Below are 576,716 nucleotides of genomic sequence, written 5' to 3'. Positions count from 1 at the left end.
ATTCACGAAGCTCTACTAGCACAAATTAGAATACAGTAAAAGACATCCACACCTGCTACACATCATAGTAAAACTTCCAAAATCTAATGTCAAAGAGAAAAAAAAAAACTTAAAAACAGTAGAAAGCATGACAACCTAAAAACAAGCCACAACCAGATAGCCAATTGATTTCTCAATAGAAAAAAATGAGATCATATTTTTTAAGTGATGAAAGAAAAAATATTTAAATAATTTTAAAGGGGATAAAAGTGTAAATATGTGGGTAAATTTGATTGATGGCATTAATTAATAATAATAATGTCTTGCAGGGTTTAAAACATAAAGATAAAATAAATGACAACAGTAGCATATAAGTTAAGGGGATAAATAGACTTAAGGTCTTCTGAATTCCTTGCATTATCTAAGAACAGGAGAAAATTATAAATAATTTTAGACTTTACAATCCAAAAATTGTATGCTGTAATTTCTAAGAAAACTAGTACAATAATAGTAAAGAATATATAACAGTAAAAGAAAATCCAACCAAATGGGAAGGGAATGGTGAATGAAGTAACAAAACATAAATAATCCAAAGGAATAAAGAAGAGAAACATAGTATGGGTAGAAAAGTAGAAATCACTAAATATGTTTATTTAAACTCAATTGTATCAGTAACTGTATTAAGTTACATGATCTAAATTCTCCAATTAAAGATAAAGAGAGTCATAGAGAATCAAAACCAAAACCCAACCATATGCTACTTACAGAGACACATCTGAAGTAAAAGAACAAAAAATGTTTGTAATCAAAAGATGGAAACAGTATGTGATGCAGAATTTAAATGAAAGCTGGAGTAGCTGTATTAATATCAGACAGCTAAGACTAATATTAATAGATATTAAAAGAAGACTTTAAAAAATTGATAATGATAAGGAGAGGCACTGCATAATGACAAAATATGAAAGTCACTAGGAAGACACAATACGTCTATATTTTTTATAAATCTAGTAACAGTTTCAAAGCTAAAATTAATAGAATGTAATGAGAAATAGAAAATCCAAAATTTGAGAGAATTTTAACAAAATTCTCTCAGTAACTGATTTATAATCACGTACATATCAACAAGGGTTTAGAAGCTTTAAACAATTTTAAAAAGTAGGATTAGTAAACCTGACCTAATGATATCTATAAAACCTTGCCTCCAACATCCGCAAATAATACATTCTTTTCAGAATATATGAAGTATATTTTATATATATATATGTATATATATATATATATATATATATATATATATAAATATGTGGAATTGTTTTTAAAATTGGTCATAATCTGTCAATAAAACAAATCTCAGCAAATATCCAATTTGTTCCCTGACCACAGTGAACATAATCTACAAATCAATTTTTTTAAAAAGTAACTAGAATATTTCATATGTTCAGAAATTAAGAAATATTCTTATAACAAATTCTATGAATTCAATAAGGAAATCACAACTGAATTATAAAATGAAAACAACATATCAAATCTTGGATGATATGACTAAAGTTTAGAAGGTTACTGACAGCTTTAAATGTATGTATAAGAAATAAATATAAGATCACAAGGTACTAAAAGCATAATAAAGAAACATGAACAACTTGGTGCTAGTAAAATTGAAAATATGATCAAAATGCACAAATTCCTAGAAAAACACAATTTACCAAGTGTAGCAAAAATATATTAGATATATGAAATATTAAATTTGTACATAAATCTGTGTCTTTAAGAAAACTCTAGGCCCAGATGGCTTCATGTTGAATACTACAAAATATTGAATGAAGAAATGATATCAATCATGCAAAACATTTTCCATAGGCTGGAAAAGAAGTCTGCAGAGTAGGTATTCACCAACTTTATATGAGAATAATATAATCTTGATCAAAAAGCCTGAAGACAACAAAAGTAGGGAGAATAGGGAGAATTACAGGAAAATCTCACTTAACATAAAAGCAAAACTGCTAAACAATATACAAACAAAACAAAGGCAGGAATATATAGAATATACATATATCATGACTAAGTTGTCTTTGTCTTGCCATGTTTATTCCTGGAATGCAATGTTGATTTGAAAATCAATCAATTTATTTCATTGTATTAACAGAATAAAGGGGAAAATCATTAGATTGTCTCAATAAATGTGGAACTACATCTGACAAAATTTGTGTTAAAAATTCATAGAAGAGTAAGAAACAGAGGGAATTTACTTAATTTACTTAGTAGAAGATACCTACAAAACCTTAGAGCAACACATTTAATAATCAAATATGGCAAAATTTCCCTTTGAAATTGGAATATTGGAGACAAAATTTAAATGTCTGCTATCACCATTCAGTGATATTCAACACTGTCCTAGAGATTTCCATCATGGAAACCAAGTCAGAAAAAAAATAAAACATAAATGGTATAGAGAGAAAGACATAAAACTGTCATTTTAATGTGATGAGTATATTTGTTGAATATCCAAAAGATTATAGAGATAAATTATTAGAATTAATAAGTGAGTTTAGCAAGACAAAGTCATATAAAAAATCAATTGCATTGCCATAAATCAACAACAAATGTAATCTAAAAATATAAAATACAGACATAATTTATAAACTTTCAAACACCTAGGAACAAAATACATGTAAGACCTTTATACAGAAAACTATAAACATTAAAGCTAGAAAAATTAAATGGAGAGATATACCTGGTGTGGACTCTTGCTACTTAAAGTGTGGTCTTGACCAGTGGCATCAGCAGTATCTGGGAGCTTGTAAAAAAATCAGAATCTGCGGCTCCATCCCAGACTTACTAAATCAGAAATTATATTTCAGCAAGATCCCCTTGTGAATGACATGCATAAATGAAAGTCTGGAAACCAATATGGCAGGATCTCAACCCTCTCGAAATTACCATATAGATTTGGGAAATCTGAATCAAAATTCCAATACATGTGCATGTAAATGTGAATGTGTGTGTGTGTATGTGTATGTGAAAGTTGATACTTTGGTTCTAAATTGTGTATAAAAATGCTAAGGGGGACTTCCCTGGTGGGCAGTGGTTGAGAGTCCGCCTGCCGATGCAGGGGACACGGGTTCGGGCCCCAGTCCAGGGGGATCCCACTTGAGGCAGAGCGGCTGGGCCCGTGAACCATGGCCGCTGGGCCTGCGCCTCTGGAGCCTGTGCTTCGCAACGGGAGAGACCACAACAGAGAGAGGCCCGCTTACCGCAAAAACAAAACAAAACAAAAAAAATGCTAAGGGACGAGAAGAGCTAACATATTCTTTAAGAACAAGATGGAGAACTTGCTATATTGAATTAAGACCATATTAATTAGGGTTCAATCAGAGAAGTGGAAACACTAAGACATAGATATATAACAGATATGGATATAGGTAGATGAGTGTGTGATTTCAAATTACACGATTGTGGGACCAGTTTATTGGCTTTGCACCTGATGCTGGAGCTTGAAGTCTGCAGGGGCTATAGTTGGACGGGAAAAGTGATGTAAGTTGTGTAGAGCAAGGCAAACCTGAACCCATTAGCATGAGCTGGAACACAATAAGCACAGAATGAAAACTGGGTCAGTTCTTACTGCTTCCCATCATTTTTTTTTGTTAACTGAAGAATTTTTGACTTACAATATTATATTGGTTTCAGGTGTACAACATAGTGATGTAATATTTTTATATATTACACACAAAACAAAGTTATTATAATATCATTGACTATATTCCCTGTGCTCTACATTACATCCTTGTGACTTATTTATTTTATAACTGGTAGTTTGTACCTCTTAATCCCTTCACCTATTTCACCCATCCGCCACTTCCCTCCCCTCTGGCAACCACTAACCTCTGTGAGTCTGTTTAATTTTGTAATATTTATTCTTTTGCTTTGTTTTTTTAGAGTCCACATATAAGTGAAAACATAAAGTATTTGTCTTTCTTTATCTGATCTATGTCACTAAGAATAATCCTTCCAGGTCCATCCATGTTGTGACAAGTGGCAAGATTTTATTTCTTTAATGGCTGAATAGTATTACATTTTATATCTGTATCTTCTTTATCCATTCATCTGGCAATGGACACTGAGATTGCTTCCATGTCTTGGCTATTGTAAATAATGCTGCAACAAACATAGGTGTGCATTTATCTTTTCAACTTCGTATTTTTATTTTCTTCAGATAAATACCCGGGAGGAAAATTGCTGGATCACATGGTAGTACTATATTTAATTTTTTGAGGAAACTGTATACTATTTTCCACAGTGGCTGTACCAATTTACATTCCCACCAACAGTGGATGAGGGTTGCCTCATATAGTATAATGTAAAATCCCATTCCCTCTTTGTTGGAGAAGGGAGAAATATTGGGAAGAGATCCAGTTGTCCTCTCATTGTTCTTACTAGACTTTGGGCTGGAAAAGTGAATTCCCCTTGTCTTGATGGCTACCACTTCGACCTGGGAATGACCACATCAGCCATCTATTCTGAAGGCAACTTTCAATTTTCCCAATGCAGAAACAGGTCAGAGCTTAAAATCCTAACCTTTATCTAAACAAGAGGGCAATAGATATTATTTTTATATCACTGTCTTTGAAAAGAGGATGATAGAATGAGTTATAACATCTCCTTAATATATGGATTTACAAGTACTGAAAGTCAAAACATATATTCTGAAGCTAATGAAGGGCCCTAAAGAGTGCCGGTACCTCAGTTACTTTAGTCCACTAAGCACAGCTTTATTGAGTGTTTTTGTTTTGTTTGTGTGGTACAGGTCACTTTATTACCATCCTTAAGATTCTCGCTGCTCTTATACTAATCTTTTCAATTTTCAAAATGCACTAGAATAAAACACTTAGCAGACAAACTAATTTTTTTTTTATCTGAACTCACACACCAGCCAGATGCATTCTGTTACATCTTGCTAGTATATGCTGTTTGATGTCGTGCATCACAGTATTTTTTAAAAATTATTCACATATTGAGTTTGAATTTATGCAATAATATAGAGGAAATGCTCTCTTCATTTGCTTTTTTGCCTCTATTTATCCACATCATTTTTTGATTCAAATGGCAAATCTCCAGTTTTGAAGTTTTATGCTAGGGCTTGAAATCCAAGGAGGGTGAGTATTGTTATTTTCATTGTTTGGGAAACAAAAATGTACCTCTGATAATTTTTGTCTTTGATTACTGCTTCTTCAAAGGATTTAAACCAGAATGAAAGCCTTTGAAATCTTCAGAGATAAGGAGACATGAGAGTTATTCTGTATGCACTGGATAAACAGATGTCTTAGCTTTTCAAACCAAACCTGAAAAATATAATCACAAGCTTCATCAGAAACAAAGAACAATTTTTGCAGGTGTATAGTGTTTTATACTTTACTAATGTGAAATGGAAGAAATAATGTCACTTTATTCCTTTTTCTTGTCTAAGAATTTAGTTCCAATTAACATTTCAGAAAACATTTTTTTTTTCATCTCAGGAAGCAGGATACATTCCACACGAGGGAAAAATAATATCTTTTCTTCTTGTCATTTTGGGCACGAAGAAGCACCATAAGAAACATATGTATAAACTGCTTGGGAAGTTGAGATCCTAATTGAGAAATGTCAAGTTGATAAAATCTAAATTTCATCCATTTACTCAGTGGACCAAACCTTATAATCAGATTTATTCTGAGATACCCATTGACTTCAGTGAGAGTGTCTCATATGGAATAATTGCAGAATTTAGTTCAATGTTACTAACAGAATAAAAACCCACTAATACACTTTGCATTGTGTGAACTGATGACTTAAACTGGATAACCTGTTCTTTGGATGTCGATGGCATTGTTGCCCACTGATTCACAGCAGTATGGAAATGGACCTAATGATGCAAAGAAACAATCTCTATCCATCATGCTTTCAGCCTTTCCAAGATAAAAGTACTTCTTACATACTATGAGGATAAAAGAGGAAAAGAGAATCATGCTGTCCATTGACTAGAATGTTTCTTTGTGCCAAACAAACATGGATAAAGTTTTGAAGTTTAAATCTAAAGTGAAGATTCAAGTAATAACACAACTTAAAATTCAAGCCCCTTATTAAGTATCCACTTCACTGTATTCAAGCCACTTTTGAAAACACTGCCACCAGCTATGTCATTGAATAAATTCTAATTCTTTCGGTGATGGAAAAGAAAACATAGAGCCAATATACTTAAATGCCTCCTCTCAGAGTCAGGGTTCAGTTTTGTTCAACACTGTGTCTTCAGGAACTTAATGCTTACTTGACTAGAACCTTAAAATAAACCTCAATATATTAATTTTGAAATTTAAAGATGATGAATGAGAAACCCTACATTGGCAAAAATGTGTTGTGGAGAACCAAATTGATCCTCAAAACTTATCTCGTTGGTGGTTAAAATTGAAATGCACATTAGAGATAACTTAGTATATTTTCTTTATTTTAACCAGTGAGGAAACTGATGCTTAACAAGGAGTTAAGTGACTCTTTAGGGGTGGAGTCTGGCTTTATTACAGCTCCTGTGATGTGCTACTAAGAGTTTACTCTTTGGCCCTTGTTACCTCCCACGGGGTGCCAATAAGAACAGTTGCTGCTAACTTGGCCGGCCATTGATTCGGACACTGCACAGGACCCATCTCTTCCATTCCCTCTCCAGTCCAACAACGAGGATGTCTTCTCTTTCAAGACACCTCCCTATGTGCAAGTGCTGATCAAAGCAGCTATCTTGTCTGAACTCATTGACGTGGCATTCTTGGGGAAAAAAACGTGTACGTGGATAGGTTGTGCTGACTAATATGAATTATTAAACATTTTAAGGCAAATTTGAAAGTCAGTGTTTAAGCCCAAATATACTCATTATTATTTCTACTTCCCTCCTGACATGGGTGAGATAATCATGACAAGTCTCTTTAACCAGATTGATTACTGTTTTCCTTTCCTTATCTCCTCAAGTGAAATGGCCAAAAGTAACATCGTGAGACATTTCATCTACAACCAGCAGAAAAGGACTTTAAAATTTGCTTTTTAGATAAAATTATTGATTTTATATTTTGTGTAACTATTAGTGTTAATAATAACTATTATTTTACCAGTATCATGTGAAGAGGGACTCTTGCATTAACTAGGCAAGAAATCTTTTCCTTTATTTTTCTTTATTTTTATCAATTCGGGGTCTGTTTCAAGCCCTGTTCTGCTCAGTGGTGGAAATATTAATTCAATCAACTCAAAGTAAACTCAGTTAATATAGGGATTTATTTGTTTGTTACTCTGTTTCACCTGCAACTGTGGAATTTTCTCGATCTTCACTTCCCTTAACACTTTGCGTTTTAATTTTATTATTTTTATTAATTTATTTTTATTTATTTATTTACTTTTGGCCGCATTGGGTCTTCGTTGCTGCATACGGGCTTTCTCTAGTTGCGGCGAGCAGGGAATACTCTTCACTGTGGTGAGCAGTCTTCTCATTGTAGTGGCATCTCTTGTTGCAGAGAATGAGATCTAGGCACACGGGCTTCAGCAATTGTGGCACACAAGGTCACTAACTGTGGCTCACGGGCTTAGCTGCTCCGTGGCATGTGGGATCTTCCCAGACCAGGGCTCAAACCCATGTCTCCTGCATTGGAAGGCAGATTCTTTTTTTTTTTTTTTTTTACCAGTTAAGTTTAATTTTATTTTTTTCTGCTTTATAACAAATTTAATCAGTTATACATATACATATGTTCCCATATCGCCTCCCTTTTGCATCTCCCTCCCACCCACCCTATACCACCCCTCCAGGTGGTCACAAAGCACAGAGCTGATCTCCCTGTGCTATGCGTCTGCTTCCCACTAGCTATCTACCTTACGTTTGGTACTGTATATATGTCCCTGTCTCTCTTTCGCTTTGTCACAGCTTACCCTTACCCTCCCCATATCCTCAAGTCCTTTCTCTAGTAGGTCTGTGTCTTTATTCCTGTCTTACCCCTATGTTCTTCATGACATTTTTTTCCCCTTAAATTCCATATATATGTGTCAGCATACAGTATTTATCTTTCTCTTTCTGACTTACTTCACTCTGTATGACAGACTCTAGGTCCATCCACCTCATTACAAATAGCTCAATTTCGTTTCTTTTTATGGCTGAGTAATATTCCATTGTATATATGTGCCACATCTTCTTTATCCATTCATCCGATGATGGACACTTAGGTTGTTTCCATCTCCGGGCTATTAAAAATAGGGCTGCTATGAATATTTTGGTACATGACTCTTTTTGAATTATGGTTTTCTCAGGGTATATGCCCAGTAGTGGGATTGCTGGGTCATATGGTAGTTCTATTTGTAGTTTTTTAAGGAACCTCCATACCGTTCTCCATAGTGGCTGTACCAATTCACATTCCCACCAGCAGTGCAAGAGTGTTCCCTTTTCTCCACACCCTCTCCAGCATTTATTGTTTCTAGATTTTTTGATGATGGCCATTCTGACTGGTGTGAGATGATATCTCATTGTAGTTTTGATTTGCATTTCTCTAAGGAGTAAAGATGTTGAGCATCCTTTCATGTGTTTGTTGGCAGTCTGTATATCTTCTGTGGAGAAATGTCTATTTAGGTCTTCTGCCCATTTTTGGATTAGGTTTTTTTTTTTTTTTTTTATTGAGCTGCATGAGCTGCTTATAAATTTGGGAGATTAATCCTTTCTCAGTTGCTTCATTTGCAAATATTTTCTCCCATTCTGAGGCTTGTCTTTTCGTCTTGTTTATGGTTTCCTTTGCTGTGCAAAAGCTTTTAAGTTTCATTAGGTCCCATGTGTTTACTTTTGTCTTTATTTCCATTTCTCTAGGAGGTGGGTCAAAAAGGATCTTGCTGTGATGTATGTCATAGAGTGTTCTGCCTATGTTTTCCTCTAAGAGTTTGATAGTGTCTGGCCTTACATTTAGGTCTTTAATCCATTTTGAGTTTATTTTTGAGTATGGTGTTAGGGAGTGATCTAATCTCATACTTTTACATGTCCCTGTCCAGTTTTCCCAGCACCACTTACTGAAGAGACTGTCTTTTCTCCACTGTACATTCCTGCCTCCTTTATCAAAGATAAGGTGACCATATGTCCGTGGGTTTATCTCTGGGCTCTCTATCCTGTTCCATTGATCTATCTTTCTGTTTTGGGGCCAGTACCATACTGTCTTGATTACTGTAGCTTTGTAGTATAGTCTGAAGTCAGGGAGCCTGATTCCTCCAGCTCCATTTTTCGTTCACAAGATTGCTTTGGTTATTCGGGGTCTTTTGTGTTTCCATACAAATTTTGAAATTTTTTGTTCTAGTTCTGTGAAAAATGCCAGTGGTAGTTTGATAGGGATTGCATTGAATCTGTAGATTGCTTTGGGTAGTAGAGTCATTTTCACAATGTTGATTCTTCCAATCCAAGAACATGGTACATCTCTCCATCTATTTGTATCATCTTTAATTTCTTTCATCAGTGTCTTATAATTTTCTGCATACAGGTCTTTTGTCTCCTTAGGTAGGTTTATTCCTAGATATTTTATTCTTTATGTTGAAATGGTAAATGGGAGTGTTTTCTTGATTTGATTTTCAGATTTTTCATCATTAGTATATAGGAATGCCAGAGATTTCTGTGCATTAATTTTATATCCTGCTACTTTACCAAATTCATTGATTAGCTCTAGTAGTTTTCTGGTAGCATCTTTAGGATTCTCTATGTATAGTATCATGTCATCTGCAAAAAGTGACAGCTTTACTTCTTCTTTTCCGATATGGATTCCTTTTATTTCCTATTCTCTGATTGCTGTGGCTGAAACTTCCAAAACTATGTTGAATAAGGGTGGTGACAGTGAGCAACCTTGTGTTGTTCCTGATCTTAGTGGAAATGGTTTCAGTTTTTCACCATTGAGGATGATGCTGGCTGTGGGTTTCTCATATATGGCCTTTATTATGTGGAGGTAAGTTCCCTCTATGCCTACTTTCTGCAGGGTTTTTATCATAAATGGGTGTTGAATTTTGTTGAAAGCTTTCTCTGCATCTATTGAGATGATCATATGGTTTTTCTCCTTCAATTTGTTAATATGGTGTATCACGTTGATTGATTTGCACATATTGAAGAATCCTTGCATTCCTGGAATAAACCCCACTTGATCATGGTGTATGATCCTTTTAATGTGCTGTTGGATTCTGTTTGCTAGTATTTTGTTGAGGATTTTTGCATCTATGTTCATCAGTGATATTGGCCTGTAGTTTTCTTTCTTTGTGACATCCTTGTCTGGTTTTGGTATCAAGGTGATGGTGGCCTCGTAGAATGAGTTTGGGAGTGTTCCTCCCTCTGCTATATTTTGGAAGAGTTTGAGAAGGATAGATGTTAGCTCTTCTCTAAATGCTGGATAGAATTCTCCTGTGAAGCTATCTGGTCCAGGGCTGTTGTTTGTTGGAAGATTTTTTATCACGGTTTCAATTTCAGTGCTTGTGATTGGTCTGTTCTTATTTTCTATTTCTTCCTGGTTCAGTCTTGGCAGGTTGTGCATTTCTAAGAATTTGTCCATTTCTTCCAGGTTGTCCATTTGATTGGCATAGAGTTGCTTGTAGTAATCTCTCATGATCTTTTGTATTTCTGCAGTGTCAGTTGTTACTTCTCCTTTTTCATTTCTAATTCTATTGATTTGAGTCTTCTCCCTTTTTTTCTTGATGAGTCTGGCTAATTGTTTTTCAATTTTGTTTATCTTCTCAAAGAACCAGCTTTTAGTTTTATTGATCTTTTCTATTGTTTCCTTCATTTCTTTTTCATTTGTTTCTGAACTGATTTTTATGATTTCTTTCCTTCTGCTAACTTTGGGATGTTTTTGTTCTTCTTTCTCTAATTGCTTTAGGTGCAAGGTTAGGTTGTTTATTCGAGATGTTTCCTGTTTCTTAAGGTGGGATTGTATTGCTATAAACTTCCCTCTTAGAACTGCTGTTGCTGCATCCCATAGGTTTTGGGTCATCGTGTCTCCATTGTCATTTGTTTCTAGGTATTTTTTAATTTCCTCTTTGATTTATTCAGTGATCACTTCATTATTAAGTAGTGTATTGTTTAGCCTCCATGTGTTTGTATTTTTTACATATCTTTTCCTGTAATTGATATCTAGTCTCATAGCATTGTGGTCGGAAAAGATACTTGATGCAATTTCAATTTTCTTAAATTTACCAAGGCTTGATTTGTGACCCAAGATATGATCTATCCTGGAGAATGTTCCATGAGCACTTGAGAAAAATGTGTATTCTGTTGTTTTTGGATGGAATGTCCTATAAATATCAATTAAGTCCATCTTGCTTAATGTATCATTTAAAGCTTGTGTTTCCTTATTTATTTTCATTTTGGATGATCTGTCCTTTGGTGAAAGTGGGGTGTTAAAGTCCCCTACTATGATTGTGTTACTGTCGATTTCTCCTTTTATGGCTGTTAGTATTTGCCTTATGTATTGAGGTGCTCCTATGTTGGGTGCATAAATATTTACAATTATTATATCTTCTTCTTGGATCGATCTCTTGATCATTATGTAGTGTCCTTCTTTGTCTCTTCTAGTAGTCTTTATTTTAAAGTCTATTTTGTCTGATATGAGAATTGCTACTCCAGCTTTGTTTTGGTTTCCATTTGCATGGAATACCTTTTTCCATCCCCTTACTTTCAGTCTGTATGTGTCTCTAGGTCTGAAGTGGGTCTCTTGTAGACAGCATATATATGGGTCTTGTTTTTGTATCCATTCAGCCAATCTGTGTCTTTTGGTGGGAGCATTTAGTCCACTTACATTTAAGATAATTATTGATATGTATGTTCGTATTCCCATTTTCTTAATTGTTTTGGGTTCGTTATTGTAGGTCTTTTCCTTCTGTTGTGTTTCTTGCCTAGAGAAGTTCCTTTAGCATTTGTTGTAAAGCTGGTTTGGTGGTGCTGAACTCTCTCAGCTTTTGCTTGTCTGTAAATGTTTTAATTTCTCCATCAAATCTGAATGAGATCCTTGCTGGTTAGAGTAATCTTGGTTGCAGGTTTTTCTCCTTCAACACTTTAATTATGTCCTGCCACTCCCTTCTGGCCTGTAGAGTTTCTGCTGAGAGATCAGCTGTTAACCTGATGGGGATTCCCTTGTGTGTTATTTGTTGTTTTTGCCTTGCTGCTTTTAATATGATTTCTTTGTGTTTAATTTTTGACAGTTTGATTAATATGTGTCTTGGCGTATTTCTCCTTGGATTTATTCTGTATGGGACTCTCTGTGCCTCCTGGACTTGATTAACTATTTCCTTTCCCATATTAGGGAAGTTTTCAACTATAATCTCTTCAAATATTTTCTCAGTCCCTCTCTTTTTCTCTTCTTCTTCTGGAACGCCTATAATTCGAATGTTGGTGCGTTTAATGTTGTCCCAGAGGTCTCTGAGACTGTCCTCTGTTCTTTTCATTCTTTTTTCTTTATTTTGCTCTGCAGCAGTTATTTCCACTATTTTATCTTCCACCTCACTTATCCGTTCTTCTGCCTCAGTTATTCTGCTATTGATCCCATCTAGAGTATTTTTTATTTCATGTATTGTGTTTTTAATCGATGCTTGATTCATCTTTAGTTCTTCTAGGTCCTTGTTAACTGTTTCTTGCATTTTGTCTATTCTATTTCCAAGACTTTGGATCTGGGAAATAGAATCTTGGATCATCTTTACCATCATTATTCTGAATTCTTTTTCAGGTAGACTGCCTATTACCTCTTCATTTGTTAGGTCTGGTGGGTTTTTATCTTGCTCCTTCTCCTGCTGTGTGTTTTTCTGTCTTCTCATTTTGCTTATGTTACTGTGTTTGGGGTCTCCTTTTTGCAGGCTGCAGGTTCGTAGTTCCCGTTGTTTTTGGTGTCTGTCCCCAGTGGCTAAGGTTGGTTTAGTAGGTTGTGTAGGCTTCCTGGTGGAGGGGACTAGTGCCTGTGTTCTGGTGGATGAGGCTGGATCTTGTCTTTCTGGTGGGCAGGTCCACGTCTGGTGGTGTGTTTTTGGGTGTCTGCGGACTTTTTATGATTTTAGGCCACCTCTCTGCTAATGGGTGGCGTTGTGTTCCTGTCTTGCTAGTTGTTTGGCATAGGGTGTCCAGCACTGTAGCTTGCTGGTCGTTGAGTGAAGCTGGGTGTTGGTGTTGAGATGGAGATCTCTGGAAGATTTTCGCCATTTGATATTATGTGGAGCTGGGAGGTCTCTTGTGGACCAGTGTCTTGAAGTTGGCTCTCCCACCTCAGAGGCATAGCACTGACTCCTGGCTCCTAAATTTGGGATGATTTGTTGTCTATTCATGTATTCCACAGATGCAGGGTACATCAAGTTGATTGTGGAGCTTTAATCCGCTGCTTCTGAGGCTGCTGGGAGAGATTTCCCTTTCTGTTCTTTGTTCTCACAGCTCCTGGGTCTCAGCTTGGGATTTGGCCCCGCCTCCTTGCACATTTTGTTTCCTTCTCAGGCCATGAAAATGTTTCCTTGAAGGCTTCTTACTCTCTTCTCCCTGGGTAGGGCAAAGCGGAGAGATTCCTGCCCAGAGGATCGGTGCCGACCAGCACTCACCAGCCCGAGAGGCTTGTCTGCTCACACGCCGGGGCGGGCGGGGCTGGGAGCTGAGGCTCGGGCTTCGGTTGGAGCGCAGGGAGAGGACTGGTGTTGGCAGCGTGAACACAGACTGAAGGGGGCTAGTGCACTATAGCTAGCCGGGATGGAGTCCGGGGAAATGTCTGGACCTGCCAAAGAGGCAAGAGACTTTTTCTTCCCTCTTTGTGAGGAGAGGGGATTCAGAGCGCTGCTTAAAGCAGCTCCAGAGATGGGCGCGAGCCTCGTCTAAAAGCGTGGACCTCAGAGACGGGCGTGGGACACTGGGGCTGCTGCCGCCAAGAGGCCTGTGTACGAGCGCAGGTCACTGTCCCTTCCGGGGAGCCTGTGCAGCCCGTCACTGCCAGGATCCCGAGACCCCGGAAGGCAGATTCTTAACCACTGTGCTAACAGTGAAGTACTTCCTTTAACACTTGCATCAAAGTTTCAAGGATCTCCTATAGAATCAAAGTTTAATATTCTGGGGATCTAATATACAGCATGGTGACTATAGTTAGCAATACTAAGTCATATACTTGAAAGTTGCTAGGAGGGTAGATCTTAAATGTTCTCACCACAACAACAAAAATGGTGATTATGTGAGGTGAAAGATGTATTAACTAACCTTCTTGTGGTAATCATTTCACAATATATACATGTATCAAATCATCACACTCTACACCTTAAAGTTACACACTGTTATTATGTCAGTTATAGCTCCATAGCCTGGACAAAAGAAAAAGCTTAATATAGTCATTACCTTTCTACAGTTGCATCTGCTGAATTCTCTGTATTAGTTTTCTAATGTTGTGTAACAAATTATCACAAACTTGGACACTTTAAACAATATCCATTTAATACCCCATAGTTCTGTAGATCAGAAGACCAGCTGTGTTCAATTGGATTCTGTTTATAAGGTCTTACCAGACCAAAATTAAGGTATCAGCTATATTGGGCACGTATCCAGAGCCTCATTCAGGTCTTTGGCAGAATCCAGTTCCTTGTAGTTGTAGGACTAAAGTCTCTGTTTCCTTGCTGGCATAAACCAGGGGTCACTCTCAGCTCCTAGAATCACTTTCCAGTCCTTCCATGTGACCTTATCCATCTTCAAGCATGGTAAGTGCTCACTGTCTGTGTCTTGAATCTCTCTGACTTTATCTTTCTGCTTCCAGCTGAAGAAAACAAATGATCATGTGATTAGATTAGGTCAGTTCATTTGTTATTGGTAAAACATACAAGAACCTGCTTGAAGGTGGCTATTGAGAACAAGTATTCCCAGTGAAAGGGTCAAACTTCCCTAGCTTTCAGAAACTCACAAGGAAGCCCTTAACATTAAGAATCTTCTTTTATCATTCTTAAAGTGTTTGTTTCCTTCTTAGTTCCTCCCAATTGTTTGGGAGATGTTAGTTATGACCCTATGTGCTTTCTAGGCGTATGTAGCAGTAACAACCTTCCTGAGCGCCTCCAGTGAGAATGGGTGAATCAAAGCTGAAAGTCCCAAGCCTGCTCTTTCTCTGTCTTCATGTCTAGTGATTTTCATTTAATACGGAACAGTACAGATAATATGATGTTTAGATTCTGGATTCTGCCATGTTCCATTGAAGAATCTTGATCTTGTTTCACCAGACAGTTCAATGACTGCCTGATCATCTTGAATTTGTATTGTCTTGGTTTTTAACTTTGATAGTGTGAATCTGTGTGTTGGAGGACAGAAGGAATGAAAAGTGCCTACCAAACTGAGAAAGTATCTTGAGACTGAAAAATGAGCCAGGCAGCTCCACATAATCAGTGGATCAGTTTATTATATGGTTACTTACTCACAGGTGGATCAGGATTGGGCAGACAATGATCTGAAAGCATCTGCAGCTTCATTCTTAACTGTGGAGAGCTATTGGGACAATTCTATACTTAACCTAGATTGCAGGAGTAGGTGCTTGGAAACAGGAAGTGCATTCTTAATTCAAAATTAATTAATGGGGGAACTAGTCTTGCAGTGCTAGGAGTATGTCAGTGAAGGTTTTCATCATTGTTTGGAGATTAACAGAGCATACTGGCCACCTGATCTTAATAATTATTAAACAATATATATTAACTACAAAGCTCTTTATGACAGAGAAGTGATTTACTACAAAGTATAGTTCTGGGTAGGGTTAGCAAAAGGACAGGAGAAACTGTAAGGGCCCAAGATGGTGTCAGTTATGTTATCAGCCATTCACTGTGGAAAGTCTAAATTTTTTCTCAAGCCTATCCATCTTGGGAGGACTCAATCTCTAGACTGCCTCCCCATGGAAATTGCTAGGGTGTGGCTTTAAGCTTTGCTAATGTGTGTTTAGAGTAGGTCTTCCTCTAAAATGTGGTCCTTACTTCTAAGGCAGAACATTTCTGGTATCTCCATTGGATGCCAGATTTGCTAATAAGGTGTTAACATTATCTCTCTGCTCTGGCAGGACTAGAAATCCAGCACTGCTGATATCTTTGTACTGCTCAACCTCTGATATTTTCTTCATTCCACTCTCAGTTTCATAGGAGCTACTTTCCAGTAATCCATGGGATGTTCTCCTTGCTCATATACAATCTAACCCTATAGACTCACAGGAAACTTCTATATGGACTCCTGCGCCTCTTTGCACATCTATCTCTTAAAAAGTATTCTTCCCTAAAGATTCTAGACACTTCATCTGCCCCAGACTCTGATCTCTAACTCCTGAGTTTAGCCGGACTGTTGTCTCTGCCCTGGCTGCAGTTGTCTTCCTGTAGTTGGATAATGGTCCCATAGCTGAGAACTGGATGATTGCAGAACTTTTCTTGTTTCTTTTCCTTCTGTTAGGGACCTAAGTTCTGTAATGCATGTGATCCAAACCTGAAAACTCTTATTTTATATCTTTTTCCATTTCTCTATGTGTTTACCAATAGAGTGCTAGTCCAGTACCAGTTACTCAGTCATGATTGAAAGTACAACTCAAATTGATGCATTCTTTAGCAAATAATTTAATCCCTAGGGACGCCATCATTCTTAGAAATAAAATGAAAGAACTTGCTTATAATGATCTTATTATTTTAAATGCCTTGTTGAAATGCAACAGATAGAAACTTCAGGATTTATTCAGATATGAAGATGTCAATTTGATATTTTAGTGAATCTCTCCAAATGCTGTGATTTTCAAATTCTTGCATGTCTCTGTGTGTGTTTTTTAATTTAAGTCCTCATTTGTGAGCTACTCAGTTATTGAGCTGTATTTACTTCAATATTAAAGAATACTGTGCTGTTATACATTAATTCAGCAAATATTTATTGACTGCAACTATGTTTCAAGAACCACAAGTTTTGGTGTGATACATAGCTTTTACTAATAGATTTTAATATTACCTTCTTTAATATCATTTTGTGTATTATAAATAAATCTGCCTCCTATATTCCTCAATGTTCACTTTTATTCTTTTTAGTAATTTGTTACTTAAAACATCATTTATCGTCCACTGAAGATGTACAGACTCTGTTGCCTGCTGGGTATATAAGGGATGACTGAGACTTAATACCTACCTCTAAGGAGCTGTATCTATTAAAAAAGACTTAGGCATATGAATAGGAAAAGTTAACTAATAAAACCCTGCCCCAAATATTTTGGGGATACATATGAGAGTGATTAATTCTGCCAGAGATTTCTGATGAAACTTCCTGGAAAGGGTCAACTTTGAGCTGGCAGCTATGTGAGAAAACTCAATGAAGGCTAAATATTTTAATTCAGATTCTAGTAGTTGTTGGCTATGAGGTCATTACATACTTTTGTCAGTTTCAGTTTGTACATTTTTCTCAGATTCAGTTTTCTCCACTCTAAAATGGGGATGATAATAGTGACTTTGTTGTTTTGTTGTAAGGATTAATTTTTTTTTTAAGTTGACAAGTTTAAGAATGTTTATATTTATATGCATAAAATGATATTCAGCATTATTTTATGTTATACACCATGACTATTTTACTGCTGGCACATGTGATTCCATTTATTTCCCTAAAATACGGGAATTTCCCTCTGTATATTCTTATTTTTTAAATGTTCAGTATAAACCATGCATAAATGATCAAGTCTCAGGAAATGAAAAAAAATCACCAAGAACAACATTGAGTTATACTTTTCTTTGTTAAGTCAGGAGTTACACTAGCATTTTGCAAGGTTCCAGGATACAACTGGATATTTTTATTCTCCTTATATATTGCTATAGGTAAAGTAGTTTGTGCTGAAATTTTTCAGAACCTTAGCATTTGTCTTATAGGTTATATAGTGACATATACTTTTTGTACTTTTTCAGAAAAACACAGCCTATTGTTAAGAATTTGTCACATTTTTTTCTGCCAAATCAAAGTTCCTGCCCCAAATTTCCTATTTCTGAATTTCTATAACCACTTTTTCTTTTTCTCTTTCATGCTTTATCGTTATTTTTCTTCAAAATTGGTTTTCAGTTAAGGACTGTTTTAGAGAGGTGGATTTTTTCATTGTTCTCCTTATTAGGTTATCAACATTATTAAGGAACAAATAAATACAATAAAAAGTACACATTTTAAGTGTATACTTTCAAGTTTTGACAAATTTATATATTCATGTAACTACTACCACAAGAAAATTAGAGATGATTCCCATTGACCTCAAAAAGAGAGTGCCTTGGATATTATCTAAAAGTTTAAATGTTTATGTAACTATCTGGACCTTGTGTGTCAATAAAACCTGGCTCAAATTTTGGCAAATGTGGCCATCTATGGTTTCAAGGACTTTCTTTAGCAATTCATGACAGAAGTACCACCGGGGTAGCTTTTCTTGTACCAGTGCCTACAGAACTTGGAGTTGAGAAGAATTAGAAAAATAAACAGAGAGGAGTGTGCACGTGTGAATGTGCAAGCAATGCTCATTGTTTTTATTCTTTCAGAGGTTTCCAGGATGGGATATGGAAGAGTCTGGAGACTCTTTCTTTTCTTCAGTCATTCCAAAGAGACTGAAGTGTGTGCTGCTTTTTTATTTGCTCCCCAGGACTTTCTGATTTGTTTGCTGCGCTCATAGTTGCTGGGTCTTCCCCAAACTAGTGCTTTTTCTGTGGATAATTCTGGTTTCAAAGATAACCATAAAATCTAAAACTGTATTCCAAATAGCTTTTCCCACTCTGGAAGCAAAGCACTAAAACTCTGTAGTATATTTGTATGCCCTGGGTGTTGACTTACGTGTATTTTGCTTGTATATGTGCATGTGCATGTGTGTGTGTGTGTGTGTATGTGTGTGTGTTTTTAAGAGCCAATCACTAGCTTTCATGTAGAGAGGAATGTTGTCAAATAAATATGCATATAAACTCCTATTTATTGAACATGTAACTATTATAGCAACATAAAAAATCAATGTTTGTCCAATTATTTTCTGTAGTCAGTGTCATGCATTGCAGCACAGTTTCTCATTAGATTAAATCAAACTCTTCTTAAATACCATTTTACCAGCTGTTACTGTATAAAGGGTGAACAGAACAGTTTGTAGCAGCAAATATGTAGCTCTCTGGCAAGTGTCTTTGCCAACATTGCTACCAGCTGCATATATTGTTTATAAGAAACAAATGCCCTTAGTGCTTTTTTAAAAATTTTATTGAAGTGTGGTTTTCTTCCCAGTACAATTTCATATGTTTCTTGGGGAAAAAATGTTGCCAAAGCCTTTAAAATAAATCACATTCAAATCGTAATTGCAAGTATTTTAGGCTTTAATTTAGAATAAAATGCAACAATTAGATCACTAAAAGGTAGATGTATCAAAATAGAGTCAAATAAATGTACCAAATCCCCCATGTAGATTTTATACAGCAGGTTAAAAAAAATACATTTCCAGTAGTCTAAACTGGGATCTAATCAAATAGTTAATAGCAAAAGCTTCTTAAACATTGTCCCAATATGCTATTAAAAGGACATACCGCCCAACTTTCAACCCTATTTCCGAGTTTAAAATAATGTTTCTTAGCTCCAGTCAATAATTTTCCTCTGGGTTTCCCTGGTGGTGCAGTGGTTGAGAATCTGCCTGCTAATGCAGGGGACAAGGGTTCAAGCCCTGGTCTGGGAGGATCCCACGTGCCGTGGAGCAGCTGGGCCCGTGAGCCACAACTACTGAGCCTGCGTGTCTGGAACCTGTGCTCCGCAACAAGAGAGGCCACGACAGTGAGAGGCCCGTGCACGACGATGAAGAGTGGCCCCTGCTTGCCACAACTAGAGAAAGCCCTTGCACAGAAACGAAGACCCAACACAGCCAAAAATAAAAAAATAAATAAATTAAAAGAAGTCTCAACATTAAAAAAAAAAAAAATTCCCCTAACACTGATGTGTATAAAATTGATGACTAATAAGAACTTGCTGTATAAAAAAATAAATTAAATTAAATTTTTAAAAAATTTTTCCTTAAAGATAAGAAACTGAGAGACCTAGATGCTTAAGAGTCTGACCAAGGTTATGTAACTTATTAGTAGGCAGGACCAACAACTCACATAAAGTCCAAGGATACCATTTATATTATTCCAACATAAGTTGAGTTTTATTACTAGAGGTATAGACTGCAGTATCTGATCCAATTTCTATTCACTTTTGACTATATCCTGCTGAACAACAAAGTTTTTATAAGTTATAAAGCACAAGGGATATACAAAGAGTTAACATTCTAAACTACAACAAAAATGAAATTTTAATGTTAATTTGTATGAAGGCTTTACAAAAAACATTAATGATTTCAAGCATCCAATTGTCATCCTAAGTATATAATTATCTACAAGATAATATAAGAGTAATTATTTCCTCATTATATCATTAGCATCTTTATAATTTTTTCTTATTCTCTGCTAACATTTTCACTTCTCTATGAACAAACACATGTCTATATATGTATATAATGCTTGTATGTATATATATATATATATATATATATATATTATGTGTATATATATATATATTGTATATATACACACAAACATACATTGATATGTAATATTATGTTGGAAAATAGAAGAAAGTGTTTGCTTAGCTAAATAGAAAGTTAGTTTATATTGCCCTTCCTCACATGCTTTATTCTCAGCTTAATACTTAGATATCTTTTCAACAAATTAAAATCACTGCTCCTTCTGTTCTTCACCATGAATTTCACTGCACACCTGAACTCTGAGTTAAACCATTCTGATTATTAAGATGAGGATTTTTGAAGAAAACAAAAATAAGGAAAATGACCAAAATTTCTGCCAAAGTGAATGTACATCAGTAGTCAGTTGGAACTGAGTAATGGCTGCCCTGGAGATGGGCATAGATGCCCTCCTTTGCCAGAGTCATCACCACTCCTTAATGTCTTATGCCGGTCCACTTCATGCACTTACCTGCCAGGCTATTACAAGCAATTACATTTGAAACCCCTGATAAATATTGAAAGTGGCTAGAAACTCTTCAAGAGGAATCATTTGTTAAAATTCAATTCCCTTTCATGATAAAAAAAATACCCCAAAACTCAACAAACTAAGAATAGAAGGAAAGTACCTCAACATAATAAAGGCATATATGAAAAATCCACAGCCAACATTATACTCAGTGGTGAAAGACAAGCTTCTCCTCTAAGATCAAGAACAAGGCAAGGATGCCTGCTCTCACACTTCTGTTCACATTGCACTAGAAGTCCTAGCCAGAGCAATTAGGTGAGAACAAAAGGCATCCAAACTGGAAAGGAAGAAGTAACATTATCTCTGTCCATAGATGACATGATCTTATGTGAGAAAACTCTGAAAGTTTTACCTAAAAAAACCTGTTGGAACTAATAAACAAACTCAGCAAAGATGGAAGGATACAAAATATACACAGAAAAAGCAGTTACATTTCTGTACACTAACAATAAAAAATCTGAAAAGGAAATTAAGAAAACAATGCCACTTACAGTGGCACAAAAAACAATAAAATACTTAGGTATAAACTTAACCAAGGAGACAGAAGACTTTTAAGTGAAAACTACATGACACTGCTGAAAGAAATTGAAGAAAAAAAACAATAAATGGAAAGACATCCCATGTTCATGCATTAGAACACTTAATCTTGTTAAGAAGTCAAAACTATCCGAAGTGATCTGAAGATTCAATGTAATCCTTATTAAAATCCCAATGTTATTTTTGTAGAAATAGAAAATTCCATCATAAAAGTTTTATGTCATCTCAAGGGACTTTCAATAGCCAAAACAATCTTGAAAAAGAAGAACAAAGTTAGAGGTCTTATACTTCCTGTTTCCAAAACTTACCACAAAGGTACAGTAATAAAAACAGTGTGATGCTGACATAAAGACAAACATAGCCCAATTGGTATAGAATAGAGAGCCCAGAAATAAACCCTTGTATGTATAGTCAAGTGATTTTCCACAAGAGAGCCATGGCCATTCAGTAGAAAAAGGACCATTTTCTCAACAAATAACATTGAGAAAACTAAATATCTAGATGCAAAATAATGAATTTGAATCCTTACCTTACACTATTTGGGAAAAATAGCAAAAAATAATCTAACTAAAAATAAAAAGCTATAAACATAAAAAAAAACTATAAAACTCTTAAAAAGAAACATGGAGGAAAAACTTCAAGGCATTGGATTTGGTGACAATTTCTTGGATATGGCACCAAAGAAGAAACAATTAAGGAAAAGATAGATAAGTTGGATTTCATCAAAACTAAAATCTTTTGTGCATCAAAGACCTCTATCAACAGAGTGAATAGTAAACCCAAATAATGACAGAAAATATTTGCAAATCTCATATATGGTAAGAAATTAATATCCGGAACCTATAAAGAATGCCTATAACTCAAGAACAAAAAAAAAAACCTAGATAACCCAATCAAAAAATAGGAAAAGGACATGAATGGATATCTACCTGTAGAAAATATAAAATAAGTACTTAAAAAGATGCTCAATGTCACTAGTCATTAAGGAAATGAAAATCAAAACCACAGTGAGACACTACTTCACACCCATTAGGATGACAATTATGAAAAACAAAACAAAACCCAGAAAATAGAAGATAACAAGTGCTGGTGAGGATGTGGAGAAATCAGAACCCTTGGGAATTGCTGATGGGAATGTAAAATGATTATAGCAGCTATGGAAAACAGTATGGAAGTTCCTCAAAACATTAAACATAGAATTACCATAATATATGGCAATTGCTTTTCTGGTTATATACCCCAAATAATTGAAAGTAGGGATTTAAACAAATAATTGTTCACCCATGTTTATAGTAGCATTAGCTGCAATAGCTAGATTATATGGCAAAGCTAAAAGAAACCCAAGTTTCCATTTACAGATGAGTAGACAAATGAAATGTGACATTTTATATATATATATATATATATATATATATATATATATATATATATATATACACAATGCAATATTACTCAGCCTTAAGGAGGAACGAAATTCTGACACATGCTACAACATGGATGAAGTTTGAAGACATTATACTAAATGAAATAAGCTAACCACAAAAGGGCAAATATTGTATGATTCCACATATTTTAGGTACCTAGAGAAGTCAAATTCATAGAGACAGAAAGGAGAATGGTGGTTGCCAGGGGCTGAGGGGAAGGAGAAATAGGCAGTTATTGTTTAATGAGTACAGAGATTCAGTTTGAAAAGATGAAAATATTCTGGAGATGGAGGATGAAGATGGTTGTGCAACATTGTGAATGTACTTAGAGCCACAGATCTGTACACTTAAGAATGGTTAAAGTGGCAATTTTTATGTTATATATATTTTACCACAATGAACAAAAAGAGGGCAACTGTTTGCAAAGAAGAATACAATAACAGAGGTAATGGAAGACAAGGAATGTAAAGAGATAGACTGTCTGGACTTGGGAGTAAATTTTAGACAGAGGGTGGAAAATGCAACAGAGAGACATTTTGAGGGAAGCATTTACTGTTTGTGTAGAAAATATGGAGAATAGTAAAGAACTGAGCAGAGATAATTTTTCAAAATCTTTTGTTTTATATTAAAAATTCATTTTCTTCTATTAATAGTCTCAGAGATATGTCAGTAATGAACTACATTGCTTGTAATTTATTTTGGTTGATGGACTCTTTTTTTTTTGAGAATCCACATGGATTTTCACACAAATCCCAGGTATGTTGAGGTTACACACTTGTTTGTTCAACACTTATTAAGAACCTACTATATCTCCTCTTAAGGTAATTTCAGATATTAGAGAACAGGAATTTAAGACATATATTAAAAGTGTTTATTCTTGCCTTCTGAAATAACATGAAGGAGACTTGTACATATCCTCCTTTGAGTTGACTTTATCCTAAATATCCCCAAAAATGTTTGTAGATTTTTTTTGAAGCATTAGATCTTTCCATATTTGATTTGCTCACTTAGGAAAACAAATTGAAACATTAAAAAAAACAAGGAATGACCTCTTTTGGTGGAGAAGTGCTAAATGTTCTATTTTTAAAATAACAGATGAACAGAGAAATGGAAAAGGGCAGAATAAACATTTCATTTGACAATCTGTCACATACAAAATCGAGCAGCGAGCCTGTGATGAACGGACCGCTACCACAGATGAACTGCTACATATGGAAGGGACAATAATTTCTCCTCGAATGCTCTTGCTTTTATTCTTCTTCCACAATTCCCTGTAAACTTCCAAACGCAGAGCATACAAGCATCAATAGAGGGGAAAATGAAGACATGGCAAATTCAAGAGCAAATGTGTAAATTTAATTTACCACTGAAGAATATGAGAAATGTGTATAGAGAGCCTGAAATTATGTTTTCATCCCTTTAAGACAACAAGAGTTTTCAGCCTTCTATTGAAATAAGTTCAATAGGAGAAGCTTCTTTTTTTTCAAAACACTTTGAAGTTAAAATTCAATTGGAATATCAAATTAGCTTTCTTCTCAGGGAAACCCCACAATTCATCTATTCTTCTTGAAAGATTGTTTGTTTTTTTAAGAAGAAAGAAAGTTCTGATGAATATCCTACAAATGTTTGGATTGATGCTATCCAAAAAATGCATGATGTCTTTAGTGTATCTGAGCCCCTTGTTCCACTCAGCAAAACTTTTCTTGGCCTTTGGATAGCTCTCATTCCCATTTGGTTTTATGACTCAACTTTTCAAGACCACTGCCTAATAACTTTGCACTCTCCTCTTTCTCCTGTAAAGGAACTCGTCAGCTTATGGCCTTAACTGAACTTATCAGAAACACACTGCTTTGCATTTTACCTTCTTACATATATCTGGAAACATCCTATTTTCTTTACAAAAAAGTGCTTAAACTCATTAAATGTCAGATTTTCACCTGTAAACTGGGGTAATATAGGATGGTGTATGAATTGATTAGAGTTAATCATAATAGGTGTATTACTCAAGATTCTCCAGAGAAACAGAATCAGTAAGAGAGAGAGAGAGAGAGAGAGAGAGGTTTATTTTGGGAATTATTGGCTTACACAGTTATGGAAGCTGAGAAGTCCCACAATCTGATGTCTGCAAGATGTTGGAAAGTCAGAAAATCCAGTGGTGTCACTTAGTCTAAGTCCAAAGGTGTTAGAATCCAGGACTGATGTTGCAAGTCCTGGTCTGAGTACAGAAGTCCAAGAACCAAGAGTTCTGACATAGAGGGCAGGAGAAGATGGATGTCTCAGCTCAAGTAGAGAGAGAGAGAGAGAATTCACCTTTTCTTTGCCTTTTTGTTCTGTTCAAGTCCTCAGTGGATTGGATGATGATGGGGAGGATGATCTTCTTTACCAATTCAAGTGCTAATCTCTTCCAGGAACAGCCTCACAGACATACCTCAAAATAATGTTTTACCAGCTATCTGGACATCCTGTCTAGTTGACAATCCCAATAGCTTAAACGTATTGAGTGCATTATGTGCCGAGCACTGTTTGCTGTCTAACCTTGGGACCTACACCATGGTCCAGAGGTTAAAGCCCTGGATTCTGGATTCAAACTGCCTGGTTTGAAATCTTGCCAATTATTTTCTGCCAATTATTACCACATCATCTTGGGCAGGTTACTTCACTTCAGTGTATTCATCTGTAAATTATAGTACCTACCTCATAGGGCTCTTATGAGGAATAAATGAGTTATTAATAGTAACTGTTGTTTATTAAATAAAAATATACTTACATAGAATGAATACATCACATTTTAAATATTTATGAAGTGCTTGAATATCATGAATACTTAATAAAAATTTAGTTATTATTCATCTGTGTTTAGGTATATTACTTTTTATAGTATTGATGGGGTTACTAACTGAAAAACAGAGTCATTAAAAGAAGAGTGAAAGACAACACCTAGAGGTCTGACTTAACAAGACCATCCTTCTCCCTGGCCAGTCACAGGATCAATGTTTCTGTAATAGCTGGAGAAAGTCGTGGGGGTGGGCAGGGTCTTCTGTGAGAATGAATACAGTCTTCTTAGGAATTTTTGCTGTTCTCCTTTTCCACATATCGGGACTTCCTCCAGCTCAGGCACTGTGGAGAAGAAATACAGCTGCAAATTCTCTGACCTCTGTAGTATCTTTTCCTAATAACCTTGCAGGGGCGGGGGAGGTGTCACAGTGCACAGTTGGAGACATACTGGTTTAAGTTATATTTTCTCTGATGGTTGATGAGTGTGTCATATGGGACAAAATCAAAGGCCATCCTGGGGTTGAGATGTATTGCGATTATTGCTTTTCTGTTATCTACAATGTGCCTTGCTCTGTCAGCAAAGGCTATTAGATTGGTCTTTGATAATTTGCTTTTCTAACTCCTGTTAGTTATTACTCTGCAATCTTAGTGTTTATGAATTGATTTTCTGATGATATGCTCCAATATTTTTCCATATACTAAAGCTAACATGTACTGGTCTATAATTTCTAGCATTTAGAAAAAAATTAAACAAATCTTTATAAAGATTTCTCATCTCCTTTAAGCATCTCTCCCATCACCTATACGTCCTCAGGATAACTCAGCCAATTTATTATTACACTGCAGGGTGGTTGTCATCAGTCCTGCTGAGAAAAGCACATACACGTATTCTAGATGATTAGACTTTACTGCTTGTATTTAATCTTGTTATCCTTCCTTTTTATCTCTCTCTTTTACTCCTTTTTCTCCCCACCTCTCTACCTTCTCTCTTCCTTCCTTTGTTATACAAGTAAAAATAAAGGCCATGTGAAAAAGTACTTGCTATGAACTTCTTTTAAGTTTCTATCCCTCCCATAATGAAATACTGGTAAGCACCTCCCATTCCAAGTACACTGCACAATGCTACTCTCAGAGCCACTTAAAAACCAAATTCAAAGTCCTGGGAAGATCTAGGAACAAGCTAGAGCTAAGGCTGTCTTGGATCTGTATAGCCATATAGATAGATAGATAGATAGATAGATAGATACCAGAAGACACACACACACAACTGAAACAAAAATTTTGCAAGCAGAATGTAACTTTATTGCATGTGATAAAGGCTATTTTCTAGTCTATTCTATTTCAATATTAAAAAAATCTACTAAATTCATTTAATTAGCTACCAACGATTTGTGATTTGCAGTTTGAAGAACCCTGCTCTAGAGGTGTCTGGACAAAAGGGTTAAGAATAAGCCTGCCTGAAAAACTCAAAGTAGTACACGACAGTAAAATAGAAGTCTTTCTCTTTTCATGCAGATTTTTGTGTGTGTGTCTGTGTATGTGGTATATGTGTGTGTGTACATGTATACAAGTGTCACGTGATAATACACTGCTTATTTATTTTAAAAAGCAAAATATTTTTCTCAAAAGTGTACAAGGCGGGCTTCCCTGGTGGCGCAGTGGTTGAGAGTCCACCTGCCGATGCAGGGGACACGGGTTTGTGCCCCGGTGTGGGAAGATCCCACATGCCGTGGAGTGGCTGGGCCCATGAGCCATGGCCGCTGAGCCTGCACATCCGGAGCCTGTGCTCTGCTAACGGGAGAGGCCACAGCAGTGAGAGGCCTGCGTGCCGCAAAAAAAACCAAAAACAAACAAACAAACAAAAAAAAAAACGGCAAATAAGAACCTAGGATTCAGCCATGTAGAAAGCAAACCCTGGCAAGCAAAAACATTAGAATCATGTACAAGATTCATTAGGTTGAACAGAAGCAGCAAAATCCCAGTGTGCGACTAGAGAAGATGCAGACATTAGATTTAGAAAATGAGAGTGATTTTAGTTGAAGAAGTGAATGTCTCTAGACTGGCACTAAGAGATATTTAAAGACATAGGACTAGCTCTGGGGACTGAGTCTGGGAGGAGCTGTCAGTGTTAGGACGAAAGGGAAACAGTGCCAGATCAGAAGAAACCTGTTTTGTAGCACAGGAAGGAGTAGATGGAAGAAAGTGGCTGCTCAGTTTGTAGGTTTCCTTTCACTCAAGTTTGTGTCCAATCAGGGTGCCTCTAGAATCAGCAAAATGTAGAATATGAGAAACTCCCCATATTCTCGCTCTTTCAACAAATGATTTACAAGGGGGAACACGTACAGTGAAAGAATTAGGAGATCTATCAACCAAAAGTAATGCATGGACCTTCCTTGCATCCTAATTTGAACAAATTAACTCAGAAAAAACTGTATGAGACTATTGGGGACATTTGATTTCCCCAACATTTGATGATATTAAGGAAATACCATGAATTTTTGGGTGTGATGGTATTGTGAATGTATTAAAAAAAACTGCTTATTTTTCAGCATTACATGTTAAAATACTTAGGGACGAAATTATATGATATCTGAGGTTTTCTTCAAAGTAAAGCCATATTACAGGCAGGTTCAGGCAGACAATAAATTTTCCAAGGCCCAGGAAAGGAGGGTTTGCTGAGAATTTTGTGTCTAAATGGGTGGGCCACAGAAGTTCTGATTCTGTGATTATGAAGAGAATCAATCATGCTCTATGTGTGACATTATGACAATATTTCAGAGGTCTTTATTAATATCCATTTATTAATTATTATTAATTATAACTTATCTAAGTGTGCTTAGGAAAAAAGCCCTTGATATGAGGATTTCCCACTATATCTTTGTTCCTGCTCTTTTTCTGCACCCTCCTTGTCACTGTCCCCACATACTTCACCATCATCTCTGTAAGTTCAAAGGCTGTGTTGTCTTCCAGCTCAAATGCCATCCCTACAAGAAGCCTCATATTGTTCCCTTCTATGGATGAGACTCTGTCTTGACCTCTTTTATGACACTTACACACTCTGCAACATTCTGTAGCCGTGTCTCTACATGTTCCTATCCTCAGCTGAACCAGGAGCTTCTTGAAGACAGGGTCCATTCCAATCTGCTATGTCTTTGTATCCAGTCACATTCAGTGCTTTGTTTGGCCTGAAGAGGGCCTCAGTGAATGTCTATTGACTGATTTAAATGAATAAATGGTGAGCAAAAATGTTTCCAGGAAACATCTGCAAGGAAAGGCGAAAGCAAAACAACAGCATCACTTTGGATTGCTGTAAAGTAGTCTTCAGAGGTGAAGAGATTCTTCGAGACTTAATTAACAATAAAAACTTCATCAACTCATAACAGCAGCTAATTTTAGTTGCAGCTTTGCCACAGAGCATCCTTCACTTTCAATAGCAGATCAATGGCCACATTTTGTAGAATGGTTTGCTCATAAACTGTCAAAATCCAAACAGCTCTTTGGGACATAAAGTAAGATAAACTGAAGTGGAATCAGCTATCCTGAAAGTTAAACTACTCCTCTAAGTACAGAATGCATGTTTACTGTTTTATGAGCCTGTTGGTAGTTTACCTAAAATGACCAATATTAGAACCATGGAAACATTTTGCAGATTACACCATAGCCATTCTTGTCTTTTCTCCTCTGTAACGATTCTATAATGTGCTCATTATGGGAAAGCACACCCTATCAATGCTTCATTGCATTTGAAGGGAGCAATGTTTGAAAGAATTGCTGTGAGTACAACCATCATTAAGAGATCATGATGTACAGACCAAAACTTATTTTCAGAGAAGTTAAGTTGCAGAAAGCCTCCAGGGCTGTATACATTTTGGGCTAGTTTATACCCTGCTGCTAAATACTTTAGTGGTTGGAATAAAAACTGCCAAAAATTTTTTAAGTTATTTGATGTTTTAAAAATTCTTATTTTAAAATAATTCAGAATAATAATATTGACACTCTTTAAGTTAAGGGATAATTGCAAAATATTTTTTTAAATGTACAAATCTAATGATTGCAGCATAATTGGAGAGAAAAAGAGAAGGGAATAATTTTTGATTCTATATGAGATAATGAAATAAGTAACCATCAGACAGTGAACATTTTATTTGTTTTCACAGTAGTCTTGACAGGTAGATAGATGTGGAGAGACTGGCTATTTTCTCCTCAAATTCTTTCCTTTGGGCCGGGACTCAGGACGGGCAAGTGAGACATCTAGGGATACAAAATATCAGGAGGCACCCATTCTCAGGTTCCTGCAAATACCAATCCTGCATTCACAAGACTCTGCCCTTGCCTGACCTTGAGAATGAGTGGCTCCTTAAGTTTTCATGCTAAGCACCTTTCTTGTTTCACCCTAGTTCCAGCATGTTTCTTGCTGGGTAATTAGACATTTCCCAGCCTCCCAAATTAGGAGTTTTCTTGTGACCAAATTCTGTCCCATGGAATAGTGATGGAAAAAGTGTTTGCCTCTTCCAGTTGTGATCTATGAAATCCTCTGAATTACCATCCTCTGTGGTATTTTTTTCTGTTTTTCAGCTGAATAGAGAGGACTTTAAGGACCTAGGGGAGGGCAGAGCCACAATTTGGAAGGAATCTGGGTTGCTGAGTTGCACCTCAGAGAAGAAATGCTCAAGAGAGTTCCCTCAGCAGGTATGCCTGTGGTAGGTGCTCAAGTGAGTGAAAAATAAGCTTTTGTTATCTTAAGACAGTAAAATTTGGAAGTTGTCAAACGTTTAGCCTCAGATTTATGGTAGGTATAATTCACGTTTTTCTGGAGGAAACTGAGACTCAGAAAGCTTAAGTTAGCTGCCTAAGGTCATATAGCCTGTGATGGTAAATCTAGGAGTTGGACTCTAGTCTATCCGACTCCAAAGTTCATGCTTGTTCATAATACTCCCATTATGTTCTAGACATTACTGGAAGTGACTACCAAGAATATACTCAATGAAGGCAGCAAATCTTTCCAAATATGTATGCAATGTGATAGTTTCTCCAACACATGAAACCATAGAGGTTTTAAGTTAAGATGAAATGCCACTGAATGCCACTAGAATGGCATTGTCCTTTTTCAGTAAGCCATTTTGGGTAGGTAAATTTTCTTGCAAAAGGCAGCCCTGTTGTTTGGAGTTAAGCAATTCCAGAAGGCTCCTCCCACCCCACCCCCCTCCTCACACACATTATAACCCCTGCTTTCCACTTTGGTTCACCAGACCCTTCCAGAAGCTGGCTCTGGTTTCCAGTAGGTTCAGCCCAAAGATGGTGGCATGCGAAAGTTGATGAAATAATAACATGTCATAGAGAAGAAATATTCCCCCTTCTTCTTTATTGATCCCCAAATTTTTCTGGGAGAAACTCCTATTCAAACAATGAAGCCATTATTATCTATTTGTTACCCTTGCAAAAGAGAGCTCATTTAGAGATCTATAATCTACAATATGAGCAGATATACAGGGTCTGTTTGCTTTTTTGTGGAGAGAGGGGGCAAGCCAATTACAGGGAGCAAAACAGAGACAAGGGTAGGAGCACAGCCTGTGAAAATCCACTTCTGAGTCATTTCTTAGCACATTAGCACTCCAAACAATGAGGTTACCATTTTTTCTATCCTCAGAGCAAATCAGCAAGGAGAGATGTGGGCTCAAAAATAAAACAATGAGATATCTTTTACTTCTCCATGGTTTTAATGAATCACTCTATGGCAGTTTCCCACCCAATGTTTCCTAACTGGGAAATGTGGAAACATCTACCTTTCTATATTGCTTCTTTTACAATTGGATAAATAAGGACTGAACATAATGTAAATGTTGGCTTCCTTAATTGAAATAGTGAAGTAATGTGGCCTGATGGAAGACCACAGTATTTGCTTTTGGAAGAGTGTGGTTATTTTTTCTGGTTCCTTTAAATACTAGGTAAATAATAGAAACATCATTGAATGTCTCTAAGATTCTATTTCCCATTTATAAATTGAACACATTAGTAATACCTGAATCACAAGGTAAAATGATATGGATATCCTTATAATAAAATTGATCATGGAGGATAAAATTAAACCATTTATATGATAGTGCTAATTACAGATATTCTTTATTATTTTTTATTTATCTGTTTTTCAGGTTTTGTGATGTCACAGTAAACTGAGGTATATACAGACATAGAGCTAACAAGAAATGAGCATCTTTTTTAAAGAGCACTGCTTACTTGGTTTGGCCAGCAAAAGCACCACAAGTTTGATTACAGTTTTCAGGTAGAATGACTTTTCTAGATATCCTTTCAACCATTTTTTCTCCACCTACCCTGGGAACTCCAATAGAGAAAAAAAACATGCCTGTACTGTTCTCTTTCATATCTTCAGCCTCTAGAACAGAACTTTCTAAAAATACAAACATTCCTAATATTCTGTTCTAGATACATTCCTCATCACACTAGCTAATTTTATCCACTCTCAAGATTTCAAACCATTTTTATGCTGAAGAATCTGAAGTATGTATCTCCTGATCTCTTGATGTCCTGATAGATATACATACACCCTTTCCCACACTCAGCCATCTGTGTACATATCCTATTGAATTTTCTGCAGATATATTTTTTAAATTTTTTATTTTTACACAATTTTTTTTTTTTTTTTTTTGCGGTATACGGGCCTCTCACTGTTATGGCCTCTCCCATTGCAGAGCACAGGCTCCAGACGCACAGGCTCAGCGGCCATGGCTCACGGGCTTAGTTGCTCCGCAGCAAGTGGGATCTTCCCGGACCAGGGCACGAACCCGTGTCCCCTGCATCGGCAGGGGGACTCTCAACCACCACGCCACCAGGGAAGCCCCCTATTTTTATACAATTTTTAGGGGTACTTTCCATTTACAGTTACTGCAAAATATTGGCTATATTCCCCGTGTTGTACAATACATCCTTGAGCCTATCTTACACTCAATAGTTTGTGCCTACCATTTCCCCCACTATATTATCCCCCACAATGGTAGCCACTAGTTTGTTCTCTATATGCACCTGCTTCTTTTTTGTTATATTTACTAGTTTGTTGTATATTTTTATTATTTTAAAAATAAATTTATTTATTTTATTTATTTATTTTTGGCTGCGTTGGGTCTTCGTTGCTGTGTGCGGGCTTTCTCTAGTTGTGGTGAGCAGGGGCTACTCTTCATTTTGGTGCATGGGCTTCTTGTTGCAGTGGCTTCTCTTGTTGCTGGGCATGGGCTGTAGGCATGCAGGCTCAGTAGTTGTGGCATGCAGGCTCAGTAGTTGTGGCTCATGGGCTCTAGAGCGCAGGCTCAGTAGTTGTGGCGCACAGGCTTGGTTGCTCCAAAGCATGTGAGATCTTCCCAGGCTAGGGCTCGAAACTGTGTCCCCTGCATTGGCAGGCGGATTCTTAACCACTGCTCCACCAGGGAAGTCCTGTTGTATTCTTTAGATTCTGCTTATGTGATATCATACAGTATTTGTCTTTCTCTGTCTGACTTATTTCACTTAGCATAACGCCCTTCAAGTCCATCCATGTTCTGCAGATATTCTTAAACTCAACAGCCAACAGGGATCTCTTGACCTTCTCCCAAATTCTTACTTTTTCTCCTTTTCTTTCACCAAATGATGGCACCATTCTTCATCTAAGACAGGAGTCAGCAAACTACAGCCAGAGGGTTAAATTTGGACCACTGTGAATTTGGCCTGCTTGAAAATAAAGTTGTATTGGGGCACTGCCATCCCATACATTCACACACTATTTCTGGCTGCTTTTGCACTTACAACCATAGAGTTAAGTAGTTGCAGCAGAGATCTTATGACCTACAACCTTAAAATATTAGCTGCTCCTACACAGAAAGAGTTTGCCAATCCCTGATCTAGGGCAACCAAGGAAGAAATCCAGGACAGATCATTGATGTCACCCCAAGCCCTGTCCCTCATTCCCTTATCCAATTAATTTCCATATCCAGTCATTTTTACCTCCTAACTAGTTCCTCAGTTCTCTCTCTCTGTCTCTGTTTTTACTATCATTGAGGCCTAGTTTGAGCCCTGATCAATTTTATCCAGACTATTACAGTATCCTCACTGCCCTCCTGCCATTATTCTTGATCATCCTATAGCCATCCTCCACACTTTAGTCAGAATCACTAATTAAAAAATAAATTTGATTCTGTCCTCCATTCCAAAAATTCCCTTTTGCTTCTCTAACAACCAAAGGATTAATTGTCATTGCCATGACATAGCCTACAAGAATCTGGCACCTTTAAATATCTGTGGCTTCATCATCCACCACTCCTTGCTCTATTTTAGTCTTTAGCATCATGAAACTACTTACCGTTCCCCTGCAGGCAATTTGCTATTCCTCACTGGAGTTTATGTCTTTGTTTGTGCTGCCCTTTCTTTCTGGAATGCCCTCCCATTCCCCACCTTACGGCACCTGACCAATGTGCACACATTTTTTCATTCTCACCTGTTATAGCCAAGGATGGATCTCACTTGAGAAAACAGAGTCCTCAACTGCTCCATCTTAGTGACATGGATTTATTTAATCCAGAATCCCTTTGTTTAAGCTAGTTTGGGTCTGCGATTTTGTTTTGCTTTTTCGCTTATAACCAAAAGAATTATACTACTAAATATCCTCAATAGCCTAAGAGTACCTTGAAGAGAGGAACTGTGCTTTACACATCTTTGTTTCTTCAGTGTCTCATGAAGTGCCTAACACATAAGAAGATCTGAAAAAATATTTCCTTAATTAATAAATATATTTGTAGCAAAGCCTTGAAATTATGATGTAAAGCCTATCTAAATCAATAAATTTACTCTAATTTAAAATGACTGAACTTACACTAGGGATTGACTAGGAATTGAAAGCCATATAAATTCACCAATATATAACCAGTTTACACAACCAATGATAAATAATATTCAATAGGATTTTTTTTTTTTTTTGCGGTACATGGGCCTCTCACTGTTGTGGCCTCTCCTGTTGTGGAGCACAGGCTCCGGACGCGCAGGCTCAGAGGCCATGGCTCACGGGCCCAGCCACTCCGCGGCATGTGGGATCTTCTCGGACCGGGGCACGAACCCGCGTCCCCTGCATCAGCAGGCGGACTCTCAACCACTGCGCCACCAGGGAAGCCCTTCAGTAGGATTTTGACAGCCACTTCTAATCTACTTTCACTAGGAAACTATCATAATTTCGTACCTATGGAAAATGTCCCTCCTTGTTTTTATCCAGTTGTTTAATTTGTTTTCACTGGGTCTGTGCCATCTTCTCATCTCCTGAATCTTACATTGTTCTAGGTTTTATTGAGATTTCTAGACAATACTGGTTTTCAATATGTTTAGCTTAAAACATTTGAAATATTTTTATTCTCCTCAAAATTCCATTTTAAGTCAGACTATTCATTCAGTGTATTTACTGAATTACTAATGCAATAATTCACAAGCCTGGGTAACCCTATTAATTCCAATGCTTACTTAGAACAATGTCTCCTGCCTGTTAGCCCAAGAAGAAATTCTCTTTTGGTAAACCTGTACTGGAAGAACTTCATTCTACTGCACTGCGGCTTTCTTTCTTTTTCTCATGGAAATGAGAAAAAATTTACAGTCACTTACAGTTTTCTTTTTTATTTCCATCAAAGTCACCATATGCATTTCTACCAATTTATGGCTCCGGCAGCTTCTGCTCCAGATCAGCAGATCTTAGTTGCTGTATCTTTCTGGACACATTTGTCTCTCTGTTTGCTCTGAAACCTCAGCTCCCTGAAGAGTCAATGAACAGTCCTTGATTTTCTGTTTGTCCAGTTTCTTCTTGCAAGGATAGAAGTGATGACTTCCAAGCTCTTTACATGTTGAGTCACAAGTCAGCCCATGCTTTTTAAAGGGTAAGAGAATTGTATCCGGAATTGAAGATAAACTTTCCCAATTCATGTAAACTGAAAATCCAACTATATTTTATTTTATTTTATTTATTATTTTTTTAAAAAGATGTTGGGGGTAGGAGTTTATTAATTTATTTATTTATTTTTGCTGTGTTGGGTCTTCGTTTCTGTGGGAGGGCTTTCTCCGGTTGTGGCGAGCGGGGGCCACTATTCATCGCCATACGTGGCCCTCTCACTGTCATGGCCTCTCTTGTGGCGGAGCACAGGCTCCAGATGCGCAGGCTCAGTAGTCGTGGCTCACGGGCCTAGTTGCTCCACGGCATGTGGGATCCTCCCAGACCAGGGCTGGAACCCATGTCCCCTGCATTAGCAGGCAGACTCTCAACCGCTGTGCCACCAGGGAAGCCCCAACTATATTTTAGATGTCACTAAACATATATGGCAGCTTTCAGAAATCATGATTTTAACATTTAAGTTTCATGCCTGCTTTAAGAGATCTAAATCACAATAGTATTCGAAAAAAATAAATAACTGGTCTTCCAATAGTTTTTCCACTCATGTGCTAGTCATGATATCTGCCTGATCAAAACTTGATCTAAGGGAAATGGCTCTGACCGTATGGTCACCTATTATGGATGACACTACCCAGAAAGAAATGGAGATTCTGACTTAAGAGATAGGAATTTGGAAAGGCAGAGGGAATTAATCACTAGTGGTGGGAGAAGTAACTAAAAGAATATACCACCAGGAACCATTATGCAGAGAAGAAACAAAGAGGGGTGAAGGTCTCAAGTGAGTCAAATATATAAGGAAGCAGGATACAAGTAGGCAGATGCTTTGAGGGAAGAGCAGAAGGTGTGGTGGTGAGAGAAAGCAGCACAAACCCAGAAGAGAGCAGACTGAGGGGAGTACCAAATCCCACCAGCTGTAGGTACTTGGGGGGAAGGGGGGGAGGGGGGAGGAGGTGTGGTCATGCTCTCCTACTGTTAGAATTCCAGAGAAGCCTGTGGAGTTTTGAAAGCTACCTTACACCACAAGCAGCACCAATTCTTACAACAGTGAAGATCAACCCTATTGTGGTTCCAGCTGTCATTGAGTTCTGCTTGGTTACTTTTCCTGGTTTGTTTTGTTTTGTTTTTCATTTTGGGTGTGTGTCTTTTTGTTTGTTTTTTTGTTGGTTTGTTTTTGGTAAAATCTATTTGGCTAAAGGTCTTAATTCTTTATTCTGAAATGTATCCAGATAATAAACATTCTTATCACTTAAAATAACTTGATCAACTCTGTTCCATAACCTTAGAGTTTATCCAGGGGAGGAAAAGTCAGACCAAATGTCAAATTTTAAGTAAAAGAAAAAAATTCCATACCAAACGTAAAATAGATAGCTAGTGGGAAGCAGCCACATAGCACAGGGAGATCAGCTCCGTGCTTTGTGACCACCTAGAGGGGTGGGATAGGGAGGGTGGGAGAGAGGGAGATGCAAGAGGGAAGAGATATGGGAACATATGTATATGTATAATTGATTCACTTTGTTATAAAGCAGAAACTAGCATGCCATTGTAAAGCAATTATACTCCAATAAAGATGTTAAAAAATAAAATAATCACATTAAAAAAATTTCCATAGTGTTTATCTTGAAACCTTTTCAACCTCTTTTCTATTCACGTGCTTCTTCATAGACACTTTACCATCCTCCAGCTTCCATGATGTTAATTAATAAGAAAGAACAAAATGTTAATGCATACGTGGATGTTAATGGTGGATTAATGTGTCAGTTTTTCTTAAGTAACATATTTGCTTTTGAAAGTTTTTCCACAGTAGAGATGGATACTGGAATCAGATAAAAAATTTTATTATGGTTATGATTAATGTCATTCCGTTTTTACCCAGGTGCTGCTTTGGAACTCATGCTGGTAGCCTTGGAAAAGAAGTTATATTTGTCCCACGTTGTTATACAACTGGATGCTCCAGCTGTCAGAATTAAGTAATTGTTGATTGAATACATTTCAATCAAATCAATATTTTGATATGAGTCTCTCTGTTTTGTGCATTTGTTTCACAATGCTTTTATTTATTTATTTATTTATTTTGCTATACAATAGGTCCTTGTTGGTTACCTGTTTTAAATATAGCAGTGTGTACATGTCAATCCCAAACTCCCACAATGTAAATTTATGAGGGCTTTAATATTCTCTTTCACATGACTCTCTACATTTCTTGTATAGGGCACCTTAAACACATTTACTTTTTGTAAGATTCTACCGTTGCATTTTCTACATATCCACATATCACAATTCATTCTTACACAACATAATAAAACACTTCAAAATTTCTCCTCCCTATTCTTCCCCTCTCTTTTTCTATTCCCTTGAGATTATCCAATTTCAAAGACTTAAGCTAATCCAAAGAATAAGAGAAAATTCAAGAATTTTTTCAAGATTCGTAAATAAGATTCAACTTAGAATTTAGAACACTCAACTTTCACTTAACTTTTGGAAGCTACACTAAATTTTTAAAAAAGGATTTCCTTCTTTCCTTTTGCAGCAGTGGATTTTTTTTTTTAAACTATGCTTGGAAAAACACTAGATATTCTGCAGAAAATCTCAAGTGCCTTCTCATGTAATAAGGTGCAGACCAGTAGACAGTGCCAAGACAGAAATCTCTTGAAGAAAGAATCTTACTACTAACAACTAAAAGTCTAAAATAGAATTTAATACAGTAGATTCCCATATACTTCCAGTCCTAAATATATCACACAATCAGTGAACAACTACTACTATTAGAAAATCAATAGAGCTGAATAAATAGTAGTATGATCTTATAATTCAAAAACTAAAAATAAATGCTACTATTTTTTGTTTAACCAGTTTTATTGCTCTGTGACCTAATGATGTAGAACACTTATTTTCCAAAGGAATTTAGGATCATTGTTATGTGGCAAGTAATTTCATGAGAAGGTTCGACCTCCACTCAGAGAGTTGATCAAACTTCCACAGTGCCAGACCATTAAGTCATTTTTGTTTCCTCCCTCAGTACCTGCCCTCCAAAGTGCATACTCTGCAGGTTAATCCACAGGACATAGTGAAAATGCCCAGATGTTCTCTGGAGTAATCCAACCCTGCATACTGATCAATCAGAGAATACATTGTCTTGCATACTGATCAGCCTTGAAAAATAAGGTTCACTAGCAGTAAAATGGAGAATGAAAGCAATCATCCACTTAAATTTGGATGTAAACATGATTTACCTCAAATACCCAGACAACTGCATAAAAGTAAGAGTTGTTACATTTTTGGTTTTGTTTTAATTTTCTGGGTAATTGCTTTGGATCTTTTCCTTTTGCTCACGTAGACCTTGGGAAGGTCATATGAGTCCTATAAACCTGTAAAGGAGTAATTTGAAATACCATAAATAACAGAATATATAGGCACATATTTATTTGTGTTCTTTAAAATAAAAATATAAATTATTCACATATTTGTATGCTCTCAGGTTATAGGTGATTATCACTGTGCAAAATATTGTACCATGGATTCAATTTCTTTTACATTTATTTTAGCACACTATGATTTATAATCCTGTGAAGACTCATGTATTGCAAAAACATTTAGAGAAGTATGTAATGTGTGCCAAATGGAAGAAAAATCTGCTTTTTTAAGGAATATATAAATGCATCCTAAGTGCATGCCATTTGATTCATATACAGCAACTTTCAAATGCTGCATGCAGTTCACAAGCTATTGGTAAGCATGCCTATTCAGAAAGTAGGGATAAATATGTGATGGAATATGGGAACATTTGATGAAGTATGATAGGTATCAAAAGTCAAGTTATAAAAATTATTTATTGCTTACTTAGCCAAGCTTCTATAACTCTGTTTTTGCTAACATTTAAAGAGACAAAATAAGAGCTAAGACTAATTTTAAATTTCTTTTATGTTTTCTATTATATTTCTAACTTGTATTCTAATTAGGAACTCCCAAAGATCAAGAATCCCCAGCTTCCTTGAGCAGCTGGACTCCCAGCTGGGCATGTTGTATGTGTAACAGCTTCAGTAATTTCCTTTCTTTTCATGTGTCTTTTCTCTAGGTTAGCTGCATTGTTTAGAATGAGATTTCCTTTGCAGTCAGTACTGTGTCTATTGTTTTGTTAAACAACCTGCTTTATAAACTCACATTTTATTTATTTTAGTCATTACTAAAATTTTTTTGGATCAAACTCTTCTTGCAAAAGCCATTTATTCTTACCATTATTCGAATATAAACTCAAATATATTTAAAATAATCATTAAATACTTTATATAATATGATATTTAACAAAGGGTTGATCATTATAAACACATTAAACTTTGTGATGCGTAATCACAATTTGAAATAGCTTTTATTATTTAGTTTCATAACAGAATACAGAAGACATATTGAGTAATGATAATTAAAGAATATTCATTTTAGAGCTTAGAGACCCTCCAATTTAAAGAAAATCATAGATGATTGAAGGGTTAAAATATAATCTGAATGAACAGAATTGGGATTTTTACTCTGGAGTAGAAGTGGTTAAAGTTTGACTTTATAACAGTGGAAAATAAGTCAATCACCCAGTGCACGGATACAAAATTTCAGTTTAAGCTTAAACAAGAAGATGCCACTTCAAATTTCTCTCCTCTCACTGCCCTTCCCTGGAGTTTTTCCTCCTTCGTATAGGCCATTCTAACTTAGGTATACAGATACAGCTGCATGATCACAAGAGGAATTCATAGAGAATACTGACTAACACAGCCATGCTGTGTTCCGTATTTGTATGACACAATCATATATAGTACCTAACTCTGAACAATAAATGCTATGTATCAGTCCCTCACGATATTCAAAGAACTTAAAATCATAGGCAAGAAGGCCTGAGTTTTAGGATTTTTTTTCTGCCCTAGAATAATATTTGTTGTTCAGAGTCTCATAACCCAATAAGCATATCTCAGTCGCTTAAAGAAAAATTTCCTAATTCATTCCCTAAATCAAATTGATTGAGAACCTAGAAGAGTGAAAGAGGGGATGATGTTTTATAAGATAAGAGCTGATTTCATATCTTTTCATATCTAGAATTAAATAGTTCATATAAGGAGGGATCATAGAGATCATTAGATTCAGAACATTCTTTTCACCTGCTAATTTGCTAGTTGGCTTTGGATAACTAAAAGATATGGCTTATGGCAGTGCCTTAAAAAAAAAAAAATTACATCCCTCCCTCCAACCCCTGAAAAGTGGTGATTTTTACTGTCTTCACAGATTTGCCTTTTCTAGAATATCATATACTTGGAATCATGCAGTATGTAGCCTTTTCAGATTGGCTTCTTTCATGCAATAATATGCATTTATGACTCCTCCTTGTTATTTCTTTTTATCACTGAATCATATTCCATTGTCTGGATGTACCACAGTTTATTTATCCATTCACCTACTGAAGGACATCTTTGTTGCTTCCAAATTTTGGTAATTATGAATAAATCTGCTATAAACATCTGTGTGCAGGTTTTTTTGTGGAGATAAGTTTTCAACTCTTTCAGGTGAATACCAAAGAGTATGTTTATTGCATCATACAGTAAGAGTATGTTGAGTTTTGTAAGAAATCACCAAACTGTCTTCCCAAGTGTCTGTACTATTTTGCATTCCCAACAGCAATGAATGAGAGTTCCTGTTGCTACACATCTTCACCACACTTGGTGTTTTCCCGACATTAGCCATTCTAACAGATATGTAATGGTATCTCATTGTTTTAATTTGCATTTCCTTAAACGATGTATGATGTGGAGCATCTTTTCATATGCTTATTTACCATCTATATATCTTCTTTGGCAAGCTGTTTATTAAGGTCACTAGCCCATTCTAAAATCTGGTTGTTTGTTTTCTCATTGTTGAATTGTAAGTGCTCTTTGTATATTTTTGGATAACAGTTCTTTATTAGATGTGTCCTTTGGAATATTTTATTCTTTTTATGGCTTCTTTTCTCATTCTCTTGACATTGTCTTTTGTGGAGCAAAAGTTTTTAATTTTAAGGAAGTCCATCTTATCAATTATTTTTTTCATGCACTATGTCTTTGATGTTGTACTTAAAAAGTCATTACCATACCCAAGGCCATTTAGGTATTTTCCTATGTTATCTTTTAGGAATTTTATAGGATTTTTTTTCCTGCACTTTACATTTAGGTCTATGACTCACTTTGAGTTAAGTCTGAGAAGGGTAGAAGGTCTGTTCTAGATTCATTTTTTTTACATTGGATGCCCAATTGTTCCAGCACCATTTGCTGAAATACAATCTTTGCTTCATTGTACTGGCTTTGCTTCTTTGTCAAAGGTCAGTTGACTATAATTATATGGATCTATTTCTGTGATCTCTATTCTCTTCCGTTGATCTATTTATCTGTTCTTTTGCCAATACCACACTGTCTTAATTACTGTAGCTTTATAGTAAGTCTTGAAGTTGGGCAACATGAGCTCTCTAACTTTGTTCTCTTTCAGTATTATGTCAGTTATTCTGTGTCTTTTGCCTCTCCATATACACTTTAGAATCAGTTTGTTGATATCCATAAAATAACTTGCTAGGATTTTGATTGAGACTGCACTGAATCTGTAGATCAAATTGGGAAGAACTGACATCTTGACAATATTGGGTCTTCCCTTCCATAGACATGAAATTTCTCTTCATTTATTTGGTTCTTCTTTGATTTTGTTCATCAGAGTTTTAGAGTTTTCTTCATATAGATCTTGTAAGTATTTTGTTAGATTTATACCTAAGTATTTAATTTTTTGGATGCTAATGTAGACGGTATTGTGTTTATAATTTCGAATTCCACTTTGTTGTTGGTATAGGAAAGCAATTGATTTTTGATATTAACCTTGTTATAACTGCTTATTAGTTCCAGGTTTTCTACTGATCCTTTCTAATTTTCTACATAGATGTGTTTCTTTTTTCACTTGTTTTAATAATTTTGTTGAGAGAGACTTCTTGTATACTACAAAAATGTAATAAAAATTGAGAAATGAAAATTTTAATATAATTCTCAGACAGTTAAAATTTTCTAATTTTAGGGAGTTTGTAGAGTTTTTCCCATATAGTAGAAATTCTCTCTTTCACTCAGGAGCCATATTTAGTAATTAAAAAAAAAATTAAGGGTATTAGGGCAAAGAGTTAAGTTAATGCAAAAACAACAAAAAGTCCAACAGAAGTTGCTTAAAGTGTTGTTTTCTTTTTTCATGTGGCAAGGCTTCCTTGCTTCATATGATTATTCAAAAACCTATGCTTCCTCCATTTTCTGCTATTCTCTAGGATGTATTTCTAATTTCTATGAAAGCTGTGTCTCATCTGCGTTCTTAAGGGGTATAAGTATGAAGAAGCAATAACACAGACACAAGTTGTGACACAGCTTTGACCCTGAAATGTTTTAAGAACTAGGTCTGGAATTGGCAGCCACCATTTATGGTCACATGCCATTGCCAAGAATTTAGTCACATGGTCACAACTAACTGCATGCCATGGGGTGAATAGGAAATGTATTCCTAGAGAGACATGCCAGCTACCACTCTATTACTATGCAAGAAGGTGACAACTTACTTGGCTAGACAATTAACAATCTTTGCCAGAGTAAGTTAAAGCAGAGAATGATGATGATGATGATGATGATGATGATAAACATACCAATCTTGACCATTTTATTTTAACTTAAGACCAAGTCTATATTTATTTAAAAATATTCCAATATAGGGCAAATACTCTCCTTTGAAAATGGACCTATCCCAATAAAACCCAACATAATCTTTCTTCCATTAATTATATTTATAATGCATTTCTGTGATATTATGTATTGATTTTCTTACAGTGAGTTAAACTCACAAAGCAATATGATTACAAAATAACTTTTAGATTTATATTTTCTGCATTTTTTGTAGCTCTCTTTTCCCCACCTGAATTGACACCTTTTTAATGACATTTTTAAATTTTATAATGTTTTACTTATATGAAAAATCTTTATGCAATATACTATTAAATTATATTATTACAATAATAAGAACAATTGCCAAAACAGATTCAGGAACAAGCAACTGACCCTGCATAAGTACTCAGCTCACCTGGCAGGAGCAGAAAGGGCCTGGAAGTTCTAGAAATTCACCAACGGTTTTGAGCATCCCCTGTGCCAGTAGCATCAGTTCCTGCATTGTATCAAGGGAATACTCAATGTCAGTTAATCTAAGGAGTTGTTTATAATACATTTTTTAAAGGGAACTTTATTATTTTAATTTATAAAACCAAAATTTTATATTTTTGCTGCGTTGGGTCTTCATTGCTGCATGCGGGCTTTCTCTAGTTGCGGTGAGTGGGGGCTACTCTTCATTGCGGTGCGTGGGCTTCTCATTGCAGTGGCTTTTCTCATTGCGGAGCACGGGCTCTAGGCACACAGGCTTCAGTAGTTGTGGCTCGTGGGCTCAGTAGTTGTGGCTCGTGGGCTCTAGAGCACAGGCTCAGTAGCTGTGGCACACGGGCTTGGCTGCTCCGTGGCATGTGGGATCTTCCCGGACCAAGGCTCGAACCCGTGTCTCCTGCATTGGCAGGCAGATTCTTAACCACTGTGTCATCAGATAAGCTCCTAGGAGTTGTTTAAATGGAGATTAATTCACAGAGGGTTTTTTTGTTTTTTGTTTTTTGTGTATTTTTTACTGCAATTAGAGATGTTTGTCTATGGTGGCATATGGTCCTACAAATAATTGGAGAATAAAGTATTTTCTTGTTGACTGTGGATAGGAGTGTACAGATTTAAGGCTGAACTAAAAATATGCTTACATTCATACACCTGCATGGTTTATCTAATTTGCATGTAAGAACTGCTATATTATGTCTATTTCAATTTCTTGTAACTATACGTTTGTCATTTAGAAGTATAAATATCCTGAGAATTTTTGCATGTGGTAGGTTATATCTAGTGATTGTATTCTCCTTTAAATGTGATATATAGCATCAAGAACAGGAAAACATTCACATTACAGTAACATGACTGTTCTTATTAACAGCCACAGATAAATGAGTTCCCCATCTGATAAGGGTGAAAATATTGTCGTATATACCAAACCTATTCAAAATACTATTGTATATACCAAGCCCATTCTTTAATTCAGTAGTTCTCAAACTGTGTGTCTTCAACAGCAGCATTAGTAATACCAGAGAACTTGCTAGAAAGGAAGATTCTTACATGCACTCCAGGCTCACAGAATTAGAAACCCTCAGATAAGGTGCAGTAATCAATTACACCAAATACTCAAAGACCTCTCAGAGGAGAGTTGAGTCTGTTCCCCCAGCACTCTGCACCTACGTCTGCATCTAAGCACCCATGAGTGTGTGCTTCTGCGTCTGTCTGTGCAGATTTTCTTCTGCAGTCTTCTTCCCCTCACTTCCATTTTTCGAATTTACCACCACATTGACAGCAACACCAAAGTCTAGCCCAAAGTGATTCTAGTAGAGCAGTATGGCTTCTGGATTGGTTACCTGTCTGGGTTCTAGAAACTCATCATTTTAGTAAAAAGTCCCTTTATTTTCTATTATTTGTTCCAGCAGAATTAACATTAGGATAATTATTTTTTGAAAAGGAAGAAAACAGGTATTCCTAAAGAACAATAAAGGGTTTGTCTGTTATTTGCATTTTAGTATTCAATTTATAAAGTATCTACTGAACATTCAATATGCGTCTGGCACGGTGACATACGTTAGGGGTAACAGAACATTTCCAACGTGTATTCAATATTTTTTATCTTACATTTGTGATGGGCACAAAGGTTATTATACAATTCTGCCAATCTTACACAAAGTAGCACTTACTAAGGCAGTTCCAAGATTTTGTAATAATGTAGGTTCTTCTATAAAATTTACCCAGTGTGATGCTATTATTTTTAGCTGACAAATTTTGAATGGGTTTCAAAGATTGGTAACATTTTCATATTTATTATCAAATCATTAATTTCTAGAATTATCTTTTAATAATATATTATTATATTAATTAACATTTAGATTAAAGATATCTAATTATATGTCTCATCTTAATTTTTTTCTTCAATATGGACCAGTAGTATTATTAGAGTTGTTCTTTATATAATAATTTTCTGACATTCCTAAAGGTATTGTTGGACCAACCAAACTTATTATCATTTATACTAGTCTATGTTACAGATTTTTCTCCATTAGCTTAAAAATGTTTGCTAGCATCTCATAAAGCTACTAAATCTGGAGATATGTTTTTTAAATGATATTATTTTCCAGGTGGGTTTTCCTGGTTATTGTCAAATCAAGTAATCATGACTCAGTTACTTTAAAAATTGAAACAAAACTGTTTATAATTCATTATTTCACAAAGGTATGCCTATTTCATGACAACTACACCTTTATTATTGGCATAACAGAAAAAAGGCTCTTGTGGTGAAAAATGAGAAGAAATTAAGTTGGCAGTTTAGAATGGGGAATGACACTTAAAGTGAGCTCTGTGATTCATGTCGAATAATCTATCCTTCTAACATATTCAGCAGCTAATTATAATGCTCCTCTAAATCAATCTGTTTTATAACCATATTTTTTAAGACTACTCTTCAAAAGCTAAATATAGCCCCAGACTCCTCAAAATTTGAGTGTTTCCAGGAAAATGGTGACTTTAAAAGAAATGTTCTAAATGTCAAATTTGGACAATTGAAACCCTAGAAGTGATAGCACTCAATGAGTCAAGAATTTATTCTACAATAAATTTTCATTTAAGGCTCTGAGCAAAATCACAACTACTTGTCCTAATTTTGGAGATCTCATTGCCTTTTTCTGCAGTGCTGGCTTACTGGTTGTGAATTTTAACTATAGTTCATTTCTGTGATGAAATGGCACATATATGTTTCTCTTAAAAATACCTTTTCACCTAGACAATTGAGATCTGCACTCTAAATTTCTACAAAAAAGCAGTTTGCCTCATTGACCCTTTACCTGTTAAGGTAAAACAAAGTAGAATAACTAGGACTAAGTATTTTCAATATACTGGCCTGAATTGCCTCTAAAATCTAGGGTTTTCTGAAGGTTGGAACTATATAGTAATAAATATAGAAATAATAATCCTACATAATATATCCTCAAAGCAAACTTATTACCTTACTAAAATCTTTTTTTTTAATGAAGTATAGTTGATTTACAATGTTGTGTTAGCTTCAGGTGTACAGCAAAGTTATTCAGTAATACACGTACATATATCCATTCTTTTCCAGATTCTTTTCCCGTATAGGTTATTACAGAATATTAAGTAGAGTTCACGGTGCAATCCAGTAGGTCCTTGTTGATCATCTATTTTATCTATAGTAGTGTGTATATGTTAATCCCAAACTCCTAATTTATCTCTCCCCTCCCACTTCCCCTTTGGTAACCATAAGTTTGTTTTCTATGTCTCTATCACTTCCATCTTTAAAATATATTAATTGTATTTGTTTCTTTAAACTGGCAATGGGAAGGTGACAAGAACCCAAAGAAAAATATTGTAAGTATTCAAGAACCTACCAAATTAACATAACTTAACATTTTACCAACTATTATAAATTGAGAATACTAAATTCTCTGAAATATCTCTAAACTCCAACTTTATGTTTGGATATGTAGGATACAGCATCATTCACTATTCCGTGTTAAAACATGCATTGAGTTGTTTCCATTTATACTGCATCAAAGCAGTTGAGATCCAATTGAAAAGTTTCTTTAGACAGCCATTGTGTGGGAACATGATGTCAATATTAATAAAGGCTGAATTTCCCCTTGGCTCACTTCTTACAGATAAGCTTTTCAATAATACACTGCTTGCACCAAAGGTCTGATGGGACTGGGAATAGTAAAAAACACTAATAAAAGAATGTTGAATGTTTTTATATTAAATTTCCCCACAGGCAAACTGAAAAGCCTACTTAGAGAACGCCAATCAACATGGCACTTATTAAATGTAACAAGAGTCCTGTTACAACAGATCTTTAAAGTCCTAAAAATGAATTAGGAAATAGGGACAAAAGACAAATGTGCATTCATTTTTAAGTGCAAGCCCTGGACATCTCACTTGATGTGCACTAAATTGGCCCTGGCTTATTTGATCTTCAAAAACTACCCATTTATGTGAGCTCACAACTTTTAAAATTCTTTTACTTGAAAGAAGTAGTGGACTCTTTTACCTAAAATGAATTCTAGATATTTGTCTTACTAACCTATCCAGCAGAAACAAAAGTTTTATACAGAAATTGTCATATTCTACTTATTTAAAAAATAATAAAAGAAATAAAACACCAGGACAGTGACTAAAGTAATAATTGGATAAACTGGAGATAAAGAAGCAGTTGTTTAAATTATTTAATGTGAACCTAGCAGATGTAGTGCAGCTTAGAGCAAAAATAAACACTTGGGGTTCTTGAATATTGTTTCAAAATAACAACTCAGGGTTTGTTGTTTATTCACAGACTCACCAACCATCACTTTTATCTGAAGTTAAGCAATATTAAGGTGATGACAAATATATTAAATCTGCCCATCTCTGAGAACTAGAACCCCAAGCTGAGACTAACTTGGGTTCAGCAGTGGAAAAAAAAAAAAAAACTCAGTTGCTAAACATTAGTTATGTCTCAAAGATTGAAGAGAAAATGGGAGACTTCAGGATAAAAAGTAATGGCTTAGGACCATTTTTTTTATTATTATGGATTCTAGAATTCTGTTAAATATCACGATGTTTTTATTTCCTTGGAAAACAAAGAACTTTCCACAAAGGAACTTCCCATAAAACCAATTAAATTTCCCAATGTCCAGGAAAATAAGATTTTAAAAAAATTTTTAAGTGGGCATTATTATGATAAATTCCAGAATAGCATAAATGGCATACATCTCCTATATTCTTCAACAAAAATGTATTGATTGTATACAGTGTATTTGACAATATATGTTTGTATATGTATATATGTATACAAAGCATGTATACGTTTTTAAAAATTGAATAAGTCTTTCAAATACCGTTAGTCATTCAACTTACTTGGATTTCTCTATAAAAATTAAGTAAAATTTTAGTTAAAACTTATAGAAGATGATAGAATCTTTGCATTTCAATTTATGGATTAAGAGGTAAAGCTACTTGCCTTTATGGAATATCTGAATAATTTATCAGCATGACTTTCACTGAATTTTATATTACTAGTGAAGTTTGCCAAGATGCAAAACATTGGTCAGGATATATAATATTTTTATTTAGAGTATTATGTATTTCTTTTCAAATTCAATTTGAGTCCTCAGTGTGGAGAGAATTTCAAGAGTGGCTCAACTTTTGGACACTTGCATAGCCATGACAAGCTCTGGATTTTTATTGATGCTTTGATCAGAATACAATTTATCCATTTTGAAACACAGTAAGGTTATTTTTTCACAAACGTCACTCACTCTATTTTTTTTACTGGCACTGTTTTATGTCAATTCATACAGTTTTGTAACTTTATGTTGATCACTAATAAGAATCTGTTGTGAATATAGAGCTTTTTCTCTGATCTACTGTTTGGACTTACAGGATTTATTTTTACTTTGGGTTGTGGAATTTATTACAACTACAGTGTAATTCTGTTATTTATAAGCTCCTATAAGAAAAGATTCATATCTGAATGCTCTTGGTATCTTACCTGGTGCCTATCATCAGACCTTACAATTTGTAGATACTTAATTAAAATATTTTCTTAGTAATAATAACAATGTGATTTTTTCCCAAGGAAGATACTGAAACATAATCTAAAAGTATCATGAACTGAATTTGTTTAAAATCTATACTTTTAAAATCATTTACATAATATTACAACCCTAATGTTCCAGTTTTGAACTCTGTCATTTTTGGTACAATTAAAATTACAATTAAGATAGGTTTAGTCTAGTTCAAAAAGCCTTTCTCTTTTTGTAAACACCAAAATTTCTTTCAACTACACATAAATACATTTTATTCTTTTCTTGAAAACAATGGTGACAAAGTGGCACCTCATTCTTACTCCTTCTTATACTTTGGGATTTTTTTCATGGCATTTATATCCTGGTGGCTGATTTTATAGTGCAGGCAGTTTGGTTGTTCCAAGTGAAGTGGAAAAATGGCATTTAATGGTGACTAAAGCTAAAAATCAGATTAGCATGACAACTAAAACAAACAAAAACAAACAAACAAAAAAACTCTAAGTTTTCTCTTCCCTTTTGATCTAAAATGAAACTTCACAAAAGCATATGTTTCCTCTATATGGAAGGGGGAACTTACTCTAATTATTTACACAAGTTCTCAGAGCATCTGCTCATACTCGTTTGTTAAACAGTTCTTACATTTGATTTCATTGGTAGACCTACACTAGCATCCCTGAAGATCACATAATTACGCAGTTTCTTCATAAACTGCAAACCTGAGTAATGTTACTTCTCTAGAGTTAACTGAGACCCTACTTCATTGCTCGTTGCCACAATTTTAATTACTCAGATACCAATGTAATTTGGGCTATGAAAAAGATGTCACATTTAGCCTTTAAGTGGCCATATATCTGTGTGTGTCTTTAAATTTATACTGAACTTTTCTATTTTCCCTAAACTTCTATTTCCTCTTAAGTATGAAAGATGAAACTAAATATTTAAAAGTAAGTAGCAGCTTAAATTTTTCTATTTTTTTTTTCTACTGGATTATCTTTTTTTTTTTTTTAATTCCTCAGTTTCCACAGATTCTAACAATTAACATTTTGGAAATGTAAGTCCAGACCTGATCTTGTACAGCTATAATATTGCTTTGTGTCCCTTGTATATAATACAACTTCCACTCCAGTTATATATATTTATATTTTACAAATCCTGCCATTGGTAACTTCTGATGCAATGTTGCCATAATATTTGGATTATGCGCCAAAGTGTGAACACTAACTTTTAAGAATATTCAAAATTAAAAAAAGGAAAAACATAACATTATTGTTGATGTTTAAAATATACTGTTCTTTTATTTAAACTTGGTTCAGTACATGGACAAAAATGTATGGAGACAAAAGTTTTATGTAAATACTTGATATGAGGTAAAGATTTTAAAAATCTAAGCATTGCAGTTAATTGTTTGTGATGGTTTCATGTAGTTCTTTATAAATAAGAAATAATATTTAAAAATGAATACCAGAACATGTCAAAGTGATCTATATATAATCAAATAAAAATCAGACAATTTGAAGGCAAATTATTCTAAAGTGCTTCTAAGTTTCACCCACTCATGTCTCTGACATTTCTTTTCCTGTTACTAAATTTGACAAAAAGATCCTTGGAAAAGGGAAGAAAAAAGATTTTTTTTTTTGACATTAAACTTCTGAGCCTCAGTATCTTCTGTCTGTAATTTGAGAATAGATATCCATCTTATCTGGTTATCATAGAAAATCAGATGATTAAAAACTAAGTAAAAACTGTGAAGACATAAATATGATGTTATATGTGGAAGGATAAATTTATTTGATCTTATATAAAACTAGCTATCAGTAAAAACATAACAGGGCTAACGTAGAAAACAATGTTCAATGCATTTACCTATCCCGACAATGAGGTTTAATTGGGGTATTTTACATATATGTTCAAATCTTCATTTGTATGGTAACATGGTCTAGTGATTAGTACACTGATTACAAGTGAAAAATTCAAGTCCGTTTTCAGTACCAATACTCACCATTTATACTCCGTGGGGTAATTTTTAAAACTGCATGTCCATATTTTTCTAACTACAAAATACTTGTCACAAAATTAAAGGATGTCTGAGAGTGAATAATGTTTGCTCTTACTTCTGTGGAGAGAAGCACCATAGAAATATAGTTCAAAATTTAAAACATCATCAATGTGATGTTCAAGTTGAAAGTTTCCCAAAGTAAAGAGACAAAGATGACATCCATTTCAGCTTTTTCTCTTTCCTTGAATTTCTGATTTATATGACTCAAAAGGTTAATCTTAGTAAAGCACAGGGAAAAGATAGTTATCCAAGTGATATTTTTAGCCATTTCTACAGGTATGATATGTTAAAGGGTGCATTTAGGAGGCCAAGAAATTTAGGAAAATAACACACATCGCAGTTATAACATTGCTGACTTCTTGTCCTAGATATAAAATGATCAACTTGGAAAGCCATCATTATAGTCAGAATTTGACTAGAATAGACAATAAGACCATAATTTCAATTCAGTTCTTTTTAACCCAAAGTTATTGGGCACCCATTCTGTAACTGGTAACCATTTTCCAAATCATAAGTAAGTACACAGGGATGGAAGAAATCCAGTGAGGTGAGGGGGAAAAAATGTTGATTAAGATGTCTTCAAGGATCTTAAAGTCTTGTGAGGCAGACATATTTAAACATGTAAATAGTGCAAGGCAGAATAAAGTAATTGCCATTTAGAGGTTCAAAGTGCTTTGAGAGCCCATAGGAAGAAGTAATTAATTCTGACTTGTACTGTGGGGAAAGCTCCACGGAAAAGAGCTTTTGATAAGGGCCTTGCAAGAGATGTAGTAATTTGGTGGGTCGAGGAGGAGAGGACATTCCATGCTGAGTCAGGAACATCAGCAAAGAGGTACAAGGTCTCTCTCAGGCCTCTACGAGCCAGACAGAAAAGCTTATATATTTTAATTGGAAATTTCTCTAACAATAAAGCAGCAATGCAAAGACTGATTTTTGTATTTTCTTTTTCTTTATATATTCTTATCAAACAATTTATCTAGGATTTTTGGCATTCTGACAAAACTCTTTACAACGCTTAGTGCAAAATAGTTTCCCTTGCACTTTAATGCTTGTGTGTTTCAAATTTAAGCAGTATTTACAGCAAGTTAATTTCTTTTTTTTTTTTAAATTAATTTATTTATTTATTTTTAAATTTTTTGCTTTATAACAAATTTAATCAGTTATACATATACATATGTTTCCATATCCCCTCCCTTTTGCGTCTCACTCCCACTCTCCCTATCCCACCCCTCCAGGCGGTCACAAAGCACCGAGCTGATCTCCCTGTGCTATGCGGCTGCTTCCCACTAGCTATCTACCTTACGTTTGGTAGTGTATATATGTCCATGTCGCTCTTTCACTTTGTCACAGCTTACCCTGCCCCCTCCCCATATCCTCAAGTCCATTCTCTAGTAGGTCTGTGTCTTTATTCCTGTCTTACCCCTATGTTCTTCATGACATTTTTTTTCTTAAATTCCATATATATGTGTTAGCATACAGTATTTGTCTTTCTCTTTCTGACTTACTTCACTCTGTATGACAGACTCTAGGTCTATCCACCTCATTACAAATAGCTCAATTTCATTTCTTTTTATGGCTGAGTAATATTCCATTGTATATATGTGCCACATCTTCTTTATCCATTCATCCGATGATGGACACTTAGGTTGTTTCCATCTCCAGGCTATTGTAAATAGGGCTGCTATGAACATTTTGCTACATGTCTCTTTTTGAATTATGGTTTTCTCAGGGTATATGCCCAGTAGTGGGATTGCTGGGTCATATGGTAGTTCTATTTGTAGTTTTTTAAGGAACCTCCATACTGTTCTCCATAGTGGCTGTACCAATTCACATTCCCACCAGCAGTGCAAGAGGGTTCCCTTTTTTCCACACCCTCTCCAGCATTTATTGTTTCTAGATTTTTTGATGCTGGCCATTCTGACTGGTGTGAGATGATATCTCATTGTAGTTTTGATTTGCATTTCTCTAATGAGTAAAGATGTTGAGCATCCTTTCATGTGTTTGTTGGCAGTCTGTATATCTTCTGTGGAGAAATGTCTATTTAGGTCTTCTGCCCATTTTTGGATTGGGTTGTTTGTTTTTTTGTTATTGAGCTGCATGAGCTGCTTCTAAATTTTGGAGATTAATCCTTTGTCAGTTGCTTCATTTGCAAATATTTTCTCCCATTCTGAGGGTTGTCTTTTGGTCTTGTTTATGGTTTCCTTTGCTGTGCAAAAGCTTTTAAGTCTCATTAGGTCCCATGTGTTTATTTTTGTCTTTATTTCCATTTCTCTAGGAGGTGGGTCAAAAAGGATCTTGCTGTGATTTATGTCATAGAGTGTTCTGCCTATATTTTCCTCTAAGAGTTTGATAGTGTCTGGCCTTACATTTAGGTCTTTAATCCATTTTGAGCTTATTTTTGTGTATGGTGTTAGGGAGTGATCTAATCTCATACTTTTACATGTCCCTATCCAGTTTTCCCAGCACCACTTATTGAAGAGACTGTCCTTTCTCCACTGTACATTCCTGCCTCCTTTATCAAAGATAAGGTGACCATATGTCCGTGGGTTTAACTCTGGGCTTTCTATCCTGTTCCATTGATCTATCTTTCTGTTTTTGTGCCAGTACCATACTGTCTTGATTACTGTAGCTTTGTAGTATAGTCTGAAGTCAGGGAGCCTGATTCCTCCAGCTCCGTTTTTCATTCTCAAGATTGCTTTGGCTATTCGGGGTCTTTTGTGTTTCCATACAAATTGTGAAATTTTTTGCTCTAGTTCTGTGAAAAATGCCAGTGGTAGTTTGATAGGGATTGCATTGAATCTGTAGATTGCTTTGGGTAGTAGAGTCATTTTCACAATGTTGATTCTTCCAATCCAAGAACATGGTACATCTCTCCATCTATTTGTATCATCTTTAATTTCTTTCATCAGTGTCTTATAATTTTCTGCATACAGGTCTTTTGTCTCCTTAGGGAGGTTTACTTCTAGATATTTTATTCTTTTTGTTGCAATGGTAAATGGGAGTGTTTCCTTGATTTCACTTTCAGATTTTTCATCATTAGTATATAGGAATGCCAGAGATTTCTGTGCATTAATTTTGTATCCTGCAACTTTACCAAATTCATTGATTAGCTCTAGTAGTTTTCTGGTAGCATCTTTAGGATTCTCTATGTATAGTATCATGTCATCTGCAAACAGTGACAGCTTTACTTCTTCTTTTCCAATTTGGATTCCTTTTATTTCCTTTTCTTCTCTGATTGCTGTGGCTAAAACTTCCAAAACTAGGTTGAATAAGAGTGGTGAGAGTGGGCAACCTTGTCTTGTTCCTGATCTTAGTGGAAATGGTTTCAGTTTTTCACCATTGAGGACGATGCTGGCTGTGGGTTTGTCATATATGGCCTTTATTATGTTGAGGAAAGTTCCCTCTATGCCTACTTTCTGCAGGGTTTTTATCATAACTGGGTGTTGAATTTTGTCGAAAGCTTTCTCTGCATCTATTGAGATGATCATATGGTTTTTCTACTTCAATTTGTTAATATGGTGTATCACGTTGATTGATTTGCGTATATTGAAGAATCCTTGCATTCTTGGAATAAACCCCACTTGATCATGGTGTATGATCCTTTTAATGTGCTGTTGGATTCTGTTTGCTAGTATTTTGTTGAGGATTTTTGCATCTATGTTCATCAGTGATATTGGCCTGTAGTTTTCTTTCTTTGTGACATCCTTGTCTGGTTTTGGTATCAAGGTGATGGTGGCCTCGTAGAATGAGTTTGGGAGTGTTCCTCCCTCTGCTATATTTTGGAAGAGTTTCAGAAGGATAGGTGTTAGCTCTTCTCTAAATGCTTGATAGAATTCGCCTGTGAAGCCATCTGGTCCTGGGCTTTTGTTTGTTGGAAGGTTTTTTATCACAGTTTCAATTTCAGTGCTTGTGATTGGTCTGTTCATATTTTCTATTTCTTCCTGAGTCAGTCTTGGCAGGTTGTGCATTTCTAAGAATTTCTCCATTTCTTCCAGGTTGTCCATTTTATTGGCATAGAGTTGCTTATAGTAATCTCTCATGATCTTTTGTATTTCTGCAGTGTCAGTTGTTACTTCTCCTTTTTCATTTCTAATTCTATTGATTTGAGTGTTCTCCCTTTTTTTCTTGATGAGTCTGGCTAATGGTTTATCAATTTTGTTTATCTTCTCAAAGAACCAGCTTTTAGTTTTATTGATCTTTGCTATCGTTTCCTTCATTTCTTTTTCATTTATTTCTGATCTGATTTTTATGATTTCTTTCCTTCTGCTAACTTTGGGATGTTTTTGTTCTTCTTTCTCTAATTGCTTTAGGTGCAAGGTTAGGTTGTTTATTCGAGATGTTTCCTGTTTCTTAAGGTGGGATTGTATTGCTATAAACTTCCCTCTTAGAACTGCTTTTGCTGCATCCCATAGGTTTTGGGTCGTCGTGTCTCCATTGTCATTTGTTTCTAGGTATTTTTTAATTTCCTCTTTGATTTCTTCAGTGATAACTTCGTTATTAAGTAGTGTATTGTTTAGCCTCCATGTGTTTGTATTTTTTACAGCTCTTTTCCTGTAATTGATATCTAGTCTCATAGCATTGTGGTCGGAAAAGATACTTGATACAATTTCAATTTTCTTAAATTTACCAAGGCTTGATTTGTGACCCAAGATATGATCTATCCTGGAGAATGTTCCATGAGCACTTGAGAAAAATGTGTATTCTGTTGTTTTTGGATGGAATGTCCTATAAATATCAATTAAGTTCATCTTGTTTAATGTATCATTTAAAGCTTGTGTTTCCTTATTTATTTTCATTTTGGATGATCTGTCCATTGGTGAAAGTGGGGTGTTAAAGTCCCCTACTATGATTGTGTTACTGTCGATTTCTCCTTTTATGGCTGTTAGTATTTGCCTTATGTATTGAGGTGCTCCTATGTTTGGTGCATAAATATTTACAATTGTTATATCTTCTTCTTGGATCGATCCCTTGATCATTAGGTAGTGTCCTTCTTTGTCTCTTCTAGTAGTCTTTATTTTAAAGTCTATTTTGTCTGATATGAGAATTGCTACTCCAGCTTTCTTTTGGTTTCCATTTGCATGGAATATCTTTTTCCATCCCCTTACTTTCAGTCTGTATGTGTCTCTAGGTCTGAAGTGGGTCTCTTGTAGACAGCATATATATGGGTCTTGTTTTTGTATCCATTCAGCCAATCTGTGTCTTTTGGTGGGAGCATTTAGTCCATTTACATTTAAGGTAATTATCGATATGTATGTTCCTATTCCCATTTTCTTAATTGTTTTGGGTTCGTTATTGTAGGTCTTTTCCTTCTGTTGTGTTTCTTGCCTAGAGAAGTTCCTTTAGCATTTGTTGTGAAGCTGGTTTGGTGGTGCTGAACTCTCTCAGCTTTTGCTTGTCTGTAAACGTTTTAATTTCTCCATCAAATCTGAATGTGATCCTTGCTGGGTAGAGTAATCTTGGTTGCAGGTTTTTCTCCTTCATCACTTTAATTATGTCCTGCCACTCCCTTCTGGCTTGTTGAGTTTCTGCTGAGAGATCAGCTGTTATCCTGATGGGGATTCCCTTGTGTGTTATTTGTTGTTTTTGCCTTGCTGCTTTTAATATGATTTCTTTGTGTTTAATTTTTGACAGTTTGATTAATATGTGTCTTGGCGTATTTCTCCTTGGATTTATTCTGTATGGGACTCTCTGTGCCTCCTGGACTTGATTAACTATTTCCTTTCCCATATTAGGGAAGTTTTCAACTATAATCTCTTCAAATATTTTCTCAGTCCCTTTCTTTTTCTCTTCTTCTTCTGGAACCCCTATAATTCGAATGTTGGTGCGTTTAATGTTGTCCCAGAGGTCTCTGAGACTGTCCTCTGTTCTTTTCATTCTTTTTTCTTTATTTTCCTCTGCAGCAGTTATTTCCACTATTTTATCTTCCACCTCACTTATCCGTTCTTCTGCCTCAGTTATTCTGCTATTGATCCCATCTAGAGTATTTTTTATTTCATTTATTGTGTTTTTAATCGATGCTTGATTCATCTTTAGTTCTTCTAGGTCCTTGTTAACTGTTTCTTGCATTTTGTCTATTCTATTTCCAAGATTTTGGATCTGGGAAATAGAATCTTGGATCATCTTTACCATCATTATTCTGAATTCTTTTTCAGGTAGACTGCCTATTACCTCTTCATTTGTTAGATCTGGTGGGTTTTTATCTTGCTCCTTCTCCTGCTGTGTGTTTTTCTGTCTTCTCATTTTGCTTATGTTACTGTGTTTGGGGTCTCCTTTTTGCAGGCTGCAGGTTCGTAGTTCCCGTTGTTTTTGGTGTCTGTCCCCAGTGGCTAAGGTTGGTTTAGTGGGTTGTGTAAGCTTCCTGGTGGAGGGGACTAGTGCCTGTGTTCTGGTGGATGAGGCTGGATCTTGTCTTTCTGGTGGGCAGGTCCACGTCTGGTGGTGTGTTTTGGGGTGTCTGCAGACTTTTTATGATTTTAGGCAGTGTCTCTGCTAATGGGTGGCGTTGTGTTCCTGTCTTGCTAGTTGTTTGGCATAGGGTGTCCAGCACTGTAGCTTGCTGGTCGTTGAGTGAAGCTGGGTGCTGGTGTTGAGATGGAGATCTCTGGAAGATTTTTGCCGTTTGATATTATGTGGAGCTGGGAGGTCTCTTGTGGACCAGTGTCCTGAAGTTGGCTCTCCCTCCTCAGAGGCACAGCACTGACTCGGGGCTCCTCAATTTGGGATGATGTGTTGTCTATTCATGTATTCCACAGATGCAGGGTACATCAAGTTGATTGTGGAGCTTTAATCCGCTGCTTCTGAGGCTGCTGGGAGAGGTTTCCCTTTCTCTTCTTTGTTCTCACAGCTCCTGGGTCTCAGCTTTGGATTTGGCCCCGCCTCTGCGTGTAGGTCGCCGGAGGGCGTCTGTTCTTCGCTCAGACAGGACAGGGTTAAAGGAGCAGCCTCTTCGGGGACTCTGGCTCACTCAGTCCGGGCGGGAGGAAGGGGCACGGAGTGCGGGGCGAGCCTGCAGCGGCAGAGGTCGGCGTGACGTTGCACCAGCCCGAGGCGTGCCGTGCGTTCTCCCAGGGAAGCCGCCCCTGGATCCCGGGACCCCGGCAGTGGCGGGCTGCACAGGCTCCCGGAAGGGCGGTGTGGGCAGTGACCTGCGCTCGCACACAGGCTTCTTGGCGGCGGCAGCAGCAGCCCCAGCGTCCCACGCCCGTCACTGGGCTCCGCGCTTTCAGTCGCGACTCGCGCCCGTCTGTGGAGCCCCTTTAAGCAGCGCTCTTAATCCCCTCTCCTCGCGCCCCAGGAAACCAAGAGGGAAGAAAAAGTCTCTTGCCTCTTCGGCAGCTCCAGAGTTTTCCCAGACTCCCTCCCGGCTAGCTGTGGCACATTAGCCCCCTTCAGGCTGAGTTCTCGCCGCCAGCCCCAGTCCTCTCCCTGCGCTCTGACCGAAGCCCAAGCCTCAGCTTCCAGCGCTGCGCGCCCTGGCAGGCGAGCAGACAAGCCTCTCGGGCTGGTGAGTGCCGCTCGGCACCGATCCTCTGTGTGGGGATCTCTCCGCTTTGCCCTACCCAGGTATGTGGGGGGTTTCTTGCCTTTTGGGAGGTCTGGGGTCTTCTGCCAGCGTTCAGTAGGTGTTCTGTAGGAGTTGTTCCACGTGTAGCTGTATTTCTGGTGTATCCGTGGGGAGGAAGGTGATCTCCGCGTCTTACTCTTGCGCCATCTTACCCGGAAGTCCAGCAAGTTAATTTCTAATCAATAATTATATGTATTTGAAGAAATGCATAACTTCATTTCCTATAAACAGATATTTTCTAGTTTAATTTATTAGATGAAACACATTTATATAAAGCAGGCCTTGTTTTCCTATGAAATTTGAGATGCATTTTACCGGATTGTTTGAGTTGAAACGTTTGCTAAGGAAGCAGCAAAATAAACATAAACATCATTGCATGCTGGATATTTAAATGAGCTATAAAATTAAACTTGAAGCCAAACTTCCAGCATCTTGTAACATTGTTCCTAACCACATGAAGTCCAGTACGTTAACCCTTTTACTTACCTTGCAGTAGGAGAAAGAGAAAGTTTTTTTTTTCTTTTTTAATCTTTAGAATCATTTTAAAGAATGTTTATACCAAATAAAAATTGGAATCATTATTTTAAATATTCCATGAATGTTTGGGAAACAAGGAGCCAATGCTTCATTAATTTACTTTATTATTAGTTATTTTAAATGGAAAACATTGTTTTAAGATATAGTTGGTAACAATAATAGATTTGTCCAAGGGAATGAAGGACCTCATTATTTTAAAATGTTTCTTCTTATAGCTACTACTAAAGCTACTCTGCCTACATTTTACTGGTCATTATTTTTAAAGAGAAATCCTAAAGTAAATTCATTTCTTTTTCTTTTTCTTTTTTTACCTACAAATTTTCAGTGTATTTTCCTAATATTACAATAAGCAAGGTTAATGTGATGACCAAGAACATATGAAAACATACCTATTATACCTATTATCCTTTATGCCTGCACAGTCCAAAGCACATCTCTGGACCCAGGTTGGAGTTGTAACAATGGATTGTTACATGTGCTGGCAATGGATTGGATCCTGTGGCTGATGAGCTGGCGGAAAACCGAGAAAACAGCTTTCTGGGCCAGCTGGGACTGAAAGACAAGCAGACAGGAAGCTAAAGGCTCTGCTGTGATGCATGATCATATCCGGCAGCCCAGGATGGAAACTGGAACTCCCAGACAAGAGCAAAGAGGTGATGGCCATCAGGAGACAGCTGTTCCCAAACTGTAACCCAAGAAGCACACGTATTTGATTAAGAAAGTATCCTTTAACCAAATATGTGTGAAAAACTCTGCATAGTGTGACCCTTTCCAGAGTAGTTGTGGAGTACATAATCAAACAAAACACATAAATAAATACTTCATTAAAGCAATCTGATTAACTTTCTTGAACCTGTGTTTTCTCACACTTAAGCATGGAACAATTTCTTGGAACACACTTCTTGTTATTCAGACCACCAATTGGAAAATGTTGCCTTATGACATTCAATTTGTACAATATTAACTCACTTTTTAAAATAAGATTCAAAAATAGAGTTTAGTTTTATAGTAAAAATAGATTATTTACAGACAAATTTATTTGATTTATACTTTAGCTCCACCCCTAAGGTTAGGTTAGGAGTATACTGTGTAGAAAAACTTCTGACTTTGTTTTTATATTTTTCACATCATACATGGTTGAAGAAATGAAATCTATCAGAGACAGAACCATATGAACTTCTAACAATCAACTGATCTTCAAAAATCGGCAGTTTTTCTTTTTTTTACTATTCAATGTAAATATGAGAATCCACACTTATTCAACGATATTTCACCTGTTTTACCCAACTTCCTCCTATTCATTTGATTTCCTTATTATATACTATCAAATTCAAGAAGACCCTGAGTAACCATACTAGTTTTGACTAAGAAGTTATCTCTGCATGTACTTTAGAAATGATGCTCCTGAAAGAACATCATTCTAATTTACTGCAATTCTTGATGCAACCAATAGAGCTTCTGCCACTCTACTGTTGATCTACTATGGACAACCTTAAACAGAGTTTTGAAAGTGTACACATTTTCTTTTTATATATCAAAAGGGACTCCATCTAATACAACTTTTAGATGTATTATTTATTTTATTTTTATTTATTACATCATTATATTATTTTGTTATTATTTAATACTTATTCAATAACTATCCTGAAAAAAATATTGCAGCTACTCAAAGATGCTTTGTAAATAAAGATCGCTTATATTTGCATTGTAATTATGAATGATCTTTCAGGAGGACTTGACTCATTTTGTTTCTTAGAGTTACAGTGAAATTTGAACCTCATTTTATTTTTATTTTTATTTTTTTTTGCGGTACGCAGTCCTCTCACTGTTGTGGCCTCTCCTGTTGCAAAGCACAGGCTCTGGACGTGCAGGCTCAGTGGTCATGGCTCACGGGCCCAGCCACTCCGCAGCATGTGGGATCTTCCCAGACCGGGGCACGAACCCATGTCCCCTGCATCAGCAGGCGGACTCTCAACCACTGCGCCACCAGGGAAGCCCTAAACCTCATTTTAAATCAGGTTGCCAAATGCTATATAATTAAATCATTTTCTCTATTCCTTCACAGAATTCTAGTTTACCATCATGTTCTTATCTCCTGTTAAGGTCAAATAAAGGAAATAGTCATGTAATGGACATCATTTCAGTTTCTGTAAAGACTTCCATTTTGAGCATTGGATGATATTATATTCAATGGTCTTTATTTTAAAAGATAACAAGCAAAAACTTGCACATTATAGGTTCAGAACCATGGAACAAGAAAAATCTGGTTTCTTCTAATCTACTGATATACTTGTTTCAAGAAAAAAAAAATTTGTATTCTGTGATATTTTCATTTTACTCGGGCTACTTGGAATCAGAGTTACATTTGTTGTTAATTACAATACCTTAGCATGATTTGTAAAACACTTTTTTGTCCTCTTGCTTTAATGCTCGATTTTATGCACTGTTAGGATCCTTGGTGTTATTTTTGTTGAAAGCCACTAAGTCCAGTTTATACATTTTTGAGTAGGTTGAATATAAATAAATACATAAAAATATACCAGATGAAGTTAGTATGCAAAATCATCATTATATTTATAGACAGACTGAGGAAAATAATAAAGCTTATATGGGCAAATGGATTTCAAAATATAATATTAGTTTCTAGTAGTTCGGCAAAAAAATAAATGATGGAAATGAAAACATTTTGAGAGGTTGTTCATACTATAAGTTCTCATAAACAACTACTAGAAACCAGTAAGAGTCTATGTAGTTTCTAGTATTCCCAGTTGAGATTTTTATCAAAAGGTCTGTTTCTAAGATTCAGTAAATAATATGTCACCACAGTGGATAGACAGATTCTACCAAATATTAACCCTGTTAGCATTATGTCTTCAGGGTTCAGCACTGACCATCACTTCAGGTTATGCAAAGTGTTCACATGCCAAATCGGGTAATGCCCATTTTCGCTGATAACCAACCATTGCAAACATCCCAGTCTTTTGTCAACACAGCTGGTTTGGAGCCATCCATCAGTGCTGGGAGTTCTGTCATATGCATTTAACTTCAGCATCAGCCAGCAGCTCCAAGTCTTTTTACTGAACACTGTCATTGCCACTGTGAGGGTGGGGGGAAAAGACAAAGCTAATGTGTTTTTTTTTTTGGTTTTGCTTTGTTTTTTAACTCATCATTATGAGCTGTTATTATGATGATTTTTTTCTTTGTTGAATCACTGACCCTGGTGCGGAGGTCAGGAAACCTTTATAGGTAATATGCCATACTGTTTCCTGAAATTTTATAAAGTCTTTGATTGGGAAGTAAAGGTCTGAGTTAGTTCATAACAATTGCTGCATTGCTTGTTTTAAATTCCAAAGTGGAACAATGTGCCTTCCCCAGGACAATATTCATACCATATGCTTCTTAATGTTTTGATTCTCTAGGGTACAACTGAGCAAACTGAACATCAGATAATGTGTTCTATCCTCCCCAGCACCCAGGTCATATTCTGGGAATAAATTAGGCTTAAAGAAGTTCATTGACTCTTTTAGGCCACTGGGGTACTATTTAAGGAATCACATGTCGAGGACAAAGGGTGTTGCTGTCTTTCCAATATCTGGAATAAAGATTTATTTCAAGCCTTGGCAGAGGAATGGACCAGCTAATTGTCCACAGTTTAGTCTTTGGCTACAATATGCATATACATACTTTTGGAGAAGGTGATCATATCCAGTGCATATTGAGATACGGTGAAGGGCAAAGGGGGATGTTTCAAGACATCATGAATCAATAATGAGATCAATTCATATATTAGCATATCATGCACTTGACGTGTTCAAATTTCTTGGTTTTATTATTTGTTTGAAGAGATAAAGTTTTAACAAAGAGGTTATTACTTCAGATGGACTCTAGCATATTCAGGGAGATGCAGTCAACCTAAGTGAAAACACATTTGATAGTTTAGGTCTATTTGAAAGAGAATTTCTTTTATGAGACAGAAAACTGCAAAGACAGAAAGAATGCCTTGAACATATAACTAATAAAAATATCTTTCCTTCAAAGGGCTCAAAGCATTTTAATAAGTTAACTTGCTCTTATAACTCCTTTGTCAGAATTTTGAAACCATAAAACAAACAGAAACTAAACCATCTTTATGTTTATTGGCTGATGAGAGGGGAAAATGTCTTTGCTAAAGAGAAGGATCATCTTTGAAAGATTTGCTGCTATGCAACTTGCCTTTTCAGTCCCTGACTCTGACTTTTCACATATGAAAAAGTAAATAAATGTACACATCTCTTTATTGCCTAAGCTCATCTTACGGAACTTTTTTTTTCTCTGCCCATTTAGCATGAGTTTCTGAGACCCATTGTGCACAAAGATTACTGTGTCATTGATTAAACCTGTGACTAAGGATGAGAAAATAGATTATCATTTTAGTTGTCTCTTAAAAGTTGATAATTAGAATGATATCTGTTTTTACCCTTGATGATATCCTAATTATCCTAGAGGTTGTAAAAGTATTTTCCAATTGTTTGCACGGTATGGAGAACCAAACTGGAAAAACAAATGAAACAACTGTCACAGGAGCAAAGTAACAAACTCAAAATAACATGAAACAAATTGGATATATAATTACTGAAGGAATGAGTACTGGGAGGGTGAAATATAACAGGCTTCACGGGGAAGGGAAAATGGAAGTCTTACTAGCAGGAAATGATAGTGAAATGCCAAAAAACACTGAGTATTAACTGTATTAACTGAGCTTTCAATGAAAAAAAAATTGACTGTAAAAAATAATGGGATTTTATTTATTAAAAAGCGGCAAAAAGAATAGAACAAAAGTACAAAAGCAGAGTCTAATTTAATATATTGGCATCAATCCATCAAACATAGATCAGTCCGGTTTCCCAATACTGATCTAAAACCCCATGGATCAGTAAAGAACTCAGACTTCTTTATACCACAACCGATGCTACCTTCATCTAAACCACCATTATTTCTCCCATGATATTCTCCCATCTGGTCTTTCTGCTCTCACTCTGGACTCTTCTATAACGTATTCTCAACATAACAGCTAAAGTGCTATTTTTTTTTTTTTTTTTTGGTGGTACGCGGGCCTCTTACTGTCGTGGCCTCTCCCGTTACGGAGCACAGGCTCCGGACGTGCAGGCTCTGCGGCCATGGCGCACAGGCCCAGCCGCTCCGCGGCACGTGGGATCTTCCCGGACCGGGGCACCAACCCATGTTCCCTGCATCGGCAGGCGGACTCTCAACCACTGCGCACCAGGGAAGCCCTAAAGTGCTATTTTTAAGTGTTAAGATTCATGTCACCTGCAGTTCCAAACCCTTCAATGGTTTTCTATCCCACTGAGAGTAACAGCCAAATTCCTAATAAGTCCATGTGAACTGCCCTCTTTATGCTCCCATTACCTTTGTTTTGGGGTTTTTATTTTTTGTTTTGTTTTGTTTTTAATTTTTATTTTATATTGAAGTATAGTTGATTTACAATGACAAGGTGATTACATGACCTAATCACTTCCCAAAGGCCCCAACCATCCAATAACATGACCTTGGAGTTTAGCTTTTAACACATGAATTTTAGGATGACACAGACATTCAGTCTATAGCACACACCAACAATATTCCCACCTTAGGGCCTTTGCACTGGTTGATCCCTCCCCCTGCAACACTCTTCCCCCAGGAAATGAAGGCCATCTCTTTTTCACCTCTTTCAAGTGTTTGCTTGAATGCTAATTCCTTGATGACTTCTATCTTCACCAACCTATTTAAATTTATAATCCGCTTACCACACCCACCTTCATCTATGTATTCTTGATTTCTCCCACCATGCTCCTTATTTTCCATTTTAGAGATCCCTTTCTAGAATTCCAACGTATTATAAAATTTGTTTAATTATGTCTATTTTATGCACACCACCCTCCATCATTAGAATGTAAGTTCCAAAAGGGCAGATTTTTTTTTTTTTTCTGCTGGTATAGGAGGTTGGTTATGAACACTGATATATTTCAATTACCTTGAAACATTCCAGGCTTTCAGTCTTATATTACTTGAAGACAGGTAATATAAGAGAAACAAGTATTACAAGAAAGAAAAGGGTTGTATTCTAGTCATTTTTGTAATCTCTCACTTTAATTCAGCATTTAGTTCATAATATTTATTCAATATAATTTTGCTGAACTGAACTAAATCTCTAAGAATTTTTTTTTAATTTCTAAGTTGATTTTTTAAGAAAATGTAACTAATATTCCAGGGATGAATGGCAGTTGAAATTTTTGCCAGAGACCGTGGGGAGTTTTATTTATTGCCTATGGTCTTTTAAACACTGTTATTCTCAGATTTTTTGTTCGCCTGTTTTTTTCTATGATCAAACTAGTACTCAAACTTATAAGCAAATGTTACATTTAATTTATATTTGATTATACTTAATCTATGCTGCAAGCCTAGATTTTTTTTTTTTTAATTTTTAACATTTATTTATTTATTTATTTTTGGCTGTGTTGGGTCTTCGTTTCTGTGCAAGGGCTTTGTCTAGTTGTGGCAAGTGGGGGCCACTCTTCATCGCGGTACGTGGGCTTCTCACTATCGCGGCCTCTCTTCTTGCGGAGCACAGGCTCCAGACGCGCAGGCTCAGTAATTGCGGTTCACAGGCCTAGTTGCTCTGCGGCATGTGGGATCTTTCCAGACCAGGGCTCGAACCTGTCTCCCCTGCATTGGCAGGCAGATTCTCAACCACTGCGCCACCAGGGAAGCCTGCATGCCTAGCTTTTTTTAAAGAATGTATGTTTGTTCCATTTGGTTGTTTGTGTTATTTTTTTGTCCCTTGTGGAACTGAACTCTTCAGAATTTTATCTGTGATTCTATTTGCCATTGTTTTCTCTGATCTGGAATTAGGTCACAAATAATGTCTTTTTGAGTCATCTTTTATTTTTATTTTTTTCACAAATAAATGGGAACATTTTTATTGTGTACTATTAATAATTTATAAATGGCTACCTTGAAAGTGTTAGAAGTATCTGAAAGCAGTTTATTAAAAGCTCTAAACTAATAACATTTATTGTTTTTCTCGTCTTATAAGCAATATAATTTTTTTTTGCTTTATAACAAATTTAATCACTTATACATACACATATGTTCCCATATCCGCTCCCTTTTGCGTCTCCCTCCCACCCTCCCTATCTCACCCCTCCAGGCGGTCACAAAGCACCGAGCTGATCTCCCTGTGCTATGCGGCTGCTTCCCACTAGCTATCTACCTTACAATTGGTAGTGTATATATGTCCATGCCGCTCTTTCACTTTGTCACAGCTTACCCTTCCCCCTCCCCATATCCTCAAGTCCATTCTCTAATAACTCTGTGTCTTTATTCCTGTCTTACCCCTATGTTCTTCATGACATTTTTTTTCTTAAATTCCATATATATGTGTCAGCATACAGTATTTGTCTTTCTCTTTCTGACTTACTTCACTCTGTATGACAGACTCTAGGTGCATCCACCTCATTACAAACAGCTCAATTTCATTTCTTTATATGGCTGAGTAATATTCCATTGTATATATATGCCACATCTTCTTTACCCATTCATCTGATGATGGACACTTAGGTTGTTTCCATCTCCGGGCTATTATAAATAGGGCTGCGATGAACATTTTGGTACATGTCTCTTTTTGAATTATGGTTTTCTCAGGGAATATGCCCAGTAGTGGGATTGCTGGGTCATATGGTAGTTCTATTTGTAGTTATTTAAGGAACCTCCATACTGTTCTCCATAGTGGCTGTACCAATTCACATTCCCACCAGCAGTGCAAGAGTGTTCGTTTTTTTCCACACCCTCTCCAGCATTTATTGTTTCTAGATTTTTTGATGATGGCCATTCTGACTGGTGTGAGATGATATCTCATTGTAGTTTTGATTTGCATTTCTCTAATGAGCAAAGATGTTGAGCATCCTTTCATGTGTTTGTTGGCAGTCTGTATATCTTCTATGGAGAAATGACTATTTAGGTCTTCTGCCCATTTTTGGATTGGGTTGTTTGTTTTTTTGTTATTGAGCTGCATGAGCTGCTTGTATATTTTGGAGATTAATCCTTTGTCAGTTGCTTCATTTACAAATATTTTCTCCCATTCTGAGGGTTGTCTTTTGGTCTTGTTTATGGTTTCCTTTGTTGTGCAAAAGCTTTTAAGTTTCATTAGGTCCCATGTGTTTACTTTTGTCTTTATTTCCATTTCTCTAGGAGGTGGGTCCAAAAGGATCTTGCTGTGATTTATGTCATAGAGTGTTCTGCCTATGTTTTCCTCTAAGAGTTTGATAGTGTCTGGCCTTACATTTAGATCTTTAATCCATTTTGAGCTTATTTTTGTGTATGGTGTTAGGGAGTGATCTAATCTCATACTTTTACATGTGCCTATCCAGTTTTCCCAGCACCACTTATTGAAGAGACTGTCCTTTCTCCACTGTACATTCCTGCCTCCTTTATCAAAGATAAGGTGACCATATGTCTGTGGGTTTATCTCTGGGCTTTCGATCCTGTTCCATTGATCTATCTTTCTGTTTTTGTGCCAGTACCATACTGTCTTGATTACTGTAGCTTTGTAGTATAGTCTGAAGTCAGGGAGCCTGATTCCTCCAGCTCCATTTTTCGTTCTCAAGATTGCTTTGGCTATTCGGGGTCTTTTGTGTTTCCATACAAATTGTGAAATTTTTTGCTCTAGTTCTGTGAAAAATGCCAGTGGTAGTTTGATAGGGATTGCATTGAATCTGTAGATTGCTTTGGGTAGTAGAGTCATTTTCACAATGTTGATTCTTCCAATCCAAGAACATGGTACATCTCTCCATCTATTTGTATCATCTTTAATTTCTTTCATCAGTGTCTTATAATTTTCTGCATACAGGTCTTTTGTCTCCTTAGGTAGGTTTATTCCTAGATATTTTATTCTTTATGTTGAAATGGTAAATGGGAGTGTTTTCTTGATTTGATTTTCAGATTTTTCATCATTAGTATATAGGAATGCCAGAGATTTCTGTGCATTAATTTTATATCCTGCTACTTTACCAAATTCATTGATTAGCTCTAGTAGTTTTCTGGTAGCATCTTTAGGATTCTCTATGTATAGTATCATGTCATCTGCAAACAGTGACAGCTTTACTTCTTCTTTTCCAATTTGGATTCCTTTTATTTCCTTTTCTTCTCTGATTGCTGTGGCTAAAACTTCCAAAAGTATGTTGAATAAGGGTGGTGACAGTGAGCAACCTTGTCTTGTTCCTGATCTTAGTGGAAATGGTTTCAGTTTTTCACCATTGAGGATGATGCTGGCTGTGGGTTTGTCATATATGGCCTTTATTATGTTGAGGAAAGTTCCCTCTATGCCTACTTTCTGCAGGGTTTTTATCATAAATGGGTGTTGAATTTTGTCAAAAGCTTTCTCTGCATCTATTGAGATGATCATATGGTTTTTCTACTTCAATTTGTTAATATGGTGTATCACGTTGATTGATTTGCATATATTGAAGAATCCTTGCATTCCTGGAATAAACCCCACTTGATCATGGTGTATGATCCTTTTAATGTGCTGTTGGATTCTGTTTGCTAGTATTTTGTTGAGGAGTTTTGCATCTATGTTCATCAGTGATATTGGCCTGTAGTTTTCTTTCTTTGTGACATCCTTGTCTGGTTTTGGTATCAAGGTGATGGTGGCCTCGTAGAATGAGTTTGGGAGTGTTCCTCCCTCTGCTATATTTTGGAAGAGTTTGAGAAGGATAGGTGTTAGCTCTTCTCTAAATGCTTGATAGAATTCACCTGTGAAGCCATCTGGTCCTGGGCTTTTGTTTCTTGGAAGATTTTTTATCACAGTTTCAATTTCAGTGCTTGTGATTGGTCTGTTCATATTTTCTATTTCTTCCTGATTCAGTCTTGGCAGGTTGTGCATGTCTAAGAATTTGTCCATTTCTTCCAGGTTGTCCATTTTATTGGCATAGAGTTGCTTGTAGTAATCTCTCATGATCTTTTGTATTTCTGCAGTGTCAGTTGTTACTTCTCCTTTTTCATTTCTAATTCTATTGATTTGAGTGTTCTCCCTTTTTTTCTTGATGAGTCTGGCTAATGGTTTATCATTTTTGTTTATCTTCTCAAAGAACCAGCTTTTAGTTTTATTGATCTTTGCTATCGTTTCCTTCATTTCTTTTTCATTTATTTCTGATCTGATTTTTATGATTTCTTTCCTTCTGCTAACTTTGGGATGTTTTTGTTCTTCTTTCTCTAATTGCTTTAGGTGCAAGGTTAGGTTGTTTATTCGAGATGTTTCCTGTTTCTTAAGGTGGGATTGTATTGCTATAAACTTCCCTCTTAGAACTGCTTTTGCTGCATCCCATAGGTTTTGGGTCGTCGTGTCTCCATTGTCATTTGTTTCTAGGTATTTTTTAATTTCCTCTTTGATTTCTTCAGTGATAACTTCGTTATTAAGTAGTGTATTGTTTAGCCTCCATGTGTTTGTATTTTTTACAGCTCTTTTCCTGTAATTGATATCTAGTCTCATAGCATTGTGGTCGGAAAAGATACTTGATACAATTTCAATTTTCTTAAATTTACCAAGGCTTGATTTGTGACCCAAGATATGATCTATCCTGGAGAATGTTCCATGAGCACTTGAGAAAAATGTGTATTCTGTTGTTTTTGGATGGAATGTCCTATAAATATCAATTAAGTCCATCTTGTTTAATGTATCATTTAAAGCTTGTGTTTCCTTATTTATTTTCATTTTGGATGATCTGTCCATTGGTGAAAGTGGGGTGTTAAAGTCCCCTACTATGATTGTGTTACTGTCGATTTCTCCTTTTATGGCTGTTAGTATTTGCCTTATGTATTGAGGTGCTCCTATGTTTGGTGCATAAATATTTACAATTGTTATATCTTCTTCTTGGATCGATCCCTTGATCATTAGGTAGTGTCCTTCTTTGTCTCTTCTAGTAGTCTTTATTTTAAAGTCTATTTTGTCTGATATGAGAATTGCTACTCCAGCTTTCTTTTGGTTTCCATTTGCATGGAATATCTTTTTCCATCCCCTTACTTTCAGTCTGTATGTGTCTCTAGGTCTGAAGTGGGTCTCTTGTAGACAGCATATATATGGGTCTTGTTTTTGTATCCATTCAGCCAATCTGTGTCTTTTGGTGGGAGCATTTAGTCCATTTACATTTAAGGTAATTATCGATATGTATGTTCCTATTCCCATTTTCTTAATTGTTTTGGGTTCGTTATTGTAGGTCTTTTCCTTCTGTTGTGTTTCTTGCCTAGAGAAGTTCCTTTAGCATTTGTTGTGAAGCTGGTTTGGTGGTGCTGAACTCTCTCAGCTTTTGCTTGTCTGTAAACGTTTTAATTTCTCCATCAAATCTGAATGTGATCCTTGCTGGGTAGAGTAATCTTGGTTGCAGGTTTTTCTCCTTCATCACTTTAATTATGTCCTGCCACTCCCTTCTGGCTTGTAGAGTTTCTGCTGAGAGATCAGCTGTTATCCTAATGGGGATTCCCTTGTGTGTTATTTGTTGTTTTTGCCTTGCTGCTTTCAATAGGATTTCTTTGTGTTTAATTTTTGACAGTTTGATTAATATGTGTCTTGGCGTATTTCTCCTTGGATTTATTCTGTATGGGACTCTCTGTGCCTCCTGGACTTGATTAACTATTTCCTTTCCCATATTAGGGAAGTTTTCAACTATAATCTCTTCAAATATTTTCTCAGTCCCTTTCTTTTTCTCTTCTTCTTCTGGAACCCCTATAATTCGAATGTTGGTGCGTTTAATGTTGTCCCAGAGGTCTCTGAGACTGTCCTCTGTTCTTTTCATTCTTTTTTCTTTATTTTCCTCTGCAGCAGTTATTTCCACTATTTTATCTTCCACCTCACTTATCCGTTCTTCTGCCTCAGTTATTCTGCTATTGATCCCATCTAGAGTATTTTTTATTTCATTTATTGTGTTTTTAATCGATGCTTGATTCATCTTTAGTTCTTCTAGGTCCTTGTTAACTGTTTCTTGCATTTTGTCTATTCTATTTCCAAGACTTTGGATATGGGAAATAGAATCTTGGATCATCTTTACCATCATTATTCTGAATTCTTTTTCAGGTAGACTGCCTATTAGCTCTTCATTTGTTAGGTCTGGTGGGTTTTTATCTTGCTCCTTCTGCTGTGTGTTTTTCTGTCTTCTCATTTTGCTTATGTTACTGTGTTTGGGGTCTCCTTTTTGCAGGCTGCAGGTTCGTAGTTCCCGTTGTTTTTGGTGTCTGTCCCCAGTGGCTAAGGTTGGTTTAGTAGGTTGTGTAGGCTTCCTGGTGGAGGGGACTAGTGCCTGTGTTCTGGTGGATGAGGCTGGATCTTGTCTTTCTGGTGGGCAGGTCCACGTCTGGTGGTGTGTTTTGGGGTGTCTGCGAACTTTTTATGATTTTAGGCCGCCTCTCTACTAATGGGTGGCGTTGTGTTCCTGTCTTGCTAGTTGTTTGGCATAGGGTGTCCAGCACTGTAGCTTGCTGGTCGTTGAGTGAAGCTGGGTGCTGGTGTTGAGATGGAGATCTCTGGAAGATTTTCTCCGTTTGATATTATGTGGAGCTGGGAGGTCTCTTGTGGACCAGTGTCCTGAAGTTGGCTCTCCCACCTCAGAGGCACAGCACTGACTCCTGGCTCCTCAATTTGGGATGATTTGTTGTCCATTCATGTATTCCACAGATGGAGGGTACATCAAGTTGAGTGTGGAGCTTTAATCCGCTGCTTCTGAGGCTGCTGGGAGAGGTTTCCCTTTCTCTTCTTTGTTCTCACAGCTCCTGGGTCTCAGCTTTGGATTTGGCCCCTCCTCTGTGTGTAGGTCACCGGATGGCGTCTGTTCTTCGCTCAGACAGGACAGGGTTAAAGGAGCAGCCTCTTCGGGGACTCTGGCTCACTCAGGCCGGGCAGGAGGGAGGGGCACGGAGTGCGGGGCGAGCCTGCAGCGGCAGAGGTCGGTGTGACGTTGTACCAGCCCGAGGCACGCCGTGCCTTCTCCCAGGGAAGCCGCCCCTGGATCCCGGGACCCCGGCAGTGGCGGGCTGCACAGGGTCATGGAAGGGCGGTGTGGACAGTGACCTGCGCTCACACACAGGCTTCTGGCGGCGGCAGCAGCAGCCCCAGTGTCCCACGCCCCTCGCTGGGCTCCGCACTTTCAGTCGTGACTCGCGCCCATCTGTGGAGCCCCTTTAAGCAGCGCTCTTAATCCCCTCTCCTCGCGCCCCAGGAAACCAAGAGGGAAGAAAAAGTCTCTTGCCTCTTCGGCAGCTCCAGAGTTCTCCCGGACTCCCTGTTGGCTAGCTGTGGCCCACTAGCCCCCTTCCGGCTGAGTTCTCGCCTCCAGCCCCAGTCCTCTCCCTGTGCTCTGACCGAGGCCCGAGCCTCAGCTTCCAGCGCCGCCGGGGCGAGCAGACAAGCCTCTCGGGCTGGTGAGTGCCGCTCGGCACCGATCCTCTGTGCGGGAATCTCTCCGCTTTGCCCTACCCAGGTATGTAGGGAGTTTCTTGCCTTCTGGGAGGTCTGGGGTCTTCTGCCAGCATTCAGTAGGTGTTCTGTAGGAGTTGTTCCACGTGTAGCTGTATTTCTGGTGTATCTGTGGGGAGGAAGGTGATCTCCGTGTCTTACTCTTCCGCCATCTTACCCGGAAGTCTTGAGTCATCTTTTAAATAGTAGAATTCATGTAAGAAAATTCTTCTCTCTGCATTGTACTAAGAGTTACAATAGAATATGTCAATCCTGAAGAAAATATACTACAAGCATCTGTGGAATTGAGAAAAATACTATGGCATACCTGTATTTTATGGAATTAAAATTACCAGTTGATAATAAGAATACAGATCATAATTAGTTTGGGAATCCTTTGGGTTTTGTGGATGAGTGTGTGTCTGTGTATATGTGTTTGCATGTGTGTGTGTGTGTGCATCTGTATATATATGTGTATGGGGGGCACAAACACTTGTTTTTGATGGTGGTAGTGGTGGCAGCAGTTGTGATGTCCTTATTTTTGTTTTTCAGAAAGAGACAAAGGGTTGGTAACATAAAGAAAGTAAAGGCAGTAAGTAATCACAAATTGGACTTCAAGCAGGAAGAGTCCTGAAGTGCTTTAGAAATTGAAAGGAAAGGTTGAAATAAGCTGAATTTATAGAATGCTCCTTTAAATAGCATTTCTTATAAATTATATTAAATGCCAAATTTAAGTCCGGTTTTCTAGTTTGTGTTTGAATTCTCATTGCTACACCCTTTTAGAAGAAAAGCAAAACATATTTTTATGAACACATCAATAAGTTGTCTAGTTGCAGTCTATTTTCTGGGTGGAAAATTCACTTTCTCTGGCTAGTCTAAGACCCTTCACTGAAATTTTCTATTAATTTCATTGGATTTTAAAAACCTTCTCTTCCACGGGGAATAATTTTTGACTCATTCACGGAAGAAATCAACTGAGAAAAATGTTATACTGCATTAGGATCTAGGCCTCTTGTGAAACTGAAGTGGTTTTGAGTGTGTAAAAGATTAGTGTACCCTAATGTTCTGTATTTGGGAAACCAGATGTAAAAATGAGAAGAAACCAAATCTAAACTGCTAATAAAAATGTATTATGTAACAAAGAGTAATATGAGTTTCAGGTTTTGATCCTAACTTTTGGAATCTTGCTATATCAATTTCCATGGGATTTCAAATCAGCTGAAAAATTACCTAATATGTGTGTGCTATGTGCTTCACACTTTTTAAATCTCATTTAAAGAGATGAAAATTAACCATTTGGAATGTCTACTGAATCTATGTGTAAATATTTAAAAGACAAAACAATAGTTTTGGAAGGTAGCATAATCTGCATCTTTCCCTGATGTTATGTCATAGGTATGAAGAAACAGGTTTTAACCAGCCTCATAAGCAGCAAGTTCAAATCAGAGTAATAGATCATTTTCTCCTCTTAATCATTTGACATTTTGGAATTTAGTAATAGTATCCTACAGTAATGCTTTTGAAGACAGACTGTTGATTTATAGCAATATGTTACAGAAATCATATTCTACAGTTTACAAAAAGAAATTTTTTGTTAATATATAATGGATATTAACTTATTAAGCAGAAATAATTTTCTTATTTACTAATCTACTTGAATGTCCATATCCATCTCTCCCCCTCAAAAAGTTAAAAAAACTCTGTCAGAATGGAAAATTTTGTTTTGAAAAATCTTTTAAATTTTTTTATATCAGTTGCCAATAAAAACCTAAAGCAATCCTTTGTTTTAGCAATAATTTCCTAATTATTTAGGTAACAATTCATAGTTTTTATAAATTTGTCTTCTTATTTATATTTATTGGTTAATATAATCTTTAATACAAAGTATTTCTTTTCATATTTTCAAGCGTCCTCGTTTGATCACTTTTCTCATGGCAGTATTTTCTTTTTTTTTTAATCTGAACTCACAAGTTGGTTCTGAAAATTGGAAAAGCTCTAGTGATTCTATGATGGGGTTCATAGATGCCACAGTTTGATATATGAATTATGCTACAACTCTAAAAATCATAACATTTACAATTCTGAAACAGTTACCAAGTCCATGATTTATTCCAAAATATAATGCTGCTTTAACGTCTTGCTTTCCTGATCTTCTGATTGTGATGGGTTGATGGGGTAGTCTTGTGATTCATGAGGATGGCTCATTCATTATTTTTGAGTGGGATAAAGATAGTAGAGCTTATTTATAACTCCCTTAATTGTCTGAAGCTAGAGATGGAGGTATAAAATTCTACAACTTAGTTTGCCCTATTCTTGCTTATGTTGTATCACAAGGACAAAGATTCATTAAAGAGACCTTTAAAATGTGTTAATCTAGGTACTTTAATGAAATTTGTTTGCAAGGCAACCTATCCCACTTATTATGCTTAGTAGTATTCATACATAATGGTAATGTGACTGCTCATCTCTAAACCATTAAGGAAAGAAATATGAGAAAAGGGGGCATGATGATTAATTTGGGGTGGGTGGCTTAGAAGTTTTTTGCCTTTTAAAGCAAACTATGCTTATCTTACTTAGGCTTTTTAAAAAACATTAAAAATTTGAATTAAAATATGCAGTAGACCAGGAACACTGTAAAACTGAGAATGTACATAGTATTTATCACCATGAATAAAGTAAGTGAAATAAAATTAATGCATAGTTTCTAAGAAGTTAAAGGTTTCAGTATTTCATAAACATTAAATTTGAAAAATAAATGTCTTTTAAGAATATTTTTCCTATAGTTTAACTACCTTTATATTGTCAACCCTCTTTCTCTCCTTTCTCAGGGAAAGAAATGTCCTAGATCTTTTATGATTAATCATCCCACTGTGCTTTAGATCTCATATTGTCCTTTGAATTATCATTTTTTCCCTTCTTTTGTCTTTACTCATTCCTCTATTCTAGCTAGTTCCACAAATACTAAATATATGCAACAAACCACGGCAATATGGCTATGAATCGAACCGCCCCAAAACGTAGTGGCTTAAAATCCATGAAGACTTAGATTTTGCTCATTAATCTGAAATTTGGACAGGTACCAGCATGATTAGCTCTCTTGTAGTCCTCTCAGTATCAGTGGTGATGGTTCAAAGGTTGAAGACTAGAATCATCTGAAACTTGCTGTCTCACAGGTTGGGAGGTTGATGTGGGCTGAAATGTAGCTCAAGCTGTCAGCCTGAACACCTCTCCATGTGGCCTGAGTTTCTTCACAACATCACGGCTGGATTAAGGGACAGCATGTCAGGAGAGAAGAATCCAGATAGAAATCAAATCACTTCAATGACCTTGCTTCCAAAATCTCAGACCAGCACTTCCATGGCATTATATTCATAGGGGCATCCAAGAAGACCTGCTCAATTTTCGTTTAATTTAATTTTTACTGTATATTTGGGTATAGTTGATTTACAATGTTGTGTTAGTTTCATGTGTACAGCAAAGTGGTTTAGTTATATATATATATATACATATATCCATTCTTTTTCATGTTCTTTTCCCGTATATGTTATTACAGAATATTGAGTAGAGTTCCCTGTGCTATACAGTAGGTCCTTGTTGATTATCTATTTTATATATAGTAATGTGTATATGTTAATCCCAAATTTCTAATTTATCCCTCTCCCACTATCTTTCCTCTTTGGTAACTGTAAGTTTGTTTTAAAAGCCTGTGAGTCTGTTTCTGATTTCCAAATAAGTTCATTTGTATTGTCTTTTTATATTTCAAATATAAGTAATATCATGTGATATTTCTTTGTCTGACTTACTTCACTTAGGATGATAATCTCTAGGTCCATCCATATTGCTGCAAATGGCATTATTTCACTCTTTTTTATGGATGAATAATATTCCATTATATATATGTACCACATCTTCCTTACCCATTCTTCTGCCAGTGAACATTTAGGTTTCTTCCATGGCTATTGTAAATAGTGCTGCAGTGAACATTGGGATACATGCATTTTTTTGAATTATGGTTTCCTCTGGATATATGCCCAGGAATGGGGTTGCTGGGTCATATGGTAGCTCTATCTTTAGTTTTTTAAAGAACCTCCATGCTGTTCTCCATAGTGGTTGTACCAATTTATATTCCCAGCAACAGTGTAGGAGGGTTCCCTTTTCTCCACACCCTTTCTAGCATTTATTGTTTGTAGATTTTTTGATGATGGCCATTCTGACCAGTGTGAGCTGATGCCTCATTGTAGTTTTGATTTGCATTTCTCTAATAATTAACAATGTTGAGCATTTTTCACGTGCCTCTTTGCCATCTTTGTGTCTTCTTTGGAGAAATGTCTATTTAGATCTTCTGCCCATTTTTTGATTGGGTTGTTTGTTTTTTTGTTATTGAGCTGCATGAGCTCTTTGTATATTTTGTAGATTAATCCCTTGTTTGTTGCATTGTTTGCAAATATTTTCTCCCATTCTGTGGGTTGTGTTTTTGTTTTGTTATGGTTTCCTCTGCTGTGCAAAAGCTTTTAAGTTTAATTCGGTTTAATTAAGTTTAATTAATAATTGTTTATTTTTGTTTTTATTTTCATTACTCTAGGAGGGGGTCCAAAAAGATATTGCTGCAATTTATGTCAAAGCATATTCTGTCTAGGTTTTCCTCTAAGAGTTTTAGAGTATCCAGTCTTACATTTAGGTCTTTCATCCATCTTGAGTTTATTTTTGTGTGTGGTGTTAGAGAATGTTCTAATTTCATTCTTTTACATGTAGTTGTCCAGTTTTCCCAGCACCACTTATTGAAGAGACTGTCTTTTCTCCATTGTATATTCTTGCCTCCTTTGTTGTAGATTAATTGACCATAGGTGTGTGGATTTATTTCTGGCCTTTCTATCCTGTTCCATTGATCTATATTTCTGTTTCTGTGCCAGTACCATACTGTTTTGATTACTGTGGCTTGGTAGTATAGTTTGAAATCAGGGAGCCTTATTCCTCCAGCTTTGTTTTTCTTTCTCAGGATTGCTTTGGTTATTCGGGATCTTTTGTGTTTCCATACAAATGTTAAAATTTTTTGTTCCAGTTCTGTGAAAACTGCCATTGGTAATTTAACAGGGATTGCATTGAATCTGTAGATTGCCTTCAGTTGCATAGTCACTTTGATAATATTGATTCTTCCAAACCAAGAACGTGGTTTATCTTTCCATATGTTTGTGTCATCTTTGATTTCTTTCATCAGTGTCTTATAGTTTTCGGAATACAGGTCTTTTGCCTCCTTACGTAGGTTTATTCCTAGGTATTTTATTTTTTTGATGTGCTGGTAAGTGGGATTAGTTCTTAATTTCTCTTGCTGCTCTTTCCTTGTTAGTGTATAGAAATGAAAGAGATTACTGTGTATTAATTTTATATCCTATAACTTTACAGAGCTCATAAATGAATTCAGTAAAGTTGCAAGACCTGCCCAATTGACAACTGCCATATGTGTTTTGGTAGCATTTCCATCTCTGTATGTTTAGTAGTGTTTGTGCAAAGATATGACTATTTTATTGTGGTGGTTTTCAAAGTGTGCTCCACGGAACCCCTCCATGGAGGAGCCTCAGTAGCTTCTCTGAGCAGGGGCTTGATTATGCAGAATCTAAGCACAGCCTTTCTTATCTGTCAACCCACCAGAACAATTTTACAGATGAGACTTTTGGACACATCTTTATTTTAGAAAGGTTTCTATTAATGAAATATTTTAAAGCACTGTTTATTGATTTTTGCCTTTATTCTTTTTGTTTTCTTAAAGAGTTAAACTGGACAAAAAAGACTAATAGTACTGAAAGGAATGGTTAGCCTCATAATTTATGGATAATTTGTTAGACATTAAAAAAAATCTCAGTTGGCTGTCCCAGGACTTAAAGCTGTTGAATACATGTGCAACTATGACAAAAGAGAACAGTATTTAAGAATATAAAATAAATTGCAGAGATTTTTCTGAAAAGCAAACTATATCAATAATTAGAGATTTTATAACATTTTATCACTGTGGAAAAGAAATCTGCACTTATAAATATAATACATTGTTGGATTATCACATCTCTGACTTTAACTTTTTGGGAATATATTTTTGTATAAGTATGGAAGACATCCTCCATTCATACATAAGTGATTGATTAGTTGAATTGAAATGATGAAAGTTCTGTTTCAAGATTATGTGTCTTCTATAATAACACATTAATATCACTTATAAAATCCATGGACTTTTAGGAATCTTATGAGAGGGTCTACCTTTCATTGTGCCTTAACCGACCCACCCATCGTCTATACTTTATTTCCCCAGGGACGGGAATGGGACTCTGCAAACCAAATTTCTCTTTTGTCAACTGGCCCTCCCTTAGGCTGCTACTCATGAGTGCCTGAGGGAACCTACAGGAGAAAAAGAGAAAGTAGGGCATCATTCTCCCCTGTTTGCTTTTAGCTACTCTCAACAACACCCAACAGAGCTTCTTTACCCTGACCGACAATCACAGAGTGCTCCAGTAGCAGTAATTGATTTCAGTTTGCAGTTGTTCCAACACTTCTAGAAATAACCTCATCAAACCCTCCAGAGACGGTGACATCAGTTGCCTGATACCCCCTCCTTGAATTGAATTGGGTACCAGCCTCACACAATCCCTCTTCCCAGCTCAGAGGCCGCACACCATCGAAGTAGATCCACCCCCATCAAAGATCCCACCCACAACCTCCTCAAGCGACTGAGTTATGGCTTCTCTAAGACTCAAGTTTAATAATACTAACCTCTTTCTTTTGTTCACCTAGTCCTAGGGGTGAAAGCTGCTTCTTATGGTTACCTCTTACCTCTTTGTTTTCTAAAAAGCAAGGAGGTAATGTTACTTTATTTTTCCTTTGTATATTATAGGCATTAATAGGAATATGTTGGATAAAACAAAATAGTATACTGTTTTGATATTATTTATATTTTCCTCCAAAGTTATCTACAGTAGTTTTGTTTAACACATTTATATATTCATACATTTTAACCTTGCCAATGTTAAAATTCCTAAAATTTTAACTCTAGTTCATAAAAATAACTTATTGTCCTCAAATAACCTCATTTTCTATGCTAATTCTTTCCTCTGTCTCTTTTGCGTAAGGAAAGTCAAATTTTCCCTGGGGCAATAGGGCATTTGTCCAGTGATGTATAGAGTAACCTGTACTTTCCAGTGTCTTAGAGATATTCCTGAGAAGAAGAGAGAATGATGACCTCCATTTTGTATAATGTTTCCAGAAACTTTGCTCATTTATTTCCATCTGTTTGTCAGAGCTAGGTCAACCCTAAAGACACTCCATCTCACCCCTTTTTTTCTTTTTTTTTTTTTTGTAAAAAGGAAGAAAGGGAGACAAATATTTAGTGAAACATAGACTGGGACGTTCAAGAAAAAGGTGATCCAATTGATAATAGGAAACTTAGCAACCATAACAGTTTCACTATCAAATACATAACAGTCACTCAAATAACAATTATATAAATGTTTTAAGTTTTCCTTGTAGAATGAACTTTTAATGTTGGCAGGTGCTTGAATCAGGCATGAATTTCCAAGGAAAATATTTAGAGTACCTTTGGATGCACTTCAATACAGAACCAAAGGCTGTTTTATTAACATATACACACTACTATATATAAAATAGATAACCAACAAGGACCTACTGTATAGCACAGGGAAGTATACTCAATATTTTGTAGTAACCTATAAGAAAAAAGAATCTGAAAAAGAATATATATATATTATATACATATATACACATATATATATATATATATGTATACTATGTATGTATAACCAATTATTGTGCTATACCCCTGAAACTAAGATAAAATTTGAAAAAAAATTGAAACAAATTGTAGAACTTCACTGTAATGTTTGAAATTACATAGAAATTGTAGGAATAGAAAGGTAAGTTGGATATTGAAAAGTGGAAAAAGTAGAACTTGAACATAAAATTATAGTCTGAAAAGTTGGAAGGGTATAAGGCAGCAGATAAGTTTTAACTTATCTATTGTAAATTTAACATGTGAATCTTATCTTTTTAGGAAGATACATTGCAAGAGAGTATAGACAGCATTTCTGAAACATGATAGTGAGTTACAGCCCAGGATGGTGAGGTAGCAGACAGGAAGAAGTAGAAGCAGATTTTCTGGTATGTTCCTCATAGTTTGATAATATGAGTGACAGTGGAGTAGAGAATAGCTGAACAGAGTAGATGTCTCACATCTTTCATTTCTGTAATATTTTCAGTATATATGCTTCTGATTTTTTAAAATACAAACCATCAAACACAGCTAGTGCCATGTACTCCAAATTTACTTTGGATATGACTTAAGGTTAACAATGACAAAGAATGGAGTTTGAGTTACTATTCTTTTGCATGTGATTTTAAGGTTATGAAAAATATGAGGTCAAAAAGTCCTTATCCATTAGTTCTGAAAATGCCCTCATTTGACCGTGATTGACAATTTTTGACAATGATTGACGGACTCTGATAAGCCATGATAAAAAATGACAGTCTTGAGTATTTTGAACAAGTTACATTTTAAAGGAATTAAGTTGCTAATGGATTAACAGTGGTCAATGAAGAAGGAGCGGGCCATTACTTTTTATGGATTACGGGATTATCATTCCTTATAGAACATTGACAGTCATTCTCACAAGTCCTTCCTGAGATTCCAGTGCAACAGAATTCTCTTTCAGAGAAGATTTTCCTTTATATGAAGCCCAAGTTAACCTGTTAGTTCACTCACTATGCTTTAGGATGTTGATAATTCACTGCAGAACACTGAGGTCCTCTTTTCATAGTCTAATATCATCTTTCTGAATACACACATAGTACTTTTTCTCAAATTCATGAAAAATGACAGGACAATTAAACCAAAATCATATCCAGATATCACACCCCCTCTGGACTCAGATTCACATTATTATTATAATTCTGACTAGTTTTCTAATGAGTTAACAAATTCTTTGGTCTTGTAGAATAAAGTTAATGTACACATTTTTAGTTCTTACAGAAAATCAAGCTTCTACTATGAGCTTCATTCATCTAGGCTCTTATCTAGGAAAAATGGATGATTTTTTGAAGTATCTAAGGCACGTAAGAGTCAAGCCAAGTATCCTTTCAACAAATCTCTCAGTAAAATTTTGTCCCCTAAGAAAATGCTTTTTCTTAAAATTCTCCATTTTTGTCAATAGTATAATATACTTTAAATAAATAATTATCAGAATTTATTCATCTTGTTTTTTCACTCTCTACACCCAGTTCCAGTTTGTTTCTAAATATTGCTGATTTTCTGTCTATAACATTTCTTGTATTCTTCATTTTCTTCTAATTTCCACAGTCATCACCTTTTCTGTTGTTCATATCATTAAGACTAGATAATACAATGGCCTCCATTAGGTCCAAAACCAAATTGTCACCAATGCAAAATGAGGAAATCATGCTTAACAGCAGTAACATGTATGGAAAAACACAGGAGTAGTGGTTGACAATACATTTACTGTTGAGCAAAAAGCTTATTATCCCGGGTTGCATATTAGAAAGACAAGCATTAAAAAATTGAGTTTAGGACAATATGCTATAAAGGGCTTTGGGATTTCATCATCTAGATTTGAATCTTGATTGTGTGATCTTAACTCACAGTTAGATTTCTCATCTGCAGAATGGAGATAATAACCATCATTTATTGTGTGTTTATCATGAGCTAGGCAATAAGTGCTTTATATGTCTCACTTAGTTTAACTTTCATAGTAACCCTGCTAAATAAATAACATTATTATCCTCACATTACAGAGGAAAATATTAAGTCCCAAGATGGCAAATTAATTTTTTCCAGTATCACACAAGTAATATGTGACAGAACATGAATTCTAAGCTCTGGTCTCTGATATCAGAGCCTGTGGTTTCATCATTGAGATTTGAGTGAGATTATGCATGTTCACAACTGACATGGGTCAGGTACATAGCAATTGTTTAGCAAATGTTGACTTCATTTCCTTGTAATTTTGTGACGGGGGAAAACGTTTTGTATTCTATTACAAGTTAATCACTAAAGGAATGTTGCCTATAAGCTTAAATTATACATAATGGCCAACTCTGGGAACCCTGCTTCCCAGGTAATGAGCATTAAGTTAAAATACTGTTTGTTTAGCTCACGGGAAACATCCTGACCAGTTCCACTGTAATGACTGCAGGGAGGAAGAAATTAACACATCCCCTCCAGAGGCTGATGGGAACTAGGAAGTGTTTGACTTTCCTTCCTCCCCTATTAGTATAAAAGGAGCCTGAATTCTAACTCAGGCAAGATGGTTTCTTGGGGCACAAGACCCCCATCTTCTTGGTTATCTGTCTTTCTGAATAAAGTTGTTATTCCTCACCCCAACAACTCGTCTCTTGATTATTGGCCTGTCATGTGGCGAGCTTAGATTCCGTAACAATTTCATTATATAGTGTGCTTGTTGGAACATACTTTAGCTACTAGATTCATTTCAAGCTTCCGCATTAAGAATGCGTTATCATCTGAAGTGAGCTAAACCCTTTGAAGAATGAGTAGGAAATTGAAGTGCATCATACGTAGCCACAGTGAAGTGTTGGGCATGTTCAGTCTGAAGAAAAAAGGACACTGAGGGCTTCCCTGGTGGCGCAGTGGTTGGGAGGCCGCTTGCCAATGCGGGAGATGCGGGTTCGTGCCCCGGTCCGAGAGGATCCCACGTGCTGCAGAGCGGCTGGGTCCCGTGAGCCATGGCCACTGAGCCTGCGCGTCCGGAGCCTGTGCTCCGCAATGGGAGAAAAGGAAACGGGCACTGAAAGCACATGATACCTGACTTCAAGGTAAAAAGAAAGAGAGACAGAGAGAGACAGAGAGAGACAGAGAGAGATAGAGAGAGAGAGAGAGTGTGTGTGTGTTGTATATGACCCCAACAGAATAGAACTTGATGGGTGAATCAAATATTTATCTTAAATCAATTTTAAATCAATGGGAATGTTCTTTCTAGTAAACAGAATTGCCCAAGGGTGGATGGACTGCCTCAGGAAAAAATAATCCGATTGTTTTCTGAAACACAAAAAAGCATACTACACCTGGTCTTGGTTACATTCAGAGTCTTTGGCTAGAATCATTTTTTAATGAGGTTGCTGGTTGAATACTTGAGCTCAATTATATCACCATGCTTTCCATGCTTTGTCAAGCTCTACCCAGGGCCCAAACGTGAGAGTCCCCAGCCACTTGTCTTACCGGTACCCTAGCATCCTCTCATCTTCACAGTTTTGGTGTCCTATCACTCTCCTAATTGTTTCTACACTGATACATCTTTTGTCAACACTTTCCATTTGTTTGCCAGAAACTCTGATCCATTATTAACAAACTACTGTATAGCATCATTCTCTTCACCCAGTGCCCTATTTGCCTACTTGTCTACAAAAATCTGACATTCCCATGAGTCAAACTTTCCCCCCGTTTCACCCTCCTGTGTCAGCAGCCCATTTTCCCCCATCTTTGTACCACAGCGTCAAGACATGGGTTTAGTTTCTTGACCTTCAGGGCCATTCCAAACAATTACTCTTTAATTCCCCACAAGCATGTTTTCAAGACTCCTGTCATGTAGTTATGTAGCCCTCTGTCTATCCTTGCTGTTTTCTTAAAATCTCCACATTTTCTGAGAATTTTGCTATTTTGCTCACTAGTTGACTAGACAAATTGTAATATATACTTTTTTTTTCTTTTCTTCGGTACGTGGGCCTCTCACTGTTGTGGTCTCTCCCGTTGTGGAGCACAGGCTCCGGATACGCAGGCTCAGCGTCCATGGATCACGGGCCCAGCCGCTCCACGGCATGTGGGATCTTCCCGGACTGGGACACGAACCCGTGTCCCCTGCATCGTCAGGTGGACTCTCAACCACTGCGCCATCAGGGAAGCCCTATACATTATTGAGTAATCCATGCATTGTGGACCAGCCCTTCAGTTCCTTGCTCTTCATAGTTCCAGGTTCCTTTTCTTCTGCTGTCTTTCAGAAATGTATTTCCAAGATTATCCTCTAGATAATTCTCACAGCTGTCATTGAGCCTGACATACACCAAAAAATGTATCTGGTTAATACATTATCCCTTTTTACCCTACCCAGATTCACTGTTGGAATTGAAACTTGAACATCTCACTTCAAACATCTCAATTTATCTGATTCAAATCTCCTATGCTTTTCCCTTACTCTTTACAACTTCTTTCTCTGATCCTCCTGGACAATTTCTGTCTCCCATGTGAACTTTACCTCCTTCCCTAAGTGCTTTAGATTCCATGACCCATCTTTTCAGTTGCTTAGTGCTTTTATTCTTTTGTTTCTTACTCTCATTCTTTCATCTTATGCTGAAAAAATTCAGCTTCTGGAAAGACTCAAGCACTTCCCATCTTAAAACAATGTCACCCTTGAACAAACATTCTCCTCTAGCCACCATTACTGGCTCCCTTTGTAAGTAAAAGTCTTGAAACTTCTTGAAAAAACGCTACAGTTGGTATTTCCACTTCCTTTCATCCCATTCATTCCTTATCCCACTCTAATCTGGCTTCTGGCTCACCCCCCCTTCACTGAATCTACTTGCACTGATATCTACATTGCCCTCAGTGTTACCAGATCCAGTGAAATATTTGCTGTGCTCATCTCACTTCATCTCTCTATGGCAATTATTATGTTGAACACACATTCCTTCCTGAAATCCTCTTCCCTCTGAGCTTCTGTGAACCTTCTCTCCTAGAGTCCCTCCTTTCTCTCTGTTTTTCCTCTTCTATCATCTTCCAGTACTCTTGTTTCTCCACCTAGATTTAATATATTATATACTCTCCCTAAAAGACCTTAGGCAAATTCAAAACATTCAGCTACCACACATGCACTGGTAATTCTCAATTTCCAGGCAAGGAATAGCAGAATCAGAGCACCACCCTTCTGTATCAGACTGCTTTGTAAACATTGCCACATGTCTGAACCACACGCTGCTGCCTAAACTCAACTTTTCAGCCTTCTACCAGAAACTTCTTCTCTTCCTTTGCTGCCCATCTCAGGGTCGTCCTGGTCAGAAATGTGAGTCATTTTGCATTTCTTTCTTTCTTCTCCCTGCATCTACTCTGTCACAAGGTATTATTTCATTTATTTAAAAACATTTTATCAAGAACTTGTTATATACTATGACAGAAGAAAGATGCATAGAAAGGGAATTAGACAATAATGCGGATGCGATGTTATGAAAATGCATGTAAGCTCAGAGAGTCAGATTGAGTAGGCTTTCTTCATATCTCCAAGCCCATCTTCGTCCTCTCCTTTCCTTTTCCACAGTCACTCCTGCTTTTCTTCTACTTTGCTGCAGTTCTATTCAGTCTGGACCCTTTAATCTGTCTTCCTCACTGTTGTCAGAGTGACCTTTACAAAATGCCATTTGATCACGTCACTGGCTGACTTTCAAACCTTAAGTGGTTCTCAAGGCTGTCATGCTGTAGTTCACAGTTCACGGCTGAACATCCATGTAGTTCAGCCCTTCACATTTAGGCCCCAGACTTGTTTCCAACCTCATCTTTGACCATTGCTTCACTTGTTTTCAGGTCTTCCTCACATGGTGTCTTTTACCTGGAGCGTGTGAGGTTGTTTCATATCTCTGTACCTTCTCACTTATTATTGCCTTTTCCTAGGATACACCTTCCCTTATTATGCTCATCCAGCTAATTTCCAGGATGTCTTTCCTGATGAGCACAACCTCAAGCCTTATCTATCCTTCCTTTGCTTCCATATCTCCTTTTGCATACAACTCTGATGGCAATTATCAATTCATTCACCAAGTATTTATTGAGCACCATATATCATGCTTTAATTTACCTGTCTTTTTTCTACACCACACTGTAAGTTCCCTGAGTGGAAAGATTATATCTGATTTTAGGGTGGAGTCCCAGAACCTAGTATAGGTATATAAAGAGATGGCATGCAATAAATATATGTTAAATGAGTGGGTTCCCATCACAAGAGTCACTGAAAGAAGTATATTGTATTAATGGAATTTATTGGGAGACCCATCCCTAGTTACTAGGATCTCTGGTCCTAAAACCAGGCTGTTTATATGAATCATAGGTTTAACACATTAGCTCTGTGTTCTTGGAGAGTTTAATCTCCACTCCTATAAATGTAGATAATAGTAGTCTCTACCTTACAGAATTGTTAGACGATTACATTAATTCATACACATATATATAATGCACTTAAAACAGGGTCTGGCCATAGTAAGAATTCAATAAATATCAGATATAGTTGTCCAGAGGTCCAACACCCACAAAGTGTCTACTTCATTATGAGACATTAGGCTTCAGAACCAGACATCTTGTTGATTTAGCTGATCTTCAACATTCCTTCAAACTCTAAGGTTCTAGGTATATATGATAATCGTCATGCATTTCATGCAGTATTTGAATAATGTCATACAGAGTGAAGTAAGTCAGAAAGAGAAAAACAAATACCAAATGCTAATGCACATATATGGAATGTTAAAAAGTGATACTGATGAACCTAGTGGCAGGGCAGGAATAAAGACGCAGACGTAGAGAACAGACTTGAGGGCATGAGTGGGGGGAAGCTGGGACGAAGTGAGAGAGTAGCACTGACATATATACACTACCAAATGTGAAATAGATGGCTAGTGGGAAGCGGCTGCATAGCACAGGGAGATCAGCTCGATGCTTTGTGATGGCCTAGAGGGGTGAGATAGGGAGGACGGAGGGAGGCTCAAGAGGGAGGGGATAAGGGGATATATGTATACATATGGCTGATTCACTTTGTTGTACAGCAGAAACTAACACAACATTGTAAAGCATTTATACTCTAATAAAAAGGTGAAAAAAATAAATTAAAAAATTAAAAACTATAACCTTCATTGTAAATAATACCAAATTCTTTTTGGTGGAACAGTGGGAGGACTGAAAGTAAGCTAGATCTGATACATGTCAATTACAATTAATTACAGAAATTAATTTAATATTTAGTCTGACCTCATTCCCTACTGACTTATCTCCTCATTCCCTGTTGAGCTTATGATTTATAGGAAAATTATAAAGTGATTTTTTCAAAGTCTGATAGCATGTGGAAAATTCAGGTATGATCCAGGTAGGTCTCTATGACCTAGGTATGACTCTAGAAGCAGGAAGAATCTTAAGACAGTGTTATAACTTGATGCCTGATAAACAGTTGAACACGTGTTCCTAATATTCTTTCTGCATTTCAAGAGTACTAAATAAATAATCATTAAAATTTGTGTTATCCCTTCATCTTTGCTTTCTCTTTCTCTCATCTTTGCTTTCTCTTTCTCTCATCTTTGCTTTCTCTCAAGAATTTAGTTTGTTCCCTTTACTACATTGACTGTTTGTGCTAAGCTTACCATTCCAAAGCATTCTACCAGCTCCAATAAACCAACTCAAATGCACCACAAAAATACCTAAAAACTTACAATATCTTGATTGATGATGAGTAGGCCTTGAATAGGGATGCGGAGCATGGAAATTCAACAGTTAAATATTATATATATTAGTATAAAATTTGAATATTCAGGACTTCCCTGGTGGCACAGTGGTTAGGAATCCACCTGCCAATGTAGGGGACACAGGTTCGAGCCCTGGTCCAGGAAGATCCCACATGCCCTGGAGCAACTAAGCCCGTGTACCACAACTACTGAGTCTGCGTTAGAGCCCATGAACCACAACTACTGAGCCCACGTGCCACCACTACTGAAGCCCGTGCGCCTGGAGCCCATGCTTCACAACAAAGAGAAGCCACTTCAATGAGAAGCCTGCGCACTGCAACGAAGAGTAGCCCCCGCTCACTGCAACTAGAGAAAACCCATGTGCAGCAACAAAGACCCATGCAGCCAAAAATAAATAAATATATATATATTTTTAAAAATTGAATATTCAAATATCCTAACCATCTACAAAAGGTTTTATCATTATTCTGGTTATAGAATTTTCTGTTTTTAGATTTATTAATTCATTCAATAATGGTTTTTGGGTTTTCAGTTACTACCTGATATATGCCAGACACCATTTTACTACTGGGGATACAACATAGTATGAAGGAGGCAGCAATTCTTACCTTCATGGTGCTTAAATACATAAGTATACAAACATATAAATATATAAATATATGTTCTTTATATATCCTATAATATATGACAAATTAGTAAGAGAAAAGATGAGCTAATAAAATATAGCATCAGGATTTAAACTGACAATTCACACAAAAACATAATAAGCATGTAGGAAATATTTCAGTAATCAAATGGAAATTTTTTAAAATGAAATACAAATTTCCACTTTCAAATCGGGAAAACATATATACATATATACATACATATATATGTTTTGCTGTAGTTTATGAGAAAAAAATTGACAATATGTAGAAAGACTTAAAAACATGCATATTCCTTGATTCAGAAATTCTTGAACTAAGAATATGACAAGAATTTTTATATTAAATTTGTTATTTTTATTTATTTATTTGCTTGTGCAGGGTCTTAGTTGCTGCGTGTGGACTCCTTAGTTGTGGCATGCGAACTCAGTTGCAGGTGCATATGGGATCTAATTCCTGGGCAGAGATCAAACCCAGGTCCCCTGCACTGGGAGTTTGGAGTCTTAGCCACTGTGCCACCAGGGAAGTCCCAAATTTGTTATTTTTAAATTCGCTTGTTACTACCTTTTTTATTTTTTTCTTCCAGTTTTATTGAGATATAGCTGACATACAGCACTGTATAAGTTTAATGTGCACAGCATAATGATTACATATGTCATGAAATGTTTATCACAATAAGTTTGGTGAACATCGATCATCTCACATAGATACAAAATTAAGCAAATAAAATTTTTTTCTTGTAGTGAGAACTCTTGGCTTTACTCTCCTAATAATTTTCATACATAACATACAGCAGTGACAGTTATATTTATCATATTGTACATTGCATCTCTTGTACTTATTTATCTTATAACTGAAAGTACATACATTTTCACTGCCTTCAGCCATTTCTCCCTACCCTCATGCCCCAACTCTGGTAACCACAAATCCGATCTCTTTTCTGTGAGTTTGTTTGTTTGTTTTTCAAGTATTAATATAACTGACCTATAACACTATGATAGTTCCTGTTATACAACATAGTGATTTACTATTTCTGTGTATTTCAAAATGATCACCACTGTAAGTCTAGTTATATGTCACCATACAAAGATATTACATAGTTATTGATTATATTGCCCACTCTGTATTTTTCATACCCACGATTCACTGATTTTGCAACTGGAAGTATGTACCTCTTAATCTCCCTCAACTATTTCTTTCCTCCCCTCATCCCTCTCCCCTTTGGCAATCACCTGTTTATTCTCTGGGCCTTGCAGTCTGTCTGTCACTAGATCCACCACTCTTAACCAGCCATTGTCCTAAGTTGCCTCTCCATGAAAGAATACAAGAATGCTCCTTGAAACATTGTAACAGCAAAAGAAAGCAGAAAGGAAATTGTATACTCAACAGTAGCAGATGAGTTAAATAAATTATGACTTATCCATACACAATGGAAGACTAGTCAGCTTTTAAAATGTTTTGTATTATATTTGCTGACAGGATATATTGTTGTATTTTTTTAAAGTGTACTCAAAAATATGTATTCAGTGGGATTCCATTATGAGGATAGTGAGAATTTAACCTTTTTGTTTTGTTTTATTTGCTTTTATTTATTTTTCCTCAATGAAAATAACTTGCTTTCATAATAATAATAATAATAATAATAATAATAATAATAATAATAATAATATATTATTATTATATACTTATAACCTGTAGTCCATGCCTGGCTTTTACAGTTAAGATTCTGGTGCCAAAATTGGGCAATAATACTACATTATATACAGAAGTCTGCCTTATTAAAGCTTTCAGACTAGAGGTGTTACACTTTTAACATGAATCAATTTAATGTAAATATCTTATATATATTTTAAAGGGTCTGAAAGAGAAGTACCTTTCTAAACATACCTATGTAGTTTGCTGGCAAAAATTCCTAAAATATCTTTTACCCATTAAAATCTCAAGAGGACTACACAAAGTAACTTAGTGGCTGGACTGCAAAAAGCCATAATGAACTTAATATTATTGCTTTCCAAAATATAGACCAATTCTTAATAGATTATTTTACAATAGGAAGTGCCTTTGGGGTCAGTATAACAAAATTAAGATCAGTTTATAAAGCCTTACAAAAGGTCTGGTGGCAGCATTAAAATGTCCAGTGTAATTATTTATAAGTTCTTTCACTGACACATCATTTTCCTTCCCAGGCTTGGTTTGTAATGAAGTGGACTGAGAGATCTCTGACTTTTCTTCCAGAAATTGCATTTGTATTGTGCTATTTTCCTAATATATATAAAGGCTACTTAAATTTATCTTAGTCAAAGTCAAACTTAAAGTAGTTAGAGCTAAGATGGGAGACTGCTCAAAGTTTGTCTTCAGTTATTTAATCTGAAATTAGTTATTGAGGCAAATTCAAAGATAGTCATCATGCTGTCAGCTCCAATGGGCAGGAGATCCTTCAGTGGCTTACTTTTCTTAATAACCTTCTCTACACAATCCAGATTGAGACCCCTGCTACCCAAGGAGGAGTCTGCCAGTCCATCTCTTTACATCTTCAGGAGTTTGGTTTCTGGTTGGTCTTTGTTCTCAAATCTAGCATCCTTCTTACCTTCCCCTTAATGTTCAAGGCTGGCTAAAGCAGATGCTACCTTTATCACATGGTGTAGTCTAATGCAGAGATTGGTCAAACAATTTTGAACATCTAAGGGCATATGTATAGCATCAAAAAATTGAAATTAAAATGACATTGAGATTTAATAACCAGGTCCTTTAGAAATACACCTCCATGACTTCCCTGGTGGAGCAGTGGTTAAGAATCCGCCTGCCAATGAAGGGGACACAGGTTTGAGCCCTGGTCTGGGAAGATCCCACATACCGTGGAGCAACTAAGCCCCGTGGGCCACAACTACCGAGCCTGCACTCTAGAGCCTGCAAGCCACAACTACTGAGCTTGTGTGCCACAACTACTGAAACCCATGAACCTAGAGCCCATGCTTCGCAACAAGAGAAGCCGCCGCAATGAGAAGCCAGTGCACTGCAACAAAGAGTAGCCCCCGCTCGCTGCAACTAGAGAAAGCCCATGTGCAGCAACAAAACCCAACACAGCCAAAAATAAATAAATAAATTTATTTTAAAAAGAAGAAAAGAAATACCCCTTAGGTTTTTTCTACAGTGAATTTTACTAAAGATAATAAACACCCCCTTCAGTGCTTTGTTTTTAAAAATAAATCATATTACAATGCCTCAGAATGATTTGTATCAATAAATATGTTTATAATTAAATACATAAATATTGTGAAAATGCATTTTATATTCTGAGTTGTTTCATATTTGTAAACAAAAAATCTTGAGGCTGTCTGGGCAGTCCCATATTCATTGTCATAGCACTGTTCACCAAGATTTGGAATTGATTTCTTGTTAAGAAAAGACTTTCTAAGAGAAAGCCTAAAAGAAAATTTATTCCTAAAGTAGGATAAGAAAGGCCTCTGATTTATAGGGAAACTACTGGAAGAGCTGACTTGAGTTATGTGAAGGTCTGAGGATGTGTGGAGGCTATTGATCAGAACTGATATCAGTTTTCAATATTAGACATCTTTTCTGCTGGCTCTCTAAGTGAAAATCTTTCCCTGGTCTTGAGATCTGCCTGTTGCTATGCTTGGGTAGAAGAAATAATTACTTTTGAGAACAGCTCTTTTACAATTTCTGACCAAATTTTTTGTTCCTTCTATGACTTCTATGTTGATTACTCTATTTTCCAACTCTTAAAAATAAAAGATCAATGATAATATTTCTCTTCTCTCCATTGGTGTGTGGCTAGCCTTCCAAAGAAAAAACTGGCTCCCATTAGTAAAAGATATATTTAGAGAGAAGTTGGATTCTTTCTTATTTTTACTTGAAAAAACTGTGTATCAAAAAAGTAAAAGTTATGGTCAACTTTCAGTGCTAAAACAGATATGGCTGGAAAAGAAAAGCATACATTTTAATATAGTCACAAGAACCCAGTCTGTCAAAAAATTCCTAAATTTCATCATCGGCTGTTTCTCACATGTCAATTCATGGATGAAGGGCATATTGTACATAAATAGTCCATGCTGAGTGAAGCAGTTAATTAACAATAGTAACCCACTTAATATTAGTCAAAGGAGTAACTTCCCACAGGAAGGATTGTACTGGACTTGAAGTCATCAGTCTAGTCATTTAAATTGACATTGGGTAAAGCATCAGAGGACAGACAGTAGAGAATACACCTTCACTGGCAGAAAGAAGGGGTGGAGAGAAGGCGTAAGAAAAAATAAAGACAGATTAAACTTACTGAGAGGTTTATGGTATGAAATTTATTTTTCTGATTCTTAAAGAAAATTTAAATGATATATAATTTTATGCTTCTGTACTTTTATTTTTGTCTAGTATTACCTAATTTTTCTTTAAATGAAATACATGAGGCAAATAACTTGTGGGAGAAATTTGTTATGGTCTGGCAGCTCAATCTGCTTGAATGTTTTGAGATCTTCTACCTGAGATGTGTACATAAAACTTAACTGTACATGTAAATATCATAAATAATGTTTTATCCAATTTACTGTTATTAAAGATTCCCTTAAGATTTAAGAGTTTAATCACTGTACTTCTCCTCCACCATTATGGTGTGCCTCACATCAATTACTTAATTCTAGGCATAGATTTCTATTCTTAGAAGCTGTATTGAAGTCTCCTAGTCAAAAAAAAAAAAATCCATATTGGAATGTTAGTGGTAAACCTCAGTTGCATAAATAATGGTGATCCTGTGTAATGAATAATTTAGTCACACTTTAAAAATAATTCATCAGCAACATGTGAGTAGGAAACAGGATGAAGTACTAGTATATGACTGCTATCCAGATATTACTACATGCAGAATGTTGCATTTTATGACATCACTTTGTTAAACTATGCTTCCTTGTCCTTATGGGCTCCATCAACAATCAATAGTTTTAGAAAGCCATAGCACTGTGATCTCACTCAAGCTTGAACAGGTGAAATTTGAGTAAGCGTAGTTCAATCAGTGATCTGTTACCAGCAACTAAATCTAGAACCTGGGTACATTGAGTGACAAGATTATAGCCAATTCCCAATCTGCTAGTTAACCATTATCTTTCTAGTATAAATCCGGCACCACCTTTGAGTTTATGTATCTGTCCTCCTCTAGTTTGATATCTAACTCAGTGGTTCTCAATTAGGGGTGATTATGCACACACACACACACACACACACACACCCCACCACCCACCTCATCCCTGGGTTACACTTGGCAATGCCTGGAGGCATTTTTAGTTGTCACTCTGGGTGGGAGAGTATCTAGTGGGTAGAGGTCACAGATGTTGCTCTATATTCTACAAAGCACAGGACAACCCTCACAGTGAAAGTCTTCTGACCCAAAATGCACATAAGTGCCTACAATGAGAGCCCCTTGTGACTTACTCAAGGGTCCTCATCCTTCATTAGAGACAAAACCCTGGATGGTTTTAGGGTTCCATCCGACTTGTTTTAAGCTATGAGAAAATCTTTAGGAAACAAAAGTGTGGCAAAAACCCTACCATTCTAGATTAGACCATATAAACTTGGAGTCTAAGAAGGACATGGCAGTTGATACATACAAGTTAGGCAGTCAGGGTCTTGTGTGTCATGTGCTGCCGGTTTTAAGGGAGCAGCCCCTGTCCACCTCCAGGAACTTGAAGCCAGGCAGGAGCAAAGGTTTACTGGTATCAGAGCTACTAATAAAAATTAATTCTCTTTTAAAAAGAGAAGCCAGAAATCTAGTTTTTTTTTTTTTTTTTAATGTGAAGTCCCCTATATTTTAAATGTTTTTGGTTCTATTTTTAACAGACCAGAAAGGCCAAACAAAATACACCTGGGGATCAAATTCAGTCTTCTCACCATCAGTTTTTTTACTTCTCTTCCCCGTTCTGATTTTCATGGGTGTATTCATTCATTCATTTCGTTCACTTAACAGACACTAATTGAGAATCTATTATGTTGATGGTGGGAAAATAACAAGGATTATACAGGAGCACACAGAATTCTTCACTTTTCTGAAGTGGTGAGTTTCTTGTTCACTGTCTATCTTTCACTGAGGATCAAGCTGACTCTTTTATGATTCTTAGTAATGTGTTTTGAATTAATTGATCAATTGATTGATTGACCTCATTTCATTCCCTTAACAACTCTTCCTATTACAATGGAAATATATACCTGGATCTCTTATTCCCCAATTAGCAACTCAGAGCAACTCAGGGACAGTGCTTTGAAAATTAAAAGAACTAAATTTAATGGCTTAGAGATGTTCTACTCAACAATTCATATCTTCCATCTCTTCTTCATTTTCTTCAACTCATTTTTTTTATTTTTAACTTACGGCCATCTCTATTTTATCACAACTAAATGACTTATGGACTTAGGACTAAATATTTTAAAACTATTTTACTTTGGTCCCATTCCAGGCACAGCACTCTTAAAACCCTTAGAAACCCCTAAACAATAAGAGTAATAAAGTGTCCTGATGTTCATAACAAACCCCTTTCCACTACACTTGAGTTTATGTTACTGAGGTGACTTTTGGAAAGAATCTAAGGAAGGGGTTTGGTTGCCAGGGGAACAAACCATGTGATTAGTGAGTTGGAACTTTCAGTCCCACCCCCTTGTCCTCCAGGAGGAGAGAGAGGCTGGAGGTTGAATTAATCGCCAATGGCCAAAGATTTAATCAATCATGCTTACATAATGAAACCTCCATAAAAACCTAAAAGGATGAACGTGGGCAAGCTTCTGGGTGAGTGAACACATGGGGATGGGGGGAGTACAGAGAAAGCATAGAAGCTCTGAGCCCCTACCCATATACCTTGACCTCTTCATCTCAATGTTCATCTGTATCTTTTATCATACTGTTTAAAATAAACTGGTAAACATAAATTTTTTTTTTAATGAAAGTATTTTAAAGAGTACAAACAGATTCTGGTAGAATGAGAATTTTGTCTCTAAAATCAGTGTCATTTGCATAGACCCTGTTATACTGATTTGTGTGTTTGGGGCTATGTCCTAAGAACCTCATACCTAGTAACTCATCTGATTCTTTCAACAATCCTGGGAGATTATTTTCATTTTGTAGATGAGGAAACTGAGTTATAGATAAGTTAAGGGACTTGATCATTATCACACAGCTGGTAAGTTTTGAAGCCAGAATCTGAATCCTGGCCATCTGTAAAAGCCGTTGCTCTTCATCATTATGCCATAAAGATCAACAGAATAAACATGTGGACTTAAAGTTGGGATAGGAGAGCAAAACTAGACGAAAGAACAAGTTCTGCACTTCACCCTTCCCAGCGAGTCTCTGTAGAGTTTAATTCTTGCTCTATCTTCAGGCTCTGACACACACACACACACACACACACACGCACACACACACAACATTCATATGGAGTCAGACGTCAGACCTCTAAAAAGCTTACATTCTGGATGACCCAGAGCCACAGCGCTGAGTCTGAGCCACATTTCTCCTCTCTGCGAGGCTGTGTTAACACTGGCTGTCTATCCTCACTCCGTGATGGTGAGAATTAGGTTAAGTAATTTTTGTCTTCCACACTCTCTTCCAAGTAATTAACCCAATTTATACACAATTTTATCTTTTAAAACTAACACCGTCATCAACGGCAATTGTTATTTAGCTCAAATCCAGACTACTGAATCTCTTGTATATTTGCAAATTTTTAACAATTAAATTTCTCTACTTGCAAGTTTCAATTTTAGATAAGAAAAAAATAACCTCAAAAAGAGGTTAAGAGTAGGATTCTTGTGTAAGATTATTTTTTACCTAATGTAGAAAACCCACTTAAATAATTATGCATTCTAAAAATATGAAAGAAACGACATTTTTTGTTTTGCTTTTTTTATAGTAGTGTGTATATGTTAATTCCAAACTCCTAATTTGTTCCGTCCCCACCCAAGACTTATTTTTGAATTAAAGCTTATTCTCAGGCAATTCAATGAAAGAATTTTCTTAAAAAAACCAAAAAACACTGTTTCTGTATAGTAAAGGGGACTCATTGCATTAGTTGCCTACAGTATTAAGAAACTAATGGTTGTTTTTTATGCTTTTCAAGCCTCTTAATTTGGTAAACATATAATTGAAAAGCAAAATTTCACCATAAAGTAATATAATTTAATTCATGTTGCTATGGGAAAGTAAAGGGTTTCCTCCTACTTTAGTTTATTAATTTTCAAATAATGTTTACAGGCTTGTAATAATAGTTCTTTACAAGGTAGTAAATATACAGTTACCCAGACTGTCTGGGTTGAAAACTAATTACCGTTAGAAACTGAAGCATTTAGCCTTGTTATTTCTGCAAATCAAACGACTCCAAATACAATATTCATTTTAAATCCAATGTGCAATGATCCAGGGATAGCCTCTCAATGCAAACCATAATCTAAAACATCTCTCTTTCTTATTATTGTTGGTAAGCAAGCTAACTGGAACTTTAAAATGTGGCTTGAAAAACAGAAGTTGGGGAGACAGGTAGTGAAAGCAACAATTTGACAGAACAAAAGAAAAAAATGAAGCTATTCAAAAAATTAAAAGTTTCTTTCAATGCAAATTTGCGGAAAGGGGGACAGGAAGAAAATATAGTATCTAAAGGAAAATATCAAACACTATACAAATTAGGAGGTATGTCCAAGACTAAGTGAACAGGGTTTTCTATAATTCTCATTGACACTGCTTGCTGTAAATCCTTTTCCAGTGTTTTTTTTAAATTTTATTTATTTATTTTTGGCTGTGTTGGGTTTTCGTTTCTGTGTGAGGGCTTTCTCTAGTTGCGACGAGCGGGGGCCACACTCCATCACGGTATGCGGGCCTCTCACTATCGCGGCCTCTCTTGTTGCAGAGCACAGGCTCCAGACGCGCAGGATCAGTAGTTGTGGTTCACAGACTAGTTGCTCCGCGGCATGTGGGATCTTCCCAGACCAGGTCTCAAACCTGTGTCCCCTGCATTAGCAGGCAGATTCTCAACCACTGCGCCACCAGGGAAGCCCTCCAGTGATTTTTTTAAACAGAGCCACAATTTTAAATTAGTGTTAACATAAGGTAAAGTAGTAAGAGTAGGAAAGGGGAGTTTTACTATTCAAAAGGAAAGTGAAATTATGAGAAACATAAGATATCCCATATTTTTATTCATATTTTTAAATGATCATATCATGTTAGATTTTCAAAGTTATTTCTAGACAAGCCCTTTAAAAAGACAAATGAGGGTTTTATTGCCACTGAATAGTTCCAAGACTTAGAAATTAAAAAGTTAAAAAACACTGAAGATATAAAAATAAAAACACTGCAAATGTATAGTAAAATTGTGTTGATGTTTATTACTGTTTTTTAAATGAATTAAGTGACCACTAGGATACATCTGTCAAGTGATAGTGAAGAAATTATTGAAAATGTTTGTGCTTGTGGGTTTGAGTCAGGATACGGGGAGATCAAAGGGGGGAAATTAACTTTGAAAAATTAAAATATTTGATTTAATAGCAAGCTGGCTGTGTTATTTTAGAAACATAAAAAAGTGACACTTGATGTATATTGTGTAATATCAAAAACAATTGCAATTGCATATGCACTGACTTCATGACTGTAGACAGGAAGAGATTCAAAGTCAACAGTAATCCTATGAAACAGTCTTTAAAAGTTTACATAAGATGATAATTTATACAATCGACATGTTCTTGAAAAGTTATGGGCAAACATAATTTTTACACTAACGCTTTTTATCATGCTAGGAGAGAAAACATTTTAAAAGAAATTCCCTTTAAAAAGGATTAAAATTTCTATTTTAATCCTTCTGTAAAATAATCTTATTTTAGTATTTATCATTTATTTGATAAACTGGTTCACATGGAGATACACTTTTTGGTAATGAATTCTTATTTGTCAAAAAGTAAATTTCTTTAGGGCTAACTCCAATTTGCATTTGTTTATTTTTGTACCATGTTTTAAACACTTTCTTTATTTCTGAATACTACTCAATGATGGCAATTACTGGTGAGTAGGAAATAAAGTAGAAGAATAAGAAACGTGGCTGGATGGATGAAAGTGGAATGAAATGTTCATTCCCTTGGGCAACTTCTTGACACTGTTGACATAAAGTGGTAGAGGAAAGAGACTGATTCCCCCACTATAATATGTATCTTTTCATTCCCAACTTTATCCCAACTCTCCATTATAATACTTAAGAAAGTGACATCACTGCTTAAGAGACAAGAAATTTGAATCTGCCATCTTTCCATTCCTCATTCAATAACAATAGCAGAAAACCACAATAATGACAACACTAATATTTATTGAACAATTACTGTGTCACTATGAAAAGCTGAACATACACCTCCACTCTCTCTCCCATCATTTTTCTCCATGAGACTACTACTATTTTGTATTATACTTATTTTACACATGTATTGTCTTTCTGTCTCCACTAAAATGTACATTCCAAGAATACCCTTAATGAGAAAGTTAAATAAGCAACACAAAATCCACCCCTTCAATATGTTTCTTTTTATGTGAGATAATTATTTTCCTGCAACATTTTAGTAGAAATATTTTGTTTCCTACAAACCTGGGGAAAAGGCAGGGGAATAGCTAATGTAAAGAACCTAATATAAGAGTAAAAGTGGAGTGTAAGAATAACAGAAAGAGAGTCTGTGTGGTTGAATTTTAGAGAATGAGATGTTAGGAAAGGTAGGAGGGGCCAGACTGCCTTCAGTGGTGCATCATGATGGAAAAGCTACATATAATGAGGACCCATCATCGATTTTAAGCATGGAAGAACCTGATTCAAGTTTTCAACAGCTCTTTCTGGGTAAATTGAAAATAGTAGACTTTGGCCAGATTGTGGCTGCAAAACAGAATCCTGGAGACAAGTTAGGAGAGGACTGCAGTAAGCCAGACAGAAGATGGTGATGCAGCAGAAATAGAAAGGTAGACAGAGTGGACACATACACATAATGATGGTAGAACCAACATGATTTTCTTTTTTCTTAAATTTTTATTGGAGTATAGTTGATTTACAATGTTGTGTTAGTTTCAGGTGTACAGCAAAGTGAATCTGTTATACATATACATATATTCACTCTTTTTTTTTTTATTCTTTTCCCATCTAGGCCATTACAGAGTATTGAGTAGAGTTCCCTGTGCTATGCAGTAGGTTCTTGTTAGTTATCTATTTAATATATAGTATTGTGTATATGTCAATCCCGATTTCCCAATTTGTCCGTTCCCCCCACTTATCCCCTGGTAATCATAAGTTTGTTTTCTACATCCGTGGCTCTACTTCTGTTTTGTAAATAAGTTCATTTGTACCCTTCTTTTTAGATTCCACATATAAGCGATATCATATGATATTTGTCTTTCTGTGTCTGACTTACTTCACTCAGTATGATAACCTCTAGGTCATCCATGTTGCTGCAAATGGCATTGTTTTATTCTTTTTTATGGCTGAGTAATATTCCATTGTGAATATGTACCACGTCTTCTTTATCCATTCCTCTGTTGATAGACATTTAGATTGTTTCCATGTCCTGGCTATTGTAAACAGTGCTGCAATGAACATCGGGGTACATGTATCTTTTCAAATTATAGAACCAACATGATTTTCTAATTGATCTCACTAAAATTAAGCTCCATGAAGGCAGGAATTTTCTCTCTCTTGTTCATCGTGAATCCCTGGTATCTGCAAAAGAGCCTGGCACATAAAGATGGTCTATTTGTAAATAGAATTTGTAAATAGAATATTTAATTTTTGTGTTTGGTTTGTTTTTTAGTGGCTTTAGTCAGCAAAATTAAAAGATGGCAACCTGATGTTAGTCCACAGAGTGTGTATATATAGGAGAGGGAGGGGGAAGAGGGATACTTTACTGAAAACCAAATGCCTGGGAACCATTGTTCTAAAATACACCCTCTTAAAAATCATCTCTTAGCATCCTAATTAAAGCTGAAAATAGTAGATGGAGGGCTCAGGAATTTTCACTGTATATATAGATAGATAGATAGATGTATATGAAGGGGTGCATATGTGGATAACTGGTACCACCTATATTCAGATTAACTCTGTTCTATCTTTCCTAAGCAAGTGTAAGGTAAGCATATGTCTTTTCAAGCACTGAAAAAAGTAATCCCCTTTTTTAATGAGGAAAGTAATATAACTCTAATATCCATACCAATGAGAGATCCTTTGCAATGAAAAAATACCTTGCTTTTTAACTTGTACTTATTGCTTTTAGAAACACAAAAGTTTTTTAGCCTTTATCTATAATTTCTCCTAAATTTGGCTAAGTTTAATTACTTTCCATAATAAACCTTCTAACTGTGAGACTGGTTTCTAAGTCACTACTGTAGTCACAGCAATGACCTCAATAATTGGAGTATCTCTCTTGTGGATATTTCTAAATAGAACTGATGCAATTTTCCAGTCTAATTTATATAAAAGGAACTGATATAGGCCAAATAATATTCTTCAGTGTTTGTATTGGAAGAAAATATGGAAACCTTCTTAACATTCAGCAACAGTTCTTACTCTATAGATTATGACATTCTATTTATATTGTACTGGAAATTCATAACATATTTTCTTTAGCTATCGACTTGCAAAATAAGGTCATATAATGTGAAATAGATTTTTTTACATAATCAAGTAGGTGAATATTATATATCCTCACAGATTATTCCTTTAGAATCAATTATATTCAAACATTGTATAACAAGATTTTAAATCTTTATAGGATTGTGAAGTAATTATTGTTATGTGGATGGCTAAACTGGAAATTGTGCAACTCACTTCACAACACATGTGGTTGCCTTGTCAAGGATAAACTTGGGCTACTCCAGTGTCTAACAGAAATGTGCACAAATATTGTGGAATAAAGCATGACAGTATTACTTGACCCATCCAGATTTGTTTCCTTTAGCTAAATAGACTCATTTTTTTCAAGGACTTTGACATTATTCATTCATTTGTTTTGCAGACATGAACCTCAAGTGACTGCAGCTCTTTGTGAATATCTAAAGACACCATGTCTCTCTGATAATGGCAAGTTAAGAAAAGAAACCTGTAAGTATGGATGTATTACTATTTTGAATTATTTCAAATGGAATTCAGGTGATTTCCCTAAAAAATTAAAGCAACATGGTAGCATGTCCTCTTTCTTGATCAAAATATATTGTTTCTTAGATATAAAGTATAATATTTATGCAAAGTTGCAGACAGTATATGAAAAGTTTTCAAAAATCGAAATTATGCAATGCAAAACTTAAACTCCTTTAAGTTGTCAAGTCAGAGTCTGTAATTTCTCCTTTAATGGCTGTTAATTGTTAAAATTCTATTTTTATCCTCTTAGTTTTTAAACAAAAGCCTGTGGTCCATGTCCTTAAGAAGTAAACAAACAGTCAATAAAGCTGAAAGAAAAAAAAGAAAAAGAGCAAAACTCATAGAGGCAGTGATGGAGCAGTGTTGAACAGCCCTGACTCTACCTTAGACTCCCCGCACTTGAGTTCTAGCTCAGCTATTTATAGAAATGTGGTGGTGACTTTGGGCAAGTGGCTTAACCTATTTTTGCCCATGTCTTTTCACCTGTAGAATGGGAATAGTAATAGTATCTATCTCACAGTGTTGTAAAACCTAAATGAGTTAATATTTACAAAGTTCTTACTAAGTGCCCAGCAAATTCTAAAAATGTTTATTGTCTAATATAGATAACATTATTTTATCAAAATAAAACTTTATCACACAAAGTATAATAATAGTAACTCTGATTTCCATTTACCAAAAAGGGAGTTTTGAAATAATGAGAAACCACTGAAACATGGCAATGATAATCCAATAAAAAGAGAGTTACCAAAACAAACAAACAAAAACAAGGTATGATACAAATTATCTTTAGTCTCTTCCTTATCATGAAAATTAGCATCAGGAACTTTGCTGAAGCACTTTAATTATCATTATGTCAAAACACAGATAAAACCTATAAAATATTGTATTATATTTTCTGTATTATGTATAATATTTTCTGTATAATATTTTCTGTATTATGCTGAAAATCATGATTTGAGTTGAGGTGTAACTGAAATATATTTTCTTCTTGGTATGAAATATTACTGACAGTTATCAAAATATTAAGGAACTCTTTAATAATTAGTTTTAATAAAGACCAAAAATCTTCTGGAAAATAACTTTTTGAATAGCAGGCCAGCCCCTAACAATTGTGGGCCTGTACAAGAGTATAACTGAAGCACAGAACATATGTTTAAATAGGTGAAGGCTGTAAAACAGGTTGACAAACTATTAAGTAAATACATCTTCCCACCTTGACAAATATACTTCATAACAACTGGAATGGCCAGTTACAAATTTAATAGACCCCTCAGACCCCTTGGAGATCCACAGCTGACTTCGATCTCTAGCACCTCTCCCTGATCACCTGCCCCTTCTCATCCTACCCGGCCAGCACTACAGGGTTGCCTTGGCATGCAGTTGGAAGCCCCAAGCGTCATACCAATACTCAATCCTCACCTTCCACAAATATTTGCCTTCTGGTCAACTTTCAGACCTAAAAGTGGCCCAGTTAGCCCTCAGAAATTCAGATCCCAAGAAAAGGCATGTGCCAGCTTCAAGAAACTTGAGTTGTCTTATTTGGGTAGGGATTTCCACGTTTTCATGTGTACTTGGTCCCCACGATCCCAAGAACTTCTCACCTTTTTGGAGAGATACACAGGACTAAGGCAGGGATTTCTCCTGCCTGGGAGTACTTATGAAGAGAATCAATCTAAGACTATTTTCATAAACTGCACATTAAATCAGCCTTATTACAGTCATACCTGGCAAGTAGGTGATTTAAGGGCATAATAAATATTTTTCTACTAAAATACACTGTTTAGACTGAGTGACTTACTGCTCCTGGATTATTTAGAATGATATGGTTTGTTTTGAGCAACATTGGTCTGGCCCATTTTCCTTAAATCTTCTTTATTCCCACAAGCTTCATCTAAAAAAGTGACCTCATTGACTTACTTATACAAGTTCAGTGTGGTCACTGATTCAGTTTGTCAACCATTCAATAAGTATTTACAAAGCATCTAGTACGTGTCAGGAACAAACACCAGCACTGGAACACAGTGTTACAAAAATAGACACCATTTCTGCCTTCCCCAGACTTAAAGTCTAAAGGAAGAAAATCACACAAACAAGAATAATGATGATACTGTGTAATAAGTGATACCTAGTGAGTTCTGAGAGCACATAGATGGATGCTTGAAAAACAAGACAAAACTTTCTTAGGGAAAGTGACTTTTGAGCTAACCCCTGAAGAAAAGGTAGAACTTAAATAAGCAAAGACTGCTTGCTTAGTAGTGGAGATGTAAAACAACCAGAGTGAAAGAATATATATATTCTTATGAAAGAACACATTAGAGAGAAAGAGAAAGGTATCTCACTCAATATCATTATGGTTAGTAAAATTTGAAAAGAGAAATAGCAAGTGATGATCATGATGTGGTCTTTAGGGGTCAGATCATGAAGGACCTTGAAACCCATGGCAAGGACAGGACTTGACTCTAATAGTGATTAGGCAGGTCGGGGGGCATGGAAGGGCTTTATGCAGGGTAGGCATGATCAGCTTATTGTCTTATGAAAGTCACCCTGACATCAGACCAGATAATTTTCGAAGTCCTATATCATCATACAGGAAGCAGATAATGATGGTTATTCCAAGAACATGGTAAGAGTATTAAGAGGAATCAAGCAATTGAAGAAATTGGAAATAGATTCTTAGCAAGCAGGAGTTGCGAGGTGTTTGAGTATAGAAGGTGAGGGAAATGAAGAAACAGAGGATGAGTTCTGGGTTTCTGTGTTGGGCATCTAGATGGTAAGTAATCACTACGAAGATGAGCAAGAAGAAAAAGAGGTTTAGGTTGCAGGAGAGAGAGGGTGAGTGAGTTTAAGATAATGGTGGGACATCCAAGTAGAGTGATTTCTATGGCCAGTAGAGACACTTAGGGAAGAGAGTCAAGTGTCGGAATAGATGTGGGTACTATTATTGCATAGAGAGTCAATGAATCCATGGTAGGGAGCAGAAGACTACCAGAGGGAGTATGTGGTGTGGGAATAAAAGTTAGAGGGTGGAACTCTGAGCATGGATTGGCAGAGAAAGAAGAAATTATGGAGAAATGGGAGAGAGACTAGAAAAGAACATGAAGGATGGTGAAGGGAATTCCAGAAATTTTAAATGCAGATGAGAATTTTTTTAATTAGAAAGAAGAAAAAAAAACTTAAGTGTCTACACAATGCACAACTTTATATTTATTCAGACACACCCTCATATGCACAAGTTTTTCCCACCGACTATATATACTTATAAGCATACCTACTCACACACTATATATACACCCGCACACATTCACAGACACCATGCATAGCTCCATAAACCCACAGGCACGGCAATACAACCTATAGAAATTTTCATTGATTAAATTTAACCTCAGGTCTCTGCTAGCATATTAATTATTAAGGAAGTCTACCGATTTAAAATGAGAAAGCTTTGGTGTGTGGTTTCACCAAGGACATGGTTCACATTTTCATCCATTAAATGGGCGCAGTAATACTAGCATAGGAAAGTTTTGAGATTTAATTGATGTTTACCAAGTGATTTGACAGCCTAAGATGAAAGATGTTAGGTAACGCTGTTACCGTTGCTGGGATTGATGGTGTTGACCTACCGTAGCATTTGAGTATTGCAATATCCTAAACCACAATGTAATCCAGGATGATAAAACACAAGATATCATTAGATGACTTAGAAGTGGTAAGGCTATCACTAAAATGTGCTGCTGGTTATTTATGTTCCTTATTTATTTATTTATTTATTTATTTATGTCTGCTCAGTTTTAGCCCTTATTTGTCATGTAGCTCTCTCATTCTCTACTTTGTCCTAACATTCTAGAACAGCTTGTCTGAGCTGAAAGGGACCTTGGGGATCTTCCAATTCAATTTTGAATTCAATTGAAGAAACTGAGTCCCAATCTTATATTATTTATCCCCATATCACCTAGTTAGAATTTAAAGTTGTCTCCTGCTTTCTGTGTTTTTCCACTAGAGAATATCTCACAAACAAGAAAATAATTCTGAAATTAGGATACCATACCAGATAAGAGATCTAAGAAAATGTCACCAGTTATAACAAATAAACAGATTAACAATAGCTATGAGAAAGATGAAATAGCACGTCTTTTTAAAATTATTACAAAGGATACTTTACATTTAATATTGCAAACAGAATGCCCATTACTGAAGAAAACAAATACACAATAGAGATATAAGAGCAAGAAGAAAGTAATTAAAATTCATGAATTACAATTGAGTTATATAGGTTCATCTATTGTTAGTCTTGGTGAAAGGAACAAGTGTGTTTTCTTTGGATTTCACAAGATGTGATTTATTTATTAATTCATTATTGTTTTTAATTTAAAAAATTTAACATCTTTATTGGAGAATAATTGCTTTACAATGGTGTGTTAGTTTCTGCTGTATAACAAAGTGAATCAGCTATATGTATACATATATCCCCAAATCCCCTCCCTCTTATGCACCCCTCTCACCCTCCCCATCCCACCCCTCTAGGTGGTCAAAAAGCACCGAGCTGATCTCCCTGTGTGATGCAGCTGCTTCCCACTAGCTATCTATTTTACATTTGGTAATGTATATATGTCAATGCTACTCTCTCACTTCGTCCCAGCTTACCCTTCCCCCTCCCCATGTCCTCAAGTCCATTCTCTCTGTCTGCCCCTATGTTCATCAGAACCTTTATTTTTTTTTTTTTAGATTCCATATATAAGTGTTAACATATGGTATTTGTTTTTCTCTTTCTGACTTACTTCACTCTGTATGACAGACTCTATGTCCATCCACCTCACTACAGATAACTCAATTTCATTTCTTTTTATGGCTGAGTAATATTCCATTGTATATATGTGCCACATCTTCTTTATCCATTCATCTGTCAGTGAACACTTAGGTTGCTTCCATGTCCTGGCTATTGTAAATACAGCTGCAATTAACATTGTGGTACGTGTCTCTTCTTGAATTATGGTTTTCTCAGGGTATATGTCCAGTAGTGGGATTGCTGGGTCATGATTTATTTTTTTGAACCAATAATTTTTTAACACAACCCATGTCCCAAGTACTCTGCTAAGTTCTCAGGATTAAGAGGAAGAAGAAAAAGAAAAAAACACAGTTAAGATATTTGTTTTCCTTTAGTTTTTAGTAAGAAGACGATAAACAAAATAATTACATATTTTAATCAGTGCTATAATGAAAATAAAAATGGTTGCTTATTTGAGCTTCTAATTAAGATTGAATGGTGTCTAGGACCAAGGTGATATTAGGTTAGAAACCTGAAAGATGATAAGGAATGAGACAAGTAAAGATTATGAGGAAGACTATTCGAAGCAGAGAGAATGACATTACTAGAGGAAACTTGGTTCTAAAGAAACAGAAAGAAAGCCAGTGTGAGTGGCAAGCAGTGAATAAGGGAGAGAATTGGGTGAGGATAAAGTTGTCATCACATTGCGATGCTGTAGAAATGAGGTTAGGGAGTTTGGACCTTTAGTGTTAGAAGAAACCATAGAAATGTTTTAATTATAGGAGTAAATGGTTAAATATATTTTTTCAATAGATTGTTCTGATTATTTTACTAGAATGGGTTGTGGAAGAAGCAAAGAATGAAATGAGGGTGAATTGCTAAGAAACGCGGTGGTGGCCCAGGTGAGAGCAGCTGGTCAACCTGGGCTGAGGGAGTGACAATGGAGATGGAGAGAAGGAGCAAGGGTAGACAGTTGATGAGGTGGATGTGATGGAGAAGAGGGGGAGAAGGATTAGTATGACTCCGTGTGTGTGCATGGGGGGGCTTGAACATACGTGCATAGCAGTGCCATTAATGGCCACTCTTCTCTGAGCTTTTCTGGCTATGAACCACTCAAAGTCTGGTCACACCTAAAGTCTCACTTCTTCGGAGAACCCTTCCCTGACACGTCCATCTGTGGTATAAGTCCCTATAGGTATTGTCTCATAACACCCATCATAATACTTACTATGTTTAGTCATTGTTTTTTTGTGATTTTTTTTTCTAATTCTCTTCACCCAGTAGACTTGTCTATTTGTCTATTTATTCATTGCATTATCCCTAACATTTAGCAGAAGTCTGGTACATGGTAAATGCTCAATAATTATGTACTGAATAAATAACTGAATAAATAAATTCCTAATTCTTTCTCAATTCTTACTCCACCATATATTTCCCATCTAGAATCTGCAAATTAGAGACAGAGAGAGAGAGGTACTGAACAGTACCAACAGTCCAAACAATTAAAATGCTAGAACATTTTAGGGTAGTATCTATACAATACTGTAATGGTGGAAACATGGCATTCTACATTCGTCAAAACACATAGAACTATACAACACAAAAACTGAACCCTAATGTAAACTCTAGACTTCAGTTAATAACAATGTATTAATATCCATTCTTCAGTTATAACAAATGTACCACAGTAATTCAAGATGTTAATAAATAGAAGAAACAAAAGGGGGCATAGGGGTATACATGGGAGCTCTTTGTACTTTCTATTTAATTTTTCTGTAAAGCTAAAACTACTCTTAAAAATAGTGCTTATTAATTTTTAAAGTGCTAGAGAAGGGAAGTGTCCTAAAAGAGTGGTTTATGGATCAGTTACAGGGGAAAATTCTTCTTCCTTCCTATGTCCAGTTCTCACCAAGGGTCTCATCTCATTTCCAGTTGTTTTCCCTATCCACTTACTTGTGAGTGATAAATGCAATGAAACAGTAGGTGTCTTGAACTTCATGCACAGGCAATTTCTAGTAAAATGGATTGTGTTCCATCAATTATTTCAAATTCAGTTGTAAGGAACTCTGATATACCTGCTTTTCAATATACGCAGTGTTGTCACGTGGGGCTTGGGTGCCAGGTTGGGTTGGTTTATTCCAAGAAGGAGAAAAAAAGAGAGAAGGAGAAGAAAAGCCACTAAATATTTCTAACCACTTGCTATGTGTCAATAACATATACGCCCATGTATTTTTAAATCTACTCAGCGCATTTGGAGCTAGTTATTATTATTGGTATTTTTTAGTTGAGGAAACAAAGATTTAAAGACGTTGAAAACTTGTCCTGAGTCACAAAACGTGGGAATGGCAAACTAGTCTTTCAGTGAAGGGAGTGGAGGTACTTAGATTGAGATAGGAAATAAAAGCAGACTACATGTATGTGCCCGGGATATTTGAATGTTAAATTTTAATAATTTCAGTAATATTTATATTCATATTACTGGTTTTAAAATTCCCAGAGAAGGTATTTTGTATAATTACTTGATATGATATATTTAAAGACTGAAATTTAAAAATCATCACTAAAGATTTTCAACCTCAGCTAAGATGTCTTTTCTGTCTACTCTCTTCTTTTAGATAGTTAATAGCAATCACTTCCTATCACACACAGAGTAATTCTCCATGTGCATAAATGCCTACCCTAGTGCCTCTTCCACAGGCTAAATATTTAGCCCAGTCTTACAAAAAAAATCTAGTCCTGAATATTGTGAAGTTTGTTCTATGAGAAGATAAACCAGAGATCATTGATATGACAGTGTGTAAAACAAAACTCTTACCAAAAAATCATCCTTTCATTGGATCATTTAGGAGAGGCGTGTGTAATGATGTGTAGTGTGAATTATGTTTTTGAAATATTGGGATATGCATTCTGTTTTAATTTCCTTGTACTGTCCTCTGTGTAATCTTCCCACAGGCCTCCATGTAGATACGGAGGTAGGGGTGGAATGGGGGGCCAGGGAGGAGAGAAGGATTAGAATTGTCAGAGAAGGGATGTAAAAATAAAGAGTCACTACTCAGTTTCTGAAGTTCATAATAGGGAGTTGCAGCAAGACATTAGTTTTGAGAGAGAAATTTTGTTTGGGGAAAATGAATTCTCTATATTCTTTAATGCTCATCAATACATTAGGACGAAGTCAAGAGGAATAACGTTGCATTTCTTCCAAAGTGAAGAGAGGATGTCTCTTCTTGCTATAATCTAAATGCATAGACCCACTGTCCTACAGAGAATGTGGTTATGATATAGGACAGTGACTTTAACATATTTTGACTAAAGCCCTCACAAAAAACGCATTGTGTCTCATGATTCAGTATACAAGAAGAGATGTAAAATGAATATATAACCATAGCTAAATAAATGTCTTAAAATGGAAATGAAAACTTCTTGAAATAATAATTTAAATTAATTTTGTCCTGATATTTTCTTTTTTTTTTTTTTTAATAAGCTGGAGGACACGATTTGCTAAGGTGTTTCAACCTGAAGTTTGAGAGACACTGACAGGTGGAGGGATGTCTTTAGAAACATCCACATGAAGGGAATTCTAATAGCAGAGAAGCTTCTGAGTTTCTTGTTCTTTTTCCCCCCATTTGATATTCCTAATGAAGGGCACTTGCCGGGCTGTCCAGCCCCATCCTGGTGGTACCTACATCATGGCGAGCCCAGTGGTCCAGCACGGTTAGGAAAAGGGAGAGCCTGGATTTTGTTCTCCAAAGCTGTCCTTGGACCACATGCAGCATGCAAGGCCTAAGCATTTTCATGCACACCCAGCAGGGACACATAGTATCAGAGATAAACTAGTGGGTGTGGGCAGGTTTGGCGGGGCTGAAGGGGGCCTCTGAGGTAGGACTACAGAGAGGATTGCTGAGGTTGCTGTCATATGGCTTCTGAGCCAGCATAGGTCATGGTGGCCAAGGCCTTCACCAGATCAAGGGAGAGCCCAGACCATGAGTTGTACCAACAGCAGACATTAACTTAACAACAAAGGACAGAATTCATCATACCTCAGAGGTCACACCGACCTTGTTTTTTAATAGAAATGGCCAAAATAGGCAGATCGTAGGGTCTGTTTCATACACACCTTCCAAGACTCCCGTGGGTACATTCCTTTAGGGAACGTAACTGACATCCAGAATGCTTGCGGGGAGAGAATCTGGGTAGTGTAGTTTTTAGCTTTCCATTACAGAAAGTGAGTGAAATGAAAGTCCTCCGCTTCTAGAATGCAGTTAAGAAATTAACTATACTAATAATATTAATAATGATATTAAAAACTCAGAAGTGTAAGAGATTAAATGTCCAGCAAAAGAGAAGTTATTGGATCAATCATAGTATTTCTGTCTAATAAAATAAAGTTATTGAAAAATAGTGGTGATTTATGGGTACAAGAATCATTCAATTCTTTCATCCAACAAATGTTTATTAAGTTTCACTCTATAAGATGCATTATTAAATGGAAAAGGCTTAAAGTCATGTTATATGACCCCATATGCAATTAAAAATCGTAATATATGTATGTATATGTCAGGCCAGGCTTTCCATGGATTATCTCATTTAATTATCCAGACAACTTATTATCCCCACTTCCCGGATCAGATAGATGGGGCATAAAGATATCAAGTAATTAGTCCAGTGTGAATTTCCTTGCCCCATGGGGAATAAAGCCAAGATTTAAACCCAGACACTCTAACCACAGAATGGGAAGTTATTATAATTTAGCCTAAAGTTATAGGTAATCTGTACTGTTTTGAGTTATTCAAAGACCATCTCACAGACATTAATTTGGATTTTCAATGTGCTGGTATAATTCTGTAGATAACCATTTTGAAGTTTTGGCTTTGTTCTCTTCATTAATAAGGACATATTTTTCAGTATTTTCTAATTAACAATTTCAAAGACAGTATTAAATCTGGATACAAGAAGTGAATTGTCAATTTGCAGGTAACTTTACTCACATCTTCCCTATTTAATCATTTGCTCAAAAAATGGTGTTAATGTGATCTATGTATAAATATACTATTTACATCACAGTGTTAGCTACACAACTCTCACATAACAAAACCACTCACATAGTTACCATATACTTTTTTAACTTTATTGAGTTATAATTGATATAAATATTTTATTTTTACTGTGGTTTTGAAAAAAGAGATAAAATTATTTCAGATAAGTTTAATGTAGTTGCTTTTTAAAATATTTAATAATTAATTATTATGAGACTTATAGAACCCTGAAATCAAATGTTTAGTTTTTCATATAATTGTATATGTTCTTTGGAAGTATCTATTACTTATTAACAATATTACCCAAATTACTACTTTTATTTGACACCTGTAAAAATGTTATGGAAAAAGCAACCTGTGGGGCTTCCCTGGTGGCGCAGTGGTTGAGAGTCCGCCTGCCAATGCAGGGGACACGGGTTCGTGCCCTGGTCCTGGAGGATCCCGCATGCCATGGAGCGGCTGGGCCTGTGAGCCGTGGCTGCTGAGCCTGCGCGTCCGGAGCCTGTGCTCCGCAGCAGGAGAGGCCACAACAGTGAGAGGCCCGTGTACCACCAAAAAAAAAAAAAAAAAGCAACCTGTATCCCTAACCATAAGCACTAGTTATGTCTTGGTCATCTTGTCCTTTTATACACTTTTTCTGGAAGCTCTTCTCTTTTCATGACAGTAACTGGTTTGATGCCTTGATTTCTCCCCAACCCATACATTTCTAACTTGTTTTTCACACGAGCCACATTCCTATATCTGTAGCTGCCATGTAGGATCCAGGAGACAGAAAGCTTCTTCTGTATTATTTTTTGATGCGTCCCCACTGTCATTATGTGTGTCTAATGCACAGCAAGAACTTAAATATTGGTTAAATAAAATGAATAAATGAATGCAGCTTCTGAGTAAATAATGCCACTTTATTCATTAAGGTAAAAACTATATTCAGTACCTGCTTTGTACCAGGTTTTATGCTAGACTCTAAAAACACAAATATGAGCAATACACAGCCTTTTCATAGAGGAGTTCAAGATCGATTTGAACTACTAAATATGTAAACAAAAATCTAATATGCTATTTTATATGCTAGGAAAATAATTTGGTTGAATATAACTTAAATATAACTCCCTCTTGCACTGCTGGTGGGAATGTGAATTGGTACAGCCACTATGGAGAACATTATGGAGGTTCCTTAAATAACTACAAATAGAACTACCATATGACCCAGCAATCCCACTACTGGGCATATACCCTGAGAAAACCATAATTCAAAAAGAGTCATGTACCAAAATGTTCATAGCAGCCCTATTTACAATAGCCCGGAGATGGAAACAACCTAAGTGTCCATCATCGGATGAATGGATAAAGAAGATGTGGCACATATATACAGTGGAATATTACTCAGCCATAAAAAGAAACGAAATTGAGCTATTTGTAATGAGGTGGATGGACCTAGAGTCTGTCATACAGAGTGAAGTAAGTCAGAAAGAGAAAGACAAATACTGTATGCTGACACATATATATGGAATTTAAGGGGAAAAAATGACATGAAGAACATAGGGGTAAGACAGGAATAAAGACACAGACCTACTAGAGAATGGACTTGAGGATATGGGGAGGGGGAAGGGTAAGCTGTGAGAAAGCGAAAGAGCGGCATGGACATATATACACTACCAAACGTAAGGTAGATAGCTCGTAGGAAGCAGCCGCATAGCACAGGGAGATCAGCTCGGTGCTTTGTGACCACCTGGAGAGGTGGGATAGGGAGGGTGGGAGGGAGACGCAAAAGGGAGGGGATATGGGAACATATGTATATGTATAACTGATTAAATTTGTTATAAAGCAAAAAAAAACAATTAATTGTGTCAAATATGACTTAATCAATCTAAAATGTGTGTCAAGAGTTTTCTTAAAACCTCCTTCGTAGAGAATAAGACTTGACGTCTTTCTTTATTATTTGTCTCACATGAACGATATATACAGATCTGAAAGACTAAGCTAAATTCAGTTCAGAGGCCCATCGGGAGTAGATGGAGGGGAAGTGTGTCGCCCCAAGCAGGGAGTAGACGATAGAGGGAAGGTAGAGGGTAGAGGGGTAGCACTTTGAAACTAACAGGGATGGTTGGTTGTCCATCTTGTTAGGGAGGGGGGTGGACTAGAAGAGGCGGCAAACAGCTTAGGAGAGCTGGATCAAGGAGATGCTGGGAACAAAGGAATCAAGATCAGAGGAAATGAAGAAAAGGGTCATATTTATCCTTGGCGTGTTTCTCCTTTCTTCAGGTCTCCATTTCCACATATCTGTTCTCTCCTTTCCTGAGCCTAAATGGACCTCTATTTCTCCCTCCTGCAATTCTTAGTCTCATCTCAAATTCTACAATATCTGAACTTAAGTATGCATATATTTGTTTGAAAGAAATATATAGCTATATTTCTTCGGTATTTTTGTTATTTAAATGAGTGAAATGTACTATATATTTGTCCTTAACAAAACTTGTCATTTTCTTTTTACTTCTATGTAGCTCTTAACTATTTTTCCTTAAACATTTACTTCCATTTAGCTCTAGATTTAAAACAAAAAGTTTTTCACTCCTGATACCCATAAACCTTAAATTATGTGATATCTAGTCAACTATGATGTAACTTTCTTTGCAAATATGAATATTTTAGCTCTTGAGACATTGCTTCCTGGAGTATATCATATTCCACCAAAGAGTATTTTAAGCTAGCATCTCAGGTAAACTTGCAGCAGAACCCAAGTTTTCTCTGCCCACCCCTTCTTGTTCCTCTTAACCTGCAACAACTTAATCCTTGCCCTGAGTGTTTACTCAATAATTATTTTGTGGGAGGCTGAAAAGATTGCCTGAGGCCCTTCCGCCTGCAAGTCTGGCCCTGATGCTAACCTGGGGTGTGGGGTAAGGGAGGGGTGAACTGAATCTGTTCTTGGTGATTCAGGTTTTTAGTTAGCTGGAAGTGTCAGATGTGTGAAACTATTTACAGGCAAGTATCGAAAAGAAACATTTCTGAATCAATTAGAGGCATGTGAAATGTACACCATCCTGTTCAGCCAATCACAGAAGATGAAAGGTATCCCAGCATTATTGAAGAATGATTTAGTTTTAGAAGGATGGTTCTCAGACAAACATGTATCCAAGCATCCACTTTTTGCCTTGAATGAGCCAGAGTTATTGTAATCGTTACCAGCTCTCTTCTTTTTTTCCAACATGTTCACATATCAGAAAGTTGAGTTCATGTAGTTTTTGATTTCTATGTCATGCAAAATGAGATGCATATTTAATGACATGAAAAATTATGCAGTGTTCAAAAATAGGAAATCCAGAAAATGAAGGCATAAAGGTAAAAAAAAAAATCACAGCTAAGTATACGTAAATTGAAAGAATGCTCAATTAGAAAAAAATGCCAATTCTGGCTTCTAAAACTAGGTTACTTCTTAAGTACAAGAGCTATATTAAATATTATGACAAGCAATCTAATTAGAAAACAACACTGGAGTTTAGAAAAACCAACATAAATCTCATTACAAAGGGATAAAAATATTTTGGATCCATACTATTTGGTGAGAATATTCTCAAGCAACTGTTTGGTGGTGAGCTTTTAGGAAAGAGAATAGCAAGAGAAAGGGTAAAAGATAAACAAGAAAAGTAAGGAGACTACAGAAAAAGTGGATAAAAAATGCGACATGTTTCAATAGGGCCAAAATATTAAATTGGTGACTAATGTGATAAAATTTTATAACACAGGTTCACGTGCTTAAAATAAAAGTAAATTTACTTGAATAGCTTTAGGAGATCAGTAAATGATTAAAAGAACAACAAATATAAGTCACTTTTTCCCTCCAACTCTGTTACATTTCTAGACTTGAATAAGTAAGTGCTCTGGACCCAAACTTAATATTACCTATTTAAAAGACTCTAACTTAACATTAGGAAATCCCAGACTCTACAATTAATGTCCATAAACCATTAGCATAAACTAGTTCTGAACTGGTTTATAAGAGATGAATATCTATGACACTGTCTATATCCTTCTGGTCCTATACATTTTTGTCTGGGACATAATTGCCTGACTCCCCAAAATTCTATCTCATACTTAATTATATGTATGTGTAAATTTCTGTGCTGTGTAATTGAATATAGCAAGTGCTGGACATTTATTCATTACGATATCTACAAATAAAGTGAAAAATTACTTAGCTCCAGAAAACTGAAAAATAGAAAAAAATAATTTAGACAAGGCATAAAATTAAGTGGTAACTAGGATGTCAAGACAGAAAGAATATAGCAAAATCTTCATCTTAAAAGCGCAAGGCTTTTTTTCCCCCATGTACATTTGTTTGCGTTAAAGTTTTTAGCATCATAAGTATGAAAGGAATGAATGCAGATATTTTCAATTTTTTGTCTACAATATCCTTTTTTAAAAGAAATTGAATCGGCTAGAGAGTCAAATTTTCTATGTGAGACACCACAGAGAGACTGAACAAGTATAGAAAGTGAAAACAGTGATGTGGCATAATTATGAAAACTTGGAGAAGAGTCACGGCAAGTACAAATTGATTATAGACTTTAGTCTTATTTGTCGTGACATTTGGGGAGCAAAGATTTAGAAATGCATGTCAGGGAAATGTTCACACACTATCCTATTCCTGTGGTCCTAGTTTCATTGGGGATTTGCGTATATTATTTAAATTATTTTACAGCTCTTTGACAATTTTCAAACAACTCTGGGACCTCAGCCTGCTTAGAATGAATGTAAAATAATGAAAGAGGAATGCACAGGATGGGAATGGCTTTTCCCAAGATCTCACCCTCAGAACTGCCACAGCCTACAGAATAGCCTGGGGCTAGTCACAACCTCAGCCTGTCAGTTTCCTCACCAGGGCAATGGGACAACAACATTTCTCTATCTGGTAGAAGTGTTAGGAGAACTAATTAATCTTTAGAAAGGGCTTTGAAACTCTTGGATGAAAGGTACTCAGTAAGTGCAAAGTGTTATTATGGTTATTTTAATGGTTATGATTACTGAGTTGTTAAATGTGCACTGGTCTACTGCCCTGCAAATTCTAGTCTGACTGGGCACTGTGGATAACATAGAAAATGGATTAAAATACATAACCTTAATGACTTTTAATTTGGTTTACACGGGCCCAGCTGCTCCGCGGCATGTGGGACCTTCCTGGACTGGGGCACAAACCCATGTCCCCTGCATCAGCAGGAAGACTCTCAACCACTGAGCCACCAGGGAAGCCCTGTTTTTAAATTCTAATGCTGAAGTCCTATTTAAAAGGTGAAAGGTACTAAATAGTGCCTTTTATCCCAAAGAGTCATGAAGTCATTCAGTGCTGAGTTCCACAAACTACCAGAACAGTACAAGTGCAGTCTGCACCAGTTACTCCTGGAAGAAGCAAACCCTGTTGCTTGGGGGACAACAAGAAAGAGGTTTGAAGGGTTTAGTGACCTGTATTCTCAGTAAGCCTTCCCTGCTTTATCCAGCTTTTAACCAAGACTCTGCTTGACATGATGGGGAGAAAGTCAGGCAGATTTAACAAAGCAGCACAGGGACTTCCCTGGTGGTGCAGTAGTCAAGAATCCGCCTGCCAATGCAGGGTACACGGGTTCGATCCCTGGTGCAGGAAGATCCCACATGTTGCAGAGCAATGAAGCCCGTGTGCCACAACTGCTGAGCCTGCGCTCTAGAGCCCATGAGCCACAACCACAACTCCTGAAGCCCACATGCCTAGAGACAGTGCTCTGCATCAAGAAAAGCCACAGCAATGAGAAGCCCCCGCACAGCAACGATGACTAACCCCCACTCGCCACAACTAGAGAAAGCCCACATGGAATAACAAAGACCCAACGCAGCCCAAAATAAATAAATAAATAAATAAATAAAATTTAAAAAATGGAATACATTTAAGAACAACAAAAAACAAAGCAGCGTGTTGGGGGGTTGCAGGTAATGGCATGGAGCCGAAAGTAAGAATTTCAAAGGAATATTATAACTATAGTAGAGAAAATCTGTATGGAATAATCAAAATGAGTCAAAAACTCACCTGTATGTTCATTTAGATTTTTAAAAATCCAGTGGTGAGGAATGGGGGAACATAAAGAAATACAAGGAAACTGGTGTCAACATAAAATATTTTAAATCAAGAGAACTCTCAGTGGTTATACCCCAGTTTAAAAAAAAAAGAAAGAGAGAGAGAGAACTCTCAGTGGTGGAACAAAGTATTTCAAGTTTTAATCATTTGGGTTTCTTGCACCTTCCATTTATCATAAGTGTTCCTCTCTCATGAATCCACATTACATAATAATATACAGAGGGATAAAGAATAAGTATATGCATGAAAAATATTTATAAATCAGAATCTGATTTTATCTTTGTGTTTTGTGTATCTGAGTCTGATGGAAAATAGAAAACTGTTTCCTCTAATCTAATTGTGTCTCATCTGTGTGCCACAGAACAAATGTAAAATCCAGGAATTTTTAGAAATCAGAAGAATTATAATATTGAGTCCCAATTAACTAATATATTGAACTAGTGGGAAATAATCATTACTGCAAGAAAGTTAGGAACTTTAGTCTAAATGTAGAAAACTGAGATCATTTGTCACAGATAAGCTGCCTATAATAAAATAAATACAATAGGAGATCTCAATAGTTTATTTAAATCCAAAAGAGAAAGTGAGCTCAATTTCCATGCATCTGGAGAGTCTATGCTGTGAACTCTGCAAGTGAGGTTCATTACATCATGTTAGGGGAGAGTGATCAAGGTTATGAATTTTCTTCACTCTTGTACCCTTCAAAGTCACCAGTTTACAGGATATTTGGAAGACGCTGAAGCAGAAAATGGAGATCTAGTTTGCTTTGATGCAAGCAGATGGTCAGGTCATGGAAACTCTTTGAGAAGATATCCTCAGCTGCCTTTTTTTTTTTTTTTACATAAAAGCTAACAAGTTTCTTAGAAAAATGGAAATATTTAGGACTAAAAACACAATTACCTCCTACAGCTGTTATGAGGACAGGACAAGATGTTACACTTAAAGCATTTAGCATGGTGCCTGCATGTAGTGAGAACTCAATAAATATAAAGTATTATTATCATACGAAAATTGAATTTGATGTATGGGAGGGATGAGGACTGTGGGCTTCTGCTCAATTTAAGGGGCATATTCCAGTGGTCCCAGCTGTGTGAAGGTAGAATATGCTGCCTCAAGAAGCAATAAAATCTCCATCTCAAGAGAATTCCCAGAGTAGGCTGGAATGTTACCTGGCAGTGCTTTAACGTAGAATTCACACTTTAAATGGGTAAATAGATGATTGTCTCCAGGTTGAAGGTAATATTTTCCTCCATCTGGAGATTCGTTGATGCCAAGTTCTCCATTATATTTTAAAATCTAGACATTGATGTCTAACATGTTTTAAATTGAAATATAGTTGATTTACAATGTTGTGTTAGTTTTTAGGTGTGCAGAAAAGTGAATATATATATATATTATTTTTCAGATTATTTTCCATTATAGGTTACTACAAGATATTGAATATAGTTCCCTGTGCTATACAGTAGGTCCTTGCTTATCTATTTTATATATAGTACTGTGTATCTGTTAATCCCAAACTCCTAATTTATCCCTCTCTCTCCCCTTTCTCCTTTGGTTACCATAGGTTTGTTTTCTATGTCTGTGAGTCTATTTCTGTTTTGTAAATACGTTCATTTGTATCATTTTTTTAGATTCTACATACAAGTGATATCAAAAAACATCTAGCGTTTTTTTTAAACTAAGTTGCTTTGAAGTCATATCAGTTAGTGACAATTTCTGCATAGTAAATGAAACAGTAAAACCTTTTTAAAAGAGAAAGAGAGAGAGAATCTATCCTGACCCAGGCACATGCTGCTTCTCCTGGCCCCTCCTGAACACGCACCAGGCTTCTGTTCATCCTGCCGGCCATCCCACATAGACTCTCATTGTTGGGGGAAAAAATTGAAGCATTTATAATTGAATTTATGCGTCATATTTTGTGTTATCAATGGTTATTGTGGTAAAATATAGATACCATAAAATTTACCATCTAACCATTGTTTAGTGACATTCAGTACATTCACAATATTGTGCAACAATTCATCCATCTCCAGAACTTCTTCGTCTTTCCAAACAGAGATGCCTTCCCCATTAAACAGTAACTCCCCAGTCTCCATTCCCCCCAGACCCTGGTAATCTCTACTCTACTTTATGTCTCTATGAATTTTCCTATTCTAGGTAACTCATATAAATGGGATAATACAATATTTGTCTTTTCTGCTGCTATTTTCATGTGAAGATTTTTTGTTAATAAAAAGACTGTCCTAATATCTCTGGCTATGTGGATAAAGGCTGGGCCCAGCTTAGATTCACCTTGTCTCTTAAAGTTCCTTGTCATCCACAAAATTGCTTACAGACACCTTTGGTATGGACTCAAAAAAGAATTGTGTCCTAACTGGATAGACCTTAAAACAAACAAGAAAATCTTAGACTTCTAAATGCAGTATTTGTGATGTGACCAGAGTATGTTAATGGCTGATACTAGGCTTTTAATTGTGCACTCCTGCAAGGGTAAATTTGCCTAAACCACTTTGGATCTGCCATTGTGTTGCTCCTTTTATGCATCTTTTTAAAAAGTTAGTAAGCTATCGCTATTCATTATTCATTTATGACCCAAAAAATCATAAAGCCTATTTACAAAAAGATTTCTTATCATTTGACCAACTTTTGCAAAGCATGGATACTCTTGTCCTAATTCTTATCTTTAGTCAGAGTCAAATTTTTCTCATGATTTATACCCTTTGTTGGTTTGGTTTCATTCCATTGTGCTTTTTTCTTTAATGTTGCTGTGATTTGGGACTCTTTTATGTTGTGAGGATCAAGAAAGCCCATACAACAAAGGGTTTATTAGCCCCAGTAGGTGGAAGTCCAGAGATAAGTAGGCTCCACTGTTGGTGGATTTAGTGGTGACTCCTTTTTCTTTCTGTTCTGCTCTCTGGGATATCTGCTTCAACTCAGGTCTCCTTTCCAACACGACTGCTGAACGTCTGCCAGAAGCAGACAGGACCACATTCCCCCACTGCAACCTGTAGAGACAGTGAGAATATGTACTTCTGTCTAAGCATCCCAACTGGGAACGCCAATATTCTTTGTACCCCTAAAGACCATGCCCACCACCCCTGGGCATATGACAGTGATCCAGAGACTAAAAGAATGTGCCTACTGGCTTAAGGCAACTGAGGACTATTGCTGGGGAGCAGTCAGCATTTTCCAAGGTACATGGGTTACCCTACTGAGTTAATTCTTGGAAGGGGAAAGAGGAACAGGAAGGAATGGGTGCAGGTCCATCACAGTATGACTTATTCTCACATCCCATGAATAAAATGCAGAAATATTTTTTAACTTATTTAAAATTACATTGGGAAGTATGAGACAATTATGGTCTCAGGTGGAATATTCCAACTAGATAGCTCTTTACTACTTACAAAGCTTGACCATACAACCTTTTAATTGCCTAATATATAAATCTGGGAAACTAGTGATAATATTTGGATAAAGGATGGCACACAGAACACAAAAAATGACTCTCATGTATTTTCTCGTTGTCGTAGGATAAGAAAATAAGATGGCTGAAAAGGCAGAGTTTGTCTCTACAAAGAAATATCTCATCTATTCAATCAGTGACTTCAATCTTTATTTCTAGCATAGGAACACTTTCTCCTAATAAAGTGGAATAAAGAAAAATAAAATGCAAATCCAAGAAAGTTACTCTGGTTCATTTGAGGTAGAAAATCCTGAATACCTTCTTACACTTATTCTCCTCCTTCTAGCAATTATATTGCTGTCTGCTTATTTTTGCAATTAAGATAGGAAGAGCACTAGTGGAAAGTCAGGACACATGCAAAAATCTGGACTCTCCTTTCAAAATTTTTAGTATATGCCTTTGGAAAAGTCACTTAGGATAGGATTTCCTTTCCCAATTTCAAGGAACCAGGCCCTTATACCAATTTCAAAATTCATTCATTTGGTTAAAATGTTAAAACCTCAGATATTACATTTAAATATATACCTCCAGCTCTGTCTCTGGCATTACAGAGAACCAAGTACCCAGGCCAACCTTTAAAAACAACTAAAAATTTTGATAAAGTAATTTTAGAAAATCTTCTTAAACACATCCATTAGTTGGTGAGAAAGTAAGATATTCTGAGACCAAGAAGTAAATGAAAAGGGGAAATTCAAGGCAGAAGCAGAACAGTAAAACCTGGTTTAGTCTTTGGGCATTAAATACATAGATAAATTCCATCTTTCAGTTTCTGGACCATGCTGTCTCCTCCCTCTTTGCCTTTCCTTTGCTGCTTGTGGAACGTGGTCAAAGCTGAAGAAAGCAGGGGAGTCAAGGAGGTGGTGGTATGTTGGGGGTTCAAAGACATATCAGAAACTGGTGGGGTTGAGGATGTAGTTTGCCTCAGGAGGTGGAGTGGGGCTGGGGGTGCTGACTGCTGAGCAGTCAGCAGAGGAGGAGGTGGCAAGACCATAGTCTGCAAACACAGCAGAAAGCCAAGGCCAAGGAGGTAGCTAGCATTTGGGGGATATTGATCACATACAAGACTGGACAAGTAAGTAAATACATTGAGCGTAATGGAAGTCAGATTTTTCATTATCAGAACACAGAGTGTGGGGAAACTAAGGTAGAATGAACACAGTGGTATTACTGAATTGGGAATGGAAATATATACACTCACAGGAGAGATAGATGCTAGCTAGCTAGCTACTTAGCTAGCTAGCTAGCTAGCTAGATGTTAGAGATAGATGGAAATAGATATAGGGACATAAATCTGTGTGTGACAAATGTTTTTTTCTGATTATTTGTTTATAAATATGTATTACACCCATACATTCCCTACCTTGTTTACTGAGAAAGCCTAGAAACAACGAGACATACATAACAATGAGCACTTTGAACATCCAGATCTTGGTTTCCTATATACGATCATCCACAAAGAACTGGGGTTCCTGGTAGAACTGGTAGAAATAGCTAATTCCAGGACTGGGACATGAAAAGCACAGGATGGACCTGGATCTTGTGCCAAAAATAAAGGAACCTCCAAAGAATGGTAGCGGCATGTCAATATGACAGCAGCCAGCTGGATAGGCTCTGCCTGTCAAATCTCGGCCAATTTTAACATGAAAATAATTATAATAAATGGATTACAATGATTTAAATAAAGTAATAAATAATTTGGGAAGAAGAAAAAGCCCCTTTTTACAATGGAATGACAACTTGTAAATATAGATGAGCATTATTTGGCAGCCACCACAGTGCTGGTTGATTCAGGTAAGTCATAAATAGATATTAAGAGGCAAGGGAAGAAAGTACAAAATTTAAAAGGTGGTACAAATAAAACCACAAAATACGATGATAGATATAAAACAAAAATATTAGTGACTACAGTACGTGTAATTGGACTAAATGACTCATTTAAAAGACAAAGAGTATCCAACTGGATTTAAAATAAAGGCAACTCCTCAAAAGGGATTAAAGACTTTAATGTAAGGGCTTCCCTGGTGGCGCAGTGGTTGGGAGTCCGCCTGCCGATGCAGGGGACATGGGTTCGTGCCCAGGTCCGGGAAGATCCCACGTGCCGCAGAGCGGTTGGGCCCATGAGCCATGGCCGCTGAGCCTGCGAGTCTGGAGCCTGTGCTCCACAGCGGGAGAGGCCACAAGAGTGAGAGGCCCACGTACCACAAAAAAAAAAAAAAAAAAAAAAAAAGACTTTAATGTGAGACCCAAAAATATAAAATTATAAAAGAAGAAAACATAGGGCAAAAGTTGCAGAACTCAGGATTTGGCAATGATTTCTTAGATATGACACCAAACGCACAACAGTAACAACAACAAAAATAGATAAATGGGACTACATCAAACTTAAAAACTTCTGTGCAGCAAAGGAAACAATAGAGTGAAAGCAATCTCCAAAATGGGAGAAAATATTTGCAAACCATACATGTTAATATCCAGAACATACAAAGAACCCATACAACTTAACAAGAAAGATATACTCCAGAGAAGATATACAAATGGCCAACCAGCATATGAAAAGATGCTCAGTATCACTAATTATCAGGAAAATGTAAATCAAACCCCCAATGAGAAATCACCTCACACCCTACAGGATAGCTACTATTTTTAAAAAAGGGGGAAATAAGTGCTGGTAGAAATTAGAAAATCAGAACTCTTGTGCACTACTGATGGGAATGTAAAATGATACAGCCACTATGGGAAACAGTGTGAAGATTCCTCAAAAAATTAAAAATAGATATACCATGTAATCTAGGAATCTCAGTCATTGGCATATATCCAAAAAGATTGAAAACAGGATCTCGAAGAGATAGTTACACATCCATGTTCACTGCAGCATTGTTAACTGTAACTAAGAGGTGGAAGCAACACAAATGTCCATTCAATGGATAAATGGATAAAGAAAATGTGGTAAAAAGAAAAAAAAACTCAGGCACAGTCCAATTCTAACTCTTCATAACACCACGTGACATGGGGCTCAACGGGAACAGAAGCTGAACTGCTCTGAAGATGGAGGGGAGATGAGAGTCTGGAGATAGGAATTGAGCAACTCTTTCAATGCTATCATGTTGAGTATGATTCTGTCTAATGGGAGAAATCTGTTCCCAGTGGAGACCTCAAGAGTTTTACAGCATTCTCAAGTAAAAACAAAACAAGCACCCAGAGAAGCCATACTAAGTTTATAAGTAAAGTAGACAACATTACCTACCATGCACTGGAATGTAGGCAACATTTTGTTTCTCTAGTTGATAAAATTGCAGAGAAAGTAATCGTCAAACAAGAAAGTAATCAAACTGGGTTTTGGGGACTAAATATAAGGAGGCAACTGCTCAGCCCAGTCTAGCAGGGGACCAGAAGAAAGTGATCCACAGGCCTAGGTTTATGCAAAGCAGAAATCAATCACTCAGGCACTCAAAAGTACTGCTGAGGTCCCCCTACCTGGGGGAAGATTTTCAATAGTTTTCCTTTAAAAGGGAAAGAACAAACATTTGCATTAGAATCTTATATATGGTGTTTCTGGTTTGCTGTGTTAACTTTTTTTTGCCTAAATCTAGTACAATTGTAGGTAATTCTCATTTCTTAAGAGGAACTTGATTATTCTTAAAGGAACTTTTATTTTTTGTTCTGTAAAGTATTAGAAAAATTCATTGGTCAAGACAAGTGAATATTATTAAGTATGACTTGGTTATCACATATAGGGAGAGGTGTTCCTTTATTTATTACAGAATCTGAATTTATGTTTTCCAAGTATGTTTCATTTCCATCTGTTTGAAACTATTTAACATCTCCCTCCATATGTAAGTGCTATTTGTATCAAAGTGCATACCAAAGATTTTGGGAAAAAATATTTAAAATAATAAATATATTCTCTCAGAAAAAAGAAAATGTAGAGTATACATACAATGGAATATTATTCAGCCTTAAAAAAGAAATAAATCCTGTCATATGCTACAACATAGATAAATCTTGAGGGCATTATGCTAAGTGGAATAAGCTAGTTGCAAAAATACAAACACCAAATGCTTCTACTCAGGTGAGGTATCTAAAGCAGTCAAACTCATAGAAACAGAAAGTACAATGTGGTTACCAGATGCTGGCAGGGAAGGGGAAATGGGGGTTGCTGTTTATGAGCACAGAGTTTCAGTTTTGCAAGATGAAGAGGTTCTAGAGATCTGATACATAACAATGTACATATAGTTAACATGACTGTACTGGGCACTTAAAAATGGTACAAATGCTAAATTTTATGGTATATGTATTTTATCACAATTTAAAAAACATACAAATTGGTAACAGAAAGAAAGAAAGAGTGAGAGGGAGAGTAAGGAAGGAAGGAAAGAAGGAAGGAAGGAAGGAAGAGAGGGAGGAAGGGGGCTCCATAGTGTTTACAGAGATACCCTAAAATAAAACAACACTGAAAAGATAAAATAAATTGATTGTAAGGATTATAACTGATGAATACTAAGCAAATTTTAAAAGCCAGATGTTTTTATAAAAATATATTAGACAAAATAGACTTAAGGAAAAATGTATTAGCAGAGAAAATGATAGTCACTTAAAAATAACATTTCAAATCACCAGAAAGACAGATGAGTTCTAATCTTGTTTCACCTAACAACAGACATCACAGAACTATAAGAACTAGACTACTTTACATAGTGGGAGATTGTAACAATGTTCTTAATAATGATAAATCATATAGTCAAAAACTCAGTAAAATTATGAAAGCTTGAACCACAAAATTAACAAGGTTAACTTAAAGAAGCACATAGAACACAGAACCCAAAATTATATACTTTCTTTTAAAGCACACATAAAGTATTTAAGAATACTGGTTAATGTTGTATTATATAAACCACTACTCTAAGAATTCCTCAATCTTGGCATTATTGACATTTTTGTCTGGATAATTCTTTGTTGTGCATTGTAGGATATTTATCAGCATTCCTGACCTCTACCCCACTAGATGCCAGTAGCACTCCCTTTGCCCACCTCTCCCCACCCACCTATCTCTGCTGTGAAAACCATCAGTTTCTACTGTATTAAAGACTTAAATGTATAGAGGAAAAATCAAAAATTTTTTAAAAAATAAAGAATAATTTTGTGCTCTTAGGGAAAATTTCTTATGTAAGACACAAAAAGAGAAATCTATAAAGAAAAGAATAATAATTAGACTACATTCAAATTAAGAATGTCTGCTCATCAAAAACTATCCCAAAGAAAATACAAGCCACAGAGTGGGGGAAATAAGTTTTCAACAAATATAACTGCCAAAGAATTATTATTCAGAATACATAAATAAATTCTATGCATCAAAAAGAAAAACATAAATGGTACAATTCTTAATGGGCAAAAGTGTGGACATTTGACAGAAGGAAATCCAAAAGGCCAAAAAGCATATGAGAAAATTCTCAAACTTTGTAATAAGGAAATGTTTTTTAAAACTGCAATTGGTTTCCATTTCATACCCACCTGGATGCCAAATTTCAAAAGTTTCAGATTATCAGGTATTATGATAGATGTAGAACAACTTTTGAAATGTAAATTGATATAATAATTTGGAAAACAGTTGACCTTATCTAATCAATTTGAAGATGTGTACACCTTACAATTATGCAAATCTGCTCCTAGGTATATACCTTAGTGTCTAAGTCTGCTCAGACTGCCATAAAAAATATCATAGACTGGGTGGCTCAAACAACAGAAAATTTGTTTCTCACAGTTCTGAAGGCTGGGAAGTCCAAGATCAAGATGCCAGCTGATTGGTCTCTAGCGAGAGCACCCTTCCTAGCTTGCAGACAGCTGCCTCCTTGCTGTGTTCTTACATGGCCTTCCTTTCTTTTCCTCTTCTCATAAATTGACCAATACTATCAGATTAAGACTACACCTTAATGACTTCATTTAATCTGTATTACCTACTAAATTCTCTATCTCCAAATATTGTCACATTGGGTGTTTAGACTTTAACATGTGAATTTGAATTTGGGGGACACAATTCAGTCCATAATACCTAGAGAATGTTTTGCATACGTCCACCAGTTAACATGTACAAGAATATTCACAGCTAACACAACTGCCTGGTGAAACTCCAGCTGAACTAATCTGCTAATCATCAGACACATAAAGAAGCCACTGTAAAACATACAACACAGCTGACCTGACCCAGACCGGAAGTACCATCCCAGCCTTCCCATAAAAGCACAAAATAAATGAACTAGTGGGTTGTTGTTTTTTTAAACCACAAAGTTCTGGGTTGTATTGTTATACAGAAAAAGTTAACTATAATAGTAGACAAGATATACTAAATGTCTCTGAATTTACACAGACTTCAAATCTATCCAAGTTGAATCTAATGAACATATGCCTGTTACATGCATGTGTGCCATTTTCTGGGATTATATAGGACAACCCCCATTCTCTAGCTGATGAGATGAAAAAATGAGATAAAACCCATTCAAAATTTAAACTTCCCAAGGTAAAAATAGTAGTTCAAGGCAATAATTTTAATAGATTTCACAAGACATTGAATTAGTAGCTAAATAGTATACAAAATAAATGATAAGAAAAACATTTAGGCTCAAATTATTAGGAAATTATTAAAGAAAAGGTATAGTGCAATATTTAATTCATTTATTCCTTAATATTTCATTCATTCAAAATTTGTTTTGTCATTCAAGTGGAGATTAATCTGTATCTTGAACAAAGCAAAGTTCAATTTGAGGATTGTTTTATGTTAAGCATCATGTTAAGAGATGATTAAGAAATGATTGAGACCCATTCCCTGTCATTAATGAAGACAGATAGATAAAGCATAATAAATAATAAATTAGAGCTATACACAGGATAATGTGATAGAATAGACATGAGATAGTTTGCTCTTTTGTGGGTTTGAAGAATCTTTCTTGGAGAGTTATCCTGAAAGGGGAGAAAGAGTTAGCTAAGCAAATAAATTCTGGAAGAGGTACTCATAAGCAAAAGCCAGATATGTGAAATAACATGGTATATACCTATTACTTGTAGTAGGCCATTTATCATTCAATGAATACTGTATACCTTCTATATGTAATCACTATACTGGACAGAGAATACAATAAGGAATAAAATAGAAATGTGCCAGAAGAACTTATTACCAATAGATAGAGTCACACAAGAAAAAAGTTAACAATCCAATGGAAAATTAAAAGTTATGAAAAACACTATCAAGAAAGAGAAGAGAGTGCTGTTAAAAGTCTAATAAGAAGCAATAGAAGTATTTTTACCACAGGAATAGCATGATTTAATTTACAAATTCAGCACTTTAGACCTTCTAAAATAAAAGTCACACATGAGAGTATTCAAATACAAAACAGAAAAGGAAAAGAAGGTTTTTAGGTCAGGCTCAGTACTATCTTGGACTTCATTCTGTCAGTTCTGAATGGTCAGTTTCACTGTAATCCTCAGACCCTTCCAATTACCAGATGCCTTGGCAATGTCATCACCAACTTTTTTTGGAGACAGACCCAGGGGGCCGATCTTGGGGGCCAGGGAAGACGTGGCCCCATTGAAGAGTATATGGACCACATGGGCAGATTTATATGGAAGATATATTCAAGTTCCAGTGTGGATCCAAAAATAGTGTAGATGGATGAAGGGCAAGATTGGAAAAGGGAGTCAGCTAGGGGGCTCTAGCAACATCCAAGCAAGAAAAGATGAAGACTTGACAATCATAAATTTCCTTTTGCACCAAAAGGAGTGTCATTAGAGAATATAGATCGAGTACATGAGGAGTGGGGTCTAGCATTAGAGGAAGATTTAGAATTATCACTGAAGGGAAGACAAGATGGAGCCGATCAAGGGCACATCAAAGGATTGTTGAATGGCCCTCTATTGGTACAGGAGATGATACATTTTCATAGTTGTAGAGCAGGCCTCTGATGATTTGTCTGTCTAGCACTTCTCAACCTTTCTTCTGGAAAAGTGTTCCCCTTCTAGAAAACTCCCCAGGCTCCACGTTCAGCATTTCCCTCAAGTGTGAGCTTCAATGCTCTTAAATTACTCTGTCTCTTTGGCTACAGTGAGTGAGCTGTGAGTGAATATTTGTCTCAATCCCAAGACCTGTACAATCAGTGATAACTAACGTATCCAGAACCAGGCACAAGTCAAAGTTTTTTATATTAACTTATTTAATCATCATAAAAATGCAATGAAGTAGGTACAATTATTATCTCCTTTTTTCAGACAAGGAAATTGAGGCACAAGATGGAAACTTGCCCTAGGTCACACACAGACCAGGTTTTGAATTCTAGGTGTGTTACTTCACATCCCATACATTATTATTATTATTATTATTATTTTTTTTTTTTTTGCGGTACGCAAGCCTCTCACTGTTGTGGCCTCTCCTGTTGCGGAGCACAGGCTCTGGACGTGCAGGCTCAGCAGCCATGGCTCACGGGCCCAGCCGCTCCACGGCATGTGGGATCTTCACGGACCGGGACACGAACCCATGTCCCCTGCATCGGCAGGCGGACTCTCAACCACTGCACCACCAGGGAAGCCCCCACATCCCATACATTCTTAACCACTATCTAATACTGCCCTTGACAAGTTTCTTCACCCAGAAATATATATCTGCCCCAAGGTGACTCAATCAAAGCCTTGTCTTGGATTTCTGAACTTAGGGATCAGGAGAGCTAAACTCAATCCATCTCTGGTGGTAGAGTTAGAAGCACCGGGCATGGTTGCCGCTAGGTACCATGAATTCAGCTGTGTGGGAAGAAGCCAGACTGAGAAACTGAGGAAGGCATCTAGAAAAATGTGTCTTTAGGGATCAGAAATGATACAAGGTAAGGTTTGAATCTCTGGCTGTAGTCATCTCTGAGACCAACTGGAGACCTGACAAACCTATTAACATGATGACATGAGCTCATTCATCACCCTTTCTGGATAAAGTAGCTTAAATTTAAAGCTGGCAACTAAGAGTCATGAGTAATTAAGAATACTAATCTGCATAGCTGTGGAAGCATCTTTAGCAATGCTCAGTCATCAGAGGGACAGCAGACTGCTGTGTGAGTCCTGGCTGGGGATTCACCAGGCAGTTGTGTTAGGAAGCCAGAGATGCAAATAAATTGAGCATGTGAAAGATAGTCAGGTGGGAAAATAGGAGATTCAGAAGGGAGTATATCATAGTGGGAAAGAAAGCAGGCCCTGGGGTAGACTGGGCAAGTAATTTAACCTCTCAAGCCTCAGTTTCCTCATATTTGTTTTGGGATAATAGTAATTACCTACCTTTCTCATGTGCTGTGAGGATTAAATGAGATAATTTATATAAAATATTTAACACAGTGCCAGGCTATAGTAATCTCTCCATAAATGTTATTGTTTTAGTTGAGGTATGTACCCAGTGCTATGGGAGCATAGATCCTGGGAGAAGGGGTTGCTTGAGGTGATATTGAAGGACAAATGAGGTCGGGTAGGTAAAAGGAGGCAGACATTCCCTACTTTTATGCTCCATGCCCATCTGTTCATCCCCTAATTTACAATACAGGTGATACTAGCCTCTCCTATACACATTCCATAGGGGCTAAAGTCATAGTCCAGAAAATGTAAATAGATGGCTTCAGTGATAAACTCTAAGTAATATGCAAAGTCAATAAAGACCAAAAATTAAATCCAAGTTGCTGTTCTGAATTTAAATTTTCGGTTTTTTTCTTTGTAACCAAAATGCATAATTCTTAAAGCATTAGTAGACATGTAATTGCTTCATCGCTGATGAAATCTCTCCTACCTGTACCAAAAGTGAGTTCAGCGTGTACTTTTGCAATGAGTGATGAAGAAACTTCCAGATGGAGAGGTTTAATTTGTGAGATTTTCCCTAGTCTATTCATATTGGCTTTAACTTCCATTTTAAATTACAGAGAGAATTCCCAAAATTTCAAAGAGCCCCAAGAGATCCAGTGAAACAGCTAATCTCTTTCTAGGAGCATGCTAACAAAAGCAATTTCTTACTGAGCTATATGCTACCCAGTGGGACTGATAATGAATCTGCATTATGGTAACCTTTATAAGAAGGGAATATAAGAAGACCTTTTGGGGAGGTGTATTTATTAAGTGGGGAATGTGTCTTTCCACATGTGGATTCTTCTGTTTAGATCCACTATTCACTCAACTATGCCAAGAAAGACCTTCTGTCTTTCTGCTTTCAGCAACTCCTCTGAGTTTATAGTATCCATTCTATTACATACCACAATGTCAGTAAATATCAAACACCAATGTGCTGTACAGCTTTCTTAGTGTTCAATTTCTCTCATTAAGAAAATGCACTAGATTTGCATAGCTGATTGCAGGCTTTATACTCATTTCCCTCTAAGAGTTCAAACTTGATAACACAGAATACTGTGTTTGTTTGTTTGTTTATAAATTGGAGAAGAGGGAAAAAACAACTTGTATGTCGTCAACCAAGTATAGAGAAGCGGCATTTACTGGGAGTCTCCTACAGAGGGCACCTTCACCTTATTGGAAACCCAACTGCAAGAGAAACTCAATGGTTACCAGAGAAATAACAAAATCTTAAAGTCAGAAGCACTCCCTTGTTTGTGCTAACCAGTTTTCTTCTCTATAGTATCTTTGTTACCTTATCTTTAATGGAAAAGAACTGGCACCCTGTATAATCATTCATAGATATGGGCCTGTAACACTAACTTATTATTATGTTCAGCTTGCCTGTGGGAGAGCTGGAGATAGCTGTTCATATTACCTCAGAGGCAACAGATCAATGAAAGGAAGGGAAGGACAAGTTTTGAGCTGCCTTTTTGCAAAAATGTCCTTTATACAACAGAAGATATTTTTAAAGCATTATATCAGAAAACAAAGGCTGATAATAAAGTGTTTACAAAACAAACTTTTGCCGTGTTATTATGATTGTTAAGTGCTTTTAGACTGAAATTACTTAAATGGAAGCGAAAAGTAAAAAACTTTTGGATACCAAAAGTACTATGAGTTATAGGCTATAAATCTAAAGAAGTAATTGCCATTTTGAAAACTCTGAAAATAGACATGTGGGAGAATGTGTGTGTGCTGTAAAGAAATTCCTTGAAACTGTTTCAGTGTATCTAAACAACTGTGAAAAGATATTTTATTGATCATGTTATAATAAGAGATTATCAAACTATAAAAATATAAGTACATTTTTAGAGAAAATATGATTTTTAAAAATGACCAGAGTAAGTGCCTTTCACATCTAGAGAACTTCAAATACAGCATTACTTTGTTGTTGATTTTGAATATCTTATGTCTCATGATGGCTAATCATATTAACATACATAAATCCAGCATGTATAAACATCACTTTGTATATTTACCTATGACAGTTCCTGATTGGGAGGCTTCTTTTGGGTATTCAATAAGTGGTAGTCAGATTTATGAGGACATTTGGCTAAGAAAACTTATCAAGAAACTGATGATGATTATTCCTAAATATTAAGATTAAAAGCAACATTGAAGACATGAGTTTATTTCTTTACATTTGTATATAAAATGCTGTTTGTTTAGTTACTGAATGCACCATCTAATACCTATTACATTTACAATGAAGCTTATCAATTATAATTATTAATTCCGTGTTTTCATATTCTGTGCCTAGAAGTAATTAAACTTCCAAATGCTACTCTTGGCATATAGTATTTAGGAACATTTTAGTTTTCCTTTAACTTAAGCTTGAAATAGATTACAAATAAGTGTAAATGAGTTTTAGCTATTAAAATTAATTTGATCTTATGTCTTTTTTAATGCCTTATCTGGTCAAGATCCAAAGCTTTCTGTTAGGATCAAAATTTAGACTATTGGAAATTTTAATTCTTCTTTAGTAATAATTAACAGTAATTTGTCAATCAAATCACTTACATAAAAGTATAACAAAGAATAACCTGGAAAGTATGTACTTAAATGTATGCACACACTGTTATCAAAGTGTTTCAAAAATCAGTTAAATTAGTTTCTGTGGGAAAAAGACCCATCTTCTTGTTCAGCTGAGTTGGTGGCCTTGTTCTAGAAAATACCTAAAGTAAGGCCCTAATCACCTGCCCAGGAGTTCCTGCCACGTTGTTGACACTTCCTGGTGTTCAGTGGTGTCTCCCATTCTGTTACATTCCAGAGCTCAAGGCGTTTCTTTGAAGACACAAGGCCATTCAAGTCTTCTTGACTTTGCAGCTTCACTCTAAAGGGAGAGTAAATGAAAAAGCCACGCAGTTCAGACAATTTAAATGGGGCAGCCGGAGGGCATGGTATTGCTCTGTTGGGAATTGTTTGTGAGTGATCCCTGAATCATCTCTTGGAAAAGAAGTAGAGAGTGAACTTTCTGAAACCAGGTTAAAAAAAGGATAGGAGAAAGAGGCTGTCTAATCCTCTGTGGAAAAGCAAACCAAGGCTAGTAAGGCACTACGGATAAGCAATGTGTTTACACGATCGCTTGCAGATTTGATGCCTGATTTTGCAAAACACTTCAACAGGTGACTTTTATTGGTGGATACTGCCATGTTCTAACCTAAAGAAACCAGGGGTAGTCACAAAAGTCAAGGAACCCCAGGGGTTTTTACAGTTTGACTAACTTTCTAACGTCACAAACTGGTTAAGTATTTCTCAAGATCTCAAAATCTTCTTCCTGAAATAACACTATTTCCCCAATTCTTGTTTTAGAATTCTCCCTTCTAATCATGATGCATTGTAGTACATAAGCACATACATCTAAGCAGTCACTGAGAACACATCTAGTGGCTCTATTAGACCTTGTAGAAATGCATTATACAGGGGTAGAAACAGGCAGAGAAACATGAGTCTAGATCCAAATCTGTCAGTCTATTATTTTCTCAGTTCCCTTACATATGAAATGAAAAAAAATATTTTCCTTTGCTGATGTCAAAATAGTCTCCTTCAAGGATAGCTAGGGGGAAGAAAATCAATGAGGACTTGAATCTAATACCTGTTTTAGGCCTCAACTCCTGCAAGTATAAAGAGAAGTTCTCATATTTTGCAAATTGTTAATTTCCTCTTTTACAAGATCAGAGATGAGTGCAACGGACTGGGAATGTTCTGAGCTTGCCTCTGAGCTCTGAGGGAAAAAGCAGAGAACCATTTGTGATTTCAAGCATGGTCATTGGAAGGGGAAATAGCAAATGAAATCAGCAATCCAAGGATTAGATGATCTGCAGACTCCCCTAATGCGAAATTTCAATGATGTTATGGTCAAAAGACTCAACTGAGATAATGTATATGAAATTCTGATCAGAATGGATATCTTTTTCTTCTTTACATCCTCAGCAACCAGTATACAATCAGTACACAAATAAATGAGCTTTGTTATGAATACTGAAGTGATGGCAGTGTTAAAAAAAACCATACAAATTCTTGCATACACACTCTGCTTACTCACATTTGGGAAGTAGAGTTTCTTTCACACACAAACTTAAATACTTTTCCTCATCATCTGTAGCAGCACTTCAGAGTATACTTTCACTTATATTTTCAGTCTTGATGAAGACTCCTCAATGGTTCCTTGAATGACTAACAAGATTCTTTCTTTATGGGTCCCAGATACAAGCCTTTGTTATAGGACTAAAATTCTCTTTTCCAACTCTTTGAAACCCAATTTATTCGTATCTCGAGATTTTTGCCTTGAGAATTTTCCTAAATTAGCTATGTATCAGAACAAAAATGAGCATAACTAAAATGTTGTTAGCCTTCAATATCCTGGTCTGAATCAAATGATATATTATTTGGGGAATGAGCAGTTTATACAATTTGGGGACAAAGGAAATGGGTGGAATAATGTAGAAGCAGTTTTAATTATCCAGCTAACTTTTGCTGAGCACCCAGCAAGTGCTAAGCATTCTCTATCTGAAAGGAATGGAAATGACTTGAGACCACCTGAAGAGAAACATATCAACAAGTGGAAAAGCCTAAGATAATTGCCTTACCCATCGGAATGTATGGTGACAGTTATTATCTGCAAAGATTCCTGGATGTGCTGAATCTTGAACAAATCAATAAATTATAAAATCTGACTTATACAGGAAATAGTTGGTTTCTTTATTTCTTTCTTTAAATACACAAGTGGGGCTATGCTGGACATGTGAATGAACTGAACTCTGGTTCAAAAACTAAAATGACTTTGCAACATATGGGGAAAGCATGAGGCTGAGGATGCCAGTAGTGCAACCCCTTCCCTGAGTACACTCAGTCTGTACTTTGATTATGTTAAACAAGAATAAAGAGGCCTGTGAAGAATTCTCAGAAAGTAGTTTCTTATATAACACCCTGCTAGTATCCCACAGTCCTGTCCTGAAAACTGGTGGAGTGAGGGGTTGATCTGGGATAATCTACTCAAGTAAAAAATTAATAACAATGACTTCAAACTTGGCGAAGACATTATCAGTAGAGCATTGTATTACTCTCTGTACTGGTAATTTTTTAAATGGTTAATTTCTAAGTCTTATTTTTACTAGTTGAAGTATAGTTAATTTACAGTGTGTGATAGTTTCAAGTGTACAGCAAAGTGATTCAGTTATACATACATATATATATGTGTGTGTGTGTGCTTTTTCAGATTATTTTCCATTATAGGTTATTACAAGATATTGAGTGTACTTCTCTGTGCTATACAGTAAGTCCTTGTTGGGTACCTATTTTATATATAGTCGTGTGTGTATGTTAATCCCAAACTCCTAATTTATCTCTCCCCCTGCACCCCACATCACATCCCCTTTGGTAACCATAATTTTGCTTCCTATGTCTGTAAGTCTATTTCTGTTTTGTAAATAAGTTCATTTGTGCTATTTTTTTAGATGGCCAGGTACATTCTCAGAGCAGTTGTGTTCATCATTTTCCATTCCGTTGTTCAAAAATGCATCTCCGACTCAGGATTTAACCTTTGCTAAAGCATAGGTCTGAGACAATCACAACAAAATACTTTCCCCTTAAAAACTAGGACTTCAGAGCCCTGTTAAATCAAAAGAAAAATTCTTTCTCTCCTCCCCAGTCTCACAGCCCTCAGGATTTTAAATGGTAATGACCAGTTCATTTGAGAAAATGGCATTTTAGTGCTTCCCCTCACGAGCTCTTAAGGCATATAAGGTGTCTCTTTCCCAGGGATGTGCACCTCCTTTTGTTTTCTGGCATTACTGGAACTGACCTGGCATGGATCACTGGGTGAGCAGGCAATCTTAAACACTTCTCATATAAATTACTGGTTCCTTTCTAAGTGCAATTGCTCACAGGGTAATACACTATTTCACAACTCTGATAGCAAAGTCTCTTCATTCTACTGGGTTCCACACACCCCCAGGAAATGAACAGACAAAAAGACTGATGGCCGTGTGAACCTCAGAAAGGTACAGTCTGGTTCAACCTCTAGTATGTACATCCTGAGCACTTTGGTATCTTTCAACTCTATTCCCTTCTTTGACTCCTCTCAAATCCTCTTTTCCTGCTTTAAAACTCATCAACAAAAGCAAAAATATCAACATGACACACCTATGTGAACACTATAAAAAGCAAAGCAGTAACGAATACTATTTTTCAAAGTAAATTCTATTTTTCAAATTTTCCAGAAAAGAAAATACTGCTCACATTTTATGCTCTACATTTATCAGGTAGAACTGACCCATCTAGCTCCCATGCAAAAGAGGCTTACCATTAATTGAGCACTCCAAGATTCACTGGTTGCTCATCATGGCCACATTTTCCAAACCAATGTCTTTTTCCCATGAACTCTAATGACAAGGTGTGTTTTTACTGACAGTTGACTTGGATCAGAGCTTGCAGGATTGTATTTCAGGTTGTAACTCTGTAAAACCCTGTAACTTTCTTTGAAGTTAAACAGTGTCAATCTGTTTCCATGTCTGAATAACTCTTAGAAGAGCTTGCCTGACCCAAGTCAACTCACTGAAACACACTATTTCCCCATAATTGATGTTCCAAATGAATGTCCTTTCATAATAAAATGTGCTGGAAAACAAAACAGCTTTGCATCCAGCACAAGTTGCATCATAATTAAATTTTATTTTATCCCATCGAGGCATGCTAAATGTTGAGCAAAATATAATTTTAAGTAATTTGTTTGTATGCTTATCTGTAGGAGTTGGAAATTAACAGCATTGCTAGTTCGCGTTTACTGTTAAGCCTGGAGAGCGGAGAGATTGCTTTGCAAACATTACAGTTATTATGTCTGCAGTTGGTACTCTTTGTATAAATTATTGATCAGCCAGCTTATTTTTCTTTCTGCTTAATGGATATTATAGCATAGTTGTTTACAACGCTATAGTTAAGGTTGTGTCAGCACTTCCATTATAATAAACCCCCTCTGTTACAGGGGGTTTATAACTTGTTGTAAAAATTTGCTCTGGGCTGAAACTTGACATACAAGATCTCGAGCTGGAAGGTGGCAATTGTTATTCTTTCAACTTAAAAAAAAATCTCTTTGTTCTGAAGGGCAATAAATAAATAAACAGTTTATTCTTTTGTAACAATCCTTGAAATTTCTGACTTCAAATAGAACAATTTTTATAGGCTATTTGTTGGACAATGACCTCTTCTTTTATTTAATAAAGCAAAGAGAAAGAAAAAGGACCAAGATAATAAGTTAAAACAAAAACAGAAAAGCAGACAGTGAATCAGTAGAAACTTTTATAATTAAGTTTAATACATTTCTCCTAACATTGCAAAATCACACCATAATTTATGTTTTAAATTAAACATGCATTTACACTACGTAAGACTTCTTTCCACCCCCGTTCCCAACTATGTATCCCTCGAGCAATTCATACATCTTAATACTGATATTCTTTAGAGAAAAATGAGCTTTTGGTTATTTAAAAAGAAAGGAGTATGACAATTAGAAAGTGCCATATATGAAAAGGTGCAATTGAAGGTACAATAGTTCCTAGAAAACTAGGGATTTAAATATCCGCCTGACTTTTTGACCTTCAATCCAGTCTGCCATCCCTCTTCCCATTTAAGAGATGAAGGGAATTAATCTCAATGTATATCATTATTTTTGTTGCTTCCTTTTATGATCCAACTCTATAATGATCTCGTTGTGGGTTTTTTTGCTTGTTTGATTGTTTTTTTAATCAAATATTTGCCTGTGCAACTCTTAATACCAACCCCCAGATGGAATTAGGACACTTAACACTGGAAGTAAGTAGTGATGAGAAAGTGTAACCCAGTTATCATGGAGAGTTGACTACTTGTCGTAGAAATGATGCAGTTTGGAGTAAGGAGAACCATTCCATGATGATTTTTTTTCTTTGTAACTGTTCTCCTCTTTGCTCCTCTAACTATTCTCCTTTCTCTCCCCCGACATGGGTTTAGAGATTTCTTACAATATGCTCCATAACCAGCAAAGTATTTTCGGCCAACATGTCACCTTCGCTTTGAACCAGGAGAAAACGGGGTGAGGATAGAAGATTAGGGAGGGAGGAACAGGAATGCCAAATTGTGCCATTTGGTTCTGACGTCTATGCAAATGTGAACATGAATAGGTAATTACTACATGTGTTCAGTAAGCATACATATATGGTCCATGCATTTCCATGCTGGAAAACAAGTCAGAGTTACTTATGACCATTTTGGCCACTCCTTTATTAAGAACAGCAATTTGTAATAAAAAGTTTGAGCGCTTCAAGTTATAGTGTGCTCGTCTCCCCACCTTCTGTCCTTTGGGTAATTTATCACCAAGCTCTCTGCACCTGATTAGAGAATGTATTCTTGAGATAAAAGTCATATTCCTTGTTTGAGGAGGGACAGGAACTGGAAAAGAGGGAGACTGTAGAAATGAGACACTAAGTCAGAAGTTGGAACCCCAGGTCGGGGCAGCAGAGACAGAAAGTGTAAAAGTAGGGAAGTCTTTGCTTAAGGTAGTCAGGGTTTATCTGCTGAGCTGATTGGTGAGGCCGTGTGTCTGAGTTAAAAAGGCTTGAGAGAGTTACTTGGCATAATTTCTCCATCTTCAATGATTTACTACTGAAGTGCAAACATCAATTTTGGACTCTCTCCTGAGAAACGTTTAACAAAGTCAGTCAACTACTGGTACCCTGTTATCTTTCTAGATTTGCCAAACTTGGAGAGCTCCTTTATAAACCTCCGCCTGAAGTTTGTCTTTTTTTTTTTTTTTTTTCTGTTAAGGAAACAGGTCCATTAGTAAATAAGGAGATGTAAAAATCATCTTCCTCTTTACTTTGCCGTTGTGATATACCTTAGAACTGTTCAGAAGTGCACCCTATTGTGAAAGCTATTTGTGCCGGGTGTGCTAATGCACTCTTTGATTGAGTGAATTAGCAGTCATAACAATCTGGCAGTCTGGCCATAGAAGTGTGCTCAAGTTGATTTGTATTATGGCTGGACTGGAAAATCTAGTGTTAGTTGTTTTTTTGCCCTGGGGCATTGTTTGTACCAAACTCCACTTTTCATTTAATTTTCCAATACATTTTGAAAGATTGAAATGCTTGTGATCAACATTTGATCCACTTGCATTATTTAAAAAAGAATTCTGAAAGTAATTTCAGATTCCAAAAAACCTTGCTTTCAATTAGAGTAAACATAATTAGAGTGACGTCGTGCTCGGAATGGTAAGTCTCCCTTTGAATCTATTAAGCATGTTATCTCCTTGTCCTGTCACTGAAAGGAATTCACTATATATCTGAGGTAATACATCTGTATTTTTCTGTTCATGCTTCTAATAGAACTTGGAGAAAAATTAAAAGAATAAAATTGCAAGGAACCTTTTCTTGTTGTCCTTTCTGCATATTCCCAAATCGTTTCTGCTTCATTTAGTGTTGCTATAAAAAGAGGATACTCAAAGCTTTCAGGAAATTTTGAGATATTCGAGAAACATTCAGATATGTATTGCCTTTAAGTTATTAGAACATTTTAGTTTTTTTTAAATATTCTATGAAATCCACATTTTCAATCTTAATTATATCAATTGCTATATTGAAACCTTAAAGATTTAAAGACATGACTTATCCTAGCTTTGTCAATAATTGTATCTTTCTTACAATCCTCTGCTTTGCAGTCATTTACCAGAATTATAATGCAGCATGGATATAACTTTAAAATGACTATTGATTACAGAGAAAGCTTTGTGAAATCATTTAGTCAGTTTCCCCACTTGAGAAATCAGTGAATAAAATAGGTCAATAGATAAGGATGGAATGGATGTAATACAGTGCGATGCCTCCCTGGGTTATCAAAAGGGTCAAAAATGAATCCCCATAGAATTCATGGTTTTATACTCATAATATAAAATGAAACTTACCAAATCCCAACTCTAAGTCCACCTTTCTACAGATTTATTCTTCGTTTTTAAAGCACAGCTTTTGAAAATATATTTTTATGTTTCCCTGTTTCAACAGAAGCATTTCCTTGTCACTGTCCCTTTTAACCAAATAGGATGCCCTCATCTTCAGGCTAAAGCGCCTGTTGTTATCCAGGTATTTATTCACCGGGACTTTTGCTGCAACAGCTAGTCTGTATTTTCTCACTGTCTCCTGCGACCTTACAGCTCTTCTCAAAACTGCATTTCCTACTGCACTGAACTCTGTCTCCTGTGCCGATTTTTGTTAAGTAATAGATGGTGAGCCCTGAGACCACTCTCTCTATTAGTTTCATTCACAGGGATGTCTTCGGGGGCACGGAAGGAGGGGGAAGGGGAAGGGAGGGGCCAGGAGGGGGCAGAGAGAGGGAAGAAAATACCCTCCCTGAACTGGTACAAGCTCAGCTTCAAACGATATCCTAGGAAAGAAATTAAAGACTTCTTAATTAGTGCAGCAATTAAGCTTTCTTGGTAGCATTTTAATCAGCATAGGCCCTATCAAAGGACAAACAGAACAATTTGCAGGTCTTTGAATTTTAAACAGTCTTATTGATTTTAGCACAATACGTCTTCACAACACACAGGGAGAATTTTCTAATATCAGTTACAGTACTCTGAGTTATGCTTATGCAAATTGAGTGCAGGCTGGAGAGGAGGAGATGGAAGGAGAGGACCTGAACCAAACAGAGATGTAAAACAATAAACAAACAAGACAAAAGCTTGGAAACCTAAAGAGATAGGAAGAGTGGGAATTTGAAATTTGTGCAGTTGATTTATCTGCTGTTATGAAATACCGTTTGCCTTAATCACTGGTAATATTTCTCAAAAAAAAAAAAAAGGAAAGAAGAAAAGAAATTTGAATTTTTCCAGGCTTTTCTTTCCTACATATTTTAATTTGCATTATGTGCCTTTTCTAATCCTATTGTTTGATCACCAGGGTGAGTGGTAGTTCTTAAAATACGGTTTAGAGACCTGAGATGGGAGGTGAGGGGAAGGAAGCTCCCATTCAGGTAGGGGCAGGCGCCCCAAGCCCTGCCTCTGAATGGAGCACGTGCTGGGAGACGCAGGGTTCCCTGCAGAAAATTTGGACTTTGCTTTGATGCTGGGTGGGATTATGGCTTGGTCAGCTATCATTACTTCCTGTCCATGGCTTCGGAGTGTAGCAGGTATTAGGTGAGTGACAGTTTAAGGTAATATGAGAAACGAGAATGCTTAGAGCAGATTTGGGGCATTTATTTCTGATTTTTTCCATTTGTGTGTCTAGAATTTAAAACGAAGAAACTAGTTTAGCATTTTAAAAACTAGAGCAGAGTTTATTAAAGTTGTGCATGCAATTCCAGAATAAAATCAGTAGGCATAAACACTTAAAGAAGTGTTCTGATGTATGTGATATAAATCCAATCCCTATTTTAAACTGAAGTCAGATAAGAGGAGTGAAAATTAATATAAATTATTTCTGGATATATCAAACTACATTGGCTAACTAGGTAAAACAACTGTATACACTTTAGCTATCTTATAGAAGTTAATCTACTTTTTGGCAACAATCAATTTTCTGAGTTCTTATGACCCAGGAAAGCCTCCTGATATAACTGCTATGCCCCAAAAAGTTTAGTATAAACTTAGACTAATTAGTCAACAGTGCCATATTTCTCTATAAATATTTCCTGCACCTTTTGACACTAAGCTTCAAAAAGGTTAAAGAAGTAAAATGATAAAAAGAAACATGATAATAATTTCAACACTACACTGTGAACCCGATGCTAATAGTTTACTTTTAAAATCTGTCAAATGCTAAAGCACTGTTTCTATCTTGTAAAGTTAATGAATATGTGCAGACAGGTTTAAAGCCTAATTATTTAAGATTCCTAGAGATATAAACAGAGAACAGACTTGACCTATGCTCAAATCACAGGTTGTTCAAAAATCCTTGAATAAATAGTACTTTCATTCAACAAGTTAGAAAAGGGAAGAAAAGCAGAGAGGAAGGCAAAGAGGAAGAGAGTCTTAAACTCAGCCTAGTATTTTTAAGCATAGCCTCCCTTTCTGCCTTTACAAGTCAACTAGTGAGCTTTGTTTTTGTTCTTTTCATTATTTACAAAACATATTTCTACAAACTGAGAAGGACTTTCCCAAGATACAGTGATACTTTTGAAATACAATATATGTGTGTGTAGATATGTGTGTGTGTGTGTGTGTATACACACACACACACACACATATAGTTACTCACCTAACACACTAGCAACCAGCCTTGGGTTTTAAACGATATGAGGATGGCTGGCGTCTGTGCAAGACAGGTGAATTAATTATAGAGTTTTAGGTAAGAAAAATTAGTGTGTTGTTTTCCCCTCACTTTCTAAGTCTTCAAGGGTGCCTTATCTCTTCAAATTCTCTCGGTATGATTGGCATTTCTGATCTGCCTTTGGGGTGAAAGTGAAGTTATTCTCAACCATCCACATCATGGCAAGCATTTCTTTCTTTCCACAATCTATTAGGAAATGAGGAATTGAATGCAGAGCATTCCATGATTCTTAAACGATTTCAGACTACTTTTTCCCTACAACTTGAAAACTCTCCTGGAATTTTTCACTATCTTTAAACAAATAAATAATTGAACCGACAGATAAAATAATCAGATGCAGAAAACATGCACTTTGCTTCCACATGGATTTTCCTCAGAATAATTTCTTAATTATCATGAAGGGAGAGGATGTGTTTTCATTTATATCTCATGGCAAAAAAAAAAAAAAAAAAACGAGCGGAGATACATCCTAAATCCTTGAAGGAGAGCTCGGAGCGCTATGGCTCCTCTTTAAGTTGGCAGACGATTGCTCAGAAGGTTTTGGAAAAAAATTACGAGTCTTCGCGGACGAAATGGAATATTAAGACATGCAGTCTAACGGTAGTAGAAGAGAAAGAAGTAGATGAGCCCTCTTTCCGATCGCCACTTCTGTGTCCGGGCTTTTCCTCTCCGTCCCTCCCATAGTTTCTTACTTATCCTCCCCCTCCCCTCCTCCTTTTCTCGCTCCCTCGCTTTCCCTGGGTCTCGCGCTCTCGGAGTCTCTGCTCCGAGTTCCTGGTTGGATAATTTGGGTTAATACTAGTGAGTGAGGTTTTTGCGGCTTCAAAGGGTATTTCAAGTTTCCGGAGCTCCTCCCCTCTGCACCGTGTGACAACAACAACTCGTCCAGCCGGCAGCCTGCACTTTTCAGCTCATTTTCTCTCTGTCATTCCCCGCTCAATCTTTGATCAATGTACTTGCCAGGGAGAACCCAAGTCCTTCAAACCTCCTCCTTTTCACCTTCATCCTTAACTCTGTGCTAGAGCGGGACCCACACAACAACAGCCGACCCTCCCCGCCCCCCCCCTCCAAACCAGCCCCCGATCCCAGCCCCCGGAGAGGACTCGCATTTCGACTTGCGGGACACTTTTGTGCGTTTCTCTCTAGAGCGCCTCTCGCGCTCGCCCCTACTGCGCTCGCTCTTTCTTACCCTCACCTCCTTTTTTCCCCCCTTCTCTCCCTTTCTCCTTGTCGTTCTCTCTCAGAGTTGTTGTTGTGGCCCACTAGCTCCTTCTCCCCCCCGCCCCCCTTTTTCCCCTTGCCCTCCCCGGGGTGTGTGGCAACTTTTTCCCTCGCTTCTCCTCCTTCTGTTTCCCCTTATATGTGACCATGGCAGTGCCGGCGGCTTTGATCCCTCCGACCCAGCTGGTCCCCACTCAGCCCCCGATCTCCACGTCTGCTTCCTCCTCCGGCACCACCACCTCCACCTCCTCGGCGACCTCGTCTCCGGCTCCGTCCATCGGGCCCCCGGCGTCCTCAGGGCCAACTCTGTTCCGGCCGGAGCCCATCGCTTCGGCGGCGGCGGCGGCGGCGGCGGCGGTGGCCACAGTCACCTCCACCGGCGGCGGCAGCGGAGGCGGCGGCGGCAGCGCTGGCAACGGAGGCGGCGGCGGCGGCGGCAGCAACTGCAACCCCAACCCCAGCCTGGCGACCGCCAGCGGCGGCGGCGGTGGCGGCGGCGGCGGCGGCGGCGGCGCCTCCAGCACCCCCATCAACGCGAGCGCGGGCAGCAGCGGCAGCAGCAGCAGTAGCAGCAGCAGCAGCAGCAGTAGCAGCAGCAGCAGCAGCAGCAGCAGTAGCAGCAGCTGCGGGCCCCTCCCCGGGAAACCCGTGTACTCGACCCCGTCCCCAGTGGAAAACACCCCCCAGAATAATGAGTGCAAAATGGTGGATCTGAGGGGGGCCAAAGTGGCTTCCTTCACGGTGGAGGGCTGCGAGCTGATCTGCCTGCCCCAGGCTTTCGACCTGTTCCTGAAGCACTTGGTGGGGGGCTTGCACACCGTCTACACCAAGCTGAAGCGGCTGGAGATCACGCCCGTGGTGTGCAATGTGGAACAGGTTCGCATCCTGAGGGGACTGGGCGCCATCCAGCCCGGAGTGAACCGCTGCAAACTCATCTCCAGGAAGGACTTCGAGACCCTCTACAATGACTGCACCAACGCAAGGTAAAGAGCGGGGGGCAGCCTCCGCCGCCCGTGGTCCCTTCCCACCGGTCTCCTCGCCCTTCCCTCGCTCCCTTCAGGGCGCCGCTCGCTCCGCGCGACCGCGAGCCGCGCGCTCCGCCGAGCGCGGCCCTCTCCTCTCTTTCCTCGGGGCTCGGCGGCCGCTCCCGACCCTCGGAGAAGTTGGCACCTCACCCTGCCCAGACCGCGCTCTTCCGGCCGGGTCCGCCCCTTGCTGGCCCGGGCGCGGGGGCGCAGCCGCTGTGGCACGGGAGAACCCCAAGCCTCCGGGCAGAGGGGGCGGGAAGGAGGAGGACGGTGCCTTTCCAGGGGCCACAGCGCCCTTCCTGGGCCGCGCCGGCGTCAGGGGACCCCTCTCAGCGCGGCCGCCCGTGTGCGCGCTCCCTCGGACCCGGGTTCCACCACAAGGCGCGGGGCACTGGCCTGGCTGCTCGGAGGCGCCAGGCGGCATCCCGGGGGCGGAGGGAGGTCGTGACCCTGCTCGGCAGGGTTCGAGGAGCGGGAAGACGCGCTCCGGGTGAGGGCCCCGCCAGGTAGCCTTTGGAGTGGGTCACTTGGAGGTCGGGAGGGGGACGGTCCCAGAGGCCGAGAGGCCGGCGCAATCCCGGGGGACCCAAAGCGAGTTCAGCTCGGAAGCCCCGAGGGCAAGCCTGCGGAGGGGAGGGGTCTGTATGTGCGCGCATCTGTGCGTGTGTCCGCGTGTTTGCGTGTGCGTGTGCAAAGAAGATGAAGGGGTACGTTTGCCCTGGGGCAGACGCGAGGGGACCGGCAGGGTTCCTTCCGTAGGGGGAGGTGTCCGGGTGCCTGAGACTCTTGGAAGCTGAACTGGAGAGATGGGGAAGGAAGACCACAGCTTGCTCTCTCGGTCTCTCTCCAAACTGTTCTTTTTTTCTTTTCCTTTTTTATCCCTTTTCTTTTCTTTTCTTTTTTTTTTTTTTTTGTTAAGGGCTTAGTAGCTCACGCAATGAGCAGGTGCAGGCTTTGCACTGGGATGCTCTGTGGACCTGAATACCGGTGCCATGGCTTCCCCAGCCCGGCAAAGCGCGGGAACTCTATAGAGGCCACGGGACCCGGAGCCGGCCCGACCAGTTTTATGCTAATGAACGCTCACTGGGGGAGGATCTACCGAGAGGGGGCGGGAGTAGGGTAACTTGTCAGTTTCGGGGTAGAAGTGATCATTCCACCCGCTCTCACGGTTCCGTCTTGTCCCTATCTATCGTTGGCTGCAGAGGGTAAAGTTCAGAGATGTCGGGTAAAAGCGAGTAGGGAAAGTTGGAGTCCAGAAGTGAGTGCTTGGGAACTGCGCGCAAAATGTGTGCAGCGACTTCGGTACCCTCCAAATAAGTTTAAAGATCGGGAGAAGAAGCGGAGTTTTACTCCTTTTGGGTGTGTGCCCCTAGTAGAGCTAGGGAAACAGAGGCGGCAAGGAAAGAGGCGCAGGACTAGACCAGAGGAAACCGGGGTAGAAAAGCCCCTAGCTATTTCTTCCTTGGGAGAAGACTTCTGGCTAGTGCCCCCGGAAGACTGTAAGACGAAAAAGACTCGAACTCCAACCCAGTAAATGTCTTACCCTGACCTAGCCAGAAACTCTTTTCCGTGTTTATTTGCCATTCTTTGCATCGGGCCATGGTTGTATATCTGGGTTTTGAACCTTCATTTCTACTATTTTTGGGTGAATGCTGAGCGCCCGCGTGTGTGTACGCGCACGCGTGCCCAAGAGTCTGGACAGGTGGCAGTAAAGATTGAGGGGGAATCTTGATCACTAAATGTCATTTACGGAGATAATTGGAGTCCTTGGGTGTACAGAAGATAACATATTTGCAAAAAATCTACTGTTAAAACAAGTTGAATCAGGGCAGACAATTGTTGCGGAGTTGTTATAAAGAATGCTAGTCGAAATTTGAAGCCAGTTCAGATATGACTGTGGTGAAATTGCCTACCTATCCAGTAGATTGGCGAAGCGCTGTTTTTCTTAGTAACCAAACCACTCTTCTCTTGAATCTTCTTTGTGTGTTTCTTACAGCACACACTGTACTAGATAATTAATGGCCATTTCACATAACACGCAAAAAAATTGGTGGAGAAAACTCCCTTCAGAGACTGCAACGTTATAATCAATTTAAAGCAGGTAGTGTTACACCTCTTACAATTATTCTCTTGATGTTTTGTGGTTTTTTTTTTTTTCAGAAATTTCTGAAATTTTGGAATTTTCAGGTTTTGGAATTGAAGTCCTCACTATATGGTTGGAGAATATTCTTAAAGTTATTAGGAAAGAATTTTAAAGTATTTTTTCCCTGAGATTAACAAAGGGTCTGGAGTTAAAACTTTCAGAGCCAAGATAAGTTAAATCCAGTAAAACTGCTTATCCCTTCAAAAATACCTCATCAGTACTCTAATTATATTTCACTCACCTCATTTTAATACTTTACAATTAAATGTGTTATTCCAAAACTCTATTTCAGGTTAAAGTTAAATGTGGTAAGTTTGTTGATTTACTATTGCATTTTGATCTTTTATCAACTACAAGACTTTCTCAAACCTAAACACATGTAAATACTGAAGAAGATGTGTAGTTGTAGATATCTGCCTAGGTTTTCCTAATTCTGCCACTGACTAAGAAAATAGAAAACTTATCACTGAACTCCCTCTCACCAAAATATACTGTTTGCATTGTGATGCATTATTTTTTAGTGATAATTACAAGTATTACTGTCTTACTTCTCAGCGTTGGAAACAATACCTACAATATTTTTATCTTGAATTTACAAAACTAAAATTACCCTTTTCATTCAAGTCCAGTTTATGCCCTTACTATTAAGATCCTTTTTCATTCATCTATATATATTGATTTCTTTCATTATGGTTTCTTTCTCCTCTGGCTACTTAAGAGACTATCTAAAGGAATAATTTATGCAAAAGATAAGAGGAACTGTGCAGAAAGGCAAACTATATAAAATGATATGTACATAGTGTGCAAGAAACATTAAATCTTAGCACTCTCAGCTTTTTACAGAACATGTATTTAATTATGTCTCTTAAGAGTATTTAGATACCAGAGAATCTGAGGAACCAAATTTTTGATGTTAAGGAAAAGAAGGGTTCATAAACTTGCTCAAAGTGGCTCAGTAAGTTAGTAACAAACCTCGGAGTGGATTTAATTTGCTTGGGGCTATTGCATCAGTGTGCTATCTATGAAAACTAGAATAAATGTTGAAGCCATCTGTCATTACCACAAGGAGATGAAACAGAGACTGTCACCTCCTTGATAGTAAAGCTAAATAAAATAGGGGTCTCAAAGCTTGAAAGAAAATATAAGGAAATATATTTAAAAGTTGTCAGAGGACAAAGTCTGACCTTGATCAGCTTCCTCTAATTATTATTTTTCAACTAAACATTAGTTGCATGAACTTGGCTGTTGCAACAGAGGTCACTTAATTAACTGGTAACCATTAAACAACAACAAAAAAAGAAAAGTAATTATGTACATGGTCAAGTCTCTGAGTCAGTTGCTTCTTTGTAGATTTGGGTTAGCATTCAATTTTCTGTGAATTCAGGTAATAAAAAGTGACTCTGTTCTATTTCGTCATCTAAAATATTTTTTTTTTTTTTGAGCATTGCCAGAAGTTGATTTTATCTCAGGATCTTCCAAATCAGCTTGTGATTTGGGTCCTACATAGCCCTAGATTTATGGTGTTTTTAACTTGAAAAGATTCCATTTAGTTTTATCAGACATTTTATATAATTATACATATATTTACAAACAGTATTCTTTTGTCTTAAAAGTCAGTACCATCTATTGACAGCAAATTGAGAGACTACATGTCTTTTTTCTGTCCAGTGGTAATATATGAATGCAGTTTTAGTATAAGAAGTATAAAATATTTTCCAATTCTTGGCTCTTTTTTTGTCAGAAGTTTTTTTTTTAATAAAAATAGCATATTTATTTAACATTTCCTCAATTACATGCTATTCAATGGCACGGACTTACGCATTTATGCCTCGATGTAGAAAGTTTCAACACAATACAGACTCCCTTCTCACAGATAATTATGATACTTGGCACAGAGAAATTCAAAACTTACTTCAAATGAAGAGAGACTATGCTTTTGAAGTTTTTGTATTACAGTCTATTAATGGCTCCTATAAAGCCTGATGTCTCGTCGTATAACATTTCAAGAAGAATATGGCATAATTAGAAAAGTAGGGCCTAAAATGTGAAAGTTTTTTGGTTCCATCACTTATCTCTGCACACTTTTTAAATGTTAGTAAATTGCAGTTTAATAACTAATACATAAATAAAATATAAGAATATGCTGATCTCAGATTTACCTTGTTTAATCACATTATATTCCAAGATACAAATTCTCAAGTTATTTGGATAATATCTTTCAAACCTGTTTTTTTTTCCCCCTTGGAGTTAGTCTCCAGTGATATCATAATCATTATTGTCACAAAGTGCACATAGTTATGAGGATGAAGATGGTTTACTTTCTGAACTCAACAGTTAATGCCCTGAGACACTTAATTTGATTTGCACATATAATTTTTATTTTGTGATGCTTCAAATACTATGTAGAATAAACTACAAGACAGGCTTATTTTTTTCTTGTCAGAGTTTTCTTGCATAAAATTTTTGTATTTGCATTTAAGGCAGAATTTTTAAACTTCATTTAGTCTAAATCTGCTGCTTTTTTTTTGTTTGTTTAATCTACCACATTTCACGGAAGTTGCATATAAATTATTGAGACCAATATTAGCCACTCTCTTTTTGCCTCACTACCTTCCCCAACCTCCTGAGATGTGACACCCAATATTGATTAAAGTCTTGGCTGGATTTGAGCATAAATCACTCTTCTCTTTGGTGATTTACCATGTGTGATTCACTAGCATACAAAAACATAATATGCTTTATTGTTTCTCATTTGCTGTTTTGTTTTTGGAATGTAAGTAGCATTTGTAGCTTAATGTGCTTAATGTGCAACGAAGTAGTTGTTATTTTAGGAACAATTTGTGCTTTGACTGTCAATTAGTATTATTTTATCTTTCCAAGTTATTTTACTAAATTGTTTCATACAGTTGCCTTTGTTAATCAAGTAAAATAATCATTTAAATTGCACTGTATTAGCAATATAGAACACACGTATTGCAAAATATAATAAGAAATGAAACTCTCACAGGTTGTAAGCTGTCTCCCTTTGAATCTTTGTCTGAAGAAATTAGTTTGAAATATGTCTTCTTAAATAGGTACAGGTGAGTTTTCTAGATTTCACTAAACATTTTGGTTTTAAGGTTTTCATTACTTGATTCTTTAGAAAAGTTCAACTTTGCCTGAATTTAATCTTTCCAGGATTTCATTTTCAGATTGTTCACCAAGGGAAAAAAAAAATCACATCAATTTATATACCTTTAAAATTACCAAAAAAATGTGAAAAAAAATGTTATTAACTATTTGGATATTTAACATGTATTTAAGATAAAGTTTTATCAATTTATGTTTGAATTGTTATGAGAATAGGATGACCTTAACATGTGCCAGCATGTGCCATTCTCTTTACTGAGTTACTGCACTGTGATTGGTCAGTCATGTGTGTGTGTGTGTGTGTGTGTGTGTGTGTGTGTGTGTGTGAATTCTGCAGCTAAAATTTCAGTTAAGAATACATTAAAAATACATTTATATTTATGTTTTCAGACTTAGAGAATGCATTAAGGAGCCTCTTTTCCATTATATTTGTTATGCTTAATAATTTATTTTTTAATGAAGAAAACCTGACTTAAAAGCCCACCAAATGGGGCTTAGATAAGTGGACTATCAAAGGCTCTGATCTGCACAGATACATATATCTCAGGCATACCAGTGGCTCTGTGTGCCCACATTGTCCTCAAATTCCTTTACTTTCCTTCTCTTCAATTTGTCAGAAGTATTTCTAATCAAAAGTAATTTTTTTTTTTACTACAGTAGCTGTCCTTTAAATAACTTTTAATTGCTGATATTTGCTTTTTAGAATACGTCCAGTATAGAAGTGACTCAATTAGAATAGTGAGGTTAGCTTACCAAATTATTTCTTTGGAGAGCCGGAACACCAAGGAGAGTATATTTATATTTGGTCTAGTAGTTAGTGATTATATTCAGTCTAGTAATTAGTTATTATTAGATTAAGTGGTGGATCATTTTATATTGATGCACCTATTTACTTTGGGAAGGTATTTGAGAATCTTTTAAGATGGGGTCTATTACAGATACCTGTCCAATTTAAATGTTCATATTTATTTTATAAGTATTATATCCATATAATCATATATAGAGAATGATGCAAATCGTTACATGATCCAAAATCAGAGACCTTGAGCCAGGTGCATTTTAAATTTCTTGTGTGTTCTGATTTGGAGTTATTTTATAAGATAAGAGGATCCTAATTCACTCATTTAAGAAAAAATTGCCTGTGGGTTTTCTAAATTGGATATAGAAATGTCCAATGACTGAACTTTGTTAAATGTGTGGCCCTGTTGCTTTCTGATTCATATTAGCTTGGAGTTGATCCAGGATATCAAGCTGGGCTTCTTTTGCACGTTTAAATGTACGTGACTTGAGTGAAAGCTGTCAAAGACAACTTACTAAACTGGAAAACTCACTGTGTATTTAATTTGTCTTATATTTTTGTGCTTAAAACATACTGAAGTGTCTAAAAGTCTGCAACATGGCAACACACTGAATAGCTGGCTGTTTTAAAAAAAGTTTTAGAGAGTAATGATTTAAAAAAAAAAGAACAGTTTAACTGAAGCATCTAAAGTATGTTATTATCTAAGATGAATACACTACCTAGAATATAGTGCATGTTTCTTGCAGGAAATAGGAATTGTTTACTATGATTTGAAGACTAAAACTAATTTAACTATAGGTAGATTAATAATAATCCTGCAGTGGATTTTGAAGGTAGTATATATTTTTGACAAAAAATTGGATATGCTTTTCAAGCATGATTTTCTCAAAGCAAATATTGAAATGGGCAACAAAGTAGATTGGTTACTTTTCCTTAGTTAACATTGAAGAATTGAGGAACGTTTTCCTTTCCTTAGAATAAATGAACGGAGGGGTAAACCAAGTATTAAAAGTCACAATGTAACTTATCTTTGAATTTATAAATGGTATCAAATGTTTCTAAATAATTAGATTACCCCTGTAGTCACAACAGGAAAAAACAATGCTTTTCTTCAAGGACAAGGAAAATATATCAAGAAAGAAAGAGTACTAGTCAAAAGGGAATTATTTTATAGAAGCACATACAATCATTTGCAGGAAATACTTGCTAGTTCAGTTTAAGGGATATGGTCATTTCTTAAGTAAAGGTAATGAAAATAAATCTCTAGAGTATATTAATCAAGAAATATTTCATTACATTCACATATCAAGCAGATGAAGTATTTTGTTAAAATCTTAAACTGATTGTATCCAGAAATTGTATTAATAGCAGCAGTAGGTCAGCTGTTTTATTCATAGCCTTATATTTTAAAAACATTTTGTTACAAAAACAAAACAAAACAAAACATTTTGTTTATGTATGAACAAATCACTGAAGCTGTAACGGATCTTTGAACCCATCACACCTCTGCTAAAATAGACTGATATATTCAACAGTATTAATTCTTATTTTATATTTAAAATATTGGTTTTGTAGCTTAATTTTTGGAAATGATATTTATGTCTTAAGTTAGGTAGTTTGTAGCTTAATAGTGCCTCTGGATTTTAAATGAATAACTTGGAGCGCTTTTCTTTGTAATATCACTGTTCACACATTTTATACTGGGATGGATGTTCTTGTGTATGCAACAAGTGTAAAATTTCTATCAGTATTCAAGAGATCTTTGTGGTGGATGTTTTTGTTTATGTTAAGCTTAGCCCATTTGTGGTCTATGTATTTATGCTTAAGTAACTATAATCCCTTTGTTAGAAAAGCTTTTACGTATACGTATTTGTGTTTGTACACACACACACACACACACACACACACACACACACACACACGAGAGGCATGTAGAACATAGGGCCAGAGGACCAACAAGTTACTTACAAAAATAGCTTAATTTTGCTTTCTGTAATTCATTTAATATAAAATAACACATAAAAAACCAATTCTACTTTAGTGAATGACCGTAGAAAACTATATTTAAAATTACTTTTAGGTTGAAAGATGTAGTTTATATTTAAATGTTTTAAAATATAATTATAAATTTAACATTATATGGTTATTAAGACAGTGATTAAACACTTATCTTGATTTTCCTAGACCTTTATTTTTATGATAACTAAGATATACTTTTAATTCTCTCTGAAAAATATTTATAACTGATAAGTATTTTATTGTATGAAACTGACATTAAACTATTAGGTATTAGAATCTGTATGTTACTGAAGAACATTTAAAGTGCTTGATGTCATTGCACCATTTCTTTTATTGGTTTATTTCATTGCTGCTTGCACTTTAGAGCAAGCATATCCTTTAAAATCAGTGGATAAATGATAGGAAAACAATATCATAATCTAAGAAAAAAGATTGCTCTTCTAAAAGCTTTGCCATCAATGAGATGAGTTAGGAATGGGGTCAATGGGTTAATCTGCAGGTCTACATAAGGAGATGTGTATTACCACTTCTTGCAGTGGACTGTAATTGTCTTTGAAAACACCTGGTAGAGGTCCAGTTAAATTGAAATCAATTACTTTCTCAATCATTCCATGGCATATGTCAAGTCATTACGTCATTGGTAAAAGTGCAAGCATGCATGCATTGTTTTGCAAAGTAGGAAGAAGCTTATAAAACAGTGATTGCTTAAAAGACTCTGCTTCATCTAAAGCTTGAGGAATTAAAAAAAAAACACTTGGACATAGTAACTTAAAATGACATTTGGTAAGAAGTTCATCTTTGCATTTAGTTATCTAAGTAAAAACAATATTTCACATTCCTTTCTGCATCATCTGGTATGTATATATACTTAAAAGTTAGTGAGGATGGTTTCAAAATATTTTATGACATGTGACCTCTGACACCTTTATTCTTACCTTCTAAGAACCCTCTGACAAGTATATATTATAATCAAAGATGAATATATGTCTGCTCTTCACTGATTTTTTTTTTTTCTTCACACCATTGACAGTACATGCAGATTTGAACTTATAGCCAGGAATAGTGCTTCCATGCTTCAAATTGCCAGAAGACCCCCAGGGATGGAAACTTGACCTGCTTTTATGAAACCATAGAATTACATTTATACAAGTTACCCCATGGGAAAGGAATGAACTGATCCCAATTCAAACCTTAATATTGGAGCCTCCTGGGTCAAGTTTGATTTTTCTTTCTGTTAACACCTGTTTAACTCCCAAATTTACTAACTATATATTCTTAGGAAATTTACAAAATACTATTCATGAATGGCATTTCACAGTTAAGCCAAAGTGCCATCAAAATTTGGCAGCTATTCAAGTTTTCACATGTGACTAAGATGCTACTTTTTAAAACAAAATATCTACCTTTCAAATATATATCCTAGATGTTAAAAGGTTAAATATAAATTTGTTTAATTGGACATGGGAACATTTATTTTGTACTTTTTAAATTAATTTCTCTCCACAGAAGAGTCAGCCCAAATAGGGGAAGAAACTTTTTTTCAGGGAGTTTTTCCCTGTGATAACATTTCAGAATACAGATTTTTATATGAGTATATTTAATTTTTCTTAGATTCACATTTTGAGAGGTTAAAGTTCTTATTGTGTTTTTAGTTGGATCACTTGAAAGTGTTTTCAGAAGGCTCCTTTGCCACTAGCAGTAACAAATGAAGATCACTGACAAATTTTATACGTAAAAGCCATTTTCATTTTAGTTATGTGGACTGGGGCTAAGTTGGAAAACTAAAATTAATCATAGGTACAAAATAAAGAGGTATTTAGGTATGTATAGTTTGCTTAATTTCTAGAATATCAAAATGCTATATCATATATATATATATATATATATATATATATATATATATATATATATATATATATATATAATGGATAACTGATATAAAATGGTAGGGTTATAATACCTCTACTTATAACGGGTGATATTAAATGACTACCATTAGATTTAGAACCTACTTCTTCATATAGAACGACTTTCTCTTGATCTTATATATACAGAAACATTTTATAAAAGGTAAAGCAACACATATACATATATATCCCCCACTCAAATATATGCAATACCAAAAAATAATTCCATGATTGGATTTTGGAATTGAGGTTAGCAAGTTCCTTTTCCAATAAAAATTGGAAAGAATTTCAAAGATCTTTCACTTCCTTTTTCACTTAACATTGGTAAAATCATTTGGATAATTGGCTATTTCCTTACAAGAACCAAACATAAAAATTGCTAATAAGAATGGTTATAACAAATCAATTCTTGGAGTGTGGAAGAAAAACATTGAGATTTCCAATGGAAGGTATACCACTTTTCTTACTATCATAAGTCATGATTATCAAGGAGAAAATATTTAGGGTTTTAAACATATGTTGCTTATTTTTTATTGGCTGTTCTGTGGTAAAAAAAAGAAAGCTCCTTAACTTTCACTGTAAGCTAACAGTTTTCTGCCTTGCCTCAAAACATCATTTGAATGAAGCTGAAAATTAAGTCAATCACTTGGATATTTCGTAAGATCACTCTGTTGCCATATTTATAAAATAGCAACATTGATTAAGTATTTCATTTAATTAAAAAGTTTGACCCAACTGCGCGTTCTCTGACTGTGAAGGAAGGAATGGAGGGAGGCAGATCATGTGACTCTACAACTTCATGCTGTTCTTAAAAGGAATGTAGTTAGGAAAGGCAGCTTATTCTGACTTTTGTAATGGCGATAATATGAAGTTTCTATGACCTTTGTCTTCCAGTGGCACTTTGCAGCTCTATTTCTAATAATGATTGATAGTATACCAAGTGAACTGCAAAACAAAAAACAAAAACCCAAACACGTTAAAATCTTGCTATAAAATGTGTGAAAGGAGAGGTGGAGTTTTTATATTTTAGGTAATTCTCTGTAAGTAGAGTGATCCTTAATTTTGCACAGACTTCTACATCGTACCTCATATAGGAAGCCTTTAGACGCCAAACTAAATTTCATCCTCTTAAATATCTTTATCATCTAAATTGTCCTCATAATAAATCCTCTTTATTTTTGGTAGACACTCTAGTGAAATTTTGCATGAAATATAAATCCATATTTACCCATAACTATCTATCCAAAAACAGAACAAGCTGGGTTTTTGAGCTGTTGATATTTAGATTGGATTCCTCTAATTCAACAGAGTGAAAATATGGTTTATTTTTATTTATTTTCTTCTAATTTAGGAAATGACATTAAAATGGTATATATTTGATCTGAAGTAAACTTTTTTGCTCTTGCTTTTGGGGAGTGGGTTAAATAAGGGCCCATGACAGGGATGCTGTTTGTTTTTCACAAAAGTTGTTTGTGATTTCAGGTACTCTTGGGAAATCTCTTGATCAGATTCACATCTGTTCCTGTCAAAGTGGGTGCTAAGATACCGGTCACCCAGCAACCATGTCCAAGAGGGAATTGGGCCGATAATAACTTCAAAAAGGAATGACAGATGCTAGATTAGGATGAAAGACAAAACGCATGAAAAATGAGCTTGTTAGAATCAAAAATTTGTTCAAGCACCTTTATGCAAATTAAATGAATATTGAATATTTGCATGCATTTCTACTTTTTCATTTGATTGAAAAGAAAAGAATAGCACATTTAAACTCACAAATGTGACTTTTTCTTTTGTACTAATCAGCATACAAAGCTGAATCTCTTTTTAAAAAAATCAGATTAGCCACCTGGGTTCTTATATCTCTACTAAGTATATTGCAATGTTTTTCGTATAACAATGGTACTCTTTGGGACAACTTAGTTTATCTAATTTTTTTCATAATAAGCAATCTCGTGTGAAGGTTATTTTAGATAAATATAAATCTATTTCTTGGGAAAGCATTTCAAAAGTAACCTTATCCTATTGTCCTTGAAATTGGTTAATGTACATTAATAAAAGATCACTCAAGATGAGTTCACACCAAAAGCACAGGCTTCTCATTGACAGGTTAAATAACAATGCATTAAAATAAAGCAAGGTAGTATTCCTGAAATGAAAATTAGACAGAAAGATCGCTTCAAAATTTAAGATGCTTTTTGATATATTACTAGGTTTTCTATTGAATTGTTTACATACTAATCAGAATTTAGAAGAGCCTGATAAAATGTAGTGATTGAGAGAGGTTTCTGAGTCTTGGTTTAGCGATGTATAATGTGGTCACGTAGAGAAATTGATTTTCTTCAGAAATTAATTAATTTTTCATATCGCCCTAAGCTGCAGTTAAAAAGAGTGCATACTTGTCTGTTTTTTCCAGAAATATTGCCTAATCATATTAATACCATTGCCCCAAGGATGAAAAGATAATTGTACAAATGCATTTGGAAATATGTATCACTGAGTATTTATGATTAAATTATGCAAATGACCTAGCTCTCATCCTTTCCAGACCCAGATTGTCTAATTAGGATTGATATGCTGAATAGATGTTCCAGAATTTGAATACAAGCATGTCCAAGGAGCAGAAAATTGGAAATGACAAGGCTGAAATCCAAAGAAAAGTGTCTTTCGTCTCTATACTTTGTTAATGTGCTGTTAGCAGTTGAGGGTTTTTTCCCTCCCTTTGGCTATTTTGTGACTCATATGTCCATATTAGAAGCAAGTATGCAAAATGAATTGAGCTTTAGCAAAAAGCATTTCATTTCTATTTGGTGCTTATATAAAGATAATAATTCCCTTGTCATTCAAAAAGAACATCACTATTAAGTTGCTTCAAACAATGTAAACTTAACTGAGTGAAGTTTTAAAAAACTTCCTTTGTATTGGTATCAAACCTTTATTTCAAAGCTAGCTATCCAAACTTCATGGCATACCAATACAGTATTTTCTAAGGACGTGCTTTCTTGAATCTACAGTTTATTCATTTATTCATTTACTTAAATACCTATCTCCTCATATTTGGAGAAAAGTTTTCCAGTAACAGTTCTGATTAGGGGGAGAAAAGCAGCACTTTAAATGTAACAATGTTTGAATTTGAGGTCCTCAGCAGGCTTTCTCCCTTACTGATTACACTCATTCATCTTAGATGGGGGGCGGGTAGTGAAGGGGTAGGAAGGGACTGAACTGTCAGGACTCCAGCCTTTGTTAAGCAGCGGGTAGTCACTGCCTCTGAACCCTCCGGGCTCCTGCTTTCCATCTGCAGGATGATGGATTGCTATGTTTAATACATTTCACCTTTTGTCTGTCATAGTGTGGACAGACAGTACTATCAGTGATTTCAACAGTGATTAGGGAACAGTTTCAAATCCCTCCTATTGGCCAGACAGCTTCCAGGAACATCTGATGAAACATATTCATTGGCACTCTCACCATGTAAGTGTGTAGTTTAACTAGGCAGAGGTTGTACATTCACTGTTTAAACCAATGCTGAAGCCCACTGAGAATTTTACTGGACCATATATCCACTTTAGGACAAAGTTACATGTGACAATATTGTAACAACATGGGGGTCTCAAACTAAAATATTTATCTCAAGTAGTCCCAAAGTAAGATAAATTTGTATTCTTTAAAGAGTAACAGCATATGTTTAACGGCAGAACTGTATTCCGTAGACTATGATGTCAGTTGTTGCTACTCATCAATATTGAGCTGTTCAGCTATATTGGGAGGGTAGAATGTGAGGACTATGTTAAAACAATAAGACATGACATGGCATGTGCTATTCTGGGATTTGCTGAGCTGTGAGTGCTTTGTGGCTCACAAGTCCAAAGAGTGAATGATTTCAATAACCAGAACACCACTATGTGCAGCTCAATATTTTCCCTGGAGTGTCTTATTCTATTTATAAAATTGGTGCTAAGAAAATACAATTACCTAAAGGAAACGAAAATATTCTTTTAAACCATTGGTAACTTAGGCAAAGTTTTATTTGGAAAATTGGACATATCTAAATCAATGGAATTTTACTAATACTATTACAATGGACCAAATGTAATGTAAATGACAAAGTAAATTTAAAAGTGTATTATGAGCGTGGAGTTGCAACTCTCTGAATAAACAGGTAATTATCAAAATACTTAATTCAGCCAAAGTTTTACAACAGAAATCTAAATCAGGAAGAGACACGTGTTTTCAACTAATCTCTATTAATAGGGAAGATTAAAGAAAAAGTTTAGATAACTTAGCCCCAAATATTCAATGAGAATAAGAACTCCAGGTACCCAGTTATATTTTCTCTTACTGGTATGGTTCTTACATTGCAAAATTTTCAACTGAGATCCTTTCAGTAAAGGTTTCTCATTTTGAATATGGTTACAAATACACAAATGCACAAATTCACGCATACACGGCATACCATGTTTCTTTTTAACCAGTTCAATAGCTAAACTTGTTGGCATTTTGAGAGTGCTGATTTAGTAGTAAGGACAGGTGGGGCTGTACCTTCTGTGAGAGTTATACAAACATTCATATATTTTGCAGCTTACCTTGTTCTTTGCTTTATTTTAAGGCTTGTCTTATTGAAACGGTGTTTAGCATAAAAATTGTGCCTTCATTCAGCCTATTCTAAAGGAGTCATTTGTCCGAGTAAATCGAAGGTATAGCACATAGTAGGCTTCTGTACAGAAATTGCATAACTGGGTTTAAGTAAATCTAGATTTTTAATCAAAGCTGTTCACAATTTATATAGCATATAGTAAAATAATGTACCACCCCTCAACAACTGCCTAATCATTCTAATGTGTGGTTGTCAAATCTTTAGTCGTAGAGTATTGCATATTCATTTATTGCCTTCATAGTGTAGGTGGGGACAGGTGGGGAAGTGGCAAAGCGTTTATTCTTTTAGAGAAAGATAAGGTATGAGGGGACAGCTATTAGCAGGTCACACCCCCTGAAATCACTGTGATGTGCGGAATTTCTACCAAGTCAAACGGAAATGCATGGATGAGGCAACTAGAGTTAAGGTTCTGAGCTTTGAGCTCTCAGCAGCAGATTGAATGGAAGAAAAGGCGATGTTGAGTCAATACTCTGTTCTAAAGCAGAACTATCTCATGGGATGGTTGTCCTTACCCTGCTATGTTCCTTCCCTTAACTATTTGTTAATAATTTTTAAGGAGATAATCAATAATCAGTAGAAATTTAGGATTAAGGATCTGGCTGGGGGATAAACCTTTAAGAGAGGGAAGGAGTTCTTATTCCATATAAAATCTATAGACACTTTCCCTCTAAATGTTATAGAAAATGTGTTTGGCAAATGCAAATGTGTATTTTGCCCATAGGTGAACTATTCAGAATCGTATCTCCTGTAACATTGGGAGTGTGTGTGTGTGTGTGTGTGTGTGTGTGTGAGTGTGTGTCTCTTTGTGTGTGCACGTGCACATGCATGCGTCCACATGTATACTGTAGGTTGCCAACCCCTGTAATACACATTGTTAGTCCTATGTTTAGTTAAACACCATAATTATCAAGTAATACAAGTCATTTGTCTTACTGTGGTTAAACAAAGAAAAAAATGTGTGCTAGAAACTAAATGAATGAGTTTCTCAGGAAGCTAAACAAACAAGTTTGTTGTCTGAAATGTTTCGGAGTGGAGGAAGCTTAGAACCCCCTTTAATCTATTCCATCCATCTCTGGCCACAGTGAGAGTGCACTGGCTTCTGCATGCGTGCACAGCAGCTCTGGGCTTAGCGTCCAGCTATTACTGTTTGGTGGATCCACAGTTTGGGGAGAAATAACGAGTCAGGCCGGCAGGTTCAACTTCTTATTTCTCAGGAGCTTCCTATAATGATTCCACCTCTAATGAGGTGAATTACTACTGCATGAAAAAGGAGAAAAAAGGGTTTTGGCCATCTTAGCTAATAAATCACATTGACTGCATGGCTGATCAGATCAATTGTGCATAAATCAGTGCCTTAAAGAGTCTTAAACTAAGATTCTACCAAAGACCAATCGATCCACCGGCTTGTGTAAAGGCATGGTCTCTTGCCCATAGCAAACTGAGCAGGAGTCCACAATATTGAAACAGTTAATATGCTGTCAAATGTTGAAGTGAATGTTTTCAGATCTCAAGGGCACGACTGTGATGAGTAGAGCAGTTGTGACTGGGTTGTGTCAACTAATATGTTTTTGTCTTTTCTAGTTCACTTTTAGCAAGAAAATGTAATTCTCAATACATATACGAAAACTAAGTTTTGAAAACTTTATCAACAAGTGTTAAGTTTGGGGAATTGTTTCCCACAAAAATATTATTATGTTATTTCAAAAAGAAATTATTATGGCTATCCAGGAGAAGTATTTCATTACGATAATAGCTGTAGATTTGAGATTTACTACTCTATAGACAACTTGGGGTCATGAGAACAATCTGGAAACTTGATTTCAAGTTCTGATTCTATCAGTTACTAACTGGGAGATGTTGGATTAGTCAGCTGGAGCTTTCATACTGTCAAATGTAAAATAGGGATAGTAAAGATAAATTTTCTATTTATTTTAAAAGAAGGTTGTGAGGATAAGAATGTGATAATAATTATTTGAAAGCACTTCAGAAATAGTAAGGTGTTTGATTCAAGAGTTGCTATCTGTTTAGAATTCCCATTACTTTAAAAAAATTGAGACATAATCTACATATTGTGTAAAATTTAAGGTTTACAATTATATACTTCAAAGTTGCTAAGAGACTAGATCTTAAATGTTCTCACCCAGCTATGTTCTGTTATCAGAACCATGCACAAAAGCATAAAGAAAAATCTATTTTGGTTTTTGCTGTCACACTCTTCTCCTCTTTCTAAGGAAGTAACAGTGAAATCACAATTAAAAGGAACTTGTGAATTCTGAAAAATTAGTCTTTTTATAAACATAATGTTTATTAAAGTTTTATTGGCATTAACTTTCAGACATTTTAAATAACAATTTAACATGACAAAATCTTTGAAAAGCAAGAAAAGATGAAATATAGCCATAGCATCTGCAAAGGAAATAACTTATTTTATTTCAGGGAGTATGACATCCAACAGCTACAGTAACTGCTATGCAATTCACTATAAAAGCGGGAGATTCTAATAAGTTTACATCAGGTTTTTCTTCCTTTTCTTTTTGCTAAATCAGGTATTATTGAATCTTTGATTTCTTTTTAAGTTGCCTAGAGCATTCTATTATAGTTAAGTCTGTGGGATTTTTTTAACCAAATACATAATTTATAATTATTCTCTACCAAGCATCTCAAAATCCTCCCAAATGATTATTTTCTGGAGTCTCCTGTTTTGAAAATAAATTTGGGATAGGCATTCAAGCATCTTAACATGAAATTTGGTGTCTGCCAAATATTTTGTGAACTCATCAATATAATATAATGTTCTCTATCTCAGAATACTACTTGTTCTGCCTTTGTCTGTAGATTTATGACAATGTCTTGACATTTTTGTAAATTATGTAACACACATAGTTTCTCCCTTGTTATATTGTGAAATTTAGTAGGTTGTTGAAATTGGATCTGATTGATTTTCTCCTTGGCATTTGTCTACAAAAGCATCTCATGTCTGAAATTCTCCAGAGGAGGGGAAATCCAGGGGGATTTCTTTTGCTGCATTCTTCCTTTATGTATCTAAAGTTTTGAAATATTTGTGATCTGCTGTTAACAGTTTTAAATGCAGTTATGAAGATGCTGATAGAAGATGGTCTGATTCTTTCTTGAGCTCATCAATTAATTTTAAAACTTGAAGAAATTTAATTTCTGGTGACTAATAATTACCTCCCTGTGATTTTTCTAGACTATTATCTTGCATATCTATCTTGTTAAAATTCTCAGGTACTTTCTGGCACATAGTAGTCACTCTTTACAAGTATAATTGACTTCCTTATAGAATTTTTGTCTGCATATTATTGGATCATATTAAAATACTTTTATAAGATTCTTAGTTTTAGGGAATTTTGGTTATAACCAAGAAATTAAAGCACAAATAGAAATATATATGTTTTAGATTTTTATGTAGAAATAAAAAATAAAATGAAAGTATATTTAACATTAGTTCTTAAGTATCATATAAGGTGTCAAATTCTGGAATGTATCCCATGTTCTTGTAGTAGTTTAGGCACAAATAGTTAAACTTTGTGTTTCTTCATATATGTATAATTTAATAAGATTGAGATTTTACCTTTATCTCTATTATTATTAAGGTTTATCAGATTAATTATGAAAGGTCACAAAACTTATAAGTTTTGAAGTGTGTACAAATTTGAATTGAATATATTCATATGCAGTTTAAAACATTACTATCGATAATAAAAATTACAGTTATGATTATTAGTGATTACTGTTTGCTAGATGTTATCTCTTTCATTCCCCATAGTAACCTAAGAAGTAGGTTCTACCTGCCTTTAAAGAAAGATAAAGGTACTAAGACTCAGAACAGTTAATTAACTTGACCAAGGGCACACAGCTAGTACATGGTGAGTAGAGGAAACAGAATCCAAGAAATTTCATTCTAGAACTTTTATTTTCTATTTTCCTATTCAAATAATACTTAATCCATGACTCTAATCTAGATTGAAGTTTGAAGATTATAAATTATTTGGAAATAATAGTAATAATATAATTTTCTTAAAAATATTCAAGATGTATGTGTGTATTCTGTGTGTCTGCAGCAATTTAGTAGTTTTATTGGAAAACTTTAGTATTGTTTACAGTTCTAAGATTTTTGGAAACACTTTTTTACATTAAGGATGTAGCGTAAGCCAGTTGTAATTTCTTTCTTTATGAGAAATACACAAGTGACATTAAATTTTATATCCATTAGCATTGTAGATTAATTTTCATTGTTTCTTTAACTAAGTGATAGAAACGTATGGTATGTTCTTCCAAGTGCAAAAGTATATTTTCTTACTCCCTTTTTATTCCTTAAATCTTGTTACAGTGTATTTTAGAAATTCTTCTCTTCATTATCATCAATGGGACACTTACAACAAAACAAACCATATAGATAAGGTCAAATTTTGCTAAGATAAAATTTGAAATAATTGCAATGTTAATTTATTAAATTAATTCATGCCTTTGGATCAGTGGTTATCTGTGGGGAGAAAATATATGAGTAACTGGGTTATGATCAGTTATAATTCCAGTCCTTTTTTGACAAATTCAAATTCACCTTTTGTGCCTGTTTTATAGTTCTATTTGAATACTACTGTCAGAGTAAGCCACTCCTGTTACTGAGAGGTTATCTTTCCCAACAGATATAAATAGGTTATTCTTGAAAGCTTGAAAACCACTCATCTGGGCATGTAATTGGGATTTAAACATCATTTGTATAGTAGATAAAGCCTACTATAGGCAGAGTTTGTGACAACATCCCAATTTTAAACTGGGAAGTAGCCATGGACAATTTGGGGTGGTGCCTGTTTTCCTTCACATGTTGTTCTTTAGAATAAGCTTCCTCATCCCATCTTAATCATCCACCTGGATGCAGTCTTCCATCCAAGTAGCTTGCCATTTTTTGTTTTTAATTTTTTTTTTTTTTTTTTTTTTTGTGGCACGCGGGCACCCCACCACCGCGGCCCCCCGCCGCCGCGGAGCACAGGCCCCGGACGCACAGGCTCAGCGGCCACGGCCCACGGGCCTAGCTGCTCCGCGGCATGCAGGATACCCCCAGACCGGGCCACGAACCCACGTCCCCCCATCAGCAGGCGGACCCCCAACCACCGCGCCACCAGGGAAGCCCAGCTTGCCATTCTTTTTGGTGTCTTTAGATCTTTTTTTTTTTGGTTTCTTTTTCACAGCAGAAAAAAGTACTTTGTTATTTTGTATCCTTATACTCCATATGAAGAACTTGTTTATCAGATTGGTACATTGCTGAGATTTGCAAGTTCCCCGGGGGGGGGTGTAGGTGCGTCATTTTGTTCATTTACATTTATTCACTAATCAAGTGTGGGAAATAATGTTTTTTCACCAGGTAAATATCATGTGCGAAGGGCTTCCCTGGTGGCGCAGTGGTTGAGAGTCTGCCTGCCGATGCAGGGCACACGGGTTCGTGTCCCGGTCCGGGAAGATCCCACATGCCACGGAGCGGCTGGGCCCGTGAGCCATGGCCGCGGAGCCTGCGCGTCCGGAGCCTGTGCTCCAGAACGGGAGAGGCCACAAGAGTGAGAGGCCCGTGTACCACAAAAAAAAAAAAATATATATATATATATATGTGGGAAAAGTGATGGAACTCTTGTTCCAGGATATCTATAGTTAAGATGAATTCATTCTGGTAAGAGCTGAATATTTTGAGTATTTCTGTTAATGTTTAGTGTCTCATCAAAGTATTGTATATGTGATATATGTCACAAATCAGGAACAAAAGGGTGTCATTTCTTACTTATTCAAGAGAGAAGGTATAGAGTTTATAAATAGTATTTAGCAATGACCGCTGTAATTTTGATGGTGGTTTGCTAAATTACATCAACTGTGTGTTGAAAAAGTGGCACGTGCCTTGATGTTTCTGTAGTTTTCTGCCCATTCCTCATTGACCTTCCTAGCGGACTCATTACAGTGCTTTTCCACTGCCACCCTTCTACTATTGCCCTGGTTGCCTGTCCAGGATGATTTGAACTATTTCCTCACATCCTTGTTATTTTAAACAATATTATGTGAAATAAAGTAAATTCATGGAAGTAAATTCATTCACTAGTTCTGCTATAAATTTTAAGTATATTGTTCAGTTTTAAATTCCATAGTTCATGCTCTTCGGATTCTCAAACCTTTACTTCTTGCTTTGTAACTTTCAGTGCTAAGATTCAGGGGAGAGCCTCTTCTATGGAAAGCCAAGAATGGGCTGGAGGAAGCAGCGCCATTTTCACTTCAGCTAGAAACCTTTGTCTTTTTTTTTTTTCCTTCGGTACGCGGGCCTCTCACTGTTGTGGCCTCTCCCGCTGCGGAGCCCAGGCTCCAGACGCGCAAGCTCAGCGGCCATGGCTCATGGGCCCAGCTGCTCCACGGTATGTGGGATATTCCTGGACCGGGGCACGAACCCGTGTCCCCTGCATCGGCAGGCGGACTCTCAACCACTGCGCCACCAGGGAAGCCCGAGACCTCTGTCTTAAAGATCTGACTTTGCAGTTTTCTCCAACAATCAAATCGAAATTTGATTCTTTACATTTATGACTGCCCTAAGGAGACAGTCACACTGTTTCACAAACAGTGTGCTCATTTAAATGCTTGTTAGAAGTACACATATCAGGTTTAAGCATTAGGCAAAGCTTCCTGTAACCTTAACAATAAATGTCTTTATAAATGATCCTAATGAGCATCGTCCATGTGCTTTTTCCTTGGCTCAACATACTGTTGCATCAAAGAGCACTTCAGTTGGGTCTTGATATATAGAATATTTGAACTGAACTTTTTCTTCACTTGTATGTGTCTAGTACACAAGAAAACTTCTTGGGGAAACAAATTTTATTATAGTGTAGCAAATTTGGAATTTAGAGTACTGTTGTTTTCAAAATTGAATAGAGTCCTAGAAGCATCAAGACTGTATTTTAAATTACTTTCAGGTAATACAGGACAGTAAAAAAGAAGCCATATACACTTTTCATAAAGTGGTGGTTTCAATATTGAATGCTAGAAGCACTTCTGGTCCACTGTGAAATGTTATTGAAAATTAAGATTCTTTTAAGTGAGCTATGTCTCACCTGAGCTCACTTTGTTTGCCAGTGTTCTAACAAGACATCCAGAAGACTTTGACAAGTCAGAAAAATAGATAGATACCTTTTGACTGGAAAATCATTTTTCAGTCTGTTATCAAGCTTGCTGAGTAAATTGCTGGAGAAATATTTTAAGATTTAGCTTTGAATAATAGGTGAGTATTTAAGTGTCTCTCTTTTTGTTTTTTTCTTATCTCCACTAACAATTCCCTATAATCCTTTGATTCTTTGCCATCTTATTTCCCAGTCTCCTTTGGGATTCATTCTCTTCCTGCACTCTTCACTTTACTCAGCTCTCAGTGTCCTTTACAAAGTTTGCACTATGATTTTTCCTGTCATCAACACAGTTTTTTGTGCACTTACGGTATGTCAGGCACAACCTAGGTATCTCACTTAATTCTCACAACAGTCCTATCTTCATTTGATAGAGGAGGGTACTGAGTTACAGAGAAGTTAAATAAAGCACCCAAGGCAACGAGTGTTAAATGAGAAGGTGACCTCAGGGCTTCTAATTCCAGATCCTACACTCCTAACTACTAAAAGACTCCTATCCTAAGGAAAGTTGCATACACCCATTTTGAGTTTTAGCTTTCTCAGTTGCCAGTCAGGGAGCATAAAACCTAACGAACAAGAAGAGGATTTACGAAAGGGAGGTCAAAAGTTAAATGCCATAGCAAACTACATAGAGGTTAGTAGGAATTCACAGAGGTTAGTAGGAATACATAAAGGGTATTAGGAATACATAGAGATTAGTAGGAATTCAATAAATATCCTTTGCCAGGCCCTATTTGGGAAAGAGAATTCAAGAATTAGCACTTACAGTCAGGCAGTGGAAAAGCCATGGTGTTGACTTCCTGTTGGCCGTTTTTCAGTGACCTTAGAAAGCCGTAGACTGGTTTTCCCCATTCCTAGACAGTCAGTCCTACTCAGTAAGCAATGCTTGTTTGTCTCCAGTGTCACAAACAGATATGTTTGTTTAGTGAGACATCCACCATCCAGAGCAGACTCAAGGCTGGCAGTTGTAACTAAATATAATTTTCACCTACATTTCACAGTTTATTCATGGTGAGAAGTGTTTCTATTCAAGCATCCTTCCAGTGGACTAAGAAAAATGGGCATATCCTGTCACTGACCAAGAGTTTCAACTTTGGGGTTTTAGGAAAGATGAAATTGAATAGAGAATTGCTTTCTCATTAGAAAATAGGTAGAGTTATTTTTAAAGTTCTATTTTGAGTTGCCGTACCACACACACACACACACACACACACATACACACACACACATATATAATTATTATATTAATGCTGTCAGAAATCTTGGGAGGAAAATATTGCAGTACATAGAACAGAATTTAGAAGACAATAAATAAATAATAAACAAACAAACAAATAAATAAATAAACAAGTAAATAAAATGGTTCAATATCTACAGAGTTTTTCTAGTTAAAATCTTGTGATTTTATGGTGCCACATATTTTGTGCTCCAGAAAATATTATGGCTATCAGGAAAATTAAAGTCCTCTTTATGAAAATTACCCTTGGAGCGTCCTAAAACATACTATAAAATACTCCCTTGGGCATGTAGAAAAATGGTGCCACCATAATGTAGATACAGGCTAGGAATATTTTGGTGTTCTTCCTTCATTTTTTACATGCTCTTTATCATTTTTTTAAGACAGAAAGAAAAGTGATAAAGTTTTCATCCAAGGTCATCAGTCATATCTCTCTTGAAGTCCAAGCTAAAAGACATGAATATGAAGAAAATTAAAATCAAATTTATCTGCTCAGATACTTGTGTGGCCTTTAGGACTTGACTGCATTCTTTTTACATATTTTATTGCCTTGCTCTATTTTCCTTTTATCACTCTCTTCTCCTTTTATTAATTTTGCATTTTTCATTGTTCTTTATCCTAATCTGTAGTATTAGCAAAGGATGTATCTACGTTTATGAATTTAGGTATTGTGAAATTAAAGCAAAATAAACAGACATAAATGTACAAATGCCTAGAATGATAACTTTAAAAAATGGCCCCTGTTATTTTCCAGGGATTGGTCGTTGGCCTGGCTGGAGATTGGAGATCGGGATATATCTGTTAATCAGGAGTCAGAGATTGGGTTGCAAATACAGATATTGGCAAGCTCAGGAAGGGCCCTATGTTCTAAGGTTAAAGAATTTTTTTTTTTTTTTTTGCGGTACGCGGGCCTCTCACTGTCGTAGCCTCTCCCATTGTGGAGCACAGGCTCCGGACACGCAAGCTCAGCAGTCATGGCTCATGGGCCCAGCCACTCCGTGGCATGTGGGATCTTCCCGGACCGGGGCACGAACCCGTGTCCCCTCTATTGGCAGGCGGACTCTCAACCACTGCGCCACCAGGGAAGCCCAAAGATTAAGGAATTTGAACACTATATGGTAGATGAAGAAAAATCATTGGTAGATCTTTTTCTTTTGGGAGATTTTTAATTGGAGGAATGATATGACTGGATTTGTGTTTTGGACAGATAACTGTGACCCTAGGAAGCGTGAATTAGTAGCATTTTAAACTCGAGACTATAACAATAATCCAGTTGGAAATAGCTAAGGCAGCAGTAGTGGGGATTGAGGGAGGAAAAAAGAAAGAAGAGAAATTAAATTAAAACGGATTTAGTAAGATGTTTGGGGAAGGAAGAATGAGTTGGGATTAACTTTTTAGTGTTTGACGAACAGGGCTGTCAGTCATAAGACCATGAAGGGAAGAAGCTTTTGGTGAATATAAGTAATTCCATTTCAAAGGCTTTAAGTTCGAGATGCTTGTAAATTATCCAGGTGATGTCAGAAACACATATCGGGGATTCATTTGAAAAATCGGAGTGAAGCCATTGATTTTGTTGTGAACTTTTGAAGAAATATTGAGGTAGAAGTTAGGAACTGTGGGTTGTGGCTGTCAAATAATGAATAAGATTTTCCGAAGGATTTGATAATTACTCTATGAATTGATAAAATTTTAATAATCTCTCTGATATTAAAAAACACTGCTGGTTGTCTCTTCTGGTTTAAATAACTTTTGAAACCACATACATGAAATTTTTACATTAAAAATTATTCGTTATTCCCAGAGGTCAGATATTATTTTTACATTATGAATTATTCAGAGTTAAATGGCAGTCAGAGGTAGAGACTTACAAAGAGCAGTCCCTTCTATGCTGCTGAGTCATGATTGTGACTCTAAGAAATAGCTTCATTGTGTCTGATTCTAAGCTTGTAATAATAATGAGTGTCAAAAGATGAGAACATTCTGTAGTGGAATTTGAAAAATACCACTGATTAAAAATGAAAGCTCTGTTAACAGAGCTCACCTGAAACTCTCAGCTGGCCTTTTGGTAAGAAAGCCGCTGCAAACCACTGAAAGAAAAGTGAAAAGTGAAAAGAAAAGTTCGGCTCCATGGAAGGCAGCAGCAGATCCAACTTGCAGAGTGAGTTTATGGGCTGACGCTGGGTGATTTAATCCAATGCTAGAAGACAGGACCAGTGCTAAGGATTGTGTTTTAAAATCAACATTACCAATTATAGGGCTTCCCCAGTGGCGCAGTGGTTGAGAGTCCGCCTGCCAATGCAGGGGACACGGGTTCGTGCCCTGGTCCGGGAGGATCCCACATGCCGCGGAGCAGCTAGGCCCGTGAGCCATGGCGGCTGGGCCTGCGCGTCCGGAGCCTGTGCTCCGCAACGGGAGAGGCCACAACAGTGAGAGGCCCGCGTACCGCAAAAAAAAAAAAAAAAAAGAGGGTATGATCTACTGTAAATCAATCTCGACATTGATAAAATAAGATTGCTTCAGAATTACTTTTAAACTCAATATTCTCGTACCAGATGCCTATAAACATCAATGCACTTTGTTTTTGGTGACATGTTTCTTTCAAGGAATTGATACCAGAATTTTATTTCCTATATCCTCATTTTATTAATAATTCTATTTATCTAATCATAGCTAGCCAATTTAATTCTTAGAGTCTGTATAAGAGGAAGTCTTCTGCACTAAATTATTGAGTTTTTTGTATGCACAAAGTGTCTTTTTTAAATAGGAGAATATATTTATAGTCAAAAATAATTTAGAGAGCTATTACAGTCATATTTATTGGGGAATAATGCACTGAGCTTACTGAACTCCTTTTTGCTAAGATTCCTCTATTAATGTGACTGTCTAGTGCAGCCCAAAAATTATATATTCAGCCACAAAGTTTTACCTGCAAACTTCAAAATATCTATCAGCTTTTGATTAACAAAAATTATCCCACTCAGCATGAGTCTACCAGTTTGCATTTAGCTTTGAGATATATATATATATATATATATATATATATATATATATATATTTGTCTTTATTGAATTTGTTACAATATTGCTTCTGTTTTATGTTTTGGGTTTTTTTGGCCATGAGGCATGTGGGATCTTAGTTCCTCGACCAGGGATCAAACCTGCACCCCCTGCATTGGAAGGCGAAGTCTTAACCACTGGACCACGAGGGAAATCCCTGAGTTTATATTTTTATTGTATCTGTTTACTAATAATTAAATGCGATATCATCATGATTTTGAAGTTTAAGTTTTTCTAGCCATTTGTAGGTAGGCACTGCTTAGAGTTTTCATACTGACAGGTCTGCTTGCCAGCCTTTATTCTTTTCCTCTAAAAAGGTCACTATTGATTTGATTGGTGAGGGAATATAAGTGGTGTTAACTTTTTCTGTTTTTTTGTGTGTTTATTTCATTTTAGGGTTTACCAATGTTGACCGTCTATACTTTATACCTACCTGGGAGAGAGCAGTGATAACTGGGAATCGTAATTACCCATATTTCCAGCTCAGATGTTGTTATATTCTCACCACTTAACTTCAGCAGAATGTTAAAAAGCATATTTTAGAAACACTACTTTCCAACTGAATAAATAATACCTCCCCTGAATGTGCATAAATATAGGATATCTTTACCACTGAAGTTGGTGAGTTACAGTTTCATAGTAAGTCTACCCAAAAGTGTTCAAGAAAAAACAGGTTCTATATATTATCATATGTGTAAAGTTACTCAATGCATAGAGATTTAATTTAAAGTAAATTCCTAATGAGGGAGTATATTTAGTAAATATTCTCTTACATTTGCTACTAGAATATGCTGCTTATGCATTTTGTCCTTAATCTTTCCTATTTCACATTGTTATTACTCTCCCTTTACTGCTCAGCAGAACTCAAAAAAATGTATGTGTGTATGTGTGTGTGTGCATGAAGTGATGGTAGTTTTCCATCTGTTTTATTCATCTATTCAATGCATATTTTTTACACACTAAATAGGTGGCAGACATTCTTCTAGGTGCTTTGAATACATCAGTGAGTGTAACAGACAAAAACTCTGCCTTCATGGGGCTTATATTCTAGCGGCCAGGGTTGGGGTGGACAGACAGCTGATAAATAATAAGCATAATAAGTAAGCAAATCACATAGTTTTAAGGTGATAAATACGATAAAAACAGATTGGGTGAGGGAAGGTTGAAGTGTGTGTGCAATGGGACGGTTGAAATTTTAAATAAAGTGGTCAGAGTAGGCCTCATTGAGAAAATGATATTTGAGTCAATATTTAAAGGAGATGTGAAGAGCCCAAAGGCATTTTAACAAAGCATATTTCTCTTGGCATTTTCTCTGGCTTTGATTTACAGCTTAGGAAAGGAGGGAAGTGTGGGTCAGAGTTACTGCAATGAGGCTTTTCCTTATATATAAGCAGGGAAAGATTAAAAATTTATCGCAATTCTAAGGTACAAGGACATAAATAAAATACATGTAAAACTGAGGTTTCTTTTTTTTTTTTTTTTTTTTTTTTGCAGTACACGGGCCTCTCACTGCTGTGGCCTCTCTCGTTGCGGAGCACAGGCTCCGGACGCGCAGGCTTAGCGGCCATGGCCCACGGGCCCAGCCCCACCGCGGCATGTGGAATCTTCCCGGACCGGGGCACGAACCCGTGTCCCCTGCATCGGCAGGCGGACTCTCAACCACTACGCCACCAGGGAAGCCCAAAACTTAGGTTTTTAAAATCTGGCTCTGCCTCTTGCTGGCTCTGTGATCTTAGGCAGTTTTTTAAACACTATAAGATTCAGCTTACTCATCTCTAAAAGTCAGATAATAATACTTATATTAAATAAAATCATTCCTATTAAACACTTAGTACAGTGACACATTAACTACTCAATAAAGGTTAAGTATTAATTTTTTAATTTAATATTTTAACCTTAGTTTTTGAAAATGCAGAATTTTTCGAAGTCTACCAAGTGGGGCTTTCTTTCTAAAGAGAAATTTTTGAGTATTAAGAATTTTCCATTGTGGTACATTGTTTTTCTTTATGGTCAAAGGAATATAATGTATGATTGGGAAGATTTGCATACATTATTATTAGGCAATATCTGATCAAAACAAAGTAAGACTGTTACCAATACCCCAAGCTGAGTACCCAGGATCAAGTCTGTATTTAAGGGTTCTGTCCTTACTTGGTGTTTCATAGAAATATTTTAATTTCTCAAGTTGGTAAATAGACTCAAGTGATTACTATTCATTTAGCTTGTGTTACGAGATATTAAAAGTCCTAAAGGCAATAGAGGATTTCCAGGTCTGGGTAACTTTAAAAGGCACTAGAACATTTCTAGTAGAATATTAGAAAGCCAGTCTATTACGCTTTAACGTAAACTTTCTTATTGTGATATTTCCTTTGCTATTGACTTTCATCACGCCCAGGATGGCATAGGTAGGGCAACCATAACATTTACTGGCAAAACTGGAACACTCTTAGAATAAACACACGCAGTATTAACAATTATGTTAGGACAACAGGTAAAATCTAGGACCATCCTGGGCAAATAGGTTGTAGGGTCATGGAGCTACAGAGCAGCTTTTTCACCAACACGTAGAAGTTCTAGCCAGTAGTTTAGGGAGGAGTAGTCTTAAAAAAGTATGAGATAATTGTTACCTCAGGGATAATTTGAGTAGACAAAACAAAATTACCTTCCTTGGAGGCAGGCCAGGAGAGCAGAATTCTTACCCTTGTTTTTTATTTTCATTTTAATAAGGGTTATAGAGTTTCTCATGAATGCCAGTGGTTACAAAATTGATTAAAAACTCATTTTAATTTATACTTCTTAAGACATCTTTTTTTAGTTGACTTCTTCAAGTCTTTTTGCTCCATTTCTTGTATTTCTACACATCTCAATAAACAAGGCCTGCATTTGCCTTGGCAAGCTCTAGGTATCTGATTTACCAAGAGTACAGACTGGTTTGTTTTTGAATAGACTGGTAGTTACTGTTTTCAAATAGCTGCCTTTCGTCTGTTTTGGTCTTCTGTGACCACATGGGACAACGTTCCCAATGTTTTAGCCACAGTCTTCACCAGCAAATATGTTAGAAGACTAATGACTTGGGTAGGAAGTTGGGGAGAAACAAGAAAATTTTTTCAGGCTTGCTTTTTCTGTCTCCTTGTGCTCTGTCTGACCAGCAAATTTCTGGACCAAGCCTCAACATTAAATTCCTCCACCATGCGTGGACAACCACTGAGAGAAAGAAGAGGTGGGATAAGGAAGGAGTCAAAAAAGTGAGGTAAAAACACAATGGAGCATTTTCAGAATGCTAATACATCAGTAACTATTTAGCTTCCAAAAGTTATGCTGTTTCTCTGATTCTCAAATCAAGAATATATGCATGGGCTTCCCTGGTGGCGCAGTGGTTGAGAGTCCACCTGCCGATGCAGGGGACACGGGTTCGTGCCCTGGTCCGGGAAGATCCCACATGCTGCAGAGCGGCTAGGCTCGTGAGCCATGGCCGCTGAACCTGCGCATCCAGAGCCTGTGCTCCGCAACGGCAGAGGCCACAGCAGTGAGAGGCCCGTGTACCGCCAAAAAAAAAAAAAAAAAAAAAGAATATATGCATAATAGAATATTACTCAGCCATAAAAAGAAACGAAATTGAGTTATTTGTAGTGAGGTGGATGGACCTAGAGTCTGTCATACAGAGTGAAGTAAGTCAGAAAGAGAAAAACAAATACCGTATGCTAACACATATATATGGAATTTAAGAAAAAAAAAAGTCATGAAGAACTTAGGGGTAAGACGAGAATAAAGACACAGACCTACTAGAGAATGGACTTGAGGATATGGGGAGGGGGAAGGGTAAGCTGGGACAAAGTGAGAGAGTGGCATGGACATATATACACTACCAAACATAAAATAGATAGCTAGTGAGAAGCAGCCGCATAGCACAGGGAGATCAGCTCGGTGCTTTGTGACCACCTAGAGGGGTGGGATAGGAAGGGTGGGAGGGAGGGAGACGCAAGAGGGAAGAGATATGAGGACATATGTATATGTATAACTGATTCAATTTGTTATAAAGCAGAAACTAACACACCATTGTAAAGCAATTATACTCCAATAAAGATGTCAAAAAAAAAAGAATATATGCACTATTTCTATAATCTCAAATGAGTATTATTGCCAATATCATATTACAGTCCCAGTTATTTTACAATGTCATGTTAGTTTCAGGTGTACAGCACAATGATTCAGTTTATATATGTATATATTCTTTTTTAGATTCTCTTTCATTGTAAGTTATTATAAAATATTGAGTATAGTTCCCTGTGCTATACAGTAGGGCCTTGCTGTTTATCTATTTTATACATAGTAGCGTGTATATGTTAATCCCAACCTCCTAATTTATCCCTCCTCCCACTTCCCCCCTGGTAACCACAAGTTTGTTTTCTATGTCTGTGAGTCTGTTTCTGTTTTGTAAATAAGTTCATTTGCATCTTTTTTTTTTTTTTAAGATTCCATATATAAGTGATATCATTTGATGTTTTTCTTTCTCTGTCTGGCTTACTTCACTTAGTATGATAATCACTAGCTCCATCCATCTTGCTGCAAATGGAGAGTCACAATTTTTAAAGATTATTTTTATTACTATTAGTATAGTATTTTTTTTATAACTTTATTATTTATTATTTTTGGCTGCTTTAGGTCTTCATTGCTGCGAGCAGGGGCTACTCTTTGTTATGGTGTGTGGGCTTCTCTTGTTGTGGAACACAGGCTCTAGAGCATGGGCTTCAGTATATGCGGTGCGTGGGCTCAGTAGTTGTGGCTCATGGGCTCTAGAGCACAGGCTCAATAGTTGTGGCACACGGGCTCAGTAGTTGTGGTACACAGGCTTAGTTGCTCCACGGCATGTGGGATCTTCCTGGAGCAGGGCTCGAACCCATGTCCCCTGCATTGGCAGGAAGATTCTTAACCACTGTGCCACCAGGGAAGCCCGAGAGTCACAATTTTTGAGATGGGAAAAACTAAACCAATTTTAATAGTGCATCAAAAAATACTATGTCATTGAAATGCTAAGATGGCTACACCTTTTATAAAGAGAGAGTGGGTCAAATGCAGGTTAGAGAGAGAGATGTTGTGAGAAAACAGAGGCATAAAAAAGTGTGTGGAATTATTTGCTGAATTCTTCAGGTTTTGACTTCATTCTTGGGACTACTTTCTATTATGTAGGTAGTGATTCCAGCAATGATGTCCCATTATAGTATTTTTAGAGGTGCTCTTGGGCACCATAGCTCTAGATAGTAGAGATTAGGTGGATATTCAGGGTCTTTGAGGCTGGTTTACTTCACTGACTTGTTATGTGAGAACCTTGCATCATCCATTTTGACTCTAATCACGTTTTCCATTTCTGGTGTGTACTTCGCTCATAACCCCAGTTTTATATCATAACACTTGCTGTGTCAGCACCCATTCTCTTTCCAGTGCTCAGTTTTAAACAGCCTCATTATGAAGAATATAGTACTTAAAAACACGGCATGTGGATTACTTCAGTACAAGATTGAAGAGATTATTGAGAAATGCAGTGGCTACTGATCTAACTTTATCCTAAAGGGCATTTCACTATTTTAATTGATATTTTTTCTGTCTATTTTATTAAAAGGGTCCTTGGAGAAGGTAAATGGTAGATTACTTCCGGAAACAAAGGAACACTTAACTTATCTGTTATGACTACCAATGTGTCCATACTTTCATAAAGTTAAACATTTTCTCATCATTTCAGAATAGCTTAAAATGATGAATAAAATGACGTGGACCAGTTAGTTCTAACTCTAGCTAGGGCCTACTTGATTTCTAAATATCATGTGCAATTTGGGAAAATTCACATAAGTTTTACTTATCTGTGGCAGCTTTTTGACAAGAATAGGGTTCACAATTTATTGTGTCAAATACAATCACTATTAAAATATTTTCTTATTTTAACTTCCGAAAGCCATACCTCGCCAAAATTACATGACACTATCAGAGGTCTTTACGATATCTCTAAGTTACAAAAGTTTAGACGACTAAATAGTCTTATAAATCTCAACGACTCAAAAGCTTATAAAGCCCTCAGGCTCTCTTGCCAAATCCCAAAGCTGGTGTGGACTCTGGATTGTGATGTTCATACAAGTTCAGATATAGTTAAGTTTAAAGGTCAAATATCATTACCCCCTCCCTAAATTGGCTGATGTAAAAAAAACAAAACAAAACATGATGTTACATGATATGTTTGTAAATCATTGTTTTAGTCTAGCCACACCTCTGTTCTCTACTAGTCCGCTTATACTTCAAGTGATGGTATGTGCAGATTAGGTTTATGACACTTTCAAATAAAATTCAGTTGACATATATTTTCCTCTCATACGTAGAAGGAAAACCTTGGGTCTTTGTCATTTAGACACAGGGAGACAAAGTAAAATGTGTGGAAGTGAAGGGTCTTCATGGCCTCTCAAAATACCACAGCTCTGTGTTTGAGTGGGTGGGATCCACATCCAAGAGACCACAGAACCCACAACTGAGTGAATTCCTGCTGCAGGCACCCCTCAGCTGATCTTCCCCAATCTTCCTGACACATCCCTACACATGGATCCAGTGCTCTGGGATTCTTTTACATCAGTGTTGCCTCTTCCTTACAAAATATTTTCTTTCCTTGTGGTCTTCAAAAGTTTTTTCTCAAATAGATCTAAGGAGGGAACATTTTGAAGGAGTGACAAATTCTCTGTTAATATCTTTCTGAAGCCATATGGGCTTCATTTTCTCAAAAAAAAAAAAAAGGAATTCAGTTCACTTTTCTTAATTGCCTTCTCTCAAAAAAAAAAGACAAAGAAAAAATGCAGAAACATTTATTTCTTTCCTTTTTAGAATCAGTAGGAGGTATTTAAGTATAAAAACAAAGTAATTCAGTGTTAGCTTTCCAAATACATTAAAATGAGAATAAATAAAATGAGAGAAGAAATGGATTCAATTGAACCTAACAGGATGGATACCACACCTTCTCTAACATTTTAATATTTTAATATTTCAGTTAGTGTAAAGGGTCACTTTGAGAAGCTAAATTGATCCAGATCTATCATTTGAAGAAGTTCCTCTTCTATCATAACAAAAAAAAATTTAGCTTGTTCTAAATCTAACTAGCGTCTACTTGATTTTTAAATATCATTTGCTATTTGGCAAACATGAATATAAGTTTTACTTATCTACAGCCACTTTTTGGTAAGAGTGGAGATTGCAACTTATTTTATCAGAACTTACTATTAAAACATTTTCTTAGCTTAACTTTTCCTCCTACTTCCCACATTAATGAAAAATAGCAAAGCACACTTCTTTTTTATGTTTATGTAAACCCCAGGCATTTCAACTAATGCTTACTTTTGACAATATCTAACATGTTGGAGTCAAATTATTTTTACTATTGGGGAGAACAATATGCCCATTTTAAAAATGAATTGTTGCCTTGTTGTTTGTATTCAAGAGGGATGGTATACATTTAGAAGAAATAAATATTCTCTCCTTTTGTCAATAAGAGATCCACTTCATTTATTCCTATTTAGTTGTCTTCTTTTTGTTAGGATTTAGACTAATGAGAAAATCTCCGAAAGATTCTTGACTGTCTAAACACCAAGCACGCAAAGGCTTCTCAATAGAAATAACACAAGAAATGCGTTCAAAGACAATACGTCGCCTGAGAAATTCTTGTGTGCTGACAGCTCTCCAACAGTGTTGTCACAGCAGGAAGACATCAGTTGAAGAAACAGATAGTGACCTCAAAAAAAGTCTGGTCAGCAGTGTGGACAGGGTTTCACAAGATTATAAATCACCCCAGGGTCACTCTGTTCCCACCATAAAGAGAGCATGGTCGTTTTATTGTAATCTAATAAGAGATGGGAGCAAAGGACAGCTCCAGTGTGTGTTTGCAAAAAAAAAAAAAAAAAAAAAAAAAATCTTGATTACAGTTTCAAAACTATACAGTTTCCCTGCTATTGAAGTGCAGATTATAGGGGTTAAGACCATGTTAGTATTGGATTACCTTTTATAGCTGTATGTTATCCTCCGCTTCATGAATCAGAAAGTACTTAAATTAAAGTGAACATTTGGGCGTAATCCCAGTATGGAGCATGGTGATAGAAAATTAATCATGATTTGGTGATAGATTATTAAGCCTTTCATTGGAAGGGGGTCTTTCACAGAATTAGAGAAGTAACTCTCGAGTGGGTATATATATGAATATGGAAAAATACCCATGTATACAACAAGTTACCTTAGGATTGGTTTCATGCGGAAATGATTTAATAGAAGAAAACATGCTTTTATATAAAACTGCGTAAAAGAGATACAAACATTAAGTCTGGAATGAATTACTAGCAGATTTGACTGTTTCTTGTATTCTTAATCTTTTCTATAATACTAACTTGTATTTGTTAGTTTACATATTTATTTTTATATGCTGTTTAACTAAGTGGGTACTAAATATTTTAAGTAACCTATTCTGACACGAATGAAGCTAACAAATATTTAGGAATCAGAAAATCACTCTAATTAGTTTAAGGGTTACTGAGGAAATGGTAGCCAAAAATTTGAAGTAAAACTCTAGCTTTGGTGACATTTAAAAATGAAACATCCCTCTTTGCCCTAACAACACTTCATGTGGTGGTGAAAAGAAGGCTTTAACTTTATTCAGTCATTTTATCATTGTACTTAAGCTTCGTCTTCAGCACTATTTGATCTATATACATTTCTGGGACCATAATCAGACGTCCTACCAGTTAAATGGATTTTATTCCCTAACTTATCGCCTTCGCTTTGTCAGTTTTTTCCTCTGGAACCATGCTGACATCTAGAGATAAGTCCTATCAGTCTTAGGCTATTGACTGAATTTTGATTGTGAAGAAACCATCACTTAGAGAAAAACAGAGTGAGGTGTTATTGCCGAGGATATATTTTATGTTACGGGTCCAAAACACAAAGGTAAATAAGATGGAGTCTGTAGCTCTTCATTTTTTTATTAGGCATGAGATGGACTTTGCAGGCTATGTTCATTGTCTGTTTTCCTTTTCCCTGTAGAAGTCACAGGCCCCATGGTTTTCCTGTCATTTACTTTCTTGAGCATAGATGAATGTGAAAGGGAATACAGACTCTCGAAGGATATTAGAGTGGTCGGTTAAACATAGTGGGTCTTTAATTCATCTCAGTTTATCTTCTAGTTGTCAGTTTCTCTTTGTTTCTTCCTCATTTATATATGCTTAAGTAGGTGAGGAGGCAGATTTCAACCGTGTCGCTTTGTCTAATAATGTCTCCAGTGCTGCTAAAACGTGTTATTCCATGAACTGGAAACTGGAAATGATCAATATCTAGACAGGTTTCTTTCCTTTTCAAATATAGAAAACACTACTTTTGTGACCTTCACAGCCTCCTTTGGCCCAAAGAATAAAAGCTCTGAATGTCATTGCAAATTCAAGCCAAACATCACCAGGACAATAGTAACCAAATCCTTATTCTAACTTATTCTAACTTTTACTCTGTCTCCCAATGACTGCAATAAGAATTTTGCATATGGAAATAAGATATATTTGATCTCAGTATCTCAGACCTCTTCTGAATCTGTAATGTTGCAGATGAGTTTCTTACTCTTATTTTCTTTTCAGTATTTATTATAGTAACAATGTAAATGAATATAACCAATTAAAATATATGGTGATTTTAGGGGGGTAAGCTATTTGATTTCCTATATGTAGAAGACATATCATTGATCATTCATAGCCGAAATACTTCTCTATTTCTGTACTCTCTCTAGCTAAAGCTTATAAATTAATTCACAGCAACCCCCATTGAACACTGAATCTTCTCATATAACTAAGACTTGCACATAGTCTTCTCTTTTACATATGTATTTTTTCTTGGTAATCTTTATTGCTGACGGGCTCGAATAGAATGTAAGTGCAAATGCCAACATGTATTTTTGTTAGTGGCACTGAATAGACTGCTTAAGGTTGAAAAACAAATGTACTTACTTTGATTTATCACTTGTGACATTAGCATGTACCATACTGCTCTCTGGGAAACAAAATGGTTGCACCTGAGGATAGTGATATAAACACTACTTTGATTATTTGAAACAAACCATTAGGCTTTGATGAAAGAACTATTACCATGGTGGATCCTGTACAGGGAGAGAGTGCTTGGATATAATGGATGACAAGTCTGCAATTACTTGTTTAGAATTTAAAGAAGTCAGAGCTTAGTTTTTAGGAGGGAATAGACATATAAAGTGAATTGAGTTTTATATGAATTTATATGGTAGAATTTTTACAGCTAGTACATCCTCAGTTGCAGTAACTCTAACTGTAAAATCAGATTCATTCAAATTAGATAAACTTATTCTAGTGCCAAATTAATTGTGATTTTAAATGAAGTCTAAAATTATTCTATTACATCTTTCAAAAAGAATTTCCCACATGGAATTTTGTTAATTTCCATCTAGAGACTGAAAGATGTTTTCTTTTACTTGCATTTTTAAATGCACATACACACACATCCACAAAATTAAACCTAGTTATGAATTGAATTTATCCTATATGATTTGTAGTGACTTTCCATAATTAAAACATATAGATAGATAGATAGATAGATAGATATAGATATATATACACCCCCAACTACCTATCTACTAAAATTCCCCACTACATGGAAATTTTATTTCAAAGTCATAAGTTAAGCTAAAATATTTAAGTTCCTGAGAAGAGTAACTCTTCAAACTTTCTAACATTAGTACATTAGTGTGGATTAAATGTCAGATTAGACAATTTTATCTAAAATTGAAAACAGAATTCAGGGAATAGGATTTAAGTAAGTTTATGTGGGAGGGGAGTATGGAAGATGAGAGGGTAGGATTGGACAAGTGGATAGAAGAACGTCAGCAATAGCTTTAATGAGTGGAGGGGTCGGGAACCCAGAGGCAAGTTGAAAGACTGCAGGCCTTAGATATTGGAGAGTGCAGGACAGAAGTGAGGGAGAATGGGCCATTCAAGGATGAGCCACCGCAAGCGAAGGACTGTCTGACTGAGAGGGCAGGACAGAACCCCAGGAGGACCACACAATGAAGAATAACCCAGGCTTTTCCCCAATCTTGCATAAGCCTGCTCTAAAACCTCATAACCTACTTCTGTGAACAGTGATGAGTATTTTCCACCGTGTGTCTGATTCAAATAATTTGCTTTTGTAGATGCACATTAGGCTGATGCTGATGTTTTATGGTTGAGTGTATGATTTGATGCTATACACCTTGGTTTGTAGTAGAAAAAGTACAAAAGTTTAAAAAAGATGTTTTAAAACATTATTTTGATTAATCTGCATTCCATTTGGAGGTAGATGGCACAGGTACGATTAGCTTCCTATACCCAGGAGGAAATGTGGGTTTCACAGGGAGCGAAAGAACTTGCTTAAGGTCAAGGACAGTAAGCTGCAGAGAGAGAAGCAGAAGCTGGATTTTATCTTTTGGTCTAGTGTGCCTTCTGTTAACTTGTGATGCAGCTTTCCACTTTTGAAAGATTGTGGTTTCCTGATTCAGAGGCCTTAAGTCTTCATCAGAAGAGTTTAGCACAGAAAACAATGCCAGAAAAATTTTCCCTATGTGATTTTATTTGCAGTGTATTTCTGTCTTCTTTATGAGTAAATTTTGTTTGCAGAGGGGTGGAAGGATGGCTTCTGCTTTACGACATTAAAGATAACCAACGTGTGTGGCAGTTATGGGCACAGCACCTGAATTTACATACCTATATTGCAGAATTCCTTTTTTCTCAACCCAGTTAAACAAAAGCTCTCAGAAGAATTATAAATTTACCAAATAAACTCAAGTGACTATTAAATGATTTTATGAGATTAATGGCACCGTTCTTTGTTGCTGTCCACTCCACAGTGCAATCGCTCTAAAATTCAGTTGCTAGTTTTCCAAAAAAGAAGCAGAGACAATTGCCATGAAAAAGGATTTGCTATTTAATTGGTGCCTTAAAATCAGGGAAGTTGGAAACCTTAATCAGCTATATATTTATGACTTTTTTCTCTATTCTTTTCCCTTGCTTCAACTGGCATGCAAGTCTGAAGTTTTATTATCAGTGACATAAATTAAATTGTAAATGTTAAAAGGGCACTGTCCCATTGAAGGTGAATCCAATGTTTTTATAAACTGAATAAGGAACATTCTATCAATGACCTTATTCTTCTGAAGTACGTTGACGATCCTTTGATGTAGTCATCACTCCTTTGCTCTCAGCTTCATTCTTTGCGCCTGCTGGCGCTTCTGCTATTATGGAATCATTTCCTGGTTGAATGAATGTTTTCTCAAGTTTGGAACTTGGTACACAACCCAAGGATGCCTTACCAATTAAGCCACACATTTATTTTGTTTTTAACTAGCCTGGCATTGAAGGCTGTATTCTCCAAATTAATGAAGCCCATGTTGTAATGATTCGTTTTAGGTTCCTGCAGCCAATGTGTTATAAGAGGAGGTGATCTAGTTTGTAAGGGCCCTGTAAGTCTATAGGCTCCAGATCCAGCCTTGCCTACATCCCTGATTCCGTGATTAGAACATAACCTCCATAGATACTGGTAAGTTGGAACTATTCAAGCTGTTTAGAGGGATAAAAGTAGATTTGTGCTCTGGAGTTTGGAGTCTAAGCCTGCACCAACTTTTTCCTCTTCTGCTCTATCTCTTTATTTTCAATCAGAAATCATTTCAAATTTAGATGATAAAAGTGGGCCTAGCGTATTAGAACCCATTATCAAGATGATAATAATCCCATTCTCTTGGATGTTCTTCATCACTGCCCTAGTGGAATTTGACTGTCCTATGGGAACTCTCTATAGATATAATTGGAAAGCATTCGGAAGACTTAGGTTCAGGGTTTGTGATGCTTCCCTATGCCAACCTATGGTTAATGAGAATCCAAGCAATCAGCCCTAGGTGAGTAGTCAACAGACATTCTATGAGGGTCTTCTTGGTTAGGCAGTCTTCTAGGTGCTGGAGATAAAATGATAAATAAAGCACTAGTTTCTGTCCTCAAGGGTCTAGCACAGAATATAGTTATAGATGTATAAACATGTAGGTAAACTAGGCATAATTATATATAATAAAGCATATTTTATTTTTGTTTTTAACAGCTTTATTGAGGTCAATATAAAATCTACAAATATGTAATGCACACAATTTGTTGTAAAGTTTCAATTATGCAAGATGAATGTGTTCTACAGATATGCCCTACAACATAGCCCCTATTGTTAATAATGTTCTATTGTGCTCTGAAAATTTGTTAAGAGAGTAGATCTCATGTTAAGTGTTCTAACCTTACTTTACTTGCACCTTCATGCACACACAATTACAGGTTGTTATGGTAGCAGAGGAAAGGTGCCCAAAGAAGTCTCTATGGGATGGCATGGACAAGTGTGGAAATGGGAGGGCAGGCAGGTTATATATGCTTCTGGCTGAAGTGATATCTCAGTTGAGTTTCAAAGGAGGACTAAAGGGAGGGAAAGCATCTGGGCACATGAGATGACATAGCACAAGCTTGCAGATAAGAAACAGTTTGTATAGCTTAGAAAGCTGCAAACATTTTCAGGAAGAGGAGAAGGAGAAAATTCTTGAAAGATAGGAAGGGTCCAGATTAAAGGAAGGTTCTTTCACTTTTTTCCCTGGACTGATTTAATTTAGAAACACTTAACAAAAAGCAAAACCAAACCTAAAACTAGTGTTTATCTAGAAAGGCAGTATACCATACACAATCAAGGTCAGGAAAGGAAATAATCAAGTTGACAAATATGCTTTGTATTGATATGTATATACTATATGCAACATTATTTTGTTGCTATAAAAAAGTTTCTTTTCATATTAAGCAGTCAAATTGACATTTCAATACACGTTTTAGCTTCTGGTTTTTAAGATGCAGAATGTGGGATCTAGATGGATATGCCAAAGGCAGTGGACTCAGGGTGTTAATTCCTTCCATCGCTTTAGTTTTACATGTGCATGGATACAGCTGTTTGTGCTGTTGCCAGATGTTAGACCTGGGGCTCCAAGAAGCTTTTCCATATATCAGCTGTTTCCCAGAGGTAAAGTATTATAACACATAATAACATTCTTGAAATATAAAGGCAAGTTGTCTCTATTTTTAGGTGTCAATCAGAAATATATTGAATAAATATGTGTCCACACAAAAACTTGTACACAAGTGTTCATAACAGTCCAAACAAAGAAACAACCCAAATGTTCATCATCTGATGAATAGCTAAATAAAATGTGGCATATCCATACAATGGAATATTATTCAGCATTAAAAGGAAATGAAGTGCACATGCATGCTACAACATGGATAAACCTTGAAAACATTATGCTAAATGAAAGAAGCCAGTCACAAAAGACTACATGCTATATGATTCCATTTGTAGAAATTGACCAGAATAGGCAAAATTACAGGGACTTAAAGTAGATTAGTGGTTGCCTATGGCTACAGGGTAGAGTGGAGAGTGACTGCTAACGGGTATGGGATTTCTTTTAGGGGGATAAACATATTCTAAAATTAGATTGTGGTGAGGCTGCACATCTCTGTAAATACACTAAAATCATTGAATTGCACACTTTGAATGGATGAATGTATAATATGTGAATTATTTCTCCATAAAGCTATGAAAAAAACAGTGATATATTGAAAGCTTGGATAAGGAGGTGAGATAAATAATGCAAAATTATCAACTATGCAAATCTTCTTTATTATGTTCTTAAATAAAATATAGAAACTAAATTAGTAAATAAAAGAACAAACTAAATGTGAAACACATAATTAATAACACTATTAAGGGCATCTTTTTCATTGTTTCATTTAAATTTTTTTAACCTTTAATCCATCAATTTGGGTGAGATATGAAAATTAATAAATTAATAGCTCTCTTACCTCCCAAGCCAATCAGTGATGCATTTCCCATTTCTCCTCCTGTGAGAGTCTCCTTAATTTAAGGCTTGATTATTTGGAACATTCTTTGAATTTAATAGTATGTTTTCCTTCAATTATTAAAATAAATTTTAAGCAACAGTGTTAAAATTCCCACGTTTACAAATGTATAAAATAGTGATAACTTCAGCCCTATATTGCTGGAGGAAATGAATGTTTTTGGACAGAGCTTCTACTTTATTGACTTTATGATAGGCAAAACACATGCACTTTAGGGCACATTCCCCCATTGTATAAACTACTCCCTGGGAGTAACTAAGAAATTATATTAACTCTTTTGATGAAGTAGTAATTGAAATAATACCCTAGTGACTTAGGGTCATCTAAAGTTGCTAAAGAAACTAAATGGAGAATTGTAGTTCAGCTGAAAGCTGAACTCTAGTTGCAGACCTAGAAAATACTAAATAAAAATCAAGTTGGCCATGGCTTAGCTTGCCCCATTGGTTCTTTTCTTCTCTCTCTCCTTCTCTCCCCATCCCCCATGATCCCTCACCCTCTCACTCTCCCATTTATTTATTTCTTATTCCTTATGAACATATTCACTGAGCCCCTGCCACATGCCGGGCACACATTACTCTTTCTACAGCAGGAGTTTCACTTCTCAGTACTTAGCCTATTTTTTTTTTTTTTTTTTTTTTTGCGGTACGCGGGCCTCTCACTGTTGTGGCCTCTCCCGTTGTGGAGTACAGGCTCCGGACGCGCAGACTCAGCGGCCATGGCTCACGGGCCCAGCTGCTCCGCGGCATGTGGGATCTTCCCGGACCGGGGCACGAACCCGTGTCCCCTGCATCGGCAGGCAGACTCTCAACCACTGCGCCACCAGGGAATCCTTTTTTTTTTTTTTCCACTTCTCCTTACTTAGTATATTTTTGTTGCTTTCCTGACATTCAGCTATCGATTGTCTGCTCAGAGTATTAGGAAAAGTTCCTCTCCTCTTTCCCAAATTGTAGTATGTCAACTTGTTATAGGAAATGGTTAGCATCATTTTACTCCTTCGCTTTCTAAGTAATTGTTTGATCTTAGGTATACCTTTCTGAGTCCCAGCTCTGACTCATCTTAGTAATATAGTAATAATAATAATAATATACAATGTTCATTGTTATTATGCAGATAAAGCTTAATGACCATGTGTCTTTATTTTTAAATCTTGGCTGATAGTAGACAGTAAATGACAACTCTTTTTTGAAGACTCTGTATACATAATACCACACTAGGTAATAACAGTTTCACAGAAGAAATGGACTACAGTCTTAGATCAATTTTTAGAAACTTACATTTCTTTTTCTTATTTAAAATAATATAATTTTATTACTTCTTTTATTACATGGTATGTGGCGACAGGTTGAAGGGATTTTGAGCTAACGGAAAAAAATTAGTGCTATTTCTCTTTGATATCCAATGAAAAATTGGAATTTACAAAGCAAATTTTGGCAAGTTTTGGTTATAATTCCTGTCAAATAATTATCCTTCTATTTTGAGTGGGGGAAATGTATTTCAATAATTGTACATAATTTTTTTTTTTTTTTGCAGAAAGCATCAGCCTTCAGATGAAAAACGTTTTAAACTAGTATCATTTACCCTCCATTTGTTGATGAATTTGAAACACTTTCATATGATTTGCACAGTGATTATCCTATAACTATGTTGGCATAGCAAGCATTTTGTTTTCTTCAAGTTTATAATAACTTGGCTTGAACGCCTTTTTAAAAACATTCAAGGTACAGATAAGTTTCATCTACAATTGCTTTCTTATAGCTTTAAGTTTAATGCTACGTTTGGCTACTTGTGATATAATACGTTAAATGACTTTCTCAGCTGTTCCATATTTTAGATACAAATTTAACATTCAGGAGTATTTCATTATATGACAGTTTTGATTATAATACCAAAATAAAAGAAAATGCATTTCTCAGCGCATCAGTGAAAAAGTTTAAATAAGTTAATCACATGCCTTTATGAGGCCTTTCATTTCATAGCTCGATAGCTTTCTAAAGTTCCATTGTCACTTTTTTAGTATCATTATATGTGTGCATCTAGAAATGGGAGGTTTAGCTAAGAGATGAGGCCCTTTTAATTTCTGATTTGAACACATTGACCCTTTCCTTTGTCTTAATAAGTAGAATATCTCTGATTGCTGGATTTTTTTAATGGAAACATGGGATTGAATAATTTTGCTGTCTTATCTTTATAGCCTGCAAAAAAGGGCATTTTGAAGCAAGTGATGCTTTTGTCTTTTATGTTTGTGTACAGAATAGGGAAAAAAAACATTTCTTGAATATTTTATTTTTCTTATTTATAAAGTTAATGATACTCTACAGAAAATTATGAGTCAAAACATGCCACCACCTTTGTGGAGGTAACTGTGTTATTATCTATGATATAGTCCTCCAAAGGTATATTTCTAGGTAGATTTTTTGTAACTATAAAACTGTAAGTTCAAATATGTAAAAATGTATTTATTCTTTATGCATAATATATTATTTTCTAATTATGATTTGGCTTCTTTTCTCTTTTATAGAAATATTAAATTATTAACAGTGGAAGTAAGTTTTTGTTTTGTTTAACTAATTAATTAATTATTTTTTCATTTAATTCTTTCCCTCTTTCCTTTGAAATCACAAAAGTGGACTATTAGACACTTATTCCATCATGGAGACTTCGAAAAAATAGTACATCCTAACCTTCCTCTTAAATTGTGGTTCTAAAGTGACAGGTTAATTTCGAATTCAGTTTTGATTGAGTATATGCCACTTTTTACATGCTTTACATAACTAAAATAGAGCTGTCTTTAGAAATCCTTGTATTAGGGAAATGAACTCTAACCAAGGTAGATTTTCTTCAATAAATGCCTTTTCAAATTCATTGCAACTTTTTGGAAACATGCAGTGTATTAGACATACTAAAGAGACACAAGGGGTATGAGAGAACAGTACCAAGTGCAAATAAGAGCACTTTTCCTTAATTTAAGCTTTGCATTAGAAGGGCCTTGAAGAAAACAAAGGAATTCTTAGTTTTACTTTTCCTGTTTCAAAGGTAGTTGTAGCAATATTAATCCATGTAACTTTCTGCAAGATGCAATTTTGATCTTTTGTGGATAGCACTGTTCATTACAAATAAAGTGGCATTCCCATTTCTTTTCCATGTATAGTATCATTTAATTTAACATAGGCTACTTTCATAAATGATACTGAAAGACTCCTAAGCACATTTAAGGTTGGATATCATTGAAATGTGTATGTGTGTGAGGATGTGTGTGTCTGGGCGCATGTGTGTGAGTGCGAGTGTATAATTTTACTGGTTTATATTTTAAGAGAGAGGAAAGGAAGTGGATGATATTCCACGTGTTTAACAGTTACCAAAAGGGATTTACTAAACAATATCATAGTAAGGATACTGTGAATATCTCAAATGCTTTAAACCACAGGGTGATGCTTGGATAGAAGAGCAAAAATTAAAATGATGTCTTACTGTAACTTAAAACAATAGTGATACTCATTATTCAAGTGCATAGGTCTAAAAAAAGAAGAGGTTTTCCTAAGCATTTCCATCTTATAGGAACCTTTCAAGTATAAGTTAGAGACTGAACGTTGTGTGGAAGGAGAATGCAGATGATTTAGAAAATAATATGTTAATGAACAAGCTACTTGTTATTTAGAATCTTAGAATAACAAGACTGAGAAGGGACCTCAGAATCATCTACTTAACTTCCTCAGTTTACAGATGAGGGACTGAGTCTCACAGACAGGCTTCATGGCCCAAAAGGAGAGGAAGACTCTATAATATTGGAGGAATGATGGACGTGGAGGACCATAGAGGAAGGATCTATTGTAATAAATAGACAATTTCATAATCATTGTGATGCACTCTTCTTTATTATAAGATTTCCATCAGAAAAGGGACTGGAAACTAATGATATGATTCATTTCACAATATATTTTGAGACTTTAAAAATAGATAGCAATTAAAAACTGCCAAATGTCCAGTGGGGGGAAAAAAGGCATAATTGTAGATGAAGTGTAACTTGCTATGGGAGATTTGAGAGCTGAAAGACTGACATGGTACTCCACCTTCAAAGACAGTTTTGCAGACAATGGTACCAATTATGGAGTTGGATAAAAGGTTGATGGAAAATCATTATTTAATCTTACATATGGTTTTCTGGTCATCCCTGACCATCTCTTTTGTTTCCTGTGTCACAGAGAAGTTTTGAGGCTATGCATAGGGAGTTTATTCAACTTTTAGAGCAAATAAAATTAGGTGAGTTCCAGGTGTAATGGTTATCATATCTTGCAAATTACATCATATCTCTACTCCTTGGAGGCTTCAAATGTAATCTTATTCCAGTTTCAGTATTGAAAAAAAAATCTTTTCTCTAAGGTATTCTTCTTTTTCTTTCTTTTGTCTCACATTTTTGTTGTTTTTTGTTTTGTTTTTGGCTTGTTGGGCTGTTGTTAAGGGGAGTGAAACCCTTTTTATTTCATCGTTTAGCATAAAAATTTAAAAAGTAGAATTTAAGTCTTAATATTAAGATAGGATTTTGATGGCGAAGTAGTGGACATTTTACTGAATTGAATTCTTAAAATTTCAAAATATGCCAATAACCTCATAGAAACTTACACATTATGTATGATATATGTACCTACCTATGTGGGAAAAAGCTGTTTGTTACTAGATAGGCACTGTTACATCTATAGTATGTGGATATAGAATAAGTTATTTTTCAATTCTAGTAAAATAGAAAAAAAATAAGACTAAATCAGTTAAAAGGAACTAAACTGCATAAAAGGATTAATCTACTGAAGTCTATGTTCACAAATTGGAGAAGTGGATGAACTGTCTTGAATGGGGCCATCACTTCAGGCAGTTTGATTAGTAGTCTGTAAAGATACATCTTTTACTGTGACCACTTATGAACTTTTCCAGAGTGGGTCCTGGCTTTCTCAGGCTGTGTCTTCATGAGCAGACAGATTTGGCCACTTTGAAGTACAGCTATCAGCTCTAAGGATATTATGGGCCTGTGTGCTGGTCTAGAATTCAGGTATTAGATTGGCAAGGTTCGTACTTTGGATATCTTTCATTTGAGACATGATTGATGGTGTGATGAGATCATCAGAAGAGAAGGCTGAAACACCTTTTCCCTTCCGATGTTTGTTTTCTCTTTTGCTTGTTCCATTTGAATATAATTGCCCTGCTACCACTGTCAAACAGTTTTTAGAGGACAATTGATAATTCTAGCTTTTCTTCATAGAAATCATACGAGGAAAATGATCAGTTAGAAAAGAACACTTCTAATGCTCTTTATACATTCGAGTATGGATTTATAACTGTATGTTACTCTACTTGTGATTTTAATTGATTTGCATTTCCAAAAAGGTATATTGATATTTTAATTTGACATATACTGAGTTCTTTTTTTTATCCCAGGTTTAATGCCTTTGTCCAAAGTGAAGTCATCAAGACAGTATTATATGAAACCTAAAAATTGAAACTTCAAAAATTCTAATGTATTCCTTAGCACTAGGAATAGAATCCAAGCATCCTACCACGACCTAGAAGCCCTACACAAAGCTTCAGCTAGATTGTGTCGCATCCTTGGGAATTAAAAAAAGTCATCTCATAAGCAACCAGATCCACTCAGTAGCAGGAGGGTATTGCCACTGACTGTGCGAAGCAAAGCTTGCCTCTTCTTGGCTGGATGTTAGGGTGAGGGCGTGGTGACAGGCACTGGGGCTTCCTTGAGACACCTTAGCAGGCCCACATACTTCCCTGGCAAGGTTGTAGATCCAGTTTCCTTCCACAGAAAGTCTGCCCCCTAATACCTTCCTGTGAGTAATCTCAGTCTTATCCATTGGGTGTCAATTCAATGAAACTGAGCCATTTCTGGTTCATCCTAACATTACCCACACCTTTTCACCCTAGACACCCTGTGTCATGCTATATTATTGTTGTTTCAGACCTTATCAATATCTAAAACTCTCTTATTTGTTTTCTTAGTTTTGTTTTCTCCTCATTAGTATGTAAATTCTTCTTTGTTTTTTCACTGTTGGATTCTTAGTGCTGAGAATAGCACCTGGTACTTCGTAAGGAATCAATTCATGTTTGTTAAACGAATAATGAAAGAGAACCTTTACACTCTCTAATTTGCTCTTATTCTCTCAGTAATAGAGAATGGAGTTTGTACATGCTTATTATTTTTGCTGGAGGATGGAAAGAAGGGTATAAAGAAAGGATCAGTTCTTAATGTATTTTTACATCTGCTAGAGAAGTACCCACTGATACCTATGACTCCGAAAAAGGCTTTTAGCTAGAGGCTGCCAATCTCAGTCCAGGACGACATAAAATAAAAAGACAGAGGGTGCCATGACACTCTGTCAGGTTCTGTGCTGGATATTTTCCATGTGCCCCTCAGATCCATACTACATCCTTTGCCACTTGGCCCTGCGCTCCAGGAGCCAGATTTTTATGGACTGTCTTATTGGTCTCTCTTGCCCTCTGGCTCCTGGATGTGTTCAGCCAATGGAAAGTGCCAGTCGAGATCAGCAGGAGAGAATGGGGTCAGGAAATTTATTCCCTTTCTCCCTTCTTGCTGCCTTAATGAAGGATGGCTTCACCCCTCCTCCAATATCCACAGTCCTTGCAGGGCAGCCCTCTCTGGTTGCAGTAACCATTCCACCTCCTTGCCCTTTTAGGCTTCTCACACCTGGCAGCCCCAGGGTACCACACTCTCCCTTATCGGTTTACTTCATCTCTGTTGATGCTTTCGAAAATAAGCTCTAGGCCATGTAACTCTTCTCTGTTACAACATTGGAATGGACCATACCTGTGCTGAGTCCCTGATAGATACACGTCCCTTCCAAGTGCTGTACTGGAAATATCACTCTTAGACAAATTATAATCCTGGGATGTAGTGTAGAGTCTGTGCATACCTCCATGACTTGGACCATGCCACGTATCTGGGTCATGGTTTGTCCGATCAACAGAGTAGAAAGTTTGGATTAGATGACCCTCAATGTTCTTTCCAGTTTTAGTATTATATATTTCCCTCTCCTCATCTTATTTTTCTTCACATACACAAACTTGCCTTTTCCCAAGAAGTACAATCCAGGCAAAAGTGGGACATGCCACTGAATTTTATGACATTATTGTTTAACTACGTCTGTCATTTATACAAAGATAGTGTCTTTTCCAAAGGAGTAGTATTCGTATTGTTATTACATTATTAACTTACTAATATAGATATGTAGTTTTTTTTTTGGCCTCTCCCGTTGCGGAGCACAGGCTCCGGACGCGCAGGCCCAGCGGCCATGGCTCACGGGCCCAGCCGCTCCGCGGCATGTGGGATCCTCCCAGACGGGGCACGAACCTGCGTCCCCTGCATCGGTAGGCGGACTCTCAACCACTGCGCCACCAGGGAAGCCCGATATGTAGATATTTTTATTCACATATTTTCCTCCTTGTTTTATCAGCTATTTTCTAAATTTTGTTAGTTTTAAGACAATCTTTTCTTTCTTTCTTTCTTTTCCTTTTTTTGGTTAATCTGAACTTACTTTAAAACCTGGTAGAAGGGTTTCCCTGGTGGTGCAGTGTTTGAGAGTCCGCCTGCCGATGCAAGAGGCACGGGTTCGTGCCCCGGTCCGGGAAGATCCCACATGCCACGGAGCGGCTGGGCCCGTGAGCCATGGCCGCTGAGCCTGAGCGTCTGGAGCCTGTGCTCCGCAATGGGAGGGGCCACAACAGTGAGAGGCCCGCGTACCACACACACAAAAAAAACCCTTGTAGAAATGTTAACTTTTTCTTATGTTGACAAAGCCTAAAATTCATGGTTATGCATGTTTAGCATTCAGTATTATACCTTTAATGTGAAATTTTGCTTATATCATTTATTAAGTTTTATTCACTTGGTGAAATGTCAAACCATTTCCCTAAAAACCACTTGAAACATCGCTCAAATCAGTGTTCCGAAAGGCAGTTAGTGTTTGTTGTTGTTTTTTTTTTTTATCACTCTACCCTTTAATACCTTTTCCAGTTATTTTAAATTCTGATATGCCTAGTTGCCTTTCCTTTTATAAATGGCTATGAATGCTATTACCATCTTGTTTAAAAATGTGTTATTTCACAGACTGAGTATGTGAGAAAAAGTGGTTCACCAAGTTAAGGAACAGTGTTATTTTAGGCAATGGTAATACTGAATAACATTGCACATCCAAGCCTGGCTCTCTCTCCGCTACTTCCCATTTTTTTAGAGGCGCATGAATACTTTCAAACCCACACCTAGAAAACAGTCTGTGGTCGTTTTTACTTGGACGGTATTGCTCCAAGGAATATTTGGACATTAGCATAAAGGTTGCACATGTTATACAAAGTGTAATTAAAGAAGCTTTGATCCCCAAATGTCAACTAGCTTGCTAAGTGTCATAACAAAGTGTCAAGCATCTGGTATACAGTTAATTTGTAGTCATTAACTCCATATTGTTGATGTGACAGTTTGTTAGCAAAGCAAGCTTGACAGTTGCATTTTGTTCTTGATTGACATCTACAGACCTCCACACCCGTTTAGTTTACATTCCTGTTGAGGTTTCCTCAGGTTGCATTTTTACTGCTTAATTTCCCCCAACTTATTAGTTGAAATGCTGGTAAACTCTTAAAAGCATATGCTATGTTAGCACAGAATTTCACATTTCTCCTCTAAAATGTTCTAAATTTATAATAATGCCGGAAATAAAGAAATGTTTGATGATTTTTATTTGGAACCTAAAGATTTGTTCAAGTAATATGACAACCCGTGCATTATTCTGATGCATAATTGTCACAAATAACATATTTATAATATGACAATTGCTATGGCAATTAATCTAGTCAGCACTAATTTCTTGTACAGTTCCATTAATAGTTCCACTTTTCAAAGGCTCAGAAAACAGATAACTGGATACTTCATCATATTCTTAATTGCATTGATTTAATCCAAAGAGTCCATTACAATCTAATTTCAGTCCTTTAATGTTTTAAAATTTTACTTGTATTGAATTATATGCAATTTGTTTGATGCCAGGTTTTTACCACTGTTATTAATAGAATCCCATTTTAAAATGTTTTATAAGATACTTCATTCCTTACTTTCATATATTCTCTTATTATATCAATCCTGCATTCATATATGTAGGGTATTATGTTAGTGAATTATGTGAAGTAAGAATCAAATATATTTTTATAATATACTAGAATATATAATTAATACAATCATAGTATGTGAATTGATGGAAATAACTTATACTTATTTAATTCCTGCAGTTTGGGTTGGTTGTGTAGCTAAGCTAAGCAAAATGTGTAATTCATAAACCAACAAAGTTGTGGCAACAATCAGAAAGTTTCGTTCACCAATGATCATTTTCTTTTACTGCTTTTTTTGGAGAACTTTGACTTTATGGACAAACACAATGAAATTGACAGATGAAAGTTTTAAAATTTATATCCACTTCATCTAGTTTATTTTCCCCTAGCAGATAAGGCCGTAGTTAATTCATTTGTTGACAAGATCATAATCCACTTATTTTACCACTTGTATTAATTCTATCCTTTGCCCTCAAATAATACAAGAATACATCACAGTACAGAGAGTCCCTGGCCTGGGGCCTGAATTCAGTCCTTCATTTTGTCCCCACTTTGCCATATCATCTTGGATAGATATTTTTATTTATTTAGACTTCATGTTTCTTGATCGGTAAAATGAAATCACTGGGCTAGATCATCTCATATGTTTCTTCTAACTCTAAAAATTATAAATTCACATGTTATTTTACATTATGATTAGGAGAGGGCTATCCATTTAAATATTGATATGATGTGCCTCTAGAACTTGTGCTTTAGAGTGTTATATGTTTTAGCCTACCTGACTTTTCCAGCACATCACTAGTCTGTTAGATGACTTGGATGAGAACTAGTCAAATGAAATTATGTTGCAATTTTGCTCTTTAACCTGTTCCATGGTATTGTTGCTTCCCTTTCCCAGTTGTACTGCTTTTGAGTTGGTGGAGGAGTGAATTCTCCTTTAGAATGAAGACAAGGAAACTCATTTATGGCAAAATGAGAAGATATCTGTGGGTGGAGATGAGAACAAGGGTCTGGAGAATTATGGGACTGCAGCTTGAGTGTGAGCTCTCGGCTCTGACACACTTGGGTTGATTGCTAGCTTGATCGCATGGTAAGACCTTAGGCAAGTAACTCAACTCATAGGATCCTTGTTTCTTTATCCTAAGTGTAGACTGATATATGCCTTGTAGAATTTTGTGATATTAAATGACGTTGATTGTGGGTAAAACATCTGATCCTTGGTAGGTGCTCTATAAATGGTAGTCATGTTTACTAACTTAGTAAACTTAGAATACTTTCAAGTTCAGTTCAGTCGCTCTTTCTCTCTGTGAAAGAAAAAAGGTAAAACCCATTTCGTAGGACTGGCATTCATGTGAGGACTGAGCGCTATGCCTAGAACATAGTAGGTACTTAATAAATATTTTAATGTATAAAGTCCATTATCATTGTTTGAAATTCTAAATATGTTTAAGGAACTAGGCATATCAGACAACGTTTTAGTAGAAGATAAGTGTAAAACCTATAGAGAGAAGTTTGACTTGGCAGTAATTGTATGAAAGAGTAGCTATGAGTTTTCACATCTAACAGAAGTGGGCATAGGACAGATCAAGAAATTTGAGGCTGCTGGACTGTGGTGTTATTTAGCAGTTATGTGGAATCGTGATTGGATCACCAAAGTGTGACTTCATTGGGTAATAACTCAGTGACAGTTTAGGTGATGTAAATAACTGAGTTATACATTCAGTCATGATAGAGGGAATAAGCATTTTCCAGATATCTTTTTGTGTGTGTGCGTTGCCCATGGCTTTAGCCTCTTCTTATTAAGAGAAATCCCAAATTACATGGTAGCACATATTTGATTGGTTACTATATAATAATATATAAAATACACATTGATAGGGCATATATATTAAATGCCTGAGTCAATTGGAAATAGACTTCAGGGAACTGTTACCTTATTTATTTTAATTTATGTACATGATGACACCATTCTGATGCCCCCTAACCATCACCGACTTGTCTTCTAATACTGATCAGAGTACGTAAGTTTGGAATAAAGATAATGTTTTTAATCTAAACTCATCAAGATAAGAATACACTTTTAAGAGTGGAAGTTGATTAAATACTATCAAAACCACCATAAGTGTGCAAAATTATTCTATAGCTCTAGGCTTTCTAAGAAAGACAACAAACAGACATGAAAATGTAACATCAGAATGTACTATGCTGATATATTCTGTGAGAGAGGCAAGTGGAAATCAAGGATCATGAACAGGTCACTTTATATCCTTAAGAGTGGAAACTCATTTTTTTAAATTACAGTGAGTATAAAATTAGAGCTGTATGCCTAATAGTTAAATATATATTCCTTGAGTTTAACCCATTGTGAAATATATCAATAAATCATAAATCCAGAGTTAAAATAAAATATGTGGAAGGCCACTGTGATCCTTGCAATTAGTACTGGGAGCACAATTTTAAACAGTTGTAGGACAACTTAATTTGTGAGTCGATTTCTAAAGATTTTAACCACATGGAAAGGCAGAAAAATGTGTAAACTTGTAGACAATGAGGAGAAATAAAGGAAAATGCTGTTCAGTTCATTCTGCTTTAACTTATAAACACTTAAGATCAACTTGTAATGAAAGTCAGTTTTAAAATCCCTTTTAACAGCTTATATAGACTTTCAGTTTCCAAAAATATTTTTAACAAATATTAACTAATTTGCTCTTCATATGAAGATATTATTAACCTTATCTTATAGAAGTAGAAACTGAGGCTCAGGGGACTATATCAAAAGATGCTTCGATTGCCTGCATGTTACTTGCTCTCTACAGCAAGATGGCAGGTAAAATAACAAAGAGATAACATGAGGGGAATATTGCTGGCTTCATGTGCTCAGAATCGAAGTACACTCATGATTTTTCCAAGACTTTTCTCTGTGGTTTCTTGGTGTTAAGTTAGATACTCTCAAAGATGTCAGAGGTTGAATAATTAAGTGGTAAACTAGTGGTCTGTGGAGGTAATGCAGCTCTCTGAGAGAGCTTTATTTCTGTTAGTCTATAGCTGTGATGAAAAAATCAGATGGTCCCTATCCAGGACTTGGAAACTGCTTTAATTTCAAGAAACATTTTACTTCTTAGGGATTTGTGTTTTATATTCAATCGTAGTGTAGTATATATTAGACATATGAAGCATTTCTGTTACAGGCTTCTTTGGTACAGTATCAATTATGCATTTTATAATTTCAAATTAATATTTAAAAATTATTTTATTACTTTACCCTCTGATAATTCTACCTAGGTCTTGTTGGAGAACTCTAGGACCAGTCTTGAAGAAAACCTTTCATGTGTATATATGTAATACAATATCAAAGAAAGTCATAATCCAAATTTTGATATAGTTAGTCAAAGTTAGTAAATTAATAATAAACTTTTTTGCTTGGCAAATGCAATCAGATAGCTCAGATTAGGTTAGATGTTGATGTAGCTGTAGCTATATAACTATAGCTATAGATACATATATATATCCATACATATATGTGAGATAGTATAGAAGGGAGGTGAACTAGTTCTTTTATTTCCTTCAAGCCAATATTATAAAGTATTCACAAGATGTTGTTGAAAAAACATTCTGATTCATTAGAATGCTTCTCCATACTGATTTTCTTGTTGAGCTGGGACATTGGTAATCTATACTAATGAGTAGAAGAGCCATCACAGATTATAGCATTTTGGGAATTAGCAACAAAGCAAAATACACAAATTGAAGAATCAAGGGCATCATAAAATGTACTGCATCATAAAACCTACTTGTTCATTTATTTTGACAAGTGTAGTTTAATTTAAATTATTTATGGTGCTTTGTACTCCACAAGTAACTGTAACGTAGTGAATTCTGTTAAAAATAATGAAGTTGAAGCTGTATGAGCTTTTAGTTATGATAATGCTAAAAGATTAAGGTGGTCAATTTATCTTTTCTCTGCAATTTCTACAGGCAAATTCATAGTATTCTTTCTTCTTATTCAAAATTTAAAAAGTCACCTGAGTCTATATCTTGTCAATGCTTTTATAACTTATGCCTTAATTAATGAATTCTTTGGGAATGAGTCTCTTTTATAAACAACTCATGCTAAACAAAATTCCCCACAAATCCAGTGATTTATTGTAGGTATTCACTAGTGTACTAAATCGCATTATCCCTGTTAAAGTTAACACATTGGTGGTTACGTATGATAAAAATATTTGCTTGACTGGACTTCTATTGTAAAGAATATTATGATAGAAAAGGACACTGATTTGGGCATTAGATAAACCTGAGTTCAAATCTTGATCTCTTCCACATTCTCTAACTTTTCTCATATCTGTAGGTAGATTAATTCTTTGTAAATGATAAGATTCTGTGAGTGTTCAATAACATAACCAAAGTATTTAGTACAGTCCCTGGTATTTAATAGGCTCTCAGTATGTATTAGTTGTTGTTATATTAAATATTGTTAACCTCTGCAAAATTGTGGAATTAGCAAAGTTGGTCTTCACATCACCTTCCCCTTTAAACATTTCTGTGTGTTATTTTTCTTTCAGTGATGGTGGCTTTGTTCTCTCTATACCTCCACCCCAACAAACACACACACACAGATTATTCTCTACCATGGTGTTCTTGAACACTAGAAAACTACCTAATCTTTACTACTCCCTCCTCAGCCTGTTTCTCTGAGGATTCTGAACACAAGGGATTGAGCATTCAAGAAGTAGGTGAATAAATCTGTCTTTTCTCTTTAGTTTCTTTTAACATTAGGATATGCATATTAGTTCATATTTAATTATAATATCATCATATAGTTGCTCTCCTTCCTGCTATATCTCGATACTTATATGTCCCATTAGTTTGCGTATTGAAGAATTATGTCATTTGAGGACATACATTTTGTTATAAAGTTGTTATTATATAAGACTGTGTCCCATGTAGAAGGCAGCACATCTTTGTTTGGAAAGAAGAAAAAATTGATATTACTGTATGTTTAGGAATAATAACATTTATTTTTTTCCTTCTTATAATATTTTCCTTATATATTGAGTGCACTGTCTTCTTGAGTTTTATTTATTAATTAGTGGCACCATTTTCAATGTAATCTTGAGTGCTCATATTAATATTAAGATTTCTAAGTACATGTTTCAAGATAAAGGATTTTTTTTCCTTTTCACCTGTTTGTTTCTGTTTGAGGTACATTATGAATATCTCATCAGAGTAAAGATTTTGATAGTCATGAAGTTATTACTAAGAACATAAATGACAAAACTTTATAAAAATATAGCAATCAATCATCCATTTTATTTCTCCCTTATGAAAACCTTTAAAGCATATAAATGGTCTATGCTTTACAGTATCCTTCAGAATTACAACTATGTTAAGAAATCTAATTTGTATGCATCATTGTTCATTCCCGTGTTTGTGCTGGCTTTAAGTAGCAGCACTGCTTTTAATTGTGAGGTTTTAAGTTCTGCAATTAAGATTTACCCTTTTTACTAAGAGGGTTGAGTGACAGTTTTTGATTTACTTTAGACAGTTTAGACAAATTATATTTAAAAGAGCATAAAGATGCACAGAACATTTCCTGATTCAGAGAAGGTCAAATTGTCTTAGTCACATTTTTGAAAGTTTTACCTTGAATAACTAATGATACTTCCTATTATATTGGCTCAGCCTTGCTTAAGACATACAAGCAGGATGTCAAACTGCTCCAAAACATCGACTCCTTTGAGCAGTGACCAAATGACCTTGACAGAATAGGGAGCATGATATTTAATATCTTATGATATTATATTAAAATTACCAGAAAGAGATTACATTAGTGCCTCCAAAGATGCTTCTGTTTCTCTTTTGATTACTTTTGTGTTTGTGATAATAATGAAAGTTCTTTGCAAACTACTAGAAAATTTGTTTAGAGCTTTGACCATAGCAAAAGTATCATAGAAATTTTGCAAACAGATGTTTAACTTAATCAAGGGAGACCATAACATGGATAATTGTGGTCAATAATGAAAGTAGAGGTCACAGAAACAGATTTGTGGAATACTAACAACAAAAAAATCTCTTGGAGACTTTCTAGAAGCAGCACATTAATGAGGGACTACAAATATGAAATATAATTTAAATTAATTCCTGAAAAATCTGAAGATACTGTGTAAAGCAGTGAGAAAAGCATTTCAAAAGTGTTGAAATACGAGCAAAAGCAGTTTGAGCTCTGCTTGTCATGGGTTGGTGTGGTGGGCCGTTTGGTCCAAGGTTGGAGGATATCAGAGGTAAGGTAATGGTCAGATCATGGAATATCTACGTGTCAGGATACTAAGCAGGTGAGATATATGATTCGGGTTGTGTTTTTAGACTAAATAAATTACTCGGGGACCATCATTTGATGGGGGAGATGTTACCACTAAGAAGAGCATTCAGGAGACAATGATCTTCAAGGCTTGAAATTATGAGGACATTTTAGGCTCAATTTACACAGGCAGTGTCAGTTGAGACATAGACAATATGATAGATCTAAGAAATCTTTGAGATTTGGACTGGGAGACATTGCCAACTTGTTTGGACAGGGGTAAAAATTGGGATGTGGATTAATTTCTTAGAAACATTTTTTAAATCTATATTTTCTCTGTTGATTTGTAGAAAATTAATCACCAAATGTTGATATTAGCATCCATGTGATGTAGTGACTGAAGAGAAACTATTAGATTCTTATTTTCAGTAATATTTATAAACAAAAGGAGTAATAGCTTAAAATAAAAACTTAAGTTATTTTTTGGCTTGAAGGCAATAAAATTTTACTTTGACCAATCTTAAAGCCACATGCTTCTGTTTTCTCTGTGAGTTTGTTAATGGCAGATAACAGCTGCTATTTTTACATATTCAGGGATTTTTTTTTTTTTCTGTTTTGCAATCTGTGATAAATACTGGCAGAGCATTATAAAATGACAGGGGTGCTGAAAGTGCGAATGAACTGGCAAACATGAGGTTCCACTATTTATTTTAATCTCACTGAAGCTACAGTTCTGAGCTATAAATATATTAGCAAATAATTTTATTGGCATGTTTTTGTGGGTTTTTGGGATATAAACCTATTATTTTAACAGCCAGTTGTTAATTTAACGTACATATTAAAAGTGCTGATATAAGGATACTGATTTAACTTGTTCATTCTGTTCTGCAAAAGCAGAGACCGCCTTCGGCAAAACTGCAAAATGCCATAAGTACCTCTTTTGTGCCTTCCTGCAGTTCCTTCCTGGAAAGTAACTCTGCCCTGGAGTTGTTATATTGCCACCATCTACTTCCCTTGTATCCTGGGCTCCCATGATGATTTTCTCTCCTTATTTCTTATACTACAACATAAACTCGTGTCTACTTTATCATGTTTAGATTCATAATCAACTGATGAAATAAATTAACTAGTTGTGGGTTGTTCATGAAAAGGGCATGACATTTTGGAAGGACTCTATCTTTTTGTATTTAATTCCCATAAACCACTCTCTCCATGGAGCTTTTAGACTCAGTACAGGAGGGTGATGGTATCATCATAGGTTAATAAAGGAAATATCTGGAGGCAAGTAGACCAAGAGTTGTTAATAATATTGTGAGATAATAGTGAGCTTTGAGAAATCTGATCAGGAAACTCTTCATAACATGTAATACTGCTTAGACTTAAATAATTTTATTTTGATTAGAATGACATTAACAAGTGCTGATATGTAATAGGTAATGCTTAAGTTTTTGTGCTTAAGTCTTTATACTAAGGGTAATTACCAATGGCTGACTGCTTATAAGGCAAAAACATTTAACAAATAGACCAAAATTTTTCCTAATTAAAAATAATGGAAAAAATTAAATTGTCAGACTATATTATTGTACATTCTAGGTGAATTCTGTGACAAGTAAGGTCTATTATTCCAGTGTGTAACATCAATGCCATAGATCAAAAGGAAACTTTATAATTCAGTGCTGTGATTCTAGAATGTCTCGTGAAAACTATGAAGTCTCAGCAAAACACTCTTGACCTTTATGGCTAGACACCTGGTCAATTTTAAATAATCTAGGATGACATTTCTTGGAATACCCTCAAAATTCCAATAAACTGAAGAATTGAAAAACATATCTCTTTAAAAAATTGTCCTCTATCATCATTGGATGAAAAGTCTCACAAAGAAAAGAATAGAAAAATAACGAAGTATTCAAATGCATTTTATTATCACATTTCCTGAGCAAATATGAGAACTGTGTGCTTTATGTCACTATACAAAGAAACAAAAATACCCCAAGAAAAATTACTAAAACGTCCATCTAATTAAAAACAAGAAACAAGCATTTTCAGAAGACGCTAATGGTAAACCAGGGTATTCGTTACATTTCAATTCTGTATTTCTGACATTTACAAGGACGACAGACAAAGCAGAAATAAAATGTTATGTGTTTTCCTCAAAAAACAAACCACAGCTGGTGGGTTTAATTTTATTCCTGCCAGCCGTGACAGCAGCCTTTTTAAATATTGAAAGTGTGAATTAAAGCTTCTGCAAAACAGTTGCCATATAAATTTCCTTAACCACTATTAATTATATATGAAGTATCAGAAAATTGTCCTGGCCTCGTTGGGGTGGTTTTTAATATGCTGAAGATGGCAAATGTTGGATGCTTTGAGCTTACCAAAACCTCCCTGAGAAGATAGTTGAGTGTACACATCAGCCTGTCCTACAAACCATCAAAAAATTCACCTTCAGGGTTCCCTCCTTGATTCCTATTCTCATGGCACTTTTTTTTTTTTTTTTTTTTGCTGTACGCGGGCCTCTCACTGTTGTGGCCTCTCCCTTGCGGAGCACAGGCTCCGGACGCGCAGGCTCAGCGGCCATGGCTCACGGACCTAGCCGTTCCGCGGCATGTGGGATCTTCCCGGACCAGGGCACGAACCCATGTCCCCTGCATCGGCAGGCGGACTCTCAACCACTGCGCCATCAGGGAAGCCCTTTTCATGGCGCTTTGATGGTAATTAAATATAAATTCGAATTGAACTTTTATTGAGTCTCTACAATGGTACTGTCTGATAGAACTTTCTCTAATGATGAAAATAAAATAGTCTATGCCTGCAGTGGTGAGTTCAGTAGTCACTGGCCGTATGTGGCTGCTGAGTGCTTGGTATGTGGCAAAAGCATAATTGAGGATCTGACTTTTACATTTTATTTAGTTTTAATTAATTTTGATTTAGATAAACACCTAGCTAGTGGCACCTATACTGAACAGTGAAGCTCCGTAACATGGAAAGTACTGTGTTCCAGAGAAGATAAAACCAACCAACAAATGAACAAACAAAAAAACTTCCCATGTCATAGGGAAAATAAGATAAATATGTATGTAAATGATTGGATATAATGCAAGTCAGAATGCTGTAACTAGATATACCAGAAAAACCAAAACAAGCAAAAAGTGGGGAGACACCAGTTCTAGTTTGTGATGGAAGAGAAGGGTTTATGAAATTAGTAAAAATTTAGACATGCTTTGGGTAGTACCTTGACAGTTGGACCTAATTTACAATGACATTCCAAGATGGAGGGAACTCTGTGAGTAAAGTCGGGGCATTGGAGAGTAGAGGGCATATCATGTATGTGATATCATGCTAGTGAGTGATAAGATTTAGCTGGAGGGTCAAAAAAGAGGAGCTTTGAATATTGGCTAGGGCCATCACATCAAGAACCTAAACAGGATCGGCAAAGATGCTGTTGACAGAAGGGAATCTCTAACGAGGTAGGGAGGCCAAATAGGAGGTGGTGAAATAGCCGAGGCAAGAGGTATGAGTCCAGAATTCGAGTGGTGACAGTGATAAAAGAATGAAGGTGTTGGGCTTCCCTGGTGGCGCAGTGGTTGAGAGTCTGCCTACCAATGCAGGGAACACGGATTCATGCCCCGGTCCAGGAGGATCCCACATGCCGCGGAGCGGCTAGACCCGTGAGCCATGGCCGCTGAGCCTGTGCGTCCGGAGCCTGTGCTCTGCAACGGGAGAGGCCACAGCAGTGAGAGAGGCCCGCGTACCGCAAAAAAAAAAAAAAAGAATGAAGGTGAAGGCCATGGATTTCTTGGGTGCCTTCTCCTACACCTGCTCATGGTAGCATATTAAACAAAAATGGGGGTATAACTCTATTCCTCCTTCACATGCTGTAGTCTTCTCAGCTTAGTACCTAATTATGTTTTATAGAAATGTATTATCAATTACCCAGTCCTAGGCACAAACAGGTAAAGTTACAAAATATCTAAGAATCTAGCAGGATCTAATGCTTTAAGGCTGGTTTTAAAGAGAGGGTGTTGAGATGTGAGGAAAGCTTTTCGCTATTAAATTACACTATTAGATATTGAATGGATGGGAGGAATAAAAAGGAAATATAGGCTTTCTCTTGAGAAAGCTGATTTGAGCCTTATTTCATCTTTACAGGTGGAGGAAAAACTTTAAAGCCCTCTCCATGAAATGAATGTCTAATGGGTTTGATGGTCTTTTGTTTATGATTTTTTTTTAATTTCTTTTTTTTTTTAATTGAAGTTGTGTTACTTTCAGGTATACAGCAAAATGATTCAGATATATATATATATATATATATATATATATATATATATATATATATATATATATATATATGTACTTTTCTAGATTCTTTTCCCTTATAAGTTATTACAAGATACTGAGTACAGTTCCCTGTGCTATACAATAGGCTATCTATTTTATATATAGTAGTATGTATATGTTAATCCCAAACTTCTAATTTATCCCATAATTTATGACTTATTTTTGAATAAGAATTTTAAGAGTACTTTAAGTAGAAACTTCAAAATATAAGGGTAAGTGGTATGTATAAGGAACCCTTAATCCTTATATATGGTAGTTACAATTTTTAAACTTGGGTAATTTGCCTATTTATACTCATGGGCAAATGCATGAACTTGGTGCCATGTAAAGATTTGTCATATAGGATGTCTTTCAGTTTAGAATCTATCAATATGAATATAAAATGTTCAAATAAAGAAATGAGAACCCCAAATCTTTAGTAATTATCCTAGTTAAAAAAACACCTAAAAAATATACATGAACACTTGTAAAATTTTGCCAAACTGTTAGACAGGGTGTTTGTTAAGAATCAGGTTGTGTAAGGACATTGCTAAACAGGATATGAAAGCACCACCAGGCATCTTACAAATACTCAGCATATCAGAAATCAGACAAATGTTCAACGTAAAGTTTCAGCTTGTTCAAAAATGCTTTCTGATGTTGAACTGGTGTTTTTTTCCCCATAAATACCTCTCATTGGTATGCCTAAGTTTAAGAGAGGTTTCAAAATCGTACATGAGAACTTACCCTGAAATGTGCTCATACACTTTGAACTTCTACTCTCAACTTATTATCACAAATATTTTTCATATAATTAGGAAAGTTTATTTTTCATATACCCCGGGTAGATTTTGGAGGCAGAAGGATTTTGTTTTTTGCCAGCTGTTTGTTTAAACACGCAATTAAATCTCAATTAATACTGCTTCTCTGCATATTTTTGAAATTTTTGCTTCATGTATCCCTTGGCTTGTAAATGTGTGTGTGAGTTTTTAATAAACCAAGCTCTTAGCAAATTTAAAATGATGGTAGCAGTTTTACATTTTGAGTGTGTGTGTGTCTCATATTCTGAACACAGTTATATAGTCTTCATTCCTAATTAATTTTTGTTTTCATTATTCGCAAAAGACTTCAGCTCTTTAGTTATTAGATCTTCCTGGTTTTGATTTAAATATATAGCCTCGCTAAAATTTTATATATTCACTAGTTTATGTTAAAGTAAAAAATAAAATATTTTTCTTTCTCTTGTCTGGATGAGAGAGTTACATGTTACATTTTCTGGTTGTCCTCTGTTTTTGCTAACTTTAATCTTAAAGCTGAAAAAATGTCCAACTCTTTGTCTTTCAGTAATTTAATTCCACCAGGACAGGTGAAATATGTCTTATTTATATTTGCATATAAATGAATAATGATTCAAACCATTATTTAACATAAAATAGAAAAAAAAAGGCATTAAATGAATTCACAAATCCAGTTGGCCACTGCTTGTAACTCACAGCCTGAGAGCTATATTTCTAAAGTTGTTTTTCCTCCCCTGTGCATAGGATAAATTTAAATCTATTCTAGAATATAAGAAAAATAAAGGATGGTGAATATTTGTTAAAAAAGCAGACAATCTGAAAGGATTAAAATGCTTTAATCAGACAGAAAAAAAAGGCTTTGGCCACTTGATTAGGGCTGATTTCCACCATCTGCTTATACTTACTGAGGATCTAGCCCTGACTGAACACTAATTTGTGCACTTCCTAGAAATTGAAATCTCTCAGCAAGCAAATTAACAAGAGCAGGGATTCAGCAATAATGGAGCTCCTCGGCTTTTGTTTCCATCTGACAGATGGACAGGGTGTGCTCAAATTGAATTCAGCTTTAATTGCATTGTGCCATTTAAAATTTTATCTGCTCCACAGATTTTGTTTACAGGTTTCAGGATTCCAAACCTTTGGAAGTTTTTGTCTTTTTTTTTTTTTTTTTTTTTTTTTTTTTTCAGTATTGGGGGAGATAAAGAACATTGTAATTCTGTGGGAGTGGGAGGTGTTCATTACAACTCCTTGCCCTGAAGGGTGGCACATTAAGAAAAGAAATTATGTTTTTTAAAATCTGGGGCAAATGGGAAACAATTCAAAGTTTGCATATGTTCAAATATTGGCAGCTCATAAATAAAAGTAATCAGAAATGCTCCCCTTCGTATCTAAATAAGAAGGTAATTTGCCTTGTTTCAATTAAAGCGTTTCAAAGTTTGCCTGTTATCAGTCCATCACTTGGAACCTTGCACTGCTGAATTCTAGAGATAAACTTTTTTGTAAATGAATCATGATATTTTAAAATTACTTTTAGTTTCTGCTTGATTGACAGTCTTCAGATAGAAGTGACTTATATGAACTGTTCTTTTGAGCAGAGGTATAAAATACTAAATCATTTAGGCATGTCCTAAGCATTCCTGTGAATCTAACGCTGAAGATGCATTTGTTACAAAATTGCTTGTCAATCTACAAGCATTTCCTCATAAATCTATGGCTTAGTAGGTACTAAACTCTGACATTTCTGGTGGCAAACAGAGATCCTGAAAGCTTGAATATACCATCATAAGATTTGATTTGCACCCTATTTATGGGAAGATTGAAGACTTTCAGCTCTTGAGCACCTTGCCAGGAATGACTGAATTCTCTTTACATAAGGCAGATAGTTCAGACTGAGGAAGTGGGGGAGGGTGGGCTGCCTGGGAGAGAAGGGTGGGCTTCTCCAGTGTCTAGAAGATGCTGTCCTGTGTTTATCCGTAAGTTATATGTGTATACTGTGCACTGAAAAGCATCTTAAAATATTTTATCTACTTTAAAATACATAGTTTCTATGTGTTTTATTTAGCTTTATCCCATCATTTCCTTCTACTTAAGACTAATGTGTAAATGGCATATTAGCCATGTGCAATGTCTCCTTGGAAATGGCATGGTATACATTTGTTTATTATTGCAGAGGTCTCCTCCAGGGGGCTTCTTAAATTATTAATAATAATTAAAATGATCAAAGAGCAGTATCTGAAGGACTTCACATTAGCCTCTAAACTGTAGTTTGTGGATCAAGCAACTCCATTCTAGAAAACTGGCTTACATTTTATCAGAATGGATTGTTTTAATATTTTTCCGAGGTCTCAGTTCAATGAGGATTTTGAATCCTGGTTAAGGAATCAAGTGTAGGCGTTTCAGAGAACATCTTAGTTTTATAAAGTTTAGAAAAATCTCTTCTGATAATTCTTCACTTGCTGTGCCTACTTTCTTCATAGACAGACAGTTGGGAAAAAAAGTGTCTATTATGAAACAGCAAATGTTATCATTGCTAAACAGAGAGCTTAACAATCTAGAAGGGACTCCATTCTAAAATTTTTAGCTTTTTAATGTCTTTTAAACAGGGCATCACTGAAACCGATAGAGAAAGCTGACCTATAAACTACGCTTGCTTCTTCTTATGTGTTCCCCTTGTGCTTTTCAAATTGTGTTTATCTATTTTACTCTTTTTAGCATTCTGGGTATGTCGAATTAGATCTTTCACCTTTTTATTCCCCTTTGCTTCCTAGCCGCCTTTGGAAGCATCTGTGCTTTATTTTAGTTTCTTTCTTGGATATAATTCATAAAAAGGATTGACTTTGTATATAATCATAGCAAGTGAGAGCAGAATGGAACCCTAGATATTATCTAGCCTAACTTACTCCTTTTACTGATGAGAAAACTGAGACCCAAGAGAGTTAAAATGAACTCACTTAAAGGCAACCCTGTGAGTTCTTGGAAAGGCCAGAATGAAGACCCAGGTCTCATGAATCCCTTATTAGTGAGATTTCTGGAAACACTAAAGACTTTATGACTCTGAACCCCCCAGCCTCAATAACTTTTAGTGCAGTCTTCACTGTAGATATAAATAGAAAATTATCCATAAGCTGAACATTTAATAAGGAAAGTTAGAATATACAGACATATAAAACATATGTACAATTGAGACTTTTTTCCATCAGAAAAGGCAGAAATCATTATTTCTCATTGACAGTAATGCCTGCTGCATTTATAACTCATAGCCATATTTTTCTTTTTGGGCCTTTGACATATTTTCCATACTACCTAGAGTATAAGCATATATGTGCAGATTCATATGCTTCGATTTTTGGCCGTTTTCAGCACCACGTGGCCAGAGTTCCGCCACGTTTACTTAATTGGGAATTCCATCAGGGAGGCGTCAGTCAGGGTGCTGCGTGCACCTCGTGCTCTGTTCCTGCCAACACGGTGGCTGAAAGCTGGTATGTGATATCTGTCTCGAGTTTATAGTCTGGTACAATAATGTCATTGCTCCATGTGGCAAATGGTGTAAGCTATTGTAAAACTGTTTGTCTATGTGATTAAGACATTGCTGCAGTGTGCAGCACCAGCCAATTACTTTTTTAATTTAATTATAGCCAAAAAAAGAGAATCGCAAAATAGAAATTCTTGTCGTAGGGAATATGTAAAATGTAAATTGAAGAGCCATGGAAATTTCATGCACTGGCAGCCTGATTTGTTTTTATTTTCAACGTGTTTTAAAGACGGCGTTTCTTCAATGCCCTAAAATAAGACATAGCAGCATTCAGTAATTACTTAGTTCTACATCAAAATAATTATATATAGTATGCACTTGTGATCCCCTCCGCTATATATGAATGTAAAAATAAACACTTCAGGGCCTGTATCAGTTTTTACTTTTAGACAGTGTAAATAAAGCTGAATCTTCAACTCTCAAATCAAAACTGATAACCTAGGGCATTCAAGGCTTTTCTAAAGGAAGGGGGGAAACTTTAGCTTGCCTCAAAACAGGTTGTGTCTCTGGAATGCTTCTGGGACTAAAGAGATCAATTAACTTTGTATAAACAAACAGTTGGAAAAAAGCTACTAAAACAACAGAGGAGAGAGCTCTCTATTGGGCTCCAGGGGCCTGGGGGAGCGAAGTTTCATTAACTGGATCTGAAGTCCTATGGCCTTCTATAAACAGGCATTAATTAAAGAATGTAAAAAATAAAGTTTCAGACCTTGCAATATGTTAATGATCATATGATTCAGGGCCCGGGTAGGGGAAGAGCAGCAGAGGTCATAAAATAAGCATGAAGCATTTAATATGAGTGCTTGGCAGGGATTTCTGCAAATTAGTTGGTTATTTGCTGGTCCAAAGCAAATTAAGGTGATTTTGCTTCACTTGCTAATTTTTTATGTGCATGCTTGGCAAAATGTTTTTCACAAATGGATGAAGGTTATTGTTAATGGCATAATGAGAAATATTAACATATTTAAATAAACCCGAAAATTCTGACACACAACACAAGCATGCAGTTTATATTTAACACAGACATTGAAATTCTATCAGGGACTGAAGATGATTTTCGATGAAATTATGGAACATGCCCAAGTCATAATGTTTAGCATTATGAATGCAACTTAAGAACTTATTTTCATAGTTTGCACCGGTGCTTTTGAATAAAGGTTACAGGCGGTCGTTGTGTATGTATAGCAACTTTCTTTCAAAAATCAACTTTGCAGTCATTATCTTGATAATGGAGAGGGGAGAAATAAAACAGGTAAAAGTCTACCCCCAGTGGAAGATACTTACATTTCGGGGTGGTTTTTCTGAGAGGTGGCATTTTGGAAATTTTGGGTTTGGTGACACGCAGCCTGCTGTCTTGACTGACTGACTTCTCTCCGCCTAGTGCTATTTTAATTTTGATTTTGATGGGGATAAATGATTCTGTGCTTAGGGATTCCTATTTGGTTCCCCTTAATGGTTTTACTTTATCTGAGTACTCCAAGTTGTGTTAAAAAATTGGAGCCACTTCTCTAGAAGACTCTTTTGAAATGAGAGTGAAGCTGTTCTGTCACTTTAATTACCACGAAGTTGCACAGACACACCGAATTTGGCAACAGAGCCTTCGATAGAAGGTGGGGTTGGAGTAGGATGCTTCTATTGACATTGTTCTGTTACAGCAATTTTAGATGGACAAATTGCAGTTGAGAAAATTTCATGACTCGGTAAAATGAGCAATGATGACATCTGTGGATGCGGGTCTGTTCATATCTTTGCAGAGCCTTTAGGGAAATAAATATCTTGGAACATTCGGTGAAGTGAAGCTCACTCAATAAATCAAGCTGACACAATAACACTTCTGGCACATGAGCCCTGCTTCTCCCCAGCAACACCTACCCCTCTGTGTTCCTGTGCTACCAAATGGTGTCTCCCCACAGGCCTCTAAATCAAATCAGAGCACACAAATACAGTGAGAATTTATTGGGAATTGGTTTTGTTCGGCAAAAACATTACTTATTAGATGAACTGAAATGCTAATAAATTTTGACCCTTTAAGGACTGAGGCAGTTCAGGTGATGTGCTGGTTGGTGGAAGGTGTCTAGAATGATCTTAAGAGGAACATCTTACCACGAGGTGCCCTAAGTTTTATGAGGATTAAATTTCTGATTTTCAGCTGGATATTTTCTTTTCGCATGACATGTATCATTTCAGAACACCACATTTTCTTTTTTAAATGCTTCAGGGTGAAATTAGGCTATTTGTGTTAGTAATCCTTAAAGTAAAATAAAACACAGAAGCTAAAGGGTTCTTAGGTGCCTGCATGCCTCTGTCTCCGTATGTATTAAAGCAGTTTTGAGTGAAAAAAGTATAGAGTAGTCCAATAATGACAATATGCAACTAAATATTTCTACCATAATTAGTAGACTGATTATATATCAGGTAAGAAAGTGAAAAAGGAGATCATTAACATGAATCATATTAGAACTATTAATACATGTGAGAGGATTATATTAGTTTAGATTTATCTGAGCTTTCTATATTTGAAATAAGAAATGTTCATTTTTCTTTCTAAGGGAAAAAGAATAGCTGGTTTCTGTTTTCATTATAAATTTCTTTTAATAGAGATAATGGTTGAAGAGGATCAATAGGAAAAAACAATTTCCTATTTGTAAATATCCTTAACTCTCCTTGGGAAAAAATATTCTACAAGGCAAAGTTTAATGGTAAATTTTCTAATTGAATATGTTTACATGAACTGTTCAGCATACAATATAGTCCTCTATACAAATGGTGTGATGTGTCTCTATGTGATTTTCTTTTTTTAGGTGGTTTGCTAATTAACTATAGCCTTTATAATTAGCTTGAAATATAATATTTCTAGTGTGTTTACCTGCTGAGTCACTTTTTCCAATAAATATGCCTTGGGAGATGTTGGAAATATTTCTGGAAGGAATGTTTGTATCCTTAAATTTAAGTTTAAGTTTCATTAAATTGAAACGTGTCATGGCCTTTCCAGTGGGAATTACTGATACTAAAAATTTGGTGGTGGGTCAAAACTCTGTCATCAGTCAGATTTGTAGAAGTGATTGTATAATATACTATGTGTTATTGAAAAGGAAAAAAAATAAATAAGACTTTTATAATAGCCATAGATAATTTTACCTGTTTATAGTTTTGATCTGTAAGGAATGATTCTACTCTCCATTTTTATTCAACTGAAAGAAAGCTTTTGTAGCATTATTTAATATTTTACTGTATTCTGGTATGAAAAGACAAGTAATGTTATTCTAACCCCTTTTGCATGAAGAAAGTGACAATACCCAAAGAATTGAAGCAATTTTTAAACTTGCAGCATTAGGAAGGTTAATGGTTATAAAATATGAAAAGCTAAAAGGGATTTCCTGAAATTGTCTTGTCCAATAATATAAGGAATTCCAGAAAGAGGGTTGCTTACTCCTGTATTAAAACTCCTGGGAAAACAAGTCTACAACCTTGCTTGGATGTTCACGTCTCATAATACCTTTCTTAAGAACTAATTTTTTAATGTTTAGCCTAATTTCTACTTGCAATAAATTAGTCATTCTAATAACTGTCCATCACATAAGCACCCGTTTACATGCTCCTTACCATGTGAAGCTAAGTACATGAGCTTTTTTATTTGATCCTTCTAACAGTCTTATAGGACAGATGTTATAGTCCTGATATTAGAGCTGCAAAACTGATGTCTGAAGAGGTTAAATATCTTGATCAAGTTTATATAAGTAATAGGAGGCTTGGGATGGATATTTGGTTGATTTCAAAATCTGATTTGTTTTGGTTTTTGATTTTTGTCAGTAACACAAATGCCTAGGACCATTTATTGCCCTATGTCAGGCAGAAAGCTAGGTGCACATAGAGCAGAATCATATGGTTTCTTTACTACCCTTTTTGGAGAAGCTCTGAATAAACGACTTCAGTGTAAAATGAGCATGCTGTGAGATTATGGACAGACAGTTACTAGTTATGCCTTGGAGAGAAAGAAGGCCTTGGAGAAGATCTGGGAGTTGAACTGAGTCATGATGTTTATATAAGTAAAAAGGCAAAAAAAGGGCAATGAGTCAAGAAAATAAGGTACGATGTGGGAATACAGGAAGTTTTGTCGTGAATTGTACAGGATTTGGGAGAACCATTAAGAAATGAGGTCTTTAAGCTAGACATGTGAACTCACTCCTGTCTTTACAGCATTCTTTAAGTACTTGAGTCCCATTAGTGTCATGTCTTTAGCTTAAAAGACCTTATTCCTTTATGTTCTGATCATTTTTCTTTGTAAGTGGAGAAGCCAATCTGGACATGTGCTCCTAAGTAAGAAATAGACTTCACTGGGAACAGTGATGTCTCATTTCATACTTTTTTTTTTTTTTTTTTTTTTTTGCGGTACGCTGGCCTCTCACTCTTGTGGCCTCTCCCGTTGCAGAGCACAGGCTCTGGACACGCAGGCTTAGTGGCCATGGCTCACGGGCCCAGCCGCTCTGCAGCATGTGGGATCTTCCCGGACCGGGGCACGAAACCGTGTCCCGTGCATCGGCAGGCGGATTCTCAACCACTGCGCCACCAGGGAAGCCCCATACTCATATTTATATTATTCAGTGAAATAAAAAAATTAGTATTAATTACCTGGGAATTCAAAGAATGTTTTGTTTGATTCAGTGAAATTTTCTTTTAACCGTTTATGGCTCCGGTTTAAAAACACTGTATTCTAGGGCTTCCCTGGTGGCGCAGTGGTTAAGAGTCTGCCTGCCGATGCAGGGGACTCGGGTTCGTGCCCCGGTCCGGGAAGATCCCACATGCCGCGGAGCGGCTGGGCCCGTGAGCCATGGTCACTGAGCCTGCGCGTCCGGAGTCTGTGCTCTGCAACGGGAGAGGCCACAACAGTGAGAGGCCCGCATACCACAAAACAAAAGAAAACAAAACACTGTATTCTAGATACATTATTTGCTGGCCAGGTTTGAAATATGGTTAGGATTACCTGGAAAAAGAAGACCTTGAATCCTACAAAATGAGGTTCCTCATTAAAGAGCGTTAAGTTTTTTTTTTTTTTTTTTTTTTTTTTTTACTTAAAATGATGGAAAACTTAAGTCATTTGCACTCGAATGTCAATTCAAAATTTTAAAAATTAATATAAGGAATTCTCTGTATATTCACCTTTTAAAAGTGGCTTTCATTTGTTCTAAAGGAGATTAGTAAGTAAACCTATGTGACGATGACAGAACATCTTGATATAGGGATACCATGTCAATGTGCTGTTGTTGATCGGCCCTGGCCCTTGCAAGACCCCTTTTTATGGAATAATGCATAGCTATGCACTTGAGAAAGTGGTAAAGGAACAGTGAGTTTGAAGTTATAGAGGAATCGGGGTCATTGAACATCTGGTCATGCAGGTCATCTTATTGAATCTCAGGTTTCTAACCTCTTAAGTGAGTTGACAGAGAGTGTGGGCTTGGATTGGCTGGACTAATATGCTGCCTTTGCCACTGATTAGCTCTGGGACTTCAAGAAAGTTACTAAACTTCTCTAACCCTTTCTTTATCTTTAGGATAATAATTTGACCTAATCTCACAGATTATGGCAAACACATTATGGTATTTAAAGTTCTTAGCAAAATGCTTGCCTCATAATTAGATCTCAAAAATATTTTTAAAAAATATCATTAGGGCTTCCCTGGTGGCGCAGTGGTTGAGAGTCCGCCTGCTGATGCAGGGGACACGGGTTCATGCCCTGGTCTGGGAAGATCCCACATGCCGCGGAGCGGCTGGGCCCGTGAGCCATGGCCGCTGGGCCTGTGCGTCCGCAGCCTGTGCTCTGCGACGGGAAAGGCCACAATGGTGAGAGGCCCACGTACCACACACACACACACACAAATATATATATATATATATATATATATATATATATATATATATATATATATATAATTAATGGAAATGAAAAGGTTTTAGGACCAAAAGAATGATGTGGGTTCCAGCTCCACCTCTCCTCCTCATTAACTGTATGTATTTGGTGTGACCTTGTCAAGTTACTTAAACTTTCTGAGTCTCAATGTTTTCACTTAAAGAGAGATCTCATGCATTGAGAAGTAAACTAAATAAAATAGATGCTCAGATGGCTAATTCAGATGATTTCCCTTTTACCTTAATAGTCAAGAGCAAGGGATCAGAAAGTTTGGATGGAGGGAGGCTGAGATGAGAAATCTCTCATCCCAGATGTGGGATGCAAGTTTAATTCAGATCCTTTCTCCACTTTGAAAAGCTTTGAAGAGTCTATCACTTTTTTCTTGACTCCTAAAGATTTAGTTAGCCAGCTTTGGAATGAAAGTAATGGAAGTTCAGTTCTTCAATAAACAGGTGTTCTAATGTTATCCTTCCTAAAAAAGTCAACCTGAAGATAGTTGAGAATTTCAGACATTTAAGTAAAACTGTTAACTAGTTTTACCCTTTATTCTATTTTCTGCTTAACCATAATACTACTCTTGGAACAAGTTTATGGATGTTTTCATGTGACCCTCACCATTTCAGTTAAACGTTAAAAAATGTATTTTTCTGAATTCATTTGGTATTTCTTCAACTGAAGGTGGCTACCACAAAGGCTAAAAAGATGTTCCAAGAGAGACGCCTTTAGCATTTTGTAGCTTTCAGATTATTCCATTTTGTTCTGCTTACCTTTCCCTGTCATTCCGTTGCCTCCATTTTCATGAAGAGTCAGGAAAAATTAATGCAAGTTCTCCCAGTTATCTGCTATTAATATTTCTTCCCAGTAGAACGTGGCCTATCAGAACTAAGACCTAAGAACTTAATGTCTCAAAAATAATATGAAGTCTAGGAGAAGCAGAATGGTGGCCAGCCACCACTAAGAGTAGATGGCTCTTTGTAACAGTATGCTCATGTATTATATTTCCATTTAACAGAGGGTAATATTGGGCATAAGATGATTGTGGGTTGAAATATGTTAACATTTTATTAGGCTGAATTCTCATTCTAACATCTTAAAATTTTCATAAAGTGGGTTCTATAATATTCTTTGTTGAACATGTATATAAAATATTTTCAGGATTTATTCTCTAATATCAAAACTAAACGTATCCTTCATCTTTATGGAAATAGGAGAGAATTAGTCACTATCTTCAGAATTAAGTAAAAGTTGATTGATAATCATCCCTATATTTTTTTTCCCTATTGCCTGGATTCCAGGTATGTGTGTTTCTGTTTGTGTATGTGTCTTGTGTGTGCGTGTGTTTGCCAAACGCTTATTTTAGAAGCTATGTTTCTTTTAAATCAACAACATTGTTCTGCTTTTATTTAATTATTCTATCTACATCAAGTTTTGGAAACCAGAATGGAACATAATATGTCCCTTATTCAGAGAAGTTTACTGGACGTAGAAGTTATAGTAAATTGTATTGTTCTGGATTTTATATGAAATGTGAAGAAATATTAAGGTGGTTCCACTTGTATAATCTCGTCAGGAAGCAAGATCTATAGGATAAGAAACTAAGAAGAAAAATAATTGAAAGGAAAAACAAAGGACGAGTTACAAAGACAGACACAATCACAGGTGCCACGTGAGAGATATAATCGAAGATTATTACTGGATGGAGGAGAAGGTGACCTTTCCATGACCTGAGGTGGTTTTGGAAGAAGGGGGTTCTAGCTCATGCTAGACTTTATGATCCTGACCCAGACTTGGTAGTTGGATATATGAAATGAGCAAACTGTACTGGAGCTATCTGCTTTTCTAACATACTTAAGTTTTGGCTGGACAATGCTAGTTTTGATGAAACTTTATGGCTCATCAAAATATTTATAAACCCATTTAAATTTGTATTTAATTATTTTTTTTACTTAAAATGATGGGAAACTAAGAATTCACTTGGAAGGTCATAACTTCAAGAATAGTTCTACACTGTTATTGTATAATAAATTATCAAGAAAATAGAGGTTCAGCATTAGCATAGGGAGATAACATGCATTCATCTAACGTAAACCTTTGTTAGGTATCCAAAGACAGCTGCTTGCACATGGCATGCTTTATCTATAAGCACTGAAAGTTAGCCCTGAAGAATAATCTAGATCAGACTAAAGGATGATCAGTATAATATGCTCGAGCTAATTTTGGCCCATTAGATATCAACACATACTCTATATGCTATGTTGGGAAGATCTGGAACTCATTGTCATGTCAGAGTTTCAGACAGCTATTTGGTTTTGGGTTATTTTTAGGCAACATAATGGGTCATTTGAAGACCTAATAATATGAGTTTTGTTTGGCAGATTCTATGTTCATATGTTGTTGATATGGATCATTTAGCCTATACTTCAATTACTAGGGGTTCTCTGAACTGTTTTGTAAATTTAGAGATAGTTGCTTTGATCCAGCCATAGAATAAAACAAGAACACCTAACTAAATAGCAACTAAATAGCCTTTCATCTTCCCTTCAAAGCAAGGAAAAAAAAAATCATTGCAAAGTCATGCTCTTCTTGATTCGTAGATTTTTGACTTCCCCGATCACCTGAGAGCTACTAACATTAGTTTGACTTGCAAAGCCAATACTTGTAGAAATTCTTCTACGTAAGAGAGACTGAATTGAATGAAATACTATTTTTCAATTATGCTTTTGGGTAGTTTTTATTGTAATCCTTCCATTCTCACAGTATTTAACTCAGAGTTTCTGCTTTTCACTTTACAAATGATGTAAAAGAAAAGAGATCTTCCTTAAATACAGCATTCCTAATCACCAAATATTTATTAAATCTCTCCATCCATGCATTATGTCAAGTGTCAAAGAGTAAAACGGTAAATCAAGTCAGCAAAAGAGTTATATGTTCATGCTTCAAAATTGTAATTTGTGATCTAAAGGAGGCATTTTAGAATTGGTCTCGTTGCGTATAGTGGAACATTTAGAGAAGTTTCAGTTCAAAACTTTCATGCATTAAGAAAACCTATGTAGTAAAATCACTGAAAGGTATATAGATTTGACTAGAGCATTCATTTGTTTTTCTTTTGCACTGTTAGGAAAAAAAAAGTCTGTTTCAAATCCTATTTGTCCCTTATCTCTGTTTGTTCAGTTGTTTTTAATATCACATACTGAAAGAATTTCAATAGCAGTTTCACCATGAAGTCATTTGTTATCCTTCAGCAGGCTTTTGCCTACTGAATTGTAAAGCAGTTCTGACTATTTGCATCCTCCAGATGGAGCGGCATATAAACACTCCCAGATATTTCTGGTACATATGAAAAAAATATCTTATTTGTCCTTTCTGTGAATAAATAAGAGAATGTCAAATTTTATAGACTAATAAATTTGTATGCCAGCAGTGACATTGAATCCCTCATGGCCTGCAATGCCACAGACCCTGAGAAACACCATTTTTTTTGTTTGTTTCAAATGAATACTAAATAGAAGCTCAATAAAAAGCCAGAATTTGATTGCATTGTTTATGTTTGCCCTATATTCTAATTCAGTTGCAATTTGCCATGAGGAAATGCAATTTACATGTTTCCCAGGCTTATTGCACAGCAGTCACTCACATATACATGCTAGTGTATGTCAGAGAGAACTCCACGAATGGGTTAAGATGCCCTTTAGCATGAGTCTGCAACAACTGCCCTCACCCCCACCCCATTTTAAGATTAATTTTTATGATATACTCTTAGAGCTGTGGAAACATGGGCTAGAAAAAGGGGCAACCTAAACATCTAAACTTTTACATAGAAAATCTTTTGATATGTGTATATATATTGACTTACTCCCAAACATGTGATTGACTCAGAAATGGTACTCTGCAAGGGATAATTTGGACTGCATCAGTTTAAGCAAATCTTTATGCACTTTTCTAACTTAGGAGTAAAGTTGTTTCTTATATTTAAATTAATATGCATAATGTAGGGTGTCTAATCTTCATATTCAGTGAAATAACTAGCCTCCGCAGCATCAGCAGTGATTGGTCGTTTAGTTCTGCTTTTGCACTTGCCAGGTTTTGTATTACACCATCTAATTTCTTCCTAAATTAAATGCATTGTGCTCAAAACAGAATAGTCATATATTTCACAAAGTAAACAAGATTAAATAATTTCACAGATAAATATGTATATGAAGCACTGAGAATTTAACTTTGCTTACTTTATCCATGTGCAAAAAAAGGAGTCTTGTGAACTGAATACAGCCTGATTGTTTTCCACTCTGATTTTTCTGAAAGAATTTTAATAAGTAATACATAATATTTCTTTTCTTTCATTGGGGCAATTAAAACAGAACTTAGTATCATATTTGTCAGTATTGATTTGATTTCTGGGGAATAAATTTCTCTAAGTGAATCTTAGTTGAATGAAAGTACATCTGAGATATAAATATTTAAAATCAATTTTAATAACACTTAAGAATGGAGGTTTATAAGGGTTTGAAAACACAGGCTATTTAAGTTATTACAAAAGCATGTCTTTATGCATTTTCTCATATTGTGATGTAACAAAGATGGGGTTCAACTTAGGTTTTTAATTCCTATTATGATGTATTAGCCAAACAAGTCTAACTGTCCTTGATTTCTTCAAAAGTAGCCTTTCTAAAATTAAAAGTACAGTGTACCTTACCTTCTATGAGCAGATATAGAGGTAGATGAGGAGATGTTTGTGTGTGTAGTAGAGGATGCTATGGCAGCAAGTACAAAGATATTTCTTTACACATTTGACTTTTTTATTTGGAAATTATCACTTTGATACTAAATCCTTTGATTCAAGTTATATGTCTGTGTATGAATGTATCTGTCTGTGTGTATATATATAAAAACACACACATACCCACACATGATGCCACAGGTGTGGCACAGCAGCTATATGGCTATAGGATTCTGGTAGACTTACAGTCTGTGCATACCCACAGAAAGTATGAATTGGAAAGAATTTTAGAGCAACTCTAATCCAATCTCCTTGTTTTATAGATTGATTATCAAATTGATTCCCAGAAAAGTTAAAATGGTAAAGACTGGATCAGATCTCACATCTATGGATTCTAAGTCCTGGCATCTCTCCTCCACACTGCCTCTTTGATTCTGGCATTATTGTATCAGTGAACTGCTTTGAAAAGCTTTAGTGGACTAACATTCAACCTGCTGCCCAACTACAACCTCAAATTCTATAAATACTATGAATACTATATATATATATATATATATATATATATATATATATACACACAAACATATAATACATTTATATACATCTATTATATATGTGTATAGTGTAATATACTCTATTATATATGAGTGTATGTGTACCATATACTAAATATATACACTATGCAAACTATATAAATACTGGTTTAAGTATTGCTAAATTCTAGACACCACTGTCTCACTTTTATTGCAAAAAAATAGTTCAAAAAAAGTCCTATTTGAAGGTCCTTTCAGTTATTAAGCCTCCCAAACATCTATCTTTTGTTTATTGACACGGGCCTCCCAGATTTCCGTTCTTTTTGTTCAACTGTAGTAAATTTGGCATTAAAGGATGATATTCGATCCTTGCTTCCTTTATAGAGTTGCACCAAAGTCAATGAGAATTTTACACGAAAATAAAGGATAAACTATGGCCCTGGAGTAGTCATTTAAGACTGCAGAACAGACCCACAAGACTAAGTTCAGTGCCTGGTAAAGGGTTTGTGCTAAATTTAACATTGCAGAAGAGTTTCCAGCTGTTGCCTTGCTATGAAGGAGGAGAGCTGCTTTTATGACTGATTACCGTCCTCAGGAGAAAGAGGGAAGTGGAGCGGCGCCACATCTCCAGTCCGTAGAGTGCTCGCATATTCTGTGGCACTGATTTGAGAAGGCTCATAACTTTAATGGCCCCCTTTATCAGTCGTCATGACTCTCGGCTGAAAATCCAAAGACCTGGGAAGGGAAGAACACGAATGGGTATAACTTTAGATGTCGAAAATACTATATTCAAATAAAATTACCTTTTCGTAAATTTCACACTGATGATAAGTCCCTTGTGGTTTGTCCCTCTCGCTAAAGTAACACAACTAGACTTTATTTGCCAGCTGTACTTAAAGATCTGGGTTTTATGTTTTTAAAAATGTCATCTATTCCTTCAATCACTTGTAAGTCCCCTCTAATCTCTTTTTAATGTAAGCACACTGGAGTTTTCCCTTTTGTTTGCTGCCCTTGCATTATTTACTTTGATCTGCTGTGAGAAAATCTGAAAGTGTGTTGTCCTAAATGCTAGCATCTCACCAACAAGATTTGAGGCCTTGTAGTTCGCATGGAAGAAAAGGCTCTTGTGTGAAGACACAGGTTTTGTTTAGTTCTCTCTCCCTGGTGGGAGCCTTAATTGCATTTTCTCTCTCTCACAGTGGCTGGCTAAGGAGTGCCTGCCTTCCCTGCTGATGCTGAAGTTTTCAAGCTCTATTACTCTATGACGGAGAAAATTCCTTAGTCCAGGAAGAAAAGGGTCAGATTAAAAAAAAAAAGTGTTCAAATAAGTACTGTCAATTTACCATGCACAATAAACAGAAAAGAAGAAACAAGAGAAAGGCTTAATGTTTTTCCACCTGAAATTCTTGTGGAAGTTTTATGTAACCCAGTTTATAAAATATCAGAGTCTAAATGTCATGAAGAGGCTCAGTCCTCAGAGCAAAGAGGTTATACTTAGTATAACCAGTAAACAAAAAAATACTAATTTGTGCCCTTTCTTAGGCATTCTAGGTGTCTTTCTAAGTCTACCTACCTATCTATGTATCTATCTGTCATCTATCTATGATTAAAATATATATTCTGAAGGATATTTCTGGAATTAAAGTTAATTATTGACATATATGCCATTTTCAGCTAAGTTATAAACATCTAGTTTTATTAACCTTTCACTTTCTATTTTGACTTTCTGAGTATACAAGTGATGTGCTTGAATTCGTACATCTGAAATGAATATTTCAATTTTCTTCCCATCTGACAAAGTATACTTTGCCTTCACTGGCTTTGAAGCTATAGCTGCCATGTCTGCTTCCACTTTCTGTATTTTTCATCCTGATAGGATGCAAGGCAATAATAGAATCTACTTAACATTTTCAATTTCAATGTATCTTAAATATGGAAGCTCTACTATTTGTAATGAGGTGTATGGACCTAGAGTCTGTCATACAGAGTGAAGTAAGTCAGAAAGAGAAGGATAAATACTGTATGCTAACACATATATATATGGAATTTAAGAAAAAAAATGTCATGAGGAACCTAGGGGCAAGACAGGAATAAAGACACAGACCTACTAGAGAATGGACTTGAGGATATGGGGAAGGGGAAAGGTAGGCTGTGACAAAGTGAGAGAGTGACATGGACATATACACACTACCAAACGTAAGGTAGATAGCTAGTGGGAAGCAGCCGCATAGCACAGGGAGATCAGCTCGGTGCTTTGTGACCACCTAGAGGGGTGGGATAGGGAGGTTGGGAGGGAGGGAGATGCAAGAGGGAAGAGATATGGGAACATATGTATATGTATAACTGATTCACTTTGTTATAAAGCAGAAACTAACACACCATTGTAAAGCAATTATACTCCAATAAAGATGTAAAAAAAAATTATTAATAATAAAGACAAAAGTTAGGAGGAGCCTCTACTAGATTAACAGAATAGAGAGGATGCTAAAAGGAAGTTTAAAAGTGACTTATTTTACCATTGGAAACTGGGTATAGATACAACTTTATGAATTAGATTACCTTTGTCCCCCAAAACATTTCAGAATATTGCTTTACGACAACTAAAGGACAATTCTGGAGGAAAAAAAAATATGGAAGCTCTATTGATCTTCATTCACAACAATGCTTATTGTTTGAGGCTTAAATGTCTTTATGTATATATACATAAACTAATTGTGTTTTTTAAAAACTATGTCTTGTTATTCTGACTGAAATGGATTACTCCAGCATATATTTTATTTTGCAAGGCTGTATTTTATTCTTGTTGTTTACTCTTAAGTCTTGGTATCTTAGGCTCTCTGCTGCCTTCTTTTTTTTTTTTTTTTTTTTTTTTTTTTTTTGCAGTACGCGGGCCTCTCACTGTTGTGGCCTCTCCCGTTGCAGAGCACAGGTTCCAGAGGCGCACAGGCTCAGTGGCCATGGCTCACGGGCCCAGCCGCTCCATGGCATGTGGGATCCTCCCGGACCGGGGCATGAACCCATGTCCCCTGCATCGGCAGGCGGGCTCTCAACCACTGCGCCACCGGGGAAGCCCACTGCTGCCTTCTTAACTTTTCCATTCATAAGCTATGTTCCTTTTCTTCTTGTTTTTTTCTTCTCCTGTAGCCTCCTTATACTCATACTTGCTCTGTTCCAAGCCTTTCTTCACCAGTGCCTGCACCTCATGGTACTTCCTGAATTGTCTGATCTTTGTTATTTGTCTGCAAGTGAGTTGAGAGAGGGATCATTTTAATCCAGAGATAACAGTGGCCTTTTTGATGGATAGGTGAGTAGACACCATGGAAAAATTCATGGTAGGAAATAGTATAGGATTTTTTGGTTGATTAGAGAGGAAAAGAGAAAAGAGATGTTAGGAGTTTGAGTATTTGAAGAGAAGGAAGATGCTGAATGGAAAATGTGAAGATACCTTTCTAGAGGTTGGGATTATGGATTTTAACTCTGACCATTCTCTCTCGTTAGTAATCACTGGGCCTTTCACGCTTTGTGCAATGAGCTGAACCCAGTCAACAGAGTCTTTTCAGCTATATTGAAAAGCAGTGATCCAATACATGAAGTGAAAACATCTCCTTGGTACAAGAGTATACAGGGCTTTAAGAACACATTAACATTATAAGGCAGATATGATTGTCATTAAAAACAGCATCAGGAAGCCTATTCTTGCTTTATTATCTTTAAACTGGTAGGTAATGTAAAGGGAACCTTCTAAAAACTATTTTAAATGCATAATATGTATCTGAACACTGGGTACTTTTTTGGGTTGGCTTTAGGATGGTGATTTTTAAATGTTTACAGCAATCACATTTGGGTCCTAACAGCGTTTTTTGTTTGTTTGTTTGTTTGTTTTTCATTGAATTATTAGCTAGCAGATAACATAGAGAAGCATACTTCCCTAATTTTGTTCTTCCTAGTTAGTGAAAAATAACATACAATTGAGGCAAATAAAGATATAACAGTATTTCTTAATTTTGAGGTGTATATGTGTTTAAGTTTGAGAATTCAAGAGCTAATTGGACCTTATTAATTTTGTGTTTCAAAACACTCATATTTTAGACTGTCAAAATTGAAAACAAGGAATGAATTGTATTTTAGGGAGTTCAAAGGACTCTATTAGCATATTTTATTTCCCTTGAATCCCATTATATGTTTTAGTAAATACTTCTTAAAGTTCCTCCTTTTTCTATTTACCATCACTTTACTTATTTATTTCAGAAGGAAGAAAGTTGTCAATTAGGATCCATATATTGCTGAAGTCTTAGAATAGATCTAGCTAATTCAGCAAATGGCTATTCTGTTTATCAGCCCCTTTTATTATGATAGAAATTCTTTATGATGAAGGCTAGGGAACCTGATTATTTTTTTAAATAGGTCAAGAAATGGATCAGAAAATCTTCAGGGGATTTATCTCTGTTTCTAGTACTTCATAATGACAAAACTTTCTTTGGCTAATGAGCATGTCTAGATGAATTCAAATATGTAGAGAAAGGGTAGGAGAGGACAGTGGATGTCTAAGAGAATTGGTATAATTGCAGTGATTGAATTCAAAAGATTGGAAGATTGGAGATAGTTTGAGAGAAGTAGAAAGTGACAGAGCCCAGTATGTTAACCCAAATATATTCTGTTTTCTTAGAGTGAGTGTAAATCTCATAAACATAAGGGAAAATAGACCATTTTGTGTACCAATTTAGAAATAAAATAAATTCCCGACAACTCTCTAGCCTTAAAATTTCCATTTTCTCTTTCTTACATGAGCACCATATTTGTTCCACTTTTATTTTAGTACTACATTTACCCAATTACCCATTTTCTAGGCATTGACTGAAACAGTTTCTTGAGCATATATATGGAACAGGCACTGTTTTGCCTACAAATTGAAGTTCTAGTAGTTAAAAAACATCTTAAACATAAGAGATTGGAAATCAGTGAAAATATACTTTTTGCATATATTATTTACTTATTTATTCATATACTTGATATCACCATTACAAATCCAAATATTATGCTCAGGTATATGTCACCTTCAAAAAAAAGTTAAATTTACTATATTGTTGCCCTTATGTTCTTACTTTTGTGCTAATACTTACTTTAACTTTGGGTTTTGTTCCTTTACCTTGGGGAATCTCTCCTCCATCTTCCAGGGTAAGAGCCAACCTTATGTTAGTCAGTAAGGACAGTAGGGTTAATATTATCTTGTTTCCATTTTTATGCCTCTCAAAAGGAAAACAAATCATCCTTAAATATAACCTAAATTACAGTTTGTGTCTTTCCTTGGTATTTTTTTTCCATTCATTGTTCAAATGCCAGCTCCAGTGACACTTTCTCTGTGAAACTTTTCCTGCCCAGTTACTCTGAGCAGGAATTAAGTATAGCATAGAAAGGTATTTAAATTTCAATTGCTCCTCTTATAATCTGTCCTAACCATTTATTCTCCTGTGCCCTTTTTATTAAATATTGTTCACCAGAGGGCAGGTACTGTCTGTTGTCACGTCTGTATTCTGGTTACCTGGAACAATATCTGAGCCAGAACAGCTCAGTAGATATTAAATTAATTCAATCCTTCTATAATGATTGTTTAAATTCTTTTATCTTACATTTGGGGATCTCTGTCTATCCTCTGATAGGAAAATATAAGTAAAGGTCTTGGTCTTGTTTTTATATAATACCAACTAAGTTTCAACGGTTTCTTGTCTGTAGGAAAATTTAAAAACCCATTTCTAAAACTTAATTTGAAAGTTTAGGCTGAGAATGAGAATGCAAATTGATAGTGATTAGCTAGTTTGCATTAGTTTTTCTGGTGTTGTTGCTTTTTATTTTTTCACGAGGGCATCATGAAGAATCAAATTTAGACATCTTTACCTTTGAGTGTTAGATCCAAGAATCTCTTACATGTTCTAATCTTTCTGGTGAAAATATCCTACCTCCTTTCTGTGTGCAAGTGCGTGTGTGTGTGTTTGTATGTATAGCCACTGACTGACCAGATATGAAGCAACACCTTTGTTATCTTTGATCCTGTCCTTTACTTGTCAACCAGTCTCTTGTTATTGATTCTTCTTGTAATAGGCTTGGGGGATTTTGAAGAAGTTGTGTTTTGTTCTTTTAAATGTTGGTCAAAGTAGTCCTCTTGGAGGCAATTAGATAAAATAATTTTGATTTTGGTTAACAGATTCATCCCCGCCCCCTACAATAGCACAGCCTGATAACACATATTTTTTACACTATCTAAATTTCAAACATGCACTAATAACTATCATAAATAAATATCTCACTCTTCCTAAGATTGTTAGATATGAGAGGGAAGCTAAGAAAGTCAATTCAGTTAACACACATGGGTTTAGTGCCTATCATGCCGTGAACTATGGGGGAAAAGGGATGTACATAGATGTCTAAGACAGTTCTTGACTCAACGATTCTTATGGAAGGTTCATAAGTATACTAATAACTTTAATACAAGGCAGTATTCGATATAAATTTTACCAATGATCTAAGATTTGCATAACAGGAAACACAAAAATAGGTGGTTGCAGTTGAGAAGAGGTGGCCAGAGATGGGAAGGAGGGAGACAGGGAGAAGGTTTTGCTGCGTTTTGAAGACTTCAGTAGTTATCTGGGAGTAAAGGGGAAAGGAGGAAAAGTAGAGAGAAAACAAGTAACTCTGTGGCTCCATGAAACAGAACTGGTTTTGTCTTGTTTTGTTATTTTCATCAATTGAGCTTCTAATAATGGTCTGAGTTGTATGCACTGCACTCTGCAAGGATTAATTCATTACAGACAAAGAGGCCCAAGGAAGTGCCTTAACCAAAGTATGCCTTACCATTTTCTGCATCCTATTATCTAAATTATGATATTAAAATATGAGTTGTTAAAATATAATTATGATGTTAAAATGTTAGTTGTTAACATATAGCTGTTCTTTTTCAAATATCTGTGAGTGGGTGAAGTCAAGTTTTCTTATAAAATTCAAAATCTAATTTTCAAAACTTATATTCTTGCTTGTTTTATATATTTAAGCATTTAGCTCACTCTTTATATGTTAAAGACTTGTATTTTCAGTGTACCTGTAGTTTAAGAAAATTTGTTAGATGGGACAAAAGAAAAGACATCAAAGCTAAATTTTGTAAAATGGCATCAAAATTTTCCTGAAAGATAGGAACAACTTCCTTTTCTAAATCTGTTCATTTGGAGTGCTAAAATTAAATACCACACAAAACTCCAACTTTCACCTATCCACCTTCCTTTAGTAATCATATGATAAATGAATGACATGTTAGACCAGTGTTCCTCCTAGGATAACAAGCTTATGGAGTATAACAGGGGAAATTTATTCCAAGTTATGTTTTTTGGAAACATTCTTTAAGTGAACTTGATAAATACATGCAGTTCTGGGAGGTTCTTTGTATCTTAAGAGAGATGATATCTATATAAATCAGTAGAGGAAAAGTTGTAGTTTACATTTTTAAATTTTTTTTTTTTTTTTTGCGGTACGCAGGCCTCTCACTGTTGTGGCCTCCCCCGTTGCAGAGAACAGGCTCCGGACGCGCAGGCTCAGTGGCCATGGCTCACGGGCCCAGCCGCTCCGTGGTATGTGGGATCCTCCTGAACTGGGGCACGAACTCGCGTCCCCTGCATCGGCAGGCGGACTCTCAACCACTGCACCACCAGGGAAGCCCTACATTTCTTTAATTTATTATAAAAATAAATTTTTGTCAGATACAAATAGACTTTATTATAAGAAAACAAATTATGTCTTTTGAAAGCTTGGGCTTTTACTAAATTTCTAAACTTAAAATTTTCTTAAAATTGGAGGCATTTGGTCAACATTATAGAGCTATAATCCACAGAATATTAATTAAAGAACTACTGAGTGTTCCCATTTATCACTGAGGGGAAATTTGAAAACCTAAATCACTCAGTTCATTCTTTTAACATTTGCTCTGTGGTCGAAGGTGAAGATGAGTAAAGTATGTATCTTTAAAATATAACTTCATTTGAGATGTATAAAAATCAAAGTATCAAAAATTAGAAAAAAGTGGATTAATTGTCAAAAATCTGGCTTCCAGTGCTATTAAGGCGGCACAGTATATTGGGATGAAGTGTCCTCAGTTGGAAACTGAGAGGATTACCTAGTTGATTTATAAAGTCCAGTTCAATTATAAATGTTTTATAACTCACTAATAATTTGCATATACACTAAACCAATGTTGAGACTAATGGGAATATTATACACAAACATTTAAAATTTTAAATGACTGGCAGAGGTCAACAAGCCTTTTATAGTTTGTCTAGTAAAAAAAAAAAAAAAAGAACTGGGCTTCCCTGGTGGCGCAGTGGTTGAGAGTCCGCCTGCTGATGCAGGGGACATGGGTTCGTGCCCCGGTCCAGGAGGATCCCGCATGCCGTGGAGCGGCTGGGCCCGTGAGCCATGGCCGCTGAGCCTGCGCGTCCGGAGCCTGTGCTCCGCAACGGGAGAGGCCACAGCAGTGCGGGACCCGCATAACGCAAAAAAAAGAAAAAAGAAAAAAGAAAGAAAAAAAAAAAAGAAGTTAGGGAAAAATATAGCCCCAATCTGCAAGTTTGGATTAATTTTTATTTTTTAAATAGTGGACAGGTATAGATGTCGTCATTCTGTTATATAATTACGTATAGATTCACACAGCTTGTTAAAAATCTAGAGTATTATAATTGAGCACAGTTCCTTTCTTACTCACATGATTTTCCTAGAACAGGGGAAATGATACCAAGTTTGGTCAATACCAACAACACACCATGAAAAATTTGAAAATTTTGTCCATTTAATCTTCCTAATAACGCTGTGACATATTATAGGTATCGTTAGTCCCATTTCACTAATGAGAAGACTGAGACTCATTGGTCAAGTTACAGACCAGATTGGTGGAGACAAGGCGCAAGCCCTGAATGTCACGATGCAGCTCTGTCTCCCAGAAGAAGGTGGAGATGCTCTCTGAGCTCCCCGTTACTCCATTTGAAGAAATGCACCTGAAAATAACAAGGGGGTGATTGCTGTAAATCGCGGAAGCAGGACAGTGAAATGCATTTGCTAATAGGAATTATGGGATGCTGAGAGAATAAACAGTAAAATTTTAGTTGATTATTAAGATAGAAAAAGACTGCGTAGGCCTGGAGAGCTTTGAGGATGCTTATCAGATGTTTGCATCATAGGCCAAAAGGCTTCTGAGATTTCTGAGACAGGGTGGGAGTGGGGAATAAGGAAGGCAGAACAAGTTGTACACATCAAGTCAGATGAGAAGCCATTTAGTGGAAGTGAACAATGAAGACTAAAAAAAAAAAAAAAAAAAATCACCAGTGAGTTGCAAAGTAAAAGTGACAGCAGGGTTTATTTGGGGGGTGAGGGCAGAAGAAATAGCAATTTTCATTGTGGGCAAGTAGGATTCAAACATACTTTTTATTTTTGTTCAGTAATGAAATGGAATGGTATGTTAAGAAGGTGCTCCCCCAAAAGTTCGAAGGCAGCAGTAAAGACAGTTTCATATAATTTTATGAATAATACATTTTTACCAAAGGCAACTGATCCAGGACTCCAGGAAATCAAAGATTGAGAGTCCCCCTTGCTTTATCATTTATAATAGCATCATCCAGACTAAAAACACTGGAATAACATTACACACTGGAATAGCATTACACAATCAAAATTTTATAAATCAATATGTTAACAAAATATTGCATTAAAATAACATCTAGGGCTGCCCTGGTGGCGCAGTGGTTGAGCGTCCACCTGCCGATGCAGGGGACATGGGTTCGTGCCCCGGTCTGGGAAGATCCCATGTGCCGCAGAGCGGCTGGGCCCGTGAGCCATGGCCACTGAGCCTGCGCGTCCGGAGCCTGTGCTCCACAACGGGAGAGGCCACAGCAGTGAGAGGCCCACGTACCGCAAGAAAAAAAAGAAAAAAGAAAGAAAAAAAATAACATCTAAAGTTATAATACTGCATTATTTATTTTTTCTTAAGTGTTATAATTAAATAAATATGTAAACTTAATTCTATATTGGGCTTGTATGTGAAAATTGGTCCTGTTGACTCTCACTCCTGTAATCTGACCATTCAAAAGCCTGAAAATCAAAGGTTTATCTGGAATACATCCTAAAAATAGCAGTAAAATGTGGTCTCACGATGGTGCTGCCAACTCTGATTGTGAAACATTTTACTGTGGACTATTTCCCTTATAGATTGTGCCCATTAAAAATGTTTCTGCTAAAATTTGTAGTGTAATAGTGACTTTGTGAAATACACAGGAAGGAAGGAAATGTTTGATCAAATTACTGCTTAATTATTCCAAAGCTAGAGTGACTGGCTTTGTTTTGCCCTCCTTTACTGAATAACTTCTGATGCAATCAAACTGAAAAGTCAGGAAATTAACTTTTATGGAAATTGAGTCATGCATTAAATGCATTTCCAAGTCTGATACTGCTTATTTAGCAACCAGTAACACTGAACTGAGCTGTACTATGAGTTGAAGGATCAGTACTTCAAATAAGCAATGCTGCTTCCTTCGTTATCCTTACAGTTGGCTGGCCAAAGAGTCTCTAGGAATTCTGTATTTTTATACTGTTATTTAAAAGAGAGAATATAATGTTTAAGCTATTATGGTTTAAGAGTTTTTAGTTATGTTTACCTGCAATGAAAAAAATTTAATGAAATTCTTTCTATATACTACCTATTGTTGCTTCATTTTTTTCTTCCTTGCCTTTTTATAGTGGCCTTCAGATAACCTTAACACCACAAAGGGAGGTCTGCCACAACTATATTCACTTCAGACTTTACATTTTACAACTAAGACCATGTTGCATATAAATAGAAAACAACTTCCTATAGGATAGTTAATGTATGTATGTCTTTGTATGTGTGAGTGTATGTTCATATCTATCTATTCATATCTATCCATACATCTAGCTAGCTAGCTACCTAGCTATATTTATAGAGAGAGACTCAAATAAATACAAAGATCTTAAAACTTTTCTTGATTATACTGAGACAGCAAACAGTGAAGTGGACATACCATTATCTTTTCAAAATTCATGTCACAAGCTTAATTACTTAGTTTGTCTATATGGCCATAGTCCCATGATAATTATTGTTGTCTGTCCATTTTCTGACGTTTGTCAGTTTGTTGTACCACATTTACACCATCTTTCAGTCATATCTTTTGGTGAGAGTAATGGTGCAGATTCCATATTGCTCTTGGTCTGGCAATATATTTGTAGAGACCTAGACACAGTGGTCTTCCTAATTGTGGTCTGTGTTGATGAATCATCAGTTTACTTTTGTAGAAAGTTGTAGTGACCCATTTTGTTCCTGGCTGTGGAATCATGCCTTACAGTTTTCTGAAGAAAAGTTGGATTTGTTAGACTGTAGTGTCTTTCAAGAGTATTTGAGGACACATACCTGGAAAGTTTGTTCTAGAATGGACAGCATCAAGTCTAATGCAAGAGCACATTGACTTGGAGTTAGATTAACCCAGGAACAGGTCAAAAGTTATTCAGCTTTTTAGCTTAACTTTCTACATCTGTAAACTGTGGATAGTAATGACTTCCTCAGAGATACGGTGTCAGAACAAAATGGAATAATGTACAAGGTTTCTGTCATATAATATGCAGTCAAGAGATGTTTGTTCCTTTTACTTCCCACATAAAAAAATTTTTTTTTTAATTGTAGTGAGAAAGAACATTATCACTTTCACTCTGACACCTGCAGAGTGCCTTACAGCCTGCAGATAAAGGGAGTCATTTCCTTCCAAAGAACACTTTATGTTATATTTTCAAGTCTATTTGCATATTGATGATAGAAAGCCTCCATTCTATGAAGTAGAGACAGGACCACATTACATTATTTGTAATGTGCAAAATATGGAATTAATTTTTACCATCTTAGAAGGTAATTGCTTGATTTTCTGACGTTTTTCATAGTAGACTATACGTGGTACACTTACAGTGTAAATTCTAGTTATCTATACCAATTTTTAGTTGAACAGTACTGCAATTCTCACTGATTAGCATGAACATCTGAAAATATGATTTTACTTCAGGGTACTGTTAACCCAGAGAGTCACACCACTGAATATCATTTTGAAAATGTGTTTATTAAAAACATTTGTTTGACATTAGAGCAGCTTGCTTTGTTTTCTTTTGTTTTGTTTTTTAGAGTCATAAGATTTATTACTTACAAAAATAGATAACTAATGAGAACCTACTGTATAGCCCAGGGGACTGTACTCAATCCTCTGTGGTGACCTAAATGGGAAGGAAATCTAAAAAGGAGGGGATATATGTATACGTATAACTGATTCACTTTGCTGTACAGCAGAAACCAACACAACATTGTAAAGCAGCTATACTCCAACAAAAATTAATTTTAAAAGATTTATTACTTACAGATTCCAGAAGCAAGGCGATACAGTGAGCCAGGGAAAGGGCAGCCCTCCACCCCAGGTCACAAGCCACCAGGAGATAGAGCAGGGTAGCAAGCACCTAGTACTTACAAGGTGATTGGGGTGGAGGCTACTGACTTTTCACAGGCTTAACTCTAAGTGGCTATTTTATTTTATATTTAATTTTTTTTTTTAAAAAAAACCCTCAACTCTACATTTTTAAATTTTTAAATTTTTATTTTTTTTATTGGGGTATAGTTGTTTTACAGTGTCGTGTTAGTTTCTACTGTACAGGGAAGTGAAATAGAGTTCCCTGTGCTATACAGCAAGTTCTTATTAGTTATCTATTTTATACACATTAGTGTATATATGTCAATCCCAATCTCCCAGTTCATCCCACCATCACCACCCCCATCACTCTTTGTTGTTGTGTTGTTGTCATTGTTCTTTTGTGGTCTTTTTTTTTGGACAGACAATAGAGTGACTGGACTGTGCTATAACTCTATTTATAGGAAGTAAAATTAAAGCCTTAAAGACAAATGTGCATAGTTTGTGAACAAATGCAAAACAACAACTTTAATGGAGATTATTTGTATGCCATTTCCATTGGTTTACTCCAAAGATATATCCTCAATGATAATAAAGTAATAAAAGATTGTTTTCACAGCTGTTTGTCTTTGATTACATATTTCTTTGAAGTACTGTAATAAGACAGACTTTGAACCTGGAAAGAGATCAAATAATGAATTGTTCTGCTTTGTGAAGCTTAAGAGGGGATTTTATTGTCGAAACATATAGTGCAACATATTTTTTTCTTCTAACGGTTAAATAATGGTTGAAAGTACTATGAGATCATTACAGATGGACTAGATTAAAGGGCTTGGGGCCAAGTGTGAGTGATCGTTACCAAAAAATTGGTGCTTTGGTCTTAAAAGTTGGATTTTATAATTACCAAATATTTCATTGGTTTACTTTTGAGTTAAAATAGGAGATTATATAGATGCTAGAATATATTCTCATATCTATAATATTTTTATCTACAGACAGTATAAAACTTAAAATTCCGGAATCCCAAGAGACTTGTTCCAAATTTCTTATCTACTACAGGTTTAGGCAGATTAAATTATGTGATTCTGTAAACTAAACTAAATGTCCTTAGATAAAAGAACATTAACAAGCATCATGTGGTTTTTCTTTTATCTAACATAACAATTTAGAAAGTGCAGCAAAAAGTTCAGTTGTAACACTTTAAATAGATTTTCAAATGTTGCATCTTAATATAGTTATAATTATTGTTATTTCCACCTAAATTTTCTCTTATGAATTGCTTACTATTTTGGGCTGAGCAGACATGTGGTGGGTATTACAAAATAGTAGAATTAGGCATAATCATTGTAGCATTTTGTTTTGGTTCAACCTAGGTTCTACGTATTACATAATGTGATTGTAAAGCAAATGGTAATAGAGTAGCCATTTCAATATTGTATATTATGTTACTAAAGTTATATTGAAACAAAAGACTGTTTTTGTAAATACTTAAAATTTCCTGACTATTTTAGAGTGAAAGAATAACATTTATGTGAGTATTTGGGGATCTAATTGACTCAGTTTAACATTTTTTCCAAACTAGTTTTTGTTGTATTTAGAAGAAACTTTTTTCTTTGTTTAAGACATAAACCTTTCAAATGATAATTTTCCTGGAATGCTAGACAAAGGAATATTGTAACTTTAGAGATTTTTATGATGAAGGTGTGTTTAAGAGATGTCACTTTGATATTTTTACATTATGTCCTACATTTGTCAGCTAAAACCAGGATATTGCCTCAATGAGAAAAAGCATGTTCTGCACTTGTCAAAAGGCAGTAAGTAATGATTAAAATAGCAGTGTGAAACGCTAGGAGATTAAAGTGATGCTAATGATAAGTGAGAGAAGAAAAGGGCAAGCTATATTTTAATCCCTGGGAGAATGGTTAATGACTTCTATTGCCTGAGATTAAACTAAACCTGTCTCATCAGCTTTTTCTGCCTGGTGAAAAAAAGCTCTCTGCACTTTAATTTATTAAAGTCTTTTAAGGAAGCACATTGATCTACAGAGGTTAAACTTTAAAAAATTGTGCAAAATACACACAAATGCTTTAACAAAAGTGTGATTTTGTTGCTTTTAGGCATGCTCACAGATTTATAAAGAATTCATTGTCTGTGCCTTAGTATGTTTAATTGAGGAATACTAATTACTTAAAGTAGAAAGTTTGTTCCTTTAAAAAACCAGAACATATTCATATCACTGTGTAGGCAAGGAGCAAGTACACTGTAGAGGATATCAGTCTATATGAAGAGATTAAATTACAGGAGTAATTATGGCATGGCTTGTTCAGGATAATACATGTACTGTTCAGAAAAATGAAATCCTTTTTTTTCAAAACGCTTGAACACTCTAGTAAATTATAATCTTTAAATGGACCAATTTTGTTAACTTTAGTCTATTTTTGCAAATTTCGACTTTTTTGATAATCTAATTGGTTGTCTAATTCTGGCATAGACTTTTTTTCATCCTTTACTCGCCCTCAGCCATGATGTTCACCTTTATTCAACTAACATTTATCTTTATGCAACTAATATTAACCTTATCCTAGTGGGATAAAACGTGTGTGTGAGTGTGTGTGTGTATGTGTGTGTGCGTGCATACTCTTGCATGTGTGCACTTAATGGTGTGGAGATAGGAATGTGGAAAATTACAACAAATTCACCCAAATCCTTTCTATAAATTTGCAGGCCATATACTTAACATTTACCAACACTATATCCTAATTGTTTTAGTTTATATATCATAAACATAATAATTTCCACCAGATGAGGTAACAGTAGTTTACTGATTCATTGTTATAAGGGGAAAAGTTATTTTGAATGGTACACTTCTACTTTCTAGAGAGTTCTGTAAGTACTATTGTGGTTCAAAAGTTACGGATATATTGCAAAAGTGGATTCTTATTTGTACTTAAAAACTCAAAGGACCTTTTAATTCAACTATTTCATGGCAGGATGTATCTCAACTTAGAAGAAATTTTTCATTCAATCATTCTGAAAATGTTTTTTGATTTTTTTTTTTTTTTTTTTTTGCTTTTGGTGATGATGTTCTTTGTCATCTCATTATTAATACTCCTCAACCTTAAGAGTATATTTCTTTCAACTGACTAAACCAAGAACCACAAGTAATATCTTTTCTAAAATTTCATTATCTAAAATATTTTTAAAACTTTATTTTGTATGTAACTTTTTAAGCTAGGGGGTTTAAACGCAATACATCCTTTGATGTTAATGAAACACCAATTTTTCTGAAGGCCATGTAGCCCTAATGAGCAGCTTCTTATAAAAGAACATTTAATCAAGGTTTATTTTTAACTTGTTTAAACAGATCTAATAGTTTGTGCTGATTTCATTTCAGTATAATAATTGCTAGCAATCCTATTAGTAAGTCCTGGTACAGGGAAGTTAACACAAATTCCAATCTAATGAGAGTAGTGTTACAGCAAAAACGTGTAGTCAAGGAAAGATCTGTATTATATTGGACAGAGGCACCTGGCTATTCTGTCCATAGTTTTACTTCATAAAATTCTCAGTCCTGAATTGCTAATATTTACATGGATTTTATCAGCTTTAGTTAACATAGATTCATATTGCCATTACAAAGGGGGAAAAGTTAATGAAAACAACACTTATTTTAGAGGGGCATTTTGAGAAAAGAAATTATATTTGCCAACCAAGCATATTTTGGTATAGCTCATTTTCTTATAATAAAGCTTATTATATAATTTAGTTATAATTTGTACCTAGAGCACATATAAAAATCAATCTTCTTTCCTTTTTGAGCTTCAGATTGGAGAAAATGAAATGTTACTGGATTATGGGACTTATAACTGTCATAATTGATGGAATTAAGGGACAATTTAGACTAGCAGAAGATAGTTTTTAAAATAAGTGACGAAAAAGTCTGGTTAAGAACCAAATGTTTTAAATGCCATTGACTTGCTATTAGAATTGACTTAAAACAACATTATGATACTTTAGGTTGTTCAATGAATGTGAAGATTTCATTACATTCAAGAATGAAACAACAAAAGCCAGAAGGAAGACTCTCTTTGATAGTGAAAATGGAAAAAGGCAAGGATTTCAGGCCTAGAAATGAAGTGAATATCTGCCAAGTTCAGGTTATAATCTTTTAAACTTTTTATTACTTAATATGACACAGTGACATTTAAAATATGGAGAAATTGAAGATGAATAATCTGGAGTGAATGGCAGAATTGATTTAAAATTTTAAAGCTGTACTAAAAGTATTCTAATGCACTGAAGGACATTTGTAACTTATACATTGTTTATAGGTTTCTGATTAGAATCCCAAAGCATAATGTATTATAGCTTGCTTTTCCCATGATGGAGAAAGAATATTGTCTGTAGAAAATAGTGGATAGTAAAATTTAGCCTCTTTTTCCATGTAAATCATCTGCTTTTTGTGAAAGGGCTTTATGCATAGGATCATGCTGCATGTTATTAATTTCAATCAATAACTGATATATTTGGTCTTCCTGGAAGATTTCTTTCTGAAGATTACCATTTATTGCTCCAAAAAAGTTAAAATTAGAGTAGTACTGTGAGAAGTGTGAGTTTTATACCTTTGATATAAAGAATAATTTTTCACAAGAGTACTAAAATCATGCTATTCTGATAATCTGATAATTTGTCTCACTTACTACATTTGGTAACAGAGCATCCAGGTTACATTCTGTTTTTCGGAAAAATGACCCTAACAAAGTAAACATCACAATCAACAAGGGTGGTTGATGACAGTGTAGATTCATTGGCCTCATCCTAGATCCACTGAATTTCACAATCTGGAGGTGGAGCTGAGAAATTCATATTTTTAAAGAAGTTCCACAGGTGTTTCTACTGCACACACAAGTTTGAGAATTACTATTTTTTAAAAAGTACCAACTATAGGCAAAATGGGAAGGGTCCATTTTTAGCACTTTGCACCTAAAATGAGCCTAGAAGACTAAGATATTCTGCGTGGAATGTTTGTATCAAATTTTAAAGCAGTTAGAAAAAAAAAATTAGAAAGACGTGTGGCTTTAAATATGATGAGTATATAGCACATAAATGTCAAATTTAGTACATCTTCCACTGACACTGTATACTCGGATGAATTATGTCATCTAGCTCAAGCCCCTATTCTATCTTAACTGCAAACAAATGCACACTATTTGTACTGAATGCTTATACATGTTGCATTCTGAATACTAAGTTGGAATGTATTTACAAATCTTAAAGAACAGCGATGTTTAATGCACAGGTCACCATAGAAACTAATTAACTTTTATTTCTGTCAAGCTAAAGTAGTCTAATACAAATGAAAATTGTGGCAAAGGAATCATAGTATCAAAACTAAGACAAAAAACACCAACAGTCCGCAAGTGTGCAATTGAAATACGTGGTGACAAGTAACTCAGTGGTGGCTTGTTCTTAATTTCACTAATTATGATGTTAAAAAGCTGTCCAGATAGAGTCCACATTTTCCTTGAGCTGTTTCAACAATTTAAATGGAATTTGGCAAACAATAGAAGTAGTATAACATCTATCAAACAATGCCAGGAAAGGTTTTCTGCTTAAAGATTATTCCATATTTTATTCCAGCTGCCTTATTTTGTTCTAAAATTACTTGTCTTTTTTGAATTAGGAAAGAAAAAAAGCAAAAAAAACAAAAAAACAAATGACATCTGCATAGCTCACTCATTGTGCTCAGGATCATGGAACTGTTCTTTATAAGACTTTAAAAACTGTATCAACTGTCAATATTTTACTTTCTTGAGGGCAAGTACTATACATTTTCTATTTTTTTTCCAATCGCATTATTGAATGTGTTTTCACCTTAAGAAAAGCAATATTTAAGTATGAAGAATGAAGTTTCACTACATCTTGGCATATTCCACTCCTTCCTACCTTCATGGAGCTTCTCCCTGGCCTGGTCATTAGAGAAATGACATCCCTTTTGGGGCCTTATACTCATTCTACAAAGAGAAGATAGACAATAGGTGATCTATAAGATCTTTATTTTGATTATGGAATGTTTTATTTCAAGGAGAGTGATGCTGTAAATATATCTAATGATTAGGAACATTGAAATAAAAGAAATATAATATCATTATTGACCTATTAGCATCATTAGGAGGGAATGCTGAGGCTTATATTATTGAAATAATTTTAATGAAAATATACTTATTCTGAAATTTTAATTATATGATAGCCCATAATAACACCAATAGTAATAATAGGAATTTCAAGACTTAAACACATAGAAAATAAACTATCACTAAAAAGGTTAAATTTTGCTTAGGAGACTAAATTACATGTTATTGGAGAATATTGCTTATTTGCTGCTTAAAATATCCTTAATTTTAAGAAATCACATTCTTCTCATCTCATTGAAACTTACACAGAAGAAAAAGTGTTAAAGGACTAGGAAAATATTATTTCATCATTTCTGTTCCATTAGAATTCACTTGGGTGGCTGAGAAAATGGTTTATGGATTAGAGAGAGAAGAACAAGCTAAAACATTTCATACCTTCATCTCTGATAAATTCCCCAAACTCATTCTTTGCATCTGAGCCATAAATAACAGCCATGCTTTTTGCTAAAAAGAGCTTTTTTCCTACACCAGGTCTTTTGTCTTGGAGATGAATGCTATAATAAATTTGAAGTCTTAGGGGGGCATTGTTTGAACTATAACATTATGGTTTACAACTGTTGCTTCTATTATGAGGAGGATAAAAAGCGACTATGAAGCTTGATCTCTGTCATAGAAATGGATTAATATTTCAGTCTTCAGTGTGGGTCAAGTGTATGATTCTCCCCAAAGCAATTCACCATGATTAATTTTTATTATGTGGGCATTCAGATTCTCTTTATATTCTTTTGTATTTTATCCACCCACGGAATCACTCCTTGAAATACTATAACTTAGATTTGTTTTTCACATAATAGCAGAGACACAGACTTTTTAGATTCTTACTAAAGTTTTAATAAAACCTTATGGAAAGAAGCGTCTAAAATTTCTTTTTTCTTAAAATTATATGAATAACTTAAACAGTAGTAGAAACTTAAATGATTGTATCTGTAACAATATTAAATTGGTTTACTGATAAACAGTTATAAATAGTATGATATTGCCAAGTAGTATGATATTTTAATTTTGCAGTGATTAAATAACTAATCATTAGGAAAATGTAGTGTCACTGGGGGAAAATAGTATAAAGGTGTGATGTTTAAGGTCTGCTTTATCTGAAGGGAGGACCTTATCTAGAAGATAAGATCTCTCTGTCGACTTCTATTACCTTACTCGATCAATCTAGCCTATGTTAATCACTACAAAACTTTGAAAACCAACTTTTTGGCTCTTATATAAGTAAGAGCTTTCTTTCCCTTTCTTAGGAGGAAACAGATTTTATGCATAAATAATTTCATGTATTAAAATTGTTCTTTTCAGGATTTTTATTCTTTTCTAGGTCCTGAGAAATTTAAGGAACTTCAAAATATTACCTTTTAGTACTTATATTAATAATTCCTACAAAGTGTTTGTAAGAGCAATTAACAAGTCTTATGTCTTTATGCTACAAGTTACTCTTGCGGGCCTACTGCCTGCCAGTCACATGTCAGTCATAAATTTAGGTGATTCATGACTTCCACCTGCAGGGAGCTTGGCATCCTGTATAGGCAGTTACATGGGGAGAAAAAATTACAGTCACTGAGATCAGAGATAATAGAGGTTACATGATGTTTGGTGCAAGTATATACAATTTAGTTTTGATAGGCAGTAGGTCTCAAACATGGCTGCACCTTAGAAAATCCTGGACTGCTTTTAAAAATACTGAGGCCTAGACGCCACCCACCACCAACTACGGAGGAATCTCAAGGGGTGAGTGAAGCCAGGCCATTGGAGCTTTTAAAGCCTTCCCAGGTGACTATAGATCTTAATGTGCTTCCAGGTTTGAAAGTTGCTAGACTAGAGCTGAGAGCAGAAAGAGAAAGAGTAGAGAAGAGAGGGCGTGGGGAGGGGTGAGAAGGGAATTTGGAGCAGAGAGTAGGATAGTGGTTATGACCAGGGACTTGAGAGTTAGTTGGAACCTGTTTTAGACCCTGACCCTGTCACTCTCTAATCCTGTGATTTTACATAAGTTAATTATCCCTGGGAACATTACTTATAAAAGCAGGGGTCTTAAAACCCACTTCCTAGGGTTGATAGGAAGAGTAAATAAGATAGCATATGACAGCATTTCAACAGTGCCAGGCACGTACAATGCCAAATATTATTATTACTGTTTAAAGATGGGCTGGAGTGATAGAGTAGAGATGATAGAGGCTCTCATTTACCGAGTTTGGATTATATCCTCAAAGTATGAGGAAATATTACTCATGAGGAAGATTTTTAAGACAGTGCATTACACAGCCAAATTTGCATGGTATAAGTATAACCCTAGCAGCCAAGTAGGGAACAAACTGGAAAGTGTAGTACAAATGGGGGCAAGAAGGCTAGTTAGGAGACTTTTTTAAACAAACCATGTAGAAAATAAATACGGGCTTTAGTGAGGCAGTGACTACAGGAATGGAACTGGATGTGACAGTTCCTTAAGGAGTAGAACTAGTGGAATTCAGTCACATTAGATGCTTGTTGGTGGGACAGGATGGAAGGAACATGTCTTATAAATGCCTGGTTTGTAGGACTTGATGGATGGTGCAGCAGGAAAGGAATACAAAAGGACGAACAGAACTGGGAAAAGTCGACAAATTCATGGAGCTGTTATATTTGTGATAACTATGGAAAAGCCAAGGGGTGGTATCCAGAGTTAGTTGAATGTGTTGATATCCGTGGGGGACCACTTATTACCTCACTTGAAATTTGGAATTTGGAATAAATGGAAACTCCTGGGTATGATGTTTTAGAGAGGGAAGACCTAAGAATGAAACTCTGAGTAATATTTACTTTTAAGGAAAAGCAGGAGAGGATTCAATGTAAAAGGGAAGCATGGTAAAAGATGTAGAGAGACAATCAATTACAGTGTTGTTGCAAAAATTAAAAAAGAAACCCAGTATATTTCATGATGTAAACGGTTGTCAAGATGCCTAAGAAATCAGTCTACTGAGAATTCTCCTAGTGGAGATGGAATAGTCAGATATTTACATCATTGGCATGTCTTTAAACCCTAAAAAGAAGAGAGCTTTCATGTGTTAAGCATATATTTAGTGAGCACCTATTATATGCACAGCACTAGATCAGGCAATTATTAGATACCTGGAGAGAAACAGATCAAACTGATACCCTGGTGAACCACATCCCAAGGAAAACAACATTTTCAGACTTCATCACTGCCTTCACTCTTATATTTAGTTTGAAACGTTTTGGGTCTTGTTAATATTTTTTTTTATGCTTTTATCGAACATTTTATTTAAGTAATGTTTACAGTTTTATACACTTAAGTGTATTGTAATTCTTTTGAGTAGGATGTGTGGATATGTGATAGTTTTTTGGTCTTTATAATTAATAAACATAATATAATAAAGGCATTGACTATTGTGGTGAGAGTAAAATTAGTTAAAAATTAAGTGCACACATAAAGGCAACTAATTATTGATATTACTTATAGTGGTAATGATATTCTTACTTAAATCCTGCATTTTTTTAATGTCCTAAATGCTGGTACAGTCTGCCCTCCACATCCAGATGCAGAACCCATGGACATGGAACCCATGGAATAGGAAGACCAACTGTACTACTCCACTTTATGTAAGGGACTTGAGCATTTGCAGATTTTGGTATCTGCAGTGTCCTGGAACAAAGCCCCAGTGGATACCAAAGGGTGACTGTATTTACTCTACAGCCATTCACCTTTATATCCTGGTGCCTAAATGTTTGCTAAATGAATGGATGAGTGAATAATAAATATTGTAATAAGGAAAAGAAGGGCATTTTTGCTCCTGAATATTAGGAAAAGGTTAATTTGTGTTTTAAATCCAACAACTGTATTAAATTCAAAAAACATGTAATTATTTTGACTAGCATTTTATGTTGAGCATGAGCCTTTATAAATGATATTCCAGTCACTTTTATTTTGATGATCAGTTATAGGCTTTATTATTTCTAAATGTAATCTTCTGTGCAAAGACACATAGAGGAAGGAATGTAGAATCTCCAATTAAGATTGGGATAACTTTTTTTTTTCTTTTTTTTTTTTGCGGTACACGGACCTCTCACTGTTGTGGCCTCTCCCGTTGCGGAGCACAGGCTCCGGACGCACAGGCTCAGTGGCTATGGCTCACGGGCCCAGCCTCTCCGCGGCATGTGGGATCTTCCCGGACCGGGGCACGAACCCGTGTCCCCTGCATCGGCAGGCGGACTCTCAACCACTGTGCCACCAGGGAAGCCCAAGATTGGGATAACTTTGATTAGAGGTCAGCATAATATTAAGCACTTAAATATTCCAACCAAACAAACAAATAAAAACAACCAAACAGGCTGAAACACAGCTTGACCACTCAGATTGTATATATTAATTCAGTATCGTAGGGTTTTAGCATTTATGAACAATAAGAGATCTTGGAAATAACTGTCATATTTTATAAACCAGAATGACAGGCTGCAGGGCCAGCTGTCCAGAGCACAGACTTTGGAACCCAGCTGCCTGGATTTCAATCTAGACTTTGACACTTACCAACCATATAAGTCTGGATTTATCAGCTAAATGGTCTGTGCCTCAGTTTTATAATCTGGAAAATGGGCACAATAACATTGTATTTAATAAAGCAGTCCTAATGATTAAATGAGTTAGTATATGTATGATGTTTCAAACAAACTCAACTAAATAAGATTCTATATGTGTTAATGTCTATGATGAAGATTTTGACACTGAGCTCAGAGACTGTGAAGTCAAAGCAACACATATGGGAGATGATCCCCCAAACAAGCAGTCTTTAAACATGTCTTTCCTTATCTGTGTTGTGAGCAGTTTTATATACCAGTGATAAGCCATTTTGTGCTTGTTTTATATGAACTGCAGGGATTAAAGAAAAATTATATTGTTAATGTGGTTCAATAAAGCCAAATTTAAAATCTTAATTTTGAAAATATACCTCTTCCTAAGATGCACATTCCTAAATCATTTTCTATCACATCATTTTTTAAACTATGTAAGTTTCAAGTGTACAGCATAATAGTTCAAAAACGTGTATACACTACGGAGTAATCAGCATCATAAGTCTAGTTACCATCCATCACCACACAGCTGAACCCTTTACCCATTTCACTCCCCTCCACCCCTCTTCTCCTCTGGTAACCACTAATCTGTTCCCTGTATCTTTGAGTTTATTTTTCTTAAATTTTGTTTTTGTTTGTTTTAGATTCCAAATACGAGTAAAATCATGTGGTATCTGTCTTTCTCTGTCTGACTTATCTTACATAGCATAATACCCTCAAGGTCCATCCAAGTTGTTGTAAGTGACAGGCTTTCATTCTTTTTTATGACTGAGCAGTATTCCATTGTAAATATACACCATATCTGCTATATTCATTCATCTGTTGATGGACACTTAGGTTGTTTCCATATCTTGGCTATTTTAAATAATGAGCTAATGAACATAGGGGGCATATATAGTGTTTACATGTTTTTCAGATAAATACTCAGAAACAGAAGAGCTGGGTCATATGGTAGTTCTATTCTTACTTTTTTGAGGAATCTCCATACTGTTTTCTATAGTGGCTGCACCAACTGACATTCCCACCAGCATATATGAGGGTTCTCTTTTCTCCATATCTTCTCCAGCATTTGTTATTTCTTAACTTTTTCGATAATAGCCATTTTGACAGGTGTGAGGTGATATCCCGTTGTGGTTTTGATTTGTATTTTCCTGATAATTGGTGAGGTTGAGCATCTTTTTATGTGCCTGTTGGCCATGTGTATGTTTTCTTTGGAAAAATGTCTATTCAGATCTTCTGCCTATTTTTTAATTGGGTTGTTTGTTTTTTTGTTGTTGAGTTGTATGAATTCTTTTTTTTTTTTTTTTTTTTTTTTTTGCGGTACGCGGGCCTCTCACTGTTGTGGCCTCTCCCATTGTGGAGCACAGGCTCTGGACGCGCAGGCTCAGTGGCTATGGCTCACGGGCCCAGCCGCTCTGCGGCATATGGGATCTTCCCGGACCAGGGCACGAACCCATGTCCCCTGCATCGGCAGGCGGACTCTCAACCACTATGCCACCAGGGAAGCCCTGTATGAATTCTTTTAATATTTTGGATGTTAACCCGTTACCAGATATATGATTTACAAATATCTTCTCCCTTTCAGTAGGTTGCCTTTTTGTTTTGACAGTGGTTTCCTTCCTTGTGCAGAAGCTTTTTAGTTTGATGTAGCCCCATTTGTTATTTTTGCTTTTGTTTCCCTTGCCTTCAGAGTCAAATTGACAAAAACATTGCTGAGACCAATGTCATTAAAGTTACGGCCTGTGTTTTCTTCTAGGAATTTTATGGTTTGAGGTCTTACGTTCAAGTCTTTAATACATTTTGAATTAATTTTTGTGTGGTGTGTGATAGTCACATCATTTCTGTCACTTCATTTCAATAACTTCACAGCACTTACCCATATCTGATACTTTCTTGCTCACTAGTTTTTGTTCAGTTGTTCAGCTGTAGTGTAAATCCGGCATGGCAGGACCTTTACTTGTCTTTTCACACCTGAACACAGAGAGCTCAGAAAAGTGCCTAGGATACAATAGGCCCTCAGTAAAATGTGTTGGGTGAATTAAGGTGTTGCCATAACCTAATCCAATGACGTGGGGGGAGTAAGTTTGATTTGAACTCTACTGAACTGATAGTGCATTTGTAGACAATATTTGATTAAAGTACCAGCCCCCGCCTTGTACCAGTTGTTTTACCTCACTGAGTCTCAGTTTTCTGGTCTGTATAATTAATATAGTTCATATAATAATATAGACCTTTAAGGTTGTAGTGAGGATAAAACAAGTTAATAATTAATGCACTTCACGGCCACTTAATTATCACTATTATTATCAATAGTAGTAGCAACATTCTTACTTAAAATCATATTTTAGAAAATTTATTAATATACACAATAGCTATTAAATCATCTATGCTTTAGATATTTTTATTAATGAAGTTAACCAAACAGTGTTGAAATGGTACATGTGGCTTGATTATTTTTCTTGATAATATTCTAACGATCCCCTACTCTTGATTTTATTATAAAAATTATAAATACCGTACTGTAGTTTAGGTCCTGGCTTCTCAGTATATGGCTTTGGAACCCACGGCATCAGCATTACCTATGACTTTATTAAGAATGCGGAATCCCAGATCCCACTTCCTATCTATTGAATCAGCATCTGCACTTTAGTAATTCCCACCGCGCCCCCCCGCCCCCCGCCCCGGGCGGTTTGTATGTATATTAATGTTGGGGAAGCATTAGTTTTAGGTGATTTTTTTTTTTTTTCCTGTACGCGGGCCTCTCACTGTTGTGGCCTCTCCCGTTGCGGAGCACAGGCTCCGGACGCACAGGCTCAGTGGCCATGGCTCATGGGCCCAGCCGCTCCGCGGCATGTGGGACCCTCCCGGACCAGGGCACGAGCCCGTGTCTCCTGCATCGGCAGGCGGACTCTCAACCACTGCGCCACCAGGGAAGCCCTTAGGTGATATTTTTAAAGGAGGATAAGTATTTCAGAAATCAGAGGAAAGGAAAAATATTTCCCACTAAGCCAAGACAATTCGTGTAACTTCCTGAGAAAAAATGATTGTAGGGTAGTTCAACTTAGAGTTTTTAAACTGAGAGTAAAGAGGGGTTTGTAGACACCATCTGCTAGAGGAGATTTGTGCCTATTGCATAACATGGGGCCCCTTTGAGCAGGCTGTAACAAGTCCAGGCAAAATTGTCCTCTTATACAACTTGTACCTTCCTCTGTCCTATACTGTGAATTATAAAAGTGTGAAAACATAATGAATTATCAGAATATTTAATAAGAAGGATAAAATAATAATTTAAGAAAAACAATTCCCCAAGGGACTAAAGATTAGGATTAAAATGAGAGTTAGTGTAGCATAGAGGTAATTCAACATTTGATTAAGGACTTAATCTACTTATCTCTATTCAATTCAAGTTTTTTTTAAATTATTAAGATTTGGTGAAATGAGAGCTATTTTTAGATGTTCTTGCCCCAGAGTATAAGAATAGATGAAACAAGATAAAAGGACATACAATCTGAAGGATTTAAGGTAACACTGATGTAGAGACAAAGGATTATGAACATGATCACATTATATTCTGTAAGTTTCCTGAATCTGAAGTGCCATGTCAGGATTCTCTGATGTTTATGAAAGAAGTTATAGTTGAATGCGCCAAGTGCATTGTGTATTGATGGTTGGACTGTGTGATGAAGATGAAGAGATTGGGGTGAAAAGTAAGAGAAATAAAGAAAGAAAAACAGATAGAATTCTGATAATTGAATTGTATTTGGAAAGATAAATTGGTCAACAGCACTAAGTGGGGAAAAAACCTTCACAAAACTACATCACGTCTTTGAGTTCATAAATATGCCAGTATCCATTTTTTCATTATTAGTAGACAAGGCTATGTCCTTTCCTTTGATGACGGTAACGAGTTCTATGACATTGCCACTTTGAGTTCTTGCTTCATTAGATTGGGTGACTGTTTATTTGAAATTGTAATGAAATATTTACTTTATAGAGCTATAAGGATTAACTGTGATAATTGAGTGAGGCTGATCTGGAGCTTTCAGTGTAATCGGCCCCCCTTGTTTGAATACAGAGCGCAGTGAGAATGAAGGAGCAAGTGAGTGTGTTTCTGCCTGTCACTTTCTTTCTACATGTTGCTTTTTCTTCTGGAGATAAGTGGCCCTAATGCTGAACAAATACTGGAAATCAGAAGCCACTGAGAATCATTCGCCTCTCGCTTTCCCATGGCAGCATGATAGACGCTCAATCAAAGAACCCCCTCCTCTCCGTAAAGCAACAATTTTGTCACCACGAGCAAATCCAATTGAAAAGTCCCTTGGCCTGAGAGGAGAACTCCAGTTGTCAGAATCAGCAAACAGAATGAAAAGAGCTAAGAGGAGTAAATTGGCACCTGGGGCCGCCGTGGTAGCCTGTGATAGGCTGTGGCATTGTGTTGGGTAGACATTCAGCCATTTTCAGATATAATGGGAGAAATTAATGCAAATGAGTCAATGGAATGAAATGCATTTTAATGCAGATTTGAGGGACTATCCCAAACTGCTTGATAACAAGTCTCTTTAAGAAAAGGCTTACATTGTGAGGACTCATTTTTTCCCCATTTCTTCTCACTAGTGCCTCATAAGGGCCCTTTGTTCTCTAAGTAAACTCTTTCTAAACTATTGACATTGCTCATTTATGTGAATTTCAGATTTTTTTTTTTTTTTTCCTGACAAAGTAGCCTTGGGTGATCTGGGAAAACGTTAATTGCGAGAGGACAAGGAAATGGGCTGAAACAAGAAATGCAATCATTAAGTGTAATGTTGCAGTTGTCTATGCCTCATTATAACATGCATACAAGGCAATAAAATGCATGTTTCACAAACAAATCTTTTGACAACTATAGTTCAAGAGCCTCCAGCTGTCCTGCTTTTTTACATCTATTTCTCTTGGTTTAGTAATCATTATTGAAGCTTAACTTTGGATTCCCAGAATAGTCCTTCTTATTATGCAAGAACTGGGGAGATTTTAGAGAGTAAAAAGTTTGTTTTAAAAATTTAAAAATATTTGTTTCCCAAAGTTAACCAGAATTTCTCACTAATGTTTTGTTTTGAAAATGACACTTAATAATGGTGGGAGGGTGGGAGGGATCAACTCAATGTCAACAAACAAACAGACACTCCTTTCACAAACCCATATTTAAAATATTTAGCTCCTTTAGTCTTTCTTTCCACGAAGAAAAAGCACTTGTTGAAAAATAAGGCTTCCTCTTCCACGTTTAGGTTCGTTATGGTTTCTCTGGGCTATAAATGCCATCTCGTAATTTTTTTAAGGGACAAAAATAGTTAATCAGATGAGAAAGTCATCAAGTGTAAGTACAGCTTGAAACTGGTGAACTGTCAGACTCCCGAGTAAAGCAGCCAGAATGGGGGTTAAAAAAAAAAAAAAGGTAACAGATTCAGCATTGTCCAAAAGTTCCAGACCAGTGATTAATGTGTAAGATAATGGACTTGGGAAATGAGTAAACACTCCCCATGCTCCCTGCTTTGTGCTTGAACGACTTGATGACAAGGGCAAAGCAAGGTGAGAATTTAAACAGGACCACAGGAAACAGAAAAAGACAAAGGCTAGCAACAACACATGCGAGGGAGGGGAGTTTGTTGGTTTGCAGTATGGAAGGTACATAATAACTTTCTTCAAAGCAGGCATTAACTGTGTAATAATTTCAACTTCAACGTGGCTGCAGAATTGCTTGTAGAAATGATATGCTACTCAGGCATTTTTTAATACTGCAGATATATATACTTACCTGTTTTCATTTATTTGTTCACTTCAACAGCCCCATTAAGAATTGAGTTACATATTCCATGCTCAGGAAGAGAAGATACTGCGTTTTGGTGTTGTTTGTTTGTTTTTGTTTTTTTAATTTTATTGGAGTATAGTTGATTTACAGTGTTGTGTTAATTTCTGCTGCACAGCAAAGTGATTCAGTTATACATATGTATATTCTTGTCCATGTTCTTTTCCATTATGGTTTACCACAGGATATTGAATATAGTTCCCTGTCCTATACAGTAGGACCTTGTTATTTATCCATCCTATATGTAATAGTTTGCATCTGCTAATTCCAAACTCCTAATGAAGATACTGCATTTTCATTAAGTGGTGCATTCCAAAGTATTTCAGGCTATTACTTAAAGAATTGTCTGGACACATTTGGGGGTATTTTTCTACAGAAAGATTTCAGGACCTAAATGCACGTCTGTTTGTTGCACCGCATTTCTTAGAAGTCTATCACTGGAACTAGAAACATAGATTAGTTTATACTTGTGTTTCTATGTATTTTGTACATTAAATCCTTTATTCAGGATTTGAGATTGCATCTTCCTAAATCTGCTTTATTTATTCAACCTTGAAAAGCCTGATGATAAAGAAGTTCTGTTGTGATGATCGACAACCGACTTGCTGCTTTCAAAGCACTTTAAAAAATCATTTTGGTTTCTCAACAATAGACCTGTGAGACTGGTATTATTACACCCATTTCAGTGACTAGGAAAAATATCAGAGAGTAAATGATTTGCTCAGGCTAGACAGCAAGGGCTCTACAGAGCTAGGACTTAGCCACTGATCCATGTTATTTTACAAAAGCCCCAAAGAAAATGCTTGTAAAAATCAAATAATATACTTTTATTGCTCCTGCTTTAGTGCTTTTGGCATTTGGGGCATTAAAATAGCTTTTCTTAATTTTGCTTTTGATCCTGAGACTTGAATTACTATGTATTGATTTAAGTGATATTTTAACATTTAATTGAATGCATGTTTATTATGAGTTACTGAGGCATAATATTAATTATTCAAGCTAAATAAACTATTTTTGCTTTATGTCAATAATGAGCCCTTTCAAAAATCTTCAAACGCGTGATACATTTTTACTGGAACTTTTAATACCTATTTCTCATGTTTTATGCATTGAATTTTATTAACAAGTAATCAGATAGTGGCAGTATATGAGTTTTTGGTTACAAATATATTATGTGGGCCGTTTTTTCTCCTGATCCTTCAAATTCACTATTGTCATTCTCAGAAGCAAAAGGCAGCCATGCAAGTATATCCCCAACTTGGCATTTCTATGATATTTCTATTTGGTCCTTCTTAGTTTAAAGCAAATTTTTAAAACGTGTTCTGAAAGTTATGATTATTTCTTTTAGAAAATCAATTATGAATTTCAGATCTTTCTATTAAATATACTGTGCTTCTGAAGTTCTTTATTTATATTTTTACCTTAAAGCTTATTGCTTTGTATTATAATTATCTCTTTTTATATCGGTCTTCCTTGTTAGACTGTGAGTTCATCCAGTTAGAAGGATCATTTTCTCTACCTTGATCTTTGTTTCTTTGATTCCTAATACAGTGTCTAGGACATAGTTGGCATTCAACATAGTATTTTTTACTAAACTAAAATATTTTTTCTGTTTTGAAAACCACCCCTAAACCGTAATCTAAGTTCTTTCATTATTCTGAGAAAGTTCAAAGCTAAGTTTTAAAATTCTTAAATGATAAAGGTGGATGTTCAACTCTCTGAACCCTGAAAGAGATATAAACCCAGTAAGTCAGATCCAAGTACACTGCTAAATATCTTGTTTAAGCACTTTAGGATTTTTGAATTGAAATAATGTAACATTTTTCTTTAACATTTCACACTTTGGTGTTTTTACCTTGTACTGACTTAACTAACAAATTACTGATCTGTAGTGAATAGTCATTCTGTTCTTTTGCCAGAGTATAATAACTTAAAAAGTAAGTATTTGCATATATTTGTTTCTAATGCCATGGTTAAAATAAATGCTTTTGAAATTTATGTGAAAAGAGGAGGGTAGCCAAGAGACAGACTCAATTGAATTTGAAGACTGAATATGCAAGTCATCTCTATTCTTAGACATTAATTTGTGGAATGTCATATCTCATATTTTTAAAGTTCCATGTGTAGAAATGGATGGCTGCATTATTTCCTCTTCATCTACCTAATTGAAAGTTAGAATACATGCATTCTAGCCCAGGTTATACTGCTTAGTAGCCTTGGGACATCTCTGAACCTCAGGTGTGCCATTTGTAAAAGGAGACAAATTGGATTTGACTTAGAGACCTTCCCAGACCTACCAGTAACAATGAGACCTTGAGCAAGTAATTCACGCTTCTGGGCCTCAGTTTTCCCCACTGCAAAAGGAGAAAGTTAAGATTAATTGCAAGCTTTGGTCAGAGTAATAAAATTAACACCCATTTGGTATGGCACATTGTTGTAGCAATTTAAACTTGAGGAATACAGTTCCTGTGATAGCCATTTTGATACGTTTTCATTAGCATTACTATTCTGATGAGGGTCCATGTTTAAGCATCTTAACTATATAACAGCTTTAGTGTTTGAAATATCTTTCTGTTTTCTCAGTTCATGTGGTCTGTTAATAAATGCCCATAAAATAAACAGATCTTTCTTTTTATGCCATATTTGACTGATGTCTGCTTTAAAGAAATAAGCTGCATGAACTGGTGAGATATTCGTGGTTACGCTATTGAACACGCTTATTCAATATTAGCCAAGTTGAGTGTTTCTAGGCAACATTTCAGTGTGTATAATTACCCTGAAGATGATAAAACAAAACTCATAGACAAAGTTAATCATTTTTCTTGCTAATTTTCAAAGAGAACATTGAGATACAGTATTTTATGATGATCATTTCCTTGTCTTTTTGTCCTTCTACTGGATACAAACAGAATTATATTAAATGTGATGTGAGCAAAGGACACAATGACATTTAATGATTGGTAATACATTGGTGTTATCCTTCCACCTCTTTGTTTTTATCTTGTTCATCAGACTTGCCTGCGATGCAGTGGATTACCAGAGAGTGGAGTTTTCCACGTCTTGCCAAGTTGTGATGTACTCTATATTTGTGACAATTTGCCTGGCTTGTCTCAAAGATATAATTTGGCCTATATTTGTCTTTAATTGAATATTTTTTGAGAATTTCATGAAACACTTTAGGACATGTGAGACACCCTGGGGTATTACAAAATCTGTGCTGGAAAGCACTGGCCCAGAGAATGGTTACTAAATTCTGACAGCTGTTGGGTCAACGGGCTAAGCCATTTAACCTCCATAAAGCTCATTTTCCTTATCTGTAAAACAAAACTCTTAGTGCTGACCTATTTCATGGTTCAGGTTGGCAGCCCTAGAAAATATTGGGAGTAATCATCCCCTGGTGAAGTATTAACTCCTATGTGTCACAAAGACGCATCTAACACAGTGCAAGATACTTCAGTGAGTGGCAGTGAAGGGGGCAAGTGGGAATAAACTGTTACTTGTAGTCTGGCAGGAGCTGCGAAGACAGTCTCAGATTTTAAGAGGTATGAATTGAGGATCTTCATGTTAGGGTCGCTGGGTGGTGCCAGAAGGGAAATGGGCATGATCAGAAAGGAAGCACTAATCAGGTGAGTTGGCTGTGAAATTCCTTTATGAAGCATTAATAGAACAGTTTTGAACTTTGTTTCAGAAAGTAATTACTTATTTCGTTGAAACAGGATATTAAAAAAAAAAAAGAGAAAATGAAGAAAAGAAAAGCATTCCAGTAGAAAATGAACAGTGTGATTAAAGAAGATGAAAATCATGAGTCCAGTGATGGCAGAATTAGGTGGTTTCTGATTTAGCATATTACATTATTCTGACTTCTTGTACCTGTGGCCTCAACAAATTAGAGTATTTTGAAACAATGAAACATTTAGTCGTATTTTCACTATGACATTAGAGTTAATTGTATTACTTTTGTATGATTTATACACATAGCAACCAATATTTCTTGAGTAGTAGGTAAGAACTCTTGACAGCTTGCTATTCTATGGGTCTTGCTAAGTGTGGGTAGCTGATCACAGTGACTTTTATTTTAAAAAGGAAATATGGAATAATCCGAAAAAAATAAACCATCGCAGATAATTGAGAATGGATTATACCTCACACACTCCAAAGGTGGAAAGTTCTAAAGCTCTCTTCCACTTGCAGAAGGAGTAAGGTAGCCTAGTAGTAAATATCGAGTACAATTTTCTCTATACTGATGCTAGAACAATGTCAGCAATCTATGAATGTTTGTGTTGTTTCAGATTTGGGATATATTTTGTTATTTCAGTATCTAGATAAAATGATAAAGAGAGACATTTAAAAAACTTGCATACTTATTGCTTTAAGCTATTACATCTTCCAGCAGATGTTGAAATAAAGATTAGCCTTTTTTTGCATGTGGTAGTGCACGAACCTTTTAAGGGACCTATGAATTATTGCTTTGGTTCAGCATGAGTGCAGTAAGAAGAAATGTACCTCATCTGTAATACACTGTGTAGACTAATATCAGCTCCTTTTTTCTTATATTGCAGCGAGATATTGATCTGGTAAAATGGTACCATATTGGAGCTGTCTGTTGTGGTATTCATCATGCTGTCACATCCCGAGTGCCTTGGAGTTATTGGAAAGTGGAATTGAGAGAGTTCTGTCATTTGGTGTGACAGTGCATTCACAGGACAGTCACTACGATATTTGCAGTGCTTTGCTTATTTTTCTAGCCGGGCTAGCTTTGGCCTTTGTAACAAGAAGGCCTTTCTATTGTCCTATGCATAGTGGTATTAATGGATCAGTTTTAACAGTTCTTTAGTTTGTCTTCCTAGTATAACATGACTCTTTTCTAGTCACTGCTCACACCTGCTGCCTGTCCCTAGGCTGATGCATTGGGCTTTTTCCTTTGGGACCAGTATGTCTGAGTGTGGCTTCAAGCCCCCTAGGCTTTTATCTGATGGTGGTGAGGAGGTAAAAGATGAACTTTTATATGTAGAAAGCATTTCTTTCTTCCCACACTAAAATATCAGTTAATGTTAAAAGAGCTTTCAAAAATATAAAAGATACTGTCAATCTTCGATGACTAGATTAGGCAGCTTGAATGAATTATTTTTGTTTTGGATTCTTGCTGGCAACCTGATGATTTTAATAGAATGTCATGTTTTCTAAAAAAGCAGGAATGAAAGATTTTGTTTGGGGAAATAATTATTATCTACTAAAGAGTGTTAATATAAAATATATAAAGTGTTGATCATCTTTAGAAAGATAACTTCCTGAAATTCTCAGTAACTGAAATTTCAGCTGTAGCTAAGTAACTGAGCGAGAAAAGATAGAGGCAGTTTCCTGGTTTGTAGGAGTTTAAATGTAATTTAAATAGTTGAATAATGTCAAAGGAGGTGACTATTTTGATAGACAGTAATGTAAAAATTATGGCTACTGGAAACCAAGACTATAGTACTTTGGAAAAAGTATACTTTAAAATTGGCAGTTGAACAGAACTAAATATGCGAATATATTAAGTATTTAACATATGATTGTGCACTATTGTTAGTACACATTCACAGCAAGCACCATAATAGCTCAGAAGGAGCCTTTAGAGCATTTATTGGCTATGACATGAATTTATATTCAGAGTTATCCATATGTTTTCTGTGCTATTCTTTAAAATGTTCAGTCATTTGCTATTTTGCTTTAGGGAGATTAAAACCTCTGAGAAGATGGCATTTCAGTGACTTGTCTGTTCTTTCTCCACCCAGTATTTTAATTTATTTCATATTTATTATAAAAGAAATGCTGAAGGAATCACAGAAACAAGAATGAGATTTTTGAAATCTCAATAAACAACACAGTAAATTTTATGTTATGTAATTGTGGAATTCACTTCTAAAGGCTTTAAAATATAAAGTAAGAAAATGGTGACAAATGTTTATCCACAGTGACTGTGTAATTTTGTGTAGAAATACTGATTTTTCATCTTAGTGACATATTTGGCTTAGTTTGCCTTATTGCTTGATATGAGATGAAGTGTACTATTGTAACAGGTGAGAAACCATAAAATTTAATATTTTGTTGACCTGTAATCTGTTTTTGTAAGATATTAGTGTTTGCCTTCTCACACTCACATTGACTCTTTTGGTTGCTACGTATTTTTTTTTTTTTAGATAATTTACATACACTACACCTTACATTAGGGCAAGCTAGAGGTGAATATTTATTTCAAGTGAATCAGCATGTTAGATACTTACCATTTGGTCAAGATTAGAAGGTACGGTCATTAAATAATTTTTGTATCCTATGGAAGATTTAGATCAACAAGCTCTTCCCTTATTGGAAAGGGCAGAATAGTAATGCTTTTGGCAAAGCCATTATTGTGCTATTGGTGTTCACCAGAATGGACAGAAATAGAACATCACTGTCCTCTGTAAACAGTTTCAATTTGATCTGCGTACATGATAAAAATCTTGGCTTCTCAGTGCATTTAGGTGCTGTCATAGCTGTTGTTGCCAAATAAGAATGCGGTGTGATGTTATTATAGTAAACAGCACTTAAGCACAGCTGGCAGAACTGATCAGGGCCACATTAGAGTGAACTTCAACAGATGACTGACGCAGCAGAAACAATAACTGAATATGCAAACAGTTTTTGCAGTGAAGGCTCTTGGGATCAGGCACCATTATTTTTGACTTTGAACAGGGAAAAGGGGCAGATTTGTAACCTCCTTCCATACAGAAGGGCTCTGGGTATTATGTAAACATCTGACTGCCATTTATAATGGTGGTTAGTTACAATGCAAAACTGTAGCCTCCCCTGACTATTTACATTCCATTAATTATTAAAGGAGAAAAACATAAACATCAGATAACTTTGTTTAATGTTTCACATAGGTTTTTTTTTTTGAGCCGTCTTTTTTCAATTAATGTTAGTCATCAAGAATTGCTGATTTAACTTGGACAGCAATGTGTGTGTTTCATTGATGATTCCCGCCCCTTCCGCTGATTATTACAAGAGGTAATTGTGTGAACTACATATTGCTGTTTTATTATTGTAATGATTGAATTCTTAAAAGCAAATAAGGTAGAAATATCAGACAACATTTATTCATGATATTTCTTTTATTCTTGGTTTTAAGGTCAATTTATATTTTGCTAATTACTAAAAATATGAAAAAGCCATGCAAGTAATAGAGAGAACAATCAAACTGCACTTTTATTTCCCACTTTAACATTGAATTATTGAATTCTAAATAAACAATTTGCATTTTAAAGAAAATTAAACAATTATTTTTATAATACACTCCACTTAAGACACAGGCTAAATAAAATAGTACATTAACTTGCCTTTAAGTGGTCCATTTCCTTGAAATACTAACTTTTCCCATATTTTTTGTTACATTATTAATTTCTCTCTCATTTATTCATCCATTCATATAAATGGATGCATTTATTAATTAAAAAGGAACAGGTGTGACATTGCAGCAATGTAAGGTACAGTTTCTCAGCCCAAGGATTAAGAAGACAGCCAAAAATAAATAATTATTACATGGCAGGGTCAATGATTGCTATTGCAATGCAGAGATAGGGTAACTCAAGAACCCCCAATATATCAGGGAAAGCTTCCTGGAGGAGATGATGTTTGAATGTAGACTCTAAGAGTGAGTCAAAAGTGGGAAAGAGAGGAAGGAAAAGAGTGCTGCTGGCAAAGGAAGAGTGCAAAAGAAAGCAAGGATGAAAGGGAATAAGACATAATTCATGAATTCTGTATGATATTCATGCCCAACAGAGAGCCTGACACATAGTTGTTTCCATAAATAGTTGTTTGAAATCATAAACCTTTGAGTTATTTGAGAAAGGTGTTATTTTTGTCTTCAAGTTGGCTATACTTACTACTGGTGCTCCCCTCTCTTTCATCATGCATCTACCCCTTGCTCTCTGTGAATTTCCTCCCTCTCCTCAGAAATGGGTCTGAAGAATTCAGATTTAGGAAAATAACGGTATTGTGGAAAGATGGGACCACCTATATAATGTGCAGACCCCAGTGCAAAATGAAAATATGGGGCTCCGTGCTCAAAGATTATTAAGAATTTCAAGATGGCGGCAGAAAACATTAAGCCAAGCCCTGGGGCCTTCTGAATGCGGGTTCCTGTGGATAGTATATGGTTTGGAAAGCCATGCAGTCTCCAAATCTTCAGCTTCCCACTTGTTTGCCTTTTATTTCCCACCCTCACAGTGCTTATTTTTAAAATTGGACTATAATGACTGTGGTGTTGAGTTGTTGTGAGGCTTAGAGATAATGTTGATGAAGGCTTTGGTCCCTAGTTGGTTTCAGAGAATGGTAAAAATGACTAACAGTTTTCCATGTGTTGTTCCTTTCAATAATATGTATATTTTATCAGTGTGATACATTTTAAATCGAAGAATGATTTAATCATGCATTTAAAAGACATTCTTGGACTGCTGTCATCTGAAAGGAGGACACAGGAAAATTTGTGAAAATATTAACAATAATAGTAGTACTACTAATAATAATAGTTTATATTTATTGAGAGCTTACTGTATGCTAAGTACTGTGCAAAGTGCTGGCATTTGCAGAATTTTCCATCATTCATTTGGTGTATTCACACAGCTCTTATCTGATGTGTTCAACTTTTCTTGACAGACTGAAATAAAATCTTAAAAAAGTATTCTAACATTATACATAAATAGAAGCTAGTCATTGTGCATTTTTAGGCAAATTGAAATCTTGATATTTTACACATTATGTAGGTGTTTGGATTTTGGATTGGTGAACAGGAAAAAAAAATAGAAAATATTTAAAGTACTTGGATATTCTAGTTGGTGTCATTTTCACATTTCTGGTAAAATAAAGAGAAATTAGTGAACTTCATGATGCTACGAAGAACTGCACATTAGTTAAGAAAATGCATTGTGTAGGTTTGAAGTGTTTGCATTACTATCCGAGCTAATAAAAAGGCACTGGTCTTTGAAAATATGAGAAGCATATTTCTTTCTAATCAGTTTGCACACGGCAGAGACAAAGATCTGAGAGTGACAGATGCTGTGGCGGTAGATGGAAAGGAACCCATTGATCTTTATCCATTGGTGCTCTCACGTTGATCCCAATGGTGCAGGGTGTTCTGGAGATGATACAGAAAGCAGCGCCAGGAACATCATCCTGATGGGGCAAGCAGTCCCTCCTCCTGGTTTCCCCTCAGTAGATTTCCCTGTTTAAAACTAAGAGGCTGGGGGCTTCCCTGGTGGCGAAGTGGTTGAGAGGCCGCCTGCCGATGCAGGGGACACGGGATCGTGCCCCGGTCCGCGAAAATCCCACATGCCGCGGAGCGGCTGGGCCCGTGAGCCATGGCCGCTGAGCCTGCACGTCCGGAGCCTGTGCTCCGCAACGGGAGAGGCCACAACAGTGAGAGGCTCGCGTACCGCAAAAACAAAAATCAAAAAAAAACCCTAAGAGGCTGAACTGCGCTTTCTTCATCTGTAAATGATCCTCAAGTGGCATTTTCTCTTGAAAATCTTTTAGCTGCTACTTACAGTGATCAGCTCTTGGGCTTTAGCATATGGTCTCAAGGTTGTCCTTCACGCTACTTTCTTTGTCTTAGGTAATGTCTCCCAACACTCTAGCTAAGCAATGACGTTGCTACCCTGCTTCAATGTGCACTTCATTTTCCTACCTCAATATTGTTTTATGGCTTTTTTTTTTGAGGTTCCATCAGCTGAATATGGTTCACTCATGTTTATCTGAACCAATGCATGTGTAAAGCTGGTCAGTCAGTAATAAATTTGAAGTTTAATTTGGATGGCAAAGGTATCCTAAATTTACTTAATCTTTTTATAGTGAAGAGTCATCAGGCTGTCCCCAAAATTTCTCCCTCTTGCTTTTCGCGTCTCCCCAGAATAGCTGGTTTGTTTACAGGGCAGGATCATGCATAGACTGGGTGAGCCCTTTCTAACACCTCAGGAATGTGAAAAGTGACCAGGGTGGTCTTGAAATTCTTACCTGAAATACTCCGGGCTTCTTGGCTCTGAGAAAGTTGCTACAGTGCCATACAAGGGCCCATTAGAACATAGTTCAATTAGAATCCCGAGGGAGATGAGGCTTGGAAGGCAGAACTAAAATTTCCCTGCTTCCTCCCATGAACCCAGGAGAGACACTGTGAAGGTAAATATAGCTCCTGAATTTATCTAAACCAAATATGTACTGAGGAAAGTCCTGGAATCCCCTAGGGCATCCCTGTATGCAGGCCAGCTTGGGCATAAGCACTTTTTCAGCAGGGAAACTTGATTTTAAGAATTCTTATTTATTAATTCTACACAGTGTGCTGATTAAAATCACACAATTTAGTTTTAAACCTCATGGCTGTAAGTATGTTGAACTGTAGGTAATGTTTTCCTATAAAAGCTAGTTACTGTATAAAACAGATATTATGTATCAAATAGCTATTCATACATACAAACATAATATAAAACAGATAAATGCAAAAATAGTGTTTACAGTTGCATATATAACTTCTCAATGCATGTCTGTTACAAGAGAAATGTGTGCTTCCAAAAGCTGAATCTTTTGGGGAGGAATTATTTGCTACCCTGTATTTACGATACGTCTTAAAATATACTTAAATAAGTAAATTGACTATAAATGGACATAGCTTTAGTTTGTAGTTAGTGAGACCATTAAAGGAGTCTTACTGCTTTTTGTGAAGGAACACAGAACCTTCTATAAAGTAAAATGGATCAAGATTGGTACCAGCCACTCAAAGGCTTGACCAGATAACAAAGCTCATCTGCAGATACCATGGGATTTCTTTTACCATTTCTTTTAACGGAGTTGCTAAAGATGGTCACAGCAAGGGATGGGTTGCTTGTTGCTACAGAGGCATAAGAGAGTTCCAAACACGTCCTTAGTGGTAAGGTTGTACAGTGTCTTGGGAATTTTTGCAGTGGATTTCATCTTACTGAAATCATTATGCCTTTTGGGGATATCACAGGTTAGTGACATCACTTCATAGGTGACAAATCAAAATCCAAAGGTAATTGATTTTCGTATTCTTCACCTCTAAGTTTCCACTTTCTCGTCCATAAAGGGAAGGACTTAATCTCTACATTCTTTTTTATCTCTATTTATGAGTTTCCTCTTCATTAACGTACATTTTGGAAGAATGTTCCTTGTCAATGATGTCACTTATGACATAATAATTACTCTTTAAGAGTATAAATAAAAGTTGTTAAGTTGTAAATATGAATGACCCTAACGTTTTGGGATGTGGTGGAGGAACATGGCAATTGCCTTATTTTTCCTGCAAGACACTAGAAAGCCCACCAGTTTTCTTGGGAGTGAGCACCCTGTTTTGTGTAGTTAATGGTAGTTTTCACTGTTGCTGTGCCCAGGTTGGTGAATTTTAAAACCACTCCTTTTGTAACATTGTCTTTGGGGCACAGAGTTGCACAGCTATGCAAGGTCGTTATATGATCTTGGCACTGCTTGATGATTGGTTCTCCAGCAAGATTCACACTGAATTATTTCTTAATCTGGGTGACACATTTGAATGACACAGATTTTGTTGGTGGAAACCTGAAATCTATAAAGCTATGTTTCATCCAGCTTTCTGTGCCATGCCATGGTGATTTAGACATCCATTAGGATTTATATATTATGACAGTATAATGAAACTTGTATATTCACCAAGTAGCAAGAAATGATTGCTTTTCTTCTCTTTGATACTGTGAGGTCAAATCTTCTGATGTGCATACTGAAGTTTGTATGAAAATTATCTTTTGGAGAAGTCACTACTAAAGAACATTCATTTTTCATAAACATTTATGTGGCTTTTACATATATTCTCATGATAATTAATCTCTAGAAGAACTTGAAGGAAAAAGAAGAGGTAAACTGAAGTGGGGACAGATGAATTCTTCAATAAATTGTGGAAATAAAAAGTGGACAGAGACTAGTTTTGAAAAACTATAAAGCTAATGAGAACAATCTGTCATAATATCAGGGCCATATAGTTCACAACCTAATTGGATAACAGCGACTTAATTTGACATTCACCTCAATCTGTAATGCAGATAGTATACTTACCACTTTATATATGTATATATGTATATACAGATTCAAAGATGTTGATTTGCCCAAAGTAAATGAAAAAGTAAAACAAAGCTTCTGATTCCAAGTCTAGTACTTGTTTTAACCAAACCTTGTTTGGTTGCTCATATAATTCATGGTTTACTCCAAGACAAAACTGGTGGAACATAAAAGAAAAATTCTGGGGTTTGCTTGGGCTTACCTACACTTTTAATTTATGCTGCTTCAATCATTTAAAACAGTCATAGAAGCCCCCTTCTTTTTTGTGTGGGTTCTCATAAAATTACATAAAAATTTTTTAATAGTTTTTGTAGAAGTTATTTAAACCTCAACCCTAGTGGTCACCAATGTGCAATATTCTTCAAAGATAGTTGTTAAATCTGTGCTTGAATATTCTTAGCAGCATATTCTTGTTGTTTGGCCATTTACTGTAAGGGTTCTTGCTTTCTTGAGGAAGGATCTATTTGTTCCTTGTTCCTATTTGGAAGGGCTACACTAATCTCTCATGAGCATGATGATCCTCTAGATATCTGAAGACTGACAAGTTGCTTCTTTTGATTCTCCTGCCCTCCAGGCATGAGACATCCAATGCAGAGGAAGGTGAGAGTTTTAGGTGCCTTGTTTCGGACCCTGTACTTCATTCTCTTGCAAGTTTCTAAACTTCATTGCTAAATAAAATATATAAGGTGGTGGTCAGTTTATCCAAAGATTATCATTTCCATATCATCAAAGTGTTCAACTTTTCATTGTTGCTTTTCCTACTGCTTAGGAGGGAATCTGTCAGCACAACAAATAAATGTATTAATTGCAATACTTTTAGTAAAGTGAGATTTTCACCACATGGCAGGATAATAAAATTTCCTTATTCACACCTTATCCATCCTCTGTGCTGTTGAGCTTCGGAAGTGAGAAGAAGGCAAAAAAGACATGTGGCTCCTTTGTTGTATTTTCTCTCTCTTTTTTTTTTTTTTTTTTTTTTTTTTTTTGCGGTACGCGGGCCTCTCACTGTTGTGGCCTCTCCTGTTGCGGAGCACAGGCTCCAGACACGCAGGCTCAGTGGCCATGGCTCACGGGCCCAGATGCTCCACGGCATGTGGGATCTTCCCGGACTGGGTCACGAACCCGTGTCCCTTGTATTGGCAGGTGGACTCTCAACCACTGTGCCACCAGGGAAGCCCTGTATTTTCTCTTTTACTTTCCAAGGTTTGGGGCTTCTATCAGCCTGATAAAATCTTTCTGTGAACCATTGACTCCTGATATAATTAGGAGAAGCTGAGATCACAGGGAAAGAAATATAACTATACAAGGATTGAATCATTTTATTTGAGACTCAAAAAGTTCCTTTTAAATATATCTTTTATCTTGTGCTAACATGAACATATTAGAAAACATTAAAAAATTTTTTTCAAACATCTATATTAATCTTCCTCAAATGATTTTATAAAATCGTAAGAACTGTTGAAAGATATTTAGGAAATGCAAATTGCCTAAGGAATTAAGTCCCACCTCTCTTCCCTGGCATAGAATATCTTCTAAATAAGTTTCATTCCTGAGCTTTGCCATTTACTAGCTCAGGAGACTTGGGCAAGATACTTAAATTCTCTTCCTATTCTTATCTGCAAGAAAGGGCATATCCACCTCATAGAGTTCTTGGAAGGATTATACAAAAAAGTAAATAGCAAAGTCTCTGGCTCCTTGCCTTAATCCGAACGGCAGCCCTTGACTTGAGACAGATCAGGCAGTCTTGTCACTGTTTCTCAAATATACTGTCATCATTTCTGTCTCCATGTCTTAACTCTATTGGTGTCTCCTGCCTTGGCTTTTCTCTCCAATCTGTTCCACATACCTAGAGCTTGCTCTGTTTTGGGTTCCATAAATACATTCCCTGATTATTCCTTCTTCTAGTGATCTGTCCTTCTTTTTTTACATTCACATGACACTAAGTTTGTCAATTATTTCAGAAATGAGTTGAGTGTATTGTATAGTCTTGTTTAACTTCTGTCTTAGGGACATGTATGTCTTGCTTTCCATGCGACTGGAAACTTATTCCTAAACTTTGTCAAGCATACCACTGTGCAAATACCAAGACCTCAATAATGGTTATTTAAAGAGCTCTCCAATCAAGAAGCCAGTATTTTGGCCCTTGTAATACATTTGTTATGTGACCTTAGGGGAAGAAACTTTGCCATAAGCTCCATAAATATCTTGGAGAAATGGCATATGGAGTAACAGGTATTAAAATACCTTTAGAGAGGAGATACTAAGTAAGAAAAAGAGAAAAAGTGAAGGCAAATTCTACTTATTTGAGAATTTTATATACTGATCCCTCTGCATACTGACCTTTGGAGAATCTTCTGGAATAAAGAAAAAGACTGAAATATTTCTAGCTTCTTAGGAAAAAAATACAAGATGAAGAAGGTAATGATAATGAGATATTCAAACCAAGGTGACATTTGCAAGAGTCTGCAATTCTGGAAAGGGAGTAGAAACAAACACCTTTACTAATAGTAAAGCATCTTTTTGATTTTCATTGTCAACTCTGTTTGGCTGAGAGAACCAAAAATAAAATATTTGTTTGTATTTTTCTTCTTTTTATTTTTATCCAAGGGAGTAAATTTTGTAACTATAGAGTTTCAATTTTAAAATCATGAATAGAGCTTCCCTGGTGGCACAGTGGTTGAGAATCTGCCTGCCAGTTCAGGGGACACGGGTTTGAGCCCTGGTCTGGGAAGATCCTACATGCCACGCAGAGCAACTCGGCCCATGAGCCACAGCTACTGAGCCTGCGCATCTGGAGCTTGTGCTCCGCAACAAGAGAGGCCGCGACAGTAAGAGGCCCGCGCACTGCTATGAAGAGTGGCCCCTGCTCGCCGCAACTAGAGAAAGCCCTCGCACAGAAAGGAAGACCCAACAGAGCCAAAAATAAATAAATAAATAAAATAGGATCATATAAAAAATCATGAATAAATTTTAGGAATATCTCGTGTTAAATAAACTAATCAAGTTTGTGTTAGAACATTTTGCATGTTACAGTTTCAACATTAGTTTGCTATTTGGAGAAATGAGAAGGAAGAATGAAAGGCTAGTAAAGACTATTGATACTTAGAAGCTGAACTGAGGAAAATACTGATTTTTTTAGTAGTTGAATTTCCATAGATTATTAGTAAAAACTCGGTTTCCATGAGCTATATTATCATTTGTTTTTTCAATTTTAAGTGATTATGTCTAGGTGTTGTTTCCTATAAGATGAGATTATTTTCTATATTATTCTTTGGCTAAGTGGCTTATTTTTTCCATATGTGCTATAATAGCCTAGAAAATAATGGAAGAAATGTTACTTGGCCAAAAAGATTTGGGAAGGGTAATTATTTGTTTTAATATCTTTACCCATTATGTCTGTTTAATAATTTTATTTTTTATAGATTTAAGTGTTAATAGAATTAACTCACATTTAAAAATTAGCCAACAGAATAATTTCTGATATATTTTAGATGAATCATTAATTTCATCAAGCATTTTGAAGGAACATTGTGTTATTTTTTTATTCTTTTCAACAGAAAATGAAAATTAAATATTAAATAAAATAAACAGGTAAATTGTGGGATTTTCTCCTAATAAAATGTCTCAATTTCTTTTCATTTAAAAACTTCCCCAATGGATTGGGAGTTTGTGATTAGCAGATGCAAACTATTATATATAGAATGGAAAAACAACAGGGTCCTATTATATAGCACAGGGAATTATATTCAACATCCTGTGATAAACCATAATAGAAAAGAATATGAAAAAGAATGTGCATATATATATGTATATATATATGGATATAAAACTGAATCACTTTGCTGCATAGCAGAAAGATCACATTATAAATCAACTATACTTTAATAAAATAAATTAAAAAAAATAAAAACTTCCCCTAATGATGAGACAGAGTTGAAGTTCTTTCCTAAAAAAACAATGAGATAAAATTCTTGTTTGGTCAATTTTTTTTTAATGCCAGTCTGTTGTTACTTAGCATCACCTGATAAGGCACTTACCTGTGGACATTTTGCCTTTCTTTTCTCCTTCCAATAAGCAAAACAAGAATCAATTATTGAATGCCTTCCATGTGTTTGGTACTCTGTACAGTAGAAGGATGTGTCAAATATGCCATAGGCATTGTTTCAAGGAACTAGTTTGAACTTAGGTTGGAAGATAATATATATATAGCAAGTCAACTCTGCAAGAAAATAGAATAATAAAAACAGCATTTGCATTAAGAGAGGAATATATATATTATAAATTCAAAAAAAGAAAAAAAAAGGGGGAAGATATGTTCCGTTTTTCCTCCGAGTTATAATAGTTAGTATTAGCTTTCTGCAAGAAAACTAATCCTCACAAATGTTTTATTTTGAGAATGTGTTACCACCGTTTTACTATGGGTCATTTCATGTCATGTTTAGTCATATGAAATAAGAAGTGATATACCTCACTTATGTATAAAGGACAAATGGCAGGTAGCAATGACTTTTATTTTTAAATAATTTTGAAAATATTGAATAGAATATTTAAATCAATGTTTGAATTTTTTTTCAATGTGAAAAATGACCACACATTATACATTGTATTGTCATGTGACTATATGATCACTATAAGGAGATTCCAGTAATCTTTCCCTTTGAGATTATTATGTACTGAGAAGTGACTGCTGGGAGATATTAAATGTATACATGAGGCAGTAGCTGTGTCTCATTCAGCTTCACTGTTGATGCTCTTACATATGTATCCTTTAACTCTTTGAGAGTTGGTCCACCAATTTGCATTGTCTTAGCAGAAGCACAGCTTTTCTTTCAAGCACACTCATGTGACTTTAAATAAATCAGAATTCTACTGAGGGATTTTTTTTTTTTTAAGTAGCCTGGAGTTTGCTTTCTCTGTATTTTTAAAATTTAAAACAATATCTCAGGGCTTCTCTGGTGGCGCAGTGGTTGAGAGTCCACCTGCCGATGCAGGGGACAAGGGTTCATGCCCCAGTCCGGGAGGATCTCACATGCCGCTGAGCAGCTGGGCCCGTGAGCCATGGCCGCTGAGCCTGCGCATCCGGAGCCTGCGTGTCCGGAGCCTGTGCTCCACAACGGGAGAGGCCACAACAGTGAGAGGCCCGCGTACCGCAAAAAAATAAAAAAAAAAAAAAAAATAAAACAATATCTCAGTCTAAAGTGTTTAGTTTTTCATTCAGTATGCTGTATTATTGCTTAATTTTAAATGTGAATAAAATGGTAGACGTACTTTGTAAAGAAAAATACTTGTTAAAGGTAAATACTCTTAAAATGATGCAGTTTTGTTTTACAGTAAAAGAGTGTAGTATTTGGAATTCATCTTATTTGATGTAGTAGTAGAAAATGGCATGAAGAAGATATGCCAGATGTGTGATTTGGCTGTCTTCATCAGTCTTGAGAAAATAAAGTGAGCAAAGGATAAATCCAATAGATGTTGAATTACTTTTGTGTGTGGGATTCCAGTTAATGAGACAATGTCTGGATGCAATTATTTGGAAAGTTCTTGACCTTTTATTTGTACAAGTTGATATAATTATCATTTCATGAGGAATGGTTTTGAAATTCTCAATCCAATTTTAGTCGTCTGTTTATAGTGTGTCTTTTACTTCAGGAATCCTGGAAGTGTTTCCTACTTTTAACTTTTATACTGTATCTTCAAAAGCTCATGTGATTACCTTCAAAGTGTCTTAGTTTAAGTTCTCATCTCAAACAATTATTTTTGCTTAGTTCCAAAGAGAAGTTTGAACAGTATTCTGTGATCCCCAATTCAAACACCCTCTTATTGTTTCTTTTTGTAATTAATGACAAAAAAGAAAAAAAAAAGAAAAGAGAGGGAAAAAAAATGTACTCATAATAGTTCTTATCTGCCAGCTAACCAAACTTAACAGTCAAGTGACAACTTCAAAAGCCATTCCTGGTTTGTAGCTCCCAATTTCTCGAGCTGTCCTTTTGAGCACAGTGGCCACTGTGGCTCTTGAGCTCTTGAAATGTTGACAGTCCAAATTGAGGTACACTGTAACTGTATTGTGCAAACCACATTTAGAAAAGATGGTAGGAAAAAAGAATGTGAAGTATCTCAATAATTTTCATATTAATTACATGTTAAAAGATAATGTCTTGGCTACCCTGAGTTAAGTAAAATACGTTACTAATTTAATTTCAATTTTTTAAAGATCATTACTGAAAAATACAAAATATCCTATGAGTTTTGCATTATATTTTTATTGGACAATGTTGTTCTAGACACATGTTCATCCTCCTTAAACACTGTTCACTCCTCAAGCCATGATGATTTCATCTTTTCTTTTCATGGACCAATTTCTCGTCATAGTCATTGATTCACCTTTCTCTTCCATCTTTACAACTTCTTGTATGTTGGCTTCCACAAAAATTCTACTGACTTTGTCAACTTCCTCTGAAAGTAACAAGCAACCTTCAAAGTTGCCAGTTGGTCTCAGTTTTTTTTTTTTTTTTTTTTTTTTGCGGTAGGCGGGCCTCTCACTGTTGTGGCCTCTCCCCTTGCAGAGCACAGGCTCCGGATGCGCAGGCCCAGCAGCCATGGCTCACGGGCCTAGCCGCTCTGCGGCATGTGGGATCTTCCCAGACCGGGGCACGAACCCGTGTCCCCTGCATCGGCAGGCGGACTCTCAACCACTGCGCCACCAGGGAAGCCCTGGTCTCAGTTTTTATCCTGTTAAACTTTCTGTTTTTATCTCCATCATTTGGCAGTTTTCTTTTAAAATTTTCATTATACTGGTTTTCATCCTATCATTCTGATCCCCTCTTCCCTGAATTTTGTTCCTCAACTAATATTGTAAATGGGTTTTCTTTGGCTAGGGAACAGTTTATAGTCCTTTTTATCAGACTGCTAACATTGGAAGTAGTGTGGGACAAAATCCATTCTCACCTCACTTACCCTGCCTTAATACCCCATTTTACCTACCTTTCACAAGGTTGAGGTTTACATCTCCCTGTTGGTGGAGAATCACTTCCATGGTGCCTGACTTTACTGATAAATATATATCAGACCCTTCAAGCACGTTGGAATAATCAAGAGCTATTCTTTCTTAAAATATCAAAAAATTCATGATTTGAATTATTATCTCTGGGCAGATGACTTCCAAATATATGTCCCTCTCTCTCCTGAGCACTAGTGGGACATGTCCAATTACTTGATGAACATCACATAAATTCCATGACCAAAATATATTCAAAATTGATCTTCACTTTCATCTTTGTTCCTCCTTCTGTTTCCAAGGGGATCATTTTTATTTCGGCCAAGGCTCTAATATTTTCAGTTATTATTAATAGAGAGTTTTCTTTCACTTGAAGTCTGCATTTTGTAAACTATTCTATCAAGAATTGTTAATTATAAGCTCTCTACCTTTATACCTCATATTCTCCCAACTTCACCATTCCTATTGTCTCTAGCCTATAATATTGCTGATACATTTGGGACATCTTAGATTTCAGGACAAATGATGCTTCTAAGTGATCTCCTTTCTCACAGTCTCTCCATTTATATTGAAAACAAACTAACAATGACAAAACAAATGAACCAAAAAGAAACCACAAAACCCTTCCATAGTTACTGATTGGTTATAAAAATAAAGATTATTCTTTTTAAAAAAATAATTAAGGATTTTTGTGAATTGTTTCCAAACTACTTCTAGATTTATCTCTTATTTCTCCAGTTTAAATGATGTCTTAGGGCTTCCCTGGTGGCGCAGTGGTTGAGAGTCCGCCTGCTGATGCAGGGGACACAGGTTCGTGCCCCGGCCCGGGAAGATCCCACGTGCCATGGAGCGGCTAGGCCCGTGAGCCATGGCCACTGAGCCTGCATGTCTGGAGTCTGTGCTCCACAATGGGAGAGGCCACAGCAGTGAAAGGCCCGTGTACCGCAAAAAAAAAAAAAAAAAAAAAAAAAAAAGTCTTAGCTAACCTAAGCGACTTGTTGTTGTTTATAAATATTCTACATTGTGTGGGTTTTATACCTTTGCTTTTTGTCCCTATACCAGGAATGCATCTTCTCTGCTCAAATCCTCCTTGCCAAGGTCTTCAATTCCAAGTCCCTCTCTGTTCCAGAGCTCTCTCAAATGCCACCTCATTCAAGCATACTTTGAAACTTTCTCTTCTGAACTTTCACACCTCTTTCTCCCAACTTTTAAAAATGTCATTTATCACCGTGTTTATGGTGTTATAGTTATCCATAAACAAGCTTTTTATTCTACTTCCTCTCAAGAAAACAGGACCCATGTCTGACTCAATTTTGTACACGGCACAATAGAGCACAGGTGATGTAATACATCATGTACTATAAAAGTTAAGGAAATATTGACTAAATGAATGAATGTACTCATGTACATCAGATCCGTTAAGAAAACTTACTGTCATTGATCTAATCTTATTGTTGTTTTTCTATTCTATGTATACTTGTATGCTAACTGCCGAAAAAAGAGCACGCATTTCTGTGGATTTGACTCCAACTTTCTCACAAAAAGTAACAATGTACTTTGAATGTGTTAGAATGCTCTTACGTCTTTCCTTCTGTCCTATTACCCTCTCAAAAATACCAGACAGTACTCCACTTGTTTTTCTGCAGTCATGAATTTCTTTGTTCATCTATTTTTTCAATTACGGTTTTTGGTCAAATGTGTTTTTTTTTTTTCTTAAATTCTTATTAAGCTTTTCCATGTGTCTTTCTGGTTTCATCAGTTATATTGCCCCTGTGTTCAAGGCCTTTGTCATTATAGTTCAGTGAGGGTCTACTGCCATATCCTGTATAAGTACCCAATGAAGTTTTGAATGAATTTTATGTGTAATTGGTCATAGTGATAATCTGTTCCTCTAAGGCAAGTCACAAAGAGCCTAGGCAATATTTTTTCTTATTCCTGTAAGCTTAATTTTCAATGATAATTATTATTGGGTCAGTGGAAACAGCCACAGCTCTTCTCTTAGACTCTGGTTCTTCAAAAGTGTTTGCTGATACTTGAGGTAGTTGTCCAGAAAATACATGCATACTTCTAACACTCTGTTGACATTTACTTTACTCTGTTGACGCAGCTCAGTGCTTTCTGGTGGATAGGACCATGAAGATAGAGTTTTAGAGCATTTTATATGACCTTTTAATAAAAAGTGAGATGTGAAATAACCAGCAATCATTCACAGCTGCCAAAAATGGCATGTAGGACGCCTTCACCTTCACTGACAGCCACAGTCGGTCTCAACTACTTGATATTATCTAAAACAAATTTCTATTCTGTTGTGTTATTAGAAAAAAAGATGGGTTGTATTATGAAAATATAGGTAAAATTTTGAAATGGATTACTTTCCTGGGAAGTAAAAATAGTTGGACTTTTTCCCCTCAGAGTTGAAACTACTTGTAGAATAAGGAAAATGTTGGGTGAAGAAAACTAGCCCTTTCAGGCCCCTGGGTCCCATCTGAGGAATGCCTTTAAACAGGTAAGAAGGGGTATATATTCAACAGTGTTTTATTTTATTTTTTTAAATTGATGGGTGTACTTTAATTGACTTACATAAAAAAAGGATTTTATGGACTCAGGTTATATATAAAATATTCATTTTGAGAATAATATGAATTCTTTATGATGATAGATGAATAATTTTGAAAAATACTGTCATTAATAAAATGTGACCCTTTGATGTAAAACTGTAAGGTGATCAGCTTACTTCTAGGAAGTAACCAACCCCTTGGGATACTCTGATTATTTGGTGATTTATTTATTTATTTATTTATTTTCGGTACGCAAGCCTGTCACTGCTGTGGCCTCTCCCGTTGTGGAGCACAGGCTCCGGATGTGCAGGCTCAGTGGCCATGGCTCACGGGCCCAGCCGCCCGGTGGCATGTGGGATCTTCCCGGACCAGGGCACGAACCCGCGTACCCTGCATCGGCAGGCGGACTCTCAACCACTGTGCCACCAGGGAAGCCCTTGGAGATATTTATATATTTAAGGAGCTCTTGCTCCCTAGTGCTGTCCAATTACTTTCTGGTGAAAAAATAATTTCAATAACTCATAATATTCATAATATGTACTAGTCCAGTGCTAATGTTATCATTGCCGGTCCAAAGAATGAATACATCAAATAGCAGTGACAATTTAAAGTAAAATAAAACATAGGCACATACGCTATATTGTTTTCCCTTTATCATTTCAGAACATCATTTATTTCTAAAGGACCTTGCTATATGTTTAGAATGTATTCTGGAAATGATATTGGGGAAATAGTTCCAGTTAGAGAAAATGATATGAATAAATATAGAGAAGTGGAGAATATTAGTGGGAATAAAGAGAAGGAATTGGTGAAAGAAAATGCTAGAATAGGTGTTAAGGATCAGACCATAATGAGATTTCAGCATCATGCTTAGGGGTTTGGAGATACCTTGTAGGAGAGGGAGTGGGTAAAATGTTTCTGGAAGGATCTAGATAGTAGATATTATAGGCTTTGCGAGCCATCTGGTCTCTGTTGCAACTACTCAACTTTGCCACTGTAGTGCCAGAGCAACCATGGAAAATCCGTGAACAAATGAACGTGGCTGTGTTCCAATAAAACTGCATTTAGGAAAACAGGTAGGCAAGATTTGCCCTGCAGACTGTAATTTGCTGACCTCTGCTCTAAAGAATAGGGGCCAACAGATGGCTTTTTAAGCAAAGAAGAGGGGTAATTAAACTAAAGGTCGAACTGGGGCAGGAGAAGAGAGAACGGAAGGGGAGGGATAGATTAGATAGAACCTTTGAAATAGAGCTGATACATTTTGTGAAAAATTCAAGGTAAATTCAAGAAGTGGGCTTTCCTATTCTTGAAACTTGATGAAACAGTAGATACCGATGGAATCAAGATCACTAAAATCTTGGCAGGCTGGAATGGTAGATCACATATAGGTAATATAAATTTAATAGAGGTGAATGTAAAATCCTGTATGGGAAGAGTTTGAAATGGTTTATTTAACAATATTATGTGTGAAAATGATTTGGAGATTGTAGTTGACTGCAAGCTCAATTGTGAGTTGACAGTTTAAGGAGGCAGCATGAAAAAGGAAAAGTGTTCTGAGATTACCTCAGAAGAATCCTTGGAATTACAAGAACTAAAAGCATTTATTCTACCTGATCTTCACAATAACTTCTGAACAATAAAGCCATGTATTTTTCTCTTTATAGAGAAGTGATTTTGAGAAATCCAGGGCTAAGTTTCTTACAAGAGGGCATCCAGTTGAATTGAGCATATTTTCTCTTAATTTCCCAATGTTTTACACTCAAGTGATTCTGACATAGAGTCTACTATTATTTGAGTGTTAATGCTACAGCCATGAGAATTAGCTAGGATGGCTAATAACATCTATAACAACCTTACATACATACAGGTATGTATAATATATACCCGCATAATATTTAAAGGAACAGATTTAAATTAGACAGCATTGTACAAAAGAAGTACACATCTCGTTTGAATGGATTTTTTGACTTTGCATGCATGACCCCTATGCTTATTACAAATATATTCAGAATTAGGCAACTTGTCCTTTATGTGATTGAAAACATATGTTTTACACAAATTTTTATTGCTTCTATGTACTTAGCTTTTAACCTAGGAAAAAGAAATGTGTAAATAGTTTAAATGATTCCTCTTGGAGAACAGGTTTGTACAGAGTAGAGTAGACTGGTAGCCCCAGGTGATAACTCTTGCCCTTTCTTGGAACTTTTTGTACCTTTTGGTTGCTTTATTTTTCTTGTTATAAAATTAATAAGGCTGATCAATGCTCATTGTACCATAAGGAAATGTCTTTGATCTTACATATTCTTTTATAGAAGTAATACACATATCCAGAATAATTTGGTACGACAGTTTTTGAGAAGACCAGTAATAAAATGTTTATTCCATATTTTTTGATTTACAGCGCTGAATACACAGCATTTTTACATGAAGGTGGAATTAGTAGTGTATGTTTCTGCAACCCAGATACCCATCAGGTTTAATCTGCTTTAAAGCCTTGTTGTAAACAATTCTGGGAAGTACTGTAATTTTTGTTGTATGTTGAATATTACTAATTACCTAATGTCGTTCTTCTAGTGTGATTGAAAACTTCATCACCTTACATATATACACTAACTATTGAATTTGCATGTGCCTATTTTATTGTTAACTGATGCTAAAGTTTGTCCCCAGGTCTCTCACTGTGCTTTGTTATCGTTTTGCATAGCTTCCATAAGCCCTGAGTAATATTTTAATAATATTAAGTGATGTAACATAAATAGCAGTGTGTTGGCACGGGAGTAGTTTTTTGATATCTTCATTTGATGGATATCAATCCTGATTACTCCTGATGGACCATTATCACCTAAGATTCTTGTCAAGGTTATTGCCATATTGATGCTTTCCTTCCAGAAAATATATTTGATTTTTTCAGGAGCAGTGTCCTCTTATTTAATCATTACTGTGTGTGGCTTTTGAAATAATTATCTCAAAATTATATGCTTGAAATGAAATTTTACCTAACCTAGATTTTTTCTGTTCCTCTTGACATTCTAATCTAGCAATATTTTCTGTCATGTGTGTGGCCGAGAATGTGAGGTTTGGCTCAGAAATGCCAGTTCAGACCTGATTATTAATCAAGACATGGGTATGAAAAATAAAAAGAAGCTCATCCATTTGGGGAATAATTAATTTTAACCAAGTTTGCACTCTGGGACTTGAAACAGTTTCACCTCATCTGTACAACTGTTTAATGCAAAATCTCCAATATAAGTGAAGTGCCCTAGGTGATCTGTTGAATTTTTCTCCCTTTTTTGTCCATCACTGCTAGATCTTTTGTGTTCTGTTGCTCAGAATTTCTCCATCAGTCTGAGGTGAATTATTTTATAGCACAAAGTCAATAAAGAAAATAAAGCCTACCATATGATTTTCATTCACTTTCTATGGAATGGAGTAAGGTCGCTAACTATCATAATTAATTTACATAGTTAAAAATTCTCAGTAACAAAACAGAACCCGAACAGGTGGTTTGTATTGAAGAAATAAAATAAGCTTTATTATTTTAGCCTAGGACAGTTCTTTTTCTATTACACATGACTTGGGTAGAATAAAGTAGACAGCTCATGCTGAGAAAACTGAAATGTAGAGAATTCAAGGGTTAAAACGCAGACAGTACACCCAGGAGGGTCACAGGCATGGATCTCTGAAAATATGATGAACCATCCAACTTGAATGAATAAAAAGCATTAGATGGTCTGTTGTTTGCTTTCAGTTTTGAAAGTCATTTTATAAGTTGAGCATGCTAATGATTTCATATCTTTGATCACATTTATAAAGGCATTTATTTCTCTTATGTTAAATAAGGGTTTAGTGACAATTACTTTTAAGTAAATTTTATTTACTGTCTAAGTTTAATTACTTAACGAGTATATATTTTTTTCTCTTTTGAAGCACAGTTTTTGTAAAGTGAAAATATTTATGATTATGCTGGTATAGTCCTTAAGGTCACCTACTCATTTCCTTAGACTCCTTGCAAATGACATCCAAATAAAGGCATTTCTCCTCATAATTTGACACTTAACCTGACATCTTTAGGTTTGAATTTGGGGAATTCCAATTTTGGGTTCTAAATATGGAAGCGTTTCCAAATAGATATGATCATAGTTTTGTCAAGTATAAAAAAGTAAGGTAAAATCCGTTGTATTACCAAATAAAATGTTCTGAATACTGAAATTAAATCAAATGCTTTCTTTTTGTACTGGAGTAGATGTACTCCATGGAAAATTAGTGTTTTATGAGAGGCACTTCTTCCTATTTTTTCATTTAATTGACATAAAAGAGACAGTATTCAGATGCAGTCATTTTTGAGAGTGCTGACACATTCGTATATTTTAATTGTAGAAGTGCTGGACATGAGCAGTGTTTTGCATTAAATTCCACACCTGATCACATGCCTGTTGGAAGATTTCCAGAGTATGCTCTGGAAGGGACTGTTGCTTCCAAGTTGTGCCACTGAAATTAAGATCTACTCTCCAGAGAAGACAAGTGAATTAACACAGTATGCTTTATGCACAATGAAAACAAACTGATCTGGGTTACTACTTTGCTTAGAACTGTGAAAAGTACAATAACATGTACTTACAGCTGATTGAGTGAATTCTATTTTTACCTTAAGCATAGAATCGATGATTTGCTAAGTGGCTTTGTTTTAGATTCTTCTGACATGTTAAGATTCTCTGAAAAGCTAGTTAGTTATACTAACTCTATTCCAGAGAAACATTCTCTGGCCATTTCATTTTCAACTTTTTATTACACATGAAATAGGCTAATTATTGATAGCAAGATATTAATGTTAAAAAACCAACAAAAGTGTATAGCCTACCTCTTTGTATTTTGCTTGCATGCATCAAACACATTTTAATAAAAAGAAATCATCAATGCCTTACCATTAGCAAACAAATAATAATCACTCAGACATGAAGAAGTATTCAAAGACTAGAAGATTTTGGTGGTGAAGACAGGAGAAATAATAGAAATATGCACCAGGGCTCTTGGACTCTCTTGTAGGGAATATCTAGAAAATTAGATTAATCAAGGAGCAGACATTTGGAAGAAAGTTTGTGTGAATGCCTGACAGTCTTGCTCTTTCCCTCATTTCAAATGTTGGCAGGGTAGCAGGCAGCTCCAAGGGAAATGTGCTCCTTTCATACTTGAGTAATTGATGAATTGTATGCAATATGCAAATGAGAATCCATAAATCTTATGAATGACAGCTTAATTTATGTGAGCCTTAATGAATGCAGGATTAGATTTTAATTAAATATCCTCAAAGGCACCCTGAGTAGTAGATTTTTTAGGCCTTGTTTTTGAAAACTTGTTTCTCAAGCAATACATTTTACAAAAGCAGAAAACGAGGCAAAGGACTTAACCTATATTTTAGTAATAAACATTGTTTCATTTCACATAAGAAACAGCAAATTCAACTGATAACTCCTTAAGAAAATACGTACATATCTCTTTATTTTGTACACATTTCACTAAATTCGATTACTTTTAATTACTGTTGGTCTCTGATATCGTATGCTATTTTTAATTATAAGAAAGTTATTAAAACTTTACCAAAAAATACACTAGAGCTGAAGAGTTGTTTAATAAAAGATTGTATTAGATAGATAAACATTCAAAGTATCAAATCTAATTTGACTAAAATAAAGTCTTCCTAACCATTTTTTCTTTTTCAAAATTGCCTCTCTAGACAATATCTAATGAGATAAGATGATAAATAAGACTATTTCATACATGATATTTAATAAGGAGAATTGCATACTAAAATTAGACTGAAATGATGTATACTCCTGTGGAATAGTTATTTCCTTAATTCACTTTAATACCTTGAACTTAAATATAGGTTTTCCGTTGAATGTATATAAGATGACAGACATCATTTTACTTTTCTGTTAGGCATCTACTTTTTGAATTAGAATTTTCCTAATTTAGTTAGGTTAAAATGCACATATGATTTGGTGTTTAGAAATCCTAAACATTTGTTTCTTTCACTTCAAGTATTTTCTTGTTAAATTACATTGGGCTTACTTTTTAGTCCCCATTAGTTGTCCCAGCTAAATCAGTTTTAAACTCTGATATAAAAGTATTACTTTGAGTTTTTTCTTGGTAATGCTACAAGTTCCTATGTGAATATAAGTAGAAAAAATTGCACATTTTTCTCTCTTAAGTGAAACTAACTTATATAGCTTCAAAATGTAGTTTATTAAACTTCCCAGTTACAGGATGAATAAATTCTGGGGATCTCACAGACATCATGTTGACTATAGTTAACAATACTGTAGTATATGTTTGAAAATTGCTGAGAGTAGGTCTTCAATGTTCTCACCACACGCACACAAGATGTGAGGTGGTGGATGTGTTAACTAACCTTATTGTGGTAATAATTTCACAATATACACATATATCAAGTCATTAAGTTGTACACCTCAAACATATACAATGTTATACATCAATAAAGCTGGGGAATAATGCAGTTTGTTCAACTAATATCTGTGTAGGTGTGTAGGTGTGAATTTCATTGAGAAGAATAGAAGTTTAAATATGGTAGTCAGTCAGAGGCTTTTACTAGAGCTGAGCTTCTGAGGTGGAGGTATCTGGAAAGGCCTTGAAATTACATGCACAAGTTTTGGTATATAACCATGTGTTCATTTTACTGACTTGATAAGTATATAACCTTCCACAGGTTTTCAAAGGGATTCATTATCTAAAAAAATAAGCTACTATAGTTGACTATAGTTAACAATACTGTAGTATATGTGTATATGTGTATATATATATATATATATATATATATATATATATATATATATATATATTTTTTTTTATGGACTTTAATGAAGATTCTTTCCCTTTGGTATAAGTGAGACCCGTGAAAACACCCAAACAAAAAGAAGAGAAAAAAAGGGAGGTGAGGATTTAGATAGTCCATGCTCCCTTATCCACAAGGCCTAATGACAGAGCAGGGCCGGCTCCTCTGTCGTTGCGGCAGGACCCGGCCTGGAGAAGGGATTCAATAACTGCAGGTTTTAAGTGTCCCCCAGCCCCCGCCTCCGCCCGCCCCGTGTGAAACTAACACTCATTCAACCAATACAGCCAATACATGAACAAAATAGCAGCAAATACATAACTTACTGAAGCAAAGTATATCTATGTAAAACCAGACAAAAACATGTAATCCATGCCTTATAAACCATATAACTTTCTAAAGGATCAATCGTGCGTAAACATGCTTTCCTTAACTCTTTCATTACTAATTTCTTTTTAAATACAGTATGATTTATTTTCAGAACAATATTTAAGTAAAATATCCTGCATTTTTGTTTTATTTTCCATGATTTTTGCCATCTTAAATATTGTGGTGAATTAAGGAGCCCATTTCTCTAATAATTATCATCAATTCTATCTAATCTATTTATGCAAAGAACATCTACTGACCAAATTTAAATTTATATGTGCAAATAAGATGACAAAATAGTTCTAGAGAAAATATTTAAAAGTATTTTAGAAAACAACAAAATTTAACTGACTTTAAATTTGCTGTAAAGTTATATTTTACATGTATAATTTAATGTAAATGTAGAGTTGCAAATTGTTACATGTTACTAAATTTGGATGTTCAGTTTTTATTTCAATCTGTCATTTTACGTATATATTATATATGTATTACATAGTTTATACAATTTGATCAACTATATTGTGATTGCGCTAGTCCCTTTCCTTAAAGTTAATAAGCAAAGGTAAGATAACACAGTGGACTAAAAGAAGGAACGAACTTACACTTGAATGAAATTAGGGTTTCTAAGATGAGTTTTAAAATTAGAATTTCATATTCAAGTCAGTTCACATTTATTTTCTCTCTCTTTCATCTTCTTTGTTGAAACTCAACTGAATCTGTGGCTTCATTTTCTTAAAGACTCCATTGCTCAAAACAGTTAAAGCTGTAGCAATAAAAATACGTTTTTTTTTTTTTTTTTTTTTGGAGATAACCCTCTTATTATGGTTTTGATGAGACGTTTTGCTGGAAAATTTTCAAACTTTTTTGCTATACTAATTTCATTTCCAAAGCAGTTATTTTCAAAATTTTGGTTTTTAAATACTTTTAACAGGTTTGGTTTGACTAAGAGATAAGTTATAACCCACACAGACTGCATAAATTTTTGTCTGTCATGGCATTCTTTGCCAATTATAATATCACTTGCTTAGAGATATTTGCATTTGCGGTTGGGATTGTTGGAGAGAATTGTTTTTTCGTAAATCCAGAAGTTATAGTTAGTTGTGATTGACCTTTATTATAACATTGAGATTCATTGATGAAGAAATATTTATCAGATGAGTAATTTAGACTGTCAATTTTTTTGAAACTTTTATTCCTCTAATGTGGTCTTTATTGAAGCTAATTGGAACTTTCTTTCAAAATGAAAATGGCCATAAATCATACAGAATTTTAGTTGCTAGTTCCTTTACTATTTTTTTCTCTGCTGAAAACTCTAGGCATAATATAGTTAGTTTCACTTATTATTAAAGCTAAGATAAATTTCCTATGCGTTGTCAGATATAAATAATTAATACTTGATTCAGCTGACTTTGAAATGATTCATCTACTTTGCTGTGTGTGAAAGTAGGAAAAATTTAGAAAAGGAAGTATATAATGTCTATGCAGCATTTCAAGAGAGCCTCCAACTCATTTTGAACAACAGGTTACAGAGGAGGTTTTGGGTAAATTTTGATTATTTCAAGCTTTTGTGTAGGTCATTTGGAGTAATTTAGTAATTTGAATTGCCATGCATCAAATATATTAATCACTGTAAATGCAATTATATTGGTTTATACATGAAAAGATCATTTAGCAGAGATTACTTGCCTAGTTGAGGATGACCAGCTGGAGCTGTCCAAGTATAGAAAACTTTTCAATACATTTTTGGAGAAGGTTTTCAAATTACTTTTCACTTGAACTAAAGGGGATAAATACAGTCATAAACCCCTTAGAAGTTCTTATGATATACATCTTTTTATACTTGCTGCCCTTACTTTGAAAATTAAAATGTTTGAAATAGTTCCCACTAGATAGGAGTTTATATTTCTGCTTTTCTTAGGTCCAAGTGAATGCCTGCAAATTGCTTTCAATACTGAAAAAACTATTCAGTCTATTTGAAGAATTTTTGCTCTACCCATCAAAATATTCTGAAAGGAAAGTGAAAACAAAAATGCAAAATGATAATCTGTCATTTAAATTGTTAATAGAAGAGGACTGATATGGGATTAGAAAATTAGTTATAAACAAATACACCTTAGTAAATCAGTCTGTCAGCCATATTTTAGGAGGTCTGAGGTCTTCTGCCAGCGTTCAGTAGGTTTCCTGTAGGAGTTGTTCCACGTGTAGATGTATTTCTGGTGTATCTGTGGGGAGGAAGGTGATCTCCATGTCTTACTCTTCCGCCATCTTCCTCTCGTCCCTCGGTCAGCCATATTTTAAAAAGAACAGTCAATATTTGAATCTTCTGTTTGGCAATGATTACAACCAAATTTAGTTATTGTGTCAAATGCAAGTGAACATCAAAAGAACTTTGCAAAATTACAGCTCAGATACCTATTTATCTGTGCTGTCTGAACTTGTAAAATATCTTAAAACATGACAGCCAATATTTGGGGTACCAAGTTTACTAAGATACATCTTAGTAGCTTTCATTTTGTTTCAGATAGATAAATGTACAGCTGTTCTCCAATTTTGACACCATAATCTATGGGAAAAGATGAAAACAAACCTGGAAACTCCTAGCACATTCTGCTCCTCCCATTTATAGGAGTATTCAGATGGTCCTGTGGCACTGCTTCACAAAATCTCCAAATAACCATTATTCCATCACCAACCCCGGCTCCCAAGTATTGAGGGAGGGACGATCAGAACTCTCCCACTTATCCTCTGCCCATACGCCCACATTCAACCTACTTACTTGGAGAAAACCAAGAATAGTAGATTTAAACCCCATTGTTTGGATGCAGATACTGAGTCCAGAAACTTTTGGATCATACTAACAAGCAAAAGCAGAAACCTGTAACTCTTGACTCAACATCCAAACCTCTTTCCTCATCTTGTGAAACAGACTGATATATTGGGACTGACTTTTTAGTTCTTCATCAACATATTTAGAGCTCTTATTACTAGGGAGGTGAAATAATAAATGAGAAAATGGTGTGTATCTGCTTTGGAATCATTTTAAATGAATAAAAACTTCTATGTCAATATAAGCCACACTCACTACAATGATATTTGTCATGTGTTATTATCTAGGAATACCCCTCTTTCAATTTTCAACCAAATTTCAACCCATTTCCTATCAAGAAAGCTATTAAATCATTTTTTTTCATGTTCAGTATGATTTAGTCACAAGAGACTGCAATTAGAAATCCACTGGAATTTCACATGTAAGGGACCCCATCTCACACTCATTGAAAGGAAATGCCATTTTATGAATTATTTTTTTTTAAATAAAGAAACAAGCAATCCTATGTTTCTATCCAAACATATGAAATCTCATAGGAAATCTACATTTGTTATCAGTCCCAGGAAGTTTCAAGGTGGGGCACTCTAGTGTTATGAGGAGGAAACAAAAATATACAGAACTTAAAATCATCAAGAATGTCACGAAGAAAAGCAAAAGGAAGATGGTTTCCTCATTTTATCCCGTGTTACTATATATAATATAGAAACTTATTTATAGCAAATGGCATATGCTGGCTGCATACTGCTAAGGAATATTCCCTTCTAATAAAATACATAAATTGTTCAGAATAATAACTTATATACTGGAATAAAAGTAACTTAAAGGTATAAACTTATCATAGCCTAAGAGCATAGTCTCTAACTTTATCCTTATAATAAATATCATTATAATAGACTATTCAAAGGAATTATTAAAGCATTCAGGCATATACTCACAACTTTGTCTATATTAGACCCCTTAAGAAGTAAAATGCTTTAAAACACTGTCAAGAATTTTCATCTAAAATCTTTTATATGGACATTATACATTTTTTCCAACAAAATTTTAGGGAATGAAAAATACTAATAGAATTTCTGAATTGTTTTATGATATTACAAAATAAATAACAAGATAAGTTTAAAAACATTCACTGGGACTTCCCTGGTGGTGCAGTGGTTAAGAATCCCCCTGCCAATGCAGAAGACACAGGTTCGATCCCCGGTCCAGGAGGATCCCACATGCCCCGGAGCAACTAAGCTTGTGTGCCACAGCTACTGAGCCTGCACTCTAGAGCTCTCGTGCCACAACGTCTGAGCCCATGCACCACAACTGCTGAAGCCTGCGTGCTCTAGGGCCTGTGCTCTGCAACAAGAGAAGCCACCACAATGAGAAGCCCGCACAATGCAATGAAGAGTAGCCCCTGCTTGCCACAACTAGAGAAAGCCCACGTGCAACTATGAAGACCCAACGCAGCCAAAAAATATATATATATATATATATATATATATATATATATATATATATATTTATATATATATATATATATAATAATTCATTGCACTGAAAATTTAGTGAAACAAAATTGGGAGAAAATAAGGACTATTTTTTTTTTAATCTTCAAAGGACTCGGTGATTATTTTTTTTCTTTTGAGATAGTGGCTGAAAATGAAAAATTGAGATTGACCCTTAATTGTAACATTGCTATCAAAAGCCTCTAACGCTAAGCTGATTTTAATGTATGCAAAGTCATATAATTATAAAATTTGGAATACCCCTAGTTACCAAATGAATAAAAGTGGCGTTTAAGTGTTTGGCCCTTTAATCCAGAGTCCTTAGTAGATGAAAATATGTTCATCTTTTACCTCCCCTAGTGATAAGTATAATTGTATTGTTGGCTCACATTTCTTGACTCTTGTGTAATTTAGCTCTGTCAGCATTAATCTCTTGGCTGTTCACATCAGTGGAACTAAATGTCTGCTTAATATTATGTAGGTTAGATGGTTGTCATCCTAGTTGGGGAAAGCAATGAAAGACTTTACCGTGGTATTAATCAAATGTATTATAAGGGCACCGGGCATAATATCTGAACATTTATACTACAGTGAAATCAGATGTTATCACTTGCATGTTTGGAAATAGATTTTACTTTCTTCATGTAGAGGATCAGTGATGGATTTGTTTCTTAAATATCCATAGGTTACTTTTCCTTATTCTTCCAACCAGTGTTATTATTGTTTACTGTACAGTATTTATAACAGGAAATAGTAGAGGATCATCAAAAGAAATGCTTTTTATAAAGCAGATTTACATTTTCCTTTCAGTGATCACAGTTATATTTATCTGGGGGTAGGAACATTCTGACAGGTACAGGGGGGAACTTCTTGATATAAAGGCACTACTGCAGGAAAATGAACCTTTTGGTAAAAACATCTTAGTTTGAAATGATAAGTAAAGTACAGAGAACATAACTATGTGCTATTATGTATCATTTTATTACCTTTATGTTGATCTTGATCTTTTATATGGATAGCAAAGCATTGGCAAAGGAAGACTAAATAGAGACATTTGTATAATACATCTTCGGCTGCAATGTAATCCTTACATCAAGGACTACTTAGCAAGCAAAGGATTCATATTTCATTAAAATACAAAAAGTATTCTTTATAGAATCTGAAAACTTAAACACTGTGGGGTGCTTTGGAATTTTAAATGAATGGTTTCCATTTATATTACATTTTAATTTACTTAGTCAAACACATTTGTTAAACATGATTATGAGCTGAGCCTTGAACCAGACATAATGGCTGAAAATAGGGCAGCAACGTGTGTCTTTTGCCTGAGAGACAGAACAGATCATATCTGGAGAATGGAAAAGGATGCTGTCCAGAGGAAAAGATTTAAGACTTAAGAAGAGATCAGGCAAATAAATATTATTGATAGGTTGGTAGAAACCCAAACTTCTTATACTGCCAAGCTCTCAGAGTTCATCTCTTTCCTTTCTCTCGCTTACAAGCTGAAATCCAGCCATACTGACTTTCCTTTGTTTTCCTGATCAGAACAAAGTTGTTAGGTTCTTTGTACTCTCTATCCATTTGCCTGGAACTCTTCCCTCCTTTATTGCATAGCTGGTAGCTTCTTAATACTTAAGCCTCACCTTCTTAGAGAAGTCTTCCTTGCCCTACTAATCTAAAGGCACCATTTTTGTAGTCTATTCATCTATTTATTTTTGTCTTTCTCCGCCCAGAACCTTTCCTGGTAGGTATTGGGTTGACCAAGACGTTCGTTCGGGTTTTTCCATAACATCTTACAGAAAAACCTGAATGAACTTTTTGGCCAACCCATAAACTTTCAGTAAATGTTGAATGAACGACAAAACAGCGAAGATAAATACAGGGATAAAGGTGGAAACAGTCACTGTATTTCAGTAAGGCACAGTTACTTTTTAAATCCAATTTTGATGGAAGGAAAGATGATAACTCCTCTCTCACCCAACAGGAAAAATATTGATAATGACATAATACATACAAAGCATGGAGGTTGTGAGGACAGTGTAGACAATATCAGGCAGTTTTGACTTCTGGGAGAGAATCTATGCATTTAACTCCAGCACAACAAATTTTAATGTGTCTGTTACATATGCATGAAACTGTAACATGAATACAAATGTAATTAGTTGGTGAGAATTTGGGCTAAGAAGTTGGTAAAGGAGCCAAAAGGCCAAAAGAAGAGGCTTGGAGATGCTACAGTAAGATAAAAGAGTTGTGGTATTCCTTGAGCAGCAAATCCTATGAATAAATAAGCCATTCTCATATTAGGTCAAAGGTAGCCTTTCAAAGGTGGCCTGCAAAGGTTTCTTTTATTTTTCTTCTTGAAAAGTAGCACCAGAGGTTGCACTTACACAGAAGAAGGAGTCTCTTTTAAATGTAAATAATCATAATTTAAGATTTTTAACCTTAATTATCAGTTACATTCTCGCAGGCTTTAGTTGGTTGTTGAAAGCAAGATACTAAAAACTGTGGATGACCCAGGTGATGGGTTTAAATATCAATGGGAGGAGTACGAGCAGTTAAGAAAGAAAGCTCAGGGCTTCCCTGGTGGTGCAGTGGTTGAGAGTCCGCCTGCTGATGCAGGGGACACAGGTTCGTGCCCCGGTCCTTGAAGATCCCACATGCCACGGAGCGGCTGGGCCCGTGAGCCATGGCCGCTGAGCCTGCATGTCCGGAGCCTGTGCTCCGCAACGGGATAGGCCACAACAGTGAGAGGCCCGTGTACCGCAAAGCACCACTAAAAGTGGAGACATGAGAACAGCCAAGTTGTAAATTTCTGGAAGCTTGCTTTGCTATTACTCAAAATAATCTTGCCCGATGACCTTTATTTGAAAAGTAGTGGGTAGGATAGATAGTACTTGGGAGATGTTGACAGAGGAAACAGTTATTTGGAAATAAGCACCTAATTAATGAAATAGCAAATTAAATGAAAAAGAAATGGTATCTTTGAATACATGACTAACTGGACTTGAGATGGAGAGTGTGTTGCAGTGATGAGAATCATTGAATTTCAGTTTAGAAAGAGGCCTCAGCAGTGAGTGAGCTAAAACCTGTACCAAACGCCAGTTGTCTGTTTTACAGTATCCCTGATAATTTGAATAAGTGGTCCAACTTCTGCTTGACGTCTGAAGGGACCAGGATCTCAGAAGAAGATAATTTTTGCCTCTATCTCTCAACAGGCCCTTCCTATGTTTGGCCGAAATACTCTTCCCTTTTATCTTTGAGCTCAGACATAAAAGGAATGAATTTAATCTGTCTTTTATTTGGTTACCTTATATTAAATATTGTAAGGTTCCTATTATGTTCTAATCTCCTTTCAAAGCTTTTATTTTTCATGTGGACCATACCATCTCTTTTTCTAAAAAAATATTTATTTAATTTATTTTTTATTTTTGGCTGCATCGGGTCTTTGTTGCTCCGTGTGGGCTTTCTCTAGTTGCAGCGAACAAGGGCTACTCTTTGTTTTGGTGCACAGGTTTCTCATTGTGGTGGCTTCTCTTGTTGCAGAGCATGGGCTCTAGGCACGTGGACTTTAGTAGTTGTGGTGCGGGGGCTCAGTACTTGTGGCTCATGGGTTCTAGAGCTCAGGCTCAGTAGTTGTGGCGCAAGGGCTTCGTTGCTCCATGGCATGTGGGATCTTCCTGGACCAGGGCTCGAACCCTTGTCCCCTGCATTGGCTGGTAGATTTTTAACCACTGCGCCACCAGGGAAGCCCCCATATCTTCTCTTTCCTCTTCTTTTGTTCTGGATTTTGAACCCTTCAAACCTGTATTTATTCTTTTCTGGTATATGTTAAGTGATCAACGATTCTTTTTCAAACATCAGGATTCAACAGCCCTGAATAGCATCAGATAAGGTCAGAATGGCTTACCCTCTCTAGTTCTGGTTCTCTAATTAACACTCATTGTCACACTTGATTTCTGGGAATTTTTTTTAAATTTCTTTGGATTAATAATTCCTGATATTTTTAGCTGAAGAAAGGAAAGGGATGTTAGTCTCATCTAACATCTGAGATTTGAGTGGAAATAATGAGCCTAATGATTCATATGGCAAGTCTCAAACGTAACTGTACATCCAATGGGATATATCAAAGAATAAGCTATCATTGAATTCAGAAATGGTAGGAATCTGAAAGAAACTAGATTTTTTTTCCTTTGACTTTATATTTATCTTCCCCTGAAAGTTGTCATGAAACGCACAGTTTACATTATGATAAAAAACTTACATACTATTTAATGTAAAAGCATTAAAAAGTATAAATGAGAAATAAATCTAAGAGATGGAGTTATACTTGAGTATGGACTAATAGAAATGAAATTTTATAATACTTGACCCTTTGTTTCTTACAAACTAAATGCCAGAGATAGAGGCATGGAGTGTGTGTGTGTGTGTGTGTGTGTGTGTGTGTGCACGTGCATGCGCGTGCGCATCATTACATACTCAGGTCCTTGCAATGTCTGAGAGACTGTATTTTCATTTCTGGTCATCACCTTAGCAAACTAATCAATGAGGCATGAACTGCTATCTGCAGTGAAAGAAATGAAAAATAAACCAGAGATAATCCCTCAGTTAAAAGGTTATTCTGTGTGATAAAAGCTATTTTGTTAATTTATTTACTTACTGGCACAGTGAGATAAAGTGAAAGTACAATTAGGGAATTCTCATTGAAAGGATTTTAAAGGGCAATGATGACTTAATATTTTGTATTATTTGATTGACACTTAGAGTATTTTTAAACTAAAATTTTTTGTAGCACATGAAGTTCTAAATTGTCTTGCTTTAGTTTATTGTGTATTTTAAATTTCATACATAATTACACAATATAATTGATTATTCAATAAAAATAATCCTTAGATGAATCCTAACATTTAATATTAGATCTCTTAATTTAATGAAGGATGGTTATTTTTCAGAAAGGTGGTTCCTGTATTTTAATGTATCCTGGTAATTTAATGTATAGTGTATAATTTTTTGAAATATTAATTTATTTCTTCTCCAGGTGATTTATCCCACAAACATAACTTTATTTTTCAGTTAGTTGCCAGACTGTGTTGAATTCTGGAGAAATATAAATAAGTAGAAGATAGTTATTGCATTTAAAGGCTTCATGTGCCTAGACAGAATTGATACATAAATTATTATACTGACTTGGTAAGTATTATGGATGTGGGTGGAAGCTGGTGAGCCACATGTACATGGGAGATTAGGGAAAGAATTGATGTAAACTGGCTCAGGGTTTCTCCCATGGACAATTGATGGAAAGGGCATTTTAGGCAAAAGGATTAGCATCTCCAAAGCAAGGATATATGAAAGTAATTAGGTACCAACTACAGACTGAGGGTGGGAAAGTTCTGAGAAATTATACTGGAAAGAAATTGAGATGTTAGATTTTAAAGTTAAAGGGTCTGGTATGCTATGATAAGAAATCTGGTGAGCTGTGGAAGATTTGCAGAATGCACTGAAGGTGCTAGAATGTTTTTTCTGTATAGATCACTTAGGTCAGTACACTACAGGGACACAAGGGAAAGGACTTGAGATAAGGCAGGAGCATGCCATGTGAATGAAGAAAAGGGTGAATTAAGAAATATCATAGGTAGAATCAATAGAATCTGGTGACCATCGAATTGAGAGGTAGAAATTACATTAAAGGAGATAGAGGAATTGGGATCCCCCCTGTGTCTGGCTTTGGAAATTGGATACATTGTGGTTTATTAACAGATATATGGAATACAATAGGTAATGTGATGCAGGTTCGGGGTGAAAAGTAAAAAGTTTACCTTTGACATATTGAATTTGAAGTGCTTGTGGCATCTTCAGATGTCCAGTACACCAATGGAAAGACAGCTTTGGAACTCAAGAGAAAAGGGATTCCATATATATGTGTTAGCATACGGTATTTGTTTTTCTCTTTCTGACTTACTTCACTCCGTATGACAGACTCTAGGTCCATCCACCTCACTTAAAAGCTTTTACACAGCAAAGGAAACCATAAACAAGATGAAAAGACAACCCTCAGAATGGGAGAAAATATTTGCAAATGAAGCAACTGACAAAGGATTAATCTCCAAAACTTACAAGCAGCTCATGCAGCTCAATATCAAAAAAACAAACAACCCAAGCCAAAAATGGGTAGAAGACCTAAATAGACATTTCTCCAAAGAAGATATACAGATTGCCAACAAACACATGAAAGCATGCTCAACATCATTAATCATTAGAGAAATGCAAATCAAAACTACAATGAGTTTTCACCTCACACCGGTCAGAATGGCCATCATCAAAAAATCTAGAAACGATAAATGCTGGAGAGGGTGTGGAGAAAAGGGAACCCTCTTGCACTGCTGGTGGGAATGTAACTTGATACAGCCACTATGGAGAACGGTATGGAGGTTCCTTAAAAAACTAAAAATAGAACTACCATACGACCAAGCAATCCCAGTACTGGGCATATACCCCGTGAAAACCATAATTCAAAAAGAGTCACATGCCACAATGTTCATTGTAGCTCTATTTACAATAGCCAGGACATGGAAGCAACCTAAGTGTCCATCGACAGATGAATGGATAAAGAAGATGTGGCACATATATATGGAATCTAAAAAAAAAAAAAAAAAAATCGTTCTGAAGAACCTAGGGGCAGGACAGGAATAAAGACACAGACGTAGAGAATGGATTTGAGGACATGGGGAGGGGGAAGGGTAAGCTGGGACAAAGTGAGAGAGTGGCATGGACATATACACTACCAAATGTAAAATAGATAGCTAGTGGGAAGCAGCGGCATTGTACAGGGAGATCAGCTTTGTGCTTTGTGACCACTTAGAGGGGCGGGATAGGGAGTGTGGGAGGGAGACACAAGAGGGAGGGGTTATGGGGATATATGTACACGTATACGTATAGCTGATTCCCTTTGTTGTACAGCAGAAACTAACACAACATTGTAAAGCAATTATACTCCAATAAATTTGTTAAAAAAAGGGAGAAAAGGGAAAACATTGTTTCTAATTTTTTAGAAGTTTGTTTTAATCATTGATGAATTAGACATCAATTTCATTTTTAAGCTGATGTAGAAATTATTGTGGGGTATAAACTTTTCCATCTAAGAACTAGAATTTTGGTTACTTTCTCAGAAACAAGGGCCAAAGAAAGTTAATATTTAGAGCCCATTAATTCTCCTACTAGACTGAAAGTTACCTTTTTACTTATCTGGTCTATTTGAGTTCCTTTTCTCACTGGAAAATACTCTTCATTTATATAATATGCACTGATAGGTATTGACAGCTATTAAAATTCCTCTTTGATGTCTTTACTCAGTGAAATCAGGCAGGGAAGGAGGAAGAACAGTAACATTAAAATAAAAATGGGATGAAGATAATGGCACAAATTGGAAACTACATTTTTAGATTGGAAAAATGTACCCTTGGAAATCAGAGAATACACTGAGTTAGCTTTTTCCTGTAATTTCACTGTTCACATTCTCCTTATTAGGCACTTTATGATAGTATTACCTTCTTTGACTATTTTATTTCAGATTTTAAAATTTTATCTGCCATGGCATCGCTTGAACTTGTTAGGGAAGGGAAGATGTGGCTTCCAAAAGTTTAAGTGACTTGCCAAGGTGACACATCTAATAAGTGACAGCTTCCTTCTCTGATCTATGGCCAAGTGACCTATTGTCACTATTATTCAGAGGCACCATGTTATGGCGGGGTAAGCGTAGGCTTTGAAATGAGAGATACATGGGTCTGACACAAAAATCTGAAATTCATGAGTCATGCTGTTGGACCAGTCAGCTCCAATTTCTTCATCTGAGAAGTAGAGATAATATGTGCCTTCTGGGACAGTTGGAATTTAAGTGAGATGAGATACCTTAGTCACCCTGGTACACAGTAGGTGTCCTGCCTATGTTAGCTTTCCTTCTTCATCAGTCAATTCAGTCTTAACTCCCTATGTTCTCAAACTGGGAGAAAAGAGGAGCAGTGAACCCACTATCAAGACCTTAAAAGTTAGGTCAGTTGTTAGGCCAGGAGTCCCCTTGCTTATTTCATTTTTTGGCTCCATGGTCTTCTTTCCATCCGTTCTATTTTACAGGACACTTTAAAATTTTTTTAATATGATTATTTATTTATTTATTTATTTATGGCTGTGTTGGGTCTTAGTTTCTGTGGGAGGGCTTTCTCTAGTTGCGGCAAGTGAGGGCCACTCTTCATCGCAGTGCACGGGCCTCTCACTCTCGCGGCCTCTTGTTGTGGAGCACAGGCTCCAGACGCACAGGCTCAGTAGTTGTGGGTCATGGGCCTAGTTGCTCCGTGGCATGTGGGATCTTCCCAGACCAGGGCTCAAACCATTCTCAACCACTGCCCCACCAGGGAAGCCCCTACTTTTAAAATTTTAATCTCCTTTATTGGTATCCTGTATATTTGTTACAAGTATTGATGACAGGCTTCTTAAAAACCAAGCTAGAATTAAACCTGATATTATTCGTATTACTATAAGGGGAATTGGGTGAAAATATTAAACCTGTATTTTCATAAGGAATCTTATATATATTTAATAAATTGCAACACATCTCTTTTGTCTGTATTTAGTCTGGCAGTCTCTACAATGTGTGTTACTATATGTAAACACATATACCTACACAACTGAATCTTGACTAATAATTGACTTACTTGAACCACTTAAAGTATGAAAAAACTTGCTCTTTTTTAACATTGTTTTACTTTTCAAAATGCTATTATTCTGGGAAGTTGCATTTTAAGGACAGCTGCTTTTACAGTGCCTAATGCCCTGGATTTTCTGGAGTTGTCCCTATTTCTTCATTCACTTAAAATTTTTTGAACTCCTCTTATATGTTGGGCACAATTCTGATTTCTTCTCATTGTTATGCTAAGACCTGTTGTTACTATAACCAAGATCTCATTCACATGATATACCACTAATATTGGACTCGCTGAAACTGTTTCTATCAAAGTGTACATAAAGCCCATAGAGGATAATATTCAGGAGGAAATAATATAACTGAGCATCTATTTAAACAATGCAGTTAGAATTTGAAAGTAATTAATAGTAGTTAATTTGTGATATATATGCTATTTATTTTAAGCATCTATAAGACAATTTGAAAGGGTGTCAAGTAATGATGGAATAACTTATTATTATATCATCCTTACTATAATATTAGTTTTGTAATATTGTAGTTGAACATTAGGAGTTGAAAAAAGGCTAAACCTAAACTACTTCCATAATGCTTATTTATGAATATTAGAAACTATATTTATCTCTTTATTTGTTCCTGGATATAGTCCCTTTTTTAAAAAGCTTTGTTATAAAAGTACAAATTTTTGAAAACTGGATTTAGAACAGAAATGCTAATACTCCTTTGACTAAAAGAGGTGAGAATGTTATTACTACAGTTTAATCCATTATTTATCATGCTGCAGTTACAGAAATAACATATCTCAATTAGTAAATTTAAATACCTTAATTGCCTATAGAAGAACATGAAAAAAATTTCTTAAGTGGCGTTACATTTTAAAACAGGTTACTACGAGAATTTAGTAACGTGAATTAGTTAAATGTAAGATCATCTAAATCTATGATCATTTAAATCATCAGCTCATTAATAATCGATCTAGGAGTTTTTATTTTTTATGGGATTGGACCTTATCTAGAAAAAACCTTTGGTATTGATATAATTATAAGACAACAATAATATATTTCTGTAGTTTACCATTTATTCCATGTTTTATGCACGTTCAGACTATTGAATTAATCTCCGAAACAATAAAAAGACATTCTTTACTAGAAATAGCCTGCTTTGCCTTGGCTTTGTGGCAAAATGACATTAGGGAACATACATGGTTGTTGAACCTGATTGCTTTAGCAGCCCTCGGGTTGATAGTATCAGGTTCCAGCTTGCCCTGCTGGGTCAACGTGGACCCAGGCCTTTAAAGAGAAAAGTTCAGGGAAAGTTCACTTCTATTGTTTTACCATGGTTACAAAACAGAGAGGGGGAAAAAAAAAAAAAAAGGAAAAAGAAAAGAAATCTTGGGTTTGTGACCTGTCGCTGCCTGAGTCCTTTTCTGTGTTCTTTCTGTTTTTGTCAATTAAATATTGCAACAGAGAAAATTAAAACTTAGAGAAATCTATAATGAATACAAGCCAAAATATACTCTGTTATCACTCGTAGCTAACCCCCAGATACATTCAATGACTGTTGGTGTCATTGCATCAAGTGTTTAGATTAGTTTAATTTCATTTAAAGCATTATTTCAATTTTTCCTAAGAAGTTTAAAATTTGTAAGGTTGTTATAGTAGGAAAGATTTGTTGATTTTTGAGGGCAAGGGGAATAACTTATTAAAAGTAATTGAACTTTGATTAAATTTGTTGAAATAAAGTGTTGTTTTAACTCGAAGAGGGAGATCATAATTTATTATTTTATTCTGGCTGTAAACTAAAGCAACATTTTCATTTAAAAGAATTTGTTTACCTTAAATGGTAAGGAGTTGTGATATGTAAGGGCCAGCATGACCTTGCTTGGAGCAAACTGAGTGTTTTTTGAATATAGGTAAAAATTCAAACAAATTCAAAATCCGAAGTTTAGGCTATCTTTGCAAATTGTGGAAATTTTGTTCTAAAAATATTTACTAAGTGTTAGTTGTGAGGAAGGTCAATGCCATCTAGTTTACTACACATTTTGTTCTGTGAGCCTATAAAATATTATGATTAAAGCAATACAGTTGGAGCAGTTATTTTATTTAAAAAATGATAATTTTAACAATACCCATATTGTAGGATGTTATCTGTATAACCCAGACAGAATCACGACTTGATGGTATTTCAATCTAATTTTTGTCCACATTTTATTTTTTACTATGAATTTATGTTTTTTAAAAAGTTTTCAAATGGAAGTTCTAATGAAAATGGCTTTTTTTCAGAAAGCATATGATTTATTTAAGAATACATTTTCAAATTATTAAATATATATACATTTACATAGATATATTAGATATTTCTTTAAGTAACAATAGTATGAGTCACTTTAGAATTTTTATAGTCATATTTTAAAATACTGTTTTACTTTTTATTTGTTGTGCATGGTAATGCTTAGTTTCCAGAGGTGAGAATTCAGAGCAGGAGGTACATAATATAGAATTAAGATAACAGAGTAAGATGAATCTTTGTAACTTTTTAGAATGACACTATCTCTGTTATGTGCTCATTTGTTTATTGATCCTTTGCAGTTTTGATTAGCATAATTTATTTTCCTTGAAGTTATCTGTGCCAGACATAGAACTGAGCTTTTTCATGATCTAGATGGATAGTAGTAAAGGAAAAGGGAGAGATTTAAGTATCTATTTAAATTAATCACAATGTAGAAAGCACCAAAAACATTTCTTCTGTAAATATATCATATCATCTATATTATTCAAAAATAACATTTCTGCAACTCTTTGTATAAATGCCTGAACATATTTCCAGTAACATCCAGATATAACAAATTTTTAAATGGTCTCCATACTGCTTATTTTAGCATCTAAAAGATAGTTTTAAAAAAACTAATTCTGACTGTATTTAGAAATGATCTTAATGTGTGATCCACACGTTTTCAATATGGTTTCTTCATATGTTAAAAGTGGAAAATATTTAATTTATAACATCTAGCATGTTTAACATTGCTGATTATCACTTCAGAATTAAAAAGACTGCTTGAATAACTACATCAGGCAGTTGGTTGCAAGTAACTTATGACTTTTGAATTCAGAGGTCATCTAGTCCTTCACCTACCGTCAGACAGGACTTACCTCAGCGAGTCAGGATAAATAGCTGCTCTCAGATGTTAAAAACCATCAAGAAGGGCTTCCCTGGTGGTGCAGTTGTTGGGAGTCCGACTGCCGATGCAGGGGACACGCTTTCATGCCCCGGTGCAGGAAGATCACACATGCTGCGGAGCGGCTGGGCCCCTGAGCCACGGCCGCTGGGCCTGCACGTCCGGAGCCTGTGCCCTGCAACGAGAGAGGCCACAACAGTGAGAGGCCCGCGTACCGCAAAAAAGTGAAAAAAAAAAATCAAGAACAGAGTCTACAGAGACTTTACCTGATAACCTATTCTAATGTTTAACTTCTCTAACGAGAGGAAGAAGTATTTTTTTTTTCATATCTCATCTACGTACATCCCTCCTGTTGCAGTTTAAGGGTTGGTACTTTTTTTTAATGTTATTTTCCTGCTCTTTATTACTGTGTGTTCTGAATTTATTATTGGACAGATTTTCCCAGTGCATGAACTGTTAGAAATAAATCTCATGAATTTTCAAGAATCCAGCCTAGTATGTGACCTAAACGTATTATGCTTAACTTCAGTGGCCTTGAAACCATGTTTTCTTGTTCTTTAGAACCATTTTCTTCATAAATAAAGAGATATAATTGTTTACTTTTATCTAGAATAACAGTTTAGGGGAATTGCTTGATCCATTCCTGCTCCAGTGCAATGAATAACTGTAATACAAATTGGTTAAAAAGCATTTAAGTTTTCTATAATTTACCTCAGAAGTCAACTTTAAAGTTTCTTTCAAAGAGAAATTCTCCAAAGACCCTCAAGACCCAATGCAATTTTTAAGTAAATTGTATGCTTTGCAGATATTCCACTTTATTCATTTATTCTATTTTTTCATATAAGAATCTATATGAAGAGTCAGGAAAGGAAACGTTGGATGTTTTTAAAGTATTCTGTCATGTGTTTTACTACCTGACAACCTTAAATTGATATTTATTCAAAACCACTTTTGTCTTTTTAAAAATTCTATATCTTTCAAATACGTGCAGTTCAAAAATTTAAATCCCTTAGTGTGGCTTAAAAGATACTTTTTGATTAGCTCTTGTTTACTTTAATATCCTTTTTTCTCATAACACTCCCATCCCACTCATCAGATATAGCTTCATGCTTGTAGTCCAGATACAGGGCCCACAGAAGTTCTAGCTCTCACTCATTTCTGGGACTTTCTGTGCTACTCTTCCAATCCCTTCCAATATTTCAATTTCCATGGCACTTTTTCTTTGAAATTTGGCAAAAATGGGAAGTCCTTGAGTTGGATACCATAAAGCAAAATGCAAGTTTCTAAGAGAAAATCAATTAATTAATTTATCTACACAAAATTATTGCAAGTTCAAGGATTATAGTCTTGTTGAAATCAAGGGTTGTCATTTTCTTTCTTTTCTATCCCCCTTTAGACACATATGGTCTTGGACTGTATTATATTATCACATTTAAATACTATGATCACATTTAAATGAAAGATTTTCATGCAATTAAAGTGCCTGTTCAAATCTTTTGCTCATTTTCTAAAATGGAATATTTTTGTCTTCTTATTATTGAGTTGCAAGAATTCTTTATGTATCCTGAATCCAAGTTCTATATCAGATACACATTTAGTAAATACATCTTTATAAATGTACTTGTATTTGTAAATACATATAATTTTCTCCCTGCTAAAAAGAAATAGATAAAATGTTTTATTACTCATAGGCAAACTTTATATATTTTGGTGATCAATCAATATTAAAAAACAATATCCATATAAGTAAAGTTTTGCTATGAATAAGTTTTAATCATTTAAAAAATATTCAAGTGGGGCTTCTCTGGTTGCACAGTGGTTGAGAGTCCGCCTGCCGATGAAAGGGACACGGGTTCGTGCCCCGGTCTGGGAAAATCTCACATGCCGCGGAGCAGCTAGGCCCATGAGCCTTGGCCGCCGAGCCTGAGCGTCCAGAGCCTGTGCTCCGCAACGGGAGAGGTCACAACAGTGAAAGGCCCGCATACCGAAAAAAAAAAAAGAAAAAATTCAAGAACCATTAGAAAAATGCTTGACAAGATAGCAATCGTAAGCAACATTTTAAGATTAGGTAGAAAAGAAGTTGACTAAAAGAAAACAATACTTGAAAGACATTAACTTGCTGATTTGAAGTCTTGCATAAGCGTTTTAGTCCAAAGTAAAATATTCAGTGTCTCTCTCCAGATCTGTATTTGGAAAAAGAGATTATTTAGACTAAAGGGTCATTTTCGTAATTAATATGATCATACTCCTGTTTCAAAGGAATACGTTGAGAAGTGAAAAACAATAAATCAACTGTTTTGACTCCACTGCATCAAGCTCATTTTTTAAAAACACAATGACAGTACTTCGACTGATGCCATTTACATTTCTTTTTTTTAAAATTAATTAATTTAATTTAATTTATTTATTTTTGGCTTTGTTGGGTATTCGTTGCTGCCCGTGGGCTTCTCATTGCAGTGGCTTCTCTTGTTGCAGAGCACTGGCGCTAGGCGCACGGGCTTCAGTAGTTGTGGCTCGCAGGCTCTAGAGCGCAGGCTCAGTAGCTGCAGCGCGTAGGTTTAGTTGCTCTGCTGCATATGGGATCTTCCGGACCAGGGCTCGAACCCACGTCTCCTGCATTGGCAGACGTATTCTTAACCACTGTTCCACCAGGGAAGCCCCGTCAAGCTCATTTTAATATTAGTTTTTAATTTGACTTTATGGCATGTCAGTTGATTGATTTGGTGTTATAGATAGAGGTATAGGAATAAACCATGCAGAAGAGATAGTTTGTATTTTGTATGCTTAATGAATCCTTGATCAGGATTTTGTTTCTGATGCTTCTTCATTTTTGGTTTTAGTGAAAATTGCTAATCCCTTGCTATAAAGCTTTAGCGGCCTCATTTATAGGTGATTAGTAACTTTTGAAAAAATATAATTTATATTACTCTCCAAGTATATTATCATTTTTTTCCATTTCAATGAGACTGGTGAAATTCTCTTATGTGCTCTCTTTCAAGATTAAAAGACAAATAGTGGGTTCTGTTTATAAAACACTATGTGCCCTTGAATATTTGTTTGCATACCCATCTCTTCTTCGCCACTTTCGTTGCCCTCTATAGCCCGTCATCATAGTTTATTTAGATTTCTTCATTATCTTCTAGCAAAGGTTCCACTTTCTCGTCTTTCTCCACAACTTCACATTTAGCACCAACTTACATTTCATTTCTTTGCTTCAAGTTGTCACTTTTTTATAAATAAAATTTAGCCTTCTAGCTAGGCCTTTAAGGCCCTTGGAAATCTAATTTCAAATTATTCTTTTAACTTCATATTGCTTAGAGATAAGAGCCTCATTATTATTCCTAAGCAAATTTTATGTCATGACTTTGTTCTACATATTTTCCCTGGAATTATTTGCCTCTCCTCACATCCTTTCCAGATTCCAATCCTTCCAGTGAATTCACCAAATCAAATATCAACTATTTTAGGAATTTTGTAGTTACTCTGTCTCCTCAGTGTTCAACATCTGCGCTTGGCTGCCATACATACAGGCTCATATTCAAGACCAGCCCAGTGCAAAGTGGAAATGTGGGACCCCTTATGATAAGAATTCAAGATGGTGACAGTAGAGCCTTAAATCCAGTGCAAGAATCTCTCTTAAGCACAGGCCCAGTTGCATGCTCTGTTGACGCTTTCTCAAGAAATGCTTCCATAGTGTACAGTTCACACCCTTACTGCCTATCACTTACCACATAATATTTGTGGCGTGTATGTGTATGTGTCTGTCACCCCTAGAGCTTGTGATTTCCATGAAGAAACACACCATGTATTAATCTTCTCTGAAGTTCTATAACCTTATAAATGTCCTCACAGGAAGAAGAGGCTCACTAAACTGTATTGAATTCAATGTGAAGAAAACTGTGGAGAGAAAAGCATTCAAAGGTGTATTTCTCCAAGACTTACATATTAAATAATTATGGGAAATAATAATCTCCCAAATATTTTGCAGAAAATAATTTTCAGAAATTAAAATGAAAATCATGGTTTATTAATAAGATCTTTAAAACAATTTCGATAATCAAAGCAAACCTTTAATACTGAAGCAGATTCATTGTAAACGTGAGAACTCAGTTTTAAATAGAGTGCAAAGAATCATTTTAGAATATACAGTTTTAAGTTGCTTCTAATATGAACATGGATGCATTTTAACATTATTCAACATTTTGTAGTACTTCAAGTAAGAATGCACATTTTATTCAGAAAAATAGAATAAAATTGTGTAGTGGAAGAAAATTACCATAAGCAAATAAAATTATTCTGAAAAAATATCTTGGCCAGTGAAATCATAAGGAAAACATCGTAGTTCATGTTTGTGAAGGAACTAATTTTATTTCTATATCAAACCAGCATGTTAAAAGCATGGAAGATGTCCAAGTAATCACATAACATGTTTTTGCTAAATTTCAGATACTAAAAAAAGAAATAGCGAGCAAATTGAGAAATTATGTCTCACTGTTTTGCTCATTTCAAGTTTGAATATTTTCAAATATGCTATCTTATTGGGATTTTAATTAAGGAGATGTTATTTTTTAAAATGCAGTTTTGTCATTTGTTATACAAATACAAAATGCAAATATTTTGTCCAATAGATTTCAATCAATATTAACTTCTTAAATTTAAGCAGAATTAATAATACATGTACAGCTAGTTTTTTGCCCCTTTCTGTTTTCCTTATCCTTTATAAAATCTCAACGAAGATATACATAATAAAATGCCATTTAAAAATTCTGAAACAGTATATGGTTCTGTTCTGAGAGCTGTAATATTTATATTAGAAGATGCTTCGAATATTTATATGTGTTGAAGCCGGATGGTAAGGCTAGGGGATACTTATGATGAGGTTATGGTCACTAAATTTTTAATTGATGAGGAAAAAATGGTTTGTCTCCAACAAGAAAAAAATTTAAAAAATAAATAAAAGATATTGTATGAGGGTAAAACAATAAAGGCATAAATTCAAGATTAGTTGTTGAGGGGGGTGGGTTATGGTGGCAGAGAAATGATGGAGATAATTGAAAAGCTCACTTAGAAAATTCTTATGAACTATATATAACAATTACTTACTGTTATAATGGAGACTTCAAAAGAGATGAGACAATATACTTGATTCTAAAAAAGAGCCTGGCTTCCCTGGTGGCACAGTGGTTGAGAGTCCACCTGCCAATGTAGGTGACGCGGGTTCGTGCCCCGGACCGGGAGGATCCCACATGCCACGGATCGGCTGGGCCCGTGAGCTGTGGCCACTGAGCCTGCGCGTCCGGAGCCTGTGCTCCGCAACAGGAGAGGCTACACAGTGAGAGGCCCGCGTACCACAAAAAAAATAAAAATAAAATTAAAAAGAGCCATTTGATCTATGGATGGAAATGGCAGGTCTGATGGGGACTTAACAGCAGAAATAACTTTTTCTTCTAAGTCCTAGCTAATGATGGGACTGGAGAAGTTTCTTTAGTAGCTAACAAATTACCCATCCACCTATGCATTCATTTATAGGCTTGGGTTGTGTGAATTTGGTGAAGAATTCAAATTCATAGAAACAGTTTTTGAATAAATTCACTTTTAATGATATTTAATGATATTTTAATGGTGATTTTTTAAACGTTGTTTAAACCATTGTCTCCCATAAACTTTAGCCGCCCTTGTCTACTCACTATAGGCAAATACTCATTTGCAAATAGGATAATTTCTTTAAATGAACCCCAGTGTCCCCAGAATTGTAGCCAATAACACTCTGGTCACTAAATAGTGCTGTAGAACCAATCTTTTTTTTTTTTTTTTTTTTTTTTCCTGGACATGGACTTTATTCTTATTTCCAATGAGGATTCTCTAGAATATAGGTTGTTAAACAGATATTTGAAAATCCAGTCATATATATTCTAAATTAGTTCCTGAATAAGAGTAGCAAGGCTCTTTAAAATGATTCTCATATAACCTCTTGGAATGTTATAGTCTAATAATTTTTTCTCTTGTGCAAAATTCGCCTGAATTGATTAAATTGACTTCAGAAGGGATCTATTTTTTTCTCACTAATTTTAAAGAAGTAATTTATGGTTTAGTCCTTAAAATTAACTCTCCATTTGGCAGCATCATTTATGCTGCTGTCAGCACCACCTTTTCCTAAGATAATTATTATCATGTGTTTCAGGAAAGATGTTAGGGTGTATTTCAATGCTTTTATTTTTTTAATCAGCATTGTTCCTTGTCTCAATAAATCTCTGCTCTTATACAAGTTCAATGCTAACTTTTGCATGACAGTATTTTCTGCTTCAGTGTGGAGGAAAAATAAATTTAGAGTAATTGCTTTCAGAGGTTTATTGTCTTATAGGACTGTTGTAAGAAAATAGGATGCAAAGCATTTGTTAATGTTTGCTTGCTAAGCTATTGAAGGTAGATGTTTATATATGCCCAGAATTATTTTCTTTCTTCCCTGGTTCATAGTACTCTAAGCTAATCAAGAATATAATTCATTGGTGGCAAACTTTTGGAAATGATTTTGCAAGAAATGTAGGTTTAAATACACTATATAATTTTCACTTCAATTTACTACCATAAAGTTGACATTTATATGAAAATGATGTGCAATTTAGAGTCCTTTTAAATTGAGAACTTATTTCATATTTTTGAAAGTAGTTTAAATGTGAATAATTTGAGTGTTGCAGATACATTCTTTGTACCTTGCTTGATTTTTAAAACAGAATGTTGTAGCGTGGGATAGAATGGGGAGAACATGGATATTTGCATAGCTTCATTCGTGCATATGTTGAAAATGTTCTTCTGGTAAGAAGCAAGAGGAGGAAAAGGTTAAGGCAGAAACCAAAGCTTGCCTACTGTGTGCACAGGTACATGAATGCGTGCGCATGTGTGTGTATGTGTGTGTATAAACATATATATTTATGTAATATGGAGTTGGCTGTGTTGCCAATGGCAGCTCTGAAGCCGGAGGGGTTAGACTGTGGAGCGGTGTCATGGCACTTGGTCATAACACAGAAGATTAAATATTTCTGCAGTGCTGTGGAGAGCAGTAAACCAGGAATTTAGACTTCCGTTCTCAAAACAACTATAAATTCAAACACTATGAAACAGCATGAAATTGAAAAAACATTCACACCTCATTACAAAATCCAGGTTTTTCCTTATACTTCCTTTCTTTGGATGAATATACCATTCTGTTTCCCTACATACACTTTATCATCTCACATAGGATCCATTCTGATTTTTATTTTCATCTTTCTACCTCACTGAAACCTTATTTCTTTTTATTTCTATTTCATTTTTGTAGTATGTGTTTTAAATTTCTTCTCCAAACCCTAGTTACTTCCTTAATTACCTCATATCAATTTGCCTTTCATTCTATCAGTATTTCTCATTTCCTCTTGTATTTGATCTTTCTGGGTTCTGTGCTTTGATGTTTAAGTGATTTCACATATATCTGAATCAAATAGAAAACCTTTTGTAATAGAATATGGAGTGATATACATCATTATATCCTGGGAAGACTAAGTGGTGAATAAAGTGGGATCACTTTGGGAAAACAACTGTGTCTAAAATTATAAATGTAATAATTATCTACTATTATACTGAATTATTAAATCTCAGATTTAAATATATGCCTACCTAAGAAAATATCTTGATCATGTAGTAATTTAAAAAGCATCATATTTATTGGTTTCATATACATTCCTATATATATATAACCATATGTGGAAAAAAAACTACTTAAATGAATCTGTGTTTCTGTGAAATAACACTGCTGTCTTGCATGCCAGTTAATAGCTTTTTGTGTGCACCCCATTTCTGCATGTATACATGTATCAGTCCTTCTTCAAGTTATTAATATCTCTTATGTGCTTAAAGATCAAGGAGAGACCTGGTAAAGGCTTATTAGCAAGTTTGATTTTAGATTTTAGGTCAAGGGCTGGTTTTGTATTTTTAATCTATAGTTTAGGAAAACTTACTAGAAAATAATTCACTAAGTGAAAGTTAAAATTTAGGAGCCTTTAAATTAACTCCACTTAATTTAAAATTAATGGATTTTGCTTTTAACTTATTAAAAGGTTAATTTTCTTTGAACTTCTCTTAACCAATTAAAAGGTAAGATGGGGAGAGAGATGTGAAAAGTTTGGAAACACCAACTTGCCTTAATTGTCATTTTCAAATATAAAGTTTGCATTATGTACTCTAGTTCCACAGAGGGGGAAAAAGGGGAGGGAATCTTCCTTTCCAGATATTAGAATATTAGTATATCCACGCATACAGGGCTAGTCCTGCTAGTCCCAGGGATCTAACCTACTCTATGGCACTTCCTTAAATGTAACTGTGTAAATTAAGGGTATTCATTTCCCATTATATGTTCCTGAACTTCCTCTCTGAACAGCAGGAATGCCTCCTAGTTTGCTGAGATCAATTTTTTTCTTTGTCTTTTCTGTTTCCCTTTTCTCGATCCATTTGCCATCCCCATTGGTCTCAGCATGTGTGGAGAATGCCAGCATGTGTCCAGACTGTGTGTGTGTGCATGCACACATACACATGTGTGCTTTTCACAGAATCTTGGAGTTCATTAGTCTAGAAGGGCAGGCAAACAGGGACTAGAAAACATAACAGAAAAGGTACAATTAAAACTAAGACCATGAAATCAACTGTTTTCAGCATTACAAATTCAAGAATATAGCAAAAAAAGAGAAGCATTGCTTTTAAGTTTTTGATGCTAATCAATGAACGTTTTGACATAAAGTGAGACTATAGCAATTTTATATATTTGACTGTAAAATTTGGTTGGGGGAGCTGATAAAACTTTTGGCATTCTCTTCAAATTTTTCTTCAAACCTCATGAAGAGTTTTGTGTGAAGGTTGAAAACAAGATAAATTCCTTGGTTGATTCAAAACATCCTCTATAGCAAAATTCTACCATTGTCTTTTTTCATCTTGTTCAGATTGATGTCTTACATACTAAGAGGCTCTCTGCTCATAAACTACTCACCAGACACCCCTCCATTCAGAAAGAGTAAATCCTGTCAATTAAGCCAAGAAAAAAGAATGTGAGGCATCTATACCAAAGAGGCCATGTCTTGCAGAAAGATGTGTTACTCATTCTTACCCAAACAGGGAGACCTTCAGATTTAATAAAATTTATTGTTGAGGTCTAACTTATTGTTGAGGTCTAGAAGCCCTGTGTTTCAAAAACTGAAAAGCTAGTTTTCAGAAAAGTCACGCTAAATGTGAATGAAAAATGAAATGCAATTCAAAAATTGACCACTTCAAGGTGTAATTAAAGGTGAGAGATATTTACGTAGTTAGCAATCCTCATATCTTCATTCGTTTTTTAAAATTTATTTTTGGCTGCATTGCGTCTTCGTTGCTGCATGTGGGCTTCCTCTAGTTGTGGTAAGCAGGGGATACTCTTCTTTGAGGTGCGCGGGCTTCTCATTGCAGTGGCTTCTTTTGTTGTAGAGCATGGGCTCTAGGTGCGCAGGCTTCAGTAGTCGTGTCACGCGGGCTCAGTAGCTGTGGCTTGAGGGCTCTAGGGCGCAGGCTCAGCAGTTGTGGTGCACAGGCTTAGTTGCTCTGTGGCATGTGGGGTCTTCCTGGACCAGGGATTGAACCCATGTCCCCTCCATTGGCAGGCGGATTCTTCACCACTGCACCACCAGGGAAGTCCCTATTTATTCATTTTTTATCATTTTTCTTTAAATATTTGATATAATATTTTGTGATAAAAATGTTTCTTTGTATTTGCAGCTCCCCTTAATATATAAGAGTTTTGGAAGCTGAACTTGTCCTAAGCTTTTCAACTTGTGGAAAGGAAATAGCCAAGTTATAAGTTCTAGGCAATAAAGTCTAGATGTTATGCTCCTAATATGCAAGCAGTTTAAAGACCTATTTTTAATTATTTATTTTTACTTCATACTAATGCTTCTAAAATAAAATATTCTTCTATATATATATATGCAATTTTCTACTAACATGTTCAGAGAAGTACATGTTTGTTTCTCCTGGTTTTTGAAAAGTAATTTTTCTTTTAATATCACTGAAGCCATCTCTGGATTCTCTATTTCAGTGTTTTTCTGATTTAAAAAAAATGTTCATTGCCAAATATTTAGAAAATTTCAAGAAACAAGTAAGAAAGCAAAGATACGATCACATATAAGAAGAAAACCACTGATAGCATGTATAAAACATGATCATACTGTAGTCTAATTTGTTATAAAACATAAAAATCTACCATGGACGTGTTTCTGTATCCTTTTATCTAGCTTTCTAATATATAATTTTAATGACCTGTTGCAATTTCAGTCTAGGATACACTGTAATTTATTCAACTCAACACATTTGTATAAACATTTAAGGTTTTATTCTTACATAGCTTCTGTCTCACATTACCTCAGAATGAATTCTTAGATTTGTCAGTTTGAAAGAATTGGGCTAAAAGTATTCAAATTTTAAATTTTGATACATTAGACAAAATGGGCCTTGAGAAATATTATGCAATATACATACTTCTACTAGTATAGTGTCAGTATGTTTTTAGCTTTCCCAACATGATGGACATAATTGATATTTTATATTTGATTTGATCTTTAATTCCTTATTTACTAGTGAGGTTGCATATTTTTATAGGTTAATTAATTATTATTTTTCCTGTTCATATTTTTTGCCATTTAATATCGGATTCTTCATTGTTTATAAATTAAGCTCAAGAATCTTTGCTTTTGATTTATATATCTTGTTACTTATCTTTCAACATTAGCTTTCCTAAATATGTTTTTAATTTCTGTACAGATAATTCAATCAATCTTTTTTTTTTAATACTTTCTAGCACTAATGCCATGCTTATAAAGTTCTGTCTTATCTCAAGGATAGTTTTTGTTTTTAGCTTTTTTTTTTGCTTTTTTTCCAATTTTTTCTGCAATTGTTAAGTATGTAATTACTTAATCTACTTCTTTAAATGCATAAAATGCAAATCTATCTGAACTTTTCAAATAACTGGCAAATTGTTCTGACACCATACTTTATGTAATATAGATTTCTAGTGGATTGAAATGTAATAATTTAGGACTTTTGTATATAACCATGTGTATGTAAGGTGGAATCTGTGAGAATAAAGTTTAATCCAAAGATGGTTTATTTTTGATGACGTAGAAGCATAGATTAAACCAAATGATTAGAAATGTACACTTTATTATGGAAGTGTGAAATAAATTTTCAAGTACATGTGTCTAGATTTTTTAAGCTAAATTCAGAAATGTGCATATTTAGAAGTGGGATACCTTGGTTGATGATTTCAAGAGCCACAGATTGCCATCAACTTAAAAATTTATGGAGTATTCTCTTTCCAACCACATCATTTTGAAGAGCAAAGACAGATTCAGAGCATTCAGTTAGAGGCAGGATAATGCAAAGAGGGCAATAACTCAGAAGCCTTCCACTTTATCATCATTATCAAATTGACACCATACAAAACACTCTGACATGCCATAGCCGCAGCCTCTCGGGCACTTAAATAGCTACTAAGGCAGTGTAGACTTCAATGGCCATAGATCAGCAATGAGCATCTGTTTTCTCCTCCATGCACTCATTCATTTATTTTTTTTTCATTTAATAGATATTTATTGAGTCCTTACTTTGTGCCAGACACTCTTCCTATATTCTGGGAATACAGCAGTGAACAAAACACATTCAAATATACTTGCCCACATAGAGCCTATCTGGACAGATATTACTAATAAATAAATAAGTATGTAGTATTCCTCAACAACACTCAGGCTAAAAAGACGTCAGAGTGTGGGAGGTGAACTATTAACTGAACCCAGTGCCATGTTGTATGGGGCTGGGGAAGGTGAGGCATCAAGACGTGTTACTGAAGAGTATTCTAGAAAGTAGCAATAGCAAGTGTAAAGGTATGGAGGCAAGCTTTCAAAATAGTAAATACATTTCAAAATAATAAATATATTTAGAGTTGTAGATGAGAAATACAGCCTTGAAAGTGAATTTCAAAAATCATGTACAAATACATATTTACTTCTGATGTAAATTTCTTCAGGGTAGAAACACTTTTATGATTAGCATCATGATTCAGAGTGGACTGTGGCTCAGTCAGATGTGGTTCTATTCATCTCAGTCCATGACCTAGTCAAGTTACTTTTTCTCCCTCCCATAATCATTCCATCCATCTGAAAAAGGGGCATAATGATAATATTTATCTGATAGAGTTATTGTGATTATGAAATCATATAATGCATGTCAGAGTGTTTAGCATAATGACAATCACATAGTAAATTCAGCTATTATTAGATATAAAAATTTGGGGGCATCATCAGAAAATCTACAAACAACAAGTGCTGGAGAGGGTGTGGAGAAAAAGGAATCTTCTTGCACTGTTGGTGGGAATGTAAATTGATACAGCCACTATGGAGAACAGTATGGAAGTTCCTTAAAAAACTAAAAATAGAATTACCATGTGACCCAGCAATCCCACTACTAGGCATACACCCAGAGAGAACCATAATTCAAAAAGACACATGCACCCCGATGTTCATTGTAACACTATTTACCATAGCCAGGTCATGGAAGCAACCTAAATGCCCATCGACGGATGAATGGATAAAGAAGATGTAGTACATATATACAATGGAATATTACGCAGCCATAAAAAGGAACAGAATTGGGTCATTTATAGAGACGTGGATAAACCTAGAGACTGTCATACAGAGTGAAGCAACTCAGAAATAGAAAAAAAAGTATCATATATTAACACATATATGTGAAATCTAGAAAAATTGTACAGATGAACTGTTTTGCAAGGCAGAAATAGAGACACAGATGTAGAGAACAAATGTATGGACACCAAGGAGGGAAAGTGAGGGGGGTGGTGGTGGGATGAATTGGGATACTGGGATTGACATATATACACTAATATGTATAAAATAGATAACTAATAAGAACCTGTTGTATATAAAATTTTTTTATCTCTTTCTTGAAAATAGCAGCAAACTTAATTTTCACTCTAATCTCATGAAAATCTGCAAAATTGTGAGCCATTATACTTCATGAACTATCACAAGTATGAATGTTATAATTAGATCATACATTTCCTTTCTTGAATGTCCCATTTAGACACTCAATACGTGCCTTGCCTCTTACAACATGATCTGCACTTACCAAGCTTACCCACTCCTTTCGGTTGAGTTAGTTATCACTATTGGACACACACTATTAGCTGCTCATTATATGGGAAATGGGGGGGGGACAGTGGTGCTCAAAGGTCTTACAATACACCTGGGACTGTAAAACACGTAAGAAACATAATAAATCCATCAAAATGGTCTAGAAATACTGTGCAGATGGAGCATTCATTGAGGCCTCAGCCCACCCACCATTCCCCACGCTCTGTGTACTTTTTTGCCTTGGAGCCCTTGACCTTGCCATTCGAAAACCTTCAATGCCTTCTTCTCACCTTATCTCCCTCAGTCAAAATCACACTCCTGTTTCAAGACTTACCACAAATGCCACTTCTTTCTTTATATTATCTGAAATTTTATCCTCTTTAAAAATAATCACTTGAGACTTCATGTCATAAAATAACTGCATATTTTACAAACAAGGAGCTTAATTTTGAGAAAGTATTGCACTTTTGTGTCCTTCTCTCTGTCACGGCATATACGATGGGTCTTACCACCCAGTGGCTACCCAGCACATGTCTGTGGGCTCTAATAATGTGGGAAGGGACACAATGGGGTAAATCATCAGATCTATAGTCATGGACTTTGAGAGACATTTTTCTGACCATGAAACAGAGGCAGAATTTTCAATATCAGAATGTCTTCTAACAAAGAGAAAGATAAAGAAATTGACTGAAATATGGAACTCTCTCTGTTCTGTTTTAAAAAGTCAAAGTTTAATAGACTGCTCTATAATAAAATGTCCAGCACAAGACTTAATCAAGAAAGTTTTTTCATTTGAACTAATGAATAAGAAAATCTATACTTGTATTCATAGTAACACTATATTGCAACATGTCTTTGCCTCAGTTTTCATATTTATAAAACGAAAATAATAATGTCTCCATCTCACAAAATTAGCCCTCAGAAGTGCTCAAAAGAATTCCTGTTGCACATAAATAGGCCAGCTTTAAATGTAAACTATTATTACTTAGTCAATTTAAACAACAATATTAGAGCAAAACTTTTTAGTATTTTAGATTATGATTTGGGAAAGAATAAATAAATTAGAGAATAGATGAATTATTAGCATAATGATTGGGATTTTAAAAGCAGCCTCTGCAGAGTATTGCAGGGGAAAGAATCCCATGATAAAACAATGTCTATTCAAGCTTGAAAGGACATTTGCCAAGGTCTTCTTCAACTCTGTGGTGCAGGCAGTTTACATCATAATTTTTTATAATATCAAACATTAGTATGAAAAGACCATTCATTAAAGAAAACATGTTCATAAAGTATTAAATAGAATTCAATTAATGTACATAATACTAATAGCAATGTTTGGTGCTTATGTAACATCTATGTCAGGTAATGTATTAAGCATGTTATTGAATCCCTGCAGGCTAGAAACAGCATAGCTTTGTCTTAATCTAAGCCTTTCATTAGTTCATAGGCCCAGTATCATCCTGGGAGCATCAGAAGGTTGTCAGGAGATCTCTGAATTCTGGGGCTGGTATCTGAATTTCTGTGCTTCATGACTACATTTCTTGACAGCTCCCCATGCGTTACACAGTGGAGGAGAATGGAGGATGCATTTTTTTTTTCTAACAGGTTTCTCAAATAAATTAGTTATGTACATTTTCTCCAGAGGTAGCAAACAAATAACTTGTCAGTGAAGGGTGAAAACACACATTTTAGTTTGAATCAGCCATCTTACCTCTGCATTCACAAGCAGGAAGACAAGATTTTCTGAGTTCTGGCTTAGTAGATTCTGCTTTTAACCCTCATTTGAAACTACATCTCAAAAGATCAAGAGTTTAAGATAAATATTGTTTCTACTTCTGTGACTTATGTGTGAAAATGCTTATACCAAATTGTTATTGTTGTGTGTGTGTAGATTTAGTTACTTTGCCGGAAATTTATGGTTGTGATTACTTTAGAACATAAAGACTGAAGCACACTTATTATAGTTTTTTCATTCCTTATTGTTGGTTAGCTATCCTTTCCTTACAAAATATGTTTTTCTCGTGTATTCAAAACATATAGTAGCAACTTTGGTTAAGATTGAGATTATGAATATTATAGAAAAATGAAATAAAACTCATTTGAGTCATTTATGAATTTCCTTTTATGGATACACACTCCTGTTAAAGTAAACTTTTGTAAGGGGGATAGATCGGCTACTGGTTGGAGTCAGATTTTATCTACAGAGTTAATTACATAACACCAACTTGGGCTCCTTTTTAATTCCTCTAAAATGTAACATCACAAAAAAGAGATACATTTAAAGTAATTAAATGAATCATAATGTCCTGAAGACATTTTACTAAAAATCAGAGCCTATTACATGTCTTAACATTTTTCTCAAGGTCAGAAGAATGGAGACAGTATGGAGAGATGAGATAATGACCTATGAAACTATTTGAAAATGATCATGTGCTAGACTGTGTGATACTAACTATTTTAAGGAAGGAAAGATGATCATGGGTTTGAGTAATTCAGCATGTCATTACAGAAGTGTGTGTGTGTGTGTGTGTGTGTGTGTGTGTGTAAGGCAGGGATGTGCCTCTGTGGTCTTTCCTTACTTAGCAACCTCTCCTCTTCTTCAGTTGACTAATTCCTGTTTGCTCACACCTCACTTTTCCTGAGGTATTTAGCAAGATTTATTGTAACTCTTTATATATGTATCTATTGAGCTGACCAAAAAGATCGTTCAGGTTTTTACTACGATGTTATGGAAAAACCCGAACTTTTTGGCCAATCCAGTAATTCCCCCAAATCGGTTGAAAGCTACTAAAAGTCAGGGGTTGTATCTTGTTAGTATTTTCAGCTCACATTGGAAGGTCAGGCACATTAACATTTGTTTGTTGACTAAATTAACCAACAAATATGGAACAGAGGCAGATTTCATGCTCAGGGCTTGGCTTCTAGACCAGATTGCCTTGGTTCACAAGTCTTACTTTATTTTAAGACTTAATTGTTTTTAGATCAGTTTTAGGTTTACAGCAAAACAGCAAAAGATACAGAGAATTTCCATACAGATCCTTTTCCTACACATGCGTAGCCTCCCACTTTATCAACATCCTCCACTAGAGGGGTACATTTGTTACGTTTGATGAACTTACATGGACACATCATAATCACTCAAAGTCCATCTTTTACAGTAGGGTTCATTCTTGGTGTTGTACACTCCATGGGTTTGGACAAATGTATACACCATGATAGTATCACACAGAGTATTTTTACTGTCATAAAAAGTCTATGTGCTGTGCCTATTTATCCTTCCCCCTACTCAGCTCCACTCTATTACTTTTTATGTGTGGCATATTGAGTAAGGCCTTTTACTTTCTTGTATTTCAGTTTCCTCATCAGTTAAATAAGGATAACAATAATACCTGTCTTAAAGGTGTGTTATGAATATTAAAAGAGTTAGATGACATAGTGAACTTAGCACAGGGCCTAGGGGTTAGACAACATAATACAACTGTGACTATTATTTAATGTACTATTCCAAAATAAAATGAAAACATTTGGGAAAAGGGCATTCAGAGTGTTGGAAATGGCATGTCCTACAGAGAAGAACTGGATATTATTTTGAGATTAGAGCAGTGAACATATATTGGGGCCAAATTCAAGATGATCTGCAAAAACAGAGCCATTGCACATATATGAACAGGGTTATGGCATGTCCCAGTGAGACAGAAGACTAAATACGTTGCTTTTGGTTCAAACAAAATATAACCAACATTAATTGCAGAGGAGACGTAGTCATTTGAAATTCAAATGGAAAAATTACAAGAAATGAAACTTTTTTCTTTGTGACTAGGAGTCCAGAGATTGAATAAAAGATTGGTTTAGATATTGAATGTCTTAGCTGGAATTTTTTTTTGTGTGTGTGGTACGCTGGCCTCTCACTGTTGTGGCCTCTCCCGCTGCAGAGCACAGGCTCCGGACGCTCAGGCTTAGCGGCCATGGCTCACGGGCCCAGCCGCTCCGTGGCATGTGGGATCTTCCCAGACCGGGGCACGAACCCGTGACCCCTGAATCGGCAGGCGGACTCTCAACCACTGCACCACCAGGGAAGCCCTGGAATATTTTTAAATACTAAATTTAAATTTTATAGAGTATGGTTTTGAAGTATGACAGAAACTGTGAGAAAGAGACCAATAAAGTACTAACTCATCCCAAAACTTTAAGAAAGCCATTTACAATTGTTTCTCATTATTTTAGGATTTTCCCCTTAGAGGATTTCAGTCATTCTTTGCAGATAATTTTGAAACAGATGTGCTGTGAGTAGATTTATCTGTAGCTTGGATGGCTTATGGGAAGTAGAGAAAATAGTAAGGTGATTAAAAGGTTAAAAATATTTGGCTCTCTCGACAAACATTAAATGCAATTTACAAACAGTATCCTCTTTGTAAGAAATATCATGTATGTTGATGTATAACGTATGCAATGGAAAGGTAAAAATAAATAGTATTAAATTTTTATATTCTTTAATTTAAACTTTAAATTACATTAAATTACTCTTAATTCCACAAAATATTTAAAAAATATGAATATACTTTTGTGATAAGTCACTAGATATACTTTATAAAGTGTCATTTACCATTGATGTGAATAAATAACTCAAATTGAGAGGAGAATATGAGACCTCTGATTTGATAAAAACTTAATATCAAAAAATATATTCATTAAGTTAAGAAATCCATGATTAATATATTAATTCTAAGATTAATATAACTAATGCATTTCATGGATTTTAAATAATCTTCTTAATGTGGCTATCACATATAGATCCTATGAAAGGGGAGTGGGGACTTAAAAACTTTAGGGGCTAGATTATCCTAAGTATGTAACCTGTCAAACAGAGACTCTCTTTAGGATATTGGACTGTAATTAATTGTTAACACAATATACAAATGCTTAAATATAGCTTAGTTACATTCCAGTATATTTTAACACTTATTTTGGAGTAATTCCTATTCAGTATTTAATAGCTCCAACAGAGCTGGAGACCTCAGAAATTTTGTCAATGACCTTTGAAACAGGATTCATATAAAATGAATTTCCTGTACTACTTGAGGTCTGGATAGTGTGAGTTTTGAAGTCAGAGTCAGCAATAATTCCTCCTCACAATAGTAGCTAATTTCAGCTCCTATTTGTTTTCTGTTTGTAATGATTTCAGTTTACTCATGTTAACCTTGTGTTTTAAGTAATTATCAACTCATATCAACTCTATAGAATATGTGAATTGCTGCTTTTCTTGTCCCTGGAGAATACTTCTCATGTGACAATTGTCATATGACCTATGACACAGAGCATGGCTTCGTAATGTTGAGAGATGAGGAAGTTTTATAATTTGAATATAATCATACTGTGAGCACGTCTCTAAACAGACTCCCTGGAAATAACAGGTTTCATGGTAAACTAAGTTTTAGTAAATGCCTATTTCACCATGTTCTTAGAGATTTATAGTACACTCTAGCATAGTGAAAGCTCTGAGAAATTGATCCACAAAACAAAAATATTAAAAGCTTTAAGAAGGGGACTTCCCTGGTGGCGCAGTGGTTAAGAATCTGCCTGCCAATGCAGGGGACACGGTTTGAGTCCTCGTCCAGGAAGATCCCACGTGCCGCGGAGCAACTAAGCCCGTGAGCCACAACTACTGAGCCTGCACTCTAGAGCCGGCAAGCCACAACTACTGAGCCCGCGTGCCACAACTACTGAAGCCCGCGCGCCTAGAGCCCGTGCTCTGCAACAAGAGAAGCCACCGCAATGAGAAGCCTACGCACCTCAATGAAGAGTAGCCCCCGCTCACCGCAACTAGAGAAAGACTGCATGCAGCAACGAAGACCCAATGCTGCCAAAAATAAACAAACAAACAAATAAACTTATTTAAAAAAAGGCTTTAGGAATTTGTGAAGTTTTTCCACAAAATATATGTATGATTAATAAGTTTAATGGGGCATTTGCCAAGTTTATTTGAGTGCAGAACCTTTTTTAAAATTTACTTTTAGCTCTTTTTTACAGGAAATTTTATTTTGTGTATTTGTATATGTATTTGTTCAGTTAATGTATAGAATTGCCTACTGTCTTAGTCTTGCTCAGGTTACCAAACAAAATAGCATAAACTGGGTTGCTTAAAGAACAGAAATTTATCTCATAGTTCTGGAGGCTGACAGTCTGAGATCAGGGTGCCAGCATGGTCAGTTTTGGGGAGGGCTCTCTTCATGTGTTGTAGACAGCTGCCTTGTCACTGTGTCCCCACAGGGCTGAGAGAGAACAAGCAAGCTCCCTGGCATCTCTGCTTATAAGAACACTAATCCTTTCGTGAGGGTCTTACTGATAGGTCCTCATCTACGCCTAATTCCCTACCAAAGGCCCAGTCTCCAAATACAATCACATTGGGGTTAGGGCTTCAACATAAGAATGTGGGGGAATATAATTCAGTCTATAACACCTGCCATGTAAAGAGTTGAGGGAATGTTGTGTGTTTCGTGCTCATGAGCCACTGATCTGTATGCTTTCCAAGTGTACAGCGGGTGATATTTCAAGTGCTTGCCCCATGGGACTCGGTATTTTGGTGATGGTGGAAAACATCTCTTTTATGAATTAGTTCATAACCTATTTGTACTGAGAAGTACACATGTCTGGGACACACACCTATACAGAAAATACAAAAATGTGTCCAAACAAATGTAGGATATGAGATTGAGAAAGTGCTCAAATTTGTCATCATTGCAAAAAGTATCTTTCAAAATTTTGCCAATGGTAGAAAAAAACTTCATGCAAAGGGAAAATAATGCTAATCATAAAAAAGGCTAATCAGCCTTTCAAAAAACTGAAAAAAAAAGATTCAACTAGCAAGTTAACAAGATCCTTCTAAGGGAAAACTATCCATTTATAACCTGAGTATTATAAATCTGCTGTGACTTTTGGTGAAATATATACGTACATTAATCTTGGGAAGTTCTTTGTGTTCTTTTATTTTGATGGATCTATTTCATGAGGTTGATTTGATCTGGAAGATATTAATGAATATTTGTACTTTTCATATTTTAGATTAATTTTATAGTTCTCACAAGGGTAATATTTTTACATATAATCATCTGCTTTTTATTAGATATTTTAGAACTGATATGGAAAGAAAAGAAAGATAAAGAGGATAAATTATATCTGGTTTCTGCTATGGCTAGAGGTAATCCTCAGGCACTGATCAAGTTTAGCCAGAATCGTGATTTGTCCACAATTTGAAATATATGGCCAGAGTACTGAAGTGTTAAACAAATTAATTTTAAAAGTTGTCTTTATATGTTAAATGTAGTACATGCTTTTGACAGAGAAACTAAAATCTTCAGATGCAGAAAAACTGTAATTCTCCATCCAGTGATAATCTCTCCTAATAGTCTACTATCTTTCCTTCTAGTCTTTCTTTTTTTATATGCATATTTATTGCATTTTTTACTTAATTTCTCTCTCTTGTGCTCTGGTATGCCATATGTGCAGGTTTGTATCTTGCTTTTTCACTTAGAACACAAGCATCTTTTTCTGTTAGCATAAATTACTCATAAACATCCCCACTTTTTCTGACTCCATAGTGTTCAAGTGGGTATATAAATCATTAAGCAAATTGTACATTTTCAATCAGAAATAATAATATATATATGGCTTATATATGTGAATATATATATATTTCTTGTATTTCTTGGCTTGGTTTTGTAGAAGAAGTTTACTAGAAAAAAATTATGCAAGATATAAACACACAATTGGCACTTTCCTGGGGTGAATAGATTGGAGAGGGCAAATGAACTCTTGTAGATTAATGGAGCAAGACTCCTTCACCCCTAAATGCTTGCTGTGTCCCAAGACTAAAATCACTGCTCACTTGCTGCCATGTATTTTTCTTCTTCATTGTTATCCCACAGGCTATTTAATTTTATCTTCCTCCTCAAAGAAAGGAGTGTCTCTATTTTAAAACTTTAATGTCTAGCTCATTGCTTGTTGTACAGTAGCTCCTTTCATTTAGACAGATGGTTGAAGGAATTGAATGATTGAATGGAACCCTTCTTTCGTTTCTCTAGACAGGTAGGACTTGGAACCCAAATTTCTGCTTAGCAGCTACTTTAGCATTTCCCAGTTTATAGCCATCACAATCTCTTTCCGGGTTTCATGGGCCTCTCTGCTCCAAATCTCAGGAGGAGAATGGAACTTAATTACTTCAAAAGTACTGAAGAGGTTAAAAGAAGATGGTGTTTCTGGAGGTGAGGAGTTGAAAAAAATGTACTGTACCTTCCTGGAGTATTTCAAATACCTCTCACTCTTTTGATGCACTTAGCCTCTTTAAGTTAGATTTTGACATCATTGTGAGTAAGCACACTAAATGGACTAGGCAGTGTTGGTAAACATCGTACAGTTGAGGGAGAGAGACAGAAATTAGCCTGAGACTGATTTAATGATGTAGAGTAAGGAGAGATGTCTACCCAGTGATCTATCTGAAAAAGAAACCTTTTTAAATCAGAACTGCAGGAAAGGATGTGCCAGAATGGATTCCTACCAAGTGTGAGAATCCACTGTGTCCACTGTGACATGCCAAGTGTGGCCATCTCTAAGGGATTGCTCTGCTCTTTTAATGCAAATGGTTGAAAATACTAAAGGGTGCACTATGGCTCATGTGTGAAGCTTGCCACAAACAATTACCAAAGTCATAAATTTTGATTTCAGTCAAGCTATTAAGAGTAATAATTTATTTAAGTGAGGTCTTCTGCTTTGATTAGAACTAGGAGAGTTCAGCTGCTCTGATCCTCTGGGGGTAAAGCTGGGTTACTGGTGTAGTAAGGAGGCTTGAAGGTGTCTGCTGTTGAGGCAACTGATCATTCCCCAAAGAAGTGCTTTTGCTAATTCTTTCACTTCCTCTTTTCAGTTAAATTATTCTTTTTCTTTCTAAGTACAACTTATTTCTAACAAAGCAAACAGGTCCATTTAAAAAAAAATCTTGATTTAATCAGTTATTCAGAGACATCAGGTGGCTTGATCAAGGCCACACCTTCTAGTAAAGAGGTGGAGCCAGTATTTAAAGCTAGATGTGTCAAGACAATACAACCCGTGCTTCTGACCACGGTACTACACAGCTTCTCCTGGAAGTTCCCTAAAGCTCTACTGAAAGTAATCTAAATATTCAAATATTTTACAATTAAGTTATCTTCCTAGATCTTCTGGAGTTAAACCCTCTAGCAGTTAGTGACCAAGACTGCAGGAAGGGGAAAACATCAAGGCTGTCAATAAGAGGACCTAACTTAGGTCGTGAAGGGATAGAGGAAGGTCTTGTTAATGAATAAACCGTCTAACTTCCTCTACACCAGGAAGTCTTGTATAACTCCGAGAAGAGCTTCCCTCTTGTTCTTAGGCAAAAGGATAAATGACTTGGCTTTTCTTCCAAATCTTTCTGGGGAGCGCCCCCTTGCCCCCATTCTCAATTCTTTGCATAGATATCTCAAGATTGTATTCTCCCCTAATAGTGAAGTAACCCCTAGTAGGGTGTGAGCAGATGGCTTTAGAGTGCAACCCCCACCAAGGGTATTTGCATTTTAATGGAAGGCTTTAAAAGATCTTAAAGCTTCAAGACTAAAAGCAGTAAATCTCTATTAGTGGAATTGGAGGCAATGTGATAGATAGGGCAGGAGCTATCTGGGGTAAAAAGAGCCCACTGGGTCTTTTCTAATCACAGTGTGAAATAAAGTGTTCCCACTTAGTAGCCTGAATTCTGCTTCCAGAGTGAGGGCTGTGAGGACAGCTCCTGTGGCCTCAATGATAAAGTGCTGATACACAGTTTCACCTTCTTTAAAAGCAAAACAAATTAAAGAACTAAATCTTCCAAATCTTAACTTACTTTTCCTTTCCCACTTTCTCCACAGCATCTTGCTTGAGATCTCTCAATACTTGTATTCTTTTTCTCTGAGCTTCATATGTGTATTTAGCTTCTTTAGACTCAGAATCCCAAACTTTTTTTGCATCTCACTTTTCATTTCCTGGAAACATGGAGACTACTGGAATTGATGAGGAATTTGAAGAATTGGGCTTAATAAATTGGGTGAAAATGTATTTAAATACATACAGTGAGCCAGGCACTGAGCTGTTTTAAGGAAAACAGACATATTTTATACACTTTCTGCCATACAGTCTTGGTAGTGAAACAAATAAGCAGATTAATAGAGTCAGGGCAGAAAGGGCTCTAATAGAGTTGCTCACCATGAGCTGTCATAGTGCATAGAAGGAATACTCACTAGAAGTGGTTAGTTAGAAGGACGATGGAGGTTTAGTCAGGTAAAATGGGGATGAGGATGGGATGTAGTAAAAGGCTTTGCTGGCAAAGGAGGCAGGTTGCAATAAAGTTAGTATAATAGGAGACCAAAAGTTGGTGTCATAGGAGACCAAATCAACATGGGACATTGTTAATAAATTCATTAGGGCCAAATATAAGCCATGAATTTAGGAATAAAAGGCAGAGATTGGAAAAGTAGACAGGGTCCAAGTATTGGAAGACCTTGGTACTGTGCTAAGGAGTGTCAATGCTCTAGGGAACTGTTGATATCTTTAAGCAGTTGGAAAACATGATTAAATTTGCATTAAAAAAATCATTCCAAAATCAGTATGGAAAGTTATCTAGACTTCACTCTAGGCTCTAGAGTGGGACGAAGCTGGAGGTAGGTCTTGGAAGAGCTGTGATAGTAGATCAAATAAGAAAGGAAGGAATTGATCTGAAATATAGGTGTGGGGATAGAAAGAATGGGTAGAGAGATATCTTCCATTGGGATGGTGTTTGAATCTACAAAGGAAGGGAAAGACAGCTGAGTGCTGGATTTTTGGCTTAGTCAATTATGTGACATTTTGCTGAACCAAGGAAAAATAGGTTTTAATGGAGAAGATGCTGAATTCAGATTTGGACAAGCTGAATCTTAGATCATTATAGAATATCCAAGCAGGGATTTCCAGTAGACAGGCATTAATCTGTCTGAACCCCAGGAGGAAGCTTTAGGCAGTAGATGATATATTTAGCTGTTATTTCTTAACATATTAGTAATGTTTATGAAAGTGATTACTCAGGGAGAATGGAGACCATCAGAGGGCTGTCGATGGTCTTATGGCAAATAACAGGAGTTAAGGAATCAGTTTAGAATGAAGAGTAATAATGAAGAATAAGAATAAGTAGACAGAGAGATGCTTCAGAATACACAGGGCCGTGTCCTTATTGGTTAGCAAAACAAATGCACAATCTACTTGCTCTTGGTTCAAAGTCCTCCAGGATCTGGCCCTGGGCAGTAAGTCTAACAATATGGATTTCTGCCCCTCATTTTATTTGACCTGTTTCAACTCACTGGAAAAAGTCTTATACATTCATACATTTTCATGTTTCACTTCCTTTCACCCATTCTCACTGGAGTGTGCTTTCTTCTGTTTTTTTTCTCTCCAAGTCCAACCCATCCTTCAGAATTTTCTTCTAACCTCCTAGGACCATGAAATCTTATGTCCAACAGGGAACGTATCATCATCCAGCCTAACTTCCCATTAGTGTTCAGATTGCACCTTGCTTAGGACACAGCACATTCTGGTTTGCACCCTAGTCCTTTCTGCACCACATTTGTCCCTTTGTCAAGAGTGTAAGTTCCTGAAGACTAAGAACCCATTCTCCCAAATTAGCCTCCATGGTGCACTGCTTTGAAAACAGAAAGAGCCTACTAACATTTGTTAAATGACTACATATTTTACTTACACTAAATAATAGAGGTAGGATCTTTGAATCTTCTGATGAGGCAAAGGATCTCAGCTGAAGCTGACATGGAGACGTTAACTTATGAAGGATGTATCTGGAGGTTTTGATATGTCCTGGCACATATTGGCCAGAAAAATGATGGAAAAGCCTTTCATAAATGTATATTCATGATACAGAGGCAGACAGTGGAAACAATGAGAATTATCTTTGTTTCAAAAATTGCTAATACTGTATTCTTCATGTTTTCCTTGTACAAGGATGGTGAATACTTGTATCCTTTTCACCTTCTGCTTTTATAATTTTAAAACTTATCATTGTACAATAGGCAAGCAAAGGAGAAGTACTGCTGGAACACAAAGTATTTTTATTTATCTCAAAGGCAGATATATGATGCTACACTGGCAGTTTCTAAATGATGTTCTACAAATAATCCTAAGCCTTTCCAATGTATTTTAGCAGATTTAAAGTAAGGCAACCTAGTGGGGCTATTCATTTAAATAGAATAAGGGTTAAATGATGACTTGACTTATCTTTTAAATGACAAAAAATAAAGAAATTGCAAGACCTTTTCACACATTAGATATGTATTGTCATCTATCATCTAGATATCAGGCTAGCAGTATGAAGTAATAAAACATATCATCGAAAAATGTGCTATAGGTCTGAATCACTCTTTCATTCCACCTCCCAGCTAACTGTAGTATTAAATCAAACAAGCAGAACATTTCCTTAGGCAGCCATTGCCTTTTAATTTCCTGAAGAACCTTAAAATATCATTCATTACAAGTACTACACATATTTGGTTTTTAAAATTCTCATAAATCAATAGCAGGCTGACTGTAATAATTATTACAAGTTAGTGCATAATTTTCGCGCTGAAGGCTGCATGCAGAACTTTAGCATATGCAAACGAGGCAATTCAAACTGTGTATAGATATTAATATGAAGAAGCAGGTAACGAGGTGCAGGCTATGAATTATGCATCAAGAGTGGCTGATCTTCAATGAGGAAAATGAATTCAGCATGTAATCTAATTAGTGATGGAAGTCTATTACATCTAACTGCAAAAGCAACTGTCCTTGAAACAAATTTATTTACAGTCCATGTTACCACTTGAAACAACTTTGAAATGATGTGTAAGACAACAGCTTAATTGTAAAAATTTTTTGTTTGTTTGTTTCAGTTCCAGACCTGGAAGGCCTCCTAAGAGGACTCAAAGTGTCACCTCCCCAGAGAACTCTCATATCATGCCACATTCTGTCCCAGGCCTTATGTCTCCTGGGATAATCCCACCAACAGGTAAGACTGCTACCTATTGATGTCGAAAATATTCAAAATCAGCCAGTGCCATAGATATTCACACTCATCAGTTATATTTTGTTCACACTAAGATAATGTTACTGATGAGAATTTATTTCAAAACTGCATTATTATTATCATCATTTCTTTATTTGAAATAAAATTAAAGAAGTTTAATTGAACACAGTACTAGGAGTTATTGTAATTAATCCTCTTGCTAATATCAAATGACAAATTCTTATCCCTACTTTCCTGTTAAGGAATTGAAGCTCAGAGAGAATCAGTAACTTTCCCAAGGTCAACCAGCTGGTCACTGGCAGTGGTTATTCAAACCCAGGTCTCTGGATTCTAAGTTTATAGTTCGTTCCACAAAAACTCACAAAATAGATTAACATGCATCCAAACAAAAGACTGTAACCATGTCAAATAGAAATATCTCCTGTTTCACCTAAACTATGTCTGTTAGAAGCATTTGAAGGATGTTTATCACTAGAATTTTGAAAATGTACAAGTAAAAGAATAGTCTTGACCACAAAAGCTCTATACCATAAACAACTTTCATAATGTGCTGCATGCAAAAACAGCTCATTTGATTTTCACCACCTGGATGTGTTCATTAATTCTTTTATATACTTACACACATCTGCCCACTTTCCATGTTTCATCCAGACTCAGAGCAAATTAAAATTATGATAATAATGATATTATTATTATATAACATATAGTATTTATTAATCTTTGCCATCATGAAAGTTTATTGAGGAGATAGATGTATAAAGAGGTAATTGTCATTTCACACGACTGAAACAGGAAAGATAATCTGGCAAGATAAGGAGAAAGTCTTAATTTTTTCTCTGAATTCCCATATAAATGTTTGCTTTTTCCTTTGTAACATTTGTATTTCTCTAGGCTGTAATATAATCATGGGTATCTTATTTCGCATTCCATACTTTGTTGAAAGCTCCTTGGAAGCAATGGCTCTTTTAACTCACCTTTATTTTTGTGGCAGCGTCTGAACAATTGATTCACTTTTGTGAACCTTTATCAAATACCCACTGAGTTGAATTTGAAGTTATTTATTTTATATATTTAACATTTTTTGTAAGGTACCAAAGGTTCTTAAAAGTAAATAATTCACATTCCAAAGAAGAGTTGTATCTTTATGCTAATGTTTGCAGATGAAAAATCGAGAAACAGAAAAGTAAAATCAATAGCTGAAAACAACCCAATTACAGAGCAGGTATCATCATTTCTATTCGTTTACTTTCATCATGATTCACAAGTAACTGAATCCTACTGCCTGAAATTCTAAGTCCAAATGTGATATTTCGAAAAGAAGTAGGTAGCGTTTTGTTAAGGCTTAACTGTTTTTATTTCACTAGATAGAATTTCCTGATTTGCAGATTTGGCCGGGGCGGGGGTGGGGGGTTGGTACCTCATAGTCAAGATGGAAAGAAGATCTTAACTTTTCATGTTTTATGACTGAAAGACTCAGGTGTGCTAGAAGAAAGACGGAAGAGTCTTTGACTTAACTTCTCAATGAATACGTTTTGGGGCTTTAAAAAAATAATCATTTTAACAATCATTATTTTATAATTTGATAAGTTTGTGATGATTCTCACTAATCACAGTTATATTTTGGATGAAAAGTATTCTAGATTGTTTTTGCATTAAAACAGAAAAGATCTGGTTCCAAATTGCCTGCCAACATTTTAAGGTGAAAACAATAAATACTTCACTACCTAAGCAATGGTGAGATAAGGTGATGTCATCAGAATCTAAGAATAGCAGCACCTCACATAATTAAGACCATAAAGTAACTTTGGGGTAAGTGAAGTTTCTAAACAACTGAAGATCATAAGCTGAAACTCAAAATCAGAATATTAAGTCACAATTTACAATAGCCAGGACGTGGAAGCAACCTAAGTGTCCATCCACAGATGAATGGATAAAGAAGATGTGGCACATATATACAATGGAATATTAGCCATAAAAAGAAACAAAACTGAGCTATTTGTAGTGAGGTGGATGGACCTAGAGTCTGTCATACAGAGTGAAGTAAGTCAGTAAAAGAAAAACAAATACTGTATGCTAACACATATATATGGAATCTAAAAAAAAAAAAAAAGGTTCTGATGAACCTAGGGGAAGGACAGGAATAAACATGCAGATGTAGAGAATGGACTTGAGGACATGGGGAGGGCGAAGGGTAAGCTGGGACGAGGTGAGAGAGTAGCATTGACATATATACACTTCCAAATGGAAACTAGATAGCTAGTGGGAAGCAGCTGCATTGCACAGGGAGATCAGCTTTGTGCTTTGTGAACACCTAGAGGGGTGGGATAGCGAGGGTGGGAGGGAGATGCAAGAGGGAGGGGATATGGGGATATATGTATAAGTATAGCTGATTCACTTTGTTATACAGCAGCAGCTAACACAACATTGTAAAGCAATTATACTCCAATAAAGATGTTAAAAAAATATTAAGTCATTTTTGATAGATCCCTTTCTGAAATATCTTACACACTTCCCTAGCTTGGTGAACAGAGATACTGAAGATAGTTTAAACTTGACACATTATTATGGACATTCATTTTTGAAGCAGGATCATTTCATGTATTTCAATTGCTGTGCTGTCTTCTCATAAATGCTTTTTAAACTTTTGTTCTTCCTGATATGTTGTGAGCCCAGAAACCAGGGTTTCTCTCAAGCTTATTAAGCATTACATTGAAACAGACCTTCATCAGTCATGTTCCAGCGAAAGATGAGGAAATGGAGACTCAACAGGAGAGTAGATTAGATTTGAAAAATGGCTTTTGGACAGTTTAATACTCTATAGAACCCAGGGAATGTCTTTAAAACAGGGCGTGTGAGCTCACTCTTGCCTATTTCACTTAATTCAATTTTTAGACATTTGTCCAAAGATTTGACGCTGCCATATGTTTGACTGTTGCACATGAATTGTGCTGTCTTTCTATATTCAATATGATTGCTCTTTTTACACAAAATTTTTCTAGATGGAGAAGTTTAGATTTTAGAGAATACAGAATAATATCTTCATCCCTTGGAGAATGTCATTCACTATCTTAAAACATTAACTGGAAGTTTGATCATCTTAAAGAAATCTTATAGTTCTCAAGAATGAGTAACACTTTCTCCCAAGGAGTACTTTTACTCAGGGAACATAATTCAATATGGACATATAGACTATTTTGTCCCAGGACTTTATTTATATTTGCTACTTTCTTTAAAACTAAAATGTTATTTTTTTTCCTCAAAATGGGAAAGATGAAATGTGTTATTTTTTTAAAACAATGAAAAACTTATATGTCAACATTTTTGACATTAAGCAAACTAGTTTGAGGACATTTCTACTATATTTTTGACCTGTGAGTTTGAGTTTAATATTTTTTTTCCAGGAGTCTATAGCTATATCAGTATCTTTTAAAGACTTGGAAATCATTTTTCTAAAACTAGCAAAACAAACAAACAAACATATAGATCTCAAAAAAAAAAAAAAAGAAAAACAAAGAAAGAAGAAAACAACCCACCCTCAAATCTCAAATCCTTTCTAAGATTTATATCATCGACTGCCTATAAACATTGAACTGTGATTTTGTACTCTAAGTATTACCATTGAAAAGCATAAAAGATGCAGATTTACCATCAAGGTTGCAAAAATTGATCCTGTGAAAAAATTTATTTGTTTTGACAATTTATAAAAATCTGTCAATTTGTTTCTAATCATTCCTTCATTTTTCTTTTCAACAATTGAACATTGGAGTTAAATAATAATCTTTCCTTGAGGAATCTGTTTTTCAGAAAAAATTCTGACTATTTTTATATTTTTAAAAAGTGTCTTTCCAGGACTAAGATTATGTATTTAGGTATCTATAATATGAAAAGAAAAAACTTTGAGATTGCTTAATGGAGTTTTTGTTTGCCACTTTGGTTGTTCAAGTGGGCTTGTGTGTAACCTTAGAAGGGGGCGTGGGCAGATGGTGATAATTTCCAAATTTATGGTTGTCACTGGATGCCATAGCAACCAGAAGTGGAAGTTAATGAAAGAAAGAAGGCTCTTTGTCGAGTCTCACAACACAACACCTCCTGTAGTGCTCCCTACATTTATTTGGACTGAGCACATGTCATAAATCATTTTTGAAAATAAATACCAGTTTGGAATAAATTCATCCTAGCAACAGAGTTCCAATAACATTCATACTTTTTTAGGATCATGTGTATTTTACAATTAAGGAAAGGGTTATTTAGGAATTCTAAATACTCTCCTCCTGTGCCAAGAATGCAACTTGGATAGCATATTTGGCCAACTTCCTGATTTTATCTTCAGGGTAGAATGCAAACTAGTTTTGAAATACAATTTTCATGTAAGTATTAAGAAGTAACTCAGTGAGTCTCAAATATTTGCATTTAACATTAAAAAAGTTATCCATTACCTAATTTTTTCAAATATATTCAAATTAAATGAATGAATGATTCATAGTTTTGCTTCTTAGATACATCTTTTCTCTCACTGTGACCTCGTAGGCACCTAATCAATATGCATTCAGGATACAAAAAAAAAGCAACTGTGAACACACATGCACTATGCTTAAAAGGTAAGAACTTATAAATGAAATTTTACCATTTTGAAAATAATACTAGACCAGGGCAATATTAACCAGAGTTCATCCCATTGAAACGTTCTTTTCTTAAAAAAAAAAAAAAAAAAAAAAAAAAAAGATGATAGGAAAGTATTCTCACGTGGATTTATAATTCAAAGACATATTTTCAAAGTTTATATTCTTTATTTTTCTTGCTAAGTATTACCAACTAACCAACAACAACATCCAAACTACCTATTTTTATAGTATCAACATTTGTAATATTTTAAATTCATTAAGCATTTCAACTTCTGAGGAAAAAATTAGTGTGTAGATATTTTTGCATATTGAGAAGTTTATCATAACAAATGCATTGTATTCCCTGGGGAGACTTACAAGTAAGAATAACAGAAAAATGCACAAGTAAAACAGTCACAAATGGATTGATCTTCTTCACTCACAAATTAAAACATAGCAATCTACTGAATGCCTCACTCAAAGAGTAAATAAGATACAAACTATTTAAACCGCTGAAGTTTATGTAGTATGTGTAAGTATGCATTTTCATAAATTTATATGTAGGGACTATTTGTGAAAGTTTAATCACTGGACATTTTGAGGGTAATGCATTTAGCTTATCAGTATTTCATGTGTGTTTCCCTTTAAATTTTTCTTGAAGAGAAGAATTAAGTAATATATCTTCTTTTACCCATTTTGGAAGGCCAGCCTAATACCAAACTTCATCATGTAATGTGTTTAGTCTTAAAACTTGTATTGAACACTCTATTAGTTTCCTGTGGCCGCCGTAACAAATTACCACGTACTTGGTGACTAAAGTAAATAAAAATTAATTCGGAATTCTGGAGAAGTTCAAAATCAGCTATCACTGGGCCAAACCAAGCTATCGGTAGGGCCACACTCCCTCTGGAGGCTCTTTGGGAGCATCTGTTTCTTTGCCTCTGAGTTTCTGGAGACTGCCAGCTTTCCTTGGTTTGTGGCTCTAATTTCCACCTTGTCGTGTGTGTATGTGTGTGTGTGTGTGTGTGTATTTGTGTGTCCATGTGTGTGTATAACTTCTTCCTCTGCCTCTCTTGAAAGGATACTCGTGATTGTATTTAGGGTCCATCAGATAATCCAGGATCATCTCTCCATTTCAAAATCGTCAACGTAATCACATCTGCAAAGACTCTTTTTCCATATAAAGTGGTATTCCCAGATTTAAGAGGTGGGCATAACTTTGGGGGTCATTATCAGCCTTGCACACCCAGAAAGTCCCTGGTTGAGATATTTTGAGGGGCCCAAGTGTGGTGTGGAAGACACGCATACCAACAGATTTTGGTGATTTTTTGTTTACTATAGTATCCCATTATGTATAATACGGCTTGCCACAAAGCAGATATTCAAAATAAATATTTGTTCAATGAATATGGCTAATATATGTTTAGCAAAGGATTTCTGAGAGACATGATTATGCCTCAGAGTTACAAATTTAAACACTGGTGTTATAATGCAGCTTATAAAATCCTATTAGGTACAGTTAGGCTCCAGATTAAAGATGCTGAGTCTAGTGCCTAAAGGAGGTTCACTCAGGAAATGGAGGGCATTATTTATTTGTTTGTTTGTGGGTTATGATGGCTACATTTAACCATTGTCATCATCCATTGATGAAATTTATACTTCTAGATGGATGCTCTAAAGAAGCAATATTTTCAGGAATAAAATGGTAACATAGAACATACTAGCCTTTAAAATTCCTGCATATATGTACTTGTACACACAGTATCTTGATATAGAACTAATTTAATCCATACCTGAATAAAATATAGCTCATATTATAACTAAATGTAAATATAGCTTTGGTATGAGGGATTAGATAATATATTTATTATATATACATTATATATGTATATATTATATACACATTATAATCACACATTTCAGTCAAATCATAATATGCCCTGCTTATTAGCATAGAAATTTATAAAAATCTTTATTTTCTAATCTCTTTGGGCAAAGATCTGTTATTTTAGATTTAATTACATAACCACATATCACTAGACTTCTGGACAGGCCTCTCATCTATTTAATTTAGAAGAAAATTACAGTCCTTTTTTCCCTAATTTGTTTCCCTCTTCCAAGTTTCTATTGAGTACTGTAGTCTCTTATGTCTGCACTGGACTGGGCTCAGTTATAATCTACTTAAACTTCTCTCTCAGTAGATTTGCAGTAACGAAGTTGCTAATATACTTAATTGACTAATTGCAAGGTATTTGCTTCTTTTTTAGTAATATGATGCATCCTTTGACAGAAGAGAAGTTTATTTACAGAAAAGCAAATCAGATTTTAAGAGTCAATTTTTGATTATGATGGTGAATGGTTTGTGGATTTAGCAGGAGCTTTGTGGATTATCCATTTATCTGTGGGATTCTCATATAGGGTTCTAGTCCCTTGGTTATACAAAATGTCACATGTTGTCTTTTATTGCTTGCTCTAATTTCTTGACCCATAGGAGGTGCTATTACTATCTTATTTCCTTCCCTAACCAAGAGAAGTGAGAAATACATTAAATAATGTTCATTCAGGAAAAACAAGCAACTCTGCTATAGATATATTTTGAGTATTCCTAAAGATGTTGTAGAACGAAAAGTCATAGAAGATAAACATAATTCTTTGTTTAGTCTCCTTCTCTGTCTTTGATAGGCTTTCCCCCCTTTGGCTAACTTCCAAGCTTCAGTTTCTTCCCTTAACGAAGTGATCCAACTTTGTTATTAAGGATTTAAAATGTCATGTTGAAATTTCTTTATATTTTCTCCATGCACATTGGAGATAAGTTTTACAACGTTATGCTCTTCTTTGTAAAGAAGTAGAGTTGCTAATTGCAAGTGTTGACAGGACCAGACATTTCAAATAAACTTGGCAAATGTCAGAAAAATAGTAGTATTAATAAAACTTGAACTCGATTTCCTAAAACATTCATTGCCCTAGTCATGAATGAACTTAAGACCTGATTTGAAAACATTCTACATAAAAAACACTGAAAGATTTTATTTGGTTATGCAGTCGTATACACCAATGTCATACAGAGTGAAGTCAGTCAGAAAGAGAAAAACAAATACCGTATGCTAACACATATATATGGAATCTAAAAAAAAAAAAAAAAAAATGGTTCTGAAGAACCCAGGGGTAGGACCGGAATAAAGACGCAGATGTAGAGAATGGACTTGAGGACCTGGGGAGGGGAAAGGGTAAGCTGGGATGAAGTGAGAGAGTGGCATGGACATATATACACTACCAAATGTAAAATAGATAGCTAGTGGGAAGCCGCCACATAGCACAGTGAGATCAGCTCGGTGCTTTGTGACCACCTAGAGAGGTGGGATAGGGAGGGTGGGAGGGAGACGCAAGAGGGAAGAGATATGGGGATATATGTATATGTATAGCTGATTCACTTTGTTATAAAGCAGAAACGAACACACCATTGTAAAGAAATTATACTCCAATAAAGAGGTTAAAAAAAAAAACATTTTGATAGAACTTCTGAAAGTGCTAATACACCTAAGCTTAATGGATAGGAATATAAAGTCCAGAGAAAGGGAGACAACAATACAACTTTACTCTGCACTTCAGATGACATCTGGAATATTATATTCAGTCACGGCATTGCAAGTTTTAGTAGGACATTGACAGACTGTGAGAATTAAGAGAATAGCCCAGAAAATAGGGTTTTGGAAATGATGGTGATGTTTAGTCTTAAGAAGACTTATAGAGGGTCTGAAGGTGGATGCTAGAGTAGATTCATACTGTGCTCTTCCAAGGACAGAAATTTAACTGATGAACAGTAATCACAGAGAGGTCTGCACTGGCTTCCATAAGAAAGAGCCTTGCTACAAGGAAAACGATCTAAAAGTGGAGTTTATTACTCATAAAACCTTAACTTTTCCTTCCGACAGAAGGGTTCAATAGGAAAGGGGGATAAAAAGTTGTTAGCCATAGTACTTATGTTTAATTACTTTTTATGGGCTATATTGTTCATGGTACAAAAGTGTAATAGTTAAAAAAAAAATCCTTCATTGCTGGACCATCAGCCAAATCTGAAGGTAATTTTGCATTGGAGGGAGGTAGATTGAATAAGGCAATCTTGTTCCCTTCTAGTTATAAAATTTGATGATTCTATTTTAATTCACTTTGAATTATTCTAAACTTGACATGGTGCCTTTCTGGTTAAAGGGCATCCATCCTTTCAGGGTTTTATACTCATATTCTTTCACAGTTTTTGAGTAATTTTTAAAAATTACTTTTGAGAAGAATGTTTCATATTTACAAGCTATCATACTGTTTGTTACACTGGTTTTCATGGATGGAATATTAACTCATAGGCAAGACTGTGACTATGGTAGGCTCACTAATATTTTTTTTCCAATTAAAAGAAATTTTAAAATGTTTTTCCCTCCTTTGTTTTCACGGACCTTCTTTTAAGAGTAGTCCGTGAAGGGGTCCATAGCTGTAAGATTGATAGGAGAAAATGACAATCATTTAATATTATATAACAGAATTGTTTTAGCTGTGGTAGGATTTGGAATGGTGGGTGGAAAAAATAGTATTATTTTAACCGGTAAAGATCATCAGAATTGACAGCAGAAAGACATGACTCTTAAAGGGATTTAAATGAAAGACCTTGAACTTTACTGTAAATTTCTTTGATTTGACTTTCCACTTTAAAAAATAAAGTCTCCAAGGAGGAGCCATTTCTCTTTTTCTTACTGGAGTATAGTTGATTTACAATGTTGTGTTAACTTCTGTTACATAGCAAAGTGATTCAGTTATACATATGTATATATTCTTTTTTATATTCTTTTCCATTATGGTTTATCTCAGGATATTGAATAGAGTTCCCTGTCAATTCTTGAAATTTATGGAAATCTTCCAAAGATATAACTTTTAAAAAGTGTATTAATTGAGCCAGTCGAATATTTTGATCCTTTATTTCCTTCATCTATAAAAAAAGAATCTTTTCATTATGTCAAAATTATTTTTTCTCATTAAATTTCCATGAATGTCAAATGACACAATTTATAACAGTATTCTGTAAATGATGAAGCTAGACAAAGATAAAGTGTTATTATTGTAATTAAACAGGCTGATCCAAGTGTTACTGATTATGATTGCTGACTCTCTATGCTCATTCCTTTGGATTTAAGAATAAAATTGATAACAAAAAAAAAAAAGTATAGCTTAGGCTTAAGAAGTCTTAGCTTGGCAAATTCAAATTCATATAAATGTGCATTCTATAGATATTCCTAGTAGAGGTAGTGAACACTAAAATCTGGTTATTACATGTTTACTTTTCAGGGCTTAATGACAATAAATTATTTTTATAAATTTTTATTTGTGGGCAGAATAAGACTTATGGATATGAAATATCATTGCTACTGTTATAATGTGTTCAAACTGTCATAGTCATATATTGCTTTTAGAAATATGCACACTACAAATGCTAGTGGACCTTAAAAATGAAGATTGCTTTCAATTGATTACAGCTGTATGCTGTGCTATTAATTATTGGAAATGAATTGACATATACTGTAAACAATAAGCCAGTTTTCAAAATGATAAAACTGTAACCTAATTCAATAAATTGAATCAGATTATGCAAACACTTTTGCACTTCATTAAGGAAGTAGTCAGTATAATTAATTTGAGAGCATTTTATCATGTTCACTTGTTGATATATGGCTAAGGATATATATACAGTAGTTTAAACTATTTCCAGATGTACTTTTTTGCCATTTCACATTTTAACTAAAGTTACCATAAGCTGAATTCCTAGAGAAGGCCAAAATGGATTTGATTCTTTTATCTTTGCTGCTTTTAGAATACAATGAGTAGGTTATGATTTTCTTCAAAGACATGTAATTTTTTTAAACAACATGACATGGTGATGTGGCTCCTAACTTGGAACTGAAGAGTCTGGCTTTCATTCTCTTCTTCATCACTTTTAGCAATGTGACTGTGGCTAACACTGGCCTCAGTCATCACAAGGTAGATACTAGTACCTAAAACATCATTTTAGAGAGGAGGAAAAAATGCTAGGAGACTTGTCCAAAATTTCACTATTATGTGCAAGACACAGTTTTCAATTCAAATTTTCTGACTCCAATTTATTGGTTATTTTCCTATATCAAGCTGCCTTCTGAAATACTTAACTTTATCATGTACAAACCAAACATCATAAGATCTGCCTTATCTCCTACTTGATATGACTTTGTGAAGAACAAATGAGCTAATGTATCACAAAACGTTTTGCAGAGTCTTATATATAGCAAGATGTCATCTGCTATTTAGTTTTATTACAATGATTCTCGAAACAGGACTTTTGTCTTGTTCCAAATAGAATACCAGTTATTTATCTCTCAGTTTGAACACATCAATTCTGGGAATGATGAGCCCTTCCCTATATTTATGGAATTGGATTGTAATCATTTTCTCAGTTTTTTAAAAAATTGCTTTTGTATCTTCCAATTAGCTCAAATAAAATATTTTTCTCCTGATACAATCTTCTCATGTCGACGGTTACTTTTTGATCTTCATGGTGTGTAGAATTTTATGATTCATATTTAATTCGCTGAAATGCCTCCTAATGTCAAATCCTTTGATGGAATATCATTCCATCAAACATATTCCCATTAGTTTTCATTTAAGAAATGCAAATATATGTGGAGAAACTATGTTTCTAAATACATATTTTCTAATGATTTGAGTTTGCCTCCTGAGATGTAAGGATATGACTTAAAGGAACAGTGTGGAGTTTTTAAGCATTAAAGGTGATGTAAGACTCTTTGTCTCTTCCAAAGGGCTATGAGCTCATAAGTTGCTATTTTGGGTTAGACTTAAAAATGCGATGCTATATCATCAAGATTCTCTTTAAACATGTATAGTATTTAATATTAAAGTCAATAAAATGTTTAATCCCTCTGATAACACGTTATTCCCTAGAAGTCAATTTTTGAGCGGTTCTTTTCCCTGTTAAAACATCTAGTTGAAAACTACTTTTTAAATGTGAAAATGTAGCATTGTGAAGGTTTTCAGAGTCTGTTCTTTTTGGATCCCTTCACTCACATATTAAAGCAGTAAATGCCTTTTGTATTATTTATTATCTTGTATTGCTTAATGAAATCCTTCTAGGGGATTATTATATTAGGGTAAAAACATTTCAGATGAGTTATACAGAACCATGTTAATTCAAAGGAATATAAATGCAAGTATCTCTAAATTCCAAGAAAATTAATCTCTTACTATTAGAATATAACAGTATTTTGAAGTTATTTGAGCAAGAGATCATCTCATCATACGTAACCTTTAAGTTACTTATTGAATAAATTACATTTAAGGATACCATTCCAAGGAGAACCTGTTACCATATGACCTGTCCATATGAGTTGTCTTTTTGATTTATAACTGCAATTGCTTTCTCGGCATGGATTTCATGACATAATAATATTCTATGAATTTTTGAAATTACAGTGAGCTTCACATCAATCATCTCTAATAAAATACTGTATGTATCAATGAGAGAGGACTACTGGAAGGTAGACATTTTAGAAATATGCACTTCTCCCAAATACCAATATTGTTATTTTAATGAAATGGCCAGATTGCTTTTTTTTTGATATTCTTTAAACTGATCGTAAAAATGGTCAGCATCATCACTCCCATCACCTCGTTATTCTATATTCTTAACAGTAATCTTTATTTTCCTTGAAAGTGTTAACTGTCCATCCAGTTAATTTTGCCTAGACCACTGTTGTTCTTGGCCTGAATTCAAGGAAATATACTGCTTCTGGGGTTCCTAGGCATTAATGTCTTAAATTTCAGGATTCTCGTTAAACACATGTGACATGGGCTACCATTATTTATCCATGTTTCTTTTATTTGTAAGAATCAGAGAGATTTAAAGTCAGATCTTAGCTATGTAAAGAATTGAGTGTGCAGCTGTTTTTTCCTCCACTTTCTCTTCACAAAATACTGTTGGAAATACCTTGAGTTATAGTCTTTCATGCGTAAATATTTATGCTATTCTATGTGAAAAAATCGGTACCTAGAATTTGCCATTAGCATGGATTTCTTAAAGACAACATGCATTTCTTAAGTAACATATTTGGAAAACCTATGAATACATTCAAAGACAGCTTTAAATTTTAGAAAACATTCTAAAAAACTTTTTTCAAATTTAGAGTCTTAATCATGTGGCTTAGAAAAGCCATGCCCATATTGCAGATGTAAAACACAAAAAGAGAATATTTTCACGAGTGAAAATATTTAAGATTTGCTTCAAAATTGTTGTTTGAGTTAATCTACAGGGTACTTCTTATATGTCTTCTTTATAGATATTCTTGCAGTTACTTTGTTTATTTACTATAAGACTTTGTCTATACCTACTATCCAATGGAAATAAATAAAACCAACTTATCAGATACATGTACATTTTACTGAAAAATTGCAAACACTTTTATACATAGAAACAGTAGCTATGTCTATACTTTTTTTTACCACTCTGTGTTCAGTTGCTAGCATGATACCTGGTCAAAGCATTGTTAACTTAAAATGATTTAATCAATCAATATAGTTAATTGGTTAAAATAAGGCGGGGTGCAAACATCTACTGGGTAACTATTACATGGTAGGAAATTTGTTAATATCTAAAGATTAATTTATTTTTCATGTCAAACTGTGAAGGAGGTCTTGCTTATCCCATTTTACATACACATAAACTAAGGCACGATAGCTTAAATAACTTGCTCAAGTTGAAGAAAAGACCTCACTTGGAGCTGAACACAGGAATGAGTAATTATAAACCCTGTTATCAGTGTATCATCCATTCCAAGGAATGCATTAATCTCCTTAGAGGCTATTTATATTTTGAATAGAATTGAAACAGGATGAATTGAAATAAAAGATTTTTTAAAAAGACAGAGTCAAATTCTTAAAGAATTAGTCAAATTTTTATTAACATGATTAATCTTAATTTGAAAAACTCACACCACAACTTCACGTATTGAACAGATGAATCATATTCTTGTATTGTAGGCATTCTAACCACTAGTTTAATATTGGGTGGAAGCTTAAATTATTTTAAAATAGTTTTATATTTTAAATAGTTGAGATGTTCAGTGCTTTGATTTGGAGGCTTAGTATAGAGGCAGTAAAAGAATAGAGTGAGTGATGTCAAAAATTATATTTCAGAATTTATAATCAAGCTTAATTGCTTAATAAGCCACTGTGTTTGAATTTTAATTCTAACCTGGCCATCCTTTTATTAAGCATTTGTGGAAAAGCCTATTAAGCCTTTTTTTATTTAAAATATTGCATTTTGTTTGCTAAATAATGTAATGCTAACAGACTGACAAGTGTTTCATGCTATTAGAGTTATTTCTGGGCTTTATGAATAGTCAAGGCTAGTGTAGTATTACTTGTTAAGTCCAAAGCTTACTATTCTATCCTAAATAATTGAAGAAAATTTCTTAACTTTTGTTAATCATTTACTCTTTGGGCTCTCATTTGCCCTATTCCTCATTAGTAGTAAACCTCTATGTTATTACGTATTTGTGCAATTGATATACTACCTGGTTGAGTCATTGTAACAACTGGCTTCCAAGGGCAGTTCAAGGTAGGCTCTTTGACTCCAAGAATTATAACAATACTTTTCACTATACTTTATCAAACACTATCCTGTTTGATATAATTGGCAAAATAGTTGAAGCTATATTTGAGATATTTAATTCTTAAGTTATTATCGTAACATTTTGGAAAATAGAAAATTACATTACTTGTAATTCTACTGTGTCATGTACCATATTTCCTTTTTGTTTATAAATGCTGAGTCCTTGCTCACTTATATACTAAATATGTACCAGAATACCCTATGTCTTTCTATTTTTCAATATGCGGTGAACCAGTTGTTATAAATATAGTACACTATCGAAGAGCAAATATGGTGGATTCACAGTTTCATCATTGGCATCATTACAGATTTTATATCAGTCTTCAGAACCTAGGTTTAGGATTCTCTTTTTCCCCTTTGTATTGTATCTGTAATAATTGTGAGTGCTTGAATTTTTACCAGTTTCACATTAAGATCTCAATGAACAGGAAATAGAAACAATTTAAATAATTTATGCCTATTAAGTATTTCAAATTCTACATTTATGTTGTTATGCTATTTCATCCTGTTTTTCAAAGGGGAAAAGAAGTTGTTTCTGAAATTCTTAAAAAGTTTAGTCTTGATAGAAAAATGAAACTATAGCATTTTTTTATTTTACATTAAATCTCAAAATCCAAATGAAAGATTTGAATATTAGGACCTTGCTTAATTTTGACAGTTGTCTTAAAGTGAATTTAGTGTTTAATGAAATTTTCTGGACTGATAACTCAAGACCTGAAGGGAACAATTCTAGTAGTGAGAAAGTAATTTTCTGGCCTAATTACACCTTCGACCTCACTACAAAGTCTGTCAACAAAAGTGCCAGGTTTGATCATGATTTTTTTTGACGTGTATTTCCCAATCTACTTCACACAGGAGATTTTTTTTTTTTTTTTTTTTTTTTTTTTTTTTTTATTTATTTAGGGCTGTGTTGGGTCCTCGTTTCTGCGTGAGGGCTTTCTCTAGTTGTGGCAAGCGGGGGCCACTCTTCATCACGGTGCGCGGGCCTCTCACCATCGCGGCCTCTCTTGTTGCGGAGCACAGGCTCCAGACGCGCAGGCTCAGTAGTTGTGGCTCACGGGCCTACTTGCTCCGCGGCATGTGGGATCCTCCCAGACCAGGGCTCGAACCCGTGTCCCCTGCATTGGCAGGCAGACTCTCAACCACTGCGCCACCAGGGAAGCCCCACACAGGAGATTTTTAACAGTAGCATTTGGTATTTGCAACCTAACTAAGATTTTACATCTGAGAATCAAACCTCAATGTACTGTTGCCAGTAGGTGAGTCCCTTAAATCCCTTTTAGAGTTGAAAAATTATATGAGTATTAGTGAACTTTACATATTGCGCTCTTTGGAAACCTGCATGGCTATATTGTTTGAGATGGCCATGAAAATTATATCAAGTATTAGCAAATGAATGATGAATTGGCTTTAAAAAAATTGAACAGCTGCAGTCTCTAGAATCTATTTCTTATCTGTATTCACTCTAAAGGCCTACAGAGTTCTAATATTTGGGAATCTATACAACTGGCCTCTTAAGGCGATGTGAGTCCCTGATTAGCCTCAACCACTAAATACATTTCCTTAAATTTCTGAATCTGGGTGTCCTTATATTTCAGTGATATAATAGTTTATGTTTAATTGTTTAGATGTTAACTCTTGAATACTTTCTCCAATAACTCCTTGACCGGAAGACATTTAACTGCTGCATTAAAGATCAGTCAATGTTTTTCATATGAACCCAAATTTTGCTCCCCAACCTGAATTACCTATCCTCTCAGCCTAGCCTTTTTTGTCTTCTCCTCCTCCTCTTTTCCCTTCCCTTGTTGAATTTTATTTAAAATAGTTTAAATGTCAAGGTTGTTAATGAAACCTTGCATTTAGCGGAGGCTACAGTCTGATTAGAGAAACAAAGTAGTGAAAGATAACTGATTGATGTTATTGAATTATTGTCTCGGCTCTTTCTGATTTTAATTCTTCCATCTACTTCTGATAAATATTTTTCTCAGAGTAGTTACACACACAAATACACACACTCACACACATTCCTAATTTATAAACAAGTAAGGGGTGTATAGTCATTAAACACAATATCTTAAACTTGCAGCTAATCAGAAATAAATATTTGTTATCATGAAACATACTCATAATTATATCAGAAGTCACTTTTGGAATACACACTTTAGAAATGGTTATTAATGTATTCAACAAATATTTATCCTGAGTTTTAGGAGTTACAAAGATAAATGACATTGCCACTCAATAAACTGTAATTGAGGGTACAAAGAGGCAATTACCAAGAGAGATATACAAAAGCACTATAGGTTTTGTAAAGAAGAAGAGGAAACGAGGGGTTAACAGGATAATCACTGTCATCACTGTGGAAAGTGGCATCTGATATTGGCTTAAAAGGGGTATGATTTGACAAAAAATTTTATCTGTATAACACAAGTATATGAAAAATAAATTTGATAACATTTTTGTGAAAAAAAAAAGATTGGGTTTTACATTGATCACGAGTATGATATGACTGAAGGTTCAAAGCAATTATTGGTTGATTAATGAATGTATAATTTTCAGATCATTAAAGTATTAGTAATTGTTACCATCTATTGGGATTTATTATATTTCAGTTAGTAAGTTCCTTTATGTGTATTAGCTCATTTAATCCCTGTAATATGTCTTTGGGTAGTTATTATGGTTTTCATTTTACAGATGAGTAAATTTTGGCACTGTTTTTCTTGCTCAAGACTGTTAACTTGACTGCCAAGCCTGTCTCCTAATTCACTGTGCAACAGCCTTGCATTCTTATCAGCAGCATTGTGTTCATTTATGGTTATTATATTTGATCATGATTTTTAAAAATATCTATTCACCAATAATCCATTTCACCATAGACTTCTTTTTTAACACTAACATTTGATGTTTTTAACCTAAGTATGATTTTTGCATCTAGGAATGAAACCTCGATGTACTATTGCCAATATGGTGATTCACTTAAGTCCATTTTAAATTTGATAAATTATGTGGGTGCTAATGAGCTCTATGTATTGTACTGTTTTGGCAGCAGCCTTGCTTGCTTAGACCATATCAACAGTATTGTGTCCATTTATGGTTATTATGTCTTGAGAGGCCACAATAGAAAACAGTTTGTCCAAACTGGGTAATCAGAACTGGAAGTTATTTTCTTAAGATTGGTTGAGGGAAATGAAGATTTTTAGAGAAGAAATGGGGCTTTAAGGAAAGGGCATGTTTGCTGTCTTTGGATATTTAATAAAGGATATAGATTAATTGTTCATTGTTCTAGAAGGTAGGACAAATAAGTGTCACTCATGAAAAAGAAAGACTTATGGGGCAAAAAAGAAAGTTCCAAATATTAGCCCACTGAGAAAATGTGTGGCCCACCAGGCTTTGATATCTCATTATAAATGTCTTGACTATTCTCTCCCGGGTGTATTACAGAGGATATTTTTACATTTAGGATAATTTCATAAACATTATTATTATTAGTAGTAGTAGTTCTAAGATTCAATATGCTGACAAAATAAAAATAAATAATGCCACGGAGTCATTTTATCTAACATTTTTTTGATATTTTATTTTGGAAACATATAATCTAGCAAGTTTCACAAGTTTATATTCCTTTCCAATATTACATAGAAACAATGTAATTGTTAAATTAGTTGTTTGAAATCTGAAGTACACACATTTGATTAAATCAAGTTTAGGTATATTAATTTGGGTAATTTTATAAATGATTGTCTATTTGAGTAACACTTCATTAATCATTCTATTGTGCAGAAATGGCCGTAACATTCCAGGGCACAGTTTAAACAATGTTCATTCTTCTTTCCTGATGTTTAAATTTATCCTTTGGCAGATCTAGGCAACAAAATAATAAAAAAAACATTATATTTTACCTAATGCATTAATTTTAAAAGATCCCAGGAAATTGATTTTGCTATGTACTAAGACATTTTCTAGTGATTAAGTTCATGTTTACTCAAAATGATGCAGAGTATTACTGTTATACATTATAATAACCAATTAGGAAAACTTATAGAGATATTTAAACATTTATCTTTTTTTTCTTCTCACTGTTTAGATTTTGTTCTATAGTGATCTTGTCTCCTTTTTCATTTTTATTATCACTTTTATCCATAATGCTTTCCAAACCATTGTACATCCATCACTAGATATTAGATATTTGTACTTGAATTTCCTATTGTCATTTCAAACTTGTCAATGACTAAAATTGAACCCATTATTATTTCTTCAAAACCAAACTCAGCTGATTTTTTCTGTTTTTCTTAAAGGTAGCTTATGTTTTAAATAATCACACAGGCTAAAGAGCTGAGAGAGTTCCTATAACTGCTAAGGCAATCTAACAAAACAAAAAGCAGCTTACACATAAAACAGAATATTATTTTACAGATTCCTTTAAAGTTCTAACTTATATTTTAAGCATTCATACCTTATGTCATATTATATCCCAACAGCTTTTTGTGATACATAATAAAACCCCAGTTCACAAATGAGGAAATTGGGACTCAGGTTTGCTGCTCAAAATTAGAAAAGCTAGAAAATGGCAGAGTGAAAATTTGAATCCATAACTACAGACCCCTGATCTTTCTATTGTACTCCTTTAAGGGACTATTATTGTCATACGACCCTGATATGTTTGCTTACCTTATCTCTAGTAAGAATAGAATGGTTTTGTTATTTATTATAACTGTAGATCAAATTATTACTAAAAATATTTCTAATAGTTAAACCTCAAGTGAATATACATATTTTGTGTCAGATCTGGAATACTGACATGCTATATAGTCAAAACCCTTGTATATAATTATAACCCTTCTAACATTAAACAGGTTACTGGACTACATATAAGTCAGGCATAAAATGCCCTGAATGTAGCAACATAGTGAATCAAGCAAATTATCAAACGGCAAAGCTCATTTTGTGCTCTGGGCAATTTCTGCTGCCAGCACTTATACATCAAAACTTCACTCAATGTACGATTGATTTTATTTTATTTTGTTTATTTTTAATTCCCTACAGCAAGCTATGTTAGATTTGTAGAATGCTGTCCGCATCATTAGGTTCCTAAGAAATTATAGTTGTTTCAGTCATGGTTGACCAAAATATTATTCTCTTCTTATAGACCATGGATATTGGTTCTTGGATTGGTACAACTGAGCTGAAATTGTGTAAGGCTAGTGACTCAAATACACAACACACAGAGGGAAAGCATCAATGTTATTAGAAATATGAGCATCCGAAGAATAATGCTGTAAAATCAGCCAGGCAGTGGTCATTAAAGATATTTTCCAGTTTAAGGAAAGAGGTTCAGATTAAAGTATGAAAGTCCGGTCTTAAGACAGGAATGAATTCCAGTGTAAAATGATACATGTCTTCCTTTCACAGTTGCTTTTTATGTTGCTTTAAAACATGTCAAAATAATCCCCAACAGAGGAGCCTAAAAGGAATGTCAGCTCTGTGGTTATGTAAATCGAATTGAGTGCTTTACAGCAGGTTTAAGATTTTTATAACTCAGAAGTTGTTAACAGCCAGCTGGTTTGTATCTGTTTTTTATGGTTATTCTTGTCATATGCAGCCTCCACAATTTTTAATTATATTTTATGGTATGTGTTTTCCTCCTTTTGAATCCCTTAGCCACTCTTTGCTTCACAAGATATTTTCCACTGGGAAGGAAACAAGCACAGTGGTGGGACTCCATCATTGGAAATACAGTTGTATAATTACTTACCACTAACAGCTCTGTAGTGTGAAATGCAAGTAACTTTCCATTGAAAACACATAACCTTCTATTAGAGCATTGAAATTGCTTTAATGTAATAAGAGCTGCTGGAAAGTTTGTGAGCTGCCCCTCCCTAGTAAGTCAGAAACATGATGATTGTGCCCCACTTTGTATTTCAAGTTTCTAAAAAATTATATATAGACCTTTCTTTTTTCCTTTCTTTTTTCCTTCCTTCCCTCCCTCCATCCCTCCCTTCCTCCTTCCCTCTATCTCTCCCTCTCTTCCTCTTTCTTTCTTTCTTTCCATTTCTCTCACTTTTTGGGTAATCATCGTGTAAATTGATACCTGCCTCATAGTTAAGTGTTAAGCACATACTTTGTTTCCTAATTTTGATTACACAGAACGGTAGTAACTTCCTTTGTATTATGGTTCTAAGAATCTCATACTCTGGTTACAAGGTATTGCTTATAGCCTCTAAGGTATTAATGAGTTTTCCTGAGATTTCAGATACCCTAACTAGAAAGTGGGGCTAATATTCAGATTTTTCTTTTAAGGAAAATGAAGTGAGTAGAGAAAAATGTTTGGAATCTGAAAAAATATTTAAAATAATTAAAAATATGCACATTTATCAAGGGAGTGTGTGTGCTTGTTTCACAGAGACAATTTTAGAGAAATCAAATCTTTGAAACAATACACACTATTTTTGTATTACTCCTTTGCAAAATGAAAATATGCCAACAAAATTTATTCTTCAGATCACAGAATTTCCAGATTTGAGAATACACTGATGTAAGTTTTAGGTATTTAAATAACTAAAAGAGAATATATTACTGATAATATTTCAGACATGGTAAGAATATTCAGACCAAGTGAAGGAGATTAAAAATAGGTAACTATGATTTGATATGCATTATATAAATATGTACTGAATCTAGATTATTCAAATTTTACATCAATTTTGACTGTGTCATAGGAAATCCATGATGAATAATGTGCAATGGAAACAATATATTTTACTATCTTATCCTAAGAAATGATTTATGTAATCCAATTTTATTACTTTGATCGGCTAAATCAATATGATTATTATCACCAAACAGTATGTTCAAGCATAACTTTTAGTGGCTTATATCATAGATATACCATTTTTAAGCTGCTAGAGTTAAGGTTCAGAAATGTTTATTTTGAGCCATTGAACACTTATATATTAGCATTAGAGTATTTAATAGAAGTTAGTATTTTTTTCTCCTTAGGACTAGGCATGTAAGTACATTTTTATTGACTTTGACGAGAACTATTTAGGTTCATAAATGTGCTTTTGAAACTAAATTAAGACCATGAGGTAGATTTGTATGTTAATTATTTTGAGATTTGGTGCATATTGTACTATATATGTGTGTGTCTGTGAATGCCAGAAAGTCAAATGAGCATCAGAGGAAATTGTGGAAAAGGACAAAGGAGAAGTGTTTTTTGAATGCCAGCCATGTACAAGGCACTGGACTAGGAGGCATATTATATCCTGTCTCTCATTTACTTTTCACAAAAATGCTATGCAGTGTGTGCAGTTAGCCTGGCTTTAACATGAAAAATCCAAGTCTCAAGTTAATTTGCTCAAAAGGCCATAGCTAAGACGCTAAGAAGTAGAGGAGGCAGCTTTCGATCCGAGATATCTATATTTATCTATCTATATATATCTATATCATCTTCTTTCCCAGAAATACAGAATGACTACTCAGAAATGTTTGGAGATAGGAAGATGTTTTGAATTTTTATAGGGAAGCTAATTTGTCAGCATTAAAGAGATATGATGACACTTTAGGTAAAATAACTAACATTTATAATTTAAAAACAATATTTGGGAAGGAGAAATAAAAGAGAAAAAATTGGGGAAAGAAAATAAAACAAGATTGGTTAGAGAAGAATCAGCAAAATGTGTTCAAATGTTTCGTAAGATAAACCAGACAGGGAAGATTTACACTAGACTTAGAGAGGGTGCCTTAAAAAGCAGTTCAATTAGCTATTTTTCCAGGACTAAGGAGTTATTTACTGACAAATAGAAGTTTTGGCCTGCTGCTCTATTCGGGAGGCAGAAGAAAAATTATAAACCAATGATCAGATTAAGGAAAATAAACAGTTGAACCGAAGTATAATTGGGTTGAACAGAAGTATAATTAGGGCATATGGAGAGGAAGAATACAGAAAGAAGAGGGAATGAGCAAAGTTTGACATAGCTGTAGGAGGTCTCACTCAAGACTGGCAAGATGTAGCCCACCAACGAGGTCAAAGGTAACATGAAACTGGACTGAATTGAATGAGAAGAAGAAAGAGGCGAGAACAGTTTGCTGTAAAGTCCCATATCTTAAATCCCAAATAGCTTAATTTAAAGAATTTGTTCCCCATACCCTGGGGCCTCTTGACTTCTGAGATGGCCCACACTCTGTCTATGGAGTGTGTTTTTCTCTAAATAAATCCACTTCTTACCCCACCCCAAAAAATAAAATAAATTGTTAATGGTAAACTTTGAAGCATGTCACAGAAGCGTCAAGCTCTTTAAATTATTGGCCAATTAAAATTTACCTTTTAATTTTCTTCCTTATTTATGTGCTTCTCAAAAATTGTGACCCTTCCAAAATTTTCCTTTAATGACTTTTTCTTCTTTGACTGATTAATTTAAACCAGGGTGACATTTAATAAAATCTTCTTGAGAATGTGAATGAAATTCAAACACCAACAAATTAAAGCAAATAAAAGAGAGAAGGAAAAGAATGAAATAGTATTGTTATTCAGAGCACTAAAGCGTTTAAATGTCAATTCTAACTTTTTTTTTTTTTTTTGGTTAAGAAAGAGGTATCACAAATATCAACCTGCTATACCTAAGTGAAGAGTTTACCAAATAATATCTTGATTTCTATATTCAAGGGATCAAATCTCACTGGGAGATAAATTTTACTCATAGAGTAATTAATAGTAATGATGATATAATAACATAGCATAGCATCATGATATATGTGCCATATGAGTCGGGCAAGCAATAAGGGCTTAGAAGTTCAGGGGCTATAATCCTCACAGCTGTAGCCATTACAGAAGGCTTCTTGCAGAAAGTAAAACACACTGTTTTCAACTGTTTCAAAGGAACAATCTGGAAAATTTCTAGTCTTGCATCTTTAACTTTTCTTTAAAGTTGACTAAGCTACAGTAGAGATCACATTCCACACACACACACACACACACACAAATCAATGCTGACATACGGACCCCAAGAAGAATCAGACATCTGTACACATGGCAAAGTAAGAGGTACTCTTTAACAGGAGATAAGCCTCCAGATTTTCCTCTAAGCCTGTCTTCCTTCATTCTTTCTTCGACTCCCTATCAAATAGCCATTTTATCATTTTATACTATGTTAGAAGGATTTTTGTTTCCTCAACCTTCCTATGTCTTCACTCTCTGTGTATTTGGAATCACTTTGTGAGCTAATGGCCAGAATGCTGGCATTTCAGACTTAAAGTGAATTTGACATTTGTGAAATTCATCATTTATGAAACTTTAAGTTCCCAAACATTTCTATGTACTTGTGCATTACAGTTGCACTTGGGGGTCAGTCTTTTAGTTCACTGAGGCCCATTTAGAGTGTAGAAGTTTAGGGTGTGAACTCTGGAGTGGACAACTCCAATTTGAATTCTGACTGCCCCATTTATTTGTTGTATAATTTTGGGCGGTTACTAATCCCTTTGAACTGCACTCTTCTCATCTCGAATAATTTGTGTGTGCGTGTATGTTTATGCATACACATGCCTACTACAGATACTATAGATATAGTACAATTATTAGTATAGTGCTTACCCTACAGTGCTTTCTAAATGGTGGTTTTGGTTTTTGAAAACTCATTGTAATTTGTCAGTTCTGAAATTTTTGTTTATAACTGAGAAAATAGTATTTAGAAGAAATGATAGTAAATACTTCAGAAATGTTTAATTTTAAAGACCGTGATCTCTTGGTATGTATAGTAGATAGATAAGTAGACAGAAAGTATACTTAGAGAGGGATATTCAACCTGAGGCTCTGTTTTTGTAGTCTTAATGTTCCAATATTTCAAGCATATCTGGAAAGAAAAGCACCGTAAGGCAAAGCTTTAAGAAGGCCATGCCGTCCTAAGGGTAAGATAACGCAGGTGTCAGGTGTACCCATTACCATAGATAAAGGGGCTCAGGGAGTGCTAGGCCCACCCTTGCTCTGTCTGCAAAGTGAGGTAGCTCCTGACATCAGAGGAAATGACAGATTAGGGAGCAGCGATGGTTCTGAATTTAATGACAATCTTACTTCACTCCGTCTTAGGTTATTTTTTTTGTTCTTTGGTTAGAATTTACTTTTAGTTCTTTGGTAAACACAGTGTTGACTTTAGGACCAGCTGATGTTTGGAGGTGCTGTGCTGGGGTGAGTGTATTTTCTTCTGAGTAAATTTGAAAGAGTATGTTTCTTTTGAGCATGAATTCGGGGGTGGGTTTATTGTGCTGTTTTCTCCAGAGACCTTGGAGGAGGACAATTTCTGTCACCAGGTGATAGGTGTTAAGTTGACCATGTGAAATTAACATTTTATAGGCTAAAATTGGTCAAATATCAGTGATTTCATACAGTTCAACCAAGCATGTGATTTTGCTAAGTTCAGAATCTAGACTTAGAATATGTAGCAAGATGAGTTTCATTTATTTTGAGTTGTGAGGATATTTGGATAAATTGCTGGAACTTTAAGCTGTCTTCTTCATTTATATATCATAATGACCATCTCCATCCACACTTCTACATTTTCTGGATTTTTCTTTTCTTGTAATGTTTTCATTTATTCATTCATTCAAAGCCAGAATGCTTACTCTGTAGAGGGCACGAGAGAGCAAAAAGAAAATTTAATGAGTCATGGCCTCTGCCTTCAATGAACTCAGTGTAGTTGGATAAACTGGTAATTAAATAATTACAACATAATTCAGTAATAGCCATAGTTTAGATTTCAGCCAAATCGAGAGGTTGAGGCAGAGGAAGACATAATCAACTCTGTCTCAGTGAAACAAGAAAACTTTTTCTAGAAGGTGATAAGTGATTTTGGTGTTCATGCATAAGAAGGAGAAAGGGTATTCCTGGCAAAGAAATGAAAGATTGTTCTTTGTGGTTTTACATAGAATATAAAGTGGGGTCAGAGCAGTGACATGTTGGTGATGTACCTGGAAAGGTAGGTGAAGGACAGATTATGAAAACATTAATATCGCCATGAATAAGGTATTTGGATCTTGTGGTATAGGCAACGGGCGATGTCAAAATGCTAAAGCAGAGAAATGGAATGATTTAATTTTGTGTTTAGAAAGACAAGATAGTCTGTGGTGGGGGAAGGGAATAAAAAAGAAAGAGCAACTATTTATCAGGGTGCTGATAGAGAAGGGAAATCCGTACTAGTATCCAGTATTGCTTTCTAACCATCTAGATGAAGAGGCAGTAGCCTCATTCTTCCATTTGTATGGCCTAGTGCCTTGCTGGTTCTAAAGGCAAATTAATGACACCATATATGATCTTTACAATCGTGTGCATTTATAAGATGTCTGTGTCATATGAAACATAAGTTGTAATACAGTGTAATATGACAAATACCAATTAAGCAGTTCCTCAGAACCTCAGGTGCAAATTCACCAAGGCTTCATTCATTTATTAAAAGCCTAGTATAGAGCTTCCGTGGTGATGCAGTGGTTAAGAGTCCGCCTGCCAATGCAGGGGACACGGGTTCGTGCCCCGGTCCGGGAGGATCCCACATGCCGCGGAGCGGCTGGGCCAGTGAGCCATGGCCGCTGAGCGTGCGCGTCCAGAGCCTGTGCTCCACAACGGGAGAGGCCACAGCAGTGAGAGGCCCGCGTACCGCAAAAAAAAAAAAAAAAAATGTCTAGTATATACCAGAGATAGTGCTAGAAGTTAGTAATAAAATATTGGATAAGACATGGTGCCTGCCTCATGAATATGCATTATAAATATAATCTTATGAACATATGAATATCTGGGTATATGTGTGTGCACATGTGTGTATATGATACTAGTACAAATACAGCTTTCAGTTACCTAAAATTATATTTCAAATGTTTTCATAATATATTCAGAATCTTATGATGCAAAAATGTCTCAAAACTAAAAAATGAATTGCTATATTCCAGTTTTTCATTTTCATTCTTAAAGATGTATTAAAGTAATGAAATCAACTTAGCCTGTTAATTTAGACCTTTGTTTAAATATCAATGGTTCCAAATAATCCCCAAAGCCATGCTTTTCCTTTTGAAGAGGCTATCTCCTTCACCTATTCCTCTGATGCTTTCTCGTCTTCCTCCATTAATTTCTCTCTCTCTCTCTCTTTTTTTTTTTTTTTTTGGTGTCTTCACTCTCCATTTGCAATTCACATCTTATCTCTTCCCACGAATACACTCAGTTCTTCATTACTTAAAAAAAAATGTATACCTCAGCAAAGTTGTCTTGCTGTCTTCATCAGGCTGCTTGAAAGAATAATGTACATTTGTTGCCTCTCTTCCCCTCGTTTTGTTTGTCCCTGAAATTTCCAGCTTTTGCACCTTCTTTCCTGTGGCCTGTTCTCTTAAAAGCTGCCTCTGATCCTGCCCTCTCACTCCCACCCCTTTTGTATGTAGGTAAGCCCAGGCAATGTTGGAGGATTTGCCATGTCCTCTCATTTTTCTTCTCTGGGAAATGTACTGACCCTTAACAGTTAACTAAAACATATACTGCTAAAATCTAATCTCAGGCAGTCGTTCCTCACCTCAAATGCAACGTGCTCAAAAGGTGAACTCCCAATCTTGCATTTTCCTCTGTTCTTGGCTATTTCTAATATTGGAGTTAGTTTGTAACATCGTCTTGCCCTCTGGACTGTAACAATCATCTTTAAGTTCTCCTCTTCAGACCTAAAGTCTACTTAGAGATCAAACTTTCTTTCTGAAATGATTCTGATACCTCCTCTGCACACTTGCCTTCTCTTCCTTTCCAGCTCTGGCAATCTTGAGCTTGGACCAGTACAATGTTTCCCTGCTATGCTTGTTTCTCTCTCTCTCTCAGTTTGCTCTAAATTTATCCTGAAGTTGCAAAAAATAAGTTTAGATAGGAAATATTATGGATCCATTAAGGATATCTATTATTTATTAATACCTACTCTACTCAAAGTGTAATGTGTGTGTGTGTAAAAATATATACATGTGTGTATAAAAGTATATTAGTTTCCTATTGCTGCTGTAACAAATTACCAGAAATTTAGTGGCTTGTAAGACAGCACAAATTTATTATATTATTCTGAAGGTCAGAAGTATGAAACGAGTTTTATGGACTAAAATCAAGGTGTTTGCATGGCTGTGTTCTTTCTGGAGGCTCTAGGGGTGAATGGTTTTCCTTGATTTCTCCAGGTTCTAGAGAACACCCACCTTTCTTGGTTTATTGGTCTCTTCCTTCATCATCCGAGCATATCCCTCCAACCTCTGCTTCCATCATCACGTCTTCTTTTTCTGACTTTGGCCCTCTTGCTTCCCTCTTATAAGAACTTTTGTGATTATAGTGGGCCTACGTGGATAATCCAGGACACACTTCCCATCTCAAGATCATTAACTTACTTAATCACATCTGCAAGGCTCCACTCACCCTGTAAGATAAAATGCCCACAGGTTCCAGGAATGAAACTTTGTGGGTGGATGGGGGAGCACATTATCCTCTTTCCAGTAATAAGTTAATCTTCACTACAACCCTAAGTATCATGTCCATATTACAGATGGTGGAACTGAAGCTCAGAGAAGTGAAGCCCAGCTAATAAGTTATACATTCAAGATCTGAACTGAGGTCCACCACATTATTTATTCTGTACAACTTCCAATTTAACTGTGCCATGTACTGTATTAGGTATTGGGGGATATCACTATCTCAAACAATGAAATTATGGAGGTACATGTCTAATTGGTAGGGTTGTAAGTAAAGCACATAGCCATAGTCGCCTTCGGTGCTCTGATGAGGTCCCCACAGCTTATGAAGGAAGCCTAGGGGATAAAGGGGGGTTATGGATCAACTCTAATCAAGATACTTCCCTTCTCAAATACCGTTGGTCCCAGAGCATAAAGTATTGGAGTGGCATGTAAGCACATTTATGAAGTGACGCCAGTCTTCATTTTCAGATCTACATCCTACTAGTTTCCCCACCCAATGTGTCTTACACCATAAACATTATACTGTCCATGCAAGCCCAGCATATTCTAAGCTTTGTCCCATTGCTCACTATTTCTTTTCTTTTCCTTTTTTTTACCTTGAAATAATTCTTTTCCTCAGTTCTATCAACCAAAATCTCTACCTATATTTCAAAAGTTATCTCAAATACTACATCCTACCTGAAGCTTTCCTGGACACCCTAGCCTTAATTAATTTTTATGATCTTGAATTACGATAGAAGCACTGTGTACTTCTAATACAACTCAAACATTCTCTCTTGTGTTATAGATAATTGTATATGTGTCTACCTAACTAAAATGTAAGTTTGTTCCTTCTTACCTTCCTCCCTTTCTTCTTTCCCTTCCCTCCTTTCTCTTTCATGTTTCTTCCTTATTTCCTTCTTTTCTGTCTTCATAATTTTCTTCAACATATATTATGCAACTCCTCCGTGTTGATCCCTGTTTTCAACACTGACAGTGTATCTGTGAACAAGCAGAGACATTGTCAGTATCAAAATCTCTACCCTCGTTGTGTTTACATTTTTAAGAGCAGGGATCATGTTGTACCCATTTTTTAATTCATTTTAGTCCCTGGGACATGGTACATATTTAATAAGTTATGATTTGAATTTAATATCTATGTGAATTAAAATTTAACTGAAAATTCCCACAGTCATAGCCTACTCATAGACTTTCAAAAGATCTATGATAATAGTTCTTTATTGAAATCAAGGAATATTTGATTGAGTGCCTATGTTTTCATTTACTTTTCCTCCTGAGATTGCATATTTTGTGTTACAATGATTACCAAAACTGTATTTTGCTTCGAGGAAAAAAATATAAAACAGATTATATAATAGTTCAAATGACCTTGTAAATTTTTAGTAGCAATAAAAAGCAGTAAGATACTTAAGTAATTGCCAGTAAAATTTACCTCATTTGTAACAAACTACTTTTCATAAGTGAATGTCAGAGCCATTCCTGTTTGTATGTATCCTACAAGTGGGTCTTAAAAGTCAAATTAAGTTAAAATAATTTATCTTAAGAGTTATTAATATCAAATAATTCTTACCAATTTATTATGATGAAGATGCACTGTCAGTTTTAGTTATGATGTGAATAAATGTGTGTGTTGAAAAATCATATGTAGTTGTCTACTTTTATCAGAATGCCTTGTTAACAATTAGAATTCAAGAAGACAGAGTTTAGGGTCTCTTAGAATTCTACAAGTTCCTGATTTCGTGTTTTAAAAATTGATTTGGTCTCCCATTATCACACAGAAAGGTAGGAATGTTTCTTGATTAAGAATATGTTTAAACTAGATCTATTTATCAAGTGCCCTGAAAACCCAAATATCTTGTTATCTATTTGAATAATATATTTATGATTTAATTTAAATCATGCTTAGAAGTTAACAGTTAAATCCTTTAACTTTTATTCAGTAAATGATATCTCTATGAAGGTGTTTGATGAAGCTTGATACTGAGACCAAATTATGTAAGGAAATGGGAAAAATATACTTTTCTGAGAACAGACATGCTTCTCTTTAGATAATAGAGACTCATCTAGCAAACTGCTGTTATAATATACCAAGTACTTCTTATATACTGTATTACTTGACAATTAAAAATTTCCCATGTAACAGAACTAGCCATTGACTGTGAAACCAATGCAATGGTAGATGTAACATTGCTGATGGGAATTTGGTATGCACTGATCTATATTTTCTTATGGAATAGTGGGGAAATAGCTATGGCATTTTTATCCATTTAGATCTTCTTTTATTTTTTATCCACTGTTCCTGGATATTTCACTTTGAATAAACAGTACATATAAAAAATAATAAATATATTTAAGGGGATCAAATATGTGTTTAAAGAACTTATGTGTGTCTGGTGGGGGGAGCTGAAAGTGCTTGACCTGTCAGTGGAGAAGGAGATATGCTAGCTTGATTCTATCTTCTATTCATAATGTGAGTCTGGGTTAGGAGATTCTTCTTCCTGAGACACTGCCAACTCTTATGTCTGAATCTGATAATTTGGTGACTATATATTTAAAATCTAAACTTATCCTTTGGGATTTTTGCTAGGTAATGTTGCTTGTGTCCATGCAACTGGATCTCTTTTTTGATGTGACTTTACCATAATATATTTCTTATCATAAAATATCTTTGGAGTCAAGATGTATGTATAATAATACTTTATAATGTAATGATAATGCAAATCCTTTTGTAGTTTTTGCAAAATATATATTCCCTTTGATTAGAACATATATTAAAATTGTTTCCATCATCTTAAAATCATTGTCTTTATGACATTGACTTGTGTGAATATTAGTGTCTTTTGATGTCAGAGGACAATAACAGTAGCCTACATATATGGAGTGCTTTTGTTGTGCTATGCACAATTGAAGTTCATTGGGTGTATTCACTCATTTGATTTTGATAACCAGTATAATATGTAGGTACTTTTATCCATCTTATTTCCAAGGCAGTTAAGTGAGTTGTCTAAGGTCGTTTAGTAAGTTGTGGATTCAAATTTTATATAATCTTGAAATTTGATCCAGATTTCATTCATGCAAGTACTTATAAAATAAAATTATTTATGAAGAATATGATTTTCTACCAAGTTCTCTTATTGATCCTGGGAAATACAGTTGAAGGAACATATTCATGGGAGTGATGCCATGGGCCTGGCTCTGCCATTTGTTTTCCACAAGTAGTCTCAGCTCTGTCAGTAGTGGGGATAGTAATGCAAAAAAAGGCAGCAAAGGACCATCTCTGATGGACTGATAGCAAGATGAAGGAACAAAACCGTCATTATGAAACACCTATGTCCATTTTTCACACATCCTATGTCATTTAATGTTTCACCAATTCTGTGAGACACAGGCAACACATGGTCGTCTCTATTATAGCTGGGGTAAGTTAATTGAAATTGTCAGAAATTAGGTCTTGCAAACAGAGGCCATCTACCCAATGACAGAGGGTGGACTGAAACTCAGATCTTAGACTGCAAAGCCTATATTCTTTGTCCGAAGCCATATTTCTGCTATTGCCCTCAATTTTTATACTTCATTAAACTTTTTCATTTTACTGTTGATGATAGCAAAGATGGAAGTGAGGAAGAGACCAAACAGCAATGACATGGCAATAGACGTGTGAATGCTTAAAGCTACTGTTGCCTCTCTCTCTCCCCTCAACCCTCTCTGTCAGTTTCTCTCTCTCTCATTCTCTTCCCTCTCTTCAGCTCTGCAGTTGCTGCTTCAAGTTTTCCTACACTGGTCTGCATCCTTAAGAAGAAACAACATGAATCCAATAGTTTTAGTACTGCATCAAAGCATTGAAAAATATCACTACCAGCTTTAGCCACTTCACTATCATGAGAAATATTTAAATGACTGTTTCATATAGCTCAAAAGTGACCAGTTCCTTGGTGTCACATTCCATAACAGGTGTATAAATTTGATTGTCCAGCAATCGAATGAAGGACAACATCTTATTATACATTCTATAGGCATGCCATCTTATTATTTATTTTATAGATATCTCCAGCTAGATGTGGAAAAGGAAACTCAAAGCAATTGAGTGCTGTTTCATGTTTCTGTTCCTGGTAGTTCTAAATATAAAACTCAAGGTCACTATTGTAATTTTATGGAACTTTTCTGTACAAGGACTTCATTATGAGAAGTAAAATAGTGCATTGAGAAAAACAATGATATTATCCTCTGAATCTAGGTACATGCTCACTGTTGAGCAAGCATGGGACAGATTTAAAATGATGGAAGATTTAGAATAACAATGTATTTGGGCTCCTATTTGAGGCTGTTGACAATTTTCTTCAATATTCCCCAATAAGCTTTTATTGCAGGTCTTGTTAGTTGCTACCCAATAACCCCTTATCAGTCTCTTCCTTTATAACAAAGCCCTGATTTTATTTAGAAATTCACATTTTTCTCCAACCGTAAACTGGCATGATCAGGTGATATACTTATGACGAATGAGTTCTGAGGGGTGATTCGTTAAGGTGTCTCTTAAGGAAGAATTCTTTGTGGGATAAAGAGAAATATATAGAATAAATAGCTCCTCACTTTTTTGCTTGGATGCCTAAAATTATTGTAGCCAACTTCCTAACATGGAGATATTTTCCAATATATTGAGGATAGCAGAAAGGAAGTATGGAAATAATTTGGACCCTCGACATGGTTGACCTACTGACTTAACCAACTCTAGCTGTGCTCCTGAATTTTTTTTTTAGAAGGACTGCTATGGTTTTAGGATTATATTATTATGTAATTTGGTGATTTTTTTCTTACTTGCTCTCTGCTTTCCCACCCAACTTCATAGCTCATGCCTTACAATGTAATGATAAAATATGTCAAGACTTCACATTTGTGACAGTGTGCAGATTGTTTCATTGTCATCCTAGTATCTTTTTCTTTTTTTCTTTTCTTTTTTTTTTTGCGGTACGTGGGCCTCTCACTGTTGTGGCCTCTCCCGTTGCAGAGCACAGGCTCTGGACACGCAGGCTCAGCGGCCATGGCTCACGGGCCCAGCCACTCTGAGGCATGTGGGATCTTCCCGGACCGGGGCACAAACCCGTGTCCCCTCCATCGGCAGGCGGACTCTCAACCACTGCGCCACCAGGGAAGCTCTCTAGTATCATTTTTATTATCATGTTTAAAAAGTGATATGATAGTGTCAGATGACAGACATGGAGTAAAAATCACTTTCATTACTTAATATGATAAGCATGGCATCCAAACAAAATCAAAATTTGGCCATAGCCTCAGGTATATTTAATGCTACCCATGACTTTCCTGTTTTTTGTTCATTTGCTTTTTGCTTAGCAGTTTCTACTAGATGCCAGGATATTGGTAAATAGTAATGATATATATTCTGTGTTTTGTGGAATTTATCAGGATACACAATGAAATGGAGATTTTATTGTTTTTTTCTTTCAGAGTTTAATCAGAGTGTACTTACTGCTGCAAGTGCAGACCTAGAAGTTACTTTTCTGTCACTAAAATGTTCAAGTGTGGCTTTCTTATCATTATTGCAAATTTTCGGGTACATTGAATAAAACAAAATAATATAGATCCTTTTCGCCACTATGTGATATACATAAATTCCTTTTGAGGTATTGTTAGTGTGTCTTTGAACACTTTGCAATTTTCCACATGACTAAAATTGACAAAAGATACGGATCTTTTGTAATAATGACTAAACTTGTACATACTGCTCAGATTTTCACACCAAAATGAAGAAAGCTGGTGGAATGTGTCACTTGTGAAATACTTAGCTTTTTAATGACATATATTAGACTCTCTGTGATTACCAATACTCTATTGTTGTCTTATTAGTCACTTTTTAGTGGCTGAAGCAAATTTGTTTTGACTGTCTCATTGTTTGGAAGAGAAGCTGTTGCAGAAGTTTTATGTCTGTTTTTGGTTCTGCTAAACTGGAAAGGGCATATTCCTGTCTCAAAGGCTTTTCTTCAAGGACTTACAAGCCAGAGCTCAGTGTCTGAGTTTGTTTCCAAACTTGAATTTCTCGAGTTTCAGAGAGATAGACTTCTATTAGGCCACCGGGCTAGCACAGCAATGTTTAGATATTATTTCAATCAAAGAACTGTGTTCCATTACTCTAGGATCTATGTCAAGCTGTGGATTAGGTTAAAAAACCAACAAAAGCTCCTGGTGGTTGAAAGATTATAAGTATTTTGCTACATTACTACATTGCAGGCATGAGCACGTTCTTTCAGCATTTTAGAGTTTCACAACGTTACAATTAATTAATTGTGTCTATCTAGCTAAAACACTAGTCAGAGTTACCGTCTGCACTTTTAATAAATCCTTTGAATTCCCTTGATCTTTCTTTTTTCTTATCCTCTCTGTGTACTGTAACAAAACTTTCCCAAACCCATAAAACTTTGATTAATGGAATAAAGAATTAGATTTGAGATACCTGTTTTTGTTACTCTCCCATGCTTCTCTGACCTTGGGGTCACTTTCTAAATGTACCTCAGCCTTTTTCAAAAACGGGTAAATTAAATGAACTGAAATTTATATAAAGCATGACCATCCTTGCTGTTACTAAGTTCTTTATCCACAAATGTACACAACTAGCCATTTACTATACACATTGAAATACAGTGTTCTGTTCTAGTAGTTTACGTTCCTTCATTTTCTTCACCTTTTCATTCTTTTGCTCCCCAACTACATGCATGCATACAAATTAGGTAGAAAATAGAGTGGGGCAAAAAAGTCGTTTATCATTGACAGTGTTTTTCACTGTAATCTTTGGGTAGCACTTCTTGGTTTCTTGCATGAAATCAAAAACTATTCATTGATTCTAAAACCCTCTACTAAGTAATAACAACGAATTGCCTCACTCTGCTTCAGTTTCTGGATATCCAGGTTTAACTATGTTTTTGGAAGACCTGTGTTTTTATCCTCAATTTTCTATGTAAAGAACGCAACACTTTTTTCCATTCGGAATTTACATTAAATCATCTTTAAATTCTAGGTTTTCCACTTTCTCCTTTGTCTCTCTCTCTCTCTCTCTCTCTCTCTCTCTCTCTCTCTCTCTCTCTCTCGGCAAATATAGAAAAGAAGCAAAGCTACTATCAACGTGCTTCATCCTCGACCCCGGGAGAACTCAGTGTCTCCCAGCTGTGTGAAGTGTATCTCTTAGTAGGAACCCTGGTCCTGCTTTCACCTGGTGATGCCAGTGTAAGCAGCTATCATGTTCGGATTCAAAGGTGGCCCGAGATAACATCCTGGGGACATGTCCCTGGAATGAAGTAGAGCCCGATTCTGTCCGTATGCTGCCAGGTGGGAAGAGGGTTGGGTGTCCTGCTGAGAGCGTTGTGATTTGTGGGTAGAATCTGGTAGGGGTGTCCAGTTCAGAGCATCAAGCCAAACCTCTTTCCTTTCTGTTTAAGAATATCTAAAGTAAGATGCAGAACATGGCTTCTTCCCTTTCTCACAGCTTGGGAGAACTCTGTTGGTGATGTGAGGATCTGTATCTTATTTATGCTTTGGTGTGGAGATTAAGATGTTGCCGTTGAGGCCATGATAACTTTTATACTCAATACAGTGCCTCCTGAAAAAAAAGAGGGTTTTTAAAATTTAATTCTTATTTTATGTTGGGGTATAGTTGATTTACAATGTTGTCTTAGTTTCCAGTGTACAGCAAAGAGATTCATGTATACATACACACTTCAGATCTAGGGATACATGCAGACTGAAAGTGAGGAGATGGAAAAAGGTATTCCATGAAAATGGAAATCAAAAGAAAGCTGGAGAAGCAATACTCATATCAGACAAAAAGGGAGATTTAGTTCAGAAGAACTCAGTTCATTTTCTTCTCTAGAAAATAATGAAAAAAAAAAAAAACCTCTTCACAGGCCATTGTTGGATGAGAGTATCAGCTAAAAACATAGACTTGTTCTTCAAAATTTTAATTGCATAACGATAAAATGAATTATTTCACTACTAGTGTTTTTGATTCTGAAAATAAAAGAAGGATTTTTTTGGTGTGTCTAAAACAGGGCAGACATTACATAGATAATGTATTTATTTACAATACATTTAATTAATTTTAAATCTACAGTGGACTTTGTGCACCAATGGTGAGATGACAAAGCATCATATTTTGCTAAGTTGGAGACCCAATTTAAGAGTTAGATTTGCAAAAACTACATGTCTTCTTCCTCCCTTTTGTAGTTTTACATTTAGCTAGAGAGGTTGTTCTCTAAGATTCAACACCTAAATAATGAATTTTTTTATATCGTTCAAAGCTGACCTCTGCTTTTAGAAAAGTTTATCTGCACTTTCTCATCTGTTTAGAAACATACATTTTTGGTTAAGAGATCGAAGACAATCTCTCTTTGTCTTTTTTTTTTTTCCCCTGAGCTAGGGAGGTTGAGATAAAAAAGAATGACTGCTTTAAAAGTCACACATGGCTGTAATTTAAGATTTTTTCCTCTCATTGTCCGAAACAGTTGAAAGAAACCTTCAATGAAAGTTTATTAACTAGGCCAATGCCCGAGGCAATAAAGGTTCATTTATTACCAGTTTCTTGGCTGTTTTTCTTCGTCTATTTTTCGGTTAAACTCATAGCGTAAGATAATACTTCACAAAATTAAACCTTTGACCTTCTGTAGAGTTAAGTCTCCTTTGATTAGATAAAGTAACAATTTATGGTCCAGCATGAGGTTGCACATGAAATGAATAATGCAATAGACTCCGTGTGGACTGAGAATCTATTGCTTTTGAAAAGATGAATGCTGTTTAAAGGGGGAAAAGTCCGCTTAAGTGTGTTGTCTTTATTCAGTATGCACTTTAGCAATATTTCAAAAGGCTTTACTTCCAAGATAAAGTTATGTTTGAATTTTCTAATTCTCAGAAGGAAGATGTATGGCAAAAATACTGCGAAAAGCTTTGTAACTCTTTGTGGGACTGTCTTATGAGTGATTACGCCATGCACCCCAGGTATTAACAAAAGCTGAATTATAAAATAGTCACATGAGAAAAATGACCATTGCTTTTACAAATGGAGTTCTATAATGATGGGACAATTAGCATAGCATAATTTGTGTTAACATGATGAGCTACTATTAACATGACTTAAATTGATATTTGATAAGTTTTACCAACAACAAGCAGAGTGACAAGAATAAAATATTATCATAATAATATTAAGCTAGGTTCTTAATTTTTAAACCAACCCATAGGAGTTCAGTTTCTGGTTATTGTGATATAGCAACTTTGGTGAATAACAGTAATGTTTTAAATTTTGTTTTGCTTAAGTCATGTTATAAGTTTGAAATTCCATAACGCATTGCCAGAAGAGTGATTGGATATGATTTTCCAGATATTCCTCTCATTTTTCCATGTGCTCTTTTCAAAATTATTTGGCAAAATTGAGAAAAGTCCCAAATCAATCAGTGCAAATATTTTATTGGAATTGTCTAATGACTCCAGAATAGATACACATGCTTTCAGACTCAGAGTTGACGTTTATTTCAATTTTCAGCTCCGTGGAGGTAGAGAAATGTGTACACAGCACAGGTTCGTGTTTCACACGAAGCTGTTGTGATTAGCTGGTTGTTTAAATTACTAATTGACATGCAGAAGTTGAATGCTTGAGAGAAGTGTTTTAGTTTTAGTTTGGGTCTTTTTCAATTAGCTTAAATTATTTAAGATGAATAAATCTACTGCAGTGATTTAGTTCCTTTTAATAGAATCTCATGGTACAACATAAATTAGGTCAAGAGAAGCCATTGGATCAGTGCAACTATAGACTATGCTCATAAATGAAGAGATGTAAGGAAAATGGAAGATTTGCTCTGACTTACTACTGTTTTGAAATAAAGTAAAAGGTTTTATCAGAATGTACAAAAGACTAGCATTTATTGCCATGTCAGAAATTAGATGTTTATTTCTGTTGTAATGTTTTTGCAGGAAAAAAAAAAAAAAAGAAAGAAATGAATAGTGCAATGCCAACCATTGGTAATTCTTCTTTGATATCCACCTGCTCTGTTTGTAGGTGAGCTGGGTTGAATATATGCATCAAACCTCAGAAGAGAAATAGTTTTGAACATAGACAGCATTTATTTCTTGAACAATAAAGTACAAGTTGCCTCAAAATCAGACAATTAAAGTAACGTCTAAATTACACTAAAAAAATTAAGTACCCTGACTATGATTACAAAAGCATGCCATGATTAAGGCTTCATGCCATCCTCTAGGAGATGACAACCACTTGAGGCTATGGACCGAGAGCTATATTTCTTTGTAATCTTCCTTGTCACATGGCAGTATCTGTTTTTCTCAATTAATCAGGATTATCCTTTTCCATAGTCCAACTTTAAAACTGCAACTAAAATCTTACGTTTCCAAGCACTACAACTGAGCTCTCACACTTCATATTTTTCTTGAAATCACATAGGGAAAATACATTTCTTGTCGGCTGATTATGGAGATTCAATGAGATAGTGATATAAATGTAAGAACCCAATGACAAAAGTGTGAAGAATATATTGCTTCAAATAGTCCTTCCATTCCTATCCTATTGTTATTCAGTGAATATGGCTATATATTTTTCTCAACCCAGACCCAGACTTCTCTTTAAAAAGTGTGTATGGGCTCCCCTGGTGGCGCAGTGGTTGAGAGTCTGCCTACCGTTGCACGGGACATGGGTTCGTGCCCCGGTCCGGGAAGATCCCACGTGCTGTGGAGCGGCTGGGCCCGTGAGCCATGACCGCTGAGCGTGCACGTCCAGAGCCTGTGCTCTGCAATGGGAGAGGCCACAACAGTGAGAGGCCCGCGTACCGCAAAAAAAAAAAAAAAAAAGTGTGAATGTGTGTGTATGTGTCATTATATATATATAATGATGTGTGTGTGTGTGTGTGTGTGTGTATTTCTTGAGTCTTTTCCTTTATATTACTATATCAGAAAAAAATTTTGGCTACGTCATCTCCAGCTATTTCTGGCTCCCCCCAAACAAAACTTGCATGTAAAAATGACCACCTCTATTATGATTTTTTTTCTCATCTCCTCTCCTAACCAACAAGCACACACTGACAGAGCCCTACATGCTACCAGGATTCTGGAAAAAGAAAAAAAAAAGAGACTTATTGAAGTATCAAAGGAGTTAGAAGAGCACTTACATGGTGTTGAGAAAAGTAGGAGAACATTTGGAAAGACTAATCTTAGGCTGAAATGCCAGTGAGGTGACTTTGGCAGGAAATTAAATTTATGACACTGTTTCCTCTTTTCACTTATTATACTGCCTGAACTGTCACCAATATATTGACAAGTAGCCTTTTTAAAAACATCCTTTCACAATGTCACATACTGTCAGCTACTCTCAGGTTGGTAAGAGCCACCTGCCTGGGGCCAATGCTTTGAGTAATTTGGGGTGATGAGTCATGTACGTAGTAAGAAGTATTGGGCCTTAGACAAATATGAGAACATCCAATGCCCAGTTTAGTGGAGAATGGAATAATAATAATGAGAAGAGCACATTAAAGAAAATTCAAGACAAATGTTACCTCTTTCAATTTGGTTCTATTTATAATTTTTTCTATATTCAAGATATAGAGAGGAAAATCATTATTTGCCTTTCTCCTTTTCCTTGTTGCTCTGTATTTAAAATATAGGACTCAGGATAATATTATAAACAATATATTTCACCAGTAGTACAGGTTTTGTGCACAAAGTTGAAAGACCATTGTTTCTGTGGCAGATATATTCGAAATTTTATAAAACAGAATCACAAATGAACATTTAGATCAGGTTTTTAAGTGGAGTCATCTTATACTCGTGACATCATCTGAGTGTCTGTAACCTTGGCTTCTTGTGCAATCCATAAGCTACTTGAGAAGAGAGGATTCACTTTCCTTCAATGATTCCATAGTTTACTGTATTCTGTACTTTTCTTTTTTCGCTTATTGATAGAGGCAGTGTGGCCAATGCTGAAGTGGGAGTTAGGGGAATTGGGATTAATCTATCATTATTTAATGGTGTGACTTTATAGAAATGATTAGCCTCGCTGCCCCTAAATCTCATCATCAGTAAAATAAAAGGGTCGCAGTAGATAAAGTCTTTCTCATCTCTATGTTTTATAAGTCCAGACTACAAGCGGCTGTTAAGAAATATTTTTCTAAAGGTGGTAATGTTAACAGATAGAGTCTAAGTGAAAGTTATATATTCAAGACCTTGTTGTGTCAAGTTAAACTTTTCATAAATTACCTATTTTCTTATTTTAAATCATAGTAATTTAAACATTTGAATTGATTCTGTTTCATCCTGATTCTATGAGTTAGCGATTAGAAGTTGAGTGTTTCAAAAACTTCCATGGAGATTTCTCAGTGATTTTACATGTGGCCAAATAACATCACCATGGGGTCCCCTCCCTCTGACTTCACTACTGCTATTTCTTCCTAAACTCTGGGAGACTGTAGATTTTAAGCTAATCAGAAAAGAATGCTAAACTTGATGTCTATTTGATTTATTAGTGATTAGCAATATTATAATAAACTCTTTCTGTATATTTCTCCAAATTAGTAGATTTTTTCTGTTAATTGACACATTTAAAAATCTAATTTAATCAATTGAAAAACTGGAAACTGGTATAGGGAGTGTTTCCATTAACAGCCTCTAAGATCAATTTTCCTTTTCTCTGCAGAATATAAATGTGTTTCAAAGGGCAAGAAAAAGCAGTCTAATGGACATTAGGAGACAAACTCACACTCAAAATCTTCAGTCTACCCTGCTTTACAATTAAGTTACTTATTCTAGTTGATTATCATTTCTGTTATTTCATCATTCAAGGGTGAAGACAGGCATAGTTGAATCACAATTTCTGTTTATTTAGAAAGTATTGAGAAATAAAATAACTGGGAAAATTAGTTTCAATTTTTTAGACAGCTGGTATTTAAGTAAGGATAGGAAGAAGACATGGTGGAAAAAAGGTACTGGTGTTTTCAAGTTGTTATATTGAGCCAAGAGTTCTTCTAAGACTTGGATTGATTTCAATTGAGTTGTAATTCAAACTCATGTAGAGCTTACAATGCACCTTCAACAGAGTTTTGCAAAGAGTCTATAGGATCTGTCAGGAGCAGAAAGATTACTTCACAGTAATGACTGTTGAATTGAACTATGCTTTTTGATGTTTTACTTTCTGAATTGAATTGTTGGACAAGATTAATTGCACACAGTGAGAGTTTTAAATGAATGACTATGTAAAACATTAAGTATCTCTGTATGCCACTTGGGGGAGAAAAAGCTAGAAGGTTTAAATGAATAAATGTATTTAATGCACAGAATGCCTGGACTAATTATAAAATTCCTTTACTAACATCCTTTATTGAAAATAGAAACCCACTTTATTCATCTGTCTTGGTTATATTGCTCTAGCTGAAGTAATTTAATATTCCTGCTTTCCACTAATCTTGTAGTTCAACAGAAGTAAACAATAGGTTTCATAAATTAAAAATACACTCTTCTGAACATGCTTATAAGATTAAAAAAACAAGGCTGTAAACATTTATGACTGAAACAAACTAGATTGTTCAAATACTGCCATGATGTATCATGTATATCAATATGGCACTGATATCAGTTAGAATGCAAACAAGGTTTTAAATGATGTGCCCCTTCATTTCAGCGGGAGAATCCGCTTCACACCATCTGCCTATCAGATGGTTAGGAACCAGGGCTGCGTATTAATGCCACATGTTCGATTTTCCTCCTTCTTGTAATGGTTAGATTCATATTGCTAATAGCTGTGCATGAGCACTGTCGATGAAATTTCTGTGACGGTGGAGTGATGAGATATTTATAAGCTGCCTGTCTCCCTGAATAAGCAGTAGGAAGAATGCCAGACATAAATAACTTATCAATTCCAGAATATTAATAATAACTACTATTGGCTATAAACGAGTGCATATTAGAGTACTTTTTTCTACATTTGGGTAAAGTGACATAGCCTAATAAAAAGTCTATCATATGGAAGCTTTGAATGCTTACTATCTCTTGCTTATAACTAATTTTATTTAGCCATTAGGTCTTGGGAAATGCATTTTATATGGAATGCGATGTAAAAGTAGACAACATATCAAACATTTGGAAGTCATCTTGATGTCTTTGAAACCAAAGATCAAAGATTAGACCTTTCAAGTTAATGAGCAAACAAACAGATCAGAGAAAGAATTTGACAGCAATATGTCTCTTTTATTGATATTTATAATCTATAGTTGTAATCTGCTCTTTATAACTAGGGGTACGAACTTATTTGAAAAAAATAGAATGGGGATACTTTTCCCTTTTTAGAGAGAGCAATCAGGATTGTATAACAGCATTTGAAGGATTTAAAGGCTGTTTTGATAAAAGTTGAGAGCAGAAGAAACATGCTATCTTTGCAAAGGAAAGTAAGGTTCTCAAGGAATAATAATGCCTGCTTCCCTTCCAAATGATAAACCCATGGATTTAGGATATTGAATTGAAGTAGCAAAGGGTTTGTATCAATATAGCACAGAGTGGAGACTTAGTGATTTTATGATAAATTTGATCAGTGTAGGCTACTAAATCAAATGATTTGATAGAAGCGTGATTTTCAGGTGTCCATTTGTCAAATGTTTAAATTTTCACCATACACTGTTGGATAATTTTTGTCATATTTGCATTTTTGTGAATAACTGAACAAAGGTAAAACTAAATGACATGATGGATATTACGGGTTACTTGATAATATTTACTACCAGTTTCAGAGGGCTTAGTATGTGCCCATGCTGTTGTGTACATTATTTTACCTTTATTCCCCACAATACTGCTATGAGGTCAGAACTGGTATCTCTGCTTTAAAGACAGGAATTTGGAAGCCTTAGGAATTATATAACTTGCTGCAACATTTCATATAAATTTGATGCATGTTGTCCAAAGTTTGCATGGCTTTTTGGAGTGTTTTGTTTTCCAGTGACTGTATGTTTACTCCTTATATGATAGTGAGTTTACATAGCTAGGAATTTCCACGCCAGTCACTTTTTCAACAAGAACTTTAAAGGATTTTAATGGACCATCAAAAAATAAAAGTACAAGTAAAAGAAATCTATAAGCCAGGATAAAAGTAAAGAATTTCTAACAATAGCTGGTTAAATAAGTAATATAGAATTTGCTCTGAAGGAGTAAAACAAAATGGAGCCCACTGCGATGAGTTTGTAGCATAATTCAGACACTAATATGACAAGCTGTTTTTCTAAATTCTCTGTAAAAATCTATTCATTCTTTTGAATTGTAAGTGGTAGAGTTCGTGAAGATCAAATAGAAAAAAAAGAAACCTAAATATTTTTGCATGACATAAGGCCTATGGGCTTTAGCCTAAGTTTGATGTACAGTCCCTTTCTGAGGGCCAAAAGATCTATGAGTTGCACAGTATATGACTTATTATCCTTTCTCTGAAGGAAGACATCTTTTTTAAACAAAATATCTCTCAATACATTATTTTATCAGTGGCAAATGAATTTTAAGTATACATTAAAGTTTCCCCATTGCTGATGATAAAATTGGATTTAGAACCTTTTAAAATAAAATGAAATTATACTACATTTGACTTCTCAGTTTAGTGTGTGTCTTTGATTTGTGTATGAGATACTATAATTGTGCTTGGAGAGTGTAAAAAGGAAGTTTCATGAGGTAAAATAGATGGGTTAATCATTCCTTAGTGTAAGAAAATCTTTGTTCATTTATTTGTTTCTTCACCATACACACACACATGCATTGTGTGTGTGTGTATATATATATGTAATTTTTCTCTCAATGAGAGAAGGAAATCTGGTGAAAATTTTACCTGATTGAAGAATCTGGAGAAATTACCCAAGCTGTTTAATTAACAATTACTGTATATATCAAATAGATTCGTATATGTAAGTGGTTGGTTGAGTTAATAACGTGCATGGCTACTGGATCTGTAACACACAGAAGTGCTATGTTACCTGGCTGGCCTCCTTGCTTCTGCTCTGCTAGGTTAGAGGCACAGAAGACTCATTTTTCCAAAGTCTGCATCACACTACAGCAGTATGTCTCAGATTCTGATTATTGGTCCAACCTGATTTTGTATTTTAACAAGTTCCCTTGTTGATTCTTAAGCATACTCACTTTCAAAAACCACTGCAGAGATGATCTACCTAGCTAAAAAGCTTTTACTGTAAGGTGTAGACACACTTCAATAATGTACATTATTCTCATCAAATGGTCTAAGGGCAGGGAGCATCAGAATCAACCTACTGAAAGATAAAACTACAGATTCCTCAGTCCATCTCAGAGATAGGGTCTATGAATGTGGCCCCAAGGAAGATAATATTCAACTTTACTACACTCTGCAGCTGGATTTGATGTAGATGGTCACTTGGAGAAACGCTGGATTACCTAGTTCTGAGGGAAAATGGCTTGTTTTGATTGGGAAGAGTTAAAAGCAGTCATAAATTCACTGCTTCAGGGTGGGATATTGAAGGAGAATATGCTGAAGTCTGATTATGAGGCAGGTGGAGAAGAGTTCTAAGTGAGAAAAGGTTATGGAGGGGGGAAAAGTGTGTGGTAAATGCTATGGGTTGCCAGTGTTTACACAAGCAGACCATTTTTTTCTTAAAATTTTTTATTTCATATTTCAGTATAGTTGATTTACAATGTTGTGTTAATTTCAGATATACAGCAAAGTGATTCAGTTACATATATATATATATATATATACACACACACACATACCTTTTCATATTCTTTTCCACTATAGGTTATTACAAGATATTGAATATAGTTCAGTATGGCTCAAGGACCTATACAGCAGGTCCTTGTTGTTGATCTATTTTATATATAGTAGTGTGTATCTGTTAATCCCAATTTCCTAATTTACCCTCCATCCCACATTTCCCCTTTGGTAACATTCTTTGTTTCCTAAGTGGTGAGTCTGATTCTGTTTCATAAATAAGTTCATTTGTATCATTTTTTTAGATTCCACCTATAAGTGATATCACGTGATATTTGTCTTTCTCTGACTTACTTCACTTAGTATGATAATCTCTAGGTCCTTCCATGTTACAAAGGTAGAGCATTCTTGATTGCATAGGAAGTGTTTTCGCAGGGTGAACTGTCTATGAAGTATAGACCAAAAACTAGTGTTATTCTGTGAATTTATTACACTTATTTTTTCAAAGGCAGCTTCAATAGGGAACAAACTATACAATGGGACCTCTTTCTAAAGTGAGTGTATAGATTCTAAACTAAGTTTTTACTAGAGACAGCAAGTTGGAGGGAATTTGAGAATTACATAAGAGATTTGAAAGGGCCATGGCAAGGCCAACAGGAAGTGCAATCAATGCAGAGGTGAGGGTGAGACTTTCGTGATTCTCTCCAGTCCTAGGCAGATGTAGCTTTGGAAAGTAAATGCTTTTTATTAAATTAATGAGATTTGCCACTCCTAGTATATTTACATTGACTGTAATATGAACGTAATGTTTTAAATTACTTACACGGATATTGTCAAAATAATGCCCATATTTCTCCTGTGGCATTCCACGTAATCCAGTTTGAGAAGCATTTTTTCATTCAGTGACAATTTGGGTCAGGCTTTGTGCTCCATGTTTGGGATACATATACTAAGAAAGTATTTCTGTCCTTTCAGTGTTATAACCTAGTCGGAGGAGCTAGCCCTACACCGACCCCCGCCCTGAGCAACACACACCCCCAAAAAGGAGCAATAAAGAGTTTGAGTGAGTTTCTGTTCTCAGATTGCACATTAAAGTGACCTGAGGAACAGTAAAATCAACCAAAATATACAGATGGACATGTACCAACCAGAATCTCAGATGGTAGGACTCAGCTCTTTGTGTGGTTTTAAAGCCCTGTGGGTGATTCTGATGCACAGAGAGTGCAGACCTTCATTCAACAGGGCTGAGAACACAAGTAAGTGGACCACTAGCTCTACTCTTGAGGAGTTGGGTGGAAAAGGTCAGCTCTTTAAAAGAAGTGAGTCTTAGGCTGATTCTTGAAGTGTTGGAGATCTTTCCCATGTAGATTGAAGAGTCAGGATCCTGAGCCTGCTCCCCCTAGAGCATCATATTTAAGCCTCACATGACACATGCAAGGACAGATGTGGGACAGGGAACTGGAGAGATTTTCTAGAAAGTCTGCACGGCACGTGCAAAGTCTGGCTTGAAAGAGGAAATGTAGTCCACTAGAGAATGTGAAAGACCCCTATATGTCTGGAGCACACAGAGCAAAGGAGACCTGGGGGAAAGATAATGCTACACAGATAAGCAGGGGACTGAGCACACAGGGCCCTGACAGACACATGAAGCACCCACCTTGTTCCTCAGAGCAGGCATCGAATGCCAGGGTTAGATTTTTGTTTTCATAAGGTCATGTTGACTGCAGTATGAATCATAAGAGGTTGGAGGTAGGGAAAGTGGAAGCTGTTAAGAAATAATTACAAGACTCCAGGGAACAAAAAGTGGCAGCTTACACTAGGGGAAACCAGGGGAGATGGAGAAAATTGGCTGAGTGTGAAAGCTATTAAAGAATTAAATTTGAGAACCCATCACACAGTTAGGTGAGTTAGTGAAACTAAAATCAGCAACTGTTGCAAATGTCATAGCTTTCTTCTTGCTTTCATGAAACTGGACTGAAAATAGAATATTTCAAAAGTATTATGGTTATAGCATGTGTGTGTCACACACACATCTATCTGTTGGAATTTGTAGCAGAAGTGTAAACCTAAGGGGGAAAAAACTGTCAAATGGAAAAAGAGAAGAGTACCATAAATAAGATCAGATAAATAATAAAATTGTGAAAAGCATTTTTAAAAGTCAAGGGTTAATGCCAGCAGCTAAGGAGAAGCAGGATACTCTAGCTGAGGGGGGCTGCAGCCAACCCACTGTATCCTGCTTGAGTCATAGCTAGGACTGGGCTTGACTTGCTGCAGTAAAAACTAGAACACAAGGCCTGCCTAGTTTTTACTAAACATGATGTGGCATTCTTCACGTAGTTTATCTTATTTAATCCTTCTATTATCCCTTTGTGAATAGGATGACTTTACAGATGAAGAAACCATACTTAAGAAGATTTTATAGCTTGTGTAAGGCAATATCAAGCATAGTTATGTTTCATGCTACTGAGCTTGATTCAGATCTATCCAATAATAACAATCATATCTCAAGTTGTAGTTTTTTCTTTCTTATTTGAATACTATGGAACAAGATTTACCTGCCGCATAAATCAAAGATAAAGACCCTAGATGTGTCATAAGTTGGCTATGGGACAACACCAGGCAATGTAGGGAAAGGACAAGTGAGATGTTCACATTGGTGACAAGGCAAAACTGAGGAAGAGAGATTTTCTGGGAAACACAAAGAGAATTTTAAGAGAACAGGAAAGAAAATCTTCTGAAACATCTTTGAAGGAAATGAGTAACTGGGGAGAAAATTCAATCATAGGAAGATGAGAGAATCAGTTCAAGTTGGGACTTAAAAGGCAATAAGTGTTCAGTCGAGACGCAGATGAATTCTTTGAGTTCAGATCAGTGCCTTTTTAGGGGGCAGTTACCAGTTTGTCATGCAAAGAGTCAATCTGAAGGTCTTGTTGCGTTTCGGTGAGAGTTGTCAAGGTCTCTTTGGTCTGATCTGAAGGAAAGGTGAGGTATTCTCCTAACCTCAAAAAAAAAAAAAAAAAAAAAGCAGAGGTTTCTAGGGAAAAAGACCTTCTAATTCCTGAGGCTGCAACTTATTTGCTGTAGTAACTAGAAGTGATGATTAGTGGGGAGGAAAAGGAGGAGAGAGGTTTCAGTCTCAAGTCCACCAGCTGCGAGTGGAAATAAATCACACAGATAAATTCAAAGCAGGCTGAAGCGCTGTAGCCAGATATTCTGAAGCAGCATAGCAAAAGGAGTATGAGGGTGTGGGCGGGTGTGTGTGTATATCCTCTCATAGACTGTCAGAGTTCAGAGTTAGGAGAGATCATTCACACGTTACAGCGTCTTTCATTTTGCATGTGAAGGATGTCGGATGAAGTGAATTGACTCGGTAAAAGTTCACACGTTTAAGGAAAACAAATCGCTCCTGTGCTCCAAAACCTCTGCTGGTTACCTAGAGCCTGTACCTAAAGCCAGGTCTTCGCTTTCTGATCTTCCGTATCTGGCCTCAAACTGTTTTTTTCTAATCTCATGATCACTCCCACCTCCCGTTTTCTGGATGAACAGAGACAAACTGCTCTGGAGACGGTGTGGCATGGTGGTTAGAAAGGTCAACTCCGGGACTAGAATACTGGAGGATGACAAGTGGGGGAAGTGAGTCACAGGACTAGGATGTTCCAGACAAAGGCAATGGCAGTTGCAAAAGCACGGGCTTGAAGAAGCAGGGCACGTGTGGGTACTGGGGCCACGTTCAGCATAGGGGGAGTATGGCATGAGAATAGGGAAACTTTGGGTGATTAGGTAGGTTTCCAATTCTAGTGAAAAGTTTTGTGAGTTAAGCTAAGCAGTTCAGATTTCCCCCCCTGTAGGCAGCTGTAGAGGATTTGGAGGCAGGAATGACATGTTCAGATGGGTTTGTTTGAGGGTGGATTCTGGCTGCATTTCTACGACTCTTCTTCTGTGTACGAATCATGCTTTTGCTAATATTGAATACGGGAGTTCGGAGGGCACTCTATGATATCAACATAGTTTCACTGGTTAGCTGGGAATGAATATATGATATCAGAGTGCTGCATAAAGGAATCAGATACTTCAGTATGTTGTATATGTGTTCTATAAAGCACATGGACTCTTACGTGAAAAATCAGAATTTGAATTACCTCATTTTACATTTATTCTTTGAAGGTTTGACAGCAGCAGCTGCAGCAGCTGCCGCTGCTACCAACGCAGCGATCGCCGAAGCAATGAAGGTGAAAAAAATCAAGTTAGAAGCTATGAGCAACTATCATGCCAGTAGTAACCAACATGGAGCAGATTCTGAAAATGGGGACATGAATTCAAGTGTCGGTAAGTTTTATGTTCACTGAAACTTACTGTGATCATTTTGCTACTCAATGACTTTCTTTCCCGGAACAAAATTATTGGCTACCCGTTCAAGAAGTTGGCCCCTTTAGCTTTGAAAATAGTGTACATTTTGAAGAAACCACTTAGCCTATCAACACACACTCTAAATAAATAATTAGCAACTTTTTTTTTGCGGTACGCGGGCCTCTCACTGTTGTGGCCTCTCCTGTTGCAGAGCACAGGCTCCGGACGCGCAGGTTCAGCGGCCATGGCTCACGGGCCCAGCCGCTCCGCGGCACGTGGAATCTTCCCGGACCGGGGCACAAACCCGTGTCCCCTGCATCGGCAGGCGGACCGTCAACCACTGCACCACCAGGGAAGCCCAGCAACATTATTTTTAAATGTAGGAATTAACTTTATGTCTGCAACCTCTACTGTAAGAATTCAGTTAACATCTTTCCTAATACCAATAAGTTCTAATAGAATTCTAAAATATTGATTATAGATAAGATGACAGAAGAATATTTACAAAGAAAACCACACACTAGCTTTTTTATTCTTAATGCATTGGCTATCAAATAAGAAATGTGCCTTAGCAGCAAAACATATAAACTTAATCTTTTCATGTTCTGCCAAGAATAAGAATTATGATGATAATTAATTCTTTCTGTATACATCCATTATCAGTTTCTCTTATTTAAGAAACACCACTTTAATTTCTTAATTTGATCTTTTTCTTTCTTGAGGTATGGAGGGATGGAAAGTTAACCATTACTGTTTAAACCAAAAAGGAACAGCTTTCTCTTTGCAGAATTAATTTGGGTAATTTGTTTTGTCAAACACAACTTCAAATGAGGGTTAAATTTTTATTGATGATGTCTTTAGCATCTGTGTGTTTGTGACATAAAACATTTTTTCTGCCACTGCACTGTATTATTTCCCTTTAAAATGTAGAAATCATGCTCAAAATGTAATTGAGCAAGAGAAATTTGGATGTTACAAGATGTACACAAGACTATATCCAACATACATGTTCATGAGGGACACAATAATTTATGGCAGTTCAATTAGATTTTCTTTTCTATGCAACATTTTAACAAATTATTTCCTTAGCTAATCAGCAGCTCCCTGCTTTCAGTCCATTGACCTACAGGTAGGGGGCGTGTATGAAGGAATACTGTGGACTTCAGTGATAGTCATTTTCACAACTGTTCATGGAATCATGTGCTAGATATGAGTAACCTAGTAGGAAGTAATTTTAAAACACATGCACAAAACACAAAATACCACCACTTCAGTGATGCCAAAGAGCAGCTTCTAATGTAAAAAGGGGAAAAATAGAACTTTTCAACAGAACTAGACAAGAGAAATAGAAAAGGAGAGGCGTTAATGGCTTTGACTTGAGAGTATGATAAAGGAGGTAGCAATTCTTAGAAGGACAAAAAGATGTGGAAGAAAGCTAAAGACATGGTTCAAAATCTGAAAAGGACTAAGGGAAGTGCCAGCGTTCGCATTTGCAGTGCTTCTATTGAGAAGATGGAGGGCGGTGGATGGTTTAGGGCATAGTTTACACACATCAATTTAAACTTTTAAAAGTTAAAAATGATATTGAAGTAAAATGAAAGAATTGTAATTCTCTTTTTAGAACTATTGACTACATATTATTTTAAAATACTAGTCTTTTACTTTGCCCAATAAAACAGAGCAAAATTGGGCACTTTAAAAAACAAGCAATTGGCCACTCTATAGTTGTGATTCCAAAGCATAATTTGGACTGTTTTCAAAATTTTAGGAGAGTAAGCCTTTAATGCGGGCTGTTTTTGATAGCTGGTGTTGTGAGCAGGGATCTTTAAGTTAGGCAATTTGATAACACTTGAACAAAATATATTACAACATTATACCTCTGTCAAATTTCCTGAGCAGCAGAACAGAAGCTGGCTTTGGAGAAACCAACAGGCATAAGATAAAGAGACCATAACTCATACTTAAGCATTGGCATACACTTCATATTTGATATTATGGAATAAAACTTGCCCTCTGACCAAATTGTGCTTATCATAATTATTTGGATAGTTAGGCTATCACAATGACTTAAACCAATAAACAATTTAAATTCCCTTTTGCGTTTTAGTTGGAAGAAATCACTTTTCTTCCATTAAGGTATTCACTTGCTAGTTTATATTGCTTTTTTTTTTTTTTTGACACCCATCATCCAATTTGAACCAGAAATGGAAATTTATTTGAATGTTCCTAGAGGGTCTTAATATTTTGAGATTGTGTTAACATTAGTGCCTTTGCTAGTCCCTAAATCTCATGGATCATGTATGTTAGAGATCTGTAGCTGATTTGGGGGGAAATGTTATCCATTGTCATTTTTATTCTATTTCACACATTACTGTCCTCTAAGAATTAGTGATTTATTACCCTTTCTGAGCACACCCCCTGCCCCCTTCTTCTTTACCTAGAGATCAGGGAAAGAGAGTTTAGGGCAGGGATGGGGTAGAGTGGGGAAAGGTACAGGGCAATGGTGGGGATGGGAGGTTGAGCTTGCATAGATCACAGCGATTTTGAGCAATTGCTTTAAATGCGCTCCACTCTTCTCTGGTTAGTGCCTGCTTCATGGTAAGTGTTCAATAACTACTTGCTCCATGACTTTGGAAAGTTATGTGAACCTTCTGAGCCTCGCATTCCACATCTGAAAAATGGCATAGAAAATAGTATCTGCATCATGAGAATGAAAGGAAATCATATTTGACAAGTGCTTATCATTTTATTTATTACAGTGTCTGTTGGTCACATTTTTTTGTTCACCCATAACGTTACTCGTGGGGGTATTGCTTTTGCTATTATTATTTCTCCCAACTTACCCTTCTGAAAATCACCTTCTTCCTCTTTTTACAGCCACCGACTGCTTCCTCCTCTGTTTTCCTTTTCTCTCTGTTAGCTATTATTTGTTAAGCTGCAGGCCTGTGAGGAAATTTGGGGGCAGCTGTGACGTCATTTGGATTTTGTTGTATGTTTGATTTTAGCTTATTCTAGGAACACAAAAATAGTCCTAACACAGCCTCAGCACTCAAGGGGCATACACTCCTGTGGGTAGGGTGGCTAAGTAAGCAGACAGTCATAACAAGGTGTGGTGGATCCCCCAGGAACATCAGCTAGCACGAGGCGCTTAGGAAGTGGTATTGAAACCTATGAATTCCAGGAGGAATCCCAAGAATCTCAGAAGCCTTATATTTCAGAATACAAATGTACTGCTCTCACGAATCTGTCACTTGGCCCTTGGAAGTAGCGAACCCCCTCAGAGAGGTGCTACTTAAATGATATATTGTTACTACTCAGCCCTGCCCAAATCCAGTGACATTTCTGAAGTCAGTTCAGGGTTCTATTTTCCCTTATACTCATCTGGCTCACGCGGTTTATTTAAACATTTCAGGCTTCTCTATGTAGAAACATTGTTTCCCCCACCCCACTTCCTCACCCCTTGGTTGTAAGTAAATCTTTAGTGCTGCTAGAAAGTAGATTTTGTTCTTTGCTTGGTTTCATTTCATTTGGCTTGATGAGGTGAAGGAATATTCTCATTCTAGAAGACCCTCTCTAGTTCTTAATATGAATTGTAAAAATTAGCCAGAAAAAAAGGTGTTTGAAGAAACCTATGACACTGACAAATAATTATTTTATATCCCAATTTTACGTGGTAACCTTGAGCTTGCATCTTTCCAACAGAATGATAACTTTAGGAAGAAGTGAGGACTTCAGGATAGATCTGAGTGAGGCATCAGCAGGCTGAGTAAAATATATGGCTGTGTCGCCATTCTCCTTCATCCACAATCAATTGGATTCTTTTAGTTTAATATTTACTTGCTAAGATGAGATGCTAGTCTGCATGGTGATAAACAGTCTGCTCCTGGCATCTGAAGGTGACCTGTCAGTTCATATGGACAAATCTCCTGCTTACTGAAATGTACAAAATAAATCATTAAAGCAGGCAGGTGCTCATTCCCAGATTTAAATCACCATAGATTTATGATTTGAATTAATGCTTCATTTGGCCATAGAAATAGATGCTGAGACAAATGATATGCACTGGTTGAGGTTTCCATACTGTAGCCATCCTGATATTGATTACTGAGATGTCTTTGCAATCTCTTGTTTATATCAAGTACTATCTTGTGACAGGTTGGCTGATACGAGCTACATTGCAGATAAGAAGAAAAAATGTCCTGGATTCTTTTTAGTGGCAACGCTATCCACAACATACAGGCCAGATAAATGGCTATTTTTTTGCTTTAAGGACTGATCTACATACCCAGCTTAAAAAATGCTGCTTGGAAATTGGGACTGGGATATTGGAAAGGCAGAATTTAAAACCGGTGAACTCAAGGTCAATTTCATAGTCTCTATAGCTATGTTTTATCTGCTTATCTTCTTTTTTTGGCATCATGCACATTTTTTTTTTTTTTTTTTTTTTTTGCGGTATGCGGGCCCCTCACTGTTGTGGCCTCTCCCGTTGCGGAGCACAGGCTCCAGACACGCAGGCTCAGTGGCCATGGTTCACGGGCCCAGCCGCTCCGCGGCATGTGGGATCTTCCCAGACCAGGGCACGAACCCGCGTCCCCTGCATCGGCAGGCGGACTCTCAACCACTGCGCCACCAGGGAAGGCCCATGCACATTTTTGAGGGTACTAAATTAATCACAATCGATTTAATCTAAATAAAGGAAACTTAATTTTACATCTAGTTTTTAACTTCTATATAAATATTGACATAGTGAGCATCTCTTAGTAGTTTCTCTGTTATTTAAATACTTGCTAAACCTAATATCTTACCCCCTTAACTAATGACAACAAAGGAAACGACTCTTTAAAGATAAATACATTAAATATTATTCCCAAGTGCAAGAGTTTGTGGACTATAATTTACCAAGAGGCAGGAAAAGACTGCATTTTTACTTCTCTTAACATTTTATTTAAGGAAAACACTATGTACACAGTTTAAAGAATACTCGGAGGATTTAAGAGGGACCTTTGCCACAAGCTAATATCTGACTCATAGAACTGGTAAACAGCTATCAACAATAGTAGATTGCTTGCTTAGTAGGAAATGAGTTCATATCTATTCAAAATGTGATCTCAAAACAGATGTCCCAAGAAAATCTTATTGTTTAAACTATAGTCACAACCCCCGAACTGCTGTTATTCCTTTAAGGAAGTGAAGTAATCTTAAGACTTCAGAATTTCTCTCTCTGAACACCATGGAAAGTAGGCAAGAATACCCTAATGCAGTGATCCACAAACTTGAACACATTTCATATGCCTGAAATGTAGGATTCTTTTGCATTTTTTTCAAACGTGTAATAGTTACAAAGATATAGGAGTTTCAAGTAAAAACAAGAGCTTGAGTTTGGGATTAAACAGCTGTGTTCTTCAATGGTATTCCTTACTCCTTACCTCTGTCCATCAACCAACAAAACAAAACAATGAAAAAAAAATGCTGATAAGGAGATAAAATGATCTGCCCTGGCTGACCATCCCCTTATCTTTTTTTTTTTTAACCACTCCCAAAGAAATAAAATAGTTTACATTGCAGTCATTTCCTTTCTTCTATTTCATGTGTCTATTTGGAAGGAAAAATTAATTTTATGATTTCAGGAAAAAGTCTTGGAGACCTTGAGAATGCAAATAATAGGAAACTGAGAACACAGGCCACCAAGCAGAGCTCTGTAGTTGCACATTGGATTCTCTGCTTTGGCAATGTTAATGAACCTCAAATCCTTCCTATAATTAGATGAGGGAATTGCTTATATTTTCAAACAGATGATGCTGCTATAATGAAACGATTGACAGGGAATTTAAGAGTGTCTACAGTAGTCATTTGGTTTCCGTTATTAAAAAAAAAAAGTTTAAAAAGAAGATTGGCTTTAGACATAGGTCCTGAGAGAGGTAGTAATTTACATAGCATGCTATGACAGGTGTCTTTGTATAGGAAGGAAATAAAATGGAAGACTAGAGAAATGATGGGCAGATATAGCAATTTTTTGGGGAGGGGGCGTCCTATGCTTATTCTGTGTAGGTTCTTTAAAAGGGGCCGAGACTCAAGAGATGGATCCGGATTGAGTGCACAGCTGTAACTGCTGATGAGCTAATTGCTCCTTATCTCTCAGCCCCATTCATCTTCATTTTTTACCAATTACTGAGAATTATCTGTGTTCTCAGTTGGATATGAGAGTTAATCCTTTTTGGTTAAGCTGGCAGTACTGTGAGCAGATTCCAAATCGGAGGGTGAAAAAGCCAAAGCAAGCTCGCTCTAAAAATGTCTCCAGTTCAATTACAGTATCACTGATTCATAAGAAATTTGCCATTGTTTAACAGATTAAATGTGGATATTTTTTTAACTTTCTTAATGTTTCTTTGCCTAACAATGATTGTTAAGCTCCTTCTTCCTGTCTGATGAGTAAAATTTAACAATATTAACAGCCAGGGTCTTGTAAACATGGAAACACACAAGACTACCTTAAAAGGCCAAAAAAATTCTGACACATGAAATGAGAAGTATTTTAGAACTGATAGCTTTCAATTTATATGTAAACACTTTTAATCTATGCCTTTGCTCTCTGTGGCTTCTCATATGGTGAGGAAAGTATGTCCAAACATAAACTTTTCACAAATGTCACATTAGTGGAATTTTAATGGAAGGACCACATAAGCATCTCCTAAAAGTGTAGGAACTGCCATGGTTTGTAATTCAATTGATGGTGAATAAGCCATATGGTTCACATCATTTCCTATGCAAAAGATGTCTTCATATCCTGACATTTCACACAAAATTGCTTATTCCAGCAATGAAAAGCTAAAAAGTAGTAAGCTACGCTTTCATAATTTTCAATGCATTCTTAAATATTTAATATTTCTGGCATTTCTTCTTCATTAAATATTTTAAATAAGGTAATCTAATGTGAAAATATAAAGAATAAATAGCTAATTTAAGACAAAATTATCATTTGAATAACTTGTAGTATGATCAAACAAGTCCTTCTAGATGCTTCCAAAAGCTGAGATCAGGGAGCAGAGAGCAAAATAGGTCAGAAGATTCAGCTTCTAGTAATAACACTGCAAATAAATAACTTAGCTAGTTAGGTCTCTTAATTTCTCAGATTTCTTATTTAATAAATAAGGAGCTTGATGCCCAGTCAACCCCTTGGTTCTAAAATTCTTTGATTTTTGAAACAAGAAGAAGATAAAAGGCAAGAAGTTATTCTTTACAGTGATTTCTAAAATGAAGTACAAAACTGAAACAACCTAAATGTTTGAAACGTGCAATCAATATGTACATTGTAACACATCATTTCACAGATTATGTAACCATTACATATGACAGATAATGGTGGAAAATATTTATTTTGAATATAAGAAAAAAAGAGGCACATGCACTAATAACTGGTCATTTTATTAAGCTCTTTTTCATGATTTTCTAGAAAGTGCTTGGCATCATTTTGCATTTTTCCTCATAAAATATTTTTATCTTTATTGTGCATATAAAAGAATAAAAACATTAGTGATCATAACAGGGCACTATGGAAAAAATACATTTCCACATTAAAAAGAGCACTCTTCTCATTTAAAAATATTTGAGCATGTATTTCTGAATCCACTCCTATATGTAAAGAAAATCATTAGAGTATGAACAATAACATATACTAGTTTTCTGTATGGATTATTAAATGTATTATATGGTGTAGATAAGCAGAATGCAGTGAATATTTCCACTTTTTCTGTAGTGTCTGTTTCATTTTCATAAAAAAATTAATTTATATGGACAGTTGGAGAGCATAAGTAGAAAATATTAACCCAATGTTTTCCTTTTGGTTTTAGTATTGCTTACTCCAACTAATGATAGGATAATGAAGTAAACTGATAATATAAACATTTCATACTAAGAAATATAAATTAAATGATTTTATCTGATGCTGTATCCTTGTGTAATCATAAAACATAAGGATATGTAACATTTATCCTATTGGATATGCTATATAGTAGACTCCATCACATTCTAGGAGATTGAATGCATTTATTACAACCTTCAGTTTTCATTGAGGAAAGCCCTAAATATGATCATCAACCTACATCAACGTGCTATAATGTTTATAGGAACTTCAAAGTAACATATAGTGGGAGCAAACTTTTCAGTTTAAAATAACCCCAGGCCTTATTCAATCCTTTTAAGATCAGGTAACTCTTATTTTTTTCATTAATATGATCCTCCATTATTTTATCTTATATTTTAACTTCGTATGATTGATGACATATGATTAAAATAAACCTTCAATGTTGTGTTCTGTAAATTATAATGTTTGATGATATAAATCTTTAAATATCTCATGATGACCTAACATTAGAGAACATATTCTCTGAGCTGTTACTAAGGGTGTTGTTCATGGTTTAACATTTTGTGAGCATGAGCACACAAGTTTCTAACCCTGAGCCTGTCATCAGACTTAGCATTTCGCATTTATATGGCTGTGATTCCTCTCTGCACTGTCCAAATATTCCAAAAGTGTACAAAGCCATTTGTATGAACCATGGCATGTCCAATTGAATACAAAATATAATAACTTAGTGATAATAAGTAAATAATATAGTAGTCGACATGAATGTCTAAAAATGTCAATTCACTTATGATGAAATAATGTGGCATACATCATCTTGCAGGCTCTTAGTACCCCCCTCCCCCAAATTAACCTGGATCATTTGGAAGATAGGAAAAATAGAGGATTTAAATATGGTTTTCTTTAACAACAGGTCATAATGGAAACACAGACCCTTCCATTCAGTGCTGAGAGAATTACCAGTTTGATAATGATTAGGAATGTTGTTATTAAAACAGTATGTGCAGTTCATTTTCAACAGTTTTGAATTAGAGTCTGCACTAATGAAACGGATACGGTTTCCTTCACAAAGGGCAGATCTGTTAGTTAATATCGCTGCAGCAGTGCCTCGCAGACCATGCCTTTAGCTCTATTTGTATTTCACAGCATGATAAGCAAAGAGTGTTGATTTTCAAGGATCCTGCTGATGAAAGGTAATGGCATTATTACATCTTTATCTCAAAAGCAGAACTGAGTGGTAAATGATTTTTTTTTCCTCTGTTGCACAAAAGATTTCTTGGTTAGAAAGCCTTTTTTATTTCTTTACATCGTTTTCGTCTTGGAAATGATATGTTATTATTTAATGTCTGCACAGCAAGCTTGAAAGCACCTAATAGCGAATGGATTGGAAGTGAAGTACCTCCTGCTCACAGATATGGATCTTCTCAGTCACACGCTGTACCAGCTGTCATCCCAGCCATACTGCTGTGATTTAATTAGTCTGTTTATGTCCTTTCTAATAATATTTCCATCTCTATGAAAGGGCAAATGCGACAGGGACTTTTTCCCTTTCTGGTCCTGCAGACTGAAGAATGTGGCCTACATCTGATATGTGAGGACACGGGATTGAATCACCATTCCTGTCACTTCAAGCTGTTGATAAATTGTTCAGCCAAGAAGTGTACTTACTTCCTTGGGGTCATTTGTAGGCAGGGAGTAATAATCTGCATAGGGACAAAGAAGAGAGGATATTTGTGTATATGTGAGTGTGTGTGTATCCAGTCATCTATGTATGTATGTGTGTGTACACACACGCTTATGCAAATACATATATATGTGCATGGGGGTATTCTAAAGTTAAAACAGTTTATAAGACCATGTGAACCCTGCATTTTTATCAATGCTGTGCATGTCTTTAGGGCACATATTTAAGTCTTTTTCATCAATTGATTTCATACAAAATTACAACATTTCAGGAATTCTTGGAAAAGTTTTTCCTTTTTCTAAATGAAAATTCAAATAACAAGTCATTTACCTGGAATTTTACTTTTACAACTGCATCGATTGGGGGTTTTGGAGAGATCTTTGTTTTATACAGGTATTACATTTTAGGATATCCAGGGAAGGAAGACTTCACCATCTTCATAAGACATTTAATAGTTATATTTTTACTTAAACTTTTTCTAGAAAGTATATTTAAATGAAGAGGATAGCTCAGGTTCAAAACAAACTAGCTACCACACAATTATATAAGAATGTATAAGTTAATAAACAAACATAAAAGAGATATGACATAATTAAATATAATGTGGTGATTGATAGTCTATACTCAGGCACTATGCTGTTTGAGTGATTCAAGCCTACTTCAAAACGCAGTGGCCTTGTAAACATTCTTGATTCTGCCTTAGGATTCTGTGACCTTCTAATGTTTCGTGAGACACAGATCCATATAATAGAGATGGGGGAAAATGATTTCTAAAACCAGTCTCAGTTCATTTTAACTTCATTCATATTTCTCTTAGAAAGAAACGTCTACCTCTTTTATAAATAATTGGTTAACTAGTTCTCTGTGTTTTAGCTGCTTTTTGGAAATAGATTACTTTTTCTTTACTTCTCTATGGTTTATGTAAGTCTGAAATTGTGTTACCAGGTTTTCTGAGATATCTTCTTTTGGGTTATCTCACTTTTGGTTTTATATTTCTGTTTTTCCTCTCTCATCTTTTACATTTGAATAATCCAACTACATTTTTGGAGTGAGACTTGTTAAAACAATGAGTATATTGACAATATAAATCCAATATTCATTTTATGTGAAAATATCAAGGTTAAAATGCTAATCTTACAAAGGTGGTCAAATTGTTTTAAAATGATTTCCTTTAGCAATCTAAATGACAGCCTCCTAGAGTTGCCAGTTATAATGAACACGGCATGTATTTAGTTTCTTTTTGCGCTTTCATGTACCTACCACTGTCAAACCTATGCCTACATCAAGAGGAAAGGTCAGGTTCTAAAATCGTTTAAAATAAATATATCAAAATGAGCATCAAAATTAGAAAATGTCTTATATCTATGAGTAAATGATAAGACTATTTTCAATCCTGTAGATCCCTCTTCTAGATAATATATTACCTTAGCAATTAAATAGCTAGATATCACACTACACACACACATATGCACACATGCGAATGTGCACTCACACACACAAGTACCCGTATATTTCAGCTCTTAAGAAACTCTCATTAGCTTACTACTAGTATAAGCTGAATTTATTAAATATATTTATTTTTTTAATTATTTTATTTTGGAAAAATATAGAAATACTTATTTGGCTATCTTTCCCCTAAGGTGTAATTTCACTGTTTCCTCTACATTTGCTATACTGAGGAACATAAATGTTGATGATTAAGTTATCTTGACATGAACCATTTTGATGCTTTGAAAAAACTCACCACGAAGGATTTGATGGTATTTTTTATTAATTGGATAAATGAATTGTGAGATGTGTGATTGCATGATGAGGTACTCATTTAGTTGTTGCTTTTTGCCTTTACTAATCTCTGTCATATTGGATTTATAAATGTAATGGAGTGACCTTTGAAACTGTGATGGAAATGAAGAGATAAACACAACTTGAAAGGACAAACCAATTAATATCAATGTGTTAGTTACACATACATGAGGAATTTTAATCCTTTGCTCTCTACAGTAAAGTTGTGAATCATTTGTAGAGAAAATGAGCACACTTTTTGATAGTTAATGATTTTAATCTTATGTTTTCCTAAAATTTTTATTTTTATGTAACATCATTATATAGATAACACACAGTTAACTTGTTTTTTGTGCATGAAATGTTGGCACTACCTTGGAAAGATTGACAAGATACCCTTTTAATAAAAAAGTTAAGCATGTACACACACATATTCAAACATGTACACATATAAGGTACATGTACACATATAACATGATCTAAAATCATATTATATATTTTTAAATAAATATATTGTAATCTTGATTATAGTAAATCTTTAAATAGACCTCTCTTTTGTAAACTTAGACTCATAACTGATCCTCTGCCATTGACCATAGATTACTTTCTAAAAAATTCCAGATTCAGGAATCATAAATAAAGCATTTATTATTTTAACCTCAGGAATCATAAATAAAGCATTTATTATTTTAACCTGTTGACCTGTAATGTTAAGAAATATTTTTCAAAATCAATAATATACTTGAGTATGCTTTTAAAATAAAATCTGAATAGCCAATTTATACTTTCATCTTACCTCATGCTTTCTTTCTTTGCCTTCCCCCCATTTTTTTAAATCTAATTGGGCTTATTTTTATAAAAATGAAAAAAAAAAAAACAGTTCTACTGTGGTGTGAATTTTAGAACACTTGTACATTCTATCCTCTTTAATAACTTAATTATAGAATATAATCAATTTAATATACAGGTTTTGAAATATTGCCATTGATGCACAGCAAGGAAAAAAGTAATACAAGCTTGACATTTTAAAACACCAGCATTGAAAGACTTTCACTTCTAATTGATTTTTAAAAGAGTTCCCTGGAAAAGCGAGCTCAGAAATGTTTATAACAGCTTTGGCAACCTTCCAAAATGTTTATCACAAAGTGTAACTCAGCAGTTCCTAAGTTCTCCCATCAACTGAGAAAGATGTGTCCTGTAATTGGCTTAATCTATGCTGATATTGAACCCCTCACAGAGACATCATGTTTTTTTGAAGACATAAATTCTCAAAATGGTTAGTTCAAAATAAGAAGCATTTTACTTTCGCAAATTGGGGAGAAATTGTTAAGAAGTAAGTTATGGATGAGCAAAGGATACGTATCTTTTACATTTTGATGAAAATATACATTTTCTTCTCCCTCACTTTAAAAAAATCTGTTGACCTTCAAAAGTTTGGTAAAATTGACAAAAAGATGATTTTTTTAGGCATGTTAATATCATACCCCTCCTTATGGTTGATTGTAGGTGTGAAAAACTTCCTCTGATAGCCAAAAAAAATTAATGGACATGATATCCATTCTATTTTAACAAGCAAGCAGACCGAAATACAGTAATATTGACCACAAGCAATTACTTTAAAAGGCTACTGCTAAGTATTTCAGGAAAAATGATTCCGTTGACTAGTTGTTTGTCAGTTCCTGTATTTTTTTTATTGATTGCTTTTGGATATATGGCCCCATGATTGAAAATGTTGCTGGTAATATCTTCTCTTTATCGTACCAAACCTACTTGCTGTGATTGATGAGGTAAATTTACACAGAAGTGCATATACAATTTTATGTAGATCACTACTTTCTAATAATATTAATTTTGTAATGAGGTGTTTTTTGAAATTAAGTCAGAGTAGTAGGGAACTTCGTAACAATTTTATTCTTCCAGGTTTTTCCTTATTGTGTGTTATTTTCTCATTTGTGATTCAGAGCAATAATATGATATTTCAAAGTATGATCAGCCAGAACGAGTCATCTATTTGTAAAAAATTCTTTTTAAGATGAAGACTGTACAACATCTACTCATTCCCATAGGAATCTGGAGAGATTTGTGGTTTGAAATTTCTGTATCATAAACTCATGTGGTGCAGGCAGTATTACATTTAGTCAATAACCAGGAATTCTGATTAGTTGGATACAAATCACTAATGTTGAGAAATAAACGTAACAAAAACAATGAATAGAAAAGAAAGGAATTGATAGAAACAGGTAAGGAAGTCATTCAGTAGGTAATCTTACCTAATTTGTCAAAACAATGCATCACCTAATACAAGTTGCGTCTGAGAAATAGATTTGCATGACAATGTCCCTCAATACCAAAATCACATCTGTTTTTCTCCAAATTTGAACTATAAAACCATATTAAAAACAAATATTTAAATGTCACATACTCTCGAATCACACACACACACACACACACACATATATATATATATATATATACACATCTATCCATCCATATATGTATATATATATATATATACTTGCTTTTACACTATTCAGAACTCAAGGCACTATTCTTTCCTTATTTATTTATTTATTTATTTATGGCTGTGTTGGGTCTTTGTTGCCGTGTGCAGGCTTTCTCTAGTTGTGGCGAGCCGGGGCTACTCTTTGTTGCTGTGCGCGGACTTCTCATTGTGGTGGCTTCTCTTGTTGCAGAGCACGGGCTCTAGGCACACAGGCTCTAGGCGTAGTCGTGGCATGAAGGTGCAGTAGTTGTGGCTTGCGGGCTCTAGAGTGCAGGCTCAGTAGTTGTGGCACGCATGTTCAGTAGTTGTGGCACACAGGCTCAGTTGCTCCACGGCATGTGGGATCTTCCTGGACCAGGGCTCAAACCCGTGTCCCTTGCATTGGCAGGTGGATTCTTAACCACTGCACCACTAGGGAAGTCCCTCTTTCCTAATTTAGATGAAAACAAAACAAAACAAATACCCCTCACGTGATGTAGTTCGACATAATTTTTGTTTTCTTATAACCACAGGGAGTTTCCTATTATAGTCATATACTCATACTTCACCTCAAATTCTAATGTGTACCTAATCTTCATGCCTACAACTTTCCAGTGATATGCCGATTTCCTCTTCTATCAGTCCTCACACTGCACCAAACTGTGTCAGTACTCTGCAATATTTATTGCTGCCTCCCCAAAAGGAGTTGTTGGCAGGGGTGGAGGCAGAGAGAGAGCAAGAGTCAGAGACAATGAGAGAGAAAAAGAGAGAGAGAGAGAGGAAGAGGTGGGGGGAGAGAGAGGGAGAGAGAGAGGGAGAGAGAGGTGGGGAGAGAGGGGAAGAGAGAGAGATAGAGAATGAGAACATTTAAGTGAAAACTGAGAGGCAACACAACTTTGTGTTTAGTGTTGAGAGCACAAAATATGGTGCCTAACTGCCTGGGTGTAAAGTGTGGTTCTGTTCTTTACTGTTCTTCTTACGACATTTTTGGCATCTTAGAACTTTTGTGTCTCAGTGTCCTCATCTATATGATAGGTATAATAATTATAAATATTTCATAGGGCTCTTGGGGATTATTTGGGTTAAATTACTTCTCAGAACGCGATGGGACACATTGGAAGCATTATACTAAAGTTTATTAAATAGAAAATAAAAATAACATACTAAAGTGCATGCACACACATACACACTCACAAAATATCTTCTGAAATGTTGGGAGTTTCTAGTATTCCCAACGTCTCAGCATTATTTGAAACCCTATTTCCTCCTCTACATGCTTCAGCATTCCATACTTATCCAGGATCTACACTATTTGATCCTGATTGAATATATCCAAAGGGTGTTTTACTGACTATTTGCTGCATTCTGAGCCTAGTGTAGTGTTCAGGAAATATGCTACCAGGTTTAGATTACATTGCTTCACCTGTAAAAAGCACACATATATAGGAAGAGTGAGGTTGTCAGTTGTTTCATTGGCACATTTTTTTTTTTTTTTTTAGAAATCAATAATCAGCTTGTAAACATTTTTTTTGTTGTTGTTGTTTTGCGGTACGCGGGCCTCTCACTGTTGTGGCCTCTCCCATTGCGCAGCCCGGACGCGCAGGCTCAGCGGCCATGACTCACGGGCCCAGCCGCTCTGCGGCAGGTGGGATCTTCCCGGACCAGGGCATGAACCCGTGTCCCCTGCATTGGCAGGAGGACTCTCTACCACTGCACCACCAGGGAAGCCCCAGCTTGTAAACTTTTAATTGAAAAGTTTTGTCTCATTTTATGTTATCAGACAAAATATGTACTCCAACTCTAAAAACAGACATTACTTTATTCAGTGCACATAAGACTTCCTTTAATTAGCCCTTAATAAGCTTGGTTTAACTGGGATTTACGGAAGAACAGTGGTCATTAACATTAGCCAGACTAAGACTGTGTTAATTACTATTGATAGATAAAATAACATGCTAAAGTGCTTTAAATTATTCTTATACTTATGAATTGGAAGTAAGTTTCAAGCTTTTAAAGGGAAGTTATATTTTATTTATACTTTAAATTGAATATTGACTTTTATACAGGTATGTAGGCATAACAAAACATGATTTCATGGTTTAAATTTACAGCTTCTTTATGTTTACCATGAATAAGGGATAATCTTAAAATATATCATTCTGGATAATTTCCTAAGATATAGAAATATTCACATTTACTTTTATGATTCATGGTATATGATTTTAGTTAGAAACAAATACATATCTTAATTATAATTAACTTCAAAACATTTACTTCCTTTTTAACAACTGATAGATGCAAATGTTTTCTACTATCTTGAAAAGAATTTTTAGAATTGTGGCATTTTATATTAATGTTGTTTTTTCTTGTTTATTGCTCCCCTTTGTGTCTCTTTTCAGTATCGTATTTGGGATTAATAATACCTGAAGTTTAACTAGTTTTTTTTTTCCCTCCATATATCAGTTCTTAGACATTATATCAAGTGAAGTATTTCTCAGGATTCCAGAAATAGTTTCTGTCACTCATCCCCACTTCCATTTTCTTGGAACTGCTCTTATAATATATATATACATATACGTATCCATATCCGTATATATATTTAATGTTATTCAAAGCAGGTCAACAACCCATGAACTCTAGATTGCTAAGACCAAAGCAATTCTCCTGGTTTTCATCATACAGAAAATTATGCAATCCACGAATTAAATTGTATAGATAGTGTTAACATCATATCCTTTGCCCTGGATGATTTAGAGTACCCCCATCCATTTAAAGATCCATACCAAGAATTTTAGTATTCGTCCCAGGCAAAATGAATTGTAAAGTAATACAATTTCATGCCCCAGCATGGACTCTGACTTTGGTCAGTCTTCCCCAAATTTAGTAAATAGTAACCTTTAAAAAAATTGTTAAGCCACATGCTCAATCTAGAAAATTTGGAATCATCCTTGATATGGCTCCCTGCCCCTGTCTTGCAAATGCTTTCTTATGTAGTACACCGCCATGTTGGTTTATTCTTCCTCCAAACCATATCTAGGATTCAATTTCCTCTCCACACTGCCTCCACTGCCTATGTGGTAACCCACGCTAGCCCCCCGCAGCGTGGCCCCTGCAATAACACCTAATTCAGTCTTCCCACTTGCACTCTTTATCTTTTATCATCCTCTCTTGTTATAACAGCTCCTGTGATGACTGTAAATCATAAATTGATTCATGAGATTTGCCTTTTAAAAAGCCTTCATTGGCTTTTCATTGTACTTAGAGTAAAACTCAGCTTTCTTCACATGGCCAGAAAGACCCTGCATAATAAAGAATGTATTTCACTTCTCCTCCCCAAACCCTTCGGGGTTATTCTTCCCCTTCTATCTTCTCTCCATACTGGCCTTTCTTCAATTCTGTAAACATATACACCTTCCTTCCCCAGTATTCTTAATTCTGACCAGTAGGTCAGAATTCTTTTTGTTCTTAACTTCCTAGCTCCTATTCATTTTCCAGTTCCTGCTTAAATGTCTTCCCTGAATGATAAATTTAAGTTAGTTCTCCAACTCTGCCCTTAACGCATTCCATTCCATATCACCTTGTTCTTTCTGTAGCACTTTGAAAAGTTCATAATGATATCTTTATTTGCAAGTCTGTTTGCTTCATGCCCATCCTGATACATGAGCATCCCAGCTTGACAAGGGCAGAACTGGCTTGGCTGCACTGACTGGCATGTGCTGTTAGTATATGGTTGTTCAATAAATTCTCCAAGGGGAAAATGGTGGGTTGTTGGAACTAAAAGAAGACTTGAGCTAGCTTTGATATATACAACCTCTGAGTTTGGGCAGCTGGGAGTAGTGAGCTGGAGCTGGCTCACAAGAATCAATTGTCAAATTGTCAAAATTTTTGTAAGCTTATTGTTAAAAAAAAGTCACTATGAAAATTTAAATTACATAAATTTAAAAGTAAATAAAAACAGTGGTAATAAATACTCAAGACTTAAAAAAAAAAAAAAAAAAAAAAAAACTCCTGAATGAATGTTTAATGAATGAGTGCTCAGTTAGGCCAGAATACCTTTGTACACATATCCTTGTTACTGCTAGCTTTCTCTTTACTCAAGGAATTCCTCTATATTTTTACCAGTTAGAATATTTCCTCCATTTTAGAGATAGGTTCAAGCTGCATTTTGTTCAATGTCAGCATTCCAGGGTTTTATTATGGAAAGTTTTTATTCTCATTTTCACATCTACTTTTTCATTTTCATTTAATCTGAGACATAAAATGTTAATATTGTTGGCATTTCCATTTTACAGATGAGTAAATTGAATCTCAGAGGAGATCATTTCTTGCCTGACATTTTGTGACTTTTAAGGTGGCGTTACTGGAGGTAGGGTCCGCTGTTTGGATTTCTACTTTAGTGTTCATTCCAGGTTATTAAAATAGGGAAAAGAACGTTCATTCTTTTAAAAAAAATTTAAATTAGAAATCCAGAAACTTGATCTCCAGTTTAGTTTTTCCAGTACCTAGCTCAGGTGGCTTTGAAGACATAATGTTACCTTTCTTTATCTTACTTTACTAAGTTTGATTAATTGCAGGGCTCAGAATGAAAAGCTTTCAATTTATACTATTTTCTGATTACATAATGTAATATAACATAAGTAAACAGTATCTTTAAGTCACTGAAATCAACCTCCATGCTATGGAGAGGGGAGGTAAGATAGTACTATAGCAATTTAGGAGCAAAATATATTAAAGCATTTAAATTTTTGTGGATATAATTCATCAATTATGGAGCATTTGAAAATAAAATTTGAGTGGATATCCTACCAACTTTATTATTTATCACTATTCATTTTTTTACCCTTGTCCAACAAATTGTCCTAAAAATATAAAAACAAAAAATCATTTGTGATTCTGTGTCCTTTTTAATAAGTATCTTTTAATTCATCCTCCTACAGTTGTCCCTCAAACAATATGTATTTGCTACATCTGAGCTATTTTACATGATATGTTTCTTGGATTATACTATAAACTCTTTGTGGCAGGGACCTTGTCTTTTTATATGCTCTATAAAGCACCATGCATACCTAGGGACTTTTATGAATAATAATAAAAAAGGAGGGAAAAAAAGCTTTCATCAGCAGTGTTTTATTTTGCATGTGAATTTAGGGATGAATTCATGCTATTATCCATATTTCTGGAGAAACACCTCCTTATATTACAAAAGTGGACTATGAAGAAAGCATGTAATATTAAATCTGAAAATTTACATTGCTGGTATAGGAAAAATAAATGAAGCAATACAATTTGCTGTTTCCCATCCATTATAAAAATATTGCCAAGCCTGGCATGTGGTTCATAAAATCAAACATTTTCTCACACAGCTGTGCATGAGGGAATGAAATACTGCAGGTGTAAGAAACCACCTGTTTGCCAGAACAGGAGTTTCAAAAATGATAAACACAATAATTTTATATGGGTCCCTGTTGAAGGTCTATTCTACTATTAATACTAAAACCTTAACTCTTGATCTTCAAACAGGTGTTTTGCATGTGAATTGAAGGCTGAATAAACCCATGGATGATTCACTAATAAACGCCATCGGTTTTTCTATTCAGTATACAGGATGATATTGAATACAACTGTCAAAGATAATTTCACAACCAATCCAGTTTTAAATACCCAAATTACAACAAACCACAAATTCCTGTTTACTCAACATGCTCTTCTTTCCCTTCTTTATCTTAGTTGCAAAATTCTCATGAACTTGACAGTGTTCTCCCTTGGTGAAGAGAAAGTCTGAAATATGCCATAAATCATAGTGCGCTACTAGAGAAATTCAAATTGCTGTAAGCACAAGTGCCGAGGGACTACTTATGTACTGCCTGAGCCATAATGCAACGTCCACAACGAGATCATTGCATCATAATCTCATTCTCACTGTGATTTGCGTTGTGCGTAGGGGGCTCAAATGTCAGAGAGAGAGAGAGAGAGAGAGAGACGAGAGTGAGTGTCAGGTTAGATTTCTCTCCTATTTTACATTAAACAAATGATCAGAAAAACACATTAACCTGGATCAAATATTTCAGAAATTAAAACTTCTCCAAAGTTTTCTCTGTATAGGACATTTCTTGATATGTTTCATATCATAACTTTAGCATCAGAATTTCTAGGGATAGTTGAGAGACCTTTTAATATATTTTTGTTTCTTGTTGATGAAGTTTTATCAAATAAGCAGTATATTCATACCATAAACATCCAACTTAATGAAGGTGTCTGTCAAACAAACAAAACCCAAGAATATTTTTAATAATGTAAAATTATCCATATTTGAAAAAATCTTGAAAAATTGCAGTTATGTCTAAACTACATGTTTTTGTGTTATTGTAATAGATTGACTTTTCACCAGTGCATATGCATGCAGAAATGCATATGTACATGTATGTTTTTGTTACTGACATGGATGGTCTCTATTTAAGATTCATTTTTGGGAACTAATAGATGCTTTTTAGTTTGTTCCTATATACAATTGTATTCAATGACTAAAAATAAAAAATGGAAATAACTTTTGCCACATCTTTAATTTCTGGATGAAGGGATAAAAGAATGGCCTTGAACTAAGTAGTCAATGATATGTGACTGTCATCACTTTCATAGTCAAGAGAGTAGAATGCTAATGTAAAACATAACTTAGAATATAATTTTTATAAGCCCCTATAAAACATACAAATATCCCCGCTTTGTTGATTACTTCTCATTTAATATTTGAGCAGATAGGTATTATCTTCTATTTCTACTTAGTGGTTAAAAAGGTTTGCAGAATCCTAAATATTACACTGTCCAAACTCCATCTTTTCAACGTGGAAATTCTAGGAAGACAATCATATCAACTGCAAATTAGAACACTTTTTTTCCTCTTCTCTCAGGATAGTTTTGCTACTTATTTTATATTTTTGTAGCTCATCTGAGTGAACTATCCAATCTTTGAAAACAAGTTGAATATTAGTTTCTTGCTTTTGGATTTATGGAGTATGTGTCTCTTATTTCTCTCTCATGCATGCTATTCTCTGAGGGTATCTTGAAGTATTTTATCAAGACGAAATGTTTCCTTCTTTTACTAACTTAATATTGAAAAAGGATTTTTAATTATGTATTTTTTGTATCTATTAAGATAAAAAGTCAATTTTTGAAGACCTCAGCTTACTAGTTGTGTTTACTAGCTAATATTACATACATGTCTTTCAGTCTTCAATCTAGACTGAAGGAACATTGTTCCTTATTTATTTCTAATTTTTAGTCTCCATAGTTCTCATCTAAGGACTGGACACATAATAATCTACTTCATATTTATTATCATATTTACCAGTGGCTTAGAATAAAATTTATTATAGTATTGTTGCTTAACACCTCTATTATAAAATGTTTTTTGTTTTAAAGAAAGGGTTATTACTTTTCTCCTTTCAGATTTAAAATAAAGCAAAAGAGAAAAAGAAACTCAGTTTTTACATCTTTCATCCAAATTTGCATGTGGATTAGATCTCCTTTCATATCTTCCTCAATTACACAATGTCTTCTTAAAGGAAGATACAGTTATAGACCCAAACCTTTGTACCTTTATATCCCCAAACTAGGCCCTTATATTCCATTGTATGTGTGCAGTAAATTCCCTATGGACCATGCACCTAAAGGTTCCTGTTTTCCCAATGGCATGGATCACTAAATAATTATTATAAGAAAATAATAGAATAAATTTCGCATACTCAAGCCAATGTATTTTCCTTTTGAAGTACCACTATGCTTTAGTTCTCACTGATTTTAGAATAATTTAGTTTTAAGTTAAATTAAGGGAACAAATATACTATACTCCTCATTTGGAATATCATTCACTCTTGAACTAATCTGAGACATTAACAAAATGAATATTTTAATTGATCTATTTATATTTGAAGACTTGAGAATAAAGTTAAAATTTAAGAATGTTCCAGTAGCCATATGGTAATAAATGCCATCTACAAATATAACTTGGAGTGAAAGTGTCATCTGGGATGCATTATAGTCTATAAAATCAGAAGTTCTGAAATTGCACCCTAGTTCTGTTGCATATTACCTTCTTAGCTAAGTCCACATATTCTTTTTTTTTTTTTTTTTTGTAAAATGGACATAGAATGCTTATCTATCTTAGGAAAACTCAGGGCGATGGGGGCTCTGCAGAATCCACAAAAAGTACAAGAATTAGCTTTTGGGCAGCTGTCCCTCACACTTTCCCCTTATTCCTATCCCTTTGGAGAGCCCAACAGTGTTGAGATGCAAGGGAAACCCAGAAATAGAAAAATAGCAGAGAGAAAGGGGGCAGTGAAAGTGCCAAAAAAAAAAAAAAGTAAATAGATCAAACTAGCTGTCTTTCCCTATTGCAGGACCCAAGCCAGAAACCAAGATTCAGGTAGGAGGAAGGAGATACTTTAATTTGGATATGAAATTAACATTTTGATTTAGACTACATTTTAAATACTGAAAGGGATCAGAGGTCTGTGGGATTTGTCTTCAAAGGACAGAGAAAGGAAAGATTACAGACTATGTGAGGTGGAGTGGTCAATAGAAAAAATAAAGAATTTTTTCACTGAGACCATTCCTGAATACATGTATCTATTTAATATGTCATTCTCTCTCCCACAATAGTTGAAGAACATGGTGCTAGGCTGAGGGACTGAAGGATGTGGGCTTGGCATGAATGGGGACTGGACTGACCTACAGGCAGAGGAACCCAGATTCAAGGTGATCTGACAGATGATGTCTATCTGTGGAACTAAAATTGAAAGCCTGGCAGGCAGTCCAGATGAGGTGTCAAACCAAAGGGGAGAGAGACAGAGCCTAAGCAGAGAGCAACAGGATGAGAAATGGGAACACCAGATCTGGCAGAGGTTTCAAAATGAAGATGGGAAATGGGACATCAAGAAGTTTTTGATTTACTGGCACATAATTATAGGCACATTTTACACTTAGCCCAATGGCCTTAGCTGGCAAGACTGGTCAGCCAGCTTAGATACCACCTGTTATCTCTATTACAAATATATTAATGTTATTTCTAATTCATGATACAAATCACTCCCACGAATGTGGAAATTATGAGAGAATGGCATGATGATGAGTTAATGCTCATCATTTAATAGTTCTGGGCATCAGTCTTCATTTCTAAAATGAGGGAATGAATGCAATAATTTTCATAATTTCTTGTTTAAAAATTCTTGATTTTTTATGACCCCTGTTCCTTTGAAATTGCACACTTGACATGCTCTATGAATGTTGTTGGTATCTTATAATTTATCATGTTTTAACTATTCTCCATAAGGTACTGGCCCTGAAATAGGACTATATGTGTTATTGCTGGTAAAAATCTTTGTATATACTTAGCGAAGTAAGTTTACCATGAGTATTTTTTCAAGAGTAGAATTTTATCAAGAATATTTTTTTCTGGAAGAATTAAAACACCAATAACCAAACTTCTAAGAGACAAATCCTAATCATATTTGATGATAATTGAAGTTAAACCTGGCTTTTAAAGTCAGGCATATTTTAGTGCAATATTTTTTACAGACTTTCTTTTTTCCAAGTAACAGTTATATCAGAAATGCATTTATTTGAGGCACTTAGAAAAACTATTTTAGAATGACATGGGTTAGTAACTGTACAATATAACTCACTTATATTAAGAACACAGCATACAAGGTGTTATGTTTTATACAAAACAGTAATGAGCCTGTACAGTTGAATTTAAAATGGGAATTTTTAATATCAAATAGAAGACATGCAAAATAAGGATTAAATTTTCATGTTGTGAAAAAGTTACGCAGGTGAACACCTTGTTTTTACGAGTATGAAGTATAGTCTGAATAAATCTATGAAAAGCTCTTTTTTAAGCGCAATTATTTGCTATAATGTGTAATTTTTCCTTCCCTTTATGTTAATTTTAATTTTAATATGAAAGAAATGATCATCCCGTTTTCTTTGAAAGTGACATAAAGGTAAAACCACAAACCTCTTGAAAGAATTCCTTTGTTCTCAATCACATGAATGTTGTTGGAACAAAATTTTGCCACCTGCCAGAGCCTTTAAAAACTAAATCAAAAGGCTCACTGCTTCAAAATACTCAAATTAAAGGTAGGCTTCTTGATAAAGATGTAATGACTAGATTATTCTCATCATACAGTTATTATTGTGCAGCAAAATTGATGGATCTTCTGCTGCTTTTCACTTGAAAATAATTCATAAATGAAAATGAAAATATTTAAATCACAAATAGTTATACGATTCTTTCATTCTACCTGAAAAATAGAATTGAGTTATGAAATTTAGGGTGTCTCCCTATGTTGGTGTTAAAACTTCCCAAAAGATAAAAGAAGAATAAACGCGAAGTATTTCTAACAGTAGTTAAAACAATTCAGTGTTAGCATGCTTCATTAACTGTTTGCATACAAGACAAAAGTGCTTTCTGATGAAGCAGAAAACCAACTTGGGACCAATTTTCCACAACATAAATTCAACACTCATTCTACCTCTTGATACCTTTGTATTCAAACTACCAGGAAGGTTTTTTATATCTGTCATATTGGTAACATTTTACTACTCCTATTTTAGATTCTCTAATCCTTGAAAATAATTCCAGTTTAGAACCTTTATTTCCTGAGAATAAGCTTAAGATTAACATTTACTATTTTTAAAATAAATGTAATTAATTGCACTGACAGCTGTCGAACTGCTTTAGTAAGAGTCAACCAGGTAAGAAACATGGTAAATGGAGTATTAAAATGGGCAGCTTAAACAAAATCTTCATTACATTCAATTTAAAAAAAAAATGATTGAAGGTTACATTCAATTTATTCTCTGTCCCTCTGTCTCTGTCTCTCTCTGTATATATACAGATATGTATCATAATACCTATGATGTATTATTGCAAGTTTCATCATTCTATGTAATAACATTTATTTTGATACCAAAAGAAGAAGAGTTAGCACCTCTGTAAACTAGCAAAGGAAGTGAGTGCTAAGTTGGAGAAACACCATTATTGATCATTGTGTCTGAAACTGCAGCCTCAGTGGTAGATGTGTCACTTCTGCCAGACCATCACAGCATAGCTATAAAGTTCTACCAGACACAATGAAGACATCCACAGTCCCTGTAGAGTACAATTATTCAGTTTGGTACATCATCTTTTGTCTTCAGCAGCCATGTTCAAAAATCACTTTCACTTACACAGAGTGAAAATCTGGAAGACAATGTGTCTTCTTCCCTTCTCCGTATTCTTTTTCTAGACTTTGCATGGGGAAAGAAAGGGACATTGTAACCTGTTTTCTTCATTAATGAAAGTGTAATTTAGAGTTGGTGAACAGGGTGAATCAAATCTTAATCTTTCACAATGTCATACAACATCTGTCTCTTAATGTACTGTGAGCCAGCTTTTTTTGTGGGAAAAAATGTCTTTGATAAAAAATTGAGAATATTGTATGAATACCTATTTTATTATATGGAAATGAATCAATTTCTAGATATCTACACTACAAAATATTACTTTAGCAAGTTTAAAATATTCAAAAGCTATACTCAACTTTACACTAAACCGAATGTTTTAACTCTCTGAATTTTAAAATATTTCTAGTTACTGACCTTTTTTGGATTTCGGAAAGAGAAATTAGTCATACCCAAATATTTCCTATGGCAATAAAAAATCATATCCTGTTATTTATCTCTTTCAAAAATGAACATCATATTGCATTAAAATAGTGTATGTTTCAAGCCAGGGAATATACTCCTAGTATGAAGAACATGTTGAAGTAGTGGAAAAGTTTAGTACTTTTAAAATATGATTATTGATTCAGTGAACTAAATATATTAAACATGTAAAACATTAGATTCTTTTAATAGACAGGCATACTCATCTATGGATTTTTCCTGAAATGTTTCATGTAAATCAGGACTTTTATCGAAACAGGTTTTAAATCAATCCACTACTTAGGTAACATTTTAATATAATGTATTTGATTAAAGTGAGCCACATCTCTAGTGGTTCTGGAATTCAAGCCGTTTTGCATAAATATTGCTTCATACATGTCTATATTTATAGACTACCTTGTCAATGGGGGGAAAAAAACCTAAATCAGATCAAAGGAAGTATTTGTGTTTACCATTTTGATTCAAATACTAGTGGGCAAAATAGCTCCTTTGAAAGTCCCTTTGTTTTGACTTATTAGCAGGATATGATGTTAGAGATGATAAGATATTGCTTTTGATGTAGGAGGAGCTAAATGAGTGAATAGCTCCATTGCCATTTGACACCTGGCTTCTCTAAGGTGTGGAGTTTTTACTGGTTGAGATAACTTCTCTTTAGAAACCAAGAATCAAGGTGCGACAAAATATGTTTTTATTTTTCTGTTTTGATTATATCACGGTGATTAGTCTTAATTCTTAAAAGGGCCCAAGTGATTGGAAATCAAAAAACAGAATCCCAGTACTTGGATATTTTACCTTTCCAAGGTAGCGTTTAACATTTTAGCCTCATGAGAAATTATCCATTCTCTGAGTGCGTGGATGACAAAGTTGGTAGAGTTACAATTAGCATTCAGTCTTCAATGGTTCTGTTTGGCCTACTAAATATCAAAGAAGTTAAATTCCACTGCAGAAAGTTCAGGAATTCACCTTGTTTATTTGTCTTTTAGAACATTTAGTTCATTTTTTTTAACTTAATAATCAGTTGATTTGGTGTTTCTCAATTTAATAAGTATTTTTATGGTAACTATGCATTCAGGTTTTTAAAGTATTGTTTGAAATACAAAATAAATGAAAAATTAACCAATTGGAAAATAAGATATGAAAACGTCAATAATTAGTGAAGATTGTTAAATTACATGGTTTTATATTGCATTTTACTATTCATTGAATATGGTAACATTAAACTTTATAGGTAGAATTTTTTTAAATATGTTCATTACATCAGACAATTTTGGTGAACTTATCATATCAACTCCCTCATAACCTGACCTAATAGCTTAACTAGAAGAGACTGACTAGACATGTCATATCAACAGTTATATTAGATTCAACATTGATCGAGATATCAATATTTTCAAAGCTACTCTCACATTCTTTCAAAAATAAAAATAAGCTTTCATTCTCCTTCATACTAAAGAAACAACATGTAATGTTCAAAATTTTATTTACACTGGACATAGTATATATATCACATATATGTCACATACATAATTTAGTTTGATTAAAACATAAATTTTGGACTAATGTATTATTTCCAACATACAAAATATATTTCTCTCAGTGGGCAATATATATAAAATATTAGCTGTTAGAACATTTATCCCATTTATAATTGGCTAACATATAATGCTTTAAAAGTGGATATTTGTATAAACCAGACACTATTCTATTTTAGACTTTGCATGTAACACAGGAAGGAGAACAAGTTATATGCTTCTTAACATGACGGAATTCTTCAGCTCCACTATCATGGCCTTGCAGAGAGGTACTTCATTTTCCTAAAATAAACATTGAAAGTGATGCCCAGCCCAGCCACTCAATGCAGACATTTAACACTCACCAGGAGGGAGGTTTGGTGTGCTGAGTCCACTAAGTTTTAGATCTCAGAAGGGGCTTTACATCCTGTGGTGTAGGCACACTTCTTTCAGTGGAAAGTATGCCATTAAAATACTGCCCTCTTGCAGTGACTTTAAACCAGTGTATTTGGAATTGTTTTTATTCACTGCACAGCATGATAAGCATTTTGGATTTTCCTGATTTAACATTGATTTAAATCCAATATGTCAAAAATTATTTTCAGTTTTTGCCAAAAAAGCAACCATTATGCCATGATAGTTACACTCACATATTTATGTACCCACACATTTAAAAAACAAAAATGAATCAATCATAGATGGAAATATACTAAGTTAAGCAAAGAGAAACTGATTTTAACTTCTGTCAATTCCATAACCAATTGAATAGATGATATAAAGGATTCACTGTGAATAAAAAGAAAGCATGTAATAGAATAAAATAATTTTACTGATTAACTTAACACTATTCAAAGAGATTGTTTTGGCATCATGGAAGCACATTCTCAATGAAAACATTGTGCATTGTATTATTAACTCATAGCATATGATCTCCATTTCTGCCTCCCTAGATTTCTACCCCACCATGGGATAGAAACAGTGTGGACTCACACATTTATTATATTAATTAGAAATCAGTACCTAATATAATTATTCTGGCAAGCACATGGTGAGTACTGAAAATATTATTGAGAGAATTTCTCCATTTAACTCCGGTGTTAAAAAGATTTGCATGTCTAAAACTGCCTTGATTAGATATTGTTTTTGATGACTCTGCTCAGTGTTTTAGTATATGCACATTAAGCAGGAGGACTTTTAGCATGTCTGAAGTAACATCTGCTCTTTTTGTTGCTGGGTTCATGGTATAATTATCTCTATATTTCACCAAATACAATTTTGCTCCCACGACGGACAAAGCAGCATGAAGAAAACATAAATAATTGCAGATTAGAGAAACAGAAGGCAAAGTGGGTGTAGATGGCTTTGATAAAAAAGGGTTAAGGAGAATAGAAGGTCAGCTCATTATTAAGAAAAAAAGGAGGCAGTTAAAATTAGATAGGGTCTTTGTAATTAAAGAAAACACACACAGATTTTTCTTTTAACAATGTTTCCTATTTGGCCAAATAGTTTAGTGACTTGCAGTGTTGTAGTTTGTTCTGTATTTATTTAGAAACCCCCTTAAGAAATATCCATGCCTGGATACACAAAACAAAATTTAATTATTAGAGGAAATGTTGGAAAGATATAGGAGGTTTTATGTTTAGTTTCCCAGAGAGTAAAACACTCTTTTTTGACAGTACCACTTTTTTTTTTAACATCTTTATTGGAGTATAATTGCTCTACAATGGTGTGTTAGTTTCTGCTTTATAACAAAGTGAATCAGCCATACATATACATATATCCCCATATCCCCTCCGTCTTGCGTCTCCCTCTTACCCTCCCTAGAGGTTACCCTCTAGGTTGTAACCTGATAATCCACTTTCACCGTGCCTTCAAATAACCATTAGTCAATATATTAGCGTGACGTAATAGTATTCCCTTCGTATTAGATTCATGTTAAATTTGGGACTATTTACTGTATGAAATATATGGCTAACAGTTCCTCACTGTTTAGCATTGTACAAATTATGTAAAATAATATTATATAATTTACACAACATACATAAAAGAGCCAAATGTTGATATAGTATGTTTTGACAACTGACAACAAAATTTATTGTACACTTTCTTAAAATATTCTGTAGGATTGGTGATTGCATTAGCTTCACAGGTGTGAAATGCCATTTTCCTCATCTTTTACTTTTAGACTACAAACCATAAAGCATTTTGAAATGATAATATGGTATCACTTTGGCACAACTTTATTTGTATCATAAAAAGTCCTCAGAAGTCTTTAAAAACATAGCAATAATGTTCTGTTTTTGTTTCTTTAGAAAAAAGATGGATGAAGGAGATTCTGATCTAACAGGTATTCACCAAGTAGTATAAAATAGGTGAAAATATCAAAACATATTTCCTATTCCATTCTATATCTGAAGCATAAAATTCATATATCAACTTGAACAATTACAAGACAAATAAAAAAAGAAAATCCAGAAAGCTAAACAAAGTTAGTAATAAATTACTATGTAGTATGATGTTCAAGGACAGTTTAAAAGATAAGTATGTAATGCAACATAAATAATTTAAAAAATAATATATTCTTCCCATGATGTGTTTTTCTGTTGACGAAAGGGAGACAAAATATTTCTGTTTTAGTGGTTTTCACCTAGATGGCAGGCTTATCAGATATTAATCACTCTGATAATGCCTGGGAGACTTTCCCATCTCCCTGTGGATTCCAGAAGTTCTTACCAGCTTGCCTCAGGCAGGCAAAAAGGTTGTAAAATGGGCAGAGACATTTGTAAATAAACCATTTCCAGAAAAGTGCCATGAACCAACACTGTTATTTGCCTACTAATTCTTTGAACTGTGCTGGATTAATAGAGAGTATAAGGTAAAACTACTTTGGAACATATGTGATTATTTAAATTGGATTTTTCCTGGAATCATGGAATCTGAGTCAAAGGGACCATATAGTTCAGGTAGTTCAAAGTTTTTCAGTCCTAACTGCACATTAGAATATTCTGGGGTGCGGGGGGTGTCTTAAAAAAATACCTGGACTTACTTCAAACCAGCAAGATCATAATCTCTAAGAGTAGGAGTCTATGTATTGTTTTTTTTTTTTAAGTTCCAGGTGATTCCAATAAAAAGCCAGTTTTGAAAATTACTGAATTCTAGTCTAATTAACTTTTCATGATTTGAGGCCCCTTTCCATGTGTTTGTCAGTATAAATTTGAAAACCACTAGTTATCTCATATCCATTACACGATTCCATCTGTGGAAAACTTTTGACTATTAGAAAGTGTTTATATAATTTATACACAATGACCATTCTGAACATAACAGCCTTTTAGAGATTTCTATGTGACATGGATTCCTGGATCCTCATTTTATGGCTTCATAATGATAAGTGCAAGCAAATCAAAATCATGTGGAAAGTTTGTATTAAGCTAAATATATCCACCTGTACCTCAAGATTTAGGCATGTATAATTTGAAAAGCTAGAAACATTTTCCAGCCGAATTAGCTTCTATGACCATTATTTGTGAATGAATATCTTTTGTACATGCTTTGCAGTATTTTGAAGAGAAGCTCTGAAATTGGTTTTGACTTGACCAAGCTAGTGAATAGAAGGATTTGAATCTACTAGTTTGATTTTGAAATCTATATTCTTTCTACATCAGTGTGTTTCTCATTGGTCATAGGTAATCAAGCATATCTGAATCTTTTAGTTACACTATTTTTGGTGACAAATGCACAAATAATCATATTTTCTCCTTCTGTGGTGTCAAATAACTGATTAAGATATTGAGATATTGTCATCTGATTTTTTGGCCCTACTCCTTAATGCCACAGACCATGATTTGATACTCAGAATGGAAATTATAATAAAAAAGTTTTATTTGCTTTCTCACTTCATATATTTTGTATCTTTATTATTCAAACCCTTTTCACATTAGATTTCAGTCCTCTAAATTTCTTTATTTGTGTGTGTGTGTGTGTGTGTGTGTATAAAGAAGTAATACAATGAATCTCAAAGTTGTTATTTTTACTCACACACAAATAAAATGTTTAATATTGGCATAATTAGTATGGAATCATGACCATTTTCACATTAATAAAGTTACTGATTCAAAATAACATAAATACAGAGAGTAAGAAGGTGCATCATTCAGGGGAGTTGAAGTCAATTTTATTTACCTGCACACCTAATAATACACAGATGGAGAGATATATTAATTTATCTTTCCTGCTGTACTATTCCAGTTCGAGAAAGGCATATGCCTTTGTAAAATTCCTTTAAACTCTGAAGATGGTACATGAGTAGATGGGATACAAAACTGCTGTCTGTTGCTTTAGTTCAGAACAGGGGAAGAGGTAGCATTTTCTTTCCCAGAAAGCCCAGGAATTGTTTGATAGTATTTCTGCCATTCAGGTTGTAGAGTTCATAAATCTCTTTTAATGCCAGAATTACATTACATTTAATGAAATTTTACTCCTAATTCATTTGATTTAGCTATTCACTTGTCTCTAATTTGTGGGTCAGAGAATTTCAGCAATTTTGTCTGAAGTGGTATTAGATTGTTTTAAATATGTGAATAGTGCAGTTCTGCCATTCTGTTAAAACTCAATTTTGAAATGAATGCTCATTTGTCTCTTTATTTATATTATCAGTGTGAAGGTTGAAATTATAATAATATTGTCAGGTTTTGACTTATTTTATCCTTAGATTTTAATGATAGAGTTGTGTGGTTCAGGAAAGTGATATATTTTGAGCTGTATCCCGATATAAGTAAGAAATTTATGCAAATATAGGGAAGGATAACTCTAAGACTTTCAAAGGATGAGTACCAACCCTGATTTGAGAATGAATAATTTGTCAGAATAACTGGAGGTAATTTTGTACTAAGATTATTTTCCTTTACAAATGTGGAAAATTAGCAGATTTCTGGTGCTTGGGAGTACTGTTCCCACATAATTTTCACTACTGCTGAAGGAGGGTCTCTGTTGAGTTGGAATTCGAAACATGAAAATAGGTTTTCTATTTTCAATACATGATAAATGATAGTTTAAGTTGGAAAAGTGTTGAAAATACAATTTTTGAAGTATGTAGTGGCTTAAATAGCCTTTTGAGGACTGGCAACTTAATCATGACCCAATTGAACATTATTTTAGGGCAAGATTTATGATGTAAACCATTTAATAAAGAGTTGTTTATATACATTTTCCACAACACAAATGCAGTTTATAGAATAGACAAGTAAACATTAATACATTTTAGATAGTAAAATTTATCAAAATATTTACATCGTCTCCAGTTTTAGATCTTTACAAGTTCCCAGTGACTACAGTACAAGGAAACAGTATTACAGCTACTGCATGTTAGTAGATGTTTAACTAATTTTATTTCTATCCTCTTCATTCAACAAAAGGATTCTGCTCACATTAATAATTGTGCCTTCAACTACTGAGCAATTCCTATGGATGAACAAGCCATTGTGCTTTACATGTGTCAGCCACTCAGCACAACAGTGTGACAAGGAGGCAGGGAGAGTGATGGTCATCTCCTCATCTAGGAGGTAACTGAGGCACCGAGAGGTCAAACAAATTCCCTGATGTCATACACTTGGACGTGGCTGAGCTAAGATTTGAAACCTGATTGGTTGCCAAAGTCTGCACACCCAGCAGGGTGAACTGGTGACAGTGAAATCACGACAGAGGTGGGGAAGAGCCTGGGGAGGGCTTTTCCAATAATGTTTGTCTCTACTGGGGAAAAAAAATTATGTACATTTAAACTTCTGTGGCAAGTGGTAGGTGTTACACCACATTAGTGTACAAATACGCATAGTGTTGTTTTATAATAGAGAATACCACCTCAAACAAGTGCCATGAGATTCTAGGTCAGAAAGGCCCTTAAAACCTGCTGCATCACAAAATGATACCTTACTAGACTAGTTAGAGAAGTAAACCAATATAAATAAATTGGAAGTGACTGGTTTATTTCAGTGACATTTATTTTTCAAAATACCAGTTTTCCTTAGCTTGATTTAGACTTAATTTTTAATCTTTTGGCATTGAAAATAAATATTAAATTTAAATGTGATGTTGCTGAACCCTCCTTTTATGTTCCTCTCCTACTGCTGCAACTTTTCCTTCAAAGGTCTAGCTACCTATTTAGCCACAAAGTTTTCTATTTATTTATTTTTTGCAGTTCTGTAAATTCAAACTTGCTGTTTCTTCTGCCAGTGATGTCATTTTTCCTTCATTAGATGACATTTCTAATGTTCTTTTTTCTATGGAGAACTTCCCCACTCCAGGGAGCATGCACTTGACCTAGAATGCCTTGTTCATACCTGTAAATGGCAAATGAAGATGTATCCCTAATACAACATAATGAGATAATTTTACTCTTTGGGCTTCATGATGCCATTGTTTCAATTTTCATAAAACAACATAGTCTTCCTTCTATCATCCATTTCTTTGTATACTTTCTAAAATTCACATAGATTACAGTTATTATAAGCACAATGCATTGAACCGTATATATGAAGACAGTGTGTATAAACCATACATTTCCGCTTTGCTTCTCAAATCCTCAAAATGTATAAACACTACGGTATTTTCTTCTTCCGCTGATAGGCTGTGAGCACCTTGAGGGCCAAACCGTCTCCTCTCTGTATTCACACGTGTTTGGAGTAGGAACTCACATGCAGTGACAACTCAGTAATTGAATTAAGTGAAAAATGAGTTAATGAGTAAGAATCATGAAAACAAAGAAAAATTAAACTACTTTATTTTTTAAGATATACTATTTCCAATTAAAGCCTAAAAAAACAAGGCATGAAAGAAGAGCATAATTCGAGATCATCTACTCATCAACCACTGACCTAGAGTGCCTAGAAGAAAACAGAGTTCAAGGTTAGTGTCTCTGCCTGTGGCAAATTGTTTTGTGAGGAGGTGCTCAGTTTGGGACATCTCAAATTTAAAATCTCTGAGAGGAATTCTTGGTCTTCCTACCCCAGACCTGCTTATTCCTCAATCTTCTCATCTGCATTATTGGTAACTGCATGTTTCTACTTACTTACTCATGCCCCAAATCTTGGAACCATCTTTGACTCCTGCCTCTCTTATACCCACATCTAATGTATCCCCAGATCCACCCATCTCTTACCCTTTCATCACCTCTTGCCTGGATCAGTGTGAAGGCCTTCTACCATGATTCCCTGCTTCCTGGCTACTCCTTTGCAACTGGTAGAGTTGTCCTGTGAACACCTATGTCAGACCAGGTCACTCCTCTTCATATAACTATCTCAGTTCTTCCCATTTCATGTAGAGTAAAATAATAAAAGTCCTCTTGATAGCCTGTAATCTCATGCATGATGGGCTCCTGGCTTCTTCTTCACTCTGACTGCCTTCCCTCCCACTCTCACTTTCACTCACTCAACTTTAGCCACTCTGGCCTCCCTGTCTTTTCTCAGATATCCCAGGAATGCTCCTGTCTCAGGGTCTTTGCATTGCTGTTAACCTCTTCTTGAAATCCTCTTCTCCATAGATCTTGTTCTCTTGTCTCCTTAAAATGTGACCTTCTTTTTAAGACTTTTATCAACAACCCTATTTTATTATTATTATTATTATTATTTTGCGGTACACGGGCCTCTCACTGTTGTGGCCACTCCCGTTGTGGAGCACAGACTCCGGATGCGCAGGCTCAGCGGCCATGGCTCAAGGGCCCAGCCGCTCCGCGGCATGTGGGATGTTCCCGGACCGGGGCACGAACCCGTGTCCCCTGCATCGCCAGACAGACTCTCAACCACTGCGCCACAGGGAAGCCCCCTCCTTTCCTGCTTTACATTCTCCATGGCATTTCACAATCTGACGTGCCATGTAATTTATCTAGCATAAGATTATTCAAATGTCAGCCTCATGGGGGCTGGGATTTTGTTATCCAATTTGCTTATTGCTAATCCCAGTGCCTAGAACAGTGTCTGCAACCAATATTTGTTGAAAGAATGAATTAACAAGGGATATATGTTTTGGAGCACAAAAACATCTGGCGATAATATTGCTGAACAGATTTAACTTAGACAGATTCTGAACATGTCCATTGTTCTTTAATGAATGCACTGTTTTTCAGTTAGATCTAAGGGTAAAACAAGGCCCTCCAAATTTCTTTGCACAGAGTAAGTGATGAAAGAGTTAAAACATTTATTTTCTAAATGTGACATGCTCTAGGAACTACACATCACTTCGGCTCATGTTTACACATTATGCTACTATAACTGCTTAAAATGTAGGGATTTTTAATTGAATTTTATGGCTGGTCTACACTGTTGATAGTAATTTCTATGTTATAGCTTATGAGTTTAGTCATAGAAGGATACAGAGAAATTTCCATTGATGTAATAAAATATCTATAAAAGCAAAATGGTGTTTCCTTAGTAGGTAGTTATGTTATATATCTCCAAATCTCTGAACATTTAATTATAAAAGAACACATTTGAGCACGATTATTTAGTAAATGGAATAACTTCCTTTAAAACAGTAAGAATCAATGATATACTCCTAGATCTATTACGTAAAGTATATGTTTTTAAGAAACCATTTTGTATTATATAAAGTGCCATAGTCATATTTTTAAGCAGGAGCCCACAACTTCCCCTGAATTTCCTTATTAGTGATACCCATAATCAAACAGTTTATTTCTTTTTATGTTTGGGTATTTCAGATGTGTTTAACGTGTGTGATTTGTCAACTGAATCTTATGTAACACACCACAAGAGTTATGAAAAGCTGTACTTATAATCTTTCATCTTTTTTAAAAAATTTAATTTATATTGGTAGGAACACACAGCAGGAGATCCACCCTCTTGAATTTTTAAGTGTACCACACAGTACTGTTAACTATAGGTACAATGTTGTACAGTAGATCTCTGATTCTTATGCCTCTTGTTTAACTAAAACTTTATGCCTGTTGTTTAGCATCACCTTATTTCCCATTGACCCCAGCTAAGTGAAATAAGCCAGTCACAGAAGGGCACATACTGAATGATCCTACTTACAGGAGACATCTAAAATAGTCAAATTTATGTTATTGTCTTTTATTCCATTTTTTAAAATGGTCACACAGGTTTTTTTTAATAGATCTTTATTGGAGTATAATTGCTTCACAATACTGTGTTAGTTTCTGTTGAACAACAAAGCGAATCAGCCATATGCATACACATGTCCCCATATCCCCTCCCTCTTGAGCCTCCCTCCCACCCTCCCCATCCCACCCCTCTAGGTCATCGCAGAGCACCGAGCCGATCTCCCTGTGCTATGCGGCTGCTTCTCACCAGCCAACTATTTTACATTTGGTAGAGTATATATATGTCGATGCTACTCTCACTTTGCCCCAGCTTCGCCCTTCCACCCCTGTCCTCAAGCCCATTCTCTATATCTAACTCTTTATTCCTGCCCTGCAACTAGGTTCATCAGTACCACTTTTTTTTTTTTTTTTTTAGATTCCATATATATGCGTTAGCATATGGTTATTTGTTTTTCTCTTTCTGACTTATTTCATTCTGTATGACAGACTCTAGGTCCATCCACGTCACTACATAGGTTTTTAAGCGGAAAATATATTATTAACATATGCTTACAGTAATCAAGTAATTAACTGAAAAATTCAAGATTCTGTTTTTCTTAGGAACATTGAGAATTTTAAGCTTTCCAAAAGCACATGCATTAATCAAATTTAATGTGAACCCAGAGTGATTCTTCTCCATAGTTAGTAATAGATATTTAAGATATTTTACTTACTTCACCATGGGAAACAATGATGAGAAATGGGACTATTCCATCATTATTGACCTTTAAAATCCTTTACGTTAGAATTATGAATACTTTGGGCTGAAAGCATACATTATCTTGCTATTTTCTTTTTCTTCTGTATATTCCCACTCAGCAGCACATTCTTGAATATTGAAATGGACAACATTCATTTGACAGTTTTCCATCTAAAAATTATTTGTTTTGTACTTGCTTTGGATGCATCTGGGAACCTGGAAATGAAATTTTGCTAGAAATAAAAAGGCCACTGGGAATGTTATTGATTACCTGGAATGTGTGGCTTTCATTTACCAATTATGACATATTAGCTGAGTCATCTAGAAATGAGTTGGCTTTTATTCTTTCAATTATTGATATAACAGATCATTTAGATCCATTGCTTATAGCAGCTTTCAGATGATCTTAATATTTTAGAACATAAGATATCTGATGAATTCTGTAGAATCTATACAATCTGAAAAATGTTTTCAGAGTATATTAACATCTCTGAATTGTAAGTGGTCCCAAAACATTTGTTTGAACATTTATATTATTTTCAACAAAAAGGTATTCCTCTCCTTCTTTTTTAACTGCTAACTTAAATACGATAAAAATAAAAACAACCCCCCGCATTTTTTATGTTGTCTCAGATTCATTCCTGGCTTTAGTCAGTCAAACATTACACAAACTCCCATGTTAATTGTCCCTATCATTCTGTGGTGATGTGGTCTTATGCATTACTGTTGTGCACTCTTCTTGTTTCTAAAAATCTGAACTCTGAGGCAGCTCCTTAGCAAGTTCATTTGTTGTTAAATTCTATGATGTTTCCTAGACTCCAGAGCATCACATAATGCTAATTATAGTGCATCACCTTTATTTGGAATGCCAGTTCACGGAATGCCTATTCTGGACCACGCACTGGGTAAGCCTAGGTGATGCAGAGACTAAAGATGGAACCTTAAGGAACCCCTTGGTTCCTCCTTGGAGGAATATAGCATTTTCCTTATTAAAACTGAGGTGGTCAAGTTCTACTTGGTTTTCTAGAACTTACCAGTTTTAAATTGTATTCCCTTTTCTTTTAATGTGCATAGTATATTAACTATTTTTTAATTTGTTTTTAAATCTGCTCCTCTCAAGTCTAATATTTCTTAAGAATGGCCATAATTTCCTTTCTATAATTTTATAAACTCCAAATTGACATGGAAATTTTTTTTTTCCAGGCACTTCTTTTTCCTTCTTCTCCACTTCCTTCTGATAACACCTGTTATATGACAGGTGCTTTGTATACACACATTATCTAATCTGTGTGATAATGTGATACTTATCCTTGGTTATTGTTATTTTACACATGAGAGACTGAGGCTCACACAGCTTCTTTAACATCTCATCCCCATTTCATTTCTGTCTGACTTCAACACCTGAAGTCAGTCACATGATCTTAACCTTGACTTTTCTGCTTAATAATTGCTGTCTTTATCAGTTACCTAGTTCTACAAGTTCGATGCTTCATGTTCATCATCTTACTTAATTCTGTGCTTGCTCTTGAATAGATATTATCCCCGCTTTCCAGATGAAGTGTTTGAGGTACAGAGTGAATCTTTATGCTTAAGGCTGTGAATATAATATTTAAATCACCTCTAACTTTTGCCAAATTCTATGCTTTGTCTGCCACCTCAAAATGACTAATAACCGATTATTCCTAGTGAGGTAAAATTAAGTCTAGAGGAAAAAAGTAACCTTTCTTATTACTACCTTTTTTTAGATTCAATTGTTGGCATGGAAGTAATGAGTTTTCTGTAAAAAACTTTAGAGCAACTTTTCTAATCTTGTACTTATTGTCTGAAGTAATACTAGGATAGTATTTGAGTTTCTAAATTAATACATAACCCGGATGTTCTAAAAAGTCCTAAAATGTTATCAGATATAGCAGCAGTTCTTGAAGTGTGGTCACAGGACCCATGGAAAGGAGGGTTCCCAAGGGCTCAGGGAGTTCAAGAGGTCAAAATTCTTTTTTCATAATAATACTAAGACCTTAATTACTTTTTAAAAACTCATTCTCTCATGAGTATACACTTAAGTTTTTTAGAGGCTAGATGATTTGTTACACCACAACAGATTAAATGCAGAAGAGGGTATGAAAATTCAACTGACTCCTCTTAAGCCAGACATTAAAGAATTTTGCAAAAGTGTACATTTTGGGAAGATATATTTATTTCTCACAAAACATGTTATTTATGCTAATATGCAATGAACTTGTAGTTATTTTTAATCAATCACTAAATATTTTTTAAATTCTCAATTTTCTTTTCTAACATGATATGTATTGACAGGTATGACCAATGTGCATAAAGAGATTCTGAAACCAAAGTGTCTGAGAATCACTGATATAGAGAGCCATGTATTATAAACAAGACCCTTGACTTTTAGAATCTATATTTAAAAACCTGTATCTACTTACAGTAAGTTTTACTCCAGGATTTTCTTTAAAAATGCTTGTAGTCCATGATGGTAGTGAGAAGAAGAAAGAAAAAGTCCCAAATGAGAAACTTGGAAGTCTTAGACACGCTAAAGCATGTTCTCAAGGAAGATTGACAGTGGAGATAAACAAAAAGTTATTTTCAATATGAAAAAATACTCCTTATGACTTTCATTCTGAACTATATGGTAAATGGCCAAGCTAAGATTTAAGACTGTTGTCGAACCGATAGGCCTGTTGTATATTTATCCATCAAATTTTAATTATTTAGAACGAAGAAACAGTCCAATAAGCACATACTGAACATGTAGTATACACAGATAAATCCCTTCTCTCTAGTCAAAGCAAGGTTTTACTTCATTAAGCCATTTCTCCTCTTTAAATATTTAAAAATACAATGTAAGTATGACTTTTACATAAAATCAAGGGGACTGTTTTCCTTTGACCCTCTTTGCAGATTCACGATGTAGGGAGTTGGCATTTAGTGATATTCAAGATTTTGCATGTGTTTATAATAGGTTGTCTTTCTATTTTTGATATGTGAAGTTTAAAGCACACCGTGTGGCTTGTGACCCTGAGAATACTTTATGTTTTTTAATCTAAAGAGAAGCCATAATGTTTTTTTTAGTATTAATTTGCACCTCTTTAGATTTCCACAGAGGACATTTTTAAAATTTATGTGTAGCATAAACACTTCTTTTAGTTAATTGTAGAAGTTTAACACTGACTATATTTACAGTCCCGTAGGTATAGTTGAAAATTTACATATTAAACATAGTTGCTCTCTGGCATGGTTTAAGAAAATGATCTGTGTTCTTAATTATACCTTCAGCATAAAAGTGCGAATGTCATTTACTGAAACGTAAAGAGGAAATCAGTGATGATGAAGATAATGATGATCATAATATAAAGCATATTAATTATATTACGTTGGCAAATTTTGTTCTTTTTTCAGTATTTGATCATTTTACATTTAATGAGGCTGTGAGTTGATGTTTATTTCAACATGATGAAAATGCTAGACTCATAATTAGTTTCACAGCTATTTTATATCTTTTTAGGTGAATCAAAACTTTAATATCAATGAATTCAAAACAAATTTCCAAACTAAATTAAGGAGTGTGTAACCATGTTTATGCTTTTCGTAGTGATTAACTTTAGAATCAAATACTGATTTGTAGTGTACAAAATAAGTATGTAATATGACTTAATGAAGACAACTTGGTGGTTCATTTGCTGTGTGTAGCAAAATTAAAGTTTCTTACTTTTAAAAGACATGCTATGAAAAGCTGAAAAGGAATAGTCTCATGATATTTAAACCTATAAAACTAATAGTTATCAATATTTTTCAGTTAATATTTGTCCTTTCCTTAAGCAGTTTTAAGGATACTTAAAGCATAGTCCAAAATTAGAGTTGACAATTGCAAATACAAACCAACCAACACAGTAATAAAATCAATACTTAACATTTCCCTTGAGACCACTATTTACTGTTTGCTGCACCATTTCCTTAATGGAATGGCAGTTATGTTTGCAGAAACCTTCTAACTACCATTTTTATGTTTTAACTAAAAGCAGCTTTCTTGAATAAGTATGATATAGAAATTCTTAAGCTACTGTTAAAAATAGTCATAACCATTTAGTAGTCAATATGAGTGCAGGGAAGGAAACCTTTCTCTTTAAAAATATTTTTCTGATAAACACTGACACATTTCATAATGCAGTGATATTTTTCTAATAATGGCAATATGTCCTTTATGTTTTCATTATGGTCGACTTAATTTGTAAATATCAAGCTATACTTAAACAACTTGTGAAGTTTAAATGAACATGCAATTACTAGGGTGCATTTCATTTTGGGGTTGATTTTGACAGTGTACTGTAAAAAAATAAAAGGAAGGAGGGGAGTAAGGGAAATTAGCAGTTTATTTTACTCCACACATTCAAATGAGTTTCAAAATGTAATTGGCAAAATGATTTACTAATCTCCTTTAGTTGATTTTTCTTTTCTTGCTGTTATGCTGTTATGATTGTACAATGATTTTCTTTTTTTAGTTATTATTTTGCAATTTTTATAAAGAAATTACTTCCGATGTGAAATATACCTACTATTCCATCATATTGTCTATATCTCTTTTTACCATACTTTCCATTGCATTTGAAATTAAGTAATATTAATATGGCATTTCATGTCAATTCTTTTAACAGATTTAAATATTTCTAGGATTTAATCAAAGTTAAAAGACAATTTATCTTCACCTTTTATTCTGGTTTTGTCTTAAATATAGTAATAGCATGAGTCATCCAAGATGGAAGGGTATGTTTTACCTCCCAGAGGAATTTATGCATGACCAAACTTTGTTCTTATTAGTAACTGTACAGACAAAAGTAGAGAAGTTTTGTGAACAGAATTCATGGCCCTTTTTAGAGAACATGTTTGAAACAGGATATTGAAAATAAAGTCCATTGGCCAACTCAGGTCTTTTTACATGATGATGTCAGCAACTGTGTTGTGTGATAAAGCTGCAATATTTCATGACAAAGAAAATTTCATATCCACATCTTTAATAAATGAAGAAGAAAAAAGTGTCCTTACTCAATTCATATATTCCCATCAGAACCTTTGTAGCTTCTCTCAAACTGTAAATATTGAGAGTAAGATCAGAATGAAAGTGGTGTTGCATCAAAATTAATCGCTGAAGTTATTACACTGTCACATGTATCCCATATTCGGGCTTTTCACACAAAGCTTTGAAGAGCCCTACAGGACCAACCAAATGTAATTGATACAGAATCATTGCTTCACAACAGCTGCAGTAACAAGGTGCTGCAGCTTTTACTTTAATCTACCTTTCTTTCTGAGAGTTTATTATGTTTTTGAATTTATTCTTTTGTAGATCTGGGAGCTATCTTTTTTTATGGAAATTAATCTTTTTAGAAGATTTGTACTCTCTTTTTCAAACACTAATACATTCATTCAAGTATCCTATTATTCAGATCCAGCTGGCTTTTATCTGGTGATATTTACTTCAAAAAGCCAAGCTAAATGGTATCATAGATTAATTCTCAGGGCACAGGAAAGCTTTTTTAGAGAAAAACATGATTTGGTAATTACTTGAAATACCATAATAAAAATCACAGAAAATGTCAAAAATGTATTGTATAATTCTTCATAACAGTAAACTTCAAAAAGTTGTTTCATTGAAAATGTGGTATTCTGACTCCATCATAATTTTCATTTCAGTCAAACATAACTTGGAAAGTTTGCTTGGGGTTCTAATAAACTCTATGATGAATTTTAGGTTTATATTGTTTGTTCACACAAAGCAGTGAAACTTCAAAAGGGACATTATCCACTGCTATCTCTTACATAAATCAAACTGGAAATAAGACACGTTTTACAATTCAATTTAAGATCCCACTGAGACAATAATGTTGCAAGCTGTGCATTTTGCAAAGTAATATAGTAATGTCTAGTTTGCATTTTTGAAAAACCAGATTAATCACACTTTATTGAATACGTTAGAACAAACTTAAAATTCATCTATTATTAAAAACTTGTGCAACAAACACAAACTATATTTTATACATAAAGGACAAACTCATTTATTCATTAGGATAAAACACTTGGAGTTTGCATTTTGTAACCATGAAGAAATGACATTTGCTATGGGGGCTGTTTTGAATTTTTAAAAGCAGTCTATGCAGAGTAAGCTGCTTGAAAATGTATTTTAGCACGTTTACCTGGTCTTAAAGCATCTTAGAAGATAATTATTTTTAATATGTACAATTCTTTTTACACTGAAAATATTTAAGATACAATGGCTTTATTATAGATAAAGATAATTTGGGTAGATGATACTTTTCTAAGTTCAAGATTTTTTGAAGTTTTATTTATTTAAGTTCTTGAGAAAAGATTTCAATTTCATCATTCATCATTTATTTTTCAATAAAGCATGTGTCTTTTTAATATTGATGCTGAGAAAAATTGTTGAAGAAAAGAAAAATAATGAATATGACTGATTTATCCAAATATCCATCACTTGTGTGGGCGGGTTTTTTTTTTTTTAATTAACATAAAACCTATGTTTAGCACTTAATTCTGACAACTGAATCATTGGTTCATTAGGTTGGTCGAATCATTAAGTTGGTGGTATTCTCTCATATTTTTCATTGGTGACATTATGGTTATAACAATTGCACTAGATAATTTTTGAAATAAGAAATGAATAGGACTTCCCTGGTGGCACAGTGGTTAAGAATCTGCTTGGCCAGTGCAGGGGACACGGGTTCGAGCCCTGGTCCAGGAAGATCCCACATGCTGTGGAGCAACTAAGCCCGTGTGCCACAATGACTAAGCCTGTGTACCACAACTACCGAAGCCCATGTGCCTAGAGCCCATGCTCTGCAACAAGAGAAGCCACCGCAATGAGAAGACCATGTACCATCACAAGGAGTAGCCCCCGCTCTCCTCAACTAGAGAAAAGCCTGCACACAGCAGCGAAGACCCAATGCAGCCAAAAATAAATAAATTAATTAATTTTTAAAAAATGAATAAAGATGTTTAAGTTTTACTTTATATTGACCTAAGAGTGTTGATATTGTAAGAAAGTCAATCCTCATTTCAAAACAGTTTCTAACTGTTTCTCTTCTTCTAATGCACATTGTCATACCAATCTAAAAAGGTGTATCCATTTATTCCTGGGATAAAGATGAATGCTTTTATATTTAATTCCTGAATTGGAATTAAATTAGAAATAAATTTGTCCATATTACTACTCATCTTTCTAAGTATTTTTTTTTTCATCGCCAGCAACTGAAAATTTTAGTGGTCATTTTGACCTTGAAAATCTCCTGCTGCGTCTGCCCATGAAAAACTGATGAAAAGTGCTTTGAATAGTATGTCTTCACTACATATAATAGAAGCTATGGAAAGAATGATTTGATTTTGTATAAACAGTAGCTTTCAACACGCCTGCCATCTGCATGTAATCTACCACTAAGATATAATATTATTTCTATGGCCCTTCAAATCTGCTGAGTTCTTTGTGATATGTAGTCCCTTGATTTAAAGCTGCATCTCTCCATGGTGTTCTTAAGGGGGACCTTGTAATTACTGGATATTACAATTATTTGTCATACTATAAGTTGGACTAATGGCATCTTTTCAAACTATGCTTAGTTGCGTCTGTTTTGTTTTTTGTCTCTGTTTAGGCTATCTACCTAAGTCGTAGTTAGGATTGTTAAATCTTTAAATCCAATGATAATGTTCTACATTTATTCACTCAGTATTAATTGAGGAACCAACATCTGTCAGGCATTCATGTTGACTATTTTATTTAAAATAATATTATAGCTTACCAGTAAGTGGGGAGAGTTGAAATTATAAAAATGCATTGATACCCATTAGTGTTAAGAACTTACTGTAGGAGTCATATACCAAATTTTGCTTATTCCTGCTCAGCTTCCTAGGCTTTATTTTTTATTTCATTTTATTTATTTTATTTAATTATTTTTTGTGGTATGTGGGCCTCTCACTGTTGTGGCCTCTCCCACTGCGGAGCACAGGCTCCGGACGCGCAGGCTCAGCGGCCATGGCTCACGGGTCCAGCCGCTCCGTGGCATGTGGGATCCTCCTGGACCGGGGCACAAAGTCGTGTCCCCTGCATCGGCAGGTGGACTCTCAAACTCTGCGCCACCAGGGAAGTCCCCTAGGCTTTATTTTTAAGTCATCCAGCTTGGCTTGTTTGGGCCTTATTCTGTGGCTTCCAGTAGAAATACACTTTTAGTAGAAATACCTTTATACTTTCTATACCCTCTTCAAGCACCATGGCTTAATCTCCCACTTACAAATCAAAGACATCCAAATTTTCCTCACTGGGCATCTGCTTTCCTTCCAAATTTCAATGCCATATTTCCAATGCTTGTTGTCAATCTCATTTGAGTGCTTCTGAAATATCTTATATTCAACAAGTCCAGAATCAAATGGATTTTTATTCATAACGAAACCTGATCTTCCTCATAAAGGTGATTAAAAGCTGGTATTGTGAGTTCAGAATTCCAAGATCTAAATCCCAGGACAAGTTTAATCAACTTTAATAATACTAATGTGGATATATCTCAGAGGTTCTAAAGATTCATTGTGATAGTGCATATAAAAGCTGAACATAATGAGTGACACATTGAAAGCAGATGATACATGTTAGATATCATTGTCATCATCATCATCACCATCTTCATTGCATCATTAATAATATCACCGTATCCCCAGCTGTTAACTAGATACTGAAGTTATCTCTCACATTTTACTCTTTTCATCTCCATTTGTATCCAAATGATTACCACATTCTAAGAAGTTTATTTCTAAAATGTTAGACATATTTCCTATTCTTCATCTTCTCTATCTTTTATTCCAGTCAAAGGATAAGATTATGTGCATATATGCTATATCTGTCTATCACTCTCTTCTGTTATAAGCTGGTCTAGGACAAAGGCTATAGTTTATCATTTTTGAATGCCACACTGAAGTTTACCACACGTGAATGTAAGAATTGGTCTGGGTTTGCAACTCTCGACTCGAAAACTGACAGAGTTAGTCCTACTTTGTTAAATGCTGAGGACACAGTGACGAGCAAAAGAGGCATAAGCCTGATCATTTGGTGCTTACATTAAGAAAAGAAATGTTGGGTCTTTTACTTAATAACAATGGGAAACAGTTGAAGTCCTCTAAGCAGGGGGGTGACAATGCAAGATTTGTACTTAAGGGCTTCCCTGGTGGCGCAGTGGTTGAGAGTCCACCTGCCGATGCAGGGGACGCGGGTTTGTGCCCCGGTCCAGGAAGATCCCACGTGCCGCAGAGTGGCTGGGCCCGTGAGCCATGGCCGCTGAGCCTGTGCGTCCGGAGCCTGTGCTCCGCAACAGGAGAGGCCACAACAGTGAGAGGCCCGCGTACCGAAAAAAAAAAAAAAAAAAAAGATTTGTACTTAAAAGTAATGATGGTCCTTGAATATGATTACAACAGCCGAGATAGAGAAACAAAGTAGAGATAAATCACATTAATGAAATCAACAGGAATTGGACATCTGTGGCACACAGTTAAAGACGAGGAGATAACTATGATTCCTAGGTTTGTGGATTATACAACTATCTGGTGATGTCATTCTTTGAGGCTAACCAGGTTTGGGGAGAAGATAATTTAACACTTAGATCCATGCATATGAGGAATATCAAAAGAATTCCATGAGCCTGCTATCCTACCTATAAGAGTTTTATGCTTTTTAGAAAATTAAATAGCAATTTTGGCTCAAGTGAGAAGATTTTTCAATTTCAACATAAATAATTTGAAATTGAAAATATTATATGAAACACTGGAAGTTAAAACTGATTTCAACTGACCATGAGCAACACTTACACGTGAACATAAAATTGCTAATATTGTATACCATGGCTTTGAGTACTCTAGTAACAGTATAGAAAGTATATTAACTTGAAATTTTATTTGATGTAATTGTAACTCTTTAGGGAAATTACAATATCTTTAGAGTGGAGAATTTCTAGTTCATTTGTTTGCCTAATGGAAAAATAATTTGATGAGTTAAAATGGGAAGAGGTAGAAAGTCATTGACATTGGCTATGAGAAAGGTTAAAAGATGCAGTTAAATTATCATGGATACACTATACCAAACTGCTTTATTCTGAAGAATTTTATGTATTTATTTTAGATTGGAAAGCTTAAATATGTTCCTAGTATTGTTATTTCTACACTGTCCGTAATAGCATTATACTTTAGCTGTAGAAATTAATCTATCTGTTGCAATATCTTAATTTCCACTGAATAGAAACATTTGACTCTTGCCTAGAGTCGTCCAAATCAACAAGACACCCAAATATTTAGTCAATACAATTAATGTAACTACTATTTCTTTCCTACACTGAGTTCTATGTAACTATTTACCAGTCTGAGTCTGCATTTGTTTTGTTTTGTTTTGTTTTGTTTGGGGGATCTATTTTACCTCGTTAACACTTAAAACATAGTGCTAATGAGTCCAAAGAAAACAACAGCATCAAAAAGCAAAGTGTTTCTGATATAATTATCTTTGTCTTCTCCACATTAAGTATTTAACCTTTTATCTTTATAGTAATAGCCTTCTTTCTTTTATTTTAAGTTGCATCAAAACTTTCTGGAATTTGGTATGAAATAAGGGAAGATATATAAAGTACTGTATTCTTTATATAATAATTTATTCTAATAACTTTCATGAGTTCAGAATCAAGGTTATTTAAATGGAAACTGTTGTCTATTTTTAGTTTCCTAATGCTGTTCCAGTTTTCCTTGATTCCTCAAAGATTCTCAGTGTAATTGTTTTTTTAATAATATCTGCCTGTTCTTCAAGTATCCATTTATGTATCCCATCTGACATTAATGACTTGAACTTCAGCTCTGATTTTACAATTTGCTTCTTATTCTTGCAAATTAGTCATTAGCCATGGTAAATAATATTCAAGCAAAATTTTAAAAATAAACCGTTCTGATTTCCAGTATTTTGTGTGCTACTTTGTGCAACAGCTTAACTTATGCTACTTTCAACAACACTGTGGAGTATGTAAAGGCAAAAGAAGTATCTCAACTTGATGAAATTTAGCTAATATCATAGTTCTGCTGAGTCCAAGGACACTGATAGCACCAGTATTATATTATCACCATTACATATAAAATAAAATGTTTCAAAACAATTCTGCATTCAAAAGAAAACAACACAGGTAAAATAGAAACCTCCTTGTATGGCAAGAGTTTTAAATTTCTAGTTAACAAATATGTAACACTCAGAGTTAGGTTTAGTTAATGACAGATAACTAAAGAAAATGCTTATTTCTGGGAAAGTAACATGTTTTCCTAAATGACTCATATTTATTGGCAGTGGGATAGTTAGAATTCATGACAATATTATTCTTTCTCTCTAAGAAAAAATAGCACTTCCAAATCAAACAGGATATGTGTGCAAATATAAATTTTAGACTCTGGAAATGGCCTGCTCTGTGGACATTATTGTGCAATACCAATTAGGAGGTGCTTGTGCTGTTTTCTTGGCTAAACCACTGTACTTAAAGTGGAACATTTTAAATTGTTCCCCAATTAATGGTACCCTTTACAGATTGCTTCTTCCTCATTTTAAAATAAAGCAATTGGATAAAGTTGAACCAAAACACCGGAAGGTTTCAGTGTTTCTACTTGCTAAAGTAGATCACTGAGCTCAGATCGTTATCCAGAAAAAGATTTAAAAGATTACAGTATAGTAATTCATGAAAGGACTGTTTCTCCTATTTATGCAAAATACTAGTGTTACTGCTGACGTTTCATATCTCATTTTTTGTTAGGGTGAAATTTATCCTCTAAAAGACAATAACTTGTTTATTCTCTCACCTACCGCTGAAGTAACAGCTGAACATCTGTAGCATCTGAGACTAGTATTTACTTTTCCTTAGCAGTCTTGATTCCATTGTTAAGATGGCATTGACATCCTTCTAAGTGGTCTCCAATGGTATGGAGTAATTGCCCGCTGTTGCCTTCATTTTCATTGTAAACGAATCTTGACAATGTCAGGTTCCCGTCACAGTCTATCAGTGTCACTCACTAAGCTGTGGTGTGACCGTTAGTCCCTTTGAGATTTGCCTCCTTTATCAGGGTCAGCCTGTGGGAAAATCTGAACAAATAGTTACATATCAACTAGGTATAAAAGATAATAACATTTAAATATACTTTTACTATTTTAATGCATGGTGGTTTAAAAGGCATTTCTTTGCTACAGATCACTTTAACTCTGTGTTTGATTACTTTACATGCACTCTGTCCAAAATTCATTAAAAATTATACAGTGGCCTTCTCTTTTGGAACCTATTACTTATTTGCTATGTTTAGGATTCAGTAATAAATGTAATTATTTGGGCTAGGATTTTAATCAGTACCACTGATATACATACCCATAGTTTTTTTTTTTTTTTAATTAAAGAGAAACAGTAATAATATCCTTACCCAAAGCAGTTTTCATTTCCTTTCCTACATAAAAATTGTGTTCCAAAAAAAAATGATCTTCTTTCTTTTATTAATGATTATCTCCACATTTAATCATTCTTTATTTTTGTATTCATGTAATCTTTTTCCTTTGAACTTCTGTCTCAATTGATAAAGTTTCAGTTGATTTGTGAAATAACATTTCGAATGTTGAACATTCATATTTCTTTTCCTTTCTTTCAGTTTTTTACAAGACTCAGTTACTAAAATTCTACTTATAGTATAGTCATATTTGTTGTTGATTCTACTGAATATGCTATGTAACAAGATATTAAATAGAAATTTTCCTGTGGTTCCACACAAGAACAAAAGGGACCAAGTACTCCTCAATTTAAAAAAAAGTAAATACCAATCAGTACTTATTAATAGCAGTTGAACAGGAGTTGCTATCTTAACTATCACTCCAGACTCCACAGACATCCTCTTCCTCCATTTATAAGAGGGGAAGACCAACACAGGAGAGGAGATTCGGAGAAAACATTGTAGTGAAAAGACAGCACTTAATGCAGGGAGCTGTGGCTTAGTGATTCCTTTTTGAGAGTCCTTCCTCACCACCAAGTGCAGGGAGAGGAGTTTCAAGAGAATTACTCAAGGATTACAGATGCCTCCACCTCATTTCATAGCTGGATGTCTGCTTTGGTGTGAACTGCTGATCTGCTTTCTGTACATGTTTGAGCAAGGAGAGAAAGAATTGAGGAGAGGTGACAGAATAGAGAGAGTGGACATCATCAGAACAAAAGGACCCACACCAGGAGAAGGACCTTAGTTTCAAGAGACCACGGCAGTTTGGGGAGCTTAGAAGAGCAGGAAGCTCCAGGAGATTTCCATTGTCAGGGACTTGTGCAGTTAAGAGGTTCCCCTGGAAGACCCCCTTAAATGATCAGACATTACTTGGCAGGGAATACTTGGCATTTAGGCACCCGCCACCTGGGAGATGTCAATGGCCAATAGGTATAGCCATAGAAGCGACAGTGCGGGGAGGACTTGAGCAGGAACTGTTTGGATGGGAGACCTTCACCCTCCTACCCAAGAGAATAGATGGATGAAAAGCTGTCCAAGCCCCTCTGTCTTCCAGCTCCCTAGGCTCTAGGGCTGGCAAGTGCTGATGGGGATGAGGACGCAGAGAGAGGTGTTAACTAGAATGGATTTTCTTGTACTCAAAATCTGCTCAAGGTTATTAAGGGGCAGAAGAGGGAGCCTTAACAGAGCATATTTGAAGGCTGTAACTAGAGGAAAAATTAAACTAGTTTATATTTGTTATCCATCAGTTCTAACTGTTGACAATCTGGTTACCTTTAAGGAAGGGATGGCTTCAAAATTTAAGGGTTTCTCCCCAAAGTAGTCTATTTCTCTGTTTATAACCTGATCCATCATAAAATATGTATCATAAAATACCATAAAAATATAAAATGGAAGGATACAAAATATAGTCTGAGCTCAGAAAAATACTAAGATAGTCCACCAAGCTATTTACTTTTTCAGAACCTACGACTGTGTTTTAAAGTTGGGGGTGCAGAGGGTATAAGCAGGGAATGTCCCATACCTATTTCTTATGAATCAGAATTTCAGTTACACTGAACCTTAAAATCACCTTGCTTGGCCCTGAGAAATACACTTTTTTTTTTTTTTTTTTTTTTTTTTTTTGCAGTACGCGGGCCTCTCACTGTTGTGGCCTCTCCCGTTGCGGAGCACAGGCTCTGGATGCGCAGGCTCAGCGGTCATGGCTCACGGGCCCAGCCGCTCTGTGGCATGTGGGATCTTTCCGGACTGAGGCACGAACCCGTGTCCCCTGCATCAGCAGGCGAACTCTCAACCACTGCGCTACCAGGGAAGCCCGAGAAATACACATCTTTGACAGGAAAGGAAACCTAAACACACACAATCACTTTTTGTCTATAAGTTCCATATATATGCATATGTAATTATAGATATATTCTTACTATCGGTATAATTAGGCAGAGTAAAACTGTTTCAGATTATATAAATGCATAATTAATAGCTTTTAGCTAGAGACAAAACCGGTAATCAGGTGTTAATTTCAATTTTTTCCTCTTGTGTTCCTGTGCCCACTTACATCTGGTTGCTGTAAGGTGGTACATTTGTTAATTCTCACTCCACCAAAATCACATCGTTGAATGAGGAGCTGGCCTTCCTGATGCTTGTGGTTACACTACTTAACTTCATCATATAACAGCTGCCTGTGTGTTTTGCCATCAGTCAGAGCGCAGATTTATTTCCACCTGTGTAAGCAGGTGTCTAGCCTGAGATTGTTCCTATGCTTCTCCACAATATGTGTTTAGGACTAGGTGTGGGAGATCCTCTCTCCCTTTAATCCTTCCCTCCAACACATTGAAATACGGAGATAGAGTCTAGATAATCAAACAGCTGGATGCGTTGAATCTTTTCATGAGCTCATGACCAATTTCCTTGGTTCAAAACCATTTTATATATTTATCAATGTCTGAGTTTTTGCATACATGTCTCTACCCCCTATTATAGAATATGTTCTTTGAGGATACTAGGGCTAGGTCAAGTTTGTCTTTTTATTCCATTGTAAAGTCAAAGAAATAGTAGGATTCTACAAGAATGGAAGAGGAGAAAAGAATCAATTCTCTTTCTCTGTAACTCTCCTTACCAACTGTTAGAACTTTTCTTATATGCGAAATATGCTGTCTCCTGTAAGTTTTCATGCAGTCATAATAATAAGCTTCAATCTTAAAGGTGTATATGTGTATGCATGTTTGTGTGTAGGCACACACATAGATACTGGCTTATATCAAATATATTGGCTTAAACAAAAGCACTTGAAATTATACATTTAATAACTATGAGCATGTCTTGTTCTGAAGTGGCCTATTTTCAATTCTTATTTATTCATGCTAATAGAGGAGAAGGATGTTATAAATTAAGCAAAAATCACAGCTGACTTGGTTATATATTGTATATTTTTCATTAGACTTAGTTTCTTAATTGTTTGCTCTATTTATTACCCAAATGAGCTAACATCATGAGAATTTAACAAATGATGATTGGCGGAGATGGCTAGGAGCATTTTATGTAGTGAGAAAATCCAATCTAGTGTTATAAACTTGCTATGGAAAATTCATATATGGATGATTGATATTTACCCTTACACAAGGGACTGATACCCTGTGATCCAAAAGAGATGTGGAAATAGGTAGTATTTTGTATATAATCTCTTACCAGAATGATTTAATTAGAATTTTAACTTTATATTTTACACTTTGATAATGTGAAAAATAGAATTATAAGTGCTTCTCTATTGACACAAGAGTGAAATTGAAGTATATTGGGAAAATGGCTTTTCCCATTTATTAACTGGTAATCTAGATGTAAATAAAAGAAATTGGCTCAATTGGACAGAGAAACAAAAGTAGATAATAGGTGTAAGCAGAACTCAAACTCAATCCAAAATAATGAATGTGAATATGTTTCCCTCCTCCATATATTAGTTAATATTAGTTAACCTCAAAAATGCAATCTACTATGAAAATGTAATCCTTGGATATTTTAAATGAAATATAAAGAGAAAATTATCTATTATTTATAAATTTCCAATGCAGTTCCCATATTCAATAACATTTATTCCAAAGTGTTATTTCTATATCCAAATAGTTGGTGATTATGCTTTAACTCTTGTTTGAAATGATAACATAAGAAGTAAATATGGGGCTTCCCTGGTGGCACAGTGGTTGAGAGTCCGCCTGCCAATGCAGGGGACATGGGTTCGTGCCCCGGTGTGGGAAGATCCCACATGCCGCGGAGCAGCTGGGCCCGTGAGCCATGGCTGCTGAGCCTGTGCGTCCGGAGCCTGTGCTCCGCAACGGGAGAGGCCACAATAGTGAGAGGCCCACGTACCGCAAAAAAAAAAAAAAAAAAGTAAATATTTAAAGAAGAATTTTGCATATACCTTGATAAAGACAATGTAAAGTGAAAATGTTTAAAACGTTTTGTCACTGAATGCTTTCTTGACATAATATGTTAAAAAAAATTTATATACTTACAGCTTTTGCATGTTTGACTAGGACCTTGGTATAAAGTGTCAAAAAAGTCACGAGTAGAGAAATAAGCTGTATAAATTTGTGAATATAGAAGTGAACTTTTATCTCATAGTGTAGGAGCAAGCTGGAGAGATTGCTTTTATGTGAGTCATTTCTGTATGAAGCTATAAACTTTTTTTTTAGCCAAAAGCTGTCCTGGTTTCTTGTAAAATAATAAAGATATCCATTTTAATTGATCCTTTTCATTGTTTAATAAAATTGCTTTGTCTGATTGCTGAAGAATTTGAATTGAGTTTTCATTACCCACTTCTGAACAATTTACTCTAAGATCCAGACAGTATTGAGCTAATGAGTTTGAATTTATATTGAACCTTAACTGTCCTTCTGAAGTTAAAAGTTAAAAAAATCATGGCAGCAACTAAGTATTCTTCATGAAAAACTATGTCTTAGAGATTTTACAATGAGGCTCTTAATAGAGCTAAAGCATTTAAATTGGAGTTTTACCTACTTTGCTGTTTCTAAGCATATTATATGAAAATATTGTTTCTTTTCCTTTTTTAAGAAATGAAAACTCATAAGCTGACAGGGATATTAGAGAAACTTTCTTTCAAGTGGGTACTTTGTATATTCAACAGATTCAATTAAACAATAAATTAATGGTAAAGTAATTTAAACTGAGAACATGCCTAAATTGAAATGATATATAAAAACCTTCCAAGGAGTACCCTATTAAGGTGTTTCAAGATCTATTTAACCTGAGATGTTGCCATGATATTGAAATACACGCCCTTAAAAGTACTGTTCTGACTTTGGCACCTGTATTGCCACAGTCGTAAACTTAAGTTTCTCTGCAGCTGAAAACAAGAGATATATTTATTGATTCACACACATTTAATTTATTGCTTTGATATTATTTTCTTTTGTAAATGATCTTTGTGTTCCCTGGACCATGTCTAACCAAGTTGGGCATTTAATGATTCTATGTTTAGGATTTTCTGTGGAATTAAATTAGGAACTTTAACTCTGAAGGGTGACTGGGATTCTATTATACAAGGATAACTTTGGGTTCTATAACTATCATTGTGCTTCAGTTCCAAGAAGTAATTAATTCTAGAGGTATATAATAGAATCCATTTTATATTAAGTTGGGTAGTCAAACAGGAATAGACTCCACAAATAGGCTACCTGTTGTAAAAATGTTGTTTTTCAGAAAATTTGAGACTGTATTTAAGAAATAGAAAAACAAAAAGAAATTTACTTACTTGAGCTTATTTCCCAAGAAATCACTTAGCCAATCTCCAAATGTGATATATTTTTTTCACATCTTTATTGGAGTATAATTGCTTTACAATGGTGTGTTAGTTTCTGCTTTATAACAAAGTGAATCAGCTATACATATACATATGTCCCCATATCTCCTCCCTCTTGCATCTCCTTCCCACCCTCCCTATCCCACCCCTCTAGGTGGTCACAAAGTGCCGAGCTGATCTCCCTGGGCTATGTGGCTGTTTCCCACTAGCTATCTATCTTACATTTGGTAGTGTATATATATCCATGCCACTGTCTCACTTCGTCCCAGCTTCCCCTTCCCCCTCCCCGTGTCCTCAAGTCCATTCTCTACATCTGATATGCTTTTTAAAACCTCATTTCCTATTATTCATCAGAAGATTTGGAATAATATTGTATCCAAATAATTGATATTCATTCCCCACAGGCAGCAGTGAAGGTTCTTGGGAAAAGGAAACACTGTACTCTTCCCCACCCCGGGGATCTCATGCTTCTGTTACCTGCCCCCGCATACCTAGAGCACTTAGTCTTCCAATCAGTCATCCTCTCCACCATCTTCAGCAGAGCCACCTTCTGCCAAATGGTACAATGGCATTTTTTAGCACTAAAAATGATAGTTGCAAAGAATAAAAAAATCTAATGATCGGATAGTAAAATATAGGACATAGTAGATAGGTACACTACATTTAGACAGCTAAACATGATAAAGAAAACCATAGTATTTTAAACAAGAATTAGACTGATCAGAAGAATAATGTAGCAAAGAACTAACTGTATTAAACACAAATGAAGAGTGGTGAGTGATAAAACATGGCACCAAACTGGTTAGCTTTAAGCCTAATGTCCCTGAGTGATAAGTGGGCACTGTTGCATGCAAAGAGGACAAATATTTTTCCTTTGACTCTCATTATTAGAACATTTTAAAATGCTTCAACTTTCAATGATTTATGTCCTTTGCCATTTTAATTAATGAGATATACCATGTTTCATTGTTTTACTTGAATAGAGAAATGATGATATATGTGTATTTTGTACAGGATTGGAACTGCCTTTTATGATGATGCCCCACCCTCTAATTCCTGTCAGCCTACCTCCAGCATCTGTCACCATGGCAATGAGCCAGATGAACCATCTCAGCACCATTGCCAATATGGCGGCAGCAGCACAAGTTCAGAGCCCTCCATCCAGAGTTGAGACATCTGTTATTAAGGTAATTAATTACATGATTGATTTGCCTTAAGCCAAAATCATCTTAAGCCACCATCACTCAATCCATTTTTCTTACTCCACAAGTAGTTCTAACTCTAAAAATCTAAGTATATTATGAGAAAAAAAATGTCACTTATAGTAATTAGAACCAGGGGTACAGTATTTAGGCAGACTAGGCTAACTTGAAGTTCTCTATTATATCTACTAAGGGAGAGATGAACATAGCATATTCAATGATATACTTCAAAGTGTATGTGCTTATTTGTATGGTTGTGTTTGTGTTCGTGGGTATGTGTGGTGTTATGAGCCATAAGGTGTGGAAAATAGTATCTGATTTATTTTCAGAAGACCAGAAGGGTTAAATTATGGTTCTGCCACTTAACTAGCTGTGTCACCTTGGCATATAGCTAAATCTTTCTGATTATTTCTACACCTAAAAAAGTGTGTAATACAGTGTGAGTGTAAAAACTAAATGAAATAATAAAATTGAATTTTTTTGTAAATTCAAAAATACACAGTAAGTGGAAGATAACATTATTGTTTTACAGGTATCACATATGTGTATATATACACACTTCTCTGGCTCTCTCTGTTTATGTGTGTGTGTGGGGGTATGTGTATACTTTTAAATATGTGTATGTGTATACTTTTTCATTCATATTATTTTATAATGTATATTTAAATCAAAGTACTTTATTCATTTATTTATTATTGGAGTATAATTGCTTCACAATGCAGTGCTAGTTTCCACTGCACAACAAAGTGAACCAGCTACATGTACACATATATGCCCTCCCTCTTGGACCTCCCTCTCACCCACCCCACCCCACCCATCTAGGTCATCACAGAGAACCAAGCTGAGCTCCTTGTGTTATAAAGCAGGTTCCCACTAGCCATCCATTTTACATATGGTAGTGTATATATGTCAATCCCAGTTTCCCAATTCATCCCACCCTCTCCTTCCCCCTCTGTGTCCACCCATCCATCCTCTACGTCTGCATCTCTATTCCTGCCCTGCAAATAGGTTCATCCATACCATTAACATTGTCAGAATAGATTATTAATTTTTAAACTAAGTAAAAGATACCTCATGCTGCATTATCCATATTTGACATAATTATTACCTTGTTTTTCTGAATATAATACATGTGAGTTTAGGGGAGTCTCTGGAGCATGTGTTACATAAAAGGCCTTGTTACAATTCTTATTCATTGCTGGTGGTAATGCAAAATGATATGGCCATTTTAGTAGACAGTTTGGTGGTTTCTAATGAAACTAAACATACTCTTACCCTACAACCGTATGATTTTTATCAAAAGGAGTTGAAAATTTAGGTCTATACAAAAATTTGCCCATGGGTATTTATAGCAGCTGTTTTCATAATTGCCAAAACTTGGAAGCAGCCAAGATACCTTTCAGGAGGTGACTGGATAATAAAATTGTGTATCTCTGTGTGCGATGACTTTGTTGTTTGCCATTTGTGACAATGTGGATGGGCCTGGATGGTAATATACTTAGTGAAATAAGTCAGACAGAAAAAGACAAATATTGTATGTTTTCACTTATATGTGAAATCTAAAAAATAAAACAAATGAACAAATAGAACAGAAACAGATTCACAGATACAGAGAACAAGCTAATGGTTACCAGAAGGGAGAGGGTTGGGAGGGAGGGACAAAATAGGTGAAGGGGATTAGAGATACTGAACTACTAGGTATAAAATAAGTAGGTTACAAGAATGTAATGTACAACACAGAAAATATAGTCAATATTTTGTCATAACTTGTATGGAGAGTAATCTATAAAAATATCGAATTACTATGTTGTACGCCTGAAACTAATATTGTAAGTCAGCTATACTTCCAAAAACTGAATTAGCATTTGTTAAGTGAGTGAGCTATGGTTCAACAACAGACCACAAGAAAAAATGAAATAGAGAAGTTTATTACTAACAGGTCATGGAGGAAGTACTTGGCATGACTCAAGGGACCAGACGGGGGGGTCAAGGCAGAGTGCAGACAGAGAGAACAAGGCAGGACCTGAGGCAAATGGCTTTATTAGGATCCATGGGTGGGGTATTTCAGGATTTCCAGTCTGGGGCTGCATTGGTCAATTCAAACCAAAAGAGTAGGGTTTTGGTAAGCCTCCCAGAGGTCTTTTCTAAGAAGACTGTTGATCACAAGGGCTTTTGGGCAAGTCATACCAGGGACTTACATTTACTCATGACTCTGGCTTCTGTCTAGAGCATGCACTTGTATGAAGCGGACTAGTGTCAGTTTAAGGTCCCTGTAGGACACGTGGTCAAACACAATGTATGCTGAAGCAGCAATACCACAGAGTAGCTTAGCTGAATTCTCACCACCATACAATAGAATATTATTCGGAGCTAAAAAGAAATGAGCTATCAAGCCATGAAAAGGTATGGAGGAAACTCAAATGCCTACTGCTAAGTTAAAGAAGCTAGTTTGAAAAGGCTACACACTGTATTGTTTGAAGTGTAGGACACTTTGGAAAAGCCAAAACTATGGAGATCCTAAAAAGATCACTGGTTGCTAGTGGGTGGGAACAGAGGATGAACAGATGGAGAACAGGGGGTTTTTAGGGCAATGAAAATACTCTGTGTGGTATTATTGTGATGCATTCAAGTCATTATACATTTTGTAAAGACCCTGTCATTAGTTATATAGAAAGTTGAATAATATGCAAATGGAAATTTTTCATATAATAATACTCTATAAACAAAGATGTGTACTTGCTCCTTAAATAATTTTCGGGAGTATCCCTACCAGAGGAAAATAACAAGAAATATCACAGGAGGTCAAGATCAACTACCAAAATATTCTTTCCTGAGAGAATGCCACTGAATGCTACATTGTCATCAGTGAGGGAACCGATTTGTTAATCAAGGTATCAATTCAGTTTATGATCATTTTTGATAATAGTTATTACTGAGAATTCAACATTCTCATTGTCTCACTCATTCGAAGCAGTGTTTAGTAAACTCACATGATACATATTAATTAAACTTAATTTAGGGGAAATTTTTATTTTCCCCAAAGAAAATGGTTGACTCTTAGGTCACGTTAAAGAGTATGGGGCCCAAGTGGGTAATTAGAATAGAGCCTACAAGTTTGTTTGCCTGAAAAGATTCTAGATATGAAGGCCAATTAAAAGTGAAATGTTAAGTACCAAAGATTTACCCCCACTGGAAGAAATGATAAAACAAGAGAAAATAGGCTTTGAGGGATGGTCCATATGCGGGAATGTGCTATTTACCTTTTTGACAGTAATGACAAGAATTAAAATTAAAACACAACCCAAATGAGAATAGCAAAAAGAATTTGTAAGACAGAAGAAAAGAAAAACCATAGCTCTCAGAGTTACAAGCTTAAAAAAAATTTTTGTTATCTATTTCTATGAACTAAAGGAACTCCAATGATTTTCTTATAAACCTGTTTATGAAAATGTACCTACCAGTTCAAGCAGTAGAGCAGGGTCTGCAAGCTGCTGAACTTGGGTAAAACCTACGCTGCTGTCAGTTTTTGTATGGACCATGAATTAAGAATGATTTTACATTTTTAACTGGTTGGAAAAAAAATCGAAAGAAGAAAAATCTTTCATGACACATGAAAATTATATGGAATTCAAAATTTAGTGTCCATAAATAAAGTTTTCTGGAAATTAGCCACACTCTAATTTACATAATGTCTATGGCTACTTTTAAATACAAAGGCATTGTTGAATAAAATATTTGCTAGCTGGCTCTTTACAGGAAAAAATTGCTAATCCTTGAGTTCTGATTAACTCAAACCCATGTGAATCTTAGGCTGTGTTTAATGGAAGCAGCACCGACTAAACTGTCAAACACCATAGAGCCATAGGATTTGGCTTTGAAAGGAAAAGAAATTAAAAGCATTGAGGAAAAGAAAATTATATAGGTGAGGAGAGTACCACTATGACATTGTTATTTGCTTTAAATGCAAGCCTCCATGACAGAGTCTGCTAAAGTACCAAAATTAGATTTTCTCTGATTGACTGTCTTGGACTACTGTAAATATTTTAGTAAGATAACTTTGAGGAGGGAGGAAAAGGACATATACTGTTTACACAATAATAATTCTACCTTAAATCCCTAATAGCTAAATGTCGAAGATTATATTAAATCATTAGACGTCCTGTATCAGTCTATTATGTATCAGTGAAACCCATTTACTTTTACTGTTTAATATTCATAGAACATGAAGAGTCATAGGCTTGGGATGTTAGGTGTTTTGTAATCCAGCTCCCTCCTTGGTGGAGAAAGCATTCCTGCATTTTCTCTACCCATTTTTATATATCTATTTTATAGAAGGCCTATTCTATTTTCAGCAAATTTAAGAGTGATGAAGGTATTAATTGATCAAATTAAAATTTTCCTCTCAATAGCTTCTAGTTTAATTTTAATTTCTTGGAAAAAATGTTTACTAATTCTTCTGTATTCTAACCATTTAAATATTTAAGTCCTCTGCTATAGTACCTGTGGAGTTTCTTTTTTCCAGACCAAAATTCTAATTTCTTCTGACAGTTTTTCATCAAGCCTCTTAATTGACCTTCCTTTTCTTAAATAAGCCCCCTCCTCACTACCCCTCTCCTGCATATTACTCTAGAAGTGAACCCACCAGTGAAGAGACCAGAACTAACATGAACCTCAGTTTGGACAATAGTTTATAAATTTAGTCATAGTTCATAACTATTTTTGCTAGTTGAATGTGTGACTCGGTAAATCTCATGCTTTTTTTTTTTTTTTTTTTTTTTTTGTGGTACACGGGCCTCTCACTGTTGTGGCCTCTCCCGTTGCGGAGCACAGGCTCTGGACGCGCAGGCCCAGTGGCCATGGCTCACGGGCCCAGCCGCTCCACGGCATGCGGGAGCCTCCCGGACTGGGGCACGAACCCGTGTCCCCTTCATCGGCAGGCGGACTCTCAACCACTCCACCACCAGGGAAGTCCTTTCATGCATTTTTGACATGAAATTCTACTAAGCCAATTCTTTATCCTTTACTTGTATTAGGAATTTGCATTTATCCATATTAATTTTTTTTTTATTTTCCAGTCTATTGATTTAGGCTCTTTAGATATTCTTGAGTGTTAATACTCCAAACTATCATATTAGCTATTTATACCATCTTTGTATCATTTCCAAATTGTAAAAGGATGTATTACTTGTACTACTTTAAATCACTGAGGAAAATAAGCAGTATAAATCAAGAGATCAATTCCTCTTGTCATTAGATATTTCCTAATCGGCTGAAATGTTCCACTAATTGATTCTCTTTGGGAATCATTCATCAAGTAACCCCAAATCCCCCTGAATGAATCAATATTTTTCTCACTTTTATTTAATAAATTCACAATGATATCATAAGGATTTTTTTAAAAATGGTTCTTTCTGAAATAAAAAGAAAATTAAAAAGAAGAAAGGCAACATATTTTAGTGGTTTAAAAACATGGATTCTGGAGGAAGACTTCCTTGGTTTATATTCCAGCTCTGCCATCTCCTAGTCTTATGACCTTGTAAAAGTCACTTAATACCCTTGTCTTTGTTTCCTTTTCTGTACAATGGGGATTATATCATTACTACCTCATCAGGTTGTCATAATGAGTAAATTAGTATTTATAAAATCATTAGAAGTCTTTCTACAGTGACATTATCTTCATATTATCACTGGTTTATTTTCCCCCCAAGTATTCACAATCATCTTTTTAAAAATAAGTTCTAGAATTTTATAGGGAATCTGTGTCAGGCTTTTGAAATATAGTTGCAATTATATAGTAAGACCTCTCTCCCTGTCTCTCTCACTCTCTTTTGCTTGTTCAACCCTTTTCACCTAACAAAAGTAGTGTATTTTGCTTTTGGTGGGTTTGCTAGTTCAGTAGTATACAAAGACTTTTAAATGCATTTTTTTTCCAGATTTCACTTTTCTTTAGTGATAATATGGAATTGTTTTTGAGAAATTTGGCAACATTCAAATTATTCTACGTTACTGAATAATCTTTCCTCACATGCCATGTTACAGCATTTTTCTGAGAACAGGGAATATGACTTAAATTTGTTAATTTTCTCTTCCAATCTGCTGTTGTGTGTGTGTGTGTGTGTGTGAGAGAGAGAGAGAGAGAGAGAGAGAGAGATAGAGATTGTCTATGACATTCTCATTTAAAGAATTAAACATTGAAAAAAAATTAAATACAATGTATACATTTTCCATTCTCTAATACTTTTTTTTCAGAACAGATCCCTAAAATACTATATCAGTAAATAGGACTTTACTTGCGTGAAGTTCAAAATGTTTAAAGATTATAAAAACTAGAACCAGAGTAACCGGATTCTTGAAGTAGATTAAAAAATCTTAACAGCAATGTCATTTACCTCATGTTTGCTTTGGGGTACAGAATAGTTTATCTTGGGACAACCATAAATAACTCTAGATGTATGCATCACTTTTAAACTTTTTTTTTTGCAAAAAAACTATTTCATCTAAATTTTACTTTGATTTAGAGAAACAGTTAAGTCTTCTCTCTTAGTGTTAAGTTGGGTATTGATATTAAATATGAAAAGAGAATGCCAACAAGAAAAAGGAAGTATTAAAACACAACTACCACTAAGGATGCCATACATCAGTGTATTGAAATATAAGACATATTTAGATCCATGAGTTTATAATAATACTAAATATCATATAATTATCCTTTGGAGAATTCTAGGGAATTGATTCTTTTAAAGGACAAATAAGGGTTTAAATAAAGGATGAAGGGGTGGAATCAAGCATTTTCCTGCCTTTCCCATACAGACTGTCCCTCAGGATAACACAATGATGCACGAGAGAAACTTTCTGTTCATAGAAATCTTCTTGCAAATAAATGAGTATGGAATGATATATTTCAAACTCATCAAATTGCATGTCCTAATGACGTGATGAATCTGGGCTATGATTATTAGTGGTGGCTGGCATCATAAAATGCAACCAAGAAGACATTATGCACTTCCAGTGAAAGCATACACCACCATCTATGAAGTACTCTTGCACCCAGATCAACTTGAATCAAGCATCCAGATGCACTTATGCCAGAAATTCAGAGAACAGAGGAACACAGAGACGAATTAGACCCATCAAGGAACTGTAAGCAGTTCATAGAGGTAGTGGCCACTTAGAATATACACAGTGCCTTAACTAGATAAAAAGTTGGCTTTAAATATTTGGCATGAATAGAGTGATGCCAATTGATGGCAATGCTGGCCAAATCAGAAGTTACCATTTCTTCCGTGCTCTCCTCCCTCTATTCTACCTACTTGACTATAGAAAAGGAGGGACCTCTCTTTTAATTAAGATAATAGTATTTATTATTACATAAGCCTGAGATATAACTTCTGAGTTAAGACTGCCTTTTGCTGCTCAAAGTAACTGTAGGATTTTATATTACCAAATAAGAATCTGGAAAGTTACTAGGCTGCCTGAATTTTCATACAGATGTGGGAAAAATATAGTTCCCTACCAACACTGAATAAGTTTGAAGAGACAGTAGGAGAATAAAATGAGGTTGTTTATGATTACACTCATGGGTCTTAACACTTTCCCATTTAGCAAAATTGAGTATTTCTTTAGTATCATCATCAAAACAAATAAAAAGAGCTATGTAAATATCCCTTGAAACCTCAATTTAGAACTCTGAGTTAAGGAGTTTTGATGGTGGCTACCAGATCTTCTACCAGATACAAGTATATTAGGTTTGTTTATGTCTTCCAGAAGTACTTTTTAACATTTTCCTGAACCCAGAATCCCAATACTATTATTTATCCATTCTCTTCACTTTTCCAGAATGAAAGAATATGGATGGATGTCACAATCAGTGTGTATGATTCTGGATTTCACTAACAGTATTTACTAGCTGATGATATATGCTGATATATGATGATATATGAGGGAAAGGAGTTTTGTCAGTTTTGTTTACTTACATGTAACCAGAGCTTAGAACACTGGCATATATTAAGCGTTTAGTAAATATTCTCTGAATGAATGAATTGAAGTCTGAGTTGTGTTAAAGCTCAGGAGTTTAGGTTTTATAAAGTGCTAGTCAACTTCAGTTTCATAAGATAAAAGTTGTATTAAGATAAATTTAACATTAGAATATCTTCTCCCCACTTCTATAACATACTCAATAAGGGAATTGCTAACTGATAAAGAGATAAAAATGAAGATAATTAAAGAGAACAATATAAAGTAAAGCTAAATGAAATAACCCATTTAGAGAAATGAGTTGTGATTATTTAATCTTACTCTAAGAAAATATTTTAAGTTGATAAAATATAATGCATTTTGTGGTGGAGATGAGGCAGCAGACACAATACATTTTTTAATGTTTAATCACGTGTGTAATACTGAACCTTTTGTATGTTTTATTTAATTTTTATTTAATTTATTTTTTTATAGAAGTACAGTTGATATACAATGTTGTGTTAGCTTCAGTTCAGATTCTTTTTCCCTATAGGTTATTACAAAATATTGAGTATGGTTCCCTGTGTTATATAATAGGTCCTTATTGGTTATCTATTTTATATATAGTAGTGTGTATATGTTAATCCCAAACTCCTTTTTATTTTAGAATTTTAGAATTCATTGTTTTAAATTCCACCTTTGATTCTGAATTGTGGTAGAGACCAATACTTCTTGTTCTACCCAGAGGCAATAAATGCAGCTTTTCCTTTATTGTTATTCTGATACCATTAGTTTATTAGTATGACCTATTTTTTTCAGTGAGAGTGTATTCCTCTTTCATTTATTATTGTGGCTAGTTTTATAAAGATGGAACACTGCAAAAGATTGTGTTTTATTGATTGGTGGAGTTATGATGCAGGACTATAAAGCAGTGTGTTGAAGTATTAAATTAAATATTCTTCCTTTTTGTCCTACTTCAGGGCCATCTTGGAGGTTAAAGGGTCTCACACAAATGAAATGATAAATCCAGTTTACATAGTTACCCTATAGACATTGAACTGCTTCCTTCTTATTATGTCTGAATAAAACTCATTATCTATTTTGTTTCAGTAATAATTATGAGATTCTCTCCTAAGCAATTCTTTACTGTCTCCATTATTCTCCATCTTATAACATACTCTGGAAAGGCAAGAATATAAATATGATAAAAGAATTAAGCTGTTGAAATAAATTAATTTATTGTGCAACAATGTATTCAAATCTTACTTGCTCAATGGATTTTACTTTAATGAAATTCTTCAAAGAACAATACATCATGTTCCAAAGATTGAAATTATACATTAAGTGAAATGACTGAATATGTTGTGACTCAGTTTATAGAAAGTTTCAATTGAATACTTAAGCTTCTAAAGCGTAAAAATTTGCATAAATTAAAATATTTCTTTAAGTAAAAGTATTAAATATTGTCTGTATCCTTTGTTCTTAGACAAAATATAATTAAAGTAAAAAATATAATTAAAGTAAAAATAAGCTAAAGCTAAAATAAATACTACAATTTCACCTATGCTTCTTAAGCCTTAAATTAAGATTTAATATTATCTTACATTAAGATTTTAATCTAGCTTATTTTTGACTTAGTTTATTATGTGACCTTTAGAGTGTTATGAATGTATAAGTGAATAAGTGAATAATGCATGAATGAAAAGAATCATCAAGGAAAACTTATACAGTTAAATAAAATTGACTAATGAAAAAATTGTTATACTTATGTGGAAAATAAATAAATAATTGTTCAATGGCACAATCATTGTTACTAGAGTTTTGTGCATTAAATATTTACGTATGTTATGAGTCAAATATCTCAGGAAAAATCAGTTTTTCATGCTTTCCATTAGTGCTACTGAGAAATCTATTATGACAGGAAACTCAGAATTGCAAAATGATTTTAGAGGGATTGATTTATTTCAAGATTGCACTTTACCTCTATTTGGCTAAACACATGCCACTGAAAATATGATCACTTACATAATTATTAAGAGGAATATTAAAATGTATTGATGGATAAACTTTGATTGAGTAAACTTTTGGAGAAAATAGAATGACTAATTTAGAAAATTTTATTTATATAAAAATATAATAATGTTGTTTCCTAAATATATACCATGTGTTTCTGCATAATCCAAGTGTTAAGAGTTAGATGTCTTAGGAATTAGCTTTAAAGCTTATCAAACTTATGTACCTCTTTATCAGAATTTCGAGAAATCAAGGTTAGACTCTATATCATGTATATCTGGTCATGTATGTAGTTAACTATAGCATGGTTTATTAATACATTTAAACAGACTAAAAAGGAGTTCTATACAGTTTTATAAATCCATACTCTATAATCAATGCACAGATATTCCAAAAATGATACAAACTCCAGCCTTTGAATGCTGCACAGAAGCCAAGATTATCCTCTGATTTGTGATTGAAAAGACTTGATGTGAACTTATTTTCTTGCCTTATTTTTAAATCAAAAACTGTGGGATATTTGTGCAATTGAATATATTAAAAAGTAAAAAAGATAAACTATTAATACATGTGATAACCTGAATGAATCTAAGAAACATTTCGTTGTGTAAAAAAAACAGGACATAAAAAGTATGTACTATATGAGTCCATTTTTTATGAAATTCTAGAACCAGCCAAACTACTCCCTGGTGATAGAATTCAGAAAGCCGTTGCTTCTGGGGATAGGAGGAATAGACTGGGAAGGGGCATGAGAAATCTTTCTGGGGTTATGGAAACAGTCTAGATCTCGACAAAGCTCATCAAACTGAACACATAATAAATGTACAGTTTGAAGCTGCTTCATAGTTTAAGGTAGGGGTGAATGTTAAGAAGAAAGATTTATAATCCCAGCTGCTTTTAAATTATAATTAGAAGATAGGAAGTAACTTTTGGCATCCAGATGTGGATTCTCCACTCTTTTAATTCGTATATGTGTTTGTTTTTTAGAAATGTAGGTCATTTGTTTGCCACGCGAACTAAAGAACTTAGACCATTTAGAAGCATAGCTTGTTTTATTTATTGTGGAAAAAATAGCTAATATTGTGTTCATTTTGCATGTGAGACATAGAGTTTAAAAATACGTCTTGCAACTTTTGAGAGTAGAATTTAGTTGACTTTTTTTCTTTTTTCCTTCTGGTACAATATTATTTAACATGGCAAATTACTTGTTGTAAAGTTTCTTATGGGACTATTTTTTATTTTATGTAATGTATATTGAGAAACAGTTTTATGTATGGATTTTGGAAGACGGCTTGGCTATCTTGAGGGTTACTTTCATTTTATTTGTCATGATCCTCAAGAATGAAACCTCTGTTGAAGATGTTTATTGACAATGTGTAGGACTGAAAAATTAAAAGGGTATGAAACAAGAGGTGCTCAGTCTTGGATATATGTTAAAATCGCCTGGAGAGCATTAAAAAATACTGGCTTCTGGGCCCCCCTTCAGACTCAGTGTATAAGGCCGCTGTAAGAAAGTACAACAAACTGGTTAGCTTAAAACAACAGAAATTTATACCCTCACATTTCTGGAGTCAAAAGCAAGATGTCAGCAGTGCCATGCCCCCTCTGAAATTCTAGGTAGAATCTTTCCTTGCGTCTCCATAGTTTCGGATGGTGGCTGGCAATCCTTGGCAATCCTTGGCTTGCAGCTGCAGAGCTCAGATCTCTACCTCATCTTCACATGACATTTTTCCCTCTTCACAATTTTTCCATCTTTCACATTTTTCCCATATCTTCACAATGTCCTCTTGAGAAGCCATCTGTCATGTTGGATGAAGAGCCCACCCTACTTTAATATGACCTCATTGTAACTAATTTCATCTGCAAAGACCCTATTTCCAAATGCTCACATTCATAGGTATTGGGGGTCAGGACTTCAATCATTTTGGAGGGACACAATTCAACTCATGACCCTCAGTAAGCCAGAATCTTGGGGAGTAAAGCCCAGGCATAGGCATGTTGAGGAACTTCCCAGATGATTCTAATTCAAAGTAGAATTGCAACCCATCACAAGGCTTAAAGGAAATTTTGAGATTGAAGACATACATTACCCTCTTCCTCTGTTAGTACAAAGCCTTGTCTGTTTTCCATATTACATTAGCCTTTGATATTTTGAAAACAGCCTCCTACAGGCCGATTCCATTTTAGAACTTTTTTCTTTTAAAAAGTCTGCTTTTTTTTATATTTGCATCTTTGCACTCCAATCAGGAATAATTTACTTATTATTTATTATGTATCATGTATCAGTTTATTTGTACACTTCCAAATATTTATGAATTATTGAAAAGACTGTTCTTCAAGGCCTGTGTGTGTTGATAGCTGAAGGTATAAACATCTTGTTGCTCGAAGAAAATATTAACAAATGAGTATCTTATTTCTTAATCAGTAACTCTATTTATAATAGCTCATTGGAGACAGTTATATAATACATTTGCACATTGGTCTCATAGGGAAGGAGCAAGAATTAAAGGGGAAGGTATGGAGTGGGACCTGAGTGTTAACATAGAAAAGTATCAGGAAACATGATACCAGGTTTCCCTGTGATACAACTAATAAATATTTCATGAATTTTCCCTAATATATTTGTGTGGTTGCATTGGAGCTAGGAACCCGAAAATTATTAGAATCAAAGAAAATTATTCAAATGTTAAATAATAATAGATTTTTATGATGCCTTAAAATGTGACTAAGTATATCCAGAGCAGCCCCATAATGAAATAGGTGTTAACAATGCCTCTGGTATTATTATTGTGATGTCATGGTGATAATCTCTGTGTTAAATGATCCTAGACACTTGTTGAAGCAATATAATTTATTTAAAGATTTTTTTACTTGGTAATTGTCTAGAATTAAAACCTGCTTTGTTCTGTTAATTCGTTGTTGTCTAATGGTTCTAAACTGGATGTCTTTTTTGATCTCTCTTTTTATCCAAAGAAGGCATTGACATTTGCCATTACTACAGCGATGTTCACCTATAGAACCATTTTCCTTTCTAGTCTTTCCTTACTTTGACTTTTCTCAAGATAAAAGATGTCCTTTTATCCAGTTAAATGTTGATGAAAAAATGTGTTTGTCTTCACATATCTATAGAATTAAGAAAAATCAACATTCCTTAAGCAAAGGTCCAATGTATTTACCTCTTTTCTCCCCCTCCTCACCCCCCAACCATGGTGGTGTAGGAGCGTGTTCCCGACAGCCCCTCGCCTGCCCCCTCCCTGGAGGAGGGCCGAAGGCCTGGCAGCCACGCATCATCACACCGCAGCAGCAGCGTGTCCAGCTCCCCAGCGCGGACTGAGAGCTCCTCGGACAGAATCCGTAGGTGTCATACTTCCACTTGTCACCATTTTAAACTTTATTAGGTGCAGCTGGCTTTTCTAATCAAAATGCCTTCATTCCAAATAGATCTCAGATGTATCATGTTCTGACTCTCTGTAGCAGTAGCCATCTCTCAAAATTATGTTTCCCAGTTTGCAATATCATGAGGTATGGTACTACATTAACAGGTTCTGATATAAACTCCCTGTGTTTGATGCCACACATGAAGATTTGAGCTATGAAACAGTTAGAGAAAGTAAGTAACCTTCTAGATTAGTTTCTGAGGTAAACACCTCCAACTCTCAAATACCTAGCGTCCAAGTATATACTGTTTATGGTTTATTCCTCTTCATTCCTTCAATCCCATCCCTGCCATTTTTTAAAATTCAGTAATTTTTAAACGTCATCCTTGCATTGACAAAGACATCCACAAAGAGGAATAAAAGAAATAGAATTCAAAATAACTGATTTTTAAAACATTTTGTAGTCATTCAGAAGATCAATAGATTGAAGAGTGTGAAATTGGTTAAATTTTAGGATTTGAATTGGTAACAGTCCATAATGCATATTATCATCACATGTTATTATTATTAAATTCTAAAAAGTAAGGTTATATTTTATTTCATGATCACATTTTCAGATATTTAATCCTGGTCCTCATGGCCAAGAAAATTAAGAGTAAAGTTAATACACCATTCAATTAACTGGTTATTTTGTGTATGTACAAGAATCTAATATTGTTTACCAATAAAATGAGCATATTAACAGTGCCTACCTTGGTTGCTAGAACCAATACTTACTGTATTGTTTACAGACTTTAGTTATTATTTTAGGAAATCATGCTTATAGCATAAACTTCATTTAATTACACAAAATTTATTGAAGTTATTTGGTTGTTGAGAATATCTTCATAATAGAAAAAAGCATTTCCTAGAAAGTGTCTTTATAAGCTGTAAAGGAAAGTTTGCATATCCTCAATATAGATACTGTAGAGGAAGATAACATAAATATTAGCCAAATTGTATGTAATAAAATTATTTTTAAAATAGTCAGTCATTGACAATTCCTTAGAATTCAATGTAATTCTAAATATGTATACTTTATTTAGCCTGTTTATAACATATTTCCCTAAGTTTGTAAGAGATGATTGTTACTGTTTATTAATAAAAATGGATATAGTACTTGATAATCATTGCCAAATCAATTATATTTCTGGGGCTGGTAAACCTCAGTTCACACTACTTCAAAGCATTTTTCAAATAAAATATCTTCGGTATGCCTTTGTGCCATGCTGTTACTAGAATCAGAAATTTAATGATGAATATTTGGTTTCATGTCTAATGCTTTTTAAGGTATCATTGGAAAGGAGCTGTCCTAGAAAAGATAATTATATTTTTTTCATAATACTTAATCAGAAATACACATAGGGAAATATTTGAGAGTTTTGATATACATTCTTTGTTTTACTAATCATATTTTAAAATTCTTGATAGAAACAAAGTAATTACTTTTGCATGCATGGACTACCATAATTGTCCAAATGGAAATATTGATACATGTACACACATGTGTACACATATATGCATATACACACATACATGTGCAAAGGTATGCATATTTATTTTTAACTTTGGACTAACATAAAAATTTCAAAAATAATTAAAAATTCTTAAATATTTACCATCCAGTTTCACTGAATCAGTTGATCTTTCTGAAAGATACACCTGATAAAGGCCTAATGCCACCTTACTGTCTTTATCACAGACACTGTGCTTCTTTACCTCAAATACTCCATTGTTTATTTTCTACAAACAAGGAATTTCCCTTACATAACCACAGAATAGTGATTAAAATCAGGAAATTAAGACTATTATTGTACTATTCTCTAAGCTGCACACCTTATTCAAATTTCACCAGCTTTCCCACTATTATTTTTTCCTTTTTTTTCTGACTAATATTTTTAATAATAAGAGATTTTTCTTTCCTGGTCCAAAATCCAATCTTGGATCACATGTTGAAATTACTTGTCATATGCCCTTAATCCTTTTAAATCTGAAATGGTTCCTTAATCTTTTTTATCTTTCAGTACCTTGACATTTTTGGAGAATACATACCATTTATTTTATAGAATGTCCCTCAGGTTGGAATTTTTTGATGTTTTCTCATAATTTGACTTCAGTTATGTATTTTTGGCAGGAATGACACAGACATGATAGTGTGTCCTTCTCAGTGCATGATTTCAGAAGATATATGATATTTTGCCAATACTTGTGATAACCATCACTTGGCTGAGGTAGTGACTGACTTCTAGATTTCTCTCTTGTAAAGTCCCTTTTTAAATTGTTTTTAACCTTTGTAGATAATAAGTATCCTGTGAGGAGATATCTTAACATTATGTAAATGTTCTATTCTTCATCAAACTTTCACTTCGCTACTTTCAGAATTGTTCATTGAAGATTCTTCCCTGAAACAATTATTACTATGGTGATTTCCAAATGGTAATTCCTAACATAGTCTTATATATTATTTTACACATATTTTAAAATTATATTTTTTGCAGTGAAAGTAAGGTTTTATAGAATGATTTTTCTTCAAAATTTTTGCACAAAACCAAGATTTACATGGGCAATTTATTAAGACATTTATTGACTGGATTGTGATCATAAGGGTATTTGATCATCTGCTTTATCATTTCAGTAGTGACAGGTTACTCTTAATGGTTCAAGAAAGAAATTATTGTTTTTAGTCATTCAACCATTTATTAGGTATTAATTGGACTCTTATTTTTAAATTTGAGTTCAAATCCCAATTTTTAAAGAAGTACTTTGATATCTGTGAAACTTCGTGTTTTATTGACTAGAATAGGACTCTTGAAACAGCTATTTCAGTGCCTTAACTTGTTGAAAACTCTCTTTGCCCTCTCATGCCGCTAGAATTTTTCTTAAATTATGTTTTAACTTTATAGTGTTAAAGAGTGTTCTAACGTTAAGGTTGCAGTTTTTGCAGAGTTAAGGAATGTTATATGCTAAGGAGGGAATGTGATACATTAGATAAAGCTTGAATATTTCATTGGTAATGTTTATAGGGGTATAGCCATACAGAAGTATTCCAGACATGAGAAAATATACGTATTTTATGTGAAATAAAAATAAGATAAAACAGTTTCATTTTCAATATATTTCTGCTTGTTCTCAAAAATTATCATAGTTATCAGTTCTCACAGTGTTCAACTTAGAGATAGATTATAATTTTAAAGTTAGACCATAGTATTATATTTATTTCTGAGCCCAAAAGAGTTTAAATAAGTATTTGAATATTGTGTATTATGATGTTTTAGTCTTTTTTCTTTTGTTTCTGACTTGACAGCTGTCCATCAGAATGGTTTGTCCATGAACCAGATGCTGATGGGTTTGTCACCAAACGTACTCCCTGGGCCCAAAGAGGGAGATTTGGCTGGTCATGACATGGGACATGAGTCGAAAAGGATGCATATTGAAAAAGGTAATATATGATTATGAGGTCTTGTTTTTCCTCCTCAACATATGAACTAGGTTTTAATCACAGAACAAAGTATATTTCTAGATTATATTAGAAGATGGCATATAAACATTTTAAAAACCTACATTAGGTAAAATGCCTATTCAACAAAAAAGAAATATGAGTGAGATATATTTCTCTTAAACAACAGGTAAATGTTCATTTATTTTCCAGTACGTTTTTAAAAAGAGAATTGTTTGTTTTAATTGTTATCTCTGAGTTCCTCAAGGACTATAGTTCATCTTTCTCCATGCTTTTAGGGTCAATTGTCATTTTACTTAACATAATAGAACAAGGACAATATACAAAGGATTATTATGATTATTTTTTGGATTAAAAGACACATGGTCACTTGATCAACCAAGAAATATAGTGAATCTTATCAACCAATGTACTAGTAGCTGTTTCTAAAGTGTATGCAACAAATAACAAAGCCCAGATTGTGCAAAGCTGTGAGAGTTTCCTATATATTTTATTTGTACCAGCCTAACTCATTTTCACAGGCAAAAATTTGTCTTTTCGTGCCTTATTTCATGAAATACTTTCATGGAGAATTGAAATATTATTTTACATGTGTGTTGGAAATTTATGCTATTGGATGCAAATTAATGTTTTCAAATGGTAAATTTAAATTGGGACCACTGGAGACCTGCCATATCTTTTTCATCTTAATTTAATATTTTCAGATTTTATTAATAATATGGACTGGATACTTTGACTACCTTTTTTTGACATGAATATCAAGTAATCAGCATTATGAAAAGGATTGTTTCTTTGGAAAACATAATTATGCAAAAGATAGAATTCATTGGCTGTCAAAAAGGAAGATAAGTAAAATTGACTATTTAGATAATCAGAATGACATGATTGGAGAAAGACTAAGTTAAGGTGGAGCAACCGTTTTTCCTCAAAAATGACTATTCACAAAAAGTAAAAATGCTTACATAAACATTTTTCTATTCAACATGAAAACAGCTCTGCTGAGTCCTTAGGAAGAAAGAACACTGTATTTCTATAAATTAAATTATCGGCATTGTGCAATTAATAAGAAAATGGTAATCTTTTCTAGGTGCTAACATGTCAAAATCTAGGCATATTTGAGAGCAGCATTAAGGCAACTTCCTAATTATTTATTTTAAAATTCACTATCAAATATTATCACAAAGCTGGGTGGAATATATACAAGTGCATCAGTGAACGAGATTGCCTCTAAATGTCTAATTCTAATTTTCTGTGAGTTCTTCTTCAAAAATGAAGAAAAATATGTAATGCCTTATGTATCTTTTGACATATACCTTTTATATTTAATCAAAAAACAATTTGAGGAAATATTATGGAAATCCTTATAGTAACAAAATATAAAACTGCATAGAGGATTTAAGTTTTAAGTAAGAATATTGAAATATAAAAATTCATTATTTGGGTTAAGTAGCCATTCTCCACTAGAGTTCTATGAAAGAATGAAGCCCTATAGAAAATGATTTTGGTGATTCATTTCTCAGTTTTCTCATAGATGCTACATAACTAGTTTCACTTGAAATGCATAAGAGAGAAGTTTTATAATATACAGTGGTTGTCAGGATATTAGGGTTTAGTTCTCTTGCAGAACCTTGGTGAAAAAAGGTTGGGAGTGAAATATAACAGCCCGGAGGTGGTAGTGAAGAGACCACCAAAGGAATGACCAATAATGTGATTGGAATAATGAACCTCACTGGAATTTCTGGTGGGAGCTTTCTACAATCTCATGTTTCAAGTTGAGTTGACTATAATTTTTGTAACTTTCTTTTTCCATGAGTCTTGAGTTCTATCTGCCTATCTGCCCATCATCTGTCTATATACCCATCATCTATTTGTTACTACTATTTTAACTTTGCTATCGTAGAGCCTTTCCTGAGATACCATACTAGGTTGATATAGGGATCCCACTGCTGGTTTTCCTGTGTGCCTGCCCCGCAAATCTTCGTTACATTTTCCTTGTTATTTGGAAGTTATTTTTTCATTGGTCTGCTTCCAGTACTAGACTATATATGCCTTGGAGTCATGTGTGTATTACATTTGCTTTAAACAGACTAGACAATCTATGAATGCATATTGATCTGTGCTAAATTACTAGAAGATTCTAAGAGATGGCGAAAGTAAGTTAAAATAACTGTGATGATGAAAGGCAAAAGGTGGAATTTCATAACCTTTAGAACATACATTTATATGAAACAGTAGAATGTTCTGGCCAGGAATATACACAAAAATTTTCTATATCGCTATTGGTACTTCTTATCACATCTTAAATTTTTAAAATGGTTTTGCTGTCAGAATAAAGACCTTGATCACATACCAACAGTTTTTCAATATTTTAATGTATATTTCATAAAGGAAAGTAAGTTTTTAATATTCTCCCTAGAAATGTGAAACTACCTTTAAACTCATAATTTCAAATGTAGTTATGGAATCGTGGACATTGTAATAGATTTTGATACTCTTATAGTAAGAATTTTATTATATGATGCTCATCTCTTTTATGTACTCTCACTCTTTTATCTATTTTTCAGCACACTGAATTAATAGTAAATATTCATAGGCTTTCTAGATTGATAGGGTCTACTAAATTAAAAATTGTTTTCTTTCATGACTACATTTATCATGTGCTGCATACTTGCCCTGTAACTTTCTTACTACACATATCTCTATTAAAACAAGTGACTTCATTTAGAGACATTTGTAGAGAAATTAATTACATGTTTGTGTCATTTTAGGCTTGAACTTCTTAAATGTAATTTGCTGCCTACCACTTTAAATCATTCAAAAGATAATAATTCTTAAGAAAACATTGATGTTAAAAATAGATACCAAAATTAATTTGTATGCTGAGAATCTCAGATTCTTTTCCAATGTAGGTTATTATAAGATATTGAGTATAGTTTCCTATGCTATACAGTAGGGCCCTTTTGTTTATCTATTTTATATAAAGAAGTGTGTAAATGTTAATCCCAAACTCCTAATTTATCCCTCCCCCTACCCTTTCCCCTTTGGTAACCATAAGTTTTTTTTTTTCTATGCCTGTGAGTCCGTTTCTGTATTGTAAATAAGCTCATTTGTATCTTTTTTTCTTTTAGATTCCACATATAAGAGATATCATATGATATTTGTCTTTCTGTCTTACTTCACTTAGTATGATAATCTCTAGGTCCATCCATGTTGCTGTAAATGGCATTATTTTATTCTTTTTTATGGCTGAGCAATAGTCCATTGTATATATGTACCACATCTTCTTTATCCATTTATCTGTCAGTGGACACTTAGGTTGCTTCCATGACTTGGATATCGTAAATAGTGCTTCTATGAACATTGAGGTGCATGTATCATTTCAAATTAGAGTTTTCTCCGAATATATGCCCGGCATTTAAATTATTTAAACAGGCTCCCTGTTTCTTTATGCTGCACTTTTCTCTTTATCCCCACAAAATCTGTCTCTTGGTGCTAATTTACAATGTTACTTCTCTTATGCATAATTTTTTCCCTGGTTTTTCTAAAATTGCTTTAATTGCTATTTCCAACACATTTTTGAACATGTTTCATACCTTGCATGTAGTTTCATGTGCACATTTTTGTTATTATGGAATTTATCTAATTTTTTGCTTAACAAAAATCAAATGTATGCTACAGTATCAGCTTTTTTCCAATTATAGAAAATGTGAGCATTTATAATTGGAACTAAGTACTGAATACCTAATTTATGTTAGTGTATTTCAGTCTTGGACTAAATAAACCAAAATGATATAATCAATATTTACTGAATGTCAGATATGTGAAATAAACCATACGAAATGCAAAACTTCCCTTCTTCTTTTGCTGCTACAGTTGCACAGAATTTTTCTTCATATATATTCTAATTTTCCCTATGGTTGAGGCTTTTCCGTTTATTTGTTTTCATAAAAAATATGACAACTTTCATTGGTGACTCCTGACAAAGCACTAGAGGCAATGAAGTAGTTAGCAAACTGGCCATATTGGGATATCCTCTTATTAATGCTTTATTCTTAGCATCCAACCTTGTGGACCACTTTCCTACAAAACATCTTTCTTAAATGACTGCCATCACTTTTCTCCTATTTGTGGAAATAATTTTTTTGAAATATATTTCCTTTTGCACATTTCTCATTGTTTAAAAATTCTACTTTTAGGATTGTCTTCAAAAATGACTTTCTTTTTTCAATTCTAGATTAACATTACACAAATTAATTTATAGTAAATATCATACACACATATATCAAAAATCTGAACCTGTTAGTATCTCATGTGACTATATAGATGTGCATAGAGTGAAAAACCTTTTCTTTAGAAATTTCTATATTTTGGTAATGTTAGCACACTATATGTGAGCCACTTATAAAATGAACTACCTCAATGTTACCTAAAGTTTACATTTTCCAGGAATTTATTATTATGCAATTAATATGAACATTACTAAAAGAAATAGGGCCATTTATTGATGCTGAAGATGTCAGTTGCTTCTCCAGGACATCCATAACTTTAGGTTTTGGAAACATTTTTGGACACTTAGAAAGTTGAATAATGTTACCACTGCTGGTAATTTTCATGACCTAGATGCCAAAGCTATTAGCGAGTATTTAGTTTTGGATACATTATAAATAATAATATACATTTATAATAATTTTACTTACGGTAATAGTTATACTTTTACTTAGTCAGATGAAATGTCTTTTCCCCATGGAAAAAACAGAATAGACTATTAGTTACTCCACTTATTCAGCTTTACTTTTTTCAGCTTTTTTGATAGGCACAGAATGACTAACTTCCTCACTGTTTAAGAAATATTTTTATGTAGTCATGCCAATAGCTAATATTTTTATAGCATTAAAAGTGAGGTAGGAGTAAATTACTAGTAGATTAACATATTAGCTCCACATACAAATTTGCTTCATGTAATGATTTATTTATGAATAAATTATTTTATTCCCTTCATTTAAGATGTTTATTGACTTAATGAATTGATTATCTCTAATTTTTAATTTTGGAATTTATTTGCGTATTGCTTAAACCATGGATTTCTATTTTTTCTAGTTTCAAGGTGAAATTTTACAAATTTTGGTGTAGAAGTGATCTAAAGGGAATGTGTACATTCTTCTATATGTTTATTTGAGAATTAGCTCCAAATTCAAACTTCATTTTGGAAATATTATACCCTATATATTTTAGTGAAGCTAAAACAATTTTTTTGTATATTTTTATTTCATACGTGGGCAAATATGTATGTTTCTAAAAGAAGTACAAAACACTGTCCTTTCTTCCCTGATTAGACATATTAAGAAATGTACAAAAAAATAGGCCATTAAAAGTTCAGTGACTCAGAGAGCTTTCTTAATCTTTTTTAACTAAACTAATAGCAAAATATAAATGCCAGTTTCTGCAGATAAGCTTCGTGTGATGTTGTTTTTGTAGAACAAAACAGGAGATATCTACAATCTCATATCTTTCAACCTAATACTTTTGAACATTTTTCTATTCTGAGATGTAAATTAGAATCTCTTCTAAAGAGATTAATAAAAAAAGAAAAAAAATGACATTTAAAAATATATTTCCAATCTTGCCTAATATTCACAGTCTGCTTTTATTGAAACTTTTTAATATTCTTACATGTGCTTATGTGTGCCCCTGCAAATGGGCAAACACACAGGGCTTTATCTTCATTTGATAGATGAGGGAGTGATACTACTTTGAATGCTATGTTATGAGTTAAGAAGCAAAGTAATAGCCCCCTTGTCTCTTGTGCTTGAAGCAGTTTGAATTCCTCCATCAACTTGATGGAATGATTTAACACATCATTCAGCCTTGTTTGCAGGACCTGTAGGGTGACAGCAAAGCTCAGGTAAATCTTAAAGATACAGGAACTAATTTGGAGGAGTTTATATAACACATTAGATGAAAGGTCAATATGGAACTCATGGCTATTATATTTAAATGCATAAAAACCTGATAGTATTTTGAACATATTTTAAAAGAGATATTGCCCACCCATTCTGGAGAACTAGGTATGATGTTTCCCTCTGACTTTTCCTTATCTATTACCACTTATTCTTGTGCCTTTTGGCAAACTATTCCTAGAAATTTGTGTGATAACTTCAGCATATGAAAATCTGTTTTGTTCAGTAGAAGCTATATTTTAAACTTTACTTAAATTTTTACATTACCATTGTCGCTAGTATCTTATGTTACAGTTTCAGAATATTAAACAAGTACAATTGTTTTAACTACTGTGAAATTGACAGATGAAGCTGAAAACCAAAAGCACCTTTCATGGGATTTTAAACACTATTTTCCTCCATATGCCATCCCAATTATTATTTAGATATTACATTCCTAATTTACTGTTAAGGTTGATTAGAATTCAAGCCTCTCAAAAGCATGCACCAAAGGTCTTGGGCTGTGGAAAACATTTTTATAAAATAATCCATTAATGCAGAGGAGTGCAACTAAATTAGTTAGCAATTTGCTGAGCATGAATTAATGAATAGAGCTTCTTCCAGCTCCCAGAGTTGTAATTTTCATAATAACCTCAGACCTTTATTTGGCAGGTTGTTTAGTTTTTTCGTTTGAAGGTTTTCATTAGTCTAATGAGGACTGTGCAAGGGCGAGCAGTCAGCACAATTTACATGGGGAAGCTATCATAATAAATGAAGCAATTTGAATAACACGCAAGGGTTTATGCAACAAGATAAGAAGAGATTGTAGAGTGAGATTTAGAGGTAACCAATACATTAGACCAACTAATAACTGAAGTAATCCCAATAAAAGGCTTAAGTGAAAGGAATGAAATTAATGATATATACAAAGTTGTAATGATATGATACATGATTCATTAGATTAATAAAATAAGTATTCAATTGTTTTTAGTGCTTTTCGTCGAAGCTTTGTTTGTATCAGGCATTTTAATTAGGTTTGTTCACTGGATCACTTTGCTTAGTTAACTTTTAGACCATAGCTGAGGTTTTTAATGATATTTTTCTTTCTTATTTAAACTTTATAGCCTTGATAGTTCATTGAATTAATTATATGCAATATATTGTGTATGGAGATGGTTTTTTAAAGTAATTGCATATAGCTCCACCTAAGTGGTGATTAAACTTAAAGTATGAATGCCCAGTATGTTTCTCAATTTTTAAAAACAACTGTTTTTTTCTTCTACTCTTGATAAAGTACCTTTATAAGTAGTTGACAAAGGTTGTGATGTCCTATAATTCACACCAAATTGTAATAACTAAGATTTTTTAATTGCTAAATTCCCAGATTAAGAAGAGCCACTCATAAAAGACATTATTAGAAATTATTCATTTATAGTCAATGTCATTCTTTAAGGTACAAGATGGAAAATGTGTCTTAAAAATAGCTATAATTTTATTTTCTTCTTTACATGTCTTTTTATTGAAAAATGAGTTTTTGTTTGGATTGCTTTGAGAATTAAAACTTTTATGCAAGCAATTCAGTCTGAATGTGCAGCATCTAAGAGATGAAGAAAGAGTTGATAGGATTTATTTTTAATTCTATAGCAAGTGACATAAAACGTTAGAAAGCAGGTTTCATGTTTGATATGTGAAGTCAAATTACTTTAAGACTAAGTGAAATGTAATTTTCAATGTCATTATGTATCAGCCTTTATGAGGTCACACCTTGAGGGAATTCCTCTTCTAGTTAAATATCTGTGATAAGTGGCCCAAATCAGTGGACTTTTATGAAGTGTTTGCCATTCTGTTGTTCTCTTCTTCTGAGTTTGGAAGTCCTGGCATGTATCTCTACCTCAGTTTCAGATCACAGTCTCTTGCTATAGATAAATTAATGGATACTTATATTCCTTCTTTGTTTATGAAGGAAACAATTGGTTTAGCCTTCTTACATTTGTGAATATGTTAAAAGACAGTTAGGATACATTTAAAAAATAATGATAGCTCTATATTTCAAACTTGTAATTATATTTATGTTTAAGGTTTAGCCTTTGAAAAGGGGCAACATTGAATTCTTTGATGGACTATATTTTGCTAATTTCTTTTCAGTAAAAACTACTTCCAGAAAATGAAGTAGTTTTCTTTCTTTTTCTTTCTTCCTTTCTCTCTCTTTCTTTTTCTCTTTCTTTCTTTCTTTTTTTCTTTCTTTCCTTCCTTCTTTCCTTCTGCATTTGAAGTATATGGATACAGATTTAAATATAATTTTGTATCTTGATATTATCTTTGTATTAATTATAAAATTGGGATAACTATTAAATATTTTGTGGTTGCTAGTGGAGCATAAAAATATATATATATATATATATTGTATACATGGTAGGTCCCTTCAGGAAAGAGGCTGTACATAGGAATAGAATTCAAGGTGTGACTAGAGAGGATAATGCAGTAATCCAGGGCTTAGTAGAAGCCGTGCTGTCACATTTTGGTGCTCCATTTGATCTGCTCGATGGGGCATTCAGTTAACTGATCCATCCAGAGGACACAAACACAACTTGAAGTGACACAGATCAGAGAGCAAGGTAGAGAGGGTGGACAGTGAATATGGAGCAGACTGACAGGAATCATAAGTCATTGCATTTCAATCTCGGTGAATGCGAGTTTGGGTCTGTGTTATTTACAACCAGATCTGCAGTGTCTGTCACTATGGTGCGCTGCAGTGCATTGCATAAAGGGGTGAATGGTTTATCTGATCAGTGGTCATTTGATGTAAGTAGTAACACCAAAGAGAAGATCACAATTCCAGGAAACATTTGTGGAAGGATATGGAATAGTTTTATAGCTGTAATCTCATACCTTTAAATAAATCATTGTAAATCGTTTCTTAGCAGCATTATAACAAATTTACCATTTATTTTTAAAAAAGCAAGCAATTTTCTCTGTATTTCTTCAGCAAACGATTTGCAATTACCTGCTATATGGCAGGCACAGTGTTTGTTGCTGAGAATTCAGAGATGAATTTTAAATGAAGGAAATAAGACATTGTTCTTTTATTTTTTTAAGGCATACTAATGAGAAGATTTTGAATTAAATTGATGATACTGCGGGACAATCCTTTATATAGCAGTTATTCAAAAATGCCATACTTATTGCCACATTTTGCCTAAATGTAAACTCTGTTAAAAAATGGCTATGTGTCTCATGGTTTTGTTTTTTCCTTCCATTTTATTGGCCATCATGAATACACAGGAAGTTTTCCATTCCACCTCCTCTACAGTCATGCAGTAGGTGTAGTTTTACACCTGAAGCTAGATTGACAATTGTCATAGACAGTGGTGTGCATTGCTTTACTGGTAACAATGAGACAATTTTAGGAAACAGATATGCAGTAAATCATTATTGTGTTAAAGGATGTTATTATGTTGTCTCTCATGACAAGGGAGAGGACGTGACACTTCCTGGGGACCTTTAACAGAAATAGCCCTTTTAAACCTAGATCTAAGGATGGAATGCCTTTCTGAGTTTTGCTTTTATTTACAGATAAGATGGAAGACCAGACATGACCTACGTCATAAATTGTCTTTCAATTGGGGTGGGGGGTGGATTTTTGAAGACAAATAGTGCCACATTCTCCAAATCACTGTTCTCTCCACTTATGCTATCTAAAATAAAATCCAAATCTAGGCAGGTGGGCAATTTAAGGGTAGTGTATTTCCTTATCTCTCAAGATTTAAGTTAGATACTCTATGCGTCACTTAGAAAAGTATTTGGAACAGTTTTCTGCTCAAGAATGTTGGTTCCCTTTGTCTACAGAGAAAGAAATCAAGAATTTAACTATATCGCCATACATGGAAATAAAAGCATTGTGGAAATCAAGTTTTTATTTTTTCTGTAGTTTTCCTCTAAACTGCAATTTACTTATTTGTTCTTGAGGTTTTTTTAGTTAGTTTTGTTTTAATCTAAATATTTTGAGTTTTCAGTTTATATCATCTTTAATAGGATCCAGCTTAAAGAAAAAACAACATTGGATTATAAATCTATAAAAGACTCCAATAAAGGATGAATGCTAATTCCAGTTTCTCCTCCAAACATTACTCAGAGGCCAAAGGCAACAGGATTACATTTTTCTTCTGTTGCTTTTGAGTTTCTAATGATGAACCTAAATCCTTTCAATCCCAACATAATCATAGCTCATGCTGCATCCCAACTTAAATGCAATATTCAAGTTTAGGCAACGGGTGGAAGGAGAGAGAAGTCTATTCCAGTAATATTGGAGACAGCCTCCTTTTTTTTTTTTTTTTTTGCTTACTATTAATTCATATTCCTCAAGGGTCTCAAATATTTTATTTCATATATATATATATATTTGATTCCACTCTAATCCTTTTTATTCTAAGAGCCTTCATAGGCTTGGAAAAATCGCTAATGATGCAAATAGCTGAGATTATAGTCCTCTCAAAATGTCCATTTATTGTCCAAATTGAATCCTACTTTTGACTTCAAATAGCCAAAGCTTTAGGTTTTCTTCTTAAAAGTAGACTGGCCTTATGATTATTTTTTTTCCATAGTACGTGGAAGGTACAATGAGAAACTCTAAAGTTAGAATTCAAATTAGAGTTTATATTTTCTCTTTGAAGAAAAATTTGTCTTCTTACAGCATTCATGTATGAAACACTCATGGACTGAATACTGTCAGTGTTTCAGGAATCATGGCAGTGGATGAAGAAGAAATAGTCCCATTCTCATTGGTTTAGACCAACCCCAAAAGAGAAATATTTATTTATCAGGAGAGAATTTTAAGAGGGAAGTTCGGAATCATGAAAGTGACATGATCAATAGTCAATAGGACACTATCAACACATGTATTTCTTTCTTTCTACCAATTATTTATGGCTAATAATTTAAATCTCCACCACCAAATGAGAAAAATTACAGTATGTATGAAATTAATTCATATGATTAAAGATGGTTATTTTTACTTTTTTCACATAATAGGTTTCTCTCTGTACAATGGTACTTTTTTTTTTTTTTTTTTGCTGTACGCGGGCCTCTCACTGCTGTGGCCTCTCCCGTTGCGGAGCACAGGCTCCGGACACACAGGCTCCGCGGCCATGGCTCGCGGGCCCAGCCGCTGCGCGGCATGTGGGATCTTCCGGGATAGGGGCACGAACCCGTGTCCCCTGCATCGGCAGGCGGACTCTCAACCACTGCGCCACCAGGGAAGCCCAATGGTACTTTTTTTAATACTTCGTTTACAATCTTGAAATTTGTAATGTTGAAGAAAAGAACTGGGCAAAGATCAGTGATTTTGTCATAAATGTCAATAAGTTTTTTAAAGGATGTTAAGCTAAAGGATATTAGAATGGAATACTGCAGTAACTCATTTTTAGAACCCATAGAATCAACATAATTAAAATCAATCACAAAGCAAATTTCACAGGGTGTATTTTTTTTAGATAACCAAAATTTAATTCTTAACACCAAGTAAAACTGTCACTGATATTCCAAGCAAAAATGTTATGCTTTTACATTGCTTTCATTTAATTATGGCAGAAGACCTCTGTTTAATGACAGCAAATAATTCATATGATATTATCAATAATAATGTAATATAATTAAACTAGTATATATAAACTGTAATATGTAGAGTAAGTTTATTTATACAAATTGCAAATCCAATATGCGTCTTGCAAAGAAAAAAAAAATAATCCAGATCTTAAATAGTCAAGTAATGCATGCTTTCTTTAATTGATATTTTCCATAATTTACCTTTTTATTAAAGGTATTGTATAGTTTATTTGTATAATTAAATATTAAGGTGAACCATGACAGTTTTTTAAAAATCATAATCATTAAGAGAAATTAAGTCAGACATAAAAGAAAGTTTAAGAGCCAATAGAAAGTCATTCCAGAAAACCATAAAAATACTTCCTTGAGTAACTGATACTCAGTATCATCCAAGGAAACAATCTTTCTTTGCTTAGTGTTGGCTAGTTAATACCATACACCTGATTGCAAAGCATTCTAAAGTGAAATTTCTATGGAACCTTATATACCAGGACTTTATAAAGAACAAAATAATCAATGAACTTCATTTTCCACAAATACTAGCATCATAGTTTGCACCTATTACTTGCAAAACTATTTCTAGGGAAATAAAGTTCAGAATATTGTTTCTTTCCTACTTCATGAAAAATGCTATGAAATATAATAATTTGTATTTAACAAAACTTAAAATAAAGAACATGTATTAATAGGACATGTATATTTAAAGAAAGGGCTTATGGGATTAATAGATAACCACCATATAGATTTTTATTTATGTTGGTGATCAATCAATTACTTGAAAAATACCTCCAATTTTAGCTTAGGAAATATTGTAGAACTTGATTAGTAAGTTTGCTACCTATGATATTTTTATGGTAGACCAAATATCCTAATTTGTGTGAGTAACATAAATTTAAATAAAATGAAAACCTACAAGTCGCCATAATGTCCACAGAGCTATAAGATTTCAAAAAGATTTTTATTGTATCATAAGAATTATGATGTTATATAGAATGAAAACACTGTAAAAAATCTGGATTTTTTGATATGTAGTATCAGTTCCATTTATTAATGATAGTTATGGTGATATTTGTTTTTGTGATAACCCACATATAATATCTGTCCTAAGAATGACATGACCAAAGGCATTTGTAATTCTATTTACTTCTGAAAGATTATGGTTTATAGTTAAAACAAAAAAAGGCATCCTGTCATTTTCTAAACCCGTTAAATGTGACAGAATCTATTTTTCTGCCAACTTGTGAGGACCAGGCAGTGAGCAAATTTGCTGTGGTCAGCTAAGTGTAACCACTGAGCAGGAAAGTGAATTTAATAATGCATTATTGTTCTTCACTGAAGGTGAACTGTTACAGTGCCTTTGTTATAGCCTACTTTGCCTCTGCTTAGGTTTCCAGATGCTGTGTAGATTACCTGCTTAAAATCTCTAATGCATGATAAAATGTAGCAGGTATACTTTTATATTAGCATAAATGCATCCTTTTGGGGGCCATAATACTGAATCTAATTGGAAATATTTTCTAATTATATTGCCTTGTGAATTCATATTATAAATAAGCATTTGATATACAATATAGAATAAGTGACATGGAAGTAGAAATTCATAAAGCTTACCTTATACTATTGGTGATTTATTTTGTTGATACTGAAAAGAAATTTCTAATATTTTCTAATATGATAAAGAATATCAACTATTAAATCAAGTTTATTTTATTTTCCATATTTTAAAACAAACTATAAAATAGAAGAAACTCTTGAAAATAGATTCAGTTCTCCCATAACTACAGTTTTTTAATGTTCTTTCTTTTCCAGTTCTAACTTATTTTTATGCTTTCTTTTTAAATGCATTGATTAACTGTAGAATTTTCATAACATTTTTAGCTCTCATTGAGTTGAAAAATGCATGGTAAAGAATTCGAGTTTGCTGTGATTTTTCTTTTTCTATTTTGTCCAAGTTCAATTCATTAAAACATAAAATAAAATACGTACAAGATAATGTCTTGAAAGAACTAGAAAGAAATGTAAGCTTTATTTAGGAAATCAAAACATGAGGAATATATGCATGTAGATTACTTATATCATTGTAAATTCTCATATTGGTAAAGGTTCCTGTCATTAAACTTTTCAAAGAGTTCATGAAAATATTGCAAGTTGTAGGCTCCTGTTAGTTTAACATGTTATAGATTCATAGTTGGGAATCAAACAGTTAATTTGGAAGTTATCTCTCAGAGATTTTTTTTTTCTACTGAGTCTTTTGAAGGAGATGTTTCTTATAATCCATAACTGAAAAGCACACAAAACCTAATCTCTAGTGTCACTGCTGAACTTTATGGGAAAGAGGCTAAGAAGAGCATTTTTCTGAATATCAGGAGCACCCATCAATGAATATCACTACAGACCATAGAACATGCAAGTTCCAGAGGCAGGAGGAAACCAGGAGTTGACTAAAAAAAAAATAATAGCAGCTAGACCCAGTGTGAGAATGCTTTTATACAACAGTAAATAAGAAAGCAATTTCCACCATTGTTTTCCTCTTAACAAATAGGATTCTGTGAATAAAGTAGAACCATAACAGTTTTAGCTATACTTGCACTTTAACATATAGATATTAAATATTTTGCTTCTATTCAGTAATTACAAAATAAAATATAATCAACTGTGCAATCTTGAAGAAAGAGAAATGAATTATAGTGTGATGGTAAATATAAATATCTAATTATTTTCTAAAATGATTTAAACTCTTTAATTACACTGTTAACAATGTTAGTCCTTCCTTTTATTTTATTAATTTTTAAAATAATATACATTTCAGATGTACAGCATTATAATTCAACATCTGTATATACTACAAAGCAGTCACCAGAAGTCTAGCTCTTATCCACCGTACAGTTGACCCCTTCAACCATTTTGCCCACACCCAACCCCCTTCCCCTCTGATCTGTTCTCTGCATCTATGAGTTCACTTTTGTTTCATTTTGTTTGTTGGCTGGTTTTGTTTTAGTTACAAAATTTTTTTTTAGATTCTCCTCATGAGAGAGATCATAAGACATGTGTCTTTCTTTGTCTGATTTACTTTGTTTAGTGTAATAACCTCTAGGTCCATCTGTGTTATTGCAAATGGCTGAGCAGTATTTCAGTTTATGGCTGAGTAGTATTCCATTGTATTACATATATACCACCCCTTCTTTATCCATTCACCTATTGACAGACACCTAGGTTGTTTCCATATATATCTTGGCTGTTGTACATAATACTTCAGTGAACATAGGGGTGTATATATCTTTTCAAATTAGTGTTTTCATGTTCTTTGGATAAATATCCAGAAGTGGAAGAGCTGCATTATATGGTAGTTTTATTCTTAATTTTTTTAGGAAACTCCATACTGTTTTCCACAGTGGCTGCACCAATTTACAGTCCCACCAGCAGTGTAAGAGAGTCCCTTTTTCTCCACATCTTCCCCAACACGGGTTATTCCTTGTCTTTTTGATAATAGCCATTCTAACAGGTGTGAGGTATCTGTTTCTGTGTCAGTATCATACTGTTTTGATGAGGTTAGTTTTTAGTAGTTTGACATAAGGGACCATGATACCTCTAACTTTGTTCTTCTTTCTCAGTATTGTTTTGGCTATTCAAGGTCTTTGTTGGTTCCATAAAAATTTTGGAATTACTTATTCTAGTTCTGTGAAATATGCCATTGGCATTTTGATAGGGATTACATTGAATCTATAGATTGCTTTGGGTAGTATTGACATTTTAACAATATTCATTTTTCTAATCCATGAGCATGAAATATCTTTCCATTTTTTTGTATCTTCTTAAATTTCTTTCATCCATGCCTTATAGTTTTCAGTGTACAAGTCTTTCACCTCCTAGTTGGTCTTCCTTTAAAAAGGACAGGAAACATTAAACAAAATTGAAATGCAACAAATACATGTTTAACTTGATGCTGAAATCTTGATTTAAAACAAAATAAAAGTAGACTTCCTTAGTCAAGAAAGGTGCCTAACACTTGAAACTTCAGTCAATCTTAAAGATTTTTCTTTTTAAAACTAAATTTGTGATATAGCTTGCAGTTTCTAAAAATCTTCAGAAACTTCTGCAGGTTGATTTTCAGCTGCAGGTTGATTTTTCTCCAGTAAGTTTCTCTGGGGAAATTCATGTGAAAGTTTGTTTATTTCAGACTGCTGATTTTCTTAACACTTAAGGTTCCGTTTTTTCCCCACAGATCTAGTGTTAAAGGAAGCCAGCACATGATCCCAGTTCTTCAGGACCTATTTTCATGGGTCCCGCCTCTCTTGTTAGATCTTCAGGAGCCTCATTCACTCTTTTTTGGATATTAGAGTCTTCTTTAGCCACTGTAGAGTTTATGGCTGGTCTTATGGTCTCATGGAATTAATTACATGGTTCTTATTTAATATCTTCGGAGGCGTAAAATGCACTAATGAGAAATACATTCACTCTATACTCTTCAAACTAAATCCCAACGTTCGTTAGTCACTTCAAATGGTAAATGTAGTCTTGAAATATGTAACTTACTATAGGAATTACATGATTCTGTGTAAATGGAGTGTCAGCGTTTCCTTCCAAGTTCACAGTCTCTTATCTGTATTATCTCTAATCCCTTTCCTTGCTCAGAATTCTTATATAGGTAGGGAAGACCTTCCAAAGTTTCTTTTGTCACTCCTGCTTCTTCAAACACTGCAGACAGAATCAATTTTGCATAAAGTAATTCTCCTTGGAGGAAAACAAACAGAACAACAATACAAACAAAAACTCATAGAACTACACTTATCTCCTTCCTAATAAAATGATGAAACTGATGATAGCTTCGGGTGTTTTATCTTAAAAGTTCAAATAATTAGATTTTTAACCTTAGTATTATTTTAATTCCTTCTATACTCTAGCCTTGAGAAACAATCAATGTGAAGTATCTAAAAGCAGTGGCCTTGGGTGGGGCATCTAGCTTTAAAGGTCAAACAATAGTGTACCCTGACATCCAGTTGATGGGTGGTTACGTTTGCAGGTCTAGAGAAGTAGGAAAGGGTTCAGTGAAAATTCAGAAGCTGGCATATCTGATGCATAAAATGATTTGGATTCTTGTGGGGTATATTTAGGGAAAACACTAGTATAACTCATGTATTTATGATTTCAGTAGGAAGAACTTGATGGAAATTTATATATATATATATACACACACACACTCAAATATATGCATTTTCTGTACATTTCTAGAAAACGGCAAGTATGTATTGAGCAGCTACTCTGCATCAGGCATTATACCAGATACTGGAGGTACAAAGAGGAACAGGGCAACCCAAGGGGCACAATTTCTAATAAGGAAAACACACAAGACAAAATTATAGTGTGATAAATCTAACAGCTACAATATATCCAAGGTGGCATCGAAGAAGGAATGATTAAGGATGAAGGAGCCATTGAAGGCTTTGTTGTATCTCTCCTTAGAAGTAGACATTGTAACAACATAGACATTCCTGAAATTTCTTTCCTTCTCCCTCCTCTCCTTTTTCCCCTTTATTTTTACCAACAACTATTCATTTTTTTTTTTTTGCTTTTTAACATCTTTATTGGAGTATAATTGCTTGACAATGGTGTGTTAGTTTCTGCTGTATAACAAAGCGAATCAGCTATGCATATACATATATCCCCATATCTCCTCCCTCTTGCATCTCCCTCCCACCATCCCTATCCCACCCCTCTAGGTGATCACAAAGCACCAAGCTGATTTCCCTGTGCTATGCAGCTGCTTCCCACGTTTGGTAGTGTATAAATGTCAATGCTACTCTCTCACTTGGTCCCAGCTTACCCTTCCCCCTCCCTGTGACCACAAGTCCATTCTCTACGTCTGTGTCTTTATTCCTGTCCTGCCCCTAGGTTCTTCAGAACCATTTGCAAATATTTTTTTAAAGGGTGCTTAGGAAAAAATTAGGGAAAGGGAACTTTTTTTTCTTTCTTATGTCTAAAATCAGGGGAGTTGAAATGGTCTTATTTCTTTTTTTTTTAATTGGAATATAGTTGATTTACAATGTTGTCCTAGTTTCAGGTGTACAGAAAAGTAAATCAGTTATGCATATACATATATCCACTTTTTTTTTAGAGTCTTTCCCCCTATAGGTCATTACAGAGTATTGAGTAGAATTCCCTATGCTATACAGTATCCTTATTAGTTGTCTTTCTTATATATAGTATAGTAGTTTGTATATAAGGATTTCCTGATTATGGCGGGGAGGCAGGTTGGGGAGGGCACACTGAGTTAGAGTACTCTTAAGCACAGTGAAAGAAATTTAGTGCATATGGAGAAGGTTTTCATCTAAGAAATAGTTGACATGGGTCTCATTGAAGCCTGAGGACCAAGCACTGGGCTAGCTCCTGGGGGCACAGAGCTGAATAAGATTAAAAAAAAAAAAAACCCTCTGTAAATGTGGAGTTTATCTTCTCATCAGAGATCAACGATAATCAAGTGAACAACTACTAGGGAAGCGAACATATGAAGGAATATCAAATGGTATGTTGTGTTATGAACAATACAAAATGGGGTCATGTGATAAGAACAGGGCAGGGCATTATGAGTAAAGATGACCCCAAGAGGCCTCTCTGGGGTACTATTTGAACTGATGTCTGAATGACAAGACAATGCCTGGCAGCCAGGGAAAGTCCAGAGATGGGAGGGGAGTTATTTTAGACAAAGGGACAAGCAGTTCCATGGCCCTGAGCAGAAAGAGGTTTACATGAGACCTGGTGGCTGGTGCATAAAGCTTAAGGTGGAAAACATGGTAAGGAGTCCAGAAGGTAGGGAGGTACCAGATCATTTGTACTCTGTGATAAGAAGTTTGTATTTTATAAGCACCCATTGAGGATTTTAAGCGGGGGAATGACATAATTTGAAGTGGCTTTTGTGCTGCGAATATATAATATATAATGGGGTGGGAGGACTAAAATTGAAGAAGAAACTAGTTAAGTGGCTGTTAAAGAGTGTAGGTGAGAAATGCTTGTGACTTTGACTAAGGTGTTGGCAATTAAAATGGAGAGAAATGGATTGCTTGGAGTGGTGCTGAATGGGTTTGCTCGGAGATTTAATAATGGAGAGCATGATAGAAAAAGAGAAATCAGAGTCTCTTACACTGAGGTGTGAGCCTTTTGTGAAGTCCATGAGGGTTACCACTTTCAACCCATCATGCAGTTGAGTGCCCATACAGACAAAACACTCAAAGTATTTGTTGAGTGAATGCATTCCATATCATGCTTAAGCTTGGATTTGAGGAATGAAGTTTGTCACACAATTACAACAAAGTTAAAATACTTATATTCATAGCCACTTGGTAGAAAATGCAGTCAAGAAATTGATTGATAAATATCTTTCTTCTCCCATATGCTCTGTTTCCCACAGCACACTGCCTGTCAATAGTTTTCTAAGTACTTTACATTAAGCCCTAAGGTTTTGAGAGGAGAGGATGTCTCAAGAATGACGTGAGATGAGATCACAGAATTCCGTGGGCTAATCCTTTAACCAAAGTAGTTCTGCTTAGAACTTTAGGGATAAAATTTCACTTGGAAAAGGATTTACCTGCTAAAAATATCTCGTGTTTTAAACCGACTTTTTTAGTAAATTTACTAATTTTAAACAGCATTTAACTTAGACTATCACTTACACTGTTTTCTTTTTTTTTTTATGGAATGTTAACTTTAGTTATATCTATATTTGTTAAATTTTCACTAGAATATAGTTTAGGAGGATCAAATCAATACATTCCCCTTAATCATTTACCCTTAAAATGAGAGTAAATAAAATTCTTTATCAAATAAAACAAATATGGGCATTAGTCACTCAAAGAAAAATACTTTAACGACCATGTTTAACCATTTTCAACTCTAATTTTCGTGCAGAACTTTCACTCATTATTTTATAAAGAAACTCTCCAACAAACTAAAATATGTACATTTAAATGCATCTTTTCTCTCTAGTCAACTTGGGAGAAAATGTTAAACCATTGTTTGACACTTTTAAAGACTTCTTTAGATTATTATTGAATCTTCAAAATATTTATACAAATATTTTCAATTGTCATAAGATTTTATTAAGGTTTAATGTATTTTGGGAAGTTATCAAAAGTGAAGATTGGCAATCTTTTTTTTTTTTTTTTTTTTTTTTTTTTGTGGTACACGGGCCTCTCACTGTTGTGGCCTCTCCCGTTGCAGAGCACAGGCTCCAGATGTGCAGGCTCAGCGGCCATGGTCCACGGGCCCAGCCGCTCTGCGGCATGTGGGATCCTTCCAGACCGGGGCACGAACCTGTGTCCCCCACATCGGCAGGTGGACTGTCAACCACTGCGCCACCAGGGAAGCCCAGATTGGCAATCTTGACTTTAATAAAGTAAATAAAGTGCAAACTAAGTCATTTAAGTGTTCATAGCAAATATTTTAAAGCAAAATATACTCAGCATCAAAGCGCTGACTTGCGAAAAATTCATTGAATTAATTTTAGCCTTTTGTAATCCACAGAACCTGTTAAGGAACTTACCATGTCTATAAAATAAAGCAAATGTATTGTTACTTTCCATATCAAGTTTGCTGAGCCTGTCTCATTATTTCATGACCAAAATTTGATAATCATTTTCACTGCTTTATTATTGATTGGTTAGTTAATAAAAATTTTCCAAATCGTAATAAAAAATCTTAGTAATATGTTATTTGTAAGTTCTTAAGCATGCTACAAACCATTTAGGAGTTTTAATTTTGTAAAGAAAATTTACATGATAGATGCCCATTATTATGTCTATAACATCTAAAAATATAATCAATGTCTAGAAGAAAATGTCTTTAAGGTTTTCTTACGCTAAATTTTAATCAGTATTTTTCATTGTACAATATTATGACATAACAAGATACTAATATATTGATAATAATAAGCTTGGTTTTCTAAAGATCATTGTTCTGCATTATAAAATTAACTAACTTACATAAAATATTTTATACTTACTACAATAATTTTAAGAAACATACAGATGCTCTAATATGTTAAGTATTGTTCTGGGAGTTAAGATGTCAAAGTTTTCTTGTCCCTTTCTTTTAGCTTATTGTTCTCACCGCTTTTAGAGGAAAAGAAAATTATCTATAATGTATCTAGATAATTTATCTAGAATTTCAGCAGGTTTATTTGCATTGGAAAACTTACAGACAGAAACAAACTAAAGGCACAATTTTATTTTAATGGGTTCATTTAAGGGATAAATTTAAACTTTTTCCCCTTTCAAATAGTATGTATACACTATTAAAAATACGAGTTGTAACTTTAATATTTCATGATATTATATGACAATGGAATTTACAGTTTTTATCATCATCAATATTACTTCAGCTTCATCATCCTCTGTCTCTTTTAGAAGTTTTTCTTTTTCTTAATCTAAGATTTAGAATATTTTATTGTAAAATCTAGATGCTGTTTATTTCTTTTCCTTCCACATAGCTGCAATTCCTGACTTTGGAAACCATCAAAATATCGTTTACCCTTTAGAAACTAAAAGATCTGGTGTTGATATTTTGGTTAATTTTAGAAGTAAAACGTAAATATATAATTCAATAATTTTTTTTTCCTTTTCTTTATGATTTGTGTAGATATTATTAAGGTAATAAATATTACTCAATGATTCCAAATCCATCAACAAAGTAAGCACACAGTTAAGATTTCAAGGATAATTTGATCTTAAAAACAAATAAATATTTCCTGAAAGATTCTGGTCCTTTCCTTGTTGCTATTGATGTTTGTATTTTTCCATCAATTTATGTGTTCCATGTTTAGTATACCTTCTGTCTATCAAGAAAGTCAACAATAATAAAAATGTAAATCCACATAAAATATGTTGCCTCTCATTGAGAGAACACTTCAAAGATTTTTTTTTATCAGTTCTTCATTTTTCCCCTGTCAGATGGTGAAATATTTTACTACCCTTCATATTACACAGAAATGCAGGTCCACTGATACTGTCTTCTTGTAGCTAAGCTGTGAAAAAGTCAAAATTTCATTTTGTAAAGGCAGTTATCGTGAAGAGTGCTGCAGGTCCAGGTTATTGGTCCTTATTGAACAAACCTGAAGATAAGATGTCTAATTTCCTGACCAAGCTTCTAGTGTGTTTATGTGAGTCTTTCTCTCTATGCAAGTGGGGGTGGGGTGGGAAGAGAGAGAGAGAGAAGGGGTTCTTGAATAAAATGTTGAAAAAGTGTTGGAAAGACCCTTAAACTAATTTTAATGAGATTACTTAAGGTAGCATATTCGAATTTAATATGGTCTTGAAATAACTGTGGTCAGGTTTTTTTTTTTTTCTTTTTTTATTTAAGTATAGTTGATTTACAATGTTTCAGGTATACAGCAAAGTGATTCAGTTGTACATATACATATTCTTTTTCATATTCTTTTCCATTATACAAGATATTGAATATAGTTCGCTGTGCTATAGAGCAGGTCTTTGTTATTTATCTATTTTAAATATAGTAGTGTATATCTGTTAATGCCAAATCTCCAAGTTTTAATAATAATTTCAATATCATAGTGCTTAAGCCTAATTTGAAGCACTGAGAAAAATAGGCAAACAAGTAATGGTCAAGCTTGGAGTTTTCTCTTGACTTTGTTTTACCATTTTATGTCTTTTCCTTTTCTCATGATAATTTTTAGTTTGAAATAAAAGGAATTACATATGAGACTTTCTTTTATTCCTTTGGATGCTGACCTACAAATAGTCTGATGAGGGAAATGGAATAAAAATTGTTCTAACTGCAATTAGTGGAAAAGACAGAAGAAAAACCTGAAATATGCTTTGAAGGGCTTTTCTGTGACTCAGAGTTTCCATTATATTCTCCTATTCTCCTAACCATTAAAAAAAAGTTACTGTATTGTTTTTGTATTTTTCCAAAAAAAATGTTTGAAACACCTTTTCTGACTAGTTGCTCTAAAAACAGTGGTTTACTCATCAAAGTAGGTAAATTCAAAATATCTTGTTTCTAATAGGCTAAAAATGTCTCCCAGTGTTTTTTGGATTCACTTATCATTAATTTTTTCTGAATATACCTGATATATAGGAAAGTGTGTCATATTATTTGAAATTAGGCAGAGCCTTGTAAATTCCATTTGACACCACCAAAATAAAATTAATTGAGAAATATATTCATATATAACTTGCTATCATCACATATATCCCAATTATTTTGAGATACTAAAGCAAATACAAAGTGGAAGAGATAATTAGGGCTACTGTCATGGATTATTAAGACAAAAGCATTTTTTCCTAAAGTTATTATTATCCTCATGATTCAGTCAATAATGGGAAGGAGAAGGAAGTCAATTGGTATTTACTGAATGCTTACTATATACTAGAAATCTTTAAGCTTATGAACATATTAGAGCTTTTCTTTTCCTTTCAGGTTTTCCCAAAATCTCATCTTTCGTCGGTAGTGTAAGCTTTTCATAATTAAGTACTGTGAAGGACAGACTTCTTAGTTTTTATTTTGGTAAAGCTTTTCCAATTACTTTGTGTTGGTGTTGGAGACACCCCTCTAGATTGCTTTTGGTGGAACAGTTTAACACGTAAATAGTAAATGTTAGAAAGTGGGGTATAAATGTTTGAAAAAGTAAACTGATTTAAAGTTTTCATAATTTGTTTTACTTTTTTCATCTCTCTCAGTATTTCTAAAATTAAAACCAATTTTTAAATTGAAAGACAATATATCTTTTTCTCAAAATTCTCTTTCAGGGTTAGATTTTAATAACGTAGTCTTACAACGCAATATATTTGAAAACCCCAAAGAACTATTGCCAGCTAAATTGTCTTTACAAAATGGCAAAAATATCAGTATAAAGACTTAACAATTGGCAATGTTCAACCAAGGACTTTATCATTGTTTCATTGTCATAGGTCTTACAAAAAGTGATTCAATCATATGATTAGCTTATTTTCTGCTTTCTGAATGAAAGAGGAAAATGATCCTTACAATAATAGCAAGAATTTATTAAGTACCTACTATATGCCAGACACGGTATGCACTTATATTTATATTATATGGTTCTTCATCAAGACAACTATATAAAAACATATTGTTATATTTATTTTAAGAGTGAGACCTAAAAACTCAGTATCATGGAACAGGCATTCAAAAGAGGCCTTCAAGTCATGAGCCTGTGTTTTCCGTTTACCAACCTGTTTTGAGTACCACACCTCTGAGAACAAACAAGCACACAAAATGGCAACTCTTATAACATAACTACTTAAAATCATTAGATATGTAACTCATATTTTCCTATAACGTTAGCTTTGTGTATTTATCTCAAGGGCTGATTTTTGTTTATCCATTCCTTTCTTTTTATGTTTTAATATTTCAGGCATTAACAGGCCAAGTCCTATTTCTGAGTTAATATTTTAAAAAAGAAACGATGATCTTATTATGCAAATACATTTATTAAGCAGCGTTTCACTTTGTTTATCTAATATGAGATTAGGGAATTTCAGAATTCATTCTAGAGGTCTTCATCCATAGTTGCATACTTGCCATTTGAGTTTTCCTTCAGTTCCCATATGTTTGTGCAAGGATAAACATCTCTTTTTTGTTTATAAGGTTGTAAACCCCTCCATAGACCTTTCTTCATTAGGAGCATGTGAACACAGTGTATTTGAAATTCAGTTATGTTCTGAAATAATTTGAGTGAGTTTAACAATGTATATTTATACATGGGTAATAAATGTAACATTTAATAAGACAAAAAAATCACATAAAACTTATTCTTTGTTAAACTATATAACTTTTCTTGAAAGCTAGAAAAGCAATCCTCACTCAATAAAGAGATGTCTAAATGTTCATATCCACAGGATGCCTGGTATTTATTGTCTAACAAGAGGAAGATACCTACACATAATTATCTTATTTTTGTTATTGTTATTATGTATTTTTTTTCTACCTCACTTTACACCTCCTAACATCTTCCTCTGTCCTCCACCCTCGTGTTGATCATAAGAAGGGAAGAAGAAGAAAAAAAACACCTGAAAAATGATAGTCTGAAACCCACCTAGAAATTACCTTTTGAAATCCTTTTTTTTTTTTTGGGGGGGGGGCTCTCACTGTTATGGTCTCTCCCGTTGCGGAGCACAGGCTCTGGACACGCAGGTTCAGCAGCCATGGCTCACAGGTCCAGCCGCCCCGTGGCATGTGGGATCCTCCCAGACCAGGGCACGAACCCGTGTCCCCTGCATCGGCAGGCAGACTCTCAACCACTGCGCCACCAGGGAAGCCCGAAATCCTTTTTTTTTTTTTTTAATAAAATGGAGAAGAAATGAAAATTATTTTTACAAATGAAAAATCTGATTTGTCTTTACCTTTCTGCATTTACTTACTCAAAAAATATGCATTGAATGTCAATCCCATGACATGCTATCATGTCAAAGTATTAGTTTCTTTTTTTAAAAAGATAAATTTATTTATTTATTTATTTTGGCTGCGTTGGGTCTTCGTTGCTGTGCACAGGCTTTCTCTAGTTGCAGCGAGCGGGGTCTACTCTTTGTTGCAGTGTGTGGGTTTCTCATTGCGGTGGCTTCTCTCGTGCGCAGCATGGGTTCTAGGCACGTGGGCTTCAGTAGTTGTGGTTCATGGGCTCAGTAGTTGTGTCTCACGAGCTTCAGTAGTTGCATCACACGGGCTCTAAAGCACAGGCTCAGTAGTTGTGGCACACGGGCTTAGTTGCTCCATGGCATGTGGGATCTTCCCAGACCAAGGCTTGAACCCATGTCCCCTGCATTGGCAGGCAGATTCTTAACCACTGTGCTATCAGGGAAGCCCCAAAGTATTAGTTTCTAATATTAAGGTTTTTATTATTATTTTTTTAACCATAAGACGATCAGGAAATATGGGTTGCTTGTCTTTCTTTTCTCTTCCCTCTGTGAAATCATTAGAGATCTTTAATCATTTAAGAGCTTCTTTACCAAAAGAAACCAGTAAAGTGACACTGAGAAGGCAAGTAGGCACTTACAGACAAGTGATTACCTTAAGAGTGGGCTTCAAGCTCACCCCTTCCCTAGAGTTTCTCTCCAACCCTTTTCCTTTTCCTACAAAGAACAGCATTGTAACCTCTTTTAAAATTTAAATAACTTAAAAAAATTTGACTTTGTCTAAAGAATATAGGACAACTTTCAGGTGTTAATAAAGAAGAGAATAAAGTAATATATATTTTAAAACAATCACTACCAAACCACATAAGTTAGAAAATTATAGAACAAACAAAAAAGAGTACATAGGAGCAGTGATCAGAACATATTTTTCCCTTTCTGCGAGGGTAGCGTGCCCTAGAATTTATATATAGCACTGGGAGAGGTTTATTTGTTGTTCCAGGCCCTTCTCTAAGTAGTAAAACAAATAACATTAATTGTTCCTTAGTGTTCCAAGGCACACAGAGTCGAAAAGCTTTACATGTTTTCCATAATTGTGTTGTGTTACTCATTCAAATTTTACTACTTCAATTTTTCATCTGCAATATTTAGTTGTTTTGCATTTATTTAATATAGTATACTCTAATTTTATTTAAAAGCTATTTCAAAAAAATCTGTAACAGTGAAAGAGCCAACATAATGCAAATATTGTTTTTAACTATAACCTAAGTAATTTGATAGAAAAGATCTATATACGGAAGTCTTTTTCTTTGAGTATAAATTAAACCTTGTTAATGTGACTCTGCTTGCTCTCTAATGGCCATTTTGCTAAAATACTCGTCCCCATTTTTTTTTTTTCCAAAATGTTTGTTTTCTACAGTATCAGTTACTTTGGATCTGATCTTTGGGAAGAAAGTAAAATACAAGGAGAATGCAGACTTTCTGAAACTTTATAATATCAAGTAATTAAGGAGTTGTGATTGGCTGAACTTGCATTTAAAATGAATGGCAATATGTACATGCAGCTAGATTATACCCTTTGACAAAATAATATATTATAAAGCTTTCTGAAGTCTTTAGTAAATATTTTCTAAAGTCATTTTCCAGGAACATAGCATTAGAGAGAGAATACAGAACTCAAGGCAGGTGGATCTGGCTCTAAGTCCCAACTGCTGCATTATGAGAGGTATAATAATAACCAATAGAAATATCTAAATCTAAATATTGTTTGAGGCACTTTATGAAAACACATAAAAAATAAGCACAGCTTTTGGCACATAGTAAGTGCTTTATTTATTCCTCCCTCTCTGTTTCTGTAACTCCAGTCTTACTTGTGGTAAGCTTATACATTTCTTTTATCACTTATCTATTATGATAAAAGGTCTTTTCTTAGTGGTATGGTTGCCAATTAATAAAATTCACTATATGTGAGAATACATAATAATGTACATGCTGACAGTAGAGACACTAATTTGACTTTAAAAAAATATTAGTATTAATAGCTACCATTTATAGAACATATAATGTGGGACAATTACTGAGTTTTCTATGTCATCTTTAATCCTCACAGTAAGCTGCAAGGTAGATGTTATTATCCTTACTTTACAGATGAGGTTCTAGGAGGTTAAATGACTTGTTCAGGATGACACGATTGTCCTGCAGGGAAACTGGAATTGGAATCATGGATTCTGTTTCTGAAACCTTCTTTTTCCTGAAGCAATCTTACTCCTTGAAGAGAAGACATACCACACAGTTGATGAAATTAACATAAATAGGTGATTGTATTAATTTGAGTTCTAAATTACAGTCTCATCATCTGCATCCATCACTTCAAATACTCTGGTATAATCACTGAATTGCTCTAAACAATTTGTTCATGTTCTTATGTCTGTATGAACTCTGTATCATTGCTGAGCTTTGGAAAACAACCCAAAATATCTTTATTTCTGTGCTTAATCTCCTTGAAAATTTTAATTGAAAATATTAGGCTAGTATTTTTTTTTTTTTTTTGCCGTATGCAGGCCTCTCAGTGTTTGGGCTCTTCTTTACCATGAAATTTTGTTGATCAGCTTTACAATTTATAATGTCTAAGTTCACAAAGAATTCATGGTAAATGATATTTGCATTTTTATACTTGAATCATTGTTTGCCATGAAATTGATATGCACCATCTTGAATTATTTGATGATATGTAAGAGTGAAGGGATTCTTTTAAAAAGCCTTATCAAATTTACCAAAGGCAGTTCAAAGACCTTTATCATTTTTTTTTGTTAGTAACTTCCATTCTCATGTCATTTGTTTTAGTTTTTACTACCTTTTTCCTCCCAAAAACGAAGTCACTTTGGAAATGGAAAAATTGTTTCAAATCATTGGCAAAACTTAATGACTTCTGACTGCTGAGATATGTTAATGTAAGCCAGACCAAATGTTCCTCAGCTGCAAATATTTGGTGTTGTTCACTGGGAACTGGCAAGATTTATGAAAGCCCAGTGGCAAAGACTGTGCTCACATGCCTTTCATTGTAATTATTTCCCGTATTCAGTGATGAAGGACTGTTAGGGAAGAAAATATCAACTTTTCAGGGACTAGTCATTTAGACTCAAATAGAATGTTATTTCACCTCTGATTTACTATGGCATTCTCATGACATCTAAGTTATCAAAGTTCTTTAAACTTTTCTACCTCAATTCTTAGAGATATAATCTGCGACTTTTCAAGGTGCTCCGAAGTTACAAAACAAAAAAAAGGAAGTGATTTGGTTTCAGTAATTTATAATTATAAGATACTTACTTTAACTTATATTTAAAAATGGAAAACTTATTTTATCAGTTATGTGTATCGCAAATATATACACATTACTACTTATCAACTTTTAACCTCTTTTTAAAAGTAGTGGAAGGCAACTCACATTCTCAAAAAAAGTAAGTGTTAAGTATAAGTACCTATTTATAATTATTAAAATGCTAGTTACTGTTCAGAAAGATGAATACAGGGGAGTGTTTTAAATATCTGATGAAGATATTTCAAAGATGTTAATAACATACCAGATGAATATAATAGTCAAAGTTTAAGCTTTCCATGGAAGAATTGAGCCTTAGGCAGATTCTAAACCTGAGAGTAATAGCTAGCCCCAGAAGACTTCACTGAGAAGACAGGATTTTGATTCAAAGGAAGTCTTAAGTGTATGACAAGAATTGACAACAAATAGCTTTGTAATACTAGTATTCAATACAGACCACCCTCCTGTTACAAAATGGTAAATGCTCATTGTAAGTATTCTTTGCAATAGTCATACATATTTTTACCATTATGGTAGAACAATACTTCCTTCAAAACTATTGTGTTTAAAACTAAGTCATAATCTAACCTGTATATGCTGCCTATTATGTACTAAGCACTAGTTGAAGTTGACATGTACTAATTTGCTTAGTCCTAAGATGACTTTTGGAGATAGGTAATATTATTTTTCCCATTTTACTGATTAAGAAACAAAGTTGCAGAAAGAATCTAGAGTCAATATTTGTGATCTTAAACTGAATCTGATATTGCTTTTCAACTTAGGTTGTCTTTTGGGAAATATGTCAATAGTTATTTGCTTCCATTATAATATGATAAGAAAAAGGAATTGCTAATGATGACAGAAAGATCTTACATACTTATTCAAATGCTTTTTCACACACTATGAAATTTTATCCATGTAAAGACTCAGTAAACTATATAGTGATTGAAAAAGGATGAATGTATTTTCATTTTTCTTGTGTTTTAGCATGTAATATCAAAAGACTAACTATGTATTGTTAAAAGAGTCAGCCTCTGCATTATTCAATATTGAACTCCTTAATTATGTATCTCTGTAAAATAAAAGGAAAAGTGCTGACAGAATGCAGAAGAAAAATCTAAATTTTTTTCCTTGCAATAACTGTGACACAGATAGTATAAAGCAATATTTTCGTCCTTGAAATGTTTAGAAGTATTGACATTCTGTCCACTAAATTGTCAGCTTGCCTTTAAGGTTAGAGCTTCTAAGTCCTTAGCATTTAACAGACTGACATTGATCTCTTGGTTTTTCAAACTTGTATACCACCAGCAAGCTGGACTTGATTTTGAAGCAGGGCATTTAAAATTTTGCGCTTGATGATGATATCTCATAATTTCCATCGACTATGCTAAGGTTTTTGCATTGAATGTCTAGCCTTTAAGTATGGTTCCAAATATTCCACCAATATTAAAATTTTGATAAACTCAATGTAAGAAAAAAATTTCTTGTGTATTAAGGGACAATTCAGTGGATAATAAAATACAGATACAAAAGCAAAAGAAAGTAACAAATTGGTTCTAGTCTGACATATACTTCAGAAACCAGTGTTATAAGGATGTTCACAATGCTTATTAGCATCATTTTGTTTTGATAAACAAAACAAATTATTTAATAACTTTGTCATGCTTATGGAAATATTTCCAAGAAAAAAAACTAGCTGACTTTCGTTTGTTACTTTTTAAATAAAGTGTGTCAGTGGGAAAAATAATTTATAGGATTTGAAATAATATTAATTAATTCTGGACAATAACTGGACTTTCCAGATAATATTTTCATTGTTCCGTTAGTTGGTTAAAGAATCACAAGAAATGGCAGTGGAATTTTTTTTTTTTTAAGATTTCTTTGACTCCCTCCACCCACAGGCTCTGAGCAAGGCAGTAAATAGTCCATTTTTGTTAATGAAGCTTCCCTCATACAGCTGGGATTGTTTAATATTTTACGAGTGTTACTTTGTTTTGCTCTCAACGATCTCAGGCAGTTAAGGATTTATGAATCGTGTTTTTCTCAGCCCATCTGCGGTTTCCTATCTTCCCTGGCCTTGAGAATATGTTTAAATTTATTAAAGCGAAGCAAAGGCTCATTATTTCAAAGGAGAGCCAAAGTGACACAGTGAATTGGTTATTAATGGAAAGGCACTGCCATAGGGCGATTGAAATTTAATGATATCCTACAAGAAAAAAATGAGGGTGTCACTTTCCAAAAAGTCATGCTAAATGCCAGCCTTTTTAAGGTCCTGCCGCTAATTTTATGCCTACGCACAGTAATGTTTTCAAAAGCGTTTAGGAAACACGGACCAGTGACTGTACTGATTATCCTTTTCACCTTCGCGCCTGTTCCAAATGGGTTTGTGCAGTGAGCGATTTAATCTCTAAATATAGGGAACGTTAAAAAAAATAACATTGCTGTTTTTCACAAGCTAAGGGCCTTTTGCAATCCTCCAGAGATGGACTTGCAAATATGTTATCTCCATATGCTCTCAGTAAGCTCTCAAACTGGCGCATCACCAAAAAAGAAAAAAAAAAAAAATCAATGCCTTGATTTTTTATTTCTGTCATTCAAAAGATATTTTAATGTCATAGTCTATAAACTATATTTATTAATATTCAGATAACATTACGTTTGTGCTACAATCTGGGACTTGGTGTAATTTTAAGTTTTCCTTATTTAACTTAGTTTTTTTATTGAATTACACTGTTGACACACTAACACACCATTTCATTATCTCCCCCCATTTAATGTAAACCAGAGACATCTATCTATTACTAAGGATGCTTTTTTGATAAATTGAAATATTCCTTTTAGAGTTACTCTCTCAGTCATTTCCTGTATTAATCGATATACCCCTTAATTATTTTTAAAGTTATTTCAAATTCCTCTGGAAAAAAAATTGATATGATAATATCCCAGTCATGCTTCAGAACGTTAGATGGGATTCCATAAGGATTCCTGAACGCATACTATTCCTTTTACAGTTTTTGCTTTATTTGAATTTTTCCACCTGTGCATAAATTGGTGACCCTAATATTCTACCTCTGTATCACTTTCAAGTATATATTGATATTTGAAGAGGGGTGACTGTGTACATTCCAGAAAATGGCAGTTTAGATTCAGGGATCTTGTTCAGTTAGACTTGGGTTTCAGCATTTAAGCAATACATTAATTCCATGAAGTAAATATAATATGAACATTTTTAATTCTGGAACAGCAATGGGTCAAGTTTTTATGCATCTTTACTTACTACTGCTGAATATAAACTAAAATGTAAATGGTGCATTTGACAGGCACTGTAGTAACATGTAATTTTCTCATACTGCATCTGGTAATATTAAATTGTCTACTGGTGGCAAACACACTTTTGGATGTAGAATAGTATGAGCTCTTTTTCCTGTTTTATGGCAAAATATGTTTTCCGAGAATTTCTGAAGTTAATTTATAAAAATTAAATTTACACTCAATTCAGAATTATGTTAACAAGATTTTATAACTTGTGATCACACGTTGGGGAACTTTTCGTTTATACTGGGTCAGAGTGTGAATCTGAAGAGATGAGAAAAATGTTCAAATCTAAGAGACAGTAATGTGTCTTATAGGAGAAAAATCACTTGGAATAGGGTGTCAGGGATCCACAATTTAAGCTTCTCTGGATCCTGACTCTCTTTAAGAGTAAACTTATCATTCTATAATCTTCCTAACAAAGACATAAACACTCCAGCTACATCTATTTTGATTGTTTCACGACAGTTTACTGGAGGCTGAGCAATGACAGATTTCTTCATTGTCTTTTTGCCAAAATTTGTCCTTTAAGTCATTTTTGTTGACTGCCCCTTTTAGCAGCTCACCTCACAATGAGAGAGAAGACAATTAATGGGAGGGTGATTTATCACTGCCAAAAACTGTCAAGGACTTCAGTTGTAGCTGGAGAAAAAGCAATTTCACATTATGGCATTTCATTCTGAATACATTGTATTTACAGCTCACAGTTTTATTTTCAGAGCCTATTATCAGGTGAAACAGTTGCATCTGAAATGTTGTTTGTGACATAGGTGACCTGTTAGGATTTGATAAGTATTTACGCCAGAGCACAAGGGGCTCACACATCTGCTGTTGGCAGAAGCAATGGAAAAAAATAACCTGGAAATGAGGCGTTTGATTTTTCTGGTTCCTACACTCGAGCATCTGTTGCTATAATTAAGTGGCATTCAGTAATTGCAGAGCAATGGTGAAATAAACATATGCATTCTTGCCAGCTTTTAGGATTTGGTGTCCTTACAGTAGGAGAGACAAGCAAAGTGACTTCAATAAGAACAAAGGGTTTTGTATCAAAGTTTGACAACTAACTTTTTGGTAGAAGAGAAAAAAGAATGCCAGGTCAGAAAATGATTTCATCAGAAAGTGAAACAGTATAGTTTTACAAGAAGGAAGTTCCTGCAAAATGCAGCCTTTGGAACGAACTCTGCATCTATAAGCATGTCAGAAGGGTTAAAAACCATACCTGAGTAACTTATATCCTGGGGGAATAAAAGAATAACAAAAATAGGGTTATTATTAATCTGAATGGTATTGTGCCATGAAAAAGAGATTACAGTGAAATTCATTTAATAAGCTAAAAAATATATTTGGTAAGTTGTAAGAAATCAGTATGTTTGCAATGGAGCTTGACTTTTAAAAGCAATATGATGGATTATTTGGGGGCTAAAGTAATGCTCTCATCAAAATAGAAAGTGATTCTTAATGGTGCTGGGGGCAAGGACAAGCAGTGAGATGGGCTGTAGCACTTTTTTGAATTACAATCCACAAGCCTTGCCCCTGCTCTCCAGGTACTTCTGAGATTCTTGGAAAAGGACTCCAGATGTCTCCCAAGGTATTTTTATTCCCATGTACTTTGCAGAGAAAGTCTTGCCTATGAAACAAAGATACCCTGCTTATGAATACTGTATATACTTACTAAAATTCTTTAGTCAATATGTTTTATTCCCCATTAGTTATTTAGAACAATTCAAATTCTTCTACACAGTAGAACAATTTGGATTTAGTTGTTATACTGTAGTAGTTTGCAGTTTCCTGGAAATGTCACATGACAAATTCTATTGTGCTATAAATACCTGCAAAACAATGACTTTTGGAAGGAGAAAATGTGAACTTCAAGCTCTCATGAAATCAAAGTATTAGTATTCATTTTTTTAAGTTTTAAGTGGATTTCATTATTATTAGTAAGGACAGCATGGTGGCTAATAAGCTAAGCTACAGCGTCACTGTGACGCCTTTGCTCTGCTGGCCATTTGAGAGGGACTCTGAGGTTAAGTATAGAAGAAGCTGGCCTCATGTGTGATTTGGCATTTTTGTCTGATACTTTGGCTTCAGATGATCACTTAACTTTCTGGGTGAAGAAAAGACATGAGGAGTCAACCATGAAGAAATGAAAATGATGGATTATGGCTTCATAATGTCAACAAATGTTGTGTGCCTGCTTAGAAGGGAGCTTATATGAACAACCATTTTCCTTGAGTTTGAAAGACTAAAAGATCATTTAGCTTCTTTTTTTCAAGAAGTGGCTTTAAAATGTGTTTTAAAATAGGTTCAATATTTTTAATTTTCGTTGGATTGTATGGAATAGTAAGGAGATTTAGAGCTATAATAAATCCATATCTATATCATCTAATCTATATATTCACGTTCATATCTATATATTTAATATGGGTAAGTCATAACCTATTATAGAAGAAACTGAAAGAAAAATATCATCCCTGCCCTCTATTTGTTTACAAAAGATTTACTAACCCCAGCGAACTTTTACACAGCATGCACTATATGCCAAGTACTATTCTAAATACTACAGATATAATAACAGCCTCATAGCAATGTTTTGTTTTGTTTTGTTTTGCGGTACGCAGGCCTCTCACTGTTGTGGCCTCTCCCGCTGTGGAGCACAGGCTCCGGACGCACAGGTCCAACGGCCATGGCTCATGGGCCCAGCCGCTCTGCGGCATATGGGATCTTCCCGGACCGGGGCACAAACCCGCGTCCCCTGCATCGGCAGGCGGACTCTCAACCACTGCGCCACCAGGGAAGCCCCTCATAGCAATGTTTTAGACAGTCACATTACTGTTATTACCTCCATTTTACAGATGAAGATAACAAGGCAGAGCTCAAGGCCCTGTGACCAGTAGGTAGCCCGCAGGTCTGGGAATTGAGTCCAAAAGAGCCTAGAGGCTAGAGGTGACATAACTTAAGTGCGTGAATGTTTTACACGTGGGGAATATAGTATGTATGTATATACATACTATAGGGTGTGATGTGGTGATGAGAGCATGGCATTGTCGCACTTAATCCTTACAATAATTTTCTGAAGTTAGTACCATTTTATCTCCATTCTAATGGTGAGGAAATTGAGGTTTAGAGATGATTAATAGATTGTCTAAGACTCAGAGCTTAAGAATGACATTATCAGGAAGAAAACCAAATTTGACATCTTCTAGTGCCTTTTGCTCTCTGAACTGCCATATGTTACATTTAGCCTTGTTTCAGTTTATTGCTAAAATCTTTTTCTTACATGTAAATATTTTTAAAAAATAAGTAATGGTGATGTAGTGGCCAGATAAATTTTCTTGATTTGGTGTATATCAATTTCTGTTCAAATGTTTAATCCTGCCCATATGTGTATGCTACGTTGATTAGGACCCAAACATTTAAACAATAGATTTGCTGAAACTTTAGTGGTAAAGTGTTTGTTACAAAGTCCTCAGAAGTCTTGCTTTTATCAGTTGTGAATATAATTGGCGTTTCTTTAATGAAAACTTTAAAATTCTTTGTTTTGTACTTATTTTAAAACAGTTTGTTAATAAAAGTATTAAAATATGAACAGAAGTAATATTTACCTAAGTGAAATTACTGTAGACAGTGGAACATAATGGTTGAAAGCATGAGCTCTCAAATCAGGACAATTTAGATTCCACTTCCTACTCCATTTCATAGTGAAGATGCTATTAAAATGTGGTGGTTACTTAGCTACATTACTCCTCATTTTCCAAATGTGAAAAACGGGAATAATAAGTACCTGCTTTGGGGAAAAGATGTAAGAATAATTGAATAATGTATAGACATGGGTAACTGTCATTCCTATCAACTTTCATCATCATCAATCATCCCTAAAACAGGTAGCCATGAATTGATCAACAGGTTTGTTCCAAAAATTCACTTGTGCATTGTTTGAAAGTTGAACCATCTTTTCCCCCCATAGAATAACATAATAAATATAGACTAGAGCTAATTGAAAGAATACTATCAGCTCATTAGTGATACCCTATAAATTTGTTATGAGTTAAATAGGCTCTCTGGAAAAACCAGAGCTAGACTATTTGAAACAATTATAATAAAGGATGGTACTAATCCTATTGTATAAAACATGAGTCAGCAAACTTTCTCTGTAAAGGCCCAGATAGTAAATATTTTAGGATCTGTGGTCCATATGGTCTCTGTCACACCACTCAACTCTGCTGTTGTTGTGTGAATGCAGCCATAGATTATAAATAAATGAATAATTGTGGCTTTGTTCCAGTAAAACTTTATGGACACTGAAATTTGAATTTCATATAATTTTCAGGTGCCACAAAATATTATTCACTCTTTTATTTTATTTTTTCAATCATTTCAAAATGCAAAAGGCATTCTCTGCTCGCAGGCTACACAAAAAACAAGTGGTGGGCTGGATTTGGCCTATAGCCATAGTTTGTCCACCTCTGGCATGAAACATGATTTTGTCTCTTCTGAACTTTTTCCTTAAAATATTTTATTCCAGTCACCTTTGTCAGTCTTTCATCTCTAAGAGATGTAAAAGGTTCTAAAAATTGGAATTGATTGTTTTCACAAAAAGTCCAAAGACTCATGGACAAGGCCAGAGTGTGGATAACTTGGAACTTAGAAGTCCAGGTACAAGATAGCATGACAACCTAACAATATTCTGCTTTGGTGCAAGCCAGTTAGCACTTCAAGCCCAGACTTCTCATGTTGAAAGCAGGGGAAATAATCTCATATTTAACAGCCTTGCTGTAAGGAACAAATGAAATACTATTTCTTTTTTGTGTGTGTGGTATGCAGGCCTCTCACTGCTGTGACCTCTCCCGTTGCGGAGCACAGGCTCCGAATGCGCAGGCTCAGTGGCCATGGCTCACAGGCCCAGCTGCTCCGTGGCATGTGGGATCTTCCCGGACCGGGGCACGAACCCGTGTCCCCTGCATCGGCAGGTGAACTCTCAACCACTGCGCTACCAGGACAGCCCTGAAATACTATTTTAAATGATCATAAATTAGAAAACACTGTGCTATTGCACAATTCAAGAATTTTGAGATATGAGTACCTCACTATATGATGCTTTTCAGTATCTGTACTCTGGGTCTCTGTATTAGTTTGGTAGGGCTACCGGAACAAAATACCACAGACTGCATGGCTTAAACAACAGAAATTTATTTTTTCACAGTTATGGGGGCCCAGAAGTGCAAAATCAAGGTGTGGCACTTTTAGTTTTTCCTAAGGTTTCTCTCCTTGGCTTGCAGGCTCTGCCTTCGCACCACGTCTTCACATGGCCTTTCCTTTGCAAGCTAGCATAGCTGGTATTTCTTCCTCTTCTAATAAGGGCACCAGCGTTGTTGGATTAGGGCCCCACCTTTGTGACCTTATTTAACCTTGATTACCCCCTTAAAGACCCTATCTCCAAATACAGTCACATTGAGGATTAGGGCTTCAACAAATGAATTTTAAGGTGACACAATTCAGCCCAGTCCATAACAGTTCAACTTAATGAGTAAATGGTCCATAAATCAAGGTAGGTAGCCAAGCCAAATCCCCTTAGACATAAGACAGAGTCTAACATAGAGGATAGGCAGTGTTACTATAAGGATATACTTTATAATAGCTTATTTAGTCTCAAAGTGCAATATCTGCATTATTTCTATCTGAGATAAATTTAAATAGAATTATATTACATTGAATTTTTACTTTTGTTGTTTTTTTTCTGTCTTTTTTTTTTTGGATTTTGTATAGGAAAATAGAATGCCAAGGAGTAAAATTAATTTGCTTTATAGAGATTGATTTTTGACCTGTGAGTAAGGTTAAAACAGAAAAAGCTTTTAACTCTAGGAATAACGAGTAGTGCTTCGGGACTTTTGGCTGTGTTTATGCAGGAAACTTTTGCCAAGGTACACAATATTGTTTTGCCTAATGCCCTCTACTCTTTATTACTTTCCTTTGCTGAAGATTAGATTATTTATTTCCTGAATGTTTGTTTGCTATCTATCATGTAGACCTTTTTGTTTGTCTTTAGTTGATTAAGAAATGTGTCAGATTCTAGTCATGTCATTGCTTTTGGTGGAGTAAAACAGATTGCTCTGGGAATCATCAACCTTGAGGGAATTTACATAGTGCTATTTTGATATTCCACAAAAACTCAAAAATCCTAATTGTTCTCTCTCACTACTTCTGTAAATTAGTCTTCAGATATTTCAGAAGGTTTTTGGTTTTCATAAACAGCTACATCCAACGTTAATTTAATGCATATGTATTTGCTTTCTAACAAGGAATGGAAGAAGATAATGTAGTCCTGAAAATCTACAAGTCCTACAAAAAACATAGACTGACAGGTGTTTAATGGATGCACATTTATGATCAAGCCCCGTTGACAACCATTACTTGAAGAGTCAGTTAGATAGTTAATTTCTAAATTCTCTTAAGCCAAAAAGTGGCAGTTGAGTTAATTTTGTCAATAATATGTAGATTCATGTTATGGGATGTAGTTTGCTAAGAACCTAGTGAAGGCCATAGAAGTAATTTTAATTGAGTTTTTACAACCATTTGATAACACTGTTTTGATCACTGTCGTTAGGGCAGCATTCCAACAGTGGCCATAAAATCTGTGACTAATCCACTGAGTCACCCAGTCCCTGTCATATATTGTTTAATGGCCCGTGTTACTGGGAATTATTACAGCTTTCTAGTGATAATTTTTAAAGAGAGAAACTTTGTGTACACAAAAGATGAATAGAAGTTTAAAACTTATGTTTGTAAAGACACTTAATAAAACATCTCACTTAGTATATAATGGAGTTTACTCACTTATTTATAATGACTGTTCAGCCTCTTAAATCATATACATATAAATATATAGTTATGTGTATATATATGTATGATACTGATGAATGTTCTAACTTTCCTTGCTTAATGTTTGCAGGGCACTTACAGATGCTAGAATAATCTCTAATGTTTTTGCTCAATCTGCTCTGGAGATGGATGAAATAAATAGTTTAAACTAATTAATGTAACACCAGCTGTTACAAGTGCTTGGCAGACGTCTGTGTGTTTTGATGGGCAGGGAGCGGCTGTTGTACTTGACTTTATTTTCGTACAATGTTGATCACAGTGTAAGCTGGAATAAATGACAAGCCAAAAGAAGAAACAGAGGATGAATTCCATGTAATGCAAAATAAATACCATCTTCTTCTTCTTCTCTAAAAATATATAATTTTTAAAGCTAATGAATGGAGAAACTGTTGTGCTGGAATTCACCAAGTCCTAAAGCCTTTGATAGCTTTTAGGTTAAACACGCCCGGTAATTCTAAGCTGCAAACAAAAAGCTGCTAAAATACAGGTATGTGAACTTGGACACTGTCCTTGGTTTTCCAAAGGACCTATCTGAGTTGCAGGTATGTAGTGACAGCTAATCGTTTGAGACCCTCTTTCTGCTAATTAAATGCCTTTAGAAAAAAATAAGAAAGATTGTAGTCATCTGGAACAAGTTGTGAAATTATTTTAATTATATTATTTTAGCAAGTGGAAAGGAGGTATTGGGTTTTATTGCTTGGTGATAATGAATGTTACTGTTTTTAAGTTTCTGTGGAGTACTCGAGTATCCTTCTTAGATATCCGATTCCCTTGTTGAAAAAAAAATAAAAATAAAAGGAATTCACAGCCCAAACCCTAAGCGGGAATTGTTCATTGGAATGGTATCCTTGTGAGGAGAGTTTTGTTTGTGAACTTACAATGGAGAAAAATACTTCTGCCCATATGCTTATAATTTCCATAAGACTTTAGAAGTATAAATAGCCTCCTAACTTTTAAAGTTGGAGGGCAGAATCATTGTGCTCTGGCAGAGAAACAGTGGTTGTTATCTCAGTGTGTGCCAGCATTAAAATAACAATGTCATTGTACAGATTGTTACCCTGTGAATTTGTCTAGTAAGTTGTAACAACGTGTGCTGGGCAGATGGCAAGTGTGCTCCTGAAAACAACTGATGGATGGGATATGATGTCATCAATGAGATGACAAGGTTCACAAGGTACTTGACCTCCAAGAATAAGTCCTAACTGGTTAGAATTCTAAATGGTGAACTTTGGTGACACTAGCTAAATGGGAAATATGTGTAATTTGTATTTCTTTATAGTGGTGTTTACCCCCTTCACTGAACTCCGCATAATGGGATTTTGTCCCTGAAGACTCAGAGATATTGTTGGAGGGTTGCACCCTGTAACCTTACGAGGATTTCAAATACAAAATCCACACATCTAAACTTTAACAAAATCACAGTGAATGTTATTTATGAAGTCAGGTTCAGAGCTTTCCCTTTTTTATATGTATATATGCAGAAAGAACTTAGTTAAGACATCCCATTAATTTTAACATGTTATCACAAAACAGCAAAGTGCTGACTCCGTGGAAATATTCAGTGCATAAAATTAAACTTTTATATTTTCATTAAAATATGTTTCTATATATACAAGCTTAAAATAAGCTCTCGTCAGAGATCCTGATGTTGTCTTTATACTTTAATTATGACTTTACTTGAACTTACAGATGACATACCTAAACACATTAACACTTGTATTTCAATATTATCTTTTTAAAATTTCAAATGACTTCACAATCTATTTCATATCACCTGTGTGATATGACCTCGGAATTTACATTGGCCTGGCAAATGTTTTCTGGACAGAGATCATAACAAGTATGATTACAGATAGGGGGACTCAGAGGAAATATGGGCAAAACATGCTAATAGGGTATGTGTATTGTGTGAAATAGAAGAAAAAAGACCCAACTGTTGATAATTGTTTTGCGGAAAGAAGGTTGACTGATCAAAAGACCTGGCCCAGAAGAAAATACTGTAGTTGTATTGAAGAAAGGACCAAGCAGCAAAGCACAAACTTCCATTTGTAAACATTCTCACATCAGAGTTTATTCATAAACTGGCAAAAATTCTAAGGTCTAACAAAAGTAAATTGCCATAAGTGTGGTGGGCTACGTTGTTTTTGTTTTTGTTCATTTTGAATAACTGAGCTCAGGTTATTAACAGTGAAGATGTTTTAACAAATGAGATAAGTACTTTATTATTGAAGGAGATGAAAGAAATATACACATATCACTGTGACTATCATAAAGGCTATGCGTGTTTTTGTGGCAGATTCTGGAAGACTTGTTAAGTGCTTGGAACAGTAATTTGATTATGAACTATATTATCATGCACATATATATATATATATTATATATATATATATATATATATATATATATATATATATATATATATATATATATATCAATACTATCAGTGTTAAAGAGGAAACATAAAGATAATATCTATAGCTCGAAATTTAATGAAGTTATAAAAATAGTAATTTTATCAACTGAATGAATTTACAGTAAGATAAATCACCCCATGACGTTCATTTGTTTGGTAACTTTATATGAATTTGTAGTGGCAGTAGAAGATGAAGAAATGTAGTATTTAAATGTACTCCATATTTTTGATATAAATTCTAACTGTAAATAGAGTGCTGAGGGTTTCTTAATTACTTTAAGTTGACAGCAAAGTTTAGCTTATAGTCGCAAATGTTATAACAATGAATTAATTTTAGAGCAATTACTATGGTAATATAGATTATAATTTAGATTCAGTCTTATCTCTGGATATATCAAAGCCTATATGTTTAAACCAGTTCTAAACTTTATAAGTTTATACTATTATGTGTTAATATTGCCTAGTTGATTAGCATAATTAAACATACTCTGTCAATGTATATCAAGTGATCAAAAGAGCTTATGAAATTATTTGATAAGTTATTCAAATGGATTTGCTATTTTTAATATAAATGAAATAACAGAACCCATATCTCATACCACATTGACACTCAGTATTGATTATATGGCTAAACCATTTTCAAGGGCCGACTTTACTTAATCTGATCTTTTTTTCTGTCTGAGGAAGATAAAATATTAATACAAGGTAAATGAGTGCTCACTGAACTTGCCATATGGCCTCTGTGGAGGCCAGAGGGGCCTGGGCAGCCTATGGACTTGCCATATGGGCCTAGAGGGAAAAGGTAAGTATTACACAGAGAACAAATCTACCATATGGACTGGGTGGAGCACTTGAGACTCTAAATACTTCCTTATACTGGAGCATTTTCACAAAAGAATAAAAAACACATAAATAATACATTATACAAAAACCCTTGAAAATGGATCAATTGTTTAGATTTAATATGATGCTTTCAAGCAATGTCCAGAGCATATAAATAATCATGGTTTACTTTGAAATGGCAAAGAGGATCATCAATCATTTACCCCTGACATTTTTACATTGCATTTAACATCTGTTCCATAATAGCATGGTACAGTAATACACTTAACATCATATTATACACTGAACCTAAACAAATAAATATAGCACTAAATTAGAGTTTCTGAAAGTTTACCTTGCTTCTATGGATATTTTTGCAAATACTGAATTATCTACCCCTTCCATCATTTGAATTTTTTGTTATTATACAAGCAGGTGAAATTAAACAAATGGCAAAAACAATTTTCTTGGTACAATCAAACCTCATTAATTTAGCTTCTGCTAATATGGAATTTATGATAATTCAGCTTGGGCTTGATAAAGTTTACCTTTGTACTAGATATGAAGAAAAGATTTGCTCAGCCAATTATTAGTATAAACAAGATAACAATGAACATGTTTAACCCACTTAAAAGAGCATAGTTTTAAAGGATTTTAGGACATTAATTGAATGCAAATATATACTGCTAATAACAAATGAGTCTAATTTAGTCTTTGAAACAGGTCTTGTAGTACCTGTACTTGTTAGCAGATGGTTCCAATTACTGTATATACTTCCAAAGTCTGTGCATATTTCTTTGTAGTGTTCTATTTCTTATACTTTTTTTGAATTTAGCCATTTCCACTAATCATTTTCTCACTTTATTTTGCAAAGCATCTATGTCTCTGTTTTTTTGTGTGTGTGTTTTTAACATGTAAATCCTTAAAAAAAGATTACTTTTCTAGCTTTTCTTTAAAGGCATAATGCTTCTTCTGTGGGTTCCTATAATTGGGTTTTTATAATTGAAACAACAAAAGGCTTATAAGAATCAATTCAGAAACACAACTGTTTGGCAAATGTGGATACATCTGAAATTATATTTCAAGTTGTTCTTTGCAATTCTTTATGGCCAATTTACATATGAAAACACTTATTCATACAGGATTTTTATAAGTTCAGGATCTGGTCTCATTGGATTGAGTTTATTCATACTTTGAAATCCAAGAAAAGTTTGTCAGAGAACAAAATTATCCAAATCTTTGGACTTTATTTGTCTATTAGACCGAATATTTATATTTCCTGTCAACTTCAGTGGTGTTTACACAGTCCTCATATTTGCCATTTGATTTTTCCCTCTCTGTTTTGGAATTTTTCTTTTCTCCTGTGTTAGTTTTCCTCCTGATTCTCTAGAGGGAGATCAGAGCTTCTTCCTCTATGCCATTACTTTTCTCCTTTGACTTAATGGATGCTCATTAATTCATGTTCTAAACCAAATGGAAAATCATAGGATTCTAAATTCAAAAAATTTGTAAGTATGAGGAATATGATGCACAGAAAGCTAGGCAGTAGTCAGGATGCCAAAGCAGACAGGTGGCAATAATTTCTTGCAGGTGGTAGATAGCAAGTGAAAACCTGTAAGCAATAGGCATTAGTGGCATTCTGAAAAACAAAGGTGCACATGTATTGGGGAACACTTGACCATAGGGAATTGGTTTCTGTTTTGGATTTCCAAAACCAAAAATGATAAGATAGGAAATGTAAGAACCATAAGCCAAGGGAAACTGAAATATTGAGTGTGGAACCAAAGCACAGGTTCTGGCATGGGATTGGCCCCAATTATAATATTAAGAAAAAACCCTGTAGGAATACAAGGCAGGAATACAATTACTAGAAACAGTACTGAGGGCCACAGAAGATCAGTAAAGACAAATTCATGCTGAGTTTTTATTTGTTTAATCTCTTAGCTTGATATGTCTTATATTAGTCCTTCTGCTGATACTAATGATTGCCTTCAATGATTACTGACATTTGAATCTCTGGTTTGGAGCTAAATGGCATGTGCATGGAGGCAAAGGAAGGAAGAGAAGGTAATTATTACAATTCTAGATTTGGGTCTATAAGGAGCCAACAAGTTTTCTTCCTTTTTATTTTTTGGCCTTGTTTTTTGTTTCTCAAACTTTATTTAGAAAGCAAGTAGAAATTCTCGGCTCAAAGTCTTTGGTAAGTAAAACAAATGTTTATCTCAACAGGAGTGTCATCAAGCCCTTATATTCCCTCCACCCTATACCTTGCTACATCCTGGAGTCTTCTTTCCGATTTTCTCAGTTTGGTTAATGTCACTACTTTTTCCTGGCTCTCAAGAACACAAACTAAAACTTTCTATTTGACTTTGACTTCTTTCTTATTACACAGTTTAGTCACCAATTCCTATGAAAGTCTTGCCAACATCTCTAGGATTGGAATGCCTGTTGATAACAAGGACTTAAGTAGGAGTTTTCTAAATGGGCTGCCACCACTATACTCATATTTCTTCCATATTCTCATTTTCTCATTGCCCACTCATGATTTTCTAGAATTCTCATTGGAGCAAGGATTAGGACTGGTAATGGGCCTCTCTCATTGTTCCCTGTTACTATCAGTATTATTCCTACAAGGACTTCGTGGGATATAGAACCAGGTAAGGTATGCAGTAGGAAAAAAGCCTAAGTGATGAAATGGCATAAAATGTGATTTCAGATTCTAGCTGTGTCCTTACTATGTAACTTTAGGAAAATTACTTCATCTCCGTAAGATTCAGTTTCTTTTATGGTGAAAAAAGGATAATACTATGCAAGATTTTTTTGTGTGAGAATCACATAAAATAATGCATTCAAAGGTCTAGTGTATAGATAAAATAAAAGCATTTTACTACAACATTGCCTATAATAGCAAATATTTTGGAACTAACTGAATGATGCAATGGAAGAATGAATAAATAAAATAGAGTGTAGTTGTAAAATCTAATTCCATACAGCACCTCAAATGAATAAATATATCTATATGGACCAATTTAGATAAGTCTGAAAAACATAATTAAAGTTGGAAAAAGATATTAATAGTATGGTGTTATTTATGTAGGATTAGCCCAAAAGTGTGTTAAAGGTTACTCGTGGTCTCACACAAATAGGAATATATCCAGATCTATATTTCTATATATTATTTATAGCTATATAAACTAAAATGAAACACTACAAACTCATCATTTTAGTTGACTCTCAGAAGAAAGTGAATGGAATGGGACTGAGATTAATAAGATGATAGAAGGAGCAGCTGTGGAATTGGGCAATTAAGTGGTCGGTTTTTGAACATGTGAATTTCAAGATGCCTATTAGATATCCCATGGGAAGATGTGAGTCCGGAGATGAGGGCAGATCAGGCAAAAGGTCTGAGTTAAAAATATAAATTTTGGGGCCATCAGCATATAGATGGTATTTAAAGGCATGGGTCTGAATGAGATCATGAGGAATGAGTATAGCAAAGGAAAAAGGTCAGAAGGTACAATGTAATGTTTTGAGCTTGAAAAGATTAGATGAAAAGGAAAAGGAATAAAGAGACTAAGAAGCTGCTATTGAGGTTCTGTGAGAAGAAGAGAGAATGGTGTCCCGGAAACCAAGTGAAGAAAGGGTTTCAAGAATGAAGGAATGATCAACCCATCAAGGGCTGCTGATAAGTCAAGTACAGGGAGGTCTGAGAATTGACTGTTGGTTATGGCAATATGGGCAACACAGCTAATTTTGATAAAAGTCACTTTATTAGGAAGGTAGGAATAAAAAACTGGCTAGAGTGGGCTCAAGATTAAATCTTGGGGACAAGGTGAGATTATGGAGTTTAGCCAACTCTTGAAAAGGGATATGAAAACTGGGACAGTAATTGGAGGGAAGGATGGTATCAAGGGAGATTTTCTTTTTTAGATTAGGTGGGTTATATTACAAAATGGCTATATACAGCTAGAAGTATTCAATAAAGGGGGAGAAAGTCTATTCAGAGAGGGCACAATTGTCCCTAATTATTTAGTAAAACTGAGACAGATAAGAGAATGACTTACGTGATATTATCATTATTATTATTATTTTTGAAATGCTAGAATCCAGATTGAAATGCTTAGAGAAAACGTAAGCCAACCTTCCCCCCTAAATTTGAAAGTCCACGTTCAAGATGGAGATAAACTCAAATTACAGCCAAGTAATCAAGTAACAATATAATTTTTAGCACATTCTATCTTTAAGTCTATATGGCACTCAACTAAAACAATACAAAGAAGTAAAAGTTATTCTTTTGTTTTCATTATCTTTCTAAGAGAAAATGAAAATAGTGATAGTAAACAGCATGAGAGCTCAAGATAGATGAAGCCCAAGATGAAGAAGAGACGGGAAGAAAAGTCTTGGCTATTCTAAATGAATGCAGGCCACATGAATGATGTTTTAAAATGTTTGGATTAAATTTACAACAGAATTTTCTGGCCCACAGACAAGAGAGCTGATCGATGCATAAACAAGCTAATGCAGTTATGATTCTTTTGCAAAATGGATAGAAGCTTATTTCACATACGGTGTAAGAAGAACCTTGATAGTGACCCTGAGGATTCTAAACTCATCTTTAAAAGAATTTCTTAGAAAACAGGACGGTAATCACTAGGACTGGCATGGGCTCTCCAGGAAAACATTCTTTCAATTTAACCTCATTTCTTTGACTGTCAGGGAAATGTGGGAATAAGATGAAGAGATTTCAGTAAATATATAGATAAAGGTTTTTTTTTGATGTTTAATTGTTAATAATTAATAAATGATAGAGGAAAATATATTAACACTTGAAGGACCAAATCTAAAGTAGAGGGAGATTCTAAAGCCTTGATATAAATTTTGAGACAATAAATTATCTTTTAAAAACAATTATTTCAAAAAGAAAAAAAAATTATTTCTCCTCCCCATATACTAAGATTTCAGCCATGCCTTAAGGCTTGTATCCTGATTATCCTTTATTCTGAACTGGATTTCTCCTCTTCCAGGAAGTCCAAGAATGAACTAAATGTCCTTACTTGCTGCAATATTCCTCTCTTCTCAGCTTTGTTAGAGTGCATATACTGTATTATATTGAATTTGTTATTCATCCATAAATATTTCTAGAAAGACTAACTTCTAATTGGGCTGATTTGTCAAATGAACCATTTGGCAAAATAAAATATATTCATATTTCAGGGTTACTTTGGTTTCCCAAAAACTCTCTGATGAAATTTAGCTGTTGTGAAAATAATTTTGTTTGTGAAGGAAATATCTCCCTTTAAAGTATCATGGTTTTTTGAAGCTGTTGTTATCCTAGACACTGTATTCAAATCTCTGTGGAGAATTTGTCTGCTATACACTAAAAGTTAGGGAATAGATTTTTAGAATACATCATAAGAGAAACAATGAGGACATTATATTTGATGATTCCCAACCAAAAGGAAGAATATAAGTTCTTCCTATAACTGCTAATCTGGGCCAAGGTAGGTAGGGGATGTATCAGAATCTTAAGAGTTACGTGTGAGTTTTGAAAATTCATATAAATATAACATTTGAACTTATCTTTATCATGATAGTTCTTCAAATATAAAGATAGTTATGATAGTAGATATATGATAATTTTTCTAATATAAAATGACATTAAAGGACAGTGAGCATTTTTTCATGTTTATCAAGAGTGTAGGAGTAAAACCTGCACGTTTGGTTTGCTTGTTCAAATGTGAAGCACTTTCTAATAAGGCTGAAGATTTTAATTGTTCCCAAATTTTCCATCAGTATTGTCATTTATGAAACTGTGTTTCAATACATATGCTACTTATAATTTCAATACATATGCTACATATGTTAATCTTAAAGTATATGGGACAGAAAGTGTTAGTAACATAGACAATAGCAGTAAAACTTCCAGTTTCTAACTGGATTCCTTATTCTTGTGAAATCTTACTATAGAGGAAAGAAGAATAAGAAATGACGGATAATTTGTTATGTCAAATAAACTTATTACTTAATTGCCTAAAGCCTTTGGTGAGAGTTTTTAAAGTAAATTAATAATCTAAACATAGAATAGTTATTGACTAACTAAATATATCAATAGAAGAGTTCTACACACCTGAATACCTGTGTGTATCTGGGTACTTATATAGCTATGTGCATATGTATATATAGTCATTTATATGCATATATACATACATATAATATACTTTTCTTTGAATTTCCTTCAAAAACATTAGCTCTTATAGGGTTATTTTATCAATAGTAATAGAATTTATCTAAATCTTTCTTAACGTGCTGTTAAGAGGATTCTTTAACCAATATATATGCTCCAAATTTGAAAATTCTGAGTAAAACAAAATGCACAAAAATAGCCTGAAAGATTAATTTATTTCATTTTGAAATATTTTGAAACATTTTTTTATTTACTATACACATATATATTGAGAGTCTAGTAAGTGTAAGGCACTGCTCAAGGTAGAGGGGACACAGTATCATCGACACAGAGAGGAATTTTGTCCTTAAGCAGCTTGCATTTTAATTAGAGGAGAGAAACCATAAATAAATATACAAGAAAATATAGGGTAGCAATAATGCCAGCTTGATTTGAATTGAACAAAACATGTCAGAGGAATGAATAGTAGCATGGTAGGATAAAATAGTTCTACATTCTCATGAGATGTATGTGATTAGAAAGAATGTGCCTTTTCTGCAAGATGATCAGCCACAGACAATCTGCTCCCAAACACCATGGACCACAACCTTGTGTCCAGAGCTCTTGCAATTCTGGCCCCCTTACTTCTCTGATGTCTACACTAGCCACTCTCCTCACACTAGGTGGGTCTTGGCTACACCACCCTTCCTCAGTTACCATAACACATGTTCTCTTTCTGGCTAAGATTCTTCTAACTTGAATGCATACAGTCTTCATGATTTGAAAAAAAGAATCCTCAAAGTGAATCTGAGGCATCCATGCAATTAGACATATAGGATATAAAGTAGAATATAACAGGAAATACTTTGATAGGAAACCATTGCTTGATGGTTTTTTTCAATTTGAATTTTTAAAGTAATTTTCACTTTTCAAGCAGGTTTTCCAATTAAATTAAAAACAGGTAATAAAGGAAAACATGCAAGACATCTCATTTCTGTATCCAACTTTTGACCTTTACTTGAGTCAACAGCTGTTTTTCTCTTAAATATAACACATTAAAAAGCTAGGAACAACAATTTTATAATTCTGACAATGTCATCTTTTTTCTCTGCTACAAAGAACAAGTGGTTATAAATTGGAAATCAGGTTTTTCAAACTTACTATAATAAAGGTCCAGGAATTTGCATTATGCTTTTATGCTCGGAGAGTTGCAAAATAGCAGCTGTGCTGTTCAAGAATCCCCTTCTCGCAAGGGAAGAATGCTGACAATGATATAAACATACACTCTTAACTTTTTATATTTCCCTAAATCCTAAAAATTAGTGCTCTCCTTTGCATTTTTATATGACTATGTTAGAAAGCAGTTACTTTTAAAAGAAGAAGTCATAAAATCTCAATAGGTAAAAGGGATATAAAGGTCACTTAGTTTAACGTCCTATCAATTTCCAGGGAATAGTTTCTATAATATTCCTGACAGGATGCTTCTTAACTTTGCATGGACACTCTGTCATGACGAATTTACTATTGTCCAAAGCAGCCAACAGCACTTTTAGGTACGTGAATCACATCTTACTGTTTTCTACCCATGCTTACTAGTCCCTTTTCTGTGCAGGGTAGCTACAAATATATTAATTTTTTTAATTGGAATTTGGAACTTTAAATATAAATAATTTTTATATGCTAGGTTCACATTTCTCAAAAGACAATCCAAACTGAAAGCATTTTTTATTGTATACCTTTTCATTTGTTCAGATCCAACTAATTTAAAATGTAACCTCAGTGGAAATGCGTCTTTATTAATATAAGAAAAAAGGACAACAAATTAACTAGTTTCGGAAATAAATTGCATCAGATAGTCAACCAGTCAATACTGAAAATGTATAACATGCCAGGCATTGAGGTTACACAGATAAACAAGATGGACAGAATTCCTTCTTTCTCCTTGTTTTCATGTTAATCACACCTAAGGAAACAAACCTGTAAAGAAGTATGTTTGATTATAATTGTCAATGAATTTGATCACCTGAAATAATCTTGGTAAGATAGTAATTAGTTTTTATGAATGGGAGGGGAAAAATGAATTGGTTCAAGCCAGTGAAACTGAAGGTCTAGATAGAGCTTGTAAGTATCATCTCAGGAGACTTTGTACGTTCACGTGCCATGCTCTGGGTTTCAGAATGGTTCAGCATGGGAGGTGAGAGTGAAGGGACCTATTAGAACACACCTGTGGCATGGAAGGAGTTCTTGTGCTTAGTAAATTAACAGAAATTAATTTATCTAGATCAGCATGCTGATGTCTAGCTTAGGGCAGTGTCCCAGTAGCTTGGTGCATGGTATCTTATCAGAGCAGAGTGTTCACCAAGAACTATGGAAGTTCCCGGTACGAGGATGGAGTGACACTGATGGAGTCAGGAGAGGGGTGGGTCTGATAGAGAAAGAATGATTTAGAAATCTAGATAAAGTTCTTGTGGTGGAAAGTGAGGCAGTATCATGGCTAGGGTCGCATGATGACAAAATTCAGGAGAAGCTAAATTGGAACAAGTGCAGAAGACAATTTGGGACAATAGCCAAGGACTGATTGTAGTTGATCAATGGGTAAGGCATGGCACCTGCTCCTTCTGAAGTAAATCTCTTGGACAATAGTTTTATTTGTTTGTTTGAAGAATTTTTAAGCATGCCTTGATTTTCTTTTTACCTCATGAAATGCATGTGTCAATTTAAAAGTGATACTTTCATGGTTAAATATTTCTCACAAGGAGAGTATAGACCCTGTTTTTTTTGTTTTTTGGGTTTTTTCACGTTACGCGGGCCTCTCACCGTTGTGGCCTCTCCTGTTGCGGAGCACAGGCTCCGGACGCGCAGGCTCAGCGGCCATGGCTCACGGGCCCAGCCGCTCAACGACAAGTGGGATCTTCCCGGACCGGGGCACGAACCCGCGTCCCCTGCATCGGCAGGCGGACTCTCAACCACTGCGCCACCAGGGAAGCCCTAGACCTTGTTTGTATGGTGGCATTGGGAAAAGGTTTGGAGTGAAATTTACAGAAATTTACCTTGGTGGGCTACTTAAAGTTAAGGTTAGTGTTAAAGGTCTGTTATACTCATGATTGGAGTTCTCTGCTCCCATATATGGAGAATCTGGAATTTCAGTTCTAAGATATCTTTGCTTCAAAAATGAATAATCATAAATGTGACAGTGGAAATTGTCAATTTGGGGGAATCTTGGCTGCCTAGGATGACCATTAGGTGGATTTCCAGGGAATAAGTCCAACCTTGCTTAAAAATGAGTGAAATAGAAAATCTCTAAGTTTTCTTTCTACTCTGAGATAAAATAACTGTAGAATTATTTTCTTTTTTGGAGTGTATGTTACTTGTACATATCTGAACACACATATCAAATACCTTTTTAAAATTCTGATAAATATCTTACATTTTACTCCTTGGATGTTTAATGAACATAGGCTCTAGAGCAAGACTACTTGGGTTCAAACCCGGCCCCTCTCCTTACTAGCCCAGTTATCTTGGCAAGTTAATTAACTCATTTTTACCTCTATCTACTCAAGTGTAAAATGAGGATAACACTAGTAACAATCTAACAACTATTGTGAGGATTAAATGAGCGAATGCATGCAGAGTGCTTAGAACAGTGCTTTGCACGCATAGGAAGCACTCAGTATATGCTAGTTATTTTGATGATACTGATGATGATCGTCATCATACCAATACCTCTGACTTTTTGAAAGAAGAATGAGTTAATAGAATCTTTCCTGACTGACATTACTTTTATGTTAAAAACTTTTTATTATAGAAAATCTCAAACGTGCATAAAATTAGGAAAGGATAATGAAACCCCCATATACCTACCCATCATTCAGCTTTTTTTTTTTTTTTTGGTCTGGATTATGGGTTTTTTTTTTTCGTTTGTTTTTACATCTTTATTGGAGTATAATTGCTTTAATATGGTGTGTTAGTTTCTGCTTTATAACAAAGTGAATCAGTTATACATATATCATTCAGCTTTAACAGTGATAACCTCAAGCCCAGTCTTGCTTCATAAATTCTCCCACCCAACTCCTCCTTTCTCCCAGAGAGTTCTGAAGCCAGTCCCAAACATATTTAATCAGTTGTTGTTTCTTTATTTATTTCCAGTGTGTATCTCTTAAAGATAGGGACCCTTTCCCCTAAATCATAATCATGTTATCATTATCATTCCTAAAATCGCTTAATATTTATTAAATATCCTGCCAGGTTTCACATTTCACAAACTGTCATATGTGTACATGTGTTTGTGGGTATGCATATCCTTGGAGTCAAAATGTTCTTTTTTCCCTGTATGTCCTCTAAATAAAATCCTTTTTTTGTGGGGGGGAGAAGTCTTTATTGATTAAAAAATAAAGTGAGAGTTTTTAGGATCAATCACTTTTGAACTTGTTTTGTCTGAAAAATGAAGTATGTGTACCAAACCATTTCCAAAGATATCTCACACTTTCGTAACATCATGGTAATTTTAGTCCATGTGCAAATCAGGGTTTAAGGAATCCACAATGTCAGAACTATTTAATATTTCAGGGGAATAATTTGGGAATTTTGTTCTGTTGTATTCACTTAGCAATAAGATTCATTATGGGTTAGGAGACTCATAAATGAAATAGAACTGTGCAGAAGTGACAAGAGAGAACAGAATATCAAGCCATGGCACACTATGAGGGTGCCCAGTGTTTCTCATCATTTTCTCTTTACTTCTCAAGGAATATTAATTTTGAAAAGGCCTTGGATTTATGTGACAAATTCTCTCCCCACCCCCTGAAAATTCTCAAAGCACATTTCAGAAACTCATTTTTGGCAGATGAAAATTTAAGTAAATTGGCCAAGGTCACTGCACAATAAGGGCAGAGTTATCAAGGCAATGCAGTTTCCTGCTTTTTCCACCATCCATGAAATTAGAGTAACTCCACCCCTTAAAATGAAAGGGTCTACTTTTTTTTCTTTCTGAAATTATAAACCATGATTTGGAAATGTTTTTTTACCATTAACTCAGACTCTCAAAAGTGGTCTTTTAAGGCTATGAAATGTTTGTGTGTGCATTATTTCAGCTACTACAACTGCATATATTACAACCTACACAACTTGCTTTAAAAGAAGAGTGCAGTTTTTGTTTGAGCTGAACCATCAGATTTTCTTTTCATCAGGTACGACATGATGAAGAAGCTATCTGTAGGAACAAAACTAGTTCAGTTTCTATGGGCAAGCACAAGCTATAAAGTAGATTATTAAAGTACACAGAAATAGAAAGTTAGATCAGAAGTGATATTTTACTGTGAGGTTTTCTTTCGGCCTTATAAAATGAGAAAGAACTAACCTTGTTCTATTTCTGAGTCCTGAAAAAAGCCTCCTAGCAGGCATATCACCTTTAATTAGGTTTCTGCTTTTGGGAAGCATTCTACCGGCCCCCTTTCATTTATTTTTAATGATGTTATCACTAACAGGCAAACAGTCCCTTAATAAAACAAAAACAGTTTCTATATAAAGCCTGGTGTACACGTCCTGAGTCAGTCATCTAAAAACAAATGTTATGATTGTTTCCGTTGTGCTCTTAGAACGTTTAATGGCCCTACTGTGCAGATATGCAAAACATCAACCTAGGAAATATAACCGTGTCTGTTATGCAGCTTTCAATAAATGCTTTCCCATATTCACTTGCAGTATCAGCAGTGAAGTTAAACCTACAGGGTCATGGAAAAGACAGAAAGGTCAATTAAGTGGGTTTTTTCGGCATAAGCTGCACCAGCTCCTTCATAATCACTTACAGCTTAAGACTTTAAGAGACAAGCAGGGGTGAAAGCCACCCAAACTGTTTAAAAGTTAAATCGGTGTGTGTGTGTGTGTGTGTGTGTGTGTGTGTTTAATGTATGGCACCATTGTATTTTGCCAAGAAATTCCATTTTGTAGGAGGAAAAAAAATCTATGCACAGATACCTGAGTATTTTAGTTTCATCTTCTCAATTGCCAAAGGACAATTTTGCTGTCAAGGCCAAGTTTGGAAATTAAAATTAATGTATAGCTTGATTTAGTGTTTCCTCCATACATAGATTTTGAAACACAAATGCAGAATAGACAGAAATTAAAGACTCTCTTTTGAGAATAATGGTAAAAAATATACACTTTCCCCTTAAATATACAAAGTTTCTTTAGGACACTTAGTATCCCTGTTTTCCTTGAACTGTTATCCCTGTGTGGTTTCCTCATACAACCCTTTCACCTTCCCTGTTTAAATATCTCCCAGTATTCAATGCCCATTTCGAATGCACCTTGCCATGAAAATTTTATTTTTCTTCACTCTGCTGTCAACTTGCATCAGCTAAATATAATCTCTTCTTTTTCTAAATAACCACTGGGTGTCATTTGAATCAGTCTTTGGCACATAACTTTATTGGGATTATAATTGCATGTATTTTTTTATCTTCTTCCTAGAGCTTCCTCCTAACCCAAGGTAATGCCTATGAAATTGCCTTGTAAGCAAGCAATAGAGTGGTTTCCCAGTAGAAAGTATTTTTAGTTTTATTCTCCTGGGTGTAGTAAGCAGAGTCTATATCCTTTTCATTTCAGCTTCTGCCTCATCTCATCTCATTCACATATTCTTTCAACAGATATCAATCAGTTCTTACCATATGTTAGGGAGCTGCAATACATGTTCTATTTCTTCCTTTAAGGAGTGGTCCCGAACTTTTGTCAACTTCTCAACAGTAAACAACCCATGATAGTTGCATATGTGTGTAATAAATACTTTATGCCTTAAATTAGGCAGAACTGTGAGCTTGGTGTATTTCTTAACACACCTCCATCATCCTGCCAAACATGCACTTACAATGATCTCCTTTGAGTATTAAATCTTCTCGTTTGTTTACCCAAACTTGAAATCCAGAGTTCTAATACTGTTTCCAGTATATCCAAGCAATTAAGTGTTTTTATGCTTTTCAGTCTATTTCTCCAAAATCTGTACTATTTTCTTTTTGTGTAAGACAATTTACCCATTTTCTTTAGGACCTGCTACCTGAAGAAAGATCAGTAAACTAGTTCATCCTCTTTGGCCCTTTCTCAAGTTATTTCTATCATAGTCAATTTTAACTGTTCACTGAAGTAACTCAGGTTTAGTTTATATACGGCAACTGTAATATTATACAGTAGTAATTTTATTATCAACATGATATTTCATCATCACAAGGCTCATTAGAGAGAAATAATATAGAAACCACACGCTTATGGCTCATGGTACAATATTAGGATTCCCTCCATGGCACATTGAAGCCAAGTTTACAATAGGAAATTTCTAATAAATTTAGTTATTTCTTAATTATTAATACTTTATATTTGTTAGCATTTTATATTTCACAAAGCACTTTCATATACATAATCTAATTGGATTTGAACTATAGTCCTTTCAGTCTGTGGTCATCGTTTTAATAAATAGACCAAATGAGTCTCATAGAACATAACAGATGGATTCTTTGCTCAATTATTTCCTAATACTTGATAGAACCAGGACTTAAACTCACACCTTCTGAATCTAGCCTGGGTTATTTCTCATTTTACTGTAACTGTATCACATTATGGTAACGATTTTATGTAAAAAAAAATGGAGTAATTTTAAATCCAGAATTTGGAAAGTGGGCTTAAAATTTAAAATATGACATAGGACTTATTTTGTGATATTCCTGGATATTTTACAAGAATTGGAATAGATACATGAAAGTTTGTGACCAGTTTTTGATTTAATATTACATTGTGGCATCAGAATTATTACTTCCTATTGTCAAATTAAATCCAGAGAGCCTCGAGTAGGAACGAACCATGCTTGGGGTGTGACTGAGCTCAATTTAAATGACTGTGTTTTATGTTTGAATGTAAGTTTCAAAATTTTTTAAACACCAATACTTAATTTTTTAAATTATTCATGCCTCTACTCCAGTTGAACAATGTGGCTGATGAGTGTCCAAAAACACCAGTAAACTTAACTTTATATACAATTGTGATGGGAATTTATCAAAATGACCAAGAAAAAATTTTGTTTCTATAAATAACTATTCACTTCTCTATAGACAGTACCATATTCTCCAGAATTTTTGTCAACATTTTTTTTTACTTTACCAGTGTAGAAATATAACAGTTTCATGCAAACTTTCAGATCACTTGTAAACATTAAATATGGAAATTTTTCCATTTTAATACTGCTGCTATCCACTTCACGTTAATATGAATAAATGTGAATTCCCTTGGAATGTATGGTTTTCTAAAAGTGAGTATTTTTCTACTTGGACCTTATGATCTAATAAAAGATATCAGAGACAAAGATACACACACACACACACACACACACACACAAACTTGAAAGCAAATATATAATTCAAACCCAAAGGGATTAGTTATGAAAATAACAACTGAGTTAGATTTTGTTAACAGGAAAGAAAACATTTTAAAAGTAGAGGCTCATTACTTTTTCAAACAACATTGTTCCTTAGGATATCCTGCTAAATTGTTATGTGTGATAAGATTGGATGGAAAAAAGCCTGTTTTACAGCGGCATCAATCTTAGTGATAGTCATTTATTGATAAGTGACTTAAAATAAGAGTAGAATCATGAGATGAAATGATGAGAAGAATGAAATATCATTTTTTCATACTTTAATGATTTTGGAGTTTTAAAATATTTTCTCTTTATATTTTACTTTCTCTTTATATTGTCCTTTATGTTCTAATTGATGTTAATTGATTATGTGTTATAATTGTCATAATTATATTTGTTATAATTATTAAGATGTTAATCAGTAGCTTTTTCTGGTCAAAAGATGAAATCATTTGTTAGTTTATAATATGTGCTGTTCTGTTTTCCTTTAGAAAATCACTGTAGTTCCCTAGAACTAAATTAAAATACAAGAATATTTTAAAGTTAATAACCACTCTTTCTTAGGACTTTAAAAATAACAAAAACTCTTTAGAGAACTGTCATAACTACTGACCCCTATGGATGTGGAGTACTTAAAAAGATTATGCCCTAGTTAATGCAGCTTTCAAAAGTGCTTATTTTATCCCTAGGAAGATGTACCCATCATTGCATCAGTTCTTAGTGTTGTTAGTGACTGTCTTATAAATTTCTCAAATTTTATCAGAATTTATCAAATTGTCTAACTTGATAAAATGAAGCAAGATAATTTGACTCCTTATAAAACAGAGTTTGTAAACCTAAGTATAATCAATAGCTTTCTCTGAAATTTCATGTTTGTGTGACTCATTCTTTTTCAGATGTTAACTAGATATCCATAACTCTCTGAAATCTGTAATTAAGATATTGAAATTCAGACTCCAAATTGATGCATTATCACCCCCCAATCAATATAAGTGAAATTTCCACTTAACTAATTTTTATGATTTCTTATAAGGAGTAATAGAGAATGTGTAATTTTAGATTTGAGTGATACTAGAGTTTGTCTCATTCAACCTGCTAGTTTTTTAAAATTGAGGAAATTGAAGCCTGAAGAAGTTGTCCCATGTCCAAAGTAGCTGTTACTAACTGAACACTGAATTAGTTTCATTATACATCCTAATGTATTCAGAAAGTTGTATGCACAGTTTTAGTTATCTATAGCTGTGGAACAAATTGCACCAAAACTTAGTGGTTTAAACCATCATACATTTAAAATCTCATGATTTCTGTGAATCAAGAATCTGGGTACAACTTAGCTGGATACCTCTGGTTTAAGGTCTCAAGGGTTTGCAGTTATGCCGTCAGCGGGGCTGCAGCCTCATCTAAAGGATTGACTGGGCAAGGAGAATCTACTTTCAAGCCAACTCATGTGGTTTTTGGCAGCCCTATGTCTCTTGTCCTGTGTCCCTGTGCAGGGCTGTCTCATGACATTACAGCTGGTTCCTCCATGGCAGGAAATATAAGGAAAGGGAGAGAGAGAGAGAGATGGAAACAGACTTTCTACAACTGAATCCTGGAGGTGACATCCCATCACATTTGCTTTATTCTGTTTGTTAGGTCTAACTCAGACTAAGGGAAAGGTTCTGTACGGGATATGAATAACAGCAGGGAGGAATCATCAGAGGCCATCCTGTAGGCTACTATATACCTGCCACCTGCTCAGAGAAAATACTTCCCAAGTACTTGTCAAGTAAATTAAAATACTTATTTATTAATTGTCTTTATAGTAAAACATCTCAGGTAATGGAATTGGAATATGGACTCTTGGTGGAACAATAGTATTCTATGTATGTTATTCTTTCTGATTTTATACTGTGATTATGAAAAATTATGCCCTTGTACTTATGAAATATGCAGTGAAGTCTTAAAGATTAAAGAGGGAAGATGGTTCAGACATACATACACATGCACAGAGCAAGAGACGGACAGAGACAGAGAAATGATTAAAGACCAAATATGGCAAAATATAAACAATTGCTGGATTTGAGGAAGGTGTTAACTTCATTCCCAAGGGCTGGTTTAATAAATTACCACAATAAAACAATAGAAATTCATTTTAAATTACCACAATAAAACAATAGAAATTTATTTTCTCACAGTTCTGGAGACCAGGGTTCTAAAATCAAGGTATCAGCATGATGAGCTCCCTCCAAGAGGCTAAAAAGGAGAATCTGTTCTTTACCTCTTCTAGCTTCTGGTGGTTGTCAACATTCCTTGACTATGGCCCCAAAATTCCAATCTTTGTCTCCATCTCCACTTTGCCTCCTCCTCTTCTCTGTGGCCCTCTTCTGTCTCTCAAACTTCCCTCTGCCTTTCTCTTATAAGGGCACTTGTCATTGGATTTAGGGCCTATCCTACATCAGGATGATCTCATCTCAAGATCCTTAACTTAATCACACCTGTAAAAACCCTCTTTCCAAATAAGCTTGAATTACTGGGATCCAGGGATTGGGCATGGACTTATAGTGGGGGCCGGAGGGCTACCATTCAATACACTACAGAAGTATTTAAGGATTCTTTGCTTAATTCTTGCAATATCTCCATAAGTTTAAAATTATTTAAAAGCATACTATCAAAGAACAAAAAACAGAGATTACATTGTCAAATGCCATAATAATTCAAAGAGAATAGCATCTGACAAGCTAACTTTCTTTTAAAGATAAGACTTTAAAAAATGTACAGATATATCAAGCTGCAATAGGTGTTTTGTGAATTTGTGCTTCATCATCATGCATTGTTTGAAGTCAGTGGAGGTTATGTGCTGTCAAAACACTCTTCCACGTTGTCTGGCTTCTCAAACTTTTGCTTTAATCTTCTTAAAACATTTAGGATATCAAAGGTCATTTTTATTTCAAAAGGAATAACTGTGTTCCCAATTTTACTATCTTTGTAGGAAGGCTGAGACTTTCTATGATGTTAATTGACACAAGATGACAATTTTTTCTCAGACAGTAGGGTCTTGAAGCCCAAAGGAATATTTTTGTTTTGTTCGATCTTTGATTAATTTATTTGTCTTCTTTTCAAATATGTTTATTGATCTTAAGAATCACTCTTTTTTCATTTCTTTACAGCTGTCATTGTGCCCTAAATTTGATTGAGTGAAAGTGGCTTAATGCAGTATCTCAACCATATAAAATGATAAATAAATGAATCTAACCACATAATACCATACTACATGATCTTCTGTTCACACTTACCTGAAACCGTAAGGACCAAGATGAGCACTCCACTGAAGCAACTGCAGAAAAAAAAAAAATGACATTCACACACACACCCCACATATACCTACACATAAACAAGGAACAATTTTAATCCTACATTGGGAAAAAGTTGGAGTAGCTAACAGAATAATGATGGAAGACAAAATGTTTTACTAACTATAAGAATTAACTACTTTACAATTGGAATCTGTCACTAGGGTCTAGATGAGCTCTTAAGACTTGCAAATTGTATTTTTTTAACATCACTTCTCCAGTTTCTAGTACATTGTTTAAGTAAATATTGGTAATATTAAGTAAATACATATATAAATGTATATATCATAAGTGATTAATGGATTAACTCACAAAATAGCCAAACGTAGTCAAGCATAAATGTATTGAAGTTAAGTCAAATAGTCATGGTAACTTATAGTCATGGAACTTATAATCAAATGTGTGTGTGTGTGTGTGTATACATACATTTGATGCTTTTTGCTCGGACAACCTTTAAGAATTGTGGAGTCATAGACTCTAATGCTGAAAGCAAACTCAGGTGGTCGTCTGGTTCTATGCCTTTCTTCAAGAGACAAGCAATTATTATCCCCATGATCTATTAAGCCACATTTTCTTTAGTATGTGACAGCTGAGGTGATGCTGATCAAAAAATATAGCTCTTTATTCTTAAACAATTTCACATGCACATAGATGTTTAACAAGCGCCTTTGCAGAGCTATTATGAGAAAACACTAGCAGCCTTGGTCTGGAAGAGTAATTTACGACAGCTAGGTAAATGGTGTCCAAGATCACCTTGATCATATTAGCCACATAGTAGTCCTACCCCTGAACTGCGGGCTTTCTTTAACCCTGGTGACAAGAGTGATTAAAAAAGAAAAAAAAAAAAAGAACACAATGAGTCCTACACAGGCTGCTAACTCTGTTTCTTCTTCTAGTACCTGCTGCCTCAGATCATCTGTCAGTAAGTTAACAGAGGAGGGAGTGGAAGGAGAAACTGCTAAGGAATGAGTGAGTGTGTATGAGAGCAGTGTAGTTAACAGAAGGCCTGTGTCCGTCACTCCCCTCCCCAACCTTTCTTCCCTTTTGGTTCATTAACTAGAAATGTGGAAAGGTGAGGGAGATGAATTTAACTTGTCCTGACATTAGTCAGAGACAGAGAAGTGCGGCGACTTCCAGAATATTTCTGCCCCAGAGAGAGGGAATTGGAAAAGGTGTTGTGTGGTTAGGTGTTGTAATGAAAAATAAAGAAATGATTCAGGAGAACAGTGGAATCAAATTATAAGCATAAAGGCAAGTGTGCTGAAGTTTTTAGCCACTTGCAAAATTAAGAGATATTATCAGGACTGTGCAAATTTATTGCTCTGATTAATTTTCCTGGTGTGAAATATGAAAATATTTACAAAATTGAGAATCCTGTCCTGAATAAAATTTTCTCTGTGATATAATAAAGTAAACCATAACAAGTATCTATTTTAAAATGTTTAAATAATAAAGAACTGAATAAGAAGATTTCACCGTGAGAGTAAAAAGAATTTGTATCTGGGCATTACTCTAAGTTGCTTACAATGTTGGAGAATGTTCAATAAACAAAGTAAAGGTTAATTTATCTTAGAAGGTTTTATATGTGATTTTTGAAATGTTGTTTTGAGAGTTGTATATTATTACCCTTTCTTTAGACCCCTTTTTCATGTTTAAAAAACTAGTTTTTCAATATGAGGTGAGAGGTATTCAGGGTCAAAAGAACTAGATCTTTAGTTTTCATGATATTGAATAATTCAATTATAATTGAGAAAGAATATATTTGATTCCAGTTTTTATTTTAGTCGTGGAATTAAAGGTTTTAATTGTATATTCACTTGTAGATTCCTTAAGAATATATTTGAACAAATCATTGATATATAGGAAGGGTTAATTGAGAAAGAGACACTAATATACATAGCATTTCTCCTATATGAAGCTCTAGAAATACCCTATTGTCAATCCAAACAGAACAAAGTAAAATGAGATAATGGGGAAGGTGCCCATAAAGTCAGCCTGAATATATTATCACAACTATATATGAGATAATATTTGTTTTAAAAAGATTCTATGGCACTGTAAACTCAGTCTCATTAGAGACTGCATTTAAGAGGCTTATAAAGTTACTCATTAATGTTATCTTGTTGTATCTCCACAGCTTTTTCATTAAAGAAAATTCAGCAGAAAGCATTTTCTCCTGATAGCAGGAACCAATTTGCAATAAATGTTCTGGAAACCACTAGGGAAGCCATTACTGAGGTCTAATAAAAACAGACAAGCGTAACTTGTTCTATATTTTTGTTTCAATCACATACAGATGAGACCCCGCTTTCCACACCAACTGCGAGAGACAGCCTTGACAAACTTTCTCTAACTGGACATGGACAGCCACTACCTCCAGGATTCCCATCTCCTTTTCTGTTTCCTGATGGATTGTCTTCCATAGAGACCCTTCTGACTAACATACAGGTAGGACTTTTTCACAGTCTGGGAGAAAGGAACGTGGAAGGCTCAGCTGTCTATTTTTCCCAAATTCATACTATTCCAGCTTAATCCATTCTTGAGATTGACTGAACCATGGTATTGAAATTTTTCTAGCAAGTTAAGACTTTAAACTTACTACACAAATCAAATTAGTTAGAAATACTCAAATATGTATACTACACCTTAATTAAAATGTAGATGCAAATGACCTAGGCCTTTTAAAAATTATTCTGCCTAAATAGCGTCCTTATTGCCAATTAATGGGAGAAATCTAACTGTTTAAGTTTGTCTGATGTACTAAATGACAGTATACCAGTGCTAATAAATATTTAGCTATTTTTAAACTGCTGGCCTTTCAGTGAGGAAATGATATGTTTAGTCATTCAAATATGTCTAAAATAAAAGAATCCAAAAAATCCCTTCTTTCATAAATAAGTTTATTTCAGTTAATAGGGTTTCTTCAAAGAATAGACTTCAAAAAGCCATACAAAACTTTCCACGGATTTCTTATGTAGTCTTCAGGATGTATATTTTACGTACAGTACATTATGAATCAAAAATACTTACAGTTAGCAATAACATAGAGCATGGAGCCAAAATAAGAAGAGTGTTTGGGATAAAAGAAAGCATAATTTTCTTGCCCACACATGAAGTGGTCATGTGGACCCCAGATGGAGATTTTTGCCATCTACTTCAACACACTTGGAATAGCTAGTAGTAAGCATATGCTTACAGATACTGTGCTGGTATTTTTTTTTTTTTTAATCTTTGCTCAAGCACTCGATCCTTAGTGATATTTTTCTGTACACATTTCCTACCATATTAAACTTTCTCCCAGTAGAAATGTAATTAATTTTATTTACCCCTCCAAGGACATAACAGAAGGCCTTTAATGTAACATATCTTCTCATCTATTAATATGGCATTTTTAATACTAACGTAATTAGAGTCTCCAGAACTGTATTCAACTTTAAGGTTTTATATCTCAGTAATTGAAATAAATCAACAGTCTAGCCTAAATGTAATCAAGGCTAAATAATTGATTATATTTTAGAATAAACATAAAACTTATTTTTTTCAAAATTTGGCCCATATTATTGTTTTCCAAGGTAGAGTTTTTAATGAATTTCTCCTTTGTCAAATTAAATGCTTTCAGAAAATATCCCTCAACATTTTTAAATGGACACTCTGAGAAGTAAGGGAACAATTTATTTTCTTATGTATATAACCCCATATGAAGCTAAGCATTTAACTTAAATTTCTCCATTTAGGTGTCTGTATCTTCACTAACTAAAACCTCTTTAATCAGGAAAGTGGTAATTTAATTTCAATTTCAGCAGAGAAAATATTTCTGTGTAAACATTCACCAGTGTAGACCAGCTTGCTCATCTGAAGAGTGGGTTTACACAGGGACCCTTGCATTGTGTGTGAAAACCACATCACTAAGTCAAATTCTGTCAGTTTGGGTGTGTTTTTCCACCCACTGCTGGCCAGTAATACCCAGACTGGAAATATCTGCATCAACTCAAATTGGAATTATTTCTTCTTTTTTTTTTTTTTGCGGTACACGGGCCTCTCACTGTTGTGGCCTCTCCCGTTGCGGAACACAGGCTCCAGATGCGCAGGCTCAGCGGCCATGGCTCATGGGCCCAGCCGCTCTGCGGCATGTGGGATCTTCCCGGACCGGGGCACGAACCCGTGTCCCCTGCATCGGCAGGTGGACTCTCAACCACTGCACCACCAGGGAAGCCCTGGAATTATTTCTTTAAAGAAAAAATAAAAAATAAAACTTCAGTTTTAAAATGTACACATTTTAGACAAATAATTTATTTTATTGAAGGTATCTCTAGATTTAATATACTCTCTAACCTTCCAACCAGTCTTGAGAGGGTACATTTTAGGAAGAGTTGATGATAGGATGATCATCAAGGCAAACTAAGTTATTTATTTCTAGTCCCAAATCATAGGAAATTGTGTCTGATAAAGTTAGAACACCTACAATAAGAATACTTCATTTAAAATAAATTATGCTTGTTCACTTCAGTCTTGCATATATATAAGTATGTATATAGATGTAGATATTATATATTTATAGGTATGGATTTAATACCTATATACATGTATATGTGCCATGCACATATGTGTACATAAGGTAAAATAAAGATGAAAAATCTTACTGAGTTCCATGCACAGTAATACAAACACACAATAATATATACATACATATATACATGTGTATATATATATATATATATATATATATATACACACATTAGACACACATACTGGATTTATGTTCAGTAATGGCTTCACATTATTTTGCAAAAGGTCATAGATGCTAGCTCTTTTATTATTGCCACATATATTGAGTTATAGTAATATCCTAGGAATAGTGTAGAATGTTTAAACAGTCATGACCCTGGCTTATGGGGCATACAGTATAAATGTGTTTGCTGTCCAAATTCTAATTTGGGTAATTACATTCTGTCTACCTCAATTTCCTCTGCAATTTCAATTATATATAATGGGGTTCTCTGCTTTCTGTTTCAAATGGTCACACTCTTTTGGTGTGGTAAGTTTAAAGCTCCATATTTTCTTCGAAGGTATTTTATCACAATGACAATGAAAAAGAATTGAGTTAAAAATGTGTATATTTTTACATCATACAATTTCATGTTTGAAACTAAAGGTTTATTATGTATATTTGTTATTGTAATTAAACCCAAGACATTGGGTTATATTTAAATTTAGTGCACATAAACTCTACTTTTCCTTAAAACTTATGACCAAACATCTCTTCAGAATAACTTAAGGAGTTATTGTTCTAATATTCAATAAGTTAATTTCATGATATTCTATAATTTGATAATATTCAATTTTAAAATTTGTAATGATTACTACAGATGTCCTTTCCATAATGTGTTATCAGAATTGAATTTTCATAAATGTTATTTCTTAGTGCTTTAAAAGAGGGCCTGTGGAAAAAATACTGTAGACTAGTATTTTAAAATATATATGTACTATATATAGTATAGAAAATATATATTTTATATATATCAGTAGTAGAGAAAAATATATGTAGTATAGAAAAAATATATATATATTATTAACTTTAGGCACAAGATTTTTTCTGCCTCCTAGAACTATACTGTTCTTTCTTAAAATTTGAGTGTTTCAGAAATTAAAAGTAATAAAGGATAAAGATATCTTCAGTAAAAGACAGCAATTTCAGTTTAGTGAGAGATATGGATTCATTCTAGATTTTGCTTTTTAGGATTTTTAAAAATGTACTTTACATGGAATTTTATTTTATTTTTTTCAATGCGGGTAGTCTTTCATTATGGCTTCCTTAATCAAATACATCTGTGGAGAACTCCCTGTGAGGTTATAGGTGAGGAAAGTAGAATTTTAGTGTCAATTTACTAGACGTGACACCTTCGATCATTGACTACCATTTGAACAAACTGAAAGGAGAATTTTTCCTACTTACTCAATCTGAGCTTTCATGCTGTAAAGTATACCTGGGATCTATTTGTACATAGGACCAAGAACAAATTATTTACATTGTTTATCCTATTTACAAGAATTATTTTAAATGACTTACAAATATTAAAATAAGAATAGGTAAATAAGTAAAAAGTAGAAAGGTAAAATAAGGTAGAGAATATAAAGTTTAGTTAGGGGTGAAGTTAGCACTAAAGATATATGCCATAAGGGGAGAGAGGATAGGAGTTTGGGTCAGTATGGTTTGTCTATGTGGTGGTATTAAACAAACAAGGAAGACCTAAAAGGGATGTTAAAACCACAATGAATGGCAGTCCCAGATTGGTTCACTATGGTCTAATAAATAAACATAATTCAAATGTTGTATTTAAAAAGCATTCTTTACTTCTATATTTAAGGGAAGACAGTGAAAAATAATTTGACCAAAATATTCTGATTATACATATTCCAGTCTTTACATTTCAATGTCATGACCAGTAATGTTATATTTTATACATTTCAAAGAAATTAATCATTTTTCATTTTCATCATCAATACATATTTTTAATTATAACAGAGTCAGATAAGAGAATTAGAAGGAAACTTTTTGAAAAGATAAACAAAAAAATAGGACACTGGCTTCAAAATATGGGTAGACTAGAATCAGATATATTGGTCTTACATTATATCTTTTTATCTTTAATCATAATATATTAATCTTCTCCCCTTTGTTCCCATTACCAACTTGTGAAAAGAGATCACATAAAAAAAACAGTAAAATACAGCCAGTATTTTAAACCCAGTTTACTATATTGAAGACAGTAGCATTAACCTCTTACAAATCTGGACTCTATATTGTATTTACTAATTTATATTGTATACAGCAACAATAATAATAACATAAATAGTAAAAACTAATATTTACTGAGTAATCTTAATGAGTCCTTATACAGGAAAAATACTCTTGTGTAAGTCTCCTCTACTCTGCTCCAACACTACTTAACTTCTGACACTTCTGATCAAGAAATGTCTGGTAGTTTTTCCCACACCAAGCAATCTGCAACCCCAGCTGGGTGCCTTACAATTTAACTCAATTCTGGCACCATCTACCGAGAGATAGCATCAGATCTCACAGGTTAAGAGTTCAGTCCCACAAGACTGTGCTCCCTGCCCCCATTTCCATTGTCAATTTTAAGTCCAGATGATAACCTGTGCTTGTGACCAAGCAGCTACAGATTGGAGGTTCCCACCCCCCCCGCCATGAGTTCAATTAATTTGTTAGAGCAGCTCACAGAACTTAGGAAGATGTTTTACTTACTAAATACCCAGTTTATTATGAAAGATGAGAAAACCAAGGTCAAGAAGGAGCAGATGACTTGTCCAGTATAACTCAGGAGCAGCCAGATAGAAGAGATGCATAGGACAAGGTATGTGGGATGAGGCATAGAGCTTCTGTGCCCTCTGCACATGCCACCCAGCCAGTACCTCCACATGCTGACCAATCCAGAAGCTCTCTGAACCTCACCCATCCTTTAGGGGCTTTCCAAAAGTCAACTTAGTAACAGAAGCTCAGGTGTAGTTGCAAGGGGCTTATTGTGAGTAACAGACGACCCATTTCACCTCTGTTGTTCTTATCACTTAGGAAATTCTACCCATTGTAGGATCTCTAGACACCAATATCCAGTGTAGGATACCTAGAAGTGCTTTTGATGGAGAGTTCATTGTTAATCGACTTTGGAGAACAGTAACCATAACATTAAACCAAGTATAGCTATAACTTTTGTCACAAGAGCTGCAAAAATGTGTTAGTTGATACTGTGCTATCATATTTTTTTTCTGTCTATAAAAGTTCCTGGTTTCAAGGCACACTATTCCTTCTCATCCTGGAAAGAAACTAAAGACAAAAAAAAAAGTTAAGTAAGCTAGGGAGTTCTGATCCAGGCTTAGTCAACTTACTAGTTTGGGATCTTGGATAAGTCACCTGTTCCTTCTGGACCTTGGTTTTCTAATATTTAAAAGGTTTTAGTTAGAATAGGTGATGGCTAAAAATCTCCTCAAACTAAGTTATTTACTTTCATTAGAAGCAGCAAATTATTGAGCACAAATTTTGGCAAGTGAGTTTCAGTGACATTCATGGAACCTTACGTGTCATCTGATTCTGAAATAAATTTGTACAAAATACAAATATGAATTAAGTAAGCTTTTCTTCCTCTAGGATCTAACTAGCAAATTAAGAAATGTTTCTTTCATATCAGTATATCTTAAAGTCCCCTTATACAATCAGATATTTGTACTTCCTAGGCTATAGAAATAGTTGAGATATTGCTAGATTAATCAGTGTCCTTAAAATATATATATGTATATTATATATATAATAGACTCATTCCCTGAAAAATTATGGAAATAATTTAATTTACATGGTAGACCATTGCAGAAAACAAAAATGTTTGTGTATTATGACAACCATTATGCCTGACTTATAGAAATTTGAGGTCAAACAACCATTATCTTTAATAACTTCTGTGTCATAGAGTAAGCTTAAAATGCATTTCTTCACAACTATCATGATCCAACTTCAACACCATGAGAACTGACCACCCCTTGGAAGCAAATTCACATTTTAAGCCCTGTGTATTTTACAGTCATCTTAGAATTTTGCTTGATACTGCACGACCGCATGAGACGCAGCATTTAGTGTGACCTTCTGCATATGATCTACCTGGAAAATTTACAGAAGTCACACAAATCTGAAAGTACTATTATCATTGATGGTTAAAATGGTGTCCCAGTGATTTGTAGATGTTGTGAACACTAGTTGCTATTGCTTTTCCCAGCTCCCTGCTGCACTGAAATTTAATCGGTTTTCTGTATTTTTTGCAGCAGAGCAGTCACAAGCAATACCATATTTTTTGCATATGCATCTGTTTGACTCTAGTGAAGATTTTTGTTCACACTGGACTCCTGATGTGCACTGATTTAAAGTCTAAAAATGAAACTTAATTTTATACAGCTTATAAATATTCCCTAGACAGTATTGGATCCTAAAAGCTAATATTTTTCAGATATAATCAGCAGGAATAGGTAATATATTACCATTAGCGACACTAGCAGCAACAGTGACAAAAGGAAACAGTAAATATAAATGTTCTTAGCAACTTCATACTTTACAACAAATATTAATATAAAATTACACAAATTAGAGTTGCAGCTTAACATTATTCAACATGTTTATTCATAATGATTGTTTCATCTTTAAAAAATGCCAAAATATTGTGTTTTATCAGCCAAGGACAATAATAGTTTAATAGTAATTTATTTTAAACAGCTACTGATAATACAACCAATCAACACATTAAGTGGTGCCAACATTGGCATCTTGCTAAATAATATCTAGACATTGCACAGAGAGTACATCTTTCAAAGATAAGTCAACTAGAGCAATCAGAGCAGAAAATTAGAATTTGGTATCTTAGCATTAAAATACAGCAAAACTAAAGTTTTAATTGGGGTGATCTAAAAGGGCACTTGATGTAATGATCTCTTTTATTTGTTACTAATTGTTTGTTTCTGATGAAGAAGAAACATACACAGGAATGTTACTGAATTAAGATGGCAGTTTTCTTAGCAGCTATGTTTTATTGCTAAAAACAAAAGAGTAGGGAGGGTTGAACTGCCACATAGAAATTCTCTGGTTTGTTTCATATCACAAGAATGAATCCATAAAACTCAGGGTCAGTAACAACAAATATGAAATAATTTATATGTGCTTGAAAAGAGACTAAAAATGGCTTGTGACAGTGCTACATCAGTGGGCTGAGCTGCAGGTACATTCCTATTGCACTAACAAGTCAAGCTGGAGTTGAAATTCCTGAATCAAACTGCTTATGGTGTCTCCTGCAAAGGAGTCACATTCTAGAATATATCTACAATTGGCACTAACTTCCATTTCATTTCTAATTTCAATTGAAAAATTCAGCTGCTGATGTTCACAAACCAAAGCAAAATGTCTTCTTCAAAACAGCTTTTTGTATTGCTGAGTTGATAAGGATGGAAATTTTAGCTCCAATTTTTACTAATAAGTTTACTAATAATTTTCTAAAGCATCTTAGAAAAGAACACATGCAGAATGCTTTGTATATGTTTTACATATTCTCATAATCTCATTTTCAAAAACCTCAGAATACTACTAATTTTTTTAAATAGCATACAGTCAAATTACATATATATGACTTTATGTTATATAAATAAATATAGTTTGCTTTCACCATATGCTCTTCAATTATTATATATAATGTCAAATAGTCCCCTAAAAGTTATCCTCTGTTTCTAGACATTTTGATTGCCTTTTTAAAAATAATGCACTATTAAGCCACTAAGTTTTGGATCCCTTACACATGTTATGTAGCTCGATAAAAATATACCAGTATTATAATTTCTATTCATCAAAATTTAAAAAGCTACTCTATGGTAGGCACTCCCTGGGTTTTAGGGACATAGTACCCAATGAGAGAAAATGTCCCTGCCTCAGAGAGCTTACCTTTCAGTGGAGAAGATGCAACATAAAGCACTAAATGAATAAATATATGACAAAATTACATAATAATGCTATGAAGAATTTTAAGGAGGGAATAAGCAGGTGAGTTTGGAGGGCTGTTCCAGATAGGGTGGGAAGAGAAGGCCTTTCTTGAGTGCTGACGGAACAAACGTGCAATGAAGGATGAGCCATGCAAAACTCGGGAGGAAAAGCATTCAGGAGGGTATCAGAAAGAGCCAAGTCCCTGGCGCAGAAACAAATCAGTGCCTTGAGAAACGAAAGGCCACTGGTGTCGCATATAATCTCAGTAGAGAGTGGTAGAGAATGAGCTCTGAGAGATAGGTGGGTCCTGCCAGCATCACGTGGGGTTACATAAACTATGTCAGATAATTACACGTGGAACAGCTCCAGTCTAATTTTCTCCACGGTATTTATTTCTTAGACACGCTTATGTGCTGCCCTCATATAGTTTTAAATCTAGATATTCTAATTAGAAGCAGTTGAACCTGCATGCCAAAAATATTTGTCTTTCTAAAATAGTTTAATTAAATTTAGATTTTTTTTGCTTTAGTTCTATTATTTGTCCTAGTGAGTACAGAGTGACTGCACAACAGTAGTCAAAGAATTTGATAAGTGGGTTGTTCTCTTTTAAAATACTTTAAAGTAATGAATGAAATGTTCTTCATACCCAAATATTACAATTCTCAATACCTTCTTTGTACAGGGGCTCTTGAAAGTTGCCATAGATAATGCCAGAGCTCAAGAAAAACAGGTTCAACTTGAAAAAACAGAACTGAAGATGGATTTTTTAAGGGAAAGAGAATTAAGGGAAACACTGGAGAAGCAGTTGGCGATGGAACAAAAGAATAGAGGTATTTTCAAACTTCCAACTAAGTCTAACACTTTATGTCAAATATTCAACATAACAATACTATCTTTCGTGATTTACTGTGAGACCGTAAATTTTTTTGTTTTTACTTTTAGCTAAATTTTAGAGCAGGATTTGAATCCTGGGTTTACTGTGCTTCTTAATCTCCAAAGTACATTGTTTCTCTTCTGTTCATACCTCAAGGGGTTGAAATATATCAATTATATCATTAGTCACATAATTTTTATTGCTTACAGCATTTAACGAATTCATAATTTTAAGATAAGAAGGTGCTCTGATAAGATGACAGCCATGAAGAAAAATTTTATATTCATTCACAATTGCCCTTTGAAAAACTTGAGTTAAAGTCATAAAGCTAAAATACAAAATACTGATTATTCAAGCAAAGCAGATTTAGTAAGATATTTATCAACTGAAATGGGAGACTGATGAATATATGAACAAATGACCAAAGTTGAGTGTTTGTATAATTTTCTTTCTGAATGCCTCATTTTCATCCAACAAGGTCAAATACACATCAGAATAGAAACTGATAGGAATTTTTATTGGGCACTTTACAGTGCATGTATAGATAATTTTGAAGGTCATTCATATTTGTGTGTTTATTTTATGTATGAAATCAAAGAGTATTTTCTTTACAACCACTTCCTCTTTGTCTCAGCTCTAAGGTTCTCCTCAGTATTCTAGAAGGGGGAGCTCCTTTTCTCTCATTTAATAAGTATCCATTATAAATACACCACACTTTCTCCTTTGATATGTTTGACATGGTCATTTAAAAATCATTCTTTCTGTATTGCTTTCAAAACTGGCAGGACTTAAATGTTTTTCATTAGTTACTATGAAGCAACAGCTAGTGGGTCCTGGGATGAGGCTGATTTGGGAAACTGTCACCCCAGGTGTATAGCACTGTTCTAAATAATCTAATTTCACATAGATTTAGATACTAGAGTAATCAAAACAAGATAAACATTGATAGCAGGATATGTTTTAAGTGAACATGGTTCATTCTGTGGAACCATCTTCCATGAGATAGCCACGTCTTGATTTTGTTCTCACTTGGAGAAGTGTCTTTTTTTTTTTTTTAGAAGACTTAAAAGCAGACCCTTGAATTCCTAAAGTAACCTTCTGGTTACTTGAGAGACTTTCAGAATTTTGTTGGTTCACAACTGTTGGAGGATTTACATTCTGTTTTATTCCTTTAACCACTAGAGGTATAGGGCAAAATGTTTCACACATCACATCATGCACCTCCCATTTAATTAATTATGAACAACAAATTAAGAGTAATAGCTATCAGTAATTATCTATTATGAGTGTGTCTATTGAAGCAGCATATTACCCTGAAGAGAGAACATGGCAATCCCATTTGCTTCAGTCACACAGGAGGAAGCGGTGAGCGGTCTATGGCAAGGCGCTGGATACTGAGCTTTCAGTGCCATGGGAGTACACAATCCAAATAAATAATTCAGAAATCACCGTTTCTTTTCAAAAGGACTTATAAACAATCATCTTTGGAAAGGGAAAGTGTAGGCAAGTAATTTTGTTAAGATAAGCATATGATTTTCACACTATTAAATAAAGGAAATTAGCATTTATTTGAAACCAGTTTTGTTTTTCTTATAAGACTGTACTCAATGTACATTTTGATAAAATACAGTTTCTGTTAATATATAATACCAGCAACAATAAACTAGACAAGTTAATGGTCTGCCATCTTAATAATAATGATTATAAAAATGGGATTTGTGTAAATTAGAAATTGAAAGTAAAACTCTTACATGAGCCATTATTACCTTATTTTATATTTTGAGTAAATACTGTGCTAAATAAAAAATGTTGTTCTTTAATCTGTAGTAAGTAATCATATTATAAACTTGGAATAATTACTTCTTGTGACTAACTCTACCAGAAGGATTTTCTAATACTGATTCTGTCACATTCACATCCACAATGTTTATCAACTATCCAAGAACAAATTATTTCAAAGAAAGGACTTTTATGATTTCCATATGCTGACTGCTTACTTTATATGTAGTATAAAAGTTAAAACAATGATCAATTATTGTATGAATGAAAGTACAGTTAACATACATTTTGTGAGGAACATTTGTTATTATTTATTGATTACAAGTTATATACAAATATATAAATTGTCCAGTAGGAGAAAAATTCATCATAGTTAACTTTTTGTATCATAAGCTACTTTTTTATATAAGTAGCAGTGAAGTTTTATACTCATCAGATTCCTGCAGAGTAAAAGTAAAACTTTCTTGAGATATGTTATAGTGCATATATATTTGCTATGAAGAAATTATTAATATCTCTAAGAAAATTACAATAGCTTCATCCAAAAATATCTGCTTATATGTGTTAACAATAATTAAGATTATTTAGCTCCTCATATACAATAATATTTGTTGCATTTTCTAAAATTTCAAGAAAGAATTATTAAAAATTTTGCTGGTGCAACATTTTTGTAAAGCATTTATAGGGGAAATGCTCCATTTACTACTCAAAATTGATGCTTCATAAAGAGACAGGTGTCATAAAGTTTTGCACTATTCAGACTACTTTGTGTTAGTCTGATTCCAGGGCAGAGACTAAGCCACAAAATTTACTTAATCAGTCTTCCTTTATTAGTGAATATAAATATCTATTAAAATTAGTTTCCCATTAAATCTGCCTCCACATATGACAATTAGAGTCAATCTTGTAATAGTTCAAAGCTAAATAAAAATTGGCCTCCTTGGATATTTTACTGAGATCTATTTTAGGTAAAAGTGGGTTGCTGTTGTTGCTGTTTTTAAACTTCCTCTGCATAGACGATGCAGTCCAGCAAGGAAAAAAAAAGAAGAACATTACATAAAACACAGACCATTTGTGGAAAGATGATCATTGCAAAAAATTTAAAAAATAATAATGTACATATACTCTTTTCTAGCCATAGTTCAAAAGAGGCTAAAGAAGGAGAAGAAGGCAAAGAGAAAATTGCAAGAAGCACTTGAATTTGAGACAAAACGGCGTGAGCAAGCCGAACAAACACTAAAACAGGCAGCTTCAGCAGATAGTCTCAGGGTCTTAAATGGTAAGAGGATGCATCTTTATGCATGGCTAACTAACTTTCATTTTGAATACTCAAAAGGCAATTTTAGTCATGTGTTTGTGGTTTTGTATATTTTTATGGCTTGTGATTCATTAAGCTCTGCTTGAAAGAAGGGTGGGAAGAAGAGTCATATGTGTTGGGGGAAATGTTTTATTTCATAGGTGCTTCCACAGTTTTGTTACTTCAGTATCTGAGACTTGACATTGCTTCTCCATTTAACCAAATCTGTCTGTACTGAAACATAATAAAATATTAATCTAAGAACTTCCCAACCCCCCATCTCATTTTATGAACAATTTTGCATTATTTATCCATTCAAATCTTCTGATAGTTCTCATGGTTATAGTCTTTGTTCAACCTTTAAAAGATGACAAAGATTTATGTAATTTTAATTCAGCACCAAAGTAACAGGTTGCTTTTTTTTAAAGGACAATGGAAATAAAATGAAATGTGTGTCACTCTTACCTTTCTGTGCTTTTAGACTCTCTGACCCCAGAGATAGAAGCTGACCGCAGTGGCGGCAGAACAGATGCCGAAAGGACAATACAAGGTAGGAATTTGCAAAAGGCTATAAATCTAGATCTTGCACTATGAGTTTTTCCTCCGCTTTAGCCTGCTATTCAAGCATGTAGCCTACCATCTGGGCCACATCAAAACAAGTTCAAACAAGGTCAAGTTCATCTTGCTTGTTTATATGAGTGAATTCATTTTGTGCTGATAGACTTTCTTTAAATTAACAGGTCATTTCTGTTTATGCAATGCAATTAAAAAAGAATAATTAATTTTAAACAATGTATGATTTAATCTTGAACACAGTAAATGTGTTTTATTGAATGCTTGAAGCCCAATCTAATACACGAAGGGTTTATAAGTTCTATTCTATATCAGTAAATTCATGAGTTAATCAACTAGGTAGTTCTTGAAATTTGAAATTGTCTTCTTTTTGTTCCTGTGACATTACATGCAAAGTAGGCCAGTTGAAAGCTAACAATAAATAAGATTGTTTGGTCTTATGTGGATTTTCCAAATGTTCTGTGTGCCACTATATACATTTTAATAACACAAATCTGCTGAGCAAAATCATATATAGAATACTAAAGGGAGTTTTATTAAACACTCACAAGAGAAAAATATTTATATTGCTGAGACCACACTATTAGGAAAGAACAAAATCTGAAGGTAGCACTTATAGTCTAACATCTACTCTAGACAATAAACTCAGTCTAACAGCATGAATACTAAACAGTAAAAAGAGCATTAAATGAAGATGATTCTTCAAAGGAAAGCCTTAAATGATTAACTGCTAAAATCCTCCCAACTGTTTTCATTTTGCATTTTAGGCTCAATCATTTTGGGGATATTGTTTGACATTAATTGTGTTACTTAATCAGTTCCAAAAGTATAATTCTTGGTTTAGTGTAAAGGAAATATAATGTTGTAAAGTATCATACATGCAATAAATAAAAATCGGAAACTTGAAACATTCCTGGAGAATGTTTTTTGCTTGTTGATTTTAACTGACACCATGATAATTATTTTTTAAATCCTAAGGCTTGAACCGTATGTTATTACGAGACACCTTCTTGGATATACAAGATTAATGCACCTGTAGATGTAGAAAAGACTTCACTGTTTTAGAGCATTACAGACTTCAGTAAAATTATATATGTGGGTGCATCTAATATTATAAAATCAAAAGCTTTCTGTTGCATCTCTAAAGAATTGCACACATAAGTAAACAACTTACTAATAACAAAGCCAGTCCTCTTTATCAGGGACAATAACCTCAATAAGGCCAATGTAGATAATCAGCCCTGGTTTGTGTGTTTGAGCACTACTCAGGCACTAACTTAGCTAATGTCCAAAATGGTCTAAGGAAGCACATAAGTCTCTAGGTAGATGCGATATATAAATTATCTGATATCCACAGAATTCTCAAGGTGGTCAGAACTCAAGCTAAGAAAAATTATAGACAATATATTCCTTCACACAAATGGGAGGTTTAAGAAAGGATTAGGCAATGATTAAACATTTTTGCATAGTTGACATAATATATAGTTCATGAGTTTGCTATCAGGAATATTTTGTCCATCAATAAGGCCATAATTATTTTTATTTGAATTTGTAAAACTCACATATTCAAATATATTAATATATTTCAATATAGATAAGATCTTGCTCTCTAGGTTGAAGTTCTGACAACTCTCAATTTCTATTACGATTTACTTAGTACTCTGAAGAAAATTTTTAATAATAAATTGCCTTCTTTTTGCCATCCACAATGCTGTCAGTTGTATAACATAGAAAACCCACTCAGACAACTTAATAATTAATGAAATGAAACATTTGAACACAATTATACATAGTTACTTTAAGCAAATATAAAACTTATGGGGTTATTTATTGCTTTGGTTTAACTGTAATATAAAACATTTTTTCACTTCATTCATTCATTCATTCATTCAGCTTGTCAATTAAGAAGATGGGTTCCTCAAGTCTAAAGTGAATGATTAGCAATATTCTACCTTGTGTATACTTACACTTAGATTTAGTTATTTTCGTATACTCTTCATTGAACAGTTTTCTGTAAAACACTTAACTAATATTAATGATTTGAATTACATAATATGATTTTTTCTCAAATGTAATCTAGAAAAAACACTTTAGATGAATCTGCATTTCTATGTGTTAATTGATAAAAGTTATTTCACTAGCACTTGAACTACCTAAGACTTTTAATATACAAAAGCAGAGATCATCTTTTGCTACTTGAACCCCAGTAAATAAGCTCACTTGGCCCTTTGAAACTTTTTATAAACCTGGAAACTAAATTCATAAATTTGGAAGCTAACAAAAATAACAAAATTAATGACGAAGAGATGATATCAAAGAAAAAAAGACTGTATTTAGTAAAATTCGGAGCCTAAGGTCAAGAATGGGAAAGGCAAAGAAGAAAGAACCAGAACTCATTGCTAATTTGTGAAATGGTCTATGTCAGACATTCTGGGAGCTATGAGCATGTGTTGCTTCACACTTCAAGAATGACACAAACACAGCCTTGTTCCCTTCACTTACTTTTTCTCAGTGTCCCCAAGCCCAGGCGTTATGATAGTCTTTGTATTCTTTCTTGCTCCCAATCCAATCATAACTGAAATTATTCTGTATTTCAAAATAAACTCAACTTAATTAGGGAAAAAAAAGGAAACTCACATTTCTTTATACTTGTCATATACTCCTTTATTTTTAACGTTTTGGCCATAAATAAATGCCATGCTTGGCCCAGGAGTTAGTCACCTAGCAGTCAGGCACTTAAATACTACTCAGTGACCCTCAAATAAATGTTGCCTTATCAGTATTTATTTATTTTATTTATTTCCTTAGGGATAATTATTAATTATTTTTAACATTTTTATTGGAGTATAATTTCTTTACAGTGGTGTGTTAGTTTCTGCTTTATAACAAAGTGAATCAGTTATTCATATATATATATATATATCTGCATATGTCTTCCCTCCTGCGTCTGCCTCCCTTCCACCCTCCCTATCCCACCCTTCTAGCTGGTCACAAAGCACCGAGCTGATCTCTCTGTGCTATGCGACTGTTTCCCACTAGCTATCTATTTTACATTTAGTAGAGTATATATGTCCATGCCGCTCTCTCACTTTGTCCCAGCTTACCCTTCTGCCTCCCCGTGTCCTCAAGTCCATTCTCTAGTAGGTCTGCGTCTTTATTCCCATCTTGCCCCTGGGTTCTTCATGACTTTTTTTTTTTTTAGATTCCATATATATGTGTGCACATATGGTATTTGTTTTTCTCTTTCTGACTTACTTCACTCTATAAGACAGACTATAGGTCCATCCACCTCACTACAAATAACTCAATTTCCTTACTTTTTATGGCTGAGTAATATTCCATTGTCTATATGTGCCATATCTTCTTTATCCATTCATCTGTCGATGGACACTTAGGTTGCTTCCATGTACTGGCTATTGTAAATAGAGCTGCAATGAACATTGTGGTACATGACTTTTTGAATTACAGTTTTCTCAGGATATATGCCCAGGAGTGGGATTGCTGGGTTTTATGGTAGTTCTATTTTTAGTTTATTAAGGAACCTCCATACTGTTCTCCATAGTGGCTGTATAAGTTTACATTCCCACCAACTGTGTTTGAGGGTTCCCTTTTCTCCAAAGCCTCTCCAATATTTATTGTTTGAAGATTTTTTGATGATGGCCATTCTGTCTGGTGTGAGATGCTATCGCATAATAGTTTTGATTTGCATTTCTCTAATGATTAATGATGTTGAGCATGGTTGCATGTGTTTGTTGGCAGTCTATATATCTTCTCTGGAGAAATGTCTATTTAGGTCTTCTGCCCATTTTTGGATTGGGTTGTTTGTTTCTTTGATATTGAGCTGCATGAGCTGCTTGTAAATTTTGGAGATTAATCCTTTGTTAGTTGCTTCATTTGCAAATGTTTTCCCCCATTATGAGGGCTGTCTTTTCATCTTGTTTATGGTTTCCTTTGCTGTGCAAAAGCTTTGAAGTTTCATTAGGTTCCATTTGTTTATTTTTGTTTTTATTTCCATTTCTCTAGGAGGTGGGTCACAAAGGATCTTGCTGTGATTTATGTCAGAGAGTGTTCTGCCTATGCTTTCCTCTAAGAGTTTGATAGTGTCTGTGCTTACATTTAGGTCTTTAATCTATTTTGTGTTTATTTTTGTGTATGGTGTTAGGGAGTGTTCTAATTTCATTCTTTTACATGTAGCCACCCAGTTTTCCCAGCACCTATAATTGAAGAGGCTGTCTTTTCTCCGTTGTAAATTCTTGCCTCCTTTATCAAAAATAACATGACCATATGTGCGTGGGTTTATCTCTGGACTTTTATCCTGTTCCATTAATCTATATTTCTGTTTTTGTGCCAGTACCATACTGTCTTGATTACTGTAGCTTTGTAGTATAGTCTGAAGTCTGGGAGCCTAATTCCTCCAGCTCCGTTTTTCTTTCTCAAGATTGCTTTGGTTATTTGGGGTCTTTTGTGTTTCCATACAAATTGTGAAATTTTTTGTTCTAGTTTTGTGAAAAATGCCAGTGGTAGTTTGATAGGGATTGCATTGCATCTGTAGATTGCTTTAGGTAGTAAAGTCATTTTCACAATGTTGATTCTTCCAATCCAGGAGCATGGTATATCTCTCCATCTGTTTGTATCATCTTTAATTTCTTTCATCAGTGTCTTATAATTTTCTGCATACAGGTCTTTTGTCTCCTTAGGTAGATTTATTCCTAGATGTTTTATTCTTTTTGTTGCAATGGTAAATGGGAGTGTTTTCTTAATTTCACTTTCAGATGTTTCATCATTAGTGTATAGGAAGCAAGAGATTTCTGTGCATTAATTTTGTATCCTGCTACTTTACCAAATTCATTGATTAGCTCTATCAGTTTTCTGGTAACATCTTTAGGATTCTCTATGTATAGTATCATGTCATCTGCAAACAGTGACAGCTGTACTTCTTCTTTTCCAGTTTGGATTCCTTTTATTTCTTTTCCTTCTCTGATTGTTGTGTCTAAAACTTCCAAAACTAAGATGAATAATAGTGGTGAGTGTGGGCAACCTTGTTTTCAGTTTTTCACCATTGAGGATGATGTTCGCTGTGGGTTTGCCATATATGGCCTTTATTACCTTGAGGAAAGTTCCATCTATGCCTACTTTATGGAGGATTTTTATCATAAATGGGTGTTGAATTTTGTCGAAATCTTTTTCTGCATCTATTGAGATGATCACATGATCTTTCTCCTTCAATTTGTTAATATGGTGTATCACATTGATTAACTTGCATATATTGAAGAATCCTGCATTCCTGGGATAAACCCCACTTGATCATGGTGGATGATCCTTTTAATGTGCTGTTGGATTCTGTTTGCTAGTATTTTGTAGAGAATTTTTGCATCTATGTTCATCAGTGATATTGGTCTGTAGTTTTCTTTTTTTGTGACATCATTATCTGGTTTTGGTATCAGGGTGGTGTTGCCCTCGTAGAATGAGTTTGGGAGTGTTCCTCCCTCTGCTATATTTTGGAAGAGTTTAAGAAGGATAGGTGTTAGCTCTTCTCTAAATGTTTGATAGAATTCGCCTGTGAAGCCATCTGGTTCTGGGCTTTTGTGTGTTGGAAGATTCTTAATCACAGTTTCAATTTCAGTGATTGTGATTGGTCTGTTCATATTTTGTATTTCTTCCTGGTTCAGTCTCAGAAGGTTGTGCTTTTCTAAGAATGTGTCCATTTCCTCCGGGTTGTCCATTTTATTGGCATAGAGTTGTTTGTAGAAATCTCTAATGGTCCTTTGTATTTCTGCAGTGTCAGTTGTTACTTCTCCTTTTTCATTTCTAATTCTGTTGATTTGAGTCTTCTCCCTTCTTTTCTTGATGAGTCTGGCTAATGGGTTATCAATTTTGTTTATCTTCTCAAAGAACCAGCTTTTAGCTTTATTGATCTTGGTTATCATTTCCTTCATTTCTTGTTCATTTATTTCAGATATGATCTTTATGATTCCTTTCCTTCTGCTAACTTTGGGGGTTTTTTGTTCTTCCTCTAATTGTTTTAGATGTAAGATTAGGTTGTTTATTTGAGAAGTTTCTTGTTTTTAAAGTAGGATTGTATTGCTATAAACTTCCCTCTTAGACCTGCTTTTGCTGCATCCCATTCGTTTTGGGTCATCTTGTTTTCATTGTCATTTGTTTCTAGGTATTTTTTGATTTCCTCTTTGTTTTCTTCAGTGATCCTTTGGTTATTTAGTAGTGTATTGTTTAGCCTCCATGTGTTTGTATATTTTACAATTTTTTTCCTGTAATTGATATCTAGTCTCATAGCATTGTGCTCAGAAAATATACCTGATATGATTTCAATTTTCTTAAATTTACCAAGGCTTCAGTTGTGACCCAAGATGTGATCTATCCTGCAGAATATTCCATGAGCACTTGAGAAGAATGTGTATTCTGTTGTTTTGGAATGGAATGTCCTATATATACCATTTATGTCCATCTTGTTTAATGTATCATTTCAAGCTTGTGTTTCCTTATTTATTTTCATTTTGGATGATCTGTCCATTGGTGAAAGTTGGGTGTTAAAGTCCCCTACTATGACTGTGTTACTGTCAATTTCCCCTTTTATGGCTGTTAGTATTTGCCTTGTGTATTGAGGTGCTCGTATGTTGGGTACATAAATATTTACAATTGTTATATCTTCTTCTTGGATCAATCCCTTGATCATTACTGTCCTTCTTTGTCTCTTGTAATAGTCTTTGTTTTAATGTCTATTTTGTCTGATATGAGAATTGCTACTCCAGCTGTCTTTTGATTTCCTTGTACATGGAATATCTTTTTCCATCCCCTCACTTTTTGTCTGTATGTGTCCCTAGGTCTGAAGTGGGTCTCCTGTAGACAGCATATATATGGGTCTTGTTTTTGTATCCATTCAGCCAGTCTATGTCTTTTGGTTGGAGCATTTAATCCATTTACATTTAAGGTAATTATCAATATGTATGTTCCTATTACCATTTTCTTAACTGTTTTGGGTTTGTTACTGTAGTTCTTTTCCTTCTCTTATGTCTCCTGCTTAGAGAATTTCCTTTAGCATTTGTTGTAAAGCTAGTTTGGTGGTGGTGAATTCTCTTTCCTTTTGCTTGTCCGTAAAGTTTTTAATTTGTCTGTGAAATCTGAATGAGATCCTTGCTAGATAGAGTAATCTTGGTTGTAGGTTTTTCCCTTTCATCACTTTAACTATGTCCTGCCACTCCATTCTGGCTTGCAGAGTTTCTGTTGAAAGATCAGCTGTTAACCTTATGGGGATTCCCTTTTATGTTATTTGTTGGTTTTCCCTTCCTGCTTTTAAGATTTTTTCTTTGTATTTAATTTTTGATCGTTCGGTTAATATGTGTCTTGACGTGTTTCTCCTTGGATTTATCCTGGGATTCTCTGTGCTTCCTGGACTTGATTATCTATTTCTTTTCCCATATTAGGGAAGTGTTCAGCTATAATGTCTTCAAATATTTTCTCAGTCCCTTTCTTTTTCTCTTCTTCTAGGATCCCTATAATTCAAATGTTAGTGCATTTAATGTTGTCCCAGAGGTCTCAAAGACTGTCCTCAATTCTTTTCATTCTTTTTCCTTATTGTGCTCTGAAGTAGTTATTTCCACTATTTTTTCTTACGGGTCACTTATCCATTCTTCTGCCTCAGTTATTCTGCTATTGTTCCCTTCTAGAGAATTTTTAATTTCATTTATTGTGTTGTTCATCACTGTTTGTTTGCTCTTTAGTTCTTCTAGGTCCTTGTTAAACGTTTCTTGTATGATCTCCATTCTCTTTCCAAGATTTTGGATCATAGTTACTGTCATTATTTTGAAGTATTTTCAGGTAGACTGCCTATTTTCCCTTCATTTGTTAGATCTGGTGGGTTTTTACCTTTCTCCTTCATTTGTGTTTTTCTTTGTCTTCTCATTTTGCTTAATTTATTTTGTTTGTGGTCTCCTTTTCACAGGTTGCAGGTTCGTAGTTTGCATTGTTTTTGGTGTCTGCCCCCAGTGGCTAAGGTTGGTTCAGTCGGTTGTGTGGGCTTCCTGGTCGAGGGGACTAGTGCCTGTGTTCTGGTGGATGAGGCTGCATCTTGTCTTTCTGGTGGACAGGTCCACGTCTGGTGGTGTGTTTTGGGGTGTTACTGGACTTATTATGCTTTTAGGCAGTCTGTGTGCTAATGGGTGAGGTTGTGTTCCTGTCTTGCTAGTTGTTTGGCATAGGGTGTCCAACACTGTAGGTTGCTGGTCGTTGAGTAGATCTGGGTCTTGGTGTTGAGATGGAGATCTCTGGGAGATTTTCGCCATACAATATTATGTGGAGCTGGGAGGTCTCTGGTGGACCAATGTCTTGAACTTGGCTTTCCCACCTCAGAGGCACAGCCCTGATACCTGGCTGGAGCACGAAGAGTCTGTCATCCACACAGCTCTGAATAAAAGGGAGAAAAAAAAGAAAGAAAGAAAGGAAAAGAGAAAATAAAATAAAATATAAAGTTATTAAGATAAAAAACAAAAAAATAATTATTACAAAAGAATTTTTTAAGTAATTAAATGAAAGAAAGAAAGAAGAGGACAACCAAACCCCAAAACAAATCCACCAATGATAAAAAGCACTGAAAACTATACTAAAACAAAAACAGGAAAAAAAAAAAAAAAACGGACAGAAAGTACCCTAAGGCAAATGCTAAAAGCAAAACTATACAGACAAAATCTCACACAGAAGCATACGCATACATACTCACAAAAAGAGAAAAAGGGGAAAAAATACATATATCGTTGCTCCCAAAGTCCACCTCCTCAATTTGGGATGATTCGTTATTTATTCAGGTATTCCACAGATGCAGGGTACATCCAGTTGATTGTGGAGATTTAATCCACTGCTCCTGAGGCTGCTGGGAGAGATTTCCCTTTCTCTTCTTTGTTCGCACAGCTCCCGGGGTTCAGCTTCGGATTTGGCCTCGCCTCTGCCTGTAGGTCGCCTGCAGGCGTCTGTTCTTCACTCAGACAGGACAGGGTTAAAGGAGCCGCTGATCCGGGGCCTCTGGCTCACTCAGGCTGGGGGGAGGGAGCGGTACGGAGTGCGGGCCAAGCCTGCAGCGGCAGAGACCGGTGTGACGTTGCACCAGCCTGAGGTGCACTGTGTGTTCTCCCGGGGAAGTTGTCCCTGGATCCCGGGACCCTGGCAGTGGCGGGCTGCACAGGCTCCCGGGAGGGGAGGTGTGGATAGTGACCTGTGCTTGCACACAGGCTTCTTGGTGGCCGCAGCTGCGTCCTTAACGTCTCATTCCTGTTTCTGGGGTCCATGCTGATAGCTGCGGCTCACGTCTGTCTCTGGAGCTCCTTTTAGCAGCACTCTTAATCCCCCTCCTCGCACACCAGGAAACAAAGAGGCAAGAAAAAGTCTCTTGCCTCTTCGGCATCTCCAGACTTTTCCCCAGACTCCCTCCCAGCTAGCCGTGATGCACTAACCCCCTTCAGGCTGTGTTCACGCATCCAGCCCCAGTCCTCTCCCTGGGATCTAAGCTCCGAAGCCCGAGCCTCAGCTCCCAGCCCCCGCCCGCCCAGGCGGGTGAGCTGAAAAGCCTCTCGGGCTGGTGACTTCTGGTCGGCACCGATCCTCTGTGCGGGAATCTCTCTGCTTTGCCCTCTGCACCCCTGTGGCTGTGCTCTCCTCCGTGGCTCCGAAGCTTCCCCCCTCCGCCGCCAGCAGTCTCCGCCCGCGAAGGGGCTTCTAGTGTGTGGAAACCTTTCCTCCTTCACAGCTCCCTCCCACTGGTGCAGGTCCCATCCCTATTCTTTTGTCTCTGTTTTTTTCTTTTTTCATTTGCCCTACCCAGGTACGTGGGGACTTTCTTGTCTTTTGGGAGGACTGAGGTCTTCTGCCAGCATTCAGTAGGTGTTCTGTAGCAGTTGTTCCACATGTAGATGTATTTCTGATGTATTTGTTGGGAGGAAGGTGATCTCCGCTTCTTACTCTTCCGCCGTCTTCCTCATCAGTATTTAATAGCATCATTTCTGTAAAACTATAGAGGTGAGGAAAAGGAAAACAGAAAGCAGTTTAGGAAATGTTTCTGAGCAAAGAGGCCTTACGTAATTGACTTACTTATCTTGATAAGTAAGGTAAATCAGCTCATACTACACAGGAATAAAGTTTTCATTGCTGATATTTGTAGTAACTAACTCAAAATTCATGAATGCGGTGATTTTATGAATTTAAAATTTTAAAAATTTAAAAACAACTTGTTTCAGGAGCTAGATTTTTTATGGTAATTAACTCTCTCATGCCTGAGCCTTACAGAGTTATATGTCATGATTTCTTATGAAGTTTAGAAATTTATCTTACTTTAAAGCTTTTTGTAAGATATTTTGAATATATATATACAGTAGACAGAATTCATATAAATACTTATTTAACTATTATTTGGACTAGTTAATAAATATCCTTCAAAACCTGAGCCGCCACACATATAAATGCACATCCACAAAAATGTATGCCGCCAAATCTATAACATTATACGTTTCAACTAAATCCTAATCTCTTCTTGTAGTATTTTTTTCTCACTCCATAGGCAATAGCATTCACTTAAATGAATTATTTAACTTACATATTTTAACAATTTAAAAAATATCTCTCCAGCCAATCCAGACATCTCTTAAGAGTTCCAAATAATATCACATTTGTATTTGGCTATCTCACAGGGACCTCAAAATCCAGGGCACCAAACCTAAAGGATTCTTCACTCCTCCCTCCTGCAAACCTGTCTTCCTCCATGTTCCTTCTCTATGGTTCCCACATCTGTCCAATCCAATATCCTCCTTAAATACAGTGAGGGAAGTGAAGCTTGACATTTCCCTCCCTTGCCTTCTACACACAATCGCAACTTTTGCCCTTCACTCTCTGTTCTGTCATACTGGAAATTTTTTTTTCCCATAAAGCCTCACAGCTTTCTCCACCTACCAACTACATTTCCCCCTCTTTCCTGCCTTTACTTATCCATCCTTTAAGTCTCATCTTAGAAGTCACAACCTCCAGGTATGCTTTCCAGACTCCCTACCTACCCCTACAGTCTCTCCCTGTTCCACGGGTCTAGTTCCTCCACTCAGAGGTTCTTATCATACCTTTCTCTTCTCCACAATAACAGCTGTTCGTCGGTAGTTCCTTTTTTAATGTCTTCTTCCTCCTTTCTCTGAATGGTAGCCAGGCAGGGAATGAACCAGGCCTGTTCTGTTCACCACTGTGCTCGTAGTGTCTATATTCTTGACACGTACATCCTAATATGTCAGATGTCTGTGTCTCATTTATGGTGCCCAAATGTTTGATGCTTGCTATATATTCCCCAAAGGAATTAGGACCTTTGTTAGATCTTGCGGATAGATGTTAAGGATCCCTATTGTCCTGACATTTTTCAGACATTGGTTGGAGATACTGATGGGAGGAAACAAAGGATAATATGATTCCTCCTAGGAAAGTCAGAATTACAAATTCTGGCAGAATTTTTCTATCTCAGAGCTGAATCAACAGAATGTGTTTTTTCTTCCTGTGTGCATTTCTAATTCTTCTTACACATTTGACCCAAGATTTGGATTCTGTGGATATTCACTTACATCCATTTTAAATTTATATTTAACTTAATATACCATAATCACATTTCTTAAATAACACTTTCTTCTTTGGTTTAATAAACATTAACCTCATGCTTCTTTCCTGATTTGTTTCCTATAATTTCAAATGGTTTAATCTCTGTATATTGTTTAGGTGTTCAATATATAGATATGAACTATAACATGGGAGAATCATGAATTAGTACTGTTTTATCTATGTCTTTTATAAATTTTCAAAAAGTCTGAAAAGTTCACTTGCAAAATAACAGCTTTCTGCTTTTTCCTTCTAAGTAAAAAACCCATCCTCTTAAACCAAAAAGTAATTGTTGAAATCAGTGGGAATGTGGACCACAGTTCTTCTGACATCTTAGGATATCTGCAAGTTATGCTTGCAAAATCTTGACTCCACTTGAAAGTACATCTCTTTTATTTACATCCAATGTCCATAATCAAAACTGTTTGGCTTTTTATTCTATTTTTGACTGATCTCAGATCATAGAAAACCAGATGTTCTTCCAGTCAAAGGACATAAAAGACTTGCCTTCAAATTAACAATCTTTTTGTTCCAATTTAAACATATCTTCTTTCTGTTTCCTAGATATTTGAAGATACATGCTAAATTTGAAAATTATTCATTTATTCAACAAATGTTTATTGAACACTGATGAAATGCCAAGCACACTTATATGATGTTACTGCCTTAGCACTGGGAAGGGGCTTTAAAGATAAGTTAAATCTCTTCATTTTGCAAGAGAGGAAACCGAGGTTTAGTAAGGGTACATGACTTGATAAAGGTTACACCATGAGCTAATTGGAGATGGGAATACAACATGTCCAACTGCTTTTCACATCCCCTATTTTCTCCCCGATTGTTTTTAGATTAGGATTGTTAAAATGTTGCTCTTTTTTTTTTTTTTTTTTTTGCGGTATGTGGGCCTCTCACTGTTGTGGCCTCTCCCGTTGTGGAGCACAGGCTCTGGACGCGCAGGCTCAGCAACCATGGCTCACGGGCCCAGCCGCTCCGCGGCATGTGGGATCTTCCCAGACTGGGGCACGGACCCGTGTCCCCTGTATCGGCAGGCGGACTCTCAATCACTGCGTCACCAGGGAAGCCCAAATATTGTTCTTTTAAACTATGTTATTATTATATTTTGTTTAGTAACTTATAGATCTAAAACATTATAATGCAGGTCAAGTTTATGAGTTAAATTTGTATCTTTTATCAAGCTATTTCTATTGAGTCAAATGTTCCAGCACATATTGAGTGTCCTAGTAATACATTTTCTTTTATTTAGACTTAGTGATATTACACAGTAAGTAGAGTATTATTTGCTTATTAAAATAGTAAGGTGGATTAGGAGCTCATATTTATTGAGCCTTTCCTGTATATTCTAATTTAAATGTAAGATAACAAACATGCAGAATGGCTAATTAACATTCTCACATTTGCACTATGAGTTAGTGGGATTGCTGACATTTAAATTCAGACTTATGACCCTGGAGTCTTTGTTCTTTCCTCCATGCTTTGCTGTCTGGATTTACGTGTCTCTCTTTTAGGATAGCTACTTGAAGCCCCGTCACTCAATGTGGATAGTTAGCACATTGCCTGTTAATGACTTCAAAAATTCAAACAGTGTACTGATAGCAGCTAGGGAATGATGTGTAGTTGGAAAAAAAATGTTTCTTTTCCAGCTTTTTACTTTTTAATCAGTCATTTATGCCTATACCATGTTTACAGACACTTCCAGACACACTAGGGAAAACCTCATTCTAAATGAAGAAAGTGGCAATAAAAGAAATTAAGAGATTAATCATATTTAGATAAAAGATTTATCTACACCCCTACAACTTAGCATGCAATGAACTTAGGACAAATTTAAAATCAGACACAAATCCAATTTTGATTCAGTGTAAGACATTTGAAGAGCATTTTCATTTCTCCAACAGTATGTGGTTTAACAGAGTTGCTAAATGGTATCCCAAGACTTCTACACTGTGAAGGTTCTATGCTGAACCTTACTTAAACTTACCACTTTAAAGATTTATATGAAAGTATGGTTTAAATTTGATTTCACATAATTGTCTTATGTATATTTCTATCTCTAATCCTTAAAATAGACGCATAAGTTTAATGTGGGCTTGGAGGTTCTCTAGACACCTCTACAGAATCTACCAGTTAAGAAATGCTAGGAGGGCTTCCCTGGTGACACAGTGGTTGAGAGTCTGCCTGCCGATGCAGGGGACATGGGTTCGTGCCCCGGTCCGGGAATATCCCACATGCCCCGGAGCGGCTAGGCCTGTGAAAAAAAAAAAAAAAGAAAAAGAAATGCTAGGAGTCAGGTCTAGATTCAAATCTTTTCTCCACTATTTTTTTTTTCCTATAGTAATTGCTTAACCTCAGAGCCTTACTGTGATGATTAAATAAAATAACCCATAAAGCACTTAGCATATGCTGAGAAATAGTATGTACACAGTTACATTTTAGCTGTTAATATTAAATTTTATTATTACAAGTTAACATATTTATAGTGCCTAGCAACTGGTAAACACTGAAGCTATTATTACTCTAACATATAATTTACTTTTCTATTTTCTAGGAAATTGGTCTCTATTTATATCATAATGTTGATTTAGTCCCACAGTAAAGTGTTTGCAGAAATTTACAAGAAAGTTTTTGTTACCTGAACCTAATTTTCTATGTATAAAATGTCTTTATTTAGCTTAAAAGAGGGAGGCTTTCATTAAAAAAAAAAAAGGAAGATTTGCTTAATACTGATTTCTGGGCTGCCTACAGTGCATACTGACTATTGTTTATTCATTTAGAAAGTGTAATCACCTTAGGGATTGCCTCAAACTATTTTTCTTGATCTTAAAAAATAAATACTAGAATTATATTACTATGAACAAAAAAAAAACAATAATAAATTTACTTCTAGTCCCTTGGCACTGGTTTCTGTTGTTTGGCAGCATTTCAATGCAGCTAATCAATCTAAACAACATTGATTAAGTTGAACAAAAGATGATATTGATTGCAGGCAGTAACCAATAAACAGGCTAATGTTCCATAGTTATCATAGGTCATTGTTTACTCATTTAACTAGACAATAAGAGTTATTATTATTAAGTAGAAAGTTTAAGTGATACTCATGAGTTGTAATATTTTATAAAATTTTTGAATAATATTTCTTATAATTTCAGTATAAGCATATTTATTCTTTTAAGACATATATAAAACAGTAAATCTTGTTTTTGAATGTAGGCAGATATGATTAAACTCCAAATGCTGAAGGTCTCTTATAGGTCTGTTGGAAATGTCTTATGTAATTTCAACTAATTATACCTGAAATCAGACATGGTGAGAAGTATGAAGTTGCTCAAAATAGTATTAAATTGAAATTCATTAGAATTATACTTACATAAAATTATTTTCAATGTGTTATTTCCATAGAGCTAATTTTCTAAACTCCTGTTTCTTACAAAAAAAAAAATTGTCATTTTAATATGTTTGTGTTGAGTTGTGACGTAAAATGACGTTTTGTGGTGTAATTTTAATTTTTATCCCATTGCCCAAATATTAGGCAGAGTAAAGTAAGGCCAAATGATTGGGCATAGTTTGTAGCATATTTGACATCATATTTCCTAGTAAAAGTGATATTATAAGTGGTAGGTGCCATGAGATTTTAGGGGATATAGAGAATATCAGGAAGAATGAATTGGAATTGGAAGTTTAGAGAGGGGAAATGGACATTGTACAACTAAATTGCTTTTAAGGATTGAAATAGAGCAGTTATTAATGGAAAATATAATAATATTTTGTTAGCATAGATAAAATTGAAAAATTGAATTAAATTGGCTTGTTCATGAACATGTTTTTATCTTGGCTTGAATACTGTCTGAAGACCATAATCAAAGAATATTGATAAATGGAAATTGGGACAGATATTAGCAGGGGGGGCTAAAGATCAATGCTAGATCCATGTTGATTTAACATCGTAATTAGTGATATGGAAGAGTGGTTAAACAGTGTGTCAGTGAAAGTCACAGATGATCTTAATTTAGAAGGTGTAACATACATCTGTGTGGGGAGTGTAAATATGCAAAAGAAATCTAGGGAAATTAGAATTTAAGGATGAATGGAATGAGGTCATCCTTGTAAGAAAGAAAATTTAATTTTAAGATCTATTTTTAGAAAATGTTAAAGAGCTCAACAAATATCAATGAGAATGTATGTCCACTTGTAACTTTTCATTGGACCATACTAACAGTGACTGGCTGCAGCACTACAGAAGTGTCAGAGAATAGGTAGGAAAATAGCCTCTGTCATTTTAATTTTATATTTATATTTATCAATGATACTTCTATTATTATGACTAACTAGTCAATTCAGGACATTGTTTTTCATTATGGTCAAGAAATTAATTTATTAGTTTTCAGACAATATATTATCACCTTCAGATTTAAGGAAAATTTATTTAAGTTTTTGCTTTGAGTATTTTTCACCCTTATTATCAAGGGAAAAATTGGATGGCCTTTGTATCCAATTAACTTGCTCACTGGAGATCGTAATAGTAGAAAATGTATATAAAGTCTACCGAAGCTGAAGACAGTTACCATTTAGTAATATAGATTTGTGGTTCATATTCACAAAATCTGTTTTCTCTTTTTATATTCACCCTTAGAAAGTAAAAATACCCTGGCCATCTATACATGTTTTCTTTTATTTTCTGAGAAATGTTATTGATACTTTAAGAGTTATAAAATTGATCTGAAAATATTTAAATTACAGAAAAAGACCCTCATTTTAAAGTCTATTCACTAAACTACAGAATTTATATGAACAACATTTTAAGAATTGGTATGTAAAAACATGATGATGGAAAGTATGTGATCAATTTATGTCATGTATATGTCTAGACTTTTGAGATATATTATCCCCTTTGCTGTAAATTCTCCTTTAGAAAAAAAAAGAAACATAATCATTTAGACTATAAATGTAAGAATGCTTATGGTGCATTATTCTACCTCCCATGGTTAGGAACAGAATGCAGACATGCCACAATAATGTTTTTTATTTCTACTGTTCGAACCATATTAATGAGAACATCATTTTGGAGAATTAATTATTTCTATTTGTCTTGTGTCACACTTTCTAATTCCCCTATATTAGCACAGCCAAAGCAAATTAATTGCTTTTCCAGCAGTTGAAACTTGTCCAAGAATGAGCTCACATTCCCTTCCAGTTTCCCTGTTTCTGGGAGTGCATTGTGTCAGAAATTTCTCTTGATACTTAACATAGTCTAGAGAATATCTTTACAGATTTCTGTTCGCTCACTGGATGAAATTTATAAGTTTAAGTGACCCGCCAGGAAAGATAAAGTTCTTAGCTGCAAGATTATACATCAAAACAGTTAAAGTGAAATTAAAATTAAATGCATGAATCTCACTGAAGCAAAAAAAGCAGTAATTAATGGTTCCCTTAATTGTCCTCATAAAATATTTGCATGGGTCTAATTTGCATAATTTGCAAGTATTAATTAATCTTTCAAAGGAATTTTGTGCTGAGAGAAGCCAAAAAATCTCTTTGTTTTATTTAACATCTAATGAAATATTTATCTTCTTTAATGAACTTCTCATCTTCATTAAAATAAAAATTGCACAAGTTTGTATGTTTTAAATGTTTTTATAATTGAAGTATTCAGAAAACCTCTTTAGACTTACAACAGCTGAAAAACAAACAAGCACATTATTTAGCATTCAGTATCATTTTACAACAGCAACACTTTAAATAAAAGTCCAATTTCACTTTCTCAAAGGTGGCAAGGCAGTCGGTAAATGAATACATGAATATAACTATTTCGTTTTAAAAGTAAGATTTGGCTTCCTTGGTGGTGCAGTGGTTGAGAGTCTGCCTGCCGATGCAGGGGACACAGGTTCGTGCCCTGGTCCGGGAAGATCTCACATGCCGCAGAGCGGCTGGGCCTATGAGCCATGGCCACTGAGCCTGCACGTCCGGAACCTGTGCTCCACAATGGGAGAGGCCACAACAGTGAGAGGCCCACGTACCACAAAAAATAATAATAATAATAATAAATAAATAAATAAATAAAAGTAAGATTTACAAAAACCCGATCATTTCTTTCAATGGTAATGATATTTTTATGGCTGAAATAGTGGGCAACCAGAGTATATATATATATATATATATATATGAAAAATCAGTTTATTTAATTGTTTGGGAAATGGTTCATTGGTTGAAAATATTTTAGCTGTTTCAAAGAAATTAGTCCATTAAAATCCACTTGCTGTTTTTAATAACTGCTGGATTGACAGTATGTCCTGGAAGAAGCATTACAGTGCTAACTTTATTCTAAATCTGCCTGCTGAAGAAAGGCAGCAGGTGTTTCTTCTCTCACAAACTAAGGGATCATGGTGAAAAGCAAGAGGTGTGCCTTGGGAGAAATGAAATCCAAAATTTCAAGTGCCAAATAGTATATATTCAAAAGAGGTGAGTAAGAGGATGAGGAAGGAGCCTGGAAGTTAAAAAGACATTAGGGAAGGGACGTTGGTGACCTGAGAATGGTACTCATCCTTTTTGATACAGCAGTGATTCGGGATATTACAGAGAACATCGGTTAACTTTTCTAAAGCAATTGCAAGTTTGCACAGCTTTTTCAAATACATTATTTGTGTTGATCTTCACAGCATGCCCATTTTATATTTTAGGAAACTGAGGAACATGGTCTTAAAGCAAATTGCTTGGAATCAGACTGTGAACTAAGGACCTTCTCGTCCCTTTGACTCTATATGCCTTGTTCTTACATGACATCCATCTTTGTATCTCATGATAATTTATGAAGTGGCTGTAACTGGCTCAATGTTCAACCAAATAATGAGGGTGGCATAAATTTTTAAGGATTAAGATTTAAAATGCAAATATATACTAGTTCTTCCCGTGTAAAGTTTAGTAATATGATAATATCAATTAAATTGACATTGGTTTCCTGTAGGATTCATCTTCAGGGAAGTAAAAAGGCATTTTCTTCAGGCAATGGTTATTTTTTAGCCCTGAAACAACTCTCAAAATTTGCAATTTCTCATGGAGTTTTCTCTAATATAAAAAGAAAAATAAATCCATTAGGTTATAAAGATAATTATTAATCAGTTACAAAGTAAATGCCAATACTTTTGGCATTAACATTGATGATTTATTTAAATAACTGATTTCTAAATTATTAGAATTAACACTAAGACGATTTAGTCTTAGGAGAACAATGTGGGACTAGAAGCCATAGTCTAGTATCGATACCACGATTCATTAATGTTCTGATTTTAACTGCTGAGACCTTCTCTATTGCTGATATTTTTATCCTGTCAAAATGGCAGAGACATCTGATTTTTTATGAGTATAAACACACACACTCACACCCAAACACACCCCCCCCACACACACACAATGTATTCATGGTCCATTACGGGTATGTGGATTCTGGATACAGACTGCTTGGGTTTGAATCTCCACACTGCTATTTATTATCTGTATAACACTGAGTGTGTAAATTAAACTATTTGATTATGAGAGTTCCTTATCCATAAAACATAGAAAATGATCATGATATTCACCTCACAGAGTTGTTACAGGGATCAAATGAATTAATATATGAACTTACAATTAATATAAGAACTTACAAGTAAGTAAAGGCTACGCTATAAAGAATTTGCTATTTCTACAATTATGCACAAATTTAATGTAATAGTACTTGCAATATTATTCATTTTTGGTGAATATTAAACACTATTTGGATTTTAAAAAATTATCTTAAGCCAATGAATATTTTTTTTCAATATGTGGCACATACTTTTTCTTTTAGTGTATTTTAAGCTGGAAAATGAAAATAATATTCACCAGCTTTTTCAAGGCATTTAAAAAATTCATGACAAATTGTAGGTTTCAATATTTATGTCAATTTAAACAATATGGCTTAAGGAGATTTATTTTCAGCTCTGTATTATTACTTATCTCTTTTCAAATTAAATAAAAGATAAACCAGCTGTTTTTGACTCATTTAAGATAAAAGTGTTAGAACTTCTTAATTTTTGTATTATATTTTGGCAAATTTCTATTAATATGGTTTGTATTTTCATATAGTGTGGAGTAACTGCAGACTTTTAAAATTCATAGATAATCATACTCCAGAGATAGTAAATCTCCAAACATAGTTTCACCTAAGCTTACTAATTACACCTATAAAATGATGAATAATGGCTACAAATTATTGGATCTGACTCTCATTCTTTATTTGTTTCTCCCTGGCAGAAAGAGCATTGGATGGGGAGATTTTAGACCATAAATTATTCCCATACATAATCAGGTGTGCTGTGTTTAACTTTGATTCTATACTATGGTTTTACATTTACTTATGAAATTCCCATTTTCACAGATTAAGATTAATTATTTGATTTCCATGATGAACTGATATTTACTTGTATTAATAATTTCAATGTGTTTATTTTTTCTTCATGGCTCATGCTGGTTAATATAGTTTTAGGTCCACCTTGTTCCAAGTTATCGTAGTCTTTGGACTGATTTTTATGTTTCTCCAGCAATGTTATATGAAATCTCAGAGTCTAGACTTTATCTCTAGTTTAAATGTTGGGAATAAAGAGAAATTTCACAAATGAGAAAAGATTAGATATAAGACAATAAGGATAGAAAGTACATTCCTTTTCTAAACCCACATATGGTTCTGGGTTCAAGCCAACTATTGCCCAAGTAGGACCATAAGCTTGGTACGACCATATACGTTTCCTGAGGGAACTGAAAGATACACATTTTTATATAAAATGACAGATTTTTTAAAAAAATGTGGAAGGGGCTTCCCTGGTGGCACAGTGGTTGAGTCCGCCTGCTGATGCAGGGGACACGGGTTCGTGCCCCGGTCCAGGAAGATCCCACATGCCACGGAGCGGCTGGGCCCGTGAGCCATGGCCGCTGAGCCTGCGTGTCCGGAGCCTGTGCTCCGCAACGGGAGAGGCCACAACAGTGAGAGGTCCGCGTACCATGCAAAAAGAAAAAAAAATGTAGAAGCCTTAACACGATAAATGTTCATTTATGTTCTCTGATAATAGTAAGACAGAAAAAAAGTTCTCTCAATAAAAAAACTCATAATATATCAGATTGTCAATATGTAATCCAAATTGAAAATAACAATAAATCACTAGTAAAGAGAACAGCTCTCCAAGCTTTTTAGAGTAAATGCAATGACTTCCCCTAACTGCTTTGAATTCAGACATACTTTTGAGATAGAATTTTGAGGTCCACCTGCCCATATCATTTTTTCAAATGTGTACAATTCAGATTTATTCCATTTTATCAGGGACTTTAGTGGTTTGATTATTGCAAAGGATTAAAAATGTGAAATTTTTTGTTTTATAGATTCTAATTTTACTTCTTAAATTATTAGAATCAGATGCATTTAAATAAATGCAGAAGGTCATTTAATTTAAAGGTTTGGTTAATTATATAATGTAGCTCCTTGGCTTATATTTCCCTAGGAATTCAGAACCAATCTTGGTTAACATATCCAAGTTTCAGTAAATGAAAAGAGTGAAGTAAATGTGGTAGATAAAAAGAAAAATGTTAATGGCATGGCACTCATATGCTTATGGTCTTTTAGAATAGTAAATTTCTTATAATTCTTCATAGCTTTCCCAGGTGGAACCTTATTGAGATGTGTGATATATTTACAGTAATCTTCCAAGGTTTATCAGCAGCAGAATCAAAATGTGACTGTAAGAAACTGTTTTTTCATATCATATTATCCCACTATTTGTAGATAGTTTATTGTAGCCTTACAATGAGTTAAAATGCAGGCAAACTTCGATTAGTGACTTACAGTTCCTTGTTACATCTATTAATATAGCAAATTAGGGCAAGGTGGCTCCATTGCATTGAACTGATTTTAGTGCAGGCTAGACAGAAACCTCCTTACTGGCTCTCACAAAGTTACCCATGTCAAGTCCAAATCGAGGACGTGGGATTGGTCATCAGTAAACCATGGCTCCCACCACAACAAATGATCCATTCAAAAGAAGTAAAAGCACTAAGGAATATGAGCTATCTTGTTAACAACAGAGCAAACTTTGTTTTGGTCCAACGATGGGAATAATATTTAACTTAGTTTCCACATTCTCTCATCTCATAATTGCACATCCACAACAAAAATCTTGACCGACTAATTCCAAAAGTACTGATAGCATTGATCTATATGGTGAAAATGTTATGAAATTAAAATGTTATGAAAATTAATGCTTGAGTGATTGTAAATAAACATACAAAAATTAGGTGAATATTTTTAGGAAGTTTATATACTTACATTTCAGTATAGCTAGATTTTTGGGGGGTTGTTTTGTTTTAGTGAAGTCACATAAAAATTGTGGACTAACTGCCCACTTTGATTTCAAAAGCAGTTCTTGGGTTCCTTGTTTTCAATAGCATTTCAAAATGCAATTCTCTTCCTTTGTGAGAAAATTAGAACACAAGCATTTATTTAAATGTAACAATTCACATAAAAAAGCTGTGAATTATCACAACTCAGTTGGCTCCTTTGCATGTTATTTTTCCAAAACAAAGGAATGCAAAAAACCTTTCCAAATATTTTCTTAATGTTAAAAATTTATAGTCAACAAAGGAGTAATTTTTTATCTCATCATTCCAAATCTATGGGCTTTATATATTTTAACACTTGAAGTGGTGCTTTTACATGAAGTATTAGGGAACAAGTATGCATGCAATTTTAGCAATGTTTAATGGATCAGTGACTGTTTGTTTAGAGACTTGAAAATAATGACTTTTATTGCTTTTTACTATTGGCAGCATTTATGATTTCTCAATAAAACAAGTTAGCGGTGTGACAAACATAATAAAATATTGTTTTTCACATTTTTCTGCTTACTTTTAATTTTAGCTTCTTCTTTACTGTAGTTTTTGTCTTCTCCCTCTCTAAACATTAACTGAAGGTCTACATTTTCATATGGTTAGGTTAATAAATACAGAATGTAAAGATATCTCATGAAGGAAAATTCTAGAAATGCCAAAACCATGAATTTAAGTTGTAATAAAACCTTAAAATTTCTGTTCTCATTACTTTCAATTAAGTATTTTTCATCTGCTCTCTCTTTGAAACTACTCTAACTTTAACACCTCATTTCAATTACTGTAAAATCTTCACTACAGTGTGGAATGGAAAAACATAGATAATCATGCTTTTCCAACATACCTTCCAGACTGCTATCAGTGTCCTCGTCTGAGAATCATCTCATGAACATTTGGCGAGAACCAAATTTTTAAATGGTTTCCTGTGAAAAATGAGTGTCGTTTTAAAAAAATATATATATCTTCTTGGATTTTCAAAGTCCATGTTTAGTATTTTGCAGACTCCAAAAGCCCTGCATTAAAGTTAAACAATGTCTTGCTTTAAAACTGATATCTTTGACTAAAAAGTTAAACTAGCACTTAACTTTAATACTAGTGTAGTTTTTGAGTTTTTTAACATATAATCTGCTGTAACTAATTCATTTTAACAAATGCTTAATACTGAAGTGCTGGGGCCAGAAAAAATGCAAAGGACATGGAATCTTTTCTAAATAATTCATACTCTCATGAGATACAGAGAAACATAAATAATTCTAATAAAATACATATTGAGTTAATTCCTATTGATAAAGCTGTGGGTGTCAAGGCATTGTTCAGGGATGGTAGGAACTATAAGTCAAATTTTACTTATATAAAAATATGAAATATTTATACATTTAAATTTTTATATGAAACAGGAATAATTTTAACATATTAAAATATGGCTATATCATGTGTCTACATTTTCTTTATTTAAAAACTAACATACTCTATAAACATTTTAGGTAGCCAAACTTTGAAGTTTTTCCAGTGTAATTCATTTTTAGATTTTTTGTTTATAAGAACTCACTAGTATACTATTGGGAACATACATGTTCCAAGGCATAAAGTTAATTTAATAGATTAAATCTGAAATTTAGAAAACTTGATTTTTTTCTCAAAAGCTATAAAAGATGTATTGTTCTCTTTTAATGAATAACACTTTGATCTACTGCTTCTGAAGTGTAAACAAAATACTTTCGGAACACAAACAAAGCAATTAATTCCAACTGCATGATTGGAGAAGATTCATTTAAGTCTACATATGTAAGTCTAAATCTCTGAGAAGCCACATTATTGACATATTTTATATAATTTTTGCAAACAAGAGAAATAAATATTATGACCGCTTATGAGTATGGCTTTAAACAGAGTCCTAAATAATATTTATTAAAATGGAAACCTGGTTCCCCTTGTTTTACATCTGAAATAAATATACTAAATCCTAAATACAATATAAACATTGTATAGGAGGAGTTGATAAAGAGTGAAATGAAGAATGTAATGTATTCACAAATGAAGTAATGAAGATCCAAATTATGGTGGTGGGCAAAAAATAAATAGGAAGGTGCATTTGAAATACAAGGGGAATCAAACTGCAGGGCTTAGAAAATAGTGGTTGGTAATTTGAAATAGATAATCTGGGAAAGAGATTCAGGCTAGAGTACAGGATGATGAGTTTGCCTTCTTGCTACTTGTTTTGATATGACAACTGGGCTTTTAGATAAGAGTTGAAGAGTACCCATCTAGGTAGACATAGAGCAGGCACTTGAATGTGAGGCGATTTCAATGTAAAGTCTAGACAAGAGAGATAGCTTTGGGCACCATTAAAGTCTTATGTAGAAAATATAGAATCTTTTTTCATAATGTTGATGTTGTCATTCTTCTGAAAAGGCCAGAGTATCAAGCCACCCTCCCTCCACCCCAAGAAAAGATTATGATAAGTAACAAATGCAACATTGGGAAGCAAAGTATGTTCAAATGGTTATGAGTTAACAGATTTCTCTCACTTTGCACCATCCTTATTTGTAATGAATAACCTAATACATATTTTTTTAAATAGAGAAAACAATGTAGCTTTTTTTACGGCAGTTAGAAAGGATGGATTACTCAGCATTGAATTTTGTCCATTAAAGTGAGTGTAATAAAACTGGAACCAAAAAATTTACAGTTCTATATTATATACATAAAATTAGAATAAAGAATGATAAAAATACATAGTGGTATATTAGATAATTCATATTTTGACTTAGTTATTTTGCATCTTTGTTGATTCTGCAGATTTTACCTATGACAAACTGTCAGTTCAACTTTGCATTAAGAGACATGTATTTTTCATGATATTGTTTTGTATGGCAGTATGTTGGATACCAGTCCTTTCAAGTAATCAAACTACATTGAATAGAGTCATAAAAAAATGCAGCAATCATTTACTCTCATTGTTAGCTTTTCCCTCTAATGCATTGATATTCTTTGCAATCATTTGAACAGTATAATGCACTCTTATTTAGATGAAGGGAAAGTAAAAATTACACATTTTTTTAGACTTGGTAAGTAAAGAAAAAGTGCTCATCTAATAGTGTTCTGAATTACCACAACAAGTTTGTGATCTGCCAAAAGAATACTAGTCTTATTTTAAGCTTTACGAGCACCATGATTTTTCAGTACATAAGGCATTTGGTAATAGAGTCATCAAGAGTCTGGTTAGAGTTACAGCATTTAGAGAATCCTCATCTGAGTGCTGAACTCCTAAAGAACAGGACCTGTTAAAGAAGCCTGATAAAGCAGTGAACTCCTCATTCAGACACCATGATGCTATCTATCAAAGACTGGATGAGAGGGGCTTCCCTGGTGGCGCAGTGGTTGAGGGTCCGCCTTCCGATGCAGGGGACGTGGGTTCGTGCCTCTGTCAGGGAGGATCCCGCATGCCGCGGAGCGTCTGGGCCCGTGGGCCGTGGCCACTGGGCCTGCGCGTCTGGAGCCTGTACTCCGCAGCGGGAGAGGCCACAGCAGTGACAGGCCTGCGTACGGCAAAAAAAAAAAAAAAAAAAAAACAGATTTAATGAGAAAAGGCAAGGTTTATTATCCAAGACTTACAACTTAATATTTTTATACTGTACAAGTAAGTTACCTTAAAAAGAGATGGAACTGAAGTCCAACTGAAATGAATCAGGGTTATTAAGGTAAAATAAGCATTCCTGGTTGAACAATTTGGTATTGTCCAAGTGCAACTGAGAAATAGCCCTGAAATTAAGAGTAGTGTATAGTCCCTATGGTAGGAAAATAAAGATTTTATTATAAAGTAGTTTTGACATAATCCTAGATGAGTTCCTTAATTTCATAATGTTTCTTGAAATCTAACCTTAATTCAGGATATAATGATCTACATGGTGATATAACTTAATTTATTCATGTCACAATTGCTAGCGATGGGAGAATAAGGCAATACTGACAGTAACCACAGCCACAAGCTACTAATTTTAATGGAAATAGTGGCCTATATTACAATGACCCAGGGCAGAATTTCAAAGTGGGCATGAAACATACATATATTGACATTTATCTTCCCTCTAAATATATGCACATTTATTATACTTAAGATGTTTATTTGTAGAATTTTTGTGTTTATTTTTTGAAATTGTATTAAAGAAATTTGGCAATCTCATGGGATTTAATATATACTGAAAACTGATTGGAACTTAAACATAAATTGTAAGTAAGTCTAGAGTGTTCAGATGCTTCCTGAAATTCTTTGTGTATACAGAGACAGAAAAGTTATAAAATGCCAAATTGTCTATTAGCATTGCATATTTTTGTGATAGCACATTTTGTCTTTTTTTCATTACTTTCCATTTTAGAAAGCATTTAGTGTCTTACATTTATTATTGTTTGTGGCTGTTTTGTTGATATTTTCCTGATCGATTTGCAAAGAATTATGTTTGTTTCCTTGGAAAACATGCAGTATAATAATATTGCTTCAAATATTGCAAGACACCAGTTTAACCAAAACTGAACTTAGCCAGTCACCACTACTGAACCAAAGATTCTGAAAAACATTACAAAGATTGCCTGATTTCCAGGTGGCTTTAATAGAGAGGTGTAGAATTTGTTTTCCTTCTCTTTCTTTTCTTTTTTGATAGCTCATTAAATGGTCACAATTCCAGCAGTATGGAGCTATAATATTTCCTAGGATGGTTACTTCTGTCACACTGGATCAAGTGATTTGATACAGTCATTATTCTGAAACAAGTTTAATATAAGGGTTAGACTACTGAAAGTTACTGTCTTTAATTCTGAGAAGGTCACCATATATCATGAAATAAAATCATCAATCTGTAAGGAATATCTATGTTTTATTCCCGATAGAATCAAAGTACCCTAAGGTAATACAAATAACTTCCACTTCCACAAAAAAATATATTTTTAAAAGGGCAAAACAAATCCTTTACAATTGTGAAAATAAATATTCTGTGATTTAAAATAACTTATTCCATTAGTAGCAAACCAGAGAGGTTTTTAAAATTTATTTTGATATAGTAAGACAAGAAATATTGTACTGGGAATTATGCAACTTGGTTTTGCTGTTTCTGTGAAATGCAGGCAGACTTCCAGGAGCACTCACAAGGCAGCATGTGGCTTGGTGAGTTCCACAAGATGCAGCGTTGGGTTATCAATCTTTTCTGTGTTCTAAAAGAAAGCAAACTAAGATATACTAAAACACTGTAAGTCACAAGAACTGAAATATTTACCTGTGACATTGACCAGCACATCTTTCTTATAAAAGAAGGAGTATTTATTATATATTGTGGCACAACAAACTACTTTGAAACTTCATGGTTTACATCATTTATTATCTCACAGTTTCTGTATGTGAGGAATCTGGGAGTAGCTTAGCTGGGTCCTATGCTTCGGGGTCACTCTCAGGCTGCAAAAAAGGTTTGGCAGGGGCTGCAGTCATCTCTAGACTCAACTGAGTCAGGCTCTACTTCCAAGCTCAGTCATATGGCTGCTGGCATGCCTCATGTCCTCAAGGGTTTTGTACTGAGGGTCCCAGGTCCTTGCTGGCTATTAGCCAGAAGTCATCATCAGTTCCTTGTCACGTGGACCCTTCCTAGGGCAACTCAGCACATGGTAACATACTTCATCTGATCAAGCAAGTGAAAAGATCCAGAGAAAGAGTGTCTGCCAGCAGAAAGTCACAGTTTTTTATAATCTCATCTTGGAAGTGACTTTTCATCGCTTTTGCCATATTCTCTTCATTAGAAGCAAGTCACTAGATAAAGCCCACACTTAAAGGGGAGAGTTGTCTCACAAGGATGTGACTGCCAGGTAGCAGGGGGCATTGTTAGCCATCTTAGAGGATTCCTACCATAGAGAGCTATGCAAAAAATAAAATTGTCAAGTTACCTGGTTAGAATGGGATCGGACCAATGAGTATTATATAATTCAAATATTTTATAAGCTCAGGAATGTATGTAAAGGTAGACCAGATGTCCACATCAGTCTTTGATGGAAACCTTATCCCTGGTTCATGCTTTAATGGGCATTTGCCAAAACTTGCCTGATCAACTCTGTTTGACAAACACTCAACTGATTCTCATATTCTTTCTTTAGGTATGATAATTCTGTCAACACACTTTGTTGTCTGTTTGATAATCTGTCTGTTTAATCTGTCTCTGTACATCTCTGAACTGATCCCTTATATATTAGTTTTGGAGTTTACTGCACAGAGAACTATCATATTTAAGAGTTCTTGTATAGCATGTTAGTGTTCTCACCCACATGTGGTTTAAATACTTGATTCCATTGGATGAGATGTAAAGAAAAGCTATTCCCCACAAAAGTACCATTTCTTTAGTTAAAAACAATTCTCATACTTACTGAAAACATTTGAGAGCTTTCATTGATGTTTGACATTTGTTAAGTTTAGCACTAGACCAGCATTTTGGTTCAGCATTGTATAAATGTTAAATCAAGCTCTAGATATTTAGAACTTTATTCATTCACAATTACTTCTCTAAACAAATATAATTTTATTAAAATTACTGTATTAGTCATGCTATAAAAAATAGAGAAACATAAAAATGCTAAACTTTTAAAAGAAAGATGATTTTGTCTGCCAAACTTAAAAGAAAATAACTAGACTCTGATAAGAACTGCCCTTCTAATTGCCACCTTTGGTTTGTTCTCTAGAGATAACACATACATTTTTTCTGAAAACTCCAGTTATTCACTGCAGATTTTGCTTGTTGCTTGCAGTTCTAAAGGATACAGATGCTTGATTTGAAAGATCCTTGTTTCTCTTCTTTGCAGTACCTTATTTTTATCAAATAAAGCATCACTTTTTTATGCTCCATTTTTATTAAGCATAGTAGACAATTTTTCCATCATCACTAAGGTTCAGATATACCCTCAAATGATTTCCTTCCATCCCTGTGTCTTAGCCTTTGTTCTCCCAGAAATGAATAGAAGAATGGAGAAAGTCATAAGAGATTCCATTGTGCTTCTCTTTGCTGAAGTGGGGAGGTCTCACCTTTCAATCAGGACAAGGTAACCTAAGTGCAAAGTACCCCATTCTCACTTGATGGTACATTAACCTCTCTCATGGATTCTCACTTCTTACTAATGAATACTTGATTAGAACACACACACAAAAATACTTTACCATAGCAGACCTAGCAGCAATATAATTTTTCTTTATTTACAGAAGCAAAACAAAACTTTAGCAACGTCTGTGTTCTGCTTTTTGTTTTTGTTTTTCATAAACTTTTAAAAGATAACCTGTTCTTCAAACAGCCAAACAGAACAATAGTTTCTTTATACCAACAAGTGCACATTAGCATACACAGCCCTCACTAACAAGTAATACAGTTAGGTAGACTTCATAAACTTTACAATTGTAAATTTACTATTCAAACATAATGGACCAATAGACCAGAATCCAGCTTATATGCATACCCTCAGTCCAGTAAGTTTCATGAACCTGAACCTGGTTTTTCTGAAGAACTATATTAAGAAAATCACTAAGCATCATCTTACTATCTAATACTTGAATAGGACTTTTCAAAACCTTGCTCCTAAGCACAAAACATATTTACCATGAGAATACTTCCCATATAATCAGTGAAAAATTGTATGTGGATAGTGGACAGCATAAATCTTCAACTAGTTATGAATAAATACCTGATATTGGTGATGTATTAAAATTTCATTTCACTTAGGCAAACTGTTTTTTAAATTTACATTTGAAAAAGTTGTACTTATAGAAACGTTCAAAAGTATTAAAACTCTCATATGCATTTTATGATGATTCATTTATTGTTAATGTTTTGTTCCATGTGCTTTATAATTTTCTCTATCTGCGTAGTATTTTCTGAAGTATTTGAGAGTGAGATGTATAAATCATGGTTCTTTACCTGTTATATTTACCCATACGTATTTCACAGGGTACTTATTAAAAATAAGGATGTTATCTTATACATAAACACAGCATATATATCAGCCCAGTAAATATTTCATTGACACAGTACTTTTATTCAAACTGACATTGAAATTCTAATTTTGTCATTTGACCCAATCATGTCCTTTATAGCATTTATAGCCTTCCTGAATCCAAATTAGGATCACATTATATTAAGTTGTAATTTCTCTTTAGTCTTTTTGATCTTGTGCATTTCCTTGGCCTTTTAAAAAATTGTAAACTTGACATTTTTGAAAAAAACAGTCTTAAGAGAATGTTTCTCATTTTGCATTTGATGTTTCCTCATGATTAGACTCAGGTTGTGTATTCTAAGCCAGTATACTACCCAAGTGACGTTGTGTTCTTTTCAAGGTATAATATCCAAAGGCACATAATATCCATCTTCCCCTCATTTTGTAATGTTACTTTGATAGTTCCTTCTGTATGTATTTATTGAGCACTTGCCAGCTTCCAGGCAATGTTCAAGGTGCTAGAAACACACAAAGTCATATGGTATGTTACCTACTCTTAAAGAGATTATAGCTAGACTTTAATCAATTTCTCTAGGATAGCAAAGCTGTATAAGTATTGGCATAGTGAAAACAACTTAGGAGAGGACAAGAGTTTGGATCCTATGACAAGTGTTGTAACAACACTTAGGTCCTAGTAATACAATGTATGGGATCCAAACCCTATCTGCATGAGCATAGGCTGATCGTTCACAACTAAAACATTTTGTCAGAGAGCTAATTTTGTAACATGAAGTATAGACTTGCCTGTTCCCCGTTAAATAGACAAGCAGTAGATAGTTGATGATGATGATGTTTTAAAAATCAAATTTGCTTGGTTGTAATCATGGAGATATGGTTTTAAGAACATTAAGTTCATAAATAGATATCAGTTCATAGAACGACAGGGTCTAGATTTCTACTCCAATTGGGGAAGATCCTTGAGTTACAGAATAAAAGATCTTTAATACCCACTAAACCAAAATTATCTTAACCTTTGGTAGTAAATTCCTCTTTGCCCACAGAGAGCATCAACATCATAGTTGAGCCTGAAGTTCAGGCAAAGTGACTCTTTAAGATACTGACAACAAGAATGTCACTTCCCAGGAGAGCTGAGATACTTTAAACTGATCTAGCCATTTGGAAAATGTACTTTGCCCAGGGCTGGAGTTGGTGAAATAACTCCAAGCTGGCTAAGATTAACCATAGCCATCTGTACATCTTCAAATGCCTTCTCTCCACATTCTTCAGCTCAGCTTTCATTACTGGTTTGTCTGTTTAGTTTCCCATTTAAAAAGAATGCGTGATTAGATCAGGCTGCCCAGTGATGATTCCTTCTAGCTCCCCAAGAACGAAAGTCTAGTTCCACCTGCTCCAATTTGTCAAATTGTCAAAGTTCAGGTCTCTCCCCTATTAGTGTGCTTACCTAGAGTCTAATACAAAGTTTCTTCACATGTAAAGGACAGGGATTCACTTTCATTGTTTTTGTCTAAAAATGTGGTTACCTTTTAACCTATATATCATAACTTTAGATAATCCTCTGTTCTCAGACATGTTTTAAACTAGACTAGGTTCTCTCATGCACTTTCTTCTTTGAAGAAAACTGAAAAATATTTAAAAGCAGTTCTCAATTATAAAACTATTTTTGTTTGCAGTATTAGCTGCAGTCAAGAGCTTTACTTCATACTAGCCTTGTAATAAACATATTATCTACTCTGATTTCAAATGAGCTGGGCCACGTTGGTCTACTAAGTAATCCATTATCTACTGCTTGTACTAGTATGTTTGGCTTGTATAGACAGAATACGCTAGTTGATGTGCCTTCTTACACATAGTCCGTGCCCACTCTCTAGAATGGCACTAGGTGTTTATAGAGAAAGCATTCAAAAGGGATCTGGGATTCAGTCCTCTCTCACTTTGACCCAGCTCTGTGAGCCTCAGGTTCTGCAGCTATTACCGTGAAATACCTAAAATTCAAAATCTGTTGCAACTTTTTCAGTTTTTACTTTTTCATTATATTTGAACATAACCTTGAGTATAACTTCTGGAAATCGCTGATACTGTTATTATCTGCATTTCATGAGAAGAAATGATATTTACCCAGTCTTCTCTTGTAAAAGAGCTTGTGCTGAACATCAATCTCTCTTAAAATATTTCTCATGTTAAATGTAGACTTTGTGTCTCTGTTTCTTTGCCTCATCAGTAGCAGAATGTTCTTACTCTAAATATAAAATTATAAAAAAAGCAAGAAACAATATTTTCTTTAATTAGCTTCTTCCTTTAGGGGTTTTAGAAGAAGGGTTATGGCTTGACAGAGATCCTTCCCATCTGTTCCTGTTTGTTTGCTTTTATTTTGACTTCCTTTCGTTGTCTTATCAAATATCACATGAATCACTAACATTTGTTTTCATCAGTTGTTTTGGTTTCCCTTACTTTATATGATTAAGACATTCTGCTGAGAGAAGATCAGGGTTACTATGTTTCATATTGACCTAATATTATTTAAGTAAATATTAAACTTTCTAGATGTATGATCTTATATGTTTGCCCTCTGTAATGTTCGTATTTTCCTCAGCTCTGGAGGAGTGAGATATGGGCACATGCAATTGTTTTGTGAAAGCAGCAAACTTCATTAGATTACAGGTGTCTGGATATAAGTTTTGAACAAATAGATGCCATTTTAAATTAAACTACTTTCTAACAGGAAATGTAATTTATTAAGCCCTTTGTGCTAAAGACAAGTAGATCCTTGTGGATGTTTTTGCAAGGGAGTTCTATTCAGAACTGGAATATATACCTATTTGCCTACTGAGTAATACTTTTCAGTAACATACTCCTTTGTTAATGATTCCACTTAGTTTTCATACAATGAAAACATTGGATTTCTGGTGTCAAGTAATTTGAAATTATTCCAATTTGTATGCCATCTTCTAATATAAAATCTCATCATATATTGTGATTGTTATTGAACAAACATCATTATTTTTTTAAAGTAAATGATCAAGCTATTCAATACTTTAGTTTTATATATGGAATAAAAGCTAAATTATATATCTGTCTATAAGCATTAGATGTTACAAATAACTACATATAACAATAGCTGCAAAAACGTTAAATCAGTGTATACGTATAACTGAATCACTTTGCTGTACACCTGAAACTAACACAACATTGAAAATCAACTATATTCTAATATAAAATAAAAATTAAATTTAAAACAGAGCAAACTTAATTCACGAACACAAAACAGAACTGGAAATTTTGTGACATTCTCCATTTCTCCCTCCTCATACACAGCTAACAAATAGCAGATAGAATCTTTATATTTAATGGTCTGAGTTGAAGATTTCAACTTTAATGTTAAAACCTGAGACTCATTTTTATCAGGAGTTTAAATTTTTTTCTTTAACTCCTCTCTAGATCCAAATCTGCATAATAACAGTAAGCAGCATACAAAAATTCACACCTGCAATAAACTATTCAGTGATCTAGATACTTTCTTATACACCAAATTAGAGCTGTAAACATCAAATCACAATGAAGTCTGGAACTCTGGAACTATTAGGAATTTGTAATCTAAATAGTTTCACTCAGTGCCTACTCCCACATGCTTTTAATTAGAAGAGACTTTTTTAATTAAGTACTCCCATGCACAAAGTGTCACTTGATGATTTTTGTCATATCAACCTCCCTTACGAAAGCAAATAATCATTGTGTCAACGGAAGGTAGTTTCTCTATAAACAAAACTATAAGAATTTCAGTTCTGATTTCAAGTTGTTCAGTTGAGGCTCTGCATACTAAAAGGAAACCTCTGTTTTCTGAGAAACTGGTGAGGAATAGATTCACAAAGCAAGGAGACTGATGGTACCAAGGTGTCCAAGAGTCAGTCCCTTACCTCTGCAAATCAGAGACAGGGTATTTCCTCCAGTGATCTTGCAATTGCTTGTTAGAGGAAGTGACATAACAGAATAGATTTGGGTTCACACAAATATCTAATCACTGCACTTCCATTTACTAGCTTTTTGAAAATGTACAAGGTAACTTAACCTTTTTGAGCCTTAATATCCTATTTGTAAAAGGCACTAAGAATACCTATTTTGTTGAGTTGTTGAGAAGTTTATATTTAAAACCTATAAAGTGCCCTGAACACAATAGGTGCTCAGAAAATATTAGCTATACTGTTGATAATCATTATTGCCTTTATTGCCAATTTACATCATCTTAAAAAAGTTCTCATCCATTTGAGATATCAAGGAATGATTGTTTCACAAACCCTGCTCAGCATCAGGAAAACATATTTTTCTGTGACCAACAAATGCAGAAATAAAGACAATATAGGAAATGGTGAATAGGTGTGAGATTATCTAGTTAGAAAGGAAGTGTAATGCACAAAGGGCAACCATTAAAACAAAACATGAATAAGCCTCTGAGTTTCCAGATGCAAACAACACACCTCTGAATAATGAAGTCTTAGCCATGAAAATACTCAGGGATTCCAATAATATCCATCCTGTACTTGTTTTTACAGGGCTTTCTCTAGGGCTCCATCACTTTGCCTGCTGTTTGAAGAGTAGGGGAAGGAAAGATTATTGGCACCATTATTACATAACATAAAAAAACATGGCACAGTTTGAATTATGGGCCCATGTATTCTTCCTAGCACCCTTGCCATTCAGCTTGCTCTCCGGTGGTTTGTTATCAGAAGCCTGAGATAAACCTACAGTCCCATAACTCAGAAGCCTGCTGGTAGCTCTCTGGGTACATTCATATGTGATTATTTGCTGCGGGTGGGCGGGCCAATATAACTTCTCTGGACCAACATAAAATTACTTTAAACCTTTTTTCCTACAGACTTTGAATTATCCATAACTATGTTTTTAATAAAGATGACAAAATTATATGGTAGAATTGCCTTGAAAGTTAGGCTCCATAGACAAAGGGAAATGGAGTTACTCTGTAGGGTCAGTCTATGCCTGGTATGTTTCTGTTTCCAGGTAATTCTAAGGCAGATAATCTCTGATGTCTAAATATTATTTAATCATGGAAATGCCTTAACTATAGCAGTTGGGATCTATTTTATAGCTGGCATCCTTAATGCTTGATGCTTTTGTCCATCTGTTAGGAACATTAGTCAAAAATTTAAAGAGACATTTATTAAAAGTAGATTATTATAGTAGATCAAGTACTGAGCACATAAATACAATGTATATAATTTTTATAAACATGCTTTGTATATGATCTAAAGGATCTTATAAAATAATTATTCATGCTATAATTTTAATTAATATATTTGTATTTTAAAATTTAGTTTCAGACAGACTTTAAAATTCCTAACATGCTAAAGGGAATTATTTTTAATATGTAAGCATAAGTAATTGATTTCTCTGAAAGTTTAACATTTGAGACTGCATTAAAACTTTTAAGGCAAGCATCATGCTGAAGCATTCTCCTTCTGATACTGATGGGGAAAGAAATATGGCTGCTGCTTTCGTGGGTCTCGCCATGTAAGAAGCTCCCCATACGTAACTTCAAAGTGAGAAAAAGTGCTATGGAGTTAATTCTTAGGGTGCTTGTGTTGGAGAGTAAATAGGAGACTCTATATAGAGATGTTTAATAGATGGGAGCATCAGTGTAAGCGGGGAAGGAGGAGGTACTTATCTTGAGGCATCTAGAAGGAATAACAGGCCTGAATACTCCAAAGCAGTGCAGAGCTTGGTGTGCCATATGTAGAATGACACACCATTCTATGTAAAGGAGAGCCAGGGTCACTGACTGAGGGAGAGGGGTAACGTATAAGGTTAGAGAAGAAAGTCAGTAGCAAATTATATAGCACTTGGGTGAAGAATTTGGCTAGTGGACCTTTGAAAACAATGATTCATACTTAATGAATGATTTCTATATATCCATTCTTTGCTACTACATTCCTTCTACTTAATATGCTATAGACATCACAGAAGATTAGAAAACAATTTTTCAAGACTTTAATTTTTTTCTTTAACAAACATTTTTTTTTTTTTGGCCATGCCCTGTGGCTTGTGGAATCTTAGTTCTGCTTACCAGGGATCGAACCTGGGCCCCCATCAGTGGAAGCGAGGAGCTCTAAACACTGGACCACCAGGGAATTCACATAATTTTTTTTTCTTTAATGTACAAAGATTTTTTTAAAACTCCATAGACTTAAATGTTAATTTTCAGAAAATAATTTCTTTTCCACAGGTATTTTGAAGGACTTCACTGAATAAAATTTGAATTTGGGGGAAATTGAGAATGTTTCTCTCCCCCCGTCTAATCCTAGGAAACGTTGTCTATTTAAAAAAAAAAAATAAGAGTGAGAATGATATCCTCAACTTAAGTGAATACATGATAGAAATACTGAGATAATTGGGAGGAGAGAGAAGTAGGGATACATTAAATAAGGACAAAAATTAGAAAATTTTGGTTTAAAGCATCAGTGTTCTACTTCTTTGGTTATTTCTATGACTAAATTTTAAAACAATTTAGTTGCTTTTCTTAGTAAAAACATTAAGATCAAAATTATCTTTTAAAAGGTCCAGTTTTTAGCCACATGATACTAAGAATATGAAAGAAAAGTTTCAGTTTATTTTTATAATATTAGTTTATTAGGTTTATTTATCTACTTTGTATAAATCACATGAAAACTATATCTGATTTATTCATTCATTCGTTCATTCAAACACATTTTATTGAACATATACTGGGTGCTTAGACTACATTAATAAGCCAAACAGCATTCCATAACATCCTGGAAGTAAAAGTCCAACTATACAAACTAGGCTAAGCTAAAACATGTTGTAGGAACATAAAACTTAGGCACACCAATATTTCTGTGAAGTAGAAAAATAGTTTAACATCGGGCTTAAGCTCCTTACTAATTACTGTATCTACCACAGATTATGTATAAGCACTCAATTAGCTTATCGTTGAAGGTGAAATCTGCAAATATTTAGACTCTCTATTTCCTAAATTTACTGTAGGCTATTTCTATTTCCTTATGCTTTAATTCTTGAAGCTATCAGACATTTTGCAAACATTTACAATGCAATATGCATTTAAAAATTTCTTTGGAAAACTTTACTTTTCCGATTACCTTCTACTGTAGATATTAAAATGTGAAATTTAAACATATTTTGTATAAATATTTCCAAGGTTTAGACCACACCACAAAGTGGAGAGTTGGGAGAGTGTTACATTTGGGGAATAGGCTTATGTTTGGTTTTGTTTGTCCTCTGGATTTTTAATTCCTTATTTTTGCTTCATTCAAGTGGTTTTATTGAAGATTTGATTTACTTTTCTTTTTCACATAGCTGTGTGTTTCTCAATAGGTAAAAGCTGAGTAATATATTAATATTTAATTGTTCATTTAATCTCACTTCAAGGTGCAAAGGCTATAGTTCATTGATATTGATGAAATAACCCAAGTGGCTTTCACATAAATAGCAACAAATGTGCACAACAGTTACATTACACGGTATATTTAACAACACCTCTAAGAAGTAAGATGGGAGCTCAGTCTATCCTGATGGAGATATATCTGAGTGCATTCAAAGAATTTTGGTTCTGCAAGCTTAGAGGAAGTAATTGTCATTCAACAGAAATCAACTAGCTTTGCATATCAGTAAAACACATACACACACTCTTATCTATTTTCTGAGTGCTCCGTACTGATATCAAAATAGCAAATATATATTTATGAGAACTAGAAACGTTGTATTCTTTGCAGTCACTTAAATTCAATGTAACTATGAAATTAACGTTGAGAATATGTGAAAAATGTTACTTCTTAAATAAGTGAAGATAGAATAAAACCCACAAATTTTATATCAGGCTACGTAGTTTTTATATTCACATTTGTCCCCCAGATGTCATATAAGTAATTATTGTTTGTTGTTCATTTTTAGATGGAAGACTGTATTTGAAAACTACTGTCATGTACTGAATCTTTCCTGTTGAAGAAGTCCATGTTATAGTAAAGAACTTTGCAGTCAGACATTCGTCATTGGAAAGTTCGGGAAAAAAATAAAGTCCTTTTAAGGGAACTTCCTCAATTTTGTGTATTAATGTTCTTTAAAAGTTTAAGTATTCTACAAAAAAAAAAGTTTCCTTCATTGATTTTCACCTGTGGTTCATACCAGAGACCTGAGAATGTTTGTAAATGTACAAGTATCAAACTTCTTACAGTTAATAATTGCAACTTTGCTGCTGGACACTTGTATATGGAGTCAAAGGCAGGTCTCAGTAAGACCTAGCTTTGTTTTTTAATGGAATGAACCATTTTCCTCTTCTGAAAATTCTGTATCTGAGCACATCAAGGGACGCTTGTAGCACTGGTCACCCAGACATACAGAATCATGTCCTCCAGAAACCAGCAAGAACACTTGGAAATGAACTTGTAGGGGACATAGAGGATTCCTAAAACATCAATAAATCAAAGAGTAATATTCTGTTACATTCTATTTTAAACTTTCTAATTGTGGGTTTTCTCCTGAAGATTTTTGTTCATGTACTTTCCAAAAGACCAACAAATGGATATTGACAACAACCCCATGAAATAACATTTTGCATACCTGAAAAGAAGCATTGGAGATAAGCCAAAAAGTTTCACCGGAGGTCTTTTTTCCTTAAAAATATATCAACGTAACATGTTTTCATTCCAAACTGGTAGTGGTATATAGAATTTAAAATGATCATTATGCTTCTTCTTCAAACTGTTGGTCACATGTACAGTATATAAACATAAAACATACAAGGAAGGTATTATGTATGCAGTAGTATACTAGAGTTTAGGAAAATGAAAATATTAGAAAATACGTTTTGTCACCCTGTTGGTCAGAAAGACACCTTTCTGGTTTTAACGCATGCAGGCATGTAAATATTTGTCTGGAGTCACAGTATTAATGAATGAGATCTTAAGCATCTGGTGACATCAGAACTCTGTGTCAGCCACTTTTATTTGTATATTGAACCCTAGTTAGTGCCCCAAACTGCACTATTGAGAATGGATTGTGGCTGAACAGTAAATCAAAACACCAGAAATATTTTTATATGTTAATGTCATATTATGTTAATGTTGCTGAAAGACAGAACCTAACAAACCCTTGATCCTTGATGTATCAGTCCAATACCATGTAGCGCTGAGTGATAAAGTTAAACTGTGTTGTGCTTCCCACCCTGGTCAGAGGGAAGGGTGCCTACGTGTTATTTTCACTGTCTTTTTGAAAGTTACAGTATGTGTTTTCACTTTTGTGCAGATAACTGGAAGTCAAGCTGCGAACAGTGCTTATTACATGCTGAAGTTACCTTCTCTTTGTTTTTACATATTTGGAGTTACACCTTTAAAGACTGATACGTGAATCAGTATAGTTGCTGGACATTTTATGATTTTGCTGTCATCTTACAATTTTATGATCATAGCATTATTTATTACCATAAATAGCAAAATCTTAAATGACCAAGAAAACTAGCTTAAACATGTTTAAAGATAGTTCTCATTGGGTATTGATGATTTGAAAAGAAATTAACATTATAGATACACTGGCACTAAGCTTCTATAGTTTTTTAGGTCTTCCTTGCAATACTGGAACATATTTCTTTTGTGTAGCTCGCTATTAACCAGTTAAGACCATTTTTAATGCAATAAAAAGGTTATATATACAGTTCCTATTTTTAGCTTGCTTAAAAGGGAGCAATATTTTTATTTAAAACACTGTTAGTAAATGCTTTGTAGAAACTTGGTTTTCTAAGCATAGTTCTTCCATAACCTTCTTTTGTTATTTGAGCACAAGAGATTCTATTCCTTGTTGTATGTATCTCTTGTTTTTCCCTGTATGCAGTCTTTAAAGGATTACAACACTTAAAATCAGAGGAACTTGTGGCAAGCTTTTGAATCATACATTTTTGAAAGTTTTTTTAAAAGCCTACAACTTCCATAAGTAGTAAAATCAGCCATTGCTCCGTTTCTTGCATAGAGTCACCTGTTAAGTAGGTTAAATAGTTTTAAAATACATACTTTCCAGACCTTTGAGAATGTTTTAGTGTTTGGTTCGCTATAAAAGGAAGTTTTAGCAAGGATTAGAGAAAAAAGCTATCAGCTATATGCTAAGAGAGAATCTTACTAACATGTTGTAAATATTGCAAGTCATGAAATGTTATTTTAAGTCTGTAACTTAAGTTGTTTTCCCCTTTATTAGTTATACAGGTTGGTTTAAAATTTGTTTTTTGGTTTAAACAAGTAAAATTGTGCCCATTTTATGGTTTCCATGCTTTTGTAATCCTAAAATTATTAATGTCTGGTTGTTCTATATTATAACCACATTTGCGCTCTATGCAAGCCCTTGGAACAGAACATCCTCATCTTCATGTAGGACCTATGAAAATTGTCTATTTTTATCTATATATTTAAAGTTTTCTAAAAATGATAAAAGGTTATTACGAATTTTGTTGTACAAAATCTGTACAAAAATCTGTTTTTACATCATAATGCAAGAATTGGAAATTTTTCTATGGTAGCCTAGTTCTTTGAGCCTGGTTTCAATGTGAGAACCACGTTTACTGTTATTGTATTTAATTTTCTTTTTCTTTTCAACAATCTCCTAATAAAACTGTCTGAAATCTCCCTGTGACTTTATTTACAGTTCTTCTTTATTAAATTTTGTGAAATGCAGAGCATTAAAGGAATATTCACTTTCTAATGGGGGGCATCTCAAAACAACATAAGTCAGCTCTTTACTATGTGAAGGCAGCAATGCTCAATGATTTTATTTAACATGCAACTGCTTCTATCTCTAATATGAATTACTGTGGTGAAAAACATCATAAAAGCACACTCTGTAGTTATTGTTTAACAAGCAGATTTTCCATATTTTGTTTCTTGCCAGCTAAGCAAACTGCCCACATATACATGATTTATTTATGTACATTTCTCAGTTTATGAAGCTGTTATTTGTACCTTTTTCCTTTATATTCTTATATTCCCATGATTCTTATTTCACAAAGCTTTGCGCTGAATAATGTAAAGTAGACATGTTGATGGAACAAAATATATTATTCCCATATCTATAAGAGTGTAGATTTGTAATTCTAACTCAGTGTTTTGCTTTCAGTCTCTATCATTGGAAAAAAATGCCTTTAGAAACTTGGCAATTCCTATAGCCTTTAATAATATATAAATATTTTAACCAATCCAAAATGCAGCACTCAAAGAAATATTGGTTTACTATCTCTGTGAATTCTCTAAACATTCCCAAAAGAATGGAAAATGAATTTTTTTCTGTCTAAAGAGATTATTTCAATGCATTAACAAATTATGATTTATCCCTAATAAAACCTCAAATGTTTATGTGACCATTACAAACACATTTTTGTCTTCTGTCCTCATATGTTTTTGTCAGTTAAGACTTGTACTAGAACATCATACAGCCTCTGGATGTTAGTGGCATTTGGTGATGATTTAAGGTTTCTCCCCATGTGTTTTCATTGGCATTAGCAAATTTACAATATGAACAAAAGTTATTTATTACTAGAGGAGAGTAAATTATAAATAAAAGTTACGTGTATTGCATTTTTACATATGGGAAGTAGGGATGTTAATAGAATTAAAATATTATTGTAAATGGCATTGTATATATATATCACTTTTCCTCATGTGTAGGCTTGGTGCTAACATTTATCTTTCATATGTACAACTGGTATATAAAAGCTGAACCAAACCTCATTTATTCCTTTAAACAGATTCATTAATAAAGCCTATTCTGCACAAAGCACTGTGCTAAATGTTGTAGTGAATGAAAAGATAGCTGTATTCCCAGAGGAGCTTATAATTTTGTTGGAATAGGAAGTCTTACTTTCAGCAAGAGAAGATTCAGCATTTTCTAGACTGTCATGGGTATAGAGCTAGTATTAAGAGGGCATTGGCTTAGACGCCTTCCTACTAAGTGGTAACAATCTAGTGACCCATTTTGTACCTTCACCTTCTAGTGACTAATATAAGACAGTTTGGGGGTCAGACAATTCTGTAGAGATGGAGAAAGGGGATGGATACATTTTCCCCTAGTAAAACACCATACTAGTTATTATTTTCATGTTATTTTTCATGTATTTCAGTCACATCACTCTTCTTACCAAGGCTCACAAACTTTGTTTTAAATAAGTAGCCTGTTTGCAAAAATCGTCAACAAAAATAAATTCCTAATATTCAGATTATTGAGCATAGAGATAAAATATTCAATTCTTATCATCCAGCATCTATGTGGCTAGGGCAAGTAATGGCCTAAAAGGATTCAACCACAGAGCATAAATTCCTAAATGCCAAATGAGTGTGTTAGGTAATGAGTGACATTTGTAGTGGCAGCATCAATTACATTTATAGGTTAATGAGCTAGAGATTTTGGCTTGAAATATTGCATCTCTAAGGATTCCTTTGGTTGGCTGTAACAAAACGAATTCCTGCAGGTCTAAAGAGCAAAATGAATTGGTTAGGAAGACAGAGGGGTGCACATGGGACCTCAAGCAAGGATTGCAACCAACCCCCAGGGACCAGGGTTCCTCTTTAACTTTCATCTTTCTGCTTCTCTCAGTGACTCTGCTTCTTTCTCTTCTCATTGCAGACATATGTGGTCCTCTTGGTTCCTCTATTATTCAGGAGCACAAGACCCCACCCACCGAAGTGAACCATTCATTTTCTCTCTCTTGTCTTAAGTCAGAATCCCTGAGTTCTAATGGTCTGGAGCCAGAGCACATGGCAGTAAGGTAGCTTGGAACGACAAATAGATGAATCTGAGGAATTTTAGAAACTACTGTGTCCAATTAAATTTGAATCTCTGGGGATTGGGGCTGTGGCATCAGGATTTTTAAGTTCCTAGGGTGATTCTAATGAGCAGCTAAAGTTGAGGACCACTGTCTGGGAGGATGGCAAGTATTACATAGAAAATGACTCGTGGGCCTTCTGTTGTGGGGTAAGGGGGGTAGCTGGAGTGAGTGGGGGCCATTGTGAGCTGTGCAGACACTATAAAAGCCAACTATTAGTTCTTTAAAATCATAAAAATTACATAAAATCTATACAATAATTCATATATTTTTAGAAAGTAATTCTAACATTGTGAACCTAATTCTGAATTGAATATGAATTTACAAACCTCCCAATCAGATTTAATAGAAGTCACATTATTTTTTCTAGATAAAATTGTTGATTAATATGACCTTAGAACTAACCACACAGGGAGGTAAAAATTCTATTTCAATCATTACTGAAGCTTCTTCCCTCTGAATGACCTCAATCCAAACATTTTTCACAGTCCATACCATTTGGGGAGAACCCCTTGAGTTTTCATGCCTAGAATCTAGTTTTCGAGAAGCTGTCCTAAGCCCTTCCCATTGGAGAGACTCCAGGTTTGTGGGAGAAAAAATTGACACAGTGTGGTGTAATTCTCAATGTGGAGGAGAGGAATATTTAAGACAATTAATTTGTAATTGGGAAATTACATGTGAAAGGAGGTAATGTTTCTATGCTTTATTTGAACTGGTAAAATGTCAATCAATACAAGTAGACTTGTGATAAGTTTTGTATATAGACGTTATACCTGGAGCGACCATTGAAAGTGCTGTTATCAATATATATGCTCTACAAGAATACAGATAAATCAAAATGGAATTCAACACTGTAGCAAGATTAGCGCCCAGATAAAAAGTAAATATTTTAGGGTAATTCATCAAGAACTTTAAGATAACTTTGCTAGTAGTTTCCACCTCTCTTAGTCACTTTGGCTGCTCTTTCAACAATGCTAATTGTGTGCCAAACTTTGTCTACTACTACAGATTAGGATAAGTTGGTTGATACATCTCTAGCACAATGCATCTCTATTTTCTACTTATTGGGTGTACTCACATCCAATAATATATTTCAAACTGATTTTTTTAATGTAGAAACTGAAATGGTAACTATTAAGTTGTTAACATTCTTTTTATTTTTTTAATTTAATTTTTATTTTATATTGGAATATAGTTGATTTACAATGTGTTAATTTCAGGTATGCAGCAAAGTGATTCAGTTATACATATACATATATCCATTCTTTTTCAGATCCTTTTCCCATTTAGGTTATTACAGAACATTGAGTAGAGTTCCCTGTGCTATACAGTAGGTCCTTGTTGATTATCTATTTTATATATACAGTAGTGTGTATATGTTAATCCCAAACTCCTAATTTATCCCTCCCCCACCAACATTTGTGTTTTAGAAATCCCATTGTTAACTTCTACCTCTACCTCAAGTGTGGGGAGCTGATGTTGATACCAGTCAGTCCTTTTTTACTAACTCATCTTTTTAGATTTACAAAGGAAAAGAGTCTCCGATTGAGATGGATCTTTTTTTTTAAGTCCATCTGGTTGTTACGTGCCTCAGTTCATTTATGATGAATGTCTTTTGGTTCCTTCCATTAATAAATTTTGATGCTTCTTAGTATATGCTTTACATGCTTTGCTTTCACTTTTCCCACAGATAGCTACTATGAGATAATAGGTACACAACAGGGTCTAAATGAAAATGGGAAAGTTCTTGGAAAATGAAGTTCCCAGCAATGTCAACAGAACTGGTCAAGAATGGAGAATCTGATCAAGAAACCAACAGGCAAATCATCTAACAGAACAATGTATTTTTAGGGGAGAAGAGTCAAGATGGGGGTGGTAGAAAATTCTTAATTGACTAACATAAATGATACTTTAACATCCAGATTTGACAAGTATTTAAAGCTATCTCTAGGTTTTGGGGACACCGCCTCATCCCTGGGGAATTTTTCACCTGCAGTTGCCTCAGTGTAGCCAAATGTACATCTATTTTGGTAGGTTACTTAGGAGTCCTCTTTTATCTGCTGAGTATTCAGTGTTAGGCCCAGGGGTCTTCTGCTCATTCTTGCATCTGTACCACATGTATCCATAGTAAGCACTTAGGTATTCTTTACCCCAACAAGCACCTCTAATATTGGAGCATTGTTCCAAATGCAGCCAACCCTCCTTGTACCTTCGTCAGAACAGTGAGCCAGACACACATTTCTACCAGGTGAAATTCCAGCCTGAGATAGACACTGGTCCTCTGTGTCCAATAACCTCAGATCCTCTGAGTGGTCCTCCTGAGGTCTCTTTAGATTTTAGATGAGAGACAGACACCTGTCACCTCCTATGGGTGATTGGAGTGGATTGGACCTGGAATAAGCCACAGCCCTCAACAACAACAATCTGTTTACCACAATTCTTTACCCCATATCTTTTATCTCTTTTACAATCTGTAGGTGTATGGACAGCTGAGGCCACAAAAGTAGTTTTCAGATAGCTATTTGCAAGCTCTGCATGATGACCTTGCATCTTACCTTGGAAGGTGGTATCCATTTTATTCATCTATTGATTAATTTATCAAAAATTACCTTTAATATTTTGGAGATAATTATAGACTAAATGCAGTTATAAGAAATAACAAAGAGGCATCCCATATACACTTCACACATTTTCTTCAAGGATAACATTTTGCATAAATAGAGTATAGTGTCAAAACCGGGAAATAAACATTGATATCACCTACCAACTTTATTCAAATTTCATCAGATTTACATGCACTCATTTGTGTGTGTGTTATATATGTTTAGTTCTGTACAATCTTATCACAAGTGTAGATTCCTATGAGTGCCACCACAGTCCACATACAGAATATTTCCACCACAGGGATCCCTCATGCTACCTTTTTATAGCTACAATCATCAACCTTTCTCCCTACCTTTCTGTATAAGTTAGGGTTCTCTAGAGAAACATAACCAATAGTGTAAATACACACACATATAGAAATGTAAATGCTACCAGACCCTGTAGAGTATGTAGATTCTTCAAATGTCCCCACCCCTATTCCTCCAGTGGACCCTGTGGCCTATAGAGAGGGAGTAGGTGAAATTCCCTCTGATGCCTGGTATAGAGTTGGGTCTTAGCTACCCACATGGATTGCAGCTGTTATTCAGCCCAACACATACCATGTGGATGGAAAAAAGAAGGAACTGCATCAGCCAGTGGGCTGAACTCAGAGAGGTTTGATTGGTGGTCAGTCCAGCTCAGGACATTGACCCTTTGCATTAACAGTTAGGCTGTTCTAAAGGGATTAACTTTATGACTTGGACAATGAGAAACTGAGGGGTGGATGATCATGAATAAGCCCTGTGGGGTCAAAATATGTGGAAAGATGGTTGGGTTATCTTGCAAGAGACTGAGACAGTCCTCACTGTTTCAACCCACTGGTTCATCCCAGCCCTAAGCTGTGTATGGACCCTACCAACTTATACTTGAGTAAATACAACAGGTTAGGTACATAGAAAATTAGCCAGCACAGTACCTGGTTACAATGGTGTATTGTCAGGGATGCCGGATTGCCCTTGAAATACACTGACTTTGTTAATGCAGTAACAGAATGTTCTGTATATTCTATTCAATGCCCAAGGCAACTGCCAAATGAGTCTGGCACCACCCACCAGAGTTCCCAACCAGTGAGAAATTGGAAAATTGATTATATTGGCCCCCTCCCTCTGAGTGAGGGTTCTAAATATGCCCTGGCTTGTATGGACACTATATCTGGCCTAACCCAAGCTTTGCTTTGTTGTTGGGCAAACCAGGTTGCCACCATTATGGGATTAGAGAAACTGAGTACAATGTACCAATACCCTGGTGGAATCGACAGTGATCGTGAGTCACATATTAAAGGTCATGCTGTGCAAGACTGGGCAAAAGAACATGACACTGAATGGAGACTCCATCTCTCCCACAATCTGAAAGCAGCAGGGTTGGTAGAAAGGAAGAATGGAATATCAAAGCAGCAGCTTAAATGACTAACAGGTAAAACTACCTTGGCCAGTGGACTAAGGTATTATCCCCAGCTTTAATACATTCAAATGAGCAACTAGTAAGGCCTACTGCTCCATATGCCAGACTGGGGACCCCTGTTGAGACACCCAACACTATAAAGTTATGGAAGTCATGGGAAACAACCATTGCCCCTTTTCTCACAGTAGATCAACACACTGTGCTGCTGAGAACACCATGTCCCATGATGCCTTGGGAAAGGTATTATCTACTGGAATTTGTAATGGAACAGACCATTGGGATGGATGAGTTACTATGCACCCCTGTTTAAGGGGTTATGACTCAGTCTCCACTGGGGTCTTGTTGTCCAGCTACAAGCTGATGCTGTTGAAACTCACTACACCTGGAATAGAACACTCACCATCAAAAGAGGGAAGAAGGTGGGGGTCTTGGTCTGGCATACCTCACCCCCCTCACACCTGACAGTGCTGCCTCCCTCCACCAACGTGTGTAATATGGACAAACAAGTCATGTTCCTAAAGTGCCACCTCCCTCTCCTCGAGGCCAGGTGGACATGCTCTGTTTCCCACTGGTATGATTATTTGGCAATCAACTTTATCCCCTCCACTGGCCTGGAGGACATTATAACCCTTACTAAATCCACCCAGCAAGACTTGAATGAGAACCAGCAAAGCCTGTCCTTACTGAACACCGAAATGTCTCTAATGAAAAAAGCTGTCCTCCAAAACTGAATGGCCTTGGACATTATTACTGCCTCGCAAAGAGGCACTTGTGCCATTATCCAAACAGACTGTCGTGTGTCCAGACCTGAGGAGTCTGCTTATGTATCGTCTTTATTAAATCAAATGAGGGTGAAAGTGAATTTCCTGAATGATCCCACCCCCAGTCTAGGGGACTTAGTAAATCAGTGGTTTTATCATGAGGCTCTTGGTGGGAAAAATTGTTACTAAGTTTGCACGTGCCTATATTTGCATGTGCCTATATGCCTCCAGTGCAGCCTGTGCAATCTGCCTCCAGCCTATATTGTTGCATGTACCTATATTGTTGCCAATGCATCCAGAGAGCCGCCAAATGTGCCACTTCCATTCTAATAAAACCCCTTGCTGACTGTTCAGGGCACATTGCAGAAAAGGGGAACATGTGAGATTGTATGGGCCAGTCACAAGGGGCAGAGTTTTGGAGGAGGTTATTGAGAAGACATGACCACTAGTTGACCCTCGAGCTGGACCCAGGCAATCGAATGCTCCTTACCCAGCCTCCTGTTCTTGGAATGTATGTTCTGCCCACCATTTCCACTTTAAGACACAGCCTTGAAAAACTAATGTGTTGTTGGGACCATCTGGACTGTTTACATCACTGAACCTGGTTAAGGCCTCTATATAACTGTTAAGATTCTAGTAGGCGGGTGCAAAGACCTACTTGTTTTGTAGCCACCCAAGGCAATCATAGTAAGTAAGTTCCCTTGTTTCTCAAAACTGATACCTACCAATCTGGAGTTGACTGCCTTTTTTCCTTGGTCTCTTCTTGCCCTTAGTGTACAGGGACCAGTTTCAGACTATACCTGAGGATTTCTCAAGGTTTCAAACAAACATTTATTTTTTAGTAGTTGTAAAATATCTTTATTTCATACTCTTCTTTTAAAAAAAGTATTTTTATTTAGTGTATAATTCTAGGTTCCTAGTAATTTTATCTTAGCAATTTCTATGTTACACTGACTTCTGGCATCCATTGATGTTGTGGAAAGGTAGTTTGAATATTGTTCTTTGTAAGTAATTTGTCTTTTCGCTCTGGATGCTTTGAATAACTTTTATTTGTCTTTGGTGCTTTGCAGCTTGAGTATAATGTGTATAAGTACAAACTTATTTTTATTTATTATATTTAGAAACTGACATCTCCCCCAATAATTGAGGAGGTGTTTTTCTTTAATTTTGAAAATTCTAAGCCATTACCTCTCCAAATAATGTTTCTATTTTTTATACTTTTTGCAACTTTCTGGAATCCTAATTTAGTTCTAAGTTAGGCTTTTATAGGTTTCTTAACTTCTAGGTTTCTTAACCTTCATACATATATGCTGTTTCTTTAACTCTGCTTCAGATTTATCTTTCAATCTACTAAGTATACAGTTTGCTATTTAACACTTGCATATAATTTTTAATAGAAATTATTTTATTTTTCTTTTTAGAAATTCTATTTGTTTTTTTTTTTCAAACCTTCTTAGTCATTCTTGATAGTCCCTCTTTATGTGTTTGGTTCTTTCATTTCTTTATGTATTGTGATATACATGTATATATATATCACACTTTTACTCTGTTTCTAATAATTCAATATCATATTATTGAGGTCTGATTTTGCATTCATTGTATTTCTGATTCTCTCTAAAGCCTTATCTTAATATTTTTTAAAAAAAATTGGTTTGAATTCACATTTATTAAAACTTTGTGGGAATCCTTTAAAATCTGGTTTAAGAATGTAGTACTCCATGGAGAAATTTTATTTCCTTTTGCTAAGTGCCTGGGAACACTTTAAATTACCTTAAAGTTCCTAACTTGTAGCCTCTTAGTTCACAGAGTTAGTGTAAATCTGAGTAATCATTTCCAAAGACAGGAGAGTGAGCCTAATTCTCCTGAAGTCTCCAATGAGAATTTCCTTCTCTACCCAGGGCCACAGCTGATACAAATCTTTTTCCTACATCTGTTTTGGATTTTTTCTACTTGAACCTTTTCACTGAGAGTATACTCATTTGAGTTCTAGCTTCATGGGAAGTTCCCCAGTCTGACTTTATTTCCTGCCCCTCATAATCATGACGATTGTAGCTGAAGCTTTGTCACCATGGATTTATAGATGGCTCAAATAAACAAAGGCTTTCACTCTTGGCCACTTTCCTGAAGGTCTCCTCTTTTATTCTGGCCTCAGAGGGACACCCTCATGTTTTAAATATTTAATCCAGCATTTGCTGGTTTTGTTGTTGTTACAGGGATATTTCAGTATGTTGGACTGTTATTATCAGAAGTTAATACTCACTACATAAAACTTAATTTTCAGACTCCTAAAATACAACTTATATTTAATACAAACATTAATCAATCAATTAATAGTAGTTAAACATTCGTATATTATTCTATCATTATAAGGAATTAATGCTATGTGTAAAATTCTTAGTGTAACTTCAGGAATACAATAAATGCTGAAAAATATCAATTATTATTATTAGAATGACACAAAATATGAAAGACACAATTTTGGACCTCAGGGAGCATATATGTTGTAATAAAATAAAAGATTAAGATATAAATATTATATGTTGATTGCAATACTAGAAAAATAATGAATATATATAGTTTTAATATGTACCTTTTCACATGAAAAATATTTATTTGACATAATATACACATATATAAACTCTTAAGAAAACCTTCTCCTTTATGGTTTTTCAGGATTACCCATTTTTGAAAATGAACACATTACTTTTTTCCATCAACAAGATACTAGAGTTTGTTGATACTTTTTGAGAATTTACAACTATATTTTGCTTTCATCCTCGATTAAGTCAAGTTTCTGCCAAGCATGATGCAGCTCAACATTTCATTTTTTTCCTCCTTCTTCCTCCCTTCCTCCCTCCCTCCCTGCCTTCCTTCCTTTCTTCCTCTCTTTCTCTCTCTTTCTTTCTTTCTTTCTTTCTACAGAATTTAGAAACAGTAGATAACTTACCTACTATCTTTTTATGTGTTAGAAAAGTCTTTTTTATTTGTTACTTATTTATCTCTGTATTATTATTGCTATATATTGTATCACAACCTATGCTATAAATCAAAACACTACACATTATTTTTGTTAAAACAGTCAACTACATTTTAAGGTTATTTAAATAATGAAGAAGAAATCTAATATTTACTTACAGAGTTATCATTTCCTATGAGCTTCATTCTTTTGGCAAACCATTTTTTAAAATCCAGTATCATTTCTCTTGTGCCTGAAGGACTTCCTTTTACATTTTTTTTAGTGTGAGTTTGCTGGTGATGAATTTTTTTCAATTTTGTATGTCTCAAAAGCCTCTTTGCTTTCATTTTTGAAGGAAATTTCCATAAGTATAAAATTCTAGATTGACAGTTTTTTTTTAAGTACTTTGATTTTACTGCTTTATTGTCTTTTCATTTACATTGTTTTTGACAAGAAATCTGTGCTCTTCCTTATCTTTATTCCACTATAATGTGTCTTTTTTCTTTCTGTATGTTTTTTAAATGTTCTCTTTATTATGCTATGTGCAATTTGATTATGATATACCTTTGTATAGTTTCCTTTATATACTTCTCATGTTTGAGGTTTGTTGAGATTCTTAGTTCTTTTGGTTTATAGATTTTATCAGGTTTGAGAAATTTGGAGCCAATATTTCATGTAATTTTTTCTTTCACCCTTTCTCCTTTCTTCAGGTATTCGAATTGTACATATATTAGACAGCTCGATCTTGTCCCACTGTTCAGGCTTTCTTCTGCAATTTTTAATCTTCTCTTAATTTCATCCAGTGATATTTTATCCCAGACATTTTTGTGTTATTTTCTAGAATGGTGATTTGGGTCCTTTGAAAAAATACATTCTGTGTCTAAATATGTTCAATATTTTGGAATGTATGCAATATAATTATACTGTCTTAATCCTTTGTCCTCTGATTCTAAGATCTACCAGCTCTGTGCAATTTTTAATTGATTGATTTTTCTCCTCCTTATATTTCAAGCATTTCTTCTTCATTCCATGCCAGGTAATTTATTATTATATGCCAGTCTTTGTGAATTTTACTTTATTAGATTCTGGATTGAGTTTTGTTCTTGGACAATGTGTCAGAGTCCTTAGGAGCAGGCAGAGTTTCAATGATCCTCTAGGAAAACACAGAAGGCTCCACATATAGTCATATGCATGCCTATAATTTATCATGAGGAAAGGATAAAAAGCAAAATCAGCAAAGGAGAAATGCATATGGGGCAAAGTTTGAAGGAAACCAGGGCCAAGGTTTCAAGGGTCCTCCCAGAGTGGAATCACAAAGGACATTCATAAAGCCACCAGCAATGAGTTGTGACAACATGTTTCCAACCAGGGAAGTACCCCCAGTCTGTCAAGTACCCAAATCCCATTGTCCTAGAGGGAAAGAATATGTGCAGCCTAAGCCATGTTTTTGTTTAACCAGTTTAGGCATAGTGAGTCACTTTTATCAGTTTATGATAGGAACTCTCCGCAGACCTAAGTTCCCAGATGCCAGTCAATGCCAACCTTGCATGCAGGTTGATTGCTATGTTAACTCTTGTCTACACAGATGCTATTGAGTTACCCAGAAACATTCATTCCTTCCATTCTTGATTTGAATTTTGCTAAGTGGGGTTGGAACACTCTTTTGTTTTGTGGTTAATTATTTCCCACTACTGAAGCAAGACACTTTGAGTACTTTATCCAACAGTGCATGAATTGTAGGTTTTAGAGTCTGGCTTGTAGGAATAGGCTCACAGACTGGTGAGCCTCAGTTTTAGTTCCCTCTTATTCTTGTAGGTGTTTCTTTGTCAGCCTTACATAGTGTTGATCAGGACTGCTGAAAACTCAAAAGAAATACTCTATAGGTATCCTAATTTCTCTCTCTGTGCAATTCTTTCTTTGTTGGTACTCTGTTCTGTGAACTCAGGTCCCTTTGTCCTCCCCAGACTCTGAGGTTTATCTCTTCAATCAGAAAGTCCTGCAAGCTGTGCCTGTCCCCCTCCTTGTGACTCAGACTGAAATTTCTCTCCATGTAGTAAGGCTTAGCAATATGAGCGGTTTTTTTGTTTGTTTATTTTCTTTCTCTTAGAGATCACTGTCTTCTATTGCCAGATGTCTAATGTCTTGAAAATGTTGTTTCACATATTAGCATGTTAGTTATTTAGGGGCTGAAGGATAAATCTAGTCCCTATTAGTCTATCTTGGCCAGAAGCTAAGATTTCTCAGGAAACATGAATTTAAATAGTTACATGTCATGGTATAGTATAAGGAAGATATATTTAAATAGCTGCATTTTGAGGTCTGTTACCAGGTTAGCCTCCAGTTACTCCTTTCTCTTTATCAGATTTTCTTCCTTTTTTTACCCTTGATGGTTCGCATGCTCAGTCATCTGAACATTTTTTAGCAGAGCTACTTCTTATTTTGTTCTCTATATTGGAATGTCTTGAGATTTTTTGCTCAGAATATATAATTTTTTTTTACTAACATTTTACTTATACCATCCAACAAGGCTAGACTACCACCTTCTCTGTCCTACCTTTGTCTTGTTGTCTCCTTTTAATCTTAATTATGAATCTTGTCAGGTGCTAATTTCTTAGGAAGAATTTCTTGATGATACTTCCTATTCAACTCACTCAACAAAGGCCACAACCCTTCTTGGCTTTCTCACAAGGCATTGGACTCTATGATTACATCTAAAATGATTTATAATGTTTTTTTTTTCCCTTTGGCTTCTTTTCTTTGAATGTGAGTCTCTCATGGAAACAAATTCTGTCTTCTTTTGTTATTTATGTCATAAATCCCAGCTCTGGGAATGATTTCTAATAGTTGATTAATAAATGTTTGTTAAAATCATTATGAAATTATGAACTGAACTAGCTCTCAAAAACATTTTCTATCATCTAATATAACAACTTACTTTATAAATAAAAATGATTGAGGCCCAATGAAAACAACAGTGCAGTTTTGTTAAGCATCCGCAGAAAGATGCTTTAGGGCTACAGGAACATGTGGCTAAGCCCCTTGGTCAGGATGGACCAGTGATGGTAGTAAGAATCAGGGATAAGCACAGAGCTGGCAGATGTAACTGACATGAAGCAAGAAGAGGTGAAAATGTACATAGTTGGAGGGCACATGGTGTTGGCAAGAATAAAGACACAATTCTTTGTCTTATAAATTCTTAACCTTAATTTATTTTATATCCCCTTAATGACACTAAAAAAGAAATTAGAAAATCTGAGTCATGTATTTTAGAATGAATACAAATAATAATTATAATAATAATAGTAGTAGCTAACATTTATTGCACATTTACCCATGAGCTATATGTTAAGCGCCCTCCTAAGAATTTGACACACATAACCTCTTTTAAGCCTCACAGTAAGCTCTGAGGTAGGCGCTTGTGCATCCACATTTTCAAGATGAGGAAGAGAGACTCAAAGAGATTAACAAACTGCCCTGTGCTCATGCAGCTAGTAAATGTCAAAGCCAAGATGAGGATTTTTGAGGTCAGTGGTCTTAACCATTAGTTTATAATAGTCATGACTCTCACTAACTCATTTTTTTTTTCTTTTTTGTGGTACGTGGGCCTCTCACTGTTGTGACCTCTCCCATTGCAGAGCACAGGCTCAGCAGCCATGGCTTATGGGCCCAGCCACTCGGCGGCATGTAGGATCTTCCCGGACCGGGGCACGAACTCATGTCCCCTGCATCGGCAGGTGGACTCTCAACCACTGCGCCAACAGGGAAGCCCTCTCACTAACTCTTGATAGAAATCCCAGATCAAACCTCCTTGAGCAAAAACAAAAACAAAAAAGGAAAGTTTTTTTCAAATTCAGGGTTATTTTAGCCTCTCACAGTTTGATTCAGAGCCTTGATGATGCAATCAGGATTCAATTTAAAAACAAAATCTCTCTAACAAGTCTTTCTCTTGTTTTCCTCTCTTTTTTTAAGTTACACACAAACCATAATTCCTTCATGTAGTTTAGTCCTCAATGCAGCCAGTTTCCATTGATAGAAAAATAGAAATTTTTTCTTCACCAACAGTGTGGGTAAAATAGCTAATTTTTTCACCAAAAAATATTATCTCCTTCCATTATGTAATGTAGTTATAGATCATTTTTCTTTTTTTTTTTTCAGATCAACAGTTTCAAAGTAAACGCATGTGACTGAATTCTAGCCAGTGGATTTGGGAGAGAGTTCATACTGGCCACTTCTAGGTCTGGCCCATTGAAATCTCCCATATAATCCTTTGTATTCTCTTTTTACCAGTGGGTGTTGCCTCAGAATGACACTGAAAAGCACATTTGATGATGAAATAGCTTGCCTTAGCCTATTTTCCTGAATGCCTATGTGAAATATAATATCGTCTTCATCTTTCACCTATTTGTTTGGGTAAGAAATAAATTTTATTTTTAAAAGCCATTGTTAAAAGTTAGTGTTACTTAAAAAAACAGAATAGTTTTTGGTTTGACTTTTAGGCCTAAATTTATTAATTTGTCCATGCCTGAAATTTGGCTAAGTGGAATTGCTACTGTGATTAAATTAAGTCTTGAGGTCACCCTTTGCATTAGAGCAGACTCAAATCTACCTAAGTTGCTTGGACTCAGAATTGAAGAAGGGGGATCATTTATTATAGATATACTGTAGTTTTTGTTTTTGTTTTTTTTTTTTAACCAGGAAAAATAAACCACAACAAAGTGATAGATTATATCTAATATAATTTTTGATGAGAGGTTCATCAAATAAGTCATATTTTAAGTTTATAGTCTTCATGGCTTATTGACACATACTATCTAATTTTGCCATATGCCCTTGTGAATTGTGTAATATAGGTCATCTTATCCCCATTTTACAGTTGAGGACAGAGTTGAGGAGTGTTTAAGATACTTTTGTTTACTAAGTGTCCCTGAATTTGAGGGCAGATAGGTTTTTAATTCATTTGAGGTTGTATGTGATTGAGATAAAAGAAGTGATACTAAATAGGAAATAGTTGAAATCTCTACTCACTGACTTCCTCTTCTATGGAGAAAGAAGTTTTATTTCCTGGCTCCTCCATTTGCTTGCTTGCAGTATTCAGGTAACTGGTAAAGGTGAAAAATAAACAAAGGATAAAAATCATGAAGAAACAAGGAAGAGGAGGAAGTATAAAAAGAAAGTGGAACAAGGGAATAGAGTGGGAAGTGGGAGAGAAGAGTACAACACGTAAAAAGAGAATAAATGAGAGCAGAAGTATGGGGAGGGATTTTGGTGGCTTAGAATGAGGGAAGAGAAAAGGCAGCTGCAGATTAACAGCAAGATTGAGAAGTGGAAATATGAGGAAGGAGGATTTTTAGGTACATTTTTATCACACTATTGAGCAGAGTGTAAATACTCAAATTGTTTTCATTGTTTTTGGCTATTGAAATATTGATATTTTAATGCAACCATGTGCAGAAACTAGTTAATGTTTACTATTAAGTAAACTCAGCTTTATTAGATTTAGATATATTGGAAAGTCAATGCACATATTTGAAAGTTAATCAGATAGAGATACTAGTAGAGATTTGAATATTTCTAACCCTAGTCTCTGTGGTTAAAACTTGTGTAGACATCAGTGCACATTATACTTGAATTTCTAATTACAGCAGGTTCCTAAAGACACAGCATTTCCTAACAAAGTATGTATCAAAAGGTGTGCAATCTGGACACAGAATATTCCAGGCTCATTGTCACAATTTACAGTCCAAATTCACATTTGACTTTACAGGATCCTTAATTCAAATCTGACTGATTTTTTTTTAGCTGTTTCAATTCATTCTTTACCCTATGAGTAGTCATATTTGTAGATGAGTGTGCACTAGATACATTATTTTCTTGGCTTTTGAACAAATTTAGATGAATATTAGGAAATATCTTTCAAAGTGTGTTCACTGTTGTTCAGTTGTTATGTTGAATACTGATTTCATGCTTGCCTGTCTTTTTGTGCTCAGAAAAAGAGTCACACAACTGTGTGTTAATAGACTGTAAAGTGATAACTCATATGTAGAGAAGGTCAAATTTTTTTGTTGTTGAGTGAAGCCATCTTTATTTTATTTTTATTTTTTTAACATCTTTACGGCATATAATTGCTTTACAATGGTGTGTTAGTTTCTACTTGATAACAAAATGAATCAGTTATAAATATACATATGTTCCCATATCTCTTCCCTCTTGCATCCCCCTCTCTCCCACCCTCCCTATCCCACCCCTCTGGGTGAGCACAAAGCACCGAGCTGATCTCCCTGTGCTATGTGGCTGCTTCCCACTAGTATGTATTTTACGTTTGGTAGTGTATATATCTCCATGTAACTATCTCACTTTGTCCCAGCTTACCCTTCCCCCACCCGTATCCTCAAGTCCATTCTCTAGTAGGTCTGCATCTTTCTTCCCTTCTTGACCCTAGGTTCTTCTGACCGTTTTTTTTTCTTTTTTCTTTTTTTTTTAGATTCCATATATATGTGTTAGCATACGATATTTGTTTTTCTCTTTCTGACTTTCTTCACTCTGTATGACAGACTCTAAGTCCATCCACCTCATAACAAATAACTCAGGTTCATTCCTTTTTATGGCTGAGTAATATTCCATTGTATATATGTGTCACATCTTCTTTATCCATTCATCTGTTAATGGACACTTATGTTACTTCCATGTCTTGGTTATTGTAAATAGAGCTGCAATGAACAGTGTGGTACATGACTTTTTTGAATTATGGTTTTCTCAGGGTATATGCCCAGTAGTGGGATTGCTAGGTCCTATGGTAGTTCTATTCTTAGTTTTTTAAAGAACTTTCATACTGTTCTACATAGTGGTGGTATCAACTTACATTCCCACCAACAGTGCAAGAGCATTCCCTTTTCTCCACACCATCTCCAGCATTTATTGTTTGTAGATTTTTTGATGAAGTCCCTTCTGACCAGTGTTAGATGATACCTCATTGTAGTTTTGAGTTGAAATTCTTTAATGATTAATGATATTGAGCATTCTTTCATGTGTTTGTTGGCAATCTGTATCTCTTCTTTGGAGAAATGTCTATTTACATCTTCTAGCCATTTTTGTATTGGGTTGTTCTTTTTTTTTTTGATAGTGAACTGCATAAGTGGCTTGTATGTTTAGAGATTAATCCTTTGTCAGTTGCTTCATTTGCAAATATATTCTCTCATCCTGAGGGTTCTCTTTTCATCTTGTTTATGGTTTCCTTTGCTGTGCAAAGTTTTTAAGTTTCATTAGGTCCCATTTGTTTATTTTTTTTTATTTCCATTTCTCTAGGAGGTGTGTCCTAAAGGATCTTGCTGTGATTTATGTCATAGAGTGTTCTATGTTTTCCTCTAAGAGTTTGATGGTATCTGGACTGACATTTTGGTCTTTAATCCAATTTGAGTTTATTTTTGTGTATGGTGTTAAGGAGTGCTCTAATTTCATTCTTTTACATGCAGCTGTCCAGTTTTCCCAACACCACTTATTGAAGAGGCTGTCTTTCTCCACTGTGTATTCTTGCCTCCTTTATCAAAGATAAGGTGACCATATGTGCGTGGGTTTATCTCTGGGCTTTCTGTCCTGTTCTATTGATCTATATCTCTGTTTTTGTGCCAGCACCATACAGTTTTGATTACTGTAGCTTTGTAGTATAGTCTGAAGTCAGGGAGCCTGATTCCTCTAGCTCT

General features: G+C 35.1%; 1 protein-coding gene across 5 annotated transcripts; it reads left to right on the top strand.

Annotated features, from left to right (window-relative positions):
* Positions 1-144,693: 144,693 nt before the first annotated feature.
* DACH1 (dachshund family transcription factor 1) lies at positions 144,694-556,393 on the top strand (the record flags this gene model as incomplete). Of its 5 annotated transcripts, XM_081214575.1 has the most annotated exons (12): positions 144,694-145,529; positions 322,153-322,268; positions 370,918-371,079; positions 426,197-426,352; positions 426,807-426,979; positions 440,179-440,314; positions 443,681-443,815; positions 505,678-505,829; positions 514,586-514,733; positions 517,692-517,835; positions 518,335-518,403; positions 556,356-556,393. In XM_081214575.1, the coding sequence occupies 12 exons, from the start codon at positions 144,694-144,696 to the stop codon at positions 556,391-556,393; spliced, it is 2,265 nt and encodes a 754-aa protein (XP_081070701.1). The 5 variants fall into 5 exon arrangements, with proteins under 5 accessions (XP_081070701.1, XP_081070702.1, XP_081070703.1 ...); XM_081214576.1 differs by lacking the exon at positions 426,197-426,352; XM_081214577.1 differs by lacking the exons at positions 370,918-371,079; positions 426,197-426,352.
* Between the last annotated feature and the right edge of the window lie 20,323 nt (positions 556,394-576,716).

This window comes from Mesoplodon bidens, assembly GCF_964165515.1.
Source record: "Mesoplodon bidens genome assembly, chromosome: 17".
NCBI lineage: Eukaryota > Metazoa > Chordata > Mammalia > Artiodactyla > Ziphiidae > Mesoplodon > Mesoplodon bidens.
Note: the sequence above shows the minus strand (reverse complement) of the source record. Positions and strands in the feature narration are given on the sequence as shown.